The 570,045-nt window shown below is 36.4% G+C and overlaps 66 protein-coding genes, 7 non-coding genes and 2 pseudogenes across 108 annotated transcripts; 37 read left to right on the forward strand and 38 right to left on the reverse strand.

Moving 5' to 3' along the window:
- Positions 1–18,420: 18,420 nt before the first annotated feature.
- Positions 18,421–21,146, reverse strand: LOC127257859 (cytochrome P450 CYP82D47-like). The gene is made up of 2 exons (XM_051284352.1): positions 20,134–21,146; positions 18,421–19,235 (listed from the first exon to the last, which is right to left on the reverse strand). Exons 1-2 carry the CDS (start codon positions 21,088–21,090, stop codon positions 18,609–18,611), a joined length of 1,584 nt encoding a protein of 527 aa, XP_051140309.1. The 5' UTR covers positions 21,091–21,146; the 3' UTR covers positions 18,421–18,608.
- A 1,881-nt stretch (positions 21,147–23,027) lies between these two features.
- On the forward strand, positions 23,028–25,264 carry LOC127258366 (cytochrome P450 CYP82D47-like). Its single transcript, XM_051285175.1, has 2 exons — positions 23,028–23,982; positions 24,524–25,264. Exons 1-2 carry the CDS (start codon positions 23,059–23,061, stop codon positions 25,145–25,147), a joined length of 1,548 nt encoding a protein of 515 aa, XP_051141132.1. The 5' UTR covers positions 23,028–23,058; the 3' UTR covers positions 25,148–25,264.
- A 5,269-nt stretch (positions 25,265–30,533) lies between these two features.
- On the reverse strand, positions 30,534–32,813 carry LOC127257788 (cytochrome P450 CYP82D47-like). Of its 2 annotated transcripts, XM_051284252.1 has the most exons (2): positions 31,279–32,813; positions 30,534–30,688 (listed from the first exon to the last, which is right to left on the reverse strand). In XM_051284252.1, exons 1-2 carry the CDS (start codon positions 32,797–32,799, stop codon positions 30,632–30,634), a joined length of 1,578 nt encoding a protein of 525 aa, XP_051140209.1. In that variant the 5' UTR covers positions 32,800–32,813; the 3' UTR covers positions 30,534–30,631. The 2 variants fall into 2 exon arrangements, with proteins under 2 accessions (XP_051140209.1, XP_051140210.1); XM_051284253.1 differs by lacking the exon at positions 30,534–30,688 and having other exon boundaries at positions 31,079–32,813.
- A 5,503-nt stretch (positions 32,814–38,316) lies between these two features.
- On the forward strand, positions 38,317–41,100 carry LOC127258168 (cytochrome P450 CYP82D47-like). Its single transcript, XM_051284897.1, has 2 exons — positions 38,317–39,504; positions 39,940–41,100. Exons 1-2 carry the CDS (start codon positions 38,557–38,559, stop codon positions 40,576–40,578), a joined length of 1,587 nt encoding a protein of 528 aa, XP_051140854.1. The 5' UTR covers positions 38,317–38,556; the 3' UTR covers positions 40,579–41,100.
- An 880-nt stretch (positions 41,101–41,980) lies between these two features.
- On the reverse strand, positions 41,981–45,537 carry LOC127258169 (uncharacterized). Its single transcript, XM_051284898.1, has 7 exons — positions 44,614–45,537; positions 44,142–44,426; positions 43,865–43,990; positions 42,864–42,944; positions 42,513–42,570; positions 42,349–42,419; positions 41,981–42,213 (listed from the first exon to the last, which is right to left on the reverse strand). The coding sequence occupies exons 1-5, from the start codon at positions 45,383–45,385 to the stop codon at positions 42,542–42,544; spliced, it is 1,293 nt and encodes a 430-aa protein (XP_051140855.1). The 5' UTR covers positions 45,386–45,537; the 3' UTR covers positions 41,981–42,213; positions 42,349–42,419; positions 42,513–42,541.
- A 1,444-nt stretch (positions 45,538–46,981) lies between these two features.
- LOC127258619 (geranylgeranyl pyrophosphate synthase, chloroplastic-like) lies at positions 46,982–48,837 on the reverse strand. The gene is made up of 2 exons (XM_051285542.1): positions 48,283–48,837; positions 46,982–47,646 (listed from the first exon to the last, which is right to left on the reverse strand). The coding sequence occupies exons 1-2, from the start codon at positions 48,811–48,813 to the stop codon at positions 47,050–47,052; spliced, it is 1,128 nt and encodes a 375-aa protein (XP_051141499.1). The 5' UTR covers positions 48,814–48,837; the 3' UTR covers positions 46,982–47,049.
- A 1,421-nt stretch (positions 48,838–50,258) lies between these two features.
- On the reverse strand, positions 50,259–53,261 carry LOC127258620 (geranylgeranyl pyrophosphate synthase, chloroplastic-like). The gene is made up of 2 exons (XM_051285543.1): positions 52,734–53,261; positions 50,259–51,005 (listed from the first exon to the last, which is right to left on the reverse strand). Exons 1-2 carry the CDS (start codon positions 53,241–53,243, stop codon positions 50,409–50,411), a joined length of 1,107 nt encoding a protein of 368 aa, XP_051141500.1. The 5' UTR covers positions 53,244–53,261; the 3' UTR covers positions 50,259–50,408.
- A 1,167-nt stretch (positions 53,262–54,428) lies between these two features.
- LOC127257844 (geranylgeranyl pyrophosphate synthase, chloroplastic-like) lies at positions 54,429–57,090 on the reverse strand. The gene is made up of 2 exons (XM_051284338.1): positions 56,566–57,090; positions 54,429–55,183 (listed from the first exon to the last, which is right to left on the reverse strand). Exons 1-2 carry the CDS (start codon positions 57,073–57,075, stop codon positions 54,662–54,664), a joined length of 1,032 nt encoding a protein of 343 aa, XP_051140295.1. The 5' UTR covers positions 57,076–57,090; the 3' UTR covers positions 54,429–54,661.
- Positions 57,091–58,201: 1,111 nt separating this feature from the next.
- On the reverse strand, positions 58,202–58,362 carry LOC127258649 (U1 spliceosomal RNA). Its single transcript, XR_007840344.1, has one exon. It is a non-coding gene; the product is annotated as a U1 spliceosomal RNA (small nuclear RNA).
- Positions 58,363–69,151: 10,789 nt separating this feature from the next.
- LOC127258328 (homeobox-leucine zipper protein ATHB-40-like) lies at positions 69,152–71,553 on the forward strand. The gene is made up of 3 exons (XM_051285127.1): positions 69,152–69,458; positions 69,558–69,886; positions 71,045–71,553. Exons 1-3 carry the CDS (start codon positions 69,359–69,361, stop codon positions 71,327–71,329), a joined length of 714 nt encoding a protein of 237 aa, XP_051141084.1. The 5' UTR covers positions 69,152–69,358; the 3' UTR covers positions 71,330–71,553.
- Positions 71,554–73,338: 1,785 nt separating this feature from the next.
- Positions 73,339–75,514, reverse strand: LOC127257996 (pentatricopeptide repeat-containing protein At5g15010, mitochondrial). The gene has a single exon (XM_051284614.1). It carries the CDS (start codon positions 75,412–75,414, stop codon positions 73,648–73,650), a length of 1,767 nt encoding a protein of 588 aa, XP_051140571.1. The 5' UTR covers positions 75,415–75,514; the 3' UTR covers positions 73,339–73,647.
- A 90-nt stretch (positions 75,515–75,604) lies between these two features.
- Positions 75,605–79,528, forward strand: LOC127257995 (putative late blight resistance protein homolog R1A-3). Of its 2 annotated transcripts, none has more exons than XM_051284612.1 (3): positions 75,605–77,275; positions 77,613–78,201; positions 78,340–79,528. In XM_051284612.1, exons 1-3 carry the CDS (start codon positions 75,685–75,687, stop codon positions 79,409–79,411), a joined length of 3,252 nt encoding a protein of 1,083 aa, XP_051140569.1. In that variant the 5' UTR covers positions 75,605–75,684; the 3' UTR covers positions 79,412–79,528. The 2 variants fall into 2 exon arrangements, with proteins under 2 accessions (XP_051140569.1, XP_051140570.1); XM_051284613.1 differs by having other exon boundaries at positions 75,605–77,272.
- Positions 79,529–81,594: 2,066 nt separating this feature from the next.
- LOC127257997 (geranylgeranyl pyrophosphate synthase, chloroplastic-like) lies at positions 81,595–82,833 on the forward strand. The gene has a single exon (XM_051284615.1). The coding sequence runs from the start codon at positions 81,646–81,648 to the stop codon at positions 82,744–82,746; it is 1,101 nt and encodes a 366-aa protein (XP_051140572.1). The 5' UTR covers positions 81,595–81,645; the 3' UTR covers positions 82,747–82,833.
- Positions 82,834–86,648: 3,815 nt separating this feature from the next.
- On the reverse strand, positions 86,649–89,334 carry LOC127257864 (zinc finger protein ENHYDROUS-like). The gene is made up of 4 exons (XM_051284358.1): positions 88,858–89,334; positions 88,367–88,763; positions 88,140–88,273; positions 86,649–87,589 (listed from the first exon to the last, which is right to left on the reverse strand). The coding sequence occupies exons 1-4, from the start codon at positions 88,931–88,933 to the stop codon at positions 86,853–86,855; spliced, it is 1,344 nt and encodes a 447-aa protein (XP_051140315.1). The 5' UTR covers positions 88,934–89,334; the 3' UTR covers positions 86,649–86,852.
- A 2,921-nt stretch (positions 89,335–92,255) lies between these two features.
- Positions 92,256–98,016, reverse strand: LOC127258235 (succinate dehydrogenase [ubiquinone] flavoprotein subunit 1, mitochondrial-like). The gene is made up of 16 exons (XM_051285011.1): positions 97,794–98,016; positions 97,311–97,478; positions 96,274–96,361; positions 95,465–95,611; positions 95,242–95,382; positions 95,063–95,148; positions 94,889–94,981; positions 94,730–94,793; positions 94,462–94,605; positions 93,865–94,052; positions 93,608–93,782; positions 93,350–93,520; positions 93,173–93,242; positions 92,957–93,077; positions 92,840–92,877; positions 92,256–92,639 (listed from the first exon to the last, which is right to left on the reverse strand). Exons 1-16 carry the CDS (start codon positions 97,881–97,883, stop codon positions 92,537–92,539), a joined length of 1,887 nt encoding a protein of 628 aa, XP_051140968.1. The 5' UTR covers positions 97,884–98,016; the 3' UTR covers positions 92,256–92,536.
- Positions 98,017–98,846: 830 nt separating this feature from the next.
- On the forward strand, positions 98,847–100,822 carry LOC127258269 (uncharacterized). Its single transcript, XM_051285062.1, has 4 exons — positions 98,847–99,056; positions 99,180–99,292; positions 99,377–99,438; positions 100,367–100,822. Exons 1-4 carry the CDS (start codon positions 98,854–98,856, stop codon positions 100,451–100,453), a joined length of 465 nt encoding a protein of 154 aa, XP_051141019.1. The 5' UTR covers positions 98,847–98,853; the 3' UTR covers positions 100,454–100,822.
- On the forward strand, positions 100,388–102,305 carry LOC127258267 (uncharacterized). The gene is made up of 5 exons (XM_051285057.1): positions 100,388–100,511; positions 100,735–100,818; positions 101,053–101,229; positions 101,317–101,415; positions 101,630–102,305. The coding sequence occupies exons 2-5, from the start codon at positions 100,759–100,761 to the stop codon at positions 102,128–102,130; spliced, it is 837 nt and encodes a 278-aa protein (XP_051141014.1). The 5' UTR covers positions 100,388–100,511; positions 100,735–100,758; the 3' UTR covers positions 102,131–102,305.
- A 62-nt stretch (positions 102,306–102,367) lies between these two features.
- Positions 102,368–106,243, reverse strand: LOC127258268 (uncharacterized). Of its 4 annotated transcripts, none has more exons than XM_051285060.1 (10): positions 106,090–106,242; positions 105,921–105,992; positions 105,666–105,740; positions 105,172–105,255; positions 104,549–104,618; positions 104,386–104,477; positions 104,080–104,121; positions 103,926–104,006; positions 103,533–103,648; positions 102,368–103,163 (listed from the first exon to the last, which is right to left on the reverse strand). In XM_051285060.1, the coding sequence occupies exons 1-9, from the start codon at positions 106,135–106,137 to the stop codon at positions 103,577–103,579; spliced, it is 636 nt and encodes a 211-aa protein (XP_051141017.1). In that variant the 5' UTR covers positions 106,138–106,242; the 3' UTR covers positions 102,368–103,163; positions 103,533–103,576. The 4 variants fall into 4 exon arrangements, with proteins under 4 accessions (XP_051141017.1, XP_051141016.1, XP_051141015.1 ...); XM_051285059.1 differs by having other exon boundaries at positions 102,368–103,188; XM_051285058.1 differs by lacking the exon at positions 102,368–103,163 and having other exon boundaries at positions 103,314–103,648.
- Positions 106,244–108,088: 1,845 nt separating this feature from the next.
- LOC127257908 (uncharacterized) lies at positions 108,089–127,679 on the forward strand. 8 transcript variants are annotated; one of them, XM_051284453.1, is made up of 16 exons: positions 108,090–108,456; positions 108,535–108,696; positions 108,924–109,103; positions 109,230–109,287; positions 122,988–123,038; positions 123,394–123,476; positions 123,838–123,925; positions 124,554–124,595; positions 124,686–124,760; positions 124,869–124,937; positions 125,154–125,269; positions 126,102–126,214; positions 126,494–126,573; positions 126,697–126,817; positions 127,262–127,328; positions 127,418–127,679. In XM_051284453.1, the coding sequence occupies exons 1-16, from the start codon at positions 108,182–108,184 to the stop codon at positions 127,545–127,547; spliced, it is 1,710 nt and encodes a 569-aa protein (XP_051140410.1). In that variant the 5' UTR covers positions 108,090–108,181; the 3' UTR covers positions 127,548–127,679. The 8 variants fall into 8 exon arrangements, with proteins under 8 accessions (XP_051140412.1, XP_051140413.1, XP_051140410.1 ...); XM_051284452.1 differs by lacking the exon at positions 109,230–109,287 and adding an exon at positions 121,892–121,949; XM_051284450.1 differs by lacking the exons at positions 108,924–109,103; positions 109,230–109,287 and adding exons at positions 121,586–121,765; positions 121,892–121,949.
- A 58-nt stretch (positions 127,680–127,737) lies between these two features.
- Positions 127,738–131,087, reverse strand: LOC127257910 (sugar transporter ERD6-like 6). 5 transcript variants are annotated; one of them, XM_051284462.1, is made up of 18 exons: positions 130,602–131,087; positions 130,463–130,525; positions 130,257–130,346; positions 130,118–130,177; positions 129,972–130,037; positions 129,819–129,884; positions 129,667–129,742; positions 129,518–129,582; positions 129,344–129,436; positions 129,185–129,265; positions 129,015–129,099; positions 128,882–128,928; positions 128,751–128,813; positions 128,604–128,663; positions 128,481–128,540; positions 128,332–128,391; positions 128,127–128,241; positions 127,738–128,048 (listed from the first exon to the last, which is right to left on the reverse strand). In XM_051284462.1, the coding sequence occupies exons 1-18, from the start codon at positions 130,791–130,793 to the stop codon at positions 127,936–127,938; spliced, it is 1,455 nt and encodes a 484-aa protein (XP_051140419.1). In that variant the 5' UTR covers positions 130,794–131,087; the 3' UTR covers positions 127,738–127,935. The 5 variants fall into 5 exon arrangements, with proteins under 5 accessions (XP_051140419.1, XP_051140418.1, XP_051140416.1 ...); XM_051284461.1 differs by having other exon boundaries at positions 127,738–128,241; positions 128,481–128,663; XM_051284459.1 differs by having other exon boundaries at positions 127,738–128,241; positions 128,604–128,813.
- A 483-nt stretch (positions 131,088–131,570) lies between these two features.
- Positions 131,571–134,113, forward strand: LOC127258469 (alkylbase DNA glycosidase-like protein mag2). Its single transcript, XM_051285318.1, has 2 exons — positions 131,571–132,877; positions 133,784–134,113. The coding sequence occupies exons 1-2, from the start codon at positions 131,700–131,702 to the stop codon at positions 133,803–133,805; spliced, it is 1,200 nt and encodes a 399-aa protein (XP_051141275.1). The 5' UTR covers positions 131,571–131,699; the 3' UTR covers positions 133,806–134,113.
- A 1,806-nt stretch (positions 134,114–135,919) lies between these two features.
- On the reverse strand, positions 135,920–137,977 carry LOC127258147 (zinc-finger homeodomain protein 6-like). Of its 4 annotated transcripts, none has more exons than XM_051284850.1 (3): positions 137,837–137,977; positions 137,392–137,549; positions 135,920–137,215 (listed from the first exon to the last, which is right to left on the reverse strand). In XM_051284850.1, exon 3 carries the CDS (start codon positions 137,145–137,147, stop codon positions 136,179–136,181), a length of 969 nt encoding a protein of 322 aa, XP_051140807.1. In that variant the 5' UTR covers positions 137,148–137,215; positions 137,392–137,549; positions 137,837–137,977; the 3' UTR covers positions 135,920–136,178. The 4 variants fall into 4 exon arrangements, with proteins under 4 accessions (XP_051140807.1, XP_051140810.1, XP_051140806.1 ...); XM_051284853.1 differs by lacking the exon at positions 137,837–137,977 and adding an exon at positions 137,626–137,794; XM_051284849.1 differs by lacking the exon at positions 137,837–137,977 and having other exon boundaries at positions 135,920–137,152; positions 137,392–137,794.
- Positions 137,978–141,335: 3,358 nt separating this feature from the next.
- LOC127258146 (uncharacterized) lies at positions 141,336–146,114 on the reverse strand. Its single transcript, XM_051284848.1, has 8 exons — positions 145,674–146,114; positions 145,491–145,586; positions 145,183–145,293; positions 144,672–144,981; positions 143,594–143,684; positions 142,992–143,334; positions 142,394–142,542; positions 141,336–142,148 (listed from the first exon to the last, which is right to left on the reverse strand). The coding sequence occupies exons 1-8, from the start codon at positions 145,941–145,943 to the stop codon at positions 141,644–141,646; spliced, it is 1,875 nt and encodes a 624-aa protein (XP_051140805.1). The 5' UTR covers positions 145,944–146,114; the 3' UTR covers positions 141,336–141,643.
- A 409-nt stretch (positions 146,115–146,523) lies between these two features.
- LOC127258385 (protein RADIALIS-like 5) lies at positions 146,524–147,049 on the reverse strand. The gene has a single exon (XM_051285202.1). It carries the CDS (start codon positions 146,855–146,857, stop codon positions 146,633–146,635), a length of 225 nt encoding a protein of 74 aa, XP_051141159.1. The 5' UTR covers positions 146,858–147,049; the 3' UTR covers positions 146,524–146,632.
- Positions 147,050–155,210: 8,161 nt separating this feature from the next.
- On the reverse strand, positions 155,211–160,025 carry LOC127258046 (LEC14B homolog; annotated as a pseudogene).
- A 4,537-nt stretch (positions 160,026–164,562) lies between these two features.
- LOC127258641 (U1 spliceosomal RNA) lies at positions 164,563–164,723 on the forward strand. The gene has a single exon (XR_007840337.1). It is a non-coding gene; the product is annotated as a U1 spliceosomal RNA (small nuclear RNA).
- Positions 164,724–166,163: 1,440 nt separating this feature from the next.
- Positions 166,164–166,311, forward strand: LOC127258650 (U1 spliceosomal RNA; annotated as a pseudogene).
- A 981-nt stretch (positions 166,312–167,292) lies between these two features.
- Positions 167,293–167,489, forward strand: LOC127258651 (U2 spliceosomal RNA). Its single transcript, XR_007840345.1, has one exon. It is a non-coding gene; the product is annotated as a U2 spliceosomal RNA (small nuclear RNA).
- Positions 167,490–167,863: 374 nt separating this feature from the next.
- Positions 167,864–168,025, forward strand: LOC127258647 (U1 spliceosomal RNA). The gene has a single exon (XR_007840343.1). It is a non-coding gene; the product is annotated as a U1 spliceosomal RNA (small nuclear RNA).
- Positions 168,026–169,234: 1,209 nt separating this feature from the next.
- Positions 169,235–169,424, forward strand: LOC127258642 (U2 spliceosomal RNA). Its single transcript, XR_007840338.1, has one exon. It is a non-coding gene; the product is annotated as a U2 spliceosomal RNA (small nuclear RNA).
- A 702-nt stretch (positions 169,425–170,126) lies between these two features.
- On the reverse strand, positions 170,127–170,280 carry LOC127258643 (U4 spliceosomal RNA). Its single transcript, XR_007840339.1, has one exon. It is a non-coding gene; the product is annotated as a U4 spliceosomal RNA (small nuclear RNA).
- A 5,950-nt stretch (positions 170,281–176,230) lies between these two features.
- Positions 176,231–176,905, forward strand: LOC127258047 (uncharacterized). Its single transcript, XM_051284687.1, has one exon. The coding sequence runs from the start codon at positions 176,231–176,233 to the stop codon at positions 176,903–176,905; it is 675 nt and encodes a 224-aa protein (XP_051140644.1).
- Positions 176,906–179,356: 2,451 nt separating this feature from the next.
- On the reverse strand, positions 179,357–180,250 carry LOC127258557 (syntaxin-112-like). The gene has a single exon (XM_051285434.1). The coding sequence runs from the start codon at positions 180,242–180,244 to the stop codon at positions 179,357–179,359; it is 888 nt and encodes a 295-aa protein (XP_051141391.1). The 5' UTR covers positions 180,245–180,250.
- A 1,785-nt stretch (positions 180,251–182,035) lies between these two features.
- On the reverse strand, positions 182,036–183,114 carry LOC127258254 (germin-like protein subfamily 1 member 13). Its single transcript, XM_051285037.1, has 2 exons — positions 182,912–183,114; positions 182,036–182,816 (listed from the first exon to the last, which is right to left on the reverse strand). Exons 1-2 carry the CDS (start codon positions 183,033–183,035, stop codon positions 182,254–182,256), a joined length of 687 nt encoding a protein of 228 aa, XP_051140994.1. The 5' UTR covers positions 183,036–183,114; the 3' UTR covers positions 182,036–182,253.
- A 2,950-nt stretch (positions 183,115–186,064) lies between these two features.
- LOC127258561 (germin-like protein subfamily 1 member 13) lies at positions 186,065–187,089 on the reverse strand. The gene is made up of 2 exons (XM_051285437.1): positions 186,867–187,089; positions 186,065–186,770 (listed from the first exon to the last, which is right to left on the reverse strand). Exons 1-2 carry the CDS (start codon positions 186,985–186,987, stop codon positions 186,205–186,207), a joined length of 687 nt encoding a protein of 228 aa, XP_051141394.1. The 5' UTR covers positions 186,988–187,089; the 3' UTR covers positions 186,065–186,204.
- A 1,080-nt stretch (positions 187,090–188,169) lies between these two features.
- LOC127258559 (germin-like protein subfamily 1 member 13) lies at positions 188,170–189,201 on the forward strand. Its single transcript, XM_051285436.1, has 2 exons — positions 188,170–188,375; positions 188,482–189,201. Exons 1-2 carry the CDS (start codon positions 188,255–188,257, stop codon positions 189,045–189,047), a joined length of 687 nt encoding a protein of 228 aa, XP_051141393.1. The 5' UTR covers positions 188,170–188,254; the 3' UTR covers positions 189,048–189,201.
- A 1,776-nt stretch (positions 189,202–190,977) lies between these two features.
- On the forward strand, positions 190,978–192,007 carry LOC127258562 (germin-like protein subfamily 1 member 13). The gene is made up of 2 exons (XM_051285438.1): positions 190,978–191,183; positions 191,278–192,007. Exons 1-2 carry the CDS (start codon positions 191,060–191,062, stop codon positions 191,826–191,828), a joined length of 675 nt encoding a protein of 224 aa, XP_051141395.1. The 5' UTR covers positions 190,978–191,059; the 3' UTR covers positions 191,829–192,007.
- A 5,810-nt stretch (positions 192,008–197,817) lies between these two features.
- Positions 197,818–200,875, forward strand: LOC127258221 (serine/threonine-protein kinase SAPK7-like). The gene is made up of 9 exons (XM_051284993.1): positions 197,818–198,088; positions 198,220–198,294; positions 198,396–198,497; positions 198,807–198,860; positions 198,957–199,049; positions 199,154–199,246; positions 199,334–199,438; positions 199,559–199,657; positions 200,346–200,875. The coding sequence occupies exons 1-9, from the start codon at positions 197,969–197,971 to the stop codon at positions 200,691–200,693; spliced, it is 1,089 nt and encodes a 362-aa protein (XP_051140950.1). The 5' UTR covers positions 197,818–197,968; the 3' UTR covers positions 200,694–200,875.
- An 863-nt stretch (positions 200,876–201,738) lies between these two features.
- LOC127258340 (DNA topoisomerase 3-alpha) lies at positions 201,739–215,585 on the forward strand. 3 transcript variants are annotated; one of them, XM_051285141.1, is made up of 24 exons: positions 201,739–202,136; positions 202,226–202,404; positions 202,500–202,572; positions 203,572–203,694; positions 203,864–203,985; positions 204,061–204,133; positions 204,221–204,337; positions 204,930–205,013; positions 205,414–205,593; positions 205,698–205,826; positions 206,646–206,720; positions 207,543–207,632; positions 207,767–207,871; positions 208,715–208,749; positions 209,076–209,205; positions 209,848–209,900; positions 209,972–210,071; positions 210,458–210,496; positions 211,314–211,395; positions 211,571–211,642; positions 212,672–212,755; positions 213,695–213,841; positions 214,327–214,447; positions 215,171–215,585. In XM_051285141.1, exons 1-24 carry the CDS (start codon positions 201,828–201,830, stop codon positions 215,397–215,399), a joined length of 2,751 nt encoding a protein of 916 aa, XP_051141098.1. In that variant the 5' UTR covers positions 201,739–201,827; the 3' UTR covers positions 215,400–215,585. The 3 variants fall into 3 exon arrangements, with proteins under 3 accessions (XP_051141098.1, XP_051141099.1, XP_051141097.1); XM_051285142.1 differs by having other exon boundaries at positions 211,314–211,392; XM_051285140.1 differs by having other exon boundaries at positions 211,319–211,395; positions 211,560–211,642.
- Positions 215,586–215,895: 310 nt separating this feature from the next.
- Positions 215,896–217,176, reverse strand: LOC127258341 (uncharacterized). Of its 2 annotated transcripts, none has more exons than XM_051285144.1 (2): positions 216,853–217,176; positions 215,896–216,616 (listed from the first exon to the last, which is right to left on the reverse strand). In XM_051285144.1, the coding sequence occupies exons 1-2, from the start codon at positions 217,000–217,002 to the stop codon at positions 215,984–215,986; spliced, it is 783 nt and encodes a 260-aa protein (XP_051141101.1). In that variant the 5' UTR covers positions 217,003–217,176; the 3' UTR covers positions 215,896–215,983. The 2 variants fall into 2 exon arrangements, 1 of the variants encoding a protein (XP_051141101.1); XR_007840291.1 differs by having other exon boundaries at positions 216,482–216,616; positions 216,715–216,995.
- A 2,397-nt stretch (positions 217,177–219,573) lies between these two features.
- On the reverse strand, positions 219,574–222,502 carry LOC127258365 (E3 ubiquitin-protein ligase BIG BROTHER-like). 2 transcript variants are annotated; one of them, XM_051285174.1, is made up of 7 exons: positions 222,397–222,502; positions 221,595–221,730; positions 221,315–221,367; positions 221,107–221,151; positions 220,922–221,043; positions 219,976–220,105; positions 219,574–219,739 (listed from the first exon to the last, which is right to left on the reverse strand). In XM_051285174.1, the coding sequence occupies exons 1-7, from the start codon at positions 222,460–222,462 to the stop codon at positions 219,689–219,691; spliced, it is 603 nt and encodes a 200-aa protein (XP_051141131.1). In that variant the 5' UTR covers positions 222,463–222,502; the 3' UTR covers positions 219,574–219,688. The 2 variants fall into 2 exon arrangements, with proteins under 2 accessions (XP_051141131.1, XP_051141130.1); XM_051285173.1 differs by having other exon boundaries at positions 221,315–221,370.
- Positions 222,503–229,543: 7,041 nt separating this feature from the next.
- On the forward strand, positions 229,544–230,215 carry LOC127258048 (uncharacterized). The gene has a single exon (XM_051284688.1). The coding sequence runs from the start codon at positions 229,544–229,546 to the stop codon at positions 230,213–230,215; it is 672 nt and encodes a 223-aa protein (XP_051140645.1).
- A 5,866-nt stretch (positions 230,216–236,081) lies between these two features.
- On the reverse strand, positions 236,082–236,753 carry LOC127258049 (uncharacterized). The gene has a single exon (XM_051284689.1). It carries the CDS (start codon positions 236,751–236,753, stop codon positions 236,082–236,084), a length of 672 nt encoding a protein of 223 aa, XP_051140646.1.
- Positions 236,754–241,218: 4,465 nt separating this feature from the next.
- LOC127258050 (uncharacterized) lies at positions 241,219–241,890 on the forward strand. The gene has a single exon (XM_051284690.1). It carries the CDS (start codon positions 241,219–241,221, stop codon positions 241,888–241,890), a length of 672 nt encoding a protein of 223 aa, XP_051140647.1.
- Positions 241,891–243,901: 2,011 nt separating this feature from the next.
- LOC127258051 (uncharacterized) lies at positions 243,902–244,486 on the reverse strand. Its single transcript, XM_051284691.1, has one exon. It carries the CDS (start codon positions 244,484–244,486, stop codon positions 243,902–243,904), a length of 585 nt encoding a protein of 194 aa, XP_051140648.1.
- A 5,368-nt stretch (positions 244,487–249,854) lies between these two features.
- On the forward strand, positions 249,855–250,707 carry LOC127258376 (GATA transcription factor 2-like). Its single transcript, XM_051285190.1, has one exon. The coding sequence runs from the start codon at positions 249,980–249,982 to the stop codon at positions 250,502–250,504; it is 525 nt and encodes a 174-aa protein (XP_051141147.1). The 5' UTR covers positions 249,855–249,979; the 3' UTR covers positions 250,505–250,707.
- Positions 250,708–254,635: 3,928 nt separating this feature from the next.
- Positions 254,636–258,242, reverse strand: LOC127258605 (amino-acid permease BAT1 homolog). Its single transcript, XM_051285514.1, has 7 exons — positions 257,752–258,242; positions 257,471–257,653; positions 257,039–257,158; positions 256,752–256,943; positions 256,370–256,675; positions 256,088–256,270; positions 254,636–255,437 (listed from the first exon to the last, which is right to left on the reverse strand). Exons 1-7 carry the CDS (start codon positions 257,821–257,823, stop codon positions 254,946–254,948), a joined length of 1,548 nt encoding a protein of 515 aa, XP_051141471.1. The 5' UTR covers positions 257,824–258,242; the 3' UTR covers positions 254,636–254,945.
- Positions 258,243–258,970: 728 nt separating this feature from the next.
- On the reverse strand, positions 258,971–266,742 carry LOC127257781 (uncharacterized). Its single transcript, XM_051284244.1, has 12 exons — positions 266,338–266,742; positions 265,717–265,788; positions 265,480–265,569; positions 265,337–265,379; positions 265,093–265,199; positions 264,386–264,481; positions 263,716–263,906; positions 263,524–263,590; positions 263,320–263,389; positions 261,234–261,310; positions 259,992–260,075; positions 258,971–259,397 (listed from the first exon to the last, which is right to left on the reverse strand). Exons 1-12 carry the CDS (start codon positions 266,734–266,736, stop codon positions 259,284–259,286), a joined length of 1,410 nt encoding a protein of 469 aa, XP_051140201.1. The 5' UTR covers positions 266,737–266,742; the 3' UTR covers positions 258,971–259,283.
- Positions 266,743–269,396: 2,654 nt separating this feature from the next.
- LOC127258017 (NAC domain-containing protein 2-like) lies at positions 269,397–271,441 on the forward strand. The gene is made up of 3 exons (XM_051284656.1): positions 269,397–269,675; positions 270,009–270,283; positions 270,829–271,441. The coding sequence occupies exons 1-3, from the start codon at positions 269,507–269,509 to the stop codon at positions 271,243–271,245; spliced, it is 861 nt and encodes a 286-aa protein (XP_051140613.1). The 5' UTR covers positions 269,397–269,506; the 3' UTR covers positions 271,246–271,441.
- Positions 271,442–271,610: 169 nt separating this feature from the next.
- Positions 271,611–276,249, reverse strand: LOC127258016 (aspartic proteinase Asp1). 2 transcript variants are annotated; one of them, XM_051284655.1, is made up of 8 exons: positions 276,137–276,249; positions 273,586–273,703; positions 273,164–273,384; positions 272,842–273,063; positions 272,618–272,756; positions 272,346–272,546; positions 272,179–272,251; positions 271,611–271,886 (listed from the first exon to the last, which is right to left on the reverse strand). In XM_051284655.1, exons 1-8 carry the CDS (start codon positions 276,199–276,201, stop codon positions 271,780–271,782), a joined length of 1,146 nt encoding a protein of 381 aa, XP_051140612.1. In that variant the 5' UTR covers positions 276,202–276,249; the 3' UTR covers positions 271,611–271,779. The 2 variants fall into 2 exon arrangements, with proteins under 2 accessions (XP_051140612.1, XP_051140611.1); XM_051284654.1 differs by lacking the exon at positions 276,137–276,249 and adding an exon at positions 273,825–274,117.
- Positions 275,861–278,740, reverse strand: LOC127258018 (uncharacterized). The gene is made up of 2 exons (XM_051284657.1): positions 277,731–278,740; positions 275,861–276,405 (listed from the first exon to the last, which is right to left on the reverse strand). Exon 1 carries the CDS (start codon positions 278,572–278,574, stop codon positions 277,753–277,755), a length of 822 nt encoding a protein of 273 aa, XP_051140614.1. The 5' UTR covers positions 278,575–278,740; the 3' UTR covers positions 275,861–276,405; positions 277,731–277,752.
- A 4,186-nt stretch (positions 278,741–282,926) lies between these two features.
- LOC127258052 (uncharacterized) lies at positions 282,927–284,512 on the forward strand. The gene is made up of 6 exons (XM_051284692.1): positions 282,927–282,965; positions 283,050–283,247; positions 283,389–283,553; positions 283,656–283,817; positions 283,902–284,180; positions 284,261–284,512. The coding sequence occupies exons 1-6, from the start codon at positions 282,927–282,929 to the stop codon at positions 284,510–284,512; spliced, it is 1,095 nt and encodes a 364-aa protein (XP_051140649.1).
- Positions 284,513–286,040: 1,528 nt separating this feature from the next.
- Positions 286,041–289,361, reverse strand: LOC127258054 (uncharacterized). The gene is made up of 6 exons (XM_051284693.1): positions 289,039–289,361; positions 287,560–288,350; positions 287,198–287,403; positions 286,375–287,124; positions 286,190–286,192; positions 286,041–286,085 (listed from the first exon to the last, which is right to left on the reverse strand). The coding sequence occupies exons 1-6, from the start codon at positions 289,359–289,361 to the stop codon at positions 286,041–286,043; spliced, it is 2,118 nt and encodes a 705-aa protein (XP_051140650.1).
- An 878-nt stretch (positions 289,362–290,239) lies between these two features.
- Positions 290,240–304,245, forward strand: LOC127258640 (protein ALTERED PHOSPHATE STARVATION RESPONSE 1-like). Of its 2 annotated transcripts, XM_051285585.1 has the most exons (6): positions 290,240–290,445; positions 291,055–291,133; positions 291,213–292,355; positions 292,865–293,064; positions 300,973–301,196; positions 303,030–304,245. In XM_051285585.1, the coding sequence occupies exons 3-6, from the start codon at positions 291,437–291,439 to the stop codon at positions 303,787–303,789; spliced, it is 2,103 nt and encodes a 700-aa protein (XP_051141542.1). In that variant the 5' UTR covers positions 290,240–290,445; positions 291,055–291,133; positions 291,213–291,436; the 3' UTR covers positions 303,790–304,245. The 2 variants fall into 2 exon arrangements, with proteins under 2 accessions (XP_051141542.1, XP_051141541.1); XM_051285584.1 differs by lacking the exon at positions 291,055–291,133.
- A 3,696-nt stretch (positions 304,246–307,941) lies between these two features.
- On the forward strand, positions 307,942–314,963 carry LOC127257858 (fatty acid amide hydrolase-like). 2 transcript variants are annotated; one of them, XM_051284350.1, is made up of 20 exons: positions 307,946–308,321; positions 308,975–309,084; positions 310,526–310,586; positions 310,667–310,839; positions 310,920–311,049; positions 311,118–311,195; positions 311,283–311,430; positions 312,086–312,198; positions 312,285–312,360; positions 312,444–312,515; positions 312,598–312,649; positions 312,736–312,810; positions 312,890–312,970; positions 313,062–313,165; positions 313,257–313,349; positions 313,421–313,489; positions 313,582–313,646; positions 314,418–314,479; positions 314,575–314,670; positions 314,767–314,963. In XM_051284350.1, exons 1-20 carry the CDS (start codon positions 308,213–308,215, stop codon positions 314,827–314,829), a joined length of 1,830 nt encoding a protein of 609 aa, XP_051140307.1. In that variant the 5' UTR covers positions 307,946–308,212; the 3' UTR covers positions 314,830–314,963. The 2 variants fall into 2 exon arrangements, with proteins under 2 accessions (XP_051140308.1, XP_051140307.1); XM_051284351.1 differs by lacking the exon at positions 313,257–313,349 and having other exon boundaries at positions 307,942–308,321.
- Positions 314,964–315,820: 857 nt separating this feature from the next.
- On the forward strand, positions 315,821–319,447 carry LOC127258452 (RHOMBOID-like protein 9, chloroplastic). Its single transcript, XM_051285294.1, has 8 exons — positions 315,821–316,089; positions 316,321–316,398; positions 316,493–316,891; positions 316,979–317,123; positions 317,220–317,385; positions 318,125–318,295; positions 318,402–318,556; positions 319,040–319,447. The coding sequence occupies exons 2-8, from the start codon at positions 316,335–316,337 to the stop codon at positions 319,251–319,253; spliced, it is 1,314 nt and encodes a 437-aa protein (XP_051141251.1). The 5' UTR covers positions 315,821–316,089; positions 316,321–316,334; the 3' UTR covers positions 319,254–319,447.
- Positions 319,448–320,109: 662 nt separating this feature from the next.
- Positions 320,110–325,409, reverse strand: LOC127258533 (uncharacterized). 5 transcript variants are annotated; one of them, XR_007840319.1, is made up of 12 exons: positions 325,200–325,409; positions 324,320–324,512; positions 324,132–324,217; positions 323,654–323,738; positions 322,905–322,983; positions 322,640–322,770; positions 322,429–322,515; positions 322,102–322,205; positions 320,873–321,003; positions 320,631–320,744; positions 320,383–320,460; positions 320,110–320,310 (listed from the first exon to the last, which is right to left on the reverse strand). XR_007840319.1 is itself a non-coding variant. In XM_051285407.1 (11 exons), the coding sequence occupies exons 2-10, from the start codon at positions 324,470–324,472 to the stop codon at positions 320,632–320,634; spliced, it is 969 nt and encodes a 322-aa protein (XP_051141364.1). In that variant the 5' UTR covers positions 324,473–324,496; positions 325,200–325,409; the 3' UTR covers positions 320,110–320,555; position 320,631. The 5 variants fall into 5 exon arrangements, 3 of the variants coding, with proteins under 3 accessions (XP_051141364.1, XP_051141363.1, XP_051141362.1); XR_007840318.1 differs by having other exon boundaries at positions 320,383–320,555; XM_051285407.1 differs by having other exon boundaries at positions 320,110–320,555; positions 324,320–324,496.
- A 790-nt stretch (positions 325,410–326,199) lies between these two features.
- On the forward strand, positions 326,200–329,205 carry LOC127258636 (elongator complex protein 5). Its single transcript, XM_051285570.1, has 9 exons — positions 326,200–326,448; positions 326,549–326,641; positions 326,727–326,893; positions 326,973–327,019; positions 327,691–327,760; positions 327,900–328,126; positions 328,236–328,325; positions 328,434–328,509; positions 328,626–329,205. Exons 1-9 carry the CDS (start codon positions 326,282–326,284, stop codon positions 328,814–328,816), a joined length of 1,128 nt encoding a protein of 375 aa, XP_051141527.1. The 5' UTR covers positions 326,200–326,281; the 3' UTR covers positions 328,817–329,205.
- Positions 329,206–330,052: 847 nt separating this feature from the next.
- Positions 330,053–330,504, reverse strand: LOC127258171 (non-specific lipid-transfer protein 2-like). The gene has a single exon (XM_051284900.1). The coding sequence runs from the start codon at positions 330,453–330,455 to the stop codon at positions 330,162–330,164; it is 294 nt and encodes a 97-aa protein (XP_051140857.1). The 5' UTR covers positions 330,456–330,504; the 3' UTR covers positions 330,053–330,161.
- Positions 330,505–331,512: 1,008 nt separating this feature from the next.
- On the reverse strand, positions 331,513–339,754 carry LOC127258170 (uncharacterized). Its single transcript, XM_051284899.1, has 21 exons — positions 339,354–339,754; positions 338,023–338,172; positions 337,611–337,789; positions 336,968–337,075; positions 336,136–336,306; positions 335,533–336,045; positions 335,362–335,436; positions 335,144–335,272; positions 334,996–335,070; positions 334,694–334,903; positions 334,330–334,482; positions 334,000–334,214; positions 333,750–333,867; positions 333,499–333,631; positions 333,185–333,380; positions 332,996–333,101; positions 332,777–332,917; positions 332,573–332,698; positions 332,364–332,478; positions 331,849–332,250; positions 331,513–331,725 (listed from the first exon to the last, which is right to left on the reverse strand). Exons 1-20 carry the CDS (start codon positions 339,550–339,552, stop codon positions 331,877–331,879), a joined length of 3,486 nt encoding a protein of 1,161 aa, XP_051140856.1. The 5' UTR covers positions 339,553–339,754; the 3' UTR covers positions 331,513–331,725; positions 331,849–331,876.
- Positions 339,755–344,259: 4,505 nt separating this feature from the next.
- Positions 344,260–344,997, reverse strand: LOC127258055 (protein DETOXIFICATION 14-like). Its single transcript, XM_051284694.1, has 3 exons — positions 344,758–344,997; positions 344,400–344,654; positions 344,260–344,352 (listed from the first exon to the last, which is right to left on the reverse strand). The coding sequence occupies exons 1-3, from the start codon at positions 344,995–344,997 to the stop codon at positions 344,260–344,262; spliced, it is 588 nt and encodes a 195-aa protein (XP_051140651.1).
- A 5,445-nt stretch (positions 344,998–350,442) lies between these two features.
- LOC127257777 (protein PLASTID MOVEMENT IMPAIRED 2-like) lies at positions 350,443–353,369 on the forward strand. Of its 4 annotated transcripts, none has more exons than XM_051284240.1 (4): positions 350,443–350,614; positions 350,693–350,794; positions 350,871–351,668; positions 352,306–353,369. In XM_051284240.1, exons 2-4 carry the CDS (start codon positions 350,708–350,710, stop codon positions 353,173–353,175), a joined length of 1,755 nt encoding a protein of 584 aa, XP_051140197.1. In that variant the 5' UTR covers positions 350,443–350,614; positions 350,693–350,707; the 3' UTR covers positions 353,176–353,369. The 4 variants fall into 4 exon arrangements, with proteins under 4 accessions (XP_051140197.1, XP_051140196.1, XP_051140195.1 ...); XM_051284238.1 differs by having other exon boundaries at positions 350,444–350,614; positions 350,868–351,668; XM_051284239.1 differs by having other exon boundaries at positions 350,443–350,794.
- Positions 353,370–358,671: 5,302 nt separating this feature from the next.
- Positions 358,672–359,049, forward strand: LOC127258056 (uncharacterized). The gene has a single exon (XM_051284695.1). The coding sequence runs from the start codon at positions 358,672–358,674 to the stop codon at positions 359,047–359,049; it is 378 nt and encodes a 125-aa protein (XP_051140652.1).
- Positions 359,050–361,675: 2,626 nt separating this feature from the next.
- LOC127258057 (nuclear transcription factor Y subunit C-2-like) lies at positions 361,676–364,682 on the forward strand. Its single transcript, XM_051284697.1, has 6 exons — positions 361,676–361,801; positions 362,149–362,224; positions 363,303–363,370; positions 364,072–364,269; positions 364,376–364,495; positions 364,653–364,682. The coding sequence occupies exons 1-6, from the start codon at positions 361,676–361,678 to the stop codon at positions 364,680–364,682; spliced, it is 618 nt and encodes a 205-aa protein (XP_051140654.1).
- Positions 364,683–373,724: 9,042 nt separating this feature from the next.
- On the forward strand, positions 373,725–381,314 carry LOC127258286 (protein DETOXIFICATION 14-like). Of its 2 annotated transcripts, none has more exons than XM_051285080.1 (8): positions 373,725–373,858; positions 377,168–377,416; positions 378,671–379,218; positions 379,297–379,383; positions 379,790–379,846; positions 379,936–380,174; positions 380,756–380,961; positions 381,045–381,314. In XM_051285080.1, exons 2-8 carry the CDS (start codon positions 377,171–377,173, stop codon positions 381,135–381,137), a joined length of 1,476 nt encoding a protein of 491 aa, XP_051141037.1. In that variant the 5' UTR covers positions 373,725–373,858; positions 377,168–377,170; the 3' UTR covers positions 381,138–381,314. The 2 variants fall into 2 exon arrangements, with proteins under 2 accessions (XP_051141037.1, XP_051141038.1); XM_051285081.1 differs by lacking the exon at positions 373,725–373,858 and adding an exon at positions 376,960–377,079.
- A 1,022-nt stretch (positions 381,315–382,336) lies between these two features.
- LOC127258303 (uncharacterized) lies at positions 382,337–386,746 on the forward strand. Its single transcript, XM_051285101.1, has 7 exons — positions 382,337–382,630; positions 383,193–383,315; positions 384,043–384,243; positions 385,173–385,269; positions 385,729–385,832; positions 386,101–386,152; positions 386,323–386,746. The coding sequence occupies exons 1-7, from the start codon at positions 382,413–382,415 to the stop codon at positions 386,545–386,547; spliced, it is 1,020 nt and encodes a 339-aa protein (XP_051141058.1). The 5' UTR covers positions 382,337–382,412; the 3' UTR covers positions 386,548–386,746.
- A 138,048-nt stretch (positions 386,747–524,794) lies between these two features.
- Positions 524,795–524,876, reverse strand: TRNAS-CGA (transfer RNA serine (anticodon CGA)). Its single transcript has one exon. It is a non-coding gene; the product is annotated as a tRNA-Ser (tRNA).
- Positions 524,877–524,965: 89 nt separating this feature from the next.
- Positions 524,966–527,882, forward strand: LOC127258628 (uncharacterized). The gene is made up of 11 exons (XM_051285555.1): positions 524,966–525,098; positions 525,160–525,222; positions 525,539–525,673; positions 526,188–526,290; positions 526,376–526,446; positions 526,541–526,645; positions 526,714–526,747; positions 526,891–526,991; positions 527,067–527,126; positions 527,185–527,388; positions 527,481–527,882. The coding sequence occupies exons 1-11, from the start codon at positions 524,985–524,987 to the stop codon at positions 527,568–527,570; spliced, it is 1,080 nt and encodes a 359-aa protein (XP_051141512.1). The 5' UTR covers positions 524,966–524,984; the 3' UTR covers positions 527,571–527,882.
- A 3,285-nt stretch (positions 527,883–531,167) lies between these two features.
- Positions 531,168–534,195, forward strand: LOC127258058 (transcription factor MYB3-like). Its single transcript, XM_051284698.1, has 3 exons — positions 531,168–531,372; positions 531,563–531,692; positions 533,807–534,195. The coding sequence occupies exons 1-3, from the start codon at positions 531,168–531,170 to the stop codon at positions 534,126–534,128; spliced, it is 657 nt and encodes a 218-aa protein (XP_051140655.1). The 3' UTR covers positions 534,129–534,195.
- A 1,564-nt stretch (positions 534,196–535,759) lies between these two features.
- On the forward strand, positions 535,760–536,500 carry LOC127258362 (uncharacterized protein At1g66480-like). Its single transcript, XM_051285170.1, has one exon. It carries the CDS (start codon positions 535,980–535,982, stop codon positions 536,400–536,402), a length of 423 nt encoding a protein of 140 aa, XP_051141127.1. The 5' UTR covers positions 535,760–535,979; the 3' UTR covers positions 536,403–536,500.
- A 699-nt stretch (positions 536,501–537,199) lies between these two features.
- Positions 537,200–537,831, reverse strand: LOC127258554 (polcalcin Che a 3). Its single transcript, XM_051285430.1, has one exon. It carries the CDS (start codon positions 537,522–537,524, stop codon positions 537,270–537,272), a length of 255 nt encoding a protein of 84 aa, XP_051141387.1. The 5' UTR covers positions 537,525–537,831; the 3' UTR covers positions 537,200–537,269.
- A 132-nt stretch (positions 537,832–537,963) lies between these two features.
- LOC127258553 (probable fructokinase-6, chloroplastic) lies at positions 537,964–540,558 on the reverse strand. 2 transcript variants are annotated; one of them, XM_051285428.1, is made up of 8 exons: positions 540,431–540,558; positions 540,101–540,241; positions 539,754–539,965; positions 539,400–539,612; positions 539,117–539,314; positions 538,898–539,035; positions 538,700–538,816; positions 537,964–538,471 (listed from the first exon to the last, which is right to left on the reverse strand). In XM_051285428.1, the coding sequence occupies exons 2-8, from the start codon at positions 540,225–540,227 to the stop codon at positions 538,334–538,336; spliced, it is 1,143 nt and encodes a 380-aa protein (XP_051141385.1). In that variant the 5' UTR covers positions 540,228–540,241; positions 540,431–540,558; the 3' UTR covers positions 537,964–538,333. The 2 variants fall into 2 exon arrangements, with proteins under 2 accessions (XP_051141385.1, XP_051141384.1); XM_051285427.1 differs by having other exon boundaries at positions 540,101–540,551.
- Positions 540,559–543,350: 2,792 nt separating this feature from the next.
- LOC127258429 (probable calcium-binding protein CML10) lies at positions 543,351–543,932 on the forward strand. The gene has a single exon (XM_051285266.1). It carries the CDS (start codon positions 543,359–543,361, stop codon positions 543,818–543,820), a length of 462 nt encoding a protein of 153 aa, XP_051141223.1. The 5' UTR covers positions 543,351–543,358; the 3' UTR covers positions 543,821–543,932.
- A 308-nt stretch (positions 543,933–544,240) lies between these two features.
- LOC127258266 (GDP-L-galactose phosphorylase 1-like) lies at positions 544,241–546,745 on the reverse strand. The gene is made up of 5 exons (XM_051285056.1): positions 546,169–546,745; positions 545,434–545,849; positions 545,161–545,346; positions 544,820–545,080; positions 544,241–544,727 (listed from the first exon to the last, which is right to left on the reverse strand). The coding sequence occupies exons 1-5, from the start codon at positions 546,302–546,304 to the stop codon at positions 544,395–544,397; spliced, it is 1,332 nt and encodes a 443-aa protein (XP_051141013.1). The 5' UTR covers positions 546,305–546,745; the 3' UTR covers positions 544,241–544,394.
- Positions 546,746–550,009: 3,264 nt separating this feature from the next.
- Positions 550,010–553,960, reverse strand: LOC127258059 (transcription factor MYB1-like). Its single transcript, XM_051284699.1, has 3 exons — positions 553,810–553,960; positions 553,549–553,678; positions 550,010–550,574 (listed from the first exon to the last, which is right to left on the reverse strand). Exons 1-3 carry the CDS (start codon positions 553,958–553,960, stop codon positions 550,013–550,015), a joined length of 843 nt encoding a protein of 280 aa, XP_051140656.1. The 3' UTR covers positions 550,010–550,012.
- Between the last annotated feature and the right edge of the window lie 16,085 nt (positions 553,961–570,045).

Raw genomic sequence — 570,045 nt, forward strand, 5'->3', positions numbered from 1 at the left:
TTGTTAAGAGACGGAGGGAATATTATATTTTTAATTGGTAAAAAGTATAGATAAATGACATTTTTATCCTTATAAGTATATTAATGTAAAAAATAGTGATAATTGTGTAATAATAGTGAGAAAAAAAAAAGATAATTTTACGATGATATAATTATTTATAGATATAAAAATATTGTTTTTGAAACTAAAAAAATAATAATAAATAAAATTATTGTATTGAGATAGGTAACTATTTTTAATAATATATTTTTTTAATTATTAATTAATTTAATTATTTGTTAATTATATAATATTTAAAACTTCACATGCAACTTAAAGGGGCAAAAGGAGAGAGCATTTACTACGGTAGGAACGTGGCTGTATGAAGGTTGCTTTACCACGTAAACCCTAAAGCTTTCACCACGTAATATAAATTGTGCTCCCCTCGTACCTCGGAAGATTTATTTTTATTTTTTATTTTTTTTATAACGTGGGAATCAGTTAGAGCTCGCAATTGGTCGATTCGTATTGAGTTCGTGTCGAGTTGAATACTTTAAATGAGTTAAATTATTCAATATTAACCCAACTCATTTATTATCGTGTCGGGTTCGTGTTGACTCGTTTATTATTTTGTCGGGTTCGGGTTCACTCGGGTTGACCCGTATACGTAATTAAATCGAATTTCTTAATTCAAATTAAATAATTTTTTGTTGTGTTGTGTTAATTTTTATTGGTTTGAGCGTAAATTAGGTTGAATTATTTAAAATTGAACTTAGTTTAAATTAATTTATGAAAAAATTAATAAATTATGATTATTTTACATATATAATAAATATATTAATCAATATTAATATATTATAATCGGGTTGTCGTGTCGGGTTCGAGTTGAGAGTCTCAACCCTAACCCAACCCGTTTATTATCGTGTCGGGTTCGTGTCAACCCGTATACATAATCGGGTTGAAATATTTGACTCAAACTCAATTATTTCGTGTCGGATTGTCGTGTCGGATCAGTTTTTGCCAGCTCTAGAATCCGCAGCCGCTATCAGTGAAAACTACTTTAGTTAGGAATACAGTATTTTAAGTAGTTTCTTTTTGTCAATTTAATAGGTTTTTATTTATTTTAGTATTATTGTACTTAATAGTAAAAATATATTTATATTTGTATACTTTTTATATAAATGTTATTATATTTATATTATAAGATATTAATAATTTTTTTTTATTTAACTATATTTTGATATAAAAAATTAATATTCGAATATTAATACGCAAAAACTAAATTTAAACTTTTAAAGTAAACTAAGGTAATATAGATCAATAAATTGTTAATAATAAATTATGATATTATTTTATTATTTTTTATATAGATAGTATTGTTAATATTTTTAAAATATAAATTAATATATATTATTAGAAGAAATTTAGAAGATGTTTTAAAATATATTTAATATTATATTTTAATAAAAAAAATATAATATAATATAATATCATTATGTAGATAAAAAAATCTATATAATATAAATACAAATATTTATTTATTTATATATAATTAACTTAATTAGTTTAATAAAAATACAAAGTTTTAAATCAGATAAAGATAATTATTTATTGAAAAAAATAAAAATATAATAATTTCGAATCTTTCCTACGTTAAAAAAATTATAAATTTAATTAACTTATTTATATTTTTAGATATATTTAAAATAAATAAATTTACTACAAATAAAAAAATCATTTGGTTGTAAAACAGAAAAAAAAAAAAAATATATTTGAAATTGAATGAAAGATGTTGAGATGTAAGAAGTATTTGTGAAGTTTCTCGTTCAGGAGAAACACAATTCTAGTTAATAAAAAAAATCCAAAAATAGATGATTATTAAAAATATATATATTAAAAAATTAATTATTTTAAATTTAGGTGATGTAATCATTATAATAAATTAAGATAATATTATTTACTTAATATTTTACCAGTGAAATAAATAATAATTAATTTTAATATAAATAATTTTTGTATTTAAATAAAAAATTGATAAAATTATTTGTAACAATACTAAAAGTTTAAAAATAAAATTCTAATTTTAGATTATTTGTTATAAATTATCATCTAATTATTTAAAATATAAATTAATTTTTTTTTGTGTTTAGTTGGATTTTTTTTCAAAAGAGCTTTTACTATTAATTTTTTTTATTTTAAATATGATATTAAATTTCTATTTTTTTTTATACCATATTAAAAATCAGTTTTATATTTAAATTTTCATATTAATATTCATTTATGTAACGTCAAATAAAATACAATGTTAGAATTTCTTCAACGATATTTTTCTTTTTAAATATATCAAATCAAATTTATATTTTTAATTTTTATATTATATTAAAATTTAATTTTTTAATCAAAATTTTATGTCAATAAATATTTACATAAATAATTTTTAAATTAATTTTATTTTTCTATCAAAATCAAAATCCACCACCAAAAACACTCATAATTTGATTTTATTTTTCATAAAATATAAAATCAAATTCAATTTTTATTTTTATTTTATATTATATTAAACATTAATTTTATGATCAAAATATCACATTAATATTTATTTATATAAACTCAAATAATTATCCATCTTAAAAGAATTTTATTATTCAAACCTCTAACTCAAAATTTAGGGTTTATTGTTTAGTGATTTGATTTAAAAGATTTTTTTTTTTTAGTATAGATAATTATATCGGTAATATAAAAAACATATTATATTAAATATTGAATTTTGTGAAAATAAAATATATATATTAAACATCATGCCAAAATAAAAGTTTGAGCAAACGAATTTTAAATCTCCATCCAAATATAGCATTAGAGTTATTCACATATTTATTTTCTCTTAACAAATTATTAAATTAAATTCATAATTTTTATTTTTATATTATTATAAAAATAATATTTAGTTAAAATATCATATTAATACATATTTATATTATATCAAATAAATATTTTATTATTTAAAATTCAAACCCAATAAATCACACCACTATGATTTATTTGTCTTTTTTTTTTTCACCTAAAAATAAATTAATTTTTATATTATTTAAAAAAATTAATTTATATTAAAAGTTTTAAATTTATACATATTTATATTAAACTTAAAATTATTCAAATTAAAATTTTTATTATTCAATACTCAAATTTAAAATTCGTATATCAAACTAAACACACCATTAAAGTTTTTTTTTAATTATGAAATATTTTGTATAAATATTAAAATATAAATTATTTTTATTTTTAAAATTTTCAGCTCAATTTCGAATTTGTCGTATAATGCTCGAGCCCAATTTCTAACCTTTTTTTTTTTTACAATGCTCATTTTTGTCAATTCTAATTTGATATAATTAAAACCAAGTTATTAAAACAATTATAAGTAAAAAGTTAAATTAATTAAAATTTAATTGTTATTATTTTGTTTAGATTGAAGTTTTTTTGGGGGATTTTGAATTTTTGAAAATTTTAAAAAAATAAAAAAAATTAATATTTGATGTGATATTTTTTGAGAAATAAATAATATCAAATGAATAAAAATCTATAATGTAAACAAAGATGTATATTTTGAATGAAGAAAAAAAAAAAGACATTTCAATGGGGGCAAAATAAGTATTTGTAATGAATTTTAGTCCCATGATCAGAGCAATATGGTCCCATGATTAGAGTTATTAAACGAACCGAGTCGTTCGTGATCTTGGCTTGGTTCGGCTCGGTTAAAGTTTGTTCGCAAATATTAACGAGTTGAGTGGAACAATATAAACAAGCTTGTTTGGTTAACAAACGAGTCCGAACTTTCACGTTCGTTTAAATAATATATTTATTATAAATATTGTATATACATATAAAATTATAATTTATAAATAAATAAAATACTGATTTAAAAAATATATATATATATATAATAATTTTAAAATTTCTTTATAATTTATATATAAATTAAAGAAATAAGACAAACGAGTTCGAACGAACTCGAACGAGCTTAATCGAGCTTAAACGAGTCGAACACGAGCTCAAACAACAAAAGTTTGTAACGAATCAAGCTCAAACACTACGAACGAGCTCGAAAGCTTAACGAACGAACACAAACCTTGTTCATGAACATTAACGAACACTTAAAATTTGACTCGGCTCAGCTCGAATCGTTAGCACGTCTACCACGATCAATTATTGTTCTATGTACATCCATGTCTTTCCCAACTCTGCTGCTTACAAGCCACGTGATAGATGGTTTATTCATAGTTATAAAAGGTAAAAATTACTTTTTTCCGTGTTTCAACTAAAATGATCTTTTTAATTAAAGATATTGTTATTTAATTAAGGTACTGATTAATAATTATTAATAATAACTAATGATATTGTTTTTAATAAATTAAAAATAAATTTTAAAAAAATGAAAAAAAAACAAAATCCACGTGTGCGCCAGGTGTCGCTGACCCGGTGGAATACCTGGCTTCCGGCGAGCCACGCGGGTATCTTCGGCGCCGAAAGACTAAAACAACAAAAATTCTCCACTTATGAGACTAGTTTGCGACAGGCTCCACTTACGAAACTAAAATGATAAGGGTCCAATTACGAGACTAAAAAAACAGTTTCCCCTATTATATATTATTTTATATGTATTTAATTATATATAAATTATATTATACGTATTTTATAATTAATAATTAGTTATAATATTTTTAAATTTCTTTAAATACATTTAAAGTTTATAATTTATAATTTTTTAATTTTAATTATATTATTTAGTTATTTTAATTTATTTTTATTTTTATTATACAATAATTATGTGTATTAATATATTTTTTAATTATTTATTAATTATATTTTATATAAAATCTCGTATCTACAGTAATATAGTCATTTTACATGGGACGAAGAAAGTAATATTATTCTGTCCACTAAATCTATTTTTTTTTCAACAAAAAAATATATTTCTTATTTATAACAAATAATTTTGATATATTCTTTAATCTGTACTTTAAATACTAGTATTATATTTATTTACAAAAATATTGACATAATATTTTATTAAACAAATACTCCCTCCGTCCCAATCTATCTATTCATTTTGTTTATGCACGAAATTTTAGGAATATTAGTATTATATTGGGATAAAGTAAAAATAAAGGTAACAAGACTAAATTAACCCTATTAGTATTGTATGATACAAAGGTAATGACATTTGTGTAATATATTATAAATTAGAAGAGTATTTGTAATGTTAAGTAGATAGTACAATTACTAAAAAGGAAACGGATACTTTGTTATGGGACGAACCAAAATGATAAAATGGATAGATTGTCAAGGGACGGAGGAAGTAATAATTTTTATTAAAAATCGTATTCATTAAATAGTGTATTTACTGAATTCATAAAATTTATTAATTGTGTAAAATTATTTGAGATGTAATTATCTGCACTATATTTTGATAAAATTTTACAATAAATTAATTATTAAATATAAATTTAAAATTTATTTTATTTAAAAAACAATAAATTGATTTAGCCAAAAAATACAGAGAGTCTGATTTTGTCCAATTTGTCTTCAAGCACAAAGTAAGTAGTACTGTCGTCTAAAAATCTTATCCAATAAATAAATACGGAGTAGTATTCAATAAAATAAAAAAAACTATAAATATATAATAAAACAAACTATTCAAACTCAGAGAATAATTTTTCCTGTAATACCATTACAATCCCTTATAGTTTGTTTGGTTTATACAGAAAGGAAGGGAGTAGAGGCTAGACAAAATAATAATTTTGTATTTAATTAAACGAAGAAGAGAAAAATAATAATAATAATAATTTTACTGTTTTATTCTTATATTGTATAAATAAATAAAAATAAAAGTATTTATAAAATATTATTAATTTATTAATAAAATATCAATTTTAATATAATAATGACGTAGTTCGCTTTAAAATAAGTATATACTAGCGGAATACTCGTGCTACGAACGGTGAGATCAACTAAAAAAATTATAAAATAAAATAATATCAATGAATTATACTATCTCCACAAATATTAAATTTTGTAGCATTTTATTTTTATTTCCTAATTGAATATAAAATTATAATATAATCGTAATTACAAATAAAAATTATTTATCAATATATACATTGTAATTCTAGAATAAATTTATAACCTAAGTCTATGTTTTTTTAAAACACATATATATATATGTGTTTATATAATTATTTAAAAAATTAGTAGAATATATGCATTTACCTTTGGATAGTACTATGCATTTATTTTAAATTTATTTTATAATTTTCAAATACAAATATATTAAATATTAATTAATAAAAAATATATTAAAAATCTACACAACCGTCACATTTCCACACTAAATATCATACAATAAATTAAGAAATCATATATATATATGTAATATAAATTATGATTTACATTATGTATTTGGAATAAAATATGCAATATAACCAAAATAATTTAATATTAAAATTTGGAATAAAACATGCAATATAACGAAAATAATTTAATATTAAAATTTGGAATAAAATATGCAATATAACTAAAATGCTTTAATGTTAAAATAACAATTTAATTTATTATGATCAAAATCAGTTAAAAAATATATAAAAATTATACATATATTTGGATATGTTTAGAATTTGATTGATTATAAAAATAAATTTATTATTCATATATTTGGATGTGTTTACAACTTAACAAATAAAATCAATTCCCCAGATAACTTAATTATAGTATTGTAACTCTATGTGACTGAAAAAATAAATAAATAAATAAAAATAAAAATAACATATAACTTAATACAAATTATGATCAATTTCTGATTTTTTTTTTTTTAACTTCTTTAACATTCATCTCTTTATGAATAAATTAAATACAAAATAAAAAAAATAAAAATTATAACTCTTGCTCTGCGCCACATCAAAATAAACAATTTAAAGAATAACAAAAACAACTATAATCAATAAAAAAGTATAAGAACAATTGTAAAAAATTGAGAGAATATGAAAAGAAAATAAGAAAATAGTGAAAAATAAAATGAAAATTTTATAAAATTGTGATTACTCAACTCATTTATAAACAATATAAAAACGGTAAAAATTAATTTTTCCATTAACACTCAGTTAAAAAACTATTTAGAACCAAATTTTGAGAAAACTGTAAAATTTGAAAAAAAAAAAAAAAAAGAAAAACACCCTGAAGAAATTTTTTTCTCCGGATGGCAATCTTCTCCAATAAAAAAAAATAAAGTTTCTATTGCCCAAAAAACAACACCCTTGCCTTGCCCGAAGAAAAAAAAAAAAAAAAAAAGAACACGACTGTAAAAACTTGCCTGAAGAAATAAAAGAGAACACACTGTAAAACTAGCCTGAAGAAATAAAAGAAGGACACGAAAGAAAAAAAAAAAAAAAAGAAGAAACTTGCCTGAAGAAATTTTTTCTCTGGATGGCAATCTTCTCCAATAAAAGAAATAAAGTTTCTATTGCTGCGAACAACACCCTTGCCTTGCCTAAAGAAAAAAATAAACTTGCCTAGGAGAATACACTGTAAAACTTGCTTGCCTTGCGTAAAGAAAAAAAAAAAAAAAAACCATTCCCTCACATATCTTCTCTTCTTTCTTTTGGCACCAACAGATGAATGGGGCTGAACGGATTGTATATTTATATATATATATAAATCAGTTTTATCCACTAACATTGAAACCACCGTACCACTATTTTAAAACTCCATATTATTATTTCAAAACCGTCATTCACATTATCTATCAATTATGTTGATAATTAAAAAAAATAATAAACTCTAAATCTAAGAATAAAAATAATAAAATTGTAATTAAAAAAAACCAAAAAATTTTCAAAATTCCGAGATTGCAAGATTGCATAAATTTACAAAAAGTGGGATCCATTTTTGAGTTGTTTTATATATATATATATATAATAAAAATAATCATTCTAACATAAAACAATAATTGGACTAGCCTACGAGAGACTTACATGAGTAAAATGATAAAGGGTTAGTTACGGAACTAAAAAATAGTTTACCCTATTATATATTACTTTATTTGTATTTAATTATATATAAATTATATTATACGTATTTTATAATTAATAATTAGTTATAATATTTTTAAATTTTATAATATAATTAAATTATAAAACAAAATTTAATGTAAATTAAATTAATTTAATTTTAATCATTTAATTAAACCTTGAGTTAGGTCTGAATTAATAAAACAAAACGTTAAACTGTTTTTTTAGTCTCACTGGACCCCTTTATCATTTTAGTCCCGTAAATGAAGTCTGTCGCAAACTAGTCCCATAAATAAAAACATTTCGCTATTTTAGTCCTCCGGTGACACGTGGATTTTTTTATTTTTTATTTCATTTTTTAATTTTTTTTTAAAAAATTTAAATTTATTTTTAATGTTATTTGCATTTTTTTTTTATTTGGTTCAATTAAAAGAAATTAAAAAAATTTAAAAATAAAAATAAATAAATAAATCCACGTGTCCGTCAGGTGTCGCTGACCTGGCGGGACACCTGGCGGACACGTCACCACCGGCGAGTCACGCAGGCGTCTCCGGCGCCGGATGATTAAAACAGCGAAATTTTTTCGCTTATGGGACTAGTTTGCGACAGGCTCCGCTTACGTAACTAAAATGATAAATGGTCCAATTACGGGACTAGAAAACAGTTTATCCTAAAATAAATTCATATCTATTATATTTATTTAACACTATAAACGATATTTATCTTATAATTTATTCTAGATAAATAAAATTTATGTTAGAATGATTATTTTTATTTATATGATATACGTATATATATACTTATTTTAAAACGAACTACATCATTCTTATATTAAAATTAATGTTTTATTAAAAAATTAATAATATTTTATTAAATACTTATATTTTTTTATTTTATTTTTGCAATATAGGATAAAATACTAAAATTATTATAATTTTTCTTTTCTATTTTGTTTAATCAAACACAGAACTACTATTTTTTTTTTCTTGCATCCCCTCCCTTCGCTTTCGTATAAACCAAACAAACTATAAGGGATTGTAATTGTATTACAGGAAAAAATATTCTCTGAGTTTGAATAATTTGTTTTATTATATATTTATAGTTTTTTATTTTATTGAATACTACTCCGTATTTATTTATTGGATAAGATTTTTAGACGACAGTACTACTTACTTTGTGCTTGAAGACAAATTGGACAAAATCAGACTCTCTGTATTTTTTGGCTAAATCAATTTATTGTTTTTTAAATAAAATAAATTTTAAATTTATATTTAATAATTAATTTATTGTAAAATTTTATCAAAATATAGTACAAATAATTATATCTCAAATAATTTTACACAATTAATAAATTTTATGAATTCAGTAATTACACTATTTACTGAATACGATTTTTAATAAAAATTATTATTTGTTTAATAAATATCATGTCAATATTTCTGTAAATAAATATAATACTAGTATTTAAAAGTATAGATTAAAGAATATATCAAAATTATATATTACAAATAAGAAATATATTTTTTTTTTGTTGAAAAAAAAAGAAATAGATTTAGTGGACAGAATAATATTACTCACTCCGTCTCATGTAAAATGACTATATGACCGTAGATACGAGATTTTATGTAACATATAATTAGTAAATAATTAAAAAATATATTTATACACATAATTATTATATAATAAAAATAAATATAAATTAAAATAACTAAATAATATAATTAAAATTAAAAGAAATTTAAATTTTAAATTTTAAATGTAATTAAAGTGTATAAATATATTTTTAATAGAAAAAATAACAAATTATATAAAATTGACGAAAATAAAAAATATAAATATTTTATATAGAATGCCCAATATATCTTACGAGTATATAATGATTTTTTCTTTTTAAACAAAAAAAAAAAAAAGAAAAAAAAGTTAGACATAGATTTGGTGAATGGCAAATATTTTTTTTTACTGTCAACTTTACTTTTCTTTTATTATAATAATAATAATAATAATACGATAATGACGTTTATTTTATAGTATAGCACTACAATGACTCTTCTTTTGAAAATAACAATAGTACAATTTTATTTATAATAAAAGTACGATGATGACTTTTCTTTGAAAATAATAATAATAATAATAATATTATTATTATTATTATTATTTACTACTTTACGTAAATATAAATGTTTGTTATTTTGTTATAATTTGAGTTTTTAAATTTAAATATTAATTCAATTAAAAATTTTAATATAATATATATCTTTTAAAAAAATACTATTTTCGCCTCAAAAAAGTTTTTATGTTTTTTCCTTTTCGTCTGTGTTAAGATAATTGTTCTATTTTTTTTTAGTAATTATAATCTTCATTTTATAACAAAATTATTTCTAAATTTTCAAACTATTCATACTTATTATTCTAACATATTTTTTAAAATTCTTACAAAATTAAAAATAAATTTCTCTTTTATATTTTACTTTATATCTCATTCTAATTTAATATTATTATTTTTAATTATCGTGTCCAGTTTACTGTGACACACCTTTTGGGCCGAAGTCAGAAATTAGCATCTAAATTTGGAGGGGGCAAAATGTTATAATTTATTTAATATTTAGCTAATAAATTTAAATAAATAATAATGATAGAATTATATATGAATTTAGATAGTATTGGGGGGCAAATTGTATATAAATACATAAAAATTAATATTTTTAATATTAAAAAAATTACAAAAATTTAACTTGGGGGTCAATTAACCCCCAAACCCTAGCGTAGTTTCTGTCCCTGGCCGAAGCGAGTGTATATTTCTTTTAATTATAGATCTCAATATTTAAAGAACGATAATTTTGATAAGAAATCAAATACAAATAAAACCATTTTTAGATTATCTAACTTTGTTTAGAGGAATAATATGCAAAAGATAGAACGTAGAAGTTATGATCTTATATATATATATATATATACACCTTATATTACATAAATTTTATTCTCTTCATATGTAAGGGTGTGTTTGTTCGGGGGTTTGAATTTTGAGTTGGGATTTGAATAGTAACAATTTTGAAATTGAATAGTTGTATGATGTGATATAAATAGGTGTTGATGTGATGTTTTGAATGTAAAATTGATTTTTAGTATAATATAAAAAATGAAAAATAGGTGTTTGATTTGATGTTTTTTGGGGAAAAAATTGGATGAATAGTATAAATCCAATCCAATCCCCCAAACAAACACACCTATTTGGGCTCGACACATTGATTAAAATAAATATTTTATTAAAAATATAGAACAAGTGTAAAAGTAGTTGAAAATATTTTTAAAAATTTAATTATTAATTAAACAAAATGAAAAGAGAAAATATAACAAAATCAATGGTATTTATTGTAAATAATTATTGAATAATTGATAATATTTAAATATTTCCTCCGTCTTATAACAAATTATCCATTTTTTTATTTTAGTCTGTCCCATAACAAAGTATCAATTTTTCCATTTTAGTCTGTCCATAACAAAATATCAATTTTTTTTGTTTAGTAACTGTACTATCTGCCTAACATTACAAGTACTCTTACAATTTACAATATACTCCCTCCGTCTCATATCTTTATATTCATTTGCTTTTTAGACGGAGTTTTAGAAATATTAGTATTATATTGGAATAAAGTATAAATAAAAGTAAAAAAACTAAATTAACCCTATTAGTATTGTATTATATAAAAGTAATGACATTTGTGTAATATATTGTAAATTTGAAGGGTATTTGTAATGTTAGCTAGATAGTATAATTACTAAAAAAATGAAATAGATACTTTATTATGACCAGACCAAAATGGAAAAAATAGATAGATTGTTAAGGAACATATAAAGTATTACAGAAATACCATTACTTTTATATCGTACATACTAATAAGATTATTTTAGTCATTTCTACTTTATTTCTACTCAATCTTAATATAATACTAATATTTCTAAAACTACGTAAAAAAATAAATAAATATTTAATTATGAGACAAATAAAGTATTATTTTTTCACTCTCTTCAAATATAGTAACAGAGTAAATTTAATATATAAAACAAAAAATAAAATAAAAATAAATTTAACTGAAGCTGAAGCCTCACTTTTTTAATAATAATCATAATAATTTTTTTTATATATATAAAATTGATTGGTCCATTGATAATAATAATAATGGAGTAATAATTTTATATAAATAGAATGATTGATTGAAGCACGCATCAATGGCTCACACGTCACACCTACCTCATGCACCAAAATCGAGACATGCATGAAAAGAGAAATGGCAAAGCTTGTTAGGTAGCTTGGGTAGTTGGCAGGGTTTGTTAGACCCTGCTCCTGCGGGGCCCGCAGGTCTATTTGGGCTCTGCCACGTGGCAGTTTATTTTAATACACCTTTATAATCTCTCTGTTCCTTCAAAAGTGACGGTTGTTATTTTTTAATAATTAGTATTATATTGGATTGTAGTGAAAAAAAAGAAAATACCTCTTTTAGTATGGTGTAATACAAAAGTAATGATATTTGTGTAATATATTGTAAATTGAAATGATATTTATTATGTTAAATAGACAGTATAATTACTAAATTAGGAAATAAAAATCTTATTTTGGGACGAACGAAAATGAAAAATGATAACCTTTCAATAGGACGGAGGGATTATATTTTTTAATCTGTTTATCTATTGTAATTACTAATATAGTATTGTCATTAATGACATGGTATAATAAAATATCATACTCCATTCGTCTCATTAAAATGTTGTTATTTTTTATTTTTGTTCGTTCTAAAACAAAGTTATCATTTTCTAATTTAGTAATTGTACTACCTACCTAATATAATAAATATCCTTTAAACTTATACTATATTACACAAATGTCATTATTTTTATATTAAATAATATTAATATGAGTATTTTCGTCTTTTTTTAATATAACTCATTATAATACTAATATTAAAAAATCTACGTACAAAAAATAAACGACAACCTTGCACGAGGATAGAATGAGTATTTTAATTTTGGTTTATTTACTATAATTAATTCTTATAGCTTTATTATTAGTACTGTACAATATCTTTATTTTTTTTAATATTCTTTAAATATGCATATACTATATGTTAACAAAATAAATACGCACTTATATTATATTTCCTCCGTATCAATAGAGTTATCTTATTTTCTATTTTCGTCAGCACAAAACAATTGTCTTGTTTTTTTATTTAGTAATGATGACCCCCATTTTATAAAAAAATTATTCATACTTTTTTTAAACTATCTTTAATTATTATTCTAATTTACTTTTAAAATCATTCAAAAAGCAAACGTATTTTAGTAATTTATTTTCTACTTTATAGTCACTTTCAATTAATTACTATTATTTTTTTAATTTTCGTGCTCACTTCCAATAAGACATTTTTTCTGGGATGGAGGAATATTAAATATTTGTCTTTAATTAAATTTGTCATTATTTTTAAAATATTAATATATATATAAATTAATACAATATGTATATTTTCTTCACTCTTGAAAAATCAACTATTTAATAATACGGTTTTTGTCCATTCGCAAAATATATATATATTTATTTTAAATTATCTAATTTTAAATGATTTGTTCTTTCATTATATTTTCGGACATGATACTCAATGTATATACTATATTATCTTATTTTATTTTATAAAAAATTAAAATAATAATTTTGTTTTTAATAACTATGGATTTTAGTTTTTTACAAATATTCTTATTTTATCTTTGTATCATTATTTTTACAAAAAAGAATAAATAAATAAAATTATTTTATATTATTTTTAACTGTCCACTATAATTAAAATATTACTATTAAAAAATAAGGATAACATTAATTGAAATGACGGAATGATATTTATTTTTAAATATTTCATAAAAAATAAATAATTTTACAATAACAATACTTATTGAAATTTATAGAACATTTTCAACAAATATATCGAACAATATACATAGAAGGAGTTAAACAAAATAAAGAAAAATTCAAAATGTAATAAATGTAAATAGAGAAAAAAAGACATAAATAATTAATATTACTATTATTAAATCTTTTTTTTTTTTAAAAAAAAAAAAAACATAATTACAAACACTGCTTGCGGGAGTAGGATCTACCAAACCGGTTGGCAGTGTCTAACCAAACAGACATTAGGGTGTGTTTATCTGAGGGGGCTTTGGCCCCATTTTACTGTACACTCGCCAAACCCCTTGTTTTTTTTTTTTTTTTTTAAAAAAAATTTAAATTTTATTTAATATTTATTATAATTAAATGAAAAAATATATATACAATATATATGTCATTTTGTAGAGAATAAAATTTTCTATAATACAAATAAATTTTTTTTTTAAATATATGTTGGGTATAATATAAATTCATAATTAAATCATACAATATAAATTTTATCAATTAAATTTAATACACATTTATATTATTTTATTCATTATCCATCAAATCAATACACATCAAAACTCCCCAAACCCAAACACAAAACAAACAACAAAATCCAAACTCATCCCAAAATTCAAAGAAAAATCAAATCCAAACCCAACTTTCTCCTAACTCCCGTAAAGAAACATAGCCAGAAATTATGATCTTATTGTTCACCCTATATATATATATATAAATTATTATATTAAATACTTATTTTTACTTCATTTCTTCACAATATTTAGCTTATTTAGACTTAGCACGTGGATTAAAAAAGAAAATATTTGTTTAAAAAAGTAGAAAAATTAAAAAGGTAATTAAAGGTAATTTTGAAATTTTAATTAATAGTTAAAGAAAATTAAAAGAAAAAAGTATAATAAAATTAGTAATTTTTATGGTAAATACTTATTGAATAATTGATAATAATTAAATATTAATTTTATTTTATTTTTTTTCATTTTTTCAAATATAGTATGTGTTTGTTTGGGGGTTTGAATTTTGAGTTGAGATTTGAATAGTAAAATTTTTTAATTGAAATAGTTGTATAATGTAATAATATAAATATGTGTTGATGTGATATTTTGAATGTAAAGTTAATTTTTAATATAATATAAAAAATAAAAAATAGGTATTTGATTTAATATTTTTTTTAAAAAAATTTAGTGAATAGTTAAAATCTTTGAAAATTTTCTAAACAAATACAACCTTAATATACAGACAAAAAAAAAATATAAATAAATTTAAGGGACGGCTGAAGCTTATTTTTTCAATAATAATAATTTTTTATTGGTCTATTAATAATAATAATAAGAATAACAATAATAATTATAATGGAGTAATAATTTTATACAACTAAATAAATAGAATGATTGATCGTAGCACGCATTTATGGGCTCGTACGGTCACACCTACCTCATGCACCAAAAAATCGAGACATGCATTAAAAGATAAATAGCAAGGCAAGGGTTGTTAGGTAACTTGGGTGGTTGGCAGTGTTTAAGCAAACATACATCAATCAACATCCATTATGTCCAAAATATGTCGATTATCACTGGGATAAAATTAATTTTGGTCAAATATAACAAAAATTGGTCTCAATATAAAAAATTCATAAATTTTGGTTCAATTATAAACAATTTCAATCAATTTTGATTTCATTGTTTAAAAAAATTAATGAAAATTGCTGACGTGGATGCAAAAGAGTTGAGTCATAGCTGACCTGGAAACAACATGGTCATGCTTAATTGTACACGACCATAATGTCATACGGCCATGTTTAATTGTACACGGCCGTGTACTTTTCTGTTTTGGTCTAAAATTTTATTTTATTTTTTTTGTTATTTCTTTTTTTAAAAAATTTGAATTTAGAATAATTGATATAGTTAAAATAGAAAAAAGAAATAGTAATTTTAATATAATTAAAATGTATAAATTTTACTTCAAATATAAAATTTTATACAGTATAATGAAATTAAAATTGATAAATTTTGATTCTACTGAAACCAAAAATGATTTTTTTCCATTATTATTAATAAGGTGGGTTCCCATTTAAATCTGTAATATGTGAGGCATTATTATTAATTACTCAATATTCTAAGTTATTTTAAAGTAATTTGTATTATTACTAAATTACTAGTACATTAACAAATAATAATATTTTATTCAAAATTTAGTATTACTAAATTACTAGTACATTACTCCAAAATTGATTTTTTTTTCATTATTATTAATAAGGTGATTTTTTACCATTATTTTGAAATTTTATAGTATATTAAAAAATAATATTATTTTATTGGCTCATGAAAGTGTATACGATATTTTGATATATATATATTTTTTTATTTGACTTTATGTATAAAGTAATTGTGTGCATAATAATATGTTTGTAATTTAAATAAAAGTTAAAAATATTTTAGTATTAATATATACTTACTTTTTTCTAAAATAATAAAATAATACTTAGAACATATTAAAATAATAAAAAAATAATTTGAATTAAAACGGACGAAAATAATAAAAAAATATTTTAAATTAAAACGAAAGGAATATATATATATTTTCATTTTGTTTAACAAATACAAATACTTTAATTATAGTAAGTGATTGAAAATAGTGAAAAAATAATTTTCCCTTTATCTAGTCATTTTATTTTTTTATAATAAAAATTAATAGTGAAGTACAATATGCCTAAAAATAAAATAATTATAGTAATTATTGTACAAAATATCAAAAATAAAAGTAATGCCATCGAGATTGAATTTGAGCTTTCAAATTAGATCTAAAATAATTTTGAACCGGGCCAACGAGGCCCAATTGAGAAACCATATTGGGCCAGGCATGTTAAAATTAGGCCATGCTGGTCCAACCCGGTCTATTAAAATACTAAAAAGTTTTTCCAAATAGATTAATAAGTACTCCCTCCTAACAACTGATTCATTTCTTTCGGGAACAATTATTATTTAGATAATATAAATTAATAAATTACTAATAATAAATTATAATATTATTTTATTATTTTTTATATTAGTACTGTTTTTACTAATATTTTAAAACTTAAATTCATATATATTATTAAAAGAAATTTAGATCTTTCAATATTTTTAGTATTATATCTAATTAAAAATATATTTCTCTGTCCCATATTTATTCATTCGTTTGATTTTTGCACGAAATTTTAAGAGTATTAATATTCCCTCCGTCCGCAATATTTAGCTCATTTGGGCTCGGCACAAGAGTTAAGAAATATGATTATTTTATTAAAAATACAAAAAAATATAAAGAGAGTTGAGAGTATTTTTGAAAATTTATTAATAATTAAAGAGAATGAAAGAGAATGTAATGAAGTTAGTGATATTAGTTATAAATAAATGTTGAATGAAGGGTAATAATTAAATAGATTTTTTGACATTTTCAAATATAGTAATGTGATAAAGTTAACGGATGAAAAAAAAAATAAATTTGGGGGATGGAGAGAGTATTATATTGGGGTGTAGTAAGAATAAATGTAAAAAAACTAAAATATTGTCAAGGTAAAAATTTCTTATAGTGATATATTTGTAATATAGTGCAAGTTTAAAGGTAATTTTAATAGTATATTGGTATTAGGGTTACTAAAAAAAATAAAATATTTTATTTTGGAACGGACAAAAATAGAAAAATAGATAGATATTTAAAAGAATATAATTTTATAGATAATAAAATTTTATATAATTAAATAAAAAAATATACTTCTTTAGTCCTATAACTAAATATCAATTTGTTTTTTGCACGTAGTTTTAAAAATATTAGTATTATATTTGAATATAGTAGGAATAAAGTAGAAATAACTAAAATAACCTCATTAGTATGTGTGATATAAAAGTGATGACATTTGTGTAATATATTATAAGTTGTAAGGGTATTTGTAATGTTAGGTAGATAGTACAGTTACTGAAAAAGGAAATGGATAAGACGGACTAAAATAAAAAAAAATGAATACTTTGTTAGGAGACGAAGAGAGTATATTAATTTATAATTAACTTAAACTAGTTTTGTAAAATATGAAAAATTTTAAATGTAGATAAAAATATTTATTTATTAAAAAAATATAAAAATAAATGGATTATATGTGAATCCTACGCGTAAGAAATTAAAAATTTAATTAAAAAAATATATTTAAAATAAATAAATATATTAAAAAAAAGAAAAAAATAAAATAAAATCATCTATCTTAAAATGAAAGAAGTATATAAAATAAAGTAAATATAGTCCAATTGGTTTAGCAAGTCTTCGTCTAACCTAGAGGTATGGGTTTCAAACTTAGTCTTGCTTATTGGGGTGCATCTAAATCATCTCATTTTGTCGATATCAATTGTGCCTTTGTTTTTTTATTAGGGTTATAAAAAGTTAAAATGCTAAAAAAAATAAATATAAACTCAATTATTACTCCTGCGTTTTAATTGTCCTTATGGTAAAATATATCCCATAAATATGTCCTTCGAGTGTACAACATATATTATACAATCGGCAACATTCTTATTTTATTACACAATATATACTGTAATATATAGACATACATATTATTTACCTTTATGTGACATGCTGATCTGCGCCTAATCAAGAAATGCTTCGTCATAATGTCAATAATGTTCGGGAGAGAGTCTAGGCGCAACAAGAACATCAAGTGGGGTGGCTTTGAGGTTCGACAACCCAAGGCTCTCACTCATGTCGACAGCCTCATCGCAAACTGTCCCAACCTCAAAAGCCTGTAATAAATTAGCCAACACTAAATGCATCATATGCAATGCAAGATTTGTCCCGGGGCAAATTCTTCGACCAGCACCAAACGGGATCAGCTCGAAGTTTTGCCCTTTAACGTCTATATTGCCGTGTCTTGTTGTAAGAAATCGCTCTGGCTTGAACTCCAAGGCATCGTCCGACCAAACGTCGGGGTCCCTTTGTAGCTTCCACGTGTTTACCATTAACCATGTCCCTTTGGGAATGTGATACCCTTTTATGCTGCAGTCTTGGGTGAATTCTCGCGGCCCCCCTAAAGGGCCTGCCGGGTATAGTCTAAGTATCTCTTTTACTACAGCTTGTAAGTATACGAGGTTTGGGATGTCGGATTCCTTCACTCGCCGGGTTCGACCTACGTGTTTGTCTAGCTCTTCTTGTGCCTTTGCTAGAACACGGCGGTTGTTTAGTAGTAAGGAGAGCGCCCATGTTAGGACGACTGAACTTGTGTCCGCGCCGCCGGCGATTATCATCTGCTCCGTGCAAATGATTAAATTTTAGAGAGTTTTGTTGTTAGTATGCTGAATGATATATAGGGGTGACATAACTTCAAATTTAAATGGCCGCATGTGAAATATAATTTAATAGTATAAGATTTATGTCAATATAATACTCATGTACAGTAAAAATAATTTATTTGGGTTCGATATTAAATTTAAGTATAATAAATATTTTATTGAAATATAATAAAAGTAGAAAAATAATTTGAGATATTTTAAAAATTTATTCTATAATTAATGAGGTGAAAATTTAATTTTACCAAAATGAGGGATAGACTAAATTTGACGGACAAACAATTATTTCCATAAAAGAGAGAATTGAGGGGAAATTGATTTTTTAGTTAATTGGATCTTTTATCATTTTAGTTTCGTAATCGGAGTCTATTGTAAACTAGTTCTGTAAGTGAAATTTTTTTGCTATTTTAGTTGCTGCCGGAGATGCCTACGTGGTGGCACCCATGTGGCTCACCTGATGACACGTGTCTGTTAGATCAGCGACACATGACGGACACAATGAATTTATATTTTTTGTTATTATTTTTTAAATTTTTTAATTTTCATTTTTCTTTTGAAAATTTGTAATTTTTACAAAATAAATAAATCAATTCTTTTATAAAAAAGAATTAAAAAATCTCAAGTGTCCGTCAGGTATCCTTCACCTCGCGACACGTATCCTCCGGGGAGCCAAGCGAGTGCCTTGTAAACATTTCCGGAGCTGGAGGACTAAAAGTACAAAAATTTTTCACTTATAAAACTAGTGTGCGATCAGCTCCAATTACGAGAATAAAATGATATAAGCGATCCAGTCACGGATTAAAAAACGAGTTTATCCAAGAATTTATTGTAATTGACAGAGGGAAAGTCACTTTGCCTGGCAAGTGGATTTGATGACAGTATCCGCATCAGCTTGTCTCGTTAACTGCTCCGAACCTCGTACGGCCGACACCATCACATCCATGAAATCACGCGCCGCCGTATCCCCGCCCTTCCGGCGGTGCTCCACCACCCACTCCGCCATAATTCCGTCCAATTCCTTGGCCGTTCTCTTCATTCTCTTCTCAAGCCCCCCCAAATCAAACCACCGTAGCCACGGCAGAGCGTCCGCCGGCACAAACAGCCCCAACAGGTGGAAGAAGTCCCGGAAAACCGCCCGGCACCGCCGCATCTCCTCGCCGTCGTCTTCTCCGGCGGCGGCGGAGAATCTCTTTCCCGCCACCATGGCCAGTATAACATTCAAATTCAGCTCCGCGAACCACTTCTTCATGTCCACCAAAACTCGTCCCGACAATCCATCCTTATAAATATTCCTCTCGTCCTCCCAACGGCTGTAGATCTCCTTAACCGACTGCGCTATAGCTGGCTCGTAGACGTGGCTCATCACTTCGACTCGGTGGCTCGAGAGAAGCTCCGTGTTGGCTATCTTGCGAATCTCGCGCCAGTAGTCGCCGTACGGGGAGAAGCCGAACATGGCGAAGCCGTAGCTCAGGTGCTTGATGGCTCGCATTTTCGGGCGGGAGGAGACGGCGGCGTCGCAGCTTGTGAACAGCTCCTTGGCTATGCTCCAGCTGCTCACCACCACGGCGCGGCGCACGCCGAGCCGGATTGTGAAGATTGGGCCGTGCTGGTCGGCCATGTCGGCTAAGTAGAAGTGAGGGGGCCGCGCCGCGTCGCCCATCAGATGAAGATGGCCCAGAATCAGCCGCGCGCCGCCGGCTTCAGGCGGGAGTTTGTATTTGGGATTGAGCGAGCGCCGCCGAAGGAGGTAATAGTAAAGTATAAGGATGGCAGCTGCAGCTGCAGCTGAGCCGATGGCTGAGCTGAATTCCATAATTGCGATATGATTGTGGAGAGTCAGTAATGGCCAAATAGATATGATAGGCTGATTTTAGTGCTGAATATATATATTCAGTAGAGGAAGTATATCCATTATCGACTGTATAATTTTATATTAATATAATATAAATATGATAAATGATTTAACAAAATTCCATAATTCACTAATCATATACTATCACTAATTTTAATTAAAATAATAATTTACACATCATATATATTTATAAAATAAATTCTATAAGTATTGACAGACAACATATGTGATCAAAGATGATAATAATATCCTAGTTTGCAAAGTATTACGTTCGATCGGGGTTTTATCCAGTGCACACTTTCGGATAGTGGCTACGAATTCCTACGTCATAAAAAAAAATAAAAAATATAATAATATCTATCTATTTTTCGCGTAGTGACTGAACAAATTAGCAATTATTTTGATTTGTCACAATAAACAATTTTATCCATCCAATATATGAAAGCATTATACAATGCAGCAGTACAAAACTGATTTTTCTGTCCTGCCACGTCAGGTCGATTACTTTTTCAACAAATTATACGTTTTTTCTTCATGGAAATTGAAAATAAATCCAGAAATTCCACGGGTGTGCTGTTTTTTAGATTTTAAAATTTTTGGTATTTATTGTTTGACAGTGAAATGTTGTTTGAATGAGAAATTTTATATGGATAGTGGATCTATATTTTTATTAAAAGCTGTAAATTTATATAGTAAACAAAAAAAAAAAAAAAAGGAAAAAACGACAAAAAAAAAAAATGATTTATTTTTGAAATTCAAATTTATGTTATTAACCTCTCAATTTAAAATCATAGGGCTTGCTTCATTATTAGTTACAGTATTGATTAATATTACTTTTCATATTTTTTTCTAATTACTATTTAAAAAAACTAAATTAACTTATATAATTTTCTTTTTATATTTAATATTCAAAATATATGAATACATTCATATATAATTTAAAATACATTTTTCTATAAATTATTTTATATTAATCATATATTAATATGCATATATTTTTTTAACTTATTTGTCTCATATAAAAATTTTATTTTCACAAAATAACAATGGAATATAAAGTATACTTTTGCCCTTTTGTCGATCTTTAATTTGTAGGTGGCTTTATTCATTTCTTAAAGTCTATTCTTCAGCACCAATTTAAAGTTTTTGCCATGCAAGTAATCTTTTATCTGCATCTTTCATAATCTGAAATCATTCCATCAAAATTTTAAATTGCGGGTCGATCACTCATTTGGACTCCAACTCAATCGATATCTAGGGTTTGATTGTAGATGAAATGAAGGTTATGAAAATCGAGATGAATGCACAAACATAAAATATGAGAGTTTGAACTTTTAGTGAACCTATATTCCGGATAGCCATGCAAGATGTTTTCACTTGTATGAGAAAATCTAAGTTTTGAAATAGTACAATTAATATTTATAGACTTCATAACATAACAAATTTGGATAGAGATGGATATCCATTTAAACTTTATAAGCAAAGATTATTTATTTTAGAAATAAATTGGTAGGAATATAATCTTTTGTAACAGAAAAAAAGTATGTAACTTATTATTATTATTATTATTATTATTATTATAAAGATAGAATCTAAATAGTAAAAAATTGAGAAGAAAAAACGCACGAAAATACACCCAAAACAAACTAGTCTAATTTTTATAAATAATAATATCACTATAAAATTACTTTTATTTTATTTTTTCATTATTATTATACAAATGTTTTCACTAATATATTCACAAGGAAAAAAAAAAAAAGAAAAAAAAAAGTCTTACCAAATATAAAAATATAAGCCAGATTATAATTTTGAAATGGAGAGAATATAGGACAATATATATATATATATATTGATTTTACTCGATCGACAACTTTCACGTCTCAGAGCTATATATATTTACTACGTTACTTTGTTATTGGTAAGGCAGCCATGGAATTGATTACTTCCATCTTCGGAGCAGCTACAATATTTTTTCTTCTCTACTACTATTTTCTCCTCCTTCGGCGCAATCCCACCCACAAGCTTCCGCCGGAAGCCGGCGGAGCGCGGCCGATTCTCGGCCATCTTCATTTCATGCGCGACGCCGCCCGACCCCCGCATTTCAAGCTAGCCGATGTGGCCGACCAACACGGCCCATTCTTCACCATCAGGTTCGGCTCGCGCCGAGCCGTGGTGGTGAGCTGCAAGAAAATCGCCAAGGAGCTTTTCACGGCCTGCGACGAAGCCGTCTCGAACCGCGCCGAAACGCGAGCCAGCAAACTCCTTACTTACAACTATGTGAGTTTCGGCTTCTCCCCCTACGGCCGCCACTGGCGCGAGCAGCGCAAGATTGTGGCGGCTAAGCTCCTTTCGAGCCGCAAAATCGAGCGGATGAGCCACGTGTCGGCGGCGGCGATTTCGCGGTCGGTGAAGGATATTTATAGCCGTTGGGAGGAGGAGGGGAGTTGTAAGGTGTTGGTGGACATGAAGAAGTGGTTCTTGGATTTGAATTTGAATGTTTTGATGATGATGGTGGTGGGGAAGAGGTTCGACGGCGGCGGCGATGGGGAGGAGATGCGGCGGTGCCGGGAGATTATTGAGGAGTTCTTCCACTATGTGGGGCTGTTTTTGCCGGCGGACGCTATTCCTTGGCTATGGTGGCTGGATTTGGGTGGATTCGAGAAGAGGATGAAAATAACTGCCGAGAAAATCGATAGGGTGTTTGGGGAGTGGCTGGCGGAGCACCGCCGGAATGGAAGCGCCGGCGAAGATGGAGAGCAGGATTTCATGGACGTGATGGTGTCGACGGTACGAGGTTCGAACCAGTCAAGTGGTGAAGTTGATGCAGATATCCTCATCAAATCCACATGCCAGGCTAGCACTTTCTAAATTTTCATTAAAACATATCTAATTTTAAATTTTTACTAAATTCTGTGCGGATTTGATCGGATCAATATATGCTATACATATAACCTGTATATATTTATACTGCTAAGTTATAATATAATATGTTGAAATATAATATAATATATACTTTTTCCTTTCGTCTCAATTCAAAATATTTTTTTTATCATTTCGTCTGATTCACTTCAAAGGGTCTATTTTTTATTTTTTTAAAAAGTAATCATACCTTATTACCAAAATACCCTTCATTTTTATTTAAATTACAAACATATCATTACATATACAATTATTTTATACATAAAATTAAATGAAAAAAATGTCAAAAAATTTTTACACACACTTTTACTAAGTAATGAAATACTGTTACTTCTTAATTTACTATAAATCCTAAAGGGGACAGAAGGAGTACTATATTATAAACATTATATTTATTTCAAACACTGGTATGATTTAAAATAAAATATTAATTTAAATAATATTTTGATACGATACATTATAATGACTTACACAGATGATGCTTTTGGGTGGTGTGGACACAAGTGCAGTAATGCTCGTATGGGCGCTCTCCCTCTTACTAAACAACCGCCATGTTCTAACCAAAGCTCAAGAAGAGCTCGACAACCACGTAGGACGACAGAGGCGAGTGACCGAATCGGACATCCCAAACCTCGTATACTTACAGGCCATAATCAAGGAGACATTGAGGCTATACCCGGCGGCCCCTTTGGGCACGCCGCGATCATTCATCCGAGACTGCACAATCGGACAATACCACATTCCCAAAGGGACATGGCTGGTCGTGAACATGTGGAAGATGCATCGGGACCCCGAGGTGTGGTCGAACGATGCGTCGGAATTCAAGCCCGAGAGATTTCTAACGACGCATATAAATGTTGATGTCAGAGGGCAAGACTTCGAGCTTATACCATTTGGCGCTGGCCGGAGAAGCTGCCCCGGGACGAATTTTGCTTTGCGCATGTTGCCTTTGGTTCTGGCTAACTTGCTGCAGGCTTTTGATGTCGCCACTGTCGATGGTCGGGCGGTTGATATGACGGAGAGTGCCGGGTTGACGAACCTTAAAGTGACGCCGCTCGATGTTCTTGTTGCCCCAAGATTGTCTCCGAGTCTTTACTAGCGTTGGTTGACTCTTGTGAAATAAGGCTGTAGATCCTGTGCTCATCCAACTAAGTACGATGATTTGACCGGATCAACATATGCTGTTTTATAAGATAATATATGCTGAATTATAATACATACCTATGTCCATTACAAATCTATTCATTTACTTTTTGTAGGTTAATATTTGAATATTAATTATTATATCAAAACATAGTAAAAATTAAGGAAATACGAAAAAAAATACTTATATTGGTGTTTTATAATACTAATGTAACGACATTTGTACAAAAAAATTATACAAATATAAGGATATTTTTAATGTTAAAAACAATGACGAAAAATACAAATGAATAGATTGGTGGTGGAGAGATGTAGTATAATATATGTTATATTATAAATATGCTTAAATATGTATACATATATATGTCGATCACTCTTATAGCATATGCTGATCTGGCCCGTGAAATACAAATAAATAAATGATACACATTCTTACAAACTCAAACCTTTAGACGAAAAGGTCATTTTACATCATATAATGACTAGCAATTCAACTTGAGTTTTATTTAATTTGTTGATATGTCACACACAAAATTAAAACACAAAACAAACACACTAGTTTAAGACAATTTAGACGAATATATACCTAAAAATTTCTGGAGTATTTTCTTTTATGGTAAATTTAGTTTGAATGATTAGATTGTACTCTCTAAGATTATTTTAATGTATTAAATACTTAATTTATTAATTAATATATACTTTTTTGTTCAGAAAAATTAGTCTATTTAAATCCGAAAAATACCTTCATACGTTTATTGTTCACATAGATGCATGTTTTTGAAATTTTCGATATTTGTTAAAAAAATCAAATCAAATATAATTTCTTTACTACAAAACATTAAATTAAATCTTTACTTTTATTTTTATTTTTAAATTTCACAACTTTTATTTAACTTGAGCCTTAGTTATTGGCAAATAAAAATGGTCGTGAATCACCATTTCATGGTGTATCATCCCTTAATTTAATTTGTACCATGATAGTGACGTCACGATTAAACATATATATCGTATAGATTTTTATTTATAATTTTACTTCTTGCACGCCACAGCTAAAGATATGCATGGTGTTTTATGTAGATCACCTTCTATATTGTATTGTTAATTCTTTAAATATCATCAATTCAAAAATTTATAGATTTAAGAATCTAAAAAACATCTATCAAGAACCTATAAAGTATTAATAAAAAAATCCAAAAAACATATATTTTAAATACTCCTTCCGTCCAAATACAATAGTTTTGATTACCATTTTTGTCCGTCTCAAAACAATGGTCTTATTCAAATAGCCATATCACCATTAAATTACCCATATTTTTTCATTTTTATTACATAATTGCCACTACTTTTTACTCTAATACACTCGCAAGGGTAAAAAAGTCTTTGACTCATACTTTTTACCGACTACCAATATAATATTAATATTCCTTAAATCTCATGCCCGACTCAATTAAGACTATATTTATGGGACGGGGGAGTATATTATATGTTATCTGAACATTTGATTTCTTCTATATGAATTATTGAAAGATATTTTCTAAACTATAACAATGATGTCCGAGAAAATCAACAAAAAATTAATTTTTTTAAATCATTACTGTGACCGACGCCATATATATATATTAATGATAGATACTGGTTATTATAAGACTCACTCCGTCCCAAAATTATGGTCTTATCTGAGTTGGACACTAGATTTAAGGAAATTGATATTATATTGATAGTTGGTAAAAAATATGAATAAAAGATTTTTTTGCCCTTGTGAGTGTATTAGGGTGTGTTTGTTTGGGGGATTGGATTGGATTTACACTATTCATCCAATTTTTTCTCCCAAAAATATTAAATCAAACACCTATTTTTTATTTTTTATATTATACTAAAAATCAATTTAACATTCAAAACATCGCATCAATACCTATTTATATCACATCATATAATTATTCAAATTCAAAATTTTTACTATTCAAATCCCAACTCAAAATCCAAACCCCAAACAAACACACCCTTAGTATAAAAAATAGTGACATTTGTGTAACAATAATAAAAAAGTAAAAATAATTTTATGGTGATATGAATATTTATGAGTCTATTGTTTTGAGACGGATAAAAATGGTAAATAAGGAGTATATATTAGATGATTGCAGATTTATAGGCATTGTAGTCTGCGTCATATTTTGCGCGGAGGGATCTTTCGAATCAGATATACTTCCAAAATTGTGATACATAAATAGTGATTTTGATTAGAAAATACGTTTCATTATCACTTATTCTGCAATTAATTAATTAATGTTGATTGGGATGAATTGTGTAGCAGATTCATTTCTGCACACAGAAAGAACAAAATTAAGATTAAAGTTAGTTTAATTTTAAAGAATTGCATCAATTCTTGAAATATCAGGTTTTGAAAATTAATTTGAAAAAAAAAAAAAAAAACACATTCATCATGCATCTTTATGCAAAACATGACATCAATTAATTACTTTGGTCGCAATTTCTTTTTAAAAAAAAAAATTAAAATGAACAAAAATACAAAAAGAACGCTTCTTGTAAGTTATCATATGTTTTTCGTCTCCTAAAATATAAAAACTACATGATTATTATATATATATATACACGAGGGTGCAAAACCAAAAAAATGGAAAACAATACAATATTAGAATACAATCGCATTAAAATATAAATTACAAGTAAAAATCGAAAATGCACACATTACATGATTACTAATTTATTGAATTTATGATATATGATATAGATGTATATATTTGTGACTATACAAATTCATGATTTCTTATACTCTACAGCTTAAGATATGCACTAAATCTTTTACAATAATTTCTACAGTTCTACGATTGTCCGATCACACAAGGAACATAGCACGTGACCTAAAACGAGTAGACAAAAGTTTAGAAGTATATATTGAAACAACGAGTTGCTTAAGGCATTCAATGGCTGCGGCTGCTAAAGTGCTCGACATTTATGATAATCAACTTATTTTTTTAAAAAAAAAATTAGAGTAACATGTTTTCTCTAAAGATCAGAAAAACTTGATTAACAACAAATGAAGACAAGTTGAGCATTGAAAATTGTAGAATAATCGAGTATTTTTATAAAGACATGCACACGACTCTTCCTTGATCTTATGATCAAATTAAAAAACTGAAGAGACGATAATCTAAAATAAATAACTTGGTAGGATTTTAAAACATGTTTCAAACACTCCCCGATTTAGCCAAAAATGTATATATTTTGTCATTTTCATCATTTCAAAAAGAATATATATATATATTAAGTAAGTTTAATAATAAAATATCTTCTAACTTGCATTTATCAACACATATATATCACTACACACTAAATTTTTTCTTCTCCATTGGCTAGACTGTCACGAGAGATCAATTTAAGATATTGTTTTCTTTGAATCGAGTCTGCAAATATTTGTTTTTGGACTTTCAATTTCGTCTTTCTCCAAAAATCTCATCAGTAGTGTTACATATAAATTTATAAAGTGAATCTTTCTAAAATTTCAATGTAAGACTTGAATTCGTAACTTTGGCTCCGCAATTTTGTCCTAATTTAATGTATTTACTCCATTGAATTTTCAGTCTATAACATGTGTTTGTCATATGTAGGAAAGTTTGTTTGGTTTCGTTCTAGTTTAAATTTTAAAACTTAAAATTTATATTTAAATAATATTTGAATTTAATATTTGATTAAGAACTGTATAAATTGAATATTAGAAAGTGCCATCTGAAAACAAGATCAGAGAAACTTGGAAGGGCTATAATTTTTGTTGTGTGGGCTTTTGAAAGTTTATGGTACAAACCCAAAACCACTTATTAAGTATACCAAATTCTATATTAATTTATAACCCAATTACAATTAATTATTATTATTTTGACTTAAAATATTACATCTAATGAATTATTTGTTTTTATTCCAAAAAACAAATTGTTTTTGATTAATTGCATCATATGAGATTATTTGAGGTGTTATTTAAATAGGAAACTTCAATCTTTCATTTAAATATTGGCATATGGTTGTGTTTACTTAGGTGGTGAGTTTTGTAAGGTTTTAATTTTTACAATTATTATTTTTTAAAAAAACCATAAATCAAATCTTTATTTGTTATCTATTAATTTTTCTATATATATATATATTCTATATTCAAAATATCACATAACATATATTTATATCACAACAAATAATTATTTCGAATAAAAATTTTACTATTTAAAACTAAATCTAAAACCCAAAATCCACAACCAAACAAATATATATATATATTTTAGTTTTCAATATTTTTAATAATAATTTTTAATAAAAATATATTATTTTTTATAAAAAATATCAAATCAAACTATTATTACACAACCCAAACCACTGGAAATAATTAATTTTGAGAAATCGAAGTCATAAATCTATTTATTATTACCATAAAAGTTTGAAAACAAATGTAATGTCCAAGTCATAAATCTATTTATTTTGTACCAAGGAGGAATCCAAGATGTTTACGATAACTACCCAACCATTTTCACGTCTACCCCACAACAATGTAAATAAATAATTCCTAAATACTCTTCAATTCATATTATTCAATATTATATTTATTTACACACTCAATTTATTAATTTTTTTTTCTTTTTTTTTTTTTTTATCGTATTATCAACTCACTTATATAATTTTCAAAATATTCATATTTTATATCATAATAAATCAATATAATACCATATTTATTAAAATATATTTCCATCCCAACAAGCGTCATGGATTAGTCTGGCATCGGATCACCAGCCTCGTATTTTATAAGCTCTTTCAGACAAAATGATTTATATAGACATACATTATATATCAATATATATATACATATTTTGTATATATACATCATATATTTGATTGGCATAGCTTAATAGATATTATCTAGATACATTTGCAATCTCTCCTTAGAGCCACATCTTTTATCTATAAGGTATATGATAATTAAACTATATAATATGTTGGACTTCATATTGCTATGGGTGGCCAAGCTACCTCAGATAGATTGAGATTTTTTCATTATACTCATTTCGTCTTAATTCAAAATATTATTTTTATAATTTTTATTTATTTTATTCAAAAATATTACTCTTATATTTTAGAAAAAATAACCGTATATTATCAGAAAAAACAATATAAGTCTCGAAATTTAAAATAGATCCAAAACTACTTTTTAAAAGTCGTGAAATTTGTCTCGAATTGTTGTCCGAAGAGTAAAACTCGTTGGCATTTGAGTGATCTCGGAAATTCTGAAGCTATTTAAAATAGCTTTGGAATTTCCGAGTGACACGGCACCGAGACCCAATCCGAAGTTGCAGACAACAAGAGTATATTTTTTTTGACCTGGAATTTTTGAAGCAATTATAAATTTTTATTAAAAAAAATAAATGTCTAATCTTCTTGCCGGAGACTAGTTGCTGCCGTCGCCCTGCCTCCGCTGCCCTGCCGGCCGCCGGAAAAGAACAAGCTGCCAGACATATACAAATTTCAAGTTTTTATCAAACATAACATATAATCAAATTGTAGAACATCTATTAATCATTTAGAACCCAAAATAAAATGAACTTCACTTCCTTAGGATTCCATCTTCGAAAAGTCTTGACATAAGGTGTCTATGTTATAGACACGAAAATTTAGGTAAAATATAATTAATAAGTAATTACAAAGTGTATTAGTAAAAATAATTATAGATTAAAATTAAAATAACTAAATAGTTTAATTAAGATTAAAAAATTATAAATTAAAAAATTTAAAATATAATTAAAGTATATAATTATATTTAAAAAATAAATAAATTATGTATGATAGAACGAAAAAAAAAAAAAAAAGTAAACACTTTATATAAAATGAAAGAAGTAATTATATTTTTCATGATATTTTTATCATTAAACTCTTAGGCACTACAAATATATTATACAAATTGATACATTCCAATACTTTATACAATATACGTTGTCTGTTTTACATTTTTATATGCTGATTAGAACAATTATCGTGATGTTGATGAATTTTCAATTACTAATAAAGAGTAGAAGACAATCTCGGGGAAACAAGAACCTCAAGAGGCGTGGCTTTGAGGTTAGTCAATCCGATGCTCTCAGTCATGTCTACGGCATCATCGCACACCATTCTTATCTCGAACGCGTGCAATAAATTAGCCAACACCAAATGCAACATATGCAATGCAAGATTCGGACCGGGGCAAATTCTCCGACCCCCGCCGAAAGGCATTAGCTTGAAGTCCTTCCCTCTAACATCAACATTCATATGCGTTGTTAGAAATCTCTCCGGCTTGAATTGGGAGACGTCATCCACCCACACGTCGGGGTCTCTCTGCAACTTCCATATGTTCACCATCAACCACGTCCCTTTCGGGATATGGTATTCTCCTATGTCGCAGTCTTCTGTAAATTCTCGTGGCGCCCCTAATGGAGCTGCAGGGTATAGCCTCAATGTCTCCTTGATTATGGCCTGTAAGTATACCAGGTTTGGGATGTCCGATTCCGTCACTCGCCTGTTTCTTCCTACTTGGCTGTCGAGCTCCTGTTGAGCTCTGGTTAGGACATGGCGGTTGTTTAGTAAGAGGGAGAGTGCCCACGTGAGCATCACGGAGCTCGTGTCGGCGCCGCCGAGAAGCATTGCCAGGCAAGTGGATTTGACGACTGTATTTTCATCGAATTTGTCGGTTAGTGTGTTGGAGCTTCGTACTGTCGAAAGCATCACGTCCATGAAGTCCTGCGGCGTGTACTCGCCGGAAAAGCCTTTCCGGCGGTGCTCCGACAGCAACTCCTCCATAATTCCGTCCAATTCCGCGGCGGTTGTCTTCATTCTCTTCTCAATTCCGCCCAAATCGAGCCACCGTAGCCAGGGAAGAGCGTCGGCCGGCGCGAAAACCCCCGCCAAGTGGAAGTATTCCCGGATAACCGCCCGGCACCGCCGCATCTCCGCCTCGCCGGCGCCGGATTCTCCGGCGCGGAACGTCTTCCCGAAGACCGCCGTGAGTATAACGGTCAAATTCAATTCTGAGAACCACTTCTTCATGTCTACCAAGACCTGCCCCGATACGTCGTCGTTTTGCTCAGCCCAACGGCTGTAGATTTCCCTGATCGACTGCGCTATCGCCGGGATAATGGCGTGGCTCAGCTGCTGGATTCGGCGGCTCGCGAGCAGCTCGGCGTTGACGATCTTGCGCAGCTCGCGCCAGTACTCGCCGTAAGGGGAGAAGGCTACCATGGCGAAATTATAGCTCAGGTGTTCGAAGGCCCGAATCTTTGGTCGGGACGAGACAGCCATGTCGCAGGTTGTGAACAGCTCCTTGGCTATTTTCCAGCTGCTCACCACCACGACTTGGCGCGCGCCGAGCCGGATGGCGAAGAGCGGCCCCTGTTGGTCCGCCACGTCAGCTAAGTTCAAGTGCGGGGGTTTTGCGCCGTCGGACATGAGATGAAGATGGCCGAGAATCAGGCCGGCTCCGCCGGCTTGCGGCGGGAGCTTGGCCGTGTGGCGCCGCCGTAGGAGGTGGTAGTGGAGGAGAAGAAGGATGACAGCTGCTCCGCAAATGGCAGCGCTGAATTCCATGGCTAAGTTACTAATAAGAAAGTAGTGATTGGCCAATCATTTATATATTTAACTTTAAAAATATTATTGTATTTATATAATTTTTTATACAAATGTTATTATATTATTATTTTTATAATTTTTTTTATTTGTAATACATTTTAATATAAGTAAATGAATATATAGTTATGAGACGGACGCATATAATACTTAAAATTTGGTGTCTTAAAAGACAATTTAATATAGTATATTTTTGATAAATAAATAAACAATGAAATAAGGATAACATTGGGCAGCTCACCCATGCCCCTGAATAAAATAACACTAAAAAAGAATTTTTCTACTATTATTTTTGTATTTATATTGTGACTAGTAACGAATTTCACAATTGTTGAGTACATGCTAAGGGTCTGATTGGTTAGCATTTAATTTTTGTTGGCACATACTACAATTATTTTTCTTGATATTTTCTTTTAAAAGTTAAAACTCATTCAAACTTTTATTAGTATTTTTTTATGTTTTTTCAATTAATAAATATATTTATATATATATTTATAATTTTTTTATTTTTGTAATAAAATTAATTTATCTTAATTATTTATTAATATATAAGATTTATTAATTTATATTGTATAAATTTTATTAATTAGAGAACTAACAAAATAAATTCGAGTCCATGGGCTGGCCTAATCCGTCTGGAATTTTGGCATGCTTAGGCCTTAACTTTATTAAGTCCATCAAACTCTGTGTTCTGGATTTTACCACATATTTTTATTATTTATATTTTTTTTTTTAAAAAAATATCCAATCAAATATTTATTTTTTTTTCTTTCTATATTGTACTAAAAAATTATTTTACATTTAAAATATCACATCAATATTTATTTATAACACGTCAAATATCTATTCAAATTCAATTTTTTACTATTCAATAATTCAAACCCACAAACAATCACACCCAAACGATTGTTAATAGAGTGGATATAGGTTCAAAATTTTATAGTGAAAGGAGTTATGATTTTTGAGATTTTATAGGCTTAATAAAAAATTTGTCCCGAATCCGGCCCATCCTGAGCTCGCATGAATTAATAATTATAAAAATTAATATTATATATTTATATTATCTAAATTTATAATGTTAACATTATTTTTATTTTTGATTTTTTTTTACTATTTCTAATAATGCAATATCTTTCAATTTACTAATTTTTCAACTAGTATTATTTTGTTACTTATCTATCATGTCACTTCTATTGAAAATATATTATTGTTTCTATTATTAAAATTTAGAATTTAAAAACTTAATATGTAATATCTTAATTTTAATTATATTTTATTATATAACTTTTAAAAAATCAATATATAAATATATTTAACAAAATAAGACAAGTTTTTCATATTAGCTCCGAATCCAGTTGGTTCAAGACGGGACAACTTTTGAGGCGGGAATGAGTTAGGTTCGGTTAGGGTTTAGGGTACGTATTTTTAGATAACGATTGCAAATTTTCATGTCATAAAAAAAAAAAACTTATAAAAGCTCAGGACTAAAATGACTACCGGTAATAATGAATTATAATTTAATTTTAAATATTATTATTATTTTATATATTTCAATTTACTCTTAATTTTTAAATTTAAAATATTATTTTAATCGAATTCAAACTACAACATGACATTATGCCACACTCATATTTATTTTTTTACTTTCACGGCCTCGCTATTGTATCTAGATTATTGTAGAAATAAAAATTTATGAAAAATATCAGTAATAAATAATTAAAAATATATTAATAAAAATAATTATTTTATAATATAAATAATTTTATATTAATATTAAAATAATTAATAAGTCTAATTCAATTTATAAATTAAAAAATTTAAAATTAGATAAAAATGTGTAATTGTTTTCCAAAAAATTAAAGTGACATGAAATATGACACACATATATATATATAAATGACAATGTGGACACACAATACGTGAAATGGAGAGAGTATTATATGTTTATTTTTTAAAAATATATATGTATAGAAATATTAATTTAAAATAAATGTTAAAATAAGAAAGGGACAACATTATCTTTGGATTTCAAATAATACAAAATTAAATATATGCAATATGTGGTTCCTATTGTTATAACTTGTTATTTATAAAAAAAATAAAATTGAAGACTCGTGTTGTGTTTCAACCACAATTATGTACGTGTTGTATATATCATTACAATATATGTATATACAGTAAATAGGTATGTTTTTAAAATATAACCATTCGAACAGTACTCCCTTCGTTTCGAAATTAAATATTCATTTGCTTTTTTACACGTAGTTTTAGAAATATTAGTATTATACTGAGATATAGTAGGAATAAAGTGGAAATGACTAAAATAATCTTATTAGTATGTGTGATATAAAGGTAATGGCATTTGTGTAATATATTGTAAGTTGTAAGGGTATTTGTAATGTTAGGTAGATAGTAGAGTTACTAAAAAAAGGAAATAGATACTTTTGTTATGGAACAGACTAAAATAGAAGAATGAATACTTTATTATGGGAAAGAGGGAGTACAATTGTTATATTGCATGTATTTTTATTTCACACAATACATATTTTGTTTTCCCAAATCAATAATATAATCCGTTATTCAAATTTATACTTCGTTTTATTTTTTTTAATTGTTATAAAACATATACATATATATATATATTCATGTTTCCTCTTTTAATAAAAAAGTACATAATTTTTTGTATTTTTTATTATAAAAAATAAAAAACAATAGTTATTACCTATGTTTATTAAAACACTTACTCAACCATTTAAGCATATATTTGAATACAAGAGGAAATTTATTATTTGAAGCTTGTTTTTTTCTTCATGTATTTTACCATAACGTATTCAAAAATTAGTGACCGCAAATTTTCATCTCATTCAAAAAAAATATTGAATTTCATTCGAAAATTAGTGACCGTAAATTTTCATCTCATTTGAAAAAAAATATTGAATTTCTTCCAATCAACATAGTATCCGTAGTTTACCTTATCGTTGAAGGCGCAAAATAGCATAGGCATAGATATATAGGAGATAGTGAAAAATGTGGCAAATAGAGTTTTGACAACAAAAAAATTGGTCAATGTTAAATAATTTGATTCTAACCTAATTTGTATACAATAGAGTATAAATGATTCTTAATAATGTTTAGAAAATTATTTTTATATCATTTAACAAATTAAAGAATATTTAACGCGTGTATGTATATTCTCTTGTATAAAAGTAGGTTTTCAATTACATTCTATAATGGTCACTCAATAAAAAAATAAAATAAAATTTTAATAAAAAATTTAATTAGGAATCCATTCAATTTTTAAAATTTTTTTACTACTCAATCATCACAATTTATATAAAAAATATACTTCATATCTCCACTAATAAATAAATTTTTACTTTTTGTCCGAAGTTTAATAAATATTGTATTTTGACGATAGTTTTGACATATAAAGACTATTTTACCCATGTAATGTATAATGGTATTAATTTAAATAAATATATATGTGAAGATATTTATAATATATAGTTCAAAATTGAATACTTTGCATTTGAACAAACAACAATGACAAAATATTTAAATAATAATAATAATAATGCCAATTTTTTTTTTTTTTCAAAAAAAATTAATTTGGGGTTCTGTATCTAATTTATATATATATATATATATATATATCAGAATGAGTCACGCACGACATTAAACATAAATATAATAGCGCCAACCCTACCTAAAAATGTGCATTAGTTAGGCTACAAGTGTTCAAATAAATTCTCTTTGCAAAGTATAATCAACTGTCACGTGCCTTAATAGCTAATTACAAGTTTACAACGAAATAATCAAAATGGGTTGACTTTATTCAATTTGTCCCTCCGATCTCACTTTAGAAGACGTTTCAAATTATCATTTTTATTCGTCCAACATAAAATAATATATATTTTTTCATATTTTAGTAAAAATAATCTCGTACTAATAATAAAATATATTTCGTTTTTATATAAAATATAAATATATCATTATATGTACAATTATTTATACATATATAAAGTAAAAAAATAAATGTATCAGGATTATCTTGTACATTTTTACTAACTAATAAAATATTAATAGTATTTTTTAATCAACGGCCAAAACTCAACAGAGTATTTTCAAGTGAGACAGAGAAAAGTATTATATTAATTGTTTGTGATATAAAATATGACTATTGTTACTGATGAGATTTTTTGTTATGTTTTGATAAATTAAATATACAAATAGTTATGACATATTTGTCTATCTTGATATATATGCTTTTCTCTCACAACAAAACTTTCTCTACCATTGGCGATATTTTTTTTCTCCAGTTGTTGTGTGTTCGATGTTGGGATTTTCCGGCCAATTTACCGTAGAATTGAGAGACAAGTCTTCTGTGTGCCTTGAGGAGTGTTTGGTGAGAATTCCTACGGTTCGATTCTTCCTTAAATTGAACTGGTTCCGATAGAGTGTCATTTACCTTTTGCGTAATTGTAATTAATATTAAAAATATTTGTATAATATTTTGTACAAATGTCTTTCTATTAGTTTTATAAGACACTAACGAAAGTATTTTTGTAATTTTTTCTTAATTTGTACGACGTTTTGATATAATAATTAATATTCAAATATCAACCCATAAAAATAAATGAGATCTTTAGAGCCGAGCGGAGGTAGTATATATTATCACTTAAAAAAATATTAATTCAATATAAAATACTCCCTCCGTCCCACATAATTTGTCCCTATTTTTTATTTTCGTCAATCCCACATAATTTGTCCATTCCTTTTTTGGAAATATAATTATACACTTTAATCTCATTTTAAATTTTATAATTTTTTTAATCTTAATTAAACTATTTAGTTATCTTAATCTTAATCCACAATTATTTTTATTATACGATAATTATTTTTATTAATACATTTTTTAATTACTCACTAATCACACTTTACCTAAATTTTCGTATCTACAATAATAGACTCATAATATATGGGATGGAGGGAGTACTAATTTTTTATATTCGAAATATAAATTTTCATAACTAACAAAAAGATGTACTCATCTTAAAATGCAAAGTGAAAACACCCTAAAATATTTTTAAAACTATTTTTCAATATTAAATATTAAAAATTTTATTTACTATGCATAAAAATATTTATTTAATATATATATTTTTATTATTACTAAAAAGATCATAGGTAGCCCCGCCTAGCATGGTACCCGGTGATGGGTGGGTTAAATGGAAGGCGATCATCTGTCCCTCCCTTGCCTGTCCCCTACCTCTACACGTATGGGAGTATAAATATACATACACACACGATTAATATATTAATTATATGTATGGAAAAAAATAATTTCTAATAATATAATTATATTAAAAATATTTATTTAGTTTAATTAATTTATTATACTTTAAAATAAAATATGTAAATTCTAATATATATTGGATTTGAGTTCGAATTCAATTTTAAATTTAAACTTAAGAATTATAATAGCTTTTTGGTCCGTCGAGTCTAATGGGTTTTATTAGGTATAGTTCGGATCGAGTCCGAATATAATTGGATCCAAATATAGTCAAAGAAGGTGTATTCGGGTCAAATCTCGAACCCGACCCATTCCCATCGTGCAAAGTTTGCTAGCGTGCTAAGTGGCTACCATTCGCCACATCTCTTACTATATATGGAAAGATACAGCAATTACATTTTTAATGTTAATCAACAATATCGGCTATGGAATTCAGCTCAGCCATCTACGTAACAGCTACTCTTTTTTTCCTCCTCCTTCATTATTACCGTTGGAAGATTCTCGGCGCGCCGAAAGAAAAACTCCCACCTGAAGCCGGCGGCGCGCGTCCGATTCTCGGACATATCCATCTCCTGATGGGAAGCCGCCGCCGGACGACTCACGTAAGCTTGGCGGCGCTGGCAGACAAACACGGCCCGATATTCACGATCCGGCTGGGGCCGCGCCGCCGAGCCGCGGTGGTGAGCAGCTGGAGAATCGCCAAGGAACTTTTCACCTCCTGCGACGCCGCCGTCGCGAGCCGAGTGAAGACGAGAGCCGTCCGGCACCTGACCAATAACTTCGCCATGTTCGGCTTCGCCCCCTACGGCCCCTACTGGAGAGACCTGCGCCGGCTCGTCTCCCTCGAGCTCCTGTCGAGCCGCCGCGTCCAGCTGCTGAGCCACGTCTGCGCCTCGGAGACGGCGCGAGCCGTTAAGGAGATTTTCGACCGTTGGGAGGGGAAGAAGGGTGAGTCGGGGTGGGTGATGGTGGACATGAAAGAGTGGTTTGTGGAGCTTAATTTTAATGTGATTCTGAAAATGGTGGTCGGGAAAAGGCTCTGCGGCGGCACCGCCGCCGCCGGAGAGGAGATGGTCCGGTGCCGGAGGGTTATAGAGGGTTTCTTCTACTTTCTGGGGAAGTTTGTGGCGGCTGACGCCGTGCCTTGGCTTGGGTGGTTCGATTTTGGCGGGTATGAGAAGAGGATGAAGGAAACCGCCGCGGAATTTAACGGAATTGTTGGCCGATGGCTGGAGGAGCACCGTCGGAAGAAAGTTTCCGGCGGGGATAAGGAGCAGGATCTCATGGACGTGCTGGTGTCGATCGCCGGAGACCCGTCGCATCAGTTTGCCGGCGCATTTGACGTTGACACAGTCATCAAATCCACGTGCCAGGCATAATAATATAATATACATATATATATATTTTTATTATTGATCCTATTTTGAATTAATTTTAGTTCCATAAAATTAAATTTAAATCAAAACTGATCTTATCCAAAAAATACCTTTTTTTTCATCATTTTGTCCTTTCACTATATCCAACATAAATTGATGAGGTAGACGTAAGGGCAACTCATGCAGTAACCAACTGGCCCAAGCTCCGTACAACCTTGTTGAGTAAACCCTATTTCAATTGGAAGACAAAAAATGATCAAAAATATTTTGAGTAAAAACCAATATTGATGAAATTAAATTCCTCATCCATTAAATTATTTATAGATACTTTTAGAATTTTCAAAAATCTCAATTCTTATATATATATATACTTCTATTTATCAACAGTGATATATTTTTTTTCTGAAAACATTTCATCAAATACTGATACAGGGAATGATTCTGGGGGGTACAGAAACCTCTTCAGTAATGCTAACATGGATGATGTCCCTTCTGCTAAACAATCGACACGTCCTGATCAAAGCTCAACAAGAACTGGACAAAAACGTGGGAAGAGAAAGGCTAGTGAAAGAATCCGACATCCACAACCTCGTATACCTCCAGGCCATCGTCAAAGAGACACTACGTCTCTACCCAGTGGGGCCTCTAGGGGGCCCACGAGAATTCACTCAAGATTGCATTCTGGGAGGATACGAAATCCCCAAAGGGACGTGGGTGACCGTGAATCTCTGGAAGCTTCATCGGGATCCGGAGGTGTGGTCGGACGATGCGTCGGAGTTCAGACCGGAGAGATTTCTTACTAATGGAGGAGCTCATGGGAATGTGGATGTCAGAAGCGGACAGGACTTCGAGATGATCCCGTTCGGCGCCGGTCGGAGAAGCTGCCCCGGCTACACCCTTGGGTTGCATATGCTGCATTTCGTGTCAGCGAGGGTGCTGCAGGCTTTCGAGGTGGCGAGAATTTCCGATGATGAGATGGTGGACATGGCGGAGACTGGCGGCGGGACGAACCACAAAGCTACACCGCTTCGTGTTCTGGTGGCGCCGAGACTACCTCGTACTCTTTACTGAAGATTGATGAGCAGGGATGACGTCATCATATGAAAGTGGACTCGTGATAGTAAAATTATGAATTAAAAAATTAAATATATATAAATAATAAATATAACAACATGAATTATAAACAAATATAGAATAAAAATTATTAGTTACTCACTCTATACCAAACACTCAATTTGCGAAAACAAATATTCCATTATATCTAGGATTGACGAGTTATTTTATTTTACTTTATCAAAATTAATAATATGCTAAATTTGATTAATAATATGCTAAATTTAACGTATGGATAAAAAAGTAAGAATAAATTTAATGGACAGATGGAATAATATTTTCTATAAACACTAAGGGTGTGTTTTTTTTTAGAAGGGTTTGGGGGAATTTGAGTTTGAATTTAATTTTTATTTGAATTTTGTAATGAGTTTGAATTTTGTTATTTTTTCTTTTTGTTTGGTTTTGGTTGGAATTTTGAGAGTTTTGATGTGTATTGATTTCATAGACAATGAATAAAATAATATAAATGTGCATTAAATTTAATTGATGAAATTTATATTGTATGATTTGATTATGAATTTATATTATACCCAACATATATATATATTTAAAATTTTGTTTATTTGTATTATAAAAAAATTTATACTTTACAAAATGACATATATTGTATATATTTTTTTTACCCTATAATTATTATAAATATTAAATAAATATAATATTTGAAAAAAAAATATTTAAAAAATAAATAAATGAATAAGCGGCCATTTTCAGCAGATGACCCGGTTTGGAAGAAAATAGTGTGCAAACAGTAGAAATAGGCCCTAAGAAATAGATAATAAAAAAATAAAAGAAAACAATAAAATTTTGAATTAAAATAGTTGTTTTGAATATAAAATTAAATTTTAATATAATAAAATAAATAAAAATTGAATGTTTAATTTGATATATTTTAAAAAAAAAAAAATTAAAATAGTAAAAACAAAGGTAGAACCTGACAATTAAACACACACAAAAATTGCTTTCATATTTTTGCAAAAGAGGAAAGAAATGTTTAGGATATGCTTTTTTTTTAAGAAAAAAAAAAGAAAAAAATTAATAATAATTGTACATAATTTTTATAAAATAAAATCATATTACCTTTGTTTCCTAAAGATCACATTTACCTTTAGCAATTTGCTTCATTGTACTTAACATTAAAAATATATTTTTTACAAATACCATTATATTATATTAACATTTAACAATATCAAAACCTTTGTTGTAAATGTATAAAATTTTTATATATGAAATTGTTTCCGTTTCTAACTACTCTCATCTTCATATATAGATATATAATATTCATTTTCAAAAGAAGAGAAACATTTTTGTTATGCAAATAACTCAACAGTCCAACATCCATCGCCTTCTTCCTTATTCTCTACTACAGTTACCTACTCTCCTCAGAGGTCTTTTGCCAGTTTTGCGTTTTGCAATCGTCTCTTCTCATAGAACCTATCAGAAATCCTTCCATTTCTATAACAAGATTTCAATGACCAGGTTACTCATTCTTGTAGTAATGAAGGAAGATAAGCTCGAGGAATACGTACCTGTCTCTCCACAAGTCAGATATGGTCCTGCCCGAGATCATAACCAACTTTTCTATGGCAGAGAGGGCTGCAAAATGAAGAACACGATGATCAACCACCAACGGATATACTAATCACGATCTCTGTAACTTTCTGAATGGAAAGGGCAGCATTGAGTAACATAGCAGCACAGGTGAGATCACATAACAAAATCAAAACTTACGATCACAACAATTTTGTCGACCAGTCGGTTCGTGGGACAAATATCATTCAACAGTTCCACCTTTTAATATCCTGAGAAAAAAGATGCATCCCTCAGTTACAATGGTGGAGATTTTATTAGTGCATGAGAGGAACAGAGACGGCTTTAAAATGCAGCAAACTTACCAGCTTCGGAAAATAAATATCAGGTAAGATTACAAAATCGCATATGCAAACAAATTTCCTGAAAATAAAAAGCAAGAGTACCTGTCAATGTGGATAAACCTACCAGTACCAAAAACCATTCGGCTAAATGCTTAAAAATTCAATATGAAAACTGAATAAACTCGCAGTGAGAATGTGTATAAATGATATATACTATTGATTCAAACTAGTATCCTAATGTAAAAGAAGAATCATGTGCTCTATTGCTTCTTAAAGCAAAATGGCATACCAGAGTATGAAAATTCCGAAATAGACTTGTAATATACTTTTCCAGGCCCAAATACACAGAGAAGGACGGCGAGATAGGCATACCTTGTCCGAGAATCAGCACAGAATTAGCAGCCAAAGGCACAACATCTTGGATCTTTTCGCTCGTAAAAATTGTCTGTTTAACTAGCAGGGAATATAAAAGGTGCAACGATTCAGTTGAGTTCACAAGACAGTAAATATTATCTGTGTAACTAGCAGGGAATACATTCCTGCCTTTAACAGTAACAAAAGAGTAAATAATGTCGACATTATGTTTTACAGGGTACGATTTTGTAATCTTAAAGGGCTTCTAAATCCAAGGATATAAAGCACACCAATAATGGAGATAATGCCTCGAATGAAATCAGATTGATGTAGACGTTTTACACCAAAAAAGGTTTATATACTTGCAATTAGATTTCTTATTTCCACTCTCCCCACTGCTAGTCTAAATAGACAAGAATCATATATTCACTCTTCGTACGTATCTCCTACAATCATAATGAAGGCCCCTTTACAACCACCGCACATCACCAGAGTGAGAGCATACATACTAACATATATATATATATCTATATATAACACCATAGGTGGTAACACCAATACGAACATTTGAAATGAATTTTCCAGATATACAAAAATCCACTTTGCCCACTTGTATCTGTCGTACAGGTATTTGCTAGCAATTTGTTTTACATTGATGAGATGAGGGAGGACATAAATGGTCAGAAACTTGTAGGAGACATTCGAAATAGGAATAAAGTAAAGGTTTCCTCTAAATATGTTAACAACGAGAGTAGAGTACGTATCACAATGACAGAACAAATGTGTGAATTGATGGCCAAGTACTAAAAGCATTCAAAAGTATTAAGTAATCATCTAAAGAAAAAAACGGAATCAATTTGACAGAGTGAAGCGTTCAACGATCATATATCAACATAAAAGAAAATTGGAGGCAGCTGAAAATCAGATCAATTTTTCTCATTCTGAACTAGATGAACTAACTAACAAACACATTAAATTACTTGTTAGTTCATATTAGAATAGAAAATGGCAAGACAAACCTGAAGTTTGTAGGAGGTTTTCATTGGTTTCCTTATTATCGATTTTGTCAGAAGAAACATCAGCTTCAGAGACTGCCGTCACATGCACGGTATGGCATCCATCAGACATCCATATAAATTGCATCACTGCAGATTGATATCAAGAAACTTTAGCCATGGATGACATGAACTATGTTGTCAGTTAAACTCAACCACTTAAAGTGTTCAAAACTTCACATGATATAAACAAAAATCAGTAATTGGAAGAAATCTGGAACAACAGCGAAGTACAGCACACCTGCAGAGACATCATGAAAAACTGCGATCTCTGCAGCTTTCATGGTTCGAGTTAGCCGCCTCACGGTGCAGGAGGTTTCTAACCCTTGAACAGAATGAGATATGCATAAATGGTGTACATCTCCATCTGAATCCAACACCACAAAGCAACTAGGAGATAATGCCTGGATAGAAATTGTCTTCACTAGTTTCCCATTCGTCGAATTGTCTGCATTCTTATCAAAAGTTACGAAAAATGCACCAACATCTTTTGAATCTTGTCTTATTTTCGCACACCTTAACTTCTCTGAAAATCACGATTGCACAAATTAGCTGCTACAAAATTTCAAGATCAATACATCACTAAATTCATATAAGTTTAGGCGCTACATATAATCAAACACGTCAATTTAAAAGATTGTGAACAAATTGTAAGCTCAGGGTGGATGAAAAACAAGAACTTTAAAGGCCAATAAGAGAAGCCACAAACTCACCAGAAGAATCTGATTTTTTTTCAGCCATTGCAAGATCAATTGCATTGGTCGAACCGCGTCTGGAATTGATTTTCTTACCGTTTATTTTCTTCTCCAATTTATGATTTCCTTTGAGCAGGCGGCGAAGAGGGAAAAATCTAACTCCATTCTCCTCTCCAAGAGTCAAGAACCCAAACAAAACCCTAATTGCAAACACAGGGAAGCAGCAATCGATCACGGCACACTTCATGAGCTTCAAATCATCTCCGACCGATCTCACGGCAAAAACCCAAATCTTCGAATTCGAAACCGAATACAACGAGAACACATTAATCCCCCCGGACAGTTTCACCGAGACCCCATGACTGACCTTAAATACGACCCCGGACTTGGTCCCGTCGAACTCCAAGTCCCTGTGGCTCGAAACAACTCTGGCTCCGACAAAACGACCGCCGCGCAGAACGTGGAAACGGATGAGCGTGGACGGGGAGGGACGGAGGAGAGGGGAAGAAGTGACGAATACGGTGGTAGTCGTCGGGTTTGCGGCAGTCCGGAGGTGGAGGAAGGCGGCGGCGGAGGTCGGGGAGGGGACTAGGGATCCGGGACGCGGAAAGGATGAGAGAGAGAGAGGGGTAAAGGAAGGGTAGAGAGAGAAGGAGGAGTCGGAATGGCGGAGGGCTAAGGCGCTGGAAATTGGGTCGTATAGAAGGCAAGAAATCTGCGGCGAAAAGGTGTGGAGGTGGTTCGGCAGGCTGAGCTGACGGGCTTCGATCTCAAGGGGGGCCGATGACATAATAATAATCGAAACGCGGAACTCCAATGGCGGTAATCGAGGTGGGGGCGGCCGGCCGGCCTTGTCGTTGAATCGCCGATGTGTTTGAATATTAGAAGAAGATGGGTCTTCTTCGAGGCTGCGATTTGCAGATTGGGTCTGTTTTGTTTCTGTCGAACGAGATAAGGGGTGTGTTTAATTTGGTTTTGTATTTTATTATTTTAATTTATTATTATTTTTAATATAACGTCAAATATTTATTTTTATTTATTATATTAAGTCAAATTAAATTTTATATTTAAATCGTACCACCAAATATATGTTCAAAATTAAAATTCAAATCAGAGTTGGCCATATCGGGCCAGCCCGATCCAATTTATTGTGGATCAAATAAATCCAACCCGATTTTATATTTTTTTACGGGAATATTTTATTATTGTTGCATACTTACAATGCGATCATTGTTAGTAATAATCTCTTTTGCACTATATAAGCATTGGGACATAGAAAATTTTGGAAGATTTAATAGCAAAATTAAGATCTTCTCATCATTATTAAAGTTAATATTAACGGAGGTGAACTGTAACATGATAATATTGAATTCATGGAGGTGTTCAATTATAATGATCCTAACAATTTATGCATTTAATGACCTCTACAAAGCCATTTCCAACCCATCATCTCCATTTATCTAGTTTTAATTTCAAATATGCAATTGTTACAGTAATTTTTTTTTTTTTTAAAAAAAAAAATAGCGATGGTGTTGCAGCTCGGTGGCAAAAATAGTGTTGACACGCCAGATATGGAGCATGGTTGGAGATGCTCTAAGCCGTAATGACTTATCGTACATCTTCGTCAAGATTTAAATAATAAGATTCCCACATTATGCCTTGGCAAAATTTTATATCACATCAATTTATAGTTCGCCGGTCCTATAAATAAATAAATAAAATCAGGTTAGTACGTTGGACAGTATTAACTAAAAACAAAATAAAATTATTTTTCTAATAAGATTTTGTTTATATTTTTCACTTATTTATTATACAATCTTACGACTCCTACAAAAATATTTATATATTTTTCCTCTCATAATATACTTACGTCTAAACTATTTTCAAACTAAAATTCAAAAAATCAAAACACAAAATAAAATCCTAAAATTTCCACCGCAAGCAACACATGAATAGCAATAATATTTTAACCATGGCTTTGCATGTAGTCACTATTTGTGTTTTATATTTATATTTTGTATTTAAATAATACTTTAACACAATATTTTATTAAAATAAATACTAATATAATCTTTATAAAATATATATATATATATATAACAACTATATAATTAAACAAATGGAAATAAAAAGCCCATCTAATCTAGTACTTAAATTAATCATATGCTAACTAATTTATTGGATCCACGCAATATCCCATGATGTATAGCCTACCCTAAATTAATAGGCCCTTCAAGAATGACCTCTTCACATTTAAGCAAACAGAATGAGTTTAGGTAAGCATTATGCTTTTATATAGGGTTTGTGTTTCTGTTGCATTAGCTTTTTAACGATGAGACGGTCATTTCAACCATCTAATGTAAATATCAGATTTATTATGATCGAATTTAACGACTAAATCATTGCTTTTTGTGTACGTTTTCTTAAGATTTTTACAATTTCACGAAGAACGAATCAATTTTCTCTGTAAGCAATGTAATTCGCCAGAGCAACCAACGGAGCTTTCTTGACGGTGTTGAACCCTTCCAACTGCTCGAGAGCTCCCCGCCGGAGCTCCTCTGCGAACTCCCGCGATTTCTCGACCCCCATAAGCTTCGGGTAAGTGGTTTTGTCGGCCGCCAAGTCCTTTCCGGCAGTCTTCCCCAGCTGCTGCGAGGACTTGGTCACATCAAGAATGTCATCCACCACTTGGAACAGAAGCCCGATGCTCCTCGCGAACTTCCTCAGCCGCTCAATTTCGCCATCATTTCCGCCGCCGAGAATGGCTCCGAGCACCACCGAGGCCTCCAACAGAGCCGCCGTCTTGTGGACGTGAATGAACTCCAAATGCTCCATCCCGACTTCCGGTAGCCCCTCCGAGCATATGTCCGCCGCTTGCCCGGCCACTACCCCCTCGACCCCAAAGTACTTGGCTAGCTCGTCGACGGCTCGTAAAATGCACTTCGCAGCTACGCCTTGTGTGGCGGTGATTAGATACTCGAAGGCGAAGGCCAGAAGGGCATCTCCGGCTATGACGGCAACTTCCTCGCCGAATACTTTGTGGTTGGCAGCCTATGGGAGAAATTAAATATAAATAAATGCAAAATGACATAGATAGAAACAAAAAACAAATTTATTGAGGACTACGAGTCATATATTACAGATTTTATATTTCTAATCTATTTAAATAAAATAATATAATGCATCAGATGAGCTCAGTTCAATACGAATTCAAAAGCTCAATACTGTATACCGTCAGGTCATATGATGTGGAGGCAAGGAGGATTTCACTCCCTTGACCCCCGACTCGCTGATTGGACAGTGAAACCCGTGAAAATTCAAAAAATGACGGACAGCGAGACCCGTGAAAATTCAACAAAATGACAATCTATATTCAAAATATATGAACAAAATATAATATAAATATTATTTCATTAAACAATTATTTAAATATAAAAACAAACACACCATGCTATGTTACCATCTCTATAGATTGATAGCATCAAATTAGATCCGCATCCTACATAATAACTATTCTATTAAACAATATTAAAGAGAAAAAAAAAAAAAAAAAAACACTAATGGTGCATTTGGTTGATGTAGTTTGAAGACAAAATAATATATTTTTATTGAAAACAATAATATCGATTCAAATCTTTCTTCGCTTGATCATATATTTTTATTGAAAACAGTAAGATCAGTTTAGACCTTTCCCCGCCTGAATCCGTCGTCATCCATCCACGGCAAGTCATCGTGCATTAGGGACATGGTGTGAATCATCTCCACCGCGCACGCCGCTGGCATGGCCGTGAATTCTTGTCCGCCCAATAGCTCGCACGAAGCAATGCACAAAACCGGCCTCACTCGTTTCCCGGTACCTCCGAGGAGAGAATACCTCATCGACTCGTGAATCTTGACGGGCTCCCGTAGGGCCACCGCCTCTTCCAACGCCTTGTCGATACGCGACGCCTTTCCCATCATGTAATCATCGAAATCGAAGGTAGAAGTAATGGTTTCGAAGCTGCGGATTTTTCTGTTTTCTCTCTTCTCCATGTAAGAAACAACCGATGCCGAAATTGAAAGAAAAGAAAGGGCCCAATTTGCGGGCTTCGGGCTTAAACAAGAAACAACAACCATCTTCTTCTTGATCTTGAGAGGAAATCTACAGCTGCTGCCATGGTTGTAGCAGGAGCTTGTGTGGGAGCATATGGATATGGTTGTGTGATTTAGAAGGTTCATTCTTACAAGATTTGTTTGCTAGAATTGTCGTGTCGTGTATGTTCTTCCCTGCGATTTTAATTTAAATAGTGGGGGGGAGCTCAGCAGGTTATAGGCTTTCAAGGTGTGTATTATTTATTTATTTATCTATTATATTTTTGATAGCGTGGAACCCCATCCACCATTTGTCGAGTAAATCTCCGATTGAATCTGATACCTGCAAATTAGGTACAATCGAACCTGCAAATTAGATTCAACAAGATAAGTAATATTAGGTGAATCATGTGTGGATGAATCATGTGCGGCAAGTGAACCTGTGGCGGAGGCTGAAACCAAATGTTACAAATTCACCTCATACAACCATAATATTATTATTTTTTAATTTAGTATAAAATCTAAACAATATATTTGGATTGAAACCAAGGAAGCATAAATTTAATTAAAATAATGATATTTAATGCAATAAAAATATGATTAATATGATATTTTTTAATGAATGATTGTTTTTATTAAATCCAAATTAAATATTCAATTTGAGTTTTTATTTGAGAAATATATGTGTATATAATCATACTCAAATCTTAGGAATGTAGCTTTACATATGTTTGATATATATTTGATTTTTTATTTTGAGAAATATATATGTATATAATTATACTTAAATCTTAAGGAATATAGCTGTACATATGTTTGATTATACCACTTTGTAAGGCACTCTTTTGGTCAACCCACCAAGATTTTGCTTTGGAACTGTTTGGGATTTAAATCCTCCCCCTATCACATAATTACTAACAACCAATAAATATAAATAGTGAGTAAAATAAATAAAAACTATAGGAGATATATATTAATATAATAATATAACAATATACACAGTATATGTATAATTGATCTCAAACATAAAATGTATGTTGTTAAATGAAAATACCACTGTAATAAGTTTATATAAATATCTATACTCTCAACATAAAATGTATGTTGTTAAATGAAAAATACCATATGCTGTTGTAATAAGTTTTTAAAAAGATCTATACTATTTTGGTGCAAAAGGAAATTAATGGTATGATTTCACAAGATTAATTTTGATGATATATGTTCAGCATGGTAGAATAGGTTGTAGAACACATTTGAGAGACAAAAATTTAGAGAGGAATTATTATCAGTATTTTCACTCTTGTTTCACTCTATCTTCATATTTTGAATTTGTGTTTAATAATTAAACTCGTCAGAGTAGTTGCTGGATGGCGGAGTTATCCGAGATCAAACTGGAGAAAACGGTCAGCTCTGAACTACCTTACTCTATGGATGTTATAATATGAACTTGTAACAATTAGGATCTATGGAAGTGTTTCAAGACTAGCATTGTAGAGGAAATGAGTTCAAGGAATATGTGGATATTGTTTTTCCTGTAATCACCATTGATTATGGTTGAATTAATTTAGATCGGAATTCCCCAAATGTATGTTGATTTATGACCGAATTGGATTAACAATACCTGTCTTATTTATTGTTTTGGTTTTTTTCGTTATTTCGTTAACAGAGAATTGTAATTACTTTGAGTTAACTATGCTTTGGGAGATCCTGTCTGAACGCTAAATACATAGAAAAAGAGAAAATCAATTTTCTCTGTAAGCAATGTAGTTTACGAGAGCAACCAACGGAGCTTTCTTGACAGTGTCGAACCGCTCCAACTGCTCGAGAGCTCCCCGCCGCAGCTCCTCTGCGAACTCCCGCGATTTCTCGATCCCCATAAGCTTCGGGTAAGTGGTTTTATCGGCCGTCAAGTCCTTTCCGGCAGTCTTCCCCAGCTGCTCCGAAGACTTGGTCACGTCAAGAATGTCGTCCACCACTTGGTACAGAAGCCCGATGCCCCTTGCGAACTTTCTCAGCTGCTCGATTTCTCCCTCGTCCCCGCCGCCGAAAACAGCTCCCACCACCGCCGAGGCCTCCAGCAGAGCCGCCCTCTTGTGGACGTGAATGAACTCCAAATGTTCCATCCCGACTTCCGGTAGCCCCTCCGAGCATATGTCCGCCGCTTGTCCGGCCACTACCCCCTCTACCCCGGCGGACTTGGCTAGCTCGCCGACAGCACACAAAATGCAGTCCAGCGCCACACCTTGTGTGGCAGTGGCTATGTGCTCGAAGGCCAAGGCCAGAAGCGCATAGCCGGCCAAAACTGTCACATGCTCGCCGAATACAATGTGGTTCGCTGCCTATTGAAAAAATAAAAATATAAAAAATTATATAAATATTATGCCGTTTTATAATTTTCTTTTTCTTTTTACTATATAATTTTTATAATTTTCTTTAAAAAATTATACTGTTTATCTCACAAAATATGACATTCAAATAATTAAATCAATAAACAGGTAACCAAACTCCAAAATAGCACACTAATTCGTTGTATCTACATGATGATTATTACTACAATGTTACATTTCAACACCAATAATTGCCCTTTCTTTTTTTGTTCTTTTTTTAATGTGCTCATTTATTGAATAGCTTTTAATATATACATACTCAGACAACATGTAGTCGGACCAATTTTCAAGTTGATAGAGTCAAATTTGTTTAATATTGATTTGAATCATCTAGCACATTCTATCAAAGCAATCAACACATGTTTGACAGCATGATAGCACATGATACAATTTCGTATATCACAATATATTGTTGATTTCAGAATAATTAACATATTTATTCAACGATACAATATATAAGCTACATAACATATATTTCTTTACGACACAATATAATGTTTATCTTAAGTTAGAGTGTTGACTACCTTGAATTAAGATGCTGACCGGATCAAATCAAAACAGCGTTGATTTGATCCAATCAACACCCTAACTGTCGTCATATATAATACTCCCTATGTCCCTGAAGTAAGTATCCGAGAGTTTAAGGTATATTAATATTATATTGATGTGTGGTAGGAATAGAGTATAAATTATTATAATAACCTTATTAGTATTGTGGGATACAAAGCTAATAACATTTGTGTAATATATTTTAAATTTTAAGGATATTTGTAATGTTACGAAGATAGTATAATTACTAAATATATATATATATATATACTTTTTTATAAGATATACCGAAATTGAAAAATGAATAATTTGTTAAGGAATAAAAATAGTATATTTTATCTACTCGTAACAAAATCAACAATTTAAAATAAAATAATATTTTTTATATTGACGACACTTTGCTCATACCTTATGTAAAAATCATTAATAATACCAAAAACAAAAAATAAACTATTTTTATATATATAAATAAATATATTTATGTTGAAAGCTTCTTTAATGAGTTTGGATTTTCCAAGGTCATAGAAGTGGCAATCATAAACTCACTCTTTGGATAATCATACGATGCAACATCCGAACTTACCTAAAAATGATAACATAATTAATCTAATTTCTCAACTAACCTTGCAAAGAAAATATTTTGATTGTGGTAGCAACAATCAAGCATATACAATAATAACACATTGACCGTTTGTAATTTGAAATTAATTTGAAATAAAATATTAATTTGAGTTTTTGTTTAAATAATATTTTGATATGATGATTTGTAAAAATAAAAAATAAAAAAAAAACCAATACTCCAAAGGTTTTTATTTTTCATTTTTGTCCGTCACAAAACAAAGTTATCGTTTCCTAATTTACTAATTGTACTACCTACTTAACATAATAAATATCCTTCCAATTTACACTATATTATACAAATGTTATTACTTTTATATTATACAATACTAATAGGAGTATTTTTGTCTTTTTTTACTGCATCTTAATATAATACTAATATTAAAAAATTTACGAAACTTATATTGAAAAATGCATAGAATGAATAATATTGATTTGAATTTGAAATGATAAAAAACACAGACTCACATTTTTTTTATAGATTAGTTATTAAATCATCTTCGTCGTCCTCACCTTTCCTCGCCTCAACGGATCGTTGTCAATGGACGGCAAGTCATCGTGCATAAGGGACATGGTGTGTATCATCTCCAAAGCACATGCTGCCGGCATGGCTGCGGATTCTTGTCCGCCAAAGAGCTCGCACGAAGCGATGCACAGAATCGGCGCGACTCGCTTCCCACCAGCAAACAGGGAATACCTCATCGACTCGTGAATCTTTATGGGTTCCAGCACTTCCACCGCGGCTTTCAGTGCTTTGTTGACACTCGCCACCTTCCTAATCATATAAGCCTTGAAATCGAATGTTCTGACGATGGTGTCGCCGCTGCTCTTTCCGTCTTCTCCGGGCCTCAGCTCATTGGAGCCAACAGCTGATGCTGAAATCGGCAGAAAAGAAAGGGCCCGGTTTTCGGGATTCGGGCTTAAACAAGAAACAACAACCATCTTCTTCTTGACAGGAAATCTGTTGCTGCCATGATTGTAGTACAGCTTTAGGGATATGGTGGTGTCATGCACATGGCTCATTCTAATTAAAAGATTAATTTGCTCTAATGGTCGTGTCGTGTGTGTTCCTATCAAGTTATTATAATTAATAGAGGATTGGTGAAAATATACACGATTCCCTAGCCACTTTTCTGGTCAATCCATTTTGATAGTGACAGACAGATCAATAATGCTATATATAATTAATGGTTTATAGTTTAGGTTTATAGTTTATACATATTTTTGCTTAAAAGAAGTGTCAATGAAAGCGACAATCGGCCAAGAAAACGATTCGATGACCAAAAATAAAAGAAAAAAAAAGAGAGGGAGAAATGAATACAAAATTATTGGTCCGCTGTAGGATGACCTAATGGTATAGAAAAAAACTCGTGATCGTAAGATTATAGGTTCAAACCTCGACGCTTCTGAAGCTTGTCTGTGGCGACATCCGCCACACATGATTTATTTAGTATAATTTGTTTTACGGGTTCTCATATCATGAAAAAAAAGAAAAGAAAAATATTTATTAGGAATTTCGCCAAAGTATGGTGAAAGATCCGACACATTAAAAGTACTAGCGACACCATAGTGATCAAGCACTTGAATCTTGTAGGCATTATCTCCAATTTTGTCCAGAACCTTAAGATGGACCATCAGCTTGCGGCTGGAGTTTCGCGTTTTTCTCCCAGGGGATCTTTCTTTTCGAAAGTGGATCCAGATGAAATATTTGGAAAATATATTATATTTACTGTATTTATTTTATTTAAGAGATTTATAAAATTTTTGAATTATTTAGATGATTTATAAGTCATTATAAATATTTAAAATTTTTTATAATTGAAATAGAGAATTTTAATTTTATATTTTAACATAATAAATATTCATAATAAGCTGAAGAGTGGTTGATCCAAACGACAGCAATAACAACTTTTGCTATATATTTTATCAGCGAACAAAAGTGATAATGGGTATAGCCCTCGAATATTTTTTGCAATTTTTTTAAAAAGTAAAATGAGAATATTAAAAAAATTTATTAGAAATTGATAAAAAAAAAAAAATGTTATGTGATAAGTAAAAAAAATAGTGGCAAATTAAATTTTATTTGTCAAAATAAAAATATATAAAAGTAAAACTATAAGTGAGTAAAATTATTTATTATAAATAAAATATATATAAATTTAACTGACAAAAAAAAAAAAAAAATCTAACATAATTATAACGGACGAATATATTAGAATATGACATAACACTTGACATATAAACAAAGAAAATCATCTTTGGACAATTGTTACTTTTCAAAGCATTTTGCACAATTCTGAATTCAACTTAACAGTCTACAAACTATACAAATAAAATAGGTCAGGCAAGACGGATCAAGTTTCTCTGTAAGCAATGTAATTTGCAAGAGCAACCAACGGAGCTTTCTTCACAATGTCGAACCCCTCCAACTGCTCAAGAGCTTACCGCCGGAGCTCCTCTGCGAACTCCCGCGATTTCTCGACCCCCATAAGCTTCGGGTAAGTGATTTTGTCGACCGCCAAGTCCTTGCCAGCAGTCTTGCCCAGCTGCTCCGAAGACTTGGTCACACCAAGAATGTCGTCCACCACTTGGTACATAAGCCCGATGCCCCTCGCGAACTTCCTCAGCTGCTCGATTTCTCCGTTGTCACCACCGCCAAGAATGGCTCCCAGAACAACCGACGCCTCCATCAGTGCAGCCGTCTTGTGGACATGAATGAACTCCAAAAGCTCTATCCCGACTTCCTGTAGCCCCTCCGAGCGTACGTCCAACAATTGTCCGGCCACTAGCCCATCTGCCCCGACGGATGTGGCTAGCTCGCCGATAGCCCAAACAATGCGGTCCAATGTCACGCCTTGTGTGGCAGTGGTCATGTGCTCGGCCATGTGCTCGAAGGCCAAGGCTAGGAGCGTATCGCCGGCCAAAACTGCCACACCCTCGCCGAATACCTTGTGGTTAGCTGGCTATTGGAAAAATTAAAGGGTGTGTTTGGTTGAGGGTTTGGATTTTGAGTTGGGATTTGAATAGTAAAAATTTTGAATTTGAATAGTTGTATAATGTGATATAAATAGGTGTTGATGTGATGTTTTGAATGTAAAATTGATTTTTAGTATAATATAAAAAATAAAAAATAGGTGTTTGATTTGATATTTTTGGGAAGAAAAAATTAGAATGAATAGTGGAAATCCAAACAAATCCCTCAAACAAACACATCCTAAATATATTAAAAATATAGGGTTTCTTCACCTAATTTATTTTTGGATATGACACGACTCTTTATGAATATTATAAAAAAAATATAATATATATCAATACAATATACTACCTTCGTCCGGCTCTAAGAGTCTCATTTACGTTTTGCGTATTAATATTTGAATATTAATCATTATATCAAAACTTAGTACAAATTAAGAAAAAAATGCAAAAGTCTTATAATTCTAATAGAATAACATTAATACAAAAAATTATACAAATATAATAATATTTTGAATATTAAGTAAAATAATGCAAAAAGTAAACGTGGCTTTAAAGGAGAACGGAGAGAGTATAAAATATAAGAAGGAATCATCAGCCCCAAACCCTCCGTGACCCATTGTGTGTACATAGGTGTGTGATGGGCAGGGAGGGGGTGACGTCGAGAATCCCCTCCTATAATAATATATTTTATTTACCCAAAAATTAATAATTTAATAATAAATATTAATTTTTAATATTATTGACACGATTCTTAATATTTAATATAAAAACACATTTATAAAAAAAATACAAAGTGAACACCATCACCTGTCTTTTATAATTTAATTTTTTCTACTATATAATTTTTATATATTTTTTTTATAAAATTTACTATTTTATCTCAGAATACAGCAGGTTAAAACAATTATTCAAAAATGAAATCAATAAGCATAGCCAACCTCCAAAACCACCCCAATTCGTTGTACCTATATGCTGGTGATTGCTCCAATGTAACAATTCAGCATAAGTCATTTTTATGTTTATTAATTTCTGAATAAAAATTAAACATATTATCATTAATCTAAGCATATATATGAAATATGTTATATGTACTATTTTCCTATTCTCTCTATTTCAAAATGATCATATAACTTTCTCTATTTAATTTCTCAACTAATTTTGGAAAGAAACTAACGAAATTTCTTAGAGTAATGATTAGCAATAATCTTTAAATTTTAATAAATTAGTTCGAACAGTTGAATCTTCTCTTAACATAACATGCTTGAGGTTGATGTCCGATTCCCCGTGATATGCATGTGTGTGTAAATAATAATAATAATAATAATAATAAATAAATAAATAAATAAATTAGTCATCAAATCATACGCACCTGTCCCCGCCTCACCACATCGTTGTCGATGTGCGGCAAGTCATCGTGCATAAGGGACATGGTTTGGATCATCTCCAAAGCACAAGCTGCCGGCATGGCCGTGGATTCTTGTCCCCCAAAGAGCTCGCAAGAAGCGATGCAGAGAATCGGCCGCACTCGCTTCCCACCGGAAAACAAAGTATACCTCATCGACTCGTGAATCTTGACGGGTTCGCGAACTTTCACCACTGCTTTCAATGCTTTGTCGACACTCTCCATCTTCCTAATCATATAAGCCTTGAAATCGAATGTTCTGTCAATGGTGTCGACGCTGTCTCCTCTCTTCTCATCGAAGCCAATAGCCGATGCCGAAATCGGAAGAAAAGTAAGGGCCCAATTCGCGGGCTTCGGGCTTAAACAAGAAACAACAACCATCTTCTTCTTCTTGAGAGGAAATTTGGTGCTACCATGGTTGTAGTAGGAGTTTGTGTGTGAGCATATGGATATGGTTGTGTGATTTACAAGGGTCATTCTTACAAGATTTGTTTGCTAGAGTGGTCTTGTTGTGTGTGTTTCTTGCAAGTTATTGTAGTTAATAGAGGATGATTAAAATATGCACGATTTTGTTTAGCCACTTTTTTTGGTCAATGTGGATCCACATGTGAGAGAGTGAAGGTATCTACCACTCATGTTTTTTTATTTCATAAAAAAAGAAAATTATGATTTAATAATTTTGGTACTAGTTAAAAATTTTTATTTTTAATACCCTCATTTAAAGTTTGAAATATCACAATTAATCCAAAAAAAAAAATAGTTTGACTATTTAAAATTCAAAATTTAAGATATAGCTGTTATCCAAATAATTAATATTCAATCTTATTAAAATTTTAATTCATATTTAAGAATATAAATACATAAAAGGATATTGTATTTTTATTTTTATATAATTAATAATAATAATTTATTTATATTAGTATTAATAATATTATTTTAATATATTTTATTCTATATTTATATATTGTACCACCGATTGAAGAAAAAAATAAATTAGACCCCTTTGGTGATAGATTAATAATTCTGCAAGTTACATACCCACTTGATTCGTATTTCATCAAACACTTTGTTACACGCTTCTCCATTAGTATTATATAAAAAAAAAATAGAATATATTTAAATAAAATACTCTTTTCATCTTAAATAATTGACGTATTAAAATATAGGTTTCTCCATTAGTATTCTATGATTTATGTTATATAATATAAACAAAACATATTTAAAGTGTAGCTTAATGTGTATATTAAAAGTAGGTGTTTGTCCATCTTATGATCTCAAACCGAAATAACACTATATACTCAATACAATTTTTAATAAAAAAATTATTTTTGCTCCTAAAACATCCGACTGAAATATTATTTAAACAAAAATTCAAATCAATATTTCATTTCAAATTTAATAACGACACACAAAGGCCAAGACAGCAAGCTGCCTAAATAGGCCTTTCCATTAAAAAAATTAATTTGATATAATGTGAGTCAATAACCCATGTATCATTAGAATATCAAGAAGATTGAGACCTAATTAACAAAGGATTATTTCTAAACCATTTAATACCAATTTTCAGTTTACCTACCACAAAAAAATTCCAGACTATGATTGGTAGGGGGCAACGTGAACGCAGGCCCCCGCCGTCACAAATTACGACGTAGGCTCGACCACTTTGGGCCAACCTTAGGCAGACACCCCTTCAAAGTGCAATGAAGGTCACCAACCTAGGCCACGGACATTATTGATCACCATAAACCCCGTCCAGGTAAGAATGTTTCTATGTTGTCCTCTTACTTATTATATGCATGTTTTTCTGTTGCTATTTGGTATGTCTCTGGATCGTGGGATATTAATAATAAACACTTCCTTTGTCTTTATATTTAAATAAACCAAAATTTTAATAAATATGTATTTACATTATATTAAAAATAAAATACACATTTAAAAATAACAATAATAACATCAATATTTTTATTTATATATTAAATAATTATTCTAATTTGAAATTCCAATCCCCAATCAAATCAAATACACGAGTGGTTCAATCAAAGGTTATCTTAATTATAGAGAAGAATGGAAGGAGGGAAGGGGGAGATCGAAAAATATAAGTACTACATTCCAAATATATACTTAGTTACCAAATTTATATTAAGCAATATTAATTTCATATAAATAAATTCAAGCATCGCCATTGTTGTAATTACAGACCTTTCTTGTTCGAAAACCCTAACAGTTCTTGAAATATCTTTAACATGGCAAAGCAGTTTTCTTGCAGACTGTCTGTAATCTTCGACAGCAACGATGAACAAGATAAGTACACGCCTACTCCCGCCGGAGATCCGCCGGCCGCCGCCGCCGCAGCCGTCATGATCAACTTCAAATTCACGTGCAAGATTTATGTAAATCGATGGGCTTTAATCCGAGGTTCTAGAAGATCAATCTATCGAGGGCTGGAAGCTCGTCCGGAGATGGCGACACGTGTCACCATAGATGCAGATAATCTTGGGGAAGAAGCTCTGGAGAAGCTCGAAAACCAGCTCGAACAATGGCCGCTTAATTCCGACAGGCGCCGGAGTTTAGTCGACTGGGCGTTGTTGGAAGCCGACATTGCCGTGCAATCGATGCCGCGTTTTTGCGAGGAGATTAAGGTTCATTGTCCTGTAATAATCACTCATCGCCATGTGCTTGAATTTGAGGATGGCGCCGCCTATGAAGTGGCGACGCCGCCGTTGATGGAGGAAGTGGAGGCGGAGATGGTTCTTGATTCCGATAAGACTTGTAATATTTGTTTTGGAGAGATGAGTCCGGAAGAATGTGAAATTGTGGTGACGTCATGTCGGCATGTTTATCATCGATATTGCCTCAAGAAATGGCGGAGGGCTAATCATCGTTGTCCGGTTTGTCGATCGGAGTTGCTTGTGGACGATAGCCTTTAGCCCCTCATCGGATTGAATTTTTTCTCTTTTAATGAAACAAACCAAAAATAATAAAAAGAAAATCTTTTGTACATATTTTTAAATTCCAGTTTAGCCCCTCAAGTTTATTTCCAGTTGGTTCAATTCTTCGTGGGCTAGCCCGACCCATTTTAAAATCAAGTTGGGTAGACCCATTAAATGATACTTTCTTCGATATTTTGAATGATGTTCGTTTGATTGAACACGTGAGTTTTAAGAAAAATTAATAAAAATATAATTTTTTTAGAATAAAGAAAAAATAGAAAATATAGTTTTTTTTTCTAAAAAAGAAAACACAAATATTTTTGAATGACAATTTTAATAAATGTAATTATGATAAAATAATATATTATTTAATAATTAAAAATTTTAATATTAAATATTTAACTAAAATTTAACTTTATTATATATTTAAAAAGTATATTTAACCTTAAATTGTGTCGGACCAAACACAGCCCAAATTACACAAGCCCAGGCATGGCTCGAATTTTTCCTTGTCAAGATGGCTCGGCCCGAAAATCTCTCGAGCTTAAATTGTTGGCCCAAATTCATTAATACTCGAATCAAATTTTTTGACAGTATTTATTTTTGCTAGCTCGACTCAAAACTGGAAACCGTGTGCACGTAGCAAAGAAAATAATAATAATAATAAAAATAAACTAGAACAAAATGTCATATTTGCTTCATAAACAAGCAAACTTTCGATAAATCTTTGTCTATGGTGTGAGAAAAAGACAAATTAGGGAGAGAGTGAATAATGGATATATATGTTGAGTGAGGTGCATGGAATGTAGTCGAAAAACAATTGTCGTTTCCATTTCCCTATTTAATTCTTTTTTTTTTTTTTTTGGATGACATGGGAACCCGCAATCGCTATTCGAATGTGCGCATTTGGTAAACTTCCGGTCGAACCTAATACAAACCAGGCCCGACGGCCTATTCAATTCCTTTTTGGTATATAGTGAAAAACCATATATATCTACAATCATGTGTCCTTTACATTATGCTCGAGGATATCAACAAATTTTAAAATCATTATTATTATTTATTTATTTATTTAGTTAATTAAGGGGACCACTGTAAGTCATATATATATATATATATGCAGAATCGTATCTGAATATTCGAATTCACTGTTGCTTTGAATAAATTTGATTACATAAAAACACACTCTGGAATTTGATGATTAATGTAACACATGGCCATGTTGATTCATAATATCTACAAGTACTTACTTAGTGCTAAGCATGTGTGTGGCTGCAAGTTTTAATTTTAGGTTTGGATTTTGAATGGATAAATTTTATTGTTTGTAATTAATTTTTAGTATAATATAAAAAAAATTAAAATAAATATTTAATTTTCTAACGGACAAAATTTAATAAATAGTAAAATTAGAAACAAAATTTCCCAACAAAACATACTGACAATATATATTTTTTTTATTAAAAAAAAAGGATTATTAAATCAGTGTCTACTTATATCATATCAAACAATTATTAAAATTCATAATTTTGCAATTTAAAATTCAATTCGAAACCTCAAACCACCGAACTAAGACACACCTACACGTTTTTTTATTATTATTATTATTATTATTATTATTATTATTAAAGTTTATGTGCTTTTGTATATCAAAAAATTGATGGTATTTATTATATTGTTACTTCACATTTAGGTTTCACCTAAAGATTGTAGCTCAAGTCGGTTAAACATTTTTTTGGTAAATTTAAAGTTTAAGGTACAATCAATGTAGAGAGGATGTATCGAATACACAAACAGAAAAAGCACACACATTTAGGCTCTTATTACTAAGTTTTGTTTCAATTATTTGTCATGCAATATTTAGATTTTTACTATCCATAATAAATTATTTTTTTATTACAAAACATAACATTCAAAATTATTATTTAAATTAAAATACAAAATCAAGCCTCAAATAAACAAGCCCCTTTAATTTCAAAATTGCGCAAATTGCGTAAGAAAAATATAATTTATAACGCAACCAAACAACCTCCGATCAAACATAGTAGATATGCGGGTTCAAACTCTCGACGCCTCAGATCAGCTGTCACACATGGTTCGTCTAGTGTGACTTGTCCGTAGAGCCTAGTTAGTTTGCAGCGTATTAAGTTCGGCCGGAAATTTACCCAATACGTACTTTCGAGTAGCGACTGCGGGTTCTCATATCATTAAAAAAAAAAAAAAAAAAAAAAAAAAAAGACTACTTTGTAATCTGTCGAAAAATAATAATAATAATAATAATAACTTTATGTATATATATATATATATATATTTATGTACACAAATTGAACTTTTAGCCAACCTTTAGTTAAAGGTCTCAGCTAGGGGCTGCCCTCCAATGAAAAAGGTGAAGGGTATTAGTACGTACACAACCATAGCAAAGTAAATTATTATTAGAAAATTATTGTAGAATGAATTAATTAAACATATAATAAATAAAAGGGTCAATTAGGACAGGCTAGAGGCCTTAATTTAATGAAACTAAAGGGTCAATTAGGACAGCATATATAAATTAAAGGTGATTGATTATCCAGTACTTAACACCAGGCGGAAATCAAGGCCTTCGTTTTGTTTTAGTATCTTATTTTATTTTATTTTATTTTTTATATGTTTGCTCAAAAAGATTCGCGTCATATTCTTGGGATTCTCGGGTTGGCTGGTGGCATGCGCATGCACTTGAAAATAGCTCGCAAAATGAGGGACACGAGAGCCGTCGTATGGCCGGAGGGAAACACGGAACTCATAAAATACGTCTATAAAATATATGTTTATATTTATTTCAACATCTAAACGCGACGATATTATATTGAATGATAAATGTAGACAGGCATATATTTGTACTTAATTTTGAGATTTGATTTAAATATGTACTTAATTAATTATGATTTTTTATAAAATAAATATTAGTTCTTCATAAAATAATCACATACAAACTATTGTTTAAATATAAAATTAAAATATTAAAAATAAAATCAAACTTCAAAATAACTTACCTTATAAAAACGGTTATTTAATGGATAACGGAACATCAATTGACCATTTGTTCATAGTTAGAATATCCATTTAAGGTTGAAATTTTATATTTTTTTTCATCTTAAAAAAAAATACTTTTTAATTTTTGCATAAATTACAAATTTATAACTACGCATATTATTAATTTATATATTACAATACAATAGATAAAAATATCAAAATTATCTTTTAATCTTTCATTTAATCAATAAAATATTATTGCATATTAATCTAATATAAAATCCATATGACTCCTTTCAATTATAATTTTATTTTTCAATTATTTTATATTAATAGGTAATTTATGTCCCACATATCGTGTCTGCTACAGACACAGTATTTTAGAATAGGTGTAATTAGTAGATAATTAAGAATGTATTAGTGAAAATAATTATTTTATAATATAAATAATTATAAATTAAGATTAAGATAACTAATTAGTTTAATTAAAATTAAAAAAAATAAATTAAAAAGTTTAAAATGAGATTAAAGTGTATAATCATTTTCCAAAAAATGAAAGTGACATGGTATGTGGGACGGACAGAAACGGCAACGTGGACATGATATGTGAGACGGAGGAAGTATTTATTTACACTTTTATATCATAAAAATACTAAAAGCCTTTGTTTATAGACAATTTTTTTCTCCTTTTAAATTACATGACATACAATACTTATTTTTTATTCAATTTTTTTCTTCCTTTTTTACTATTTTGAAATTTTTTGAAAACTTCAAAAATAATATATTTGTAAAACATATGTAAACCCACCCTAAGATTGTGTTTGTTTGTAGGCTTTTCACCTAATCTTTACTATTCTTAAATTCCCCCTCACATATGAAACCGGTTTTGCCTATTATACATAATTTGTCTAATGTGACTTATTTTGTCGGACTTAAATGGCTGGCCATTAAGTTCAACCGAAATTTACTCAAAATGCACTTGAAAAGTAATGACGAATTTGTACGTCATCAAAAAAATATATATATTTCTGATCAAATATATATATAGTTTAATTTTTTATATTAAATTAAATATTATATATAAATTTCTAATCTTACCTAGAATACAAGTCAAATTCAATTTCAAAAATTAAAAAAAAAAATAAAAAGAAAAGTGGAGGAAAGAAGCACAATAAAATATATAATTGTCTTTATAGAAAAACTAAAAATTAGTAACTAAACAACCTCGAATCACATGATCTGCAGAAACAAATAAAAGTGATTAGTCACTAATAATTGCAGATTAATTAATTAATTAATTAATCAATTAAGACAGTATAGATATAATGTAGTTGGTTGGTTGGCATCTGCCAGGCAAGTTGGAAGATGGGAAGCATGAGCAATAGCTGTCGGGATAAACATGGCACTCACTAATTTAATTAATTAATTAATAAGTAATTAAGGATTAAGAAAACCATAATTTTACTGTCGGTCACGAGTGCACCCTCACGTCACCGGATTATTCCTTACGGGATTATACATTATTATTTTAACATATATATTCGATTGAAAGTTTTCTTATATATTTTTGCACAAGTCTATTTTTAACCAATACCTTGCAATAATTTACATTCTAAAATACAGACATGCATGTCTGTGTATATATATTGCAAAATTAAACAATAGGTGTATTTGTTTGTGGATTTGGCTTTTGATTTTGAATTTTTGAACCAAACAAATTTGAATTTGAATAGTTATTTGATGTTATATAAATATATAATATATTTAATATAATATTTTGAATGTAAAAAATAAAAAAAAATTATTTGATCTAAAAAGTGTTTGAAAAACAACTTTTTTTTTAAAAAAAAATAGTAAAAGTTTTATGAAAAATCAACAAAGAGAACAACTTATAAAAACAACTAAAGAATATGAGCTCTTCTGTATCTGTTGACATGAGACATATACTTCCTCAATCCCAATAGAGTTGTCTTATTTTTCTATTTTCTTATGTCTCAAAATAATTGGTTCGTTTCCTTATTTAATAATCGTGGTCCCCACTTTATAACAAAATTATTCATACTTTTTCAAACTACCCGTAATTATTACTTTAACCTACTTTCTAAAATAATTCAAAAGTAAGGGTATTTTAGTTTTTTACTTTCTACTTTATACTCACTTTAAATTAAATACTATTATTCTTCACGTGTCCATTCCCAATAAGACATCTTTTATGAGACGGAGGGAGTATAATTTTATTTTAATTTGGAAATTGAGTTTTAATTTAAAGATATGTTTTATAAAAATGAAATTATATGTCTTTTTTTATCATTAAAATTGATGAGTTGAAATTAAAAATTAAAAAAAAAAAAAAAAAAAAAATCATTCATTTGTTGAGGGTTTGCAATAATATTTTGTTATTATACACAAACAATATGGTCCCTTTTTGCACGCTTGCTTGACTTGCCCCAACTTAATTGACTCAAACAATATTATCATTTTGTCGTCCATATACATTATTTTATAATAATGTGTCAAAATAAAAATGATCATTACCATTCAACAAAAATATACTATTTCAATTCATAAAATAAATAAATAAATAAATATACACCAAAACAACTTCATAACTCACAATATATAAAACTATTAATTTAAATCTAACTATATATAATTTGATCAAGCAATCCGATTATTTTAACATTAAGGATACTAAAATACAAGACCTCAATATTAAATCCTCGTGGCTTTGAACTTGGATGCATGCATGTTCTTCAATTGCAACCATCAATTATATATGGCTGACCTGGAGCATTCAACCATGAATTTATCCCTTCACTATATATATATATATATATATATTGTTACGGTGTTGAATTATACTACGTACCTCAATCTGGTTCTAAGGGTCTCATTTACTTTTTGTATGTTGATATTTGAATATTAATTATGATATCAAAATGTAGTACAAATTAAAAATAAAAATGCAAAAATACTTCTATTAGTGTCTTACAATACTAATAGAAGGACATTTGTACAAAAAATTATACAAATATAAAAATATTTTTAATGTTAAATACAATGTCGCAAAAGGTAAATGTGACCCTTAAAGACGGACAAGAGGGAATATTAGCCACCAACGTGTTGGGCATTACGTAAAATAGAAACTGACAACACATAAAATATAAACTAACGCCATAATATTTATATTAATATAATAGGATTAATCAACAACCTAAGTATATGTTCTATATATACATGCATTCATACATAAGGGTAGTCAGTACTTATACCAAAGTTCATATCGCAGGTTCCGTATATTGTACCGAAAGTTTCAATATAAAAGAAAAATATTATACCGATAATATACCAAAAATTCTTTATACAAAAAAAAAAAAATCAGTATACGAAAATTTAGTATAACATACATATATATCTATATATATATATATCGTATTCTACCGGTAATTCAATATACCAAATTATTGGTATTAACGATATATGAAATACTAAAATAATTTAGTATTTTGATACATACCGAAAATATCAATTTACATACGGTTACCGACAAAATTTGATATATAAAAAGACAAGCAATTAATTAATTTGTCTTTAGTTAGTTTAATTTGTGTGTGATTGTACTATGAGAGTGAGTGGTTATATTTGTCGATTATTGATTTCATTCATATGATCGATTCTGACATTAATACTACGGACCAATGAGAGATGTCCAAATATTCATAGTCCAACCACTGGCCACTGTTTTCGAGCCATCTTCCATGTGGTCGTCTTTCACTGCATTCAAAACTGCCCTTTTATTTATTTTTATTTTTTTTCTTATCTCTCATCAGGTTTAATTTTCCCAATTAGGAAAGCCAATTCCAACCTGCTTTCCTTTACCAATTCCGATGTCTCTATGTGTCTACGTGGAAAGTTCTCCAAGCCTCTAACATACAATGCATTTCGATCTCTTTCACACACCTTGCTTAATTGCCTCATGTCAACCAAATTCAATCACTTACAATTATCTAACAAATCTTATAAAACAAACCTAATTTTCTAAATTTCATTAAGAGACAAACAACACGAATATAATGTTTAAATTTACAAATAACATGTAATTTTTTTGTTATTGAATCAAAGGGTGACACGAGACAAACATATATATATATATATATATAGACGGTTGTTATTGTACTTCAGTAAAGACAACACATCATGTACTAATAGACAACACTCAGATATAATTTCATGTGGTAATAGACAACACTCAGATATCAGGAGTGGTCGGCATATATATATTTATACATAAACATATTTTATAAAACAACATATGTCAGTCACCCGTATGACATATGTTGACTGATCAAATTAGCATTATACTGACTTAGACGGATCAACACCAGATCTATAGCCTAATTTCATATATCAAATGTTATTATTAACTAATTTCAGTATAAAATATATATATATATATATTTATACAAAACAGTTGCAAGTATTTATTGGATAATAAATGCTTTAACTTAACATAACATATGTTGTGTCAAAGAAAAACATATATTAATTTGTCTTAGTGATTAGTACCGTAACTGTCCCGATATACATAACACTAAAAATGGATTGAGAAACTAATTAATGCAAGTTTATCCACACAAAAGTCATTGTCGAGAAAAAGAAACACATACAAAGGGATCAATAATTCAAACATATGATTCCAAGATATTTTTATTTTTATTTTTTGTAAGAATATAATTAAATAAATAAATAAAGTGGGGAGATTATCCACTTAATAATCCAATGAAACCCTAAATGGCCCTTATAGTTTCCTTTTATGAGTTGCTGCCATTTTGCCTTTTTCATCAAGTCGACCAAAAATGTAAGTGTTTCTTCCACACAAGAAATGTCTATGCAATTCTCCCAATCGAAATTTTGCAATATTTTGATGCTTGGTCGATTCATTTTGGTTCTTGTTTGTTTGTGTTTTTTATGCATGATTGAATTTTTCACATGCATTTTTTTGCTAGCTTATTCGAAAACAACTCACCATACTTCTTTAATTGAATCACGTTTCACTAAGTTGAGACAACAATCAAAAAGTTACTTCAATCCCTTAATTGGTTAAATTACTTAGTTCATAAGTCCTGAATTATATATAGTAAATTAAATTAAATTAAAGATTGTCATTCACTTTTTTTTTTTTTTTTGTTATCGGTTCTTATTTTTTAACACATGTCGTAGTCTTGTGGTGCTTGTCAATTTTATATATATATCATTAATCAACAATCATTAATTTTGTTGGATTTTGACAATTCGTTTTTTAATAGGCAATCATTACTTTGAAATTTTGGATAATGCATTTTTTATGAGATTAAATAATAAAATAAATCAATTATATATATTAAAATTAAACAAACCCCCATGTGTTGTATGAAATATGAAAATCAAGAGAATAATTAGGCTCTTTTTAGATATATTTTCATATTATTTTGGAATTACTCTTCAACAGTATATTTTTTGAAAAACAAAATTGCATTAAATAATTATTCTTTATATAAAATCATACTTTAAAAACTTATTATATATATATAATATATGACATCCAATGTTTATTTATATTACATCAAATAAGTAATTTTTATTCAACTTTATTCTCAAAACTCTCTCAAACTTCAAAATACTGATTAATAGGGAAAAAAAATGTTAAACACATTATTATAAAATCATAAATTTAATTTTGAGTATTTTAAGCATGGTTAACAACAACACAAAGAATTTCCTAATTCATGTGTAGATTTGGTAAAAAGAAATTTAGACTTTTAATTTAAAACTAACTGATGATAGATAGGCCGGCTTTCACCCTTTTAAATTAAGGGAATTCTCACATTTTTTCGGTTGTAAGACATATTCAACAATTTGTGTGAAAATAATATCTTTCTCTCTCTCTATATATATATATTATATATATATTTGTGTGTGCGTGTCATGTAGATAAATAAGAATATCTACACACAATTTTGGTCGAGAAATATTTTTGTATGTTGCAACCATAAATTTACTGCAGAATTAAATCATTTTTAAAGGATATTGAAAGAGATGTTTAAAGTCACTAATAATAACACAATATATAGTTTTAGACAACAAGCCTTTAAAAAACTATTGCTATCCATAAATAAGAAGTACAAACAAATAAAGTGTCGAGATGTATAAATCGCAAGCATAATTCTTCTTAATTTCTTCCTTGGGGAATATTATGAGTTAAATTTTTATTCTTTCTCTCTTAAACCCTTTCCATTTCATCTTTGTTTTAGATTTTTCCCATCGACTATACCCTCATTTTATAGGTAAACCAATGCTATATATATATATATATAGAGAGAGAGAGAGAGAGAGAGAGAGAGAGAGAGAGAGAGAGAGCTCTATAGAGCTCTTTTTTCATTTTTTCTGAAAAAAAAAAAAGACTTCTACGTTTAGATAATTTACATGATAAAGAATAATTAAGGAATATATATATATACATACAACTAGATGTATTCTAATCACTAGAGTTATAATCAAATGTCCATGTGTGTGTGAGAGAGAAAGAGAGAGAGAGAGAGAGAGAGGGATGGCATTCTTGAAATTGTTGGGAAGAGCAAGACTAATTAGCAAATTATTACAAGAAGTGATGTTTATAAATAAAGGGTGAACCCACCCCTAAAGTCTTCCTAGGATATAAGATAATATCCGCTCTTTTGCCCTCACAATACTCTCCACTTCCCCAACATATCCACCATTGAATTGACACACACACACACACTGTATAAGCTCCATCAGATCCGAAATATAAACCTAAAACCATCATGAACAACAACATCTCCGAAATGGACCACGATCAATCATCCCTGGCGGCAGCCATCTCTGACTTCTCCACTCCCCTCGTACCCCCCAACCCCAACCCAGGTACATACATACATACACATATATATATCCATTCTCGTCTTCATCTGGTATATACAATGATTGAATGATGATCGAATTCGAAATTAATCAACTGTGCAGGCGTAGTGGGCGGAAGCTCGAAGGCGAAGCGGCGGCGAAAGAGGAACAGAGGAGGAGGAGGAGGAGAGGGGAAGGGAATGATGAGGAAGAGGAAGCTGAGCGATGAACAGGCGAGCTTGCTGGAGCAGAGCTTCTGGAGCGAGCACAAACTGGAGACCGGGAGGAAGGACAGGCTGGCCGCCGAGCTCGGCCTCGAGCCCCGCCAGGTCGCCGTCTGGTTCCAGAACCGCCGCACACGGTGGCGCACCAAGCAGCTCGAGGAGGAGTACGCAAAGCTCAAATCTTTGCACCACAATCAACTCCTCGAGAAAACCCATCTTCACACTCAAGTACGTATACCCTTTGCTTACTTTCTTATTTTTAATTATATATATATATATGTATATAAATATTCTTCTGCATTAATTCACTTCTCTCTCTCTACCATATATATATATGTATACAAGACAATTAAAAAAAAAATTAGCAGGAAAGGGGTAATAAATAGTTTTATAGGATCAACTTGTGAGTGGTCTGTCGGATTTTTGAACTTTTCATATATATATATGTGTGTGTGTGTGTGTATGTATATGTGTTTAATTTTTTAAATGTGATCTTCTCATGTGAAAGAATGTGCTTCGAGTGCGATGTACTAGCTCGATGCTGATCACATGTTTCATTCAATTTAATATATGTTTAGACAGTGCCATCAAAATGTCTGCAGTAAGTTAATTTATATCTTATATATATATATATATATGTGTGTGTGTGTGTGTGTATCTTGCTAATCTTGAACACATCGATGGATCATTGTTTCTCACACGTATCCACACATTTAGGGAAAGTAAAAACCTTTAATTCACAGCAGTAACTTCATTTTGAAAGTTTTAAAGAGAGCTTAAATAATTTCATAATTTAGGGTTCAAGAATATTTTTTGGTTAGGGTTTCGTATAATTTGAAATTTCCATTCTTTGTAAGTCTTGACATAAAGATTAATAGTGTTTAGGGAAAATGAGGAGAAATTTATGTATAACTTGTTGAATGTTTAGGATCACAAATGAAAATCATTTATTTATTTATTTTTCTTGATTTACATTATTATCTATTTTGTGTCACTATTTTTACATGAAAGAAGATGAAATCCAGGTGCATGCATTGTAGTCTAGAAATAGTACTATGATATCTCTGCAAAATAAATGTGAATGGATATCATGGGATAAATGGAATCTGGCTAGAGAGAGAAAGCAAAGTGTACTAGATTCGCCTCCCCTAAACACATTTGTTAATTTAAGGTGGACACGACAGCAGTACTGCTCACCCATAGCCTGTCTGCCTTGATACAGAATCCTCCTGCCACGTGTACGCTCCAGATTCATCCACCTCCACAGCCATTTGTCTCAGTCGTCTATCTCCCTCCCCTTTATTTCAAAATTTTAAAGTAAATTAATTCATTGTTTTTGTTTTTATTTTTATTTTTATTTTATTTATATATTCTCTGGTGGTGCAGGTTGTGCAGCTGAGGGAGCAACTGCAAGAAGCCGAGAAGGAGATCCGACGGCTGACGGCGGAGAGATCGGACGGCGTGGGGCGGAGCTGCAACAATAATAATAATATTAATAGTAGTCCGAGTTCGACGACGTCGTTTGATCCATGGTGTTTCATTGGGGAGTACGGAATTGAGGGTTTTCTTTATGTTGAAGAAGACTGCAACAACGTCGTCATTAACCAAGAATATCCTCATGGGACATTAATGGGACATCAATGGGATAATGATCTCTACTATTTGTTGTAATTAGTTAATATATTAAGGCCTAATATTATATTTAGTATTGAATATTAGTAGGGAGTTGTGTAGATCGATCGATCAATGTGGATAAGGGCCAATTATGTAAATTTAATGTCTAGCTTTCTTATGTATGTATGTATCGATCCTTGGTTTGGAGTGTTTGTATATTGCTGATTTGACCGGATTAGTATATGTTATCTAGAAGGAATTATCATGTATTTATATACTTCATTCGTTCCATAATTATAGTTCTATTTGTGTTGGGCACGTGATTTAAGAAATAATAATATTATATTGAGTCGGTAAAAAGTATGAATAAAAGACTTTTTTATCCTTGTGAGTGTATTAGTGTAAAAAGTAGTGGTATTTGTGTAATAATAATAAAAAAATAGGGTAAATTTTACGGTGATATGAATATTTATGAAAATGAGACTATTATTTTATCACTGATAAAAATGATAAACAAAACTATTGTATTAGGACAGAGAATGTATACTTTAGTATATTTATAATAGTGCATGTATTATATTAATAGTTAATCAGCACCGTACTAATTAGTTATAATCCGTCATATTTAAATATTAGTAATAGATTTAGATTAAATGCAGTGGTAAAAAAAAGAGTAAATTTGTTCTAATAACATAATGTGCGTGCACTTAGTCGACCGTAGTGATAATGCAAACAAAAAAGACCTCTACGGTATACCATTACCGGCCGGGCAAATAGGCTTATGGATCCCCCGGCGTTTTGCTTGTAGAGTATATTTTGTACGGCGATGAATAACGCGTAAAACTATGTGGAAAATTAGTAAATTACGCAAAGAAAAAAAAAATTGATTTTATGTTTCAAGTGTACATATAGCCTACGAGAAGCAACATTTCAATTTTAGTTTACAATCCGTGTTTTGCAATACAATACATGAATAAAAGTTAGCAATTCGGCTTGGATTAGTTTATACTCCCTCCGTCCATCTTTAAGGATCACATTTACATTTTGTGTCATTTACTTAATATTAAAAATATCTTTATATTTATATAATTTTTTTTAATAAATGTCCTACACTAATTTTAAAGTATTTTTGCAATTTTATTTTAATTTATACTATATTTTCATATAATAATTAATATTTATAGACCGAAAAAGTAAATGAGACCTGGACGTATGTAATATTCAGCAATTGTTTATACAACAATTTAGAGACTTACCATTATTCAGTTTTTTTTTAAAAAAAAATATTGTATTAAATATTATTTTGCCCAACCTAGGATGGCCCAGTAGGAATTCTATTTTATTTGGACCCAAGCTAAACCGGGCCTGGTCAAGCAGGCATGGGCCGGGCCACTTGGCAATTTGGTTAACTACAAATTCAAGAAGTGTATTCTTTTTGCACTTTATTTATTTATTTATTTTTATTATCCGTTTTCATATACATGTATTATATATTTTTACAAAATATATAATTTAAATAAAAATTTACATTAGATGCAAAAGGAACACAGTTCTTAGGTCCGTTTCTTTAGATAAGTTTAAAAAAAAATTGGTTTCAATTTAATATTAAAATCAGGTTTGAATTTAATATTAAAATAATAAATATATTTTTTTTCGAAAAAATACAAAATTCAAATGGTAAAACCTGTGGTTTTTAGCAAACTAAACATACCCTTACATATTATCATATTAATATATCAGACTCCCGACCGTGTGGTCATATTTCAATTCAGATTATCGAACCACATGCTATTCATATTGTTGACATGATAAAGGAGAAAATTTATATGGTATCGGACAATCTAAAATTCATAATATGTTTATATTACTACCTAAAATGCAGTGAAACACATACTATTACTAGCAAAAGATGCACGGGTGCTTATACTTGTGAAGTTTTGATTTTGATTTTTTTATGTTATGTTATATAAAATTAGATTTTAATATAATAAAATAAATTAAAAAATTGAATGTTTGATTCGATATTTTTGAAAAAAAAAATAATTAGAATAGTAAAATCATGGATAAGTAAACAAACCCGTATTTTTCTGCTCTGTTAAACAATACAAATCAATAACTCTTAACTGCAGAAACATACCAATTTCGAAGAAGACAACCTGCGTGAGATCTGTCTCCATACAGAGCTTCCAGATAAGTAATAAAACTTCAAGTTCTTCACCTATAAATAAATAGATCCCAGATTCTTTTGCTCGATCGTTCCAGAAAACTCGTAAAATGAACTATGTATACTGCAAGACAACTACCAAAAGCATCAAAATCATCTAGTTCAAGAACATACTGAAATTTTCGACATCACCAGAAGCTGCAATTCAATTTTAGTCGAATACTTTGTTTTCCCAGAAAGAAAAGCCACGCTCCCTCGTAACACTTCTCAATTCTGGTCGTCTTAGGAAATCGCTGTCCTTGCGATTTTTCCTTAACTCCACTCTTCCACTTTCTCTAACATCCCAATCGTCGTAATAATCGCCTCTCAACATCACTACTTCCTCGTTCCCGTCCTTCTTACCTTCCAACCAAGCCCGGATCATCGCATCCACACTCGGCTCCGGCAACAAATCCTTTTCCTTCATTTCAACATAGTACTTATGCGCCTCCTCCAATCTCCCATTCAAAAAAAGACCATGTATTAACGCAACGTAACAACTTCGATCAGGATCAAGACCATTCTCGCGCATCTCATCCCATATATAAAAAACCGTCTCAACCTCGCGCCATCGACAAAATTTCCTGATCAGCATTACATACGTCTCGTGGCTTGGACAGCATCCAACCTTGTACATTGTCCGCAAAAGGTCAAACACTTCTTCCCCTGTCCTAAACACCCTAAAGAATCCGTGGAATGTTCGAACAGTCGGCCGCAGGCCTCGCTCCACCATCTCGTCAAAAAATTTACGGGCTTCTTCTAACATCCTCGACTTACAAAGCGGCATTATTAAAGAATTATACGTCGCCTCGTCTGGCCTAACACCTTCCCCTTCCATCCTTTCCATTACATTTCGAGCTTCTTTTACGAGCCTTCCTTTCGCAAGAGCATGAATCACTGCATTGTATACCTTTCTGTCAGGCTTCTTCCCTAATTGCTTCATCCTTTCGTAGAAATCGAGCACCACTTTTAGATTGTTCATCTTCGAATGGCACGACATAATGCTCGCATACGAATATACGTCGTGCTCGATCCCTCTCATCGACATCACCTTCCATATCCTCTTTCCTTCCCTCAAATCGCCGATCACATTGCACCATCCGTTGAGTATGATGTTAAAGCTTTTGGTGTTTAGAGGAAACGCAGATGCATTGCAGAAGAGGAGATGCTCTGCGTCTTTGACATTTTTGTATCTACACAGAGCTGATAGAAGACCTTGGAACTCCTCCATACCTAATTTGAAGTTGAATCGCCGGTGGGCGTAGAATGCGCTGATTGCCCTAGCGACGTCGTGCACGGCGGCGTATTTCCTAATCATTATCAGTAGCGTGTGGGGAGTAGCGATTGAGGCAGCTTTCATTTCGTCGATCAAAGACCAGGCAGTGTCGAACTTCCGGAACTTGCCGAGGATTGCAATCATGGAGTGGTACTCGCGAAGGGAATGAGCGTAGTTTGGCTGCTTGCCCGCCCATAGGAAGAAAGTGAACGCCGTTTCCCAGTCATTCCGTGTGCCGGAGAGAACGTCGGCGACTAGTTCCGGCGTTACAGTCCCTCTGCATCGCTGGAGCTTTTGGCTCTTTTCCTGCACACTACCTGTTCGCAAAATGTCCCTAATTGTCTCCAAATCAGGAGAAGAACAACCTGCGCTTTCGCTGGATATGTCTTCGTCGACAACATCATCGCGCTCGAATTCGGGATTTTCGTCGGTGTTGGCGTCGGGTGAAGAAGCAAAGGAGACGAGTTTTGAAATAGGGGTGGTCGTGAGGGTATGAGTGAGATTGGGGGTTTTGTAAGGTTTGAGAATGGGAGGTTGGGAAAGAAAGCGAATGGGGTGATTAAAGTGATGCGAGGTAAGATTAAAATTGCAGAATTGATCATCAAGGAGCTCGCGGAAGAAGAAGATGAACGGGTTACCTCTGCGACCGATGCTTCTTGTCATTTGATCGGTGAGTTTCTTGAGCCAGAGGTGTTCGACGGAATGTCAGGCTTCAAGACTCGACCTTTTTGTTTTTTCTTCGCTGGGTCGGGTCAGGTCAGGGTCGGGCCAGCCCGATTGAAAAATGGTTGTGGCTGATTCGGTTACGTATTCGAACTAAAGATAACATTGGCAGAAAATTTGCAACTTCCAGACCGATAAAACCATCCCTCCAAGACACTTACAGAGACCAATCATTTCTTAACCTAATTTCTGCCAGATTTTGAGTGATCGATGATGAAGAATACCCAAATCCTACAAACCCTTCTCCAAGAAATAATCGAGTGGATTAAAAAGTCCTACGTTGTCTGCGACAAAAACAATAAAAGGGATAGCAAAAACCATGTCTATAGAATGAATATCCCATGTTCTTTATCAGACCTGAGAATTTTCCGTAATTATGTCGCAAGCTTGGGTGCTGACTCTGACCTCAGTTCGAACAATCACTTGAAGATGTGGAACAGTGTGCTTTGGGAAGGCAGATTCAGCCATAACAAGTACAAACTAGTTGCAGAAATGGTGAAATCTTTCTTGAATGACCTTAACGAAGTGTTCAAAGTGCCAAAGCTTCAGAAAGAGGAAGAAGAAGAAGAAGGTATTAATGCCCTAAAAAAAATTAGACTTGTAGCTGGATTTGTTGAAGTTCTTGGCCAATTCCTTAAAAACAACAAAGATTTATCTGTATCTGGAATTAATGATGTTCTTAAGGAGCTGAGATGTTTCATCACCATTTTTCAAGACACACCTTTTCAAGCGAGTGAGGACGAACAAGTTCAGTGCCTGCTAGAACAATTTGAAGGTGTAGTGAACGACGCAGGAAGATTTGTGCACTCTGTCTTATTTTCGTATGATCGAAGTTGTAAGAAAGTGGATGAATCTTTCTCTGAAACTATTACCCTCTTGAAATGTAATGTTACTGAATTCTTGAAGACACTGCCGAATTTGATCACTTCCAAGGTTGTTTATCGCGATGTTGATTCTTACTTCATTGTCGATTCTCTCTTGAATGAAATAGAGACGATTCGATGCGATGTTCGATTGGTTGAGGTGAAAGATCAGATCGAGATGCTCGATCGAGGTATAATGATGTTCTGGCCGATGATCGAAAAGAATTTAGACACACAAGAATTCAGAGATGTTGCTGGTCAAGTTAGGAATATTGCTTACGGAGTCGAACATTTGATTGATTCTTTCTTGGTTGGAGAAGCTCCTTTGTGGTACCTAACTGTTAGTCTCAAGAATGTCATCCATAATGTAGAGAGGATTCAGGCTCGGGTTCGAGAAATGCTGAAAAATTACGAATCCAGGGCGTTAATAGTATCGAAAGATTATTGTGCTCGACAGCCATTGCAATGGCGAATGGGTGCTGAAGACGGCGACATTGGAAATGGATTTTTCGAAGAAGAGGAAATGAGTATCCTTGAGAAACTTATGGGAGGAACTGAAAGTTTACAGATAATTTCTATTGTCGGGACGCCTGGACTTGGAAAATCGACGCTGGCAAAGAAGCTACACGATCATCCTTCAGTCGTTGAACGATTCGACAGACGATCTTTTTCCATTGTTTCCCAGAATTATCATAGGAAGAATCTGCTGAGTGACATTTTGAGCAATTTGGAAGAAGGGGCTGAAACAGAGGGATTGGATGAAGATGGCGTCGCCATAAAAATCCGACAAATTTTATTGGGAAGGAGATGTTTGGTGACGTTGGACGATATATGGAGCTACAATACATGGGATGATCTTCGAATTTGCTTCGCCGACGTTGCAAATGGCAGCCGGATATTGTTTACATCTCGAAACAAAGATGTGGCTCCACCAGGTAGTGTTGATATGCCTTAAATTTAGTTTGTTACTTTGCTAAATTTTCACAGGATCTCGCTGCTCGGTCAGCGAGTCGGGGGTCAAGTGGGGCAAACCCCCTTGCCTGGGGTTTGGGGGCGCGGAGTGACCCCCAGCCCGACGATATGCAATATTGGGGCCTTTGAGTTAGTATTGGGCTCAATCTCTTAATTTATTTAAATAGAGCTATGAAATATGTAATTTGGAATGCAGCCGTCCTTAATTCTGCAGCTAACACATTTTTTGTAAACCACGTAAATCTGTATCTTCTTTAGGTTTCTATTTGTTATTTGATCACTAACTCTAATCCGTCACAACAGGTAGCGTTGTTAACAAGCTTCCATTTTGGTCTAACGATCAATGTTGGAGGCTTTTAGAGAGGAAGATCTTCGGCCGGGGAACTTGTCATGAAGAACTGAAGAGGATCGGACAGGAAATCGCGGCGAAATGCAAAGGATTGCCGCTTGTTGCGACTGTTATAGGAGGTGTTCTTTCGAGTATGGATAAGGAAGTTCTAACATGGGAAAATGTAGCGCGAAATTTGGATTCGTATCTTTCTCTCGATCAAAATAAGTCGATTATGCAAATTTTGGAGCTTAGCTACACACATTTGCCGCATCATTTGAAGCCGTGCTTTCTTTATTTCGGCGTGTTTCAAGAAGACACAGAAATCTCTGTTACCAAGCTGATACAGTTATGGATTGCCGAAGGTTTTGTAAATAAGTCGAAGAAGAAAGAAGCCGAGAGTTTGGGCGAAGAATATTTGATCGATTTGATAAACAAAAGCCTCGTCATAGTTGTGAAAAGGCGATCGAATGGGGGAGCAAAAACATGCGTAGTTCATGATCTGCTGCATGATATGTGTTTGCGAATCGGCGAGGCAGAGAACTTTCTGAAGCGCGAAATTCGGTAAGGTTTGCGCGAAATTTGAATGAACTAATTGTTAGGAACTCTCGTTTGCGGATAAATATATTAATGATATATTTTCTTAATAGTTTGAGTTTTTATTTGAGACGGTAATTATGTGCATTATTATCTTCTTTACAGGGATCAATGGAGGTTCGATCCAAAATATTGCGCCGGGATCGAGTCATTCTTTTTGTCGAATCGTCTGGTTCTTCAATCGTCTTGTAAATGCTTACAACCTTACGGCCCTTGGATTCGATCATTCTTTTTGTCAGCATCGCCGAGTGAACATCTTTCTGTCGACAACTTGAAACTGCTTCGAGTTTTAGATTGTTTGGCGCAATATTGGAGCAGCTCTTACAACGTGATTGGGATCGAAAGGCTCGTAAACTTGAGATACTTGTCGCTAAGACAAGCGCCGAAATGTATCCTAAATCTTACAAACCTCGAATATCTCATTGTCGCAAGAGAAATCCGTCTGTCGCCGGCTATACTGAAGATGCCGAAGCTGAGATACCTCAGAGCCTACAATGTCATTCCCGACAATTCCTGTCGTAACATCTCCGAAACAAATAACTTGGAGTTTCTCTCCCTTTTCTACATCGAAAAACAAAACTACGACGAAATTCTCAAATATTCACCTCATCTTCGCAGACTCAAATGCAACTTTTTCTCGTCGTCGCGGAAGGGTAAGGCAATTATTCCTCGGTGCTTCGACTTGAGTTTTCTTCGAGCACTGGAGTCGCTGTCAGTGTCATCCTCCGGCCGATGTAGGATGATCGAGATTCGATTCCCAGATACTCTGAGAAAGGTGAGTCTTAATGGCTTCTGCTTTCCATGGCGAAAGATGTCGATGCTCGGCGCATTGCCGAACCTCGAGGTTTTAAAATTACGACGCGATGCATTCGTCGGAAAGCGATGGGAGACGAGGGAGTTCGAATTCCAGAAGCTGAGATGGCTGGAGCTATGGCATTTGGATGTGGAGCAATGGGAGGTGTCTTGTGGTGATCATTTCCCCAAGCTGGAGCAGCTGGTGGTGCGATTTTGCAACTTTCTGGTAAGGATTCCGAGAGAGATTGGTCATATTGGGAGTCTGCAATCGATTAAGGTGTGGTGCTGTGGAGAATCGATTAAGGAGTCTGTGCGTGAGATTGTGCAGGAGCAAGAGGATTGGGGGAACGATGATCTTAGGGTTATACTGGACAGGTTCTGATTGGGTAGTGGCTAGTGGTGGGTAAAAGAGTCGATCTGAACCGCCTAACTGCTGAACTAAACTGAATTGAATTGAATTGAATTGAATTTTCAGCTAACAGAATAAATTTGATTCGAATACAAATACTCTATATTTAATATTTATTCAATTATATTTTTGAGATTTTTTTTAGGTTCTGTTAACCGAATAAAAAATATATATATATATATTTATATAATTATATTTTAAATTTTATATTAATAATTATATTCGGTTCGATTTCGATTCGAATATTTGAAATATTTACAAATATTTTTATTTAATTAGAATTTTCATTATTTATTTAAATATAATTTTGAAAATTTCGATTCGGTTTTAATTATTTGCAAAGATTGCCAATATTTTCGGCTAATCGAAATTTTCGATTTGGATACGGTTTGCGATTTCGAATATTTGTTCGATTCGGTTCAGATATCAAATACTTGCATATTTGTACATATCCGAACTTGTCCACCCTTGGTATTTGCTGCATACATTTGTGTTTGTCTGAATTTGAATTTTGTGATGAAATTTTGAATATTAAAAAATTTGAATTTAAATAGTTACATGATATGAGATAAGTAATTGTTATATGATATTTTAAATATAAAATTGATTTTTAGTATAATATATAAAAAAATAAAAAATAAGTCCCATGATTTGATCGTTTACGGAGAAAAAATTTATGAATAACGGAATTTAGAGAGAATCTTCCAAACAAACACATAATGTAACGTATTCCCTCCGTCCCACATATCATGTCCACGTTGCCGTTTCTGTCCGTCCCACATACCATGTCACTTTAATTTTTGAAAAATAATTATACATTTTAATCTTATTTTAAACTTTTTAATTTTATTTTTTTAAAATTTTAATTAAACTAATTAATTATCTTAATTTTAATTTATAATTATTTATATTATAGCATAATTATTTTCATTAATACATTTTTAATTATCTACTAATTACACTCCTTTTAAAATACAATGTCTACAATGTAACACACAGTATGTGGGACAGAAATAGTAATATAAAAGCTTAAAGTATCAAATACTCGTAATACGGATTTAGAAATGGATACAGTTCGATTATTTGTTAAAATTACAATATATTTATGCTCGAACCGTGTTAATAGTATTTAATACGAAAGTTTGATTTATTGCATTTTTTTTACTTGCATTATTTATAAATAATTGAATCATGAATAATTAAATTTTGGATTTAACAAAAAGTATTCATACTATTTTCAAATGAAACCGAACATAACTATAATTATATTTTTTATTTTTTTTTTCATTTTTGTCTATGATATAATAATTGATATTTTTTTTTTATATTTAATAAAATTTACCAAATTAAAATATTCTCAACTCAAAATATCAATTTTAGAATTTTTTGTCTATCTCACTCCAAAATATTTATTTTTTATTTTAGTAAAAAATAATTATATATTAATATCAAAATATCATTAATTGTTACTTAAATTATTAGCATAACATTACATATACAATTAAATGTCAAAATATGTACTCTCACTAACTAATGAAATACTATTATTTTTTAATAAATATAAATTAAATTAATTAAAGATATAATATATAAATATAATGTAAAATTTATTAAAAAGTTTTTTATTTTTATTTTTTATGTATTTTTATTTATATTTAAAATTTTATATTTTATATTAATTATATATAAATAAATAAATATATTTTATATTTTTTATATACATAGGTGTCGTATTTTCTAAGCTGAAAAGGAGTTTACCAAAGAAAATCGGGTAGGGTGGTCCCACCGTTCACCAGACTTGTCTTTTCCTACTGACAGTCCTCCCCAATAGGCAATAGGCAATAGGCAATAGGCGATGACTTAACAAATCAAATTATTTTTGCTTCATTAACAAAACAAATTATTTTTATTTTTATTTCTATTTCTTGTTATTTGGTAAAACGTAGGTTTTGGGTGTCTGGATTCCACAATCCATGTATACGTAGGTCATATGCATTTAAAGAGGAATAATTAATCAGGATAGATATGACAATATATTGAATATAGTGACGGAACCATACTACAGATCGAGCATATGCCACGTCACCCACAAACGTTTTTGTCGTCTTCTTAATTAGTTAATTCATCACTTAAGACAGAAAACAGGTATCGGTCGATTCACACGCTACTCTGTTTCTTACACTCTGAGTTACAGAGAAATCAACAACATGAATCTCGTCATAAACACGACCACTCACACCACCGGAATCGGAATCGGAATCGGAGCAAAACCCTCAAGATTCCGATCATCAACATCATCGTCCCCGCCGCCGGCTGCTCTAAAAAATTCCTTATTTTCCTCGAAGCCCCCCGTCGGAAAACCCCTAATTATGTCGGCGCCGGCGACCTTATCCAAACAGTCGTCGTCTCCATCTGCCCCCTTCGATTTCGAAACGTACATGTTTGAAAAGGCCAATAATGTCAACAAAGCTTTGGACCAAGCTCTTGTCGTCAAAGACCCCACCAAGATCCACGAATCCATGAGATATTCCCTCCTCGCCGGCGGCAAGCGAGTCCGACCAATTCTCTGCATAGCTTCCTCCAACCTCCTCGGCGGCCGGGAGTCCGCCGCCATGCCCGCCGCCTGCGCGGTGGAGATGATCCACACCATGACTCTAATCCACGACGACCTGCCGTGCATGGACAACGACGCCGTCCGCCGCGGCATGCCGACAAACCACAAGGTCTACGGCGAGGACGCCGCCGTCCTCGCCGGCGACTCGCTCCTCGCCTACGCCTTCGAGCATCTCGCCGTGGCCACCGCCGCCGAAGGGGTTTCGCCGGAGAGAGTTGTCAGGGCCGTCGGCGAGCTCAGCGGCTACGTCGGCGGGAGCCTCGTCGCCGGACAGGTGGCCGACATTTTCTCTCAGGGGAAATCCGATGTGGGGATCGAACGGCTGGAATTTATCCACGTCAACAAAACGGCGTCGCTTCTGGAGGCGGCGGTTGTGATGGGGGCCATCGTCGGTGGCGGCGGAGACGGCGAAATCGAGCGGCTCCGGCGGTTCGCGAGGTGCGTCGGACTGCTGTTTCAGGTGGTGGACGACATTCTCGACGTGACGAAGTCGTCGGAGGAGCTGGGGAAGACCGCTGGGAAGGATTTGGTGAGCGACAAGACGACTTATCCGAAGCTGATTGGGATCGAGAAATCGAGGGAGGTTGCGGAGGAGCTGAGCGAGGAGGCGTTGGAGCAGTTGGCCGGATTTGATCCGGTCGCGGCGGCGCCGCTCATCGCCATTGCTAAGTACATTGGGTATCGGAATAACTGACACTGGTAATTAATGCGTTGCAGAACAGGCCACTGGGAAGAGGATATGAGACTTTTGGAGAAATAAAGCGTGCAACCATTTTCATTATTGCTAGCACTATTTATTTTTTTTAAATATTATCTCTAATATATATATATATTTTATAAAATATTGATTCAATTATTTACTTTTAACTATTTTTAAAATTCTTAAAAAGTTATTCTCCAAACAAAGCAACAAAAAATTAAGGATGTATATATATTTTTTTTTTTACACAATAATTTTACTTTTTGAATTTTTTTTACCTTTAAAAACATCAAAAAAAAATAATATTGTTTTTAAAGTTTATTTTAGATTTAAAATATTATATTATTATTCATTTATATCAAATTAAATAATTATTCAAATTTAAGTGATAATAGTTCCTTCTCTTAAAAATAAGGTGTGTATTTTTATTAAATTTTACTCCATTTTTATTATTCATTTTCTTAAAAATTTATTAAAGCAAATGTCAATTTTTTTATCTTTTTATATTATATTATAAATAATTTTATGTTCAAAATATTACGTCGATACATATTTCTATTACGTACAGCTATTCAAATTCAGTATTTAAATCTAAAATTAAAATGAAACCCCTAACAAACACACCTAATAATTATATTGACACAAATTTTAATGTTATTTACTTTATATCTAAATGAGTGTATGTTTTTATTAATTCGATCTGAATTTAATTGCTAAAATATTGTGTAAAAGACTAAATTATGAATAAAATTATAATAATTTCGTAATCTTTACTTCTTTATCGTAAGTTTTAGGCATTCTCCAACTCCATATTTGGAGATATGTTTCTCCAATGCAATTCCATTCTCCTCCCTTTTTTTTTTTTTTTTTTTTTTTTTTTTTTTTATGTTTGTTACAGTGCAATACTATTTTGGTGTTGGCAACGTCAATTATAGTGTTTTTTTCTTTTTATTTTTAATTTTTATAAATTGTAAATTGGTCTCAATAAGGACCAATTTGTAATTTTTTTATTTTAATTGTGTATATTTATATTTTTTTAATATAAAAAATTGTTTAAAATAATATATAAAATAGAATATTTAGAGAATATTTTTTTTGGAATTGAAAATAGAATTGTAGGTTGGAATAAAATTAATGTAACAACTGTTTAGAGTTATAACTGTATAAATAAAATTGTTTGGTTGGAGATGAGCTTGAAAGAATGGATTTTGTGTGCAATGATTTTAAGTGTTATTGCAGTATCTTTTAAAGATTCATCCGTCGGCACCGGCCCCAAATCCTAAATTTTATTTATTTCATTTATTGGAAATGTATTTTTTATATAATTATTCTAATTTTCCCTTTAAAATACTAAAATTATCACTCTATTATATATATATATATATATATTTTTCATAAGCTACTATTGTGATAAGAATAATTTTTTAAAAACACTATCAAATTAGTAAAAGTATACAAACAATTTAATAACAAGAAGAAATTGGTTTGAGGAGTGTTTATATATACTTTGTCAAAATGAATATATTACAATGAAGAATACAATCACTATTTATACATATTTGCAATAATTTAAATGTGGGAAACCAATTGTCGATTGTGGAATAGTAGAAACAAGATATTTTCTCTTCTAAATTAAGAAAAATGATGATCATTAGCTATCAATTTTTTTTTATTCCAAAAATCTTTTTCAATCTTCCGTTTTAACATAGTTAACTCTTAAAATTTGTCAGTTGATTTCGCTACTGAAAATAGACACATTACTCTCATTCGATCACTCTTCATTGATGATGAAAAGTCGAAAGTTAAATAAAAAATGATTTTGTTAAAAAAATACTTAATGATATTGTTGCTAAATTAAAGTGTTTGAAATATAAATTTAAATAAATATAATCCATAATACATGATCTTATTCCAAACTAATAAAAAATATAATGGGCCGGGTAAAATATCTATGTTATGATTCACTTATGAAGTCATAATCTTGTATTAGTGAATGCAAAATGGATACTTTTGTCCTTTTTAATTGTAAAATAGCTCTGGGATATATTTGTTTTGTAAAATAGTTTAAAATGGTATTGTTTTAGAAAAAAACACCCCATGTTCACTTACAAAGTTTACATTTACTTTTGGCGCGGTGTTTAAAAAATAATAGTATTTTAATTATAGTGAGTAGTTAAAAGTAATGTAATGACATTTTTGCCTATATTTTTTTTGTGTAAAAATAATGATGTGATGTAAAGTAAAGGTATTTGTGAAAAAAAGTAAGGTATTTAATGAAATATTAATTTTATAATTTGATGTCCTAAAATAAAAATATGTAAATATTGTAAGTGGACGGAGAGAGTATTATGTACATGAATAAATATAATACATTAATATTTTTTTAAAAAAATATATATTTATATGTTTTTACTAAAAGAACACATCCCCTAGCTTTGTGATAAAATTATAACCAATATAAACACTAGAAGGGATTTGGAGGGGAAATGCCTAGGATGTCAAATGCAGGGATTTGGAGGGGAAATGCCTAGGATGTCAAATGCGGCCGGGTAGCTCCGGATCTGTCCGAATTCGGTCTTAATGGAGCGGATTTGGGTTTAAAAAATTTGGTTTGGGGTGAGATGTGAATTTTGATTTTTAGATCCGACTGGATTTGGGCGGATTATGGGTTTTACTAAAAACCCGTCCCTCTCCGGACCCGGATCCAAACCCAAATATTTTAATAATTATTATAATTTATTTATATTTTTATATAATTTAAAATATATTATTTATTTATTTTAAAAAACTTAAATATAAAATATAACCTTAATATAAATCAAATTTGTCTTTGCATTTATTTCTCCTATAATTCTTTTTATAATCGAGATTACTGCTGATCAACATCACTGCGAACTATTGTCAATATTTTATTATTCTTAAACTATAACTTTTTGGTACTTTAATGCATATTTTTTTTAGTATTAAATTGTTTAAACAAATATAAATTTTATTCTTTTCTTAAAACAAAAAACGAGAATTTGTCGGGTTGGCCCCGAACCTAGAGGGTTTGGAACGGGACGGGTCCTGAGACCATGTTGAAGCGAGGCGAGGCGGGTCTTGAGTCCTAATATTTTTAGCGGGACGGGTTTCGAGGTCTGCAAAATCCGTTCCGAACCAGCCCCGTTGACATCCTAGAAATGCCTATCGATCAAGTGTTTGAAAAAATATTATATTTTAAACATAATTAATACTGTAACTAAGTGCTAAAAATAGCTTCAACACATGATCTGTGCCGTTTGGAAATTAACTAATTAATATATGTCAAGAGTTTCCTTTGAAAACGATGTTAAGTGTGGAAAGTCAGTGAACATTGTTAAATAATTAAATAAAAAGAGTTTCGGAGGCTTACTTGCCGGAAATGACGTCCTTTATTTAATCATGGCCGGCCTCCATTTTATTTTAATTTTATTTTAATTTTAATTAAATTAATTAATTATTTTAATTTAAATTTATTTTTATTATACAATATTTAATTATTAACTATACCTCTTATAATTTATTGTATCTATAGTAAATAGAACACGGGAACAAAGACACTCTCAAATTCTAGTTGGATCATACTTACACTGTTCATGGAATCCTTTATCCCAAAAATAAATTTTATTTCACTATCCCCACACGTAATATACGGAGATATAAAATGGGACAAAAAATCCAATCTGGTTTCACTGAGAAACAGTCGGGGGCACCGCCACCGGCTGACAATTCTAATCACGCTTGTCTGCGACACAGCTTACGTCTCATCACTCTATACAATACCACAATAATAATCATATATATATATATATATAAATACAATAAATATGCATCTATCTATCTCCCCGAGTTTTGATTAATTTTACTGAAATGGGACGCACACAGAAACGCATGCTTCATTTCTCTAATCGGAATATGTCAAAAAGTTGCTGAATTGACCTTTCGCCTTCCCATGATAACAAATTTTAACATCAATTCTTGATCAAACTCAACCACTATAATTGTGGCAATACAATTAATTAACTAATGGACTCAATTTTCTTCCATTTCCAACTTCTTTGTTACCATAACGGCAGCAGCAGCTACTTCCGTACACCGGCGCGGCCGGTGATCGACGTCATCAACGCCGATAGCCCTCCGGCCGAGCCATTGCCGCCGGCAGCCATTCCCAAACCGAGTAAATCGAGGGTCGTCTGCCTAGTGCCTAATCCGGCTGGCGTTCCGAGCATCAATTCCTTCAAACCCGAGCCATCGTGATCTCCGGCGATCCCCAAACCAAGCCCGGCAGCTATCGTCGCACCGCCGCCGAGCTCAATTACCCGGCTGCCCCATTCCTCAGCCGGGTTTGTCGCCGAGGCCGATGAGACTATCCCGAGACCCCTTAGAAGGGATGCATTCGACGTCCTGACGCCAATCTGAGCGGCCTTTTGTAGCAATGCCGTTGCCGACATAGCGGGCTTTGGTGCCGGCGCAAACTGCCCGGCTGCTCCGGCTATCGACAAGGTTTGGTTTGTCGAGAGGCAGAGAGAGATGGTTTCTGACGAGGACGATTGCGGCGCATCGATTGGGTAGTCGACCCGCGCAATGGCTTGGAAGAAGTCGGCGAATCTGGTTGGTTGAGATAACAGAGTCTGAGAAGATGTCGACATCGATGAGGCGAATATGCTTGCGAAAGCATTGCTGCTCGAGCTCCCGTTGCTGCTCGAACCGATGCCGCTGCTGCAGCTCGCTGTGAAGTTTGTGGCTGCGGCCGCTTCATCTGTAGTCGGAGATGTCGAACGGTTTGCGCTTGGGCTTGGGCTTGCGCCATCTTGTAGCTCTGAGTATAGATGGTTGTTGTTAGTATGCTGAATCAATATATTCAGTATAGTAATTAAAAGCATTTAAAAATCTTATATACAATACGTTCCGATTCAAGAACAAACATACATTGCGCATATCATTACAATATGTTAAAAAATTAGGAAACATGTCTTCTTTCACATATATTGTTGTGACATATTAGCATTAATGAATGAATAATAAACAAAAATGTAAACAAGACATAAGTTCACTTTGTTGGCTCGACTGCAGAAATAGACAAATTACAAATTTCATATATTTAAATTTATTCAAATAAATTAAAAGAATACGGGCTAAGTACAATACGCCCAACTAGCTGTGAAATTTAGCAAAGTGACAGCCTAATTTCAAGTGGTTAAACATGCGTGTATATATATATATATATATAAGTAGATGGATATAGATATAGATATGTTCTTGCAAATTCAAATCCCAGATGATCCACAAGTTTTAAATTCACAAGACAGATAAAAACAAAAAAAAAGTATCAATAACAGACAAAGAAACAACTAAACTCCAAGAATTACCGGCGCTGAAAGCAGACGACGGCGGCGGCGGCGGCGAAGTGGTTGAAGAACCAACCGCCGGCGTCGGCTGCGCTTTGGCACTCTCTTCAGCCAATGCATCGCAGAAAGCCCTATGCGTAATAAAACTATCCTTCCTGCCCAAATAAATTCACAGTAAAATTAAATCCATGGCGATTGAAATCGAAATCGAAAATCAATAGCGACGTATGATCGACAACAATGGCGACCTGGAGAAGACGGTGCCGCAGTCGCATTTGTACTCTCTGCTGCCGCAAATCTTGGTATGAGCCTTCCAATCGGATTGAACGGCGTATTTCTTGGAGCACTTGTCGCATTTCCATTTCTTCTCGCCATGTTTCCGGCAGAAGTGCTTCTTGATCCCTGTCAGATCGCCGAGCGCCCGCGACGGGTGGTGGTGGACGCAGCTCGCCGCCGGGCAGACGTAAACTCTTTTCTTCACCTCCTTGCTCGACCTTTGCCGGAGCTTCCATGGCAGATTGTGACCCCTCCGATGAAGCTGCAGATTCTGGTCGCGCTGGAAACCCTTGTTGCAGATTTCGCACACGAATCTGTTCGTCGCCAGCAACGTCGTCGGCGATAGCGCGATCACTTCGGCGTCGGGATCTGATGATCCAAAATTGACGAAAAGAAAAAGAATCAAGATCGAGTCTTTGATAAAAATAATAAATAAAATTTGATTTGATTTGAGTTTGTTTACCTGGTGTTCCTGGGAGGCTTCGCTTTTTCTTGACGGCGGCGGGTTGAGTGTCGCCGGCGACTGCGGGATCAATCATCGCCGGAGAAGGGGGTTTTGGTTTTTGAGTTTCGGTATAAAAGGGAAACTGTAAAGGCCTTTTATTGACGACGGCTCTATTCAGGTCTATGTTGATTATTTAATAGGCAACCACCAGTTTCTTACCAGTGTACCTAATCTGTTAAAACAGCTGACAGTAAGAAAACGACGTCGCCGCCGCAATTTGACTAAGGAGCTCCGGCGAAGGCAGACGGAGAAGATGATAGAAATGAGAATTTTGTAGGGATGAAGGAAACGGCGATGCCTGGTTATTGTTAATGTCAAGGGTGGTCAGGGGAGGGGGCACCGATTTTCCGGCGAGAAAATGGTTCGTCGACGACTGAAAATTCTAGAGAGAGGGAGTGCGTGTGTGAGAGAGAGAGCGGCGTGTCTGTAATTTTTGGATGTGTTTGTTTTCTCAGTCATGCCTTCTTTAAAATACATTTGTTTTTTTGTCTGTATACATAATGTGTTTTCAATAAATAATTTTACCTCATTCGTAACAATGTACTAATATATTACTCCTTCGTGTCACTTTCATTTTGTTTGAAAATAATTATATATTTTAATTTTATTCTAAATTTATCTTTATTAATACATTTATTTTTAATTATCTACTGTAATTCATAAATCCAATATGAAATGAAGAAAGTATCATTTATAAAAAAAATATATATAATATAATTATGTATATATAACAATAAATTTATAATTTATATCAAAAAAAATAAATAAATATTAGATATTAATAGTAGCCAAATAATCTCTCAGTTTCTCTTTTGATTCGCTACTAAATATATACATAGTCAATTTAGAATAAAATATTTTATTAGACTATATTAAATACTAATAATTTTATTACTATTTTTATTAATTGTTTCATTATTTTTATTTATCAAATTTATAATAAAATTTTATAATATTTCTATTATATTTTCAGCTATCTTATTTTTACATAAAAGTATTATTATTATTATTATTATCAATCCCTATCCCAAACAAACCCCCATCATGAAAAATGTAAAATATGGTAGCACAAATATATCTAGGCCATAATAATTTAATTTAATCTGTATTAGATAGAAAAAAGAGTTACGTTATCTTTACACAACACACTTTCACTTATTTAACACTATTTATTTTTTTTAAAAAAAATATCACATCAAATACATATTTTTTTTTACTAGATATCAAATTAAATACTAACTTTTTATTTTTTTCAAACTTCCAAAAACTCCTTATCTAAACAAACATCGTTAGTCTAATAATAATAATAAAATAATAATAATAATAATGACACCTTTATGAAGTTGTAAATAAAAGTGAAGAGTGTTAGGGAACAGTAGTATTTGAGATTAATAAGGCATCATTAAGTCAAACAAGGATAATTAATTTAATTTAATTAATTAATTTAATGGGATCTTTCTTAATAGTGTTTTTAATTATAGTTTACTTTCTCCTTAAACTATCTTCAGTTTGTACAGATGGTAATCATCACCCAAAAGTCTATTCATATCAATGTTTTTATTAAAAATTATGCACATTGAATAATACTCTCTCATATTTATATATCAATTTGCTTTTTTGCCGGAGTTTTAGAAATATTAGTATTATATTTAAACAAATTAGAAATAAAAATAAAAAAACTAAATTAACCATATTAGTATTATATGATATAAATATAATGACATTTGTGTAATATATTGTAAATTGGAAGGATATTTGTAACATATTAACTAATTTCATTTTAAAGTGCAACCAAATAAACACTTGTTCTAATATTTATTCTAATGTTTATGTGAGATGTAATCTATTCTAACATCACATCTAACATCTAACACCTCTGAGTTATATATATCAATTAGAAAATTAATAAGCATGTTTATATTAGGGTTTTATTTTTATTTATTTATTTATTTTTTGTGTTTTGTTATTTTGGTATGTTTTAGAATGATAAAAGTTTTGTATTATATACATTGAGTTTGTTTAATCAATCAATTTTTTTAATATGATTTTTAGTATATATAATCTTTATATTAAACATTTTTACAAAAAAATCAATAATTTAATACAAAATATTATTTTTTATATTATTAATACAATTTTTCATCATCATATATATATATATATATATAAACATATAAAACTAAAACATTAAACAAATAAATGTTTCTGTTATCTTATTTAACTGTGGTGCTTTGAATGAGTTTTTTTTTTATGTGTTACATTAAACAAAAAATAAATATATAATAGTATAACTTTTCTAAGAAAAAAAATTAAGTTAAGGTAGATAAATAATAAAAATATGAAGAGAAAACCAAAGAAAAGCAATAATTTTCAGTAAAATAACAATTTAATATAATGTTTAAAATTAAAAGAAGAATTATAATTAAAGAAGTAAAAAATAAACAGAGAGTGAGAAACTAAAAAACATGTGCGTTAATGAAAAACAAAAAAAAGAAAAAAGTTATTGCTTAATAAGGGCTAGTTCAAAATAATAATTATAATAAAAAAAGGGCTAGTTGATGATTATTATAAGTATATTGCAAGGTTGGAAGGTAGGTTGTTGGTTCCTCAGTCGTGGAAATCCATCCTGATTTTGATCAGTCAATCTTGATTTAGGCATATAGATTGTTGGTCTAAGTTTGAATGCTGATCTGTTTCTTCAATAATGTGAGTTGCATAGAGATGGATGATAAGAAGAAAACATTGCAAGATCCTCATAGAAAAGATCCAGAACAAATCCAACTTACAGGTCACAGCCGGAAAGGGGTGGGTGGGTTGTTCAAGAAAGCCACTGAACTCTGTGTCATCACCGGTGCTGAAATGGCAATTATCCTTCAGTCGCCGGCCTTTCGGAAAAATATGAAATCCATCCATCGGTAAAATTAAGGTTCGACTCCGGGACCCCTACTTCCTCTTCCTCTTCCTCTTCCTCACAAGAGATGATCCCAACAACTAGTGAAAAATTCTTGTGGGAAAAGTCTATTGATGGGATGGGATGGGATTGCACGAGTTGGAACAGTACCTGGAAGCTATGGAAGAGATGCAGCAGAATGTCATTTGTCGCCTCCTGGAGACGATCACAGCACCATCTGCACCTCAAGAAATGTACCCAGTGGCGATGCCAAGTGCTGCACCTGTACCTCCGGACATGACGACAATGGCAGAGGACTACTTTTGGTGTGATTTCTCTGGTTTAGACAGCCTCGAGACTCTAGATGATTTATTTTAGTCGAGCATAGCGAACGTACATAGCATTTATCGACATAGATAAGAGTATGAGCTTAGCAGTACATATCATCATCATATCAAAAACCTGATTGATCCAATGCATAAGATAAAACTTTGAACACAATGAATTGTACCGTACAAATCGTGCTCTTAAAACACAACTAGCACCAATACAGTTAATATTGGATTTCGAAACTGATGGACAGTTTTGTGTTGATTTGAGCACGACCGTCGTATCACACAGTAATATTGGCGCTACATTTATTATCAATTAAAAGAAATTTTGTTTCCGTAAATTTATTACTGCATCATAACACAACATTTCAGCAAAGATCAAAATCTCAAGAACCTGTTGTTGGCCATAAGGGCTTCAATAAACACGAGCCTTTGGAGGGAAGGATTCAACTTCATCATCAAGCGTGTTCATGTGGACTGGTCGATAGTCTAGCCGGACTTTCTCGTTTTCCCAGTAACTGCAGGCCATGGAATGAGGTTATATAAACACAAGTACTCTGGAAAATGGAAATGTCAGCAATATAAAATACCACACAGCATATTTAGCAACGAGTAGCTGTAGCAGACTTAAAAGATGAGTAATAGTTACAGGTTATAAGTGAATAAAGTTTGCAGTCAATAATATCTCTTAATATATTTTAGAGAAATAGAATCTGACCCCAGTGTATGCTTCATCCAATTCTGATCATCTCTTTTCTGCAAAAGTAGATGATCACATTTAGTTAAGATCAGTTTTTTCGCAGAGGTGAAGTGAAGCAAAAAAAATAGAACTTACATTGAAATCCTCACGTGCATGAGCTCCTCTGCTTTCTTTCCTTGCCTCTGCAGAGTGCATGGTAATGCAGGCATTAATCAAAAGGTTTTCTAACTCAATCGTTTCTATCAGATCTGAGTTCCTGCATAGAAAGCCAAAAATAAAAATAAATCAGTTCTGCAACAAATATATATATATATATGTGTGTGTGTCGGTGTAAAAAAAAGAAGAAGATACCATATTAAGCTTCTATCTGTCAACTTCACATCATGGAAACTCTCCCACACTTGATCGATCAACTGGCAACCTTAAAAGCGGAAGATACCAAGTAATCATAACAATTTGTGTGTTTTGGCTGCAGGCGGTAAGATACGCATGACATTAACAAATGGATGATATAGATCAGGTTGCTACCTTCCTCGAGTGTTTCTTGTGTGCGGAACACTGCAGCATTGTTTTGCATTACTCTTTGCATCTTCAGTCGAATACTTGAGGTGGGAAGGGAACCATTAGAGTTCCTAATTTTGTCCAACCATGCAATGGTCTTTTCTCCAGAATCATTTTCTAGTGGCTTTTGCTTCTCTCCTGCAACAGTGAAGATTTGATTTATCTCAGAATAGAACATATTAACAGTAAATCATCCTTTGATGCAGATGTTCATAAGTTTGGAACCTGGTTTGCTGATCTCTGCAACCCGATTTGCGCAAGCCCGACCAAAGACAACAATATCAAGAAGAGAATTGGCTCCAAGCCGATTGGCCCCATGGACAGATGCACAAGCAGCTTCTCCAGCAGCAAATAATCCAGGAATCACATGATCGGGATTATCGCCTCTGATGGTAACCACCTTCAAAGGAATTGATATTTTAGTGAAATGTAATCCAAAAATTTCAAGAGTATTTGGTGAACGTATATATAATCAAGTTTACCTCTCCATAGTGATTTGTAGGAATTCCACCCATGTTATAATGAACAGTGGGTAAGACAGGAATTGGTTCCTTTGTAACATCTACGCCAGCAAAAATGGCTGCTGTCTCAGAAATTCCAGGAAGTCTCTCCTTAAGAACCTCCGGAGGCAAGTGATTCAAGTGAAGGTAGATATGATCTTTTAAGGGACCTATTGTATGACAATATCACTGTCAAAGCATCATAAAAATAACAAATTTTCTGCCATAAAGCATCTCTCTTGAGTAAATGTGTATTTGTAATTCTCTAATCCAAAACCAAAACCCCTAAAAACAAGTAGAATTCTTGATTATTTACAGTCATTTGTGTTCAGCTATACGGCGGGTGGATAAACTTTACCCACATTGTGACATGATAATAGGCTTTGGTAGTGAAGTATATTGTTCTGTGAAAGATATTTTCTAAACCCATTGCCGTGTTGAGCTCTCACCACAGGAATAAAAGGTGAAAACAGAGGAATATAAATGACATTATATCTCAGTAGATGCAAGTAAAAGGCCAAATGAAAAAAGCAACATGTAAAAGAATGTAATCAAACTTTACATCAACAAATTGCTTACCAACACCACGCCCCTCTCGAATCTCCATTGTCATAGATCTTGATACCACATCTCTAGATGCAAGATCCTTGGCTGTTGGGGCATACCGTTCCATGAATCTTTCACCTTCACTATTCCGAAGAATACCGCCTTCACCTCGAGACCCTAATCACATTCAAATCAGCAAAAAATTAAAATAAGGTTAAAAATGAGAAGGCAAAACAAAAAAATCTTATAGCAATGAGGAGTTAGAATTATAAGTAGAGCCAAAATCAAAAAAGGATCCAACCTTCAGTGATGAGACACCCAGCACCATATATGCCTGTTGGATGAAATTGAACAAATTCGAGATCCTGCAAGAACAAATTCATTACATTATTAACATCCTCAATGATTCTAAGACCCATCACTGCATGATTGTGGCAGTGATGCCTTGCATAATACAAACCTCAAGTGGCAGCCCAGCACGAGCAGCCATAGCATTGCCATCTCCAGTGCAGGTATGAGCAGAGGTAGCAGAAAAGTATGCCCTTCCATAACCCTATAGGATCAGGATATAAATTTCAAACTCTCCCACCAAAACAAATTAATGCTTGAAACTGTTTCAATATTAAATAATTACTCCAGTAGCCAGAATTGTTGAGGCAGCACGGAACCGGTGCAGTGTGCCATCCTCCATATTTAAGGCAATTACACCTTGGCAGCTACCTAAGATCAATGAACAAACATGCAATTTAACAAATTATACCAAATTCATGCTCAATGATACATCAATTATATCAAATTCATGCTTAAGCATACCATCTTTGCTCATGAGTAAATCAAGCGCAAAATATTCCACAAAAAATTGTGTGTTATGCTTCATTGCTTGTCCATATAGTGTGTGCAACAAAGCATGTCCAGTTCGATCAGCAGCACAGGCACAACGATATGCTTGTCCACCTAGATAAGCCAGAGACAGCTATATCAAACAAGTTGGCTATAAACACCTTGCTTAATTTATTTCTGCTCAATTTGGTTATACCTTTTCCAAAGTCAAGACTTTGACCACCAAATGCACGTTGATAAATCTTCCCCTCTTCAGTCCGAGAAAAAGGTAGCCCATAATTTTCTAGCTCAATAACAGCTTTGGGGGCTTCTCGACACATGTACTGAATAGCATCTTGGTCACCTGAGAGCCACAATTTTCAAATGCAAAGAAAAGAATCAAGTAGACAGGCATCAGCTATTGATCAAGATTTGATCCTGGTGACTGAATCGATACATAAAACCTCAAAACCAAACAAGAGAGTTAAACAACTGCTCATATTTGATTCCAAATAACTACTAGGAAAGTGTCTAAAGTAGCATAATTATCATGAAAGGAAACAGAGATGTAAGTTGCTTTAAATACTAATGCACAAGGGCACATGCTATCACAACTCACAAATTCAACATACAAGATAAAAAATTCAACGAATGAAATTTATTGAAATTTGTCCTCCATTAGACTACTGGTTCTCCTTTAATCATTTATATCATTTAAATTACTTCCAACCACAGTGGAGTTTAAAAAAGGGTTTAATCAGAACAGAGATTGAAGTGAGGCAGTCATAAAACAATGGTACTTTTCATTCAAAGATCACACTTTTTTCATTTTTACTGCTATGATTATTATTATTATTATTATTATTATTATTTCCTTTTCTGAAGAAGAAGAATTTTACAAGCAATATATAAACTATTCATTAAGAAAATCAGAAACACGAGTTTCACAAGAAAATAATTTAGGATTCAGGTTTGGCTCTAGAGTTCAGAAACTGATGAAAACATTAACAGGGACAACCAACTTACCGAGCCAATCACTCCCTTTAACTGTGTCATACATGTGCCATCTCCAGTCATCCTCGGTCATATTCCCTAATGCAGCATTAATACCACCCTACAAAGAACCCACAGCTGAAGATATGGAAAGAATGCATACTACATATTATATATATATATATATATATATATATGGTGGAGTTTACTGGAGATCTAAAGCTGGGCTATAAAAGGGCAGAAGCCAGAATGTGCATGGAATAGTAAGAAAAACAGCTAACAGAAGAGGCTGTTAAAACCAGGATGTTTATTCAAGAAAGATTACCCAAAAGTAGAATAGAAAAACAGTGAGAGGACTATCAAAAATAGCCTACAATTAGAAAAGGAAAAACACAAGAGAAGACAAGATGTGATAGGATGTGGAATAGTTGAAAGTTACCATAAAAAAAAAAATAGAACTTGAGCTTGGAAGGATTTTCCCATATATACGTGATAAGGTAAGTCTAAAACTCCATGTTAAGAAGAAATACCATATATCGGAATATTAAATTTTGAAACCATAAAAATTAGACAGGAAAAAAATATATTGAATCATTCTAATTTTAAATGACTTCAAGCATCACTAAAAGTCCACTGAGCGGTTGCAAATCGGGAATGATACTCAGCATCCAAACAAGAATGTTAACAATGGAAATAAATATTTATCTCCGACTATTAATATAAGAAGAATAATCAGTCTGGAAGGATACTTTCAACTAATAAACCAAAAGTGATTTTGGGAAGATAATAACGGACATGGGTTGCAAAATTCTTCAACCATTCAATAAGCATAATATTCATAAGAAATTGTGCCATGAATGTAGCTAAGGTTTGATCGTAGATCAAATCAGTAAGGAAATGCATAATTAAACTGAGATTGCAGATCAAACGTAACCACATTGAAATGTAACTTAACAATATGTAAAGTTACTTTGATAAACATCAGTATCAGGATATAGTAGAGTAATGTATGGACTATGTACACATGCCATTAGGAGACTATATAGCGAAGATAATATGTTCAAGATTACCTGTGCAGCGACTGTGTGTGAGCGAGTGGGGAATAGCTTGGTAATGCAAGCTGTGTTGAATCCATGCTCTGACAACCCTATCGCCGCACGGAGGCCTGCACCTCCTGCGCCGACCACCACCGCATCATAGGTATGATCCACCACGGTATATTGTGGCGATCCACGATTCTATTCGAATCCCACGATTAATAGTTATGCAATGAAATCCAACAGGACAACAAAGGAAACATTAACTAAAAGTTCAATCCATCACTAAAACAACATTTTTCATTGTCTAAAAACCTAATAGAGCAATAACAGCACCTGCCAATCGACAATCCCCGCCTTCCATCATAACCAGGTAAATCAATTGCATTACCGTACAAATCAAACTAAGCGGTTTCGAGCCCGGGACACTCCAGACTAAACAAAGGGAGCTGATATTTCCCTAATTTGGAAAAGAAGAAATCGCCGAAAACAAAAAGGACCGAAACGGAATCTTACAGATTGAACGGAGAATAGACGCCGGATGGAGCCGGGGGAGGCGGCATTCTTTGATTGAATGCTGAAGGCACGGGAGGCGCATCGCCACATCTCCGCCGTATTCCGATTGAACGCCGATTTTGAGAGCTTTAGAATGGCGAGTGAGGTCAGTCTCTGTGAATTACGAAAGGCAACAGCGGAGAAGAAGGCGAAGATTGAAGTGCTAAAAATGTCTTGAGGAATTTGGGGAAGGGACTGGTCATTGATGACCCACGATTTAACTGTTAAGACATTTTTGCCCCTGTATTGTCGACTTTATCACTAAAATACCATAATAAAATGTCCGGATGAGTGCGGACAATTCTCCAAATAACGCTGATTTGACAATTAGTTAGAACATAGTTAATTGATTAAATTAATTATTTATATTAAAATGGTTAGTGAAATAATAGTATAAAATGATAATTTTAAAGAGAAATAAAAAAGAAAAAAACTGGAGTGAATTTTTGTTTTTTTTTCCCTTATGGTTGAATGCATGATAATAAGTCTTGTTTAATGATTATTTAATTAACATAATTGATTAATCATTCAATTTCTAATTTCATAAAACATTTGAATATTTGGACTAGTCATATTGTTGGATCAACTTAGAAATTAGACAGAATGCTAACAAAATTATATATTCAATCAGTCTATATCCATCCAACTCCATCAATCTAAATCTTTTTGAATTGACAATTTACTATTGTCAATGAAATTTTTTATATGCTAATTTCAATATATAATTCATTTTAATAATATAAAAAGGTAACTACTTAATTTAGTATCTTCACATAATATTTTTTAGTGATTCTTAATATATATTTTATCTTTTTATGAAAAATTATTATTTCTATATTAAACTACAACAAACAAAACCCTCCTTCCTCCCTACCTTCTCAATTTTATCCTACCCGAACCCGATCTATAACTCCACGTCACAGCAACACGTGTCGGGCCAGTTGGGACACGTGTCAAATCCTCATGCCTTAAGGCGATCCACCCAATTCTCTGTCACCGGAACTATATATACAGAAACCAAATGTATGTAATTAATCAATCCACCCTCTTAACTTTTTCTTCTTCTTACATCTCTCTCTATATATTTCGAGTATTGAAATACATACATACGTACATACTGCGACCCTGTTCGGTTCCGGCGAGATCACCCGACCCGACCCGGAAGATGGACGCCAAGCCCAAGCCCAAGCCCGAGCAGAAGCCACCCCAGGCCGAAACAACCACGTACTAGCTAGCTCACTCATTAATTCTGCATTCTTTTAATTAATTCTTATTTTCTTCATATATAATCGCAATTAATTTATATAGTATTTTTAATTAAATTTAAAAAAATAAAAATAAAAATAGAAATGAGATGGATTCGTTTGGAGAAGGATACTCGACAAGGGCTGAGGAGGAAGGCTATGGAGGCATCTATGGTTATGGTGGGAACCAATCATTTCTCAAAGATAATACCAACGGTACGTACGTTAACAAATTAAACAAATTAATTATTTTTTTAATTATATTAATTTAATTATTATATTTGTTGATGGTTTAATTAGAAAGTGAGAAGAACCAAGGAAGTGAAGTGAAGGAGAAGGAGAGAGGTCGACAACAAAACCAGGTGGAGAGGGCATAGTTGTATTTTTGTGACTTTTGAAATTAACAACTTTTATGTAAAATTTCAATTCCATATTCAAATTCTTATTTTTAAAACGTGGAACCACTCATTCGTTTGAATTTCCTTTGGGATAAATTCCGAATTTTTATTTTTATTAAGTTTTAAATATTATTTAAAAAATAAATGCAACTTTTCGAGTAATTAACACATAAAAATATAATTCATTATTAAATAGTTAATTACTAACATAAAACATGGTGAGAAGTGGCGAGCACTTGGAATAATAAATGATTATAATTTGTCCCACAAAAGTCAATGCGTATGAACGAACGATGACAAAAACGAAGTCAACATCGACGACTTCACACGTCAATGGAAACAAAAGAAATGTAAAGGCAGCCCACCTCGTCTGACCAAATAACCCTATGCTCTTTTTACTTGTGCTTTCTTATATTTTTGCAAATTACATTTCATCAATATTTGTTGATAGGATTAATAATTCAATATTGCGGTTAGAAATTAGTATAATATTGTCCGCTCGATTCGAAATTTCGATTTGCATTCCAACTTATAATACATATAATTAATTTAAATATAAAATATATAAAATAAAAATATCAAAATCAAATTTATATTGATCCTTCTAATTTATAATACATATAATTTATTTAAAATATTTTTTTTATTATTCTTATTTGTTGTATTTCAATACTATTATTTTAATTTTTATTTAAATTATAAACATAGTACATAAAAAAAAAATAAAATCAAAAGCCTATTTCAAAAGGGACAGAGGGTGTATTTATATTTCATTCAAATTTTTAGAGTATCAAATCAAACCTGAAATTCCAAAATCATATCTAAACACACGTTTAGTGGTTAGGCAGTTTGCCATTTCTCCTTGAAACAAACCGTTAAGATGATGATGCAGCTCTCATTTCAGATGCCAATAATCCACAAGGCAACCTCTTTCCAGATCCATCAGATCATCCTTCCTTCAATCGTTTCTGCTCTCTAATTGCTTATCTTCTTCTCCATCCTTCATCATATTCGATCTTCCTCCTGATATAGAAAAGGTTCGAACACTTTGTAATTTCTTTCACATCATCATTTCTGCAGTCTTTATCACATAATTTGCTACAATTCAAAGTTTCTTAAATGCTGTTTTAGTTTAGACTTCTCATAGTTATTCCTATTAATTATTGTCTTGAATTGTTCTCGAAGAGGTTTGAGGAGCAAGTGTGTTTACTTTTCGTGTTTTGAGTTATTGAATATAATGTTTTGTATGAGAAATGATAGATTGAACAGTAAGACAAAGTCAACATGGTCGGCAAAAGGGCGCAGAACAAGCCGGAGATCGATGCAACAGGGCAAGATTATAAGGTAACATCGTGTAGGATCATAGGCATTTATAAATATAAAGTGTGTGAAAATATTTTATGAAAACTCAAAAATTGCATGATTTGATTAGCAATAAGGGGTCTGGCATTAAAGATATTCGTATAAGACCAAATATAAATATAAAATTACCAAATATAAATATAAAATTAAATTTAAAACTGAATATTTAAAATATTTCAATATAAAGTTTAAAATTAGCTGAATGTATGTAAGCAGATTGTGCAATTAAGGGAGGAAATCGGGGCGCTTTCTGGAAGAAGCTTAAAGTTCTGTGACAACGCATGTTTGAAAAGGTATTTAGAAGCTCGAAGTTGGAATGTCGAAAAAGCACAGAAAATGCTGGAAGAGACTATTAAGTGGAGGGCGATGTACAAACCCGAGGAAATTCGTTGGGTGAGTCGATTGAGCGCTACATATGTGCACCGTATTAGTTTCTTTTCATAGTAAGCTATTGATAATTAATTGCTCGTGTAAGATCAGCACGAAGTCGCGCACGAAGGAGAGACCGGAAAAGTTTCCAAGGCGAATTTTCACGACAGGAAGGGGAGAACAGTTCTTATAATGAGGCCCGGAAAACAGGTTATGTTTATAACTTTCAAATCTTCATTTTCTTTGTTGAACTGTAGGAAAACTATATAATATGTAAGTTACTAATTTACAAGCACTTTCTTAGTTTAAATTTTTAGATGAGATGATAATTTAATAAATAGTACAAAACAGAATTTCTTGTTTCAAAAAATTGTAAAAAGGGGTAAAATGGTCATTTAATATGAACGTATCTCTGGTGATGCAGAACACGGCGTCACCAGAGGGTAATATACGCCATCTCGTCTACCTAATGGAGAATGCAATATTGAACCTTCCGGAAGGGCAAGAGCAAATGTCGTGGCTCATAGACTTCACGGGATGGTCTGCATTGGCAACCAAAATTCCGATCAAAACAGCCCGGGAGATCATCTACATTTTGCAGAATCACTATCCGGAGAGGCTCGCCGTGGTCGTGCTCTACAGCCCTCCGAGAATTTTCCAGGCCTTTTGGAAGGTTGTCAAGTATTTTGTCGATCAGAAAACTTTTGAGAAAATTAAATTTGTCTACGCGAATAATAAAGAGAGCTTAGAGACTATGAAGGGCTTCTTTGACACTAAGAACCTTCCGAGGGAGTTTGGCGGCATGGCGACGCTAAATTATGATCACGAAGAATTCTCAAGGTTGATGGTTGAGGACGATGCCAAGACAGCGGAGTACTGGGGATTGGATCAAACCTCTTGCTTCGAGGACGAGGAAGTAGAGTAGAGGTTGATGAAAAACATTAACTCTTGCAATGCATTTGAACTATATTCATATTCGTCGGAAATTTGAAATCATAAATTTACGGTCACATGTTTACATCATATCACTGTAACACCATTAAATGATGGAAAACATTTAACTCAATTTTTATTCGTCAGTTTAAATCCATAATTTTACAGTGACCAGTTCATATTACATTATTATAACACATTTAAATTATGACCAGTTCATATTACATTATTATAACACATTTAAATTATCATTTATGAGATGCTATTTGTATGTCTTGCAATCATATCTATATCCTTCAATAGAATTCTCTATTCTTGGACTTCCAACACCTTTTATACTTTGGGAACTTTCTTGATCCATTAGAGTCGAACAATGTCGAATCTCAACGGGAGAAGGAATACGATTTTGAGAGACTCTGGTGGTCGCTTGCACTTTATTCCGGTGGGATGCAAAAAAATCTAAAGTATATATGAATTTCGCACGTTGATCTTTCCGCGGATCCTTTCGATATAGATGTTGCTTCAATCAATTTGGTGTAGTTCGGACATCGATTTACACATTCTTGCTTGCTTGCAAAGTGTGCTCCATTGTAAAATATTACTCACAGGAAATATGCAGTCCTACCTAACTATGCAAATTGTTATCCAAGAAGTCGATGAGACCACAAGATTCTTCAAAGTAGTAGGTTTGTCCTTCCATTGACGCTAAATGGTTGGAATTTTGTGAAGCTATTGAGATACGACCCAGAAATACGAAAAATCCTGCCATTGTAGTAGACTCCATTGTCCAACTCTAGAGTATCGAGCATGTGCAATTTGATGGCTTTTCGGTCACATTCCACTCAATCTCCTCTCACAGTCTTCTTCTTTTTGATCGGGTCTTCTTCTTTATTGATCAACAGTTTCTTGAGCAAAATCATCAGATTCATTTGTTCAGAGCTTTCATACCAACCGGCCGCAGGAAATCAATTGGAGGAAAGCTTCTCCGTCACATGAATTTGAATGTCCATTGTAGGATATCTTCTCTGTGTTCATTTAAAAAGAACTTCTCTGTCACCAGAAATCAAGTTTCAGCCGGAGAAAGAGCTTCTAGGGTGAATTTGCGAGAAAGATTTTCTTGGAGTGAATAAGCGAGCCACTGTGTGGCTTCCCAACTAGTCTCGATGGGATTGGAAAAATTGCTTGGACACATACACGTAGGTGATAGTAGCATTCTGTATTTTGGTCACTGTGTTTGCTCTAAGGTCGAAGTGCGATAACAAGGCCACTAATATATAGCCAACAATGGTATGCAAGAACCAACAACGCATTTTAAAATTAATTACCATCTTTATACTGCAAAAAGAAATGCTGAAATGTTAAGCTTAGCATGGAAAGAATCATGATGAACTTACACGAGGATGACGGGATCTCCTGGGACGCAGTAAGCCATCAGCTTCTACAGGGCATCCCGAATGAGGTTCTCTGTAAGAGTTTTAGAAAGTCCCATCACACAATCAGCAGTTCCTATCTGCAATGTGTAAGCAAGGCAGTTAAAATTGAAGTAATCAATGAGCAAAATGTAGTTGAACTGCAAATTCTGCAATGGTGGATTGTGGTCAAGAAAAAATTATGAAATTTATTGGGTGATTTGGCTTCATATAATGAACTATTTTGGATACTATGGAATACACCAAAAGACAAAAGAAGCTTAGCTTCATTTCCATTATTTCCATTTATCTGGTTCACAGAATTAATGCTAACACAGAAAAGTAAAGCAGAGAGAGAGAGGAGACAGAGAGACTAACCACGGTGTCCACCAATGGAAAAATAAGCGGATGTTCAAGCATCAGACCACCAGCAACATTAAAAGTGATCCCTTCTTCAATCTAAGAAACTTTCAACAATTATGAAGGCTGTAAAAGAAAATAAGAACTGTACCATTTGGTGAAGTAAAGTTACCAGGCTATCCACTACTTCTTCAGGTATGTCTAGGAAATAAACCTGCAGTGCAATCATAATGTTATCCCTTCAGCTCAAATCTATGCAACAGACTTTTCTAATTGCGGATGTACTAGCTTGAAATGGAAAGTCAAAGCAACTAAGGGATAAAATTGAAATCTCTTCACAGTAACCTACAATATATAGATGGTCTCGTTCCATTATAAACCCTCATTCCTCAAAGATCACTTGTGGTATATCCACTTGTGATGATTTTGAAACACTATTTAGTTAATAAGATCTATATGAATTGCATTGATGGACTACCTCTGCACTGTCCCATCCCCCTTTTCTACAACCTGTTACCAGATTGGTTACAAGAACTGATCCCACGACCCTGGCAGAGCTGCCCGAGTAGTCTGTACAACAATACAATAGGAACTATTAGCAAATTTCAGGGAAGATGCATAAAGAAATTTAAAGAGCAAACCTGTAATGAACTGGCGTGCTTCTCTCTCATTTGATGGTTTTTCTCGAATAGTACCTTGATATACTACCACCTTGATATCAATTACACGCAGGTAAGGCTTACTTCAAGTAATCTATTTTCAATCAAGAAAAGAGAAATTATTGTGATATTCCTGGTCGTGCCTTATTCAGTGTATTCACTGTCAACTGGGAAAAGTTTACAATACTCTAATTGTTTGTCAAATTAGTCATATTTACAAAACCAAAAGTAGTAATAGTAATAAAAGCATAGCTTTCATTTCTACCTTGAACTAGAGATGCATATAAACACAACGTTATCCAAAATGGAAATTTAAAAGATTAAAACGATCTACATTATTGAAAGTAATGACCCTTTGGTATCCTTCATGGAAAACATCAACAATGCACTTGAAAATGTTATTATTTCAGTTTCACCCTTTTCAATTTCATCATCATATTACCACTCCATGTGTAATCCACAAACCAAAATTGTATCCTTGTAAAAGCCAGGTAAGTAACCATGGACAACAAATTGACACTTGATCTAAGCCAAAAAAAAAAAAAAAAAAAAAAAACTAATAGAAGTCAACAAACAAAAACTGGAAAGGTAACATATATGCATACTGTATCTGCAGTGATAAGCAATGTAGGCCGTGACATTTCCTTCAGTTTGCCTGTCGCCTCGAGCTTTATCATGAGAGCATCGGCCTATGGAGCAAAATTTCATCAAATTGGCATGACAAATAAATAAATGTAATCTTTTCATGATGTTTTTGATCATATAGACAATAGTAAACGATTTATTTTATTGCTCTAATCACCCACCAAATAAAAACAGAAAAAACATCCCTTTCAAATAATAGATTAGCCATGCTTGCAGCTTCAACTCCTATATGCAGTAGCTCTCAAACTCTAAAGCTGGAGCAATATCTAAAATTCAATACTGCAACATAAATATGTTACTAAGATTTTTCTCAAGGGAATAATTCCCTAGGCTAACCAATACCATATTCTATGTGACTTTCTGGACTGAATTTCTACAAACAGTTCTATTATCGAAATTTCTGGGAGACTCGAATTACATCATTGATTATATTTCATATGATGATTTGGAGTACCTTCGCCTCTGCTAGGGCAGACACGAGTTCTTCGGGGTTTTCCTTCCTAATACCTTTTTCGTCTATATCTGCAGTCTAAATACCAAAGCACTTCAAAAAATGTCTGCTATCACTACAGAAACGTATTATAAATCAATACAAACAGAAACTCTTCAGATTAGTCACATACATCCATTGGAGGAGCCAAACTTGTAACTATAGTTGGCTAGTTGGTGTATTTTAAATCCATACACATATCATAAATGGTAAATGTACCATGATGGAGAATTCATAGCCCATCTCAGCCAGAATCTCACGACGCGCCGCTGAGGATGACCCTAATATTATCTTCAGTCATGCAGAAAATCACCAAAGGAAGAATAAATCGAATATTTCTGAGAAAACTAAAAGCACACCACACACGAGCCGTGCAGGAGAAGCGAACCTCAAAAGACTTGTTCTTGGGCGCTACATTGCTGTCCTCCATCGCCATTTTTGGGGTTTTGCAGTTAGCTTCGAAGATGAGCCAAAAGGAGAGGATGGAATCACCTACAAATTAAAAGAGGTAAGAGCCGAACAGGGTAGGTGTAGGGATGTGAATTAGGGCGTGTTTGTTTTGATTTATATTTGTGAAGTATTTTTTAAGATTTGATAAATCTACATATTTTTGTCGGATTAAAAAAAAAAAAAAGCTGATTTATAACGAGATTCAAAAGAATAATTGATAAAGTATAAAATGAAAAATAAATAATGTATTTGCTTGTAAAATTGTTTTCAAAACAATGATATCATTTTGTTACGTACGAAATTTAGAATTAGGTTAAAAGCCCAAGGTAAAACGAGGAATGGGCCTGGCTATAGGGTTGATTGAGCTGGCTGAAGGACACCGTGAGGAAATCAAGGAAAATAAATTTATTTATTTATTTCTAAGAAAAATTCAAGTCGGAAGGTCTTCAGGTCGGGAGGCCCTCAAGATGAAAGACCTCAAGTCGGACGGTCTTCAGGTCGGGAGATCCGCAAGACTGAAAGACCTCAAGTCGGACGGTCTTCAGGTCGGGAGGTCCGCAAGACGGAAAGACCTCAAGTCGGAAGGTCTTCAGGTCGAGAGGTCCGCAAGACGGAAAGACCTCAAGTCGGAAGGTCTTCAGGTCGGGAGGTCCTCAAGATGAAAGACCTCAAGTCGGACGGTCTTCAGGTCGGGAGATCCGCAAGACGGAAAGACCTCAAGTCGGAAGGTCTTCCGGTCGGGAGGTCCGCAAGACGGAAAGACCTCAAGTCGGAAGGTTTTCAGGTCGGGAGGTCCGCAAGACGGGAAGACAATGAGTCGGAAGGTTTTCAAGTCGGGAGGTCCTCGAGACGGAAAGTCGTTGAGATGGGATATCCGCAGGTCGGGTAAACTGTAGGTCGGATAGAAGGAGGAGTCGGACAAACACGGAGGCCTTTGATCAAAGACAGGGGGCGGTTGATATGGAGGTCGGCCCAAGTGGGGTCGGGCGAAGAAGTAGGTCGGACGAAGGACGAAGTCGGGCCAAAAGAGCGGAAGGTCTGTGGTCGGCTCAAGGAGTGAAATATAGGGAATTTTGGTCTGCTGGGGACACGTGTCAGCATAAGAAAGGTTGGAAGACGGTTGAGAAGGAGACGTTGTAACCGTTCGGGTGACGGTTTTCAGTACGGTTTCCCAGGGAATATTTAAGGATTTGGATCATCATTTGGCAAGGCATCTTCAATCAACTTCAACAAAGCAAAGTCAGATTTGGGGATCACCACTTTAAATTTCAGTCTTTTAATTTCCAGTGTAGTTTCTGTACGTTACAGTGTTTAGAGATTCCTAATCTCAGGCACTAATTAATCAAGTTTAAGGATATTTTCTATATCTTTGAATTTTACTTTATTTTTGTTGAAAAAATACATCAACACATTTACTTTATTGGACATCAATAATAATATCCTTTTAATTTATACTATATTATACAAATTCGTTACAATTTATTATAATATTAATTTAAGAGAAATATAATTAATAAATAATTAAAAATATAATAATAAAAATAACTAATATAATTAATTAATTTAATTTTAAAAATTATAAATTAAAAAATTTAAAATAAAATTAAAATATATTAATTTTTTTTTTAAATATAAAAATATAAGTAAGGAAGAGTATGTTTGTTTGAAGAATTTGAAACGATTTTAATTATTTATTTAATTTTTTTTTAAAAAATATTAAATTAAATATTTTTTATATTATACTATAAAATTTAATTTTATATTAAAAATATTAAATATACAATTATTTGAATTTAAATATTTTATTATTTAAATTTTAATTCAAAGTTTAAATCTCGAACGTAAAAATATGACATGGTAAGTCTGAAGAAAGAAATAATAAATATTTGTATAATATTATTAAACTTTTTTAATAAATCTATACATATCACAATTTTCACCGTACAGAGTTTCTATTTTGAAAACGAAAAGTCTGCCGCGAGCAACGATGAATTGAAGGGGGCGGGGACGAGGACGAGACGAGGGGTGTTATGTGGCCACTGAAAAGCCGGTGTCGGACCGCCTGTGCTGCGGCTGCGAAGTCGACGCTCGCCTTGTCGGAGAAGAAATGGGACGCCGTTGTCATTGGTGGTGGCCACAACGGCCTCACAGCCGCTGCGTACCTTGCACGCTCCGGCTTATCAGTAGCTGTTCTTGAGCGCCGCCATGTCATTGGTGGCGCCGCCGTCACCGAGGAAATCATCCCTGGTTTCAAGTTCTCCCGTTGCAGCTATCTCCAAAGCCTCCTTCGTCCGGCAGTTGTGAAGTATATATCTCGTTTCGTTCACTTAAATGCGGATCCTATTTATTCACTTTGAATCTGTGGTTTGTGATATTAAAATAGGGAACTGGAGTTAGCGAAGCATGGACTGAAGTTGTTGAAGAGGAATCCATCGTCTTTCACTCCATGTCTCGACGGACGTTATCTTCTGCTTGGTCCTGATAAGGAGTTGACCAAATCTGAGATTTGTAAGTTTTCCAAAGGTGATGCCGAGGCTTACCCGAGGTACATTTATCATCTCTGTCTCATTGTTGTAGTAGATTAGTTGATCTTGAAATTACCAACTGAAACCATAAGTTCCATGAATGTCGCAAGAATATTGAAGAAATGACTGCAATGCTGTAAAAACTGAATGACTGGTTAATTTCCTTAGATTCGGTAGTTTCTTGTGTGATTCTTTAGGGATGCATTGGTTTCGATGATATTATTGTGGCTTCTGTGCTTCTATCTAGGTATGAGAATCTTTTAGAGAACTTCTGTAAATTCATGGAACCACTTCTGGATTCAGTTCCTCCTGAAAAGTTGCAAAAAGCTTCATCTTTAAATCATCGAATGAAGGATAATATGTACAAGTCCATGTTTTGGGCTCAGTTGCTGCAAAGAGCGGCTTCCATGGGGCACAAAGAACTTCTGTAAGCTTTAACTTGAAGCCCCTGCACATCTTTTCAATTTTGTACAAGTAGAAGCTGATTCCTGTTTTAAAGATTAGTACGTGTTCACATTGCATTGTGGTTACTTCAAGAAGTGGAACTTTTCAGGGATTTTATGGATCTTCTGTTGTCCCCTGCTTCAAAGGTTTTGAACAATTGGTTTGAGGTAGTCCACCAATTTTCTCTCCGTGTATGATGTGATTGGTATGGTTGTCTGTTAAATGCATAAACTCTTTGCTACTTTCTGAGATTGTTATTGTGAATGCTTTTTCTCTTATCAATGAGATAAGTAAAGCCTGAAGTTTGCTACACATACCAGTTTTCCACCATTATGACATTCTTAGTTTTATTGTCAAGTACTACTCTCACATGTGTGTGTATATAAATATATAATATGTACTCCCTCCGTCCCAAATACCGTGCAACATTTCTTTTTTGGTATGTCCCAAACACCCTGCAACATTTCTAAATTAGGAAATAATTAAGTATACTTAATCTATATGCCCACACTTTATCCCATCACATTACCCCTAATAAAAAATAAAATATACACTTCTCTCTCCATCACATCACCTAATTACTTAATTATCCTACTTAATACTTCTCACCTAAAATCCCTTGCCCAACTTAAATGTAGCACCTTGTTTGGGACTGAGGGAGTATATGTGTATATATATATACATATATTGCCCTTGTTATTGAATTGTTATAGTCATCATCTTAGCACTTGCTAATGTTACCTTGTCAGTTGGTGTTCACGTTGGGTTTATGGTAGTTGATCACAAATTCACAATATAGTTGGATCATTGTTATGCTATTGCATCCATTTGCTAGCTTGCTGCATAGCCTACTAGTTAGAGCTATTTTCAAGTACTTATTTTTAATTTATGATTACATCCAAAAGAAGTTCGTCGGGACAGGGGAAAGGTAAAGGAATGGCAGATGAAATAATTAAAGGTTTTAGATGCCAACATTGTGAACGGATCAACATCAATCCATCTCTGGAAGAATTTCGTATTGAATCCTTGACGGTTCAATCTCGAAATGAGACGAAGGAAGAAGTGGTGCCTACAGAGGAAAATTCAAGATCTGTTAAATCTCGTCTGGGACCACGAATCCCTTGTCGAATGACAGAGGTTAACCAGATGAGTGATGAACCGACGTGGGCGAGTCTGGTAGATGATACTATGGACGAACCTTTATGGGCATTCTTGGCAGATGGCGAATTAGAGGAAACAGAGTGGGCAAAGATTACAGATTCTGAGCCTCAGTCGGAAGCACCTTCAATTGTGTTTCCTCCTATTCCAGAGGGTGCGAACTCCCATTTGAAACCCCTGTATGTTAATGCTCACATTTGTGGGAAACCAATCACAAAGGTTTTCGTGGATAATGGAGCAGTCTTTAATGTTATGCCATTGAAGACTCTCAAGAAGCTAGGGAAAGGAATTCATGATCTGTCCCCTGTGGAATTCGAAATGACAAGTTTTACAGGGCAGCCGACCAAGCCTGAAGGTATGATGGTTGCCACAATTGAGGTCGGACCAAAGAAAATTTCCACTGTTTTCTTTATTGTGGACGCAGATACTACATACTCTCTTTTGCTGGGACGAGATTGGATTCATGCCTCTCAATGTGTGCCATCAACCTTGCACCAACAGTTAATGTTCTGGGAAGGAAATCAGGTCTTTAAAATGGAAGCGAATGACAACCCATTCGACGTAACAGAACAAGTGGAAGAGTCAGTGTTTTATTCTAGTCATTTGGCTCCGATGTCTCAGTTGTATATGGCCAGGGAATACTCAAACAAGGGTTATAAAGTCACTGGCCAGAACTCGATGTTCTATTAAAAGAACACCTTTATTGTATGGCTCATGATAAAGCCACACCCATTTCTGTATAAGTTGTTTGTTATGGAAGATACAACTTTAGAAGTATGTAGTTCTCTTATTAATAAGTTCTATTTAAAACAGTTATTACATAAAGTAGAAAATAATAAAGAGATTCTGGATGTTCACCTCCAAGAAGATGAACAATTTCGTTGGCCCGACTTATTAGAAAAAACAGAACCAACAGCTTCATCACAAGACCCGTTATTGGAGTTTAATTTAGGAACCGAATTGGTTCCAAAAGTGATCAGGTTAAGTGGTTATTTGTCTAAAGAGCAACAAACAATGATGCTTGAAGTTATTAGAAACAACATTGATTGTTTAGCGTGGGATTATTCAGAGATGCCTGGTTTGACAAGAAGTCTAATAGAGCATCGATTGCCCATCAAAGAAGGTTGTAAACCTTACAAACAACCTCCAAGGCGAATGAGTCCAGATCTGATGCCTCAAATCAAGGAAGAAATCCAAAAACTTCTCAAAGTGGGTTTCATTCAACCTTGCCGTTATGCGGAGTGGCTGGCTAATATTGTGCCAGTGGTCAAGAAAAATGGTAAGATAAGGATATGCATCGACTTCAGGGATTTGAATCTAGCTACCCCTAAGGACGAATACGTGATGCCTATGGCCGACATGCTGATAGATGCAGCAGCAGGGCATAAAATCCTTAGTCTGATGGATGGCTATGCAGGTTATAACCAAATATTCTTGGCAGAAGAAGACATTCCTAAGACAGCATTCAGATGCCCAGGGGCTTTGGGTATTTATGAATGGACAGTCATGCCATTCGGGTTAAAGAATGCAGGGGCAACTTACCAAAGAGCCATGAATTCAATCTTTCATGATTTAATTGGCAGATCTATGGAAGTGTATATTGATGATGTTATAGTTAAATCTGCCAGTTTTGACGAACATTTGAGAGATCTTGAAGAGGCATTTGAAAGAATGAAGAAGTACAAGTTGAAGATGAATCCAACCAAATGTGCTTTTGGAATATCAGCCGGGAGCTTTCTAGGATTCTTAGTTCATGAGAGAGGAATTGAAATTGATGCCAACAAGGCTAAAGCCATTCTTGATAGTCGGCCACCCAAGACGGTTACAGAAATCCAAAGTCTGTTGGGTAAGGTGAATTATTTGAGGCGTTTCATTTCTAATGCTGCTGGCAAGGTCAGACCCATTACTAAATTGTTGAAAGCTGGAAAAATTGCCTTTGAATGGGGTCCCGACCAACAAACGGCTTTAGATGCTATCAAGCAGGCATTGGTTCACCCTCCAGTCTTGATGCCTCCCAAACAAGGTCGGCCACTCAAACTTTATTTGGCAAATACATATGAAGTGGTTAGTTGTTTATTGGCGCAGGATGGTGATGACGGGAAGGAAAGGGCAATTTACTATCTCAGTAAAACCCTTACAGGACCAGAACTGAATTACACTATCCCAGAAAAAATGTGTTATTCATTGGTCTTCGCTTGCACTAAACTCGAGCATTATTTGCTGCCCAGAAGAGTTGAGGTCATATCAAAGGTGGATCTCATCAAATTGATTTTACAGAGACCTACTATGAAGGGCAGACTCATGAAATGGGCCATCAAATTGGCTCCTTTCGATCTTCACCATTCCCCACTGAGGGCAATTAAGGGACAAGCAGTAGCCGACTTCTTGGCAGAATTCTCACAAGTCGGGTATTCTCTTTGTGATAGTGTCCGACCATTTAGTTGTGCATCATATCCGGATAATCTACAGGTCGGATGTGTGCCTTATATAAGTACCAGAACATGGTTGATGTTCTTTGATGGTTCTACCTCTGGAAACAAATCGGGGGCAGGGGTCTTTTTGCAAGGACCTGATGGTCAAAAGATCAACTTACAACTACGATTGGAATCCATGACCCATAATTCGGCAGAATATGAAGCTTTAATTTTGGGTTTGGAGGCTTTAATTGCCAGGAAGGTCCAGTCTGTAATCATAAGGGGGGATTCTCAATTAGTAGTCATCCAGGTAAACAATCAATATGTGTGCAATTACCCTCATCTTCGCAGATATAGGGACATTGTGAGTCGGTTACTGACAAAAATCTCAGAAGTAATAATTGAGTTCATTCCGAGGGAAGAAAACCAACGTGCTGATGAATTGGCTCAAAGGGCATGTAAAGGAATTCTGGAGGATATGTGGTCGGAGGTCAAGTCGGGCATAGAAGGAAAGACAGACCCGATCTGCGAAGTTACGGTCGGGCAAGAGGATATCGGTCAGGAGTCCGACTGCGAGGTTACGGTCGGGCAAGAGGATATTGGACAGGAGCCCGACTGCGAAGTTACGAACGGGCAAGAGGATATTGGACAGGAGCCCGACTGTGAAGTTACGGTCGAGCAAGAGGCTGTCGGTCAGGAGCCCGATTGTGAAGTTATGATCGGGCAGGAGAGTGTCGGACAGGAGCCCGACTGCGAGCCTGTCGGGCAGGAGACGGTCGGTCAGGAGCCCGATTGCGAAGTTTTTATCGGACAGAAGTCCGATGGCGAAACAGTGTCCGATTGGAGAACGGAGCTTATCCTGTATTTACAGAATCCTGGTGCGAGTGTTTCAATTGCGATACGATTGAAGGCTTTACGTTTTCAATTGATAAATGGAATTTTGTACAAGAGATCATTTGAAGGTTTACTTTTGAAATGCTTGGGATCTGAAGAAGCTCTAGAAGTGATGACAGAAGTACATGGTGGGATATGTGGAGCTCATCGGGCAGGTCTCAATATGAGATGGGCCATTCATCGCTTGGGTTTTTTCTGGCCTAAGATTTTTGAGGATTGCATACAATTTGCAAAAGGCTGCCAGGAATGTCAGAGACATGGAAACTTAAATCATTTGCCAGTAACCGAATTACAATTCTTGGCAAAACCATGGCCTTTTAAATCGTGGGCTATGGATATTATTGGTAAGATACATCCTGCTTCATCGAAACATCACTGTTTCATATTGGTCGCGACTGATTACTTTACCAAATGGGTGGAAGCGGTTGCTTTGAAAAATGTGGATCAGAAAGAAGTGATAGACTTCGTTTTGCACCAAATTATTTACAGATATGGTATTCCTCAGTCTATAACAACCGACCAAGGCTTGGTCTTTACAGGGGAAAGGTTCTCTAATTTCTTGGCAGAATTCGGTGTTCGGTTACATCATTCTTCACCTTATTATCCCCAAGCCAATGGACAGGCGGAAGCAGCAAATAAGATTATCATTGGGATTATAAAGAAGATGATTGAAGGGAACCCAAGAAAGTGGCATTTGTTATTGTCTCAGGCTTTATGGGCACATAGAAATACCAGAAATACGGCCACAGGGTTCTCACCGTACCAACTTACGTTTGGCCAAGATGCTGTTTTACCAGCCGAAATTCGAGTATCATCCGGCCGAACAGAATTTACTGATAGTGATCTTACAAAGGAATACCAACAACTTATGTTGCAGCAGTTAGAAGATTTGGATGTTAACCGTCTCCATGCAATAGATCGAAGTGTGAAACAGAGTGAAATCAGAGCAAGGAGTTACGGAAAGAAAGTTCTTCACAGGACATTCCAAAAAGGAGACCTAGTCTGGAAGACCATTCTTCCTACATATAAGAAAACTGATCAATTGGGAAAGTGGTCACCGAATTGGGAAGGACCATACATTGTTCAAAAAGATATTGGAAATGGCGCGTTCATTATTGTAAATCATGAAGGTAGAAGAGTACATGATTGTATTAATGCCAAATATCTGAAGAGGTATTATCCTGCCTTTTCAGATAACAAAACTGCCTGAAACCACATATTATTCAGAACCCATTTATGGGGGTTCGAACCTACTGGAAGGTTCATTTCTGTTAGTCATCGTGTAGTTGTGAGAAATTTTCTGTCTCTGAATCAGACTTTTCATCCCAGTGAGTGGATATTAGCTCTGGTTCTTCTTCAATAAGATCTTCCAAGTCTGGTCGGTACCTTTCCCATTGGCTTTGCATGTCATCTAGATCTTGGTGGGTACGTGCTTGCATGTCTGTTAGGGCTTGATGTTCACGGTCAACAATGGTACGCAATCTTGAAAAGACTTTTCGTTGATTGGAAAATATGTTATCCCAACCAAGGTCTGGAAGTATGGTTGCTGCATGATTTTCAATCATTTCCATGTGATGATGGAGATCAGGGATGCGGCTGAGGATGTCACGAAGAGGTTCATACCCCTCAATGACTTTTTCCATCAGGCGGATGACGCGATGAATAGTTCTTCTACCTCGTTGGGAGAATCGGAATTTGAAGTCTAGTTGCTTGAGTATATATAACAAGTCTTCTGCATGGCCTCCAATAGGGTGATTACCTACAAAGAAGGGTTGAAGAACACCCTCCCAGTTGCTTGATGGAACATGAGGTCGGTCATTCGCCATGTTTGTTCACACTTTCAGTGTTTTGATTTTTAAAATATGCCTGGGAATATGTTTCTTAAAATGTGAGAAACAGTGTGCTTTTAAAGAAGGAGTTTGGTTCGTTTCCTATAAAGCTGGGAATTGAAAGGTGATCCTTGTTTTGAGAGAAGAAAGAAAAAAAAATGGATTACTAAGTCAGTTGTTGTTACAAAGGGGGAAATATTACAACAGTGCCCCTAGGGCAGTTTTTATCTGTGTCCATTTGTTTTCATCCCTGGATAGCCTTCTGGTATTGGCAGCCGTCTGATATCTTCCGATGAATTGGGATCGGGCTTGGGTTTTCAGCTCTTGATCCAATTCAGCCTCATTTTTGGTATACTTCTCAAGCAGATGCTGTTCATTGGTAATTTGCTTATCCAGGGTAGACTGTTCTTTCCTCAGCTCCCGCAATTCTGCCTCCTTTTTCTGAATGGCATCATCAACCAGAGCTTTCGTGCTAAGGAGACCACCCAGTCTTCCAGTAGTATGCTGAAGGGATTCTCGAGTCTTGGCCAAAGAATTCTCCAGCGTTGTTTGATCGAAGTCGGGCTGGGGGGTTTCGGCTGACAGAAGGCCAATGACTACCATTTCAGTCTTGAGCTCTGTAAGTCTTTCCATCAGCCGATGCAGAATGGGGACGGCTGGTGATTCCGTTGGAGTGTAAAAAAGAAGGCCACCAACCGTCTGAATGAGTTTGTCCAATAAGTCGGACCTTAGTTCGGACAGGGGACGGTTAATGGCCTCAGTGAACACAGTCTGGGCCTCCGCTGGAACCGGAACAGTCGATAGGACGGCTAAGTCCGAAGGCCCCTGCAAGTCCTACAATGTCAATAAATATTCCAAGGGGGTTGCAAGTTTGTTCAAAGAAGATATGTGGTACCTCTGGGCGGACTGTTGTCAGTGAGGGGGGTAGCAATGAGGTCGGTCGAGCTGGGCAGACAGCTGGTATAACAGCAGCCGACTCGTCGGCTGCTGCGAATGGTCGCTGAGGTGCCGACCTGGGTCCCTATGGAAAGTAGTATTGGAAACAGTTAGTGTTTTTCGAAAGAAAAGTTATGACCTGGATTGGTTTAATCTTACCAAATTCACAGAAGTCTCCGAATCGGATGAAGACATTTCTTCCATTTCTGGAGGTTGGGCTGCCACAGGTGGTTCTTCTGCCTGCCATTCGATGGCTAGGGGGGGCGCCGCTGCTGGTAGGGCGGTTGCAGGTTGGACGGCTACATCTAGAGCCACTGCAGCCAGGATCTCTGGGGCACCTTCGATTTCGGGATCAGCAGCATCAGGGATGTCGTTCTGAGGGTCAGCTTCGGCGAGGGCGGCTGGTTTTTCCTTTGATATAGATGAGTCTGATGCCATGTATGACGGCCGACCCATCTGGGAAGTAGTCCCCTCGCTGTCAGAAGAGACCCCTGCTGCTGATGGGATGGGTGAAGGTGTCTATGGAAAAATCATGAAGATGTTTGTTGTTAAATATATTAAGGTTGATCATCCGAATCTTAAGTCTTGCTGATAAGGAACTTACTGGTTCTATAGGCACTGTTGGTAAAGATTGTTTCCTGGTCGGGGGCCTGGCCCGACCACTCCTCGGTACGGGAGGAGGGGTTTGCCTCCGCGTCGGGTCCTCCGCCCGACTGCTCATTGGCAAATTGGTCTGGACCAAAGGCCCGATTGAATGGTCGGTTGGTGCTGGCGTCGGTTGCTTGGTCGGTGTCACCAAGGTCGGTTCTGGGGAATGAAATGAGTGAAATCAAAGTTATGATATAGTGAATTGGTTCACGGTGTTAAGAAACATTACCAATTCGGGGTCGGGTCCTTGCTGACGTCCTAGTTATTCCAAGGTCTGCTAGTGTTTGCTGGTCGGTCTCCGAGGTCGGGGGTGTTTGCAGCTGGGAAGTTTTTCTTTTGCGCGTGGGACCCCCAGATCCGATTCCCGGGGCGGTTGTTTGTTTTTGGGTGCTAGTATGTATCGCCGCCCCTAGAACCAGTCCTTGGGGAGGGAGGAGTACGTTCAGCAACCGACCCTCATCAGGGGATATCAGGGACCATACGACCGACCACCATTCATTGAAAGTATCTACACTCTCAGGGTTGGAGCGGAAGGGAATATAAGAATTGGAAATTATATACGTGGTAAGCTGGGAGATATAAGAAGGGATTGAATTAGGAAGGACTCGTCGGTCGGGACTTTGAAAAATTATTTGGGGACCCGCGACGGGTCCGGGGATACCTTGGCAACAGCCGAACTGACGCGCCATGAATTGAGGTTCATAGTTAAAAGTGTAAAAAGTTTTCTGCCCTTTTTTATCAAGTTTCTTGCTACTAAAAAGAGACCTGGGTTTGAGGGCGACGTCCCAGGCGAAAGGATAGGTGGGATGAGGACAAGGCTCAGGAGTCGGAAGCGGGTTTGGTACTGGAAAGGGCCAAAAATGGTCGGGAGCATAACCCGCATACTTTTTATACATAGAAAATCGAGAGTTACTGCGGGTATCTGTTAAAATGGCAGTTATTATTGGATCGGATGATTGGAGTTTATTGCGTCCTGAGCAGAGTCGGTTGAGGACTAATCCTAAATGTTTTTCAGATGTTGGCATAGTGGGCGGAGATCCTAAGTTAAACGCGTTGGGAAAGTAAAGACGGAACCAAAGTTCTAAAAACCAAAAAGGACCCGACGCGGCAGTGTCTAATTTCCTATTATCGTTATCTGTTAAACGAAGGCTAACCCGGGTGAGTCCTTCAAACAGATTGGCTAAAAATAGGGTACCAAGGGAGAAGAACCGACCTGACGCAATATGAATGGCCAGGTCGAGGTGAGAAGGAAGAACACTTTTGGAAGGAGAAACAATGATGTACCTACAAAGCCAGAACAGAATAAAGGCAGTATGCTCCCGGTCGGTTACAGGAGTCCCTGGAGCCCCTTGCTGGTCGGTTGCGAACTTTGTCCAACCCCATTCCTTCACACCTTGTAAAGACCATCCCGGATGGTCTTCTGATGGCTCCTGCCCATCTAGGGCTCCCATTACAGGGTCTTCACCCACGACTGGGAGATGTGCGATCATGGCCACGTCCATAAGGGTTGGGCCAAAGGGGGCCGAGGGCAAAAGGAAAGTCCCATTTTCCGCATTCCAGAAGGCGGACATGGCCAACAACACCTTCTCATGCAGGTTGATAGGCATGGTAGACAGTAGTATTGCTTGGTCGATCTTTTGGGATCGCCATTGGGTCTGGAAGTGTTCTGCTACTCGTCGATACCAAGCACGATACAGATCTTTTGGGTCTGTGAGATGGGTCTTGATGCTGTCTCGGATGCGAACTGCTTGGTAGTTGGGATTGTTGATAGCCAAGGCGTTGCGAGATTCCAAAACTTCCCTCATCCGATTTGAATCTTCGGGAGTAGTGCAATATGGACGGATCGTCGGAGTTAGTACTTTCGAGGCTGAAAATGGACCTTCTGGAAGGGTTCCGTCGAAAGGAAGGGCAGGAATGTATTGATTCGCCATAGTTAGAATGTTTTGGGATTGTGATTCACACAGGCTTGTATTGCGAAGAAGGAATAAACCAGGAGTGTTGCAGTAACTGGTGTAGTTGCTAAGGGAGTTTCTCGAGAAGGTAGTGCTTTATGAACTTCCAAACATTTATTGGCGTTTGAAAGTCCCTTGGCGGCGGGCAAGTTGTTACGTACGAAATTTAGAATTAGGTTAAAAGCCCAAGGTAAAACGAGGAATGGGCCTGGCTATAGGGTTGATTGAGCTGGCTGAAGGACACCGTGAGGAAATCAAGGAAAATAAATTTATTTATTTATTTCTAAGAAAAATTCAAGTCGGAAGGTCTTCAGGTCGGGAGGCCCTCAAGATGAAAGACCTCAAGTCGGACGGTCTTCAGGTCGGGAGATCCGCAAGACTGAAAGACCTCAAGTCGGACGGTCTTCAGGTCGGGAGGTCCGCAAGACGGAAAGACCTCAAGTCGGAAGGTCTTCAGGTCGAGAGGTCCGCAAGACGGAAAGACCTCAAGTCGGAAGGTCTTCAGGTCGGGAGGTCCTCAAGATGAAAGACCTCAAGTCGGACGGTCTTCAGGTCGGGAGATCCGCAAGACGGAAAGACCTCAAGTCGGAAGGTCTTCCGGTCGGGAGGTCCGCAAGACGGAAAGACCTCAAGTCGGAAGGTTTTCAGGTCGGGAGGTCCGCAAGACGGGAAGACGATGAGTCGGAAGGTTTTCAAGTCGGGAGGTCCTCGAGACGGAAAGTCGTTGAGATGGGATATCCGCAGGTCGGGTAAACTGTAGGTCGGATAGAAGGAGGAGTCGGACAAACACGGAGGCCTTTGATCAAAGACAGGGGGCGGTTGATATGGAGGTCGGCCCAAGTGGGGTCGGGCGAAGAAGTAGGTCGGACGAAGGACGAAGTCGGGCCAAAAGAGCGGAAGGTCTGTGGTCGGCTCAAGGAGTGAAATATAGGGAATTTTGGTCTGCTGGGGACACGTGTCAGCATAAGAAAGGTTGGAAGACGGTTGAGAAGGAGACGTTGTAACCGTTCGGGTGACGGTTTTCAGTACGGTTTCCCAGGGAATATTTAAGGATTTGGATCATCATTTGGCAAGGCATCTTCAATCAACTTCAACAAAGCAAAGTCAGATTTGGGGATCACCACTTTAAATTTCAGTCTTTTAATTTCCAGTGTAGTTTCTGTACGTTACAGTGTTTAGAGATTCCTAATCTCAGGCACTAATTAATCAAGTTTAAGGATATTTTCTATATCTTTGAATTTTACTTTATTTTTGTTGAAAAAATACATCAACACATTTACTTTATTGGACATCAATAATAATATCCTTTTAATTTATACTATATTATACAAATTCGTTACAATTTATTATAATATTAATTTAAGAGAAATATAATTAATAAATAATTAAAAATATAATAATAAAAATAACTAATATAATTAATTAATTTAATTTTAAAAATTATAAATTAAAAAATTTAAAATAAAATTAAAATATATTAATTTTTTTTTAAATATAAAAATATAAGTAAGGAAGAGTATGTTTGTTTGAAGAATTTGAAACGATTTTAATTATTTATTTAATTTTTTTTTAAAAATATTAAATTAAATATTTTTTATATTATACTATAAAATTTAATTTTATATTAAAAATATTAAATATACAATTATTTGAATTTAAATATTTTATTATTTAAATTTTAATTCAAAGTTTAAATCTCGAACGTAAAAATATGACATGGTAAGTCTGAAGAAAGAAATAATAAATATTTGTATAATATTATTAAACTTTTTTAATAAATCTATACATATCACAATTTTCACCGTACAGAGTTTCTATTTTGAAAACGAAAAGTCTGCCGCGAGCAACGATGAATTGAAGGGGGCGGGGACGAGGACGAGACGAGGGGTGTTATGTGGCCACTGAAAAGCCGGTGTCGGACCGCCTGTGCTGCGGCTGCGAAGTCGACGCTCGCCTTGTCGGAGAAGAAATGGGACGCCGTTGTCATTGGTGGTGGCCACAACGGCCTCACAGCCGCTGCGTACCTTGCACGCTCCGGCTTATCAGTAGCTGTTCTTGAGCGCCGCCATGTCATTGGTGGCGCCGCCGTCACCGAGGAAATCATCCCTGGTTTCAAGTTCTCCCGTTGCAGCTATCTCCAAAGCCTCCTTCGTCCGGCAGTTGTGAAGTATATATCTCGTTTCGTTCACTTAAATGCGGATCCTATTTATTCACTTTGAATCTGTGGTTTGTGATATTAAAATAGGGAACTGGAGTTAGCGAAGCATGGACTGAAGTTGTTGAAGAGGAATCCATCGTCTTTCACTCCATGTCTCGACGGACGTTATCTTCTGCTTGGTCCTGATAAGGAGTTGACCAAATCTGAGATTTGTAAGTTTTCCAAAGGTGATGCCGAGGCTTACCCGAGGTACATTTATCATCTCTGTCTCATTGTTGTAGTAGATTAGTTGATCTTGAAATTACCAACTGAAACCATAAGTTCCATGAATGTCGCAAGAATATTGAAGAAATGACTGCAATGCTGTAAAAACTGAATGACTGGTTAATTTCCTTAGATTCGGTAGTTTCTTGTGTGATTCTTTAGGGATGCATTGGTTTCGATGATATTATTGTGGCTTCTGTGCTTCTATCTAGGTATGAGAATCTTTTAGAGAACTTCTGTAAATTCATGGAACCACTTCTGGATTCAGTTCCTCCTGAAAAGTTGCAAAAAGCTTCATCTTTAAATCATCGAATGAAGGATAATATGTACAAGTCCATGTTTTGGGCTCAGTTGCTGCAAAGAGCGGCTTCCATGGGGCACAAAGAACTTCTGTAAGCTTTAACTTGAAGCCCCTGCACATCTTTTCAATTTTGTACAAGTAGAAGCTGATTCCTGTTTTAAAGATTAGTACGTGTTCACATTGCATTGTGGTTACTTCAAGAAGTGGAACTTTTCAGGGATTTTATGGATCTTCTGTTGTCCCCTGCTTCAAAGGTTTTGAACAATTGGTTTGAGGTAGTCCACCAATTTTCTCTCCGTGTATGATGTGATTGGTATGGTTGTCTGTTAAATGCATAAACTCTTTGCTACTTTCTGAGATTGTTATTGTGAATGCTTTTTCTCTTATCAATGAGATAAGTAAAGCCTGAAGTTTGCTACACATACCAGTTTTCCACCATTATGACATTCTTAGTTTTATTGTCAAGTACTACTCTCACATGTGTGTGTATATAAATATATAATATGTACTCCCTCCGTCCCAAATACCGTGCAACATTTCTTTTTTGGTATGTCCCAAACACCCTGCAACATTTCTAAATTAGGAAATAATTAAGTATACTTAATCTATATGCCCACACTTTATCCCATCACATTACCCCTAATAAAAAATAAAATATACACTTCTCTCTCCATCACATCACCTAATTACTTAATTATCCTACTTAATACTTCTCACCTAAAATCCCTTGCCCAACTTAAATGTAGCACCTTGTTTGGGACTGAGGGAGTATATGTGTATATATATATACATATATTGCCCTTGTTATTGAATTGTTATAGTCATCATCTTAGCACTTGCTAATGTTACCTTGTCAGTTGGTGTTCACGTTGGGTTTATGGTAGTTGATCACAAATTCACAATATAGTTGGATCATTGTTATGCTATTGCATCCATTTGCTAGCTTGCTGCATAGCCTACTAGTTAGAGCTATTTTCAAGTACTTATTTTTAATTTATGATTACATCCAATAGTCATATGATGATTGCCAAAGTATTTCACTTGGCTTTATCCTTCGAATTATTAGTAAATTTCTTTACTTGTTTATGTTGTTTTCAGTCTTTTTTACTAAATTGCAATTAACAGGACCTACCTTACAAATAGGCTCACACTCTTAAGTGTTATAATCAATTGTGCTATTCTGCTTTGGGTAGTAATATTAGGAGTTTTTAACTTTTATAATATTACAATACCTTATTTTTATTATTATTATTTTCATTTTTTCTCTTTATACTTGCTCCTTTATTTTCTGAACTTGAATGATTTATTTGCAGTCTGATGTCCTGAAGGCAACACTTGGAACGGATGCAATTATAGGATCCACGGTTGAATTTTCCTTACTGTAGCTTGTGATGTACATTAAGAGTTAAAACATTGCTGCCTTTTATGATTATTTTTTAGTCTGACAAAGGTTTTCTTTAGTTCTCTCCCTAGAATTTTAACTTATAATGGTCATATTGTAAAATGTTTTCTCAGTAGAAAGAGGATTTAAATGAAACAATGGTAACAATTAGGAATGCTCTGCTGATGGAAAGTGGTATAACAGCTCAGAATGAAATTCTGTAGCAATACTAACAAAGTTATTTGAGAATTGGTGTATGTACTATTTAGATATAAAAAACTAAATTTAAATATTCATGACTTGTGCATTATTCTCATATGGGTTTTTTTTTTTCTTAGGGTAGTGTAAAGACACCTGGTAGTGGATATGTCTTGCTACATCATGTGATGGGGGAAACAGATGGGGACCGTGGAATTTGGTCGTGAGTATCTTTTCTAAGTTGAGGACACTCACTTGAAAGTTCTAGAAACTAATCTGCATATTGAAATTACCTTAGTTCCTTCAAATGTGAATACATCCTGATTTAAGTTTCTCTCTCAGCAGGAAAAGTGTTAAACCACATGTAACTTTATGATTCGTATAATTCAAAGTGCAGAATCTTTTACATGAAAGTTTTTTAAAAGGCAGAAAATTGCCCATCTGCATGTGTCAAATGGCAAAGTGTTTTCAATTAGATCTTTGCTAAAGACGAATATGTGTGGACCTGACTGAGAGTGAGAAGTGCAAATGAAACCATCTTTATTGTCATCATTACATTTTATTTTTTTTTCATTTATATTCAGTTATGTTGAAGGTGGCATGGGGTCCGTGTCTTTGGCCATTTCTAATGCTGCTAGGGAAGCTGGTGCTACAATAATGACCAATGTTGAAGTAAGTTATAGGAGACTAATAATGTTACCTGTACACTTCCACATTATGTAGCAACTCAGAATTAGATTTCATATTTTTGGTTTTCAGCATGGGTATGCTGTCGAGTTTATGCATCAAAGATTGAATCTTCTTCCTCTCTATATACTATTACTAATATAGAGACATACATAATGATAAATGGATGAACAAAAATTTCATGTATTGCACTAATCCAGCACTAGTTACCACTAATTAATACTAATAATATCTAATGTTAATACATAACTATAATATCAGCTATATAACCTTTGCAATTGTGGTAGAGTAAATCCATAACTTTCTGGTTTTGATTATTGTCCTTGATTGTAGTTATTAGTAGACCGCTATTTTTGGCCTTGATAGTTTACTTCTTCACTGCATCTTTTGACGAAGTCCCACTGATGATATCGGGAGATTCATATAAGTTGATATATTTGCAAAGTAAACATCGTTATCCGGCCATTCTTTTATCTAGCTTTTACATCTCATGGAGTGATTATATTCTTCTCTCATTTATCATGTTCTTCACTGTTCTAGGATCATAATGTGTAATTTCTTCTGCTATAATTTATTCATGTTAGTAGTGAAGTTTTATGATTTTTCTCTGTAGGTATCAAAATTGATTATTGATGATTCAGGCAGAGTGTCTGGGGTAGGTGTGCTGCCAAATCTTTCTAGATTACCATTACAAGCCTCTATACTATCATCTATTTATAAAAGATTTATTAGTTGAATTGTTTAGGTTTTATTGGCTAACGATATGCAAGTGCATTCTTCTGTTGTTTTGTCAAATGCAACCCCATACAAAACATTCACAGTAAGTTCGATTCTGTTCCTTTATGATACACCCTGACATCAGATACAATTCAATTGTATGTATGATATGTAACCGCAGATGCTTACATGGATAGCCTTGCTTATGCAGGAATTCCTGCCACAAGACGTTGTCCCTGATGATTTTCTCCAAGCTATCAAGAACACTGATTATAGCTCTGTGAGGATGCTACTATGTGGATCAATAATTCTTCACTGAAACGTTGCATATGTGGCTTTTTTAAGAAAACCTGCAGTCTGCCATTTTGCAATTTTTTTATTCTAATTTTCTTTTGATGTGTATCAGTTTGAGGATCTTTGTCCGTATGTGTTTTTGTCGTATTGTCTTTTCAAAGTTTCTAGTTATTTGACAACTCTATTTTTACTGCTTGGTCAGGCAACTACAAAAATCAACTTGGCTGTTGACAAATTGCCACAGTTTCATTGCTGCAAATTGAACGGTGGTGATGCTGGTCCTCAGCATATGGGTACCATTCACATTGGTTCAGAGAGGTACTTCATAAATTATATAGTTTATGTCGTTTAGTGAGTATATATGGAAGGAGAAATGGGTAGACACAAATTTAATATCTAGCACTAATAAAAACTATGTAATGCTAATAATATCTAACACAAATATACAACTACAATTTCAGCCTAACCTTTGCAAAAGAAAAACCCCCATCACTTGCTGCTCTTAATTTTTGCCCTTGATTCTAGCAATCAGTAGACCATAACTATTGTCCCACAATTATTGCCCTTGATGAATACATGCCACAGATGCTTTGTTAATATGCTTTATTCTTATCATGATTCATATTATATCATTTGATGTACAGCATACATTGTTCCAAGCTACAGTACCTGTAATATTCTATATTGGATCTTGTCGGAAGAAAGGGTTTGAGAACAATTTCAGTAACTTTGACATTTTTAGATGGTGAAAAATATTTGATGACTTGTGTATAGGTCTTGAAGTCTTGAAGTAATAAAAAACAGGTTATGTGAGATAGCAAATTAGTAATACAGTAAGGTGGGGCCAAAATCTCAAATCTCAAGCACTTTAGCCATGCTTGGATTTCTGTTTTTGGTTTATAGGGCCAATATGCTCCACAGTCTGAGAATTGTTAATTGAGACACTTTCTATGAGTAAGCTTTTTCTTGTATAGTTGAGAGATGTGAATATTTCCCAGCTCAGATTATTTTCTAAGCTACACACTTCTTGCCTTTGTTACTCATGTCTCCTTACAAAGTTTAGAAAGAAGAGAATTTCCTAAACCTATTGTATTCTATTTTATCTTCTGAGGAATGTCAAGTGACATTACATTGTCTTTTCTGTATTCAGTTTGGAGGAGATTGATTCTGCCTGTCAGGATTCTGTAAATGGTATACCATCTAGAAGACCTGTAATCGAAATGACAATTCCTTCTGCATTGGACAAGACTATTTCTCCGCCGGGTATTTGCCAAATTCTTGGTGATTTATTCACGTGCTCTGTGCTGAGGATATTAGTGTTCTGTTCCTCGGAATTTTGCTTCATGTCTACTGTTCTAGAAAATTTATGAAAGTAGGATTACTATAATGCATCAAATGTGATCAGACAAAAATACAGAAAAAAGACAACTAAGAAGAACATGACGAGTAGTTGTAGTTGTCTAGGTTGTTCATTTGTTATTTTGGAAATTATTTATAATCTTACACTGCTGGGTGTAGTAACATTTTAGTGATTCTATGCAGGGAAGCATGTCATTAACCTCTTTGTTCAGTACACACCTTACAAACCTGCTGACGGCAGCTGGGAGGATCCTGAATACAGAGTAAGAATGTTTGTAATTCGTACCCGCGACCCTGCGATTCTGAATTCTTTCTTGTTGACAATGCATCTTCCAAGTCCATTTTCTTGTTAAAATGCATCTTGTAACACTGACCCCATGGCATAGGAATCCTTTGCTCAAAGATGCTTCAACTTAATTGAGGAATATGCCCCTGGCTTTAGCTCATCAGTCATCGGCTATGATATGTTAACTCCACCAGATCTTGAAAGAGAGATTGGTTTGACAGGTAAAGTTAATGTAGTTTACTTAAGAAATTATGCTAAATGCTTTTTTACTTCGATACTTCTTTTGACTGCTGCTTCAAATGCAAAGCTTACTAGTATATTTACCTTCAGATATGATAAATAATTCAGCATAAGCTGAAATTAATCCACACCCTTACTTTGAATCTAGTTATTTTAATTAAATAAATAATCTAATTAACTAATGGTGTGGATCAAATTCAGCATCTAATCCACTCCGATATTTGTTTGTCAGTATCTATTACTAACTGCCAATAAGCTTCAATTATTGTCTATGACCCTGCATATAGAAGAAGTTTTTAATCTTTACATTTCAAGGTGATGTTTGAGTCCATCTGAATACGGAAGCTAATCAACATATGCCAAGTGAATTTCCATACCCTGGATTTTGTCTGATGCTGATTATCCCGAGTTCCTAACACTAACAGGAGGAAACATCTTTCATGGAGCCATGGGATTGGATTCCTTGTTTCTGATGCGGCCAGTGAAAGGATGGTAAAACTGATGCTAGCCTTCTTTTCGGCCTTAATTGTATCTCGCTGTCTGAAAACAAATAATTATCCATGCTGTTCTTGGCTTAATAGGTCAAGCTATCGGACACCATTACAGGGTCTTTATCTATGTGGGAGCGGAACACATCCCGGGGGCGGTGTAATGGGTGCTCCCGGGCGCAATGCTGCACACGTGGTGATTGAAGATATTAAGAAACATTGATGTAATAATCATGTATACTTTTGATCACCAAACAATGACTAAGGTAAGTATCTCATGGGCTCGTACTTTGTCTACCATGGAAACATTCGAGAAAAGTTCTTACTTCCTTCCTATGCAATCGCCTGAACTATTCATCGTGTTGGTTTTTCCTAGTAGAGAAGATACAATGTGATATACTGTGACAGTCGAATGAATTCATATCTGATCAGAGTTTATTAAGCATAGAATCAATAACATCCTTTCTGTCAATACAAAACCACTTCCAAAGTTGATAATCAAACTAGAGCATTGCACAGAAGAATGCTATAATGTGCACGCGATAAAAGACCTGGAATCTGATAGAAGCAGGTTCGTGTATATGTATAATGTATATGTATGTATGTATGTATCAATGGAATGACGACTGAATTTCTTCGAGTGTTCTTCCTTTGGTTTCAGGAACCCACAGGACCACAAACGCTAAAGTAAAAGCTGATATTAGCGCATATATCGCAAAAGCTCCTGTACAAGTAACAATGTGATGGATAAGTATTCTCAGCAGCCAAAAAGACAAAGCTTTTAGAGAGATAGATAAAGAACCTCCAGTGCTCCATGTAAAGAGTAAGTTCGCCGTCATTGTAACAATGGATGCTGATAACCAATTCGCCAGCGTTGCAACGCTCCCCGCAAGGCTCTTAATGCTCACGGGAAGAATCTGGAACAACAACAATATTTGTTTCATGCACAGGGAAAAGGTACGACATCGTATATATCATAGAACGTTACATAGCCATATTTATCATACCTCGGACATTATAACCCATGGCACGGCCCCAAGTCCTATCGAAAAGCCAGCTACCAACACCTGCAGGGAAATACGAAGTCCTTAGTAAAGTGAGAACTCTGGCAGGGATTGGATGGACACATGTATAGATTCTCGATTGGAGATCTTACCAGAAGTCCGACCAGCGCAAATACCTCCATGATGGGATGATCGTCTCCCGGCAACGTATCCTGCTTTTTGGAGTTAGTACAAGAACAACCATGGAGTTTGGCAAGTTTAAAGTAAATTGCCACCTTAAAGTAGAATGCCAAAGCGACGAGGACGCAGCTCAGGGTCATCAGCGACGATGATACCTGCAGTAAGTAACAGATTATATAGATAGAGCCCATTCTATCCAGACAATGATGATGCAGATTGTAGCTGAAAGTATTACGACGTACTATTAGGAGAATTCTGCGACCTGCCCGATCGATCAGAGTTGCAGAGATCCCGGTAAACACAACCTTTACAGACAACAAGTTTTTTCAGTAGCTTGAGGGTTATAGCTAACATCTGTAGTTGTCGATTCTACCTGCAAAGCCCCGATCCCAAATGTTGCTGCTTTAGCCGATGAAATCCCTGTTTTTCATTTCCAGGTAATGTCTTCTTACCAAAAGTGCGCGAAGAAAAGAGTGTAGAGATGCTCGTATAGATCGAAGCCTCACCTGCAGATTGAAATATGCTACTCGAGTAGAAGAGAACGCCGTTGATACCGGTTAGTTGCTGGAGCATTAGAAGCCCGATTCCTACCTGTAGCGTATATGGAAACGATGAGGAAACTGGGAATACGATGAGCAGATTCATCGAAGAAATGGTTTTAGAGTATCGATCTTACCATCAAAGGATACCAATATCGCTTTCTCCTGAGCTCCGAAATCCTGATGACAGTCCTTCGGTTTGAGGATGCGACGGATCTCTGAGAACAAGACAATGCAGAGTAGACATCAAACGCATGGCGGCGCTATAGATGGATTTGAAACTCTCCCAAATATACCTTAATCTCATTGACTTCGGATGAAATGTCTGTGTCGAACCCTCTGAGAACTTGCAGGGAAGTTTCGAAGCCTTCATTCAGTCCCATTTTTGCCTGTATTGTTGACATTACTCAATGTAAAGATTCGAGTTTTATTAACAAAGAACTCGAGCTGTGTGTGGCGTAGTGTCATACCAGCCAACGAGGAGATTCGGGTATGAAAAACAAGCCAGGTATCAACAATGTGCACGGCAAGATTCCTGCATACATTCGAAATGATCAGGTATTCGGATGGATCAATCGATTCCCTGTCACGTCGTCATCGATCCATTCGATTTGTGTACCTAGAACGGCAAGAACTCGCCAAGGTAGGAAAAGCCCGAGCAGATACGCTAGCATGATTCCAATTGTCACGGACAGCTGAACGAGGGGTAGCAGCATTAGCAATTTAAGTCTAGAATTGCGATGGATCAGATCTGAAAAAATTACGTCGAACCTGATTCACGGATCCGAGGCTTCCTCGTAGGTTCTGAGGGGCTATCTCGGCAATGTACACCGGCACCTATTGCAAAACACAAATAACAAGCATTAACTTACGGTGCTTGCTGGCTCGCACGATCGATCAATATGATCTGTCCTGGTTACCTACCGTGTATGAAATTATGCCGACGCCAAAGCCTTCGAGTAACCTTCCCATGAACAAGAAGGACGAGTCCTGTGTGTAGAACACACAACTTATCAATACATACGTATATATGTTGTCCTAAGGTAGACAGAAATTCGAAAGTGAATTACTTTGGCGAAGGAAATGGCGAGCCAGCCGATGATGTTGGGTATTGCAGCAATCATGAGTGACTGCACCACTTGATTCATCAATACATATATTCATATATGTTTGTATGTATATGTATATATGTGTGTATGTATAGTGTACCCCTTTTCGGCCAATGTATTCAGCAATCTGGCCACTGGCAATGGCTCCCACCATAGCTCCAACATTTGCTAAAGACCCAAATATCGAAAACTTTCCAATTCCAAATTTAGAAGAAGAAGAAGAAGAAGACAGTTAATGACAGCCAAATTAAAATGTGTTACTTATGAGATATATCTCTTGTAAAATGGGTTTGGGAGATTGCGTACCTCGGAGATGGTGAGATCAAGATCACGTATGATTTCTGATTGGGTAGGGTTAGAGTATCCACACTGCAATTCACATTGATCGATTAATGAACAAGCTAATTAAGAAACACTAGAATGAGATGAAATATGTTATATATACTGTGAATCCAAACTGGATGGGGCCAAGGGCGACGACGGAGACGCAGAAGAAGACGGAGATGGACTCGCGCATGAGATTCATGGAGGATCCCATGATGCTCGACTGTCGGGACCCCATTCCCGACATTCTGTACCAGCTTCCCGTGTGCAGCAATGGCTTCCGCAGCCCATCCTCTGCAACCTCCGAACTCATTCCTCAAACTCACTCACTCACTGCCTCTCTCCCTACCTACCTACCTACCTGCTAATTGCTAATTACACACACCTTCCTTCTTGATCGATCTAATGTATTGACGATTCCCTCCGATCGGATCAAATTAACTAACTGATCAACTAATAAAGCGGGCACAGATGATTAATTAAGTTAGTTCTTAATTAAGAAAGAAAGAAAGAAATGAGAAAGAAAAAGACACAAGAAATTAAAGTGTATAATGGATGTGGATGAAGAATGTGTTGGGAGGGAAATAGGAGACGAAGACGACGACACGAGTCCAGGAGAACCATGCACGCCCCCTCACATGCGACGCCATGCCATCCGCCATCTGTATGGTTCCTATTTTTCACAAATTAAATCAACCATATTTGATCTACTTTATTTATTTATTTTTTTCATGACTGGAACCCACAACCGCTGTCCGAAAATACACACTTGATAAATCCAACATAATATCCTGTGAACTAGGCATATCAACAAATCACGTTAAGTTAACCATATAACTTGAGACGTGGGAAATTTAAATATATCAACCATCGAGTGTGGATTAATTATATATATTTGTTTACATTATAGCTTAATTTGTTAAAAATAAAATATTTTTAATTCATAAAATATCACGGATCAAATTAATTAATTAATTAACAAGTACAGACTCGCGCTGCAATTGGGGTTAACCGATAATAATGATGAAATTGTTGGGCATGAAATGTAAATATTGAAGGGTAGTTTCGGAAGTACATTGTGCGCCTTACAAGTGCAAGTTTACCGTAGTATCCCTCTAACAGTCCCTTCTTCCCCTATTACCCTCTCAATCCCCAATCGCCGTCGCCGTCGCCGCCGCCGCCGCTGCTTTTGTCGCCGGTAATTTTAGCCACGGGGCACATGGGCGAACAGACCCGCGCCCCAATTGCAACCATACCCAAATCCGAATCCCAAATCGAAACACCCAAATCGCAACAACAATCGGAGCTCCAATCCCTTTCACGCGAATCCGACTCCATCACCCAGATTTCGTATCCTCCGCCGACGGAGACGGTGGCGCTCGAGGATTCCCCTGCCATAGCCGCCGAGATCTCCCACCACAATCCTTGCAAAATTCCGGTGAGGCCTCCGAAAATCCGCAAGCTCTCCACGCCGTCCGCGGCGGCGAATCCGGCCACCGGCCACAACCCGTCCGTCTCTTCTTCCTCTTCCATAGCCCTGACGACATCTTCCTCCGCCATAACTCCCGCCGCCACAAATTCCGGCAAACACCGCCGGCGTAGCGGCGCCTCCCAAGGTTCTCGACCTCTCCCCCAAATTATCAAACCCTTATCGGCGGACGGAGAGGTCGAATTAGCGATCCGCCATCTCCGCGCCGCCGATCCACTGCTCTGTCCGCTAATCGATTCTCATCCTCCTCCCCAATTCGACGCTCACCATCTCCCATTCCTAGCCCTAACCAGGAGCATCCTCTACCAGCAGCTCGCCTTCAAAGCCGGAACTTCCATCTACACGCGGTTCGTCTCCCTCTGCGGCGGCGAGGCTTCCATAACCCCCGATTCCATCCTCACGCTTTCCTCCCAGCAGCTCAAGCAGATTGGGGTTTCAGCCCGCAAGGCCAGCTATCTGTACGATCTCGCAAACAAATACAAATCCGGCATTTTATCCGACGATGCTGTAGTGAAGATGGACGACAGGTCGTTATTCACAATGCTGTCAATGGTGAAGGGAATAGGCTCGTGGTCGGTGCACATGTTCATGATCTTCTCCCTGCACAGACCAGATGTATTGCCAGTTAGCGATTTGGGGGTTAGGAAAGGCGTGCAATTGTTGTACTGTTTGGAGGAGCTGCCGAGGCCGTCGCAAATGGAGCATTTGTGTGAGAAATGGAGGCCTTACAGGTCAGTAGGGGCCTGGTACATGTGGCGGTTTGTCGAAGGTAAGGGCGGCTCCACCGCCTCCGGAATGACTCTCGAAGGCAATGCTATGCAGCAGCAGAAAGAGCCGCAGCAAGACGAACATCAGCATCAGCATCAGCTGCAATTTTTGGAACCTGTTAATGGAATCAGCAACATGGGGTAGTTCCTTTTCCTTCTCTTTCGATGAAATATGTGGATTTATGCATTGTTTGATTGCTTGGTTGCTTTATTGTGACGATTGGGGTTTATAGAGAGCTCTCTTGAGTTGAAGGAGTTTAGTTTCACTGAATGTGTAGTTGAAATTCAAGATTTGGAAGTGCCTAATGAGTTTTGGAACAAATTGTTGGTATAGATTTTGTAATTTGCTGTGGTAGCTATTTTATGCATTGTTAGGTAGCCTCCGGAAACATGATATCGTTTTTATTGAGAATGAAGTTATTATGGATTATTTAGCATGTTTTCGGATGTCTGAAAAATGTTGCTTGACGAGAAGTTGATGTGCCACTTAGTTTATTTTGCAGTTTATAATGTGTTATAGAATGCATTTTGTTTAGCTCTGTCACTTTTGTCGATATATATATTATGTACTGATGGTATAACTAATAGTCTCTCTAAAATTGAAAGACTTACTAGCCTACAGGGCTTGTAATTTTTCGTTTGAACTTAAGAAGCTGTTCTGTTTGTTGCCCGATCCTTGAAGCATGTATGTGTATATCCATATATTTATACATATGTGTGTATATGATCAATCTTGTTGAAGGTTACTTAGCTGTGCTTATTTGATTAAGAACTACTAATACATATATAATCCCGGCTGACGGGGGAGAAGGGGAGAGTGGTTTCTGATTCCATTTTAACGGCGTAGATATGAGAAATAGAAACAAATTCTAGTCGGTATATTTCACCGGTGTCATATGGTCCTTGGACATTCGTGCTCTACGGAGCACCTTTTGCATTCAGCTTAATTTTTCGATATGTCGAGAGATTAGGTTTCTGAGCAATGCATTAGTTTCAAGCAGATCATTTCTCCCATTATGGTTTTGATTCATTTTTGTATTTTTGCAGAGCCTGCATTTGGAACCAGTGACGACGAATCGATCCGTTTCCGACTCCATCGCCGGATAAATCTCTGGACAGAATCGACATATTCATCTGGCAAATCTGAGCAGCATATCTAGACGAAGAAGAAGATATCATCTTGGTCGACAATAAATATATGAATATGTACATACGCATATATATTGCAAACTAGTTATGTGTGTTTTTGTGTGTATTTATTTATATATATATATGATGTGTATATCCTTAGGTATTTGTAGCTGTACGTATTTGCATTATGGCTACTGTTAAGGTGTACCATCTTTGATTAAATCATATTTGTCCGATTTAATAAAATCTTGATCTAATGAGTAAATAAGCCAATGATAAATTTGATATTTTATGTAGTTATTGTTCAGTATATTTTTGTTTTAATTATTTATGGGTAAGATTGTATCTGGGGTTATTATATAATTCCAAAATTTTCATTAATTATGATAATAGTATTATTACAAATATTTTTGTATGAGATATTTATATATGTACATGTTTTGTTGTGAAACTGACAATATATGAATAATATTATTAAATGTCATAGTCAGTATTTAGTTGTTGTAATATGGATAATTGGTTTATTGGACTAACTAATCCTCTACATGTGTAGAAGATTTTTTTTAATATATATATTGTAAATGGTGTAGATCATAATAAAATTAATAAATATTACTACAAAAAAATTGAGTTTCATACAATCTTATAATTAAGTGAAAATATGGTTTAAACTAAAAGATTTTTGTATTATTATAAATAGTACTCCCTCTGTTCCAGATACCATGTCCACGTTGTCGTTTCTGTCGGTTTTATATACCATACCATGTCACTTTTCTTTTTTTGAAAAATGATTACACACTTTAATTTCATTTTAAATTTTTAAATTTTATTTTTTTAAATTTTAATTAAACTAATTAGTTATCTTAATCTTAATTTATAATTATTTATATTATAGGATAACTATTTTTACTAATACATTCTTAATTATCTACTAATTACATCCCTCTTAAAATACCGTGTCTACGTTACAGCAGAACGGTATGTGGGACGAAGGGAGTAGTTGTTAGATATAAATATGTATTTTGTATTATTTATTTTAGTTTAACCCTGAATTCACTGATGTGTATATATATATATATTTGTACTCTTATTTTCTTAATAATACAATTTGATAATTTTTCTTCAAATTCTAACATAATATCAAAGCTCAGATATCTAGTTTGACTCTATTTGGAGCATATGCATATACAAGTTTAGTATACCTCTATGTCCATCCTCAATGCTCCTTCCGTCCCTTAAATAAATATTTATTTATTTTATACACGGTAGTTTAAGATATACCAGTATTATATAGATATTTAGTAAAAATAAAATGGAAATAATTGAAAGGTATTTACAATTTTAGATAAATATGATAGTTAAAAAAAAATAGATAATTTGTTATGTTATAAAATAAATTAAAATATAAAAATAGATAGTTTGGTAGGGAATGATGTATAATAAATATTTTTTTTAATCTTTCTATCCTAAATATTAATATTATTATTAAATGATAAGGAGGGAATTGGTTAGTGTCGTGAATTCCATGCAACTACCAGATGAAAACCTGCAGTGAAGGCATTAAATCCATATTCTGCACTCTGCAATGCCATTACTCTCTCTCTCTCTCCTCTCTCTCTCTCTCTCTATATATATATATAGAGAGAGAGAGAGAGGGTCCAAGTCCAACAGCAAAGCTGAAATGAGCCACACTGACTGTGATCAATATTTATTTCTTCCTTTTAAGTTAAGGGGGGGCTGTACGGAACGTCGAGCTTCCTTCCTTCCATCTATAAATATAAATATAAATATGGATGAACCTAACAATACCATTGTACCATTAAGTTTTCTGACACCTCACTCACTCTCTCTCTCTCTCTCTCTACTTCACTCTCTACTCTTCAACTACTTCTAATTAAAGACGAGAGATAGAGCTTTGTATTTGTATATATACATGTTTTCTGAGTGTCAATGGCAATAAATAATATTGAAGTCATTTTTGGGAGCAGATAAACAAGTTTCATGGCTTCATTGGTTGTGATCAGACTTTGAACACACACAAATTAAAGAATCTTATTAAATTTAAGGTAATTTGTTATTAGTGATTTCATATTCTAACGGACAAATTAAACATGTTTTTGGTGTTCTAATTAACATTAGATGATGACGAGGATGATGAATTGATGATGATGGAGCTCATTAGTTAATTAAGAAAAAGAATCACAAGGCTACTCACCTAAGAATTGTCTTCTTCTTCCTCCTCAGAATTAATGACAGCAAAATCTAGCCTTGATGATGATGATGATGAGGTTGACGACAATGGCGGCCGGGGTCAAATTTGTCTTTTCATCGCCTGCTTGTTGTTGTGCATCCACACTTTGAAAACTTGCCTTTTCACTCCCACCTCGGCGCAGAACTGCTGCACTTCTTGCTCGTCTTGCTTCTGAATTCTCCACCCGATTTTCGTCGCGAATTCCTGCATTCGATCTTTCTGATCTTGGCTGAATTTCGTCCGGAATCGCTTCCGGGGAGACGCCGTCGCGCCGCCGTGCCGCCGCCCCGATTGGAAAATGTTGAGGTCCTCGCTCGAGGATTCAGCGCCGCCGCCGCCGCTGAAATTAACTACGGCGGGAGGCGCGGACCCGGCGCCGACGGAATGGGAGGAGTGCTTGTGGCGGGGCCGGGGGCGGTGGTGGTGGTGCGGCGGCATTGAGTATGTAATCTGGCCGTGAATTTGTGCTGCTGCGGCGGCGGCGCTGCTCGGGTTGGGGTTATTGTATGGATGGAACTGCTGCGGCTCCCCGTCGACTTCCTTCCGGTGGAAATTCCGGTGGCAGTCGCAGGCGGCGCAGCGGAGGGCCTCCGGCGTGCCGTCGTCTCCGCTGGGCATGAATTCCCCGCACCCATCGACCACGTGCCCGCCCATGCTTGCCGCATGGTTCTTCAGGCATTCCCGGTACTTGATCGGCTGCGGCGGCGAGCTCCTTGAATCCGATGCATCGGCGGTTGTGTGAGTGGATGACGGCGGTGGATCTGGATCTGGCGACGGTTCTCTCTGCACTATCTGTTGCTGCGGCGGCGGCGGCGGCGGCGGAAGATTGTGATACGGCTGATCTGAGGAGTGGGAAGGGCTGAAAATGGAGGTTCCACGGCGTGGGGAAATTAAAGGGTTTGTTCTGGTGGTGGAGAGGAGGGGTGCGAGGGGAAGCTTCATTGGAGATTCTTGGATGATTGGTGGAGTAGTGTACGCCATGGAATTGGGCAATCCCATTTCCCTAATTTCTTGCCCTCGTCGATCCATGGCTTCTGCAAAACCCTAATTGAGCATGAGAGAGAAGGAGAGAAGATGAAGTTTGGAGCTATTCTGCACTGCACAATATAATAAATTAATCGACTTTAGAATCTCGCAACGAAGTTCGGACAAGGAGCTTGGGGATGCCCATGGGACCCTAACCAATTTAACCACACCTTAAATAAATTTAAAAAATAAAATTAATCAAACACTACAACTTAATTAACTAAATTAATTTGTAATTTAATATAACCTCTGACAAATGAGAGAGTTTATCAGTGAATCCACACCATCTTCATCTCCATCAGCATCACCACCGCCATAGCCAGCAAATGGAAGCTCACCCAAAATATATATATGCAAAACGATGCCAGAAAACAGCCGCAGTTTTTCACCTTTTCTTGCAGGGCACTGATTCAGACAAAAAAAAAAACAAACGAGAGTTAATTAATTAAACTAATGAAGAAATTTCTTGCAAGACACAAACTTTGGACAGGTTTAATTCTGCCTGTGTCTCCCAACAGCCATCCAAAAAATACTTTAAAAACATATATATATAAAGAAAAGAAAATTGGGGATCACTGAGGGAAGTGGTAGAGAGAGAGAGAGAGAGAGAGAGAGAGGGAGGAGTGAGAGTGACATGGGGTGTAGTGTATGAGTAGTGTAAGAAAGTAGAGATGACACAGAAGAAGACTTACTCTACAAAACAACCGACAAAGTCATGTTGGTTCTCTTCCACACTGCACACCACATTTAGTCTATTCTTTCATTATTATTTATACACACTACACTACACTACACTACACTTACATTTCTTTTTCTTTTTTTTTTTGGTTACAGCTATTGTTATTTTCAAAGGAAAAAAATAAATATTAAAGCTGCTATTTGTAGCCCTCCATGTAAATTATAAAGATCACCAACCAGAAACCCTAAAATCAGAGTTGAGAGGAAAGAGGAATACTTAATGATCAATTAAACGACAAATGATATATATATGTATGTATGTATATGTGTGGGACATGATACTAATAGAATAAAATATAAAATGGATCCTCCTAAATAAAGTTGTTTTTGGGTAAAGTACAAAGTTTGAGTAGTAATGTTAATCAGGAATCCAGCTTAGATATATTTGGTGATATATCCAAAATATTTATCACATGAAAAAATACATAGAGTGAGAGAGAGAGAGAGAGCAGAGAGAAAAGAAAGTCTCAAAAGCCAAATTAAAGCACTAAATATTGCTGTTAGAGAGAGAGAGAGAGATAAGAGAGAGATGACTTTTGAAGATGGAAAAAAAAAAGTGAAAATGGAGATGAGATGGTCCACAGAAACAGGAGCACTATGGTCCTCTTCCTGTTAATGTGTGTCAGATATTCTGCTCTTTAATTTCCATCTTTTTTTTTGTATTTTTTTAGATAGCGAAGAAGAAGAAGATGATGATGATGTTGATCATGACCACCATCACCTCTCTCTCTCTCTATCTCTTCTCTCTCTCTAATATATATATATATGTATGTATGTATATATATCTGATAAAAGAGGGTGGGTGTTGCAGGTGAAGATGACTTGACTGATGAATAGTAAAAAAAAAAAAAAAAAAGGTGTACAAGTTGTTTAATCCTCTCTTTAATCTTAAGGGTTTGTTCATTCATTTTGACTTTTTATTTTTTAATTTTTTTGTTACACAATCTTATCTTTTCTTAATAAAAAATACTTCTTCCATCTCTAAATAAACGATGGGTTTGGTTAGTAAAAATATTTATTTATCAAATTAAGGAGTTAAATTTCAATTTAAAATCAATTAATATAGACTAGAGTAACCTTCTTGTTTATAAGTAATACTTTTCTATCATGTAAATAAGTGTTTATTTGATCGAATATAAATTTTAATAAAAATGAGTAATAATTATTAATTTTTTTTATAATAAAAAACAATACAAAAATAAAATAATTTTTTATTTAAAAAAGTAAAAATATTTTTCAATAATAATCCAAAAGAAAAATGAAAATAAATTTTAAGGAGTATAACAAAATTTTCATATTCTTTTGTATATGAAACAGTATTCAGAAAAGCATATAAAAATTCAAACTTTAAAGCTGACATCAATAAAAGCAAACCTAAAGTTTTGTTTAGATGTGAATTTTTTATAGTTTTTAAATTTTTTTAAAATAGTGCAAAATTAAATATTTGACTATTATATATTTTTTTTGAAAAAATTGAATTTATACAAATTTTTAGTATTTATATTATACATTAGCAAAGGATATTTTCTTTGTCCATTATAAATTTTTATTTTTAATTTGATAATTTTATTATCTATATTTAAATAAGAAACTTAAACTTTCAAAAATCAATTCTTACTTTCAGCTAGGATTTGAGAGAGTCCGTAGTGACTAAATTATCATCTTCTAAATTTGGACTAATTTAAATTTAATTTGTTGTATGTATGTATTAATATTTATCTATCTTCTTTAGACAAACGAAATTATGGCTACTCATTCGTATCTGCACCCCAAAAAGCAACTTACTTACTTGGATCCAATGTTCTTTATATAATTTCACATTCATATATATATATATATAGAGAGAGAGAGAGAGAAATATTTTAGTAATATACGTGACATTCTTATTTTTTATTGTTTCTTTAAATATATATATATATATATATATATAAAATACTTTTTTATTTAATTAATAGTGGTTGAAAACGTCTTTTGTAATTGAAATATTATCATGTGTATTGATACTACTATCGTCTGATTATTTAAAATACCGAGTATTCTTTTATAACGATCTTATTAGTGACTATTATTTTTTATTTTTGGAAAAATAATTATATATTAATACTAAAATATCTTTAGTTTTTATTTAAATACATTTTATCCCTTTTGATTTTTTATCTTTTTTTAAAAATATCAAATTAGATATATATTTTTTAATATTACTTTAAAAAGCAGTTTTTTTTTTTTAATTTAAAATATTATATCGTCTATTTATTAAACATAAAAAACGATTCAAATTTAAAACTTTACAAATAAAAATTTGAACTCAAACAAAAGCGCCCCAAAGAATTAAGAAATAAATAAAATTGTCATCCAACAAATTGAAGATGAAATTAAAAGTGAAGGTCTTATTTTTAGCTCATATATTAATGGAGAGGACAGACTAATTATTATAACAAATTAATAGCAGAATTATTATTTGCCGAATTATTTAAATGAGTTGTATATATTTCCACAAATTGATGGATCGTATTTGACGAGTCTAACGCGCATAGAGTATTAAGGATGTGTTTCCCACATTTAGTGTTCTAGTTTTAACTTTTTTTTTTTTTTTAATATGTAAAAATATAAATAATTGTATCGGTAATATAAAAAATAATATTATATTGAATATTGATTTTTTATTAAAAATAAATAAATTATACTTCCTTCGTCTCATAACTATGTATCCATTTAATTTTTCATAGAATTTTTAAAATATAACTATTACATTGAAATATAATAAAAATAAAGTAGAAACGACTCCAATGACTAAAACCATTGTATAACACATCCTATAATATGTTTGTATAATGTAAACTTCACATAGAATAAATTTTCAGGGTTGAACAAATTAATGGAGAAATTAAAAGACATGCAACATTAGACGACAAAAATAAATAAAAAAATAAATAAATTAGGGTTTGGTTTGGTAGTTGTATTGGGACTATTAATTAATTAATTAGGGTAAAGGAAGATTAGCATTTAACTAATTAATTAAACTAATGCCCAATCATTAATTTAAATCTATATCCTTTCTGATAATAAGCATCTAATCATTAACACACGTGGGCTTAAATTCTTTCATGCTCCACGTCAGACCATTAGAGTATGTTTTTTTTAGATTGGATAAAATTTTGATTTGAGTTTGATATTAAAATAATATTTGATGGGATGTTTTGTGAGAGAAAATAATGTATTTTTTTTGGGAAACACAGTCCAAATAGTAAAATTTGAAAAATTTTGGATAAAAAAAAGATCTTTGTATTTTATATTTTTACTTATAACCAAACTTTATTTTAAAAAAATAAAAATTACAAAATCACAGCAATCCAATTGTAAAATTAAAAATTGTAACGAGAGTTGGAAAAATACATACTGTGAAGTCCAAAGGCAAGCTTCAACCAAAATTGAATTTTGAACTTATATTGTATATTAAATTTTAAATATATATTGTTATTTATTAAATTAAATAGTTTACATAATTTGATTAACAACATTCCAGTCCCAAAGGATCAGCTCAAACTGATTCACATTCACATAGTTGAAGAACCAAAACTCAGACTCAACTTAATTAACAGCGAAAACGAAACCATGTTAGTTAAATTTTTTAAAAAAAGGATTTAATTAATGACCAAAATTATGCAATCTCGAAATTCAGATCAATCAGGCAAGAACAGCAAAGTAAAGGCTGCTTTGTTGTACCATTAAAGCCGGAATTTACCCGTGCTGGGAGATCGAGATCAGGCCTCTTCCGCAAGCTTAATCCGCTGCTGATGCTCGGCAACTTTGTAGTCGACAATCTCCAAGAATAGATTGGCGTCTAAAGTGCAGTCCGGGCGTCCATACACGGCTGCTTGAACGCTCGCCATCAGTTTCGCAATTTCACGCCCGGAGAATCCTTCAGTCTTGCGCGCAGCTTCCTGGATGACATCGTCGGACAAGTCTTTTATGGTTATTTTCTGTGGCTTGTTCTTGAACAGATTGGACCATTTTGTATCGCCATCACTGCCCCCTTCGCCACAGAGGTATTTTGACAAGTAGAGTTTCAGCAGCTTAAAGCGCTCGCCTTCCGGGGGGAGTGGGAATTCGATAACTTCATCAATACGGTCAGTTACAGCACTGTCGAGATCGCCAGGCCGGTTTGTAGCAAGAACGAGTACGATGTCTCTAGATTGGTCTCCAGTTCGGAAGAGCAGCGCATTTAGAGCACTTCGCTGAGCTTCACTCATGTGGGTGCTGTTTCGCCTATACAAATGGGAAATTATATGATGTTAAATCGAATCTAGGAGAAAGCATTATAATGATTTTCGAACGCAAAACATGTAAGTCATAGAATTTTTAATGGCTTCAAAATGTTATATTGGATGTCATCTATCTAGAGCAGAGATAGATAGAGCACCAATTCTTCTTAGAAATGCTTCTGATGTTAAATACCTCAGTTTCGATGATGATTAATTAAGTTTGTGCTGTTGCAGTAATAAACTACTTACTCGCATAGAAAAGCATCCGCCTCATCAATAAACAGGAGAAGGCCTTTTTTCGATTTTTTCGACCAATCAAATATTTCATGTATTTTTGTAACAGCTTGGGGTCCCAATGGCGCAACGTCTCCTCCTGTCATCATTGCATAATCCAAACCCTGAAAGGATAAAAATGAACCTATAGTTAAAAATTAAAAAAATGAAATGAGAAGGAGCAGATCGAAGCTAGCACGTATATGATCTCATCCAAAAGGACCTAGCTTTATAGCTCATTGACAGCTAAAATATTACTCCCTCTCATATCTCCTATCTATATTGTCGTTTCAATCCATACCATATTTCCTGCCTCATTTTCTAATCTATATTTTTTAAAATCTTAAATTAGATTACTGAGTTCTCGTAACTTTAATCTATAATTACTTGTTTGTAGTGTAATTACCTTTACTATTTAGTCTAATACATTTCTTAACTATTTACTAATTATCTCACTCATAAATCTTATATCTGCTGTAAACAAGACAGAATATCGGGGATGGAAGGAGTACTATTTTAAAATCAAGGAAGACCACAAAAATTAATCATTGAAGTACTCAGGTAGAATTCATACCGACTTTCTGGCTATTTCCCTGGCAACCATGGTTTTGCCAGTACCGGGAGGGCCATAAAAAAGCATGTTCCGAAATGGGGCCTGATGACTTTTGGTGTTTGATGTAGCACGTGCAAGATGCTCGATTCTTTTCTGCAGTGAGGGATGCAGGATAACATCCCCAAGAGGGGATTTACTTTTGGTGGATGCTGCTGCCCCAGCAGCAGTGCTATAATTAAGCACCTTACTGACTGCACGAGATCCTATACCAGACCACGGAAATTTTGCTATGGAAGACTCTCGTATCAGAGAAGGTTGGCCAAGAATTCTGTTAATGTATCCCCATGTAACTTTCGCACCTTCCCTGTTAGCGAAAAGTGGTTAGGTGCGACTTGTGAGGGATCATTTATCTAACCATGTGGAGACTTGTATAATAATAATAATAACAATATTAATAATAATTGCATATATCCGACATAAGAATTTTTTCAGAAAATAGATAATGCTCGCACAACAATTTCTGACAAAACATTCTATTTAGATTTGGATGAACACGGAGCAAAATGTTCATAGTAATGCAGTTATACAGTCTAATACAAAGAAAGAAAGAGCAGAAGACAAACCTGGTGGTATAAACTCCAGCAGCAAGTGCCGTAGCTCCTCCAACGGTCATCATCAATTTACTCCTGTCAGTCAATAGAATCCGAAAGCCATCTGCACTTGACAAATAATGCAATGACCTTATTTGTATCGATAAAGGCCTACTATGCACTCCAATTTCTAACTAAACTTATCAAAGCAACTGGAATTGGATAGCAAGGAGTGCAAATGGAGTGCTGCGGAAATGGAAGATCAAAGCTAAAGATGCCATCACTCGTACTATTACAGAATTGATGTGGTTGAAAGATCCTCTTGGAGAGCTAGGGTTTGACTACCATAAGCCTTTACAATACGCTGTGACTATGCTTAAATAACAATGATTGGAAATTTATTTCCGGTTATTGCACTTATTTAAAAGGAACCTTGTGACAGGGGAGAAGTAAGGAACAACCAACAATAGCTCAATTTAGTGCTAGTACAGAGTACAGAGCAATGGCTCATACTATCAGTCAATTGAAGGGAGTTAGGGTTCGACTACCATAAGCTAGGTAATAATCTATGTCGACGGACATGGTGGTGCCCCCACAAGATCGTGAGCATTAGCCAGAGTTTTATACTTGTCATCGTTGACGTATTTATTCTTCTGCTATATTTGATCTTTGGTAATCTCTATATCCAACTTAACCTTGACAAATGTATGAAATTCATTCCAATTATCATTTCTTCCCTTTAAGGCCACAAGATTTTCCAATATAATAACATTATCCTCATTGGTACATTGATTTGGTATACAATATGATTCGATATTTTTGATATACCGTACCGAATCATTCCTAGTTACACTTTGTAGGGATCTCAATTATGAATTTGATTGACATCATCTCAAGCTTCAAAAGATGATGGAGGTTTTGGATGATTATCTCAACATATTCTGAAAATAACCTCAACTACCTCTGTCATCATCGTACTTCCAAGTAAGGTAAGAAAATAAGTTAATTATAATGCAGCTTTACAATGATCCTAAGAAAACCCTTAACACCAAACATGCAACTGTTTCATGACAAAGAAATGAAATATGAAGATTATTAGGTAGGAGCATACCTTCAATATGACTGAATGTCGTGTTTATCGCAGCAAGCCATTTCTCCCGCTCACCATTTATTCGCTCTACAAGCATCCTCCTGTTATGGTCCTCTGTCAATTTTGCTTCATGAGCCCGTCCCTCAGCTTCAGCCATAGCCTTCACTCTTATTGTTTCACGTTCAATTTCTGCTCTCTCTTTCTCAGTCTGACGCTGCTGCGCTTGTATTTGTTCCTCAGTCCCTCGCCTTGCCTGTTCTTTTCTTATCGAAGACTCTTCTTGCATTTGAACCAATTCAACATTATGACGCCTCTGAGCTTCATGGTCTGTCTGAACTCATGTAAGATTATCAATTAAGATGTGCACTCAAACCTCTCAAAACTCAAACTTACATATATGGGCTAATTTATCCTACTTTTAAAACTGAAATCAGAGAGTGCGACAAGATTAATAAATGATCATAAATTGTGTACAACGCATAAAGGGATCAATGAAACAAAGTCTAACTAAAGAAACAGAGCACCCACACACCTGCATTCGTTTACGAGCCAGTTCATCTTCGTATCTTAACATTTGTGCCTTAGCTTGAGCCTGCTGCTGGTATAGATTCCTCTGATCTTCGGCCCACTTCTGCTGCTTTTCCTGTAGATACCAACCTTCATTTAGATTAAAGCAGACGAATCACTAACCTAAGCATAACAAAATTCGATAGAATTCTGGAACCATTATTTCTTTTAATTAAGAGGTGCGAAGGCAAGGAACAAATACAGCAACTATCACTTGATTACAACAATTCATTTTAATCATATCGAATCAAATTAAAGTGAACCACCACTCACAATATCTGCGTGCGCTTGAATGGCTTCATAGTTGGCCTTCTCAGCATCCAACTCTGCAAGCCGAGTCTGCTCTTGCTTCCTCATCACATCAAAAACCTTCGGGAAAAGAAGCATAAAAATCTCAACATATGACTGATTATCCCTTCGGGAAAATAATGGAAAATGCACAAATCGAAAAATCACCTGTTTCGAATGAGAGGAGCTATTAATTTCTCTGAGGGCCTTGGCGCCCCTCTCCAACGATTCTGGATCAAATCCACGTTTAGTAGAAACCTCAACGGCGGGTTGAGAATCAGAATCCGAAGCACCCGCAGAAGAAGCCTCGGACGAGGGAGCGGATGATGAGAACGGATTGAAACGGAAAGGCCCGTCCGCGTACGCGATGTTGGTGGCTGCAGAATAAGACACCGCCATGCCCGCCGCCGCCAAGGACGCTATCCTCGAACCCGCCATTTTCGAATTGAAGCAACACAGTTCAATAGATGGTTTGGACGACAAAGATGTTGAATTAGGCCGACACTAAAACAAGGAGAAAGGGAAAAAGGCTTAGATATACGCCGGTGCCGCCATGGACATGGTTGCTTAAACCCCTTTTGGTGCCCTAGGGTTTAAACGTTCAGTGGACTATTCTTCCAACGAGAGCCTAACAAGTACACACACGGTCAGGATAACTTGGTAATTTCGCACGGCCAGAAAAATGCCATTTTCAACGCCTTTTTTAATTCGTTTTTCTAAATAGAAATTTATGATTTACTATTAAGGCTCGATGGATTCTATGGATTTTTATTTTTTTTTAACGATTTTTAATAAATATTATTCCTCAGTCTCACGAAATATTGAGACGGAAATTTAATAAAAATTATAATTAATAAATAATTAAAAAATATATTAATAAAAATAATTAAATAATTTAATTAAAATAAAAAATTAAAAATTATGAAATAAAAAATTATGTTTTCAAATATATAATTAACAACTGTATATGTTGTTATGTATACTCTATGTATACATAAAAATATAGATAGTCCCGTAAGGGCGTAAGGATGACATGGTGGTGTACTCGTGACCGAGAGATTATGAATTTAAATTTTCGACGATGTCTTTAGGTCATTTATTACATATAATTTGCCTAATACCAGTAGCTATTCCCATTCATTTATGTAATCTGGAAACGGGACATTGCCAGACTCGATATGCTTGAGATCCTCGACGAGTATCTCATAGTGCCTCTTCACTTCCTCCACTGACTTCCCTCCAACTGCCTTTGCGACATTCTGCCAACGGTCCGGTGTGTCTTTATCGTACACAGCTAGGGCCTTCTCGAATTGCTTGTTTTGCTTTGACGTCCACAAGGCATTCGCTGCCATTGTGATATCTGCTACAGAAGTTTGAATTAAAGTTAAGAATCCGACTTCCCGGTGGCCTAAACGGCAGCAAAGCTAGCGCTCGCAAGAACGGAAAGTACGGGAGAATGCATTCGACTTATAGATAGTGATCAAGTATGGGACAGATGCTGCCCCTTTTAGCTATAAGTATATATATACATATATGTATAAGTAATGGGGCTATATATATGCCGATTGGAAAAATATAAATATATTGGGTTCAGTTACTCTACCAAGTGAATTGTATTGTTTATGTATCGACGATCAATCATCTTCTGCTATTTACATTTAAATTTTTAAGTATATTATTATTATTTTTTTGGTTTAAATATACATATGACGGAAGGTGATTGATCGGTACAATTCATTGGGGATAAGACAACTAAACCCATAAATGTATATATATATATACAAGAAAAATTGTAAATTTAACTATGTATTTATGTTTTTTTTCAATTGTGTTTTGACAATGTATCATACAAAATTTTTTTATTTTTTTTAAGATAGAATATTGTTTTTTCGCAAGGGATGCTACTAAAATAGAACTTAAAATATATGCCATAAAAAGTGATAGTTAAGTGTTGTACTTTTTTCTTAAATTAAAACTAAAACTTTGAAAATACTCGGATTGACCACGCTATACCAGATGTAGGCTCGCCGAACTTGTAACTAAATTCTCGTCTTTTGTGTTTATGTTTATCTTAATTTCATTACATTAACAATAAGGATAAGACTAAATTTGCAAAAGATAGAATGAAGAGCGAATCTTTGATGTTGAATAGGCATTTTGGTTATTTGCACAGATGTTTAAAAATATTAGTATTATATTGAGATATAGTAAGAATATTTGTAAGGTTACAGTTACTAAAAAAAATGAAAATTAATACTTTGTTATGGACAAACTAAAATGAAAAATAGATGCTTTTGTTATAGGACGAAGGAAATAGTACAAATTTAAATCCAAATGATATTTGATGTAATATAGATATAAATATGTACTTATGTGTTTTGAGTGATTAAATATTGTTTTTTTGTAATATATTAAATAAAAAATAAGTATTTAATTTAATAATTTTTTAAAAAAATAAATAAAATTGACAAACAGTACAAATCGAGATCCAAAGTTTAAAGAAACAGTGCCAAATTATCTGTCTTTGTTCCCAATCATGTCATTATGTAGAATAATCGAGAGGGAAGAAAAATAACAAGGCAAAAAGGAACAAAGAAGAATGGGCATCTGATCTGGATCAGCAGATCACATCCCACAGATTTTGGATAAAATCTGTATATTCTCTTACTGGAAAAATTAAAGATATTTATGAAGATAAACTGGTTCGATGCTTTTATGAAATAATTCCAAAAAGAATGAGACATATCTCATCTCCTAAATAATACATAATAAAGATCACTTAAGTTATGAACTTGCTGCGTTTGCCCCTCGTTTCCTTGTCTTTTTGGCTTTGGCTACTCCTGGCAAGACCGGACACGTCGGGAGTTTAAACCATAATCTTACGGTCACGAGTTCACTTTCACACCGCCAAAACTGTGGTCATTTGTGTTGTTTTAATTCGCCCTCGCGACTTCACACAAATTTCGTTGGCTCATCCTATATGGACAACACCATCTCAAGTGTCACTGCCTCCAATAGGATGGATAAAGGCAAAACTCCTCTTACGTATCCTAATAACATACCATTGGGGCGCCAGGGACGACAGGCCAGGCGGACAGATATACGATCCCATTCATATCCTCAACTACTACCCACTATGAGAATGGATCTTGAAGATGTGACACAAGTTCTGAGGGTTCATTTCAAGATGAACCCACAAATGGCAAATCGGCCATTATACCAGAGACCATTTCGAAGAGGATTATCAGCGAGCATTTTCTCCCGAGGAATTATCGACCTTTCGATTTCCACACATTCTCCCGCGAGGACGATACCTCAAGTATTGAGCACGTCGGGAGATTCACGGTTCAGTTGGGTGAAATTAGAAACAACCCGTGCTACAAGTTTCAGCTTTTCTACTTGTCGTTAACTAAAACAGTGTTACCTTAGTTTGCCAACCTACAACGTGAACAGATACAAACGTGGGAAGAGCTTAAAGCAACATTTCAAGTGCTGTTTTCTTAACCCCACCCCAACAGTTTCTCTGACAGACTTACTCAAGACGAGACAAATGCCAGAAGAAGGTGCTTTCCAATTTATCAAGCGGACTCGGCTCATGAAATGACGGTGCTGAACCATCATCGACAAAGGAGAAATGACCAATTTTACTAGTCCAAAATTTGCATGCTCCCCTAGGATAGGCCCATAATATTCACAACATTGAAAATTTGACTTGACTGGTTTCTAAGGGTGTGTTCGTTTAAAGGATTTGTCCCAAATTTTACTATTCTTTCAATTTTTTCTTCCTAAAAATATTAAATCAAACATTTATTTTTTATTTTTTATATTATATTAAAAATTAATTTTACATTCAAAACATCTCATCAACACCTATTTATATCACATCATACTTACAATTCAAAATTTTTACTATTCGAATCCCAACTCAAAATCCAATCCCTCAAACAAACACACCATAATATATTTAAATTTTATTTTATTAAAATATATATTACATTAAAACTCAACTTAAAATCAGACAAAATATCATTATTACATGATAAAACAAACCGATGAGAATAAAACCGAAGGTAATTTGTTTTTTGGTCTTTCACGTGACTTTTGATCATGTTGAGACCATAAATGAACACTGTAAATGATTAATCCAACAACTTTTTAAATTACGGCAAAATGAAGTGGGTATATTGGTTATAAATGCATAGGATTTCTTTAGATTCTAAAAATTGTAGATATTTAATCAGATTTTTATTTTTTTTTATTTTTATATTTTATATGATGCGAAAATCTGCAATTACTGTCTAAAGTGTGCACTAGGGTAAACCTCCAATCTAATTTAATACCCTACAAACTAAGTCCGACAAAGTAAGTCACATTAGACGAATCATTTGTAACAAGTGATCCAAAAGACGTCGAAAGTTTGAACCCATCACCCTACAACTGCGAGATCACCCCATATCGCATGACAATATTTCTTTGTCCCATTAGTTGAATTGAAGGGAGGGGATACTCAGTCCCTATTGCCTAGCCTCCTTCAAACCCTCAAATTAAAGTGATTATTTTATATATTATTTGTATGTATACGATGATATATAAATATAATAATATTTTAATTTTAAAATTGTAATAGTTTGATGTGATATTTGAATTTAAAATTAATTTTTAAAATAATAAAAAATAATATGTATTTAGTTTGATATTTTTTTATGAAAAATAAAAATTAAAAACCATTATATTTTGGGTGTGGAACTGAAACTCACAAATAAACACAACCATAAGTTTGCTAATTTAGTTAAACCCTTATAAATAAAATGATAAGATATTCTTCTATTGAGTGTTAGGTCGTGAATTTGATTTCGAATGGGTGTGTGTGTTTTTTGGATTGAAAAAATAATTATGTGATGTTTAGGGTTTATTTTGAATTTTTTATTTGAATTAGTATCTTCATGTAATATTGTATTAGATAAAATAATATACCTTTTTTGTCCCAAAAAATTCCATTTTCCATTTCTATTCATCTCGATTTAATTTTCTAATTTAGTAATTGTATTGTCTATCTAATATTTTAGCACAAATAGCTAATATATAAAATATTCTGAATTATCCTTTTATGTATAAATTGCTAAAAACAACAATTATTTTATTAAATATTTTAGCACAGATAGCTAATATATTTAGCTAGTCAGACTTACTGATCGAATCAACTAAGTTTATTGAATTAGCTAACAATTAATTGCCTAATATCCCCATTATGTTCTTTTTTTTTAAAAATTGATTATACACTTTAATTATATTTTAATATTTAAAAGTTAATTTTTTTAATCTTAATTAAATTATTTAGTTATTTTAATCTTAATTTATAATTATTTTAACTATATAATAATTATTTTTACTAATATATTTTTTAATTATTTACTAAGTATACTTTACCTAAATTCTCGTATTTATAAGAATATTGCGATTTGTTAGACGGAGGGAGTATTGCATAAGGTTTGGCTCAATGATATGTCATTCTAGTTTATTCTCCATTGTTTAGATATTTTTTATACAGTCAGGTTGCATGTGTGTTCTTATAAAATATTACACCAAAGTATTATTTTAAATCAAATTATAAGAAACTGGCCGAGTATTATAAGAATGATCATCTTCTTTTTTCTTTTTACTTTTATTATTAGGTGTATGAATTATATATTTTATTTTTGAATAATATTTTGAAGAATCTTGTAACCTTAAAACACTAATTAAGGGTGTGTTTGGTTAGGGGCTTTGGAATTTGAGTTTATATTTTGAATAGTAAAAATTTGAATTTAAATAGTTATATGATGTCATATCAATTAATGTTGATGTTATATTTTGAATATAAAATTAATTTTTTTTAATATAATATAAAAATAGAAAATAAATATTTGATTTGATATTTTTATAATTTTTAATAAAAAATATTGTGAATATTTATAATGTTTGGGTAAAGTAGTTTTTATTGTTTTTTAGGTGAAATATTTGTTTGAAGTTGCTTGATGTAATATTTTATTTAAAAATAATGTATTTTTATTAGAAAGTATCGATAAAATTTATTATTATTATTATTATTATTATTATTATTATTATTATTATTATTATTATTATTATTATTATTATTGTTATTATTATCTGGAATGGGGTAAACTTAAAGAGTATACATCTGAATCCCCTAGTATACTCGACTCTTATGAATAAAAATGTTTTGGTCCAATTCACCCATAGAACTAATAACAAATAAAAGCTTCAAATCTCAAACACCACAACACACTATTTATTACATGTTCTTTCTCACTTTATTCTCACTGATTAATTTAACTTTATTAGGCCATGTTTAATTCTAATGACAAAATAACTTCTGTGTTATACATTATAACAACAAATATTGTTTTATCATTAGAACTAAACATAAGCTTATTGCACTGTTTACAGCACAGTGAATTTCTTCCAAGACCTAGGCTTCAAGGAAGCTCCTCATCACTCGGAAATGGAGCAGGAGCCGGTGCCGGTGTAGTTGGAGGAGGCACGTGGTGGTGATGATGAGGAAAACATAGGTAATAAGGAAATCCAAAGTGAAGTCGATAATTTGCCTGTTGGAATTGAGGGGGGCCTTGACCAGGCAGCGGTGGCGGGGGACACAGTCGAGGAAACTGACCAAAATATGGATGAACATTCCAATTGTCATCAAGTGCCGCTTCTTCAGCCGAAGTTGCTTTGAGGATCACCATCATCATCATCATGAATATCGAAAGGAAAGCAAGTCGGGAAGCCATTTTGCAACTGTGTTCGATTAGTAGTGATGATGATGTTGTTGATCTATATTTGTTTGGAGATTTGATCCCTTTATATAGAATGAAGGGGACTGGTTTTGGTATATACTTTTAAATGATTGCACAAATTGTTAGAGGATTGCATTTATATGAGTTTGGTAAAGTGCCTAAAACTATGAAGAAGCTAAAGAAATTGTATTGATTTCATGTTTAATTGAAATGGATAGATCTTTATATCTTTGTTAGATTATATCTCTAACTAGAGTTGCTATACAATTCAAGCCTAATATGACATATCGTTCATTTTGGGTTGAATTGTTTTTGAATTTCTTCCAAAAATCTTAGTGGAATTTCTAATGTGTAGATTTTTTCTTTAAATATTTTAATGTGGGACTTATTAGTTTACACTCCAACAAGTCATGATTCCTTAAAGTTAGGAATATCACGCTCCCTCAAGTGCAAGCAGGGATATGAGAAACTTACATAATACATATGCTCTGATACTATGTCAGATGCAGAATGACCATCTCACATGAAAAGGAAAACGCAGTCATTAATTATTTATCTGTAAACGAGAGTCTTCAACAATTTTTTTTTTTTTTTTTTTTTTTTTTTTTTTTTTATCGTAGGTGAGTTATAGGTTTAATCTAAACCCTTCCTCAGATCGGATATGCTTAAATTAATAACAAAAATTCAAAGTAATAAAATCCATTTATATAATTATACAAAATATCGAAATTCTTGATTTTATGCTCGTTATGTCCTCCAAAATTATGAACACATAGGAATTGGTCACAATTTTGACATGTTCAACAAGGGACAAATCTTGGATAGAGGTAGGGAAAGGTGATTTTGTTCATTTATTTATTTGAACAAATGAATAAAGTCGTACCTACATAACTAGTCCCGAATTTGCATGTAGGCTTCCCTAATTAAAACCTAGCCTGATTTCTCATTCATAATAAAAAGCTCAATTGTAGGCTAATATCATACTGAAACAATTTTATTATTCATTAAAATTGTTGAAACGTGACATAGATTTAGCTGTCTACTAGACCCGAAATCCGAAATGGATATTTCAATTGACAGGGTTCCTTTTGGGTGTTTATAAATAGATAGCTATGGTTTGTAGTCGTATAAAATAATTGTAAATCTTTTAAATTTCTGAATCAGTATAATAAAATCTCTCCAGTTCCTACCCATGGATGTAGGTTGACACACCGTCCGAACCTCTGTGTTGTTTATTTGCTTTATTTTTCGTTTTCTTATAACAAAAATTTTATAAAAGTTCAGTGATGGTTGTTTTTCAATTCTATAAAGATTTGGGATAAAAAAAAAAAAAAAACTCTATAAGATTTGAGTTAGGCACAAAAATAAAATAAGCTCAAATTGTAAGTCCATTTTTTTTTAGTTTTGACACAAGTTACATCAAATTTAGGGCAATTACAGTAATTTTAATCAAAATAAGGTTTTGTTTACTTGATTGCTTTAGTTTTAGTTTGGTTTGAATAGTGGTTTAACAGTAATATTTTATAAAATAAATATTATATTTTTATATAAATTATAAAATTTACGTGATAAATAAATTGAAACTAAATGCAAAATAAATGAAGCCTACTCTTCCCACAAATGAGTACTAAGTGTCATTCTTATTAATTTTTATAATATTTATTAGATTTGTCATTGTAAATTATGCTCATATAGTTGGATACGAGTTTTAATAAAAATAAATATTTTTTCCCTTACAATAAAAAAGTGACAAAATGATATTATTTTACTAAAAATAAAACGATGATATTTTTTTTTATAAAACCAAAAAATACAATGTACATAAATTTGAATACTAAAAGAAATATATAATTATCTATATATTAATAATAATAATTACAGTAGTGATAATTATAAATTAAAATTAATATAATTAATTAATTTAATTTAAATTAAAAAATATATAAATTTAAAATTTAAAATGTGACTAAAATATTAAAAATACTTCTAAAAAAAAATGTGACAAAAAATATGAGACGGACTGAAATGATGTAACTAGACAAGAAAATATATTAAATTAACATATACAATGTGTCGTCTACCCTTATATTATGTATTCCCAGCTCCTATATATATCATGTGGAGTCAGTCATAAGTTAAATTTTATAATTCAATAAGAACCACCAAATCAAAACATTAAAGAAACACACCCAACCCTAATTGCTTTTCAGTTTACCCCTCATCTCATAGACTTTCTAATATCTACAAATAACATAATTAAATTTTAAGTTTATCTATCACTACAAAAATCTCTAAGATATCCATATTTTTATTTTTTTTTATGACATGGGAATCCGCAGCCGCTACCCGAAAGTGCAGATTGAGTAAACTCCGACCGAATCTAATACCCTATAAATCAGGCCCAATGAAAAAGTCACATTAGGCGAACCATGTGTGGCAGATCACAAATGAGTAGCCCACAAACTATTCTCAAAGACCAAACCCAAAGTTAGATTTGAAAAGACAATTTTATTGTTTGTTTGAAGGTTTAGACTTGGTTTTATAATTCATAACAAATTTTCTTAAAAAAGTATTAAATTAAATATTTATTTTATATCATATTAAAAAAATAAATTTTATATTTAAAAAATCACATCAACACATATATTAATAAAATAATTATTTTAATTTAAAATTTTATTACTTTCAAACCCAAATCCAACTCTCAAACCTACAACCAAATAATCCGCAACTTTTTACCATTCATGTCAAATAGATTGGGTTTGTTTTCAAATAATACTTTATATCATTTATCAATAGCATATATTAAAAGAATACATCAGATTAACTATATATATATATATATATTTTTATTTAAAATATAATATCAAACATAAATTTTCTATATATAATATCATATGAACTATGATACTTTTAAAATATATAATTTTTATTCTCACAAAACATCACATCAAATTTACGATTTAAAAAGTAATCTAATTACACACATTTTCTCTATAAGTTACAGCAAGAAGTCACTGTTTTATTTTAGTGAACATCTGCTGGATTTTCACCATTCCCTGGAAATTCCCACCGGACGATCTTTCCATCAAAGGCGGAGCTCACCAGCCACTGATGGTAGGGGTGCCAGCTGCAATCTCTTACAGGAGCGCCATGGTAATCAAGTTTTGTAATTTGATTACCGGTCACCTATTATTGTAAAAGAAATAATTGCGTAAAAGAATGTAATGCTATAGAGTGGATGTTTGATAAAATTAATGTCACATACCACATCATAGATATGTACACAATGATCATCAGATCCTGTGTAGATATATACCTTTGCCCAGTGCTGCACATATAAATTCAATTGAAGGATCAAGAACAACAAAAAATAAAATAGTCGAGAAATAATAGCTTCTAGATGTTTCTTATGAAATAGATAGAAGAAATCAAAAGCAAATGGATTGGACAACAATAATTACCTAAATGCCGGGGAAAAATAACATCGAAGAAGATTATCTTTTAGTGTATGGCCTCGATACGCAGCCAACGATAGGTCATCGTGGCGATTTGGGTGCTCGTATATCTCTTCGCCATACCTTCCATGAGGAGGTGCTGGGGGACTGAATTAAGCAAGTAGAAGTAAGTTATTACAATAATAATCCAAATACATGACAATAAACTAAAAGGAAAAATTATTTTTTTAATCTACCATTTATTATTTTATAATAACAATAATCATAACTAGACTTTATATTAGATTGATTACTAATAGTCTGCATACACCGGAGTTGTTAACATGGCAGCATCATGACACACCAGAAATTGTATAGATAATGCATGGAAAACATATGAGAATCATTTTAGAACCATAATTAGATCATGTATTAGATTAGACCCATAACTAAAAAACTTTGGTAGAAATGATCCCCAAATATTGTAAATGTAGTCTAGTTGTCATCCAAAAAAACTCCACAGCAACCTCGGAGCCGGAAGACCATTTATGCTAATTTTTTTTAATTGTGAGATTAATTCAATATAAGATCTAGAGTAAATCAGGAGACTAAATAAATAATTTTACATAAAAAAAAAAAACAATGATTGTAAGGAAGAAAAACGTACTAAAAAACTTGATTTGATGCCATTTTTCTTGTATCCCAATGTTTGATGGCACCATCTTTTCCACTTGATACGAAGTAACGACCATCTCCACGACTGTCAATCCATGTTATTCCCGATGAGTGTCCTGTCATACCTCCAGCAGGTCTATAACTCATTGTAAAATCACGCACATCCCAAACCTGAAATAGCCATTAGAAATTAATAACCTTGAAATATATATTCAATTAAAAATAACTTCATTTGCATAAACAATGAAATGAAATATTTGATTAGCAAAATTAACCCTAAAATGCAACAATTAATTAGTTTATGCAGATTCAAGTCTAATACATTTTTGGATCGAAGCATAAATACAAAGGAAAACACATAAAAATAGAACTAAGATATGCTCAAAATATATTTTCTCTAAATAACTAAAAAATAGCAGCAACAAGTTCAATCCAAACCTCGGCTCAGATCCCTCGGCACCAAACTCCGATGAACGATACTGTAATTAAACGACAGATCTGGCCACAAAAAAGACCAAAACTAACTCGGAAAAGCTCACAAAGGCTATTCTTTCTATCTACACAACAACATTTTGGACTTGGACATCAAAAATATTTTTTCTCACCAAACATCACATCAATAACTATTCTTTTACTATTCCGAATTCCAAAATTCTAAACCTCTCAAAAATGTCTTTGTCTAAACAAAAGCTCATGCGGAGTTCGCCGGAAAACCCTCACACAAACATATAGAAGGAGAGTGGAGAGAGAAATTCCTAACTAGAAAGAGAAAGATGACTCAATACAATGGCGGCAAACACACAACAGCTAGAATATAAAGAAATGATTGACGGTCCGGATCAAAACCCTAAATCCAACGGTGAATATTGATTGACGATTTATATCAAAACCCTAGATCAAACAGCGAATAATGAATGCTCCGAAGTAAGTGAGCTCAATGCGTCGAACCACGTCTGGGGCCAGTTCATTGGGTCAAACACATTCCGCCTATAGGAAATTTAGGCCGAAACTATTACACATTCGGCCTATATCTTAAAATTGGTACCCAACAAAACCCTAGATCAAATGGTGAATATTGATTGACGGTTCAGATCAAAATCCTAGATCAAACTATCCAAAATAAATGGGCTCTATGGGCGGGCCACGTCTAGGGCCAGTTCATTGAGTCAAACACATTCGGCCTATAGGAAATTTATGTGGAAACTACTACACATTAGTATCATACACATTTGGCCTATATCTTAAAATTTGTACCAAAAAGTTTGAGATTTTTTTTTTTAGAGAGAATGAAATAATAACTTGCAAGTTTTCTTGTGAAAACATTTATAAATTTTATGGGCAAACTTACCTTGCACACACCATCCTCCCCTCCAGTGTAAAAGGTATTCCCACTTTCATCAGCATTGCATACAGCATTCACATCAGACTACAACAATTACAATTAATGTTAAAGTTGTTGCCACAAGATCAACAAAAAATCTTGTTATTACATATAGGAATATTAAGAAAAAGCTAGCTACAAAACCTTTCTTAAGTCACATATAATAGAAACATCAAATTTGAAATTTAAATAAATTTGTTGCATATGAGTGATTGAATTTGAAGAGCAACAATTTGGGCCATGGTAAAATCCAAACCTAATGTAGGTTACCTCATGGGCATATCTGATCCTGCATCTTATCTCTAGTCGTCGTCCTACATTGTAAAAGTAGAGTGCTCTGTTACCGCAAGCAGCCAAAATTTGGCGCCCATCGGCTGAAAATGTAATGCAGGGAAAGCAAGGTCTTGAAGCATTATAGAGGGAAGCATCAAATGAATCGTGCTCCCATACTTCATCGACAGCCTATATGAAAGATCGAGGTGGTGAACCAGTTCATTAATGTGACAAAGTTATTGAGACATTGTAATGATCACCACTGTCACAATGCATGATCCGAAGAAACCTTGTAAGAAAATACTTTACAAATTTAATGGTTAACTTTAATTCTTATTGCCATTCTAATATATATACTCATGCATCCCAAATCTTTTGTTGTTATTTTCAAGTTTGGATGCCACAAAACTTTTGCAATTTTTCCTTTTGAATAGTATACTAAGATCATTTCAAACAAATAGCAAAGTCATGCAAGGAAAAAAAAACAAAATATTAAAATTATACTCCTTCCAGTCCATTTCAAATGGGCATCTTGAGATATTGTAATAGATTTTTAAAAAATAATAATATTTTATTAGTTAGTAGAAGTGTACAAGATATTTTAAAATTTTTACCCTGTATAAATAAATTTTATCTATAATGGTATATTTGTAATTTAAGTAAAAATTAAAAATTTTAAGTATTAGTGTATGACTTTTTCTAAAATAAGAGTGAAACGAGTGAAAATGGTAAAACTATACTTTGAATTGGGATGAAGGAAGTACTAACTAGAACATCATTCCAAAATTAAAACTAGCAAACAAATCAAGTCGGATGGAGTACTATATATAGAACTAAAATGTCACAAGTATTCAAGGAATCCATTTGTAGGTTTCACACACATGATTCCTTGGATTGTTCAACCTTGTTTAAGAAGCCAAAGACAAGATAGAAACACGTACCACTCGAGTTCTTTGAGATGCTAAATTGACAATTCCGATAATAGGGGAGGAGCTAGAATATACCTGCGGCGTTACATAAAAGATAAAGCCATGAGACAAAATAGAAGTAAAAAATATCCCCTATATCCTCGATCTAACTAAAATTTTGATGTTTTTTTAAATTGAAAGCTGTTTGTTGAAACTAGTAATATTGTCGCGACTCACAACCACACATTAAGTAGTCATCCAACGCGGCATTTATTATATGATATGGACAATCCTTTAAGATTGAAATCATAGAAATTCTACATTATATTTTTATAGAAAATCGTGAAATTTTATAGTAAAGTAACTGAAAAAAAAGTCTAGAATAAAAATTCTATGTAATAAAATTGTTTATGGTTCAAGCACCATGTTTGTTGTTATGACATGTGTAACGATCAAATACGACAAAATGAAAACCTTCAACTCGATCAACAAACTTACAAGATAGCGACAATTAGGTGAAAGACAAACATCAGCAATATTCCGATCAACATTAAAGCCTTTGAAGATCTTCCATTGCGGATCTACAATGGAGTATACGCGAATGAGACCATTCTGTCGAAAAAAGAGGGAGAAGAGGAGAATCGCGTCAATAAATTGAATTACAACACTTATAATAATATAACTATTAAAACTATCATTAACAATACCATCTTGGCTGAAAGAAAAAGAGATCCGTCGCCAAAAAATCTTGAAACACACACATGCCCCCTCATGTCATCTATTTCAGTAGGACTATGAACAGGCAAGTATTGGCTTGATATATGGCACCTATCAGACAATGAGAACTTCCCTCTCCCGCTATAATTAAACTCCCGGCGAAGCAACATTTTCACCGGGGATACAACTGATGGTCTTTTAATTCCACCCCACAATTTGATCATACGTTCTTGTGGGGCGGACACGAGCCTGGACACTTGCGCAAAATCGTCGAATCTTTCGGATATTTCATTGTTTAAATTTTCAGATGTACAATTTTTGCTGCTCTCATCCATTTCAGAAAATTGTATTTTCCCTTAAATCAACACACACAAACACAGTAGTACCTAAATCACTAGCTAGAATGTATGTAGTTAGCCTTGAAATCAAGAAAGATTCGACAGAAGATTAATCTAAAAGCTTTTCTCAGTATACCAAACCTGACCAACGAAGTTGAAGCCTTCAATCAGGTTTCTATTTTATTTATTTTTTTTGGAAAACGTAGACACGCACTCACAGAGATTCAGACAACAAATAATTATATGATCGATAGCTAAATCAGAAGAAGATGAGGATGAAGCAAGCAAGAAATGGGGCAGAAGCAGATTGTATCTTAAATTTCGAAGTTTCTGAGGCGCCGTCAAAAGAAATGTTCGATTCTGGCAGCCGATGCCTGTGTGTGTGCTAGGGTTTCTTAGTTATACTATAGGAGGACTTCTGAGTGGTGCCGCCATTTGTACAGTAGCGTCAGCAAAGCCACGCTGCTGGTGGCACTTGGCACGGCGATTGTACTTTACGCGCCTCTCTATTTTCACCTGACTAAGAAAATGCCGCCAATGTTTTTTTTATTTTCTTCCCAGCTTTATTAGTTTATTGTTGGGTTAGTAGCTGTTTCTTTTTATTATGTACTCAATTGATCCCATGACATACAATACATTCAATAAATATCTCCTTATTATGAAACATAATATAGTTATTATGCTGAAATAAATATTTTATTAATAAGTTGTTCAAATTTTATTATATAATTTTTTAATTTATATATTTAAGGAATATAATTATAAAATTATTCTCTCTTATTTAACTAAACATAAAAATATTATTTTCAATTCTTTTTACCCTCCTCCTCTCATATGAACAAATTTCATAAAAGAAAAAAGAACTATACGATTATAATTTTAATATTCATTCTTTTTTTTTTTGCCTCCTCTCGTTTCCATCAAAATCACTGTCTTCTCTTCCCTTCTTATAAATCAGACAGGCATTTATACTTTTATCAAGTCATCTCTAATTTTCTACTCAATTTTTTCGATTGTTAAGTACAGATACGGTTCATCTACACTAATTTTACTTCGATCATAAATTTTAATTTTTATTTAAAAAGTATATTCTCTATATATTCTTCTCAATATTTTATATAACTTTACATATTTATAAATTATGACTTTAATTATTTTTACATTATAATTCATACGCATATAATTTATATTTTATTTAAAAATTACATATATGAAAATTATATATCACTTTTAAAAAATAAACTTACACATTATTTTTTAAAAAAATAAATTATATCACATCCAAAAAGTAAAATTATATATCAATTTTAAAAATAAAATTATACATTATTTGAAAAAAAAATTATATATTACTTTTCAAAAAAATAAAAATATACATTATTTTTTAAAACAAAAGTACAAAAAATACCATAAAACTCCACTAAAAAAATAGAATAAAAGAACAATGTTATAGAGTAATAATGTATATAAGTTAAAAATTGGGAGATTTGAGGGGGTAGTTGGAGCCTCACCCATTTTTTTCTCATCCATCCAACACATCTTCAGTAGAAATCAAGTAATTCCCCCGCCAACACGTAATATGAGCAAACGCAACGGGACAATTTTAGATGCCTTCCGTCCCTGTTTTCGAGACCGACTTTGCAGAGACGAATGCAATGTCGACTTGAAAAATGTAGCCACTGTAAGGCTTTTTAGTCCATTTTCGTCTGGACAAGTTTGGCCTGGACAACGTATTGTCCAGGTGTGTTCTAAAGGCTTCTTTGACGATGTCCCATTGCGTTACTAATTTGAGGGAAACCTTCGAGACTTCATGTAGAACACTCACTCGGAGAACATCTTGACTTCAGGCCGTGTGGATAACTGAAGTGTACATTTTTAAGATCAATGTCGCCTTTCATGTCTTCCAATAACACAATCCCGCTAGTATTGGTCAAATCCATCTTCGGCTTGCACTCGATTGTCTTGATCATCTTGTAAGCTCAATTCGTTTGGCCGAGGATTGGATTCGTTGAATGTTCTGCATGAAGTTTCAAAGGTTTTCCTCAAAGTAGAGTATTTAGGCGTTCCCGGAGGAATTGCTGGACTTCTACAGATGATGTGTTGGATGGTAACGGGGAGAACAACAGGAGGCTCGAATACGAGGCCTATATTTGAAAACGATTCTAAGGCAAGATATCGAGTTCTTCGACACAATTAATTCACAACAGGAGAGGTCGTTGGGAGGATGTCAGGCGACACAATTCTTATACAAGATGCCGCCATGGGAGAAAAGGTTGGAAAATTAATTCATTTGTGTATATCTACAGGCGAAACTGCACCATGTAAACTTCAAAATATGTAAAGATTTTCCATGGCCGATAACTTCAAAATTCTTAAAAATTGTATCCTTATATCACACCCCAAATTACGGCAATTATGTAGAAACTGAAGGTAATATGCATGATGTATAAGAAAGATTCAACTTCATACTTGACGAACCACTCGGAGTAATCATCCTTCATCTCATACACATTCAAGCTTAGGTTTTCATAATCTCACAGGAAGGAAGTAGAGGTGGCCGAAGGACTCAGCCAAAATAATTGCTTCGATCCCGGTGTCTATCTAAGTCGTGCTTACTCTATATAGGCTGCAGGCTCGGATTTTTTTTTGTTTTTTGAAACTATCACTGTTGACATTGTATTAGAAAAAAAAAAAAAATCAAGTTGCACTAATCCAATTGATGATCCATTCCAATGGACGCCATTATTGAAATATGCAGTAGATCGAATTGAAGGAACTTTTGGTTATTGGAAAACAAGAGTGAGTTTGATAAACTTCAATCCTATAGAACCGATTCTCGAGCATGAGATTCGATGATTGGTGGTGGGATTGTAGACGGTAGAATGCCTCATCATCGTAGTGCATATATTGCAGCAGCAGAAGCCTATTGCAGGAATGCAGAATCTTGACCTTTGAACATCTTCGAAGAGTGAATTCTTGAATATTGAGAGATTCCTTGGAATTTCATATGCTGAATATTTATATAATTTATATCGAAAGAAAAGCAATTATCGAAATATTCTATAATTTATATTGAATCGAGGACAAAACTTAATACGAGTATTTCCGATTCGTAACGAAGAAGAATGGGATCATGTTGGGAAGACGAAAGAGGAAAGAAATGGAAAACCTCGAAAGTCCCATAGGACTTCCGATCTATAATGAGGAAGAGAAGAGAAGAGGAGAGAAAGAAAGAATGCTTGTGGTTGTGGTGTGACCAAAATGAGAGCACAGAGGCCATTTTATAGATATTAATCGGTGTCATCAGATCGATTTTTTAATTATCGTGTAACAGAATTTTGAAACTTGTATTCACAATTGTGCATTATTATTATTATTATTATTATTATTATTAATTTATAATCATTTATGTATGCAATTGCAGATTTACATGCTATATTTTTGTCTAATTAATTTTACAAAATATATATTTTTTGTTTCGAAAGTTTCAAAAAAAAAGAAAGATATTGTCTATTCTATTATTCATCCGGTCCAAATCTTAATTAACAACTACATTATTTGGTCGAAGTGAGCCGCAAAGCTTGTGACTTTTACCAAAATTCATACTTCTGAAACACATTATTAATAATAATCATACAACTCACAGTTCAATTAAATAATAGATTTTAAAGATTTTGAATTAAATTTTCTCGATTAATTAACCAACCGACCGGCTAATTATCCAATATAATATATGTTTGAGAGATTGTTTTCTTTTCGGTTTTTATTTTTATTATTAATTCAAAATTCTTGTTTAATATGAAAATTTATTTATTTATAACCCACAATATTTATTTATAATCAATCCAATATTTATTTTATTTTAGTTTAAATAAGAAATTTTTCTAAATATTATAATTTAAAAAATATATACTTGGGTTGTAAATAGAGACCAAATCCAAACATTTATTCTCCTATCCCACATCCAGAAAGAAATATAAAGTCATCTGCCACACATAATTCGTGTCTAGTTTGAATTTTCCGCCGGAGTACTTATATGTATATATATATATTTTTTACTATTTTAACTTTTTTTTTTCCTCAAAACTATTAAATCAAACACTTATTTTTTATTTATTATATTACATTAAAATTAAAATTAAATTTTACATTTGAAACATCACATCAATACATATTTATATCACATCAAACAACTATTTCAATTCAAAATTTTACTATTTAAAAACCAAAATCTCACAAGTAAACTGGCTAATTGAAGGACTAAGATACATATATTTTGATTTAATTGTTTAATAAATTTTATTTTAAAATATAATATTTCAAATTAAAAGTAAGTGAAATAAATGTCAAACATTGTTATTAAAGAAAACATTCTGTAAATAGAAACCAAGCTGCTGAGAGTTTAGCTTATTTAAATATGAAGGGTATAAAGGGCAAAGCACTGCTTTAGTAATTATTATTCTATCCCACATCGAGAGAGAAACCAAATAGCAATAAGAAAGCAAGTATATAATCAGGAGGGGAACAGAGAAACATACTTACCTGGATGGGGTCAATGGGCGATCAATAAGGTCTATGGCCTAGGTTTGTGACCTCCATTGCACTTTGGAGGGGCACCTTCCTAAGGTCGGCCCAAAGTGATCGAGCCTACATCATAATTTGTGGCAGAGGGGGCCTGCGTTCGCGCGGCCCCTACCAATTATAGTTTGTAATATTACAATAGTAGTCATACATGCTTAGGTTAGAAACTCTTAGTTTTAGTTTGGGATATTACAATAGTAGTCATACATGCTTTGGTTAGAACCTCACTAGCTGTGTCATTATAAGCACAAAGATAAATATTTAATCATTCATTTTATTTTATTATTAATATTTATTTATATAATTATGATAAATAATATTTTTTATTTTTATAATTTAAAATTTGAAATAAAATAATTTATAAAAAATACACTTTTATATATATATATTTGTCTATAATTTTTAAAATTTTAAATTTATAATATATATCTTTTACTAAATAATAATTGTGATTTTTTTGAAATATATTATACCTAAATATTTGAATTTTTTAACAATTAATTCATTGACATACTTTTATAGATAAAATAACGATGATTTGATTGAAATTGACCATTCAACTTTATTTTTAAGAAATATTTACAATGTTTTTACCATATGTAGAATTTACATATTAATTTTAAGTAGAATTTTGATTACTTTTCTCAATTATTCTATATATTTTGGTTGGATGGATTTTTTATTTTTTATTTTTTTTTTATGTTAGGTATGGAATTTTTGTTGTTTATAAATATAATATTTTATGTTAAATTATTACTATTTGCTTATGATATTTAAATTTATTCTCATTTTTTTTATAATATTTTTTATTTATTTTCAAAAATGAAAATTTCTATTTTTTTTAATCTTTCCCAGTCAAATGAACATCCAATCGGATGAGGGAGAAGTATATTTTTGTTAATGGATAAAATATATTATACATATTGTGTTAATTTATATATATATTATATTTTTTAATAATATTTAGGCAGAATAGTTCTATTTATCTTAAAATCATTAAAAATAAAAAAGATTGAGCAAAAATATGTACCATTCGGTCATTATGAAGGGACTAACATATATATATATATATACACGCGCGCAGAGATGCCAAGCAAACTAAATAGATATCAAATCCTTGTACACAGCATGTGTGTACATGTGTTGGGTAAAGTGTGAGTACATGTGTGGGAAAAAAAAAAAAAAAAAAAAAGCAAAACTAGCTAGATGAAGAAAGACTAAGTATATATATATATATATGCATATATTTTGATTTAAGTTCTTTAATAAATTTTATTTTTAAACATAATATTTCAAAATGAGAATAAAAAATTATATTTTAAATATTTCAAAATAAAATTATAAAATTGAATTTAAAATATATTTTAAACATTACTATTTAAAAAAACATTTGAATAGGTAAAGAAAAACTCTTAAGCGTCGAAGCTGTTGTTGAGATTTTAGTTTATTTAAATACTAAGGCAATAAAATGTTTATTATTATATCCCACATCGGGAGAAACCAAATAACAAGAAGAAAGCAACTATACAATCAGAAGGTGGGGAACAAAGTAAGGTACTTACCTGGACGAGGTCAATGGGAGATCAAGAAGGTCCATGGCATAGGTTAGTGACCTCCATTGCACTTTGGAGGAGCACCTGCCTAAGGTTGGCCTAAAGTGGTTGAGCGTGGCAGTGGGGGCCAGCGTTCGCGCGGCCCCTACCAATCATAATGTGATACTATGATTTAAGAGATTATATTAGCGGGGGAAGTTTGAACTTCATTGTGCAAATAATCATCAATGTGGAGACAAGCTGAAGCTGATTTCATTCTTATACTTTGTTTTTCTCTGTTAGCTCGTCTTCGGCTTTTCACTAACAAAGAGAATAAAATTATTTTCCAACAGAATTGAATCTACAACATTTACTTGAGTTTGGTATGTGCTAAAAATGTCGTAAAAGAGGTATAATGTAGGTTTAAAAATCGAACCGGATCAACAAGTAGGGTGTTATTTCTGTGTATTTGTTATTAGTGCCAACAGCGAGTTTCAAAATTTCCATTCACACACGAGGAGTTGGATTGTTTTTCTCTTATGGATTTAATCTCCTTACGCCTCTGGGACTTATCTTCCACATCTGGTTCGCCTAATGTGATTTGCTTTGTCGGCATAATTTGTATGTTTTCTGCAGTATTCCGTTAGCCGAACTGTTTTTGTTAAAGTACAAATCAAATACAATACCCAATAAGCAGAGGACCCATCCATAAGTTTTATTTGCAAATATCAAATGTCCGGCAGGATAAAAAGAAATAAAGAAGTGAAACGAATGAAGAACAGACCAGCATTAGCTCATCTACAAGATACAATGATCGAGGAAATTTTTACCAAATGAATTCGGAGCTTATCCACGATCATATCAGGTATTGAAATAATATTGAATCTTAGTTTACGGCTATGGCAGTTTGCAACACAATCAAACTTGACAAAATATGAAGTTTTGCGAAAAAATAACATAAAGAACCTTAAATATGGATTACAAATTGTCCAAGACATTCCTTGACAAAATTCTAGCATAACATAACCCTTTACAATACAGAAAAGTCTATATGGAAAATTACATTGCTTTCATCCCACATTGGTTGTAATAACACAGGGCATAAGTGCTGTGTTCCTATAAATTAGGCATTGAATCGATTTTTAAAGCTCATACCTTTCTCGGCCTTTTGGCTAAGATCAAGTGTAGTATCTGTTCTTATCAGTTTAATATCTGATACGTGGGTCATCGACTCACATGATATTAAATTAATTTTTTTCAGGGGAAAGACCTGTTTGGGCAGCTTGCTGCCTTGGCCTTTGTGTGTCGCCCAAACTTTGCACTATTGCTTGGGCCAGGCACTCCCCCAACAATTTAAGTTATAATGTAATCTAATGCTCTAGGTTATTTAAGGATTGAAATGCAAAAAATACATATAAAAAAACCAGTTGGGTTATAAGAGAGAATCTTGCTTGGCAATGGGGAAAATTTAATCTATAACCTAGAATTCTATTTATAGGTATATATATATATTTTTTGATTTAACTTGTTTAATAAATTTCATTTGTAAATATAATATTTCAAACAAATTGCTATTTAAGAAAACATCTGAACCAAATTGAGATTTTAGTTTATTTAAAGATGAAGGCAATTGAGTGTTTGTTATTATATCCCACATTGAGGGACAAACCAAATAGCAACAGGAAAGCATGTATATAATCAAAAGGAGGGCAACAGAGCAAAATACTTACCTGGACGGGGTCGATGGACTATCAATAAGGTCTATGGCCTAGGTTGGTGACCTCCATTGCACATGGGAAGGGCATCTGCCTAAGGTCGGCCCAAAGTGGTCGAGCCTACGTCATAATTTGTGGCAGCGGGGGCCTGCGTTCGCGCGTCCCTCTACCAATCTAGTCTAGCTTTATTTTATTTGTCCTGGCTAAGAAGATGGCATAGTTGAAATTTTGCAATTTTATTGAATGGTTTAGAGATAATCCTTTGTTAATTAGTCTGCATTTATCTTCTTGTATGTCAAATTATATATAGCAATTGTTCGCAGATCTATTTGTCTAGTGGGAAAACTCACTATCGAGTAACCATCGTATACCATTTATTTTACATATCTGCACACAACCTAACGTGAATTAAATGCCGATTTTGTTATGAATTAAGACCCAGTTTTGATATGTTTAAGGCCAAAATCTTTACAATTAACCCGAATCAATTCATTTCTGACAATTCACTGTTAAATCACAGCTGATGTAGTCAGTCTTTTTCCTTCTTTTCGTTTTCTAAATTGGAATTGAACGAATTTTGCATGACTCATCCAAAAACGGCAAAAAAAAAGCTAAACACATTCTACCTTTGGTGCAAAAATATAACACTTTTCGACCACTCAGGTTGTTTAGGGCCATGAAATGGCTTTTTTTTGTATCAGAAATTTTTCTCTTGTTCGGCTATTTCAATTCGTACAATTAGCATAACATCGAGCTTAACTAAGTATGTGATGTCGAAAAATATGGGTTGATTAAGCTGCAAATTTCTAGTACATAATTTATATGCATATATCTTACATACACACTTGTTAAAAATTTTTACAATCCACTTACAACAAGTATTTCACTGACACTAATTCATGACAATTAACAAATTTGATTCGAAATGTCTAATGATGGACATGGGAAACGAACAAGAAAATGTAACATCCTCAAGCTCATAATTAGTTGAAGGTTTGGGACCTACAGTCGTTATCGCGAGAGTGTAATAAATCAAGTGTATCAATTTTAAGTTAGTAAATAAACTGAATTTAGTACCTCAACCAAAAGATGTCAAGATATAATCATATATTCAACAACTTTTGAGCTAAAACAATCGATTTCCAGGGGCACATTGCAGCACAATCAAACTTAACAAAATATGAAGTTGTGAAAAGACATCGGCACCTTTCTGTGACATAGAATTCTAGCATAGCATAACCCTCGCAAGAATTATAATATTTATGATAGAAAAGTCTATATGGAAAGTTACACTATTTTCATCCCACATTGGTTGTAATAACACAGGGCACAGCTTCTGTGGTACTATAAATGGGGCTGCTTGTCGAAAGAAAAATTTATACCTTTCTCGGCCTTTTGGCTAAGATCAAGTGTAGTATCTGTTCTTATCAGTTTAATATCTGATACGTGGGTCATCGACTCGCACGATATTAAATTAATTTTTTAGGGGAAAAGGCTTGTTGCTTGCTGTCTTGGCCTTTGTGTGTCGTCCAGGTTTTGCACTATTGCTTGGGCCAGGCGCGCCCCATTAACCCGAGTTATAAAGTTTGTTCTGGTTGTAATGATATTTTGAATACCTGAACACAATGTTGTATTGTGATTTTATGCCCCTTCAAATTGATTTTATGTACTGTTTTGTTCCTTCTGCAATAACGTTTTACTGTTATATACTCTATTAATTAATACAAGTAATTGAATGGTACCAAAAATTCCAAAGAAACAAAACCTAGACTTTTGAATGGGTTAATGAGAATTTTGTAGTTTAGGTATGGAGATTAATTTTTAAAAATAAATTTATTGCTGATAATAAGGTCATGTCTCATAGAACTAGCTAAAACTGCCTGCTAGTTTATTCACGAGATCTTGGAAATCGATGAAACACAAAGTTCACATCGAATTTATCCATTACAAATAATAGAAATGCAAATCACAATGGAGTGGGAATATGTTTATATATGTGAAGAAAGACAAATTAGAATCAAGAGTGGGAATGGAGTCCATAAGAAATGCAAGAAACTAGATATTGATACAGGTAAATTTTATTTCTAGTATAATATAATATAGGTAAAAATATAAGTTTTTGATTTAATATTTTCTTAAAAGAAAAATTTGGTATGAACAGTAGAAATTTTGTAAAATATTACAAAAAAGTACACATAAATTTGGTGACATCCCCAGGGAATATCAATATCAATCAATGATTTTACTAATAAATTAGAACTAAATTATAGGGCTTTACCTTCAAAGAAGGAGCCCTTCCAGAAATTCTCGACAGCCCGAGTCAAGCCCGGGCTGAAGAGGGGGTTTGGAAATAGTTTTCAACCAGCAATAGACGCGCCTCGGTTAGAACCTCACTAGCTGCGTCATTGCCCCAAGCGCAAAGATGCTTTTATTGATTCCACTGTGCTTTGTTTTATACTTGCTGGTCTGCCAACTTTCTTTACCAAAACAGATGTGGGATTTGTGTTGCAAATAAAATTTGATCCAATCTGATTTGTCAGTTAGTTACAATAATAAATTGACTTTAAAAACATGTTTACTATAAAAAGCATTTTAATTCATTTACAAAATGCAGTTAAAAAATATAAATATTTATTATACAGGCGTTCTTCCTGCCAAACTCATAAGAAAAAAGTTGTGTGTCAAAACTTGTTTGTGTTCATAACAAATTTATAAATTGGCTAATTGAATTATTTTTTTATTATCAAATCATATTCTAGTATTATGTGACATTAGGGGTGACAACTTCAAACCGTACTGGGCCACATGGCCCGATTGCAAATTGGGCCTTGAAAGTCGGCCTGAGTATAACCCAGTTTAAAATTGGACCATGTCGGCTCGCTTTTTTTAAAAGAAAAATTAATTACTATTTTAATTTTGAACAAAATGTATTTAAATAGTAGAAATGGAATTTAACTTTTGTCTTTCTTTACAAAATTAATCTATATACAATTATTAAAATTTAAATATTAATTTTAAAAATGAGCCGGGCTAGTCACGATTTGATCTTCATAAGCCCAGACAAAACCGGGTTATTAGCATGCCCGGGGGCGAGGACGGTTCAAAAATTTTTGATCTATTTTTGGAGGCTCAAAAACAATATTTTTTGTGGCCTGTTAGACCGGGTTTTCGTATGGTGCATATGAATTGGACATCACAACTTGGATCAAAAGAATTCCATGAAACACAAGTTCGGAATACAGAATGAACTGTACACAACACAATTATTTGGACAGAAATCTACAGCTTGAGCAGTTAGTAAGTAATTTGATCGAAATCAAGAACATGTTTTGAGAACAATCTAATCAATTATATCAAAAAGGACCAAGAAATGGTGTCTTATCTCAATCCTAATACAAGGGTTCTCCGTATTGAAACCCAAATGAACCCCTCACTTTCACACGATAAAGCCGTAAAGGAAAGTCAGCAAATCCAGGTAGCTCTTCGACACTCTTGGAAACAAGGTTGTATTTAAGAGCTCTCCCTCCAAGATAAAGAACCAAGAAAGATTCTGTTCTTTCATAGCCACGAATCAAATCAATTACACTGAAGCTACGGTTCACTTGAGGATAACCAGAAAGATCGACAAAGAATTTTCTTGTCCATTCAGAGTAGTCCAGCCGAATCTCGTAGATATAAAACTTTGTCATCCAGCATCCGATTGGGACTAAGCTTAACTGGCCGCGGGACTCGCCGAAATAATAGTTCTTCCTCCACTTAAACTTCGATTCCTCCGAGGACATAGCAGCCCTAACACTCGGAAGTTTGTGAAGCGAGTGACTGTTGATATGGAAATACCAGGAAGAACCTCTGCTCGAATCGCAGAACCAATGAAGTCGTCCATTGCAATAGACTCCATTGTGAAAATTCACTTTATTAGTCATGTAATCAGTAGCAAAAAAGCATGTGTCCAGCTTTGGCGAGTAAAGTTCGACCTTGTACCCTTCCCGGAAGTAGCGAATGCCAACAATTTGGTAGTCTTTAGATTTGAGTGGATCGTAGGCTAAATACACTTTAAAAGCAGTCGATAGAAACAGCGGGGGGAGCTTTATTTCGGTGATGTGATCGGTGGCTGGATTGTAGATGGCATAGGCTGGCTTCTGAAATTCACGAGGCATACAATTCAGCAGGATTAGGCCATTGCAAGAATGCAGAATCCTGGCGGAGTAAGGTTTCTTGAAGAAATTGTTCTGGAACATGGCCGGATTCAGCAGCCGCCTGTTGGGATTATAAGGGAAATATCGAACCACATTAGGAGGGATGATGCTGTTGCAGAGAAGACCAAAGTCTGGATATTTAATCACTAATGAAGTCTTAGTGATTTCTTGACCTTTTGCAGAACGTTCTTCTGCTGCTTCTTCTGCTTCCATTGATGTAGTTTTAGGGAGATCTTGTGAGTCTTGTTTTTCTGCTTCTTCTGGTGCCATTAATGGAGACTTGAGGAGTTCTTGGGAGCCTTCTCTCGGGGCTAATTCTTCTGCTGCCATTGATGGAGACTTGGGGAGTTCTTGAGAGTCTTTTGTTGCTGCTTTTGATTGAGACTTTGGGAGTTCTTGAGCGTCTGCTTCTGCTTCCATTAATGGAGACTTAGGGAGTTCTTGAGTGTCTGCTTCTGCTGCCATTAATGGAGACTTAGGGAGTTCTTGAGCGTCTTCTTCTGCTGCCATTAATGGAGACTTAGGGAGTTCTTGAGTGTCATCTTCTGCTGCCATTAATGGAGACTTGGAGAGTTCTTGAGGGTTTTTTTCTTCTGCCATTGGGGATTTGGAGCGTTCGGGAGAGTCTTTGTTTGGTTCCATTTGAGACTTGTGGCGTTTTGATGATTCTTCTTCTGCCGCCATTGATGGAGAGTTGGGCCGTTTTGGAGGTTTTTCTTCTGCTGCTACTGATGGAGACTTTGGGAGTTCTTGAGAGTCATCTTCTGCTGCCATTGATGCCGATTTCGAATGTCCTGAAGTGTCGTCTTCTGTTTCCATTTGAGATTTGGGGCGTTTTGAAGATTCTTCTTCTGCCACCATTGAAGGAGACATGGGGCGTTTTGTAGGTGTTTCTTCTGCCGCCATTGATGGAGACGGGGGGTGTTCTGGAGATTTGTCTTCTGCTGCCATTGATGCAGACTTAGGTGGTTCTGGAGAGTCTTGTTTTTCAGCCATTGAAGGAGAGTTGGGGCGTTCTGGATCTGGAGAGTCTTCTTTTTCCGCCATTGATGGAGACTCGGCTTCTTCGGCATCCATTGATGAAGATTTGGGATGTGCTGAAGAGTGATCTTCTGTTTCGAATTGAGGTTTTTGACGTTTTGAAGATTCTTCTTCTGCCACCATTGATGGAGACATGGGGCGTTTTGCAGCCATTGATGGAGACTTTGGTAGTTCTTGAGAATCATCTTCAGCTTCCATTGAAGGAGATTTGGGACGTTCAGAAGAATCTTTTTCTGGTGCCATTGCTTGAGACTTTAGGAGTTCTTGAGCATCTTCTTCTGTTGCCATTAATGGAGACTTGGAGAGTTCTTGAGCATCTTCCTCTGTTGCCATTGATGGAGATTTGGGATGTCCTGGAGACTCTTTTTCCTCTTCCATTTTGGGGCGTTCTGGAGAGGCTTCTTCTGCCATTGAAGATTCTTCTGCTGCCGCCATTGATGGGGACTTTGGGACTTCTGGAGATTTGGGGAGTTCTTGAGGATGAGGAGGGCTGTCCATTGAATTTGGTTTGGGAAACTGAAGATGGATCGAGAAGGGATTATAGTTTAGTTGCTGTAGTAAGTCGAAGATATTGGATTTTGATAATGCCACTCAAGAAAGGAATGGAATTCGATTAGCGGTTAAAGGTAGTTATGAATCAGTTGGACATGGAGTGTGCGGTAGGGATGACAATAGATTGAGTACGAGAGACCCTACCTGAATACACATGGTTGGACCCGAGACTCGAATTGAATTCGATTATACCCGGACTCGATCATACCCCAATCCAACCTGAACAATACTCGACAAGATCCGATGACCCTAATTTTTTTTACAATTCTTAAAATTTAACTTAAAATTAGGCCGAACTCAAACCAGACATATATTAAAATTTATATATTTTATTCAAAAATATTGTAATAAAATAATAAATAATAAATAAAACTAAAAACATATTTTTACTATAATTTATATTATTAAAATTAATTTTTTCATATATAAATAATATATTAGTAATATATTAATCGGATTCGGATCCGAATATAGTCCACCTTTGGATCCGATACCTGACCCGGATCCGGACCCGATACCCGAACAATGAGACTCAATTCCAAATAAATGGGTCGGATCCGGACCTCCTCGAACCCATTGCAATCGCTAGTGTGGAGATGATGAATTGAGAACAAATTAAATAAATTGAAGTTACTTTGTAGGTGTTATAATTTGGTGTATATATCAAACTAAGGTTTTTAACTTTTTTATATATTCGCGTGATTAATTTTTTATGATTATGGTTTTTGGTATGATCCCAAAAATAAGCACGGTTAAGCATGGCACAAAAGGTGTGTTTGTTTTAAGCTTACAAACGAATCAGGCTAGGCCAGGTTTATATTCGAGTCACGGGTTTAAAAATTTTAATATAATTTTGATCCATTTAATTATATGAGTTAATATTTGCAATTTTAATTTACTTTTTATTAATAAGATCATCCTGATTTTTATAATTTGTTTAAGCTTAAAATTTTTATATTTTAATCTATAATTAAAATTATTATTAACAAAATTTTCAAATGCATAATATATACACATTAAAATAAAAATAATTTATTCAAATCATTAAATCGATATTCAAGAGTCAGTTAACAAACACTACCTAATAGTACAAACCACGATCCTTTGTTTAATCATAATTTAATAGAATTTTAGCTTAAATTTTATTATTTTATTATTTTCATAAAATTGGCTATGAATATTTAAATTGGATTGGTAAATTTAAAAAAATATATATATATTTAAATTTAAAATAATAGTAATTAAACCTGTTTAGACGGGTTATTTTCATATTGAAAATTTAGACTTAAATCCGACTCATTTAATTAGATGTGTTAAATAGGTTTGACCCAATTATTAATTGGGTCAAAAATCCAAACCAAGCTACTTCGAATTCGGATCAGGTCGGGTTAATTTTTGTCAGCCCTATTTTATTTGTGGGTTTGAATTTTTGGATTTGGATTTTAGAATAGTAAAAAATTGAAGTTTAACAGTAGTTTGTTGTGATATAAATATACGTTATATGTGATATTTGAATGTACAGTAAATTTATAGTATAATATAAAAATAATAATAGTTATTTGATTTGATATTTTTTTTTTTAAAAAAAATTGAATAGAAAAATTCTATCGTAAACCACAAAAAAAAAAAAAAACACAATAATATTTATAGAGATGAGTAAAATATCTGAAACCCAAAAATCGGATCTGAACCAAACCGAAATTTAAAATTTTGTTCAAATTTTCGAATTGGTTCAGATTGAATATTTGATAAATTTTAAATTTTCGGATTGGATCGGATTGATAGGTATACTTAAAATCCAAACTTATCCGAAATTCAAAATATAATATTTTAATATATTTTATTATATATTTAATATTTTATTAAAAGTATATAAATATATAAATAAAAACTCAAATTATTAATTATATTTTAATATATTTAATTTTTATATATTATATATTTGATATTATAAAACAATTATAAAATATGAAAAAAATTAAAAATTCAGAATTTTCGGTTTGATTCAGCTTTTTAAATTTGAATTTCGAATTTTGAATTTCAATTATTTTGGTTCCGTTCCGATTGATTTTCGTAAAAAAATTCGAATTTTCGGATCGATGTTCACCCCTAAATAATTCCGTCTCAAAATTAAACCAGAAAGTGAAGAAATAATAAAATTATAAATAAATAAAATTATCTAATATAAATAAATTGTATATAAATTTAGTATAAAATTTAAAAAATAATAATAACATAAGGTTTTTCTTTTTCTTTTTTTTTCACAATACCACCGTATCAAATATATATTATATTATATATAGATAATTCTATTGACACTAATATCTACTAATATTATGTGAGTTTAGGATAGAATAATATCTAAGTTAGGGAAGAAATCCTTAAAATCTTCAAATTAAAGTAAAGAATATAATCGGCCCACCAAACTTATCTCTTTCTATATATACACACGATCTACTTAACATCTATTTACATTCGAAAAACACTTAAAATTCATTCCTTCTAAATTCCACTCCTACTCGATCAAACTTCTTTCTCAGTTTCAATAATCAATCGACATTATTCAAGTTCTTCGAATCATCAACATGGCAGTAGAAGAATGTTTAAGACGGCGCATAATGTTCGACGAACTCGAAATCGACAACAACTCGTACACGACTACCAAAGAATCCGGATTCACGATCACATTCAAATTCATATTGAAACACGTGGTAGAAGAATGGAATGTGTCTAACGATTCATCCAGCCCGATAAGGTATTTAGGGCAGGTCACCGATCCGGAGATCGTGACCTACGTAAAGATTAAAAAAGATCAAATCTTCCACCACAGACATGCCTCAAAATTCGTCGGAGATAAGCTGAATCATTGGAACTTCTGTAGGAACCACCGCGCGATGGTAGTCACGTTTGCATTACTAAAAGCTAATAGAGCAATTAAGTCCTTGAGTGATGATTCGACATGGAATGCTGTCGAGATTCGATGTCCTGTGACCATGATGCACCATCATTATCTTTACGAAGTTACCAATGGTGCCGGCATGGTTCCTGCAAAAGAGTCGTCGATAGAGATGTTGAGACGTGTGGCGAATTTGGGGAATTCTGAAGAGATTTGCACTGTTTGCTTGAAAGAGATGACCGGAGAATGTGAGGCTTTGGCGATGCCTTGTGGACATGTTTTTCACGAAGATTGCATCAAAGAGTGGCTGGGGATAAGCCATTATTGCCCTTTGTGTCGTCACGAGTTACCGACGGATGATTAGCAAGAAGGCAATATTTTTCTAAGTATCTATTGTTATATAGCCGATGGGATGTAATTCAACTCATTGCGGATCGATCATAGTTGAATTTATTTTGTGTGATTGATTTAACTTCTTTTTCGCGTCCAATATGAACAAATATATAGTACAATTTTGATTTATTAATTTTCTATTACTAATAGCTTTTTTTTATATAAATTGTGTGTTTTCTTTTTATTTGAAAGTAGATTATTGCTATTAAACAACAAGATTTTAATAAAAATACATTTTCCCCGAGTGTATGTAGATTTTATCTGCCATATATGGTTAAGTTTGATTTGTCTATCATAAATAATTTGGCCGAAATTGCAGCGGCTCTAGATTTTATTTATGATTAGTCTAATGTTATTAAAAAAGATAAATAATATTTATTATTATTATTATTATTATTATTATTATTATTATTAATTATTAAGATTGAATAATAGTATCCAATCCAATAGCTGCTTTTCTAACGGATCCTTAAATTTGGGAAATATTTGCTATATCTTCGCCAAATCAAACATACCAAATTCTTCTCCACTAAAAAAATTATTATTCATATATAAAAATATAATTGTAAATTAGTTATTATTAATTAAAATAGAATAATAAAACTAAATATTATAAAACGAATTCTTCTACAACCGGATTAGCCAATTCAGTCCGCGAAAAAAGGTCACATCTGAATTTATTTATTTATTAATTATTATTATTATTATTATTTTATGTCACGTTCTCGAGTAGAGTTGGGGTGGGCAACAGATTCGGAACCGAACCACGGAATCAAACTGAAATGAAGCGAATTTTCGGTTAAATGAGCAACTTCAGTTCGAATATAAATACAATATATTTGATATTTATTCGGTTCGATTTTGATTTTTTATATTTATTTAACCAAATTGAATATATTTATATTATTATATTTTAACTTTTATATTAATAATTAAATTCGGTTCGATTTCGCTTCGAATATTTAAAATATTTGTAATTATTTTTTATTTAATTAGAATTTTAATTATTTTTTAATGTATTCTTTCTTAATTTCGGTTCCGTTCGAATTATTTGCAAATATTTTCGGTTAATCGAACCACAATTTTCGGTTCGAATATAGTTCGCAGTTTCAAGTATTTGTTCGATTCAATTTGAATATCAAATTATTTATAAATAATCGAACCGTGCCGACCCTAATTCTCGAGTTCTTTTCTTGTTTTTACCGTGGATTTTTGCCCACTCTAGTTGGCCATGTCAATCTAGCTTATAAATATTTTGGCCCAGCACAATACTATTGTAATTTTATCTGGACTTGGGGTGAATTGGGCTCGAGTTGAAATTAATAGATACAAACAAAATAAATAAAGAGTATAAGATATACTCATGTATATTATTTTTTATAAGAAAAAATATATTTAGTGTATATGTTTAAAAGATAAATTTGAAATTATGGTGTGTTAGGGTGTGTTTGTTTGGCCTTTCCACGAATTCCTACATGAGCCGGATGAATTAAACCAGATTTGCTATTATTGCTGCAGGAGGTCGAAGATCATCACCTTCTTGATCATATAAGTTTTCATAGTCCCTATCCGAAAATAACCCTATGTAACATGTGACCTGAGACGTCGGGGTTTGATATTTAGATCTTTTTGTATACCGTCGAATTTTCAGCTTTATATTGTGGATTATTGCTTTAAAGATAATTTTCATACGATCATTCGGTGTAAGGGTGTCAATTCGTGTTTGTTATTATGTTGTTTGAAATTGAGTCGACATCGACAACGCCGAATGCTCAAAATTAATTATATAGTCAAGAAGAAACTAAAATATAGAAGATAAAATTCAGGAATTGGTGATCAAACAATTGGTGTTTGGGGGTGGGCAGGGTGGCTGTTCGTTTGGAATGAAAGATAAAATTCAGAGGTTTTGGAAATTACCGCGTTATGCTCTCCCACTAATTTTTAATTGCGATTTTTAAAAAATAATACTCCGTTTACTTTTTGCATATAGATTTTTTAATATTAGTATTATATTAAGTTGCAATCACTAAAAAAAATAGTATATTTATAACGGAATATAGCTAACGTAATTCCATCCTTAATCCCATCTCTAATATCATTTGTAACTGATACCCCTCTATTATTATTATTTTATTTAATCAGAAAATAGTAAAACTTTGTTTTGTGATGAGACATAAGGAGTAATAAAACATACAAAATAAAAGTCGAAATACTGTAAAAAAAATTATTAAAAAAAAATCAAAATATGATTATTTTCTCTTATAACATCACATAAAGACAATTCTAGAAAATAATCTTTGATCCTTATTGACAGGGGAGAAAATATACATTCCAGAGTTGATAAAAAAAAAAAAAAAGCACAAAAATGTATCACAATCCATAGAGTTGTTACACAATCATCTTCGATCCTTCATCTTATTTTCTAACTTGTCAACAATGCAACCAAACAAACTACAACTACAATAAACCCTATAGACCACACCCACCACACACACTTCCTGCCCTCTTCCTTCGTCTGCTTAGCATAGAAAAGACTGTTGGTTCCGCCGCTGACGTAACTCGCCGCCACGGCGACATTACGCTCGATGTCATCAATCCGATCGCCTTGAGCCTCGACCATAACGGCCATATCAAGAAACACTTGATGCAGCTTGTTCAAACTCCTCCATATGTCCATCACCGCCTCGTGCCTCTCTCGGTTCTCCATATACATCTCGGCTTTCTTTTCGAATATCTCGACCTTCCCATTTCCCAACACCATTTTTTCTATTATTTCCTTGCTCGGATACTCCCCCGTCGCGTTGTAATATCTCCTCCTCAATCCGTCCTTGTAATCGGACATGATTTTTTCGCGCAAGGCTTGGAAGCCATCCATGATGTCCTTAAGCTTGGATCGCAGTCCATTTGTTGTTAGAATGCGCGTCCTATGGACTGCGCTGCCTTCGGCGTAGATTTTTTGGTTTTCTTCGTTGGATTTGTTGAGGGATTCCAATTTTTCCTTGACAACCTTGGCTTTCCGGAGCACGGCTACCATGTCCGAATCCATTCGGTCCCTTAGACCTCGGAGGATTTTGGCACTGTATGTCGATTTAGTCTCTTCGTTTAGAGTTTGGAGATCGAGCAAGAGATCCGAAATCTGTTTCATTATGGCTTTGATCTCCTCGGCTTCTTTGAAAAATTCCAAGAGATTTTTTTGGCCCTCCTCGTGTAGAGTTCCCATCTCTAAGTCCCTTTCTTGTTCGACGTCGATTTGGCATTGCTTTTTCAACTCGACGTAACTTAGAAATGACTTTGTCATAAGATCATTCATCTTGATGATGATTATATCTATCGAAAATTTAATGAAATTATCTATAAGATTACTATAAAGGACTGCAAAAAGTAACCAAGAAAGTAACACAAACCTGTAATTTCAAAATATAGGAAATGTGATTTCCTGAATACAACAAGAAAGCAAATCTTGATTACCACTAGAAAAGCAATGATTTGTAAATAAATCAGTAAAAAAAAAAAAAAAAAAAGAGTCGGGAATTTTTTTAATGAAGAACAAACCAAATCTGAAGACAACGAAATGTTGAAGAGCTTAATCTTCTTCGACGAAAACAATGATGATCCGTCTTTCCCCTCTTCTTCTCTTTGATTGATGTCTGAAACAAATGGAGGATTTCTTATAGAAATAGGCACAGTGATGAAATTAAAGAGAATTGTTAAGAATATTTATGATCATAATAATTAACAGATGGAATTCAAAATTCCAATGGCGATCAGGGTTTCGAATATTTTTTAAGTTCTTTGTGGTAGCCGTTGGTAACTGATCTCCCGCTAAGATCGGTTACTTGGCGACCCTTCATTCGTTTATATTTTAATTACATTTACAAATTTATTTTTTTGTATAAAATTCGAATAATTAGATAATTCAAATATATAAATATATGTTTTTTCTATTATCATAGAATTATTGATAACTGATCTTTGTTTAGATTAAATTCAAATTCTACAAAGCCATCATACTTATACTCCAAAACCATCCATCAATTATTGTAGTGATGATCTATCATTTTTAAATTGCTACATAACGTACGTTTTACACACTCGAACGGAATTCACTTTGTTTCTTTTTTTAAAAAATTAAAAATAAAAATAAAATATTGGAATTTTGTATTTATTTATTCTTCTTAATAATAATAATTTAAGTGTAATATTTGTATATTAAATATATGAATCAAATCTACAAAGAAAAAAAATAAAAAATATTAGAGTTTTTAAATTATTTCGGCAACCTATTTTAGATATATTTTGGAGGATATGTTTGTAATTTTGGAGAAGTTTGAGGAGTAGTTATTGGAATTTTCTTAGATTTGAAATATTAAATAAATATAGTTTGAAGATATTGGAATCGCAATACTTATGATCTTAGTTGATGGTCTAAAAACTTTTAATATATTAAGTGAAAAAATATAAACATATTATTGCAATATTTATAAATTTTATTTTAATATAATATAATATATATATGTGTGTAATATTATATAAAATTTTATTATTTTAAAAACAATATTTATTTTGCATATACTTTATTGAAATACTCTCTCTGTCTCAACTCAAGTATCATTTTTACTATTTTTGTCCATCTCACTCCAAATATCCATTTTCGTAAAAATAATCATACGTCAATACTAAAAACTTTTAACTTTTACCTAAATTACAAATATACCATTACACATACAATTATTTTTAAAGGACAAAAATGTCAAAACTTTTTATACATTTTCATTGACGGATAAAATACTATTATTTCTTAATTACTACAAAACTCCAAAGGATTCCTTTGGATCATATTTAAATAAATATTCTAAACTTCTTTTAATCATATATATTAATTTTTATTTTAAAATTACAAACAATACTATTCCCATAAAAAAAATAATAAAATATTTCTCCGACCTTCTATCTATATAAATACTTTTTGAGTTTTGAAGTTGTGAATAAAACTCAGTAGTAAAAGTTTGTTTGATATTATTTTTTGTGAGATGATATAACTATTTGAGAAAATATTTGAAAAAATAATAATAATAAAAAAAAAAATTATGTTAAACGTTGACAAAACTTACAAAAGAGTGTATACAAACATAAATCTTTTGTAGATTCACAATCACATTCAAAACGACAATTTTCTTGCAACAATGGCTAAAGCCTAATACATATCTCTGACAAATAAAAGAACAAACATGAATTTATCATATGAGCAAACAATGAATGATATTACAACAGAACAATTGGTTATAATAAAGTAAAAAAAAATTCATTCTACGTTCTCTTTTAGTTGTTCCACCAGAATTGTCCCTGAAGGTATTTGATCACATCCTTATCGACCTGGAAAGCTCTTGTAAGAACATCAGAAGAAACCGAAGGTTCCGAACCAAACACAGCATTTGCAATCGTAATCACTCCCGGGTTTTGGCTGCTGAGACCGGCAAACGCCACGGCATTAGTTTTCCCAGTGTTGAACTGAAAATGTATAAGGCCTTGTGGGAACACAAACACATCTCCCGGATACAAAACTTTCGTAAAAAGTTTATTTTTCTGGGTCGGATCCGCCGGGTTGGAAGTCACAAATCCAACATATAGAGTGCCCTCGACAACAACAAGAATCTCAGTTGCGCGAGGGTGCGTGTGAGGGGGGTTTTGGCCATACGGCGCATAGTCGATGCGCACTAAAGAAATGCCGAGAGTGTTGAGCCCTGCTATTTGATTTACATTCACCGGAGTCACTTTTGATCCGACTTTATTTGATGTGTTTCCGGGCTTGTTAAGTCCAGAAAAGAAGAAATCATCGGCTGTCACCATTTTCGGATCCTTGCAAATCTTTCCATTCACAAATACTGCAAAAAAGGCAAAGACACAGAGGAATTGCTCAAAAATTGTTCCTACAATATCATTACTTTTTACGAAATCAAATTAGCTTCTTTACACTTACCAGAAGCTTTGGCGTCGTCAACTGCGACGCAAAAATCCTGAAGAGGGCTGGGATCAGAAGCATAAGCTAATGAAGAAGCTAAGGCAACAATTGCAATAGCTACAAGAGTGCCAACAATGGCCATTTTCTAGATTTTTTTTCTTCAAGCTTAACAAGTTCTGTTGGAAATTGAATTTCTTTGCAAGAACTTGATGATGTATTGCTTGAGGAATTAATTGAGATGAGATTGAATACAAATGAGGGATGGGTATTTATACTTGATGGAGCTTGAAAAAAATCCAATGTCTTTGAATTAATTTATTAGAGAATGTAAGAATGAGTCGTGAGATTTCTTGTACATGTTGCAAAAACTCATGCTAAGTCTTCATCGACTTTATTAAGACTTGTTCTAATTTACAACACAACATGTATGTATGTATATATATTATATATACACGTTATATATACATAATTGTTGTAGAATGGTTCATTTTCTTGTTGATAATAGCTACTAGTTGACCAGATTTTAATAAACTAAACTTTTTTTGGTTTTATGGATAGCCAAGTGGAAGAAGATCAGGCGAAATTATGGGTTGCAATTCCGGCCTGTCCGATTTTTTTGGTGCCAGGCCAGTCTGACCCGATTTGAAATTAGTCCATTTTTTTAAATTAATTTAAAACAAAATATAATTAAAAAGTAAAAATAAAGTATTAAACTCAACCAAACATATACAAGGCAAAAACTTGGCCGACAAACAATATTCAATTTTTGTTCTTATTTAAAAAATTAATATATATATATATAAATTTATTAAAATTCAAATATTAATTTTAAAAATTGGATCGGGTCAAACACGGTTCGTAAATTTTCGGATCTATTTTTGAAAATTCAAATAAAATTTTTTCGTACCATGCTCGAACCGAACTTTTGGGTCGATCTTATCTTTTCCACCCCTAGTCAAAATGTTAACAATTCAAGAAACTTTGCCGTTTCATAAACGAATAGTTTAATATATGAGCAGTTTGTTTATGCTAATAATGTATTGGGCAAAATGGGTCCGGTCCGGCACTACTATAAAATTAAGACAGATTGGGTCTCAACCGACCATGGTCTAATTTGAAATTGTATTAACTGATCTAACCAGTAATTTTTTATTTTAAAATTTAAATTTAAAAGTTTTTTCTTACATTATTTTATTTCCTATTTTTCTTAATTTTAGAGAAACTTTAAATTTATAGAAAATTTTGAGGATCATGAATAGGGATGTCAAATGGGCTGGGTTAACCCTAGATCCGCCCCGGACCCGTTTTTAATGGGGCGGATTCGGGTCTAAATAATATATTTTAGGGTGGGTTGTGGATTTGAAATTTTAAATCCGGCCGAATTTGGGGCGGGTTACGGATTTTACTAAAAATTCGCCCCAATCCGAACCCAAACCGGAACCCAGATATTTTTTAAAATTATTATAACTAATATATATGTATATTTATATAATAAAAATATATTATTTATTTATTTAAATAATTTTAAATATAAAATTCAATTAGTCGTTTGCCCCCAAATATTTTTTTAAATTATTATACCTAATATATGTATATTTATATAATAAAAAAAATATTTATTTATTTAATTATTTTTTCGGTTGACCCCAAACCCAGAGGGTTCAGGACGGGCGGGTCCCAAAGCCGGATGGAAACGGCGCGGGGTAGGTCTCGAAGCCTAATATTTTCTAGCGGGACGGATCTTGAGGCCTGCAGAACCCGTCTCAAACCCGCCCCGTTGGCATCCCTAACCATGGAGTTTAATGTTAGTACTCCTTTATAAGAGATATAAATATTCAAATTTACTCAAAAAAAAAAAAAAAAAAAAGAAAAAGAAAAGATTGATTAAATAATGATGATGGTACTTTTATAATAGTATTTTTTTATATAAAAATTAATATTAATACTATATTGATAAAAATGTAAAAATGCTCCTATTATGACAAAGGAAGTAATATATGAATTGTAAGAATTCTTCTAAAGTAATGGGAAAGCAAAGTATGATTATTAAAACAAAACAAAAAATAGATTAACAGATAATTTGATTTTGGACCGATTAAAATTTAAAAAATATGAATACATTACTTCTACATATAGAATATATTTTTTTAAAATACATTAATTTAAAAATTGATTTTATTTTATTATTTTAAAAATTCAGGCCCAAGAGGCATAGCCGAATTTTAAGCCCAAGCCTGGAATGGTTTTTAACGGATCAGATGGGCCTAAGTATTCTTCTCGAGCCTATTTTTAAAACTCGCCTGAATTTTTCATATTATGTATAGACTAGAGGTTTAGCACTGACTTTGGATATTTTATCTGTCACATATAATTTATTTTGTCGAGTTTAATTTGCAAACTATTATATCCGATCAAAAATTTACCTAGAGGTTCATTCATTGTATGCTTTTTATATTGTTCAAAGTTAGTGGAATTTAGGCTTCGATCTTTCATCCAAAAATTTTCAACATATTTTTTCAAAAGAATTAATATGCTACATGTATTTATTATTTTTATAGTATTTATAAGATTTTTTATATTTCATATAGGAAAATTCTTTCAAACCAAAACACAAAATAAACACACCCTTAGTTTCATGTTAGTTATTTATTTATTTTTTAATATTACTTTTTATATCTCAAATATGATGCAATATTTGATTTTCGATAAAAATTTAGATGGATAATATTAATATGATAATTTCAGAATTAGATAATGGGATAAAAAATATATATTTATTTATTTTATTTTAGTGATGTGACAAAGTGTGTGTATATTTATTATGGATTAAATATAACTATTTATTTATTATTTTTTTAAAAAAAATTGCTTTGGACACTCTTAAAAACAAAATATTACATGATATATGGGACAATAGAGAGTAATTTAAATTTGACATTTATAAAATTAAAAATAAAATATTTTTATAGAGATTTTCAATAATTGTATAGGAAAAAATTTGAAATCAAACTTAGAAGACTAGAGCCAAACAATAGTTGCCACTTTTTATTTAATGAGGGGGAAGTTTAATTGGTTCCATTCTTTACACAGGATTTAGTATAATGTTGCAAATACATGCATTATTAGCAGCAAATATTTTAAAATAAACAAGACTGATAAAAAACATTCGACAATACTTTTATTCATCTTATTAATCACAAACAATACATGCCAAACCAACATAATTTTGAAAACATTCAAAAGGTTTATTGAATAACTAAATAGTACTCTTTCTATAGTAGTAAAATTTCATCACCCCTTTTGTCCATTTTTTAATTGTTGTTCCACCAGAATTGTCCCTGAAGATATTTGATGACGTCCTTATCAACCTGGAAAGCTCTTGCAAGAACATCAGAAGAAATCGAAGGTTCCGAGCCGAACACAGCATTCGCAATCGTAATAACTCCCGGGTTTTGGCTGCTAAGCCCGGCAAAAGCCACGGCATTGGTTTTCCCAGTGTTGAACTGAAAGTGAATAAGGCCTTGTGGGAACACAAACACATCTCCCGGATACAAAACTTTCGTAAAAAGTTTATTTTTCTGGGTCGGATCCGCCGGGTTGGAAGTCACAAATCCAACATATAGAGTGCCCTCGACAACAACAAGAATCTCAGTTGCGCGAGGGTGCGTGTGAGGGGGGTTTTGGCCATACGGCGCATAGTCGATGCGCACTAAAGAAATGCCGAGAGTGTTGAGCCCTGCTATTTGATTTACATTCACCGGAGTCACTTTTGATCCGACTTTATTTGATGTGTTTCCGGGCTTGTTAAGTCCAGAAAAGAAGAAATCATCAGCTGTCACCATTTTCGGATCCTTGCAAATCTTTCCATTCACAAACACTGCAACATTATACATAAGAATCATTAAACAATGTTCAAATAATATTTTTAAGTTGCAGTTTCATATGTAGACACTGACTGAGCATATTCGCTTACCGGAAGCCTTGGCATCATCGACTGCGACGCAGAAATCTTGAAGCGGGCTCGGGTCGGATGCATAAGCCATTGAAGAAGCCAAAACAATAAGTGCAATTACTAGAAGTTTGTGAATTGCCATTTTTCACTCAGGCTGTGCTAAATGCTTCTATTAATATATTTTCTCGGGCTTATGGTTTAGGGTTTAGGGTTTGAGGTTTGAACTTGATATTGCTAACTGAACAGATAGAGTTTGAGGGATGAAATGCAAAGACAGTGTTTCATGTGTATTTATACTGATCCAACTTGAATAAGTCGGCAGTTTGTAATCATATTATATTACTAGTAAGATAATACAAGAATGAGTCATTCGTTTTCTTATGAATATTGCTAAATCATGCTAAGTCTTCATTAGCTCATAATTTGATCAGGAATTTTTTATTATTTGCTGGCAACTTAAATTAACACACGCACACCCTGAGACTAATCCTTCACCTAAAACTCTAGATTTGATATATTTTGAAATGGTCAATTTCTTGCTTTGGATAATCACTCCTTCACGTGTTAACACTAAGATATTAAAATTGTTCATTATTATGTGATACAATGATCTTGTATAAAATTGCTAAAATTGGTTGTGACACTCCGGTATCAAAGAAGAGTTTAAGTAAATCAATTAGACTATCCGTGTCAATTATATACATAATCTTTTTTAGAGCCCATTTGAAAGAACATTATACTTAAGTATGCCGATAATTTTAGGATTGACTATTATGTAAACTATGTGCATATTTCTTGTGAGTGAAAACAAAGTGCGTTGAAAAGAATTATGTTGATCTATAACGCCAATTTACAATTTTCAACAATATACCTGGTTTGAGGGCCGGTGTTTTACATATGTTTAAATTGATACACTAAAAAATCATTCGGTATAACTGATGAATAGATAAGCTCCCAAAGACTTATAGTAGTCATAATATCCAACCAAGTGGAGCTAACATATTAAACCACTTAAATGTATTAGCCTAATGCATATGATCCAACTGCTTCAATATATGTGAAGGGGTAATTCTCCTGCCACAAGAAATTGACCAATTCAATTACATAAAATCTAGAGGTTAATTTATGTGAAAGAGTAGTCCCTTTGTCTGCGTGTTTTAATGTTGTCAGCAGATTAAGAACAATTCCTGATCAAATTATGATTACTGATGAAGACTTAGCATGATTAATTGATCCATATTAACAAGAAAATGAACGACTGATTCTTACATTATCTTATTATAAATACACATACTTCACTAGCTTATGCATCTCATTCCTCAACTTCTAATTGCTCAGTTAGCAGTATCAATTTCAAGCAGTAAAATATTAATTCACAGCAGCATCAAATTAATAAGGTTGAGTGAAAAATGGCCATTCAAAAAATTTTAGTGATTGCACTTGTTGCTTTGGCTTCTTCATTGGCTTACGCGTCGGACCCGAGCCCTCTTCAGGATTTCTGCGTTGCAGTCGACGATGCCAAGGCTTCTGGTAAGCGAATCTGCTTAATTAGTTTCTAAATGAAAACTGCAACTTAAAATCTTATTTCTGATATTATATGAACATTTCTGAAGGATTCTTATGCGTGTTGTTGCAGTATTTGTGAATGGAAAGATTTGCAAGGATCCGAAAATGGTGACAGCCGATGATTTCTTCTTTTCCGGACTTAACAAGGCCGGAAACACATCAAATAAAGTCGGATCAAGAGTTACTCCGGTGAATGTCAATCAAATAGCTGGGCTAAATACTCTCGGCATTTCTTTAGTGCGCATTGACTATGCGCCGTATGGCCAAAACCCCCCTCACACGCACCCTCGCGCAACTGAGATTCTTGTTGTTGTCGAGGGCACTCTATATGTTGGATTTGTGACTTCCAACCCGGCGGATCCGAACCAAAAAAATAAACTTTTTACTAAAGTTTTGTATCCCGGAGATGTGTTTGTGTTCCCAGAAGGCCTTATTCACTTTCAGTTCAACACTGGGAAAACCAATGCCGTGGCGTTTGCCGGGCTTAGCAGCCAAAACCCGGGAGTTATTACGATTGCGAATGCTGTGTTCGGCTCGGAACCTTCGATTTCTTCTGATGTTCTTGCAAGAGCTTTCCAGGTTGATAAGGATGTCATCAAATATCTTCAGGGACAATTCTGGTGGAACAACAATTAAAGGACAGAGAAGTCTGATGAATTTTAATTTGCTACTATAGAAATCATACTCATATGTAACAATAATTATGTTTGATGCGGTGTGTAATGTTTTTTTGTGACATTTCATATGATGAATAATATTATAGTCCATTGTTTGAGATATAAATAGTAAGCTTTTTAATAGAATAGCTATTATGATGCGAATAAAAAAGGGGTTTGATTTAATGTTTGAATTAAAATCTTAAAATTTGTTATAAAAATTGGATTATGATTTGATATTTTTAAAAAGAAAATTAGTATTGAAGAAAAAAAATAAAAATGAGAGCAAAGCCAATTTCACATCTATACACACCCTAATATTTATTTTGATATAATCATTTAGTATGTTATTTAATTTGCTACTAATTTTTTAAAACAAAACTTATGCGCATTAATACTATTATAAAATAAGAAGATTATTTTTAAGTTTGGGTTATATTTTAGGACAGAGGGAATATAACCCTTACTTAATTGAACTATATATATATATATACTTCCAAAATAACAGATAGGGAATTTGTATAACCAAGGGAAATGCTCGAGAAATAAAAGACATATTTTAAGCTAAGATATGTTTCAAATATTAATTATATTTTTGGTGACTGTGACTGTGAAGAATGATTATTAATTAAGAATGTCCCCTACGGACAGCTTTTCAATTGAATATGTCAAATAAGATTTCTGTAGTGTAACTTATATATATATATATATATATATATATAAAGCTCAAGTCGGACCTTCAATCTTAGAATTTTGAGATTTTTTTATTTTTTATTTTTTTACAATTTTATAAAATTATACAGAATTATAATTTTTATTATTTGATATAAGTGATAGAGGGATGACGGTTAAAGAAAATGAACAGTGATGGTGGTGTGATGATAGAGTTTTCATTGCGATGATATAATTTTTCATGATTAGAATATATATATAGCATGAAGAAGAAGATACAATAAAGAAGAGCAGATGCAAAAGATATGCATAATATGACAATGGAAGAAATAAGAATATTATGTGTACGTAATTTTTTTTCTTTTAGTTTTAAATATGTGTTATATTTTTAATAGTCCAATACCAAAAAAACTGCAACTTTTACATATAAATATAGTATTAAACCCTTGTAGATCATACTGTGAATCATCTCTTGCTTGAGGATTTTAAGTTTGATCCCAGTGGATGTATGTGTGTTTAGATTTGAAAAATTTTTTGTAAAAGATAATTTGGTGGTGTAAAATAAACTTATGATAGTGAAATCATTGCTGCAAATTAGGTTACATCATTAAAAAAAAAAAAAAAAAGTATTAACTATGTGATTAAATTTATAAATTTCCCCTTCAATGTGTATGTGAAAAAAATAAACAAATAAAATAACTTATGGTAAATTGTCCAATTAACTTTTCAAAACTGACAATTTATAATTACACGGCTATGCAGCAGTTTTCTGGAAGTATGTAATTATATCCATTAATTATTTACAAAACCGGCTGAAAAAAAATATAATGGTACAGAGATTCAATAAATAAATAAATAATTTGCTGATTTATTCAACTCTTTGTTTATGAACCAACTCTACATCGCCGCGCTTTCTTAAATGATTAAAAATTCAACTGTTTTCTTTCACTTTGCTGTCCAAATTAACAAATAATTAGCTGATTAAAAATTGGGACAGGTAAATATAGCCAGTTGCAGCAAGAAAATGAACAATTCTACGATAAATAAATATTTTATGTGTTATTTTATCAAGTTGATGAAGACTGGCATGATTAAGTTTCAGCAACATGTACAAGAAACCTGACGACTCGTTCTTACATTCTCTAATAATTTAATTAAAAGCCGTTGGATTTGTCAAACTCCATCGACTATAAATACCTGTTCTTCATTAGTATTTCATCTCATCTCCATTAATTCCTCAAGCAATATATCATCAAGTTCTTGCTAAGAAAATCAATTTCCAACAGAACTTGTTAAGCTTGAAGAAAAAAAATTTAGAAAATGGCCATTGTTGGCACTCTTGTAGCTATTGCAATTGTTGCTTTAGCTTCTTCATTAGCTTATGCTTCTGATCCCAGTCCTCTTCAGGATTTCTGCGTCGCAGTCGATGACGTCAAAGCTTCTGGTAAGTGTAAAGAAGCTGATTTGATTTCGTATTTATTAGTGATAATGTTGAAACATTTTTTAACAAATACTCTGTATCTCTTCTTTTTTTGTAGTATTTGTGAATGGAAAGATTTGCAAGGATCCGAAAATGGTGACAGCGGATGATTTCTTCTTTTCCGGACTTAACAAGCCCGGAAACACATCAAATCAAGTCGGATCAAAAGTGACTCCGGTGAATGTAAATCAAATAGCAGGGCTAAACACTCTCGGCATTTCTTTAGTACGTATTGACTATGCGCCGTATGGCCAAAACCCCCCTCACACGCACCCTCGCGCAACTGAGATTCTTGTTGTTGTCGAGGGCACTCTGTATGTTGGATTTGTGACTTCCAACCCAGCGGATCCAAACCAGAAAAATAAACTTTTTACGAAAGTTTTGTATCCGGGAGATGTTTTTGTGTTCCCACAAGGCCTTATACATTTTCAGTTCAACACTGGGAAAACTAATGCCGTGGCGTTTGCCGGTCTCAGCAGCCAAAACCCGGGAGTGATTACGATTGCAAATGCTGTGTTTGGTTCGGAACCTTCGATTTCTTCTGACGTTCTTGCAAGAGCTTTCCAGGTCGACAAGAATGTGATCAAATATCTTCAAAGACAATTCTAGTGGAACAACTAAGAATAGAATCGATGAATTTGTATTCCTATATAGAAAATCATTTGTTAGTTATTCAAACTGAATTTTTACAATCATATTCTTCATTAATTATTAGATTCAGTTGAGTATGTAATCTTTGATTGGTTTCAATTATATGATGAATTTAGTTCTTCTGTGCTTTCTAAATATGTCTGCTTTGAAATCTATAATTTGTCTTGAATTTGTACTAATATTTAACTTGAGAAAGACATGTTTGGTGTTCATTTTGTATCTTAAGTGTACTTCTAAATCTTGTTGGATGAAGGAAAAGCTACACTGAAATAAAATTTTCAATATTACATGTTGGTTATCGGTTAATATTTTAATTGATTGTTGGAAATTAATTTATGATTCTATTCCTAATTTTTCAAAATCATGTAATTCTTGAGTGAGAAATGTAATGGGCCATGAAATATACTTAACTGATTGGATTATCAGTTAATTGGGCCTTGATCTTTGATCAAAAGTAAGTTAATTATAAGAGGTTAAATTTAATTTACGCTCCAATTGTATATCTCATTATAACTTTTATCATTTATCTATTTTAGTAGTAAAATATATATATATATGTTTTCAAAAATCGTTATTTCTATCTTATATACTAAACATGCTCTTAATATATATCTTGCTCCCAATCATCTAAGGCCATTCAAATTAGCCAAACCCACGGTTTCACGATACTATATTTAGGCATTACATTTTACGTGCAATGCAAGAACCTTCGAACAATAGAGAAGGGAGATCTAAAGGCAAAAGGAATTAAGGGTTGAGAGTTCGACATAATATTTAAAAAAAAGTAAAAAATTGTAGAAAGAAACAATAGACTCTTCACCCTTTCATATATTCCCTTTTCATTGTTTTTTCTTTTTCTTCGTTTCATTTGGCGAATATGTCATCGGCGAAAGAGAATATTTCATCACTGCCAAAATTTGGATCATGGAACGATGCAAACAACCCCGCCATGGCGACACAATATTCTATGATCTTCGACAGGGCCAGAAATGAGAAACGGGAAGGGCAGCAGCAGAGCCAGCGTGGCTCGCCCCACGGTGGCTCAACTACCTCCCCAAAGAGCATGGGGTTCGAGAAACAGGATGAAATGAGGAAGCTGTCGGGCGGGAGAAAGTGGCTGTGTTGTTCCAACGTCAAGTATGCTGAATGAAGCGTGAGATTTTGTTCCAGCATTGTCGAACATCAGATCATTATTTAGCATTTAAATAGGATGTTATTAATCGTTTGAATGTTGTACAAATTGTTTTATTTTTATTTTTTCTTCATTTTTTTTCCTAAAACTTTGTTTCTTTGTTTTCTTTTATTAATTTATTTGATTTGTATGGCCATGTTTCCCTTCGAAACCAAGGCCTTCTTATGGTTGTGAGGGAATTTGCTTTCACTGCAATGAGATGAATTCTCCAAAGAAAATTAAATTCTTGCCTTCATCGAAAATTAAGAAACTTTGTTGTACAAAATTTAATTTGTCTAGCAATGCTAATATTTGAACTCATTATGTTTCTTGTATTTCAGAGCAAGAAGACACATGGGTTAGGCAATTCAACCCAAAATTTATTTGGGGTAGGTTTGTTTAAAAATTATGGTATTGTAATTGTTGGTTTACTATATAATATAATGATAGATAATTCATACAAACTAGATTTTTAGGTGAATCGGTCATTTAACTAATATATTATAAGAGTGAAAGAAATTGTCCAAAAACTATATAATAAGTAATAAATTATATATTTTTTTACTGATTAAATTTTTAGGTGAGATGATTATTTAACCGTCATTAATCAAACTTTTAGATGAGATAGTTTTTTAACAAAGGCCTTACAAGAAGATCGAGGGGCCAAATAATCATCAGCCGAGTCTTGGAGTTGAAACAACGTAGCCATGATCATCCACATACACCCACACTCTGTCGCATCGAAAATCAGTAATCGGGATCGCCCCTGGCGGCAATATATACGCCGTCAGCCATGGGTTCTGCCTCTCGATGATCTCCACGGCTTTCCTTCCTGACACGCCGCGGAGTTCTGGCCATGACTCTTTACCTAACACACCCAAGAATTCGCATGCATCGACGTAAGTATACTGTATTAATAAATTTATTTTTTTAGTCAAAAAGATTTTCTAATTTTCAATACAAATCAAAATGCTACAACTCGCCACAAAACAATCGAACAAAATATTTGAAGAAAGTTCGTAAGTAACTCATTACCATCGCAACCGTTAGACATCCTCTCTCTCTCTCTCTCTCTCTCTCTCTCTCTATATATATATATATATATATGTATATATATATACACACACATCTGATAACTTATATATTATATGGTTTGTGAATGGCAGATAAAGTTGTATAGATTCAGCTAAGGACGTTAATGCCTGCCGCCATTGAAATGTTACGTAAGGTCGTAGCTAGAGGTTTTTAAGAATAAGATTTGGCACTTTGGATAAATTTATTTGCTATTTAAAATATTATACATAATATTTATTTTATTCTAATTTTAATTATTTTTAAAATAATATAAAACATCAAATTGGAACACTCCCAAACATACTAAACAAAAGGGTTGTTTGGTTTTGGTATTGGTTTTGGTTTAAAGTTGAGCTTTTTTTTTTTATTTGAATTGTAATTTAAATAATATTTTATGAAATACAATTTTTTATTTTTACTATGAAATATATGAAATAAATAACATTGATTTAGTTTTCAAATCAAAATCAAACCTACCCAAATACCATTCCAATATGATAAAATCCGCTTTAATCCAAATTATAATTACAATATTTACTCTTTACTTCGGCTAATAATAGTCATGTTTTCGATTTTGGGCATCAAAAAAACATAAATAGGTATTCTTCCTTAAGTAAATATGGAGCTTACAATATTAAAAAAAGTAGACGGTCGTTCTATGTGATATACAAAAATCACTGTAATGCGGACACAGCATAATATAATAAATAGACATCACATAGTAGAAAGGCAAACAGCACATATATAAGAATTGACAATATGCGATATAGAGCCAGACAATACATTGTATAAACATAGACAACACACCATATAAAGATATAGAATACATAATTATGTTAATATAATATAAATGTAACACATATTGACAATACTTAACGTAGTCTCAAACAACGCATCATATAGCTAGGAACGGACAACATACGATATAAAGACAAATAATATATGAATTATGTTAACATAATACAAATATAATACATGAATTAACATCATATAACATAATTTTCAATAATATATGGTATGGTAAGGAATGACCTGGTTCGTGTGAGAAGTCAACTTGTGATCTATCCTCCAGGTCCACTTGCCACACATTGTTGTTTAGATCTATTTCTCATTAAATTTTAGTTCTGCCTCTGTATTAAATTTATCAATTACCAATTTTAATAAACTAAAAAAAAATCAATATTTAACTATTATATATATGTATGTATATTCTCTCTTTATTATTTTTAATTTCTAACTCAATTTTTAAAAATATCAAAAACTATTTTGTCTTTAATAAAATATATTTTTTCTAATGACCACACCGACTCTAATGAAGCTAATTTTTGTGAACAAGAAGTATATTATTAATAATTGCATTCTCTTTGTTCGCCCTTAAAAGTTATATTTATCTTTTACGTCATTATATTTAATATTAAAAATATTTTTATATCATTGTATTTAATATTAAAAATATTTTTATGCTTATATAATTTTTTTTACAAATATTTTTCTGTAAATATTAGAAAATATTAATAAAAATATTTTTATAATTATTTTTAATTTATATTATATTTTAATATTATAATTAATATTAAAAAATCAATACGGTAAAAAAAAAAATAATGAATTCTTTAAAGCCGGACAAAGACAGTATTACTTTAAATATTGAAGAAACGTGACAGGGCTAACATGAGGCGAACCAAGATGGAGACGGAGGTGAACAGCTACACGTGCCGTCACATGTCCAAGTCTTTAAGCTAAGCTAAGGTCTACCAATGAGTAAATTAATTATTTATTTAATTATAGGAAAAAGTCAATATGATAGGCAGTAGGCAGTAGGCAGTAGGCAATAGGCATCCATTTCATGCGTTCATAACTCGTATACCGCCTTTTTAGGAGATCCAATTACTTGTGTGTGCGTGTTTTTCTTGTTTTTATTTTTACTTATTATTGTTATAAAATAAATTATTTCATATGATATTTTGCAATATTTTTTTTTTAAATATAATGTCACTAGTCCAGTCCTATACAATTAGGTTATCTCTTGTGTGATATTTTTAATTTTTTTTTTTATAATGTGAAATCCGTAGCCACTATTCGAAAAAGCATACTGAATAAATCTTTACTCGAACTTAATACTCTGTAAATTATACTCAACAAAACAAGTTATACAAGACGAACCATGTTTAGATGAAACCGTTATTTGATGTAATTTTTTAAAAAAATAATAATATATTTTTATTATAAAATATAAACAAATTATACTATTGAAGATTGTTGAAACGATAGTCAACACGGATAACTTGTTTGGAGGATTTTATTTGAGTACAGTGAAAGTTAAATCAAAATCGATTTTTGAAGGAATTAAATATATTTTGATATTATCTATTAAATAAAAATAATATTAATTTAATTATATGCTCAACATTTTATTATTACTTTTTTTTTTTTTTTTTTGCAATGATAAGTAGATAGATTTAGGAGAAAGAAATGACTGTAGAGCACATGCATATGTTGATTGATATGCATGCATATGCCCCCATGCTCTCCTCCGCCACCCCCACGTGAATATTCATTTTATCTATTTTATTTCTTTGTACCGCATTATAATTATATATATATATATATATATATTTATTTATTTATTTATTTATTTATTTCAATATTTTCAATCCATTAATTAGACCAAAATATATTTGAGTATGTTCTGTTTGTGTTATATTACTTTTTTTAGTATTTAGTTTTTCGAATTATTTCCAAAAATATTATATTCATTTTCAAATGCTAATCATTATATTTCATAATGCTTTCCCGTCAATTTTCTAATATCCTAAATAATATTTACATGCTTTTTTAGGTAATTAGTTTTTTTTGTTGTAAATTGACAAAATAACTCTTTATTTTGTGTATAGATATAAAAAGATAAATAAAATAAAGATAAAATAATAAATTCAATGTAGAAAAATAAAAAAAAAAGGATAATTATTTTTTGACGTTCCAAATAGAAAAATAGGACATTAGTTTACGGATGCAGTATTTATTTTGTTTAGAAATTTTAAACCTGAAAATATGACCACATACAAAAACAAATAAAACAAGAAAATTTCAAAAAATAAAAATAAAAATAAAAACTCGTCAATTAACCAAACACAGCAGGTGAACAAAGTCTATACAATAATTATATGGTCAACGCTATTATTCATTGAATATTATAATTAAGATCTCTTTTGTCTCCGCATGTTTTTCTAATTTTTTTTTTTAAAAAAATTACTATTTGAATTTTGTATATTTTTTTTAAAAAAAATTATTTTACAAAAAAATTTATCAAAATGTTATTTAAATTGAAAATTAAATCATTTTTTTTTAATATATATATATTTTTTTTATAGTGTGAGAATTCGCAGCCATTGTCCTTCGTGTATGCTCTGATAAATTTTCGGCCGAGTCTAACTAATTTGCAAATTAAACTTTACAAAATAAATCATACTAGTCGAACCAGATATGACATACAAGAGATGAAAGGCGTACCTCACTATCACAAGTCCATCTTCGTACAACCAGATCATCTCTTACCGACGTGTACTTGTTTATATATATATACATATAGAGTGAGAGAGACGTAATTAAGTAGTTGTTGAGTGGGATTGATTATTCAAATTCAACCATATATATATATATATATATTGAGAAAGCTAAGCTCGAGAAAAACCCATTACACTACTTGCAAAACTATACACACAGAAGCATTAATTCGTATATATTATAGAGAGAGAGAGAGAGAGAGAGAGAGAGAGAGAGAGAGAGAGAGAGAGAGAGAGAGAGAGAGAGAGAGAGAGAGAGAGAGAGAGAGAGAGAGAGAGAGAAGAGAGAGATGGAGAAGTATGAATTGGTGAAGGATTTGGGAGCAGGGAATTTTGGGGTGGCAAGACTCTTACGCCACAAACAAACCAAAGAGCTCGTCGCCATGAAATACATCCAACGTGGCCACAGGGTAATTATAAATACTAATAATTACTTTCATTTTATTTTATTTTATTTTATTTTATTGATGCATATATATATATATATAATGATCTGATTATTATTTATTTATTTATATACTGTATTATGTTAATTTCACAGATTGATGAAAATGTGGCCAGAGAAATCATTAACCACAGATCACTTCGCCATCCTAACATCATTCGTTTCAAAGAGGTAGGAGTTAATTTTACAATTGTCAAGTTTTTATTAAATAAAAAAAAAAATAAAAGAACGAACAAACTCATATTATTTATTAATTAATAATGACTGTGCAGGTGGTGCTGACACCGACACATCTGGCAATCGTGATGGAGTACGCCGCCGGCGGTGAACTCTTCGACCGGATCTGCACCGCCGGAAGATTCAGCGAGGACGAGGTCTCTCTACTACTACTAATACACCTCTTTATTTTATACTTTATTTATCAGTCAAATTTAATTTTACTTTTAAATTTACCCATTACTACATTTAAAAAAAAAAAATCAAAAAAATCACTATTTAATTACATTATTTTTTCATTATCTTTAATTATTAATTAAAATTTTAAAAATATTACTTTTTTCATCTTTTTAATAAAATATATATATATTTTTACTCGATATATCTAAATGAGCTAATTTTTCGGGATGGAGGGAGTATTATAATATATATATATATATATATTAACTCTTGGTCTGCTGGTGCAGGCTAGATACTTCTTTCAGCAGCTGATTTCTGGAGTCTGCTACTGCCACTCCATGGTAACATACTACACTGCACTACAATCAATTAATTAATTAATTAATTGATTGATTAAAACATTCAATTCTGTCACCATATATATATATATATATTAGAAAATATGCCATAGAGATCTGAAACTGGAAAACACACTGCTGGATGGAAGCCCAGCACCCCGTCTCAAGATCTGCGACTTCGGCTATTCCAAGGTCTCACAATCATGCATCTTCTATATATACATATATATATATATATATATATATAGAGAGAGAGAGAGAGAGAGATTCATACTCATCACGTGATATTCATACAGTCGTCGGTGCTGCACTCGAGGCCCAAGTCCACCGTCGGAACGCCGGCGTACATCGCGCCGGAGGTTCTCTCCCGCCAAGAATACGACGGAAAGGTTACTTAATTAATTAATTAATTAATTACTATATAATATTAGTATCAATTAATTAATTAATTAATTGTATATACATATATTGTGTAGATGGCAGATGTGTGGTCTTGTGGGGTAACTCTTTACGTAATGCTTGTTGGAGCTTACCCCTTCGAAGATCCTGACGACCCTAAGAACTTCAGGAAAACCATTTCCGTAAGTACACATATATACAATCCCTGCTGTATTTTCTCACCATTGTTTAATATTATTCATTTTTTTCATGTTGGATGATTTTTATATGCCAATTAATTAATTAAATTAGTTGATATGCAGAGGATCGTGGCTGCGCAGTATAAAATACCAGATTACGTCCACGTCTCTCAGGATTGCAGGGACATGCTCTCTCGTATTTTTGTAGCCAATTCTTCTAAGGTATATTATACATACTAGTTTCGGCAAAAATAGGCCCAAAAGAATTCGAATCCGACAACAGAAAATCGAATCTAAAAAAACAGGCTCGAAAGAATTTGGGCCGACATAAGTCTAAACTAGGTCGTGTCCAGACCCATCAAAGTTGGACTGTGCGTGGCTGTGCCCGATCTTTACATTAATTTTTTAAAAAATAATAATTTAATAAATATATTAGCAAATAAATTTACATAAAAAATAATTATGTAATTCAATGATTTGGTATTTGTTTGACTAAATAATAGTCTTGAATTCGCAAACTGGGCCCTGCTTGACCCGGCACAAGTCTAAATTAGGCCATGTGGGATCCATCAAAGTTGGGCTGTGCGTGGTCCGGCCCAATCTTTATATTATTTTTTAAAAATTAATAATTAATAAATATATTAACAAATAAATTTACATAAAAATAATTATACAATTCAATAATTTGGTACTTGTTGGACTAAATAATAGTTTTGAATTCGCGAACCGGGCCGTACTCAGGTCCTACCCAGCTCGAAAATGCTGTCGGGTTGGGTCAGATCAGTACAAAAAAGATCGGCCGATCGGATTTGCTACTCCTTGTACATACTTAATTTGGTGTTTTTTTTTCTTTTCCATGACTTTAGCCACATCTCTTTTTAATAGTATCACTATATATATATATATGTAGAGAATCAGCATAAAAGAGATAAAGAGCCATCCATGGTTCTTGAAGAATCTCCCCAAGGAACTCTCGGAATCAAACCAGTCAGTTTACTTCAATAGAGACAATCCTAGTTTCTCCCTCCAAAGCATCGATGAGATTATGAAAATTGTGAGCGAAGCCCGAAAGCCGCCTCTGTCATCCAGGCCGGTCCTGGGCTTCGGATGGGGAGGAGAAGAGGAGGAAGAAGAAGAAGTAAAAAAAGATCATATTGAAAAGGAAGACGAGGAGGAGGTAGAAGAAGAAGAAGAAGACGACGAGTATGATAGACAAGTGAAGCAAGTTCATGCTAGCGGCGAGTTTCACCTCAAATAGTAATTTGTGCTTCTTCAATTTAGCCACTAATATATTAATGGACCATATGTTAACGAACAAGTCATTTTAATTGAATATATAGATTTTATTTTATTTTATTTTTTAATTTTGGATTTTATGTATACCCACGTAAATTGCAATTCGAATTTTTAACTATATATATTATTGTGGTTTTTATCCTAGGGGTTTGTGTGATCCATAATTTATAAGCCTGGTTTTTTGTTAATTTAAAATGAAATTAATATTATTCATTTTGTACGACAATTAGTAAGAATATACTAATTTTATTTAATAATTTATCATATTAAAATATTATGTTTTAAAAATATTTAAATTAATAATTTATTTTAAATCAATTTTAAATTATAATCAAACAAATTATATATAATATCTATTTATTTTTAATTAAACAAGTTGCATAATTGTCATGTGCGCGTTGAATATTGTTCCATATTAGTTAATATATGAAAATTCCTCTATTATATAAGGGTGAAGAACTACTTCATCTAAAATTAATGCGATATTTTATAAAAAAAATATATATATTCCGGGTGTGTGTTTGGGGGATTGGATTTAATTTTTACTATTCATTCCATTTTTTCCCCCCAAAATATCAAATCAAACACCTATTTTTTAATTTTTTATACTCCTTTTCAATTTCTATTGTCCTATAGTATATTTGCATTTTTTAAGTGATAGAGATTAAAAGTAATAAATGAACGAATGATAAAAATATAAAATTTGTATTTTAAAAAGGAAATAGAACGATAGTTATTGAACGTCTCAAATAGGAAAATAGGACATTAGTTTATAAACGGAAGGAATATTATACTAAAAATCAATTTTACATTCAAAACATCACATCAACTTCTACTATATCACATCATACAATTATTTAAATTCAAATTTTTTACTATTCAAATCCCAATTCAAAATCCAAATCCCCGAACAAACACGCCCTTAATACTCCGTAATATCAAAATGTAAAACAAAGCAACCCACCCAAACAATCCAAAATTCATAAGATTCAACTACTGCCTTATAGTCAAACCATGGTTGGTCTCAACAAAAAGGCGGGAAAAGCCCTAAATTCCCAATCCCTTCAGATTACTCTTTCACACAGAGGGCTTCCAAATGGCGGGCGTCGGCCGGCGGCCTATACGGGCGCTGAATGTGGCGGAGAAGCCATCCGTCGCTAAAGCAGTATCGGAAATACTCTCGAAGAATCCAGCAAGCGGTGGGCTGAGGGTCCGCGATGGGCGGTCAAGATACAACAGAATTTTCGAATTCAATTACTTCGCTCAGAACCAGCACTTCCACATGTCCTTCACATCCGTCACCGGACATCTTATGGAACTGGAATTCGAGGAGCGTTATCGCAAGTGGCACTCATGTGACCCCGTCGATCTCTACCATGCTCCAGTCAAGAAATTTGTGCCGCAGGTAATATAGTTTGATTCAAAAATAATATATGCTGGAGACGAAAGATCGAAAAGGCTGATGAATGATGATAACCCTTGTGGCTTAATAAGGATAAGTTGGACATCGAAAAGACATTGGCAGAAGAAGCAAGAAAGTGCGAGTGGCTTATTTTGTGGCTTGATTGCGATAGGGAGGGAGAAAATATTGCTTTTGAGGTAGTAGAAGTTTGTACGCGAGCAAACCGGAATCTCAACACCTGGAGGGCTCGTTTCTCTGCCCTTATCGACAGGTTTTTGTTGCTGAGTCTACTCTACAACTGCACCTTCTGCTTACTCTTTATCGTCTGCTTTTGCTCATGCTAATTGACGAATTTGTTATCCCCAGAGAAATTCATTATGCTGCTCAGCATCTGGTTCGGCCTAATCAATTGTTTGCGGATGCTGTTGATGTTCGACAAGTGAGCCACTAGAAACTGAATACACATTTTTGCATACCTGAGATATTAGAAACCTTGTTTTGTTATATGTGTTGATTTTTGAAAAGTTTTTAAAGTGATGATATTTAATTACTTGATAATAATAATATGTTATGATATTATTTTATTATCATTATTATCTTTTTTTTTTTTTTTTTTTTTTTTATGTAAAATGTATTGATAGTAATTTTAAAATAAGAAATAATATATATGACTAAAAGAAATTTAAAAATATATATTTAAATATTTTAAAAATTATATATTAATAAAATATTCTCATGGTCCAAAAGGGACCTTTGGGATTTAGCAGCTGATTAAAAAATAATAATATTTTATTAGTTAGTAGAAATGTGCAAAAAGTTTTGAAATTTTTGCCTATGTAAAAAGTAATTTATATGTAATAGTATGTTTTTAATTTAGGTAAAAGTTAAAAGTATTTTGGTATTGGTATATAATTACTTTTACTAAAATAGGAAAATGATACTTTGAAGTAGGACAGACGAAAATGGTAGAAAAGGTACTTTGAGTTGTGACCAAGGGAGTATGCAATATGGATATGATAGAGAACAAAATATTGTATAATATTTTTTTATTTATAACTAATATAAACTAATTTTATAAAAGCGGGAAAGTTTCAATTATCGATAAAAATATTTGTTTATTGAAGAGATAGAAATAAAGGGGTTTTGAGTGGTCTTACGTGATGTATGATGCTATATACTATAAAGTTAATTAAATTGATTTATATTTGTTAAGTATGTATTAAATAAGTAAACTTTACCTAGAAATGTATCATTTGTTACGAGACAAACTAAAATGGAAATGGTATCATTTGTTATGAAACGGAAGAAGTATAATTTACTTTTATTATTTATCTATGTTAAACTATTGCTTGGTGTTGTCTGTGAATTTTGAAATCTTACAAATTTTAGTATTTTGGGTGCAATGAAATGATTCAAAATTAATGGCTATGTCATGCAGGAAATAGATCTTCGGATAGGTGCTTCCTTCACACGGTTTCAGACCATGCTTTTGAGAGATGCATTTCTTCTTGATTTCATTACAGATGACAGAAATGTTATTTTGAGCTATGGTCCTTGCCAGGTGAGTGCAAACAATGCCATCCCCTCTTGTTTAGGAAGCAAGATAATTCAAGTGAACATTCTAATACTTTCTTTTCCTGTGTTTATCTTTGAAGTTTAATGTCTCTTTGTTCCATGGATATTAGCCTGGCTGTCTTATTCTCCTTCTGGCTAATAGTTGCCTTTTACAGTTTCCTACTCTGGGTTTTGTGGTGGAGAGGTTCTGGGAAGTGCAATCACATGAGCCTGAAGAGTTCTGGACTATCAACTGCACACATAATTCGGAGGAAGGCACTGCTACATTTACCTGGATGTAATAATTGTTTATCTTTTCATTATCTCATTAATAAAATCGGTTATATTGATCCTAATGGTTGCCACATACCAGGCGTGGACATTTGTTTGACTATACATGTGCAACTATACTATATGAAATGTGTGTTCTAGAGCCCATTGCAACTGTAAGTGTTTATGGAAACTCCAATTAATATGCAATAAGCTTCTACCCATTTGCTGGATTGTCAAATATGTTATATTTTCACTTTCAGGTGAGAAATGTTAAACAGCAGGAGAAGCTTAAATACCCTCCTTATCCTCTAAGTACAATTGAGCTTGAAAAGCGTGCTTCTCGTTATTTCAGAATGAGTTCGGAACAGACTATGAAGGTTAAATTTTACTAGTTAAGAATGCTTTGTATGTTATTCTTGTCATTTATTTTTGTATTAACCCTGATTTCTAGCCTGACTGCAGTGCATTCCCTAGTTTTTGCTAGAAGTCAATAGGTCAAACTTGTTGCCTCTGATAATAATACATCATCTCATGAAAAGTAAAACATAAGGTCTGTTGCCAGTTTTTGAGTGCCATTAAAGCTTTTCAATATTTCATAAATATATTTAAGATTGTATGCTGTTATTTTCTATTTGAAGACTAACAGTAATCCTAATAGCCACAAGGATTCTTTAATATGTTAATCCAGGAAACATGCCTTCATTTTCTTCTGATAAGTTTTGAAAACAAGCCTTTCATGGCCATTGAAGTGTTTGGTCAGCTTGCTTGTTCCTGTAGGTCGTTAGTATATTTGATCTGTAATTTCGGATATCTGTTTTGGGTGCCAGAAATTGCTTTAATGTCCTTTAAGACTTCAGGATTCAATGCTACCTCTAGTTTGTTATTTTTTACTATAAGGGTTCAATTATTTATACTGTAAACCAAGCCATTTTAGCTTCAACTAACTTTTATACTTGCTTTCCCGAATAGGTAGCAGAAGATCTATACCAAGCTGGTTTCATCAGTTATCCTCGTACAGAGACTGACTGCTTCTCCGAGAGAACAGATTTGCGTGTAATTTCCTTGTACATGTGACAATAGTAATTCATTTGATAAGCATGACCCCTTTTGAGACATGCATAGTGTCGGTGTAATGTTTGTTTGGTGATAGGAAAATTCAAATAAAAACTTATTTCCACACATATTGCACCCATTTGAACGTTTACCGTTGATTTTAAATATTTTGGAAGACGGATTATAAAGTTTTCTGAAAAAAAAAAAAGAAAACATATCCTTGGGCATGACACTGTGGGACTCTAGCATTTTTTGAGAACCGACATTGACTTGAAGGCATGTTAGCATTTGAATAGATGACAGCAGTAGCATTCATTTGCTTTCTTGCAATTCAAGTTGTCAGACTGCTTTTATCTTATTCTCCTGAACTCAGCTAACTTTCTTTCTTACTTTGGTGTAGACAATTGTTCTGGAACAGCAGGAACATCCAACATGGGGTTCATATGCTCAGCGCTTGCTGGATCCTGAAGCAGCTCTTTGGAGAAATCCAAGCGCTGGTGGACATGATGACAAAGCCCACCCTCCTATACACCCAACAAAATTTTCAGCTGGGGAATCCAGGTGGAGCCAGGATCACCATGTTGGTACCACTTTCCGTTGAAGTATTACTTGTGGTCTGATAGATCATATTGCCATTTTTACATTAAGTGAATTTATCTGTAACTTTTATTCACTTTGTACCAGAAAGTGTATGAATTGGTTGTTCGTCATTTCCTGGCATGTGTTTCTCAACCAGCCGTAGGTGCTGAAACTACAGTTGAAATTGACATAGCTGGGGAACAATTTTCTGCATCTGGAAGAGTTATACTTGCTGTGAGTTTCTATATTTTCAGGCTCTTTGGTGTGAATTATTGTCTGAGTTGTTTGTGTGATCAGAGGCTTTGGGGTTTGCACATTCATTTGCTCACATCATCTTAGTTTAAGTTCCATCCTCCACCAATTTTCATAAAGAGATATATTCTTTATACATATAATTTTCCTAATACTTATCTATTTTGGAAGAGATGCTTTGTCTGGAAACATCAACGATTTAACTATATCTATAGTGGTATTGAAGGTTAAATGTAGTTTTATGTTCGGGGTAGCTCCTATAGGCTATTTCTTCCTAACCCCTTTCTCTTCCGAAAATGAACAAATGAATAAATAACATTTTACATTTATGAGAGAAGGCTTAAAACTTCTACTTCCTTGCTTTCTTGAAACATTTTACAATTTATGCTTATTGGTAAGCAGACACAAGTGAGGTTCTGGCTATATCTGTTCTCTCTTTTCAATTGTATATTATCATTATCTATCATTATTTTATTTAGACAGTAGTACTTTGGACTTTGGAAGTCACAAGAAGTTAGTTATATGTGTTCTCTTCTGAAATATGGTCTGCTGGCTAGAGTGACTGCATAAAGTAGGCTTCTATAGCAATAAGACATTATGATGATATAAGCATAAAGGTTTATAGCTACCTTTTCTAAGTCTATATGCCTTCACTTTATAGCATAGAGTGTTCCCCTAGACTTGAAATTGAGCATCTTGTTGATATTTTGGACGAGTACAGCAGCTAATTGGATCAGATAATTTAAGATATTTTCTGGACTCATCATCAGCTTGATTCAGTATTGTTTTACTTTTGTCCAGAAAAATTACTTGGATGTATATAGATTTGAAACATGGGGAGGTTCTGTCATCCCAACATACAACTACGGGCAGCAGGTATATTCTTCTATGATCATTGTACTCTTTGTATCTGCTTTGTAGAAAACATGAATTATGTATGAATTGTTATTTTTTTTTCATTAAAATTAACTTTATATGTTGGCACATTATGAAATATTACATTGTCAGTTTAATAACTATGAATCTCTCCAGACAGATAACACTAGTTATCCTATCATAATATAACTCTATCTAAATTATATAATCAACAAGAGGATACTCTGCATGTTATGAAGTATGGTTTGAACTTATTCTTGTAAATTATTGTCTATATTTTGGTTCTATATACTATTATGTTTCATCTCAATGACTTGGACTTGTTTTTTTACCAAACAGTTAGGTTTTGTGTTTTTTTACCCCTCTCTAGTTTCTAGACTTGATCCACCCTTGAGATATTTTGTGAACTATGTTAAAATCAGCCTTGTCAAGTACTTCAAACTCCCTCTTTAAAGCTTTGGATGGGAAGTCAGCGGAACTTTATCGATGTATTCCATTCATAGTATCCTAACAGGTGTTAAATGCTTAGCTAAGATATATTGATGAACTTTAATGAAAGATGGCATGTATTGATTGATTAATACAGATGGTTCGAGGCTTGAAAGAGTGTATTATAACATAATTAGGTTTGGGATCCTGCCCGTTTAATGTGTGAAATGGAAACATGTTTCCTGGATGATGTCATAGCAATGTTTGTTGAATTCTGGACACTGACTATATATTCCTTATAACAATAGTAGGGGTCACTTTGTAGTCCATCGATGTTCTCAATCTTGAGATTGAATAGATATCACTTAAGTTTAGCTCTTGTTGCTCCTGCAGTTTTCCCCAACAACGCTGACTCTTGACTCAGGAGTTACCAGACCTCCGCCTCTTTTAAGTGAGGCTGATTTACTTAGTTGTATGGACAAGGTAAGGAACTTATATATTGTGATAGAAAAGTAAATGTATTCCATTATTCATATTCTCGAAGAGCAGAAAGGTTTTGGAAAATCAGTAACAGTTTTATTTCTTATAGTATATTCTTATGTTTTAATATTTTCCAGGCAGGTATTGGAACAGATGCAACAATGCATGATCATATAAAAAAGCTTCTTGATCGATTTTATGCAACTAAAGACTCAAGCATGCGTTTCACACCTACAAAACTTGTAATTTCTTCCTTTCTCTCAAGTTTAAATTGGTTTACCATTTCCATGATACTCTTTCTTTATGACTTCATTGAATTTTCCCTTACCCTAAATTATACAAACAAGTGACACAGATCCAAGTATGAATTGAAAGATACACACACACAATTATATATATTGGACTTGTTTATGCTCGGCCAGAACTAATGGATGGCGATGCTACTGTTGGGAACTATGCTGTCTAATGTACTTACTTTATGTCATATAAATTCATTCACTACCACCTTACGCCTATATCCTCACTAAATATGGAAGTAATATAAGTGGACGATGGGAGTGTAAAGTTACAGGTTAGAAGTTGGTAAAATTAGTCCAAACATAACACAAAGTTATCGTGGAAAAAATAAAAAAGGCCATTATATGAAAAATAAATTTCATTTACCCATATATGAAGGTGTCAATTGGTGCATGTATGTTGTTTTGTAACTGTATTTACATTTATTACCTTGGTTGTCTTTGTAAATATTTATATGTTAGGAATGTATCTAAATATCTACAGTGTGAAAGTTTTGGTAAAATGGCCCCTCTTATCACATATATATATATATATATATCTATATATATAATCTCTTCAAGACCCATTACAAATTTTCTTAATAATGCCTTGTGTCAAACATGACATGTAAATATACTTGTTGCGCCAACAAATATTACTTTTGTGAAATTTTTGCATAACGTGTAAATATTATATTATTAAGTTACTGAAATACTGTCTGTATGTAACCTCTGGTTATTTCATGCAAGGATTCCTAAAATGTTGCCAAGTCCCCACAAAATTCTGATGTACACTTGATCTAATTTCAGGGTGAGGCACTTGTTATGGGATATGATGATATGGGGTGAGCTATTCTTATACCTGTTTTGTCCTATATGCTGTTTTGCATGAATTCTTGTACATTCTTCTTTCTGAATAGTGTGGTATATAAGTTTACAAACTAAACCGTGCCAGCTAGGATGAGATCTCAACCTGGAACTATCTCTATTTCACACAAACATGATAAGATAGTGTCAGTGCAGCATCAATATATGTTCCTTATTATTGACAGGGTGTCATGTTGCACTCCATGCTGATAGGTGTGAAAATGTACTATGTGATTGATAAACAAATGGTATTATTCCCTGTAATTAGAAAATCTAATAACTCATTGGGTTTTGTTGAAACCAGTTATGAATTATGGAAACCAAACCTTCGTGCTATGATGGAGAGTGATATGAAAGCTGTCAGTATGGGCACAAAGAGAAAGGCTGAAGTTTTAGACACTTGTCTGCAGCAAATGAAAGCCTGCTTTGTTGATGTGAGATAGCCCTTGTGTATCTCAACCATTTTTTACTTTCTTGTCTCTCTTCATCAGAAGCACCATATCTTATATTTGTTTCTGTTAATGTCATTCTTCCCCACATTCAAAGCATATTATTTAACTTAGATTATGTTAAGTAAATACCTTATCTAAAAGTTTAAATTGATATTGAAATACATTATTGTATGTTTATTTTATATGGAGTCAACTTGCATACCCCTTCACTTGCAGGCTTCTCACGAAGCATTGCAAATTAAAACTTTTTCTTTAGGGGGTAACTCAGTGGGATTCAAACACAAGACCTTTCTGCTTTAATACTATAATAAAGTTTCAAAGTACATTATGCATGCATATATATGTTTGACTCTGCAATTAAGAGGGGTTCTTTTTTTTTTTTCTCTGCGATTAAGAGGGTTTAACGACCTGTGATGCGAGCATGCAGTTGGACTGATGGTCTGAGTTATTATTGTTTTAATGTGTGTGTGATTGAAGCATGTAATCCATTCTGAATTTACGATTTCCTGATCAGCAGATATGTTAATACAACTGAAGATATAATATTTCTGCTACATGCTTTCTTATCTGTTCACCCTGCCAGTTTACTTTTTATTTTTTTAATCTATAAGATGTCTTTTACAGGCTAGAGTAAACAAAGCAAAGCTTTTTGAAGCCATGGCTATATTTTTTGAGAGGTATGACGTGCACTTCATTTTTATCTGAAAATGATCTGACCTTTACTGACACATGTATGCTGTCTATGAAGATCAAACAGAGCCAATGGTAATGAGCAGCATTCAATCGGTGATGTTGTACGGAAATGTGGTCTATGTCAGGAATCTGATATGGTGCTCAGGAAAAAACCGGTATATGCATGATGCACCTGCTTAGCTGGTGCTGGTTACCATTCAACTGTAAAGTAAAAATATGGAGTGTGGACGTTTTCTGAGAACAAATTGTTTGTGATTTGTATGTCTTGAGGGTTTGATCAGTTTAAATTTATAAACACCAAAACTTCACAAGCAGTTCATTCTTATTGTACATATTTATATAAGTATATTTGTATTTGTTAATTTGTATCCCTTGCAGTATGTGTGTATATGCATATGTATTTATTTCTTATTATTTGTTAATTTCTTTTTCTGTTGCTCGGAAGTCAACGTGTTTTAATATTTGGACTTGTAGCTGGAGGTTACTGCTATAGTGCTTATCATCTCTTCTTAACTTTGATGATATCCTCTTCCCTTTGCAGGATGGAAACTTCATGGTTGGATGCCTGGGCTTCCCACAGGTAAATTCTCCTGGAAATTCTAAGAGAATAATCATATTCTCTTGATGTCTCGTACTGACACTGTTCTGCCAAAGTTTGTGATGAATTGAATGGGAAAGAAATGTTCAGAAAATATGCACTGACCAACAAATTGTTTGAAAATGCCTTGAACTTGTGGATTGATATGAGATTGAACGTGTATTATGGAAACATCTACAAATATCCTAGGTTGAACCAGAAAATCCATGAATTGACAAACAAACAATCAAGCGATAACAAAATATGAAATGACATTTTAAAGGTGGAAATACTGGGTTGGTCTATTTCTTATTCTGTTTGAGAATTAGCTGCTGTTTGGATCTGATGCCAGGGATGCAATAAAGATTAGGTGTGCTTGGCCCCTGTGAATGCCTTCTGTACTTCAAATCTACTTGTCCCCATAGTGCATAGGCATACATGGCCTGAAACTGCAATCACCTCCCCCATTTTGCTCTAACTTTAAAATTGCTTATTGTCGGTGGGAGTTCTGGACATATTTTATATCAGCTATACATGAAACATCCAATCCTCCACCATGTAGTGGAACTGCTTTAATTGTTCAACATGAACTGGTGTGAACTCGAGTCTCATATGCTGAGCTTCCTGTCATTTCTTGTTAGTAAGTTCTGGGGAGTTCAATTTATTCAAGCAGCAGTCTGGCAAAGATATGTCGATTGGTTTCTACCTCTTCGTGTGATTATTGACATATTAAATAATATTGCTGTATAAAACTACTTTTCACCTGCGATTTTGATGTTAAAAAAAATCTCATTTAACCCCTCTTATTATTTCTTTCCAGTGTAGGAATGTATTTTGGCTACCAGGCTCTGTATCAGAAGCCACAGTAACTACAACTATTTGCAGTACCTGCTCTCCAGGTTGTTGATATTGAATATTAATTTTGGAAGTTCTGTTCTATCATCACTCTATTTCATTAAGTGTTGTTAAGCCTTTTCTTTCTCTCTCTCTCTTTTTTTTTTTTTTTTTTTTTTTTTTTTTTTTTTCTGTATGTGTGTATGTATGTGTGAATAACTGATGTGTAAAGGTTGTTTACAGGTCCAGTATATATGATTCAGTTTAAGTTTCGCAGGCTTGAAATACCACCCAACTACAGTGTTGATCATTTGGGTAAGATTTGCACTCTGGATTCTTGGTACCATTTAGGGTGTGTTTGTTTGTGGGTTTGGATTTTGAGTTGGGATTTGAATAGTAAAAATTTTGAATTTGAATAGTTGTATGATGTGATATAAATACGTGTTGATGTGATGTTTTGAATGTAAAATTGATTTTTAGTATAATATAAAAAATGAAAAATAAGTGTTTGATTTGATGTTTTTGGGGGAAAAAATAGGATGAATAGTAGAAATTCAAACAAATCCCTCAAACAAACACACCCTTAATATATTTCACTACAATGCATCTACTCTTCCAATGAGTAATGATCTCAAACTGAAGTGTTAACTTCCTTGTTTTTTCAAGAAAGTGCGGCCTTCGCCCCGTATTATGCTATGCCAATTATTACAACCACAGAGAACTTGTAACCAATTAGCCTCTATGTAATGTGTTCAGTGATGGCAATCAAAGTACTAGCGTTCTGACAGTTCTAAATCTTTGCAACAACAAGTGCCATGTTTTGAAGGTGGTTTGCCGGGGCACACCCCAAACCCTACTATGAGGATATCTATTGTCATATACACAATTTAACATGTCACTCTCAGTAATTGGTCCTATAGGAATCAAATGCATAATATTTGTAGAATTTGAATTGTTAGGACCTATAATATGGTATTGTGTGACTACTGTTTTTAGTTAGCTAAAATGCCATGATGCAACAACAGTTTGGTAACATTTTGTGCCTCCACTATGTGGGCCCTTGACCATTCATAAATACACTTATTATGTGTTTGTTTGAAGGATTTGTGTGAATTTCTACTATTCACACAAATTCCCCTCCCCCTAAAAACATCAAATCAAACACCTATTTTTCATTTTTTATATTATACTAAAAATCAATTTTACATTCAAAACATCACATCAATGCATATTTATATCACATCATACAACTATTCAAATTCAAATTTTTTACTATTCAAATCTCAATCCAAAATCCAAACCCCCAAACAAACACACCCTTAGTAAGCTATTATATCTTGTCAGGTTGCATTGGTGGTTGTGACAACACTCTGAGACAGCTGGTGGAAATATGTGGAACAGGTTCCCGAACAAACTCCAGCAATCCTGGTATGTATTGTTTTTGAGTTGCTTAAAATATTTTTATGTATGATGCTAGATATTGATTAGTGATATTTATTGGTGTTAGGTTGTGTGCTTTGCTAGGTGGTAGGTTTGTTTGTCGTTTCTACTTAGATTGCCTATAAGTACCTGTTTATTGTTAAGTATCAAGAACTAGTAATGCAATCTTTTCTACTTTGTTTTGCCTCCTAAAATGGTATCAAAGCACATGCTGTTAAAGCAGAACAAGTTTGTTCTTAAACCTGCTTCTCAAGATGCATTTTGTTTCTTCAATCTTTTCCTACTATCTAAATTTTGAAATCGGTTGTACTTACCAAATCACCGTAATCTAGAGAGCATGTTCCCACCATTGCCATTTCCGGAATCATCTTCAAGTATTGGCGTGTGAGTGTCACACCCCGGCAACCGCAGCTGAATAAGTGGGTTGTGTTTGTTTTTTGCAGTGAATTTGATTATGCTTCTTCACGCTGGTTTTTGTTTCAATTTAACTATGGATCTTGCCATATCAATCATTCCATCTGTCTCTTATGTTTTTTTATTTTTTTATTATTAATTTTTTTTTTATCATGGAAGCTAATGATGAATATAAGATTTTTCCCTCAAATTCTATTCATACGAGGATCACTAAGCATTGTTTAAATAGAAAAAATTATTCTTTGTGGTTCAAGATAGGTTAATCTTCTTTTACCTTCATGATAATAAACTTTTGGTTGTCCAAACTCTGTTCTTTTAGGGCTTATTCTTTTACCCATTCAAGTTGGAAATACCTTGATTTTATACGTGGGATGCTTTAAGAAACATTTTTGTGGTCAAGCAACTAACAAAGAATTTGTAGCTTAATCATGTTTATGATCAAGATGGAAGTTCTCTTAATTAGCTACAAAGCATGGACCTATTCTCCGCTGAAGGTTCAATTAATTTTTCCAGGAAGAGGTCAAGGGCATACTCCGTCAGCAAGACATGGTCAACAAAGTAATATTGGGCTAAACTATACTCGGCAAACTGGGGATTCTACTAGTTCCTACTCTTCCCACAGTTCACGCAGACAGGCTCATGGATCTGCTGCACAAGATGGTTTGTGGATCTATTAATTTTTCCTAGTTTACCAGTCATTTTTTTTGGTTTGGTACTTGGTTATTTTTCTTTGATGAATTTCATAAATATAATATCTACAATATCTTATCATCAACATTGCGCGCTCAGTTATAAACATCACAATTAACGGAAAGCAAGAAACAACTCTTTCTGATCATTGGTGATAGTCATTTGTATTCTTAGGTTTATCATGGCACTATGTAGGGAATGAGGTAGAACATGACATTCCATCTCAGAAGCTTTTCTTTCGCAAAGGGAAACACAATGGCAAAAATGGTCATCACACATAATTTCCAGATTAGTGAACTACATGGTTTTCTTAAGATAATTCACTTGTTAAATTGTATTGAACCATTCATCAGAAATAATTAATAGTGCAGGGACATGCAACCCATCACCTAGAGCTAAATGATATCTGATCATTATCTATTTTCTCTTACTGTTTTATTAACATGATGCTACAGGACAGTCTTCAATTCCTTGTACCTCCTGTGGCGCACCTTGCAATTTGCGCACAGCAAATACTGCCGCAAATAGAGGAAGGAAGTTCTATTCATGTCAAGCTCAAGGCTGCAACTTCTTTGTGTAAGTCATTATGATTGATCACCTTACAACTGCACTATCGATTAGTTCTTGCACATTCTTGTTATCTGTCCCAACATGTTGGTTTTACAATTCTTGATATCTGTTATATTTCGTGTATGTTGCTTACATGAATAACATATGTTCTGTATGTTATTTATTAACATCCCTATAGCTCATCAATAAATAAGAATTCTGTCACAACTTCACTGTATAGTTCAAATCCTATTACATAGAAGTGGCAGTACAGAGACAGGGATGCACAGTTTACTTAGAATTATAACATCTCCTTATTGTGAGAACTCACTGAAGATAAATATTATTAAGTTTTAACTAAAAATTCTTAATTTATCAGGCTAAACTAGATTTGTTTCCACCAGCCTAAAATGAAGAATTAAGTGTGTAATTTCAACCATGGAATTCAAACACTAGTATTGCTTTTGTGACATTAGATTACTTCAGGAATTTGGATCTCGAGTGCCACATAATTCTCAGTAGTAAAAGCACACTATGCCTACTTTTTGATGGATCTATCTTGCAGTAGGGTGTATCATATGTTTATCCTGACTATCGCTCACTCTGCTCTGGTCATGAATCTTACTTAATTTGCTACCAAATATAGTTTTGATGTTGCCATTTTCTAAATGGAAGTTTGAAGATGGCTCAGTGGGACAAATTAATTGTCTCAAGTCTTTCTTTTTTAACAATTTTCTGTATTATTATCAGCTGGGAAGATAATGCCAACAGCGGAGGAACAGTCCCACACCAAAACATCTACAGATCAGCATCTAATTCCAGGGGGGGAGGTGGTCGTACTCGTGGTAGGGGTAACCGAAGTAGAGGGGAACATAATGCAACATTTGTCTCTGCTACTGGCGAGCCCATATCAGGCAGGTGCTTTGTTTGTGGCGATCCATCTCACTTTGCTAATGCTTGCCCAACTCGCGGCAGGTAGCCCCTAAAACATTAACTTTGACACATGGTTTCCGTAGCAGTTGGGATCCAAATTCCTTGACTTACACACTATCAAAAGAATTCCTGTGTTCTAAACTGGACTATATTGGTGGCAACATTTTGTATGGCTGACATGCTGTGTAATTGCTTCTTACATGCTATGAATATAACTTTAGTTCATTTTTAATCAATGACATTCAAACGCGTTTGTTTTGTGTTCCTAATACCTTTATCTGCTGTGTTTGGACGAAGTTGATGCCTGCCTAGAGGACTATGACTTTGATCGTGATGTAGGTAATCTTGCTATCTGATCTGATTTGATATAAGCATATGGATTACAGAATAAATAGGATTTACTGAAATGTAGTTACAGAGTGGGATTTGAAATTCTCACATAGTTGTGTTCTTGTTTCTTTAGTAGTTTCTGTGGGTCATGTTCCTTTGTATAAACCAATTTTATCTATCTTTTAATGTGCAAAATTCGTATATAGCCTAAATTCAATTTAAAAATCGTCTCAATTTCAATGTAAAAGGGAAAATTTCCCTACATACCAATACCTTTCATTCATATACATGACATCAATCCTAACACTTAACTTTTCCGGCCAGCATCATGCCCTTATACACCACAGTCCTCACCAGATTGGCGCCGCCCCACACCGCCGTGAGCTCCTTAACCGCCGCCTCGGACAGCAAATCAATTCCCTCATCCATAGCCATCCTAACAGCCGACCACGACCTCATCATTCCGAGATACTGATCGAACGACAACTCCTTCACCATCTCGACTTCCACCGGATTCCCCTCCTCGCCCATCCCCACGCTCTCGAACGGGAATGCGAGCGTTCGGTATCCTCCGAAAAATGGCCTCAGCTCCGGTCTCCAATACTGCTGGGTTGTCTCGTACCATCGTTTACCGGCAGCGTCGACTGCGGGGCAAACGAGCATGTCGTTGTACCCCCATACGGCGATGACCCCTCCCGGCTTCCTCAGGACTCGGTTTGCGACTGCGTAGAATCGAGGAAGGTCGAACCAATGGATTGCTTGCGCTACCGTGATCAGATCGACGGAGCTTTCTCCCCCGACCATGCTCACGAGCTCGTCGTCCGATAAGGTTGACGGCGTGTGGAGGTAATGAATTCGCGAGTGTTGCATAGCATGTTCGAGCTGAGCTGTGCTTATATCCGTCGCCGTTACCCGCTCGTAATGCTCCGCCAGCTACATATGCGCGCAACGATATCGACACTGGTAAATTAAAATTCTAAACCCTAAACCGTAATTTTAGTTACTTTTGATAACGTGAAAATACTACTTACCTAATGGAAAATTACATGTGTGGTTGAACACATTTCAAGATCGCGGATTCACCCCGACACCTAATCATCCCTTACGGGACTCTGACTCGAGGAATATTTGAATTGAAATAACTATTTGATTGAATGAAATTTACTTACACCGACGGCGGCCTGGCCGTTGCCCGTGGCGACATCCCAGGCGAGGGCGCGGCGAGTTGTTAAGCCGGCGAACGTTGCATACCACTCTGGCGGATATGTTGGCCGGAATTGAGAGTACAACTCGGCTTGCTTGTCGTACAAACCTGCCATTATATTGTTGCTGCTATGTAGATCGGAATCTTTTTATAACCTTAATTAGATGGGAAACTTGTTATAGTATGCGTTAGACTATAGAGAGGACATCGTATAAAAGATACAGGTAACAGACTAGCAGGTGCTGTATATTATTTTTAGCACCTGATCGAGAGCCATGGAAATATGTGCAGAGGAAAAGGATTTATTATTAAGTCCATTGTTAATGTTACCGCCAGAAAGACAAATTTGTCATTTACAGTCACTCCAATCCTAAAAAAACCAGAAAAGGGATCTTGGCAATCAGGCCCGTTTTTAACCTATATTAGGCCCGAGAAAAAAATAAAATATTTGGTCTTTAAATATATTTTTTATAATAATAATTTTATATATTTTTTAATATAAATATATTAATAAAATATTTTTTTATATATATTAAAAGATAAAAATATAAATATAAAATTAATGTGACATGTTTAGTATAATATAATAAATAATAAAAAAAAATTTGATTTAATATTTTTTAAAGAATATTTTTATAAATAATCAAAAGTCTTTAGAAATTTTTTTTCAAATAACAATGTTTATTAAGGGTTTGTTTCTTTTGATTGGATTAGGGAAAAGTTTGGTTTGAATTTGAGATTAAACAATGTTTGATGAGATGTTTGTGAGAAAAAAAAAAATACTCTTTTCGTCCCTTAACAATCTATCCATTTTTTTTATTTTGGTCTGTCCCATAACAAAGTATCTGTTTCTTTTTTTAGTAATTGTACTATCTACCTAACATTACAAATACCCTTCTAATTTACAATATATTACACAAATGTCATTACCTTTATATCATACAACACTAATAGGGTTAATTTAGTCTTTTTACTTTTATTTTTACTTTATTCCAATATAATACTAATATTTCTAAAACTCCGTGCAAAAAGGAAATGGATATATAGATATGGGACATAGGGAGTATATTTTTTTCGACAAACACATCGTTCTAATAGTAAAAATTAGAAAATTTAATTAAAGAAACAAACTCAGTGTTTATATAATACACAAAATTTTAAAAATACTACTAAAAAATATAATAAAATATACAAATTTAAACATATAAACATAGAAATAAAAATAATAAAAACACACAAAATATTATTCTATCATATATTCTTAATTTTACATAATTCATAAAAATATATAAAATAATACCATTAAATAAACACACTAAAACATACAAATAAATAATTTAAAAATTAATGTAGAAATTATTTATTTAAAAAATAATTATAAATAAAATAATATTTAAAATTTTATTTTATATATTCTATAAAAAAATTAATAATAATAATAATATATATTAATATATAGGAGTGTATATATATTATTGGGGCCCCTTTATTGGGCCCCTAGAGGGAATGGGCCCTGGGCAAGGGCCCTATGGCCCTGCCCAGGGCCGGGCCTGCTGGCAATGTATTGGATTGATGCTTTTATGGAGACGAGGAAAAATATTTTCTCACATATTCGTTTTTCTGTATTTATTTATTTTTATTACATGAATTATATAATATAAATATTTTATATGTAAGAAAAAGTTTATATATATATATATATATATAAAATGCCCTTATATTCATACCAATGCTTCGCCTCCTCTGATAATCTTTAAATTACAAAAATTAATCTGAAGTTTTACTTTAATGTAGAGATATAGAAATAATTTAATTACTTCTAATTTGCATAACACCTTCCTTTCTTCCTCTTATAGTTTCAATGTTAGCTTAGAAAAGCAGAGCAAAATCGTCCAACAAAATCTATGGACGAGCCGGTGTCAAGCCATCCGAAATTGAATATAGGTTAAATCGAATGAATAGTGCATCTTCATTTTCGGAATTAAGCGTACTTACTTTACAATAATTTGAGGATGGGTGACTCCATAAGTCTTTTTTTCAAGGTGCGTATGAGTGAGTACAGAAGCGCGATGGAAAGACTCCGTAAACATATTGTGATTCAAAAATATGTATTCAACTAGGCAAACAAAGTAGAACATATATATGTTATTTTTCATCACAAAGTTAAAATAGTCAAACTATTAGTATCTTTTGCTTCAATTTAGCATTTCGATAATATGTATTATCATTAAAATAGTATACGAAAATAAAACAAATAAAGTTGAAAGAATATTGTACAATATTGAAATAAGATATTATTTCGTTGTAAGTTGTATTAAAATACTGAATATATTAGCTAGCACATTAAACATGACTACAAAATATTAGTTAATAAAAATAGTAAAATATTGCATGCATTAGGACATGAAGCAAGGATTTAGAATATTAGGAACCAATTTATACAATGAGTTATACTCCCTTCGTCTCGGATATTTTATCCGTTTTACTGTAAATACGGGAATTTAGGAGGAGTATAATTAGTAAATAATTAAAAATATATTAGTGAAAATAATTATCTTATAATAAAAATTACAAATTAAATTTTTTAAAATAAGATTAAAGTATATAATTTTTTTTTCGAAAAAAAGAAAATGACAAAATAAGTGGGACAGACGAAAATGGAAAGATGGACATGAGATGTGGGACGGAGGGGAGTATAAAATTTATATGTCAAGTTGCACATATTATAATGAGTAGGCAATGAATAAAGGTTAATTTGTATTAAATGAATCAATTATATATACATCACAAGACATGAATATTTAAATTAAATTGCTGGAAATTTGGAGTTCATTGTTGCAAATGGGGCATGTCTGCAAAAAAACCAATAGAGAATGAAGATTAGAATATCACATAAGTAAATATTGAACAAAAAGATTATATGTTTTCTGAAGTTACCGATGTAGCTAGAATTCGAAACGGCGTAATTGATAAAATATATTTTTATTGAAATTAATTTTGAAATATTAGAAGTTTATTGTATCAAATAAAAACAATATATTCTCGTATAATTAATATTAGTATATAGGTTGTAGTAATGTCGAAGGACCTTTTTAATTCGAAGCCATTTAGCGATGCAATCCTTGTGGTATATATGATGACAACGGTCGAGGGTCACCGGTAAATTCTCCCCTCTTTCTTTGTCTTCTTCTTGGAACTCCATTTGGCATATCACACACCTATTTTTATTTGTTAGATTTGCCAATCAAATGTAGTATAGAATTCATAACTAATTGGATAAAGATTTACGTGAGTTTTAATATAAATGCATAAAATGCCATTCTCAAAGTTCATATCATAATTCATTAATGTTTTAGTCAAAACGATGCATAAATTTCATATATTCGGGCATAAAATAGGGGTTTTGTGCATAACTTTCGAGAATAATAAAGTGACTTATACAACAAAATTAAGGCTCTATTTGTCTTGAATAATATGAACTAAATTGTTTCAAATAATTCTCTTAAATGTAATTACTTTCATTTCGATAATACAATTAATTTAAAATATATTAACAATACATTTCAAATTCATCTCATTATAACATTTCAAATATTCTTCAATCCTATATTATATTCTAAATACTCCATAATGCTAATAACATAGAAAATGTATTTATATTTTTTTCATATACTTATAATAAAACATACAATTCATATGTATATGCATATTCTAAATAAACTTAATACCACATTACTTATAACTTATTTGTAATTAAAAAAGTTTGTACTATTATTTTTTTCTATTATTTAAAAATTGTGCAAAGTATCCCAGTATTTTAAAAATATTGCATAAAATTATTTCTCATACGCCTAAACTTAATAAGTCGATGGAGGTTGCAGTTATTAGAGCCCCTCAACATAGGAAATTCTATGCAATATTTTATTAATAATAAGAAATTTACACAATTTTTTTAATTTTCAATTTACAAACTAATTATAAACAGTTATGGATCTAAATGTAAAGATGAATGCTGAGTAGGGTAGGGTAGGTACCTGTGGAGGAGCAAAATGGAGGAAAGGTTAGAGGTGAGGAGTGGCTGTAAATGGCGATTTATGTCAGCTTCTGATAAACCTCTGTTCTCTTCTCCCACCATTTCTCCCAGAGCTATCAGTTCCTACACAACATTATTTAATTAATTATTATATATATATATAGGCAATTAGGGTGGGTGGTTCACCTCATATGAGAGTTCATCAGGATCTATCTCATCTTCTTGGAAACCCTAATTAATGGACAAACATCAGAGATAATAAGCCAATCAATAATCACACAACATACAGATAATTAAATACAGGCACACATATAATATACATACATTCATAAAATTTAATTTTTATAATAGTTTATATAAGTCACGTATATATTTTTATAATGTAATAGATGACCTGTTCGTAATCGAAGTCGCAATCAAAGTCGGAGAAATCATCGTCCGGTCCAGCTGCTACAGCATGTGTAATAATAAATCATATATGAATATAATGGTTATAATTAAGAAGTAACAATAAATTATATTGAAATACATATAGAAAGCATGTATATAATTCTTCGACACGCTTCAACAGACCGAATCGGCATATATGCTATAGGGGTGACTGATATATATTTATAATATAATATATGCGATCTTATAACACAAATATATATATATATATATATAATTCTTACATTGAATTTCAGTGTAGGAATATCCGTCGATCTCTTCTTCATCTTCGTCTTCACTACTGCTGCAAAAGCAATCTTGGCCGTTGCAGCAGCAGTAGCTTTGATCGGTCCGATCAAACGTCTCCGGGAACACTCTACCCTAATTAAACCAATCCAAATCAATAAATATACATTTGAATAAAACATTTATAATAGATTGCGGCAAAATTATCTTTAATCTTATTATCGTACTATTCAAAGAATAAAAAATCTCTACAACATATCAAATTTAATAGCTATGTTTCATTTAAAATATTACGTTAAAAATATATTTTATAACAGTAGCAATAACATTTGATATATATTTTTTATTGAAAGTTTTATATGTTCAAAGTAATGAAGAAACATGAAAATAGTTTTAAGATACATCTAAATTAACTCATAATGTTATTGTTCAATTATCACTTTATAATATATATATAATTGTGATTGAGATTTAATTTTTTATTTTTATTATTCCATCTAAGAGTGTGTTTGGTTAGGATTTTAATTTTTTTTGTTTTAATTTGCTTTAGCTAACTAATAATTGTATACGAAATAATATATTTTACAAGAAAATTGCGACGAGGATTGTATTCCTTAAACAAATTGAAAAAAGAAAACAGAAAAGAAAACAGAGTTAAATTTCTAATATGAATGATTCAGAACAAGAAATTCAGGCTAGAATTGCAAAAATTTAATTTTATAATAAGAAAATTATAAGATGGCAATAGAAATATTGGAAAAAAGTGATAATATCATCGAATATATCTAGAGAGAGAGAGACCTCTTCAAGTTGGTCCAAGGTTGTTCTTCTAATTCTTTTTCTGCTTTGTTGTTGTTCGTCTTCCATTGCCTATCCTGTTGCTATACAGTACGATGACCATATATATATATATATATGTATACATCAATACTAAAAATAAAAGATAGAGGGCGAAGCAAACAAGCTTTTTAGAGGGAGAAAATGAAAGCAATCCCTTAGCATGTCTTCTCATTTCTGCTTTCCAGATTCTAATCTTTCCTCTTCAACTCTCTCTCTCTCTCTAGAGATTCTTTCCCTTCATTCCTTGATTTAAAATAAAAAATAATAATAATAACAACAATTATTTGGTTTTAAACTATTGTTTGATTTTGAATTTTTTAATTGAATTTCAATTTAATAGTATTTTATTGAAAATAGTATTTTTTTTATATTTAAGAACAGGATCAATTGAACAATAAGAAATTATTTTTAAAATCAAAGCCAAACACACTATATATCTTATTATCTGAAACATTCATAATGCGTTTGGTTTTGGGTTGAGTTTAAATTTTTTATTTAAATTTTAGTTTAAATATTATCTTGGTGTACTGTGATATAGTTTTATTTTTGTCTATTTTAGAAAATATTTGTTTTTAGTAAGGGTGTGTTTGTTTGGAAATTTGGATTTTGAGTTGCGATTTGAATAGTAAATTTTTTTTAATTGAAATAGTTGTATGATGTGATATAAATAAGTACTGATCTGATATTTTTTAATGTAAAATTGATTGTTAATATAATATTAAAAAAATAAAAAATAGATGTTTGATTTAATATTTTTGAAAAAAAATCCATAAACAAACAAAGAATATCTCTCAACTAAATATTAAATTATTTTTACTTTTCGTATCCCTTCTTTTAATGTACCTTTTGTACTGAGACAGAAGACTAAATTCTATCTTTGGTTTGCCTGATTAATAGTGTGATTTTGTAAAAAAAAAAAAAAAAAAAAAAAACCTAAGTGAACAATTTTGTATAGAAAATATTTTATTAAGCAATCACACAAAATGAATTGAATTAAATCTCATCGGCTAAATAACAATAGAATTTAATGGCGATGACTTAATCATCCGTAGGAAGTTCATAACGACACAAAGGGCAATAATGGCTTCTCCTCAGCCACTCTTTGACGCAATCTTCGTGAAAAACATGTTCACAAGGCATCGCCACGGCCTCGCATTCGCCCGTCATCTCTCTCAAGCAAACACTGCAAGTCTCTGTAGAATCCGCCACACGCCTCAACGACATCTCTATTGACGACTCCTTTGCGGGAACCATGCCGTCGCCCTCTTCGCTCAAACGATAATGTGTCACGGTCATAGGACATTGAATCTCGACGGCATTCCATCTTGAATCATCACTCAAGGACTTAATTGCTCTATGAGCTTTTACTAATGCAAGAGTGACCACCATCCGGCGGTGATACCCGCAGAGGTTGCAATGGTTCAGTTGATCACCGATAATTTTTGTGGCATCTTTGCGGTTGAATAGTTGATCCTTCCTAATCTTAGCGTAGACCACCCATGCTTCCCAATCTCTGTCCTGCCCTAAATATCTTGTCTGGGCGAATGAATCCTCGGACACAATCCATTCTTCTACCACGTGTTTCATTATGATTTTGAATGTGATCGTGAATCCGGATTCTGCGGTAGTCGTGTACGAGTGAATGTCGATTTCGGGTTTGTCGAAGATTATGTAACTTGAGCAGCCTTCTTCTGCCATGTTCAAGATTCGAAGAACTTGAATGTCGATTGATTACTGAAAGAGAAAGAATTTTGATCGACTAGGAGTGGAATGAGAAGGAATAAATTGCAAGTGTTCTGAATATGAAATAGGTCTTATATTTATAGAGAGAGAGAGAGAAAAAAAGTTTGGTGGGATGTAATTTGATATGTGAATTTTAAGGATTTTCTTTTAAATCTATATCTAAAACTCTCGATATTCTTTAATTAGAAAATTGCTTGTTTAACAAGTGTACCGATTTTTCTACTTCAATGAAGAATATATTATTGTTATTTATAATAGGATATACTTCTTCCATAAACACATATTTTATATTTTTGTAGTTTATTTATTCAAAAAATAATATTAATTGTAAATATAGAAGATAGTTTAAAATAATATATTAAATTAAATATTTGAAGAATATTCTTTTTAGAACGGAGTAAAAACTAAAGTTGTCGATTGTAGTAAAAATATTGTAGCAACTTTATGGAGTTAAAATGCACAAATGGAGATGGCTTTAGAGTATGTTCTTTTATCAAATTTTACAAAATTTTGATTATCAAATGTTGTCATCCAAAAACATCTATATTTCAATACCTATTTTATTAATTTATCTCCTATGCCATTTTTTACTAATTTTTTTTTATTAGTTATTGACCCCATTCTCTCTAATCAGTTTGTGTTGTCTATTATAACTAATACTACTATAATTATAATTTTTATTATATGTATTATTATATCCAAATTTTTGGATACTTATTCTAAAATCAAATAATCAATATTTTTTGAATGTATAAGTATTGAATATTTTACATTTTTCTTTTATTTGCGTATATATATTCTTTCGAAAAACTGAAAAATTAATTTTCTTAATCACATATATTGTACAAAATAGAATATTAACAAAAAAAAAAAAAATGATATCATAGGTTCTTCAATGGTTATATAATAATGGCCCATTAATCGACTCACAATAGAAATTTCATATCCTTTTAAATTCTTGCTCAAAATTCTTTATGCGTTTTAATATTTATTCGAGTTCTTCGATCTTGAACATGGCCAACAAACGTCAATATGTTTTACATTGGATTGGACCAAAATGGATCAATTATTCAACAGCGAATAGGCCTCGAAATTCCTAGATGAGTCTCTGCCTCCGTGGATAGAGCTGTTGAAAAATGCGATTATAATTCCGGCGGACTCTACAATGACTTGCGCTGTTTGCTTGGAAGTGATGACCGGAGAAGGCGAGCCGGCGGCGGCGATGCCGTGTCAGCACATTTTTCATGAAGATTGCATCAAGACGTGGCTGATAAAGAGCCATTGTTGCCCTCTATGCAGGTTTGAGCTACCGAAGAAAGATTAAAAGGTGAATTTCAATTTGAAATATTTTTTTATATTTAGTATATTTTGTAGTGTTTATGTATATTAAAGAGTTGATATTTAAATAATAAAAATATTCGTTAAATTAGATCATTATTGTTATGCCTATTATGTAGCGCCTAATTTCGAATTTAGTTAGTAATATGTGTAAGTTTAAAATTATACAAAATATAACAGTCATCTAGAAATTTAGATAAAATTGTTTTGATTTAGATTTGTTGAGTTTATCGTGGCCTTATCTCCAATTATTTTTCAACTAATCAAACATTTTATGTTCTTATCAATTCTCTTATATTTGTTTTATATTTACTTTATTTTAAAAAATGATTATATTGCGAGAGAATATAGTTATTCAAACAAATTCAATATCAATATAATTTATCGAAATAAATTCAATAATCTGCTTGGATATCTTAGAAGTTTGAATTTGAATCAGAGATTTAGATTTAGATTTAGATTTTTTATTATTTAAAAAATATTTATTGTGATATTTTGTTAGAAAAAAATTGGTTGACAACGAGCCTCTGTTGCAGTGGATCGAGTTGTTGTTAGAGATGTTGAGATGTGTGGAGATGACTGTGGAATCTATAGAGGCTTGCCCTATTTGTTTGGAAAAAATGAGAGGTGAATGTCAAGTTTTGGCGATGCCATGCGAGCATATTTTTCATGAAGATTGCATCAAAGAGTGGTTGAAGAGGAGCCATTATTGCCCTTTGTGCCGTTTCGAGTTACCGGAGCAAATTAAAAGAGTGAAGAAGTTCGGTGTCAAATACTATTTCTTCTTTTTTCTAATCTTTCGTGTTCTATTTGTATCAATTTTCTTTATGCTTCTATGTTAACTTTAGATTACTTGGATCTATGCTTTTTCGATCTCATCTTGATGTTAATTGAAATTAATCAGTACGGTGTTGACAATAGATGTAACATAGATAGCCCATACATATGTTACCGTTGGTACAAAACCCTAAAAGAGAAGGCCAACTATAAGGCCATCCTAGAAAATTCCAATTGGTCGTAATCAAATACTCTTTTTCAATATAAGTCTTATTTTGTTATTTTTGTTCGTTTCAAAATAATAGTCGTTTATATTTTGGTAACTAGCTTCCCATTTTTTAACAAAAACTATCTTCACTTTTTTCAGAAAACTAAATAAAGTAAGTATATTTTAGTCTTTAAAAAATAATTTTACGTCCATTATCAACATAATAATATTATTTTTTAATTTCGGTATCTATTTCAATTGTTTCTATTATTTTATAATAGAGGAAGTAGTATATAACGTGTAAAAAGTCAAATCTCAAAAGCTATAGCTATTTCGTGTGGGATATAATTTTTTTCTTTAGCAAAAGCACCAATAATTTTCAATTGATAATTTGATGTATCTACTTTAGCGATTTGCTAACGACGTTAATAAGGTCAAATCATAATGATACTTTTTTCAGTTAAAAATCATTGATAAAAACTAATAAAATATAAAATATATATTAACGAGGGAGTATATCATATTATAAATTTATATAGATAACATCGATTTATACGAATATCAAATAATATATTCTTCATTGATATATTAAAGTTAGTATACTTATTAAACAAATAATTTACTAATTAAAGAAAATCCTGAATTTTCAAATATAGATTTGAAAGGAAAAATATCACAGTTAGAAAATAAATTCTTAATATCCACAAACAAAATCACAAAATATCCTCATTAGGAAATAAATCCTTAAAATCCACAAATCAAATCACATAATATCCTCGTTAGGAAATAAATCCTTAAAATCCACAAATCAAATCACATAATATCCTCCTTAGGAAATAAATCTTTAAAATCCACAAATTAAATCACAGAATATCAAGCTTTCCCTCTCTCTCGTCTATATATACGATCTATTTCATCTCAATTCACATTCGAAACACTTGCAATTTATTTCTTCTCAATCTCATTCCTACTCGATCAAAATTCTTCCTCAGTTTTAATAATCAATCGACATTCAAGTTCTTCGAATCCTCAACATGGCAGAAGAAGAATGTATGACTAAGTACATAATCTTCGACGAACCAGAAATCGACAATAACTCGTACACGACTACTGAAGAATCCGGATTCACAATCACATTCAAGTTCTTCATCAAACACGTGGTAGAAGAATGGCTTGTTTCCGAGGATTCATTTCCCCCGAGAAGATATTTAGGGAAGGACACCAATTGGGAGATATCGGTGGCCTACGCCAAGATTAAGAAGGATCAATTATTCAACCGCAGATATGCGTCAACATTTGTCGGTGCTCAGCTGAACCATTGGCACCTCTGCGAGTATCACCGCTTGATGGTCGTCACTTTAGCATTAGTGAAAGCTCATAGAGCAATTAAGTCATTGAGTAAGGATTCGAGATGGAACGCCGTCGAGATTCAATGTCCTATGACGCTGACACACTCTCGTTTGTATGGGCGACCAGAGCATGTTGAGAAGTGCATAGTTTCACGACATTAAAAATACCTTTATTTTTGTATAATTTTTTTTACAGATGTTAATATATTAGTATAAGATACTAATAAAAATATTTTTTTATTTTTTTTTGTTTTTCTTAATTTCTACTACAGTTTTGATATAATAATTATTATTCAAATATTAACAAGCAAAAATTAAATAAAAACATTAATAGGGACATAATATATTTTATTGAAATATAATACTAAAAATATTTAAAATATCAGCAACAATAATCATATAAAAATAATAAAATGATATAATGATTTACTAGTAATAAATTCTTAATCTATGTTACCTATAATGCAGTCTTCCTAAATAAAATGGTCATTTGAAAAAATATAAAATAAATTTAATTTTAAATATAAAAGGGTCATTTACAAAACATAAAATATATTAATAAGTTACCTATCTATGCTACTAGAACAATGTGTTCCTAAGTAAGAAGATAGTATATTTTTAACTAAAAAATAAAATATAAAGATTTTTTATAACAATCTAAAAAGTAAAATAAATATTTAAATTTAAATAACAAAACAAGTAATATTTTATACCATCTAAAACTAAAATCAATATTTCCTTTCAAATTGATTTCAAATCACAGCCAAAACAATCGAATTGATCGGATGTGCTAAAGGTTGTTAATTCCTAACGTATATCCGATGTAAACAATATTGAAGTTCTTCAGCCATGTTCAAGATTTGAGTAACTGAAATTAATATTAGAGAGCAGAAGGAAATTTGATCGAGAATTGAGAAGGAAATGAAATTTTTATTGCGAGTTATTATATAAAGATTGATGGGCTCATGATATCATTTTTTCTTATTATATCCTATTTTGTATAATATATATAATTGTGAAAAATAAATTTTCAATCCGTAACCCTCTTATTGGTCTCATAATTTGAAAAATTAAATTCACTAACAGTCTTTCAAAAGAATATAATACTGAATGTCAAATATTCAATATTTACTTATATATTGAAAAACGTATTGATTATTTGATTTTCGAATAAGTATCGAAATTTTTGATATAATAATACATATAACCAATTATAATTATAGTAGTATTAGTTATAATAGACTATAAACCGATTACAGAGAATGAGTTAATAACTAATTAAAACTTTCTTATTAAAAATAACAGACAGATAAATTAATGAAATATAAAATATATATTAGTGGTGGGAGTATATCATATTATAAATTTATATAAATAACATCCATTGACAATAATATCTCATAATATAACCGTGTAAAAGTCACTATACTTGTACAAGAGATTTTCTTTAATTTCAAATATAGATTTGAAAAAATATAATATCACAATTAGGAAATAAATCCTTAAAATCGACCAATCAAATCACAGAATATCCTCGCCTAGCCAAACTTACCCTCTCTCTATATATACACGATCTATATTTTATATCTATTTACATTCGAAACACTTGAAATCAATTTTTTACTTTTTCCATTCCACTCCTTTTTCCCAGTTTCAATAATCAATCGACATTCAAGTTCTTCGAATCCTCGACATGGCAGAAGAAGAATGTATATGTCAGCACATAATCTTCGACGATGAAGAACCCGGAATCGACAATAATTCGTACACGACTACTGAAGAATCCGGATTCACCATCACATTCAAGTTCTTAATAAAACCGGTGATAGAAGAATGGCTTGTTTCTGAGGATTCATTTCCTCCGAGAACATATTTAGGGCAGGACAGAGATTGGGAGATATCGGTGGCCTACGCCAAGATTAAAAAGGATCAACTATTCAACCGCAAAGATGCCTCAAAAATTGTCGGTGATCAGCTGAACCATTGGCACCTGTGCGAGTATCACCGCCTGATGGTGGTCAATTTTGCATTAGTAAAAGCTTATAGAGCAATTAGGTCATTGAGTAAAGATTCGAAATGGAATGCGGTCGAGATTGAATGCCCTATGACGGTGACCTACACTCGTTTGAATGAAGACGGCGACGGCATGGTTCCCGCGGAGGAGTCGTCGATAGAGATGTCGTTGAGGCGTGTGGCGAATTCTACAGAGACGTGCACTGTTTGCTTGGAAGAGATGACCGGCGAATGCGAGGCTGTGGCGATGCCTTGTGAACATGTTTTTCACGAAGATTGCGTCAGAAAGTGGCTGAGGAGAAGCCATTATTGCCCGTCGTGTCGTTACGAGTTACCGACGGATGATGATTAAGCCGGCGGTAAATATATTTTGATGGGCATCAAATTGTATTCTTCGATGAACCTTTGAAGGCACTAGAATATAATATTTATTTTTATTATATACTTTTTTTAGATATTTTGAAAAAATAATAACATATTTTATTAAAAATATAAGTTATTGTATTTTATGAAAATGAGTAGTCACTTTTACTTGTTTTTTTTTTACTAATGTTGGAATCCACGTAACCTAATGATATACTTTTTCCCACCACTAAAATTAGCTTAATTGGGTCCGACACCGAGATTAAAAAATATACTCCCTCCATCCACAAACTAATGTCCTACTTTTCTATTTTGAACGTTCAGCAACTCCTATTTCCTTTTTTAAACACAAATTTTATATTTTTACCCTTCATTCATTTATTACTTTTAATCTCTACCGTACACATAAGGACAAATTTGTCCATTCATAACAAAAAGACAATCACCTAAAAAACCGTGTAAATATACTTTAGGACAATAGAAAATGGACGGAGGAAATATATATTTTATTGAAAAAATGATAGTTGGATTATTTTTAGAAATTTAGTTAGAAATTAAAATATATAAAGAAAGACAACAAAGTTAGTGGTATTTGTTATAAATAAAGTTGAATGAAAAATAATAATTAAATATTAATTTATTGACTTTACCAAAATTATTAATGGGATAAATTCAGCGGATAGACTATAATGAAATGTAAGAATAAATTTGGCGACAGAGATAGTACTTTTGTTGTATGTAAAATAATTATACTTCGTCTGTCTCTTACCAATCTATCCAATTTTTTCGGTCCCTCCTAATATCCATTTCCTTTTTTTTTTCCCTAACATTACAAATATTTTCGTATAAAAAAATAAATGAATAGATAAATATAAAATGGATGGAGTATTTTTCTTATTTAAATAAAAAATACAAAAATAATATATTTTATTACTAAAAGATAAAATATGAATATTTTTATTACAATCCAAAAGGTAAAATAACTATAATTTAAATCACAAAATAGTAATATTTTATACATTTAAAGTAAAACTCAAGGATTATACAATTTACTTTGTTTTCCCATACAACAATCTTGCTTCGGTAACTCAAACCTGCATAGAGGGCAATAATGGCTCCTTATCAGCCACTTCTTTGATGCAATTTTATGAAAAATGTGCCGATACGGCATCGCTGCTGCCGGCTCGCCTTCTCCGGTCATCACTTCCAAGCAAAGAGTGCAAGTCATTGTAGAGTCCGCCGGAATTATAATCGCATTTTACGACAGCTCTATCCACGGCGGCAGAGACTCATCGTTAAAAACGTGGGTGTGTTTTACGGAAACATCACTCGGAATCTTGACGGAACCCCATCTTGAATCGACGTCCGCCAACAAGCTAATCGCGTCGTCGGCTTTCTCAATGCAAACTGAACCACCAGCCGGCGCTCGTCTTCCTTAAAGAGCCATGACCGGAGATGATCATCGAGGAATTTCGAGGGTTGAAGAATTGATCCATTTTGGTCCACGTCCACACCGTCGATCGACTGACCTGCCTTGAGTATGCCGATGGGGTCGATAGGGCTGTGTCGAACGCATTCTTCTATCTCGATGTGGAAATTGAAATTGAAGGTTACTGTAAATCCGGATTCTCCAATGGTGGTGAAAGTGAAATAGGAGTCGTAGTCGATTGGTGTCTGCAAGATTAAACAGCGACATGAACAATTGTATTGATCGGACGTGCTGAAGGTTGTTAATTCCGCACGTACACTCCGATGTAAACAATATTAGCGTTCGTTGGCCATGCTCAAGATTTGAATAACTCGAACAAATATTAAAATACAAAAAGATTTTTGATCGAGAATTGAGAAGGAAATGAAATTTATACTGTCAGTCGATTAATGGGCGAAGAATAAGACTAAATTTGAGACGTTAATCAAAAATAATTGTATCGTTTAACACTTGAAGATTTAACATTTATAGAATCTGACATGGGTGGATGTAACACAGCCATCATGCATTAAAATATGGTTGAATAATAAAATTGAAATAAAATATGCTCATTTCTAATGGGTTTGCTTGATTTGTATTTGATTTTGAATTTTTTAATTGAATTTAAATTTAATATTTTATTAAAAATAGTTTATATATATATATATATTGAGAACCAAAATAAATTAAATAATAATAAAATATTTTTGAAATTAAAACAAACACACTATGTACATCTTATTATCTAAAACATTCATAATATCTTTGGTTTTGGTTCTGGTTTGAGTTTAAGTTTTTTTATTTAAATTTTAGTTTAAATATTATCTTGATGTAATTAAATATAGTCAAATGTATCTATTTTATTATTTTTGTCTATTTAAATAAAAAATACTTCCTTAGTCCCAACTCAAATTACCTTCATAGACTAATGTTAAAATATTTTTAAATTTTTACTTAAATTACAAATACAATTACTTTGAGGCAAAATGTCAACATTTCTTATACACTTTCATAATCAATAAAATACTACTATTTCTTAATCTACTGTAAAATTTCATAAGATTCCTTTGGAGTGGGACGAAGAAATTTTTTTTATAACATGAAAACCCGCAATCGCTACCCGCGAGTGCGCACTGGATAAACTATCAGTCAAACTTAATACTTTCAAACTAGGCCTAACAGAGTATTTGTTTGTACCATGCGTGGGACAAAGGAATATTTGTTTGTACCAAGAGTATTTCTCAAATATTAAATTACTACTCCCTCCGTCCATTTTCTAATATTATATTTGATATTTACATACAATTTTAGGCGATTAGAGTTTTTGTTATAAAATGACAAATTTATCTTTAATTTTGTGTATAGAAAATGATAAAGTAAATAAAGTAAGAGTAAAAGAGTAAATTTTATTAATAAAAATATAAAGAGGACAATAATTGTTGGACATTCCAAATAGAAAAATAAGACGTTAGTTTGTGTACGGCAATATTACTTTTCATATCCTCTTTTAATCCGACAATGTCACTTATACGTACTACATATCTGCAAATAAATAAGTACCTTTTTTTACTTAGACAGAAGACTAAATTCTATCATGGTTTGCCTGATTAATGGTGTGATTTTGTATTTGAAAAGAAAAAAAAAAAGAACTAAGTAATCACACAAAATGAATTCAACTATGATCAGCAATGAATTGAATTAAATCCCATCGGCTATATAACAATAGAATTTAATGCCGACGGCTTAATCATCTGTCGGAAGCTCATAACGACACAAAGGGCAATAATGGCTTCTCCTCAGCCACTCTTTGACGCAATCTTCGTGAAAAACATGTTCACAAGGCATCGCCACGGCCTCGCATTCGCCCGTCATCTCTCTCAAGCAAACACTGCAAGTCTCTGTAGAATCCGCCACACGCCTCAACGACATCTCTATCGACGACTCCTTTGCGGGAACCATGCCGTCGCCCTCTTCGCTCAAACGATAATGTGTCACGGTCATAGGACATTGAATCTCGACGGCATTCCATCTTGAATTATCACTCAAGGACTTAATTGCTCTATGAGCTTTTACTAATGCAAGAGCGATCACCATCCGGCGGTGATACCCGCAGAGGTTGCAATGGTTCAGTTGATCATCGATAATTTTTGTGGCATTTTTGCGGTTGAATAGTTGATCCTTCCTAATCTTAGCGTAGACCACCCATGCTTCCCAATCTCTGTCCTGCCCTAAATATCTTGTCTGGGCGAATGAATCCTCGGACACAATCCATTCTTCTACCACGTGTTTCATTATGATTTTGAATGTGATCGTGAATCCGGATTCTGCGGTAGTCGTGTACGAGTGAATGTCGATTTCGGGTTTGTCGAAGATTATGTAACTTGAGCAGCCTTCTTCTGCCATGTTCAAGATTCGAAGAACTTGAATGTCGATTGATTATTGAAACTGAGAAAGAATTTTGATCGAGTAGGAGTGAAATTGAGAAGGAAAAAATTGTAAGTGTTTTGAATGTGAAGAAATATAAAATAGGTCGTATATTTATAGAGAGAGAAAGTGTGGCGGTCTGTAATTTGATTTGTGAATTTTAAGGATTTCTTTTCAAATCTATATCTGAAAACTCTATATTCTTCTATTAGAAAATTGCTTGTTTAACAAGTGTGCCAGACTTTTTTACCTCAATGAAGAATATATTACTATTTATAATATGATATACTTAAAAGTGGAAAAAATAAGGAGAGTCCAAAAATTCGGTCTTAGCACTACACGAAAAAATTGTAATTGGGTTTAAAAAAATAGGCCCAAAAAATTTTGGCCCGTGATTGGCCCGGCACACTAATGAACCGGTCCGTACCTGGCTCGGTTCGTCCGACACAATTCCGTCACCTTTTTTTTTTTTTCCATTCAATTATATCACTTTCAAAAAAATATAATAATTAACAAATTTTAATTACAATTAAATCTTAACAAATCCCAAACAATATATTTAGTTTTTTATTCACAAATATTTTAAAATTTTATTTTTTATTACATATAATTAGAACTGATAAAAATAAATATGATCCAAAAATATAAAATGACATCTTATGAAAATTCAGATTTAGGTCGGATGTTGCTGAAATTTTTAAAAAATAAAAATAATTTAAAGTTTAATAATTTTTAAAAATATTCTATAATTAATAAATTTTAACGATGTATTTGGTTTTAAATTTTAGTTTACCTAATAAAAAAAATTGAATAATTTTTTAATTTAATATAAATAAGTATTAATAAGATGTTTTGAATTCAAAATTAATTTTTAATATAATATAAAAATGATAAATAAGAGTTTACTTTGAAAATTTTTAAAAAAAAAAAAAAATGGTAAATATACTGCGGTGTGTTTGCTTAGAGTTTGTATTTTGAATAATATTTTTTTTGAAAAAAAAAAATTAAATAGGTTATTTTATATAATATAAATATATATTTGGATAATTTTATTAATGTAAAATGAATTTTTAATATAATGCAAAAATAAAAGTTTGTTTCGATAGTTTTAAACGGAAAAAAATTAAAGAATAAAAATCTAACGATATATTTTGTTGGAGGTTTAAATTTTGGATTGGAATATGAATATTAAGATTTTTTTAAAAAAATTTAATATTTATATGTTATATAGATAGTTATGGATGCTATATTTTTTATTTAAAATTGATTTTTATTAGTACAATATAAAAAATAGAAGAACTAAGAATTTTTGTAAAGAAAAAATTTAGTGAATAAACTTAACAATGTGTTTGGAGGTTTCGATTTTGGATTTGAGTATTAATAGTAAAAATTTTCAATTTGAATCATTTTTAGATGTAATATGAATATGCATTGACGTGATATAGAAGTTTGATTTAATATTTTTTGGAGAAAAATTATGTAAATAAACTCGAGCAACGGTTGGGTGTTTAAAGTTTGAATATTACTATTTTTTAAATTTGAATAATTATTTGATATTATATAAATATGCATTGATATGATAATTTTCATGTCAAATTATTTTTTAATATAATATGAAAATTGCAGACTTTTATTTGATATTTGATAAAAGAAAAATGAACTATTTTTATATACTTTTATTACAATTAATGTCCAATCGTATTGTCATAATTTTCGATGACAGCAGGTAGTTAAAACCTTGGCGAGTTCCAGCGTTAGTGAAAAAAGAAAAAAGAAAAAAGAATCTAACCGACAAAAGCCTAAAAAAATCGTAAACAGAATGAATTCAATTATGATGAGCAATGAATTCAATTACATTACATAAAGATTTTAATCGAAAACAATAGATACTTCGAAAGTATTGCCTTCAAAGCTTCATCGAAGAATACAATTTGATGACCATCAAAATCTATTTACCGCCGGCTTAATCATCATTCGTCGGTAACTCGTAACGACACGAAGGGCAATAATGGCTTCTCCTCAGCCACTTTTTGACGCAATCTTCGTGAAAAACATGTTCACAAGGCATCGCCACAGCCTTGCATTGGCCGGTCATCTCTTCCAAGCAAACAGTGCACGTCTCTGTAGAATTCGCCACACGCCTCAACGACATCTCTATCGACGACTCCTCCGCGGGAACCATGCCGTCGCCGTCTTCATTCAAACGAGTGTAGGTCACCGTCATAGGGCATTCAATCTCGACCGCATTCCATTTCGAATCTTTACTCAATGACCTAATTGCTCTATAAGCTTTTACTAATGTAAAATTGACCACCATCAGGCGGTGGTACTCGCACAGGTGCCAATGGTTCAGCTGATCACCGACAATTTTTGAGGCATCTTTGCGGTTGAATAGTTGATCCTTTTTAATCTTGGCGTAGGCCACCGATATCTCCCAATCTCTGTCCTGCCCTAAATATGTTCTCGGAGGAAATGAATCCTCAGAAACAAGCCATTCTTCTATCACCGGTTTTATTAAAAACTTGAATGTGATCGTGAATCCGGATTCTTCAGTAGTCGTGTACGAATTATTGTCGATTCCGGGTTCTTCATCGTCGAAGATTATGTGCTGACATATACATTCTTCTTCTGCCATGTTGAGGATTCGAAGAACTTGAATGTCGATTGATTATTGAAACTGGGAAAAATATTCGGAGTAGGAGTGGAATAATTGAGAAGTAAAAAATTGGTTGCAAGTGTTTGTAATGTGAATAGATATGAAATATATAACGTGTATATATAGAGAGTGGGAGAGTTTGGCTGGCGGAGATATTATACGATTTGATTTGTGGATTTTAAAGAAATCTTTGCTAACTTTCATATTTCTTCTGTGCCATAACAAAGTATTCATTATCTTTTTTAGTTTGTATTATCTATCTAACATTACAAATATCCTTACAATTTATAATATATTACATAAATGTCATTACTTTTATATCATACATAACAAGGTTATTTTAGTCATTTCAATTTTATTCATAGTGCATTTAAATATAATACTAATATTTCTAAAATTACGTGAAAAAAACAAATGGATATTTAATTATAGGAGGGAGGAAGTATTATTCTTTTCAAATCGAGCGTTATCTATATAAATTTATAATATGATATACTCCCTCCCTCCGTTAATATATATTTTATATTTTATTAATTTATCTATGTTATTTTTAGCTGAAAAAAATTAATAGTTTCTTATTCAATCTCTATATCAATTTGTATTATTTATTATATCCAATACTAAAATCGATTATATATGTATATATACTATCAAATTTAATTTTTTCGGTATATATATTTTTATATAATATCTAATGAATATTTAATGTCTCATATTTCAACTTTATATTTTTCGTTTTTTATATTATATTCTCTTTCTTCCACATCACTACAAAAAATATACTCCCTCCCTCCCATGTATTATGGGCCTATTATTGTAGATACTAGATTTTAGGTAAAGTGTGATTAGTAAGTAATTAGGAAGTGTATTAGAAAAAATAATTGTGGATTAGGATTAAGATAACTAAATAGTTTAATTAAGATTAAAAATATTATAAAATTTAAAATTTAAAATAAGATTAAAGTGTATAATTATATTTCCAAAAAAGAAATGAACAAATTATGTGGACAGACGAAAATAAAAAATAAGGACAAATTATGTGGGAAGGATGAAATATATTTTTTTAATTTATATCAAAACAATTAATAATATTATTAACTTTAAATAATATTATATCAATATATATATATTATTTTGTAAAAAATAAAATTTTATATAAAAATAAATAACTAAATATATAATATTTTATGGAAAAAAATAGACTGAGATTGCTGTGCAGAGCAACCCATAAGCATTTTTTTGTTTCTTTTTAATATGTAAATAATGATGTGAAGGTGAGGTGGAAGTTGGTGCAGGAGAAAGAACTCAACCGATGCAGATGCCTATCATCCACTTCTTGATGCAATCTTCATGAAAAATGTGCTGACACGGCATCGCCACCATCGTGTCGCATTCTCCGGTCATCACTTCCAAGCAAACAGTGCAAGTCATTGTAGAGTCCACCGGCATTATAACCATATTTTTCAAGAGCTCTATCCACGGCGGCAGAGACTCATCGATAAAAACGTGGCTGTGTTTTATAGACACATCACACGGAATCTCGACGGAATCCCATCTTGAATCAACGTCCGCCAACAAGCTAATCGCTTCGTAGCCTTTTTCCAATGCAAACTGAACCACCAGCCCGCGCTCGTCTTCTTGGAAGAGCCATAACCGGAGATGATCATCGAGGAATTTCAAGGCCTGTTTACGGTTGAATAATTGATCCATTTTGGTCCACGTTGACACCGTCGATTGACTGACCTTCATTAAGTATGTTGATGGAGTCGATAGAGCTGTGTATCGAACACATTCTTCTATCTCGAAATGGAAATTGAAATTGAAGGTTACTGTAAATCCGGATTCTCCTATGGTGGTGAAGTAGGAGTCGTAGTCGATTGGCATCTTCAAGATTAAACAGCAAAATTAACAATCCTATTGATCCGACTAGCTGAAGGTTGTTAATTCCTCACAATGTAAACAATATTGACTGACGTTCGTCGGGCATGTTCAAGATTTAAAGAACTCGACTAATATTAAAATTTGATCGAGAATTGAGAAGGAAATAAAATTTATATTATGAGTCGATTAATAGGACGAGAATAAGACTAAATGTAAGATATCGGATAATATATTCTTCATTGTTATATTAAAGTCTGGTACACTTATTTAACAAACAATTTACTAATTAAAGAAAATCGTAATTTTTCAGATATATATTTTAAAAGAATAATATCAAAATTAGGAAAGAAATCTGTAAGATCCACAATCAAATAACAGAATATCCTGGGCCCGAGAAACTTTCCCTCTCTCTCTCTCGTCTATATATACGATCTATTTCATATCAATTCACGTTCCAAACACTTTCAATTTATTTCTTCCCAATCTCACTCGTACTCGATCAAAATTCTTCCTCAGTTTCAATAATCAACTGTCTTCGAATCCTCAACATGGCAGAAGAAGAATGTATAACTAAGTACATGATCTTCGACGAACCCGAAATCGACAATAACTCGTACACGACTACTGAAGAATCAGGATTCGCGATCACATTCAAGTTCTTAATCAAACATGTGGTAGAAAAATGGCATGTTTCCGAGGATTCATTTCCCCCGAGAAGATATTTAGGGAAGGACACCAATTGGGAGATATCGGTGGCCTACGCCAAGATTAAGAAGGATCAACTATTCAACCGCAGATATGCCTCAAAAATTATCGGTGATCAACTGAACCATTGGCACCTCTGCGAGTATCACCGTCTGATGGTCGTCACCTTAGCATTAGTAAAAGCTCATAGAGCAATTAAGTCATTGAGTAAGGGTTCGAGATGGAATGCCGTCGAGATTCAATGTCCTATGACGCTGACACACTCTCGTTTGTATTGGCGACCAGAGCATGTTGACAAGTGCATCATTTCGCGACGTTAAAAATATTTTTATATTTATATAATTTTTTTTTACAAATGTCAATATATTAGTATAAGACATTAATAAAAAATATTTGTTTTTTTTTTAATTTGTAGTACGTTTTGATATAATAATAAATATTTAAGTATTAACAAGTAAAATTTAAATAGAAAGATTAGCCGGAGGAAGATATTTTATCGAAATATAATACTAAAAATATTTAAAATATTAACAATAATAATCATATAAAAAATAATAAAATAATATCATAATTTATTATTAATAAGTTACTCATTTTTGCTACCTACTTTGTTCTTAAATAAAAAGGTTATTTGACAAAATATAAAATAAATTTTATTTCAAATATAAAAGGGTCATATGACTAAACATAAAATATATTAATAACTTACTAATCTATATTATGTTCCTAAGTAAGAAGGGAGTATATTATTTTACTAAAAAATAAAATATAAATATTTTTTAAAACAATCTATAAAGTAAAATGAACATAAATTTAAATGACAAAACAAGTAGTATTTTATACCTTCTAAAACTAAAATCAATATATCATTTCAAATTAATTTTAAATCACAGCCAAAACAATTGTATTTATCGGACTTGCTGGAGGTTTAGGATTGTCAATTCCTGACGTACAATCTGATGTAAAATATATTGACGTTCCTCGGCCATGCTCAAGATTTGAGGAACTCAAATTAATATTAAAACAGAAGGAATTTTGATCGACAATTAAGAAGAAAATGAAATCTCTATTGCGAGTCAATTAATGGGCCGTTGTTATATAACAATTGAGGGGCCCACAATATCATTTTCTTTTTTGTTATATTCTATTTTGTATAATATATATAATTGAGAAAAATAATTCTTCGGTAACCCTCTTATCATAAAATGGTCTCATATTTAGAAAATTTTAGCAAAAATAATCATTAGATGCCGCAGTTTTTTCTAAAGGATTTATATGTATCAATAAGACTAAATGTGAGACATTAAATGTTCATTAGATGTTGAATAATAATATTTATACCGAAAAATTCAAATTTGATAGTATATATATAATCGATTTTCGTATTGGATATAATAAATAATACTAATTGATATATAGATTGAATAAAAAACTACTAAAAATTTTCAATTAAAAATGACATAGATAAATTAATAAAATATAAAATATATATTAATGGAGGGAGTATATAGATAACATCGATTGCATAAATAGCTGATAATATATTCTTTATTGATATATTAAAGTCGGATACACTTATTAAACAAACAATTTACTAATTAAAGAAAATCTCGAGGAATTCTCATATACAAATTTGAAAAGAATAATATCAAAGTTCTCGAAAGATTTTTTTAAAATCCACAAATCAAATCACAGAATATCTCGGCCGCCAAACTCTCCCTCTCTCTATATATATACACGTTATATATTTCACACCTGCAACCAATTTTTTCCTTCTCAATTATTCCACTCCTACTCCATCAATTTTTTTCCCCAGTTTCAATAATCAATAGACATTCAAGTTCTTCGAATCCTCAACATGGCAGAAGAAGAATGTATATGTCAGCACATAATCTTTGACGACGACCAACCCGAAATCGACAATAATTCTTACAGGACTACTGAAGAATCCGGATTCACCATCACATTCAAGTTCTTAATAAAACCAGTGATAGAAGAATGGCTTGTTTCTGAGGATTCATTTCCTCCGAGAACATATTTAGGGCAGGACAGAGATTGGGAGATATCGGTGGCCTATGCCAAAATTAAGAAAGATCAACTATTCAATCGCAAAGATGCCTCAAAAATTGTCGGTGATCAGCTGAACCATTGGCACCTGTGCGAGTATCACCGCCTGATGGTGGTCAATTTTGCATTAGTAAAAGCTTATAGAGCAATTAGGTCATTGAGTAAAGATTCGAAATGGAATGCGGTCGAGATTGAATGCCCTATGACGGTGACCTACACTCGTTTGAATGAAGACGGCGACGGCATGGTTCCCGCGGAGGAGTCGTCGATAGAGATGTCGTTGAGGCGTGTGGCGAATTCTACAGAGACGTGCACTGTTTGCTTGGAAGAGATGACCGGCGAATGCGAGGCTGTGGCGATGCCTTGTGAACATGTTTTTCACGAAGATTGCGTCAGAAAGTGGCTGAGGAGAAGCCATTATTGCCCGTCGTGTCGTTACGAGTTACCGACGGATGATGATTAAGCCCGCGGTAAATATATTTTGATGGGCATCAAATTGTATTCTTCGATGAACCTTGGAAGGCAATACTTTCGAAGTAACTATTCTTTTCGAAAAAAATCTTTATGTAATGTAATTGAATTCATTGCTCATCAATCATCATAATTGAATCCATTGGCTGTGTTCTCTGGTGTTTACGAATTTTTTAGCCTTTTGTTAGTTAGAATAGAATATTTATTTTTATTTTATATTTTATTGATATACTCTCTCCTTCTACTAAAATTTGTCCACTTGGATCGCAGATTAAGAAAAATTGAATATTTTGTTGAGAAAATGATAGCTACTTGGAGTATTTTTGAAAAATTAGTTAGAAATTAAAGTTAACGAAGAGAGAAAATATAATGAAGTTAATGATATTAATTGTAAATGTTAATTTATTTACTTTGTAAAAATTAGTAATAAGATAAATTTAAAGGATCGAATAAAAATGAAAATGGGAATAAATTTGATTACCTTTTTTGTCATAAAATTTGTGTGTAAAATAATTATAATTTTCTTTTATTTAATAAAAAAAGTACAAAAATAATATATTTTTTACTAAAAGATAAAATAAGAATATATCTATTACAATCCAATAAGTAAAATAAATATAAATCTAAATGACAAAATGAGTAGTACTTTATAAATTTATAGTAAGACACAAGGATTATACAAATCACTTTTTTTACTATACAACAATCTTAATCTCTATCAAAATTCACTATTTTATCTTACAAAAATACCACATTCATGTTATTATTCAAACAAAATAAAATCATAATCCAAATGAAAGGTCCACTACTCTATATATCTATATATCAAAGTAATTTATGGCTTTACTCTTTTGAAATTTTATTTTATTTTTTATATAATAATAATAATAATTTATAAAATATTATATTAGAAAAATGTTGTGGGATCGTTTTTAAATTCAAAATCAAGTACATGTACAGGAAATAAAAGTAATTTTGGAGTTCAAAAAATATTTCTAATAATAAGAAGAAAAAAATCGTGTAGAAAAAAAAAAAACACTATGTAGTGCAAGCTCTACCTCCCTCTCCCATTTCTGTCGCGGTTATTGATGCTTTCAGACATAGACATAGTATAATTAATTTGAATTTACGTTATATTTTGATTTTTAATTTGCATATTATATAAGAATTAAATTAAAGATGTAATTGAAATATCCAAGTTCAAGAAAATTGATACAAACAGCACAGAAAGATTAGAAAAAAAGAAAGAAATAGAATCTGACGCCTGCCGAACTTCTTCACTCGCTTAATTTGCGCCGGTAACTCAAAACGACACAAAGGGCAATAATGGCTCCTCTTCAACCACTGTTTGATGCAATCTTCGTTAAAAATATGCTCGCATGGCATCGCCAAAACTTCAAATTCACCTCTCATTTTTTCCAAACAAATAGCTCAAGTCTCTGTAGAATCCACAGTCATCCCCACGCATCCGACATCTCTAACAACGACTCAATCCACTGCGGCAGAGGCTCGTCGTCAACCAAATTTTTTCTAACAAAATATCACAATAAATATTCTTTAGATACAAAAATAATAAAAATAATAATAATAATAATCTAAATCTCAATTTCCAATTCAAATTAAAACTTCAAAGATATACAACCAAATGGTTTAAAGTGTAAGAAAATTATTATAGATTAAATCACAGTTATTGAAGTTATTCCGATAAATTATATTGATATTAAATTTATTTGAATAATTATATTCTCTCTCTCGATATACTCATTTTTAAAAATAAAGTAAATATAAAACATGTATAGGAGAACTGGTAATTACATAAATGGTTTGATTTGTTGAACTAAATTCCAAATTTGGACTACATAAAAGGCAATACTGTTTGACCAGATAAACTCAAATAATAATTATCTAATTTAACGAATATTTTTATTTATTTAAATATCAAACTCTTTAATATATATAAACACTACAAAATATAAAAAATATTTCAAATCGAAATTCACCTTTTAATCTTGCTTCGTTAACTCAAACCTGCATAGAGAGCAATAATGGCTCATTATCAGCCACTTCTTGATGCAATCTTCATGAAAAATATGCTGACACGGCATCGCCGCCGCCGGCTCGCCTTCTCCGGTCATCACTTCCAAGCAAACAGTGCAAGTCATTGTAGAGTCCGCCGGCATTATAACCATATTTTTCAAGAGCTCTATCCAAGGCGGCAGAGACTCATCGTTAAAAACGTGGCTGTGTTTTATAGACACATCACGCGGAATCTCGACGGAATCCCATCTCGAATCCATGTCCGCCAACAAGCTAATCGCTTCGTAGCCTAATCGCTCGTCTTCTTGGAAGAGCCATAACCGGAGATGATCATCGAGGAATTTCGAGGCCTGTTTACGGTTGAATAATTGATCCATTTTGGTCCACGTTGACACCGCCGATTGAGTGACCTGCCTTAAGTATGTTGATGGAGTCGATAGAGCTGTGTATCGAACACATTCTTCTACCTCGAAATGGAAATTGAAATTGAAGGTTACTGTAAATCCGGATTGTCCAACGGTGGTGAAGTAGGAGTCGTAGTCGATTGGCATCTTCAAGATTAAACAGCGAAATTAACAATCGTATTGATCCGACGTGCTGAAGGTTGTTAATTCCTCACGATGTAAACAATATTGACTGACGCCATGTTCAAGATTTAAAGAACTCGACTAATATTAAAATTTGATCAAGAATTGAGAAGGAAATAAAATTTATATTGTGAGTCGATTAATAGGACGAGAATAAGACTAAATGCAAGACATTATATATTTATTGGATATGAATAAAAATATATATATCCGAAAATTCGAATTGTATAGTATGCATAACCAATTATAGTATTGGATATTATAAATAATACAAATTGATCATAGAAATTGAATCAAAAACTAATTAAATTTTTTCAATAAAATATTATCGATAAAAATTAATTGGGAAATATATCTTATTATAAATTTATATAGATAACATGGATTGACACAAATATCGGATAATATATTCTTCATTGTTATATTAAAGTCCGGTACACTTATTTAACAAACAATTTACTAATTAAAGAAAATCGTAATTTTTCAGATATATATTTTAAAAGAATAATATCAAAATTAGGAAAGAAATCTTTAAGATCCACAATCAAATAACAGAATATCCTGGGCCCGAGAAACTTTCCCTCTCTCTCTCTCGTCTATATATACGATCTATTTCATATCAATTCACGTTCCAAACACTTTCAATTTATTTCTTCCCAATCTCACTCGTACTCGATCAAAATTCTTCCTCAGTTTCAATAATCAACTGTCTTCGAATCCTCAACATGGCAGAAGAAGAATGTATAACTAAGTACATGATCTTCGACGAACCCGAAATCGACAATAACTCGTACACGACTACTGAAGAATCAGGATTCGCGATCACATTCAAGTTCTTAATCAAACATGTGGTAGAAAAATGGCATGTTTCCGAGGATTCATTTCCCCCGAGAAGATATTTAGGGAAGGACACCAATTGGGAGATATCGGTAGCCTACGCCAAGATTAAGAAGGATCAACTATTCAACCGCAGATATGCCTCAAAAATTATCGGTGATCAACTGAACCATTGGCGCCTCTGCGAGTATCACCGTCTGATGGTCGTCACCTTAGCATTAGTAAAAGCTCATAGAGCAATTAAGTCATTGAGTAAGGGTTCGAGATGGAATGCCGTCGAGATTCAATGTCCTATGACGCTGACACACTCTCGTTTGTATGGGCGACCAGAGCATGTTGACAAGTGCATCATTTCGCGACGTTAAAAATATTTTTATATTTGTATAAATTTTTTTTTACAAATGTCAATATATTAGTATAAGACATTAATAAAAGATATTTGTTTTTTTTTTTAATTTATAGTACGTTTTGATATAATAATAAATATTTAAGTATTAACAAGTAAAATTTAAATAGAAAGATTAGCAGTGTATGGAGGGAGATATTTTATTGAAATATAATACTAAAAATATTTAAAATATAATCACAATAATCATATAAAAAATATTCTCTCAGTCCCAAATACACTGTAGACACGGTATTTTAAAAGGGGTGTAGGGGTGTAATTAATAGATAATTAAGAATGTATTAGTGAAAATAATTATTCTTTAATATAAATAATTATAAATTGAGATTAAGATAACTAATTAGTTTAATTAAAATTTAAAAAAATAAATAAAATTTAAAATGATATTAAAATGTGTAATTATTTTCCAAAAAAAAAAAGTGACATGGTATGTGAGACAGACAATGGTATCTGGGACGGAGGGAGTAATAAAATAATATTATAATTTATTATTAATAAGTTGTTAATCTATGCTACCTAGTGTGTTCCTAAATAAGAGGGTTATTTGACAAAACATAAAATAAATTTCATTTCAAATATAAAAGGGTCATATAACAAAACATAAAATATATTAATAAGTTACTAATTTATACTATCTAGAATTGTGTCTCTAAGTAAGAAAGGAGTATATTTTTTCACTAAAAAATAAAATATAAATATTTTGTAAAACAATCTAAAAAGTAAAATAAATATAAATTTAAATGACAAAACAAGTAGTATTTTGTACCATCTAAAACTAAAAATAACATTTCATTTTAAATCACAGCCAAAACAACGTGCTGAAGAAGGTTGTTAATTCCTGACGTACACTCCTATGTAAACAATATTTACGTTCGTCAGCCATGCTCTAGATTTGAAGAACTCGAATTAATATTAAAATGCAGAATAAATTTCGATCGAGAATTGAGAAGAAAATGAAATTTATATTGTGAGTCGATTAATGGGCAATTATTATATAACGATTGATGGGCCCATGATATCATATTTTTTTTTATAAATTTATATAGATAACATCGAAATAGCTAATAATATATTCTTCATTGATATATTAAAATCGAGTACACTTGTTAAACAAAAAATTTAATAATTAAAGAAGTTCTAGAGGAGTTTTCGTATGTAGATTTGAAAAGAATAATATCAAAATTAAAATCAATGGAATGCGGTCGAGATTCAACCTGCGGCAAAATAAAACATATGTACAATGAGTAAAATTACGAGGCAAAAATAACGATGTTGCCTCGTGTAATCAAAGCTTCGTCCAAACTCAAGTATTTCTTTGTTTCTATTTTTTTAACAAAATATATTGTCGACAATTAAGAGGTATTATGTACTTTATCTCTTCTTACTAAAGTAAAACTTCGACAGCGTCAGGTTTAAACCATGAATTGAGGCTTTTTTTCACATCACCGTTGTACTTTGCTTGGTCCTTTTAGTTAGGTTTATGCCAGTTATGGTTTTTATTTAATATACTCATTCTTGGGTAATTTTGAATATTGAATTAGACGTGAAATTAAGAAAAATAAATATTTAATTGAAAAGTAATCAAAGTAAAAAAAGTAATTGAGAGTATTTTGTCAATTTAATTAGAAATTAAAGAAAATGAAGTGATAGAGTAATAAATGTAGTGACATATATTGTAAATAATTGTTGAATGAAATATAATAGTTAAATATTGATTTATTGACTTTGCCAAAATTAATAATAAAATATAGTTAACAGACTAAAAAGAAAAGTGACAATAAATTTCGAGAATAGAAAATATATATTATATTCTCTCTATAAATATATATATATATATTAGCCTGTTTAAATTAACATTTTTACAGGAAATAAAAACAATTTTGGAGTTCAAACTATTTCTACTTTTGATTTCTAGCAATAAGATACATTTTAGCTCATCAAAACTCATGAGAAGGCAAATCTTGAGTTATAACATAAGTTTGGACATTTGTTCGAATTTTATTTGTCATATATCCAAAAGTATAAAGTTTATCTTGAACATTACAGTTTATTTGGAGTTTTTTTTGTGCATAATGTGATAATTGGAGAGAAAAAAATTAAATTATTGTAAACAAATAATAAAAAACGAGAAAGAAAAATACAACCAAATTAACTTTTCAATAAAAATGTTGGATATCATTTGAATAGATGATAAAATTTAATTTACTTTAAAAAAAATTCTATATGATATTTATTTCTTATGAATAGTATAAATTAATTAAAAGCATAAATAAATAAATAGAGTTGATATAATTGATTATATAAAAATATATCAATATTCAGTGTAAATCTAATTATTTATTTATATTTGATGGTATTTTATATATAAAAATAATAATACTACCTCCATATGCACTGAAAGTATTTTATTTATTTTATATAAAATTAATTAATAATCAACACTCAGCGACAATAGTTCATGTTATTTTTGTGTGTAAAAATTATTTACTTCCAATATAAATACATATAAATTTATGAGTATTTATAATATATAGTATAATTATTAAAAATAAATATTTTATATCTTAACAATAGAAAGTATCAAAATGAGCCCTTTCGGAGCTGAAGTAATATAAATTTAAAGAATGTCTTCTAAACTATATTAATAATATATGCATTTTTATTCTATGACGTAGGAACCGCAGTCGTTATATGCATATTCATTATATTTTCTAACATTTATTTTGAAATAGGAGTAATATAAGAATAATTTATTATTTTCATATTGTCTTGTTCCTTCAAATTAATGTCATGAGTCAGGACTCATATTGATTTTCCATTCCATTTTTCGTATTTGAAATCATCATATTTTATACATATATTAGTATACAAATAAATACATAAATATTAAAAATGGATATTAATGTTGTCAACAATAATGTATGTTGAATGTATAAAAACATAAAAAGATATTAATCTTTAATAACTTATTCAATATTATTTTTAAAAAAATAAAAAATTATGGAATAATTATATAAATTATTCAACATTTTATGTATTTTGAATCTAATATTTTATATATTCAATAAATATTATTCTTTTCCTTCGCCTCTAACGGTCACATTTACCTTGTAGTATTTAACATTAAAAATATCTTTACAATTGTATAAATTTTTTGTAGAAATGTCATTCTATTAGTATTATAAGACATTAAAGAAAATATTTTTGCAATTTTTTTCTTAATTTGTACTATATTTTGATATACTAATTAATATTTAAAGATCAACACGCAAAAAAGTAAATGAGACCCTTAGAGCCAAACGAAAGTAATACATAATTATAGTCACCAAAACACATAAACATAAATAGATTCATGGGATTTTATTATTATTTTGAAGTAACAATGCATTTGCTTAACATGCATTCGAATTACACGTGTTAAATTAAGAAATAATAATATTTTAAAATTAATATCATAATTATTTTTCCTTATGTGCCCGTCAACGCCGAACCACCTTCTATATGTCGTACCATAAATACTTACGCGTTTAACATCGATAAATTTAGAATATATTTGAAATATATACATAATAATCCAATCCAATTATCACAATGTAATTATTGATTATAAACTAATAAAAGTTATAATCTTCACCAAATTTATAAATTTTCAAAATGCACTTTCTAAAATTGAGTAGATATGGAAAATTAAATATTGAATTGAATGTCAAATTTATATTATATTTACTCGCAAATTAAAAATTATTTTTATTACAAAACATAAATTCAAAAAACATTGGTAACAAAATCATTTTACAGCAATTCATGCATGTCAATCCAAAGTTATTTCCTATTTTATTAAACTTTTAAATTTATAAATCGCCACGCGATTCGACCAATCAAAACCGTCCACGTCATTGCATTGTCGTACGTGTCCAATTCTTATTGGACGCGAACGCAATGCTGACCTCATTTAGTCGATACATTCTTACATACTCTAGAAGCTTCCTCTCTCAAAGTAATCCAAAAATGCCTTATGAAATTTACCTCTTCTGTTCCCACCAAATTTTGCTTTTATAATTTTCTTTAGAAACGAGTAAGTGCATTCATTTCGTGGTCCACTTACCTTATATTCTTCAAAAAAGGAGATGTGTATCTCTATAAATAAACATATGTATGTATATGTATATGTATTGTGTATTTGTGTGTCTGTATTTGGATCAATTTAGGGCAAAATGACGATTGTTGACGATGACAAGGACATCAACAAGCCGCAGGAAAGCCAGCTGTGCATACCATGGGACAATCTAGACGACCTTGAATTTTATCCAAATTTCACCAATAACTTAATTTATTTGAGTTCTGAGCAGGCCTTGTTCGATTATGACGATGGTGTCGAGAAGCCGGTAGAGGAAAATGCTCCTGTGGCGAAAGAGGAGGACCACCCGGCCGCTGAATTGAAGACAAAGAAGCCGAGAAGCAAAGGGGTCGCGAGAAAGAAGAGGAGCATCAATAATGTTGCGAAAAATTCAGCTGGTGGGTTCGTGCAAAAGAGGAGGTGTAAGCATTGTGATTCGGAGGAAACTCCTCAGTGGAGGGCGGGTCCAATGGGGCCAAAGACACTTTGCAATGCTTGTGGAGTGAGGTACAAGTCGGGGAGACTGTTGCCTGAATATCGCCCAGCGGCCAGTCCTAGCTTTGATGCTAGCAAACATTCTAACTATCATCGGAAAGTAATCAGTAAGGTGTCGTCCCAGTGAAAAGCTAGTTGTTGTACTAAAAGAAGTTGCGCGTGTTTGTAGTTGCTCCAACAATATATATATATATATATTGTGCTGAAGGAGTTGAGTTGAGACTATGCTTTAGGGTCGGTGATTTTTATTTCATATCTAGTTTCTTTGTTTTCGTCCACATTTGTTTGGAGTCGTGTACTACAATTTATGAAAATTATAGACCACATATTTTCGATGATGTGCATCAACAAAGTACTCATTTTATTATCACTATTCAAGTATTTTCGAAATTAGAATATCTCCTCCGACATTTTATTTAACCCAATATACTTTTTATTTCGATGATGTTATACCATTTTTTTATTTTCTAAACATGTTCAATGAAACTGTGGAGGGATTTGTTGAATTAGGGGTTTGAATCCACGGAGATGTGTGAGTGGGTGTGTGAGCGTTAGATCCGGCAAAAATAAGTACGATTCAAAAACCCAAGTCGTACTCGGCACGAAAAAATCGTATTTGGACCTCAAAGTCTGATCCCGCACACAAATGCATCGAACTATGCTCGGGCCCATGAAAAATCATGAGGCCGTTCAATTTATTAAAATTAATATTTAAATTTTATTATCTTAATATATGTATATATAACAACTCAAGAAATAATAACAATAAATAATATGTGATTTAATTTGATGGTAAAAAATTTTATTTGTTTAACTCTCTATTGTTATATATATATATATATATATAAATAAGTTGAATGAATATACAAATGACTTACATTTAATTCTAGACCTTCATATACCCAATGAATGGATATGATCAACTTTATCCTACAATTCTTGTTGATTCACCAAAAGAATACAAAACTTACACAATATTTTACACAATGCTAATTATATTCATACATATATGTTTTAGGGGTATTTTGAGAAATTTCAAACTCTATATGAGCAGGCCAGTTTTGAGTCAGGGCCTTTATATAAATAATATTTGTTTACCTATAATAAGATATAAATAATTTTAAAATAAAAAATCTTGTATTTTTCATGAAAAAAAAATTAATAATAGTATTAATATTAATTTTATCTAGTATTTTCTTTTTAATGCACAAAAAATCTTAAAAAATAAAAATAAAGGCCCCTAAATAGTATATATATAATATTACTCTATTTTATCATAATTGACATCATTTCTATTTTCGTATATCTCATCATTGAAATCTTTCTATTTTTCGTAAAATTTATTAAATTAAAACGTACTTAACAAGTATTTTCTCCGTCCAATTTCTATTGTCCTAAAGTATATTTGCACGGTTTTTTACGTGATTGTCTTTTTATTATAAATTGACAAATTTGTCCTTAAGTGTATGGTAGAGATTAAAAGTAATAAATGAATGGAGTGTAAAAATGTAAAATTTGTGTTTTAAAAAGTAAATAGGACAATAGTTGTTGGACGTCCCAAATAGGAAAATAGGATATTAGTTTGTGGACGGAGGGAGTATTTAAACAACTTAGGGTGTGTTTGTCCGGGAGTTTGGATTTTAATTTAGGATTTGAAGAGTAAAAATTTTGAATTGAAATTGTGATATGAAATAAATAGTTGTTGATATGATATTCTGAATATAAAATTAATTTTAGTATAATATAAAAAATAAGCATTTAATTTGATATTTTTAGAGGCAACAAATTTGGTGAATTGTATAAATCTCGGGAAATCTTCTAAATGCTCTTAATTAATTGCATAACATATAACATCATACATCATATACAACCACTCAAAACCACTTTATTTATATCTTTCCACAAAAAAAAATATTATTACCTATATTTAAAACTCCACATCTTTTACAAAATTTATTTATATTATTTGTAAATAAATAAAAGTATTATCCACATTGCATATATTTTTTATTGAGATATAAATTTTAAAATATTTAAATACATATTATAATTTTTTTTTAATCATATATATTAAATTTATTGTAAAACTATCAATATTATTAATTACATAATAAAATAATATCCTAACTCACTATTATTAACTAATTATATATTATTTTCTTAAATATCGTGTCTCCAACGAAATGTGTCAGTTATATCGAAATGGCGAGTGTATTTTTTACCTATAATAAAATATAAATAATTAAATAAAATAATTTTTCTAACATTTTTAGATAAAAAAAATATTAATATTAATATTAATTTTGTCTAAAAAAATTAAAATAAGAAATAAGGGTTTACTAAAGATATATATATATATAAATGATATATCTTTTGTTACCTATAATAAAATATAAATAATTAAATAAAATAGCTTTAATTTCTAGCATTTTTAGATGCAAAATATCAATAATACTATTGATTTTAATTTTGTCTAATATTTTTTTTCAATTCTAAAAAAATATTTTTTAAAAAAATAAATCAAATTTTAATTTAAAGGCATGGGTGTTTGAGTTCAAAATTTATTCTTTTATAATTTCAAGTCAAAATTAGTATACTTATTTTGAACAGTTTTTTATATGATTAACTATTTGTTCTTATAAAATATCGTATCAAAATACCATATTATTTAAATAATAATTCAAATCAACAGTCAATTTCGAATTACAACCAAATAATTATATAACATAAATATATAAATTTATATTGGGCTTGAACAAGCGTACTTTTCGCCCTAGCCTAGGACCGACCTTGTATACAAGAGACCCGACCCAAAAAACATCGGTAAGAGTTTTGAAGCAATGACTCTACAATTATAAGTTCATTCATTAGACCAATGGACAGTTGCATATTATTTTTGCTAGAATTATGCTTGTTGTTGGGCCTTAAGGCCCTTAACAGATGGAAGCAATGACTTTATAATTATAAGTTCATTCTCACACCAATGACTTTATAATTAATATTTGTGGGTTTCAATTTTTTGTTTGAATCTTTTAATAATAAAAAATTAAATTTGAATAATTATTTGATGTGATATAAATTGAAGTTGATACGATGTTATATTTTTTTTAAGAAAAAGAAAACCCCACAAAAAACACAACCTTTGGTTGCTATTCATTGTACAAGTGGAATCCTTTATATAGAAATAGAGAACTTCCTTGTGGCAGTTGGAAAAACATTTATTCCTCGGCCCAATTCCATTATTTGCAAATATGACTAAAAAATACAAATAAATATCATAAATTAATTATTTTGTATGAATCTTAACAAAAGATTTAATAGAATAACAATGCAATTAAAATGTATATTAAATATTTGAATGAAATGTAGGGATCATTCACTTGTAATTTTTTTTTTGTTTTTACTTTGTGTTTATCATTATTGTTGTTGTTATTTTGTTAATTAGTTTTTAATTTATTTTTAAATGAAATAATTGTTTGCAATGATATTTTGAATGAAAATATTACCTAAGCTAGGACCCAAATAGTAAGCTTCATCTTAAAATATCAAGAAGAAGACTGGCCCAAAACGAAAGATATAGGAATCCATTTGAACAGTCTAACCAGAGAAGTCGAAGACCTACAATAGTGGAGTTCAAAATAAACCTCAAAACCTCAAAACAAAAAAAAAATAATAATAAAATATAAATTTAATATAAATAACTTTATATTCTTTCTATTATATTTCTTTTTTTCTTGTCTTACGGTCACGAATTGACCTTTCACTGCCGAGTCATCTTTTTCACTGCCGAGTCATCTCTTACGCGACTTCAATTTTTTTAAAAAAAAAATTGCATGTTTTGTCTGTAAACTTTAGAATGATGAGTTTATGAAAGTCCTTGCATTGTGCCTCTCGCATCATATTTATTTTTTAAACTTATGTATGATCTATTTAAATAATAAATAAATTTATTCACTTACAATTTTATTATCAGTATTTTAACAAATAATTTTTTTTTTTTGTTAGTCTATTATTTTTTTATCAATTTTTTAATAAATTTTATACTCCCTCCGTTCCCGAAGAGACGTCTTATTGGGCGTTGGCACGATAATTAAAAAATAATAATATTTAATTGAAAGTGAGTATAAATAGAATGTAAAAGATAAAATGTATTTTAATGAGTAGATTAGAGTATTAATCCGTGGTAGTTTGAAAAAGTAAGAATAATTTTGTTATAAAGTAGATACCTCTTATTACTAAATAAGAAAACAAGATAATTGTTTTGGAACAGACGGAAATGGAAAAACAAGACAAGTCTTCTGGGACGGAGTATAATATTCTTCTGCTTAAACTTTTTATCTACTCCCCTTTAACATTAAAATATCATCTTTCTAACTTTAGTGTCCAACCAAATCTACTTAATTTTCCGAATAGAGGGAGAATTTACGCGATTGATTTCCTATTTACAAGACCAAATCCAAAACATTTTCTTAAGTAGGTCGGAGAATCCATTTCGACAAACTAATTTTTTTAGCATCTTCATCGCACTAACAAAGAGGTCAAAATGTAAAATTAATTTTTCCTTTTGCTCAAACCTTCCCGTTAGGATCGTCGATGTTCCTAACGGGGCCTTTGAACCATTTCCGAGCATCGATGATCCACCAAAGCATTATCAACCCCAACCCGACGCCCAACGCCACCGGGGCATAGTTGAACGTATCCCAGCTGATGGGGTAGAACGTCGGGAGGAGAAATACCGAGCACGTGTAACAAATCCACATAAAGGCCACGAAACATACTGGCCGTCGGGCTCTGCCCAAGTAGAATGGCCCGGCATTGAAATTCTCCTCGGCCATTACAAGCCGGGCAAATATCGGGACGGCGTAGCCTCCAACCCATCCGATCGTGCATATGGACGTTATGGCAGTGAAAACGACGTTAACCTTCAGGATCGGGAGCCCCATAACAATGCAGATCGCCGCGCACAGCCAAACGGCGTTCGAAGGCACCTTGTGCTTCGGGTGGATTTGCCTCCACACCGACGAAAACGGTATTCCTTTGTCTCTCGACAATGCATAAACCTGGAAAAATATAGTAAATTTATTAAATGATCCTCTCAACTAAAAGTTTAAACTTGTAGAGATATGCATCATTAATTTACATATTATATAGCTAGAGGTGGCAATTTGGGCCTGGCCAGTTTTGAACTGGGCTTGAAGAGAAGCTGGTAGAAATATACATCATTAATTTACATATTATAACCCACAAAATTGATAGCGATGGCAATTTGGGCCGGGCCTGAGCAGTTAGACCCGAGCACATCCCGGTTTGAAACCAAGCCAGTGCCAATCCATTATATTTTTTTATTTTTATTTTAAATTATATAATAATCAATAATCAATCTAAATAACTTAAAAGCTTTACCATGTGTAAACTTTTGTTAAGAGTTTTACTATCTAGCTATATTCTAAATTTTTGTTACTATTTTATTAGTTAATATATATATAAATATATTATATATTAATTTTTAAAATTTGGGTCAAACTAGACACGGTCTGACCTTCATGAGCCCGGACGCAGCCCAGTTTATTGGCATGCCGGGCCTATTTTTCTTTACGCCCAAGAACGAAATTTTTGTGTAGGATTCGGATCGAATTTTCGGATTGTGCCTATTTTTGTCATACGATACAATGTATATTTGTAGCCATCGAAAGAAGCGCGCTAAAATTACCACTCGAGCTGCGCTGGTGGTGATGGAGAGCCCGCCGAAGAAGAAAGAACCCCAGATGATAAACAGCAATATTATCGCGCCGGTGGAATTGTGATATCGACCGTGGAACGCGTCGTAGAGTATCTGTGCAGGCACAAATGCCCCTGCCGTTTCGTTGGATTTGTCGAACAAATACGCAGGATCCTGCAAGAAGAAAGCAGCAATGGTGAACTTTTTTGAATTCTTCTAAAAGAACTCTGAGATTTATATTTGAATGTTCGTGTTTTCATAAGAACTCAGTACTTGAATGCTGAAAGTAAGCGCCAAAATGTACGCCCATCCGAACACGGAAATGATCGCAATGCTGGAAAGAATCGCAATCGGGCCATTCTTATCAGCGCCTTTCGTTTCCTCAGTCAAATGCGCAGCAGCGTCGTATCCATAAAGAGAATATTGGCTGACGAGAAGAGCGAGCACAGCTGCATACGCTTTGCTCGATATCCCTGTCGACTCCGGCGCCATTTCAAATGAAGCAAAAACGTAAGAAGCAGGCTGCGTCGTAAGGGACACTAGAGGAAGCAAGATGACGAGCACCATGCCCCCGATCACCTACTCGATGAACAAACAAAACGAATGCGATTACCCTGCCCTGAACACAGCGAAGACAAATTTTTCAAGAGATTACCTGCCACCATATCGAAATTATGTCGATGAACGCGATGACTTCTAATGCGAAGGTGTTTAGAACTGCCCACACGACGGTGAGACCCGCGTACATGCATAAGAACAGCCATCTCGGCGCAAAATATCCTCCGCCTTTGTTGGTGCCGGTGCAGAGCAGAATGATGCTCTGCAACGTCTGCGATCCTGCATAGGCCTAATGCCGGAGAATCCAGATGATTTTTCAGTCAATTCAATTCCGGAAATTCGAATTCAATGAAAATTAAAGTGTTTTCAACAATGTGTAAGCACCTGCGTCCCAATGCCGGCGACCAGTCCTATCGTCTCCAGCCAAGCGCAGCACCAAGACGCAAACGGCCCCCATCTCGGCCCGGCTAAATGCGCCGCCCAAAAGTACAGCGACCCCGTTGTCTATATCCATTGAACATGTTGACATATTTTAAATATTCTTATACTCAAATTTGATCTTATAAATAGATTAGATTATTTATATAGGTCTCTTATTATAATGTAATTTTTCAATTTTCTAATACTAAATATTTTCACACAATAAATACAAAACATCCGACTCACAACAATCACAATTCAACCATATGCAAATTCTTCCCCTACATATGAAATTCACAAAATTAAAGCTACACCACAATACACTGCACTGATTTATTTGAACGAAGCATTATATAATCAAACTGTTGAAATATATACATATATATATATATATACCGGGAAGGAAGAGCAGATTTCGGCCATGGCGAGTCCCACAAACCAGGTGAAGAAGGAGACGATAACCCAGCCCCAAACGAGAGCAGCAGGGCCGGCATAGAGCAAGCTCGAGCCGTACAGGGGAGTGATCCCGGTGAAGAGCGTCATTGTCGAAAATGAAATCGCCACCGTCTTAAACAAGGTCTGTGTCACAATCGGACAAATTAACAAGCTTCTTCTGCCAGTGCCATTTCTGATGAAACAGTGAGTTAGGAGAAGTATTTGGGGATTTGTTAACTAACCATTTCTCGTCTGAGCTCCTGCTTGTATCCGAGCTCATTGAGTCGCTTCTCTGCCGAGTCAATCTCCTCCATCTTCCCGGATTGAAAGAAACAGCTTCAAAATTAAAAAATCAACAGATCCAACACATAACCCCAAGGAAATTCAAAAATTCGCCAATATCTAGGGCTTTTTTTCTCTTCTTATCCAATATTAGGTTTCTTTCACGATTGGGATGGAATCGACTCATTGGCAACGATGAACAAGCATGGGAGTAAATAAGGTCAACAGCATATACAGAGAGACGTAGGCTTCAATGATCAACCACTACTCTAAGCAGAAAATTCTTACTATTAATGAGCAGCAGCCAAAGTTGAATGAGCTTTCGATTTCACACTGCTAAAATTCGTCAACAGTCTCGGTAGCAGAGGTTACCATTGCTGAGGGGGGTGATTGAGAGCTACGCCATGGCTGTTGACTCTGTAAAAGATGGTATGCGGCGCGAACATACACATCGCCATCAAGAGATCAATTTAGTCAACTGATCCTGATATAAATAACATAAACATTGGACGTGTCTTTCACTTTTTGTTTTGGTTTTCATTCAGAGTTCAATACGAGTTTTAACTTTTTCTTGTTTGTTCACAATATTATATTGTTTTATTGTTAGCTTGGGCCTGCTCATGACCCATTAGTAGTACAACCGGTGGATATGGATTTGAATGTTGGGCCGGGAAAAGTTTGACTAGTAAGTAAGTAGTAAGATAATTGCTTATTTTTGTTCATTATTTACAGTGATGATAATAAAATCATATGAATTTACTATATTTGTTTGCATATGTAAAATAAGACATTATGCCCACTTGTACCATTTAGAAACTCTCATAATTTAGAATTCCTTTCATAATAATTGTGTAAGAATATGAATATATATTCCTAGTGTAGGCTGAACTTAGATTCAAACCGCTAACCCTTCAAGATCGGTTTACTCTGCTCTCTAAGCTCGAGTAATCAAGAGAGAATATTTTCTTGAATAATTTGGATGCAAATGGATATTTGATTGGACTCATTTGTCAAGCATTCAAGATATGGTTATACTATTAATTAAGCATTCACTGGAAGGCTTCCAAAGAAAGAAATAAGTTCTATTTTATACAAACTGTTCACTTTATACATACACACTACATACTTTGTATGGGACTAAGTTTCACCCATTTTGTACTGAGGATTTTTGCCCACATAACATTCACTTAGCCAACAATATTTACAGTCTAAAATACAGATATTAAGGAAGGATAAATTCATATATTTACCATAGCCAGAACAAGGGCATTTTCGCTGTCCCTGATATCAACAATCAGGTTTTTTGCTCATTCTCAACAGCAAGGGGAGAGGAAGCAGGGGGCAATGAGCTGTCAGCGTCACGAAATTTCAGAAGAAAACGGCAATGAATTGACCTGACAAAATGCCGCGGGGTGGACCGGTGACCACTAGGGATGCAGCAGCAGCGTCAGATGAGTTTGTTGCCATTTTCTTCTTTCTTTCATTTCTCTTCTCAAAATAAAAATTGGTTTAATTTTTCTGTTGCTAGGCAGGAATTTGTAGTTCTGTTGGTGGCTACGAGAGAAAAAAAACCATTGCAATGCGCTTGAACTACGACGAGCAGAAGCTGCCAGATGTCCAATTTGTGTCAGGATAACATTAAATAGAGAGGACAATGGGTCAGGATGGATCCGATAACAAAATTAACTTGTACACTTTTTAATAAACAAGCACACATGTTTATAAGCACTCCACACACGCACATTCTATGTATGTCTGCCAACATATAAGCTGCCAAAAGAACATAGAAGGTAGCGGGCAGATGAAATGAGTGAGCAAACTGTGAATTTTAAAGTAATGTCGTTAAAGGTTGGCAATAAGGCTATAGACCTAACAATTGGGTGGGAAGAGATTAAGTATTATTAAGAAGTTGATGCAAAGTGAATTCGACACAGGATCAAGATGGAGATCAAAACCTATAATACCAAGTAACAGTACTTAAACAATAACTTCCTACGAAACACATGGCTAATGAAAGCTCAACTACACTAAATTGCGACAAAAGCCACGAAAATACAACTATAAATTCAATCTACAGAAAGAAGACAATCAAATTTAGGCTTATCGATAGCAAAAATCAAAAGAGAAATGCAATTTTTTACGATTAAGTCACCAATGAATTCAAAGTTCAATTTGATACTGAATCCAAAAGAGCACTTACTGGAGTTAACCAAGATGAGAAGATTAGAAGGATAAGCCCTTTTAATGTGACTGTAAAATTCCAAGTGACATCCACCACTGAAACCTGCGAAACAGGACAACCTTTTGTTGATACGAAAAAGATATAAATGACCACAAATTTGAGAACTGCTGAATTAGATCAATATCAACAAATGCAATCATGGAGAAATTCCAGAATGACTATTGTTGCAGTCTTGCAGACAATGGGATAATTAGAAAATGGTAACATTAAATGCTAAAAAATTAAAACAAAATACGCATCCATCCTATAATGTATGGCCGGAGAAAACTAAGAAAGAGCAAAAACAAATTAGGGTAGATTGGTTAAGCAAATTTTTAGATCGTAGCAATCATAGAGAAATTCCAGAATGCTTCCTTTTTGTAATACACTTCTAACAAATAGTTGATGCTCTGTTTTAAAAGAACACGCGTCATTCTATATTTATATTAATCTATTAATTCCTTCAACCTCAGCCACAGAATTCAAAATTGCTGTTTCTTGGGGAAAAAAAATTAAATAATCAGAGCAATTCTATATAAATTACAAAGAAGGTTGAGTAACTGGCATGTTTCGCTAATACCAAATACAGCTAGATAAATTCTTATACTGCAACCACAACCAACAAACTGGTTTATTCATTATGGTAATGCTTGCTTACTCAATTGTACGACAAGCTGATACAAGGAGAAAGACAGGCAATTATAAATATTACAATCACTTGGAGCATATAGTTGACTTCTCAAAAATGACTAATCGCGGCCAACATGTTCAACAAATACGGACAAATGATGACAAAATGTTATAATTTATATTTAATATATATATATATAGAATTTTTTATCAATCGAGTGACATCTATCTGTAAAAGATCTTTACTTCGATATCTGGAGTAGGATTATAGTCATAGCCTTCAAAATGTATAATAACAAGACAGGATGATTAGCATATATAAGGAGTATTTTCTCTGCTCGACTCAAACTGAATTGATATGGAATCTCTGGGTTTAGACTGAATGACAGAACCCCACAATAACAATCAGCGATAGGTCAAAATATATTAAAGGAAAGATTTCAAGAATACAACAGGGATAAGAATAAAGAAAATGCATATTTATCAAAGCAGACATGTGGCATACTCTAAATGTTACTTATATATGAAAAGGAGATGTGATTCCTTGTATTCAGAAATAAATAGACCAAGTCAGCACATTCATTAGTGTACCTTGAACCACTCAGTATCAACTGTGGAACAGCGCTCATTGAGACGGTGAAAATATCTTGTTGAATTGTTTAGATGATCTACATAAATGTTATCAAAGTTTAACATTAGTCCAGCTGCAAATCCATTAAGTGATATCAAGAAATGCATCATGTACCCTAGATAAATAATATAGGAGTTATTTAGAATAAGTTGGTAAAGAACACATAACAGCTATGTTTGATCCCATCTGGTCCCAACCATTTCCATGCTTTCAAAAGTTTACAGCAGTATTAGAACTTCTAGAAAAGTAAAAATTTTGTGTCGAACAATAACACGAAATCATTGAATATTCACACTTTGTTGCTTATTTCCTACCACTATTAACATGGACGTACTATATATATATATACCATATAAACACTTATATATAATGCAACATAAAACTAGTTTCATCGCGCTATATATATATTAAAAAAAAAAAACTATTAAATATATTATAAACCACCAAAAGCTCTTACTGTCTTTTATACCTCACGAACTTGTAATACTTTTATGTGTGCAAGACGTTAAACCTTTATGCAAGCAATCATCTTAGGATTATTATTCTCAATATACATGCATATCGTCATCACATTAACATTGTATGCCATGGTGACTTAGCACACAATTGAAACAAAAGTTCTATTTCTTGAGAGGATCAGTAGTATGCTGAGATCTTCTGTTTTTGCATCAAATAAATGAAGGGAATGAAATACTGTGAAAGCAAGGAATAAACAATGAAACAATTACAGCACTGACTCTACACTAATCAAAGATTATGGATGCGAAACTCAGATTAGAATCTGTAATCAAATATGTTTCCAATTATTTGAACATCAGTTCAATCAAAGTCAAATCCCAACATCGTAAAGATATACACCAATAAATTGAAATAAAATGCATCAATCTTTCCCTAATTAAGAAAAATATAAACATGTTTTAATGAAGCAAAACAAGACATGATTAAAAAGATTACCTGTCAATTAAACTCAACAATTTTATGCAATTACATAAGATGAAAATTGTTTATGAACATAAGAACAAGCAGCAAGATTTCATTTTACACCTTAAAAGTAAATGTCATGCATGTAGAGTTTATTTGATTGCAACAATTACTTAATGAAGACAAACAATAAATTTATATAATGATCTGGATGTGTGTCATATGCAATCATAAATTTAAACTAAAATGCAGCAATCTCTATCTCCACTAAAGCTAATGAGACCAAACAAAAGCCAGTTGACTCAACAATTTGATGCGGTGACAGAATTCGGAAATCTTTTTGTGTACACAGAATACATGTCATGCATCTCAAGTTTACTTGCTTGCAATTATTAATTAATAATGACAAAAAGCATCTTTAAAACAATAAAATGGAACCATGAAAAATATGTTGGGGATTAGAAAATTTCTTGGAGTGTGGAAACTTTTATTGCGTTCATACCCCATTTTTCTCTTGCAATAATCAATTACTCCCTCCATCGGCTAAAATTATGCCACTATTCTTTTTATAGTAAAAAACTTTATCTAGCAACAAATTTTTTATCCCCACTTTAACAAATAATAATCAATTTGTCACTATTTTTTCTCTTAATCCCATCTTCTTTAATAAATTTTCCATAATACTCCAATTTACTTTCTATCTATCCCACTTAAACATTAAAATATAATTATATTTTAGTCTCCGTGTCTAAACAAACTTACATAAATTTGCTGGACAGAGAAAGTATATTACCTTAAGCACGCAAATGCATAAATAAATAAGAAAATAAAGATATATGTCACCACATAACCAGTCATGTTTACAATTGAGATACAAGCTTTCAGGTATCAAAGCTGATCATTTTTTTGAACCATCAACTAACGGAGACACACCATTCTAATAAATCAATGAAAGAATGCTATTAACTTACCAGTATTGATTCCTATAGTGATTCCAGTATAAGTAGCAAAACAATATAATTATAGACATTTATAACTGTTGATATGAACAGACTGTGTGAAAAAAAAAAAAAAAAAAAAAAAAAAGCTGATGCTTTGTATTAACATGTCATTGATGCCCCCCACCTTTTTGTGCTATTGGAGGTACTTGAATGAGGTCCAACAGCTGTTGCAGCAATATTCTTGTTTCAGCATCCTAAAAAAATTGACATTAGGAAAATAATCACCACACTGCACCATGAATGATGCAGTAATAATCCTTGCTGAACTAATCAACAATAAAGATAAAGAAAATGTAAAGGCATTCGAATTTATAGTCAAAGTACTTACATCAACACACCGGTCGAACGTGCCATCAATAAGGCTTTTTGGAAGAAACTGCAGCAGTGCTAGACAACTGCAGTAAAATTGGAAACTTAATAAATGAATTGAAAATAAGAAAAGAGAACAATGATTGGGAAAAAAAAAAAAAAAAAAGGAAAAAGAAAAAAAGATATTGATGCTATTCACAATATAACAAACCTTTCATCCTCCAAGAGACGAAGGTAGCAAGTGATGACATCTCTTAGAAGTGGAGCCAAGGGCCGCTGAAGAAGTGAAGCAACCACACTTTCGAGTGCTTTCCACACAGGAAAACACCGGTCCAGCTTACAATACACATGTCGTAGCACCATATTATCAAGCAAAAGCCTTTTCAAAATTAATGTTGCTACCTGCCACGAGCATATGTTCAAACAGAACAAGAAGATGAAACAAGAATCTTAAATGATATTTCTCTGAACAAAGTTGTCAAATATTATATGAAAAGTATAAAGCATTGAAAAACAGGGGTTGCAGAGAATTTTATCTATAGCTTCAATCGCTAGGAAAGAATATAAATTTTGTTCTGCGGTTAAAATGAAAATTATGAAGGGACAAATTACTCAATCAAGGAAATAAAAGGAAGGGTAAATTATTCAATTATACAAATCACTTAAAAAATTTCAATGCATCAAAAATCTTAGAATCCTTATAATAATGTCTACAGAAAAATGAAGAAAGAAAAATGTAGAATATGGCTCAACGCACGCGATGCGCATGAGTCAATTTTGCATCACAGGAATCGGGAACAGCCATCAGCTAAATGATTGGTACTCAACGAGACCTGCTCCTAATCTGTACAAATGATCAGATAAGTTTTGAAGGAACTTACTTTTCTTGAAGATTCATTTCCTCTCTGCATAGCACAAAGGCAGGGAGGGATTACTTCTGATTCGAGAAGCAAATCAATCACCCTAGCGTCTGGGACCTGCAAACAAGAGCAAGGACATATTCATTACTAAGATGTCTAAATCATATATATATCTTACCACGTATAAATACCACAGCAGGTAATGATTCATCCTTACTAGAAAACAGAAAAGTGGGTGACAAGAGAAGAATTACTAGGAAAACAGTTTAATCTCGTAACAATCTTACACTCAGGCAGGGATAAAGAGGATGCACGTGAAAGAAGAATGGAAAGCAGAAGGGAGGAAAAAAAAAAGCACTCATTACTACTTTTTTCCAAAGTCGTCGAATTAATGAAACAATATTTGTCTCAAAAGGGTTTCAGCAGGAGCTTACAAGAAACTCTGCAGTCAAAACACATGCAAGTGTACTCAAAACAGGAGGGGAGGGAAACGTTAGCAGGAATACCAAGTTCACTCCGATTTAAAAACTAGACAAAAAATCATTTGGAAACGGGAACAGAAGGTTCAGAAACTATGGTATAATGGCATTATAACTTCTACACATATCTATATAAAATCATCCTTAATACCACTTGCATGTTCACGTACACCAGAATGAAAGAGAAAATAATAAATAAATAAATAAAACATGTGTATGCTGCTAATTCTGAACATGAACAAATAATACCTGCAGAAGGGCATTGAACACTCGCAACGAAGAGAGCCTTATGGGCTCAAAACACCTCAATTCACCAATTTGGTTGAGAAGTGTAACCAAATAAAAATGAATGTAAGCTGAAAAAGTAGGAATAAAATCAGTAAATTTGAAAGTTTTTACCCATGAGAACAAACCTTAACCAAAAAGCATGTGATGGGAAACCTAATTCTCTTACATCAGAACTGCACTCTCTCAGATGAAAAAAATAAAGTACCTCTAACAAACAAAATTCGAGTGTCTTGGTCAGCAGCAACACACTGCAGCAAAGGCAAAAAATAGAAGAAATAATGGGTACAAGTTTGGAGAAATGAATCGGCAACACAAACACTTTACATTAGCAAAGGAAATGCATCAAACCTCAAGAATTGTAAGAACATTGCACAGTCTATTAGATTGTTCTGGGGTTAGGGAAGGAGGAGACAAAAATGGGTACACCGAGAGCACCTCCTACAGGCAGTCAACAAAAGGCATGAGCCATGGGCAACATAACAAAAGCATTGAAAAATATTTGATGTTTTTAAGTAAAAAAATGCCGATAATATAGAGAATATGAAGAACCTAGCACAAAAAAAGAGAACACATAAACCTCAATACCTGCAACAATATGGCTATTGTACCGAACGAAAACCATACCAGCCGAGCCAAATCTAGGGATCCTTGAGCTCTCTGTTGGAACGGGAAAAGAAATTTAACGGGTAATAGAGACCAATAAACTTGAGTGTCTACACAAAATATAGTCTGTTATTCATTGAATGAATACATGCGTGCATCATATAAAAAAGTATTAACCAAACGCGAAAACAAATTGCCTTACATAATAGAATATTTGTTTGAAAGAACTTAACAATGGCAATTCATTTACGGCTCGGCGCAGCTCTCAACTTTAAGGAAGCTAAATAAATACTGTTTTATACACATATTCTTGGTTGGATCATTGTATTTACTATTTAGTACCACATTAGTAGTTCTCAGTTTTCAAGAAGCTAAATTAATGACTACACTAATTTTGTTTCAAAGTACTTCCGAATTAAGAAATAGCCAAATCTTACACGTATGCGAGCTTGCAGATTTTTAATCAATTGCTAATAATTATGCCCTAATTGGCAAAGATAAATCCAAGTCAATAACACAATGCGAACACACAGACTCAGCCAGCGATACTAAGAGTATAAAAGCAACAAAAATACAGATCCTCAAGGATGATTTTATATATACCATCGCCAGAGCTGCTAGCGCATTTTCACGATGGCCGCTGTCCCTGAGATCAACAATCAGGTCTTCGTTCGACCTTTCGTTCTCAACGGCCGCGGGCGACGGAGCACAGCCCAATGAGCTGTCAAGCGGCGCCGACGCATGACCTGACGAAGCGGCGCGGGACGGACCGGCGACCGCTTGGGATGAAGCGGCGGCCTCAGATGAGTTTGTGGCCATTTTCTTCTTTCTTTCTCTTTCGTTTCTGTTCTTCTTCTCTCGAAATAGAAATTGAATTCGTTGGGACGATGAACGAGGGTTTTGGATGATATCAGTGGCGTCGTCGTCGATGAGAACGAGGTGACGAGCCATGGCATGGCGTAGAGAGTTTGTTTGAAGTCCGACGAGCAGAAGCTGCCACATGTTCGATTTGATGTAAGCATAGCATTAATGCATGCGGTGTTGGGCCGTGGGCCTCCACATATTTTTGGGCCGAAAAAAGATATTTACAAGTGATTTGGGCTTTGTTGGGTCAGGAACTGAGGTTCAATTGAAATCTCGATTTTACTATACAAAATCGTATTAATAAAATTAAAATAATATTTTATATTAAAATTTTATAAATACATAAAATATATATTTATATATATTATAGTTTTAATACTTCCTCCGTTCCAATACAATAATCTTGTCAGTTCCAAAATAATAGTTTTAATTCCATAAATAATCATATCATCGTAAAATTACCTTTACTTTTTTATTTTTATTACACAATTGCTACCATTTCTTTGCACTAATATATTCACAAAAACAAAAAAATCTTTAATTCATACTTTTTACTAACTATTAATATTATTAATATTCTTCTTATCCAATCCAATTAAAACTATATATATGGAACAAAGGGAGTGTTGTTTATTGAATATTTTTTCAAAAAAGTGTTTAGTTCAAACAAAATTTACGGCCGAATTTGGCTGCCGAAGTGGCAGGAAGTGACGGGAGCGATGTCATCATCGTTGCACGTGGCAGGCTGTGATTTGTTATTCAACGTGAGTTCTTTGGCGGCGGTCAACTAATTCAACTTGCACGAACGTAGTCTCCCACGAAAAGCCATTGCAGGTTGTCACCCAAGGCTGGAATTAATTTCATAACAGTACGTATTTACAGTACAGTAAAAGTGGCTGAGGGAGTAATCATTTTTATTTTAGGAGGTTATCATTCGAAAAATAATAATACTAATAACATTGAGTATGTTTCTTTATATTCTAAATCCTAATTTTTTACTATTTTTATTTATTTTTATAAAATATTTCTATTATACATTATTTTTAATACTAAAACTAAACCAAAAAATTTCAAAGTAAAAAAAAAAAAAAAAATTTGGTCTCGATATAATTAAAAGTTATCAATTTTTGTCTCAATATAAAAAACTCATCAATTTTAGGTTCAATATAAACAATTTCAATCAATTTCAGTCGCATTATAAACAATTTCAATCAATTTTGATCTCACCCTAAAAAAGGAAAAAACTAAAGAAAATTGTTGATGTGGATATAACTGAATTGACGTGGCAGCAGATCTGAAAACTACACGGGCCATGTACAATTATAAACAGTCATGTTGTTACGTGATCATGTATATTTCAGTGTATAATTATACATGGTCATGTTGTTACACGGCATGTAGAATTATACACGGCCATGTTGTTATATAGTCATGTATATTTCAGTGTATATTATACATAGTTGTGTTATTATATGGTCATGTATAATTCTACATGGCTGTATGTCTTTCTATTTCGATCTAAAATTTTATTTTATTTTTATATTTAAAAATAGAAATTTTTGAATTTAAAAATAGTTGACGTAGTTAAAATAGAAAAATACAATAATTATATTATGATTACTATTGGTTTTGTCCATTTTAACTATATCAATTATTTTAAATTTAAAATAACTTTTTTTAAAAAAATATATAACAAAAAAATAAAAATTTAGACTAAAACAGAAATATCCACAGCCGTGTAAAATTATATATGGCCGTGTAATAACATGATCATGTATAATTATACACTAAAATATATGGTCGTGTACTTTTCAGGTCAAGTGTCACGTTACCTTCGTTATGTCAACGTCAGCAATTTCCGTTAGTTTTTTAAAGGTATGACCAAAATTGATTGAAATTATTTATAATGAGACCAAAATTGATTGAAATTGTTTATAATATGACTAAAATTGATGAGTTTTTTATATTGAGACAAAAATTGATAAATTTTAGTTTTATTTAGACCAAAAGTGATTTTTTCAAAAAAAAAAAAACTCTAGTATAATTAGAATCTATCAATAAATAATTGATAAACTGTTTTTTAAGTATAAAAAGTTCATAATAAAATTTTTTTCGCTAAAATGGTCATTCCGTGCTGAATTTACCATACTAGCCCGCCATTGCTAACATGCCCCGACGCGACTGACATGTTATTTCTACATTAACGACAAGTGGAATTTTTTTTTTTTTTTTTATATAAATATCTTGGTATGCTATTTTTTAGTGTTATATATATAACCTTCTTTATCATTTATATAAGATATTTAAATGGACTCTGTCTTGAAAATAACTAAAAAAAATTTGTTAAAATGATTATTCTATATAGTATCTATATGACGGTGACATGTCAGTCGCGACTCGTAAGCCACAAAGTCTCGTAAGCAACAACTGGTCAGCATAGCGAGTTCAATACCAAATGACTTTTTTAACAAATAAATTTCTCTCACAGTATTATTTTTAAACAGAATCTATTTAAAATTTTAAAACGACAAAAGAGTAAAATACGAGATTAAAAAAATAATTTATCCATAAAAAATTATTCGGGAATGTATTAATGGGCCCTCATCTCGTAATTCCCCGCGAAATATACACTTTACAGACGCACCAATAAAAATCGTGACCATCAATCAAAAGCACGTTTTTAAAAAAACAATAGCGGCAATGCTCTGCGTGTGCTTCATTCAGCATATTCCTATATTCCAACTTTATCCATGGCGGGCGGCGCGAGGCCCACAGGGATTCGGGGTTTATATAAGCGCCCCATACTTTGAATTCAGACCGTAATTCGAGGAACGAAGGCGGGCGACTAGACGAATTTTCTATAGGTATTTGTGCGGGCGGGAGATTTTGGTGTTTGGGTATCCAGTGAATGAAGGGCGGTGATCAGCAGCTGAACTTGCCGGCGGGGTTCAGATTCCATCCGACGGACGAGGAGCTGGTCGTGCATTATCTCTGCCGCAAGTGCGTCGGGAAGTCGATTGGCGTTCCTGTCGTAGCGGAGATCGATCTCTACAAATTCGATCCGTGGGAGCTTCCTGGTACGACCGCTTATCGATTTTTTTTACAAAATTAGGGTTCTTAGGAATTTTCTGATGTGGAGTTCTTCGGTGTATCTCCTTCAATTTTACCAAATTCAACTGGTTATGATGCTGATAGCTGAGTATGTGCTTAATAATTTCGCCTAAGATTGAGAATTCAGAAATTCCTCTGTTTCCATAATTGATTCCATTTCCAAAACCTCGTCCATTCGTCCTTACTGTTTATCCATTTTTATTTGCTAATTTGATCAATTTCGTTCGTCATTTTCGATTTCTAACAGCTAAATTGATGTAATTTGAGCAGTTTTTGATGGTGTGTGTGATTGATTGCAGGGAAGGCGGTGTACGGTGAGAAGGAGTGGTATTTCTTCTCTCCGAGAGACCGGAAGTATCCAAACGGTTCACGGCCGAACCGGGCGGCGGGAACCGGATACTGGAAGGCTACCGGAGCCGATAAGGCGGTGGGGAAGCCAAAGACTCTGGGGATAAAAAAGGCATTGGTTTTTTATGCTGGAAAAGCTCCAACAGGAATCAAAACCAATTGGATTATGCACGAGTACCGCCTGGCTAATGTGGATAGATCTGCTGCCAAGAAAAACAACTTGAGGGTACTCTTTAATTCTGCTATCGTATTGTTTTTGGATTCATAATAATTTTTGTGGCTGTTTTTGGATGGTGATTTGTGGTTAAAGTTAAGCAATGTTTTCTTGAATACCTAAAAAGAATTAAAATAGTAATCCCTCCATCAATCAAATTTATGTCGATTTTCTTTTTTTTTTGCTGTTATAAAAAAATGTTGTCGTTTCTTTTTTGGATTAAAATGTTGAATTAAAAGTTGTGGGTGTTTTCTAGTATTTTGAAAATTTTGGAGTTTTTATTATTAGTTATAGAGAATGTAAAAATATTGTCGAAATATTTGTTTTGTTGTTTTTAATTGTTTTATTGGATAACATAATGTATATATTTATTGTGACCAGAGCATCTTGAGAACTATAAACAAACTCTATTTTCTATTAAATGAAAATTAATGTTTCATTTGATCATTTGATGGTTTTTACGGGAAAAAATTTGAGAAATAATACTTACCCGAACAACTTTAATTATACACACTCTAGGTGGTTTTAATGTTTTGTCGAATGGTTCAATGTTGCAGCTCGATGATTGGGTGTTGTGTCGGATATACAACAAGAAAGGAACTCTTGAGAAGTATAACAATGTCGATCGAAAGGAGTTGCACTTATCAGACATCATCCATGAACAAAAACCAAAGGTGGAATTGTTTCCGGATAATGGGATGGCGCCAAGGCAGCAGACGCCTCAAATGGGGAACGGCTACCTGCATTGCGGCGCATCTGACTCGCTCCCAAAATTTTACGTGGACTCGAATAGCTCCAAGCACGGATTGTCGCCGGAGTTTATGGATAAGGAAGTCCAGAGTGAGCCCCAGTGGAGCGAGTACGGAAGCTCTTTGGATTTTGAGCTCAACTGCTTGGATGCTTTTCAAGGTGCCTATGGTGATGAATTCTCGATATTTCAGGACATGTTTTCTTACACGGAGAAACCATTCTAACAGCCTCATCAAACACTCTATGTCGGGATTCTTTTCAGTAGTTCGAACCAGAAACCTTAGCCGTTGCCCAAATTTGTGGGGATCGGCTGCACTGCGACGATGTTCGAACCCTTATATGTATTGGATTTATTCTTTCCATTGTATGGCTGGATTAGACGATGGAATAAGATTCCTTGCGGGAAATTATGTGTGTCAATTTCTACTAGTTTTGTTCTTTGTGGAATATAGATACAAAAGTTTTACAAGAATTTCAGAGCAACTCGGCTTCTGGCCCTTTTTGGAGTTTTAAGGTGTGTTTATTTGACTTTGGATTTAGATTTTTTTACGTAGCAAAACCAAGATAACTTTGGTGCAACTCGGAGTCAAGTAAGAACTATCAATCCATGATATAAAGTATCTAAGCGAATTACATCGAACCATAGCAATGGCCATGGCCATGTCCTAACACACTCTTCGTGCGTGCTGAGTTCTCACTCCGTTTTAGTCGAATAACTATTTGTATATACAAAGGGATCAAATGCGATAACCTACGCTTTACATTACGCTTCGAAATTTCGGGGGCTGATCACAATTCGCCGGGGTCCAACCCATGCGTTGCCTCTCGTTATCGTAGATCACCAACCGGTCTTGCATCGATATATCTGTAAAGAAAACACGGTCATTGCGCCTCAAATGCATTTTGCAATCAATATAGAGTGACACTTGCTTATAATCCACCTATAATTTGAAATTTCTACAATATACTTATTTATAATTTCGAAACTGCACAAGTTTCATCGTATTTTTTTTTAAATTATATAGAGTTATAAGCAATTTTATCATCAACGTAGCATTATGTATAATTTTCAGGTTATTGCGACTCTGGTAATTACATATGAGTTATAAGCAATTTTACCGTCAACATATAATTATGTATAATTTTTTTTCCCTAACCTCCGATCATGTTGAAGTTGCTCAATCCGATATCTGTCCCGTTAAGAATCCCCAAGCACGCATTGCCCTTCGACTGCAAGTAGAACAAGAAAACACGACTTTCACAGTGGTAAAAACGAGCCAGAAACACGGCTGCAAGATTCAGACAGGCTTGGGCGAGAGCTCACCGAGATAATGAGATACGACTCGGGCGAAATCTCGTACTGAACTTTACTCCTCCAACTGCTGGCGAAGACCAAAGCGAGAGACTTGAAGTATTTTCGCACTTCCCGCGTCGTTTTGAAGGGCTTCTTGCCTTTCCAGCACACGGGAAGTGTGTAGTCATCCGTCGCCTCGTTCAACGACTTCCCGTTTACCTCTTTCTTTATCTACAAAACGATCGTTTCATTACAACAACAAGATCATCGAAACATTTCATTACAAACTCACGAGCGCGCACCAGAGAAAGAAGAGTATGATATATCTGTGACGTAAAGTACGTGTAAGAGCTCCCGCTATCGAAGATCACGTTGAGGTTCTTAAACCCAGTGCTTCTCCCGCCAAACCGAAGCTCCGCCGGTCCGGCCGAATAGTGCTTTCTGCGCTTAAAACAACGCTACAAATGTGAGATAACGCCGTTGCGTACAGTAAAAAATTAAAAAGGGATCGATTTTGGGGACCTACGGATCATCGCGGGACATGGGAGTCCACGTTACGCGCGACGGATCATAAACATCGTCGCCGAAGAAGAGGAACCCGCCTTGCGAATTCAGACAATGGCCAACGATGTTCTTCACGACTCCCTGATCGTGAAGCTGAGAAACGATGCTCGATTTTCCCCGTCCGAGGCCTAAAACTCCGTCCAACGGGTGCTCGGACGCCCCCGGGAGCTGATCGTAGCCGCACCTGGAAGACAAAATATGCAAAAACAGAGATGGCAATCCTGTTTTGTCGAAATGAGGATTCGACGACGCCGTATATTCGACACGGAAAGTAATTAACGGACCCGAGAGTGAGTCGAGGACTCATTCTAGACCCGGTGGTGAGATTCAACGCGAAGAAGTCGTTGACGAGCACGCCGAGCGACGAGCCTCCGTCGGCGTACTCGACCTCGTAGTCGCACTGCTCCGGCGTGTCGCAAGTGTAGTCGCCGGAGTGGAGCGACGCGCAGACCGGATCCCGGCAGACGACGAGATCGTTGCTCGGACGGTACAGCGGATGGAACCCCTACAATGTAAAGACAAAATACAATACTAAAAATCACGCCTTATATTTCGATACCATATCGTATCGAAATTTTCAATATCGATACTATTTATTTATTTGAATAAATACTTTTGACCCCATTGATAAACTCACAATAGAATGAATCTTATAAATTCAGAATGAAATGAAATGAAATCGATTAAAGAAGAGTTAGCGACGGACGGTGGTGCAACGGACACAAGGGGCGTCGCATTGGAGCCAGGTGAGATCACTGCCGGTGTCGGGATCCAGGAAGTAGGGCCGCGGAGGATACCCGACATAAACTTGCGCGAAATAGAACCTGCCAAAACATCGAAATTCCTTAATTATACAGATTCAATCCAATTCAATGAGAATAGAGCAGATCGGGTGCAATAATAATGATGATAACAAAATTAGAAGTGAAGTGGCGAGGCAGGCACCCATTAGGGTAAACATTGCCGTAGAGTGGGAATACGGTGGAAGTCGTCGCCGGCGATCCTAATCGGCCAATCGAAGTAGAAGGCCCCAATAATTTTCTGGAGCTTTCGTTACAGCCTGCGGAAAGGGCGACGGCCAACGCCGCTACAAGAATTATTACAAATATGATCTTCGTCGGTCTCCTCATTTTCTTTTAGCTTTTGTTTACTCTAATCTTGTTAATTTTCTTGTACTCAATTTTCCCACCCGATCGTCGCTCTGTGACTTGTGGATTGAATTGATTTCTGCGCCTTCTTTGTATGTATATAGAAATAGAGAAGGCAAGGCAAGATGTGGAAGAAGCTGGAAGAAATTAATTTGTCGGATATGCTGCATGACTACTTAATTATATATATATATTTAAAATTGCTGGAAGAAATTAATTATGTTTCTTTTGGTAAATTTAAAAAATTTTGTGATAAATATATATATATTTTTTAAAAAACACATAATCCAAATAGTATAATTTGAAATTTTTGGCGTAAAGAAACGCACCATAGATTAAAGTCAATGGGATGGATTGGTTCTTGCTTGGGAATCAAGCCTAGGGGTTGGGAACTTGGGATTGCCAGAAATTTTTAAAATAATAATAATAATAATAATAATAATAATAATAATAATAAAATAGAGGCTGTATTTTAAGAAGGATTTAATTAGTAGATAATTAAAAATATATTATTGAAAATAATTATTTTATAATATAAATAATTATAAATTAAGATTAAGATAACTAATTAGTTTAATTAAAATTTTAAAAAAATAAATTAAAAAGTTTAAAATGAGATTAAAGTATGTAATATTTTCCAAAAAAAAAAAAGTGATATAAAATGTGGGACGGACAGAAACGAAAACGTGAATATAGTATGTGAGACTAAGAAGTATTTTATATGATGTGTACTTAATGTAATATTTTTAAAAAGCTAAATAGTGTTGAATAGGGTAAACAAAGAATATGTCTAAATGGATTGAAATATTTCATAATTAAAATTTATAGCTTGGTGTCAAGAAGGATTTGAAATGACATGGTTCAGAGAATTAACTTTAGAAATTTTAAATTAATTGCATTATAACAATAAAATAAATAAGTTTGATAAAATATATTTTAAACCCAAATCTTTTCAACGTAAAGGGTCATGGGCATAAAATGATTCTTGGCTTTTCTTGTATTGCATTGCATGGGATCTCTATAATATTATGTTTGGGAGGCAAAAAGGTTGAGAGATTCTTTCCTTTGCCTCTCACTAGACATGGTCCGTACGATATTGTGGCATTTGATTGGTTCTGGAGATTCAGATTCATATTCCTTTTTCTGAGGGAGGAAAACTTATCATTTTAGATCAAAGTAAAGAACTTTCTTGGGGGCCTTTTATTTCATTTTCATTTTTTATTTGTATTATTAATGAATAGTGTTAAATATTTTTAAGTATCTATATATCTTTAAATATTAATTATTATATCAAAATATATTATAAATTAAAAAAAAATAGCAAAAATATTTTTGTTAGTGTCATATAATACTAATATAATGATATTTGTAAAAAAGAAAAAAAAAAGCATACAAATATGACAAAATTTTTAATGTTTAGTACAATGACGCAAAAGGTAAATGGATAAATACGCAGTGACGGAGGTAGTGTATACAAAAACAAAGGTTTTATCTTTTATATTACTTGTCCGGCTTTAAGGATCTTATTTACTTTGCAAGTTGATCTTTGAAAATCAAGAAAAAATGACAAATGATAGAAATATTTTTATTAGTGTACTGTAATACTATTATAATATTTATAAAAAAAATTATACAAATATAAAATTATTTTTAATGTTAGATAAAATGATGCAAAATATAAATAAAACTCTTAGAGCCGGAGTAATATATAAAAATTAATTTTAAATTTAAAATATTATATCAAACAATTTTATTAAATCTCGCTTGTTTGATTTTAATTTAAAATTGATCTATACAACAGGCTAGAATTATATTTTTAAGTATTCAAGCAAATATAAAAATATCAATTTGATAACACTTATTCAAATCCTTCCGAATGGGCAATTTATATAGTCAGAAACATAACTAGTATATGCGGAGGGGTACAACAGCTGGGGAGTTTTGAGTCCCCGAGCCCCTGCGTAGCTCTGCCACTGTATGTATATATATATATAAAACAACGTTCAAAGTACTACTTGGATAAAAATTCAAACCAAGAAAAATCACCAATCAATCAAGGTAGGATGAATTCGAATTGAGATTTCAAAATATATATATATATATACATACCAATTCTTTTCACCTTTCGATCTACTCGTATACTCGTAACGATCTCGTGGACTAACTGTTTGCATGTATAATACGCTTTTTTTCTTTAACCGCAATCACACATTTGCTCCGGAAAACAATATTTGGCATCGCGCTAAGCTCAACTCATCATCTACATATATTTACAGTGCTTGTAGCTCCCCCCGATGTGAACTTCTGTTAAGTTCCTTTGTCGATATTTTTTTCCTAATTGCTTCGACAAAGATTCTTGTCGCCAGAATCCCGAGAACCTGAGCCATTGCATCAAAACAATAGTACATGAATAACTAGAACAATAGACACTGCACAAACAACAGAAGAAGGAATAACCATGAAAAAAAAAACCCCAAACATAATCGTGAATTTTATTGGAAATAGTATAGGATTACAATTCGAACTAAAGAATAATAGTACCTAGTTCCTATTACGAAATATATTGCCAAAACGAAAGGAAAACAACACGGAATACACAAGACTCGATTCCCTAATTTGATTTTTCCACGTCTGGGCACTGCCAAAATCAAGTTTTTATTAAATAGAAAAAAGAACACAAATTACATCAAGGAAAAGGGATTATTTTCCGAAACCCCTACAAAATCGAGTTGGGTCGCAGAGACAGGGAACAATCTTGTACGGTTCCGTTAATTCCACCTCACCAAACTGATGTAATGAAAAGTCAATGCAAAAGTGAATCCAAAATGAAGACAATGTACTATTCCTACATCGTGCAAGTGTCCCTGTTTTGAGCCAAACTACACACAACATTGTAGGAGTCACAAAACGACGAATACAACGATATGTCAGATAAATTCTTCACCAAATTGCACATTAGAATCTCAAACTCAACCACCATAATGCCGAGCAAATTCCAATATGATTGACGTGGTGCAACCCCCTCAGACAAAAAACATACCATGGAGGAGACAACCACATAATATAGGAGACCAAAACAACTATTCTATTGCAGCATTGTCCAACTTAGCCCATCAGGTAATGTCTCAACAATTACAACCAAAAAAGGACTAAGACAAAAAGTTTGTTGAACCTGCTACAAAAAACATCAATTGGCTTTGTTTACATTGACAATTTCGGAGCTTTTGGCACTATTTATCAAATTAACTTTTTCAAGAAAACAAAGAAAAACTCATATTAAATACTTTTTTCATCTCATATATTGTCTAGTCAAATATAACTTTGTATTATTCTCTAATATTTTCCAAAACTTCAAAACTTCCAACTAAATAGAAATTTTATCAAGGCTATGATTATTGTGCTGAATTTTGTGGTAATACATAACATTGTGATAGACAACATATGATATGATGATCCACAACTTATGTTAATATATACATATAACTTATGTTAATATAATACAAATACAAAACATGAATTAGTCGCACACGTTAATAGTCTACCGTCATAAAATTATACTATAAATATAATCGACAGCCCATGTTTTTCATCAATTGTTAGCTATGTTGTTCTAAAGGAGAATAACAATGTGCACATAAAATAACCATCATATCCATAGATAGCAATCGAACAAAACCGAATTCTCGAAAATAAGGATAAGTACCGCATTGGAGTGGATCAAACAACTATGCCAGATAGAAGACATCATCGGACATCAAGAGAATATACTGAAGAATTCTCAGGGGAGGATTCCTGAAGTCCAGTGGGGGCAACCTTAATTCCCTCACTCTACTGCAGTCCCAATTCCCATTCCCATTCACCACGCGCCGTCGGCTCACTTCCATCTTCCTGTACAGATACACGGCGGTTTCCGGCGAATCCGGGGCCGTCCGGAAAAGCGTCCACCCCGTTCCGAGAAGAGCCCTAGTAAGCCCATCCATGGAGTTCACTCGCTCAGCCGTGCGCGTGGAGTACAATCGAAGGGAGGTGCAGTTTAAATTGTTGTTGCTCAGGCACTCCGGCGGCCGGCGGGAAGTGCTCTTCAGAAAGGCAAGCTTGAAGTAGCCCTTGGAGACGGCGGCGAAGAGGCGGAGATTCGAGAGGGACGCGGCGGCGAAAGAGGGAAAGGGGATCGGAACGCTGTCGTTGGGCAACGACCACGAGTAGGTGAACGACGACGATGAAGATGACGAGGAGGAGGAGGAGGCCGAGAAAGAAGACGAAGAGGACGGCGGCGGAGGCCAGGAGAAGATGAGGTGGGAAAGAGAGGGATTGGGGTGGAGATCCATGCCGATTTGGCGGGCAATTGCGGCGAGGCGGTAAGTGTCGGAGACCAATTCATGGGTGGGGACGAAGAGCATCAGCGGGACGCGGATTCTCGACTGCGGTGAAACGTCGTCGTCTTCGTCTTCGTCGTTGTCGTTGTCATCGTCGAGTGGGATGCGGAGAAGAGGGTTTGTGAGGGCAGTCCCGGAAACGAGGGAGTGGACGAGCTTCAGAGGCAGCATCGATCGGATCGGATCGGATCGGCCAATGAATTTATTGATTAACTAAGGATGGAGAGAAGGAAGTTGTTGGGAATGGTGGAAATGGAATTTTGGGTTGGGTTATAGATTTCAGAGAATTTGGGATTCAGACAGAGAGAGAAAGAGGGGTGGATGGAGACGAAGGGTGGGTCAGGTTGGTAAAATAGTTTTGTTCACCCAAATCAATTTTTGAATTGCGAATTATTAATAAAAATATAAAATACTTTTAAAAAAATTAGAAATAAGTGTAATTTATATAATAATTAATATTAAAATAAAATAAAAAACTCTGCCTATGAAATGAATAGTAATAAAATAATATTATTAATACAAAAAAAAAATCAATAAAAAATTATTTTAAAATATTGAGTTGAATAATAGAATTTGAAAGATATATGTTAAATAAACACTTTTGTTGTTTGATTTTAATTTCAATTCCAAACTGAAAGTGATGGCATATTTCTTACTATAAACATAAAATTATATTTTTTTCATCTTATAAAATATCGTATTATTAAAATATTATTTAAGTAAAAATTTATATTAATATTTTATTTCAGATGAATTTGAAACCCATTTTAACAGACTCTTTGTTCTATTGTACTATCAATATTAGAAAAATTCCATAGCAATAGTAATGTGTTTGTTTGTTGGTTAGAATGGTTTGTTTAGTGTTTTGGATGTGATTATTTTTTTTATTTTTTTTAGGCACCGGCTGCTAAAGTGTTAGAACTTTAAAATTAGCACACCACAACACACAATGTACTGCCAGACAGTACACCGTATTACTATAAGCATCACACTGTATAAGTTCATATAATACAAATATAACACATAAATTAACAATATATGCTATAGTCTTATACAACACAAATAATAGTTGATTTCAGCAAATCAAATACTGTTATACAACATATTTGTATGAATCAACACAAATACAACACATGAACTAACATCACATGTTATAGTATCACAATAGTTGATTTCAATACACTACTGTTATACAACAAATTTATAATTATAAACCAACAACCCATGTCTTTATTATATACAGAGTTGTATATAATAAAAATGTGGGATATTTGTATATATCAGGAGTGCTGATTTTTTTTTTTTTTTTTTTATATGAGATATATGAAATTGTGAAAGTAATATGAAAAATAATAATATTTTATATTGAATAATATTTTCTTTTTTGTGAAATAATAAAATAAAATAAAATATTATATATATTGAAAATAGTAATTAAAAAATAATAATAATAAACAAACTTTTTATTATTTAAGGATATTAATTTATAATTTGATATATATAATTAAATAAAATTTAAAAGTATACTTAAATATTATTAAAAATATTTTTTAATAAAATATATAAATATGAATGTCATTTTCTAATTTAAATAGTTTTGTATAAATAAAACATACAACTCTATTCATATTTTGGAATTATAATTCTAAAAAATAATAATAAAAAATCTAAAAAAAAATATATTTTTTTATAAAAATTAAAAATTTTAAATATTTATTAAAAAAAAGAAATCAATCAAAGTGCATTATCAATAAAAAAAAATAAACATAAGAATTTTTTTTTTTTTTATTTTTCATTCAAACTCAAAGTATATATTTAATAATTTAAAAAATTGATAATACTTCAATGGTAATAGAATTGTGAAGTATTTTGCACTTTTGTAATTATAAAATAAAAGAATATATATTTTTTAATTTTATAAATATTTTAATATTTATATATGAATTAAAATTGATATTTTAAATGACAAAGATAAAAATAATAAAATTGTTAAATTGAAGGGAGACTTGGACTAAAATCCCTGTCAGTGTATTTTGCTTGCAATTCAGTCCCCATTGTAAATTAATTGATCTGCAGTCCCTACTTTATTGATTAGATATGTTATAACTCCCTTCTTGTATTTTCTACTCAATCACAATTGTATATGCAACATGTACTTACGATTGATTAATAAATACTCTCAATTTTATAATATATACCTACATTACCTCCCGCTCTACCCCCAGTATACGATTAGATAATTCCATTTAAATACTGCGTACCTTATTTTGTGATTTTTTTTAAAAAAAAAATCACAGAAAATATGCACGATTTAAAAACTGAAACATTCCCTAACTCCCCTCACTCACTCTCCGTTCAAGCCCTAGTTCTTCGAGAAGGAAATCGTCCCTCGCGAACTCGACGATCAGCAGTAAGACATTTTGTTCAGCGAAATGGTGAGAAAAACTGCGAATCCGCCGCGATCCCCCACGAGGAGTTCAAAAAAGTAAGTGTCTGGTCGAAACCCTTTTCGTTTTATGATTTTGTTGACAATCGAATTTTATATCGTAGTTTACTCGATTGTTTGGGGTAGAAGCCTTGGTCCCGTGTTTGTATGCCTCGGTTTAGTGATGAGGAGCCCTGGGTGTTCGGTGTTGTGTTAGTTCAACGGGTAGTTTGAAATTGTTCGAATTTTTGGCCAGGAAACCCGGTTCGGCCGATTTTGGGTGATTTTATCTGTTTTTATCTTTGATTTTGTTAATTTTGAAGATGTATATTTTGTTTAGTTACTCGAAGTTGCATATTTTAGGTTTTTTGGTGGATTGTTCGGTAAATAGTCATATTTGTGGGTTGATAAATGCGGTAATATTAGGCACCAGGAGTTTCATTTGTTTGGTCTAATTTGCCAATTAATATACCTGAACGGCACTGTTGTATACTCGGAATGCGTTTTTACTCCTGCTAAATTGTGAAAAACTTTTAACTAAATTAGAGATTTGGATAACGTGGACTTATGGTTTTTACTTACAGGCCAGGCAAGGAGCACAAATCGGTGATCAGCCGATTTGCATTACCTTTTTTTCATAATGAGCTGGCCAAACTGAAGCAACACATGAGAGACCAACACATCGCAGCTATAAACATGACACCATTCGGGCATTTTCTGGATTGCCCGAAAATGAAGTTTCCATGGCACCGACTTGTTGCCCTCGTCAATAGCTTCAGTTCGGAATCTATGTCTTTTAAGATTGGAAGTGACATTGAGCTTCCGTTTGAAGTTGAAGAATATTCTGTAGTCTTAGGACTACACGCGAAAGGAGTCTACGTGACCGAAAATACATCGGTCGAAAGCGAATGGTTTGTTCGAATTTTTGGGAGCAAGCCACGTTCTGTAACCCGCGGGCAGGTGTTGCAGAAGCTGCGTGAGGCTCTGTTGCAGGGGCTGGAGCCTCTTTCTGTTGCGGATGTTGCTCGTCTTTTTATTATGTTTGTTTTTGCAAATATTTTATTTTGTTCTGCGAATTATTCTGTACCCCTTTTTTTGTTACCGTATGTGGAAGACCTGAGTGCGATTGGTGACTACGCGTGGGGACCCGCGAGTCACCGTTATTTGTTGAAGTCTATAAGCGACTTCAAGTCCGGGAAAAAATATTTGACAGGCTGCACCGCGGGTTTGTTGGTAAGCAATGTAATATCGGATTTGTTAATTTTTTCTACTTATTTTGGTATATTGCACAATATGTATTATTGTTGGCAGTAATGTCTATTACAATATGTGCAGGCGTGGTTCAATGAGAGGGTCCCAACTCTGGACAAGGCACGGTGCCTTCCGAAGGTACCGCGTCTCTTTCGGTGGTTGAATAGCCTCGGTCCAATGTCCAGGGTTCATGCAGTTGGTGAATTGACATCCCTAAAGCGGTCAGATGTTCAGGAATTCTATCGGATAGGCACGGAAGAAAAGTTCGTTCGTGCAATTTGTCATGCTTCAGAGGTAAATGCATTATTCAATGTTGCTACCGTTGTAAATGGATAAAATAATTTCTTATATGACATTATTAACATATGTTGCAGGAAGCAGCGCAGCAAATTGCGGCATTGAAGGTGGAGCTGCGGAAGAAAGACACTGCAATTGCCAGACTTGCTCATAAATTACAAAGATCTAGAGCCGGTGTTGTCGATGACGACAGTGAAGGTGAGGGTGAGGACGAGAGCGATGGCGAGGAGGGTGATGCAAACTATGGGGATGAAGAGACAGCAGACCGGATGGCTGTGGAGTCTGAGAGGAAAGAGAAGCAGGCCGACATGGAGGAGAAGCAAGGTCAGGAGGAGGAGAGTCAGGGTGAAGAGGAGGAGGAGGAGGAGAAGGAGGAAAAAACTGGGGAGGAGGAGAGGCAGACTGAGGAGGATCCCGAGGAGGCAGCGGAAGAGCAAGCGAATACCGAGCGCCGAAGCAAAAAAAAATGGACATCCTTTTGGCCGAAGTTGATCCGATAAACGAGTCAGATGACGAAGGGGTTGGTAGCCTGCTAGAGTTTAACCAATTGATGGCCATTGTTCCTTATGTTGCACCGATAGATGTCAAGGTAAGCTAATTAATATAGTAAGTACAATTTGTAGATCGTAGTTGTCTATCTGTTGAATGATTATTTGCTTTGTTGAAATTGTAGCAGGGCGATGACTCCGACCGTGAGACTTGTAGCAGGGCCGCAGATTCATTGATTGTACGTGGTGTAATGGCACGTAAGGATCGGAAGAGAAAGAAGAAGCCTGAATTCGTGACACCTGTGTCGACACCGCGAATTGAGAAAGCGAGAAAAACACGGAGGGCGAAAGGAAAGTCAGCGGTCGACGTCAATAATGAGCAGGTACGTAGTTCCATACAAATATAAGTCGTCTGGCTCAAAATACTTCAGATAGATTCTTAAATACCTAGTGTTTCTGCGTCAATACCTGTACAATAAATACAGATACCTACGGAAACATGATTATCTTCATTGTTGGTTCAGGAACCATTTGTCGTCGGCGACGATGGGGACTCGGATGCTAAGGTTGTAGCAGACCCTGGAGCACAAAAGTGGGAGGGATATCGCAATAATGGCAGCTACTGTGGAAAGGGTTCCTTATCTGAGGATGAGACGAACACCATTGAACATTTTCTCGCGTCATTCGCTGTCCGGTATTGCTATTCACTATTAAGGCTTTATATATTTTTCTCAATCGATGTTTTTATCCGTTTGCGACTATCATGTTGTAGGGACACTGTATGGCAGTAGGGCGTCGTGTCTGTCTCGTCCGATGCCGTTTTAGAACTACTGTTTGACGAAGCTGTGAAAGGCGAAGTCATCGACGCGTACCTATATCATCTATGCAGCAATGAATATCAGCTCCAACACAATCCGCAGGTGCGGTGTGGTTGTGTGCCATGGTTCGTAGCGGTGAGTATCCTGTTTGGAATTTATACGGTTAGTATTACAAATCACATTGTTATTATTGCGTTGGTTGCTGTGTTCGATTTTCAGAAAGCCGTGAACGACGCGCTATCACGACCAAGCAGGGGAGCGAAAAAGCCGAGCATCAATAAGGGTAATGTACTCGCGTTTGCCAACTCGCTGCAAGTGACCGTAGGCCAAGAGATTGCCGGAATCATGGACAAAATCCGGTCTGGGTGCCGGTACATATTTCTACCCGTACACACCCGGTTCCACTGGCATCTCTGCATACTGGATACCGTCAAACGTGTTGTGTTGGAGTGTAACTCAATGCGCGACCCCTTCGGCCAGGGGAATGCAAAGAAATTGGTACGTCTTTCGAATGATCATAATTAATTGCCTATGGGTAGGGTGAATTCCTTAACGAAAGAGTAACGTTATTTGTGCAGACGCGATTTTTATCGTTGTATATGAACGCGTCACGACTATGGCCTATGGTCAGCGACATGCCCGAGTACATTAGATGCCGACACCAGGGTGAAACGTTGGACTGTGGACCTTTAGTCTGCATGTTCGCAGAGTGTTATGCGCGGGCAGGTCCAGATGTCAATCTCGTTGGTGTCCTCGGCGAGGACTTCGGCGATGTCAAGAGCTACCGAGGCACGATTGCAGCGAGGATATTGAAAGGTCCCCCCTTCTGAAACGTAGACCCCGATGGAAAAATAGGGCAGGTTAACACATGTAATGAATTTGGATTGATTTGGGAAGTTTTTGCGTTGTGTGGCGAGGTGATGGATTTGTTGAATGTCTTCAGTTTGGATTGATCTGGGAAGTTATTGTGTTGTGTGGAGGTGATGGATTTGTTTAACGTCTTCAATTTGGATTGATCTGGGAAGTTATTGCATTGTGTATCGAGGTGATGGAATTGGTAAATGTCTTTTATGTGGATTGATTTGTCATCTTCATTATATACCTGCGTTGTGTGGTGATACCCGTTGATAGCTTTTATGTGCCTACGGAAAACTAGTATGTACTTCCATTTATATATTACATGCTCCAGTCATTTGCGTTTGTGGGACTGGTCATTTCTTTTGCACTGATCACTGAAATAGCGTTCACTTTGAATCAGTTCAACCGTGTCGGCGTTTCTCATAAAACCCTACTGGACGCCATGTTTTAATCGACCGGAGATACTGCAAGGGCTTACTCGTTAATTTAAAACAAACAATACTAAAAAAACATGATCATATTACAACAAAATATTTGTGCGGGACATAGGTGTCTGGTAATTGCGTGTGGGCCAACGTCTAGATTACAATCAACTATTTCCTGCGGAATGCTAAGCAACACGTGGTTACAGAGAAGTGCTACTATACCTACAACTAGGATACCTACAACTACAACACAGATGCCCGCATACGCAATCTGTGTACCTCGTTCAGCGAGTCTGGTACTTAGCTCGGATGCATAAGTAACGGAGTCATTATTACAAATACCCTATAGTATCTATTATGTACCTACGGAAATAGCCTTTATACTTCCGTTACCATTTCAAATGCTCTGGTACCCTACGGGTGGGGACTCGGCCTTTTCTCTTAAAATATTCATGAACTGATGGTAAGAGTGTATTGGCTTAACCATGGTAGTGTTGCTCGTTAACCCCATAATCTTGAATGGCGTGTTTTAGGCCACAGATTATACTTACATCGCTTACCCGTTAATTGAATTAGAACACAATAGAATAGACACGATAATATAACCGCAATATAGTTGTGTGGCATATGGAAGTCTGGTACGTAGCTGTGTGCTGAATTTTAATCAATGCTACGCCTCCAAGTTATTACACGGTAATACAATTAGAATACTGTATAAACAAAATAAAATATGGTTTGTACTCGGACCGCAACCCTATATGTTGGAATCATTATTCATATACCCTTTGTAAGCTATTGCGTACTTACAACAACCGTGACATTATACTTCAGTTGCAATTATGTATGCCCTGGTTACCTGTGGCTGGAGAAACGGTCTTTTTTTTTTTTTTTCTTCAAATAGCATGTATTTACTGCTGATGGTTAAAGAAGGCATCAACAAATACTTAAGTTGTATGACACATGCACTTGGTTAGTATGACGAGTGTAATACAACAACTATACCTCCTACTAATAACCCAAAAATAGGATAGCATGTACTTTCAAAACAATTAGAGATTACATTAACCATCCGTCCCTACAGAGCTACATCATCAAATGCCTCAGTACATGAAAAATATACCTGCAGAATATAACTATGAACCTTCACAACTTCATCATATACCTGCGTGAGAGGGCTACATACCACTTACTACTGCAAATAAGTCGATGGATCCAACCGGTTACATCCTAGAGACACAAAAAACAATTACAATATAGCTATTGAATATGTACCTACTGTCTTAATATATACTCCTGGAAGCCAAAAAGATGTACAATGAAAAAAAGGTTCGCTAAGCTATTTGTTGCTTGCAACTTCTTCTATTATGTCCAAGACGCCCACAACGACCACATTTCCGTGCATTCTTTACCTGCTGGGACTCGAACCTTCGCTTCTTTGGCCGGCCTGGTTGGACAGACGACGGAGGAGGGTGAATTTGGTCCGCCTGAATTTCAACAATCACGTCCATATCATGCGTCGGTACGGGATTTATTGGCTCCTGGTACGTTTTTCTGTAAGATTCAATGCTATAGTAAAGATCGCAAAAATCATAAATTGACATACTGCATTTTTCAATGCAAGAGTAGGCATGCTTGCAGGGCAATCGGAACATTTGCCATTCTCGACAAGAGCATTTGCGCGCCTCCAAATCGACTGCGTATCTTTCATTACAATCTGTTACCTCGAATACAGTTCTAGAGGATGAACTGCACTGTAGCCGTCGAGACGCCATGTACGATAGTGCCAACTTGCTCTCCTGTTTTGGACAGAGCCTTCCGTGCATTATCTCCGACTTTTCGCGGCGTTCATTCATCATTACCATCACTTGCCTTCTAATGGTATCCAACATCCCAACGAATGGCATTGACCTCGCGGATCTCACCCAACTATTCCATGACTCAGCAATGTTATTATTTATTATTCCCCAACGAGTGCCTCTGAATAGTGAATTTGCCCAACATTCTGGGTGTGATTGGGTAATGAAGTCCCTGGCCAATGACATTGATTCGACCACAGAACTAATGTGGTTTTCGAAATCTCTCCTCAACGGAGCATAGGCGGCCTTATTGAAGACAACGGTCCATCGTTTCTTATTATGCATTGGGTATCTCCGCATAACCTAAAAAAAAGACATTTTATGGCTGATCATAACCAGTGATGTTCATTACAGATTAATATTGACGTACATATACCTGGGTACGGAAGTTGTCCACTAAGTGTCGGAGACAGTACGCATGATGTGCTCCGGGAAAGACGCACGAGATTGACTTTAGTAAACCCGAGTGCCGATCCGAGAAGAATGTGTACTGTTTCCAATCCGTACGTCCCTCACATTCTAAAACAGATCGCAGCTTCCAGCAAAACCACTCCCAATTTTCATCATTTTCCGTAGACACAGCTGCAAGTCAACAAATAAGAACACAAATAACTACAAAGGTTTCCAACGTATAAGGGTACATACGTGCCTAAAGAGAGCATGGAAAACAGCATACACGAACAGCTATACCCAGCATTCTAACAAAATGACAACTGTAGCTAATATCAAATTACGTACCAGAAAATGCTAAAGTAAACATCCCATCATCCCCATCCACTGCAATTGCACTTAGCAGACACCCTTTGTGTTTGTTTTTTATATGTGTCCCATCAAGAAAGAGTAGGGGCCTGCAACCCCTCAAAAAACCCAGCCGGCATGCACCCAAACAAACAAAAAGGCGTTGGAAACGTTTGGTTGCCTGCTCAACTTCGCAGTCTATAATACTTCCCGGATTTGACTCCCGAAGTGCATGACAGTACCATGGAAGTTGTGAGAAACTGTCTCTACCTCCACCATTAATTGCCCTTATCGCATTCTCTTTGCCACGCCATGCTTTATGATATTTCACGTCAATCCCATAATCTGTTTGGATATGCTCCCGGATGTCGGATGCCTTATACGCTGGCATAGAACGTATCTTATCTTTGTAGACCTCAGAAATCCAGTTCGCATCGGCTGCTGGATGATCTCTTGATTGCAATAGACTCATAGTACATGTGTGATGTAAATTGCACTTACGAATGCTGAATGATGCATCACGAGCATGGAAGGATGCATAAATACGCCAACCACAGCCTTTGTCGATGCACACCGCAATAATTTTGCTCGAATCATTCTTTTGGTACCTGAAGTGTTTCTGAGTGGCAATAGAATAATTCTTCAGTAACTTTCTAAACTCCTGCGGTCCCTTGAATGTCTGCCCTTCCCCGACAATGCATCTCTGCATTGCAATTAGACTAGTACTTTCGTCGGGAATAAAGATACCATCGGCGCAATCTTCGTTCAATCCAGAACATTCGGCCTCGCCCCTACATTACAAATACAATAATAAGAATGAAAATTATATCAGATGTAAGTAGTTCTAATTTTATATGGTAATAGATATTTTCAGAGTAAATGGAAAAACATGGGTACCCATCTTACTCAACCGAGTATGTCCACGGTGTCTATGGTTACCTACCGTGTCATCCAGGGTATTTAAAAGAACAACTGCATCTATTCACCGCAGCAGGCTACGTGATGCAGTAAATGTCATGGGCTACAGAAATTTCAACGCATCGATCATGGTACACCTACCTAAACCGGATTGCTAGAGGATATTGACAGTGGCGTGTGAAGAAGGAGTGAAAATCGTTAAATACCTTCAAGACGTTATAGCCCCACTACATATCTTTACAATCTCTTCAGTGGTTCGTTCTGCACCGCGCTACTACAAAATCGCGGAGGTGGATACTTACTACCTACAAACAACATCGCAACAATATACCACGGTATTGTTGTATGCCAATATTATGAAAGAATTATTACTAACGTAACCTATAAACAATATGTTTTTACATGTGTTGAACATGACATTATAAGCGCTTACAGACTGCATTCTTACATACTACATTATAAGTGCTTACAGACTGCATTCTTTCATAAGGAACAATTGTGACTGCATTCTATAACAAAGTTTAATAAAGACTACTTAATTACAAATGATGAGTAACGTACCTGCGTCCAACCGTGCTTCGGAGAGGCACGCTCTGGTGCTCGCTTCTGCACCGTGCAATCATATCCACAAACATTACCTTTAACAAGATATGCATTCTCCACATATTGGCGACATCATCGTCACACAATAATGTCACGTAGCTTTTCTGAATAGGTGCAATATATTGGAGTTTTACCGCCTCAATACTCACTTTATTCCATCTTTTCGATATATTCCGGTAAAGATCCTCCAGCGTGGTGCCCTCTTCTAAACGAATTACATGATGCTCACCCTCGTAGGAACATATAATTAATAATTTCAGACTACTTTGCTCCATGTCCATCGGAACCTAGCGATCCAACCGGTGAATGTATGAACTATATTAGGTCGTATGGGCGATTAGATAATCTTACACAAAATACACTAAAATCATATGTTCTTACGGAATTCTAGAAATGTCTTGATCCTCAATAGCAACACATTACCCATTTCACAAAATAAATATTACCCTTAAACCCTAAATAGCAACAAAATTTATTATCAAAATCACCCTAAATAATACCCAAACATTTTCTTCCAGATAATAATTTTTCAACTAAGATATCGATACAAAAACACACCTGGTACATCTAATTTCGCCGGAGAACAAGAAAGACAGGCCAGGAAACCGGTGACAGCCTTCGGTAGTTCTTCGACCGAATCAACCGACACAAAAACACATTTGGTACATCTAATTTCACCGGAGACCAAGAAATACGGGCCACGGAACCGGTGACAGCCTTCGGTAGTTCTTCGACCGAATCAACCGACCGCCGACGACAGGGAACCGGAACAGGATTCGAAGAGTGCCCTAGAAAATTTTTCAATCGAACCAGACAAGAAGCGGCGATGTAAAATCGGGCGAACAATTAAGAACCTTACCTGTGCGGGATGTGGCTTTCGAGCTCACGGAAGAGGACAACGGCTTGACAAGAATTTTTTGAGAAATACGATTAGGGAGGAAGAAGAAGGAAGAAGGAAAAAGGGGGGAGTGCAGAACAATTTTTTATCATTAGGGACTGAATCCCAAATGATAAATAGACAGAGGGATTTTTGCCCAATTGTCCGTAAATTGAATTACAATTTTAAAAAATAAATAAAAGATCTGACCGTTGGGATTATTATATATATATATATATATAAAAGAAATCCTGAGTCGTCGAAATCCGTACACATTACATAAATTGGATTTTCTCAAAACCCTCGGCGAATCCAGCGGAAGATTCACGCAATTCTACGTCAGTGAATCCGATCGTTGTAATACCAAAAATCATTTGAATCCGCAGCAAATGATGGGAGGGAACGGGGATGCTCAATCGAAGCGCAAATGTAATCCGATTCTTGAATTTCTTGAATCGGATGACGACGCTTGCCACTCAAACCATACGGTAAGTATTCAAGTCCGCGCAATCTGATGCAATACGTGTACCCGCAAAGCTCCATGGCTTTAATTTTTAGGACTAATTAATCCGCATTGATGGTTTTTCTCCTAATTTAGCTGCAGCTTGAAAATTATGACCTCGATATATAATTTTTTTTTGGCGCTTGCGAGTCTGGATTTAGGTGAATTTAATGTATCGTTGATTTTTAAAATTTATTTGATTTTTTTCATATCTCAGTTGGTTGCTTTGGATTTGATTCAAATTGAAGTATTACTGTAATATTATTATCTGCATTTTTGTAATCCTGTATTTGTAATCCTGCAATTGAATGCTTGTGTGTATTCTTTTTATATGTTGAATTGGTTTTGGTGAAGCCGCATTTGCATTCTATCAATCAGGTCCAGTTTTCTTTGGGTGGGTGCTTAGTGTTTTTGAGGGGTTTGGGTGTGAGGCTGTTTGTTTGCTTTTCAGTTTTTCATCCAATCTTTAAACTAATCATTGGGTGGAAGCTTCAGGATTGTTCTGTTTATTACTTTGTCAAAATCTTAATCTTCATAAAGTTAAGATGGGTTGTAGTGCGTCGAAGATTGATTCAGAAGCAGTGAAATTGTGCAGAGAAAGAAAAAAGTTGATTGAGGCTGCCATGGATTCTTGGTGTTCCCTTGCATCTACGCATTCGGCATACTTTGAATCCGTGCGTGGCGTTCAAAATCAACTTAAACGCTTTATGGAGGAATCCATTGTGATTTCTTCTAATTCCGTATCTGATGCAGGTTCTGATCATCAGATCTTGGAGGAGGTCCCTCGATCTGAAAGTCCCACCACGGAATGTAATCAAAATGGTGATAATGGTGTGGAAGATGAAAAGGATGATGAACTTGCTGATGACCATCTTGTATCAACTGGTTTTATAGATGCAGATATAAATTCATCCGGGCCTCAGTCAGCAACGTTTATCAGACAAGCATGGCCATCAATTGGATATTCTGCATATAACATGCGCAAAAGTTATGGTCAGGCTAACAGTGCTACTAGGACTTCCACAAATCATCAGATGATTCTTCTTCCGTACAGGTTTGGGTCATCTGAGATCCAAACCATTACACAATTGAATAGCTGGGGGAGTTCGGATCCAAATTTTGGGTCTGATTTGGGCGGTAACCAACCATTTTCAGGCGAGCAAATGCCCACCCCTGTGCTCTTTCAACAGGAGGGTGAAGAATTAGATCATCGTTTATTGGATACTCCTTTTAATAATATTAGGGGCTATCAAACACATTTAGGTGATCCATTGAGGCCCCTGTATCACGATGCTTCAACTTGGGATAGTGTGAATCCCTTTACCTTTGTTGATTCTTTTTCAGATTCTTATTTTCGGGGAATCCATGAAATTAGTTTTGGTGGAAATGACATGGATTTAGGAGAAATAAGGGAGATGGAAGGAATACCAGATCTTGAAGTTGAATTTGGTGACCCAGGAATGGCAGATACTCTGGCTGATGACATCGTGGAGGTAGATGAAGATTTAGAAGAGTGTCATTGTGAGGCTGATGTTGTGAATGAAGGACCAGATGTTTGTTGGGGCCAAAGTGGGGAAGATCGGAGCATCGGTGACTCCAGCTCTTTTGGGTCTCACAGATTGGAAGTGGAAGAAATAAATAAATCTAAGAGCGCTGATCATGAAGAAGAATGTATTGAACAGAAGGTGGGGAATTCAGAGGATGAGGGAATACATGAAGCTCCTTCTGAAACAGATGCAAATGCTGCTTTCACATTGAGAACATCTTCTTGTGGCTCGTGGGATCTGCAGGAAGGGCTTAATGAAGTGTATGATGCTTTTACTGACATTATTACACATGGAGCAAATGTCTCAACGATGTTTGAACCCTGCCAATTTGGAACTGCTTTAAGCGCAGGTAACAACTTTGACATGTGCTAGTGCATGCCATCCATAAAAACATTTTGTTATTTTGCTAAAATTTCTGAAAGAAAATAAATGCAGGGTGTGGCATAGACAGGTTCATCAACTTTGTTAAAATTTAGATCTGAAAGAAAAAAGAAACTGTTCCTACTATCAGCTAATCCAGTGCTATTTCTTAATGCTAAATGTATCTTGCATCATATTTATTATTCTTGTTCATTAAAATGATATGGATATTACTCAAAATAATGATACATACTCTCCAAAGTGGACGCAAATCCTGCATTGATTGATTATCAGGTTTTTCCTAAAATCAGAATTAGCGAGGAAATATTAATATTTGTAACTGATGTGCTTGCACATGTTGGAGCCACAACAAACAATTTTAATGTGTTTTAATATTTGCAAATAATGAAGGTAAACAAGTTGATATTTGTGATTGTGTGGTCTGTATAAAGTGGAGTTTATTCTAAACCAATGTTTGTTTGTCTTGAACAATTGCAGATTTTTCTTTATGCAAGAGTTCCTCTGCAGCCTCATCTAGAGGAACATTGGGCTTGGCATGTGGTATGTTCAGAAGATCTGTTCATAGGAGGACTAGCAGCCAGAATCTTCTGAATGAAACAAACATGATGCCATGCAGTCTGTCGTTAACGCTGGAGAAACTCTGTGTTTGGGAAAATAAACTCTACAAAGAGGTCAAGGTAATGCCTTCACTGATTTAAATTATGTTTGATGTGATGTTTTTTGAGAGAAAAAAGTGTTTTTTTTTCCCAGCTTTGTTAGTGTGTTCCTTGGGAGGTGATAATGTACCTCCTATGATTTATCTCATGCCGTTGTTTTCCCCCTTGTTGCTGTGGAGGCTCATACTTGCTCTTGTCTAAGAACATAATTGTCCTATTGCAGATTGCCCATATCAGAAATAGTTCAGGCATTTATATACTTTGCTTCCCTGAATACTATATATGGATATTCTATTCTTTATGATGTTTTACTTTTTCAGATCACATTCCATATCAAAATGGTTTGTGTCGGGATTGCTTTGAATGTTGCTGTTTCTTTATGCTTGTGAGTATTGATGTGTCAGCTCGTATGTACTGCTTTCCAATTTTATTCATGTCGATGGGATTTCTTTTGTGATGATTTCTTGTTTAAGTTGTTGTGAGGCTTGATATATGGTCAATCAGTATTCAGCGATTGATCTTTTGATGGCTAGTTCAATGAGTTTTGTTCCTTGATATCCTAAATAAGTTAATAGATGACACACATTTATCACAATCTTGCTGGCCTTATCATAACAACTTATATATATTGTGTAGGGGTGAATTTTAAGGTATTACCAATTTCATCAGATTTAATCCTTATCGGTTTCACTATTATGAATTTAGATTGTGTTTTTGTTTTTTTTTTTTTTTTGGAGAGAGGGCCTCTTGCCCACACCTTGCGGAGGTCTTCCTTTTTGTTGGCACTTGGAGATATATGCTATAAGATGATACATGGATATCTAGAAGTGCCGTGCTGAACCTTATTAATATCGCAATTGCTTTGAGGGGGTAAAAATGATATGCCAGTTGTGATCACTAATGATCTTTCCAATTCCTATTTGGATTGAGTTTGCCGAAACCCAAACAATCAATATTAACTTTCCAATATCATAATCCTTCTGACCAAAGAGACAGGGGCATCATATTTAGCAAAAAAAAATCAGCTACACCATTGGAGAAATAAGGTGCATGATCATAATCAATGAAAAGAAATTTAGCAAAGAGAAGTGATGTTTATAAATCTCAATATTAAATTTACCAGGAGGGGCATACGTAGGTCCAATCGAGTGTGTGCCTATAATTATTCTCAAGGTAAATTCAGGGAAGGGGCTCAAGATGAGCACCGACAAAACAGTTAGGGGCACTTACAATTGCCAGAATCTCCGCATCATTTGAGTCTCGGATGACCACTCCAATACTTGCTGAGCTTGGTTTTTCAAAATCCAATCCGTTGTGTTGATCTTCCACCATTCCACGGAAGGTGGCTTCTATAACATTGCTAGTATTTAAGAAATTTATGCATTGGTCACTTATCATTTATGTCTACTTTTTTTTACTATTCAACTCTCATGATTTTTTATAAAAATATATTATTTCTCTCTAAAAAAACATCACATTCAAATTACTATTCAAATAAAAAAATATCGATAAACACATTAGTAATCATGGCATAATCATGGCATAAGGCGTGAAGAGAACAAGCAAATTGCATTGAAATTGGTAATTTGTGCTAGTCATAATAATTGTAATATTTACCAGTTACCAACAATGTTGTTGAACTCGGTCGCTTACAAATTCAACACAAGGAGGCACAAAGCGTTTTTAAAATATAAATTTGGATGAGTATAAAAATCAACTTGACTCTGATAATCAAAATGCATAAATATAACATAATAGAATAGGAAATTTGAAAATGACTTCCATTGCTTGAGAATTCAATCGTAAAGGCTAATGAAAGATGTATTTGGGCATATTCATGTTGTCATGTGTGTCAAGTCCATAGATCCACTTGAGTGTGCTTTTATAGCCACTCCCGTTTCACATTATGGGAAGGGGCCTAAGATGTGCTTTTATAGCCACTCCCGTTTCAAATTATGGGAAGGGGCCTAAGATAGCATTGACAAGATAGTTAAGGGCTTTTACAATTGCCAAAATCACTACATTATTTGAGTTGGTCGTACCAATGTGTTGAGAGAAAATGAATAGAAGATGACCAAGATGGTCTCGGATGACCACTCTAATAACTGTCGAGCCTAGTTTTCCAAAATTTGATCCGTCCATGTTGATCTTCCACCATCCCATATAAGGTAGCTTCTACAATGTGTGCTATAATTTAAGAAGCTTAGTCATAGCGTGAGGCGTGAATAAAAAAGCTTATTGCATTTAAATTGGTAAATTGTGCCACACATGATGTTTGCAATTATTTATGAAAAACAATGTTGAAATTATGGGTGTTTTTGTTTGTTGTTTTAGCTTGAGATATTTTTTTTGTGTGAGGTATGGAGAATTGTGTCGATAATATAAAAAATAATATTTTGTGTTGAATTGTTGACTGAGTATATATTACTTATATTATGTGGATGCATGTATATATTGTATTTTTTATTAATATTCATCAGAAATTGTGTAACAAAAGTTGTTGGGTGAACAAACCCTATGTTTCTCCCAAATTCAACACAACGAAGCATAAAATGTACTTAAAATATAAATTTGGATGTGTATAAAAATCAAATAGATTTGACAATCAAATTACATAAATAAAACATAATAAATTAGAAACTTTGAAAATTAATTTTGTATTTAGAGTATTCAAGAGCGAAGGCTAGCGAAAGATGTTTTTGGGCTTATCAATGCGAGAAACAAGACACATGATCAAAACAATGAAATGGCATATGACATAAAGAGAGAAAACGAAGTTTATTAATCTTAAAATTAAGCTTCCACGTGTCACATACCAAATATGTGGCCAAGAACAATTAAAATGTAGCCTTAAAAGAAATGAAGCCTCAAGGTGACCGAGAGAATACCAAGAACCAAACCGTTGACCCTGTTGATGTTTATCCAATAATGTTGACCTAGTCTATGTTTATCCTGTAATATATAGGCTTGGTCCCGTGATAGATAGCCTGAGGCCCGACCGATCATTGTGTTAATAAATAGGGGAGCACTTCTCATTTTTAAACCACCTTTGAGAGAGAGCAATACACTTACGCTCAATTAGTGAGTTTATTGAGCCTCTGTGTTCTTGCTTTCCTGTGCGCTTAGTGTGCTTTTTTGATAGTGTCGTGAGGTTGTACTAGCAAAGTTCTAAAAGGTGTCGATGAATTGCTAGGCAGTAAGGAATGTGACACTCCGGCCTGCAAGTCACGCGAAGTCGAGCATGTCGAGATCGTAGATTGCCATCACAGGTCAATACGAGTCATTCGAACGTGTTTTTGTCCCCACTCACACGCATCTTGGGAGACTTTCTAGTGGGTCACCTATCCTCAAATTACTCTAGGACAAACGCGCTTAACTCTATAGTTCTTTCAGTAGAGCTTACGAAAAGAAATGTGCACATTGTTGATATGAGTAGTTTATTCAATTAATTTAACCTTTAATCAACTTCGAATGGCCATCCACACACGGGAGTTGGCCAAGCAACGATCCAGCTTTGAGGGTATCACATCCTCCCCCGCTGCACCCCGATAATCGTCAACTGCTAGGCCTCTCAACAACCAGGTCAACGACTGTGGACTGTCGCAGGTCGACTCTGATACCAACTATAACACCTCGGCCCGCAAGCCACGCGAAGCCGAGCATGTCAGGATCATAGACTGGCCCCACAAGTCAGCACAAGTCTTTCCAATGTGCTTCTATCCTCACTCACACGCACCCTGAGAGATTTCCCAGAGGGTCGTCTACCATCGAGTTACTCTAGGGCAAGCATGCTAATTCTAGAGTTCTTTCAGTAGGGCTACCGAAAAGAAATGTGCACATTGTTACATGAGTAATCTATTCAATTCATTTAACCTCTAATCAACTTCGAATAGCCTAATACCGGCCCATCTACACACGGGAGTTGGCCAAGCAACGACTTAACTCCTGGAGTATCACATGGAAGGTGTTCGAAGGGGAAGCTTTCTTGGTTGAGTGTATAATTTTCAGATCTCAGCTTGCTATTGAAGAGTGGTACAATGATCTCCTCCCCTTGCCGTGTAAATATTACAAGATATATATTAGAGATTATTAAAGGGAAACTATTTTCATCATGTCCAAATATATTGGTTTGGCCAACTCCTAGTGGCAGAAACTTTTGTTATTATTCATACCTTGGAGTACCTGGTGTTAACTAGTTTTGAGAGTGATCCCACAAACGCCATAAGGTGGATCCAAGGAGCCTCGGTTCCTTGGAGCTTAAACGTTGACATTTAACAAATTTAAGGGGTTCATCTTTGAGGCGTCTTCTCTTGATTTTCAGCAATTTTCTTAGAAGTGCGAACTCTTTGACAAGACCATTTTGCAAAAAGAGGGGCTTGGGGCAGACCTGATTTTGTGGCCTGGCTCTAGTCTCCCCCATTTGTTTGTTTTTCTCTTGTTTCTAGTGTAGTTCTGCTTCCTATGTATCTTGCCCTAGGGCCTCACTTCATCTATTTATTAAAAACAAAATGAGTAGAAAGATGAAAAAAAATCAAAGACTTATGAACCCAATGGAGTTAAACTAGAAATATATGCACAGGATGATAAAGGTGAGATTCTTTTAAACTTGAGCAATAGCTTGAGAATTCATCATCAACCAATAACAATGAACTCGTTAACTTTAAATCTTACAATGGATAGCATGGGGCACCCTGTAAACATACTCATAATTTAGCCTTGAACATCTGAGTTTAGCATCTAGACTTATTATTGTAAGAAAAATTAGTTCATTCAACATTCTAGGCTAGGTTAATATGTGAATTTTCTGTTCTCATAGAACAAGATGACTATGTACGAGCATTGAATGGGAAATCACATAAAAATAACATAGATAAAATTATTTTCAAGTGTTCTAACACAATTACTCCGTAGTTTCAGTAACCTGCCTTGTGAGATTTGAGATGACAGGTTGTAAAGGGTGAGATTGAAGTGTAGGTTGGCATCCTTAGCTATTAACTCAGCTCAACTGAAAAAAGTAGTCATAATCCATTAGTTCTCTATCAAGTATTACAAATTATGAAATTATATTTCCATAGCATTTTATCTTTCTTATTCATTAAGCCAAGTGCTCTTGGGCCATTGTTGAAATTCTTTTTATAATTAAGTAACCTCCACAGTTAAAAAAAAAAAAAAAAAAAACCAAAACAAAAACATACATCTAAAGTGGTATAAGAAATGCATTAAATTTCTGAACAACATACCATATGCTACTTTTGATTTGCTAGACACTGCTGGACAAAATTCAATTTAGCTTACACATTTGCTAATTTAATCTTGAGCTCTCTATTTCTTATTAAATGAACATTGCAACTATTATGCTTTCAGGATTGAGTCTAGCCTAGTCTTTATCTCGCATAACACATCTTAAAAATTCATCCGGTCCTATGAAGTATGTTAAAAGCATGGTTTATACCTTGAAAGAGGTCGTGTAGGCTTAGAGTGGATATTCAGCTGATTATATTTGTTTTATTCAAATGCTCTGTATCAATGTCAAAATAGTTGCTAAAATTAGATATAATGTACATGAGAGAAAAGTATCATTCATTGTTATCATTATTATTATTTAAAAAGAGTACATTTCTCTTGGATGTTACTTGTTCACAATGTTGTAGCATCGCTTTGTCCATGATTTAATTGCTATTTCGAAAGTAATAATGTTGAAGTAATGCAATCTTCTCTGCGTGTATGTGTGTGTTCTTTTCATATTACTAATCTTTCTAACTTGTCTGAGTTCTAATCCCATTCTGAGTAATGGAGTGCAACTTATATGAGGAAAAAAACAATGGGGGCGTGAGAAATTCATTAATGTATATAATAATGCAAAATTAATACAATAGGATTCGCTTAAAATATAAAAGTTATTTAGTAGATGTGTTCACATTTCCACTGTCATGTACATTATAACTGGACCTATTGGATATCATGAAATAAACTTTTCTGAATCCTACCTGGCAATATGAACCTTAATTGGGCTTTTAAGTCTCAACACATGTCATGTTATCTGGATTGGCCACGCATTTCATTTGTACACAGTGAAAAACATTTCTACATAAAGACAAATCTATTGTAGATGAAATTGCCCAATTATGGGAAACAATTTCCACTTCTAGAATAATCTAATCACAGGGTGTGATAGGGTACTGACTTCTTCAATCAATGCATACTATTTATTTCCGCTCTAAACAACATAATTTTATGCGAATACTTGTCGAATCATATATGATATAAAGTGCATGTAAAATGTATTATGATGCATATCTTGGAAGGCATGGGCATAGGACTGTCATGCTATGAGAATCTCTCTATTTTTTAAAAATATAGTCATAAATAAAAGCACATTTAAACCTTTTATTCTCTTATTTAATAAGTAGATTTCTTTTATTGTCTTCTCATTCCCTAGAGCATTCTTTGACTATGCCATCCGCATTTTCCAATAGTACTTCTTGCTCATTTTCCCCCTCACTATTACACCATAGTTCACTACAAAGTTATCAAAGAGAGTCAAAGCTGTGCTCTGCTGCTTTGTTTTAGGCCTATTTCTTTACCTTATGATAATTTTCCGTGTCCATGGTTTTGATCATAATTTGCTGAGAAACATCTTACACTGTAACATAATATAGAGATGCATATTCAAAATGTATATGATAAGTGAAGGTCAAACTTTCATTTGTTTTTATCGTTTTTTATTGAGTAGGCATGTCGCAAATAATACTTTTTAATTTTTTTCATCAGATGTACTTTAAAGTGGTTATGCCATAATAAATCCTTTTTTACACTTCCTTTCCAATGTGTAATTCAGTTAATACAGAGAAAAGTCATTTATCCTTGAAATCTTCATACGTGATTGTATTTCAATGATTTATCTTAGATTAATTGCTTTTCCGACTTTTAGGCTATGGATCATTAAGAACTAACCCATTGATTATTTTGATCTCCTTTTATGAGATTGATCTTCAAATGCTATGACTTGAGATGCATATCTTCTAATAATAAACTACTTTTACTCTTTGATTAAATAATAATAAAAATCTTCTGAACTAAATTTGGGGCCTTACTATTTTGTTTCAAATTTTCTTAATGAAGCGTGTATCTAATATGAATTTGAGTAGTGTGTTTGATTGGTAAGAACTATAGACAACACTTGATGTTGCCTATGAACTAAGGGCACTTCTAGAATTTCCGAAGTGATAAAAGCATGTTGAAGGTCATGCTAACATTTTATATATTTTGGTTAAATGTGAACTGAGTGAAATATTCTCCCTCATTTTGGCAAACAGTAACTTTGTCAAGCTAATGTGGTATAGAAATATTTTGAATATGTAAATTGTACAAAAAGGAGACCACAGATTACAATCTGGAGCTACATAAACTTTTTGACAGAGGTCACTCATTCCATGATTTCCACATTGATTAATCCTCTTTCTATATTCATTGCTTTTCATCCTTGGATGAAGGTCTCTATATACTAGTACTTTGAAAGAATAACCTGCTGATTCCTATAATTTGAATTGAACTTTGTGATTTTTATTTGTAATGGAAGATTCTCTTAGGTATTTTATAATTCTCTGAATATGTTGCCTATATTGTAATTGTCCCACTTTATATGTTCTCGATGATAGTTGTCGATTAATATATTATTGTTATTATTGTGCAGAGCATTTTGGTTTGTCGATTAATATATTATTATTATTATTGTACAGAGCATTTTGGTTAAGTATATGCAATTCCAGGCGTTATGCGGCAGTGTTTGCACAGGTTTTTCACAATAATACTTGTGAAATATGTTGCAACATTTATTCTTTGTGTATTACTGACCTTAGAGTTTATGTAGTTATTTTGTTGTTTTATGATGAATGCCACCTGAATAAAATATTACTCCTGCAAATTTAGGTTGAAGACAAACTTGGGCAAGAGTTCGACAAGGAGCACAAAAAGCTGAAAAAGCTGTATGATAGAGGTGCGGATTCGTGCATGAAGGATGCCAGCCACGTAGCATTACAAAGGCTGACTCCAAGAGCGAAGGTAGCTATCTCAGTGGTTGAAGGTATAGCCGCTAGGGTCCACAAGATAAGGGATGAAGAATTGCATCCCCAACTATGTGACATGATTGGAAGGTATGTAAGAATCAATTATTTTGAATTTTTTTTAATATTCAAATTAGTAGTTGACACCAATTTTTGTGAGTTGCAATGATATTGATATGGCTCTTCTGATTAAACAAAACAGTAGATTAAGGATATTAAAGTTGTTGGATTTCGATTAATGAACAAATCTCGAGCTAAAATGTTTAGGAGTTTTGAAAAATGAAGTTATGTTGAACAAGATTCTATTCCAACACTCATAAAATATCTCCTAAAAATGAGTTTATGAAACTCTGCTATCTTGTATACTGTATACTTCCCTTTTAATAAAAATATCTCCTACTCCCACACACACACACACACACACACACAAAAAGAAGGGTTAGAAGGTTCACAATTTGCACTTGAAATGTGAAATTAGAAAAAATATTGGCAAATAATCTCACTTATGTGAACAAGGGTTTGTTTGTTTATTGATTTTTGTGAGAGAAAGAATATAAATATTATATATATTGAGAATCGTGTCAAGAAAAAAATATATTGGATGAAAAAAAAATAAAAATTGTAGGATATTACTATGTGACCCTTTTACGGTCTTTTCCATGTTTAGAAGTTTAAACTACCTGTATTAACTGCTTAATTAAATAAATTAAGAGAGTGTATTTATTTTTACACTATAACCTTGTGTACTTTGGTTTTGTCATATGCCGTGTTCTATTTTTATATAATTTTTTTGAATTTTGATTTTGTTAACACGTTAATAATGACCTCCTAATATCATGAAAGTGAATAATGCAGGGTGTGCTCTTTAAAGTGTTTTTAATTTTAGTTTTCTGTTTTGGGTTTTATGTCTTGTGTTCTTTATAATCAATCCTAAATCTATTGCTAAAGCATCTAATGAAAAATAAAAATAGCATATAATGGAGTAATGGACCATGAGTTAGTTTCTTACAGGATCATATTTTTCAAATATTTTTTTTGGCAAGTGCATTTTTGTGTTTAATTGCTTTGCATATATCCACTGTTGTCATGGCGTTGCCATGCCATGGTGACGCCATGGCATCCTGGTGCTTTTTGGGGAGCGCCAGGACTCCTCGCCTCGCCATATTAAACAAAGTGACTTGGGTCGGCCTTAGCAAGGCAATGGCGATGCCTCAACAACACCATGGCAATGCCATGGCACTAGGCAGGCTAGCCAAGAGCCTTGTAGATCTCCAGCCCAGCCCCCAAATTGCATCGACCTCAACCCGTAAATCTTGAATCTGATTCAATCTAACTTGTTACCCTCTATCTCCCCGCTCTGCTCTACTCTCTCATGTTCTAGCCATGGTTGTCCATTGTGTACAACCGCTTCATTCCATGGCGTACAACCGGTCTCCTTTACTCTCTCTTGTTATGGGCTTAGGGGTTATTTTTATTTTTTAAATACTATTAATAGTATTATTATTTAGTGCATTACATTATTATCTATTATTTATTTTACAGTTACTATTTTTAATTTGTAAATCATCTTTTAATTTTATTTATTAATTATTTTGTATTTTTTTAACATGTTACTATAAAATTAATTATAAACATTAATTTTATATAAGATATAATATGTACATATAAGTTTTATATACTTACGCCGTGATCACCATATTGTTGCCATGGCGGGCGCCATGTCACCATGGCTATATGGCGGTCCACAGGCGCAGCACCCTTTTGACGCTGTGACAACCTTGCATATATCAATTCTATTTTTTCATTTTTTATTTATAATAAAATTTGAATTTGAGTATCAACATCTTGTTTGACATCGTACATATGCACTTAGAATGCATTTCAACAGGCAATGACTAACCCGCTGTCTTGATGAATCTGCAGATTACACGAAATGTGGAGCAAGCTGTTTGAAGCTCACAAGAAGCAAGCGAATGCTCTCACCAATGCCCAAGCAAGCACCGGCGTAACATGCAGTAGCAGTGATTTAAGCTTGAAGGCTATTCTATTGCTGGAAGCTGATATAACAAAGCTCGGGAATGCCTTCTTTGATTGGGTCAAGAGCCAGAGATCATTGGTAGATCTCATGAAAAACTGGCTCATGAAATTCCTTCCTAACAATGCTTCAGAACCCATTAGCCCCTCCGCGCCAGCTGTGTTAGCCATCTGCTACAGGTGGTGCAGTGTGGTTGAGACAGTTTCAGCAGTTCAGGTTATGCACACCGTCAATAACTTGAGTCTGATTCTGAGGCTTTTACACCTAAAGCTGCGAGAGGAGCAGCACCAGAGGTTCAACATGGAGTACTTCTCCGATTACCACGAGAAACAGCTGAAGAACGCATGCTTGAAGTCTGGTGTCGAATGGGAAGAGTATGCATTGTTCATCACACAGGCCGACAATGCTTCGGCCAATGCCTGCATTATGGGATCTAGATTTTACACTGTGCACACACAGTATACGGCATTGATGCCGATCAGGATGAAGCTTAGAGAAGCATATTCCAAGCACAGCACGGTGATGGAACAACTGAAAGATGCTGTGCCAAACTTGATCCAACAGGGATTTGTTCCAGTACTTCAGGCCCTCGAAGCGTATAGCTTGGAGATGTGCAATGCCGTGGAGCAAGTCAGTAATCTCAACTGACAAGCATCCCTTTGCCAGTCTTGGCTACTGGAAACTGGTTTTCTTGAACAATCAACATTAATTTGAACTTTACCCCACTTTGAATGCACTCGGCTTGCACAAGTTTGAGGGTGGAGGCTACGGATGGATATATCAGGGCTTTGCAACAAATGTGGTGGATTCTTTCAGATTTGGCTGCAGGTATATATATGCAAGTTAGTCTTTCGAACTTGTGTTTATTTGTATATAATGTTGGATTTGAGCAGAATTTTCTGTGTGAACCAGCTGATGTCACACTAGAGTTCGATCGGGAGTTGAGGCTGAATTTCTAGTTTGCCTCTGAGAATCCTGTACAGCAATTTTTTGATCATTGATAAGTCTTATTTTCATTGCTGTTGATGATCCCTAATTCTTTCTTCCCCGCTGCTACAGCCGTCAGTTTTATTTACCATGAACACAAGTTGCTACTGATCATTGAATGGCTACGTCGTGTCCTTCTGTGTTTCGTATCAGCTGTTAGGTTGCTGTAGACTAGCTTAGCTCATGAACCCTTCTTTAGTATATATGCTAGATGATCTGATCCCACTAGAATATCAATTCTTGCCGAAAATGTCTATTACCAGTGTGAATAGGACGAAGTTATCATTAAATGTTACTATCTCCGTTATCTAATTCTTGTCTTGTCAAGTTTGAGTAGTCGAATCCAAACATGATAAGCTCAGCTCAGTTCGAGTGTTTACAGCTCTGGTTGGAGTTCAAGTTCAATTCTCATTAGGCATGCTAGAGTCGATGATAATAATAATAATAATAACTATTATTACAAAATAAATAAATAAATAAATAAAATTGGTTATTATAATATTAACAACCCATTCGAGTTAGTCTTGGTTGTGGCGCCGGAATTCTGAAAATTAAGCTCAATGCTATCAACATTTCATGCAATCTATGATATTTTTTCGTACAAATTCTAGATAACAGTAACTCGTAAGTCAAATGTATTTTGTTATGTCTGATTAAATATATTTAATTTCGATCAAAGGTGGTTCATATTCAAGACAAACTTAAAAAGATTGTCATTTAGATTTTTGTATATATTAGTAACTTTAGAGTTTAGTTCTACGGTTTTACAGTTGTTAGAATCAATATTTTATTGATTAATCAACGGGAAAGATTACGGTGCTGAATTTTAAAAATCAGCACCGGTGAAATACAGAAATAACACATGCTTTTATTACAAACATTATATGATATATGTAATAAAGACATATGTTGTTTGTTCATAATTACAACGTGTGATGTATGAGAATATGTCATATGTTAAAATCAAATATTGTCTGTGCTGTATGAGATTATATCATGTGTTATTAAATCATGCGCTGTATTTGTATTATATTAACGTATATTGTGTGTTGCCCGGTAGCACACGGTGTACTATTCAGCGCAGTGCTTAATCAACATACTGTGATAAAATAATCGATAAGTTTGAATCGTTGGATTGTTATTGATTAATCACGCGAGTTACGTCTAAATTCAAATACAAACACAAAATAGTGAAATAGAAAAATAAAATAAAATTAAGTTGACAAGTTTAACAATAACAAATCCCTTGTGATAGTAAAATATTGTAAATAATAATTCCTTTTTCCAATCTATAATTATTTACAACAATGAACCATTTATTTTTATGTTTTATTATTTATTTATTTATTTTTTATCATCTCTCACCCATCTATGTAATAGTCAAGGGTACCATACTGTATTGACTTGAGGAATCTGTGCTATTACTTCAATTAATACTATTAATTTTAATTATTCAAATGACTTGAAAGATGAAACAGATAATTTCATTTTGATATTTAATTTAATTAATACCATAGACATCCAAAATTAAAATAACATTATATGTGTGTAGAATATTCAGTTTTGAAATTGAAGATTAATTCAATTTAATTCCACAACATAGAAACATCAATGTTGTGTTCACTTTATATATATATATATATATATTTATTGTCGTAATTTCTTATAAATATAATGTATATTTTTATTTATAAAAAATAACAATTTCATATAAAATATCAATTTTATATTACCGACGCAATTATTTATATATATAATATAAAAAATATATTAATTAAAAATACAAAATTTAGAACCAAATCTATTTGAAAGCGGTTGAAAAGTGAAATATAGAAATTTTATGAAAATCGGACTGAGCAAAAAAGGAAACTAAGACTTTGGTACGGCAATACAACATTCTAGATTGTAACCAATCCAATATTTTTAATAAATTTATATAATATATTTTTTTACACGATTCTTAATACACATAATATATATTCTATCGTCACATAAAAAATTTAATATTCAATAAAAATTATTATTTCTATATTACGTACATAATTTTTTATATTTCACATACAAAAATACACCTCAAATTAAAATACTAAACAAACAAATCCTAATGTAACTTTTTTTTTTTGCGGCATCACTACAATTTTATTATTTTTATTTTAATAAATAACAATTAATTTTTAAATATTTATTTATAATTTCTTTTAAAAACTCTAATTTTATTTTTATCTATCTTATTTTAACATTAATATACTCCCTCCCTCCGTCCCATAACAAAGTATCCATTTTTTCATTTTAGTCTGTCCATAACAAAGTATTCATTTCTCTTTTTAGTAAGTGTACTATCTATCTAACATTACAAATACCCTTACAACTTACAATATATTACACAAATGCCATTACCTTTACGTCACACATACTAACAAAGTTATTTTAGTTATTTCTATTTTATTTCTACTATATCCCAATATAATATCAATATTTTTAAAATTACGTGCAAAAAGCTAATAAATATTTTTTTATTGGGAGGGAAGGAATATTATTATTTTACAATTATAACCAGACGCAGAACAATAAAATACAAAAGATAGACATATAAGGTGTGTTTGTTTGGGGGTTTGGATTTTGAGTTGGAATTTGAATAATAAAAATTTTGAATTTGAATAGTTGTATGATGTGCTATAAATAGGTATTGATGTGATGTTTTGAATGTAAAATTAATTTTTAGTATAATATAAAAAATAAAAAATAGGTGTTTGATTTGATATTTTTGGGGGGAAAAAATTAGATGAACAGTAGAATTTTGTTAAAATTCTACAAACGAACACACCCATAGTATATCAATTAAAATATAGTACGATGCATTTATTGAACATTTACTTACATATATTGATTTTAACGGAAGTTTGTTGAATTGCTTATAAAGCTCGATTAATAGTATATCTATTATTTACAGTGTATTTGTATTTTTTACTTTTGTATTTTATATTCCATCCGTCCCTATTTATCATGTTTATTTTTTTTTTTTTAATTTTTATACATCTCACTTATTTTGTCATTTTCTTTTAAAAAAATATACACTTTAATTTTATTTTAAAATTTTTTAAATTTCAATTAGACTAATTAATTATTTTAATTTTAATTTATAATTATTTTAAGTAATATATTTTTAATTATTTAAAAATTATACTCTTACATTCTGTGTCTACAATAATGTCAATAAATGTGGTTTTTCATCAATTTTAAAAAATACATTTTTTTAAAAAAATTAATATATTACACATGCTTATTATCTTTATATTATTTACACAATTCTTTATGTCTTACATTAAAAGAAAATTAAAAAAATAATAGTATATTTATTGAAACAATTTCACTAAAATAATTTTTATAACAAACAAAAAGATAACCTTGGTAACATAAATAAATGAATAAATAAATAAATGGCAATGAAAGTATTTTGTAGATTTCCTTATTGTTTCTTCCATACTGTAGTGTGTTTGTTTGGGGATTTGGATTTTGAGTTAGAATTTGAATAGTAAAAATTTTGAATTTGAATAGTTGTACGATTTATATAAATAGGTGTTGATGTGATGTTTTAATGTAAAATTTATTTTTAATATAATATAAAAAATAAAAAATAAATATTTGATTTGATATTTTAAAAAAAAAAAAAAATTAGATGAATAGTGAATTTAAAATCGGATCCTCAAACAAACACATCCTTTTAGTTTCACACACTCTTTTGCTACTCCTCATATCTCGATCACCACCACGACATTGCCAATGCTTCTCTCTCTCTCTCTCTTCGTTTTCTCTCTCTTCGTTTTCTCTCTCATCGTTTTCTCAGCACCTATATTTACTCAAAATACTTCTTGCCATCTCCGCCCCCCAACCCCACCCTACGCTCTCACAGCCTCCCTCCACCATATTCTCTCTCCTCTCTCTCTCTCTATATATATATATATATGTATGTATGTATATGTTTATATATAGACAGAGACACATATATACATATATAGTGTCATATAGATCATAATCTGTGCAGAGTTGTGAAGAAGATTAGTTTTAGAGTGAGAAACATTATTAGATGGGTAATTTTATGAGAGAGAAAGGAGGAGGAATGGTGTACAAGTCCCTCCAGGAAATCGATTTTGGCCCTCACAGTCAATACCTTTATGTCCATTCTGATGTTAAAGGTATAATAATTAATTAATTAATTTATTATTATTTTTTCTTATTAATTTCTCCGTTGAATTAATTGATTCATCTCTTTATGCTCAATGTCTGTTTGGAAGATCCATTTGATCTGTTGTGACATGCACTAGTGCTTCACACACACACCCGTTGGTGTTTCTGTGTTTTATATATACATATATATATATATATATATTAATTAACACAACATCCGTTTCATTTGTTGTGTATTTGTTTTTGTGAGATAATTTGAAGGAAAGTTTTTTATTTATTTATTTATTTTTTATGTGAGACTAAAAAAATACTCCATCAGGTAGTATAATAACATTTTTGTCTTTATTTTTTGGTACAAAAGTATTAATGTAATATTTGTAAAAAAAAAATAGAATATTTAATGAAATAATTACTTTGTAATTAGACGTTTCAAAATAATAGAAATATATATACTTATTAACTGGACGGAGGGATTATAATAATAATAATAATACCGAATATGTGTGATATATTAATAATTTTTAAAAAAAATTGTATAGAAATATATTTTTGTTAAAAGAACATAGTAGAATTTTCAGTTTTTTTTTTTTTTTAAATATTAAATTAAATTAAATTAAATGAGAGTTAATTAATTAATTTTTATGTACAATGAAATTGAAAGCTCCTCGAATGACTGGTCTTCTGGTGAAAGTATTTGCTTGGGGTCTGGAGGCCCCCATTTTTGGAGGCATCCTATCATTCTTTTTGAAGAAGAACAATCTAGTTCACAAGGTATGTATGTAATTATTCTTTTTTTTTTTTTTAATTTTATTTTTTATATATTTTACGTTATATAAAAAATAATAAAAATATTTTTAGTTTAAATGGACCACAAAATTTAAAGCCAATGGTCAATTACCCTCTCTATTATCTCAATAAATTTTAATAAATATTTAGGCAAGTGCATGATGCATATATTAAAATATAGGATATAGGATGTGTCCCTTTGTGACTTTTTTTTTTTTAATTTATTATAATATGAAGATATTGTTGTCGTATATGATGTTTTTATTTGTTTAAATATTAAATATAAAATATATTTAAAATTAAAACACAAGCTAGCACACCCATGATCTAATAGGTATTGATCCGATCGACACCTTAATTAGATAATATTATGTGTTCTTTAGGTTTTGATTTTTCTTTATAAATAAAATAATTATTGAATGCAATATTTCATATATGTCAATTTTTTTTATTTTTTTTTTTTTTTTTATTTTTTATTTTGGAGGTTATCATTGCGTGTGAGGTTAATTAGCTGAAATTGTTAGCCATCGAAGTGGTTAACTTCCTATTCAATTAATGGTCTGGACAATGCCATGAGATTCCAACAAATTGGGAATTATTGAACGTGACAATAATTAGCTCAAAGTGACATCTGAACTACGTAAAATCGATGAATTTAATGTTTGCCTTCAAAGAATGTAATGATATGAGATGAGATGCAACCGGTCGATGTGATCGATGTGGTCCTCGTAACGCATACGAAGTTCTACGCAAGAACATCGCTCAATGCTAACTACCCGATCGAAACAAATAAAGAATAACAGCTTCTTGTCGTTGAATTTGCTCGATACCATTTTCCCCAAAAAAGTAACATTTTTCGTCGATAATCCTTTTCTTTTTTCGATAAATTTGAGTTTCATCTTTCGAATTCGAGACTTATGGCTCTTAAACTATGTTAACGAGTGATCCAGACTTACAATCTAAAATCAATTGATATTAAGTAGAATGGTCTTTCACCTTGTAAGCCAAGGAGTTCTGCTTGACCTATTCAACAATTTACTTTAATCACATTTTTTTTTTTTATCACTTTTTTAATAATTTTTATTTTTTGTAATCAATATGCCCAAATGAGTTAATTTAAATGGACGGTGAAAATATATTTTTTTAAAGAGACCGATGGGACTTAAAATATTTTGATATAATATTAAATTATCATCTCACCTAAAAGTTTAAACCAATAGGAATATGTACAATTAATGAGACATGATATAGTTTTTCAACAACTCACACCTAACGATAGAATGTAATGAAATTCGTCGATCTTTAGTTCCTCGTCAAGATCGAATAGGACAACTTTTTTCTTTTGTGATCTTAGAATATATGCAAGTGTGTGTACAAAACCGATCTATAAGTCGACTCACTTTGTGTTAGCATGTCGATTTTGTAGCTTGTCTCGTTCGCATCATTGCAAGAATCGCCACACTTTACCCCATCGCATCCATATCAAGGTTAGGTATCGAATCGTTTATCTTCCTCTACTACAAATCTCGACGTATTTCAAGCTTATGGATCATATTTTGTATGACAGAAAGTCGCAGCGAAGATACAAAATATCTCGACGCCGATATGTCGCCCCCGGAGAAGGTCCAACAGGCAGTGGATTGTTTAAGCCCCCCGATTCCTCGAAATCCTAATTTCCGGCGCTGGACGATAATGGACTACGCCAGGGCGTATACCTCAGGGGAAACAACTCCGACGATGGTAATGATCGATTAAGATTTCACAACGAAACATTACATCGACAAAAAACTTGTAATGGAAACTCCCTGTCTCTGCGACAGGTAGCTCGTCGATTCATCGCCTTCTTACAAGAATCGTCGAGTAAGGATCTGCAGATGTCCTTCTTCATTAACTCCGACGCCGAGGATATTTTGAAACAAGCTGCCGAATCAACTGCGCGCTACAAGCGAGGTTCGTGTCGCGACCTTTTCATTCGTTTTCAAATTTCGTCTCTCGACTCAAAGCTAATGTTCTTCCAGGCGAACCTATCTCGGTCCTCGATGGTGTCCCGGTAGCTGTTAAAGATGAAATAGACTGCTTGCCATATCCGACTACCGGTAATAAGGCCATTCTAGTTCATCTTTGATCGATCCCTCGATGAATTTCTGGTCGCTTAACCATCGTTCGACGAAAACCATATACAGGAGGCACGAAATGGATGCATCGAGTACGAAAATGCACGAACGACGCGTCCTGCGTTAGTCGCCTCCGGTCGTGCGGCGCAATGATCGTAGGCAAGACGAATATGCATGAGCTCGGAGGAGGGATTAGCGGCATCAATCCTCATTACGGGTACGCGTTTTGATCGTAACTGTTAAATAATCATCTCACCTAAAAATTTAGGGATGACAATGGGTTTAAGTAGTCCCAATCCAAATCTAACCAGATTATTTAGAATTGGGTCCAATTATTCGGATATTAGGTCTAAGTCAAGGTCGGTATTGTATATGATTATCGAGTCGGGTCTCAAGTCCAATGGTGGACTCTACCTAGGCCTGAATCCGACCTGGACTCGATTAATATACTAATATATTAATTATATATGAAAAAAAAATTAATAACATAAATTATATTAAAAATATTATTTTAATTTAATATATTTATTATTTTATTATAATATTTTTAAATAAAATATATAAATTTTAATATATGTCGGGTGGATTCGGATCCAATGATAAGTTAAATTTTAAAAGTTGTAAAAGATTTTTCGAATCTGTTGAGTCCATAAAATCTTGTTGGATATTGTTCAAATTGGGTCTGGATATAATCGGATCCAATTCGGATTTCTGGTCCAGCCATGTGTGTTTGGGTGGTCTCGGCTGGACCGGACCCATACCCAAACCGTTTCCATCCTATAAAAGTCTAATCTTTGTAAGAAAAATACATAATTAATTACGTATTATATAGTATTTTAACAGTAACGATTTCTCGAATTGTTTGTTAAAAGGGCTGCTAGAAATCCGTACAACCGGCGCAAGATCACCGGAGGTTCTTCGAGTGGCTCCGCTGCTGTGGTCGCCGCGGGATTGTGTCCCGTCGCGCTTGGTGTCGATGGAGGAGGTAAGAATTTGCGATAGTTTTAATATAAGATTCGAAGAGATCAAACTGATCATTGAAATTTTTTTCCGTTCATGGACTTTCGATAGGATCGGTTAGACTCCCCGCAGCACTTTGTGGCGTTGTCGGTATGAAGCCAACTTTCGCATGCGTGCCACACGACGGGTGACTATTGAGCTTTTTCTTTCCTTTCCTTTTCTCCTTGCGTTCGAAATCAATTTATCATGTGTCGATTTCGATGGTTGTAGAGTTCTTCCCTTAAACTATACGATCGGGATGGTCGGGATTCTCGCAGCCACAGTCGAGGATGCGCTCATCGCGTTAGTTTCCTCGACCCGTTCGTTAGCATTCTTACATAATTCTTTCGAAGTTCTAACGATCAATACTTTCGACCTTTTTCAGCTACGCTGCCATTGGCGGCGATGCTTCGTCTCGCCCCTTCGACAATCCAGTCGTAAGATTGATCTTACATGTCTTAACCTCTTTTTCAAAAACATAACGAATCGTAACACTTTCATCGCTTGTTCGACGCAAAACCAGCCGAAAATAGGTCTCCCCGAGCTCAAATCCGCAAACTACTCATCGTTGAACATCAAAATGGCGCGATACGAAAAGGTTTGTTCTCAAGATCAAAGCTTTAAACAAAAACCTTCGAATGGTTCGCTCATCGCATCGATCTTTCCTCCTCGACCAGTGGTTCGACGACTGCAGCGACAACATTAGGACATGCTGCTCGGATGCTGTCGCGAATTTATGCGAGACATACGGCTGGAAGGTACTGGAATGCGATAAAAATACATAATTATTTCACTATATATCATCGATCTGAGAGTGAATAATCGATCATTCTTGCTCTGTTTTTCTAGACGGTAGATGTGACGATACTGGACATAGAATCGATGCGGCTAGCTCACTACGTAACACTTGCGACCGAATGCAGCAACGCGATTTCCGGCTACCTCGATAAGTTGTGAGTTCTGTACTTTCATATTCTTAAGCTTTCTTTCGATTTCTTGTGATCGACGAGTGAATAATTTATCGGGAGGATCGAAACAAGACAGTGATAAATCGGAGATGGGATGGGATATCCGAGTAGGCCTTGCGATGTATGCTACTTTCGACACCAATGAGTACCTAAACGCTCAAAAAATCCGGTAGGCGATCTTATGTAGCTCCAAGCTCTTCCTCTATGGCTGGCGATAATTTTGCTTGCCTTTAATTGCAGGAATCGGCAACTTGAAATCCATCGGAAGATATTTTCCATGGCAGACGTCATTGTTACTCCATCCACCGGGTAAATCTCCGATTCCTTCTTCATTAAAATATCTCGTGAAAATGTTTTTCGATCATTTTGATTTAGAACTTTCGATTGCTCTGTTTCGACAGAGTGACAGCATACACAATCGAGGACGATGCAGTAGCCACCGGAGAACTCGACTACATAAACGGAGGTAAAAGAAAAAAAAAGAAAAAAAAGAAAAAAAAGCTCGTAAAGCTTATCTATGAGTACATTGAGGCTCTGTTTATTTAGGTCTGATTTTGGTACGATATTGTTCATCACTCCCCCCTCCCCAAAGATTATGAATCAAATTGTTCCGTAAGGATAACACGGTGGTGTAGGGGTTCAAATCCCAGATGATTCAGGTCACCTGCCACACATGGTTTGCCTAGTGTAACTTTTCGGTCGGGTCTGATTTTTAAGGTATTAGGTTCGACCGGGGGTTTACGTGCACTTTCGGATAGCAGCTGCTGGTTCCCACGTCATAAAAAAAAAATTATAAATCAAATTTGTATTTTTTTTTTAATATTTATAACATCTATTTATATCATTCTCTCTGTCTCTCTTGTTTATCATTTTTGTCGATTCCAAAATAATAATCTCTAAATTATTCTTACTTTTTTATTATTATTACGCAATTGCCACTACTTTTTACACTAATACACTCACAGCGGCAAAAAAAATATTTTATTTGTACTTTTTATTCACTGCCGATATAATTTCAATATTACTTAAATATTGTATCAAATATAATTCAAACTATAGTTTTGAGACGAAGAGAGTATTAAATAAAATTTTAAATTATTATTATTATTATTATTATTTTCATATTTGAAATTTAAATTCAAACTTTAAAGAAAGAATATCTTAACGCGAAACGCCTTAAGAGTTTCTTGAGGATAGAACTGATGGTTCGATTTTTTTTTCTTTTATTTTTTTTCAGCGGGGTTAGTACGGTATATGATAGCCGGAAACTTTCTAGGATTGCCTGCAATAACGGTTCCGGTATGCCTTACATCGACCATATATATATATATATATATATATTTGTTGTTGTTTTTAGTATGTTTAATTTTTGGTATGGCATTCAATATTTAAAGGTGGGATACGACTCGTCGGGGCTGCCGATCGGGGTGCAGTTCATCGGGAAGCCGTGGTCGGAATCGCTGTTGATGTACATTGCATCGGCTATGCAGGTAATTCAGACATCGACCTTCATATTTCTAAGTAAAAAATATTGAATGAGGATTAATGAATATTGATGTGCATATATATATGGTTTGTGTGTTCAGACATTGTGCTTGTCGGAACAGAAGAAGCCCGAGGTTTTCTACGACATGCTTGCCGACGACTGAATATATATACATATGTATATATGTGAGTGGATGTAGTGGCAATGGCCGATGATTTAGAGGAACTATTGATTCATCAAAATGTTACCATGGATTTCATATAATATCAAAATTTGATATTTTCCGTTACTTTTTCAGATCTATTGTCTCAAAAATTTGTATCCATCCATGGATTTCATAAGTTTTTTTTTTTTTTTTTTTTTTTTTTTTTTTTTCGTTTTATTTACGATATATCTATTTTGTAAAACATTCTATTCAACTATTATTTTGAAATGAGAGTATAATAGAGTGGTGAAGTCCTTAAACCTATAGGTTGAAACTTAATTTTATATTCTCTAGCACTCTTAACATTTGAAGAAATAACATATCTAATGTCACAATACATATTAAAGGAAGTCCCAGCGCCTCTAGGTCGATATGCCACATATGGTTCGTGACTTGTTTTATAAAACCTAATTTGCAGTTAAAGTTTACCAAAACGTATATCTGTATAGCCTATGCGGATTTCATATTATAAATAATAATAATAATAATAAGAATAAGGAATAGCCTCGGTAAACTATTAGGTATGACAAGGTTTATTTAAAGTCTACTCATCGAATAATAATAGCGAAAGCGAATTATAAAAAATAATAAAAAAATAGATAGAAATGATTTGGTATCTTGGAATGAACTTGTAAAATTGTCAAAATTATTATATATATTTATTAACAAATAAATTATTATTATTTTTTAATTAATATTTTTGCAACTTTTAATATATTATACAATCATTATTTTAATATCACATAATTTAATAAAAATATTTTTATTATTTTTATTATAAATCAATATAATATTAATATTAAAAAATTTACGGACAGACTAAGTGTTATATTTCATGCTAAGATATTTATAAAAACCAAATAGTCCATTAAAAAGAATAAACATTAATTTTCTGAAGTGAAATAATAGAAGTACAATGTGGGACGGAAGGTTGAGATTGTGTGGGGTCTGTGGAAATCCCCAAGTACCCAAAGCTGCGGTGGTTCTTCCTCTGCGCACACGTGGCTCTCAATGGCGGCCATACCCAGGATAAGGTGCGGATTCTTCCTTGGATTCTTCCCCTCTGCCCCAATGGCCACACCTGCGCCTACCAGACCCACCCAACATCATTCCCCGCACTTCCGCCTGCTTCGGAGCTTCTGCATTTATGGAAATGCAGCTTACACCTCTGGACTTGCTATTCTCTTCCCCTTCCCTCTGTCTTCTTATGTGAAAAAGGTACCGTATACCAACTCAAATCACTATCATTATCATTATTAACATAGAACGGCGATTCTCATGGCAGCCGACCAATTGTTCGACGAAATGCCTCAATGAAACTCGAATTGCTTCAGTTCTTTCTATGTTGAACAGTTAGTTCGAATTTGATATTGTTTACTTTGTGGTTTGATGATTTATTGATGCAATTTGGATAATTGATTTGCTTTTGATAAATTGGTGCAAGTTCAGATATACATACACATATGGCTACGATAACAAGCGGCCATAAATTGTTCTATGGAGAATATAGTTTCGCCATTGCAAAAGGTATCAGACGGAAAACCTAGAAATCGATTTTAGCATTGTTGGCATTAGATTGTAGTTTGTGTAGTTACTATTTTTGCCAATTCGATTGATTCAGGTAAACGTGAATATGCTTCCTATGATGGTGCCTCCTTGCCGCAGATCGAAATCAATATGAAGAAAGGCAATGCTGGATCTCGATTGGAGAGGATCATGATGGTGTCATCTATACTTCTCGGAAAGAATTTAGGCTCCAACAGTTTCTCTGTTTGCAGGAATCTTCGAAAGAGGAGATTCTACCCTGTTCAAAATGCACAAAGTTCTACTGAAAAGCATCTGAAGTTTTTAGATTCTTATCTTGAAAAGGTTCATGGTGATGGTGATGATAATGGCGATGCCAAGCCGGCTTCTGTGGAATTCTTTCGCCGTAAAATGGAATCAATTGGTAAAAATGACCAACAGAAAGCAGACAACAGCCTTAGATCACTAGAGAATTATTTCAGAAAAATTAGAAGTGGTAATGATAGTATCATCGAAGTTTTTCCTGCTTGTAGAATGTAGAACTTATTGATTGACGGCACTTCCTGTCTTTTTGTCGACAAAGATTTGCAGGCATCAATGAACATCAAGGTCAATAAAGACCAAGAACAAGCAGTGGATGGAATGTTGAAAAATAATATGAAGTTAAAGCTCGAGGATTTGGAGGACAGGCAGAAATCTGAAGAAGATGTCTCTGATTTCTACATAGTGTAATGCTATCAATGTTAATTTACTATACTGTCGTACTTGGTAATATGACAGTTAATTTTTGCTGGTTTGATTTATGTGACGCTTGTTTTCTGCAGAGGTATATTAGCTTCTATAAATATTGCAGTTTTCTTGTTTGAGTTGGCGACGCCGGTAAAGAACTCGAATTTTGAGCTCATGTCACTCCCAATGGTTTATGGAGCGAAGTTAAATACCTCGATTCTCATGGGAGAGTGGTGGAGGCTAATGACACCAATGTTTCTGGTACAAGACTGATGACTTGGTCCGTGCTTCATTACTGTTTTTTGGTTAGTGTTCGATTGATGGAAAATGCTCAGTGTGACCGATATGAACTTCCATGGGTGGGTTAATTCATAGTCAAATGAAAGTACAGGCATTCAATATCCTCTGAAAAAGCATCTGTTTTTTTAAGCTTTGGATTTGTGTATGGGTTTTAGGAACAGTAAATTGAAATAGTATCTGATTATGCAATATAAATAGGAGTTTAATTTAGTTTTTTGAATGAAAATTTATTTCTGTGTAATTTATTAAAGGAAAATAAGATGTTTGATTTCGATGGTTTTAAGGAGAAAATTATTTATGAATAGTGTAGAACCAAAACCAGGTTTTAGTTTGTATTTCATTATTATTTAGATGATGTTACCGAATACAGATAATGAAATTATGAACCTCGTTTGTTTTCTTTATTTATATAGGTGCAAAGCCATTTCTACTTATTTCTTTGACATTTGATTCTATATAATGTTGCATAGAGTGAATACAAGCATGAAATCTCATACGTCTCCGTTAGGTTGTTTTCATTCTATTCTATATGCTTTCGACACTTTACTTTACGGTGCTTGCAAATACAGCAGATTGAATCATATGAATCTGGTAAAAACATGATGTTATTTAATTTGCTTTCCATTGGTTGAGCTGATCGAAAAGATCATTTTGTTGAATCAGAATTCTACTTCACAAAAACTCGTGTTATTTGCTGCAGCATTCGGGTTTCTTTCATATGTCCCTTGGCAGCTGGATTCTCCTAACTCTCGGGCTTCAAGTATCCCAAGAATATGGTTCCTTCACTTTTCTACTGATATACCTTCTTGGAGGAATTTCCGGCAATCTGATTAGCTATCTGCATACGCCGGAGCCAACTGTTGGGGGGACGGTACAATGCTCTTGACGAACCCTCTTTTATATTACAGCCGTAATGGTAGTTTAATCGATATTTCTGTTTCAACTTAAGATACATGTTTTCAACTGTCGTTGTTCAGGGGCCAGTTTTCGCCATAATCGGCGCATGGCTTATTTACCAAATTCAAAACAAAGACTTCATTCCAAGGTCGGCTTCTGACAAAATGTTCCGGAACGCGATCATCATGACAGCTCTGACATGTGCTCTGAGCAATTTTGGTCTGATCGACGACTGGTAATATTGGAAGACTACATAATACTCTCTCCATCCACGAATTCTATGCTTGTTTGAGCTTAACACAGATTTTAATAAATATATTATTATATTAGTAGATTATTACATACATTAGGAATATTGTGGAGAGTATATGAATCAGTTAAACGAGGTGATAGAAAATTTTTGAAAAATCTAGTGTGTAGATATTTATGACATTTTTGTAAATAAATATAATATTTAAAAGCAATAAATTATGAAGTGTATGATATTTCTTTGCTATAAATAAAAAATGACATTTTTAATTTTTTTGTATAAACAAAAAAAAAAAAAAAATGTATATAATTAGTAGATGGAGGGTTTATATAGTTAACTATGCATTTCTTTATATCTTAAGTTTTTAAATGAAAGGGTCATTTAACAATAGTCAGAGCTGCGACCCTTTATTATCTAACTTCGTTTGTTGGTTAGTATGAAATGAAAAAATTTTGTACTCGCATGCAGGGCTCATTTGGCTGCGGCTTTAACTGGCGTAGCATACGGATTTTTCACTTGTCCGACTATACAAGTGAAGGATGTATCTTCGGGGCAAAAAAGAGTCATGCTGGTAAAACAGTACACGGATCCTTGCAAATCCCTCGCTTTCTTCTCCGTCTTCCTCTTGCTTTTGTCGTCGTTACTTCTCGTCGTTGAACCTCCGGTGGATCTTACAGGGTGAAGGTAGTTGGTGTTGTATAATAGTGAAGTTTGTTTTTACTATAGCATAGAGTGATAGTAAACGCAGCCATGTGAGGAACTGCACTTGGACAAGTTAATTGAAAGTTTATACATAAAATGTAGTTATACGACGTTAGACAAGTGCTGTACTGTAGTGTACCTGTTATATGTATTTCAAATTTTGTGTAATGTGCATCTTTGCGTGTTCCAAAAGAGCTTGATGTTATTTACATATAATAAAAGTTTATGTATACTATAAATACATAAAAATGTATGTTTTTGTGATTGCCTTCTTTTTGCACAATTTTGCAACCATTTTTTAATTTACGGTGGTTTAGCACAGTGCTGACAGCACTACGATGCGCTGCTAACAGATAACACAAGATAGAACACAAGATAATACAAATTCAGTTTAAGAGATTTTGATAAACTAATTGTATATATAATATGTTTGTAATTTAAGCAAAAAAACTAAAGATATTTCGTTATTAAGTATTATTTATTATTTGTCAATGTATATGTCATACAAGAACAGACAAAAATAGTAAAAAATATACTTTGAATTAGAATGGAGAGAGTATAATATTAGCCTAAAGCTATGTGCGGAAATTTAATGTACTTGATGAAAATAATACTAGACTTTATGAGAAATCCTCATATTGGGCGCACAAAAAAACTTCAATTCGGTTCCACAAAAAATGGTCTAGTGATGTGAAGATAACTCAGAATTTTAAAGTCATAAGTTCAATGCAATAATAATACTATGTTCATGTGCTAATTAGCTCCGTGAAAACTTAATACATTAGCGGAAATATATGTAACCTATGCTCAAATGCCGCGCAATTCTGCCAGCCGAATGAAAGAACCTTTGGAGTTTACACAGGCCTAATGTGCTACAAATGAATATCAACTATTTACTAGAACATCAAAGCCAATTTAGACAAATACCGCAAGAAGAGGTGTAGCATTGTTACATGAACCGGGCGGGAAGGATTGTTCAATTGCAATCAGCAAGCGGCGCATCTTTACAGTTTCTTTTCCTAAAAGACTATACGGCACTGAACAGCATACAGACACAATTTGATTTTGGGCACGACAATGGCAACGGCAAAATAATGTAGATATCTAACCTGAATTTGTGTGTGTGATACATATATGGTTCCATCTTCGTTGCTTGGCTAAAGATATTCGCAGCTCTGCACAAGGACCTGAGATTATGGGTTATTGCAGTCCGTTGAGATTATCTTTCAGCCACGCCCGACCACATTGGACATTTCAGAAGAAGTCGAGCAGCTCAAATTTGCTGCAGGTTATGGGTAATATAAAAGTCCATCTGATAAATTAGTAGAAGTTGTAAGGTTTACAGAGGTTTGCTTACATTAACTTGGAAGCACTGTCATTGGAATTCGATCGTCGTAAGCTCCATTCGACAGGTCAGAACTTTGAAAGGCATCTTTCCTCCTATGATCCAATGAAGTTGCTTCATGTATCCCTGAAAAATTAAGAGCACTATGAAAATATACATTCTACTAAGATATAACTTAAACATGTATGATATATTAATTTATTTTTATATTATTTTTTTTCAAAAACAAGTAAAAGAAAAGCTTCCATTCATACCGATGCCCAAAATGGTAGCACAAACCAAAAAACCAGGCAGGGAGAAATCCCTTTTGTACATAATTTCCATTAATATAATGCATCCTCCAGCAACCATTAAATGCCTTGGTGATGAGAAAACCATATGCAATCTGCAATACATCAGCAATACCAAAATGTCGGGCACTGGAATAGACTGGAAATTAAACTACATGCCCAAAATAAACTATATGCAGCACATTGAACAATAAGAAGGTCTAAAAGCTATTTGATTCCATAAAGAAGACTAATTATAAAAGAGAAGGCCAACTCAGTTGATACCATACCACTACTTAATGACCACAGTATTACCGACTGCAATCTCAATAAGGATTTAAAAGAATGATAAACATAGTAGTACGAAGCTTTTACACAAAGGGTTTTATCGTGAGATACAAATTGGAAATTCTAAGTTCGTGACATAAAATACATTGGAAGTAGCAGGAGATAACTGAAGTTGGTGAAAAAGATTGTATTGTGTGTTGTTGAATTGAAAAAATGCATGCCCCGAAAAGCAATGGGAGTTGGACAACAATCATGACACTAATAGCACCCAACACAGTAATGTCACATACATACCACCTATCACATAATAGGAACAAACATAACAAATGTTTTGGAAATTAAAGACAATACATTATAACACACTTTTCAGAGACCCTTTAGAAAAAAGTAGGGCACACAGTTTCTAAGGACTTTTCTATGTTCTCCCTGAAGCTGGTGATGTGTATATTTTATTCTCAGCTAGGATATCAGTCTTTAGAAAATCAGCAATAGCACTCTGCGCATGCTGATCATAAGTTCATGAGCATAAACCAATTGTACAGTAGCTTCAAGATGTGATTCCATTGTGAAGGTAAGTTTTTGTATGTTATTACTTTGTTTTTCTTAATTTTAAATATACTTTTTGTGCATTGTTTCTGCCCGGTAGTGTTCAGCTCAGATTTTCGATCCCTTTTCCAACTCATAAATTGGATCACCAAGAATCAAAATCAGATTAAATTGGGAAAGTTATTATCTATGTACAAGGTAATTGACAGATTGATTGCACAACATATATTTTGTACTTATCCTCCAAGTACTGCTAAGTGAGAGAGCATCAATATAACTAACAAAAATAATAAAAATAATAAATACTAGTATAAATTAAAACATGATCCATGGTGTGTACAAATTTTCATTAAAATTTAGAAAAAGCATTAATGAAGTACCTCTCTTCTGCTATGCTGTCAACATAAAATATCAAGATTATTCCAAAAAGGATAAAACTTGAGAATGCCCATACTGAGAACGGCAATTCTACATTTGTTGATCCCTTAATAGAACAAATAGAAAACTAAATATCAGTATGGACAAGGTCATGGCTAAATCACCTGGAAAACGAGAATAATTAAGAAATATAAGGAAATAAATCCTGATAACAATATATACAAATCAACGAGAATAATTAAGAAATATAAGGAAATAAATCCTGATAACAATATATACAAATCCAAACCATTAGTGAAATTAGATATATGAGAAACGCAGGAACTCACAACAATCATATCCCACATTGCAACCGGGAACATAAAACAGGTGGCAGAAGCAATAGTAATGGCATTGAGCCGCCTTTTAAGTTGATTCTGACATTATCAAATGAATAAAGTGTGAATCAACAACTCAATTCCTACATCTGTATTGATGGCAGCGGTCAAGATTTGTAGAAATATCAAAAGTAGGTGTATGTGATAAAGATGTCATCAATACCTTAAGTGATACACGCCTGGCAATTATCCTTCGTAATGCTGATAAAATTCCAGCAAAGATGAGAATTAGCATATCCTTAATACCTAAAACTTCTTCTGACTTGACCTCCTCATCTGATCTTTCACTAAAAGGTATTATTTAGTTAAGTTCACATTAATTCAGTTTTGATGATTATGTAGGCATGCTAAGGGTAAGAAATTAATCATCAATCTGTCTATCAGCAGCACTAAAAGGTTTGTAATAGATAGCTCAATAGAGAGGATATTTAAGGGAAATTGTGTGGCCATAGCCCATCCTTGTGCTAAGAAGTAGAATGATGCCAGCATTGCAATGAACCCACCTACCTAGTAGAGAAGAAAACTTTTAATAAGTTTAACATCAACTGAAAGAAAAAATAAAGCAACATTTTTTCCAAAACAATAAGGTGCCCACTTTCTTCCTCAATTTCTAACTGCCACTGGCCTATATAATTAGCAGAGCCTTTGACATTTTAAGCACATCACAGAAACTATGTCTGTTATCTTAAAGATGCTTAAAAAATCATCCACCAAAATATATCAGAACCTCACACCTTCGTACAGATCATTATCAAAGAAAAAGTCATCCGTAGTTCTGTACCAAGGAAAAACATACATTCTCTATTTGGTAGTTTTCTAGGTGGTTTAGTTTGTTTTGGTTTAGGCGTTTGAGAGTGAAACATTTTTACTTCTTTGACATTGTTGTTAGAAGTTCATAAAGAAAAACAATATGTGGTCGAATAATCTTGTTTTAAATAATCAGCTCTCTCATCATTGCCTATTACCACATAACATTTGATTATTCAGATGATACAATTAATTTCTGATGGAAAACCATATCCAAATTATACAAATGGCAGAATGCTATGTAATCATGCCTGATTAACATGCAATATATATACTTGTTAAGTGTGAAACCAAATCTGAATGAGTGAAGCAAGTGATATAATTTAAATAATAAGAGGGAGCAAATATAAAATAATAAAGAAGCTAGAACCTTTTTCCAAATATTGCCACTTCTACCATACAAGATAGCAGATACCACTCCAAGAATAGCACCAGCATACTCAGCCAATATGGCCCTGACATGATAAACATTTTCCTCTTAAGTAATTAGCATAATTTACGTAGCCAAATTATACTACAAACAATCAATATCCACTTTATCTCAGCACCATAAGGTGGTCAGCAATTGAAATTTCCCATTTTAACCAGAGGGATTTGGTAAATTGTTTTAATCATGTGCCAAATGTATCCTTGTAACATAATTTTGATCTGCTCCAGTACCCTACCTACTCCAGCTCCATAATAGAGCTACACTTATATTGCCTCATAATTTAAAGGAGAAATTGGTTTCATTTCAACATATTTTTAGCAAACAACAATTCCTTCTGGATGGTGCATGCAGCATGAATGGCATCTTCTTTCAAGATGCAGGAATGAAGCATTCAGATATTCTTGGGCTAAAAGCTTACCTGAGAGGACCACCAGATTTAAGCCCCTTTCCCCATAAGATAAAGTATAGGGCAGTTACACTACCATTTATCACTGATGGAATAACCTACGATGCAGTAAGGAAAGAACTGTAAATAGAGATCATGTAAAATTAATATTGTATTCAGACAAAGTAAAAACTTAAAAGAGCATTATACTCTATGACGACCTGAGTATTAGAAAGAGACCTCCCCTTCCAAGGCTTCTGTAGAAGTAAGAACACAACAGATGAAGGAAGAAGACAGCAGAAGATGAACAAAATAACTGATGCCCCCGTTTCAGACAAGTATTGGTAGACAGAATAGATTGACCAAATTCTCATGAGGTTACCAATAATGTGGATAACCTGCAAGGGAGTTTGCCTGCATTCAAACAGCAGTATTCATGCAATTGAATAGGTAAAAATTAACTCAGTACCACACACATTATATTTCCTCTAACTGATAACAGCTTATCTTTATGTCATAATCCCAAGTCAGAACTGGCCTTAAATGGCACAATATTTACCATTTCAGATGATCTCACAATTTTTTAATGCAACTCAAACCATTCATTATGTTTGTTTTCAATATTATTTTTGTGGAAGCAGGGTGTGGTTTGTAGGATTAAAAAATTCTAAATAGGTGTAAAACAACTTGTACATTTGATGTGAACATAATAGGTGTAAAACACTAATATGTAATGGTTCTACAAAATCGTCGGATTAAGATTAAGATCAGTTTTCAAAGTGTTTACACTAAAATTTGAGTGGCAATACATACATACATGTACGTACAGTGGCGCCCACTTAATTATTGCATGCTAAATATAAGGTTTTAGCTTATTGCTACGGAAAAAAATTTATTCAAAATTTTATGAACCAGTAAACACCTCTAGGCAATATAACACAATGTGAATCGTGAATACAAATGAAATTTCAACAAGCTCGCAGAAATTGAACCACCCATGGGAATGCTTCTTACAAAACAAAAAGCACGAGACAGCAAAGGCATTGATTAATTACCAAAAGAACGACCAGTTATCAGTAGAGAAGTGCTCATACGGCTTACCTGAAATTAGAGGGATGCGAGGAGCCCCGACTTTCGGGCATTTGATTTGGGGACATCATTTCTGCTCCTCTTTCAAACTTCCTTCCTTCGATTCCTTGAACAGCAGGAAACTATACAGGATTTGATTCACGCTGGCGTAATGAAGATTGAAGCAGCGAAGGAATCTCTGGCTCCCTCTGATGGAGTAAACGCAGACGAAAGTCCCCCAAAACTGGACATGAATTTCAGGGAAGACGACTGTATTTGGACATTTATTAAATTTGGGTTTTTGTTGGGCCCAATATCCATTTGGGCCTGAATTTTATGGGCTGACCCATTCTTTAATTTCGATGACCCAATAAACTATCTATTTGCATTCCTAATTTTATTTAATATTAATATTATATTTATGGATAGTATAAAGAATTATCTCTATCAAAATTTTGTTTAATATATATATAATCAAATTTATATTTTTTTCGACTCAATCAATGTGTTTGTTTTTTTGGAAGTTTGAATTTTGTATTGGGATTTGAATAGTAAAAATTTTGAATTTGAGTAGTTGTATAATATGATATAAATACGTGTTGATGTATGTTTTGAATATAAAATTAATTTTTAATATAATATAAAAAATAAATATTTAATTCCATAAGAAAAAAAATGGAATGAACATCCAATCCTCAAACAAACAATAACATAAATTGTTTAGTTTAATTTAGACACAAAAATTGTTTTAAGTATTATATAATTAATAAATAATAAAAAAATATATTAATAAAAATAATTATAATATAACAAATATAGTTATAAATTAAAATATATAGTTATATTAAAAAAAAATACATGAGAACGAACGAAAAAAAAGAGAAAAAATATATAATACTGTAAACTGTAACAATATTAATATTACATAAATAATACATTACTAAAGAACAATAAATAATTTTATTTTAGAATTTAAAAAAAATAAAAAATTAAATATACGTAAGCGAAAAGTATTTTTTTAGGGGATTAAGAAATAATAAATTCCGATTGATTTAAAACCCTAGGGGGGAGAAAATTGAAGGTTTCCGGCGACCACCAGGGCATTCCGGCGGACGATGGCGGAATGGATTTGCCGGACACTGCGAGACGGCGGTTTGGAAGGAGAGCATGCACCAGCGCTCGCCATCAGTGATACAATCAACTGTCCCCTTGGCACCTTGACTTTCGATCACGTCCTCTCCCAGCTTTCCTCCTTTATTTTCTTCCAAAAATGTCAGTCGAGGTACGTCTCGTAAAACTCTGGAGCTTGTTACAAACTAAATTTGTTTTTGAAGTTTTCCATGGTTTCTGCTCACCGTGTGTGTATGTTAATCCGTGTGTAGTGGTCTTCTGTTGGTTGCGTTGTCTCGAAGTCCATTGTATTATGCGCAGCTGTTGAAGAGGAAAGGATACGGCGCTGTATCTTCAAATACCTGGTCTGGGGTTTTGACGGTGTGGTTATGAGAAGTATTTTATCTGAATTTTAGCTTCTGAAATTTCGGTGTTGTTTGATTGAATTAGGTTTAAGGTATTGGATTGCTACACGGATCCTTTGGGTTGGAAGGGTAAGATTATGGAGACTGGAGCCATCCGCAATATGCATCCTGGATCGTCCACAACAGCTAAACTATGTAAAAATGTTGGGGATGTGGAGAAGTTAATGGCACAAATTCTTGAACTTGGAAGAGGTTATAATTCTGATATCCTCTTTTTATTATGTGTTTTTCTTGTTCTAATAACAGGATTTGGTGCCCTTTGTTGCAACAGAATTATCAGAAGATGGGAAGGGACGATTTGTTGTCGCCTTTGATTCGGTAATCTGGATTTGTTTCTGGTTTGCTTTACTTTGCATTATATTTAGTATGCTGGAAATGGAACCTGATTTTCTTGATATCACTATGCGCCTAGAATTCATGTGGTAATAATGTGATTTATAGTGACTCTAGAAGTATGGTATTGTAATCAATATGTGGATCTTCGATTATATTTGTCACTTGATCCATGTCATAATTGATGCACCTAAATGCATGAACATAGTAGTAAACGGCATTCACTATAACTATTCATATGTTTCTTTATTGTACATGAACACATTTAAATGCAATTAATATTGCACATTTTCTTCAACAAACAACCATTCAAGCATCTTATAAAACAATATGTAAAACATAAAATAGATACCTTAACTTTAACATGCTAATAGAAAAAATATATATCAGAAAAATAAAAGTAGTTAAATGAAAAATGAAATAGCTGCTGCAGGCTGCCTTACCTGGCAGAAGATCGGCAGTACAGTGTGAGACAGAAGGAAGTGGGAGAGATTAAAATTAGGAGGGCAGATGGCACTGGCTATGAGATAGGGAAACTTAAAAAGAAAGATCAAATAAAAGTTTTCCATATCCTTATTTTAACTAGAAAAATAAATAAAGTAAAACCAAATTAATCCTATTCTTGATTGTTTGCATACTTTCTTTTGTGTTACCAGGTTAGTGAGTTGCTAAGGCATATGACTATCTCATCGGTTGCTGCCCTTTTAAGCAAACTTCGGAGTAATGGTACTAAATACTAATAAATTCCTTATAATTCATAAGAAAGTGATTTTGTATGTAATTGATTGCTTTTAGCACCTTTCTTTCTTACTCTAACTCCAGCACGAGTACTCCTTAAGTGTTCTTTTTTTCCTCTTCACTACAGATCGGGTGTCCAGTTTGTTTTGGTTATTCCATTCAGATCTGCACGAGACTCCAGTTACTGCCGCCATTGAGTATCTATCTTCTATGAAGGCTACCATTGACCCTACAGTTCCACTGGTGGATCAACAGGGTGGAAGCTCTGAGAATCTTTCTGCAATGGAGCAAAATCTAAGAAGAGCAAAGTTTTGTGTTCGTGTCAAGCGTAGAAATGGACGCGTTAGAATGATGGTATTCACCTCCCCTTTTTGTTGCAATCCTTGGCTCCCCCTTTATATGGTTGCTGTGCCTATATGTGTTTTTTTAATCTTATCTTATATAATTAAACATATTCTACCAGGTTGAAGAGCTTTATGTCGAGAAATCCGGCATCAAATTCACATCAGTTTCTTCTGAAGCTGATGTAGCTGCTCAAAACCTCGTACCTAAGGTAGGTGTGATGCTTTATGTCAAAGTACGAATACTGATGAGCATATAAATGGAGAATAATGTGAAATGATTTATCTGTGAATCGATAATGTTGTTAATCTATTGCCAGGTCCAGTTCAACTTACAGCTGACTGAAAAAGAACGGAATGACCGAGCAAAAGTTGTTCTTCCATTTGAGCATCAGGGTACGAATGAAGTCCGAACTACAACTACAGGAGTGTTTTGAACCATCTGTCTATACCTTTTTAGCTGCTTGTTAATCGCTCGTGTTTTTTCTTTTTTTTTTAATTTGCATCTCCAGGAAATGGTAAAACCATTCAAATTTATGATGGTCGAAAGTCTCTCAGCGAGGATGGGAACGACACCAACCTACAACAACATTCTGTTGTTGAGAACTCGGATTCTAGCAAGGGCGAAATCATTTATTTCCGTGATTCAGATGATGAAATGCCCGACTCAGATGAGGACCCCGATGATGACCTTGACATATGACTCCAAACTTCATCCCTCTTTATTGCACTCGTCAGGGAGCCGTGCACGCCCACAAGCTAAGCCAAATTTCATTTGTCTTGGCTTCCCACAGGGCGTCATTTTGACAAAGCACAGTTTTGATAACGGCTACGGCCAGATGCTTCTTCCTGGTAAATTTTGACACCAATTCTGGTCTAGTGCTTGGTTTTTATTAGAACTTGTGAATATTATTATGATGGTTAAATGGAGTGGTAATCAGTTCTCAAATTCTTGTCATTTATTTATGTTTTTTATGGATCCCATTTCTTTACAAAAAGAACACGGTTCTTACACGAACCAACGTCGCCTCATGGTGTGAATTTGTAATGCAAATAGACTACTAACACATGTTTGGTATATGAAAGGGATGAAAGAAAAGAAAATGTGAAGAATTTATGTCCCACCTAACTCACCATAAACGGAATATGTTACATAAATGAAAATTTTGATTGAGGCTTAGGCTTAGGCTCAGGCCCATCTTGACTATTAATATATTTAAGCCCATACATCCAATTTTTCATATATCATTAATGGAGATCCTTGATGGGCCATCTGTTTTGGTCACGTCAATATCTATTTATATTATATTAAACAATTAGGTGATTTAGACAAAGTTTGCCCGTATCAATAGTCAAGAGTCCCATTTATGGAAGATATTCACATTTTTTATGGTAAAGACAACACATGAACAAAACAAAAAATATACAATTACCAACAAATGAGCTTTACATATGTGCACAAGAAGCAAGATAAGTATTTTTGGTGGGATGTACACAAAAAAACGAGATCAAGATCCAAATAGACTATCGTTATCAAAATTAGGGCACATAAATGTGGTTGAGGCGACATGGGACAAAACTATATATAAAAATGATGAGGAGCGCGCACTGGGTAAACTCTCGGCCGAATAGTCACACTCGGCGAACCATATGTGACAGGTGACTTGAGGCGTCAGGGGTTTCAACCCCCACACCACCAGGTCATCATTTACGGACGTATCAGCAAACTTCTTTTTAAAGTATAAACCTCATCAAGTCATGATTGAACTTTGAAAGTATTAAAATTTGAATAGTATGTATATAAAGAGATTCTTAACCATTCAACTCTAAAGCCTAAACTAAAAACAAGATTTGAAAAGCTTAGTATAACTTGTTTTGCCAGTCTGATTTTCAATTTATTAGATTCGATCGAAATTTTGTTCAGAGCGCATTCAAAGAATAACGGTTGCAAATTTTTGCATCATAAAAAAAGAAAAAATATACAAAACTTGTGAAGTTTTAATAAATCATACAAAATTATTTTGAAATATATATATACACACACATAATTAACAATCGGGCATGCGGACACCACAGGCATCGGTGAGCTTCCGTGTAAGGGAGCTGCCGAAATACTGGCGGAGGTTAGGGTCTCTCTTGTAGCTGCACATACAGGGCCTTTGCTCCATCAGCTTGTCGCAGCACTCCGGCGTCAAAGCCTGCCGTCTAGCGATCAGCGTCGCCGTGCACACCGTCATCTCCAACGAGCTGCAGTTCACCTCCTCTTCCTCCTCCGCCGCCGCCGCCACCGCCGCCAGGAGACATACAAGGACGACGGTGCTACACCAGATTATGGTTTTCATGTCTATTAAATGTAAAATAAGTTTGAGAGGAAAATTTGTGGGATATGGTTGCTAATAGGCACATTTATAAATTGGTAGGGAAGTGTGTGGAACTTATTAAAGTCCAAGTCAAGGTCTTACTTTAAAATTAAAAATAATACTCCATTCGTTCTAATAATAATGAAACAGTAGGAATAAATTTACGGTGATATGATTATTTATGAAAATGAGACTATTATTTTGATACGGACAAAAATAGTAAATAATACTATTGTATTGGGCGGAAGGAATACTATAGAGTATGTGTGTAAAAAGATTTTTATATTATATATAAAAATTAATTGTATATGTGCTAGTATATATATTTTTTTTAACTTAATGTAAAAGTTAAAAGGTATTATAATATTTATATATGATTACTATAATATAAAAAATATATATATTTTTTAATGGACAAACGAAAATAATAATAATAATATATTCCTAATATAAAATTAAATTTTAATATAATATAATAAATAAATAATAAGCGATTTGATTTGATATAACTGTTTTTTTTAAGAAAAATTAACAATAACAAAATCAAAACCAAAACTTTACAAACATACCCATAATGTTTACAATTTTAATATATTTTAATCATTAAAAATCGTATCTAACTAATGTTAAAATATAAAATACAAACACGTATAGTTTAGTTTGATCTTGACTTTGATTATTTGGTAATTGGTAGGATGTCACGTTGTCTGTCATCCATTCCCATATTTACACGGAGTTGGAAAAACGAATGCAAATTGCTTGACTTGGAGTTGGACTATGGTTTCTTGCATTCCATCAAATTCTCTAATTAATTAAAATAATTTTCTATTAAAAAAAATCAGATAAAAGATATAATTAAATCACATCAAATATGATTTCAATTTATTTATTTATTTATTTATTATTATTTTTTTTAAAACTATTTTAAACCCAAATCCAAATCTTACTAAAATCCCTATCTCAATCATTCCATTTCATACAATTGAGAGCTTATAGATATTATTACCTCGTCCTAAATTTTTTTCTTAAAACTTGTGCAACTTATTAAAACATTCTAAATACAATTCACAAAATCCTTCCATACACAATAACAAAAACAAATAAAATCAAAATTATACCAACAAAATAACACTCCAATCAATAATAATAATAATAATAATAATAATAATAGAAATGAATAACTGTCTACCTTCGATGAAGCACAGCCTATACAGTAAGTATAAGGGAATGATTTATGATTCTACTCACTGCCCTGAAAATTTTAAAGTAAAAAAAAAAAAAAAAAAGAAATGTGACAAGAATTAAATATATTTATAGGACATATGATGCCAAAGAAATTATCATAAAATAGAATGGTAGAAAGCATAACACATACTTCTGACAAGAGAATGGTCTGATGTTCCTCACTGCTCACTTCTCCCCCGGAGCATGTCCGTGAAGCCGCCGCGCATAATGCGTCGAAATCTGGTGTCCTCAGCCGGCTGTGTCGGGGATTCGACAGCTTCTGGAGCCGAGCTCCCTGGATCTCCGCTTTCCTTCTTCCCGAGCAGCCCGCTTTCACCGAAAAAGCTTGTGACAGAAGAGAAGTTAGAGACGGAGGAGGCAAGTCCAAGATGAGCACCCATCACTTTACTGAGAGCATCAAAGGTTCCTCCGGATCGTTCCTTTAGTATGAATTCTAGAGCTTCCTTGTGAGCTGGATCGAGCGCTTCAATGTCTTTCATTAGATTTTGAATTGCGGGGAGGAGGAAATCACGGACGCTCGAAGCTGGAAGATCTGGAGAACCAAAAAAAAAGATGATCGAAGCACATTCCAGTTAAGATACATGCTGCAAATGATATGGGAAAAGTATGCTGATTAAGATTGACTAAAGTTTTTGGTAGAAAGACCTGTTGCATCGAGTGCGCGGATTGCTTCGCAGAAAGCATTAGCTCTCTCTCGCCGACGTCTTACATCACTTGAAGGGAAAGGTGTCGCTGTGAATTTGACGATCTTGCCCATAAGATGTACGCAAAGTTAAGGAGAAAAAGTTTCCACATTTTCGAAACATTTGAAAAGAAGAGTAAAGTTAGTATTGAGGCAAAGGATTGAGAAGGATATAATCTCGGAGCTTGTCAGTTGTATGTGGCACGGCTAATAACAGTGCACGAACTACGGCAATGGTAGCTTCATGTGATCCATCTTCCAGAAAAGCGTCCATTTGAATGCATATTTTGTCCACAATCTAAAAAGACGTTTGGTCAGTCGACTGTAAAAAATATGCTTCATTAGTTTTACCTAATAGCTCAGGTATAAGTCATACTGTGTCATTCTTGAAGTGTTGCGCTACAGCACCAAAGGCATCGATACTTGCATATTTCACATTCAAGTTATGGTCAGTGCCGAGAGTCACAAGAGCAGGCAAAACACGAGCGGATGCAACTTTTGCATCGATATACGGTACCTAAAGAACAAAGATATCAACGAGGCATATAATAAATTTGAGGAATACGAAATTTATCATTGGAAAGAATAGCCTCACCATGGCTTTGAGAAGATTGGCTGCACTGATCTTCAATTTTACATTAGTACTCATAACCATTTCCCACAGGATGTTGAATATTATATTATGATTTTCTTCGTAGGTACTGTTGCCAGAAAATCCCAGGAATCAACAAATGAAGAGTAAATATTGGCGAAAAAATTTGCAAATGTCAGAACCGATACGAACCAAATAAAGCGGACAGAGTTGATAATCTCATGATTCGGTGATTGACCATCCTGTTCAGAACTTTGAATCAGCAGATTCCTCAAGTACTCTGTCAAGTCGTCTCGCTTGCTTGAGTGTCCTAGTATGCCGGCTAGGAGAAGCGGTAGGATGCACATTGTTGCGAGTCTCTGAGCCATTTCAGATTGTGGCCTCAACCCTGTGAATAGAACGGACTATGGTTACGACAAACAGGGCTTAATTCAGATGAATAAGTGAGCCAAAAAGGTCACAAAAAGAGCAGCAACAGCTTGTAATTAAAGATAAAGATGTATTGCCTCTAAGTTTTAGCTGGGCTTCCAATGGGAAATATTTGAAATCTGCATCATCTCCGATAGCTACTAAAAACACGGGCAGCATGATGTGAGTCAAATAAGGTTCCCCAAAATATTCAGCCACTGTGCGCAAAAACTGCAGTTGGTTGTCCAAGTGTTTGATTAAATGAAAACGAAGAGAAACTACTAATAAGAGCAATCGCAAGCATTACATGGAAGGTGAAACACATTTAAACAAGTAACGAAGGTATCACCTTGACTACACGATTTCTTAAACTATCTTCCTTTTGAGGCAGTAGAGAGGAAAATTCAATCAAAGTGGGGAAGCACTCGAGATGCAACCACTCAAAGACTGGCCACTCCTTTAGTCCCCTGAACAATGATTTATCCACAAGTACTAATGTCAAAAGATTGATGTTCCAAAACCATTAAACTAGGAATATAACTTCACGTGCAGACACATAAAAGAAAGCATGGCAGAAGAAGGCTAAATCACAAGCTTACCCTGCGTAAATTTCAAATAAAGACGTAGTAAATGATATTTCTTTAGAATCAGAAACTGAGGAATAAGGACAAGTCTCAACAGCTTGGCGGTGCACGTATGAAACCAGTTCAGATAGCAACCGCAACAAAACATCAATGTTCCATCGTTCCCTTTCACCTAAAACATGTAGAAGTGACTCAATGGAACCTTCGACCCCTGAAAGAGGTGGGCACCGCTGGAAGACACAATATAACAGTAAGCACAATAAGCATGACACCAAGCAGTCAGTCGATATTGAAACATACAATCCAATCAAAAAGAAATATATATATTGAAACATAGAACTATACCTGAGCAGAACCCACAATGTGCGACAGTGAAACTTCTAAAATATGATCCAGCTTGTTTCCCCAATTTATTAAAGAGGGAACCAACTCTTTAATTGTAGTTTCTACAACTAAACCAGAGGGATCGCAAACTAGTTGAAACATCATCTCCTCAACCTATCAAGAAACAAGAAAAAAAAAAAATGATTGGAGAAGATGTAATTTTCTTTTTACTTATCGTTTTTTATGGTCTAGTTTGCTTGTAAGGCATCATATTATGACCAGAGGATATGCTCCATTCCCTCGATCATAGAGCTTACATTGTATGCAAGTGTCAAGTCAGAAATCTTCTCCATGATTGCCTCGAAGCATATTTAGTGAGGCTGACCTTGAAATATTTGTCTGTATTTGGGAAGAGAGCTAGCAACACAGCCAGATTATGAGCAGCAGCCTCCCTCACAACTGGGGCAGCATCCTCAATGAGCTGTTGCATTATTGATAATATGAGGGAATCGCGTATCTCTGGCCGAACAAACTCTGCAAGCTCACCGCATGATTGGGCAACAAGGAGTCTACGCTCCTCATGCATATGATTAATCTACAAGCAATAAATCACCTTATGTGCTATATTTTGGGCACTTTAAATGAAAGAAGTATAGGTAAGATGCTGGAAAGTTTAAAGTTTCTTACTTGTTCCCAACACTGGGGTAGCAGTTCGGTTTCTGTTCTCAATGGTCCTACATTCTTGGCAAGATTAACACAAGCCTGAAATGACAAGAGCTTAATGATTAGAGCAGAAGTCAAAAAATATGCAGTTGCTTGACTGTAAGAAACTTACATCCATTATAATGCTTCTTTGCTGCTCATCTGGTCGCTTTATTAAATTAAATAATGTGTGGGTTAAGGAATCTCGAGTAGCACTGTCTGGATGTCGCTCAATTGCACACATAATAAGAGGAAGAAGTTCCTATAACAAATCAGCTCAATATTATACTTGCAACAAGAAAGGAAAGCATAATATTTCAAAATAACACAACGATAAATAGATAGTCAAACCTCTCGATGGTTGATTAGAACATAAGGTACAATTTTAGGCAATGAATTTGACAATATCTCGATAGTATCCAAGCCCTGTAAAAGAACAGCAGGTTGTGGATGTTAGGTTCAAGCAATATTTTTTCCACGAGCAACTAGTTTAACATGTTTGGAAAGAGAACAAGAACTTACCATATTTTCAGTATTTGATTCAGCATCAAGTTTATCCAATCCACTATTTTCAGGGGAAGACTCTCCATCATGCTTGGAAAAATGTCCATCTTTTTCAACAAATTCACTTCCACTGGAAGAGGGTTGTTGATTTACAGGCAATTCTTCAGATTTGATAATTGAGTCATCAGAACCCTGTTTATTCATTATCTCAGTATTTGCAGATGTATTAAATGTAGATGATGCATTATTTTTTGATTTTGGTTCACTAGTTTCATCTACTCCTCCTTGACTTCCTTCTTCTCTCTCAATTGCCTCAACAGGATCTGGTTTGGATATTCCTAATCCATTCTGAACTTGTTTTACATCCCAACTATGGTGCTCTGGCACAGTATGCATAATTACTGAGTCCGTTAGTGAAACACTTTTTCCTGATAGAGCTCCTTCAAAATGCATTTTTAGTGAAGTTATTTCAGCTCTACAATCATTTAGTTCTTTTCTTTGGCTTTCCAAAGTCTTCGTCAGATCTTGAACCTGAGATATAGTTCCATATATTTATCACCAATTGAAAACAGATACAGAATCGAGAAAGGAAGAACATATTTGTTGAGTCAAGAGAATTGCCTGATTTTCTTTGTCCTTGATATCTTTTTGCAGTGCTTCCAAAGATTTTGTCAAAGTCATGACCTGTGCATCTGATTTTTCCTTGCTTTTTAGTATGGATTGTGCATTACTTTTTAGCCTATCATTTTCTTTCAGCAACGACTCATTTTCACGAAGCATTGCTATTTTCTCCTGCCAGCATGAGAGGTTTAGTAGAACTATAGCAAAAGAAAATAAATAAATAAAATCATTGTAAAACCTTGACATTCTACTAAAGCCTCTAATGAGCAGATCCTTAGTAATCCCATAAATAGATAAACAGAATAGGATGCCCCAAGCATCAAATATACGAAAAATCATATTGTTTCAGTGCCAGACAACTGTAAAATTATTATGAACCGTAACTTGATTTTTAATCCATCATAACTACCAGGTTTCATAAGAAATCCATTTCGATTTGAGAATCTATTAATAAACATGTTTTTTTTTTTACTATGTCCTGACAAAAAAACTGATTCACCATGGTATTGAAGCTTGACAAAGTAAATTTTAAAACTGCAATTTACTTTCAGTGCCAAAAGTCCTATTGTTGACTTCATTTAATGCAGTGTAATTGTAAAAAAAAATAAAATAAAATCCTAATAAACATATATACCACCAAACAGGTGTTTTGTTTTTGGAGAAGGTAAAGAGCGGTCATAGAGCAGACTTCAGCAGATCAAGAAGCAACATGAATATGTTACATCCAATCTTGGGTCGTGGCATGATTATCAAATCTACTACTTGAAGTGTTTATTTCATTTTAATAATAGTAACAACCAAATTCACCTCCTAATGAATATTCAACATGTACCTCAGCAGCTTCCGAAGTAGATGAAAGAAATTGGTAGTAATAATGCCGTAGCGCATCTGGTACACATGCTGGTGACTTTTGCCATACATCTAAGTTCTGATCGGAGACCTGTTAGACAGAAAATACTTTTAATACTCTTAGATATGTTAACACTGATACAGAACTGCAATAACCAATAGAAAGCAATAAGATTGATGTATATATATTTTCCAAACCCTATTAAGGTCTGAAATATTAACAAGGCCATATTCATGGCCTTCTCAATCACCTTAATGATATATGGCCTCAATATATACAAGCACATTTTCCTGAAGTGATCAGCTCTCCCCACACAATCAACTAAAATTCGATATGTCCTACTTTAGGACATCAGAATAAGCATTGAAAAAAAAACACAGGATGCACTCCTTATTCTACCTAATAGTCACAATTAAAGTGAAAGTTCTGAGACACAAAGCCTTCTTGGTCACTCCATAGTCAGGTAGCAGAAAACATTAAAAGTGTGAGTTCAATAAGAATGATTTGTTCGCCAGCAACATACCACCAATTCAAAAAATGCTATGTAAAGACTTGTCATTACTCAAACATAAGTCTGATGCAGATTGATTGTAAAAGATGAAAAAGCAAAGAACACCAGTCAAACCTCCTCACAGAGTGTCATAGCAGTTAAACGATATCCTGCCAATAGTAAATATTCCTTCACTGCACAGTTGATATCTAGTCGTTCATTTTCCTTCAGAGGACCCAAATCTGAGAAAGATACATCCTTCTTTGTTGGCTGAATAACTGATCCGTTATTTGCAGAATTAATGACACTTGGCACTGAAATATCATTGAACAAATTCATGAGAAGCCAACAATGCTGCCAGTAAATTCAACATTGGTGGTTAGCAGAAGGAATTAAGTTTAATGATATAGTAAGATACTGTTAGCATGGCACCTAAAGCAAGAAACCGGAACAACAATTTTCTGTGTACATAACAACATCAATCTACCAATTAAAGAACTCAAGAGCATATGCAAAAGAGTAAATCAAAATTAGGATAAATAATCACCTGATTGATCAAGGCCGAGCTCATTTTTCTTCAGTAACTCAGCCTTCAGGTTGACGATGTCTTCTTGTGCTAATCGAAGTCCATATTCACTAACTGCCAATTTTTCTTCCAGTGATTCCTTCTCTTCAAGGAGACTCTGGGGGTCCGCCACTGTTTCATGGAAAAACAGCAGGGGTAAGGTAAATGGATTGGCTCACCGAGTCAAAATTTCATAGAGATGAAGGGGTCCGTTCTCCTTGATTTTTTTATTTTTTTTGTTTTAGATATATTATGCAACCTCTCAATTTCCTTCCAGCTGTGATTATCCCAGCAGAAGGTACCAGCGGGTCATTATTCTCTTAACCACCAATTACGTACTGGTTTTAATGTTATTTTAAATGCATTTGCAGCTGATCCAACATAATCATTAATCAAATCATAAAAATACAAGATACATGGTAATCAAGAGGATTTTATCCTTCAAATTCACATGATGAGATGCTTAAAAGACAACCAACTTTTAGATTCAACACTTTAAAATCAATAGATTGGTCACTGAACCTTCCCAATGGGTGTTTCAGCCTTCATCACACTAAGTTCGTCAACAACTTGATATTCTTGGAACGTAACTCAATCAAGGTTGCATAGCCAAGTCACCATGCTATCTTATCTAATAACTAAAAAAAATTTAAAAAATATATATAGAACACTAATACAGATTTTTAAGAATTCCTGTGCTTGCCAAGTGGTGAATTAGCTTGAAGCAGGAAGTGCCTTTGTTCCAAGTCGCAGCCCGCATTCATAAATCAATAAGTGAGTAATAAATTTTAATCAAAACCATGACTTACATTCTCAATTACCTCATGCAAGATGTTTATCCACCACAAAATTGATTTTCAGAGCACGCACACAAACTTATTCTACACGAATTTTCAATGATGGGTTTCTGTGTAAGATTCTAAAGCTGAACAGAGCTTAAAATTAACATTTTGATACAGACATTCTGCAGGGTGTTATACTCTAATTATATCTTGATACAGAAAAAACTTGAACTACAACTATCCAACTAACTATCGAGAGGATCAAGGAAGGTCTTGCGTCGATTTCTTTGATAATCGGCATACGATGTAGCAATCATAGAATGTGGATTCAACGCACCGATATCACTTCAAAAGGCCAAAAAGTTACCAACAATTATAAAGGCTAACATCAGATTAGATTCCCCCAACCACGAGTACTGAAATGGCGTGGGAAGCAGCAGACATCACGGGGAAGACAAACAAAACATAAACAATCAAAGGTCGAGCACATTTTAGCTGCCGGCGTGTGCAGTCATGCAATTAATCACTAACCTCGAAGAGTGTTTAACCGGGAGATCTGATCGGGAGGAAAATTAGCTGGATCGGAGAAGAATTGCTTGAGGCGAATAGCCTGATCGTCGCGGCCGTCATCGAGGAGTTCATGGAAGAGCTCGAAGGCTGTCAGCAAGTAATTCTCCTCCAGCAAGAAATTGACAACGCAATTGCAGAGCGACGATTTCTCGACGTCCATTTGGAAATGAACGCCAATCGGAAGTCTCCGAGATTGGAGCTCAACCCTAGGATGCGACGATCCGCACCGCCATTATTAGGAGTGGGAGAAGGCTCGATCTGCCGCGTGGGGAAATCTAGTCAGAGGATTTTCAGTACCCTTTGTCCTCAAAACGTGGCTGAGCGATGGACGCCATAAATCTACTGCATTTATAGCTTCTGTAATCTGACGAAGCAGCCGATGCCGATCCTTGACCATATTTTAACTGACATATATTTATTTTCATCCTAAAACTAATATTAATACTCCTTTCGTTTAGAAGAAAAGTGATTTTTTAATATTAAAAAATTATATTAATAAAAATAATTTTATTAGTAATAACGTAATATAAAAGTAATATTATTTGAGTAAAATTTTATCAGATTATTCATTTATTATTTAAAAAAATATTAAATTAAATATTTGTTTTTTATTTTTATAATATATTAAATTTTATTTTTATATTTAAAATAATATAATACAATGATTTAATTTTAAATTTTTTATTATTAAAAATACAAACTTAAAATCCAAATTCTCCTATCAATTAAAAATAGTACTATCTAAATGAAGATATGTATTGAGACCATACAAATATATATTGATGTTATATATTGTAAAGAAAATAAAAATTTAATAAAAAATTTGAAAGAAAAAATATTTATTAAATACTCCCTCCGTCCACATCCTATTTTTCTATTTGGGACGTCCAACGACTATTATTTTATTTTCTTTTTTAAACATAAATTTTATATTTTTACTTTCATTTATTTATTACTTTTAGTCTCTACTATACACTTAAGGGCAAATTTGTCCATTCATAACAAAAAGACAATTACATAAAAAAAAAACCGTGCAAATATACTTTAGGATAATAAAAATTGGACTGAGGAAGTATAAGACAATAGCAATTTCCCGATCAAAAGTAAACTTCTATTGCATTACTTTTATTTGTTCGGATATAGCAGGATGACAAGGAATTAACAGGTCTAATTAGATTCAGCCGGAGGTTTACCAATGCATACTTTCGAATAACGGATGCGAATTCCCATGTTATATAAAAATAAAAAAATAAAAAAATAAAATATATATATATATATATATATATTAGAGAGTACCAATTTATTAGAAAAAATAAGAACTTGTTTATAGGTTAAGTTCATTTAAATAATCTTCTTTTCAAATGTTTATTGATTCAACAAAACCACAACAATTCACAGCTTCAACTTATTTGTTAGTTATAGGCGTGCCGAAAGTCCAAATTCGAATCATAACATGTGAAGCACCTTCCTTCGCATCGAACACATTCAAAGTACCGCCATTGATTTGAAACTATTCTTTATCTTTTTTCGATCCTTACCTGCAATAAATATTATTCTCGTAAAAGTTGTTCGTCGTATCAATTAAATAACTAAATTTGATTGCTTATAAATATACAACAAAGAGGAATAATTGAAAGACCTGTTTCTCCAAATCCGAGCCATTCGTAATTATAAAGAGCAAGAAAACTTGCAATGTCGATCCAGCAAATAGCCCGCAGAAAAGCCCCATGGCTTTCAAATCTAGAACAAATCCGGCAAACCAAGCGAAGGGGACTCCGACAAGATAGTATGATCCAATGTTGATGCATACGGCTATATGTTGCGAGCCACTCCCTCTTACCATTCCTAGATTGCAAATTCTAAAGTCGTATAGAAATTATTGTTGTGGATGTAAGAAACATGTGATTAAATTCTTTGGTTTTTTGTTTTTTTGGTTATGTTTTCATTTATTTATTTATTTTTTTCTATTTTCAGGGTGCAATAAAAATATATATTGTTGGTTCATAATTACATGATGCATAAGAGTAATTCATGTGTTAAAATTAACTGTTGTTGTCTGTAATAATATTTTTAGCACACTATATATTATTCAACATTGTGCTGAATTTCACTATAACTGCGGTCAATTGAGTCAGGATCCTGAGCTCACATATCTAATAATGTATTTCTATACATATACTTTTTTGTATATATACGTATATCATGAGTATTGGAGTAGAGCTACAAACCCTGTCGAGTAAAATTTATTTTTCCGATTATTTGAATTACCATAGCTAGTGCCAATATAATGCAAGATTTACTTCTAAAAGCAAACTTGATGCTATATATATATATATAGAGAGAGAGAGAGGTACCGGAAAGTACAGCTTCGAAGGCATCCATCGCGATGCATAGCGAAAGGAGAGGAGCGATTTTGCTTACATAACGGATGACTTGTGGATCGTTGCTATATGCATATCCCAAAACATCGCGACAAAAATATACAACGATGCTTGCTATTAAGCACTCGGTGGTTGATAGCGCAAGCGTTGTGTAGAAAGTTGTTCGGGCCATCTTTGCTCTCCCGGCTCCTAATTCGTTCGATATCCGAGTGCTTCATCATATCATACAAAATTCTTCATATATACTTACACACCACTATACCTAAAACTTTCATCAAATGGAAATACACATGATTCAAAAATAAAAAAAAATAAAAAAAAATTGAACAAACAAACCTTGCTGCAGCTCCAAATGAATCAGGTATGTGGGAATGCAACAAGAAAGTTGTGTAACTGCCCTTGCCATTACAAAAAAAAAAATTAAATATTTTTATTTGATGAGAGAATATATATTTTTTATTTATTTTTGACCTTTAAAAATATTTGCTTAGTATATTATGTATTATAATATACTCCCCTCCGTCCCAAAACTAAGTATCAATTTACTTTTTTCACGTAGTTTTAAAAATATTAGTATTATATTGGGATATAGTAGAAATAAAGTAAAAATGACTAAAATAACCTTATTAGTATGTGTGATATAAAGGTAATGACATTTGTGTAATATATTGTAAGTTGTAAGAATATTTGTAATGTTAGGTAGATAATACAGTTACTAAAAAAAGGAAATTGATACTTTGTTAGGGGACGGACTAAAATGAAAATAGATACTTTGTTATGGGACGGAGGGAGGAAATATATTCTATATGTCTGTCAATTTTATCCCTTTTTTTTTAAAATATTATATTTTTAGATAATATTTTTAATGAATGGAATAAATAGGACACATCAACAATGGGCATAGATATATTTTGAAAATGTTAGTTATTTTCAAAATAACAAAAATTGAATACAAATAAAAATTTGAAATATTTTGAATAGGGAATGCAAATTAGATGAGTTGTGGTTTATACACTAATTTTACATAAATTTGTTGAATTTTTTATTTTTATTTTTTTTACCTTAAAAATATTACATCATACTTAATTTTTAAATTAATACTAGAGTATAATAAATGCTATTTATATCATATCAATAAATTAAATCAAAATTTTTACTGTTCCAACTACACAAAACACATCAAACACAAATTTAATTTTTATATAATATTTTAAGTAAAAAATAATATTAAATATAATATTTTGTAAAAATAAATAAATAAATAACACGAAAACAAACTTGGAAATATAAATAAACAATTACAAAACTTAAAAACATACCAAATGGACGACACTAATGTCTCGAGTTGTGGATTCGGCAACAGCCCGGAAAGCAAAACAACGAGCTCATACGACCACCACACCAAACTTCATCGCAACAGAAAAATATGAACAATTATTCAATAGAGAAGGCGAACAATTATTTTTTATTTTTTTATTTTTTATCAATGTTAAATGACTGGACGCTTAAACAAAGTCATTCAATATGCCCCTTACTTACAAGGTGGATTTACACAAAATACGAATCTTATACGTGGCTGATGACGAATAGGAACTGCAAAACTTGGAACATAAAATATTCTGATTCTGATAACATATTAAATGAGTGTTTCACTCAAAAGTAAAACTTTGTTTATACAACTTTGAATACTTTGATAGTGTTTAATATTTTTTTTAAAAAAATCACATTAAATATATTTTTCTTCCCATCGACATACATCAAATGCCAACTATTCACTAATTTTAAATTTTAAAATCTCCAAAACTTCCAAAAATGAAATAATCATTTATCAGCTAAAAAATACTCCCTCCGTCCCAGATACCGTGTCTGTTACACTGTATACACGGTATTTTAGGAGGTGTGTAATTAGTAGATAATTAAGAATGTATTTGTGAAAATAATTATCCTATAATATAAATAATTATAAATTAAGATTAAGATAACTAATTAGTTTAATTAAAATTAAATAAAATAAAATAAAAAAATTTAAAATGAGATTAAAGTGTGTAATCATTTTCCAAAAAAGGAAAGTGACATGGTATGTGGGACGGACAGAAACGACAACGTGGACATGGTATCTAGGACGGAGGGAGAAATAAATTATATATTTATTTGACATATTATACAAAAAAAAAAAAAAAAAAAAACACTCTTCATTAATCAATATATTACATAAGCACATCTATATTACACAAAATACTTTTCAATTCAAAATTTTACTAAATCCACACCTAACCCAAACCTTAAATAAACACACTGGTATAAATCAATCTAAAAAACCCAAATTCTCACAAGATCGTTACCAAACCATTAAGGTAGTCGGGATCGCGAGCCAAAGGAATTTCAAGAAAGCTTCACGGGAGAGAGTAGCCTCCCGCGTATTCTTACACGACGGTGAACACCTTATGTAAACCCCGAGAATGATCGTATTCAACCAATACGATATATTAATAGAAAGCGCCGCGCCCAAATTCCCCATCTCCAACGGGAATATTAACATCCAACAAATCGGCAAATGGAATAACAAAGTGGTTACCGTACTAATAAGAATCGGAAGGATCATACTCTGAACTTGTAAATACCTCACCAATGATTGATATATCGCATATGGGAAAAGCGACGGAATCAACCACGTAGTGTACTTCCCGGCCTCGACAGAAATTAGAACATCTTGGCCGATAAATATAAGTATCCTCTCCATATATATCCATAAAATCGAAATGGGTATAGACACCATAAATAGGCATACAATACTATTCAATGTGTAAGTCCCGACTTTTTCATATTCTCCGGTTCCATGAGCACGCGCACATAGAGTTTCTAATGCACTCGCCATGCCGAACTGCTCAATTTAACACGATGTCAAAAATATGGTCGCAAAATTTTTTTTTTTAAGTATTTTTTTTTTAAAAAAAAAAAATTGAATTGAAATGGGGGATTCATACAATTATGCTATAGCCGGTCACATTGGCGATGGAAACGCCGAGGGATACACTAGAAAGATCGAGGTGGTTGAGATGGCCGATCATAAAGAGCGGGGAGATGGAAAGAAAGTACTCGGAAATATTTACCACTACCATTGGCAATGCGATGTGGCTCACTTTTTTGGCCTCGGATAAAAACCGGCGGTACCTTGCCGGAGATTCTCGACTTCCATTCGCCTCCGGCAGCAATGGCACCTCCATTTTCATTTTTTTTTTTTTTTTTTAAGAGTTGTATGATTTTTGGAAAATAATAAATGTCGAGGGTCGAAACCGTGAAATTTAATTTTGATATATGGAGGGGAATTAGGACAATGTTGTTAGAAGAATTCGATGCAATGAATTAAGTGGATTATGGATTTAGGTTCTTTGTTGAATAAATAGCCACCAAAAGACGAGCTTGAAAATGCACAAGCATTTATGGGATTGGTAGTTGGCGATTCTTTATATATATATATATATATATATAAATTTTTTACTTGTACTATTAATAAAATATATAATATTTTATTTTATTTTATAAAAATTAGTAATTTATACAAAATATTATTTTTCAATATAATTCTCATACAACACATAGGAAAAATATTTCAAATTAAAACATAAAACAAATACACTATTATTTTATTTTATAATTTTTTTTAATTGAATATGATATTGTATAAAATAAAATAATATGTTTTAATATGAAATTATAAATATTAAATATATAGAACCATTCAAAAAAAAAAATTATTTTTATTTTTCTTTGATAAATAAATATTTACTTATATTAAATTTTTTTTTTTATAAAATTAGTTTAACATAATTATAAATATATTTATATATATATTTTATTGAAATACAATGCTAAAATTATTTAAATGCATATTCTAAAAATCTTTTCAACATATATATTAATTTATATTTTTCTGTAAGGGGTGACATGGTAGTGTGGGATGAATTCGGAACCGTGAAATCATGAAAATTTATAGTTCAAATAATAAAATTTGAAACTTCGGTGCAAATCAAACACATTTTAGAAGTAATATATATATTAAATAGATATTATATGTAATGCTATCAATTTATGTTAGAATGAATGTATTTTAGTATTACCTAATACTAATTATAAAAATTGATGAATTACTTTAAAATAAAATTAGAAAAAATAAGTAGACAAGAGTCATAATTATTATTATTATTATTTTTTAATATTTTAGATATAATGTTTATTTGACATTTGTTCTTTTTATTATTTTTATACTTTATTTTTATTTGTTTTCTATTTTATTTAATAAATCTATACTATTTTCTATAAAAACAATGTTATGTCAAACCACTATATTTAAATTAAAAATAAAAATGTAATATGTATATCATAAATTAACTAAACACACGTGGGCTTCGTTCATCAGAAGATTTTAGATGAATTGATTTTTGGTGTGTGATATAAAGAATTGTGTCAAAAATATAAAATATATTATTTGAAGTTGAATATTTAATTTTTTGTGATGAATATTTGAATTTTTTTTTTAGTTGTTGACCTTTATAAAAATGTATTTTGTATTATTTATTATTATTTTTGAAAAATCGTAATTGAAAAATAATATTTGAAGAACAAAGCCCGGGTAATTTTTTATTTTTATTTTTCCAATAGGTGGTTAGATGTGATTTTGCCATATGAGATTTATAGGTAAAATTTTGCATGTTAAAAAAAATAATACAGTAATAAAAATCAAAATAGTTATATATATATATATATTATATTAGTACGTGTTATTAATACAAAAGGTGTAGATAAAGTACCATGAACATTATTAATTTATTATGTATTAAGTACACATTAATTATGACTTTTTATTGCGCATTAAACTATCACAATAGAAATTTAATTATGAAAATTGTGTACAAATTTAGCCTATAATTTGGTTTGTATCTACTCCCTCCGTCCCCGAACTAAATATTCATTTACTTTTTGTACATAGTTTTAAAAATATTAGTATTATATTGGAATATAATATAAATAAAGTAGAAATGACTAAAATAACCTTATTAGTATGTGTGATATAAAAGTAACGACATTTGTGTAATATACTGTAAATTGTAAGGGTATTTGTAATGTTAGGTAGATAGTACTATGAGACGGACTAAAATAGAAAAATAAATACTTTGTTATGTACGGAGGGAATATTATTGTTTTGTGGGCCTTTATATATATATATATATACATTTCTATACAAGTTGGGCTGGTTTACACTTTTATGTGGACCTAATAACAAAGTACAGTGATGGTTTATTCTTTTATAGTTTTATTACTATATTATATACTTCATTTGTCCTAATTAAAAGTACATTTTTTTAATATTTTTATATGTTTCCTCAAAAATATACTTTTTTTTTTTTTTTTTTTTTTTTTTAAGTAAAGTAAACATATCCTAATATTAAAATACTTAATTTTTATTTAAATTACACACATACTATTATATATACAATTACTTTATACAAAAAGTTAAATGATCAAATGTCAAAATCTCTTGCACATTTCCACTAACGAATAAAATAAGGGTGTGTTTGTTTGGGGGTTTGGATTTTGGATTGGGATTTGAATAGTAAAAATTTTGAATTTGAATAGTTGTATGATGTGATATAAATAGGGTTTGATGTGATGTTTTGAATGTAAAATTGATTTTTAGTATAATATAAAAAATGAAAAATAGGTGTTTGATTTGATGTTTTTGGGGGGAAAAAATTGGATGAATAGTGGAAATCCTTCAAAATCCTTCAAACAAACACACCCTAATAGTCTCTCCGTCCCACATAAATTGTTTACTTTTTGTATTTCGCTATGTCCTACATAATTTGTCATTTTTTTTTGAAAATATAATTATACACTTTAATTATATTTTAAAAAATTTATAATTTATAATTTTTTTAATTTTAATTAAACTATTTAGTTATATATGTTAATCTTAATTTATAATTATTTTTATTATATAATAATTATTTTACTAATATACTTCATAATTACTTACTAATTGTATTTTATCTAAATTTTTATATCTACAGTAACATGAATAATTTTTATAGGATGGATGAAGTATTATTTCTTAATCTATTACAAAATTTCAAAAGAATTTTCTTTTTTTTTTTCAAAAGTAACAGTTGAACTATATTTTTCAATTTAAAAATATTAATTATATTCTTTAATAAAAATATATTATTATTATTTTTATAAAATATTTAAAAGATAATACAACATTACTTCAAACCAAATAATATTATAATCTTTCAAAATATTTTTATAATTTAAAAAAGTAATAATAATAAAATATATATCACTATTATTAAAATACTTTAAATATATATATATATATATATTTAGCCTGCGTGTTTTGTTCCCTACCTTTGCACAAACTGGTGGATATTATTAATTTGTGAAGTGGAAACAAAACAACAAAAATGGAGAGGGAGCATAAAAATTGCACCACAATTTTCATTTTTTGTTGTTTTTTTTTTTATTTTGGTCACAGGATAGGATCTTCCATATACGGGTGTGTTTGTTTGGGGGATCTTCATTTTTTTCCCAAAAAATATCAAATCAAATACCTATTTTTTATATTATACAAAAAATCAATTTTACATTTAAAACATCACATAAACATCTATTTATATCACATCATACAACTATTTAAATTCAAAATTTTTACTATTCAAATCCCAACTCAAAATCCAAACTCCCAAACAAACACACCGTGAAAAAGAGCCTAAAATGGTGTGGATTAGCCATTTGTAGAGTTCTTAAAAAGAGTCAAATTGAGCCGAACTTACTTTCGATGTTTGAACTTAAATTCGTTAAAGATTTAATGTCAATTTGTGTTACTTTGTTAAGATATACAAGTTAAAGTTTTTATTTAAGTTCCGCTTGTTAAATATTTTTCTTTTGTCTGTATTCGACTAGGCTCATTAAGAGGATTTTTATAATATTTATTGTATTTTATTTTATTTTTAAATTTTAATTTTAATTCAATTTATTATTATTATTATTATTTAATATTTTTTGTTTTGATTTATTTGAAATTAAGATGATTTGAATATTGATTTAAATAATATTTTGATTTAATATTTTATAAAAAAAATAGTATATTTTCATTGAAAATTTTACTAGATGAATAGTAAAAATTTTTATTTAAAAAAAAAAACACACTCATTATATATTGATGTAAAACAATTAGAATTATATATAATATTATAAATAGATATACTTATTAAATATAAAAATGTTATTTTAATTTTTTTTTAACAAACAAGCTAGAGCTCTTGCTCATAAACATGACAGGCTAAAAATTTATATATGTGTTGAATTTGTTTAACTTAACAAATACTATTTGTCCCAATATAATAGTCTTGTTTACTATTTTTGTCCATTATAAAATAATAGTTTTATTTTCATAAATAATCATATCACCGTAAAACCACCTCTACTTTTTTATTTTTATTACACAATTGTCACTATTTTTTACATTAATACACTCACAAGGACAAAAAAGTCTTTTTAGCTATACTTTTTACCAACTGCTAATATAATATCAATATTTCTTAAATTTCGTGTCCAACTCAATTAAAAATATATTTATGGAACGAAAGGAGTATATTTTTAACAAATCGAAATAAACGGAACTCACAAAAAGTTTGTTTATTTTACCACTCTAGGTGCATATTAGATCTAATCTAACACATAAGCATAAATAACATATAATAATAATAAAACATAATAATAATAATACTCTATGCATGTTGCAAATGATTATAGCACAAAATATATGTCAACATAAAATAAATATATAATAATATTTTATGCAACATATATAAATTTAATTCATATCATGCACTAAATTGAGAGTTTCAACTTATAATACTTTGTGATTTATTAAAAAAATAAATTCAATTTATATTAAACACATTCTTTAATAGTTTCTCAAAGTATTCTTAAGTATTAGTATAATGTTACCTTCATATTATTATTATTAATCTACATCCATACAAACATATTTTTAGAGAGTATTTATTAATACAACTTATGAAAACATTATTATACATTCATCTCTCTATTAGTGAAGTATATGAGTGATGAGGACTGATAAAAGTAGGCCAATTTTATTTTTATTTTTAGTTTGTTCGTTAAATTTACTTTAAATATCAATTTTTTTTTTTTTTGCAAAATCAACAAATTAATATTTAATTATTATTCTTCGTTTAATACTTGTTAATATGACTGTGTTTATTATATTCTCTTTATATTTTTTTTAAATTTTTAACTAAAATTTTAAAAATACTCTCAATTATTTTTTTTTACTTTTATTATTTTTTAAATACAATATTTATTTTTTAAAATTTTTCATGTTGACTCAAATATTTAAATTTTTGGGGACCGATGGAGAATTTAAATTATTTGGCCTTTAGAGCATGTTTGAGTGCAAACTCAAGTTCACGTTTGGAAGATGCGAACAAAAATTTCACTATTATTAAACTTTTTAGAGGAAGTCTAAAAGTAAATTGGTGCGGACTCCCCCTTCATCCGTATAATATTATACTAGTGTTGAGTTGGTTCAGTCGAATTTTCCCTCGTAACCTGCAAATATTTTTTTATGTCGAAAGTCTCCGCGTTGGATCAGTCCGATCCCAACAGAGCAAAATAGAACAACAGATACTGGCCAATCACCACTTCTGACTTCTTCTACTCTATCCTCTTCCACAAACACACTTATCACTGTTCACCCCTCCTCCTCCTCCTCCCCCATAATCTTCCGGCAACCTCAACCAAAACGCCGTCGTTTCCAAGGTACGGACATCCTTCATATATTTCCTTTTCTTAAATCCCGCTGCATAAATCCTGCATCAATTCCCAACTCCAATCAAGGTTTTGCTGCAAACAATGGCTGAAGCCGAAACAAGCTCCGTTAAAGCAGCCATTACTTCTTACAAAGCGCGGAACTCCCCGACGACTAATTATCCTCAACAGGTCAGCTTCAACTTCTGTTCAGACAACCATTAATTTAATTTTTTCATTTATTACCCAAACAAACATGTTTCAGAAGACGAGGGAGCTCCGTCGGGCAATAAGAGACGCCGGCGAGCTCAACGACAGCCGGCAACGAGCGGAAATGGCGACGGCTGAAGCACAGTCAGAACTCTCCGTTGCAAAGAAGACTGTAAGAGAACTAACCGCCAAAATTGAGGATTCGGGTGCAAGAGCCAATCGCAAGATGTCCGAATTATCGAATTCCGTCGAAAAATCGCCGTCGGATCGAAAAATCATCGAAGAATTAGCCTCTGTGAAGCAGGAGCTTATGAAGCTAAAGCTCGACGCCTTGTCGGCTTCCGACGATAAGCGCCGGGCCGAGAAAGCTGGCGACGAGAACTCGTCGCGAGCGCGCACTTACATGAGTTCGATCGAGGCGATAAGTAAAGAAATCGAGGGAATTAACGAGGAGCACGTGTTGGTCGAGCTGGCTCGAATCGAAGCCGTTAGGGAATTCGACGAAATCGAGGCTCAACGGCGGGAAAAGGAGGCCGAATTTGCCGCGGCGATGGATGAGATTCGGAAGAAAATGCATGAAATTGTTCGAAAAACAGAGGATTCGGAGGAGCTCGAGAAGAAACTCGCTGTGACGGTGTCGGACGCCAATGTGTTGGCTGGTGAGCTAAAGCTTGTTAAGGAAATGGTTGGGCGAGTCGAAGTCGAGGATGAATTGGGATCGGATATGTCGTTGCGTTCGACTATGGAGGAATTGGAGGTCGCGAGGAAGGAGTTAGTGTCGGCGAGGGAGGAAAGCTTTGCGTGCATGGCTGCCATGGACGTCGTCTGGAAAGAGCTCGAGCGAATGCGCAATGAGGTGCCGATCGAGAACGTCTTTGATCACCACTTGTCGATAATTTTTTTATGACAAAATTACTTATAATCCACTCTTAGTCTGAAAAAGTTACACGTTACTCTCGTGATTTTAAAAAACTGTACGTGTTCTCGTATTCTAAAAACATAGCACAAAATCATCTGAGAATCACGTGAAACTCTCATATTTTCAAAAATATTTAAAATGATACTGTCGGATGCAGAATGATCGTCTCGCCTATAAGTTCGTCGGATGCAGAATGACCATTTGACCTAAAAGCTCGAACTATTAGGGAAATGCAGTCATTAATTATTTTGTTGGAGACTCCGTTTGTGGATAAATAATTAATGGTTGCGTTTCCCTAACTGTTCGAACTTTTAAGGTGAGACGATCATTTTGCATCTGACATGGTATCAGAGCTTAGACTAGGTCTCGAGTCTCATCGTCCCAATTTTAGATATATGCAAGTTTCGCATACCTTATTTGCACCTGAGGGAGCTTGTTGAATTTCCCTAACAATTCGACCTTTTAAGTAAGACGGTCATTCTGCATCGAACATATACTATTTCATGTAATATTCTCTAGTTCATTTTAAATTCTGTCTTTTTTTTATCGGTTTTATAACGTAGTTTTTGAACAGGTGGTTAGAAAGAAGAGCGACGAGAAGAAAACGGAGATGTTGATTCAGAGTCTCAACTCGAAGCTTTTGAGGGCGAAGGCGAAGCTCGAAGCAGCGACTGCAGCCGAAGACCGGGAAAGATCGATCGCATCGAATCTGTCAGATACGCTCGAACGCCTCAGGTCGGAAGGCGAAGTTGTCGACAAAGAACGTGCCGTGATTGACGAAGAAACCGCAGCCGTAACGGCGGAGACAAAGAGAATCGAGGAGGAAACAGACGCAGCCGAGGATCGATTACAAATGGTGACGGAAGAGCTCAAGGCGGCGAAATTGTCAGAGGTAGCGGCGCTGGAGAATCTCAAGGCGCTTACGGAGCAGACCATGCGAAATCGAGCATCGGCGGCGATGCGTAGCGCGGGAATAACGGTGTCCCGATTCGAATACGAGTACCTAACGGGGCGCGCCGCCGGGGCGGCGGGTGTCGCCGACAAGAAGGTGGCGGCGGCGCTGGCGTGGGTCGAAGCTCTTAAGGCAAGCGAGAAGGAAATCGAGTTGAAGTGCAAATTGTTGCGGAAAGAATGTCGAAAGTTGAAAGCGCGCGGCGAGAATATGTTCAAAGAAGAGGCGGCGATGGCACCGGAGAATGAGTTCGAGAGGTGGCGGAGAAATATGGGAGTGGAAAACTTGAGGCGGAATTCGGGGGCGGCGAAAATGAGGAATAGGAGCATGAAAATTGGGACTCCGGCGAGGCGGGGGAAGGGGCGGGTGTCAATGACGGCGGCGACAGCGAGGGGGACGGCGAGAACGACTACGGTTAGGAGGAGGAAGAAGGTGATGGGGAATTTGGCTAAGTTTTTCGGCAGGGAGAGTGGGGAGATGGAATTGTTGTGAGTGTTTATTTTTTTGAATCTAAGGTATTGGATTGCATGGACTATATCAAATTGGGTTGTAATATTTTTATTTTTATTGTTTTTGAAATATTGGGGTGTGATTGGATTGTTAGTCGAGAGTTGTATGGGTTTGTTCGTTGATTTGGATTTTGAGTTTAAGTTTGAATAGTAAAAATTTTGAATTTAATAGTTGTATGATGCAATATAAATAGATGTTGATGTAATATTTTGAACGTAAAATTGATTTTTTAGTATAATATAAAAAATAAAAAATAGGTGTTTGATTTAATATTTTTAGAAGAAAAAAAATGGGATGAACAGTGTATTTGGGAGAGAATCCCCAGACAAACACACCTCTTACTATTAAGTAGTTACATATATTATACTACTTTCGTTTTAAATATGATGTAATATTTATTTTCGACGAGAATTTAGATATGTAATATTAAAGGGAACAGTTAGGATGCTGAATTGAAAAAATAAACACTTTTCAAATCAACATCTGTAATATATTCAAACAATATAGAGTCTTATTATACAAACAATATAGAGTCTTATTATACACAGCATGCTTTATAATTATAACAGTATGTGATGTGCTGAAATCAATAGTATTTGTGATGTATAAGACTTATAGCATGTGCTGTCAGTTCATGTGTTAGTATTTATGTTATTGATTTATAATTACAAGTGTGTTGTATAACAATATGTGATGGGCTGAAATCAAGTATTGATTGTGCTGTATAAGAATATAACTTGTAATGTTAATTAGTGTTGTTAATTCATGTGTTGTATTTGTATTATATGAATACAAATGGTGTGCTGCCGATAGTAACACGGTGTGCTACGGTGTGTTGTCAGTGCATTGCTGAATTTTAAATATGATAATTTAAAAAGTATTTGAGAGCGAACAATATTTGATTGAAATAGTTTTAAGCTATATATATATTTTTTAAATTTATCATTTTTCTAGTTGTTATTTTGCTTTTATTGAATAATTTCCTGGTCAGAAGTCACGTGGAGTGACATTAATTTAGAAGAACATAATTTGAGGTGTATTTAAAGTTGCAATACGTAGCAGTGAAAGTTGACTTTGACCGGAAACACTGAAACGGCCAAACGACGACGTTGCGATGGAGCCTACTCATAATCATAAAATTATTTATAATTAAAAAAAAATTACCATACAGCTATACTAATCGCTGTATAAAAATATATTATAAAAACCTCAAATTCAAAGTTACTTGAAAATATAAACTAAAAATACAAAAGACAACAATTTTGGTTATAGGGTGTGTTTGTTTCGTGAAATAATTAAAAAATCAAATTTTTATTTAAAATACAGAAAATTGTATAAAAAATATAAAAATAATAAATAAATATAGTGTTTTAATTTTTGAAAAAATACAGGAATGTAAAGAAAAACCTCGTAAATAATTACTCCGACACTTTTATGATGACTTATTGCATTAGGAGTGAGAACACTATGTATTTCAATGATTCCCTTCACTATAAAAGTGAAACCTGTGTATTATATTTTTTATTATTCAATTTTTAAAGTTTTTTATAAGGATATAGTATTATTTATGTTTAAAAATTATTTAGTATTTTAGTTTGAAATGTTATTTTTGTATCGTGTGTGGCGTGGAAAATCATATCGATAATATATCAAAAAAAATAATATTTATAATTGAATTTTTATACAAAAATAAAATATCTATATATTATACTCCCTCCGTCCCAAAAGAATTATCTTGTTTTTTCATTTTCGTCCGTTCCAAAATAATTGTCCCGTTTCCTTATTTAGTAATCATGGTCCCTATTTTATAACAAAATTATTCATACTTTTCCAAACTACCCTTAATTATTACTCTAACCTACTTTTTAAAATCCTTCGAAAACTAAGGACATTTTAGTATTTTAAATTCTATTTTATACCTACTTTAAATTAAATACTATTATTCCTTAATTCACGTGTCAACTCCCAACAAGACGCTTCTTCGGAGGAAGTATTTATTGAAAGTCGTAGGAAGAAAATTTTTTGTGAAGTGAACAAACATATTTAGTGTTATTAAAAAATTGCCAAAGTATTGGTTGGTGGATCATAAATTTTGGTTTACAAATTATGACATTTCATATTAAAAATAATGGGTAAATAAACAAAAAATACAAAAAAAGATTATGACATTTCAAATAAAAAATTTGGAAAAGTAAAGGATATATGATTAAGTGAAAAGTTTTCTCCCCTTAGAAAATTGACAACATCAAATATCCTATTTCCTTCCACCCATAACTAAATATCCATTTATTTTTTTATATATAATTTTAAAAATATTAGTATTATATTTTAATGTAATAAAAATAAAGTAGAAATAACTAAAATAATCTTATTAGTATGTGTTATATAAAGGTAATTACATTTGTGTAATATATTGTAAGTTGTAAGGGTATTTGTAATGTTAGGTAGATAGTACAATTATTAAAAAAAAAATGGATACTTTGTTATGAGACAGATTAAAATGGAAAAATAAATACTTTGTTATGGGATGGAGGGAGTATTTACTTTATGAAATTTTCAAGTTTGCTTAACTCTTTTGTGTTTTTATTTTTATATTTTTTAGATTAAAATAATTATTACATTTATATTTTATATAAAAAGTAAATATTGGTCATTATTTTGATATAAAAACTAAGATAGCAAAGATAAATTAAAAATTCAAAAATATACCGGTAAAATAATAGAGCTTCCATTTAGATAAAGAGTTTTGAAATTTTAAATTTTTTTAGAAATATGATAATTAAAAAAATTAATACTACTTGATTAATGTGATATTTTATAAGTTATAATAAATATTTTTGAAAAAAAAAATATATTTAATAATAGTATCAATACTCGAAAAGCATTTGTTTAATTAGAGAAAAATTTTCTTTAGACAATAAAATATATATTCTCTTCACTTTTAGCATGAGATATAATAAATAAGAATATTTTAATTGCAGTAAAAGTAAAAATAATATTATCTCCGTTTGCTGTATGCGTCACATTTATCTTTTGCATTATTATATTTAACATTAAAAATATTTTTATATTTGTATAATTTTTTATATAAAGTTTCTTCTATTAATATTATAAGAGACTAATGAAAGTATTTTTTGCAATTTTTTTAAATTTGTACTATGTTTTAACATAATAATTAATATTCAAATATCAACAAACAAAAAGTAAATAAAATCTTTAAAATCGGATGAAAATAGTATAAAAATATTTTTTTCATTATTTTTTAAAATAGATATGATAATATAATGATAAATATGTAAGAAAGTATAGGTATTTATACTGAATAATGAATCCACAATTACTAAAATGTTTACATTTACGTGAGACTACACGACTATTTTAAATAAAAAATCAAATTATGACAATTGAATTAATACAATTGCACGATAAGGGTGTCTTTGTTTTGGAGATTGAATTTTAAATATATTATTTATTCCATATTTTTTTAAAAAAATATTAAATCAAATATTTATTTTTCATTTTTTATATTATATTACCTCCGTCCCACATACCGTGTCTGTTACACTGTAGACACGATATTTTAGGAGGGGTGTAATTAGTAGATAATTAAAAATGTATTAATGAAAATAATTATTCTATAATATAAATAATAATAAATTAAGATTAAAATAACTAATTAGTTTAATTAAAATTTTTAAAAAAATTTAATAGTTTAAAATGAGATTAAAGTGTGTAATCATTTTCCAAAAAAAGTAAAGTAACATGATATGTGAGACGGACAAAAACGACAACGTGGACATGGTATGTGAGACGGATTGAGTATTAAAAATTAATTTTACATTTAAAACATTATATCAACACTTATTTATATCACATAATACAATATTCAAATTCAGAATTTTTACTATTTCAGCTCAAAATCCAAAAGCCCGAAACAAACACATTCGTAAGTGAACTTTCGGTTTACTTCACACTAATAAATATGTACTACTTATTTAAACAAGGCTTTCTAGAAGCTCATTTATTACTTAATAATTATCATTGGCGTTCCATAAATGATGAGTCAGCAAATCAGTGGGGCCCACAGCCTCAGTAATTTAATTATAGAGGTCTTTATTTGATTAATTCCTCCGCCAGAATTTTAAAATATTTATTTGACCAAAGAATTTTCGGGGCATCGAAATTCAAGATTTGAATGTCTAAATTAAGATATTTTCTTTAATTTAAATGTAATTACTCCATTTTTTATTCAATTTTTTTTTATTTTTTTATTTTTTTTATTTCATTTTATTGTAGTGTCATAAAAAAATATTATCGTGTATCTTTTTTTTAATAGAGAATTATATTATTTATATTATATTTTGAATAAAATACAAAAAATAACAAAAGTAATACTCTCTTCGTCGCACATATTATGTCTACTGTCCGTCCCATGTTTCATGTCACTTTTCTTTTTCGAAAAATGATTACACACTTTAATTTAATTTTTTTTTAATTTTAATTAAACTAATTAGTTATCTTAATCTTAATTTATAATTATTTATATTATAGAATAATTATTTTTACTAATACATTCTTAATTATCTACTAATTACACCCTTCTAAAATATCGTATCTACGATGTAGCGGTGTATAAAACTGATGGAGTATCAAATTAGCTATGAAGTAAAAATTGTATGAGCTGGTTTTAGATTGTGTTTGTCCGTGGGTTTCAAATTCATATTTTACTTTTCACTTTTTTTTTTCATTATTACATTTTTTTTTTTTTATATCTACAATATAAAGATACGAAGTTGTACTTCTCGTAAATATATGTTAATATTTATGTTTTTAAATTCATTTTTTAAAAGTAATATTACAGTGAAATATTTTTCCACACACAAAAAAAAAAAAAAAAAATTGCAATTAAATTATCTATTCCCATTATCTATTTTTAAACTGTAATTTTATATTCAAAACCTACCTAAAACCACATTCAAGTGCTTGGCTGCTTGCAAGCAGGTGTAGATTTGGATTTGCATTATTCATAATATTTTTTTAAACTCTTAAGAATGTTTTTTTTTTTTTTTTTATTTTTTATTTTTATATGACGTGAGAATCCGCAGTCGCTACCCGAAAATGTACACGTATACATCCCGGTCAAACCTAATATCCTGCAAATAGGTCCGATACGAGAAGTTCAAAACAAATACATCTTTACATTATAAATAAATCTATTTATATTACATAAGAAATTTATTCCAAAGCCATTCATTCACAAATCATGTCCAAACAAAACCTACATAAATATTCTATTCACGATTTCACACATTAACAAATAAATAAATAAATAAAATTAATAAATAATAAAAATAATACCCTGCTTTCTTGACTCACTCACTTATATAATCCTTCCAACAATTAATTTCCCATATCCTCCATCATCATCATCATCATCATCATCATCATCATCATCTCTCTCTCTCTCTCTCTCTCATAATGGAAACAGTCCCATTTTCCGGCCGGCGAAGAAGGGGGTACAACAGGCTGTCGCCGCCGCACCGGAGGAGCCTGAAGGTGGCAAAGTTCGGCGGCAGCCGTCGCTCATGGCGGCTGAGGATGGGCGCGCCGAAGCTGCGGCTAATAAGGCTGGCGGCGTCGCCGCTGCGGCTGTGGTACAGGCTCAAGAACGCGTACATGAACATGATGCTCCGGGTTCGGCTCGGCTCAGCTCCAGAGTTCGGCGGGAAGCGGATCCCGGAAGCTCGAGCCTCTCCCGTGGCGTACTCGAGGAGCGAGTTCGAGAACCGGCTCGTCTTCGAGATATATAAGTCTATGGTGGCTTCTTTCGAGCTCGGCTACAGCAAAAAGCCGTGACTCAGCCGAGCCGTTGTTCGAAGTTGAGCTGAGCTGAGCTTCATCGTTTGATTAATTTTATAATAGGTTATTTTTAATTTTATTTTTTTTCTTTATGTGTAAGTAAATGTATATTAATTTCCTTTTGCTGCGATGGTGCAAGAAATGATTTTCCAAGAATTTTAATTTTAATTTTTTGAAAATGATTAATAAATACTGTCGTCCTTGTCCTCGTAGCAAGAATTGATCATGTCTTGTTGTTTTGTGAGATGGGATTGGTCAAAACTTGATAGCCTAACATATAAAGGCATATTCAATGGTTTTGATGTCATTTAGGGTATAATTGTTTACAAGTTACGACCTAATATATTATTTATTTACTTATTCAAACAATCATAAATTTTTTTAAAAAAAATTTTATTTATTAAAAAATCATATTGGTAAAGAATAGCAATAATGTGCTGTTTTTGTGGCGTGTGTCAATTGATTACAGTTTTCAAACTAATATGTAATTATTATTATATATTTAATAAGAACATAATCTTACAAATAAACAATAACAATATATAAAAATTTCAGCATACATGCATTGTCAAATATAATAAAAAACATCACTATATATAAGTATATTAGTAAATATATATATATATATATATTATGTGTTAGAAGATACCACACAATGTTAATACAAATATACTATTATTTATATTAATATAATACAAATATAACACAAATAAACAACATATAACATATTTTTTTTAACATATACATTTTAAATATGAACATAAAACACATATCGCTTAGTATATATATTATGCATACGAAAAATCAGTATAGTTAATATACAATTTAGGATCGAAATCAACTTATTCATATATACCTACACTTGCAATGGATACTATATCGACATATATAACACTTAATCTATACCTTATGCCCTATATTCTATATCATAAATTGTTTTGAAATCATTCATCCATGTTGTGAATTTGTCCTCTAATCTCTATGGTTTGTCTTGAAATAGTTTTCTTCATAATTTTTTGTGTTTCTTCTACTTTTTTGAATCGATTTACATTTGTTGAAAAAACACGCATGTCCAAAATCCCTTCGAACACTAGAAAGAGGCCAACTCCTTCGAATAAATGCATAACGATGTTATTAACCACACAATGAAATAACACAACTATTAATGTGTGATAAACTAGTATCAAAGTAATGAATATGAATGGATGAAAAACAATAAATAACACAAAGTGTTTGTTGATTCAGTTCTGTTATAAATAATCTATCTCTGAGATACTAATCTAGAAATTTGTCTACTATCACATATCACTCGGTTATAAAGACTCAAGCCATCTAACAACTATTAACACAACCAACATCTCTCATTACTAATCTTGCAATATCATGCATAGGTAACTAATTATCACTTCAAAGCAATAACACCATCAAATCTCCAATATAGCCGAGAGTAAGGTAATTTGCAAGCTGGTTGACATCTCCGTTTGAGTTTGAATCTTCGATTTCTCATTCTTTTGATAACATTTCATGTGAGTGTAGAAGTTTGAATACTATTCAAAACATATAGAGTGAGAGGTGCAAAGTTGAGAGCACCCAAGACACTTTCTATCACTAGAATTTTACTCTTAACTATACTCTCTTACCAACTCTTTATCTTGGACTAGTTATATAACCCTAGTATTGACTATGTAAAACAACACAATTAATTATCTTTACAACCGAAATTAAATGGAGGGTTTTCTAGGCATATAAGACATCTCATTGACTACTATGTTCACGGTATTTGTCTCTACTAGACAATGATAAAATAAGACAAAATGAACATTGTAGCCAGCCTATAGCTCTGAACTCTTTTACACCAATAGGGGAATTATGCACATACTTGTTTCCAATTGGTATCATATGTCAAAATTGATAATGAGAGATTTTTCAGTATAACAACATTCTCCATCGATTCTTGAGATCTAGAGGATTAAGATTCTTTAGCGAGTGTTTACACGTCTTTTTATGCATATTTACGAAATAATCCTTACAAATTCAGAAGGCGACAACCTCTAACTAATTCTTCTTTCTTGATATTTATACGAATCACACGATCTCACAATTATGGAAACGAAATTAATTGTCTTTACCACATTTCCAATAGTAGCAAGATATAGAAGGAAGAACAATAATCCGGGAATCAATGGTGGAGACAAGTGAATCAGGACACAATTGCAATCCTCGTCAAAATCCAAGTGAATCCGAGTTTGCACTTATCCCTTAAAAATTTTGCACGAATGAACTCGCGAAAAAATTTGACCAAACCAGCACTCTTATTTTGACACCGACTTGCTCTCTGAATTTGAGAAACAAGTAAGACTTCAGTCTTTTTTTTGTTACCAAACATAACAATATTGTTATTTTTATTTATTTGATGTTCATACATCGTAAGTATTTATCACGCTTAGATTTTACATATATTATCGATATCCATATAATCATAATAAGAATGCTCATTATATTGATACTAAACTTCGAAACGCCGTGTTGACCTTCTCAAGTTTCCTTCGTTTAATCTGCTCCGTCCCTTTTCTTCTTCCTCGATCTTCCTCTTCCTCTCCCTCTCGAAGAACAATCACCTTCCATGGATTTGAATCAGTCGATGCAGCATTTTACTACCTCGTCGTATGGGCAGCCGACTACACAGCAGATGCTTAGTTTTATGCAGATGAACACTCTTGGAGGGGGACATGAAAACAATCCACCAAAGGTATCTGAAACCTTTTATTTAGATCTGAAACTTATAAGGCTTTCAAACCCTTTTTTTTCTTTCATTTTTTTTTTTTTTTTGATAATGATAATTGTAGACATTTTGGATCTTTTGTTTACTGTTTTTCCACAAGTTTTTAACCAGACAATCTCTGAATTTTCTTCTGAACATATCATATCTAATACTCATTTTTAGTACAAAACATTACACACACAAAGTAATTAACCCTAGTTGATGTAAACCCTAGTTCCATATCTATAAATAATAATCTTTGGCAAGCAAAAACAAACTTTATATTACTGCTATTATAATTTGATCTAACTACATCAAATTATGATTTTGTGCAGAACTTTTTGAATCAACTGAAGGAAAACATTGAAGCCTTCTGGAAAGATCAATCGACAGAAATATCTGAGGCTTCAGGTGGTCTATTTCTTCAAATATTTTCATTTTTTAATTGATATATATGTATACATTTTCAGCCGAATTAATTTAAGAATGAATAAACGTGATGATGCAGTTCTTGAATTTTTTTTACTAATTCGCTGGTTCAAATTCTTTAAGCCGGAATGCACAATTTTCTTGAAAACTGTTTTTAGTCCGCAATCGGAACATGCATGTCTGCCACATAGGTGTCACCAGATAAACATGTGAATTTTTTTTTAAAAAAGTTATTATTATTCTTTTTTTGAGCAGAATGTAAAAGAAATTTATGTCCTTTAGATGATGCTTATCCCGCGGACACATGTGCTCTAAGGGTATCTCTTGCGTCGGAAAATTAGTTATACTAAAAAAATTTCAGTTATAGGATAATCTTTATACGAACTCCAATTACAGGCTAAAATGATAAAAGATTAGTTATGAGGTTAAAAAAATAATTTTTCCTTTATATAATGATTAAATTGTAATTTTTTAAAACCATTTTTATTTTCAATAAAATATGATTATTGTGTAGTTTTATTTCGTTAGCTATGATTGTGATAACTAAAAAAATTTCAGTTGCAGGATAACTCCATACGAGCTCCAATTACAGATTAAAATGATAAAAGATTAGTTACGTAATTAAAAAAATAATTTTTCCTTTATATAATGATTAAATTGTAATTTTTTAAAACCATTTTTATTTTCAATAAAATATAATTATTGTGTAGTTTTATTACGTTAGCTATGATTGTGCTTATATTTGTATTTGATATTTAATTCAACATTACACATAGGGTTTGTTTGCCCAACTATACGATATATATTCTATTATTTATAAAGAGTCAATATAAAAAAATCCGACACATTCTCTTCACATAAAAAATATCTCAAACAAAAATATTAAATAAATAAATCGTTTAATATTTTGTGAGAATAAATAATTATTTTATAGTAAATCGAAAAGGATGGTGGAGTGAACCTTCACTGCAAGGTCATGAGGTGGCTATTAATATATATATGCAAAGCAATTGTTAGGGGAATGATTAACAACTTCGAAAATATTCTCATGATTCTGCAGATATGCATACTCACTCAGTCTCGTTAGCGCGTATGAAGAAAATAATAAAATTTGACAAAGAAGTTAAGGTAAGTATTTATTGCATTTTTTTTGTTTCTCTCCATGTAATTGTTTGCTTAAGTGAATATATAATTGTAGATGTATATATCTCTTTAAATTATTTTGCTACGATAATATCACAAAAGAATGACTGAAAAATAACACATGAGATTGTAGAAGTTTCATTAGAAAATTTGTACTAGGCTCGACAAGACAAGTTATATTAGGCGAATTAGATATGGTAAAATTACTTAATTATTAAAAAAAAAAATACATATAGAACTTGAAATTTTAAAATTCGAAAATTGAGAACATCCAACTCTAATTTTACCAGAAATTTGCAAATTAATTTTATATGTATGACTAATCATCATTCTTATATTATGCATTTCATATACATATAAATCTACCGTTATCACGTTATCTTTTTGTCATTTCTAAAACAAAGACAATGATTTCTTATGACGATTAGGACCAGAACACAATCAAACTAATATACAAGATAAAATGATAATTAATCATAACTACAAGATCAAATTCGAAAATTTCCCATAATTCAATTGAAATTTGCCATAAGTTTTTCAATTTAAATTCACTGAAGTATCAATTACAATTAACAATAATGTATAGGCTATATCTCAAATGAACATCACATTTTCTTAATTTACAAGTTAACAATTCCATTTTATTTGTAAATGTGTTTTTAACATTATTGCGCTAATGCCGACAGATGGTTACTGCTGATACACCTGTGATATTTGCGAAAGCTTGCGAGCTGTTCATCATGGAGTTAACTCTACGAGCATGGATGCGCGCCCAAGAAAGTAACAGTGAAACTATTCATCGGAATCATGTGGCCAATGCAGTTCGAGATGAAGAACTCTTACTCTTCCTCAAGGACATCGTTCCCCTAGCTCCAAATCGCGAGGTTAAATCTTTTATTTTTCTTGTATTTGATGGCTTCTTTATCTTTTTTTCGAAGAGTATGTGTATCTTCTTCTTCTTCGTCTTTTTTGTTTGTTGCTATTATTTAGGAGCCCGCGTATGCACCAATAAGCAATCCTCCATCTCTAATGTCTGTCCCTTTTGGGCATCCTGGATTTCAACCTGAGGCCTATTCGATGAATGCTCAAGCCATAAATCAAGTTTTTCAGGTATGTTTTTTAAGATCTTTATCCCGGATGTTTCATTGTTTATTTATTTGTATATGTTATGATAAAAATGTATAGGAATACAAAAAAAAAAAAAAAAAAAACCAATAAGGAACAAAAAATTTAGTTACTCAATTTGATTATACTGATTTACGTCCAGGATGCTGCCAAGCTTGAAATTTTGGTGTGAGAATTGTATGTACACTCACACGCACGGCTCTTAACAACTATAAATATACACATATTCTCACTTTCTATTGTGTTATTTGTGTGGGTCGTGCGTGTGAGTATTATGAGTGCATCACAATATTTACAGTTTTATTAAGGAAGGATGATGATGCCCATAGAGATTTCATATTTATACAGAAGAATTACAAATTTAATTATGTACATGTGATCAGTATTATTCTTGTCCTATATGTTTATCAGGATATAGGCTAAATTATTTTTTTAGGTCCGTATCTAATCTCTCTACCATTTTAGAATTTGGACTCGTCTGAAAATAGGCCAGAAAATAAATTTTTTTTACTAAAATGGTCCTCCGTGTCAAACTTATTACGCTGGCTCGCTATTATTGACGTGGTGCTGACATCACAACAGCGACACATGAAAATTTTTTAATAATTTTTTTTTTTTTATAAAATGTTTTGGTAAGCTGCTTTTTAAGCCTCATATATTTGACCTCCTTTATTATTTTAGAACTTTACAGCAACGGTGTCGTAAAATGATAAAGAAGGTCATATACGGGATTAAAAAATAGTTTACTCGGGATTTATTCTCGCCCCATACTTTTGTCCTTATGAAGGCAATGTATATGTTTGTGTGTGTAAGTGTAAATTCAAAAGTTGGAGGACAAAAGCCTATGAATTAATTGGGAAAATACAAGGCAAAACTTGAATATTGCCATAGTCCAACAAAGATTCTAAATTCAAAACATTATTGTTCTATAATCTTTTGTCTTGTAGTTGCACAGCAACGACTTTCCTTTCGATTGAATTAATTATTTATGGTATTCATTTTTCTTCGGCAGGCCTTTTATTCAGAAAACCAAACCTGGCCACAGCCCGGTGGTTCCATAATTCGCCCACAACCACAGCATCTACCTCCAAAACATCCAATTGAATCCAGTCTTTACCGTCGCCCCAAGGTTAGACAAAAACAAACATTATCTGAGTGCATTGATCAACATTTTTACTTGGTGTGATCAAATGACTTAAGCTACTTCTTTTTTTTTTTTTTTTTTTTTTTTAACAGAGAAGATGTACCGATGGCTCGACATGAAGAAGAGTGTAATATTACTCAATTCTATCTTTCTGGACATGGCTTTTTGGCCAGGATTGTTTTTATACAACCTTCTTTGTGATTTTTCATTTTCTTTGTGATTTGCTTTATCGTTCATCATACAATCTATTGAAACAATCGATGCATAAGTTAAAAGTTGTTTGGGAATGAACTTCTTTGGACAAGTTTTGTCAACATTAGAAGGTAATGGTTTTCTCCTTTCATATTTTAGAGAAAACTACAATTTTTTTTTGTAGTATATTAACTAATTGTTTCGTTGAAAATTATAATTTTAGTAGAGGATGCATCTTTTATTGTGGTTGGAAATAAAATTTTGAGCATGTGATCGAAAAAGAGTTTCTGAAAAAAACAGGGCTCAGATAATTTTGTAACAAAAAAAAAAGTTATGACATGTTCAGTTTGTGTTTTTCTTTTTTAATGTATATATATATATTTTATGTTAAATATAAAAGAAGTCATTATTAATATAAAAATATCTTCTTTTCAAGAATAGTTGCAGTAAATAAAATTACCCAAAAACAATTTATTTCCTAATACCCCTCTTAAATTTGTAATCTTCATCTTTTCACAATTTCCAGATAAGATAGCTTCTCAATTGGCAAAATCTTTATTCTTAATACTAGGGTGAATATGTCTACCACTTGATCATTGCACTTCATGTACTTCAAAAATATATTTTTGGTTAATTTGCTCTATGATTGGGCCTAATATAATAAATTCTGGTTTGAGTTTGGTCTTGAGTCTTATATATAGCCCTCATAAGGACTAATTTATTAAAAATTAGCGTAACATCGGTCCAAAAACTGTTTTAGTCCGGAATATAACCTATTTATAAGTTATTTTATTTAATTTTTTTTCAAAGAAAATTATATGGATGAAATCAACCTAGTATAATTCAGTTCATGGATCGATCAGAATAATGTATAAATTTTTAGTTTAATCTGGGATACTTCTATTTTATACAGACTTGGGTTGAAATAATCTAAGGCCAAGCAAGTAGGTCCAGCCATCAGGGCAACGTTAATTTTCAATCTATCCTGATAAAATTTTCTATATAATAATGAAACAAAATGTAAATATATTTTCTAAATGAGCTTAATTATCATTTGTCTTAAGAAAGAGTATATGCCAATTTGATTTTGTGTAGTTCTCTTTCTCATCCTACACATGAATTATATATATAAATTAGTTGATGTTTGTGTATTTTTAATATTATATATATATATATATATATTGAATTGTGAAAAACCAAAGTTGCAAAATGAGCCCAAAACAACAAACTTCTCATCTCTATGATTATATCCCAATTGCCTTTGATCCATCAGCAATATATTCATTTTGCAAAACTTCATAGATCAAATCTATGCTCGCATATCTTGACGATCTATTCGACCATTCTCTTGCGTGCGAGTTGCTTAAATACTTCAATAATTTCAAAATATATAATGAGGAAAAAAAAAAAAAAAGGTCATGTTTGTTGTGGTTTGTAGCTATAAAAATCGATAGTATGATATTTGAATGCAAGTTGATGATGGAATCATTGGGGACTTGAATTAGCATGTTGCTTTGAAGAATATGATCCATGGTGGATATTTTGAGAATTGAAAAGCCATAGAATTTAATTAGGGGTGGCCAGTGCTGAATAAATATGTCGAAAAGTATATGTATCTTACCTGATACTGATAATGATAGTAATATGATTATATATAAGTATATATATATATACATATATATTACTTTTTTTGTAGAACAGATACACCGTGTGATGTGTTCAATTAGACACACTCAGTGGTTCTGCGTACCGTTGAGTGTTTGAAAGATAATGAAGAGAATATTCTAAATGTTTCACATAAAATATTAATTTTAGTGTAAATACACAAATTCAAAAGAGATATAATTTGATAGATAATTAAAAAAAATAATAGTAAAAATAGTTATTATATCATACAAATAATTATAAATTAAAAAATTCAAAATATGATTCAATAATTTTTCAGAAAATAACATGAATAAATTAAGAATTTACTTATTTATTAATGAAATGTGGATTTGGAAAGGCTAGAAACTATTTTAATTTTTTTTTTTGAAAAAAAATTAGAATTAATAAAAAAAATTAATTTGATATCTTCATACTTTCTCTATTTCTCTTAAGATGATCTGGTTAGAAATACAATATTTTAGATAGTAATTTAATAAGTTAATTATAATAATTATAATATTATTTTATTATTTTTTATATAAATATTGTTATTATTTTTTTAAAAAAATTAATATATGTAAAAAACATTTAAAATATGTGTTTAAATATTTTAAAGATAATATCTCAATAAATTATATATAATATGAATATAATTTTATAAAAAATAAAATTTTATATAATAAAAATAAATAAAAATATATTTATTTATGTATAATTATATAAATTAGTTTTATAAAAAATAAAAAATTTTAACTATAGATACAAATATCAATTTATTGAGAATAAAGATAAAAATAAAAGAATTTTGAATTAGTCTTATTTAGAAAAAATTAAAATTTAATTTAATTAATTTATATTTATTAAATATATTTAAGATTATTAAATTTACAAAAAATTTATGTCCGAAGATTAGAAAGATAAAAAAAAAAAAGTTATGCATGGTATTTTTAAAATATTTCATCCATTCTTTAACAATTTATTTATTTTTTCATTTTATCTATCTAATATTAACATTAGAAATATCCTTCTAATTTATAATATATTACACAAATATCATTATTTATTTTATTATAATATAATACTAATATTTATAAAAATTCGTTCAAAAAAACAAATGAATATGAAATCGAGGGAGTATTTAATAGTAATAAGGAAATAAAAATGTCTTTTTAAAGAAAGTCAAAGTAGGGTGATTTTGGTCAACATCGTCATCGACAATCATCACATCAGTCATTCTTCCATTTATTTCGGTGCCGTTCAATCTGCAGAGTCTTGTCATGTCCTCACGTACTTTATTCCTTTTTTGGCAACTTGCTTCAAGTTTAATCTTATTTTAAAGTTTTTTTTTTTTTTTTTTTTTTTTTTTTTTTTTTTTTTTTTTTTTCTAAAAACAAATTTATAGTAATTTTATACTTTTAGTTTATTACTTAAAGAGTAATACTCCCTCTTAAAGAGTAATACTCCTATATCACGTCACATTATTTATTTATTTATTTATTTTTATGTCTATTCCATATAATATGTCACTTTTTGTTTTGGAAAAAAAATTTACATTTTAATCGCATTTTAAATTTTATAATTTTAATATTTTTAATTTTTATTAGACTAATTATTTTAATTTTGATTTATAATTTTGGTATTATATTTCAATTAATTATACTAATATAATTTTAATTATTTACTAATTATATTTCTTTAAAATTGTCGTGTCCACGGTAACTCTGAGACAATTGAGAAATTATTTTACTAAAAAATCATTAAGAATATTTTTATAACACTTCAAAATGTAAACTGATCACATTTTTTCTAGTGACAAGGAGTATTTTTTGCTAGATATTAAATTCAAATAAAATAAAATAAAATAAAAAACCAAACTCCAAAAATGTCTAGTGACATCCCATCTCATCCTCATTTGACCGTATTTCCTTCTTAAATGGGATTTTTAAGAAGTTACTGCAAACAAAAACTCAAATTTTCATGCGTTTGGTTGTAGTTAGGTTTTGGATTTTTAGTTTGAATTTTGAATAGTAAAAATTTGAATTAAAATATTTATTTGATGTAGTAATATATTCCTTTTTCTTTGTTCCAGTTACCGTATTCGGGTTGGACTTAAAAATTTAAAAAAATGTAGTTAGTAAATAATTAAAAATCTACTAGCGAAAACAATTATTTTATAGTATAAATTATTATAAATTATGATAAAAAAAACTTAATTAGTTAATTACAATTTTTTAAAAAATTATAAATTATAAAATTTAAAATGAGATTAAAATGTGTAATCTTTTTCCAAAAAATAAAAGTAACATAAAGTGAGACGAACAACAATGTAGACATGATAGGCGGGATGGATGAAGTAGAAACTCAAACACAACCCGTATATTTTAAGAGGATTATTAATATGAAGTAGAAAAGAATTGAAATCTTTAAGAGAATAACAGGGACAGGCATCAAATGGAGCATCTCTTGTCCCCAAATTTGTCCCAAATCTCTGGGATACAAATATATATATATATGTATATATATACAATAATATATAAATAAATTAAAATGTATACATCCCTTTTCATGCTAATATATCATATCTTTCTTAATAGTGTGACTTGTCTTGTCGGATTTAATTTGTAAGGTATTAAGTTCGGCCGGAGGTTTACCTAGTGTGCACTTTTGAGTACGGTCGGAGGTTAAAACACTAAGGAGCTGTTTGGTTCATGGACTTTTTTTGTGGGATTGTGATTTCACATTATAATTTATATGTGATGAGATTTATTATGTTTAGAATTTTGAATATCATATTATGTTTGGTTGGTAAAATGTGGTGGGATTTATATTTCGTAGATTTGAATATTTTATATTTTAAATGACATAATTCTCATCTTATGAATTTTATTTATTTTGACAAATTAAACCTCTAATTTATTATTAATATAAATTGAAAAGATATCAATAATTTTATAGGATGACAATAGATTCGCGTAAACTCGAGACCCGACCGAGCCCGATCTATTTATTTGAAGTTGAGTCCAATTATTTGAGTATTAGGCCTGGATCCGGATCATGATCAGGGTAATATAATAATAATATGTCAATCATACATATAAAAAAATAATTTCGAATAATATAATTATATTAAAAATATGTTTTTTAGTTTAACGCATTTATTATTTTATTATAATATTTTTCTAATAAAATACATAAATTTTAATATACATTGGATCTGGTAAATGTGTAATTTTAAATTAAAATTTAAGAATCGTAAAAAAAATGAATTTTTCGGATCCATCAAGTTTTACCGAGTATAGTCTCGGTCGGATCTAGTATAATCGGATTCAATTTGAATCTCAAATTTAACAATATATATTTGGGATGAATAACAGTTCCGACTGAACCCTACTTATGATCGTCCCTATAATTTTATAATTCAAATAAAATTTATAATAAATAATAATTTAAACAATGAATTTATTAATTTATTTGAAAAATATTGTACAATAAAAAATAATATGAATTTAATTAAGTATATAATTCAAATAATAATTAATGTTAAAATTATTTAATTTTTTATATAAATATATACTATTATTTTTTTTTATAAGAGGATATAAATGTAAAAATTAAAATTTCAAAGAATGAGATTTAAAAGTAACAGGGTATCTCCATTACAAAAAAATTATTTATTTGTAGGATTTTAGATCATTTTTTCAAATTCCATCATTTTAAATTCCACCTTCTTTCTTTTTAACAAAACATGAATTTCATAGGATTTTAAAATCCAAATTCCATGAAATTCCATCAAATATTTGAACCAAACAGCCCTAAGCTTAGATGACAATGATTGTAATTTTATTTTAGTAGAAAGCTTAAAGTGCATTTCTATAAAGTTTGAATGAATTTGGAGTTTGAGAAAACTTTAAAAATTGAATTTAAATAGTATTTTATATAATAGGAATAAATATTTAAATAAAAATATAATTTTTTGTATAATATATTAAATTAAAAGTATGTATTCAATTTTACAATTTTGTAGAAATAAATATGATGAATAATGTAAACTAATTCTTACCTTTAAAAACAAACCCTCTACTATTTAGAATATGAAATTGAAATTCTCTATTTCAATGATAAGAATACGTATATATTTATAATGATATACAAATCATCTAAATAATGCAAGAATCCTATAAATCTCTTAAATAAGATAACTATCATAAATATAATATATTGCTTCTAAATATACTTTAACACACATATCGATCATTTCACTTGTTTAATTTATATGCATGGTATTATTCCATGCAACTCCATTAGTATGAATAGCAATTAGGATTTATCTCTATTCTTCAACTCCGAATTCAAAATAAGAATATTGACTAAAACACTATCTTGTTGATTATTTTGTGATAAGACTACATATTCAGACACAATCTTGAACTAATCGAGCGTATGTGCATGTACATAATTGTGCGTTCAATTATGGAGATTCCGGCATCAAAGATGATCGGAGAAACGTATAAAAGGGATTCGTGGGGAGAAGACAAGTGGAGGATTGGATCAATAGTTGCCATGATCGATCAATGTGCTTCGCGGATAAGGCACATCAAGGGAGAAGGAACTCAATAGGTGTGACACCCGTTTTGTATTTTTATTTTTATTTTTATTTTTTTGAATCGAAGAATTAACAAGACCAGATAAGGCATTTGTGTGATTGGAATTTGTGATTCTTCGATTCTTCTTCATGCTTCCACACCCCACTTGCATTTTAATTTTATTCCATTTTCATTTTTCTTTTTTGGTAATATTATAAGACATTTACATGCGATATAGGCCTTGAAATATCGAACATCCTTGATGTAATATTAGGTTTTAATTTAGGTTCTATACTATAATTGTGACATTAAAATTTGTTGAGTATTTATGGACATATTAGTTTGGCTTCTTGTTAATGCAAGGTTGAGAAGTTTTGGAAATTATTCCCAACCTTGAGTCTTTATTTTAAGATACAAAAGTATTGATATTAATTTTATCAAATAATTTTTTTATTTGAAAAATTGACTTAGTAATTGATTGATTGATTGTAGTATAGTACTCAAAATTATAACCCTATCATTTGTAGTAAGCATAATGATATTCTAAGAGACCTTTTTTTCCCCTAACTTCATTCATGAGTTAAATTTAATTCATATTTTTTATTGAATCAATTTTAGAACAAAAATATATTGACTTGTTTATTAGGCACGATTGATGAATGTATCACATAACATTATAAATTAAACTCCTACTTTAAAGTATAATAATCTCCTACAATATTATGATAATGTAATAGATGTAATATATATATATATATATATATAAATAATAAGATAAAACTTTCTTAATCAATAGTAAACTGTTACTCTAACATATCATGACCAATGATTCTTATATATCTTCAACATATTACACATCCAAGAAGTGTCACATGAAATGAACTAGTGACAGGTTGTTATTTTGGCATCTTTTTGTGAATTTTTTTTTTCATTAATTTGATATTTTTAAGGCAAAATAGTAATATTTTATATGAAAAATGAATGTTGGATATGATATTTTGAGAAAAAAAAAATGAAATAAAAAAAACCCTAATTTCTCCGATAATTGAATTTCAAAGTGTATAAATATTGTATAATTAAACAAGACAATGATTGGATTATATAAATATCTATTTATATATATGTACACAACTTTTTTATTTCGGTAGATTATATTCTCATCGATTAATACGCAATAAATAAAGGTTTATTCGTTTTTTTATTACATGCATATCCTCCCAATAAACATTAGGAAATTTAATCGAGAGCAAATCGACAATCGACACACCAAATTGGAAAAAAATATTAAACTAATTGTGAGGATTGTGGAATCTGCAGTGTCTTCCCATAAGTCAAGTGTGGTGCACGATATAAAGACGAAAAATAAAAATTAAAAAAAAATAAAAATAAATAATAACAATAATAAAATAATAAATAAAGCATTCTTGCAAGGTTCGTATTCTTACTGCTGGGAATTTCAACCTTTTTCCCCCTCCATACATATACCCGTTTCGTGTCAAAATTTTATAGAATCCAATTTTATTATTACACCACAAGTTTCATCTATAAATAGAGTGTTGGAAAACCCTCGAAATTTCATATACAAATAGATAATATATACACAACTATTAAACTATATACATATATATACATATTCTTGAATAAAATGTGTTTAAATTTCTTGTCTTTGTGTTTATTTTTTCTGCAAAATGAGCCCTTGTGGATGTTGAGTTCTTGTTTAGGGCGACGACGCCGTGAAGATGGAGATTGATCGAGCATAGATAATAAAATTCGAATGCGGACGTAAGTGGTATTTAGGGTTTTGTGATGTTTGTGTTTGATCGAAGTCGGGAGGGTTGTTGTTGACAGAAGATAGAGAGCACAGAGACGAAGATGAAATGCGTCGAATTCGCATCTCACTCCTTTGTGCTCTCTAGTCTTCTGTCATCACGCCGGAACCTACCTCGCCCCGCCTTGTTTTATACTTCTTCCGTCCCATATAATTTATCTCTATTTTCTATTTTCGTTCGTCCCACATAACTTGTCTTTTTTATTTTTGGAAATATAATTATGCACTTTAATCGCATTTTAAATTTTTAATTTTATAATTTTCTTAATTTTAATTAAACTATTTACTTATCTTAGTCTTAATCTATAATTATTTTTACTAAATAATAACTATTTTTACTAATACTCTTCTTAATTATTTACTAATTATATTTTACCTAAATTACCGTATCTATAGTAATAGTCCCATATTTTCTTGGACGGAGGTAGTATATTATTGTTTTATTTATCATTTTTTATTGTCATTTCATGTTGCTCGCTAAAATATATCTTACATATATATATATATATTGCATGGAAATTAATGAGATATGTGTGTTTTGTAATCTTCTTTTTTCTTAATTTCTTGTTCATGGACATACTCAGGAGACTTAAGCATTGTTTACTTATATTTTTAAATTTATTATCAGTCTATTCTTTAATATTTTTTGCCGTCTAAAAATCATATTTATCACTTAATTCTTCATTGAAAATATTATACTCCCCCCGTCCCACGTACCATGTCCACATTACCGTTTTTGTCCGTCCCACGTGCCATGTCCACGTTACCGTTTCTGTCCGTCCCACATATGATGTCACTACACACTTTAATCTCATTTTAAACTTTTTATTTTTTTTAAATTTTAATTAAACTAATTAGTTATCTTAATCTTAATTCATAATTATTTATATTATCGGATAATTATTTTCACTAATACATTCTTAATTATTTACTAATTGCACCCCTCCTAAAATACTGTGTCTACAGTGTAGCAGACACGATATGTGGGACGGAGGGAGTATAATTTATATATATATTCACCAAAAACACGTAATGGTGCTTTTGTTTTGAAGGAATTTTTTTTTTTTTTTTATGTGAGATGTAGAAATTGTGTTAAATAATATAAAAATAAAGAGTGTATTTAATATAATATTTTTTTTGGAGAAATGTGTTAAAAAAATTTCATAAAAGAAAACACTTTCAAAATATATATTTTATATTGTTAAGAAATGATTCAGATTTCCAACCTAAACCATGATAGGTAAAGTGACCCTTGACCTTTATAAGCCAATGAAGTTCTCACATCATATCCAATGTGGGACAATATTCAAACAGGTATAATTAGAAATTAGTATGCAACTTATTCTATGTAATATGTAATATATATATATCACATAGATTTCATGACTTACATAAAGTTACTTATCCATTTTTATGAAAAAGAATAAAAATAAAATATATTTAATTAGTTGGAAATATGTTATGTTCTAATTTATTTTTTTACTATACAATTTCAGTATTTTTGATAAAATATATTTATTTTTTATACAAAATATAACATATATTGTACAGTATTTTTTTTTTTTTTGTTGATTATACAATCTTTCATGATCCCAAAATTTTATATATATATATATATATATACTTTCTCTCGCATTCAATAGTCATGTACTAATACAATATAGGTACAAGTAATTATAAATTAAAATAATTATAATTTAAAATCAAAATAATTAATTATTCTAATTAATATAAAAATATTATCAATTCAAACCTTTAAAATGTTATTAAAATGTGAAATTCTTTTTTAAGAAAATAATATAAAATATAGAACGTATAAAAAATCAAATAGAATAATATATATACCCATTGAAACAAAAAATCAAATGAATACTAATTTATAAAAAAATAATTTAATATAAAATATCATTTTCTATATTATCAAAATAATTCTACATAAAAACACATCTATCTAAAAACATAAAACTAACAAATTCTAATAATTTTAAAATGAAAAAAAGAAGACAAAAATCTGTATAGATCTACCGTATATACATATATTTATATAAACACGAAACATCACTTAGAAGACAAAATTACAATTATATTATGTTTATATAAACATTACAAAAGTAATGTAAGCATGTAGTTATTATTATGTCATCTCGAATTTTTTTAGGCCCTAAACAAAAATTAAATTATAAGCTCTATAAATATATAATAAATATATTTTTACAATAATATCACCTATAAATATAATAATTAATTCTACAAAAATAAAATTATTTTAATTATATATTATATGAACGACCATACGTACAAAGTATATTGTTCGCTATTATAAAAGTAATATTTTCAATAATAATAATAATAACTGCAAACTCTAAATACATCATTTCTCTAAAAAAATCTCTGTCAAATAAACTCAAACAAAAATAAATTAAAAATAAATTCTAATGATATAATCAAATTATAAATTTATACAATAAAATATAACTAAGTTAAAAAGAAGCAAAAGCACACCAATTTTAAACAAACTTCCCAAAAACTATATAATATATTTGACATTTTCATCAAAATAAAGATTAAATAGTCCGATTAAAATTTGCAAAAAGATAATAAAAATTCAATGAGTTGTTGCTCAACCAACTCTAACAAAAAATCAGATATAATTATTATTTTATTTATTCTAAATATCCTGTCATATTTCTTTTTAGTATTTTTTAAACATTATGTAATATTTTTAAAATGATAAATAATTAAATATATTTAAATTCACTTCACACTTTATTCTATCATTCAAAATTACTCATTTAAATTTTCACATCGAAAACAAATATTGTCCTGTATTTAAACGAAAAAGTATTATTTAGTTCATCATTTGTGATGATAAATAAATTAATTATATATTAACATAATTAATGGTTGAATTAAAACATCAACGCAGTCCATCTGCTGGTATTAAAACAATTGGGTTAAAGCCCAATAAAAAACTTAAATATCCTAATCCAACTATTTGACCAGTCAAGCTTAAAAACTTAAAAACTGCTTCTAAATATAGAAATAATAATATTAAATAAATACTAACCCTAACTGCAGCCACCATTCTAATAGGAAAGTGAAGTGGCGCCTGCAATTCTGCATTTTTTTTCTCTGCAACTCTGCTTCCTCCTTTCTACTTAGTCTCGCATCAATGGTATCAATGCTCTATTTTTTTTTTCAAAGAGGATTACAATCGTCCTAATTTCGAGTTCTAATTTAATTTTTGAAATCTGATTGAATAGGCAATGGAGGATTGTGAAGCGCCGTTGCTGCTGGCGGAGGAGAAAGGAACGAGGCGCCTCTGTTCGGTTCCGATTTGGGCGGAGATGAATAGGGTGAGTAGCATAGCGTTTCCAATGGTGGTGGTTACGGTTTCGCAGTACCTTTTGCGCATTTCGCCGCTTTTTATGCTCGGACATCTCGGCGAGCTGTCTCTTTCCGGTGCTTCCGTCACCACTTCCATCGCTAATGTCACCGGCTACAGCATCATCGTGAGTAATCTTTTCGTCTAGTATATATATATTGTTTAAAATTGTAAAAATTATATATATATAATAAAGTATATTTAATAAAATGTTAATTATTTATGCATAAAAATGGAGATTTTATTTTTTTATATAGTATTTTCTAGTATTAGTATAAACTTTGTGTAGAGAAACCTTTAGAGTGCTATTGATACAATTATTGATGAATGATTGATAATATAGCTGGAAAAAGAATTTTTAGACTTGTGCGAGAACAGAGGTATCTGGTCTAACATGATTTATGGAATAAAATTTTAGTTTAATATTTTTAAAATATATTATACATATATCATAAAATATAAAATAATTATATATTTAATGTTAAATTTTTTAATTATCAATAAATATATTATTTTTATCATACTTATATTTATATATATATTAATATAATTTATTTATAATAAAAAAATTATCCATAATTAATTCAAAAACAAAAAAAATTAAAAAATCAAATTGGTCTGACCAGGCACGGTTTTAGCCGGCTGTGTCCGGATCTATGTTTTTAAAAACATAATGACGTCGAAGACAAAACATTTTTTGTGAATTTATTATTATTATTATTATTATTACTAAAAAAAAAAAATATATTTGTAACGGAATTTCGTCCCTAAAGTTCACGTAGCTAACGTAATTCCGTAATTTCATCTCTAGGAAAAATTAAATTTAGAGACAAAAAATTTTATTACAAAAAAATATTTTTTTGTTGCAGTAATATTATTATTATTATTATTATTATTATTATTGTGGCTATTAATATTTAATACTTCGCGCTGTGGTGAAATCATATCCAACTAAAATTTTAAGTATGGATCCTAACTTCGAATTGATTTTTAAAAAGGTATTGCTTACTTAGGGTTTGGTTGTGCTTTGGTTTGAAAGGTAATGTTTTATCGATAAAATAATGCATTTTTTAGAGGAATTGCAATAGCTCATAATAAAACAAAAAAGAAAAAAAAAATGTTTAAACCAAACATCAAAATAACAGATTATTTGATTTGCCATAATTATATGTCCAATGGAACTCTGTATTTCTGTTATATTTTTAATGTTTGATATGATATTTTGTATAATTTCTTTAGAATTAATTCAGATTTGATTTAATTCGATTGGCTGCAATTTAATCATCTCTAAATTACTGCATGATTTTGCATTATGTCATTTATTCCATTCATGGAACTTTTTCTAACAAATTCTTTTTTTTTTTTTTTCGAATTTCCGTAGTTTGGTATGGCCAGTGCTTTGGAAACTCTATGTGGACAGGCATATGGAGCACAACAACACCAACGAGTTGGGACATACACATTAACCGGCATTATATGTCTGTTATTGGTGGCTTTACCCATCTCTATTATGTGGATTTATATTGACAAACTGCTTATATTCGTGGGTCAAGACCCTCTTATTTCAATCGAGGCAGGAAAATATGCGATGTGGTTGATCCCTTCACTATTTCCATATGCAATATATCAAGCATTGGTTCGATATTTGCAGATTCAGAGTATGATCTTTCCTATGCTTCTAAGCACGGTAGTCACTCTGTGTTTCCATCTGCCTCTCTGTTGGGCATTTATTTTTCGGCTTGAACTAGGGAGTGCAGGCGCAGCCCTTTCGATTGGTATATCGTATTGGTTCAATGCAATCATTCTTGGGCTTTATGTGGTGTATTCTCCATCATGTAAGAAAACACATCCGACTTCTTTCTCGCGGGAAGTTTTTCTAACTATAAGGCAATTTCTATCTTTGGCCATTCCGGCTGCCTTGATGATTTGGTAATCTGGATTTAAATATGCGCATTTTATAAGTTATGATGCTCGGCTTGCTAATGAGGATTTTGTATGTTGATGTAGTTTGGCGTGGTGGTCCTATGAAATTATCGTTTTACTCTCTGGGCTGCTATCGAATCCACAGCTCGAGACATCTGTATCGTCTATTTGGTATGCGATGTTTATTTTGAATTTGATATTTTCTATTTTTATTAAAAGAATCATTTACATCTTATAAATAATGGTTGTACCATTTTACGAGATGTACAATATAAAAATGATTAGGGTGCAGATTGTTTATTATATTTCATATATGTGTTGTATTATTAATACTGAGATCAATTATAGTATTCATGTTCTATATTTGTATTATATTAGCATATGTCTTTATGTTCAGCAGCACTGGGCTAACTAACTATAGTTAGGACTGTAATAACAACCTATAGTTAGGACTGTAATAACAACCTATATAGTAGATATATTTCAAGCATATTTTGTATCATCTATTATGTTGTTAGTTGATTTTGTCTTGTGCTGACATTAATTATATCATTTTACGCGCCGATGGTGAATGTAGTTTTACGACCATGTCGCTGCATTATCACATACCCGATTCATTTGGAGCGGCTGCAAGGTTTGCTTTTGAATTTTATCGCATAATTTAACAGTGCTCGGCAAATAGTATTTTGCACTAACTCTACATAAAGAAAATTGAACTTATAGCACTCGGATATCGAATGAACTGGGAGCAAGGCGACCAAAGGCTGCCCAGACAGCCTTCTACACAGTATTAGTTGTCTCAGTTGCAGAGTGCATAGCAGCAAGCGCGGTTGTATTAAGCTGTCGACATGTGTTGGGATACGCATACAGCAACGAATACGAAGTCATTGCTTATGTGAATCAAATTTCGCCACTTCTCTCACTTTGCATCATCATGGATGGCTTCGAAACAGCTCTCTCCGGTACTCTCTCTCTCTACGCCTTTTTTGTTTCCATCGAATAAAATGTGTTGTTGTTCGTTCACTTATGCTTGTGTTTTCTGAGAGCATATTATTTCGTATTTTTTGTTTTGATATTTTTTAGTTGAAATCACCGTTAGATTTAATGTTTTAAATGATTTGATATTTCGTGCAGTAATTTGTCTTAGAAATTTCAAGATTTTAAATAGTAAAAGAAAATAATAATTAGAGGGAAAGTACAATATTACAAATCTTATGTGCGTTCCTTTTATTTTTAGTGTGTATTTTTTTGTTTTCATATTTTTATGTTGAAATAGTTAAAATTGGTGTGCAGTGTGATGTTTTTGAAAAAAAATAAAAATGAATAATTTATTCTAAAACTAGAAAAACAAAAACTTGTAGAAATAATTTATTTTTGTGTGTGTGTTTTAGTTGTTATGTTTCATGTAGAATGCTTGCACTATTATGAACAATAAATATTATATATTATATATATATATTTAAGAAAAATTAGAAGATCGAATTAGAAGAAAAAAGAAAATACACAATTTATTCTAAAGTTTTACATCACTCTTCATACTCAGGGATCGTTAGAGGTAGCGGTTGGCAACACATAGCCGTCTACGTCAACATCGGATCCTACTATCTAATCGGAATTCCAGTAGCTTTAGTAGCCGGATTTGTGCTGCATTTAAGGGGCGAAGGCCTTTGGTGTGGTCTCGTGGTGGGATCGACATTGAAATCCCTCTCGTTGTTGATAATAACAAGTCGCACGGATTGGGAAATACAGGTTTTTCGCAACATCTCTACTTCTTTGTCTTTGCCATATACTTTCAAGCAATCGAATTCAAAATAATTTGATAAACATTGCAGGCAATTGAAGCAAGAGAAAGAATATCTCAAGGCACGAGTGAGACTACCGATGAGTTGATATTCAATGAACATGATACTCTACAATTGAAATAAGAAAGAATTTTGCAATACAAGTTAATTTTGAGATTTTAAAGTAGCTTTGTTTATGGTTCCGCAAAGCTAAGTGTAATGAAACGGTCTTGTTAATAGGTAAATTTTTAATAAGTCCGTAATGTAGAAATGGTAAAAAGGACCCGAACACATGCTTTCTTTATATAGAAAATTTTGGAGTTTCGATATTGTAAAAAAAGGATTATTACTCTACAATCTCCTCTCACATATATATATATATATTTATATGAATGCCTACAAACCACAATCAGCCCTTTAACTAGTTCATACATATATATTAGGGCAATTGCATTTTTGTAGCGTATTTTTTAATTTGAAATAGAAGTTGATTTTTTGGGAAAAATTTGAGAAATGTGTGTGATAGATAAGATTTGAAAATATCATAAATTTGAACTTATAATTTCACGATTATGAATCCTCTCTACATTATCATATCATCTCTTAGGGACAAACTACTAACAATTTTATTGAGAGTATCGAGTGGAGAAAAAAAAAAATGAACTGAAAATACTATAAATTCACTATAAAAAGTTTTAGACCGGATAATTGTAAATAAAATTAATTTGGCTAATAATTGGACTAGGCCAAGGTTTGAGCTTTGGCATAGAGGTACGAGAGACGGTTTCCAAAAATAGTTTGTTTATACGATAAAAAAGAAAATGGTTTGTTTAAAATTATTTCCATTTTATAATTTTTGTCTAAATATTTTTTTTAGCTAAAATTTGATTGACTTCTGTTTAGGAAAGTTACCAAAATGGATTTATAGTTATTTATCATTTTTGTTCGAAAACTTATTTGCATTCTACACTACAAAATATTATTTATATGCTATATAAAAAAAAAACTTATAAAAAAAGGAATGATAATTAATCATCATATATATATATATAACTAAATTCATATAATTTCTTAATTCTATATGTTAAATAAAAAATACTACTTTACTATCAATTTTCACATATGCTACCAATTGCACAATTTACTTGGTTGTTGAAAATACAAAATGAATAATGAAGAGTGTTTTTATTTTATTTTATTTTATTATTTTTTACATCATACAGACGGAATAGTACACGCCCCAAACAAACACACTGCATTTACAAGTTTACCCTTATACGATCTGACGTGGCGACAGGAACAGTGTGGAAGTATATCCGCCGATCTTCATCAGCTTCTTCTTCATCAAATAAATTACTGTCATTTCCATAGCCTTAATTAGGGTTTCGATCTTGAGTTGCTCCCTTTGTTGCTGTCTACATGGCCGGAATCAGGTTGCCACCGGAGGAATCCGACGTCTCTCAGGCTGCGCGTCAGGTTGCAGCCGTCGATCTCATCTCAGATGATGACCGCTCCGTCGCCGCGGACTCGTGGTCCATCAAGAGCGACTACGGCAGTACTCTGGACGACGAGCAGCGTCACGCCGACGCTGCGGAAGCTCTCTTAGCCGCTGCTTGTCGCGCCCCCTCCGACTACAGGTCATCTCTCTTTCATTAGACTGATTTCGTAGTTTTGTTTGATCGGGAATGTATGCCCATCTATGTAGCCGTAGATTGAGAGGATTAGTAGTTTTTATGTATACTAATGTTACTCTGATTTTCAAATTATGCAAAATTTAGCGGATTTCAACGAATTTCGGTAACTTTGTTGTTTTAGGTTTTCATTCTTTGAGCTGATACTGCGGAGTGCTAATTTGGATATAAGGCATTGCGTTTGTTGTAAAGGCTACCTATTGGGATGTGTTGTTTCGAATCTGTGGTTACTTGTGTTTTGTGGATTTTGATAGTTTTAGGTTAAAATAATTAATGTATGTTTCGAATCTGTGGTTTCTTGTGTTTTGCGGATTTTGATAGTTTTAGGTTAAACTAATTAATGTATGTTATATCTTGATTGGATTATGGGTGATGGATATAGATCTTTTTTCGAGGAAAAATAGTAAATAGATAGCACAAAAATAGTTTGAAATTTAAGTAAACAAACCCTCTGATGTTTGGTTTGGATGATTCCTTGAGGTAATTTAAATGTCTCTGTGTCGAGCAGTTCTGATAAAGAAGAGCCAGATGCCGAGCTCTCATCAATGCTTGGTCTCCAGAGTTACTGGGATGCTGCCTATGCAGATGAACTGGCAACTTTCCGGGAACATGGCCATTCTGGTGAAGTGTGGTATGTCTCGACTTTTGTGTTTTACATGGATGAATTGATTTCTTTTGGTGCTTGTGGAGTTTTTGTAAGTATATATTATAATATGATATACATTCATTACTTTATTCTCATAAATAGGCTGAATTTTAGAATAGCTGTACGAATAAATCTGTATATAATTTCAATAGGATTCCAGATCTCAAAACCATCAGGAAATCCTAGCTCATGTATAATCATCAAATTGGTAAAGTACCATACAGATGGAAACAATCGACACATCAAGAGCAAAATCTGAATGGGTTATTATATACTGTATTTGTTTCCCTTCTCTAGAAAACATTTCTCTATGCTGACCTACATAGTTTTTTTAGAGGGTTGAAGAATTTTATTGGCCATGCTACTTTTATCTGTATTTTTGGGCTTTCAGCATATGTGACTGCAGTGGATTTAGTCTACAGACTTTCAGCCTTAAGTCCTCTGTAGTTCCACTGTATCTAGGCTATCATGAGATTATGCGTATATGTTTCTGCGCTATTACTCTGTTTATTATGGTTCAAACTTAAGCAGTTGAGAAAGGAATTTCAGATGTTCAGTGTTTTGCCCACAAAAGAACAGCTTAAATAGATAATAAACAGAATGAAAAGGTATTGCATTTACTACTCTCTTTAGCTGCTGTTGGTGCCTTTCTGTTGAGGTTATTTGCACATAACTTTTATCCGATGCTAAGGTTATTGCCTTCTATTTTTAGGTTTGGTGCTGATGTAATGGAAAATGTTGCCTCCTGGACAAAAAATTTATGCCTTGAACTTTCTCAGAATCCCTTGCCAAACGATGTGGCTAACACAAACTGTTCTACTGGTGTACAACCTGATAAAGACCTATCTGGCTGGAGTGTTTTGGATGTTGGAACTGGTAACGGCTTGCTTCTGCAGGAGCTTGCTAAGCAGGGGTATGGATAGCTTCAGATATCAGGATCTTCTTGTTAAAAGTTTGTCTAAAATTTTCGATGCCAATATTATATATATATATATATATGATGTACTTCACTTTCAAAGGCTTAATGGTGAGTTTTACATTATATTCTACTTGTTGTGAAGTCTCTGTCAATTACAGGAGAGTCTGTCAATGTCTACTGTGAGATTGGTGCTGTTTTGAATTTTTTTCTTGTTATTAGATTATTGTGCTTTTGCCATCATCCTAACGATTGCACATGCAATTTCTTATTAATATTCTTACAGTAGGTCACCCCCAATCTGTTGAGAAGGCATATTAATCAATATCTATCCTATCAATATGTATGCATTAGTACTTTTGATTTATTTATTTTATGCAAGGCAGATGAGAAATAATACAGTACATAGCTTGTCATTCCACAAACTTGGATTTTCTTCAGTGAAAAAGTGTTCACTCAAGGAATTATTGCATTTGACACTCACTTGATTCAGAATAAGGTCTATCAGATTGCTTTTCATAGGTGTTATTGGGACAACTTTATATTCTATGATATAAACTAAACAAGCTGTTGCATAAATTTTTAACATCATAATTGCTTCCATCCAAGGTCCCCAGCTAATGATGGCTGGAGCTTTATGATCCATGTGACATGGTCATTGTTTCAAGTTCGTTTCTGTTACATGGTGGTTTGGGGACTATGAATAACCACTGTGTATCTTATTTTCTACCTATACTTTAGTTCACTGTTCACTCTAGTGTCTGGTTGTAGTGATGCGCCTACTGAAGCTAAATTAGAATTCATTATATTTATAAATGTGTATTACTTGTTTTCTGATTTACATGAGCTGAAAATTTATTGATTTTTCTTTGGTTGATTTGACTGTTGTTTCGAACATGCTTCTGAATATGGTATCATGAACTTAGGTTCTCAGATCTCACCGGAACTGATTACAGTGAAGGAGCAATTGATTTAGCTCGAAGCCTTGCTGATCGTGACGGTTTCTCCAATATTAAATTCTTGGTATGTTTCATGTCTTATTCCTATGATCCTACTTTTGTTGTCAAATGATCAATGTTGCACTTTTTAACTTGAGAAGACCATTTCTGCGTGTGAGAATGAGATTTACTGCTCATGACTTTTAACTTTATGTTTCCAATGTAAAAAATTGCCATATTTTGATAAGACCATTTCTGCGTGTTAGAATTAATGTGATATGTAAATAAGATAAAAAGGATATAAATCTCTTTATTTGAAGTCCTCTCATTTGACATTGTAACATAAACTAAAATAAACAAAACTTAAATGTAGATATTGGTGTATGGATAGACCAATTCAGAGATCAAATGCTTTCACATAAAGCCTTTTTCTTTACTTATAAGGCACCGCAATGAATTCCTTGACCAGTGGATTTACTTCATTCTTGTCATACTGCAGCTCTAATTTATCAATGTGCTTCTTGTATGCTGATTTGATATCCAGGTTGATGATGTCCTTGACACAAAAATAGACCGGAAGTTTCAGCTTGTTACCGATAAAGGAACACTGGATGCTATTGGATTGCACCCCGATGGTCCTATCAAACGGTAGCAAATATGATCTTGGGCTTTTTTTATCATATGCAAGCAATTTTTATCTTAAAAAATTATTCTTTGTGTTATAATTTGCATCACTTTCTTCCTCTTTTCCCTGCAACATAAAGTATCGTTTGTGTCTGAAACTGATAAACAAATTATTATTCTTTGTGTTATATGTACAATAGAAGACTACAGTTGATGCGAACCTATAGTAATATCACGTTTGCCTAGCTGGTTACGACTGTGAAACTTCTGACAATGCCTATTCTCTTTACAGGATTATGTATTGGGACTCCATATCTGGGCTTGTGGCGTCTGGTGGGTTATTGGTGAGCATCTTTCTTGCATATTATACTCTTGACCCCACAACAGTCGCAGTTTCTTTCAATTTCCATTTTTCTGAAATATTGGCTCCTACATACTGTTTTTTGTTTGTCACAGCTTCCTATACGTAACTCTATTGTTTGTCAATGCTTCTTATATCCGCACGATTGGTTAGGTTATTACATCATGCAACAGCACTAAAGATGAGCTCATACAAGAGGTGGAGAACTTCAATCAAAGAAGGAACAGCGCGCCTCAAGAACCAAACATTAATGCGAACCCCGAGTCTACCAGTGAGACCATATTCCAATATGTGGATCACATTCGCACATATCCAACATTCATGTTTGGTGGCTCGGTCGGATCCCGTGTAGCAACTGTGGCATTTCTCAGAAAGTGATTTCCCCACGACGGTACAATGATTCCCGATCCCTATCCCTTTCCCGAGGATATATATATATATATATATGGCATTTTGTTGGTGAATTTGGTCTCTGGATTAGCAAACAAGCAGGAAGTTTTTCATCATCATTTGGTGTGTATTCAAAATTACTGTTGTAGAAAAAATTGTTTGCACTAAACACAGGCGTTGGTTTTAACTATTGCTGCAACTATTTCTTCGAATATGTTGCATAAAATACATGCGAAATACCGCATTGTAGCACTTGTACAGGTGAAGAAGGGCCGGAAATCACTGATTTAAATGAGCCCAGATCGAAACTAGATAGAGGCAAGATGTGCACGCGAAAACCGGGAGGCTGAAAGTGACAGCAAGAGTAACTATGAACTGAATCAATGGTTGTTGTTCTGGTTCTTGATCCTCGATGACATTCTGATAGTTCCAGCCCTGTTCGACTAGGTAACATCTTTCGAGCTGTGCTTTGTTCTTGGCTTCTTTTATTCTCTCCCTCAACACCCATAAATTGTCGTCTGCGATGTATTCTGATCTCCCTGAATGGATATTATAACCCGAGATAAGGCACCGGACATAGACAAGAGTGTTATTTATGGAGTCGTTTGTTTATACATATGGATAGTCGATCAAATTTGAAATGGAGATTTTGCAATCGAAACATAAAGAATAGTCGACATTTTTTTCGATTAATATTGTTGAAAAATATAATATATATCTAACTTATATATATGTCAAATTAAAAATACAAAATTATACGTTCAAACTTTATTGTTGATTGAGGGAAATTTTACATCTAAAACACGGTAATATGCACACACACTCATAGATATCAATGAATTGAGGCTTTACTATACATTTCATATAATATTTTTTTTTTTTTTTTTTTTCAGTTTCTTTAGTATACAATTTATGTAATTTTTTTTTTATAAAATTATATTACTTCCATTATAATTATTTGTTAGTTTTTATTTAACAGGACTTTTTGTGTTATAATTTTAATAGTTTTATGTATATTTCATTTGCTCTTTTTTCTGTGTATGAAGAGTATAAAGTAAAGAAAATTACAAATATTTTTGGATATTTTGAAATAAAAATAATAGCAAACAAATTAATTTGGATTGATTGAGTTTAATTATCTCTTACAAAACCTTATGATCAAACTGCTATGTAAATACAAACAAAAGGCAAATACACTCAAGTTATGGGTTAATAATGTAAGTAATATTTTTACACAACAAATTTCCATAAATATGTGTGTGTAATGATTAATTAGTAATTAGTTAACCTAATTACCTTCATCTCTGTAACATTGGGCTCTTACTGGAAAAGGATGATGAAATGCTGTAATCTTCTTCCATGGCAGAAATGGAACTGTGGGGTGGTGTCGATGACAAATACTACTATAATTTACTGAACACAACATTCTTATTAATTGTTGTGTGCCAGAAATTAATTAGTAAGCTTTCTTACTTCTTCTTCTACGACACAGATGATGATGATGATTTATATAACTGTCTGAACCCCAGATCACAGCTATGACGATTTACAACTGTGTTGTGTCGAAGAAATCGACAGCAATATATATTAATATTAGTTGTCTTGGTCAATAAACTTTACATATATATATATAATTATTTAACTGGTTTGTTTTTCTGGTTTATTCCTACACATTTTTCAACAATATTATCAATATATATATATATATATATACTCCCTTCTTCCCAATTCAATATCCATTTTTTTTTTTTTGAAAAATATAAAGAAAATAATTTTTTTTTTTTTTAAATAGGGTATTTTGATATTTAGATATGATACTCCATTTGTCATATAAAAATAAATTCATTTGGTTTGAACATGAGATTTAATATAATGTTTACTTTTTATGTTTTTAAATAAATAAAAAAAAAATAATTAAAATTGTAAAAGATAGTATGATTTATTTTTGCTAAAAATGAAAAAGACCTATTTTGTATGATAAATAATAAGAAAAGGTAATGTATGTTTTTTACAACAGAATATACAAAATATAAGTTTCAATAAAATTCAATAAAAATACAGAAAAATAAATAAAAACATAGAAATTATTATTTCCTATAATATTTATAGGATTTCTCATATTTGAGTACAAAACACTTAAAATTATAAATATTAGTATAACTTGATCCACTGCTCTCAATATTTTATCTAAAATTGCTTTCAGCAAAATTTTCAATGGTATAATTTTTATAGTTATTTTTTATTATTTTACTTTAATTTTTTTTTTAATTTATAATTGCAATGAAAATGATAAATAAAAATTTATTGATAAACATATGATACAAAAATTTTAGAACTTTCAAAATAAAAAATTAGTAAGACAAGGTAGTACAATAGAAATATAAGTAGTACGGCTGAATAAATTCCATATACATAACGTTAAATAATTGATGGTTCTTCTTCGAATACTAAGTCAATCTTTTACCACCATATATAGTCAAAGCAATTATTTCTCTGTTTGTTTTTGTTTCGGTTATAAGATTGCATTATAATTTACAAGACTATTTTAAAAAAAATTTTAGTAAAAGTAATTTTTATTTTATTTTAATGGCAATAATAAAATGGACATTACATTATTTTATTATATTATATATTTATAAAATATTAATTTACTTTAATCCATGTACCAAAAGTCAAATAAAAAATTTACTTATGCAAAGTGTGTTTGTTAAAACAACACAAATATATGATAAGAACTTGCGTTTCTGGGTCTTTCCTGCTATACATAATTTGACTAGTATGACTTATTTTGTCAGAGTACAGACTATTAAGTTCGATTCGAAATTTATCCAAGTTAAGCATACTCGGAAAATAACAATTACGAATTACTAAGTCATAGAAAAAAGAGAGAATTGACACTACTTAGGCATCTCCAACCCAGCATTTTTGGCGTGGGTTGTCTCCGACCCATGCCAAATTCAACTCCAATTTTTGGCCGTTGCTTTATTATTATTATTTTTATTTTTAAAATTATAAATTTAATTTTTATTTTTTAAAATTTTATTTTAAATTATAAAAATAAAAAGTTGTTTAAAATAATAGAAAAAATTGAATATTTGAAGAATAATAGTGAAAAATGGAGTTACAATGGGAGTAAAATTATTGTAATAACTGCATATTTGAAGATAAAACTGAATAAACGGAGACGATGATCGGAGATAACACATTCTAATTTAATTTGTATTGTATGTTGAGAAGTAGTTGCTCAAATGCCAATAACACATATATACTTATATTATATATAATATATGTTGTTTATCTTTATTATTTTTGCTGCTAGCCTCGTGTATATATATATATATATACATACATATATATAAAAGAGGGGGTGAGGCGGGGGGCTAAAAATGAATGTCTATGCAGACATGACACCCGTCGAGTAATTTTCTTGCGATATGTATCGCATTGTCGATAAAGTCCGAGTTGGCGAGCGGCAGCGTCAGTAGGGCCAACGCGGCCATTCCCAACGGCAGCGCCATGTTCGTCGGCGGCATCATCGAGGATTCTCGAGACCCGACAGGCAGTTTATTGTCCTGATCATGATCATGCTTGATTTTGTTTATCCTCATCCGCAGCAGCACCATGTTCTCATCCACTGCCGACGAAGATTTTCGCTCGTCGTTGTCTTCATCTTCCTTTGCGTTGATCCTAAATCTCTTGTAGTATCGATTTTTATTAATATGGTAATAAGATCTGCCGCCGGGCAACCTCGGACTTACACAACAGCCTGCTGCCGGCAAGAACACGCCCGCGGCCGCGGCCATCGATGCTGATAATATATATATATGTGTATGTATGTATGTATGTATAATGTATGTTCGAAGTGTTTGGAAGATATAATATATGGTGTGTTTCGAAATTTAGTTTGATCTTAAATGGCACAGAGGAAATATATGGATTCATATATATATATATATGTATGTATAATTTTGGAATATGGGTGTGGCGTAAGTGTGATGAGTTACCTCCCGGAATGGACACAATCCAGCTAACGAAGATATTGCATTGATTTTCCGATTAAAAAAAAAAGAAGATATTGCATTGATTTTTTTAGAAATTTTTTTGTAGGTTCATGATTACTGAAAATTACAAAAATATTGTTACTGAAATGTTTGTTTTTATTGTTTTCTAAATATTTTGTGAAATATAATATGGTATTTATTGAAAAGTTTGGGTGATAAAAATTAAAAGAAAACACAGTGATAAAAATTAAAAGAGAACATTTTGTTTTTATTTTTTTTAAACATTTGCCTTGTCGGGCTAGTTTGCAGGGTACTAGGTTCCCCGACACGTACAGGTTTATCTATCACACATAGTTCGTCTAGTGTGACTTGCTTTTTTTGGCCTAATTTGCAGGGTATTAGATTTGGCCAGAGAAAAAAAAAATGTAAGGAATTAGGGTTAGTCCTGTAAAGGATGATCTGGTATGGAGATATACTTGTAATTATGAGGTTATGTATTCAAACTCTGACGCCAGGTCTTGCCTGTCATACATGGTTCGCCTAGGGTTTACCCGGTGTGCAATTTCACACTTTCAGGTAGCAATTCCTACGTTATAAATATATATATATATGAATGAATGTAAAGATTTGTTAATTTTAATTTGTTTTGGTTTGAGTTTAAGTGTTTAATTTAAAAAATAATAATAAAAACAAACATTTTAGTAACAATGTTTTTATAATTTTATAAGTGGATAAAAAGTAATGTATTCACCAAGCTTAATTATATGGTTAGTTAATTTTTATGGGGAAGCAAAGAGTGAAATGCAATTTAGGTGAAGTTTGCGTTGAAGGAACTTTCTGACTACTAAAGAAAATGACAAAACCCTAAGTCTCAGCAACGAATTTTATTTCTTTGCGTGAAGAAACTCTTGTACTATTTCTTTACATATATATTATTTTCAAACTATTTTGGAATTTAATATAATTTGAATTAGTCTGAAAAAATTAAATAAAAATATATACATAAATAAATATTGAATGTAATATTTCAAATAAAAAATATTTTTTATGTAACTTTTTTAATAAAATAAATAAAATTTGGATTCAATATTTTTCTTTTTTTTTTTTTAAAGAATGAATCATTGATGAATAGTAAAACAAAAAAAAAAAGGTTTGAAAACATAAGTAAACTAGTTCTTATTGTATACTCCCTCCTTTCCCATTCAAAATATTTCTTTTTAAGTGTTTATATTAGTTTAATAAATAATTATATTTTAATAATTAGTGAAATTCTGTAGATAATTTTGATAGTTTTTTTTATATATAAATTAATTATATATACAATGATATATTAATTTAATTTTACATCTTTATTCTTTTTTTTTTTTAAATTTTTGTATTTATTTTTATTTTTTAATTATTTTATAAAAAATAATATTAATTGTAAGTATAAAAATTAGTTTAAAATAATAAGAAAATAAAATATTTAAAGAATATTCTTTTTAAAGTAAATTATAGAGTAATTGATTGAAGTAAAAATATTATAGTAATTATATTTTTAAAATTAAAACGGTATAAATAGAGTTCGTGAGTTGAAAATGACCTAAAACATGGGTAAGCATAACCTTAATTACTCTCTCCGTCCCATGTATTATGGACCTATTACTGTAGATACGGAAATTTAGGTAAAGTGTGATTAGTAAGTAATTAAGAAGTGTATTAGTAAAAATAATTATCGTATAATAAAAATAATTGTGAATTAAAATTAAAATAACTAAATAGTTTAATTAAGATTAAAAAAATTATAAAATTTAAAATTTAAAATAAAATTAAAGTTATAATTATGTTTCCAAAAAAAGAATGGACAAATTATACGAAAAAAACGAAAATAAAAAATAGTAACAAATTATATTGGAACGAGGGAGTATAAGACAATGTAATCTAAAATTAACTTTTCTTCCACTCCACGTCAGAGTTCAATAAATACTAATATTTGTTTAATAAAATTAGTGTGGATGGATCGGACAGAATTGTCAAAGGAAAGGCATGACGAAGGTGTTCACAGAACGTCGTCATATTGTCGTCATCGGTCACTGGATGGAAGTTGTACGTGTATGTTTCTTTATCCAAAATTTTTTAAATTTTACTATTTGAACTCTATATTTTTCGAAAAAATATATTTTTTTTTTACAAAATATTTTCTTAAACATTATTTTAATACTAAATTCAAACAAAATTTCTATCAAACGTATCAAAAGAACATACCCGTTACTGAATCAACCCAGCAAAACCAATAATTTAGTGCCACGTGTTCGTCAATTAGGCATACATTAGCAAATTAATTTTACTAGTTTGGCATGTGTACTTACCTCACCCGCACTGCCAAAATTGCTAATCTATTTATGACATAATAGTTGATGCGATTTGAGATTTCGATGAATTTCACATATAATATATGTTAAAATTTTAATTATATTAATCTACATTTATTAAATATATTTAGTATTAATACATTTATTTTTTTAAAAAAATGTATCAATTGTTCTGACATAGACTACAATAGAAAATATGTTACACATGAGAGTATGTATTTGTTTGTCGATTTGATGTTTTGATTTTGATTTTTAATTATTAAGAATTTAAATTTGAATAATATAAATTAAAATTTTAATATAATATAAAAAAATTAAAAATAAACATTATCTAACCTATTGTAATATTTCAAGACGGCCTCTACTTCAAATATGTATATATACTCCCTCCGTCCCTTAATAATTTATCTATTTTTTTTTTTATTTTGATTCGTCTCATAATAAAATATTTATTTTTTTAGTAATTGTACTATCTACCTAACATTACAAATACGCTTCCAATTTACAATATATTACACAAATGTCATTACATTTGTATCATACAATACTAATAGGGTTAATTTAGTATTTTTACCTTTATTTCTACTTTATCCCAATATAATACTAATATTTCTAAAACTCCGTGTAAAAAGCAAATGAATATATAAATATGAGACAGAGAGAGTATATATTTAGTAAAAATAAATTTTACTTTAGTAATTTCTTTTTATATATATTTTACACAACATCACAAACAATATCATTAAAAAGTAAATGAATTTACAATTAAAATTATTTTTTTATTATACATTATTTATAAAATGAAAAGGGGGTGCTGAATTGAAAAAATTAACATCATACTCATTTTTCAAATCAACACCTGTAATATATGCATACAGTATTGTATATAATAATGACAGGTGATGTATAACAGTATAACAGTATGTGATGTGCTGAAATCAATTAGTCTTTGTGTTATATAAGATTATAGCATGTGGTATATTTGTGTTGTTGGTTCATAATTACAAATATGTTGTATAACAGTATATGGTGTGCTAAAATCAAGTATTGATTGTGATGCATAAAACTATAACATGTGTTATTAATTCATGTGTTATATTTGTATTATATGAATACAAACGATGTGCTGCTTATAGTAACATTGCATGTTGTCTGAGAACACACCGTGAGTTGCGGTGTATTATTAGTACAATATTGAATTAAAATTTAGCACTGTAGTCGCAGACTTATAAAATACTCTCCCGTCCCATGTTCGATAGAATTTTTAATTTTAGTTTGTCTTACATATTTTAAATTATTTTTAAAATAAAAAATAATGAATTAAACTCTATCTCATCTTATTATTTAAATAAATACTCTACATTTCTCTTTTATTACATTATTTTACTATCAATTTATTTTATTTAACATTATTCATTTAAATTCTAATATTTTCTCTATCCCATAAATAAATATTCATTTAAATTCTAATATTTTATCTATCCCATAAATAAATATTCATTTACTTTTTGTACGTAGTTTTAAAAAAGTAGATAGTATAATTATTAAAAAAAATGGATATTTTTTTATGAGACAGACTAAAATAAAAAAATAGATACTTTGTTATGAGATAAAGAGAATATAAAAAATCTAACAGATAAAATCCTATTAGGATACTAAAATTTACGTGTAAAAATAAAATAGATAACATTTATTCGGCATCGTGATTACTGCATGGGTTACTTACCCATATATATATTCTTATATATATAAGAAATGATTGATTTGTCCATATGGTGTAGGGGTTGAACTTGTGACTGTGAGGTCATGGGTTCTTCAGGTCTACCTGTCACACAGTTCGCCTAGTGTGACTTTCCCATCGGGCCTGATTTGCAGGGTATTAAGTTCGACCGAGAGTTTACCCAGTGCGCAAGAGAATATTTATTTTTTGTTTTAAATTTTTTAAAAATTAAAAAAATATAAAAATATTTTTAATATTAAATATATAAAGAAAAAAAATGATAATTTTCTTATAAAACGAAAATAGTACTCTTTCCTTCCGTATCGTAGAAAGGTTACCGTTTATTTATTACACGTATAATTTTTAACATTAGTATTATATTGAGTTGTGATCGAAGATTTTTGGAGAGTTTTTTTTTTTGTTTAAATATCTTTTAAGATAAAAAAAAATGATATATGTATAAAATAAAAATAGTGTCGTGCGTGTTCGTGTAGTAACTCCAAAAACTTCGTCAAAAATAAAAAATCTCTTTAACCGGTGAGTGTCCGGGTCGAACTCAAGGAATATGCAAATATCCTATATTTAATTAAAAAAAGTGCAATGAGTTAATGCAATCGAAGAAGCTGAAAAGATAAATTGCAGAAATTAAATCTAACTAAAAAGCGATAAAATATACGTATCTCGAAAATGATGAAGCGAGGCGGTTGTGTCTGACTTTTGCGTTCCTTAATGGCTAGATCTCCATGGATGAAATGAGCGGGATGACGATGGTGTGATAGCGAAAAATATATGTATAATTGTGGGGCGGCACGGAGAAATGAGCGTGATCGCATTTGCTCGTTTAAGCCGATTCTCGACTCGGTTGGTACTTGACCTTAGGGGATTTACAATGAGGCTTCAGCGACACCCGGCGAAGAACATTATAAGCAAGAAACTCTACTGTCACTGGATATTTCTGTGACCCAATAGACCACCGCCTATGCCCCATGAATTATTCTTCCAACCGTTCCGCTAGTGGCTCTACCCTTCTGATACCTCTCTTTAATCGGAATCGAATTCAAAACAGCAACTAAGCAGATCGACAAGGCTCCCGCGTACTTAGCTACGTTGAACTACCCGGAATCTGCTTTTGGCACGAAACAGGGCAGAAATAGTCGATTCTTCTACCGCCCTTCCGCAACCTTGTCGAAATCCAACTTGAACAATTCAAATCGAACATGGAATTTTTGGGTGAAGGTGAGGCGGAGAAATATGATAAGATTTTACTAGCTAAAATAATATGCATAAATTAAAAGAAAAAAAGGGGAGAAAATTAGTTTGCTCGCGCACAAAAATCGAAGATCTTGTATTATTAAATTAGATAAAAATATGGGAGAAAAGAAATGGAGAAAATGAAGTGTATGGAATGTATATTATTGTATATATATGGTGTGTATATATATATATAGTACAATTAGATGGGATATTTATAGGGGAAAAAGCTTCTAGAAGCTTCGCGGTTACAACCGCCCATAAATAATTACCTCTAAAAATAGCTACTAATTACCTCTAAAAATAACCATAAATAATTACCTCGCTACTAATATAACTACTAATAACTACCTATTTTCTAGAAGGTTCTAGAATAAAAATTACACAAAAATAGCCAAAAATTGGCTAAAAAGTAGTGCAGGAATTTAATATAGGAGCTGGGAGAGTGCATAAATAAATGCAGGGTTGGAATAAATGCAGGAGCTGGGGTGCACAGCAGTAAATACAGCCAATGATTGCAGCGAGAATTAATGCAGCCGCCGCTCATGGAGTCCGCGCCAGTCGCCGCTCAAATTCCGCACCAGCCGCCGCTCAAATTCCGCACCAGCCGCCCGCTTCGCTCACTTCCACGCATGGCCTTCCGCTCCGCTCACATTTCCGTGCCAGCCGCCATCGCTTCGCTCACTTCAACGCCAAAGTTCCCGTGCAGCCGTCATTGCTTCGCTCATTTCAACGCCAAAGTTTCCGTGCAGTCGTCGCTTGCCTTCCGCGCTTGCGCACTTTCGTCTCAGCCGTCGCTTGTCTTCCGCGCGGCCGTTGCTTGTCTTCCACGCTTGGTTGACTTTGACTTTCGTGCGTTGACCTTTTGGCGTTGACCGTTGACTTTTGTTGACTTTCACGCCGGTGACATTTTTTCACTTCTGAAGCCATTTTTTCACTTTTTAAGGCCAGTTTTGGACTCCCATATCAGTTTTCAAGCATTATTTCACCTATATAAATAACGACCATCATATAAATATTTATTTAAACAAATAATACTTATTAAATAAAATTAATTTAGTTAAAATTAAATACTTAAATAGGATATAAATAATGCCAAAAAATATAATTCAAGAAACACATCAATTAATTTAATTTATACACCAAAATAAATATAAATTACACTTAAAAACTAATAATTTAATATTATACAAACAAGATGAAATAAATATAATTATTAGAATAAATTAACATAAATTATATCAAAACATGACATTAATTAATAATTAATTAAATAAATATAAGCTATAAAATATGGCAAAATCAAGAGTTATCACGCAGGGACGCCGACGGAGCCGCGTCATCGCGAGAAGTCCAACAAGCGTTATCGTTTAGAAAAAAAGAGAACTCGTAACAAGGATTCCATAGGTGAACCTGCGAAAGGATCATTGTCGACGTCTGCCCCGGCAGGCAGCAGCGAACTCGTGACCCGACGTACGAATGCCGCACAGCCGTCCATCGAGACAGAGTGGGCGTCCCAAAAAACTCCTACAGGGATTTTCGTGAATATGTAGGCATAAAAAATGGATTTCCTGCGATGCATAATGGGGCCAAAAATCGAGAACGACGATCTTGTCCGCCGTTCACGGACCCGTCGTTCAGCCGTCTATTGCGAACGAGGATTCACGCAGGGACGCTGACGGACCCGCGTCATCGCGAGAAGTCCAACAAGCGTTATCGTTTAGAAAAAAACAGTACTCGTAACAAGGATTCCATAGGTGAACCTGCAAAAGGATCATTATCGACGTGTGCCCCGGCAGGCAGCAGCGAACTCGTGACCCGACGTACGAATGCCGCACAGCCGTCCATCAAGACAGAGTGGGCGTCCCAAAAAACTCTTGCACAGATTTTCGTGAATATGTAGGCATCAAAAATGGATTTCCTTCGATGCAAAACGGGGCAAAAAATCGAGAACGACGGCCTTGTCCGCCGTTCAAGGACCCGTCGTCCAGCCGTATATTGCGAACGGGGATTCGCGCAGGGACGCAGACGGAGCCGCGTCATCGCGAGAAATCCAACAAGCGTTATTGTTTAGAAAAAAAAGAGAACTCGTAACAAGGATTCCATAGGTGAACCTGCGAAAGGATCATTGTCGACGTCTGCCCCGGTAGGCAGCAGCGAACTCTTGACCCGACGTACGAATGCCGCACAACCGTCCATCGAGACAGAGTGGGCGTCCCAAAAAACTCCTGCAGGGATTTTTGTGATTATGTAGGAAAAAAAAATTGATTTCCTGCGATGCATAACGGGGCCAAAAATCGAGGACGACGACCTTGTCCGCCGTTCACGGACCCGTCGTTCAGCCGTCTATTGCAAACGAGGATTCGCGCAGGGACGCCGACTGACCCGCGTCATCGCGAGAAGCCCAACAAGCGCTATCGTTTAGAAAAAAGAGAACTCGTAACAAGGATTCCACAGGTGAACCTGCGAAAGGATCATTATCGACGTATATCCCGGCAGGCAACGGCGAACTCGTGACTTAACGTACGAATGCCGCACAGCCGTCCATCGAGACAGAGTGGGCGTCCCAAAAAACTCCTGCACGGCCTTTCTATAATATGTAGGCATCAAAAATGGATTTCCTGCGATGCACGTCGCGGCCAAAAATCGCGAACGACGACCGTGTCCGCCGTTCACGGACCCGTCGTCCAGCCGTATTTTGCGAACGAAGATTCGCGCACGGACGCCGACGGAGCCGCATCATCGCGAGAAGTCCAACAAGTGTTATCGTTTAGAAAAAAAAGAACTCGTAACAAGGATTCCACAGGTGAACCTGCGAAAGGATCATTGTCGACGTCTGCCCCGGGAGGCAGCAGCGAACTCGTGACCCGACGTACGAATGCCGCAGAGCCGTCCATCGAGACAGAGTGGACGTCCCAAAAAACTCTAGCACGAATTTTCATGAATATGTAGGCATAAAAAATGGATTTCCTGCGATGCACGTCGCGGCAAAAAATCGGGAACGACGACCTTGTCTGCCGTTCATGGACCCGTCGTCCAGCTGTATATTGCGAATGAGGATTCGTGCAGGGACGCTGAGGGACCCGCGTCATTGCGATAAGTCCAAAAAGCATTATCTTTTAGGAAAAAAAGAGAACTCGTAACAAGGATTCCACAGGTGAACCTGCGAAAGGATCATTGTCGACGTCTGCCCCGGGAGGCAGCATCGAACTCGTGACCTGACGTACGAATGCCGCACAGCCGTCCATTGGGACAGAGTGGGCGTCCCAAAAAACTCCAGCACGGATTTTCATGAATATGTAGGCATAAAAAATGGATTTCCTGCGATGCACATCGCGGCCAAAAATCGGGAACGACGACCTTGTCCGCCGTTCACGGACCCGTCGTCCAGCCGTATATTGCGAACGAGGATTCGTGCAGGGACGCCGACGGACCCGCGTCATCGCGATAAGTCCAACAAGCGTTATCTTTTAGAAAAAAGAGAACTCGTAACAAAGATTCCACAGGTGAACCTGCGAAAGGATCATTGTCGACGTCTGCCCCGGCAGGCAGCAGCGAACTCGTGACCCAACGTACGAATGCCGCACAGCTGTCCATCGAGACAGAGTGGGCGTCCCAAAAAACTCCTGCATGGATTTTCGTTAATATGTAGGCATAAAAAATGGATTTCCTGCGATGCACGTCGCAGCCAAAAATCGCGAACGACGACCTTGTCCGCCGTTCACGGACCCGTCTTCCAGCCGTATATTGCGAACGAGGATTCGTGCAGGGACGGCGACGGACCCGCGTCATTGCGAGAAATACAACAAGCGTTATCGTTTAGAAAAAAAAAAAGAGAACTCGTAACAAGGATTCCATAGGTGAACCTGCGAAAGGATCATTGTCGACGTCTGCCTCGGCAGGCACCAGCGAACTCTTGACCCAACGTCCGAATGCCGTACAGCCGTCCATCGAGACAGAGTGGGCATGCCAAAAGAAACTTCTGCACGGATTTTCGTGAATATGTAGGCATAAAAAATGGATTTCCTACGATGCACAACGGGGTCAAAAATCGGGAACGACGATCTTGTCCGCCGTTCACGGACCCATCGTCCAGCCGTATATTATGAACGAGGATTCGCACAGGGACGCCGACGGACCTGCATCATCGCGAGAAGTCCAACAAACGTTATCTTTTATGAAGAAAAGGAGAACTCGTAACAAGGATTCGACAGGTGAACCTGCGAAAGGATCATTGTTGACGTCTGCCCCGGCAGGCAGCAGCGAACTCGTGACCAAACGTACGAATGCCGCACAGCCGTCCATCGTGACAGAGTGGGCGTTCCAAAAAACTGCTGCACGGATTTTCGTGAATATGTAGGCATCAAAAATAGATTTCTTGCGACGCACATCGCGGCCAAAAATTGCGAACGACGACCTTGTCCGCCGTTCACGGACCCGTCGTCTAGCCGTATATTGTGAACGAGGATTCGCGCAGGGACGCCGACGGACCCGCGTCATCGCGAGAAAACCAACAAACGTTATCTTTCAGAAAAAAAAAGAGAACTCGTAACAAGGATTCCACTGGTGAACCTGCGAAAGGATCATTTTCGACGTCTGCCCCGGCAGGCAGCTGCGAACTCGTGACCCGACGTATGAATGCCGCACAGCCGTCCATCGAGACAGAGTGGGCGTCCTAAAAAACTTCTGCACGAATTTTCATGAATATGTAGGCATAAAAAATGGATTTCCTGCGATGCACAACGGGGCAAAAAATCGAGAACGACGGCCTTGTCCGCCGTTCAAGGACCTGTCGTCCAGCCGTATATTGCGAACGGGGATTCGCGCAGGGACGCAGACGGAGCAGCGTCATCGCGAGAAATCCAACAAGCGTTATCGTTTAAAAAAAAAGAGAACTCGTAACAAGGATTCCATAGGTGAACCTGCGAAAGGATCATTGTCGACGTCTGCCCCGGCAGGCAGCAGCGAACTCTTGACCCGACGTACGAATGCCGCACAGCCGTCCATCGAGACAGAGTGGGCGTCCCAAAAAACTCCTGCAGGGATTTTCGTGATTATGTAGGAAAAAAAATGGATTTCCTGCGATGCACAACGGGGCCTAAAATCGAGGACGACGACCTTGTCCGCCGTTCACGGACCCGTCGTTCAGCCGTCTATTGCGAACGAGGATTCGCGCAGGGACGCCGACGGACCCGCGTCATCGCGAGAAGTCCAACAAGCGTTATCGTTTAGAAAAAAGAGAACTCGTAACAAGGATTCCACAGGTGAACCTGCGAAAGGATCATTATCGACGTATATCCCGGCAGGCAACAGCGAACTCGTGAACTAACGTACGAATGGCGGTCAGGCCGTCAATCGAGACAGAGTGGGCGCCCCAAAAAACTGCTACAGCGGATTTTTGAGAATTTGTAGGAAGCAAAAATGGATTTCCTGCGATGCACGTTACGGCCAAATATCGCGAACGACGACCTTGTACGTTGTTCACGGACCCGTCGTTCAACCGTAAATTGCGAACGAGGATTCGCAAATGGGCGCCGTCGAACACGCGTCAACGCGAGAAGTCCCGTAAGCCTTAACGTTTAGAGAAAAGAGAACTTGTAACAAGTATTCTGTAGTTGAACCTACGAAAGGATCATTGTTGATATCTGCCCCGGCAGACAACAGCGAATTCGTGACCCAACGTACGAATGGCGGTCAGGCCGTCCATCGAGATAGATTGGGCGCCCCAAAAAACTCATGCGCGGATTTTTGTAAATATGTACGCAGCAAAATTGGATTTCCTGTGATACACGTCATGGTCAAAAATCGCGAACGACGACCTTGTACGCTGTTCACGGACCCGTCGTCCAGCCGTATGTTGCGAACAACGATTCGCGCACGGGCGCCGTCGAACACGCGTCAACGCGAGAAGTCCAGTTAGCCTTATCGTTTAAAGAAAAGAGAACTAGTAACAAGGATTCTATAGTTGAACCTGCGAAAGGATCATTGTCGATGTCTGCCGTAACACACAACAGCGAATTCGTGACTCGACGTACGAATGTCGGACAGCTGCCCATCGAGGCAGAGTGGGCGCCCCAAAAAACTCAAGCGCAGATTTTTGCAAATATGTAGGCAGCAAAAATGGATTTCCTGCGATGCAAGTCACGGCCAAAAATCGCAAACGACGACCTTGTACGGTGTTCGTGGACCCGTCGTCCAGCCGTATATTGCGAACGAGGATTCGCAAACGGGCGCCGTCGAACCCGCGTCAACGCGAGAAGTCCAGTAGGCGTTATCGTTTATAGAAAAGAGAACTCGTAACAAGGATTCTATAGTTGAACCAGCAAAATGATCATTGTCGATGTCTGCCCCGGCAGACAACAGCGAATTCGTGACCCGACGTACGAATGCCGGTCAGGCCGTCCATCGACATAGAGTCGGCGCCCCAAAAAACTCCTGCGCAGATTTTTGCGAATATGTAGGCAGCAAAAACGGATTTCCTGCGATGCACGTCACGACCAAAAATTGCGAAGGACGACCTTGTACGCTGTTCACGGACCCGTCGTCCAGCCGTATATTGCGAACGAGGATTCGCGCACGGGCGCCGTCGAACCCGCGACAACGCGAGAAGTCCAGTAAGCCTTATCGTTTATAGAAAAGAGAACTCGTAACAAGGATTCTATAGTTGAACCTGCGAAATGATCATTGTCGATGTCTGCCCCGGCAGATAACAGCGAATTCGTGACCCGACGTTCGAATGCTGGTCAGGCCGTCCATCGAGACATAGTCGGCAGCCCGAAAAACTCCTGCGCGGATTTTCGCGAATATGTAGGCAGCAAAAATGGATTTCCGGCGATGCACGTCACGACCAAAAATCGCAAACGACGACCTTGTACCCTTTTTAGGGACCCGTCGTCCAGCCGTATATTGCGAACGAGGATTCGCGGGGCGCCGTTGAACCCGCATCAACGCGAGAAGTCCAGTAAGCCTTATCGTTTATAGAAAAGAGAACTCGTAACAACGATTCTATCGTTGAACCAGCGAAATGATCATTGTCGATGTCTGCCCCGGCAGACAACATCGAATTCGTGACCCGACGTACGAATGCCGATCAGGCCGTCCATCGAGACAGAGTCGGCGCCCCAAAAAACTCCTGCCTAGATTTTTGCGAATATGTAGGCAGCAAAAATGGATTTCCTGCGATGCACGTCACGACCAAAAATTGCGAAGGACGACCTTGTACGCTGTTCACGGACCCATCGTCCAGCCGTATATTGCGAACGAGGATTCGCACACGGGCGCCGTCGAACCCGCGTCAACGCGAGAAGTCCAGTAAGCCTTATCGTTTATAGAAAAGAGAACTTCTATCAAGGATTCTATAGTTGAACCAGCAAAATGATCATTGTCGATGTCTGCCCCGGCAGACAACATCGAATTCGTGACCCGACGTACGAATGCCGGTCAGGCCGTCCATCGAGACAGAGTCGGCGCCCCAAAAAACTCCTGCGCGGATTTTTACGAATATGTAGGCAGCAAAAATTGATTTCCTGCGATGCACGTCACTACCAAAAATTGCGAAGGACGACCTTGTACGCTGTTCACGGACCCGTCGTCCAGCCGTATATTGCGAACGAGGATTCGCGCACGGGCGCCGTCGAACCCGGGTCAACGCGAGAAGTCCAGTAAGCCTTCTCGTTTATAGAAAAGAGAACTCGTAACAACGTATCTATAGTTGAACCAGCGAAATGATCATTGTCGATGTCTGCCCCGGCAGACAACAGCGAATTCGTGACCCGACGTACGAATGCCGATCAGGCCGTCCATCGAGACAGAGTCGGCGCCCCAAAAAACTCCTGCGCAGATTTTTGCGAATATGTAGGCAGCAAAAACGGATTTCCTGCGATGCACGTCACGACCAAAAATTGCGAAGGACGACCTTGTACGCTGTTCACGGACCCGTCGTCCAGCCGTATATTGCGAACGAGGATTCGCGCACGGGCGCCGTCGAACCCGCGTCAACGCGAGAAGTCCAGTAAGCCTTATCGTTTATAGAAAAGAGAACTCGTGCCAACGATTCTATAGTTGAACCTGCGAAATGATCATTGTCGATGTCTGCCCCGGCAGACAACAGCGAATTCGTGACCCGACGTTCGAATGCCGGTCAGGCCGTCCATCGAGACATAGTCGGCAACCCAAAAAACTCCTGCGCGGATTTACGCGAATATGTAGCCAGCAAAAATGGATTTCCGGCGATGCACGTCACGACCAAAAATCGCAAACGACGACCTTGTACGCTTTTTACGGACCCGTCGTCCAGCCGTATATTGCGAACGAGGATTCGCGGACGGGCGCCGTCGAACCCGCGTCAACGCGAGAAGTCCAGTAGGCGTTATCGTTTATAGAAAAGAGAACTCGTAACAACGATTCTATAGTTGAACCAGCAAAATGATCATTGTCGATGTCTGCCCCGGCAGACAACAGCGAATTCGTGACCCGACGTACGAATGCCGGTCAGGCCGTCCATCGACATAGAGTCGGCGCCCCAAAAAACTCCTACGCAGATTTTTGCGAATATGTAGGCAGCAAAAACGGATTTCCTGCGATGCACGTCACGACCAAAAATTGCGAAGGACGACCTTGTACGCTGTTCACGGACCCGTCGTCCAGCCGTATATTGCGAACGAGGATTCGCGCACGGGCGCCGTCGAACCCGCGTCAACGCGAGTAGTCCAGTAAGCCTTATCGTTTATAGAAAAGAGAACTCGTAACAAGGATTCTATAGTTGAACCTGCGAAATGATCATTGTCGATGTCTGCCCCGGCAGATAACAGCGAATTCGTGACCCGATGTTCGAATGCTGGTCAGGCCGTCCATCGAGACATAGTCGGCAGCCCGAAAAACTCCTGCGCGGATTTTCGCGAATATGTAGGCAGCAAAAATGGATTTCCGGCGATGCACGTCACGACCAAAAATCGCAACCGACGACCTTGTACCCTTTTTAGGGACCCGTCGTCCAGCCGTATATTGCGAACGAGGATTCGCGGGGCGCCGTTGAACCCGCGTCAACGCGAGAAGTCCAGTAAGCCTTATCGTTTATAGAAAAGAGAACTCGTAACAACGATTCTATCGTTGAACCAGCGAAATGATCATTGTCGATGTCTGCCCCGGCAGACAACATCGAATTCGTGACCCGACGTACGAATGCCGATCAGGCCGTCCATCGAGACAGAGTCGGCGCCCCAAAAAACTCCTGCCTAGATTTTTGCGAATATGTAGGCAGCAAAAATGGATTTCCGGCGATGCACGTCACGACCAAAAATCGCAAACGACGACCTTGTACCCTTTTTAGGGACCCGTCGTCCAGCCGTATATTGCGAACGAGGATTCGCAGGGCGCCGTTGAACCCGCGTCAACGCGAGAAGTCCAGTAAGCCTTATCGTTTATAGAAAAGAGAACTCGTAACAACGATTCTATCGTTGAACCAGCGAAATGATCATTGTCGATGTCTGCCCCGGCAGACAACATCGAATTCGTGACCCGACGTACGAATGCCGATCAGGCCGTCCATCGAGACAGAGTCGGCGCCCCAAAAAAACTCCTGCCTAGATTTTTGCGAATATGTAGGCAGCAAAAATGGATTTCCTGCGATGCACGTCACGACCAAAAATTGCGAAGGACGACCTTGTACGCTGTTCACGGACCCATCGTCCAGTCGTATATTGCGAACGAGGATTCGCACACGGGCGCCGTCGAACCCGCGTCAACGCGAGAAGTCCAGTAAGCCTTATCGTTTATAGAAAAGAGAACTTCTAACAAGGATTCTATAGTTGAACCAGCAAAATGATCATTGTCGATGTCTGCCCCGGCAGACAACATCGAATTCGTGACCCGACGTACGAATGCCGGTCAGGCCGTCCATCGAGACAGAGTCGGCGCCCCAAAAAACTCCTGCGCGGATTTTTACGAATATGTAGGCAGCAAAAATTGATTTCCTGCGATGCACGTCACTACCAAAAATTGCGAAGGACGACCTTGTACGCTGTTCACGGACCCGTCGTCCAGCCGTATATTGCGAACGAGGATTCGCGCACGGGCGCCGTCGAACCCGGGTCAACGCGAGAAGTCCAGTAAGCCTTATCGTTTATAGAAAAGAGAACTCGTAACAACGGATCTATAGTTGAACCAGCGAAATGATCATTGTCGATGTCTGCCCCGGCAGACAACAGCGAATTCGTGACCCGACGTACGAATGCCGATCAGGCCGTCCATCGAGACAGAGTCGGCGCCCAAAAAAACTCCTGCGCAGATTTTTGCGAATATGTAGGCAGCAAAAACGGATTTCCTGCGATGCACGTCACGACCAAAACTTGCGAAGGACGACCTTGTACGCTGTTCACGGACCCGTCGTCCAGCCGTATATTGCGAACGAGGATTCGCGCACGGGCGCCGTCGAACCCGCGTCAACGCGAGAAGTCCAGTAAGCCTTATCGTTTATAGAAAAGAGAACTCGTGCCAACGATTCTATAGTTGAACCTGCGAAATGATCATTGTCGATGTCTGCCCCGGCAGACAACAGCGAATTCGTGACCCGACGTTCGAATGCCGGTCAGGCCGTCCATCGAGACATAGTCGGCAACCCAAAAAACTCCTGCGCGGATTTACGCGAATATGTAGGCAGCAAAAATGGATTTCCGGCGATGCACGTCACGACCAAAAATCGCAAACGACGACCTTGTACGCTTTTTACGGACCCGTCGTCCAGCCGTATATTGCGAACGAGGATTCGCGGACGGGCGCCGTCGAACCGCGTCAACGCGAGAAGTCCAGTAGGCGTTATCGTTTATAGAAAAGAGAACTCGTAACAACGATTCTATAGTTGAACCAGCAAAATGATCATTGTCGATGTCTGCCCCGGCAGACAACAGCGAATTCGTGACCCGACGTACGAATGCCGGTCAGGCCGTCCATCGACATAGAGTCGGCGCCCCAAAAAACTCCTGCGCAGATTTTTGCGAATATGTAGGCAGCAAAAACGGATTTCCTGCGATGCACGTCACGACCAAAAATTGCGAAGGACGACCTTGTACGCTGTTCACGGACCGTCGTCCAGCCGTATATTGCGAACGAGGATTCGCGCACGGGCGCCGTCGAACCCGCGTCAACGCGAGAAGTCCAGTAAGCCTTATCGTTTATAGAAAAGAGAACTCGTAACAAGGATTCTATAGTTGAACCTGCGAAATGATCATTGTCGATGTCTGCCCCGGCAGACAACAGCGAATTCGTGACCCGACGTTCGAATGCCGGTCAGGCCGTCCATCGAGACATAGTCGGCAGCCCAAAAACTCCTGCGCGGATTTTCGCGAATATGTAGGCAGCAAAAATGGATTTCCGGCGATGCACGTCACGACCAAAAATCGCAACGACGACCTTGTACGCTTTTTAGGGACCCGTCGTCCAGCCGTATATTGCGAACGAGGATTCGCGGGCGCCGTCGAACCCGCGTCAACGCGAGAAGTCCAGTAAGCCTTATCGTTTATAGAAAAGAGAACTCGTAACAACGATTCTATAGTTGAACCAGCGAAATGATCATTGTCGATGTCTGCCCCGGCAGACAACAGCGAATTCGTGACCCGACGTACGAATGCCGATCAGGCCGTCCATCGAGACAGAGTCGGCGCCCCAAAAAACTCCTGCGCAGATTTTTGCGAATATGTAGGCAGCAAAAATGGATTTCCGGCGATGCACGTCACGACCAAAAATCGCAAACGACGACCTTGTACGCTTTTACGGACCCGTCGTCCAGCCGTATATTGCGAACGAGGATTCGCGCAGGGCGCCGTCGAACCCGCGTCAACGCGAGAAGTCCAGTAAGCCTTATCGTTTATAGAAAAGAGAACTCGTAACAACGATTCTATAGTTGAACCAGCGAAATGATCATTGTCGATGTCTGCCCCGGCAGACAACATCGAATTCGTGACCCGACGTACGAATGCCGATCAGGCCGTCCATCGAGACAGAGTCGGCGCCCCAAAAACTCCTGCGCTAGATTTTTGCGAATATGTAGGCAGCAAAAATGGATTTCCTGCGATGCACGTCACGACCAAAAATTGCGAAGGACGACCTTGTACGCTGTTCACGGACCCGTCGTCCAGCCGTATATTGCGAACGAGGATTCGCGCACGGGCGCCGTCGAACCCGCGTCAACGCGAGAAGTCCAGTAAGCCTTATCGTTTATAGAAAAGAGAACTCTATAACAAGGATTCTATAGTTGAACCAGCAAAATGATCATTGTCGATGTCTGCCCGGCAGACAACATCGAATTCGTGACCCGACGTACGAATGCCGGTCAGGCCGTCCATCGAGACAGAGTCGGCGCCCCAAAAAAACTCCTGCGCGGATTTTTACGAATATGTAGGCAGCAAAAATTGATTTCCTGCGATGCACGTCACGACCAAAAATTGCGAAGGACGACCTTGTACGCTGTTCACGGACCCGTCGTCCAGCCGTATATTGCGAACGAGGATTCGCGCACGGGCGCCGTCGAACCCGGGTCAACGCGAGAAGTCCAGTAAGCCTTATCGTTTATAGAAAAGAGAACTCGTAACAACGTATCTATAGTTGAACCAGCGAAATGATCATTGTCGATGTCTGCCCGGCAGACAACAGCGAATTCGTGACCCGACGTACGAATGCCGATCAGGCCGTCCATCGAGACAGAGTCGGCGCCCAAAAAAAACTCCTGCGCAGATTTTTGCGAATATGTAGGCAGCAAAAACGGATTTCCTGCGATGCACGTCACGACCAAAAATTGCGAAGGACGACCTTGTACGCTGTTCACGGACCCGTCGTCCAGCCGTATATTGCGAACGAGGATTCGCGCACGGGCGCCGTCGAACCCGCGTCAACGCGAGAAGTCCAGTAAGCCTTATCGTTTATAGAAAAGAGAACTCGTAACAACGATTCTATAGTTGAACCTGCGAAATGATCATTGTCGATGTCTGCCCCGGCAGACAACAGCGAATTCGTGACCCGACGTACGAATGCCGGTCAGGCCGTCCATCGAGACATAGTCGGCAACCCAAAAAACTCCTGCGCGGATTTACGCGAATATGTAGGCAGCAAAAATGGATTTCCTGCGATGCACGTCACGACCAAAAATCGCAAACGACGACCTTGTACGCTTTTACGGACCCGTCGTCCAGCCGTATATTGCGAACGAGGATTCGCGCACGGGCGCCGTCGAACCCGCGTCAACGCGAGAAGTCCAGTAGGCCTTATCGTTTATAGAAAAGAGAACTCGTAACAACGATTCTATAGTTGAACCAGCAAAATGATCATTGTCGATGTCTGCCCCGGCAGACAACAGCGAATTCGTGACCCGACGTACGAATGCCGGTCAGGCCGTCCATCGACAGAGTCGGCGCCCCAAAAAACTCCTGCGCAGATTTTTGCGAATATGTAGGCAGCAAAAACGGATTTCCTGCGATGCACGTCACGACCAAAAATTGCGAAGGACGACCTTGTACGCTGTTCACGGACCCGTCGTCCAGCCGTATATTGCGAACGAGGATTCGCGCACGGGCGCCGTCGAACCCGCGTCAACGCGAGAAGTCCAGTAAGCCTTATCGTTTATAGAAAAGAGAACTCGTAACAAGGATTCTATAGTTGAACCTGCGAAATGATCATTGTCGATGTCTGCCCCGGCAGACAACAGCGAATTCGTGACCCGACGTTCGAATGCCGGTCAGGCCGTCCATCGAGACATAGTCGGCAGCCCAAAAAACTCCTGCGCGGATTTTCGCGAATATGTAGGCAGCAAAAATGGATTTCCTGCGATGCACGTCACGACCAAAAATCGCAAGGACGACCTTGTACGCTTTTCACGGACCCGTCGTCCAGCCGTATATTGCGAACGAGGATTCGCGGGGCGCCGTCGAACCCGCGTCAACGCGAGAAGTCCAGTAAGCCTTATCGTTTATAGAAAAGAGAACTCGTAACAACGATTCTATAGTTGAACCAGCGAAATGATCATTGTCGATGTCTGCCCCGGCAGACAACAGCGAATTCGTGACCCGACGTACGAATGCCGGTCAGGCCGTCCATCGAGACAGAGTCGGCGCCCCAAAAAACTCCTGCTAGATTTTTGCGAATATGTAGGCAGCAAAAATGGATTTCCTGCGATGCACGTCACGACCAAAAATGCGAAGGACGACCTTGTACGCTGTTCACGGACCCGTCGTCCAGCCGTATATTGCGAACGAGGATTCGCGCACGGGCGCCGTCGAACCCGCGTCAACGCGAGAAGTCCAGTAAGCCTTATCGTTTATAGAAAAGAGAACTCGTAACAAGGATTCTATAGTTGAACCAGCAAAATGATCATTGTCGATGTCTGCCCCGGCAGACAACAGCGAATTCGTGACCCGACGTACGAATGCCGGTCAGGCCGTCCATCGAGACAGAGTCGGCGCCCAAAAAACTCCTGCGCGGATTTTACGAATATGTAGGCAGCAAAAATTGATTTCCTGCGATGCACGTCACGACCAAAAATTGCGAAGGACGACCTTGTACGCTGTTCACGGACCCGTCGTCCAGCCGTATATTGCGAACGAGGATTCGCGCACGGGCGCCGTCGAACCCGGGTCAACGCGAGAAGTCCAGTAAGCCTTATCGTTTATAGAAAAGAGAACTCGTAACAACGATTCTATAGTTGAACCAGCGAAATGATCATTGTCGATGTCTGCCCCGGCAGACAACAGCGAATTCGTGACCCGACGTACGAATGCCGATCAGGCCGTCCATCGAGACAGAGTCGGCGCCCAAAAAAACTCCTGCGCAGATTTTTGCGAATATGTAGGCAGCAAAAACGGATTTCCTGCGATGCACGTCACGACCAAAAATTGCGAAGGACGACCTTGTACGCTGTTCACGGACCCGTCGTCCAGCCGTATATTGCGAACGAGGATTCGCGCACGGGCGCCGTCGAACCCGCGTCAACGCGAGAAGTCCAGTAAGCCTTATCGTTTATAGAAAAGAGAACTCGTAACAACGATTCTATTTGAACCAGCGAAATGATCATTGTCGATGTCTGCCCCGGCAGACAACAGCGAATTCGTGACCCGACGTACGAATGCCGGTCAGGCCGTCCATCGACACAGAGTCGGCGCCCCAAAAAACTCCTGCGCGGATTTTTACGAATATGTAGGCAGCAAAAATTGATTTCCTGCGATGCACGTCACGACCAAAATTCGCGAACGACGACCTTGTACGCTTTTCACGGACCCGTCGTCCAGCCGTATATTGCGAATGAGGATTCGCGCACGGGCGCCGTCGAACCCGCGTCAACGCGAGAAGTCCAGTAAGCTTATCGTTTATAGAAAAGAGAACTCGTAACAAGGATTCTATAGTTGAACCAGCGAAATGATCATTGTCGATGTCTGCCCCGGCAGACAACAGCGAATTCGTGACCCGACGTACGAATGCCGGTCAGGCCGTCCATCAGACAGTCGGCGCCCCAAAAAACTCCTGCGCGGATTTTTACGAATATGTAGGCAGCAAAAATGGATTTCCTGCGATGCACGTCACGACCAAAAATTCGCGAAGGACGACCTTGTACGCTTTCACGGACCCGTCGTCCAGCCGTATATTGCGAACGAGGACGCACGGGCGCCGTCGAACCCGCGTCAACGCGAGAAGTCCAGTAAGCCTTATCGTTTATAGAAAAGAGAACTCGTAACAAGGATTCTATAGTTGAACCAGCGAAATGATCATTGTCGATGTCTGCCCCGGCAGACAACAGCGAATTCGTGACCCGACGTACGAATGCCGGTCAGGCCGTCCATCGAGACATAGTCGGCAGCCCAAAAAAACTCCTGCGCGGATTTACGCGAATATGTAGGCAGCAAAAATGGATTTCCTGCGATGCACGTCACGACCAAAAATCGCAAAAGACGACCTTGTACGCTTTTCACGGACCCGTCGTCCAGCCGTATATTGCGAACGAGGATTCGCGCACGGGCGCCGTCGAACCCGCGTCAACGCGAGAAGTCCAGTAAGCCTTATCGTTTATAGAAAAGAGAACTCGTAACAACGATTCTATAGTTGAACCAGCGAAATGATCATTGTCGATGTCTGCCCCGGCAGACAACAGCGAATTCGTGACCCGACGTACGAATGCCGGTCAGGCCGTCCATCGAGACAGAGTCGGCGCCCCAAAAAACTCCTGCGCGGATTTTTGCGAATATGTAGGCAGCAAAAATGGATTTCCTGCGATGCACGTCACGACCAAAAATTGCGAACGACGACCTTGTACGCTGTTCACGGACCCGTCGTCCAGCCGTATATTGCGAACGAGGATTCGCGCACGGGCGCCGTCGAACCCGCGTCAACGCGAGAAGTCCAGTAAGAGCTTATCGTTTATAGAAAAGAGAACTCGTAACAAGGATTCTATAGTTGAACCAGCGAAATGATCATTGTCGATGTCTGCCCCGGCAGACAACAGCGAATTCGTGACCCGACGTACGAATGCCGGTCAGGCCGTCCATCGAGACAGAGTCGGCGCCCAAAAAAACTCCTGCGCAGATTTTGCGAATATGTAGGCAGCAAAAATGGATTTCCTGCGATGCACGTCACGACCAAAAATTGCGAAGGACGACCTTGTACGCTGTTCACGGACCCGTCGTCCAGCCGTATATGCGAACGAGGATTCGCGCACGGGCGCCGTCGAACCCGCGTCAACGCGAGAAGTCCAGTAAGCCTTATCGTTTATAGAAAAGAGAACTCGTAACAAGGATTCTATAGTTGAACCTGCGAAATGATCATTGTCGATGTCTGCCCCGGCAGACAACAGCGAATTCGTGACCCGACGTACGAATGCCGGTCAGGCCGTCCATCGAGACAGAGTCGGCGCCCCAAAAAACTCCTGCGCGATTTTTGCGAATATGTAGGCAGCAAAAACGGATTTCCTGCGATGCACGTCACGACCAAAAATTGCGAAGGACGACCTTGTACGCTGTTCACGGACCCGTCGTCCAGCCGTATATTGCGAACGAGGATTCGCGCACGGGCGCCGTCGAACCCGCGTCAACGCGAGAAGTCCAGTAAGCCTTATCGTTTATAGAAAAGAGAACTCGTAACAACGATTCTATAGTTGAACCAGCGAAATGATCATTGTCGATGTCTGCCCCGGCAGACAACAGCGAATTCGTGACCCGACGTACGAATGCCGGTCAGGCCGTCCATCGAGACAGAGTCGGCGCCCCAAAAACTCCTGCGCGGATTTTTACGAATATGTAGGCAGCAAAAATTGATTTCCTGCGATGCACGTCACGACCAAAAATTGCGAAGGACGACCTTGTACGCTGTTCACGGACCCGTCGTCCAGCCGTATATTGCGAACGAGGATTCGCGCACGGGCGCCGTCGAACCCGCGTCAACGCGAGAAGTCCAGTAAGCCTTATCGTTTATAGAAAAGAGAACTCGTAACAAGGATTCTATAGTTGAACCAGCGAAATGATCATTGTCGATGTCTGCCCCGGCAGACAACAGCGAATTCGTGACCCGACGTACGAATGCCGGTCAGGCCGTCCATCGAGACAGAGTCGGCGCCCCAAAAACTCCTGCGCGGATTTTTGCGAATATGTAGGCAGCAAAAAATGATTTCCTGCGATGCACGTCACGACCAAAAATTGCGAAGGACGACCTTGTACGCTGTTCACGGACCCGTCGTCCAGCCGTATATTGCGAACGAGGATTCGCGCACGGGCGCCGTCGAACCCGCGTCAACGCGAGAAGTCCAGTAAGCCTTATCGTTTATAGAAAAGAGAACTCGTAACAAGGATTCTATAGTTGAACCTGCGAAATGATCATTGTCGATGTCTGCCCCGGCAGACAACAGCGAATTCGTGACCCGACGTACGAATGCCGGTCAGGCCGTCCATCGAGACAGAGTCGGCGCCCCAAAAAACTCCTGCGCGGATTTTTACGAATATGTAGGCAGCAAAATTGATTTCCTGCGATGCACGTCACGACCAAAAATTGCGAAGGACGACCTTGTACGCTTTTCACGGACCCGTCGTCCAGCCGTATATTGCGAACGAGGATTCGCGCACGGGCGCCGTCGAACCCGGGTCAACGCGAGAAGTCCAGTAAGCCTTATCGTTTATAGAAAAGAGAACTCGTAACAAGGATTCTATAGTTGAACCTGCGAAATGATCATTGTCGATGTCTGCCCCGGCAGACAACAGCGAATTCGTGACCCGACGTTCGAATGCCGGTCAGGCCGTCCATCGAGACAGAGTCGGCGCCCCAAAAAACTCCTGCGCGGATTTTTGCGAATATGTAGGCAGCAAAAATGGATTTCCTGCGCGATGCACGTCACGACCAAAAATCGCGAAGGACGACCTTGTACGCTTTTCACGGACCCGTCGTCCAGCCGTATATTGCGAACGAGGATTCGCGCACGGGCGCCGTCGAACCCGCGTCAACGCGAGAAGTCCAGTAAGCCTTATCGTTTATAGAAAAGAGAACTCGTAACAAGGATTCTATAGTTGAACCTGCGAAATGATCATTGTCGATGTCTGCCCCGGCAGACAACAGCGAATTCGTGACCCGACGTACGAATGCCGGTCAGGCCGTCCATCGAGACAGAGTCGGCGACCCAAAAAACTCCTGCGCGGATTTTCGCGAATATGTAGGCAGCAAAAATGGATTTCCGGCGATGCACGTCACGACCAAAAATCGCAACGACGACCTTGTACGCTTTTCACGGACCCGTCGTCCAGCCGTATATTGCGAACGAGGATTCGCGCACGGGCGCCGTCGAACCCGCGTCAACGCGAGAAGTCCAGTAAGCCTTATCGTTTATAGAAAAGAGAACTCGTAACAAGGATTCTATAGTTGAACCAGCGAAATGATCATTGTCGATGTCTGCCCCGGCAGACAACAGCGAATTCGTGACCCGACGTACGAATGCCGTCAGGCCGTCCATCGACACAGAGTCGGCGCCCCAAAAAACTCCTGCGCGGATTTTTGCGAATATGTAGGCAGCAAAAATGGATTTCCTGCGATGCACGTCACGACCAAAAATTGCGAAGGACGACCTTGTACGCTGTTCACGGACCCGTCGTCCAGCCGTATATTGCGAACGAGGATTCGCGCACGGGCGCCGTCGAACCCGCGTCAACGCGAGAAGTCCAGTAAGCCTTATCGTTTATAGAAAAGAGAACTCGTAACAAGGATTCTATAGTTGAACCTGCGAAATGATCATTGTCGATGTCTGCCCCGGCAGACAACAGCGAATTCGTGACCCGACGTACGAATGCCGGTCAGGCCGTCCATCGAGACATAGTCGGCGCCCCAAAAAACTCCTGCGCGGATTTTTGCGAATATGTAGGCAGCAAAAATGGATTTCCTGCGATGCACGTCACGACCAAAAATTGCGAAGGACGACCTTGTACGCTGTTCACGGACCCGTCGTCCAGCCGTATATTGCGAACGAGGATTCGCGCACGGGCGCCGTCGAACCCGCGTCAACGCGAGAAGTCCAGTAAGCCTTATCGTTTATAGAAAAGAGAACTCGTAACAAGGATTCTATAGTTGAACCAGCGAAATGATCATTGTCGATGTCTGCCCCGGCAGACAACAGCGAATTCGTGACCCGACGTCGAATGCCGGTCAGGCCGTCCATCGAGACAGAGTCGGCGCCCAAAAAACTCCTGCGCGGATTTTTGCGAATATGTAGGCAGCAAAAATGGATTTCCTGCGATGCACGTCACGACCAAAAATTGCGAACGACGACCTTGTACGCTTTTACGGACCCGTCGTCCAGCCGTATATTGCGAACGAGGATTCGCGCACGGGCGCCGTCGAACCCGCGTCAACGCGAGAAGTCCAGTAAGCCTTATCGTTTATAGAAAAGAGAACTCGTAACAACGATTCTATAGTTGAACCAGCGAAATGATCATTGTCGATGTCTGCCCCGGCAGACAACAGCGAATTCGTGACCCGACGTACGAATGCCGGTCAGGCCGTCCATCGAGACAGAGTCGGCGCCCCAAAAAACTCCTGCGCGGATTTTTACGAATATGTAGGCAGCAAAAATTGATTTCCTGCGATGCACGTCACGACCAAAAATTGCGAAGGACGACCTTGTACGCTGTTCACGGACCCGTCGTCCAGCCGTATATTGCGAACGAGGATTCGCGCACGGGCGCCGTCGAACCCGCGTCAACGCGAGAAGTCCAGTAAGCCTTATCGTTTATAGAAAAGAGAACTCGTAACAAGGATTCTATAGTTGAACCTGCGAAATGATCATTGTCGATGTCTGCCCCGGCAGACAACAGCGAATTCGTGACCCGACGTTCGAATGCCGGTCAGGCCGTCCATCGAGACATAGTCGGCGCCCACAAAAAACTCCTGCGCGGATTTTTGCGAATATGTAGGCAGCAAAAATGGATTTCCGGCGATGCACGTCACGACCAAAAATCGCGAACGACGACCTTGTACGCTTTCACGGACCCGTCGTCCAGCCGTATATTGCGAACGAGGATTCGCGCACGGGCGCCGTCGAACCCGCGTCAACGCGAGAAGTCCAGTAAGCCTTATCGTTTATAGAAAAGAGAACTCGTAACAACGATTCTATAGTTGAACCAGCGAAATGATCATTGTCGATGTCTGCCCCGGCAGACAACATCGAATTCGTGACCCGACGTACGAATGCCGGTCAGGCCGTCCATCGAGACAGAGTCGGCGCACCAAAAAACTCCTGCGCAGATTTTTGCGAATATGTAGGCAGCAAAAATGGATTTCCTGCGATGCACGTCACGACCAAAAATTGCGAAGGACGAATATCGACATAGAGTCGGCGCCCCAAAAAACTCCTGCGCAGATTTTTGCGAATATGTAGGCAGCAAAAACGGATTTCCTGCGATGCACGTCACGACCAAAAATTGCGAAGGACGACCTTGTACGCTGTTCACGGACCCGTCGTCCAGCCGTATATTGCGAACGAGGATTCGCGCACGGGCGCCGTCGAACCCGCGTCAACGCGAGAAGTCCAGTAAGCCTTATCGTTTATAGAAAAGAGAACTCGTAACAAGGATTCTATAGTTGAACCTGCGAAATGATCATTGTCGATGTCTGCCCCGGCAGACAACAGCGAATTCGTGACCCGACGTTCGAATGCCGGTCAGGCCGTCCATCGAGACATAGTCGGCGCCCAAAAAACTCCTGCGCGGATTTTCGCGAATATGTAGGCAGCAAAAATGGATTTCCTGCGATGCACGTCACGACCAAAAATTGCAAAGGACGACCTTGTACGCTTTTCACGGACCCGTCGTCCAGCCGTATATTGCGAACGAGGATTCGCGCACGGGCGCCGTCGAACCCGCGTCAACGCGAGAAGTCCAGTAAGCGTTATCGTTTATAGAAAAGAGAACTCGTAACAACGATTCTATAGTTGAACCAGCGAAATGATCATTGTCGATGTCTGCCCCGGCAGACAACAGCGAATTCGTGACCCGACGTACGAATGCCGGTCAGGCCGTCCATCGAGACAGAGTCGGCGCCCCAAAAAACTCCTGCGCAGATTTTTGCGAATATGTAGGCAGCAAAAATGGATTTCCTGCGATGCACGTCACGACCAAAAATTGCGAAGGACGACCTTGTACGCTGTTCACGGACCCGTCGTCCAGCCGTATATTGCGAACGAGGATTCGCGCACGGGCGCCGTCGAACCCGCGTCAACGCGAGAAGTCCAGTAAGCCTTATCGTTATAGAAAAGAGAACTCGTAACAAGGATTCTATAGTTGAACCAGCAAAATGATCATTGTCGATGTCTGCCCCGGCAGACAACAGCGAATTCGTGACCCGACGTACGAATGCCGGTCAGGCCGTCCATCGAGACAGAGTCGGCGCCCCAAAAAACTCCTGCGCAGATTTTTGCGAATATGTAGGCAGCAAAAACGGATTTCCTGCGATGCACGTCACGACCAAAAATTGCGAAGGACGACCTTGTACGCTGTTCACGGACCCGTCGTCCAGCCGTATATTGCGAACGAGGATTCGCGCACGGGCGCCGTCGAACCCGCGTCAACGCGAGAAGTCCAGTAAGCCTTATCGTTTATAGAAAAGAGAACTCGTAACAAGATTCTATAGTTGAACCAGCGAAATGATCATTGTCGATGTCTGCCCCGGCAGACAACAGCGAATTCGTGACCCGACGTACGAATGCCGGTCAGGCCGTCCATCGAGACAGAGTCGGCGCCCAAAAAACTCCTGCGCGGATTTTTGCGAATATGTAGGCAGCAAAAATGGATTTCCTGCGATGCACGTCACGACCAAAAATTGCGAACGACGACCTTGTACGCTTTTCACGGACCCGTCGTCCAGCCGTATATTGCGAACGAGGATTCGCGCACGGGCGCCGTCGAACCCGCGTCAACGCGAGAAGTCCAGTAAGCCTTATCGTTTATAGAAAAGAGAACTCGTAACAAGGATTCTATAGTTGAACCTGCGAAATGATCATTGTCGATGTCTGCCCCGGCAGACAACAGCGAATTCGTGACCCGACGTTCGAATGCCGGTCAGGCCGTCCATCGAGACATAGTCGGCGCCCAAAAAACTCCTGCGCGGATTTTGCGAATATGTAGGCAGCAAAAATGGATTTCCTGCGATGCACGTCACGACCAAAAATCGCAAACGACGACCTTGTACGCTTTTCACGGACCCGTCGTCCAGCCGTATATTGCGAACGAGGATTCGCGCACGGGCGCCGTCGAACCCGCGTCAACGCGAGAAGTCCAGTAAGCCTTATCGTTTATAGAAAAGAGAACTCGTAACAACGATTCTATAGTTGAACCAGCGAAATGATCATTGTCGATGTCTGCCCCGGCAGACAACAGCGAATTCGTGACCCGACGTACGAATGCCGGTCAGGCCGTCCATCGAGACAGAGTCGGCGCCCCAAAAAACTCCTGCGCAGATTTTTGCGAATATGTAGGCAGCAAAAATGGATTTCCTGCGATGCACGTCACGACCAAAAATTGCGAAGGACGACCTTGTACGCTGTTCACGGACCCGTCGTCCAGCCGTATATTGCGAACGAGGATTCGCGCACGGGCGCCGTCGAACCCGCGTCAACGCGAGAAGTCCAGTAAGCCTTATCGTTTATAGAAAAGAGAACTCGTAACAAGGATTCTATAGTTGAACCTGCGAAATGATCATTGTCGATGTCTGCCCCGGCAGACAACAGCGAATTCGTGACCCGACGTACGAATGCCGGTCAGGCCGTCCATCGAGACAGAGTCGGCGCCCAAAAAACTCCTGCGCGGATTTTCGCGAATATGTAGGCAGCAAAAATGGATTTCCTGCGATGCACGTCACGACCAAAAATCGCAAACGACGACCTTGTACGCTGTTCACGGACCCGTCGTCCAGCCGTATATTGCGAACGAGGATTCGCGCACGGGCGCCGTCGAACCCGCGTCAACGCGAGAAGTCCAGTAAGCCTTATCGTTTATAAAAAGAGAACTCGTAACAAGGATTCTATAGTTGAACCAGCGAAATGATCATTGTCGATGTCTGCCCCGGCAGACAACAGCGAATTCGTGACCCGACGTACGAATGCCGGTCAGGCCGTCCATCGAGACAGAGTCGGCGCCCCAAAAAACTCCTGCGCGGATTTTTACGAATATGTAGGCAGCAAAAATTGATTTCCTGCGATGCACGTCACGACCAAAAATTGCGAAGGACGACCTTGTACGCTGTTCACGGACCCGTCGTCCAGCCGTATATTGCGAACGAGGATTCGCGCACGGGCGCCGTCGAACCCGCGTCAACGCGAGAAGTCCAGTAAGCCTTATCGTTTATAGAAAAGAGAACTCGTAACAACGATTCTATAGTTGAACCAGCAAATGATCATTGTCGATGTCTGCCCCGGCAGACAACAGCGAATTCGTGACCCGACGTACGAATGCCGGTCAGGCCGTCCATCGAGACAGAGTCGGCGCCCCAAAAAACTCCTGCGCAGATTTTTGCGAATATGTAGGCAGCAAAAATGGATTTCCTGCGATGCACGTCACGACCAAAAATTGCGAAGGACGACCTTGTACGCTGTTCACGGACCCGTCGTCCAGCCGTATATTGCGAACGAGGATTCGCGCACGGGCGCCGTCGAACCCGCGTCAACGCGAGAAGTCCAGTAAGCCTTATCGTTTATAGAAAAGAGAACTCGTAACAACGATTCTATAGTTGAACCAGCGAAATGATCATTGTCGATGTCTGCCCCGGCAGACAACAGCGAATTCGTGACCCGACGTACGAATGCCGGTCAGGCCGTCCATCGAGACAGAGTCGGCGCCCCAAAAAACTCCTGCGCAGATTTTTGCGAATATGTAGGCAGCAAAAATGGATTTCCTGCGATGCACGTCACGACCAAAAATTGCGAAGGACGACCTTGTACGCTGTTCACGGACCCGTCGTCCAGCCGTATATTGCGAACGAGGATTCGCGCACGGGCGCCGTCGAACCCGCGTCAACGCGAGAAGTCCAGTAAGCGTTATCGTTTATAGAAAAGAGAACTCGTAACAACGATTCTATAGTTGAACCAGCGAAATGATCATTGTCGATGTCTGCCCCGGCAGACAACAGCGAATTCGTGACCCGACGTACGAATGCCGGTCAGGCCGTCCATCGAGACAGAGTCGGCGCCCCAAAAAACTCCTGCGCGGATTTTTACGAATATGTAGGCAGCAAAAATTGATTTCCTGCGATGCACGTCACGACCAAAAATTGCGAAGGACGACCTTGTACGCTGTTCACGGACCCGTCGTCCAGCCGTATATTGCGAACGAGGATTCGCGCACGGGCGCCGTCGAACCCGCGTCAACGCGAGAAGTCCAGTAGGCTTATCGTTTATAGAAAAGAGAACTCGTAACAACGATTCTATAGTTGAACCAGCGAAATGATCATTGTCGATGTCTGCCCCGGCAGACAACAGCGAATTCGTGACCCGACGTACGAATGCCGGTCAGGCCGTCCATCGAGACAGAGTCGGCGCCCCAAAAAACTCCTGCGCAGATTTTTGCGAATATGTAGGCAAAAAATGGATTTCCTGCGATGCACGTCACGACCAAAAATTGCGAAGGACGACCTTGTACGCTGTTCACGGACCCGTCGTCCAGCCGTATATTGCGAACGAGGATTCGCGCACGGGCGCCGTCGAACCCGCGTCAACGCGAGAAGTCCAGTAAGCCTTATCGTTTATAGAAGAGAACTCGTAACAAGGATTCTATAGTTGAACTAGCAAAATGATCATTGTCGATGTCTGCCCCGGCAGACAACAGCGAATTCGTGACCCGACGTACGAATGCCGGTCAGGCCGTCCATCGAGACAGAGTCGGCGCCCCAAAAAACTCCTGCGCAGATTTTTGCGAATATGTAGGCAGCAAAAATGGTATTTCCTGCGATGCACGTCACGACCAAAAATTGCGAAGGACGACCTTGTACGCTATTCACGGACCCGTCGTCCAGCCGTATATTGCGAACGAGGATTCGCGCACGGGCGCCGTCGAACCCGCGTCAACGCGAGAAGTCCAGTAAGCGTTATCGTTTATAGAAAAGAGAACTCGTAACAACGATTCTATAGTTGAACCAGCGAAATGATCATTGTCGATGTCTGCCCCGGCAGACAACAGCGAATTCGTGACCCGACGTACGAATGCCGGTCAGGCCGTCCATCGAGACAGAGTCGGCGCCCCAAAAAACTCCTGCGCAGATTTTTGCGAATATGTAGGCAGCAAAAATGGATTTCCTGCGATGCACGTCACGACCAAAAATTGCGAAGGACGACCTTGTACGCTGTTCACGGACCCGTCGTCCAGCCGTATATTGCGAACGAGGATTCGCGCACGGGCGCCGTCGAACCCGCGTCAACGCGAGAAGTCCAGTAAGCGTTATCGTTTATAGAAAAGAGAACTCGTAACAACGATTCTATAGTTGAACCAGCGAAATGATCATTGTCGATGTCTGCCCCGGCAGACAACAGCGAATTCGTGACCCGACGTACGAATGCCGGTCAGGCCGTCCATCGAGACAGAGTCGGCGCCCCAAAAAACTCCTGCGCGGATTTTTACGAATATGTAGGCAGCAAAAATGGATTTCCTGCGATGCACGTCACGACCAAAAATTGCGAAGGACGACCTTGTACGCTGTTCACGGACCCGTCGTCCAGCCGTATATTGCGAACGAGGATTCGCGCACGGGCGCCGTCGAACCCGCGTCAACGCGAGAAGTCCAGTAAGCCTTATCGTTTATAGAAAAGAGAACTCGTAACAAGGATTCTATAGTTGAACCAGCGAAATGATCATTGTCGATGTCTGCCCCGGCAGACAACAGCGAATTCGTGACCCGACGTACGAATGCCGGTCAGGCCGTCCATCGAGACAGAGTCGGCGCCCCAAAAACTCCTGCGCAGATTTTTGCGAATATGTAGGCAGCAAAAATGGATTTCCTGCGATGCACGTCACGACCAAAAATTGCGAAGGACGACCTTGTACGCTGTTCACGGACCCGTCGTCCAGCCGTATATTGCGAACGAGGATTCGCGCACGGGCGCCGTCGAACCCGCGTCAACGCGAGAAGTCCAGTAAGCGTTATCGTTTATAGAAAAGAGAACTCGTAACAACGATTCTATAGTTGAACCAGCGAAATGATCATTGTCGATGTCTGCCCCGGCAGACAACAGCGAATTCGTGACCCGACGTACGAATGCCGGTCAGGCCGTCCATCGAGACAGAGTCGGCGCCCCAAAAAACTCCTGCGCAGATTTTTGCGAATATGTAGGCAGCAAAAATGGATTTCCTGCGATGCACGTCACGACCAAAAATTGCGAAGGACGACCTTGTACGCTGTTCACGGACCCGTCGTCCAGCCGTATATTGCGAACGAGGATTCGCGCACGGGCGCCGTCGAACCCGCGTCAACGCGAGAAGTCCAGTAAGCGTTATCGTTTATAGAAAAGAGAACTCGTAACAACGATTCTATAGTTGAACCAGCGAAATGATCATTGTCGATGTCTGCCCCGGCAGACAACAGCGAATTCGTGACCCGACGTACGAATGCCGGTCAGGCCGTCCATCGAGACAGAGTCGGCGCCCCAAAAAACTCCTGCGCAGATTTTTGCGAATATGTAGGCAGCAAAAATGGATTTCCTGCGATGCACGTCACGACCAAAAATTGCGAAGGACGACCTTGTACGCTGTTCACGGACCCGTCGTCCAGCCGTATATTGCGAACGAGGATTCGCGCACGGGCGCCGTCGAACCCGCGTCAACGCGAGAAGTCCAGTAAGCCTTATCGTTTATAGAAAAGAGAACTCGTAACAAGGATTCTATAGTTGAACTAGCGAAATGATCATTGTCGATGTCTGCCCCGGCAGACAACAGCGAATTCGTGACCCGACGTACGAATGCCGGTCAGGCCGTCCATCGAGACAGAGTCGGCGCCCAAAAAAACTCCTGCGCGGATTTTTACGAATATGTAGGCAGCAAAAATTGATTTCCTGCGATGCACGTCACGACCAAAAATTGCGAAGGACGACCTTGTACGCTGTTCACGGACCCGTCGTCCAGCCGTATATTGCGAACGAGGATTCGCGCACGGGCGCCGTCGAACCCGCGTCAACGCGAGAAGTCCAGTAAGCCTTATCGTTTATAGAAAAGAGAACTCGTAACAAGGATTCTATAGTTGAACCTGCGAAATGATCATTGTCGATGTCTGCCCCGGCAGACAACAGCGAATTCGTGACCCGACGTACGAATGCCGGTCAGGCCGTCCATCGAGACATAGTCGGCAGCCCAAAAACTCCTGCGCGGATTTTCGCGAATATGTAGGCAGCAAAAATGGATTTCCTGCGATGCACGTCACGACCAAAAATCGCAAACGACGACCTTGTACGCTTTTCACGGACCCGTCGTCCAGCCGTATATTGCGAACGAGGATTCGCGCACGGGCGCCGTCGAACCCGCGTCAACGCGAGAAGTCCAGTAAGCGTTATCGTTTATAGAAAAGAGAACTCGTAACAACGATTCTATAGTTGAACCAGCGAAATGATCATTGTCGATGTCTGCCCCGGCAGACAACAGCGAATTCGTGACCCGACGTACGAATGCCGGTCAGGCCGTCCATCGAGACAGAGTCGGCGCCCCAAAAAACTCCTGCGCAGATTTTTGCGAATATGTAGGCAGCAAAAATGGATTTCCTGCGATGCACGTCACGACCAAAAATTGCGAAGGACGACCTTGTACGCTGTTCACGGACCCGTCGTCCAGCCGTATATTGCGAACGAGGATTCGCGCACGGGCGCCGTCGAACCCGCGTCAACGCGAGAAGTCCAGTAAGCGTTATCGTTTATAGAAAAGAGAACTCGTAACAACGATTCTATAGTTGAACCAGCGAAATGATCATTGTCGATGTCTGCCCCGGCAGACAACAGCGAATTCGTGACCCGACGTACGAATGCCGATCAGGCCGTCCATCGAGACAGAGTCGGCGCCCCAAAAAACTCCTGCGCAGATTTTTGCGAATATGTAGGCAGCAAAAATGGATTTCCTGCGATGCACGTCACGACCAAAAATTGCGAAGGACGACCTTGTACGCTGTTCACGGACCCGTCGTCCAGCCGTATATTGCGAACGAGGATTCGCGCACGGGCGCCGTCGAACCCGCGTCAACGCGAGAAGTCCAGTAAGCGTTATCGTTTATAGAAAAGAGAACTCGTAACAACGATTCTATAGTTGAACATGCGAAATGATCATTGTCGATGTCTGCCCCGGCAGACAACAGCGAATTCGTGACCCGACGTACGAATGCCGGTCAGGCCGTCCATCGAGACAGAGTCGGCGCCCCAAAAAACTCCTGCGCGGATTTTTACGAATATGTAGGCAGCAAAAATTGATTTCCTGCGATGCACGTCACGACCAAAAATCGCAAACGACGACCTTGTACGCTTTTCACGGACCCGTCGTCCAGCCGTATATTGCGAACGAGGATTCGCGCACGGGCGCCGTCGAACCCGCGTCAACGCGAGAAGTCCAGTAAGCGTTATCGTTTATAGAAAAGAGAACTCGTAACAACGATTCTATAGTTGAACCACGAAATGATCATTGTCGATGTCTGCCCCGGCAACAACAGCGAATTCGTGACCCGACGTACGAATGCCGGTCAGGCCGTCCATCGACACAGAGTCGGCGCCACAAAAAACTCCTGCGCGGATTTTTACGAATATGTAGGCAGCAAAAATGGATTTCCTGCGATGCACGTCACGACCAAAAATCGCGAACGACGACCTTGTACGCTGTTCACGGACCCGTCGTCCAGCCGTATATTGCGAACGAGGATTCGCGCACGGGCGCCGTCGAACCCGCGTCAACGCGAGAAGTCCAGTAAGCCTTATCGTTTATAGAAAAGAGAACTCGTAACAACGATTCTATAGTTGAACCAGCGAAATGATCATTGTCGATGTCTGCCCCGGCAGACAACAGCGAATTCGTGACCCGACGTACGAATGCCGGTCAGGCCGTCCATCGAGACAGAGTCGGCGCCCCAAAAAACTCCTGCGCAGATTTTTGCGAATATGTAGGCAGCAAAAATGGATTTCCTGCGATGCACGTCACGACCAAAAATCGCAAACGACGACCTTGTACGCTTTTCACGGACCCGTCGTCCAGCCGTATATTGCGAACGAGGATTCGCGCACGGGCGCCGTCGAACCCGCGTCAACGCGAGAAGTCCAGTAAGCGTTATCGTTTATAGAAAAGAGAACTCGTAACAACGATTCTATAGTTGAACCAGCGAAATGATCATTGTCGATGTCTGCCCCGGCAGACAACAGCGAATTCGTGACCCGACGTACGAATGCCGGTCAGGCCGTCCATCGAGACAGAGTCGGCGCCCCAAAAACTCCTGCGCAGATTTTTGCGAATATGTAGGCAGCAAAAATGGATTTCCTGCGATGCACGTCACGACCAAAAATTGCGAAGGACGACCTTGTACGCTGTTCACGGACCCGTCGTCCAGCCGTATATTGCGAACGAGGATTCGCGCACGGGCGCCGTCGAACCCGCGTCAACGCGAGAAGTCCAGTAAGCGTTATCGTTTATAGAAAAGAGAACTCGTAACAACGATTCTATTGTTGAACCAGCGAAATGATCATTGTCGATGTCTGCCCCGGCAGACAACAGCGAATTCGTGACCCGACGTACGAATGCCGGTCAGGCCGTCCATCGAGACAGAGTCGGCGCCCCAAAAAACTCCTGCGCAGATTTTTGCGAATATGTAGGCAGCAAAAATGGATTTCCTGCGATGCACGTCACGACCAAAAATTGCGAAGGACGACCTTGTACGCTGTTCACGGACCCGTCGTCCAGCCGTATATTGCGAACGAGGATTCGCGCACGGGCGCCGTCGAACCCGCGTCAACGCGAGAAGTCCAGTAAGCCTTATCGTTTATAGAAAAGAGAACTCGTAACAAGGATTCTATAGTTGAACCAGCGAAATGATCATTGTCGATGTCTGCCCCGGCAGACAACAGCGAATTCGTGACCCGACGTACGAATGCCGGTCAGGCCGTCCATCGAGACAGAGTCGGCGCCCAAAAAAACTCCTGCGCGGATTTTTACGAATATGTAGGCAGCAAAAATGATTTCCTGCGATGCACGTCACGACCAAAAATTGCGAAGGACGACCTTGTACGCTGTTCACGGACCCGTCGTCCAGCCGTATATTGCGAACGAGGATTCGCGCACGGGCGCCGTCGAACCCGCGTCAACGCGAGAAGTCCAGTAAGCGTTATCGTTTATAGAAAAGAGAACTCGTAACAACGATTCTATAGTTGAACATGCGAAATGATCATTGTCGATGTCTGCCCCGGCAGACAACAGCGAATTCGTGACCCGACGTACGAATGCCGGTCAGGCCGTCCATCGACACAGAGTCGGCGCCCCAAAAAACTCCTGCGCGGATTTTTACGAATATGTAGGCAGCAAAAATTGATTTCCTGCGATGCACGTCACGACCAAAAATCGCAAACGACGACCTTGTACGCTTTTTAAGGACCCGTCGTCCAGCCGTTTATTGCGAACGAGGATTCGCGCACGGGCGCCGTCGAACCCGCGTCAACGCGAGAAGTCCAGTAGGCGTTATCGTTTATAGAAAAGAGAACTCGTAACAACGATTCTATAGTTGAACCTGCGAAATGATCATTGTCGATGTCTGCCCCGGCAAACAACAGCGAATTCGTGACCCGACGTTCGAATGCCGGTCAGGCCGTCCATCGACAAAGAGTCGGCGCCACAAAAAACTCCTGCGCGGATTTTTACGAATATGTAGGCAGCAAAAATGGATTTCCGGCGATGCACGTCACGACCAAAAATCGCGAACGACGACCTTGTACGTTGTTCACGGACCCGTCGTCCAGCCGTATATTGCGAACGAGGATTCGCGCACGGGCGCCGTCGAACCCGCGTCAACGCGAGAAGTCCAGTAAGCGTTATCGTTTATAGAAAAGAGAACTCGTAACAACGATTCTATAGTTGAACCAGCGAAATGATCATTGTCGATGTCTGCCCCGGCAGACAACAGCGAATTCGTGACCCGACGTACGAATGCCGGTCAGGCCGTCCATCGAGACAGAGTCGGCGCCCCAAAAAACTCCTGCGCGGATTTTTACGAATATGTAGGCAGCAAAAATTGATTTCCTGCGATGCACGTCACGACCAAAAATTGCGAAGGACGACCTTGTACGCTGTTCACGGACCCGTCGTCCAGCCGTATATTGCGAACGAGGATTCGCGCACGGGCGCCGTCGAACCCGCGTCAACGCGAGAAGTCCAGTAAGCATTATCGTTTATAGAAAAGAGAACTCGTAACAAGGATTCTATAGTTGAACCTGCGAAATGATCATTGTCGATGTCTGCCCCGGCAGACAACAGCGAATTCGTGACCCGACGTTCGAATGCCGGTCAGGCCGTCCATCGAAACATAGTCGGCAGCCCAAAAACTCCTGCGCGGATTTTCGCGAATATGTAGGCAGCAAAAATGGATTTCCTGCGATGCACGTCACGACCAAAAATCGCAAACGACGACCTTGTACGCTTTTTAGGGACCCGTCGTCCAGCCGTATATTGCGAACGAGGATTCGCGCACGGGCGCCGTCGAACCCGCGTCAACGCGAGAAGTCCAGTAAGCGTTATCGTTTATAGAAAAGAGAACTCGTAACAAGGATTCTATTGTTGAACAGCGAAATGATCATTGTCGATGTCTGCCCCGGCAGACAACAGCGAATTCGTGACCCGACGTACGAATGCCGGTCAGGCCGTCCATCGAGACAGAGTCGGCGCCCCAAAAAACTCCTGCGCGGATTTTTACGAATATGTAGGCAGCAAAAATTGATTTCCTGCGATGCACGTCACGACCAAAAATTGCGAAGGACGACCTTGTACGCTGTTCACGGACCCGTCGTCCAGCCGTATATTGCGAACGAGGATTCGCGCACGGGCGCCGTCGAACCCGCGTCAACGCGAGAAGTCCAGTAAGCCTTATCGTTTATAGAAAAGAGAACTCGTAACAAGGATTCTATAGTTGAACCTGCGAAATGATCATTGTCGATGTCTGCCCCGGCAGACAACAGCGAATTCGTGACCCGACGTTCGAATGCCGGTCAGGCCGTCCATCGAGACATAGTCGGCGCCAAAAAACTCCTGCGCGGATTTTCGCGAATATGTAGGCAGCAAAAATGGATTTCCGGCGATGCACGTCACGACCAAAAATCGCGAACGACGACCTTGTACGCTTTTCACGGACCCGTCGTCCAGCCGTATATTGCGAACGAGGATTCGCGCACGGGCGCCGTCGAACCCGCGTCAACGCGAGAAGTCCAGTAAGCGTTATCGTTTATAGAAAAGAGAACTCGTAACAACGATTCTATAGTTGAACATGCGAAATGATCATTGTCGATGTCTGCCCCGGCAGACAACAGCGAATTCGTGACCCGACGTACGAATGCCGGTCAGGCCGTCCATCGACACAGAGTCGGCGCCCCAAAAAACTCCTGCGCGGATTTTTACGAATATGTAGGCAGCAAAAATTGATTTCCTGCGATGCACGTCACGACCAAAAATCGCAAACGACGACCTTGTACGCTTTTAAGGACCCGTCGTCCAGCCGTATATTGCGAACGAGGATTCGCGCACGGGCGCCGTCGAACCCGCGTCAACGCGAGAAGTCCAGTAGGCGTTATCGTTTATAGAAAAGAGAACTCGTAACAACGATTCTATAGTTGAACCTGCGAAATGATCATTGTCGATGTCTGCCCCGGCAAACAACAGCGAATTCGTGACCCGACGTTCGAATGCCGGTCAGGCCGTCCATCGACAAAGAGTCGGCGCCACAAAAAACTCCTGCGCGGATTTTTACGAATATGTAGGCAGCAAAAATGGATTTCCGGCGATGCACGTCACGACCAAAAATCGCGAACGACGACCTTGTACGTTGTTCACGGACCCGTCGTCCAGCCGTATATTGCGAACGAGGATTCGCGCACGGGCGCCGTCGAACCCGCGTCAACGCGAGAAGTCCAGTAAGCGTTATCGTTTATAGAAAAGAGAACTCGTAACAACGATTCTATAGTTGAACCAGCGAATGATCATTGTCGATGTCTGCCCCGGCAGACAACAGCGAATTCGTGACCCGACGTACGAATGCCGGTCAGGCCGTCCATCGAGACAGAGTCGGCGCCCCAAAAAACTCCTGCGCGGATTTTTACGAATATGTAGGCAGCAAAAATTGATTTCCTGCGATGCACGTCACTACCAAAAATTGCGAAGGACGACCTTGTACGCTGTTCACGGACCCGTCGTCCAGCCGTATATTGCGAACGAGGATTCGCGCACGGGCGCCGTCGAACCCGCGTCAACGCGAGAAGTCCAGTAAGCATTATCGTTTATAGAAAAGAGAACTCGTAACAAGGATTCTATAGTTGAACCTGCGAAATGATCATTGTCGATGTCTGCCCCGGCAGACAACAGCGAATTCGTGACCCGACGTTCGAATGCCGGTCAGGCCGTCCATCGAAACATAGTCGGCAGCCCAAAAACTCCTGCGCGGATTTTCGCGAATATGTAGGCAGCAAAAATGGATTTCCTGCGATGCACGTCACGACCAAAAATCGCAAACGACGACCTTGTACGCTTTTTACGGACCCGTCGTCCAGCCGTATATTGCGAACGAGGATTCGCGCACGGGCGCCGTCGAACCCGCGTCAACGCGAGAAGTCCAGTAAGCGTTATCGTTTATAGAAAAGAGAACTCGTAACAACGATTCTATTGTTGAACATGCGAAATGATCATTGTCGATGTCTGCCCCGGCAGACAACAGCGAATTCGTGACCCGACGTACGAATGCCGGTCAGGCCGTCCATCGAGACAGAGTCGGCGCCCCAAAAAACTCCTGCGCGGATTTTTACGAATATGTAGGCAGCAAAAATTGATTTCCTGCGATGCACGTCACGACCAAAAATCGCAAACGACGACCTTGTACGCTTTTTACGGACCCGTCGTCCAGCCGTATATTGCGAACGAGGATTCGCGCACGGGCGCCGTCGAACCCGCGTCAACGCGAGAAGTCCAGTAAGCGTTATCGTTTATAGAAAAGAGAACTCGTAACAACGATTCTATAGTTGAACCTGCGAAATGATCATTGTCGATGTCTGCCCCGGCAGACAACAGCGAATTCGTGACCCGACGTTCGAATGCCGGTCAGGCCGTCCATCGACACAGAGTCGGCGCCACAAAAAACTCCTGCGCGGATTTTTGCGAATATGTAGGCAGCAAAAATGGATTTCCGGCGATGCACGTCACGACCAAAAATCGCGAACGACGACCTTGTACGTTGTTCACGGACCCGTCGTCCAGCCGTATATTGCGAACGAGGATTCGCGCACGGGCGCCGTCGAACCCGCGTCAACGCGAGAAGTCCAGTAAGCGTTATCGTTTATAGAAAAGAGAACTCGTAACAACGATTCTATAGTTGAACCAGCGAATGATCATTGTCGATGTCTGCCCCGGCAGACAACAGCGAATTCGTGACCCGACGTACGAATGCCGGTCAGGCCGTCCATCGAGACAGAGTCGGCGCCCCAAAAAACTCCTGCGCGGATTTTTACGAATATGTAGGCAGCAAAAATTGATTTCCTGCGATGCACGTCACGACCAAAAATCGCAAACGACGACCTTGTACGCTTTTTACGGACCCGTCGTCCAGCCGTATATTGCGAACGAGGATTCGCGCACGGGCGCCGTCGAACCCGCGTCAACGCGAGAAGTCCAGTAAGCGTTATCGTTTATAGAAAAGAGAACTCGTAACAACGATTCTATAGTTGAACCTGCGAAATGATCATTGTCGATGTCTGCCCCGGCAGACAACAGCGAATTCGTGACCCGACGTTCGAATGCCGGTCAGGCCGTCCATCGACAAGAGTCGGCGCCACAAAAAACTCCTGCGCGGATTTTTACGAATATGTAGGCAGCAAAAATGGATTTCCGGCGATGCACGTCACGACCAAAAATCGCGAACGACGACCTTGTACGTTGTTCACGGACCCGTCGTCCAGCCGTATATTGCGAACGAGGATTCGCGCACGGGCGCCGTCGAACCCGCGTCAACGCGAGAAGTCCAGTAAGCGTTATCGTTTATAGAAAAGAGAACTCGTAACAACGATTCTATAGTTGAACCAGCGAATGATCATTGTCGATGTCTGCCCCGGCAGACAACAGCGAATTCGTGACCCGACGTACGAATGCCGGTCAGGCCGTCCATCGAGACAGAGTCGGCGCCCCAAAAAAACTCCTGCGCGGATTTTTACGAATATGTAGGCAGCAAAAATTGATTTCCTGCGATGCACGTCACTACCAAAAATTGCGAAGGACGACCTTGTACGCTGTTCACGGACCCGTCGTCCAGCCGTATATTGCGAACGAGGATTCGCGCACGGGCGCCGTCGAACCCGCGTCAACGCGAGAAGTCCAGTAAGCATTATCGTTTATAGAAAAGAGAACTCGTAACAAGGATTCTATAGTTGAACCTGCGAAATGATCATTGTCGATGTCTGCCCCGGCAGACAACAGCGAATTCGTGACCCGACGTTCGAATGCCGGTCAGGCCGTCCATCGAAACATAGTCGGCAGCCCAAAAACTCCTGCGCGGATTTTTGCGAATATGTAGGCAGCAAAAATGGATTTCCTGCGATGCACGTCACGACCAAAAATCGCAAACGACGACCTTGTACGCTTTTTAGGGACCCGTCGTCCAGCCGTATATTGCGAACGAGGATTCGCGCACGGGCGCCGTCGAACCCGCGTCAACGCGAGAAGTCCAGTAAGCGTTATCGTTTATAGAAAAGAGAACTCGTAACAAGGATTCTATTGTTGAACATGCGAAATGATCATTGTCGATGTCTGCCCCGGCAGACAACAGCGAATTCGTGACCCGACGTACGAATGCCGGTCAGGCCGTCCATCGACACAGAGTCGGCGCCCCAAAAAACTCCTGCGCGGATTTTTACGAATATGTAGGCAGCAAAAATGATTTCCTGCGATGCACGTCACGACCAAAAATCGCAAACGACGACCTTGTACGCTTTTTACGGACCCGTCGTCCAGCCGTATATTGCGAACGAGGATTCGCGCACGGGCGCCGTCGAACCCGCGTCAACGCGAGAAGTCCAGTAAGCGTTATCGTTTATAGAAAAGAGAACTCGTAACAACGATTCTATAGTTGAACCTGCGAAATGATCATTGTCGATGTCTGCCCCGGCAAACAACAGCGAATTCGTGACCCGACGTTCGAATGCCGGTCAGGCCGTCCATCGACACAGAGTCGGCGCCACAAAAAACTCCTGCGCGGATTTTTACGAATATGTAGGCAGCAAAAATGGATTTCCTGCGATGCACGTCACGACCAAAAATCGCGAACGACGACCTTGTACGTTGTTCACGGACCCGTCGTCCAGCCGTATATTGCGAACGAGGATTCGCGCACGGGCGCCGTCGAACCCGCGTCAACGCGAGAAGTCCAGTAAGCGTTATCGTTTATAGAAAAGAGAACTCGTAACAACGATTCTATAGTTGAACCAGCGAAATGATCATTGTCGATGTCTGCCCCGGCAGACAACAGCGAATTCGTGACCCGACGTACGAATGCCGGTCAGGCCGTCCATCGAGACAGAGTCGGCGCCCAAAAAACTCCTGCGCGGATTTTCGCGAATATGTAGGCAGCAAAAATGGATTTCCTGCGATGCACGTCACGACCAAAAATCGCAAACGACGACCTTGTACGCTTTTTACGGACCCGTCGTCCAGCCGTATATTGCGAACGAGGATTCGCGCACGGGCGCCGTCGAACCCGCGTCAACGCGAGAAGTCCAGTAAGCGTTATCGTTTATAGAAAAGAGAACTCGTAACAACGATTCTATAGTTGAACCAGCGAAATGATCATTGTCGATGTCTGCCCCGGCAGACAACAGCGAATTCGTGACCCGACGTACGAATGCCGGTCAGGCCGTCCATCGAGACAGAGTCGGCGCCCCAAAAAACTCCTGCGCAGATTTTTGCGAATATGTAGGCAGCAAAAATTGATTTCCTGCGATGCACGTCACGACCAAAAATTGCGAAGGACGACCTTGTACGCTGTTCACGGACCCGTCGTCCAGCCGTATATTGCGAACGAGGATTCGCGCACGGGCGCCGTCGAACCCGCGTCAACGCGAGAAGTCCAGTAAGCCTTATCGTTTATAGAAAAGAGAACTCGTAACAACGATTCTATAGTTGAACCAGCGAAATGATCATTGTCGATGTCTGCCCCGGCAGACAACAGCGAATTCGTGACCCGACGTACGAATGCCGGTCAGGCCGTCCATCGAGACAGAGTCGGCGCCCCAAAAAACTCCTGCGCGGATTTTTACGAATATGTAGGCAGCAAAAATTGATTTCCTGCGATGCACGTCACGACCAAAAATTGCGAAGGACGACCTTGTACGCTGTTCACGGACCCGTCGTCCAGCCGTATATTGCGAACGAGGATTCGCGCACGGGCGCCGTCGAACCCGCGTCAACGCGAGAAGTCCAGTAAGCATTATCGTTTATAGAAAAGAGAACTCGTAACAAGGATTCTATAGTTGAACCTGCGAAATGATCATTGTCGATGTCTGCCCGGCAGACAACAGCGAATTCGTGACCCGACGTTCGAATGCCGGTCAGGCCGTCCATCGAAACATAGTCGGCAGCCCAAAAAACTCCTGCGCGGATTTTCGCGAATATGTAGGCAGCAAAAATGGATTTCCTGCGATGCACGTCACGACCAAAAATTGCGAAGGACGACCTTGTACGCTGTTCACGGACCCGTCGTCCAGCCGTATATTGCGAACGAGGATTCGCGCACGGGCGCCGTCGAACCCGCGTCAACGCGAGAAGTCCAGTAAGCGTTATCGTTTATAGAAAAGAGAACTCGTAACAACGATTCTATAGTTGAACCAGCGAAATGATCATTGTCGATGTCTGCCCCGGCAGACAACAGCGAATTCGTGACCCGACGTACGAATGCCGGTCAGGCCGTCCATCGAGACAGAGTCGGCGCCCCAAAAAACTCCTGCGCAGATTTTTGCGAATATGTAGGCAGCAAAAATGGATTTCCTGCGATGCACGTCACGACCAAAAATTGCGAAGGACGACCTTGTACGCTGTTCACGGACCCGTCGTCCAGCCGTATATTGCGAACGAGGATTCGCGCACGGGCGCCGTCGAACCCGCGTCAACGCGAGAAGTCCAGTAAGCGTTATCGTTTATAGAAAAGAGAACTCGTAACAACGATTCTATAGTTGAACCAGCGAAATGATCATTGTCGATGTCTGCCCCGGCAGACAACAGCGAATTCGTGACCCGACGTACGAATGCCGGTCAGGCCGTCCATCGACACAGAGTCGGCGCCCCAAAAAACTCCTGCGCGGATTTTTACGAATATGTAGGCAGCAAAAATGGATTTCCTGCGATGCACGTCACTACCAAAAATTGCGAAGGACGACCTTGTACGCTGTTCACGGACCCGTCGTCCAGCCGTATATTGCGAACGAGGATTCGCGCACGGGCGCCGTCGAACCCGCGTCAACGCGAGAAGTCCAGTAAGCCTTATCGTTTATAGAAAAGAGAACTCGTAACAACGATTCTAGTTGAACCAGCGAAATGATCATTGTCGATGTCTGCCCCGGCAGACAACAGCGAATTCGTGACCCGACGTACGAATGCCGATCAGGCCGTCCATCGAGACAGAGTCGGCGCCCCAAAAAACTCCTGCGCAGATTTTTGCGAATATGTAGGCAGCAAAAATGGATTTCCTGCGATGCACGTCACGACCAAAAATTGCGAAGGACGACCTTGTACGCTGTTCACGGACCCGTCGTCCAGCCGTATATTGCGAACGAGGATTCGCGCACGGGCGCCGTCGAACCCGCGTCAACGCGAGAAGTCCAGTAAGCGTTATCGTTTATAGAAAAGAGAACTCGTAACAACGATTCTATAGTTGAACCAGCGAAATGATCATTGTCGATGTCTGCCCCGGCAGACAACAGCGAATTCGTGACCCGACGTACGAATGCCGGTCAGGCCGTCCATCGACACAGAGTCGGCGCCCCAAAAAACTCCTGCGCGGATTTTTACGAATATGTAGGCAGCAAAAATGGATTTCCGGCGATGCACGTCACGACCAAAAATCGCAAACGACGACCTTGTACGCTTTTTAGGGACCCGTCGTCCAGCCGTATATTGCGAACGAGGATTCGCGCACGGGCGCCGTCGAACCCGCGTCAACGCGAGAAGTCCAGTAAGCCTTATCGTTTATAGAAAAGAGAACTCGTAACAAGGATTCTATAGTTGAACTAGCAAATGATCATTGTCGATGTCTGCCCCGGCAGACAACAGCGAATTCGTGACCCGACGTACGAATGCCGGTCAGGCCGTCCATCGACACAGAGTCGGCGCCCAAAAAAACTCCTGCGCGGATTTTTACGAATATGTAGGCAGCAAAAATTGATTTCCTGCGATGCACGTCACTACCAAAAATTGCGAAGGACGACCTTGTACGCTGTTCACGGACCCGTCGTCCAGCCGTATATTGCGAACGAGGATTCGCGCACGGGCGCCGTCGAACCCGCGTCAACGCGAGAAGTGCAGTAAGCATTATCGTTTATAGAAAAGAGAACTCGTAACAAGGATTCTATAGTTGAACCTGCGAAATGATCATTGTCGATGTCTGCCCGGCAGACAACAGCGAATTCGTGACCCGACGTTCGAATGCCGGTCAGGCCGTCCATCGAAACATAGTCGGCAGCCCAAAAAACTCCTGCGCGGATTTTCGCGAATATGTAGGCAGCAAAAATGGATTTCCGGCGATGCACGTCACGACCAAAAATCGCAAACGACGACCTTGTACGCTTTTTAGGGACCCGTCGTCCAGCCGTATATTGCGAACGAGGATTCGCGCACGGGCGCCGTCGAACCCGCGTCAACGCGAGAAGTCCAGTAAGCGTTATCGTTTATAGAAAAGAGAACTCGTAACAACGATTCTATTGTTGAACCAGCGAAATGATCATTGTCGATGTCTGCCCCGGCAGACAACAGCGAATTCGTGACCCGACGTACGAATGCCGGTCAGGCCGTCCATCGACACAGAGTCGGCGCCCCAAAAAACTCCTGCGCGGATTTTTACGAATATGTAGGCAGCAAAAATTGATTTCCTGCGATGCACGTCACGACCAAAAATCGCAAACGACGACCTTGTACGCTTTTTAAGGACCCGTCGTCCAGCCGTATATTGCGAACGAGGATTCGCGCACGGGCGCCGTCGAACCCGCGTCAACGCGAGAAGTCCAGTAGGCGTTATCGTTTATAGAAAAGAGAACTCGTAACAACGATTCTATAGTTGAACCAGCGAAATGATCATTGTCGATGTCTGCCCCGGCAGACAACAGCGAATTCGTGACCCGACGTACGAATGCCGGTCAGGCCGTCCATCGAGACAGAGTCGGCGCCCAAAAAACTCCTGCGCATATTTTTGCGAATATGTAGGCAGCAAAAATGGATTTCCTGCGATGCACGTCACGACCAAAAATTGCGAAGGACGACCTTGTACGCTGTTCACGGACCCGTCGTCCAGCCGTATATTGCGAACGAGGATTCGCGCACGGGCGCCGTCGAACCCGCGTCAACGCGAGAAGTCCAGTAAGCGTTATCGTTTATAGAAAAGAGAACTCGTAACAACGATTCTATTGTTGAACCAGCGAAATGATCATTGTCGATGTCTGCCCCGGCAGACAACAGCGAATTCGTGACCCGACGTACGAATGCCGGTCAGGCCGTCCATCGACACAGAGTCGGCGCCCCAAAAAACTCCTGCGCGGATTTTTACGAATATGTAGGCAGCAAAAATTGATTTCCTGCGATGCACGTCACTACCAAAAATTGCGAAGGACGACCTTGTACGCTGTTCACGGACCCGTCGTCCAGCCGTATATTGCGAACGAGGATTCGCGCACGGGCGCCGTCGAACCCGCGTCAACGCGAGAAGTCTAGTAAGCCTTATCGTTTATAGAAAAGAGAACTCGTAACAACGATTCTAGTTGAACCAGCGAAATGATCATTGTCGATGTCTGCCCCGGCAGACAACAGCGAATTCGTGACCCGACGTACGAATGCCGGTCAGGCCGTCCATCGAGACAGAGTCGGCGCCCCAAAAAACTCCTGCGCAGATTTTTGCGAATATGTAGGCAGCAAAAATGGATTTCCTGCGATGCACGTGGCGACCAAAAATTGCGAAGGACGACCTTGTACGCTGTTCACGGACCCGTCGTCCAGCCGTATATTGCGAACGAGGATTCGCGCACGGGCGCCGTCGAACCCGCGTCAACGCGAGAAGTCCAGTAAGCGTTATCGTTTATAGAAAAGAGAACTCGTAACAACGATTCTATTGTTGAACCAGCGAAATGATCATTGTCGATGTCTGCCCCGGCAGACAACAGCGAATTCGTGACCCGACGTACGAATGCCGGTCAGGCCGTCCATCGACACAGAGTCGGCGCCCCAAAAAACTCCTGCGCGGATTTTTACGAATATGTAGGCAGCAAAAATGGATTTCCGGCGATGCACGTCACGACCAAAAATCGCAAACGACGACCTTGTACGCTTTTTAGGGACCCGTCGTCCAGCCGTATATTGCGAACGAGGATTCGCGCACGGGCGCCGTCGAACCCGCGTCAACGCGAGAAGTCCAGTAAGCCTTATCGTTTATAGAAAAGAGAACTCGTAACAAGGATTCTATAGTTGAACTAGCAAAATGATCATTGTCGATGTCTGCCCCGGCAGACAACAGCGAATTCGTGACCCGACGTACGAATGCCGGTCAGGCCGTCCATCGACACAGAGTCGGCGCCCAAAAAAACTCCTGCGCGGATTTTTACGAATATGTAGGCAGCAAAAATTGATTTCCTGCGATGCACGTCACTACCAAAAATTGCGAAGGACGACCTTGTACGCTGTTCACGGACCCGTCGTCCAGCCGTATATTGCGAACGAGGATTCGCGCACGGGCGCCGTCGAACCCGCGTCAACGCGAGAAGTGCAGTAAGCATTATCGTTTATAGAAAAGAGAACTCGTAACAAGGATTCTATAGTTGAACCTGCGAAATGATCATTGTCGATGTCTGCCCGGCAGACAACAGCGAATTCGTGACCCGACGTTCGAATGCCGGTCAGGCCGTCCATCGAAACATAGTCGGCAGCCCAAAAAACTCCTGCGCGGATTTTCGCGAATATGTAGGCAGCAAAAATGAATTTCCTGCGATGCACGTCACGACCAAAAATCGCAAACGACGACCTTGTACGCTTTTTAGGGACCCGTCGTCCAGCCGTATATTGCGAACGAGGATTCGCGCACGGGCGCCGTCGAACCCGCGTCAACGCGAGAAGTCCAGTAAGCGTTATCGTTTATAGAAAAGAGAACTCGTAACAACGATTCTATTGTTGAACCAGCGAAATGATCATTGTCGATGTCTGCCCCGGCAGACAACAGCGAATTCGTGACCCGACGTACGAATGCCGGTCAGGCCGTCCATCGACACAGAGTCGGCGCCCCAAAAAACTCCTGCGCGGATTTTTACGAATATGTAGGCAGCAAAAATTGATTTCCTGCGATGCACGTCACGACCAAAAATCGCAAACGACGACCTTGTACGCTTTTTACGGACCCGTCGTCCAGCCGTATATTGCGAACGAGGATTCGCGCATGGGCGCCGTCGAACCCGCGTCAACGCGAGAAGTCCAGTAGGCGTTATCGTTTATAGAAAAGAGAACTCGTAACAACGATTCTATAGTTGAACCAGCGAAATGATCATTGTCGATGTCTGCCCCGGCAGACAACAGCGAATTCGTGACCCGACGTACGAATGCCGATCAAACCGTTCATCGAGACAGAGTCGGCGCACCAAAAAACTCCTGCGCATATTTTTGCGAATATGTAGGCAGCAAATATGGATTTCCTGCGATGCACGTCACGACCAAAAATTGCGAAGGACGACCTTGTACGCTGTTCACGGACCCGTCGTCCAGCCGTATATTGCGAACGAGGATTCGCGCACGGGCGCCGTCGAACCCGCGTCAACGCGAGAAGTCCAGTAAGCGTTATCGTTTATAGAAAAGAGAACTCGTAACAACGATTCTATTGTTGAACCAGCGAAATGATCATTGTCGATGTCTGCCCCGGCAGACAACAGCGAATTCGTGACCCGACGTACGAATGCCGGTCAGGCCGTCCATCGACACAGAGTCGGCGCCCCAAAAAACTCCTGCGCGGATTTTTACGAATATGTAGGCAGCAAAAATTGATTTCCTGCGATGCACGTCACGACCAAAAATCGCAAACGACGACCTTGTACGCTTTTTAAGGACCCGTCGTCAAGCCGTATATTGCGAACGAGGATTCGCGCATGGGCGCCGTCGAACCCGCGTCAACGCGAGAAGTCCAGTAGGCGTTATCGTTTATAGAAAAGAGAACTCGTAACAATGATTCTATAGTTGAACCAGCGAAATGATCATTGTCGATGTCTGCCCCGGCAGACAACAGCGAATTCGTGACCCGACGTACGAATGCCGATCAGGCCGTCCATCGAGACAGAGTCGGCGCACCAAAAAACTCCTGCGCAGATTTTTGCGAATATGTAGGCAGCAAAAATGGATTTCCTGCGATGCACGTCACGACCAAAAATTGCGAAGGACGACCTTGTACGCTGTTCACGGACCCGTCGTCCAGCCGTATATTGCGAACGAGGATTCGCGCACGGGCGCCGTCGAAGCCGCGTCAACGCGAGAAGTCCAGTAAGCCTTATCGTTTATAGAAAAGAGAACTCGTAACAACGATTCTATTGTTGAACCAGCGAAATGATCATTGTCGATGTCTGCCCCGGCAGACAACAGCGAATTCGTGACCCGACGTACGAATGCCGGTCAGGCCGTCCATCGACACAGAGTCGGCGCCCCAAAAAACTCCTGCGCGGATTTTTACGAATATGTCGGCAGCAAAAATTGATTTCCTGCGATGCACGTCACTACCAAAAATTGCGAAGGACGACCTTGTACGCTGTTCACGGACCCGTCGTCCAGCCGTATATTGCGAACGAGGATTCGCGCACGCCCGGGTCAACGCGAGAAGTCCAGTAAACCTTATCATTTATAAAAAAAGAACTCGTAACAAGGATTCCATAGTTGAACCAGAAAAATGATCATTGTCGATGTCTGCCCGGCAGACAACAGCGAATTCGTGACCCGACGTACGAATGCCGGTCAGGCCGTCCATCGACACAGAGTCGGCGCCCCAAAAAACTCCTGCGCTGATTTTTACGAATATGTAGGCAGCAAAAATTGATTTCCTGCGATGCACGTCACGACCAAAATTCGCGAACGACGACTTTGTACGCTTTTCACGGACCCGTCGTCCAGCCGTATATTGCGAACGAGGATTCGCCACGGGCGCCGTCGAACCCGCGTCAACGCGAGAAGTCCAGTAAGCCTTATTGTTTATAGAAAGGAGAACTCGTAACAAGGATTCTATAGTCGAACGTGCGATATGATCATTGTCGATGTCTGCCCCGGCAGATAACAGCAAATTCGTGACCCGACGTTCGAATGCCGGTCAGGCCGTCTATCGAGACATAGTCGGCAGCCCAAAAAACTCCTGCGCGGATTTACGCGAATATGTAGGCAGCATAAATGGATTTCCGGCGATGCACGTCACGACCAAAAATCGCAAACGACGACCTTGTACGCTTTTTAAGGACCCGTCGTCCAGCCGTATATTGCGAACGAGGATTCGCGCACGGGCGCCGTCGAACCCGCGTCAACGCGAGAAGTCCAGTAGGCGTTATTGTTTATAGAAAAGAGAACTTGTAACAACGATTCTATAGTTGAACCAGCGAAATGATCATTGTCGATGTCTGCCCCGGCAGACAACAGCGAATTCGTGACCCAACGTACGAATGCCGATCAGGCCGTCCATCGACACAGAGTCGGCGCCCCAAAAAACTCCTGCGCAGATTTTTGCGAATATGTAGGCAGCAAAAATGGATTTCCTGCGATGCATGTCACGACCAAAAATTGCGAAGGACGACCTTGTACGCTGTTCACGGACCCGTCGTCCAGCCGTATATTGCGAACGAGGATTCGCGCACGGGCGCTGTCGAACCCGCGTCAACGCGAGAAGTCCAGTAAGCCTTATCGTTTATAGAAAAGAGAACTCGTAACAAGGATTCTAGAGTTGAACTAGCAAAATGATCATTGTCGATGTCTGCCCCGGCAGACAACAGCGAATTCGTGACCCGACGTACGAATGCCGGTCAGGCCGTCCATCGACACAGAGTCGGCGCCCCAAAAAACTCCTGCGCGGATTTCTACGAATATGTAGGCAGCAAAAATTGATTTCCTGCGATGCACGTCACTACCAAAAATTGCGAAGGACGACCTTGTACGCTGTTCACGGACTCGTCGTCCAGCCGTATATTGCAAACGAGAATTCGCGCACGGGCGCCGTCGAACCCGGGTCAACGCGAGAAGTCCAGTAAGCATTATCGTTTATAGAAAAGAGAACTCGTACCAACGATTCTATAGTTGAACCAGCGAAATGATCATTATCGATGTCTGCCCCGGCAGACAACAGCGAATTCGTGACCCGACGTACGAATGCCGGTCAGGCCGTCCATCGACACAGAGTCGGCGCCCCAAAAAACTCCTGCGCGGATTTTTACGAATATGTAGGCAGCAAAAATATATTTCCTGCGATGCACGTCACTACCAAAAATTGCGAAGGACGACCTTGTACGCTGTTCACGGACCCGTCGTCCAGCCGTATATTGCGAACGAGGATTCGCGCACGGGCGCCGTCGAACCCGCGTCAACGCGAGAAGTCCAGTAAGCATTATCGTTTATAGAAAAGAGAACTCGTAACAAGGATTCTATAGTTGAACCTGCGAAATGATCATTGTGGATGTCTGCCCCGGCAGACAACAGCGAATTCGTGACCCGACGTTCGAATGCCGGTTAGGCCGTCCATCGAAACATAGTCGGCAGCCCAAAAAACTCCTGCGCGGATTTTCGCGAATATGTAGGCAGCAAAAATGGATTTCCGGCGATGCACGTCACGACCAAAAATTGCAAACGACGACCTTGTACGCTTTTTAGGGACCCGTCGTCCAGCCGTATATTGCGAACGAGGATTCGCGCACGGGCGCCGTCGAACCCGCGTCAACGCGAGAAGCCCAGTAAGCGTTATCGTTTATAGAAAAGAGAACTCGTAACAACGATTCTATTGTTGAACCAGCGAAATGATCATTGTCGATGTCTGCCCCGGCAGACAACAGCGAATTCGTGACCCGACGTACGAATGCCGGTCAGGCCGTCCATCGACACAGAGTCGGCGCCCCAAAAAACTCCTGCGCGGATTTTTACGAATATGTCGGCAGCAAAAATTGATTTCCTGCGATGCACGTCACTACCAAAAATTGCGAAGGACGACCTTGTACGCTGTTCACGGACCCGTCGTCCAGCCGTATATTGCGAACGAGGATTCGCGCACGCCCGGGTCAACGCGAGAAGTCCAGTAAGCCTTATCGTTTATAAAAAAGAGAACTCGTAACAAAGATTCTATAGTTGAACCAGCAAAATGATCATTGTCGATGTCTGCCCCGGCAGACAACAGCGAATTCGTGACCCGACGTACGAATGCCGGTCAGGCCGTCCATCGACATAGAGTCGGCGCCCCAAAAAACTCCTGCGCAGATTTTTGCGAATATGTAGGCAGCAAAAACGGATTTCCTGCGATGCTTACGAGTTCTCTTTTCTCTAAACGATAAGGCTTACTCGACTTCTCGCGTTGACGCGAGTTTGTCGGCGCCCCTGCGCGAATCCTCGTTCGCAATATACGGCTGGACGACGGGTCCGTGAACCTAGTTACAAGGTCGTCGTTCGCGATTTTTGGGCGCGACGTGCATCGCAGGAATTCCATTTTTACTGCCAACATATTTGCAAAAATCCGCGCAGGAGTTTTTTGGGGCGCCCACTATATCTCTTTGGACGGCCTGACCGGCATTCGTACGTCGGGTCACGAATTCGCTGTTGTGTGCCGCGACAGACATCGACAATGATCCTTTCGCAGGTTCAACTATAGAATACTTGTTACGAGTTCTCTTTTCTCTAAACGATAAGGCTTACTCGACCTCTCGCGTTGACGCGGGTTCGTCGGCGCCCCTGCGCGAATCCTCGTTCGCAATATACGGCTGGACGACGGGTCCGTGAACCTAGTTACAAGGTCGTCGTTCGCGATTTTTGGGCGCGACGTGCATCGCAGGAATTCCATTTTTACTGCCAACATATTTGCAAAAATCCGCGCAGGAGTTTTTTGGGGCGCCCACTATATCTCGATGGACGGCCTGACCGGCATTCGTACGTCGGGTCACGAATTCGCTGTTGTGTGCCGCGACAGACATCGACAATGATCCTTTCGCAGGTTCAACTATAGAATACTTGATACGAGTTCTCTTTTCTCTAAACGATAAGGCTTACTCGACTTCTCGCGTTGACGCGGGTTCGTCGGCGCCCCTGCGCGAATCCTCGTTCGCAATATACGGCTGGACGACGGGTCCGTGAACCTAGTTACAAGGTCGTCGTTCGCGATTTTTGGGCGCGACGTGCATCGCAGGAATTCCATTTTTACTGCCAACATATTTGCAAAAATCCGCGCAGGAGTTTTTTGGGGCGCCCACTATGTCTCTTTGGACGGCCTGACCGGCATTCGTACGTCGGGTCACGAATTCGCTGTTGTGTGCCGCGACAGACATCGACAATGATCCTTTCGCAGGTTCAACTATAGAATTCTTGTTACGAGTTCTCTTTTCTCTAAACGATAAGGCTTACTCGACTTCTCGCGTTGACGCGGTTTCGTCGGCGCCCCTGCGCGAATCCTCGTTCGCAATATACGGCTGGACGACGGGTCCGTGAACCTAGTTACAAGGTCGTCGTTCGCGATTTTTGGGCGCGACGTGCATCGCAGGAATTCCATTTTTACTGCCAACATATTTGCAAAAATCCGCGCAGGAGTTTTTTGGGGCGCCCACTATGTCTCGATGGACGGCCTGACCGGCATTCGTACGTCGGGTCACGAATTCGCTGTTGTGTGCCGCGACAGACATCGACAATGATCCTTTCGCAGGTTCAACTATAGAATTCTTGTTACGAGTTCTCTTTTCTCTAAACGATAAGGCTTACTCGACTTCTCGCGTTGACGCGGTTTCGTCGGCGCCCCTGCGCGAATCCTCGTTCGCAATATACGGCTGGACGACGGGTCCGTGAACCTAGTTACAAGGTCGTCGTTCGCGATTTTTGGGCGCGACGTGCATCGCAGGAATTCCATTTTTACTGCCAACATATTGCAAAAATCCGCGCAGGAGTTTTTTTGGCGCCCACTATGTCTCGATGGACGGCCTGACCGGCATTCGTACGTCGGGTCACGAATTCGCTGTTGTGTGCCGCGACAGACATCGACAATGATCCTTTCGCAGGTTCAACTATAGAATTCTTGTTACGAGTTCTCTTTTCTCTAAACGATAAGGCTTACTCGACTTCTCGCGTTGACGGGGTTTCGTCGGCGCCCCTGCGCGAATCCTCGTTCGCAATATACGGCTGGACGACGGGTCCGTGAACCTAGTTACAAGGTCGTCGTTCGCGATTTTTGGGCGCGACGTGCATCGCAGGAATTCCATTTTTACTGCCAACATATTTGCAAAAATCCGCGCAGGAGTTTTTTGGGGCGCCCACTATGTCTCGATGGACGGCCTGACCGGCATTCGTACGTCGGGTCACGAATTCGCTGTTGTGTGCCGCGACAGACATCGACAATGATCCTTTCGCAGGTTCAACTATAGAATTCTTGTTACGAGTTCTCTTTTCTCTAAACGATAAGGCTTACTCGACTTCTCGCGTTGACGCGGTTTCGTCGGCGCCCCTGCGCGAATCCTCGTTCGCAATATACGGCTGGACGACGGGTCCGTGAACCTAGTTACAAGGTCGTCGTTCGCGATTTTTGGGCGCGACGTGCATCGCAGGAATTCCATTTTTACTGCCAACATATTTGCAAAAATCCGCGCAGGAGTTTTTTGGGGCGCCCACTATGTCTCGATGGACGGCCTGACCGGCATTCGTACGTCGGGTCACGAATTCGCTGTTGTGTGCCGCGACAGACATCGACAATGATCCTTTCGCAGGTTCAACTATAGAATTCTTGTTACGAGTTCTCTTTTCTCTAAACGATAAGGCTTACTCGACTTCTCGCGTTGACGCGGTTCGTCGGCGCCCCTGCGCGAATCCTCGTTCGCAATATACGGCTGGACGACGGGTCCGTGAACCTAGTTACAAGGTCGTCGTTCGCGATTTTTGGGCGCGACGTGCATCGCAGGAATTCCATTTTTACTGCCAACATATTTGCAAAAATCCGCGCAGGAGTTTTTTGGGGCGCCCACTATGTCTCGATGGACGGCCTGACCGGCATTCGTACGTCGGGTCACGAATTCGCTGTTGTGTGCCGCGACAGACATCGACAATGATCCTTTCGCAGGTTCAACTATAGAATTCTTGTTACGAGTTCTCTTTTCTCTAAACGATAAGGCTTACTCGACTTCTCGCGTTGACGCGGGTTCGTCGGCGCCCCTGCGCGAATCCTCGTTCGCAATATACGGCTGGACGACGGGTCCGTGAACCTAGTTACAAGGTCGTCGTTCGCGATTTTTGGGCGCGACGTGCATCGCAGGAATTCCATTTTTACTGCCAACATATTTGCAAAAATCCGCGCAGGAGTTTTTTGGGGCGCCCACTATGTCTCGATGGACGGCCTGACCGGCATTCGTACGTCGGGTCACGAATTCGCTGTTGTGTGCCGCGACAGACATCGACAATGATCCTTTCGCAGGTTCAACTATAGAATTCTTGTTACGAGTTCTCTTTTCTCTAAACGATAAGGCTTACTCGACTTCTCGCGTTGACGCGGGTTCGTCGGCGCCCCTGCGCGAATCCTCGTTCGCAATATACGGCTGGACGACGGGTCCGTGAACCTAGTTACAAGGTCGTCGTTCGCGATTTTTGGGCGCGACGTGCATCGCAGGAATTCCATTTTTACTGCCAACATATTTGCAAAAATCCGCGCAGGAGTTTTTTGGGGCGCCCACTATGTCTCGATGGACGGCCTGACCGGCATTCGTACGTCGGGTCACGAATTCGCTGTTGTGTGCCGCGACAGACATCGACAATGATCCTTTCGCAGGTTCAACTATAGAATTCTTGTTACGAGTTCTCTTTTCTCTAAACGATAAGGCTTACTCGACTTCTCGCGTTGACGCGGGTTCGTCGGCGCCCCTGCGCGAATCCTCGTTCGCAATATACGGCTGGACGACGGGTCCGTGAACCTAGTTACAAGGTCGTCGTTCGCGATTTTTGGGCGCGACGTGCATCGCAGGAATTCCATTTTTACTGCCAACATATTTGCAAAAATCCGCGCAGGAGTTTTTTGGGGCGCCCACTATGTCTCGATGGACGGCCTGACCGGCATTCGTACGTCGGGTCACGAATTCGCTGTTGTGTGCCGCGACAGACATCGACAATGATCCTTTCGCAGGTTCAACTATAGAATTCTTGTTACGAGTTCTCTTTTCTCTAAACGATAAGGCTTACTCGACTTCTCGCGTTGACGCGGTTTCGTCGGCGCCCCTGCGCGAATCCTCGTTCGCAATATACGGCTGGACGACGGGTCCGTGAACCTAGTTACAAGGTCGTCGTTCGCGATTTTTGGGCGCGACGTGCATCGCAGGAATTCCATTTTTACTGCCAACATATTTGCAAAAATCCGCGCAGGAGTTTTTTGGGGCGCCCACTATGTCTCGATGGACGGCCTGACCGGCATTCGTACGTCGGGTCACGAATTCGCTGTTGTGTGCCGCGACAGACATCGACAATGATCCTTTCGCAGGTTCAACTATAGAATTCTTGTTACGAGTTCTCTTTTCTCTAAACGATAAGGCTTACTCGACTTCTCGCGTTGACGCGGGTTCGTCGGCGCCCCTGCGCGAATCCTCGTTCGCAATATACGGCTGGACGACGGGTCCGTGAACCTAGTTACAAGGTCGTCGTTCGCGATTTTTGGGCGCGACGTGCATCGCAGGAATTCCATTTTTACTGCCAACATATTTGCAAAAATCCGCGCAGGAGTTTTTTGGGGCGCCCACTATGTCTCGATGGACGGCCTGACCGGCATTCGTACGTCGGGTCACGAATTCGCTGTTGTGTGCCGCGACAGACATCGACAATGATCCTTTCGCAGGTTCAACTATAGAATTCTTGTTACGAGTTCTCTTTTCTCTAAACGATAAGGCTTACTCGACTTCTCGCGTTGACGCGGGTTCGTCGGCGCCCCTGCGCGAATCCTCGTTCGCAATATACGGCTGGACGACGGGTCCGTGAACCTAGTTACAAGGTCGTCGTTCGCGATTTTTGGGCGCGACGTGCATCGCAGGAATTCCATTTTTACTGCCAACATATTTGCAAAAATCCGCGCAGGAGTTTTTTGGGGCGCCCACTATGTCTCGATGGACGGCCTGACCGGCATTCGTACGTCGGGTCACGAATTCGCTGTTGTGTGCCGCGACAGACATCGACAATGATCCTTTCGCAGGTTCAACTATAGAATTCTTGTTACGAGTTCTCTTTTCTCTAAACGATAAGGCTTACTCGACTTCTCGCGTTGACGCGGGTTCGTCGGCGCCCCTGCGCGAATCCTCGTTCGCAATATACGGCTGGACGACGGGTCCGTGAACCTAGTTACAAGGTCGTCGTTCGCGATTTTTGGGCGCGACGTGCATCGCAGGAATTCCATTTTTACTGCCAACATATTTGCAAAAATCCGCGCAGGAGTTTTTTGGGGCGCCCACTATGTCTCGATGGACGGCCTGACCGGCATTCGTACGTCGGGTCACGAATTCGCTGTTGTGTGCCGCGACAGACATCGACAATGATCCTTTCGCAGGTTCAACTATAGAATTCTTGTTACGAGTTCTCTTTTCTCTAAACGATAAGGCTTACTCGACTTCTCGCGTTGACGCGGGTTCGTCGGCGCCCCTGCGCGAATCCTCGTTCGCAATATACGGCTGGACGACGGGTCCGTGAACCTAGTTACAAGGTCGTCGTTCGCGATTTTTGGGCGCGACGTGCATCGCAGGAATTCCATTTTTACTGCCAACATATTTGCAAAAATCCGCGCAGGAGTTTTTTGGGGCGCCCACTATGTCTCGATGGACGGCCTGACCGGCATTCGTACGTCGGGTCACGAATTCGCTGTTGTGTGCCGCGACAGACATCGACAATGATCCTTTCGCAGGTTCAACTATAGAATTCTTGTTACGAGTTCTCTTTTCTCTAAACGATAAGGCTTACTCGACTTCTCGCGTTGACGCGGGTTCGTCGGCGCCCCTGCGCGAATCCTCGTTCGCAATATACGGCTGGACGACGGGTCCGTGAACCTAGTTACAAGGTCGTCGTTCGCGATTTTTGGGCGCGACGTGCATCGCAGGAATTCCATTTTTACTGCCAACATATTTGCAAAAATCCGCGCAGGAGTTTTTTGGGGCGCCCACTATGTCTCGATGGACGGCCTGACCGGCATTCGTACGTCGGGTCACGAATTCGCTGTTGTGTGCCGCGACAGACATCGACAATGATCCTTTCGCAGGTTCAACTATAGAATTCTTGTTACGAGTTCTCTTTTCTCTAAACGATAAGGCTTACTCGACTTCTCGCGTTGACGCGGGTTCGTCGGCGCCCCTGCGCGAATCCTCGTTCGCAATATACGGCTGGACGACGGGTCCGTGAACCTAGTTACAAGGTCGTCGTTCGCGATTTTTGGGCGCGACGTGCATCGCAGGAATTCCATTTTTACTGCCAACATATTTGCAAAAATCCGCGCAGGAGTTTTTTGGGGCGCCCACTATGTCTCGATGGACGGCCTGACCGGCATTCGTACGTCGGGTCACGAATTCGCTGTTGTGTGCCGCGACAGACATCGACAATGATCCTTTCGCAGGTTCAACTATAGAATTCTTGTTACGAGTTCTCTTTTCTCTAAACGATAAGGCTTACTCGACTTCTCGCGTTGACGCGGGTTCGTCGGCGCCCCTGCGCGAATCCTCGTTCGCAATATACGGCTGGACGACGGGTCCGTGAACCTAGTTACAAGGTCGTCGTTCGCGATTTTTGGGCGCGACGTGCATCGCAGGAATTCCATTTTTACTGCCAACATATTTGCAAAAATCCGCGCAGGAGTTTTTTGGGGCGCCCACTATGTCTCGATGGACGGCCTGACCGGCATTCGTACGTCGGGTCACGAATTCGCTGTTGTGTGCCGCGACAGACATCGACAATGATCCTTTCGCAGGTTCAACTATAGAATTCTTGTTACGAGTTCTCTTTTCTCTAAACGATAAGGCTTACTCGACTTCTCGCGTTGACGCGGGTTCGTCGGCGCCCCTGCGCGAATCCTCGTTCGCAATATACGGCTGGACGACGGGTCCGTGAACCTAGTTACAAGGTCGTCGTTCGCGATTTTTGGGCGCGACGTGCATCGCAGGAATTCCATTTTTACTGCCAACATATTTGCAAAAATCCGCGCAGGAGTTTTTTGGGGCGCCCACTATGTCTCGATGGACGGCCTGACCGGCATTCGTACGTCGGGTCACGAATTCGCTGTTGTGTGCCGCGACAGACATCGACAATGATCCTTTCGCAGGTTCAACTATAGAATTCTTGTTACGAGTTCTCTTTTCTCTAAACGATAAGGCTTACTCGACTTCTCGCGTTGACGCGGGTTCGTCGGCGCCCCTGCGCGAATCCTCGTTCGCAATATACGGCTGGACGACGGGTCCGTGAACCTAGTTACAAGGTCGTCGTTCGCGATTTTTGGGCGCGACGTGCATCGCAGGAATTCCATTTTTACTGCCAACATATTTGCAAAAATCCGCGCAGGAGTTTTTTGGGGCGCCCACTATGTCTCGATGGACGGCCTGACCGGCATTCGTACGTCGGGTCACGAATTCGCTGTTGTGTGCCGCGACAGACATCGACAATGATCCTTTCGCAGGTTCAACTATAGAATTCTTGTTACGAGTTCTCTTTTCTCTAAACGATAAGGCTTACTCGACTTCTCGCGTTGACGCGGGTTCGTCGGCGCCCCTGCGCGAATCCTCGTTCGCAATATACGGCTGGACGACGGGTCCGTGAACCTAGTTACAAGGTCGTCGTTCGCGATTTTTGGGCGCGACGTGCATCGCAGGAATTCCATTTTTGCTGCCAACATATTTGCAAAAATCCGCGCAGGAGTTTTTTGGGGCGCCCACTATGTCTCGATGGACGGCCTGACCGGCATTCGTACGTCGGGTCACGAATTCGCTGTTGTGTGCCGCGACAGACATCGACAATGATCCTTTCGCAGGTTCAACTATAGAATTCTTGTTACGAGTTCTCTTTTCTCTAAACGATAAGGCTTACTCGACTTCTCGCGTTGACGCGGGTTCGTCGGCGCCCCTGCGCGAATCCTCGTTCGCAATATACGGCTGGACGACGGGTCCGTGAACCTAGTTACAAGGTCGTCGTTCGCGATTTTTGGGCGCGACGTGCATCGCAGGAATTCCATTTTTACTGCCAACATATTTGCAAAAATCCGCGCAGGAGTTTTTTGGGGCGCCCACTATGTCTCGATGGACGGCCTGACCGGCATTCGTACGTCGGGTCACGAATTCGCTGTTGTGTGCCGCGACAGACATCGACAATGATCCTTTCGCAGGTTCAACTATAGAATTCTTGTTACGAGTTCTCTTTTCTCTAAACGATAAGGCTTACTCGACTTCTCGCGTTGACGCGGGTTCGTCGGCGCCCCTGCGCGAATCCTCGTTCGCAATATACGGCTGGACGACGGGTCCGTGAACCTAGTTACAAGGTCGTCGTTCGCGATTTTTGGGCGCGACGTGCATCGCAGGAATTCCATTTTTACTGCCAACATATTTGCAAAAATCCGCGCAGGAGTTTTTTGGGGCGCCCACTATGTCTCGATGGACGGCCTGACCGGCATTCGTACGTCGGGTCACGAATTCGCTGTTGTGTGCCGCGACAGACATCGACAATGATCCTTTCGCAGGTTCAACTATAGAATTCTTGTTACGAGTTCTCTTTTCTCTAAACGATAAGGCTTACTCGACTTCTCGCGTTGACGCGGGTTCGTCGGCGCCCCTGCGCGAATCCTCGTTCGCAATATACGGCTGGACGACGGGTCCGTGAACCTAGTTACAAGGTCGTCGTTCGCGATTTTTGGGCGCGACGTGCATCGCAGGAATTCCATTTTTACTGCCAACATATTTGCAAAAATCCGCGCAGGAGTTTTTTGGGGCGCCCACTATGTCTCGATGGACGGCCTGACCGGCATTCGTACGTCGGGTCACGAATTCGCTGTTGTGTGCCGCGACAGACATCGACAATGATCCTTTCGCAGGTTCAACTATAGAATTCTTGTTACGAGTTCTCTTTTCTCTAAACGATAAGGCTTACTCGACTTCTCGCGTTGACGCGGGTTCGTCGGCGCCCCTGCGCGAATCCTCGTTCGCAATATACGGCTGGACGACGGGTCCGTGAACCTAGTTACAAGGTCGTCGTTCGCGATTTTTGGGCGCGACGTGCATCGCAGGAATTCCATTTTTACTGCCAACATATTTGCAAAAATCCGCGCAGGAGTTTTTTGGGGCGCCCACTATGTCTCGATGGACGGCCTGACCGGCATTCGTACGTCGGGTCACGAATTCGCTGTTGTGTGCCGCGACAGACATCGACAATGATCCTTTCGCAGGTTCAACTATAGAATTCTTGTTACGAGTTCTCTTTTCTCTAAACGATAAGGCTTACTCGACTTCTCGCGTTGACGCGGGTTCGTCGGCGCCCCTGCGCGAATCCTCGTTCGCAATATACGGCTGGACGACGGGTCCGTGAACCTAGTTACAAGGTCGTCGTTCGCGATTTTTGGGCGCGACGTGCATCGCAGGAATTCCATTTTTACTGCCAACATATTTGCAAAAATCCGCGCAGGAGTTTTTTGGGGCGCCCACTATGTCTCGATGGACGGCCTGACCGGCATTCGTACGTCGGGTCACGAATTCGCTGTTGTGTGCCGCGACAGACATCGACAATGATCCTTTCGCAGGTTCAACTATAGAATTCTTGTTACGAGTTCTCTTTTCTCTAAACGATAAGGCTTACTCGACTTCTCGCGTTGACGCGGGTTCGTCGGCGCCCCTGCGCGAATCCTCGTTCGCAATATACGGCTGGACGACGGGTCCGTGAACCTAGTTACAAGGTCGTCGTTCGCGATTTTTGGGCGCGACGTGCATCGCAGGAATTCCATTTTTACTGCCAACATATTTGCAAAAATCCGCGCAGGAGTTTTTTGGGGCGCCCACTATGTCTCGATGGACGGCCTGACCGGCATTCGTACGTCGGGTCACGAATTCGCTGTTGTGTGCCGCGACAGACATCGACAATGATCCTTTCGCAGGTTCAACTATAGAATTCTTGTTACGAGTTCTCTTTTCTCTAAACGATAAGGCTTACTCGACTTCTCGCGTTGACGCGGGTTCGTCGGCGCCCCTGCGCGAATCCTCGTTCGCAATATACGGCTGGACGACGGGTCCGTGAACCTAGTTACAAGGTCGTCGTTCGCGATTTTTGGGCGCGACGTGCATCGCAGGAATTCCATTTTTACTGCCAACATATTTGCAAAAATCCGCGCAGGAGTTTTTTGGGGCGCCCACTATGTCTCGATGGACGGCCTGACCGGCATTCGTACGTCGGGTCACGAATTCGCTGTTGTGTGCCGCGACAGACATCGACAATGATCCTTTCGCAGGTTCAACTATAGAATTCTTGTTACGAGTTCTCTTTTCTCTAAACGATAAGGCTTACTCGACTTCTCGCGTTGACGCGGGTTCGTCGGCGCCCCTGCGCGAATCCTCGTTCGCAATATACGGCTGGACGACGGGTCCGTGAACCTAGTTACAAGGTCGTCGTTCGCGATTTTTGGCGCGACGTGCATCGCAGGAATTCCATTTTTACTGCCAACATATTTGCAAAAATCCGCGCAGGAGTTTTTTGGGGCGCCCACTATGTCTCGATGGACGGCCTGACCGGCATTCGTACGTCGGGTCACGAATTCGCTGTTGTGTGCCGCGACAGACATCGACAATGATCCTTTCGCAGGTTCAACTATAGAATTCTTGTTACGAGTTCTCTTTTCTCTAAACGATAAGGCTTACTCGACTTCTCGCGTTGACGCGGGTTCGTCGGCGCCCCTGCGCGAATCCTCGTTCGCAATATACGGCTGGACGACGGGTCCGTGAACCTAGTTACAAGGTCGTCGTTCGCGATTTTTGGGCGCGACGTGCATCGCAGGAATTCCATTTTTACTGCCAACATATTTGCAAAAATCCGCGCAGGAGTTTTTTGGGGCGCCCACTATGTCTCGATGGACGGCCTGACCGGCATTCGTACGTCGGGTCACGAATTCGCTGTTGTGTGCCGCGACAGACATCGACAATGATCCTTTCGCAGGTTCAACTATAGAATTCTTGTTACGAGTTCTCTTTTCTCTAAACGATAAGGCTTACTCGACTTCTCGCGTTGACGCGGGTTCGTCGGCGCCCCTGCGCGAATCCTCGTTCGCAATATACGGCTGGACGACGGGTCCGTGAACCTAGTTACAAGGTCGTCGTTCGCGATTTTTGGGCGCGACGTGCATCGCAGGAATTCCATTTTTACTGCCAACATATTTGCAAAAATCCGCGCAGGAGTTTTTTGGGGCGCCCACTATGTCTCGATGGACGGCCTGACCGGCATTCGTACGTCGGGTCACGAATTCGCTGTTGTGTGCCGCGACAGACATCGACAATGATCCTTTCGCAGGTTCAACTATAGAATTCTTGTTACGAGTTCTCTTTTCTCTAAACGATAAGGCTTACTCGACTTCTCGCGTTGACGCGGGTTCGTCGGCGCCCCTGCGCGAATCCTCGTTCGCAATATACGGCTGGACGACGGGTCCGTGAACCTAGTTACAAGGTCGTCGTTCGCGATTTTTGGGCGCGACGTGCATCGCAGGAATTCCATTTTTACTGCCAACATATTTGCAAAAATCCGCGCAGGAGTTTTTTGGGGCGCCCACTATGTCTCGATGGACGGCCTGACCGGCATTCGTACGTCGGGTCACGAATTCGCTGTTGTGTGCCGCGACAGACATCGACAATGATCCTTTCGCAGGTTCAACTATAGAATTCTTGTTACGAGTTCTCTTTTCTCTAAACGATAAGGCTTACTCGACTTCTCGCGTTGACGCGGGTTCGTCGGCGCCCCTGCGCGAATCCTCGTTCGCAATATACGGCTGGACGACGGGTCCGTGAACCTAGTTACAAGGTCGTCGTTCGCGATTTTTGGGCGCGACGTGCATCGCAGGAATTCCATTTTTACTGCCAACATATTTGCAAAAATCCGCGCAGGAGTTTTTTGGGGCGCCCACTATGTCTCGATGGACGGCCTGACCGGCATTCGTACGTCGGGTCACGAATTCGCTGTTGTGTGCCGCGACAGACATCGACAATGATCCTTTCGCAGGTTCAACTATAGAATTCTTGTTACGAGTTCTCTTTTCTCTAAACGATAAGGCTTACTCGACTTCTCGCGTTGACGCGGGTTCGTCGGCGCCCCTGCGCGAATCCTCGTTCGCAATATACGGCTGGACGACGGGTCCGTGAACCTAGTTACAAGGTCGTCGTTCGCGATTTTTGGGCGCGACGTGCATCGCAGGAATTCCATTTTTACTGCCAACATATTTGCAAAAATCCGCGCAGGAGTTTTTTGGGGCGCCCACTATGTCTCGATGGACGGCCTGACCGGCATTCGTACGTCGGGTCACGAATTCGCTGTTGTGTGCCGCGACAGACATCGACAATGATCCTTTCGCAGGTTCAACTATAGAATTCTTGTTACGAGTTCTCTTTTCTCTAAACGATAAGGCTTACTCGACTTCTCGCGTTGACGCGGGTTCGTCGGCGCCCCTGCGCGAATCCTCGTTCGCAATATACGGCTGGACGACGGGTCCGTGAACCTAGTTACAAGGTCGTCGTTCGCGATTTTTGGGCGCGACGTGCATCGCAGGAATTCCATTTTTACTGCCAACATATTTGCAAAAATCCGCGCAGGAGTTTTTTGGGGCGCCCACTATGTCTCGATGGACGGCCTGACCGGCATTCGTACGTCGGGTCACGAATTCGCTGTTGTGTGCCGCGACAGACATCGACAATGATCCTTTCGCAGGTTCAACTATAGAATTCTTGTTACGAGTTCTCTTTTCTCTAAACGATAAGGCTTACTCGACTTCTCGCGTTGACGCGGGTTCGTCGGCGCCCCTGCGCGAATCCTCGTTCGCAATATACGGCTGGACGACGGGTCCGTGAACCTAGTTACAAGGTCGTCGTTCGCGATTTTTGGGCGCGACGTGCATCGCAGGAATTCCATTTTTACTGCCAACATATTTGCAAAAATCCGCGCAGGAGTTTTTTGGGGCGCCCACTATGTCTCGATGGACGGCCTGACCGGCATTCGTACGTCGGGTCACGAATTCGCTGTTGTGTGCCGCGACAGACATCGACAATGATCCTTTCGCAGGTTCAACTATAGAATTCTTGTTACGAGTTCTCTTTTCTCTAAACGATAAGGCTTACTCGACTTCTCGCGTTGACGCGGGTTCGTCGGCGCCCCTGCGCGAATCCTCGTTCGCAATATACGGCTGGACGACGGGTCCGTGAACCTAGTTACAAGGTCGTCGTTCGCGATTTTTGGGCGCGACGTGCATCGCAGGAATTCCATTTTTACTGCCAACATATTTGCAAAAATCCGCGCAGGAGTTTTTTGGGGCGCCCACTATGTCTCGATGGACGGCCTGACCGGCATTCGTACGTCGGGTCACGAATTCGCTGTTGTGTGCCGCGACAGACATCGACAATGATCCTTTCGCAGGTTCAACTATAGAATTCTTGTTACGAGTTCTCTTTTCTCTAAACGATAAGGCTTACTCGACTTCTCGCGTTGACGCGGGTTCGTCGGCGCCCCTGCGCGAATCCTCGTTCGCAATATACGGCTGGACGACGGGTCCGTGAACCTAGTTACAAGGTCGTCGTTCGCGATTTTTGGGCGCGACGTGCATCGCAGGAATTCCATTTTTACTGCCAACATATTTGCAAAAATCCGCGCAGGAGTTTTTTGGGGCGCCCACTATGTCTCGATGGACGGCCTGACCGGCATTCGTACGTCGGGTCACGAATTCGCTGTTGTGTGCCGCGACAGACATCGACAATGATCCTTTCGCAGGTTCAACTATAGAATTCTTGTTACGAGTTCTCTTTTCTCTAAACGATAAGGCTTACTCGACTTCTCGCGTTGACGCGGGTTCGTCGGCGCCCCTGCGCGAATCCTCGTTCGCAATATACGGCTGGACGACGGGTCCGTGAACCTAGTTACAAGGTCGTCGTTCGCGATTTTTGGGCGCGACGTGCATCGCAGGAATTCCATTTTTACTGCCAACATATTTGCAAAAATCCGCGCAGGAGTTTTTTGGGGCGCCCACTATGTCTCGATGGACGGCCTGACCGGCATTCGTACGTCGGGTCACGAATTCGCTGTTGTGTGCCGCGACAGACATCGACAATGATCCTTTCGCAGGTTCAACTATAGAATTCTTGTTACGAGTTCTCTTTTCTCTAAACGATAAGGCTTACTCGACTTCTCGCGTTGACGCGGGTTCGTCGGCGCCCCTGCGCGAATCCTCGTTCGCAATATACGGCTGGACGACGGGTCCGTGAACCTAGTTACAAGGTCGTCGTTCGCGATTTTTGGGCGCGACGTGCATCGCAGGAATTCCATTTTTACTGCCAACATATTTGCAAAAATCCGCGCAGGAGTTTTTTGGGGCGCCCACTATGTCTCGATGGACGGCCTGACCGGCATTCGTACGTCGGGTCACGAATTCGCTGTTGTGTGCCGCGACAGACATCGACAATGATCCTTTCGCAGGTTCAACTATAGAATTCTTGTTACGAGTTCTCTTTTCTCTAAACGATAAGGCTTACTCGACTTCTCGCGTTGACGCGGGTTCGTCGGCGCCCCTGCGCGAATCCTCGTTCGCAATATACGGCTGGACGACGGGTCCGTGAACCTAGTTACAAGGTCGTCGTTCGCGATTTTTGGGCGCGACGTGCATCGCAGGAATTCCATTTTTACTGCCAACATATTTGCAAAAATCCGCGCAGGAGTTTTTTGGGGCGCCCACTATGTCTCGATGGACGGCCTGACCGGCATTCGTACGTCGGGTCACGAATTCGCTGTTGTGTGCCGCGACAGACATCGACAATGATCCTTTCGCAGGTTCAACTATAGAATTCTTGTTACGAGTTCTCTTTTCTCTAAACGATAAGGCTTACTCGACTTCTCGCGTTGACGCGGGTTCGTCGGCGCCCCTGCGCGAATCCTCGTTCGCAATATACGGCTGGACGACGGGTCCGTGAACCTAGTTACAAGGTCGTCGTTCGCGATTTTTGGGCGCGACGTGCATCGCAGGAATTCCATTTTTACTGCCAACATATTTGCAAAAATCCGCGCAGGAGTTTTTTGGGGCGCCCACTATGTCTCGATGGACGGCCTGACCGGCATTCGTACGTCGGGTCACGAATTCGCTGTTGTGTGCCGCGACAGACATCGACAATGATCCTTTCGCAGGTTCAACTATAGAATTCTTGTTACGAGTTCTCTTTTCTCTAAACGATAAGGCTTACTCGACTTCTCGCGTTGACGCGGGTTCGTCGGCGCCCCTGCGCGAATCCTCGTTCGCAATATACGGCTGGACGACGGGTCCGTGAACCTAGTTACAAGGTCGTCGTTCGCGATTTTTGGGCGCGACGTGCATCGCAGGAATTCCATTTTTACTGCCAACATATTTGCAAAAATCCGCGCAGGAGTTTTTTGGGGCGCCCACTATGTCTCGATGGACGGCCTGACCGGCATTCGTACGTCGGGTCACGAATTCGCTGTTGTGTGCCGCGACAGACATCGACAATGATCCTTTCGCAGGTTCAACTATAGAATTCTTGTTACGAGTTCTCTTTTCTCTAAACGATAAGGCTTACTCGACTTCTCGCGTTGACGCGGGTTCGTCGGCGCCCCTGCGCGAATCCTCGTTCGCAATATACGGCTGGACGACGGGTCCGTGAACCTAGTTACAAGGTCGTCGTTCGCGATTTTTGGGCGCGACGTGCATCGCAGGAATTCCATTTTTACTGCCAACATATTTGCAAAAATCCGCGCAGGAGTTTTTTGGGGCGCCCACTATGTCTCGATGGACGGCCTGACCGGCATTCGTACGTCGGGTCACGAATTCGCTGTTGTGTGCCGCGACAGACATCGACAATGATCCTTTCGCAGGTTCAACTATAGAATTCTTGTTACGAGTTCTCTTTTCTCTAAACGATAAGGCTTACTCGACTTCTCGCGTTGACGCGGGTTCGTCGGCGCCCCTGCGCGAATCCTCGTTCGCAATATACGGCTGGACGACGGGTCCGTGAACCTAGTTACAAGGTCGTCGTTCGCGATTTTTGGGCGCGACGTGCATCGCAGGAATTCCATTTTTACTGCCAACATATTTGCAAAAATCCGCGCAGGAGTTTTTTGGGGCGCCCACTATGTCTCGATGGACGGCCTGACCGGCATTCGTACGTCGGGTCACGAATTCGCTGTTGTGTGCCGCGACAGACATCGACAATGATCCTTTCGCAGGTTCAACTATAGAATTCTTGTTACGAGTTCTCTTTTCTCTAAACGATAAGGCTTACTCGACTTCTCGCGTTGACGCGGGTTCGTCGGCGCCCCTGCGCGAATCCTCGTTCGCAATATACGGCTGGACGACGGGTCCGTGAACCTAGTTACAAGGTCGTCGTTCGCGATTTTTGGGCGCGACGTGCATCGCAGGAATTCCATTTTTACTGCCAACATATTTGCAAAAATCCGCGCAGGAGTTTTTTGGGGCGCCCACTATGTCTCGATGGACGGCCTGACCGGCATTCGTACGTCGGGTCACGAATTCGCTGTTGTGTGCCGCGACAGACATCGACAATGATCCTTTCGCAGGTTCAACTATAGAATTCTTGTTACGAGTTCTCTTTTCTCTAAACGATAAGGCTTACTCGACTTCTCGCGTTGACGCGGGTTCGTCGGCGCCCCTGCGCGAATCCTCGTTCGCAATATACGGCTGGACGACGGGTCCGTGAACCTAGTTACAAGGTCGTCGTTCGCGATTTTTGGGCGCGACGTGCATCGCAGGAATTCCATTTTTACTGCCAACATATTTGCAAAAATCCGCGCAGGAGTTTTTTGGGGCGCCCACTATGTCTCGATGGACGGCCTGACCGGCATTCGTACGTCGGGTCACGAATTCGCTGTTGTGTGCCGCGACAGACATCGACAATGATCCTTTCGCAGGTTCAACTATAGAATTCTTGTTACGAGTTCTCTTTTCTCTAAACGATAAGGCTTACTCGACTTCTCGCGTTGACGCGGGTTCGTCGGCGCCCCTGCGCGAATCCTCGTTCGCAATATACGGCTGGACGACGGGTCCGTGAACCTAGTTACAAGGTCGTCGTTCGCGATTTTTGGGCGCGACGTGCATCGCAGGAATTCCATTTTTACTGCCAACATATTTGCAAAAATCCGCGCAGGAGTTTTTTGGGGCGCCCACTATGTCTCGATGGACGGCCTGACCGGCATTCGTACGTCGGGTCACGAATTCGCTGTTGTGTGCCGCGACAGACATCGACAATGATCCTTTCGCAGGTTCAACTATAGAATTCTTGTTACGAGTTCTCTTTTCTCTAAACGATAAGGCTTACTCGACTTCTCGCGTTGACGCGGGTTCGTCGGCGCCCCTGCGCGAATCCTCGTTCGCAATATACGGCTGGACGACGGGTCCGTGAACCTAGTTACAAGGTCGTCGTTCGCGATTTTTGGGCGCGACGTGCATCGCAGGAATTCCATTTTTACTGCCAACATATTTGCAAAAATCCGCGCAGGAGTTTTTTGGGGCGCCCACTATGTCTCGATGGACGGCCTGACCGGCATTCGTACGTCGGGTCACGAATTCGCTGTTGTGTGCCGCGACAGACATCGACAATGATCCTTTCGCAGGTTCAACTATAGAATTCTTGTTACGAGTTCTCTTTTCTCTAAACGATAAGGCTTACTCGACTTCTCGCGTTGACGCGGGTTCGTCGGCGCCCCTGCGCGAATCCTCGTTCGCAATATACGGCTGGACGACGGGTCCGTGAACCTAGTTACAAGGTCGTCGTTCGCGATTTTTGGGCGCGACGTGCATCGCAGGAATTCCATTTTTACTGCCAACATATTTGCAAAAATCCGCGCAGGAGTTTTTTGGGGCGCCCACTATGTCTCGATGGACGGCCTGACCGGCATTCGTACGTCGGGTCACGAATTCGCTGTTGTGTGCCGCGACAGACATCGACAATGATCCTTTCGCAGGTTCAACTATAGAATTCTTGTTACGAGTTCTCTTTTCTCTAAACGATAAGGCTTACTCGACTTCTCGCGTTGACGCGGGTTCGTCGGCGCCCCTGCGCGAATCCTCGTTCGCAATATACGGCTGGACGACGGGTCCGTGAACCTAGTTACAAGGTCGTCGTTCGCGATTTTTGGGCGCGACGTGCATCGCAGGAATTCCATTTTTACTGCCAACATATTTGCAAAAATCCGCGCAGGAGTTTTTTGGGGCGCCCACTATGTCTCGATGGACGGCCTGACCGGCATTCGTACGTCGGGTCACGAATTCGCTGTTGTGTGCCGCGACAGACATCGACAATGATCCTTTCGCAGGTTCAACTATAGAATTCTTGTTACGAGTTCTCTTTTCTCTAAACGATAAGGCTTACTCGACTTCTCGCGTTGACGCGGGTTCGTCGGCGCCCCTGCGCGAATCCTCGTTCGCAATATACGGCTGGACGACGGGTCCGTGAACCTAGTTACAAGGTCGTCGTTCGCGATTTTTGGGCGCGACGTGCATCGCAGGAATTCCATTTTTACTGCCAACATATTTGCAAAAATCCGCGCAGGAGTTTTTTGGGGCGCCCACTATGTCTCGATGGACGGCCTGACCGGCATTCGTACGTCGGGTCACGAATTCGCTGTTGTGTGCCGCGACAGACATCGACAATGATCCTTTCGCAGGTTCAACTATAGAATTCTTGTTACGAGTTCTCTTTTCTCTAAACGATAAGGCTTACTCGACTTCTCGCGTTGACGCGGGTTCGTCGGCGCCCCTGCGCGAATCCTCGTTCGCAATATACGGCTGGACGACGGGTCCGTGAACCTAGTTACAAGGTCGTCGTTCGCGATTTTTGGGCGCGACGTGCATCGCAGGAATTCCATTTTTACTGCCAACATATTTGCAAAAATCCGCGCAGGAGTTTTTTGGGGCGCCCACTATGTCTCGATGGACGGCCTGACCGGCATTCGTACGTCGGGTCACGAATTCGCTGTTGTGTGCCGCGACAGACATCGACAATGATCCTTTCGCAGGTTCAACTATAGAATTCTTGTTACGAGTTCTCTTTTCTCTAAACGATAAGGCTTACTCGACTTCTCGCGTTGACGCGGGTTCGTCGGCGCCCCTGCGCGAATCCTCGTTCGCAATATACGGCTGGACGACGGGTCCGTGAACCTAGTTACAAGGTCGTCGTTCGCGATTTTTGGGCGCGACGTGCATCGCAGGAATTCCATTTTTACTGCCAACATATTTGCAAAAATCCGCGCAGGAGTTTTTTGGGGCGCCCACTATGTCTCGATGGACGGCCTGACCGGCATTCGTACGTCGGGTCACGAATTCGCTGTTGTGTGCCGCGACAGACATCGACAATGATCCTTTCGCAGGTTCAACTATAGAATTCTTGTTACGAGTTCTCTTTTCTCTAAACGATAAGGCTTACTCGACTTCTCGCGTTGACGCGGGTTCGTCGGCGCCCCTGCGCGAATCCTCGTTCGCAATATACGGCTGGACGACGGGTCCGTGAACCTAGTTACAAGGTCGTCGTTCGCGATTTTTGGGCGCGACGTGCATCGCAGGAATTCCATTTTTACTGCCAACATATTTGCAAAAATCCGCGCAGGAGTTTTTTGGGGCGCCCACTATGTCTCGATGGACGGCCTGACCGGCATTCGTACGTCGGGTCACGAATTCGCTGTTGTGTGCCGCGACAGACATCGACAATGATCCTTTCGCAGGTTCAACTATAGAATTCTTGTTACGAGTTCTCTTTTCTCTAAACGATAAGGCTTACTCGACTTCTCGCGTTGACGCGGGTTCGTCGGCGCCCCTGCGCGAATCCTCGTTCGCAATATACGGCTGGACGACGGGTCCGTGAACCTAGTTACAAGGTCGTCGTTCGCGATTTTTGGGCGCGACGTGCATCGCAGGAATTCCATTTTTACTGCCAACATATTTGCAAAAATCCGCGCAGGAGTTTTTTGGGGCGCCCACTATGTCTCGATGGACGGCCTGACCGGCATTCGTACGTCGGGTCACGAATTCGCTGTTGTGTGCCGCGACAGACATCGACAATGATCCTTTCGCAGGTTCAACTATAGAATTCTTGTTACGAGTTCTCTTTTCTCTAAACGATAAGGCTTACTCGACTTCTCGCGTTGACGCGGGTTCGTCGGCGCCCCTGCGCGAATCCTCGTTCGCAATATACGGCTGGACGACGGGTCCGTGAACCTAGTTACAAGGTCGTCGTTCGCGATTTTTGGGCGCGACGTGCATCGCAGGAATTCCATTTTTACTGCCAACATATTTGCAAAAATCCGCGCAGGAGTTTTTTGGGGCGCCCACTATGTCTCGATGGACGGCCTGACCGGCATTCGTACGTCGGGTCACGAATTCGCTGTTGTGTGCCGCGACAGACATCGACAATGATCCTTTCGCAGGTTCAACTATAGAATTCTTGTTACGAGTTCTCTTTTCTCTAAACGATAAGGCTTACTCGACTTCTCGCGTTGACGCGGGTTCGTCGGCGCCCCTGCGCGAATCCTCGTTCGCAATATACGGCTGGACGACGGGTCCGTGAACCTAGTTACAAGGTCGTCGTTCGCGATTTTTGGGCGCGACGTGCATCGCAGGAATTCCATTTTTACTGCCAACATATTTGCAAAAATCCGCGCAGGAGTTTTTTGGGGCGCCCACTATGTCTCGATGGACGGCCTGACCGGCATTCGTACGTCGGGTCACGAATTCGCTGTTGTGTGCCGCGACAGACATCGACAATGATCCTTTCGCAGGTTCAACTATAGAATTCTTGTTACGAGTTCTCTTTTCTCTAAACGATAAGGCTTACTCGACTTCTCGCGTTGACGCGGGTTCGTCGGCGCCCCTGCGCGAATCCTCGTTCGCAATATACGGCTGGACGACGGGTCCGTGAACCTAGTTACAAGGTCGTCGTTCGCGATTTTTGGGCGCGACGTGCATCGCAGGAATTCCATTTTTACTGCCAACATATTTGCAAAAATCCGCGCAGGAGTTTTTTGGGGCGCCCACTATGTCTCGATGGACGGCCTGACCGGCATTCGTACGTCGGGTCACGAATTCGCTGTTGTGTGCCGCGACAGACATCGACAATGATCCTTTCGCAGGTTCAACTATAGAATTCTTGTTACGAGTTCTCTTTTCTCTAAACGATAAGGCTTACTCGACTTCTCGCGTTGACGCGGGTTCGTCGGCGCCCCTGCGCGAATCCTCGTTCGCAATATACGGCTGGACGACGGGTCCGTGAACCTAGTTACAAGGTCGTCGTTCGCGATTTTTGGGCGCGACGTGCATCGCAGGAATTCCATTTTTACTGCCAACATATTTGCAAAAATCCGCGCAGGAGTTTTTTGGGGCGCCCACTATGTCTCGATGGACGGCCTGACCGGCATTCGTACGTCGGGTCACGAATTCGCTGTTGTGTGCCGCGACAGACATCGACAATGATCCTTTCGCAGGTTCAACTATAGAATTCTTGTTACGAGTTCTCTTTTCTCTAAACGATAAGGCTTACTCGACTTCTCGCGTTGACGCGGGTTCGTCGGCGCCCCTGCGCGAATCCTCGTTCGCAATATACGGCTGGACGACGGGTCCGTGAACCTAGTTACAAGGTCGTCGTTCGCGATTTTTGGCCGCGACGTGCATCGCAGGAATTCCATTTTTGCTGCCAACATATTTGCAAAAATCCGCGCAGGAGTTTTTTGGGGCGCCCACTATGTCTCGATGGACGGCCTGACCGGCATTCGTACGTCGGGTCACGAATTCGCTGTTGTGTGCCGCGACAGACATCGACAATGATCCTTTCGCAGGTTCAACTATAGAATTCTTGTTACGAGTTCTCTTTTCTCTAAACGATAAGGCTTACTCGACTTCTCGCGTTGACGCGGGTTCGTCGGCGCCCCTGCGCGAATCCTCGTTCGCAATATACGGCTGGACGACGGGTCCGTGAACCTAGTTACAAGGTCGTCGTTCGCGATTTTTGGGCGCGACGTGCATCGCAGGAATTCCATTTTTACTGCCAACATATTTGCAAAAATCCGCGCAGGAGTTTTTTGGGGCGCCCACTATGTCTCGATGGACGGCCTGACCGGCATTCGTACGTCGGGTCACGAATTCGCTGTTGTGTGCCGCGACAGACATCGACAATGATCCTTTCGCAGGTTCAACTATAGAATTCTTGTTACGAGTTCTCTTTTCTCTAAACGATAAGGCTTACTCGACTTCTCGCGTTGACGCGGGTTCGTCGGCGCCCCTGCGCGAATCCTCGTTCGCAATATACGGCTGGACGACGGGTCCGTGAACCTAGTTACAAGGTCGTCGTTCGCGATTTTTGGCCGCGACGTGCATCGCAGGAATTCCATTTTTGCTGCCAACATATTTGCAAAAATCCGCGCAGGAGTTTTTTGGGGCGCCCACTATGTCTCGATGGACGGCCTGACCGGCATTCGTACGTCGGGTCACGAATTCGCTGTTGTGTGCCGCGACAGACATCGACAATGATCCTTTCGCAGGTTCAACTATAGAATTCTTGTTACGAGTTCTCTTTTCTCTAAACGATAAGGCTTACTCGACTTCTCGCGTTGACGCGGGTTCGTCGGCGCCCCTGCGCGAATCCTCGTTCGCAATATACGGCTGGACGACGGGTCCGTGAACCTAGTTACAAGGTCGTCGTTCGCGATTTTTGGGCGCGACGTGCATCGCAGGAATTCCATTTTTACTGCCAACATATTTGCAAAAATCCGCGCAGGAGTTTTTTGGGGCGCCCACTATGTCTCGATGGACGGCCTGACCGGCATTCGTACGTCGGGTCACGAATTCGCTGTTGTGTGCCGCGACAGACATCGACAATGATCCTTTCGCAGGTTCAACTATAGAATTCTTGTTACGAGTTCTCTTTTCTCTAAACGATAAGGCTTACTCGACTTCTCGCGTTGACGCGGGTTCGTCGGCGCCCCTGCGCGAATCCTCGTTCGCAATATACGGCTGGACGACGGGTCCGTGAACCTAGTTACAAGGTCGTCGTTCGCGATTTTTGGCCGCGACGTGCATCGCAGGAATTCCATTTTTGCTGCCAACATATTTGCAAAAATCCGCGCAGGAGTTTTTTGGGGCGCCCACTATGTCTCGATGGACGGCCTGACCGGCATTCGTACGTCGGGTCACGAATTCGCTGTTGTGTGCCGCGACAGACATCGACAATGATCCTTTCGCAGGTTCAACTATAGAATTCTTGTTACGAGTTCTCTTTTCTCTAAACGATAAGGCTTACTCGACTTCTCGCGTTGACGCGGGTTCGTCGGCGCCCCTGCGCGAATCCTCGTTCGCAATATACGGCTGGACGACGGGTCCGTGAACCTAGTTACAAGGTCGTCGTTCGCGATTTTTGGGCGCGACGTGCATCGCAGGAATTCCATTTTTACTGCCAACATATTTGCAAAAATCCGCGCAGGAGTTTTTTGGGGCGCCCACTATGTCTCGATGGACGGCCTGACCGGCATTCGTACGTCGGGTCACGAATTCGCTGTTGTGTGCCGCGACAGACATCGACAATGATCCTTTCGCAGGTTCAACTATAGAATTCTTGTTACGAGTTCTCTTTTCTCTAAACGATAAGGCTTACTCGACTTCTCGCGTTGACGCGGGTTCGTCGGCGCCCCTGCGCGAATCCTCGTTCGCAATATACGGCTGGACGACGGGTCCGTGAACCTAGACAAGGTCGTCGTTCGCGATTTTTGGCCGCGACGTGCATCGCAGGAATTCCATTTTTACTGCCAACATATTTGCAAAAATCCGCGCAGGAGTTTTTTGGGGCGCCCACTATGTCTCGATGGACGGCCTGACCGGCATTCGTACGTCGGGTCACGAATTCGCTGTTGTGTGCCGCGACAGACATCGACAATGATCCTTTCGCAGGTTCAACTATAGAATTCTTGTTACGAGTTCTCTTTTCTCTAAACGATAAGGCTTACTCGACTTCTCGCGTTGACGCGGGTTCGTCGGCGCCCCTGCGCGAATCCTCGTTCGCAATATACGGCTGGACGACGGGTCCGTGAACCTAGTTACAAGGTCGTCGTTCGCGATTTTTGGGCGCGACGTGCATCGCAGGAATTCCATTTTTACTGCCAACATATTTGCAAAAATCCGCGCAGGAGTTTTTTGGGGCGCCCACTATGTCTCGATGGACGGCCTGACCGGCATTCGTACGTCGGGTCACGAATTCGCTGTTGTGTGCCGCGACAGACATCGACAATGATCCTTTCGCAGGTTCAACTATAGAATTCTTGTTACGAGTTCTCTTTTCTCTAAACGATAAGGCTTACTCGACTTCTCGCGTTGACGCGGGTTCGTCGGCGCCCCTGCGCGAATCCTCGTTCGCAATATACGGCTGGACGACGGGTCCGTGAACCTAGTTACAAGGTCGTCGTTCGCGATTTTTGGGCGCGACGTGCATCGCAGGAATTCCATTTTTACTGCCAACATATTTGCAAAAATCCGCGCAGGAGTTTTTTGGGGCGCCCACTATGTCTCGATGGACGGCCTGACCGGCATTCGTACGTCGGGTCACGAATTCGCTGTTGTGTGCCGCGACAGACATCGACAATGATCCTTTCGCAGGTTCAACTATAGAATTCTTGTTACGAGTTCTCTTTTCTCTAAACGATAAGGCTTACTCGACTTCTCGCGTTGACGCGGGTTCGTCGGCGCCCCTGCGCGAATCCTCGTTCGCAATATACGGCTGGACGACGGGTTCGTGAACCTAGACAAGGTCGTCGTTCGCGATTTTTGGCCGCGACGTGCATCGCAGGAATTCCATTTTTGCTGCCAACATATTTGCAAAAATCCGCGCAGGAGTTTTTTGGGGCGCCCACTATGTCTCGATGGACGGCCTGACCGGCATTCGTACGTCGGGTCACGAATTCGCTGTTGTGTGCCGCGACAGACATCGACAATGATCCTTTCGCAGGTTCAACTATAGAATTCTTGTTACGAGTTCTCTTTTCTCTAAACGATAAGGCTTACTCGACTTCTCGCGTTGACGCGGGTTCGTCGGCGCCCCTGCGCGAATCCTCGTTCGCAATATACGGCTGGACGACGGGTCCGTGAACCTAGTTACAAGGTCGTCGTTCGCGATTTTTGGGCGCGACGTGCATCGCAGGAATTCCATTTTTACTGCCAACATATTTGCAAAAATCCGCGCAGGAGTTTTTTGGGGCGCCCACTATGTCTCGATGGACGGCCTGACCGGCATTCGTACGTCGGGTCACGAATTCGCTGTTGTGTGCCGCGACAGACATCGACAATGATCCTTTCGCAGGTTCAACTATAGAATTCTTGTTACGAGTTCTCTTTTCTCTAAACGATAAGGCTTACTCGACTTCTCGCGTTGACGCGGGTTCGTCGGCGCCCCTGCGCGAATCCTCGTTCGCAATATACGGCTGGACGACGGGTCCGTGAACCTAGTTACAAGGTCGTCGTTCGCGATTTTTGGCGCGACGTGCATCGCAGGAATTCCATTTTTGCTGCCAACATATTTGCAAAAATCCGCGCAGGAGTTTTTTGGGGCGCCCACTATGTCTCGATGGACGGCCTGACCGGCATTCGTACGTCGGGTCACGAATTCGCTGTTGTGTGCCGCGACAGACATCGACAATGATCCTTTCGCAGGTTCAACTATAGAATTCTTGTTACGAGTTCTCTTTTCTCTAAACGATAAGGCTTACTCGACTTCTCGCGTTGACGCGGGTTCGTCGGCGCCCCTGCGCGAATCCTCGTTCGCAATATACGGCTGGACGACGGGTCCGTGAACCTAGTTACAAGGTCGTCGTTCGCGATTTTTGGGCGCGACGTGCATCGCAGGAATTCCATTTTTACTGCCAACATATTTGCAAAAATCCGCGCAGGAGTTTTTTGGGGCGCCCACTATGTCTCGATGGACGGCCTGACCGGCATTCGTACGTCGGGTCACGAATTCGCTGTTGTGTGCCGCGACAGACATCGACAATGATCCTTTCGCAGGTTCAACTATAGAATTCTTGTTACGAGTTCTCTTTTCTCTAAACGATAAGGCTTACTCGACTTCTCGCGTTGACGCGGGTTCGTCGGCGCCCCTGCGCGAATCCTCGTTCGCAATATACGGCTGGACGACGGGTCCGTGAACCTAGTTACAAGGTCGTCGTTCGCGATTTTTGGCGCGACGTGCATCGCAGGAATTCCATTTTTACTGCCAACATATTTGCAAAAATCCGCGCAGGAGTTTTTTGGGGCGCCCACTATGTCTCGATGGACGGCCTGACCGGCATTCGTACGTCGGGTCACGAATTCGCTGTTGTGTGCCGCGACAGACATCGACAATGATCCTTTCGCAGGTTCAACTATAGAATTCTTGTTACGAGTTCTCTTTTCTCTAAACGATAAGGCTTACTCGACTTCTCGCGTTGACGCGGGTTCGTCGGCGCCCCTGCGCGAATCCTCGTTCGCAATATACGGCTGGACGACGGGTTCGTGAACCTGACAAGGTCGTCGTTCGCGATTTTTGGCCGCGACGTGCATCGCAGGAATTCCATTTTTGCTGCCAACATATTTGCAAAAATCCGCGCAGGAGTTTTTTGGGGCGCCCACTATGTCTCGATGGACGGCCTGACCGGCATTCGTACGTCGGGTCACGAATTCGCTGTTGTGTGCCGCGACAGACATCGACAATGATCCTTTCGCAGGTTCAACTATAGAATTCTTGTTACGAGTTCTCTTTTCTCTAAACGATAAGGCTTACTCGACTTCTCGCGTTGACGCGGGTTCGTCGGCGCCCCTGCGCGAATCCTCGTTCGCAATATACGGCTGGACGACGGGTCCGTGAACCTAGTTACAAGGTCGTCGTTCGCGATTTTTGGGCGCGACGTGCATCGCAGGAATTCCATTTTTACTGCCAACATATTTGCAAAAATCCGCGCAGGAGTTTTTTGGGGCGCCCACTATGTCTCGATGGACGGCCTGACCGGCATTCGTACGTCGGGTCACGAATTCGCTGTTGTGTGCCGCGACAGACATCGACAATGATCCTTTCGCAGGTTCAACTATAGAATTCTTGTTACGAGTTCTCTTTTCTCTAAACGATAAGGCTTACTCGACTTCTCGCGTTGACGCGGTTTCGTCGGCGCCCCTGCGCGAATCCTCGTTCGCAATATACGGCTGGACGACGGGTTCGTGAACGGCGGACAAGGTCGTCGTTCGCGATTTTTGGCGCGACGTGCATCGCAGGAATTCCATTTTTGCTGCCAACATATTTGCAAAAATCCGCGCAGGAGTTTTTTGGGGCGCCCACTATGTCTCGATGGACGGCCTGACCGGCATTCGTACGTCGGGTCACGAATTCGCTGTTGTGTGCCGCGACAGACATCGACAATGATCCTTTCGCAGGTTCAACTATAGAATTCTTGTTACGAGTTCTCTTTTCTCTAAACGATAAGGCTTACTCGACTTCTCGCGTTGACGCGGGTTCGTCGGCGCCCCTGCGCGAATCCTCGTTCGCAATATACGGCTGGACGACGGGTCCGTGAACCTAGTTACAAGGTCGTCGTTCGCGATTTTTGGGCGCGACGTGCATCGCAGGAATTCCATTTTTACTGCCAACATATTTGAAAAAATCCGCGCAGGAGTTTTTTGGGGCGCCCACTATGTCTCGATGGACGGCCTGACCGGCATTCGTACGTCGGGTCACGAATTCGCTGTTGTGTGCCGCGACAGACATCGACAATGATCCTTTCGCAGGTTCAACTATAGAATTCTTGTTACGAGTTCTCTTTTCTCTAAACGATAAGGCTTACTCGACTTCTCGCGTTGACGCGGTTTCGTCGGCGCCCCTGCGCGAATCCTCGTTCGCAATATACGGCTGGACGACGGGTCCGTGAACCTAGTTACAAGGTCGTCGTTCGCGATTTTTAGGCGCGACGTGCATCGCAGGAATTCCATTTTTACTGCCAACATATTTGCAAAAATCCGCGCAGGAGTTTTTTGGGGCGCCCACTATGTCTCGATGGACGGCCTGACCGGCATTCGTACGTCGGGTCACGAATTCGCTGTTGTGTGCCGCGACAGACATCGACAATGATCCTTTCGCAGGTTCAACTATAGAATTCTTGTTACGAGTTCTCTTTTCTCTAAACGATAAGGCTTACTCGACTTCTCGCGTTGACGCGGGTTCGTCGGCGCCCCTGCGCGAATCCTCGTTCGCAATATACGGCTGGACGACGGGTTCGTAAACGGCTGACAAGGTCGTCGTTCGCGATTTTTTGCCGCGACGTGCATCGCAGGAATTCTATTTTTGCTGCCAACATATTTGCAAAAATCCGCGCAGGAGTTTTTTGGGCGCCCACTATGTCTCGATGGACGGCCTGACCGGCATTCGTACGTCGGGTCACGAATTCGCTGTTGTGTGCCGCGACAGACATCGACAATGATCCTTTCGCAGGTTCAACTATAGAATTCTTGTTACGAGTTCTCTTTTCTCTAAACGATAAGGCCTACTCGACTTCTCGCGTTGACGCGGGTTCGTCGGCGCCCCTGCGCGAATCCTCGTTCGCAATATACGGCTGGACGACGGGTCCGTGAACCTAGTTTCAAGGTCGTCGTTCGCGATTTTTGGGCGCGACGTGCATCGCAGGAATTCCATTTTTACTGCCAACATATTTGAAAAAATCCGCGCAGGAGTTTTTTGGGGCGCCCACTATGTCTCGATGGACGGCCTGACCGGCATTCGTACGTCGGGTCACGAATTCGCTGTTGTGTGCCGCGACAGACATCGACAATGATCCTTTCGCAGGTTCAACTATAGAATTCTTGTTACGAGTTCTCTTTTCTCTAAACGATAAGGCTTACTCGACTTCTCGCGTTGACGCGGTTTCGTCGGCGCCCCTGCGCGAATCCTCGTTCGCAATATACGGCTGGACGACGGGTTCGTTAACGGCGGACAAGGTCGTCGTTCGCGATTTTTCGCTGCGACGTGCATCGCAGGAATTCTATTTTTGCTGCCAACATATTTGCAAAAATCCGCGCAGGAGTTTTTTGGGGCGCCCACTATGTCTCGATGGACGGCCTGACCGGCATTCGTACGTCGGGTCACGAATTCGCTGTTGTCTGCCGCGACAAACATCGACAATGATCCTTTCGCAGGTTCAACTATAGAATTCTTGTTACGAGTTCTCTTTTCTCTAAACGATAAGCCTTACTCGACTTCTCGCGTTGACGCGGGTTTGTCGGCGCCCCTGCGCGAATCCTCGTTCGCAATATACGGCTGGACGACGGTTCCGTGAACCTAGTTACAAGGTCGTCGTTCGCGATTTTTGGGCGCGACGTGCATCGCAGGAATTCCATTTTTACTGCCAACATATTTGAAAAAATCCGCGCAGGAGTTTTTTGGGGCGCCCACTATGTCTGGATGGACGGCCTGACCGGCATTCGTACGTCGGGTCACGAATTCGCTGTTGTGTGCCGCGACAGACATCGACAATGACCCTTTCGCAGGTTCAACTATAGAATTCTTGTTACGAGTTCTCTTTTCTCTAAACGATAAGGCTTACTCGCCTTCTCGCGTTGACGCGGGTTCGTCCGCGCCCCTGCGCGAATCCTCGTTCGCAATATACGGCTGGACGACGGGTTCGTGAACGGCGGACAAGGTCGTCGTTCGCGATTTTTGGCCGCGACGTGCATCGCAGGAATTCTATTTTTGCTGCCAACATATTTGCAAAAATGCGCGCAGGAGTTTTTTGGGGCGCCCACTATGTCTCGATGGACGGCCTGACCGGCATTCGTACGTCGGGTCACGAATTCGCTGTTGTGTGCCGCGACAGACATCGACAATGATCCTTTCGCAAGTTCAACTATAGAATTCTTGTTACGAGTTCTCTTTTCTCTAAACGATAAGGCTTACTCGACTTCTCGCGTTGACGCGGGTTCGTCGGCGCCCCTGCGCGAATCCTCGTTCGCAATATACGGCTGGACGACGGGTCCGTGAACCTAGTTACAAGGTCGTCGTTCGCGATTTTTGGGCGCGACGTGCATCGCAGGAATTCCATTTGTACTGCCAACATATTTGCAAAAATCCGCGCAGGAGTTTTTTGGGGCGCCCACTATGTCTCGATGGACGGCCTGACCGGCATTCGTACGTCGGGTCACGAATTCGCTGTTGTGTGCCGCGACAGACATCAACAATGACCCTTTCGCAGGTTCAACTATAGAATTCTTGTTACGAGTTCTCTTTTCTCTAAACGATAAGGCTTACTCGCCTTCTCGCGTTGACGCGGGTTCGTCCGCGCCCCTGCGCGAATCCTCGTTCGCAATATACGGCTGGACGACGGGTCCGTGAACCTAGTTACAAGGTCGTCGTTCGCGATTTTTGGGCGCGACGTGCATCGCAGGAATTCCATTTTTACCGCCAACATATTTGCAAAAATCCGCGCAGGAGTTTTTTGGGGCGCCCATTATGTCTCGATGGACGGCCTAACCGGCATTCGTACGTCGGGTCACGAATTCGCTGTTGTGTGCCGCGACAGTCATCGACAATGACCCTTTCGCAGGTTCAACTATAGAATTCTTGTTACGAGTTCTCTTTTCTCTAAACGATAAGGCTCACTCGCCTTCTCGCGTTGACGCGGGTTCGTCGGCGCCCCTGCGCGAATCCTCGTTCGCAATATACGGCTGGACGACGGGTTCGTAAACGGCTGACAAGGTCGTCGTTCGCGATTTTTTGCCGCGACGTGCATCGCAGGAATTCCATTTTTACTGCCAACATATTTGAAAAAATCCGCGCAGGAGTTTTTTGGGGCGCCCACTATGTCTCGATGGACGGCCTGACCGGCATTCGTACGTCGGGTCACGAATTCGCTGTTGTGCGCCGCGACAGACATCGACAATGACCCTTTCGCAGGTTCAACTATAGAATTCTTGTTACGAGTTCTCTTTTCTCTAAACGATAAGGCTTACTCGACTTCTCGCGTTGACGCGGTTTCGTCGGCGCCCCTGCGCGAATCCTCGTTCGCAATATACGGCTGGACGACGGTTCCGTGAACCTAGTTACAAGGTCGTCGTTCGCGATTTTTGGGCGCGACGTGCATCGCTGGAATTCCATTTTTACTGCCAACATATTTGCAAAAATCCGCGCAGGAGTTTTTTGGGGCGCCCACTATGTCTCGATGGACGGCCTGACCGGCATTCGTACGTCGGGTCACGAATTCGCTGTTGTGTGCCGCGACAGACATCGACAATGATCCTTTCGCAAGTTCAACTATAGAATTCTTGTTACGAGTTCTCTTTTCTCTAAACGATAAGGCTTACTCGACTTCTCGCGTTGACGCGGTTTCGTCGGCGCCCCTGCGCGAATCCTCGTTCGCAATATACGGCTGGACGACGGGTCCGTGAACCTAGTTACAAGGTCGTCGTTCGCGATTTTCGGGCGCGACGTGCATCGCAGGAATTCAATTTTTACTGCCAACATATTTGCAAAAATCCGCGCAGGAGTTTTTTGGGGCGCCCACTATGTCTCGATGGACGGCCTAACCGGCATTCGTACGTCGGGTCACGAATTCGCTGTTGTGTGCCGCGACAGACATCGACAATGACCCTTTCGCAGGTTCAACTATAGAATTCTTGTTACGAGTTCTCTTTTCTCTAAACGATAAGGCTCACTCGCTTTCTCGCGTTGACGCGGGTTCGTCGGCGCCCCTGCGCGAATCCTCGTTCGCAATATACGGCTGGACGACGGGTTCGTAAACGGCTGACAAGGTCGTCGTTCGCGATTTTTTGCCGCGACGTGCATCGCAGGAATTCCATTTTTACTGCCAACATATTTGAAAAAATCCGCGCAGGAGTTTTTTGGGGCGCCCACTATGTCTCGATGGACGGCCTGACCGGCATTCGTACGTCGGGTCACGAATTCGCTGTTGTGCGCCGCGACAGACATCGACATTGACCCTTTCGCAGGTTCAACTATAGAATTCTTGTTACGAGTTCTCTTTTCTCTAACGATAAGGCTTACTCGACTTCTCGCGTTGACGCGGTTTCGTCGGCGCCCCTGCGCGAATCCTCGTTCGCAATATACGGCTGGACGACGGTTCCGTGAACCTAGTTACAAGGTCGTCATTCGCGATTTTTGGGCGCGACGTGCATCGCTGGAATTCCATTTTTACTGCCAACATATTTGCAAAAATCCGCGCAGGAGTTTTTTGGGGCGCCCACTATGTCTGGATGGACGGCCTGACCGGCATTCGTACGTCGGGTCACGAATTCGCTGTTGTGTGCCGCGACAGACATCGACAATGATCCTTTCGCAAGTTCAACTATAGAATTCTTGTTACGAGTTCTCTTTTCTCTAAACGATAAGGCTTACTCGACTTCTCGCGTTGACGCGGTTTCGTCGGCGCCCCTGCGCGAATCCTCGTTCGCAATATACGGCTGGACGACGGGTCCGTGAACCTAGTTACAAGGTCGTCGTTCGCGATTTTCGGGCGCGACGTGCATCGCAGGAATTCAATTTTTACTGCCAACATATTTGCAAAAATCCGCGCAGGAGTTTTTTGGGGCGCCCACTATGTCTCGATGGACGGCCTGACCGGCATTCGTACGTCGGGTCACGAATTCGCTGTTGTGTGCCGCGACAGACATCGACAATGATCCTTTCGCAAGTTCAACTATAGAATTCTTGTTACGAGTTCTCTTTTCTCTAAACGATAAGGCTTACTCGACTTCTCGCGTTGACGCGGTTTCGTCGGCGCCCCTGCGCGAATCCTCGTTCGCAATATACGGCTGGACGACGGGTCCGTGAACCTAGTTACAAGGTCGTCGTTCGCGATTTTCGGGCGCGACGTGCATCGCAGGAATTCAATTTTTACTGCCAACATATTTGCAAAAATCCGCGCAGGAGTTTTTTGGGGCGCCCACTATGTCTCGATGGACGGCCTAACCGGCATTCGTACGTCGGGTCACGAATTCGCTGTTGTGTGCCGCGACAGACATCGACAATGACCCTTTCGCAGGTTCAACTATAGAATTCTTGTTACGAGTTCTCTTTTCTCTAAACGATAAGGCTCACTCGCTTTCTCGCGTTGACGCGGGTTCGTCGGCGCCCCTGCGCGAATCCTCGTTCGCAATATACGGCTGGACGACGGGTTCGTAAACGGCTGACAAGGTCGTCGTTCGCGATTTTTTGCCGCGACGTGCATCGCAGGAATTCCATTTTTACTGCCAACATATTTGAAAAAATCCGCGCAGGAGTTTTTTGGGGCGCCCACTATGTCTCGATGGACGGCCTGACCGGCATTCGTACGTCGGGTCACGAATTCGCTGTTGTGCGCCGCGACAGACATCGACATTGACCCTTTCGCAGGTTCAACTATAGAATTCTTGTTACGAGTTCTCTTTTCTCTAACCGATAAGGCTTACTCGACTTCTCGCGTTGACGCGGTTTCGTCGGCGCCCCTGCGCGAATCCTCGTTCGCAATATACGGCTGGACGACGGTTCCGTGAACCTAGTTACAAGGTCGTCATTCGCGATTTTTGGGCGCGACGTGCATCGCTGGAATTCCATTTTTACTGCCAACATATTTGCAAAAATCCGCGCAGGAGTTTTTTGGGGCGCCCACTATGTCTGGATGGACGGCCTGACCGGCATTCGTACGTCGGGTCACGAATTCGCTGTTGTGTGCCGCGACAGACATCGACAATGATCCTTTCGCAAGTTCAACTATAGAATTCTTGTTACGAGTTCTCTTTTCTCTAAACGATAAGGCTTACTCGACTTCTCGCGTTGACGCGGTTTCGTCGGCGCCCCTGCGCGAATCCTCGTTCGCAATATACGGCTGGACGACGGGTCCGTGAACCTAGGATTCGCGCACGGGCGCCGTCGAACCCGGGTCAACGCGAGAAGTCCAGTAAGCCTTATCGTTTATAGAAAAGAGAACTCGTAACAAGGATTCTATAGTTGAACCTGCGAAATGATCATTGTCGATGTCTGCCCCGGCAGACAACAGCGAATTCGTGACCCGACGTACGAATGCCGATCAGGCCATCCATCGAGACAGAGTCGGCGCCCCAAAAAACTCCTGCGCTGATTTTTGCGAATATGTAGGCAGCTAAAATGGATTTCCTGCGATGCACGTCACGACCAAAAATTGCGAAGGACGACCTTGTACGCTGTTCACGGACCCGTCGTCCAGCCGTATATTGCGAACGAGGATTCGCGCACGAGCGCCGTCGACCCCGCGTCAACGCGAGAAGTCCAGTAAGCCTTATCGTTTATAGAAAAGAGAACTCGTAACAAGGATTCTGTAGTTGAACCTGCGAAATGATCATTGTCGATGTCTGCCCCGGCAGACAACATCGAATTCGTGACCCGACGTACGAATGCCGATCAGGCCGTCCATCGAGACAGAGTCGGCGCCCCAAAAAACTCCTGCCCAGATTTTTGCGAATATGTAGGTAGCAAAAATGGATTTCCTGCGATGGACGTCAGGACCCAAAATTGCGAAGGACGACCTTGTACGCTGTTCACGGACCCATCGTCCAGCCGTATATTGCGAACGAGGATTCGCGCACGGGTGCCGTCGAACCCGCGTCAATGCGAGAAGTCCAGTAAGCCTTATCGTTTATAGAAAAGAGAACTCGTAACAAGGATTCAATAGTTGAACCAGCAAAATGATCATTGTCGATGTCTGCCCCGGCAGACAATATCGAATTCGTGACCCGACGTACGAATGCCGGTCAGGCCGTCCATCGACACAGAGTCGGCGCCCCAAAAAACTCCTGCGCGGATTTTTACGAATATGTAGGCAGCAAAAATTGATTTACTGCGATACACGTCACTACCAAAAATTGCGAAGGACGACCTTGTACGCTGTTCACGGACCCGTCGTCCAGCCGTATATTGCGAACGAGGATTCGCGCACGGGCGCTGTCGAACCCGGGTCAACGCGAGAAGTCCAGTAAGCCTTATCGTTTATAGAAAAGAGAACTCGTAACAAGGATTCTATAGTTGAACCAGCAAAATGATCATTGTCGATGTCTGCCCCGGCAGACAACAGCGAATTCGTGACCCGACGTATGAATGCCGATCAGGCCGTCCATCGAGACAGAGTCGGCGCCCCAAAAAACTCCTGCGCAGATTTTTGCAAATATGCAGGCAGCAAAAATGGATTTCCTGCGATGCACGTCACGACCAAAAATTGCGAAGGACGACCTTGTACGTTGTTCACGTACCCGTCGTCCAGCCGTATATTGCGAACGAGGGTTCGCGCACGGGCGCTGTCGAAGCCGCGTCAACGCGAGAAGTCCAGTAAGCCTTATCGTTTATAGAAAAGAGAACTCGTAACAACGATTCTATCGTTGAACCAGCGAAATGATCATTGTCGATGTCTGCCCCGGCAGACAACATCGAATTCGTGACCCGACGTACGAATGCCGATCAGGCCGTCCATCGAGATAGAGTCGGCGCCCCGAAAAACTCCTGCCCAGATTTTTGCGAATATGTAGGTAGCAAAAATGGATTTCCTGCGATGCACGTCACGACCAAAAATTGCGAAGGACGACCTTGTACGCTTTTTAGGGACCCGTCGTCCAGCCGTATATTGCGAACGAGGATTCGCGCACGGGCGCTGTCGAAGCCGCGTCAACGCGAGAAGTCCAGTAAGCCTTATCGTTTATAGAAAAGAGAACTCGTAACAACGATTCTATAGTTGAACCAGCGAAATGATCATTGTCGATGTCTGCCCCGGCAGACAACAGCGAATTCGTGACCCGACGGACGAATGCCGGTCAGGCCGTCCATCGACACAGAGTCGGCGCCCCAAAAAACTCCTGCGCGGATTTTTACGAATATCTAGGCAGCAAAAATGGATTTCGTGCGATGCACGTCACGACCGAAAATTGCGAAGGACGACCTTGTACGCTGTTCACGGACCCGTCGTCCAGCCGTATATTGCGAACGAGAATTCGCGCACGGGCGCCGTCGAACCCGGGTCAACGCGAGAAGTCCAGTAAGCCTTATCGTTTATAGAAAAGAGAACTCGTAACAAGGATTCTATAGTTGAACCTGCGAAATGATCATTGTCGATGTCTGCCCCGGCAGACAACAGCGAATTCGTGACCCGACGTACGAATGCCGGTCAGGCCGTCCATCGACACAGAGTCGGCGCCCCAAAAAACTCCGGCGCAGATTTTTGCGAATATGTAGGCAGCAAAAATGTATTTCCTGCGATGCACGTTACGAAAAAAAATTGCGAAGGACGACCTTGTACGCTGTTCACGGACCCGTCGTCCAGCCGTATATTGCGAACGAGGATTCGCGCACGGGCGCCGTCGACCCCGCGTCAACGCGAGAAGTCCAGTAAGCCTTATCGTTTATAGAAAAGAGAACTCGTAACAAGGATTCTATAGTTGAACCAGCAAAATGATCATTGTCGATGTCTGCCCCGGCAGACAACAGCGAATTCGTGACCCGACGTAAGAATGCCGATCAGGCCGTCCATCGAGACAGAGTCGGCGCCCCAAAAAACTCCTGCGCAGATTTTTGCGAATATGTAGGCAGCAAAAATGGATTTCCTGCGATGCACGTCACGACCAAAAATTGCGAAGGACGACCTTGTACGCTGTTCACGGACCCGTCGTCCAGCCGTATATTGCGAACGAGAATTCGCGCACGGGCGCCGTCGAACCCGCGTCAACGCGAGAAGTCCAGTAAGCCTTATCGTTTATAGAAAAGAGAACTCGTAACAACGATTCTATAGTAGAACCAGCGAAATGATCATTGTCGATGTCTGCCCCGGCAGACAACAGCGAATTCGTGACCCGACGTACGAATGCCGGTCAGGCCGTCCATCGACACAGAGTCGGCGCCCCAAAAAACTCCTGCGCAGATTTTTGCGAATATGTAGGCAGCAAAAACGGATTTCCTGCGATGCACGTCACGACCAAAAATTGCGAAGGACGACCTTGTACGCTGTTCACGGACCCGTCGTCCAGCCGTATATTGCGAACGAGGATTCGCGCACGGGCGCCGTCGAACCCGCGTCAACGCGAGAAGTCCAGTAAGCCTTATCGTTTATAGAAAAGAGAACTCGTAACAAGGATTCTATAGTTGAACCTGCGAAATGATCATTGTCGATGTCTGCCCCGGCAGACAACAGCGAATTCGTGACCCGACGTTCGAATGCCGGTCAGGCCGTCCATCGAGACATAGTCGGCGCCCCAAAAAACTCCTGCGCGGATTTTCGCGAATATGTAGGCAGCAAAAATGGATTTCCGGCGATGCACGTCACGACCAAAAATCGCAAACGACGACCTTGTACGCTTTTTAGGGACCCGTCGTCCAGCCGTATATTGCGAACGAGGATTCGCGCACGGGCGCCGTCGAACCCGCGTCAACGCGAGAAGTCCAGTAAGCCTTATCGTTTATAGAAAAGAGAACTCGTAACAAGGATTCTATAGTTGAACCTGCGAAATGATCATTGTCGATGTCTGCCCCGGCAGACAACAGCGAATTCGTGACCCGACGTACGAATGCCGGTCAGGCCGTCCATCGACATAGAGTCGGCGCCCCAAAAAACTCCTGCGCGGATTTTTGCGAATATGTAGGCAGCAAAAATGGATTTCCTGCGATGCACGTCACGACCAAAAATTGCGAAGGACGACCTTGTACGCTGTTCACGGACCCGTCGTCCAGCCGTATATTGCGAACGAGGATTCGCGCACGGGCGCCGTCGAACCCGCGTCAACGCGAGAAGTCCAGTAAGCCTTATCGTTTATAGAAAAGAGAACTCGTAACAAGGATTCTATAGTTGAACTAGCAAAATGATCATTGTCGATGTCTGCCCCGGCAGACAACAGCGAATTCGTGACCCGACGTACGAATGCCGGTCAGGCCGTCCATCGAGACAGAGTCGGCGCCCCAAAAAACTCCTGCGCGGATTTTTACGAATATGTAGGCAGCAAAAATTGATTTCCTGCGATGCACGTCACGACCAAAAATTGCGAAGGACGACCTTGTACGCTGTTCACGGACCCGTCGTCCAGCCGTATATTGCGAACGAGGATTCGCGCACGGGCGCCGTCGAACCCGCGTCAACGCGAGAAGTCCAGTAAGCCTTATCGTTTATAGAAAAGAGAACTCGTAACAAGGATTCTATAGTTGAACCTGCGAAATGATCATTGTCGATGTCTGCCCCGGCAGACAACAGCGAATTCGTGACCCGACGTACGAATGCCGGTCAGGCCGTCCATCGACACAGAGTCGGCGCCCCAAAAAACTCCTGCGCGGATTTACGCGAATATGTAGGCAGCAAAAATGGATTTCCGGCGATGCACGTCACGACCAAAAATCGCAAACGACGACCTTGTACGCTTTTTACGGACCCGTCGTCCAGCCGTATATTGCGAACGAGGATTCGCGCACGGGCGCCGTCGACCCCGCGTCAACGCGAGAAGTCCAGTAAGCCTTATCGTTTATAGAAAAGAGAACTCGTAACAAGGATTCTATAGTTGAACCTGCGAAATGATCATTGTCGATGTCTGCCCCGGCAGACAACAGCGAATTCGTGACCCGACGTACGAATGCCGGTCAGGCCGTCCATCGACACAGAGTCGGCGCCCCAAAAAACTCCTGCGCGGATTTACGCGAATATGTAGGCAGCAAAAATGGATTTCCTGCGATGCACGTCACGACCAAAAATTGCAAACGACGACCTTGTACGCTGTTCACGGACCCGTCGTCCAGCCGTATATTGCGAACGAGGATTCGCGCACGGGCGCCGTCGAACCCGCGTCAACGCGAGAAGTCCAGTAAGCCTTATCGTTTATAGAAAAGAGAACTCGTAACAAGTATTCTATAGTTGAACCTGCGAAATGATCATTGTCGATGTCTGCCCCGGCAGACAACAGCGAATTCGTGACCCGACGTACGAATGCCGGTCAGGCCGTCCATCGAGACATAGTCGGCGCCCAAAAAAACTCCTGCGCGGATTTTCGCGAATATGTAGGCAGCAAAAATGGATTTCCTGCGATGCACGTCACGACCAAAAATCGCGAACGACGACCTTGTACGCTTTTCACGGACCCGTCGTCCAGCCGTATATTGCGAACGAGGATTCGCGCACGGGCGCCGTCGAACCCGCGTCAACGCGAGAAGTCCAGTAAGCCTTATCGTTTATAGAAAAGAGAACTCGTAACAAGGATTCTATAGTTGAACCTGCGAAATGATCATTGTCGATGTCTGCCCCGGCAGACAACAGCGAATTCGTGACCCGACGTACGAATGCCGGTCAGGCCGTCCATCGAGACAGAGTCGGCGCCCCAAAAAACTCCTGCGCGGATTTTTGCGAATATGTAGGCAGCAAAAATGGATTTCCTGCGATGCACGTCACGACCAAAAATTGCGAAGGACGACCTTGTACGCTGTTCACGGACCCGTCGTCCAGCCGTATATTGCGAACGAGGATTCGCGCACGGGCGCCGTCGAACCCGCGTCAACGCGAGAAGTCCAGTAAGCCTTATCGTTTATAGAAAAGAGAACTCGTAACAACGATTCTATAGTTGAACCAGCGAAATGATCATTGTCGATGTCTGCCCCGGCAGACAACAGCGAATTCGTGACCCGACGTACGAATGCCGGTCAGGCCGTCCATCGAGACAGAGTCGGCGCCCCAAAAAACTCCTGCGCGGATTTTTGCGAATATGTAGGCAGCAAAAATGGATTTCCTGCGATGCACGTCACGACCAAAAATTGCGAAGGACGACCTTGTACGCTGTTCACGGACCCGTCGTCCAGCCGTATATTGCGAACGAGGATTCGCGCACGGGCGCCGTCGAACCCGCGTCAACGCGAGAAGTCCAGTAAGCCTTATCGTTTATAGAAAAGAGAACTCGTAACAACGATTCTATAGTTGAACCAGCGAAATGATCATTGTCGATGTCTGCCCCGGCAGACAACAGCGAATTCGTGACCCGACGTACGAATGCCGGTCAGGCCGTCCATCGAGACAGAGTCGGCGCCCCAAAAAACTCCTGCGCGGATTTTTGCGAATATGTAGGCAGCAAAAATGGATTTCCTGCGATGCACGTCACGACCAAAAATTGCGAAGGACGACCTTGTACGCTGTTCACGGACCCGTCGTCCAGCCGTATATTGCGAACGAGGATTCGCGCACGGGCGCCGTCGAACCCGCGTCAACGCGAGAAGTCCAGTAAGCCTTATCGTTTATAGAAAAGAGAACTCGTAACAAGGATTCTATAGTTGAACCTGCGAAATGATCATTGTCGATGTCTGCCCCGGCAGACAACAGCGAATTCGTGACCCGACGTACGAATGCCGGTCAGGCCGTCCATCGAGACAGAGTCGGCGCCCCAAAAAACTCCTGCGCGGATTTTTACGAATATGTAGGCAGCAAAAATTGATTTCCTGCGATGCACGTCACGACCAAAAATTGCGAAGGACGACCTTGTACGCTGTTCACGGACCCGTCGTCCAGCCGTATATTGCGAACGAGGATTCGCGCACGGGCGCCGTCGAACCCGCGTCAACGCGAGAAGTCCAGTAAGCCTTATCGTTTATAGAAAAGAGAACTCGTAACAACGATTCTATAGTTGAACCAGCGAAATGATCATTGTCGATGTCTGCCCCGGCAGACAACAGCGAATTCGTGACCCGACGTACGAATGCCGGTCAGGCCGTCCATCGAGACAGAGTCGGCGCCCAAAAAACTCCTGCGCGGATTTTTGCGAATATGTAGGCAGCAAAAATGGATTTCCTGCGATGCACGTCACGACCAAAAATTGCGAAGGACGACCTTGTACGCTTTTCACGGACCCGTCGTCCAGCCGTATATTGCGAACGAGGATTCGCGCACGGGCGCCGTCGAACCCGCGTCAACGCGAGAAGTCCAGTAAGCCTTATCGTTTATAGAAAAGAGAACTCGTAACAAGGATTCTATAGTTGAACCAGCGAAATGATCATTGTCGATGTCTGCCCCGGCAGACAACAGCGAATTCGTGACCCGACGTACGAATGCCGGTCAGGCCGTCCATCGAGACAGAGTCGGCGCCCCAAAAAACTCCTGCGCGGATTTTTGCGAATATGTAGGCAGCAAAAATGGATTTCCTGCGATGCACGTCACGACCAAAAATTGCGAAGGACGACCTTGTACGCTGTTCACGGACCCGTCGTCCAGCCGTATATTGCGAACGAGGATTCGCGCACGGGCGCCGTCGAACCCGCGTCAACGCGAGAAGTCCAGTAAGCCTTATCGTTTATAGAAAAGAGAACTCGTAACAAGGATTCTATAGTTGAACCAGCGAAATGATCATTGTCGATGTCTGCCCCGGCAGACAACAGCGAATTCGTGACCCGACGTACGAATGCCGGTCAGGCCGTCCATCGAGACAGAGTCGGCGCCCCAAAAAACTCCTGCGCGGATTTTTGCGAATATGTAGGCAGCAAAAATGGATTTCCTGCGATGCACGTCACGACCAAAAATTGCGAAGGACGACCTTGTACGCTGTTCACGGACCCGTCGTCCAGCCGTATATTGCGAACGAGGATTCGCGCACGGGCGCCGTCGAACCCGCGTCAACGCGAGAAGTCCAGTAAGCCTTATCGTTTATAGAAAAGAGAACTCGTAACAAGGATTCTATAGTTGAACCAGCGAAATGATCATTGTCGATGTCTGCCCCGGCAGACAACAGCGAATTCGTGACCCGACGTACGAATGCCGGTCAGGCCGTCCATCGAGACAGAGTCGGCGCCCCAAAAAACTCCTGCGCGGATTTTTACGAATATGTAGGCAGCAAAAATGGATTTCCTGCGATGCACGTCACGACCAAAAATTGCGAAGGACGACCTTGTACGCTGTTCACGGACCCGTCGTCCAGCCGTATATTGCGAACGAGGATTCGCGCACGGGCGCCGTCGAACCCGCGTCAACGCGAGAAGTCCAGTAAGCCTTATCGTTTATAGAAAAGAGAACTCGTAACAAGGATTCTATAGTTGAACCAGCGAAATGATCATTGTCGATGTCTGCCCCGGCAGACAACAGCGAATTCGTGACCCGACGTACGAATGCCGGTCAGGCCGTCCATCGAGACAGAGTCGGCGCCCAAAAAACTCCTGCGCAGATTTTTGCGAATATGTAGGCAGCAAAAATGGATTTCCTGCGATGCACGTCACGACCAAAAATTGCGAAGGACGACCTTGTACGCTGTTCACGGACCCGTCGTCCAGCCGTATATTGCGAACGAGGATTCGCGCACGGGCGCCGTCGAACCCGCGTCAACGCGAGAAGTCCAGTAAGCCTTATCGTTTATAGAAAAGAGAACTCGTAACAAGGATTCTATAGTTGAACCAGCGAAATGATCATTGTCGATGTCTGCCCCGGCAGACAACAGCGAATTCGTGACCCGACGTACGAATGCCGGTCAGGCCGTCCATCGAGACAGAGTCGGCGCCCCAAAAAACTCCTGCGCGGATTTTTGCGAATATGTAGGCAGCAAAAATGGATTTCCTGCGATGCACGTCACGACCAAAAATTGCGAAGGACGACCTTGTACGCTGTTCACGGACCCGTCGTCCAGCCGTATATTGCGAACGAGGATTCGCGCACGGGCGCCGTCGAACCCGCGTCAACGCGAGAAGTCCAGTAAGCCTTATCGTTTATAGAAAAGAGAACTCGTAACAAGGATTCTATAGTTGAACCAGCGAAATGATCATTGTCGATGTCTGCCCCGGCAGACAACAGCGAATTCGTGACCCGACGTACGAATGCCGGTCAGGCCGTCCATCGAGACAGAGTCGGCGCCCCAAAAAACTCCTGCGCGGATTTTTGCGAATATGTAGGCAGCAAAAATGGATTTCCTGCGATGCACGTCACGACCAAAAATTGCGAAGGACGACCTTGTACGCTGTTCACGGACCCGTCGTCCAGCCGTATATTGCGAACGAGGATTCGCGCACGGGCGCCGTCGAACCCGCGTCAACGCGAGAAGTCCAGTAAGCCTTATCGTTTATAGAAAAGAGAACTCGTAACAAGGATTCTATAGTTGAACCAGCGAAATGATCATTGTCGATGTCTGCCCCGGCAGACAACAGCGAATTCGTGACCCGACGTACGAATGCCGGTCAGGCCGTCCATCGAGACAGAGTCGGCGCCCCAAAAAACTCCTGCGCGGATTTTTGCGAATATGTAGGCAGCAAAAATGGATTTCCTGCGATGCACGTCACGACCAAAAATTGCGAAGGACGACCTTGTACGCTGTTCACGGACCCGTCGTCCAGCCGTATATTGCGAACGAGGATTCGCGCACGGGCGCCGTCGAACCCGCGTCAACGCGAGAAGTCCAGTAAGCCTTATCGTTTATAGAAAAGAGAACTCGTAACAAGGATTCTATAGTTGAACCAGCGAAATGATCATTGTCGATGTCTGCCCCGGCAGACAACAGCGAATTCGTGACCCGACGTACGAATGCCGGTCAGGCCGTCCATCGAGACAGAGTCGGCGCCCAAAAAAACTCCTGCGCGGATTTTTACGAATATGTAGGCAGCAAAAATGGATTTCCTGCGATGCACGTCACGACCAAAAATTGCGAAGGACGACCTTGTACGCTTTTCACGGACCCGTCGTCCAGCCGTATATTGCGAACGAGGATTCGCGCACGGGCGCCGTCGAACCCGCGTCAACGCGAGAAGTCCAGTAAGCCTTATCGTTTATAGAAAAGAGAACTCGTAACAAGGATTCTATAGTTGAACCAGCGAAATGATCATTGTCGATGTCTGCCCCGGCAGACAACAGCGAATTCGTGACCCGACGTACGAATGCCGGTCAGGCCGTCCATCGAGACAGAGTCGGCGCCCCAAAAAACTCCTGCGCAGATTTTTGCGAATATGTAGGCAGCAAAAATGGATTTCCTGCGATGCACGTCACGACCAAAAATTGCGAAGGACGACCTTGTACGCTGTTCACGGACCCGTCGTCCAGCCGTATATTGCGAACGAGGATTCGCGCACGGGCGCCGTCGAACCCGCGTCAACGCGAGAAGTCCAGTAAGCCTTATCGTTTATAGAAAAGAGAACTCGTAACAAGGATTCTATAGTTGAACCAGCGAAATGATCATTGTCGATGTCTGCCCCGGCAGACAACAGCGAATTCGTGACCCGACGTACGAATGCCGGTCAGGCCGTCCATCGAGACAGAGTCGGCGCCCCAAAAAACTCCTGCGCGGATTTTTGCGAATATGTAGGCAGCAAAAATGGATTTCCTGCGATGCACGTCACGACCAAAAATTGCGAAGGACGACCTTGTACGCTGTTCACGGACCCGTCGTCCAGCCGTATATTGCGAACGAGGATTCGCGCACGGGCGCCGTCGAACCCGCGTCAACGCGAGAAGTCCAGTAAGCCTTATCGTTTATAGAAAAGAGAACTCGTAACAAGGATTCTATAGTTGAACCAGCGAAATGATCATTGTCGATGTCTGCCCCGGCAGACAACAGCGAATTCGTGACCCGACGTACGAATGCCGGTCAGGCCGTCCATCGAGACAGAGTCGGCGCCCCAAAAAACTCCTGCGCGGATTTTTGCGAATATGTAGGCAGCAAAAATGGATTTCCTGCGATGCACGTCACGACCAAAAATTGCGAAGGACGACCTTGTACGCTGTTCACGGACCCGTCGTCCAGCCGTATATTGCGAACGAGGATTCGCGCACGGGCGCCGTCGAACCCGCGTCAACGCGAGAAGTCCAGTAAGCCTTATCGTTTATAGAAAAGAGAACTCGTAACAAGGATTCTATAGTTGAACCAGCGAAATGATCATTGTCGATGTCTGCCCCGGCAGACAACAGCGAATTCGTGACCCGACGTACGAATGCCGGTCAGGCCGTCCATCGAGACAGAGTCGGCGCCCAAAAAACTCCTGCGCGGATTTTTGCGAATATGTAGGCAGCAAAAATGGATTTCCTGCGATGCACGTCACGACCAAAAATTGCGAAGGACGACCTTGTACGCTTTTCACGGACCCGTCGTCCAGCCGTATATTGCGAACGAGGATTCGCGCACGGGCGCCGTCGAACCCGCGTCAACGCGAGAAGTCCAGTAAGCCTTATCGTTTATAGAAAAGAGAACTCGTAACAAGGATTCTATAGTTGAACCTGCGAAATGATCATTGTCGATGTCTGCCCCGGCAGACAACAGCGAATTCGTGACCCGACGTACGAATGCCGGTCAGGCCGTCCATCGAGACAGAGTCGGCGCCCCAAAAAACTCCTGCGCAGATTTTTGCGAATATGTAGGCAGCAAAAATGGATTTCCTGCGATGCACGTCACGACCAAAAATTGCGAAGGACGACCTTGTACGCTTTTCACGGACCCGTCGTCCAGCCGTATATTGCGAACGAGGATTCGCGCACGGGCGCCGTCGAACCCGCGTCAACGCGAGAAGTCCAGTAAGCCTTATCGTTTATAGAAAAGAGAACTCGTAACAAGGATTCTATAGTTGAACCAGCGAAATGATCATTGTCGATGTCTGCCCCGGCAGACAACAGCGAATTCGTGACCCGACGTACGAATGCCGGTCAGGCCGTCCATCGAGACAGAGTCGGCGCCCCAAAAAACTCCTGCGCGGATTTTTACGAATATGTAGGCAGCAAAAATGGATTTCCTGCGATGCACGTCACGACCAAAAATCGCGAAGGACGACCTTGTACGCTGTTCACGGACCCGTCGTCCAGCCGTATATTGCGAACGAGGATTCGCGCACGGGCGCCGTCGAACCCGCGTCAACGCGAGAAGTCCAGTAAGCCTTATCGTTTATAGAAAAGAGAACTCGTAACAAGGATTCTATAGTTGAACCAGCGAAATGATCATTGTCGATGTCTGCCCCGGCAGACAACAGCGAATTCGTGACCCGACGTACGAATGCCGGTCAGGCCGTCCATCGAGACAGAGTCGGCGCCCCAAAAAACTCCTGCGCGGATTTTTGCGAATATGTAGGCAGCAAAAATGGATTTCCTGCGATGCACGTCACGACCAAAAATTGCGAAGGACGACCTTGTACGCTGTTCACGGACCCGTCGTCCAGCCGTATATTGCGAACGAGGATTCGCGCACGGGCGCCGTCGAACCCGCGTCAACGCGAGAAGTCCAGTAAGCCTTATCGTTTATAGAAAAGAGAACTCGTAACAAGGATTCTATAGTTGAACCAGCGAAATGATCATTGTCGATGTCTGCCCCGGCAGACAACAGCGAATTCGTGACCCGACGTACGAATGCCGGTCAGGCCGTCCATCGAGACAGAGTCGGCGCCCCAAAAAACTCCTGCGCAGATTTTTGCGAATATGTAGGCAGCAAAAATGGATTTCCTGCGATGCACGTCACGACCAAAAATTGCGAAGGACGACCTTGTACGCTGTTCACGGACCCGTCGTCCAGCCGTATATTGCGAACGAGGATTCGCGCACGGGCGCCGTCGAACCCGCGTCAACGCGAGAAGTCCAGTAAGCCTTATCGTTTATAGAAAAGAGAACTCGTAACAAGGATTCTATAGTTGAACCAGCGAAATGATCATTGTCGATGTCTGCCCCGGCAGACAACAGCGAATTCGTGACCCGACGTACGAATGCCGGTCAGGCCGTCCATCGAGACAGAGTCGGCGCCCAAAAAACTCCTGCGCGGATTTTTGCGAATATGTAGGCAGCAAAAATGGATTTCCTGCGATGCACGTCACGACCAAAAATCGCGAACGACGACCTTGTACGCTTTTCACGGACCCGTCGTCCAGCCGTATATTGCGAACGAGGATTCGCGCACGGGCGCCGTCGAACCCGCGTCAACGCGAGAAGTCCAGTAAGCCTTATCGTTTATAGAAAAGAGAACTCGTAACAAGGATTCTATAGTTGAACCAGCGAAATGATCATTGTCGATGTCTGCCCCGGCAGACAACAGCGAATTCGTGACCCGACGTACGAATGCCGGTCAGGCCGTCCATCGAGACAGAGTCGGCGCCCCAAAAAACTCCTGCGCGGATTTTTGCGAATATGTAGGCAGCAAAAATGGATTTCCTGCGATGCACGTCACGACCAAAAATTGCGAAGGACGACCTTGTACGCTGTTCACGGACCCGTCGTCCAGCCGTATATTGCGAACGAGGATTCGCGCACGGGCGCCGTCGAACCCGCGTCAACGCGAGAAGTCCAGTAAGCCTTATCGTTTATAGAAAAGAGAACTCGTAACAAGGATTCTATAGTTGAACCTGCGAAATGATCATTGTCGATGTCTGCCCCGGCAGACAACAGCGAATTCGTGACCCGACGTACGAATGCCGGTCAGGCCGTCCATCGAGACAGAGTCGGCGCCCCAAAAAACTCCTGCGCGGATTTTTGCGAATATGTAGGCAGCAAAAATGGATTTCCTGCGATGCACGTCACGACCAAAAATTGCGAAGGACGACCTTGTACGCTGTTTACGGACCCGTCGTCCAGCCGTATATTGCGAACGAGGATTCGCGCACGGGCGCCGTCGAACCCGCGTCAACGCGAGAAGTCCAGTAAGCCTTATCGTTTATAGAAAAGAGAACTCGTAACAAGGATTCTATAGTTGAACCAGCGAAATGATCATTGTCGATGTCTGCCCCGGCAGACAACAGCGAATTCGTGACCCGACGTACGAATGCCGGTCAGGCCGTCCATCGAGACAGAGTCGGCGCCCCAAAAAACTCCTGCGCGGATTTTTGCGAATATGTAGGCAGCAAAAATGGATTTCCTGCGATGCACGTCACGACCAAAAATTGCGAAGGACGACCTTGTACGCTGTTCACGGACCCGTCGTCCAGCCGTATATTGCGAACGAGGATTCGCGCACGGGCGCCGTCGAACCCGCGTCAACGCGAGAAGTCCAGTAAGCCTTATCGTTTATAGAAAAGAGAACTCGTAACAAGGATTCTATAGTTGAACCAGCGAAATGATCATTGTCGATGTCTGCCCCGGCAGACAACAGCGAATTCGTGACCCGACGTACGAATGCCGGTCAGGCCGTCCATCGAGACAGAGTCGGCGCCCAAAAAACTCCTGCGCGGATTTTTGCGAATATGTAGGCAGCAAAAATGGATTTCCTGCGATGCACGTCACGACCAAAAATTGCGAACGACGACCTTGTACGCTGTTCACGGACCCGTCGTCCAGCCGTATATTGCGAACGAGGATTCGCGCACGGGCGCCGTCGAACCCGCGTCAACGCGAGAAGTCCAGTAAGCCTTATCGTTTATAGAAAAGAGAACTCGTAACAAGGATTCTATAGTTGAACCTGCGAAATGATCATTGTCGATGTCTGCCCCGGCAGACAACAGCGAATTCGTGACCCGACGTACGAATGCCGGTCAGGCCGTCCATCGAGACAGAGTCGGCGCCCCAAAAAACTCCTGCGCGGATTTTTGCGAATATGTAGGCAGCAAAAATGGATTTCCTGCGATGCACGTCACGACCAAAAATTGCGAAGGACGACCTTGTACGCTGTTCACGGACCCGTCGTCCAGCCGTATATTGCGAACGAGGATTCGCGCACGGGCGCCGTCGAACCCGCGTCAACGCGAGAAGTCCAGTAAGCCTTATCGTTTATAGAAAAGAGAACTCGTAACAAGGATTCTATAGTTGAACCAGCGAAATGATCATTGTCGATGTCTGCCCCGGCAGACAACAGCGAATTCGTGACCCGACGTACGAATGCCGGTCAGGCCGTCCATCGAGACAGAGTCGGCGCCCCAAAAAACTCCTGCGCGGATTTTTGCGAATATGTAGGCAGCAAAAATGGATTTCCTGCGATGCACGTCACGACCAAAAATTGCGAAGGACGACCTTGTACGCTGTTCACGGACCCGTCGTCCAGCCGTATATTGCGAACGAGGATTCGCGCACGGGCGCCGTCGAACCCGCGTCAACGCGAGAAGTCCAGTAAGCCTTATCGTTTATAGAAAAGAGAACTCGTAACAAGGATTCTATAGTTGAACCAGCGAAATGATCATTGTCGATGTCTGCCCCGGCAGACAACAGCGAATTCGTGACCCGACGTACGAATGCCGGTCAGGCCGTCCATCGAGACAGAGTCGGCGCCCCAAAAAACTCCTGCGCGGATTTTTGCGAATATGTAGGCAGCAAAAATGGATTTCCTGCGATGCACGTCACGACCAAAAATCGCGAAGGACGACCTTGTACGCTGTTCACGGACCCGTCGTCCAGCCGTATATTGCGAACGAGGATTCGCGCACGGGCGCCGTCGAACCCGCGTCAACGCGAGAAGTCCAGTAAGCCTTATCGTTTATAGAAAAGAGAACTCGTAACAAGGATTCTATAGTTGAACCAGCGAAATGATCATTGTCGATGTCTGCCCCGGCAGACAACAGCGAATTCGTGACCCGACGTACGAATGCCGGTCAGGCCGTCCATCGAGACAGAGTCGGCGCCCCAAAAAACTCCTGCGCGGATTTTTGCGAATATGTAGGCAGCAAAAATGGATTTCCTGCGATGCACGTCACGACCAAAAATCGCGAACGACGACCTTGTACGCTGTTCACGGACCCGTCGTCCAGCCGTATATTGCGAACGAGGATTCGCGCACGGGCGCCGTCGAACCCGCGTCAACGCGAGAAGTCCAGTAAGCCTTATCGTTTATAGAAAAGAGAACTCGTAACAAGGATTCTATAGTTGAACCAGCGAAATGATCATTGTCGATGTCTGCCCCGGCAGACAACAGCGAATTCGTGACCCGACGTACGAATGCCGGTCAGGCCGTCCATCGAGACAGAGTCGGCGCCCCAAAAAACTCCTGCGCGGATTTTTGCGAATATGTAGGCAGCAAAAATGGATTTCCTGCGATGCACGTCACGACCAAAAATTGCGAAGGACGACCTTGTACGCTGTTCACGGACCCGTCGTCCAGCCGTATATTGCGAACGAGGATTCGCGCACGGGCGCCGTCGAACCCGCGTCAACGCGAGAAGTCCAGTAAGCCTTATCGTTTATAGAAAAGAGAACTCGTAACAAGGATTCTATAGTTGAACCTGCGAAATGATCATTGTCGATGTCTGCCCCGGCAGACAACAGCGAATTCGTGACCCGACGTACGAATGCCGGTCAGGCCGTCCATCGAGACAGAGTCGGCGCCCCAAAAAACTCCTGCGCGGATTTTTACGAATATGTAGGCAGCAAAAATGGATTTCCTGCGATGCACGTCACGACCAAAAATTGCGAAGGACGACCTTGTACGCTGTTCACGGACCCGTCGTCCAGCCGTATATTGCGAACGAGGATTCGCGCACGGGCGCCGTCGAACCCGTAACTCGTAACAAGGATTCTATAGTTGAACCTGCGAAATGATCATTGTCGATGTCTGCCCCGGCAGACAACAGCGAATTCGTGACCCGACGTACGAATGCCGGTCAGGCCGTCCATCGAGACAGAGTCGGCGCCCCAAAAAACTCCTGCGCGGATTTTTGCGAATATGTAGGCAGCAAAAATGGATTTCCTGCGATGCACGTCACGACCAAAAATTGCGAAGGACGACCTTGTACGCTGTTCACGGACCCGTCGTCCAGCCGTATATTGCGAACGAGGATTCGCGCACGGGCGCCGTCGAACCCGCGTCAACGCGAGAAGTCCAGTAAGCCTTATCGTTTATAGAAAAGAGAACTCGTAACAAGGATTCTATAGTTGAACCAGCGAAATGATCATTGTCGATGTCTGCCCCGGCAGACAACAGCGAATTCGTGACCCGACGTACGAATGCCGGTCAGGCCGTCCATCGAGACAGAGTCGGCGCCCCAAAAAACTCCTGCGCGGATTTTTGCGAATATGTAGGCAGCAAAAATGGATTTCCTGCGATGCACGTCACGACCAAAAATTGCGAAGGACGACCTTGTACGCTGTTCACGGACCCGTCGTCCAGCCGTATATTGCGAACGAGGATTCGCGCACGGGCGCCGTCGAACCCGCGTCAACGCGAGAAGTCCAGTAAGCCTTATCGTTTATAGAAAAGAGAACTCGTAACAAGGATTCTATAGTTGAACCAGCGAAATGATCATTGTCGATGTCTGCCCCGGCAGACAACAGCGAATTCGTGACCCGACGTACGAATGCCGGTCAGGCCGTCCATCGAGACAGAGTCGGCGCCCCAAAAAACTCCTGCGCGGATTTTTGCGAATATGTAGGCAGCAAAAATGGATTTCCTGCGATGCACGTCACGACCAAAAATTGCGAAGGACGACCTTGTACGCTGTTCACGGACCCGTCGTCCAGCCGTATATTGCGAACGAGGATTCGCGCACGGGCGCCGTCGAACCCGCGTCAACGCGAGAAGTCCAGTAAGCCTTATCGTTTATAGAAAAGAGAACTCGTAACAAGGATTCTATAGTTGAACCAGCGAAATGATCATTGTCGATGTCTGCCCCGGCAGACAACAGCGAATTCGTGACCCGACGTACGAATGCCGGTCAGGCCGTCCATCGAGACAGAGTCGGCGCCCCAAAAAACTCCTGCGCGGATTTTTGCGAATATGTAGGCAGCAAAAATGGATTTCCTGCGATGCACGTCACGACCAAAAATCGCGAAGGACGACCTTGTACGCTGTTCACGGACCCGTCGTCCAGCCGTATATTGCGAACGAGGATTCGCGCACGGGCGCCGTCGAACCCGCGTCAACGCGAGAAGTCCAGTAAGCCTTATCGTTTATAGAAAAGAGAACTCGTAACAAGGATTCTATAGTTGAACCAGCGAAATGATCATTGTCGATGTCTGCCCCGGCAGACAACAGCGAATTCGTGACCCGACGTACGAATGCCGGTCAGGCCGTCCATCGAGACAGAGTCGGCGCCCCAAAAAACTCCTGCGCGGATTTTTGCGAATATGTAGGCAGCAAAAATGGATTTCCTGCGATGCACGTCACGACCAAAAATTGCGAAGGACGACCTTGTACGCTGTTCACGGACCCGTCGTCCAGCCGTATATTGCGAACGAGGATTCGCGCACGGGCGCCGTCGAACCCGCGTCAACGCGAGAAGTCCAGTAAGCCTTATCGTTTATAGAAAAGAGAACTCGTAACAAGGATTCTATAGTTGAACCAGCGAAATGATCATTGTCGATGTCTGCCCCGGCAGACAACAGCGAATTCGTGACCCGACGTACGAATGCCGGTCAGGCCGTCCATCGAGACAGAGTCGGCGCCCCAAAAAACTCCTGCGCGGATTTTTACGAATATGTAGGCAGCAAAAATGGATTTCCTGCGATGCACGTCACGACCAAAAATCGCGAACGACGACCTTGTACGCTGTTCACGGACCCGTCGTCCAGCCGTATATTGCGAACGAGGATTCGCGCACGGGCGCCGTCGAACCCGCGTCAACGCGAGAAGTCCAGTAAGCCTTATCGTTTATAGAAAAGAGAACTCGTAACAAGGATTCTATAGTTGAACCAGCGAAATGATCATTGTCGATGTCTGCCCCGGCAGACAACAGCGAATTCGTGACCCGACGTACGAATGCCGGTCAGGCCGTCCATCGAGACAGAGTCGGCGCCCCAAAAAACTCCTGCGCGGATTTTTGCGAATATGTAGGCAGCAAAAATGGATTTCCTGCGATGCACGTCACGACCAAAAATTGCGAAGGACGACCTTGTACGCTTTTCACGGACCCGTCGTCCAGCCGTATATTGCGAACGAGGATTCGCGCACGGGCGCCGTCGAACCCGCGTCAACGCGAGAAGTCCAGTAAGCCTTATCGTTTATAGAAAAGAGAACTCGTAACAAGGATTCTATAGTTGAACCAGCGAAATGATCATTGTCGATGTCTGCCCCGGCAGACAACAGCGAATTCGTGACCCGACGTACGAATGCCGGTCAGGCCGTCCATCGAGACAGAGTCGGCGCCCAAAAAACTCCTGCGCGGATTTTCGCGAATATGTAGGCAGCAAAAATGGATTTCCTGCGATGCACGTCACGACCAAAAATTGCGAAGGACGACCTTGTACGCTTTCACGGACCCGTCGTCCAGCCGTATATTGCGAACGAGGATTCGCGCACGGGCGCCGTCGAACCCGCGTCAACGCGAGAAGTCCAGTAAGCCTTATCGTTTATAGAAAAGAGAACTCGTAACAAGGATTCTATAGTTGAACCTGCGAAATGATCATTGTCGATGTCTGCCCCGGCAGACAACAGCGAATTCGTGACCCGACGTACGAATGCCGGTCAGGCCGTCCATCGAGACAGAGTCGGCGCCCCAAAAAACTCCTGCGCGGATTTTTGCGAATATGTAGGCAGCAAAAATGGATTTCCTGCGATGCACGTCACGACCAAAAATCGCGAACGGACGACCTTGTACGCTTTTCACGGACCCGTCGTCCAGCCGTATATTGCGAACGAGGATTCGCGCACGGGCGCCGTCGAACCCGCGTCAACGCGAGAAGTCCAGTAAGCCTTATCGTTTATAGAAAAGAGAACTCGTAACAACGATTCTATAGTTGAACCAGCGAAATGATCATTGTCGATGTCTGCCCCGGCAGACAACAGCGAATTCGTGACCCGACGTACGAATGCCGGTCAGGCCGTCCATCGAGACAGAGTCGGCGCCCCAAAAAACTCCTGCGCGGATTTTTACGAATATGTAGGCAGCAAAAATGGATTTCCTGCGATGCACGTCACGACCAAAAATTGCGAAGGACGACCTTGTACGCTGTTCACGGACCCGTCGTCCAGCCGTATATTGCGAACGAGGATTCGCGCACGGGCGCCGTCGAACCCGCGTCAACGCGAGAAGTCCAGTAAGCCTTATCGTTTATAGAAAAGAGAACTCGTAACAAGGATTCTATAGTTGAACCAGCGAAATGATCATTGTCGATGTCTGCCCCGGCAGACAACAGCGAATTCGTGACCCGACGTACGAATGCCGGTCAGGCCGTCCATCGAGACAGAGTCGGCGCCCCAAAAAACTCCTGCGCGGATTTTTACGAATATGTAGGCAGCAAAAATGGATTTCCTGCGATGCACGTCACGACCAAAAATCGCGAAGGACGACCTTGTACGCTTTTCACGGACCCGTCGTCCAGCCGTATATTGCGAACGAGGATTCGCGCACGGGCGCCGTCGAACCCGCGTCAACGCGAGAAGTCCAGTAAGCCTTATCGTTTATAGAAAAGAGAACTCGTAACAAGGATTCTATAGTTGAACCTGCGAAATGATCATTGTCGATGTCTGCCCCGGCAGACAACAGCGAATTCGTGACCCGACGTTCGAATGCCGGTCAGGCCGTCCATCGAGACATAGTCGGCGCCCCAAAAAACTCCTGCGCAGATTTTTGCGAATATGTAGGCAGCAAAAATGGATTTCCTGCGATGCACGTCACGACCAAAAATCGCGAACGACGACCTTGTACGCTTTTCACGGACCCGTCGTCCAGCCGTATATTGCGAACGAGGATTCGCGCACGGGCGCCGTCGAACCCGCGTCAACGCGAGAAGTCCAGTAAGCCTTATCGTTTATAGAAAAGAGAACTCGTAACAAGGATTCTATAGTTGAACCAGCGAAATGATCATTGTCGATGTCTGCCCCGGCAGACAACAGCGAATTCGTGACCCGACGTACGAATGCCGGTCAGGCCGTCCATCGAGACAGAGTCGGCGCCCCAAAAAACTCCTGCGCGGATTTTTACGAATATGTAGGCAGCAAAAATGGATTTCCTGCGATGCACGTCACGACCAAAAATTGCGAACGACGACCTTGTACGCTGTTCACGGACCCGTCGTCCAGCCGTATATTGCGAACGAGGATTCGCGCACGGGCGCCGTCGAACCCGCGTCAACGCGAGAAGTCCAGTAAGCCTTATCGTTTATAGAAAAGAGAACTCGTAACAAGGATTCTATAGTTGAACCAGCGAAATGATCATTGTCGATGTCTGCCCCGGCAGACAACAGCGAATTCGTGACCCGACGTACGAATGCCGGTCAGGCCGTCCATCGAGACAGAGTCGGCGCCCCAAAAAACTCCTGCGCGGATTTTTACGAATATGTAGGCAGCAAAAATGGATTTCCTGCGATGCACGTCACGACCAAAAATCGCGAACGACGACCTTGTACGCTTTCACGGACCCGTCGTCCAGCCGTATATTGCGAACGAGGATTCGCGCACGGGCGCCGTCGAACCCGCGTCAACGCGAGAAGTCCAGTAAGCCTTATCGTTTATAGAAAAGAGAACTCGTAACAAGGATTCTATAGTTGAACCTGCGAAATGATCATTGTCGATGTCTGCCCCGGCAGACAACAGCGAATTCGTGACCCGACGTACGAATGCCGGTCAGGCCGTCCATCGAGACAGAGTCGGCGCCCCAAAAAACTCCTGCGCAGATTTTTGCGAATATGTAGGCAGCAAAAATGGATTTCCTGCGATGCACGTCACGACCAAAAATCGCGAACGACGACCTTGTACGCTTTTCACGGACCCGTCGTCCAGCCGTATATTGCGAACGAGGATTCGCGCACGGGCGCCGTCGAACCCGCGTCAACGCGAGAAGTCCAGTAAGCCTTATCGTTTATAGAAAAGAGAACTCGTAACAACGATTCTATAGTTGAACCAGCGAAATGATCATTGTCGATGTCTGCCCCGGCAGACAACAGCGAATTCGTGACCCGACGTACGAATGCCGGTCAGGCCGTCCATCGAGACAGAGTCGGCGCCCCAAAAAACTCCTGCGCGGATTTTTACGAATATGTAGGCAGCAAAAATGGATTTCCTGCGATGCACGTCACGACCAAAAATCGCGAACGACGACCTTGTACGCTGTTCACGGACCCGTCGTCCAGCCGTATATTGCGAACGAGGATTCGCGCACGGGCGCCGTCGAACCCGCGTCAACGCGAGAAGTCCAGTAAGCCTTATCGTTTATAGAAAAGAGAACTCGTAACAACGATTCTATAGTTGAACCAGCGAAATGATCATTGTCGATGTCTGCCCCGGCAGACAACAGCGAATTCGTGACCCGACGTACGAATGCCGGTCAGGCCGTCCATCGAGACAGAGTCGGCGCCCAAAAAACTCCTGCGCGGATTTTTGCGAATATGTAGGCAGCAAAAATGGATTTCCTGCGATGCACGTCACGACCAAAAATCGCGAAGGACGACCTTGTACGCTTTTCACGGACCCGTCGTCCAGCCGTATATTGCGAACGAGGATTCGCGCACGGGCGCCGTCGAACCCGCGTCAACGCGAGAAGTCCAGTAAGCCTTATCGTTTATAGAAAAGAGAACTCGTAACAAGGATTCTATAGTTGAACCTGCGAAATGATCATTGTCGATGTCTGCCCCGGCAGACAACAGCGAATTCGTGACCCGACGTACGAATGCCGGTCAGGCCGTCCATCGAGACATAGTCGGCGCCCCAAAAAACTCCTGCGCGGATTTTTGCGAATATGTAGGCAGCAAAAATGGATTTCCTGCGATGCACGTCACGACCAAAAATCGCGAAGGACGACCTTGTACGCTGTTCACGGACCCGTCGTCCAGCCGTATATTGCGAACGAGGATTCGCGCACGGGCGCCGTCGAACCCGCGTCAACGCGAGAAGTCCAGTAAGCCTTATCGTTTATAGAAAAGAGAACTCGTAACAAGGATTCTATAGTTGAACCTGCGAAATGATCATTGTCGATGTCTGCCCCGGCAGACAACAGCGAATTCGTGACCCGACGTACGAATGCCGGTCAGGCCGTCCATCGAGACAGAGTCGGCGCCCAAAAAACTCCTGCGCAGATTTTTGCGAATATGTAGGCAGCAAAAATGGATTTCCTGCGATGCACGTCACGACCAAAAATTGCGAAGGACGACCTTGTACGCTTTTCACGGACCCGTCGTCCAGCCGTATATTGCGAACGAGGATTCGCGCACGGGCGCCGTCGAACCCGCGTCAACGCGAGAAGTCCAGTAAGCCTTATCGTTTATAGAAAAGAGAACTCGTAACAACGATTCTATAGTTGAACCAGCGAAATGATCATTGTCGATGTCTGCCCCGGCAGACAACAGCGAATTCGTGACCCGACGTACGAATGCCGGTCAGGCCGTCCATCGAGACCCAAAAAACTCCTGCGCGGATTTTTGCGAATATGTAGGCAGCAAAAATGGATTTCCTGCGATGCACGTCACGACCAAAAATCGCGAACGACGACCTTGTACGCTTTTCACGGACCCGTCGTCCAGCCGTATATTGCGAACGAGGATTCGCGCACGGGCGCCGTCGAACCCGCGTCAACGCGAGAAGTCCAGTAAGCCTTATCGTTTATAGAAAAGAGAACTCGTAACAAGGATTCTATAGTTGAACCTGCGAAATGATCATTGTCGATGTCTGCCCCGGCAGACAACAGCGAATTCGTGACCCGACGTACGAATGCCGGTCAGGCCGTCCATCGAGACAGAGTCGGCGCCCCAAAAAACTCCTGCGCGGATTTTTACGAATATGTAGGCAGCAAAAATGGATTTCCTGCGATGCACGTCACGACCAAAAATCGCGAACGACGACCTTGTACGCTGTTCACGGACCCGTCGTCCAGCCGTATATTGCGAACGAGGATTCGCGCACGGGCGCCGTCGAACCCGCGTCAACGCGAGAAGTCCAGTAAGCCTTATCGTTTATAGAAAAGAGAACTCGTAACAACGATTCTATAGTTGAACCAGCGAAATGATCATTGTCGATGTCTGCCCGGCAGACAACAGCGAATTCGTGACCCGACGTACGAATGCCGGTCAGGCCGTCCATCGAGACCCAAAAAACTCCTGCGCGGATTTTTGCGAATATGTAGGCAGCAAAAATGGATTTCCTGCGATGCACGTCACGACCAAAAATCGCGAACGACGACCTTGTACGCTTTTCACGGACCCGTCGTCCAGCCGTATATTGCGAACGAGGATTCGCGCACGGGCGCCGTCGAACCCGCGTCAACGCGAGAAGTCCAGTAAGCCTTATCGTTTATAGAAAAGAGAACTCGTAACAAGGATTCTATAGTTGAACCTGCGAAATGATCATTGTCGATGTCTGCCCCGGCAGACAACAGCGAATTCGTGACCCGACGTACGAATGCCGGTCAGGCCGTCCATCGAGACAGAGTCGGCGCCCAAAAAACTCCTGCGCGGATTTTTGCGAATATGTAGGCAGCAAAAATGGATTTCCTGCGATGCACGTCACGACCAAAAATTGCGAAGGACGACCTTGTACGCTTTTCACGGACCCGTCGTCCAGCCGTATATTGCGAACGAGGATTCGCGCACGGGCGCCGTCGAACCCGCGTCAACGCGAGAAGTCCAGTAAGCCTTATCGTTTATAGAAAAGAGAACTCGTAACAAGGATTCTATAGTTGAACCTGCGAAATGATCATTGTCGATGTCTGCCCCGGCAGACAACAGCGAATTCGTGACCCGACGTACGAATGCCGGTCAGGCCGTCCATCGAGACAGAGTCGGCGCCCCAAAAAACTCCTGCGCAGATTTTTGCGAATATGTAGGCAGCAAAAATGGATTTCCTGCGATGCACGTCACGACCAAAAATTGCGAAGGACGACCTTGTACGCTGTTCACGGACCCGTCGTCCAGCCGTATATTGCGAACGAGGATTCGCGCACGGGCGCCGTCGAACCCGCGTCAACGCGAGAAGTCCAGTAAGCCTTATCGTTTATAGAAAAGAGAACTCGTAACAACGATTCTATAGTTGAACCAGCAAAATGATCATTGTCGATGTCTGCCCGGCAGACAACAGCGAATTCGTGACCCGACGTACGAATGCCGGTCAGGCCGTCCATCGAGACATAGTCGGCAGCCCAAAAAACTCCTGCGCGGATTTTCGCAAATATGTAGGCAGCAAAAATGGATTTCCGGCGATGCACGTCACGACCAAAAATCGCGAACGACGACCTTGTACGCTGTTCACGGACCCGTCGTCCAGCCGTATATTGCGAACGAGGATTCGCGCACGGGCGCCGTCGAACCCGCGTCAACGCGAGAAGTCCAGTAAGCCTTATCGTTTATAGAAAAGAGAACTCGTAACAAGGATTCTATAGTTGAACCAGCGAAATGATCATTGTCGATGTCTGCCCCGGCAGACAACAGCGAATTCGTGACCCGACGTACGAATGCCGGTCAGGCCGTCCATCGAGACAGAGTCGGCGCCCCAAAAAACTCCTGCGCAGATTTTTGCGAATATGTAGGCAGCAAAAATGGATTTCCTGCGATGCACGTCACGACCAAAAATTGCGAACGACGACCTTGTACGCTGTTCACGGACCCGTCGTCCAGCCGTATATTGCGAACGAGGATTCGCGCACGGGCGCCGTCGAACCCGCGTCAACGCGAGAAGTCCAGTAAGCGTTATCGTTTATAGAAAAGAGAACTCGTAACAACGATTCTATAGTTGAACCAGCGAAATGATCATTTTGTCGATGTCTGCCCCGGCAGACAACAGCGAATTCGTGACCCGACGTACGAATGCCGGTCAGGCCGTCCATCGAGACAGAGTCGGAGCCCAAAAAACTCCTGCGCAGATTTTACCGAATATGTAGGCAGCAAAAATGGATTTCCTGCGATGCACGTCACGACCAAAAATTGCGAAGGACGACCTTGTACGCTGTTCACGGACCCGTCGTCCAGCCGTATATTGCGAACGAGGATTCGGGAACAGGCGCCGTCGAACCCGCGTCAACGCGAGAAGTCCAGTAAGCCTTTTCGTTTATAGAAAAGAGAACTCGTAACAACGATTCTATAGTTGAACCAGCGAAATGATCATTGTCGATGTCTGCCACGGCAGACAACAGCGAATTCGTGACCCGACGTACGAATGCCGGTCAGGCCGTCCATCGAGACAGAGTCGGCGCCTCAAAAAATCCTGCGCAGATTTTTGCGAATATGTAGGCAGCAAAAATGGATTTCCTGCGATGCACGTCACGACCAAAAATTGCGAAGGACGACCTTGTACGCTGTTCACGGACCCGTCGTCCAGCCGTATATTGCGAACGAGGATTCGCGCACGGGCGCCGTCGAACCCGCGTCAACGCGAGAAGTCCAGTAAGCCTTATCGTTTATAGAAAAGAGAACTCGTAACAAGGATTCTATAGTTGAACCAGCGAAATGATCATTGTCGATGTCTGCCCCGGCAGACAACAGCGAATTCGTGACCCGACGTACGAATGCCGGTCAGGCCGTCCATCGAGACAGAGTCGGCGCCCCAAAAAACTCCTGCGCAGATTTTTGCGAATATGTAGGCAGCAAAAATGGATTTCCTGCGATGCACGTCACGACCAAAAATTGCGAAGGACGACCTTGTACGCTGTTCACGGACCCGTCGTCCAGCCGTATATTGCGAACGAGGATTCGCGCACCTGCGTCAACGCGAGAAGTCCAGTAAGCCTTATCGTTTATAGAAAAGAGAACTCGTAACAACGATTCTATAGTTGAACCAGCGAAATGATCATTGTCGATGTCTGCCCCGGCAGACAACAGCGAATTCGTGACCCGACGTACGAATGCCGGTCAGGCCGTCCATCGAGACAGAGTCGGCGCCCCAAAAAACTCCTGCGCGGATTTTTACGAATATGTAGGCAGCAAAAATGGATTTCCTGCGATGCACGTCACGACCAAAAATCGCGAAGGACGACCTTGTACGCTGTTCACGGACCCGTCGTCCAGCCGTATATTGCCAACGAGGATTCGCGCACGGCCGCCGTCGAACCCGCGTCAACGCGAGAAGTCCAGTAAGCCTTATCGTTTATAGAAAAGAGAACTCGTAACAAGGATTCTATAGTTGAACATGCGAAATGATCATTGTCGATGTCTGCCCCGGCAGACAACAGCGAATTCGTGACCCGACGTTCGAATGCCGGTCAGGCCGTCCATCGAGACAGAGTCGGCGCCCAAAAAACTCCTGCGCGGATTTTCGCAAAATATGTAGGCAGCAAAAATGGATTTCCTGCGATGCACGTCACGACAAAAATTGCGAAGGACGACCTTGTACGCTGTTCACGGACCCGTCGTCCAGCCGTATATTGCGAACGAGGATTCGCGCACGGGCGCCGTCGAACCCGCGTCAACGCGAGAAGTCCAGTAAGCCTTATCGTTTATAGAAAAGAGAACTCGTAACAAGGATTCTATAGTTGAACCTGCGAAATGATCATTGTCGATGTCTGCCCCGGCAGACAACAGCGAATTCGTGATCCGACGTACGAATGCCGGTCAGGCCGTCCATCGAGACAGAGTCGGCGCCCCAAAAAACTCCTGCGCAGATTTTTGCGAATATGTAGGCAGCAAAAATGGATTTCCTGCGATGCACGTCACGACCAAAAATCGCGAAGGACGACCTTGTACGTTGTTCACGGACCCGTCGTCCAGCCGTATATTGCGAACGAGGATTCGCGCACGGGCGCCGTCGAACCCGCATCAACGCGAGAAGTCCAGTAAGCATTATCGTTTATAGAAAAGAGAACTCGTAACAAGGATTCTATAGTTGAACCAGCGAAATGATCATTGTCGATGTCTGCCCGGCAGACAACAGCGAATTCGTGACCCGACGTACGAATGCCGGTCAGGCCGTCCATCGAGACAGAGTCGGCGCCCCAAAAAACTCCTGCGCGGATTTTCGCGAATATGTAGGCAGCAAAAATGGATTTCCTGCGATGCACGTCACGACCAAAAATCGCGAAAGACGACCTTGTACGCTGTTCACGGACCCGTCGTCCAGCCGTATATTGAGAACGAGGATCCGCGCACGGGCGCCGTCGAACCCGCGTCAACGCGAGAAGTCCAGTAAGCGTTATCGTTTATAGAAAAGAGAACTCGTAACAAGGATTCTATAGTTGAACCTGCAAAATGATCATTGTCGATGTCTGCCCCGGCAGACAACAGCGAATTCGTGACCCGACGTACGAATGCCGGTCAGGCCGTCCATCGAGACAGAGTCGGCGCCCAAAAAAACTCCTGCGCGGATTTTTACGAATATGTAGGCAGCAAAAATGGATTTCCTGCGATGCACGTCACGACCAAAAATTGCGAAGGACGACCTTGTACGCTGTTCACGGACCCGTCGTCCAGCCGTATATTGTGAACGAGGATCCGCGCACGGGCGCCGTCGAACCTGCGTCAACGCGAGAAGTCCAGTAAGCCTTATCGTTATAGAAAAAAGAGAACTCGTAACAAGGATTCTATAGTTGAACCTGCGAAATGATCATTGTCGATGTCTGCCCCGGCAGAGACAACAGCGAATTCGTGACCCGACGTACGAATGCCGGTCAGGCCGTCCATCGAGACAGAGTCGGCGCCCCAAAAAACTCCTGCGCGGATTTTTACGAATATGTAGGCAGCAAAAATGGATTTTCTGCGATGCACGTCACGACCAAAAATCGCGAACGACGACCTTGTACGCTTTTCACGGACCCGTCGTCCAGCCGTATATTGCGAACGAGGATCCGCGCACGGGCGCCGTCGAACCCGCGTCAACGCGAGAAGTCCAGTAAGCCTTATCGTTTATAGAAAAGAGAACTCGTAACAAGGATTCTATAGTTGAACCTGCGAAATGATCATTGTCGATGTCTGCCCCGGCAGACAACAGCGAATTCGTGACCCGACGTACGAATGCCGGTAGGCCGTCCATCGAGACATAGTCGGCAGCCCAAAAAACTCCTGCGCGGATTTTCACAAATATGTAGGCAGCAAAAATGGATTTCCTGCGATGCACGTCACGACCAAAAATCGCGAAGGACGACCTTGTAAGCTGTTCACGGACCCGTCGTCCAGCCGTATATTGCGAACGAGGATACGCGCACGGGCGCCGTCGAACCCGCGTCAACGCGAGAAGTCCAGTAAGCCTTATCGTTTATAGAAAAGAGAACTCGTAACAAGGATTCTATAGTTGAACCAGCGAAATGATCATTGTCGATGTCTGCCCCGGCAGACAACAGCGAATTCGTGACCCGACGTACGAATGCCGGTCAGGCCGTCCATCGAGACAGAGTCGGCGCCCCAAAAAACTCCTGCGCGGATTTTCGCGTATATGTAGGCAGCAAAAATGGATTTCCTGCGATGCACGTCACGACCAAAAATCGCCAAGGACGACCTTGTACGCTGTTCACGGACCCGTCGTCCAGCCGTATATTGCGAACGAGGATTCGCGCACGGGCGCCATCGAACCCGCGTCAACGCGAGAAGTCCAGTAAGCCTTATCGTTTATAAAAAAAAGAGAACTCGTAACAAGGATTCTATAGTTGAACCTGCGAAATGATCATTGTCGATGTCTGCCCCGCCAGACAACAGCGAATTCGTGACCCGACGTACAAATGCCGGTCAGGCCGTCCATCGAGACAGAGTCGGCGCGCCAAAAAACTCCTGCGCGGATTTTTGCGAATATGTAGGCAGCAAAAATGGATTTCCTGCGATGCACGTCACGACCAAAAATTGCGAACGACGACCTTGTACGCTGTTCACGGACCCGTCGTCCAGCCGTATATTGCGAACGGGGATTCGCGAACGGGCGCCGTCGAACCCGCGTCAACGCGAGAAGTCCAGTAAGCGTTATCGTTTATAGAAAAGAGAACTCGTAACAACGATTCTATAGTTGAACCAGCGAAATGATCATTGTCGATGTCTGCCCCGGCAGACAACAGCGAATTCGTGACCCGACGTACGAATGCCGGTCAGGCCGTCCATCGAGACAGAGTCTGCGCCCAAAAAAACTCCTGCGCAGATTTTTGCGAATATGTAGGCAGCAAAAAAGGATTTCCTGCGATGCAGGTCACGACCAAAAATTGCGAACGACGACCTTGTACGCTTTTCACGGACACGTCGTCCCGCCATATATTGCGAACGAGGATCTGCGCACGGGCGCCGTCGAACCCGTTTCAACGCGAGAAGTCCAGTAAGCCTTATCGTTTATAGAAAAGAGAACTCGTAACAAGGATTCTATAGTTGAACCTGCGAAATGATCATTGTCGATGTCTGCCCCGGCAGACAACAGCGAATTCGTGATCCGACGTACGAATGCCGGTCAGGCCGTCCATCGAGACAGAGTCTGCGCCCCAAAAAACTCCTGTGCAGATTTTTGTGAATATGTAGGCAGCGAAAAAGGATTTCCTGCGATGCACGTCACGACCAAAAATTGCGAAGGACGACCTTGTACGTTGTTCACGGACCCGTCGTCCAGCCGTATATTGCGAACGAGGGTTCGCGCACGGGCGCTGTCGAAGCCGCGTCAACGCGAGAAGTCCAGTAAGCCTTATCGTTTATAGAAAAGAGAACTCGTAACAAGGATTCTATAGTTGAACCTGTGAAATGATCATTGTCGATGTCTGCCCCGGCAGACAACAGCGAATTCGTGACCCGACGTACGAATGCCGGTCAGGCCGTCCATCGAGACAGAGTCGGCGCCCCAAAAAACCCCTGCGCGGATTTTGCGAATATGTAGGCAGAAAAAATGGATTTCCTGCGATGCACGTCACGACCAAAAATCGCGAAGGACGACCTTGTACGCTGTTCACGGACCCGTCGTCCAGCCGTATATTGCCAACGAGGATTCGCGCACGGGCGCCGTCGAACCCGCGTCAACGCGAGAAGTCCAGTAAGCCTTATCGTTTATAGAAAAGAGAACTCGTAACAAGGATTCTATAGTTGAACCTGCGAAATGATCATTGTCGATGTCTGCCCCGGCAGACAACAGCGAATTCGTGACCCGACGTACGAATGCCGGTCAGGCCGTCCATCGAGACAGAGTCGGCGCCCCAAAAAACTCCTGCGCGGATTTTCGCGAATATGTAGGCAGCTAAAATGGATTTCCTGCGATGCACGTCACGACCAAAAATCGCGAAGACGACGACCTTGTACGCTTTTCACGGACACGTCGTCCTGCCGTATATTGCGAACGAGGATTCGCGCACGGGCGCCATCGAACCGCGTCAACGCGAGAAGTCCAGTAAGTCTTATCGTTTATAGAAAAAAGAACTCGTAACAAGGATTCTATAGTTGAACCGGCGAAATGATCATTGTCGATGTCTGCCCCGGCAGACAACAGTGAATTCGTGACACGACGTACGAATGCCGGACAGGCCGTCCATCGAGACAGAGTCGGCGCCCCAAAAAACTCCTGCGCGGATTTTCGCAAATATGTTGGCAGCAAAAATGGAATTCCTGCGATGCACGTCACGACCAAAAATCACGAAGGACGACCTTGTACGCTGTTCACGGACCCGTCGTCCAGCCGTATATTGCGAACGAGGATTCGCGCACGGGCGCCATCGAACCCCCGTCAACGCAAGAAGTCCAGAAACCTTATCGTTTATAGAAAAGCGAACTCGTAACAAGGATTCTATAGTTGAACCTGTGAAATGATCATTGTCGATGTCTGCCCCAGCAGACAACAGCGAATTCGTGACCCGACATACGAATGCCGGTCAGGCCGTCCATCGAGACAGAGTCGGCGCCCCCAAAAACCCCTGCGCGGATTTTCGCGAATATGTAGGCAGCTAAAATGGATTTCCTGCGATGCACGTCACGACCAAAAATCGCGAATGACGACCTTGTACGCTGTTCACGGACCCGTCGTCCAGCCGTATATTGCCAACCAGGATTCGCGCACGGGCGCCGTCGAACCCGCGTCAACGCGAGAAGTCCAGTTAGCCTTATCGTTTATAGAAAAGAGAACTCGTAACAAGGATTCTATAGTTGAACCTGCGAAATGATCATTGTCGATGTCTACCCCGGCAGACAACAGCGAATTCGTGACCCGACGTACGAATGCCGGTCAGGCCGTCCATCGAGACAGAGTCGGCGCCCCAAAAAACCCCTGCGCGGATTTTCGCGAATATGTAGGCAGCTAAAATGGATTTCCTGCGATGCACGTCACGACCAAAAATCGCGAAGAGGACGACCTTGTACGCTTTTCACGGACACGTCGTCCAGCCGTATATTGCCAACGAGGATTCGCGCACGGGCGCCATCGAACCGCGTCAACGCGAGAAGTCCAGTAAGCCTTATCGTTTATAGAAAAGAGAACTTGTAACAAGGATTCTATAGTTGAACTTGCGAAATTATCATTGTCGATGTCAGCCCCGGCAGACAACAGCGAATTCGTGACCCGACGTACGAATGCCGGACAGGCCGTGCATCGAGACAGAGTCGGGGCCCCAAAAAATCTTTGCGCGGATTTTCGCGAATATGTAGGCAGCAAAAATGGATTTCCTGCGATGCACGTCACGACAAAAAATCGCGAAGGACGACCTTGTACGCTGTTCACCGACCCGTCTTCCAGCCGTATATTGCGAACGAGGATTCGCGCACGGGCGCCATCGAACTCGCGTCAAAAACGCGAGAAGTCTAGTAAGTCTTATCGTTTATAGAAAAAAGAACTCGTAACAAGGATTCTATAGTTGAACCGGCGAAATGATCATTGTCGATGTCTGCCCCGGCAGACAACAGTGAATTCATGACACGACGTACGAATGCCGGTCAGGCCGTCCATCGAGACAGAGTCGGCGCCCCAAAAAACCCCTGCGCGGATTTTCGCGAATATGTAGGCAGCTAAAATGGATTTCCTGCGATGCATGTCACGACCAAAAATCACGAAGGACGACCTTGTACGCTCTTCACGGACCCGTCGTCCAGCCGTATATTGCCAACGAGGATTCGCGAACGGGCGCCATCGAACCCCCGTCAACGCAAGAAGTCCAGAAACCTTATCGTTTATAGAAAAGCGAACTCGTAACAAGGATTCTATAGTTGAACCTGTGAAATGATCATTGTCGATGTCTGCCCCAGCAGACAACAGCGAATTCGTGACCCGACATACAAATGCCGGTCTGGCCGTCCATCGAGACAGAGTCGGCGCCCCCAAAAACCCCTGCGCGGATTTTCGCGAATATGTAGGCAGCTAAAATGGATTTCCTGCGATGCACGTCACGACCAAAAATCGCGAATGACGACCTTGTACGCTGTTCACGGACCCGTCTTCCAACCGTATATTGCGAACGAGGATTCGCGCACAGGCGCCATCGAACCCGCGTCAACGCGAGAAGTCGAGTAAGCCTTATCGTTTATAGAAAAGATAACTCGTAACAAGGATTCTATAGTTGAACCTGCGAAATGATCATTGTCGATGTCTGCACCGGCAGACAAAAGTGAATTCATGACCCGACGTACGAATGCCGGACAGGCCGTCCATCGAGACAGAGTCGGCGCCCCAAAAAACCCCTGCGCGGATTTTCGCGAATATGTAGGCAGCTAAAATGGATTTCCTGCGATGCACGTCACGACCAAAAATCGCGAAGAGGACGACCTTGTACGCTTTTCACGGACAGTCACGCGAATCCAGCCGTATATTGCCAACGAGGATAAGCGCACGGGCGCCATCGAACCAGCGTCAACGCGAGAAGTCCAGTAAGCCTTATCGTTTATAGAAAAGAAAACTCGTAACAAGGATTCTATAGTTGAACCTGCGAAATGATCATTGTCGATGTCAGCCCCGGCAGACAACAGCGAATTCGTGACCCGACGTACGAATGCCGGACAGGCCGTCAATCGAGACAGAGGCGGCGCCCCAAAAAACCCTTGCGCGGATTTTCGCGAATATGTAGGCAGCAAAAATGGATTTCCTGCGATGCACGTCACGAACAAAAATCGCGAAGGACGACCTTGTACGCTGTTAACGGACCCGTCTTCCAGCCGTATATTGCGAACGAGGATTCGCGCACGGGCGGCGACGAACCCACGTCAACGCGAGAAGTCCAGCAAGCCTTATCGTTTAGAGATAAGAGAACTCGTAACAAGGATTCTATAGTTGAACCTGCGAAAGGATCATTGTCGATGTCTGCCCCGGCACACAAAAGCGAATTCGTGACCCGACATACAAATGCCGGTCAGGCCGATTAACGAGACAGAGCGGGCTCCCCAAAAAACTCCTGAGCGGATTTTCGCGAATATGTAGGCAGCTAAAATGGATTTCCTGCGATGCACGTCACGACCAAAAATCGCGAAGAGGACGACCTTGTACGCTTTTCACGGACACGTCGTCCAGCCGTATATTGCCAACGAGGATAAGCGCACGGGCGCCATCGAACCCGCGTCAACGCGAGAAGTCCAGTAAGCCTTATCGTTTAGAGAAAAGAGAACTCGTAACAAGGATTCTATAGTTGAACCTGCGAAAGGATCATTGTCGATGTATGCCCCGGCAGACAACAGCGAATTCGTGACCCGACGTACGAATGCCGGTCAGGCCGTCCATCGAGACAGAGTCGGCGCCCCAAAAAACTCCTGCGCGGATTTTTGAGAATATGCAGGCAGGAAAAATGGATTTCCAGCGATGCACATCACGACCAAAAATCGCGAACGACGACCTTGTACGCTTTTCACGGACCCGTCGTCCAGCCGTATATTGCGAACGAGGATTCGCGAACGGGCGCCGTCGAACCCACGTCAACGCGAGAAGTCCAGTAAGCCTTATCATTTATAGAAAAGAGAACTCGTAACAAGGATTCTATAGTTGAACCTGCGAAATGATCATTGTCGATGTCTGCCCCGGCAGACAACAACGAATTCGTGACTCGACGTACGAATGCCGATCAAGCCGTCGATCGAGACAGAGTGGGCGCCCCAAAAAACCCCTGCACGGATTTTCGCAAATATGTAGGCAGCAAAAATAGATTTGTTGCGATGCACGTCACGGCCAAAAATCGCGAACGACGACCTTGTACGCTGTTCACGGACCCGTCGTCAAGCCATATATTGCGAACGAGGATTTGCCCACGCGCGGCGACGAACCCGCGTCAACGCGAGAAGTCCAGCAAGCCTTATCGTTTAGAGAAAAGAGAACTCGTAAAAAAGATTCTATAGTTCAACCTGCGAAAGGAACGTTGTCGATGTCTGCCCTGGCAGACAACAGCGAATTCGTGCCCCGACGTACGAATGCCGGTCAGGCCGTCGATCGAGACAGAGTGGGCGCCCCAAAAAACTCCTTCGCGGATTTTCGAGAATATGTAGGCAGCAAAAATGGATTTCCTGCGATCCACGTCACGGCCAAAAGTCTCGAACGACGACCTTGTACGCTGTTAACGGACCCGTCGTCAATCCGTATATTGCGAACGAGGATTTGCGCACGCGCGGCGACGAACCCGCGTCAACGCAAGAAGTCCAGCAAGCCTTATCGTTTAGAGAAAAGAGAACTCGTAACAAAGATTCTATACTTCAACCTACGAGAGGATCATTGTTGATGTCTGCCCCGGCAGACAACAGCGAATTCGTGACACGACGTACGAATGCCGGTCAGGCCGTCCATCGAGACAGAGTGGGCGGCCCAAAAAACTCCTGCGCGGATTTTCGCAAATATGTTGGCAGCAAAAATGGATTTCCTGCGATGCACGTCACGACCAAAAATCGCGAAGGACGACCTTGTACGCTGTTCACGGACCCGTCGTCCAGCCGTATATTGCCAACGAGGATTCGCGAACGGGCGCCGTCGAACCCGCATCAACGCGAGAAGTCCAGTAAGCCTTATCGTTTATAGAAAAGAGAACTCGTAACAAGGATTCTATAGTTGAACCTGCGAAAGCATCATTGTCGATGTCTGCCCCGGCAGACAACAGCAAATTCGTTTGCCGACGTACGAATGCTGGTCAGGCCGTCCATCGAGACAGAGTGGGCGCCCCAAAAAACTCCTTCGCAGATTTTCACGAATATGTAGGCAGCAAAAATAGATTTCCTGCGATGCATGTCACGGCCTAAAATCGCGAACGACGACCTTGTTCGCTGTTCACGGACCCGTCGTCCAGCCGAATATTGCGTACGAGGATTCGCGCACGGGCGCCGACGAACCCGCATCAACTGAGAAGTCTAGTAAGCCTTATCGTTTAGAGAAAACGGAACTCGTAGCAAGGATTCTATAGTTGAACCTGCGAAAGGATCATTGTCGATGTCTGCCCCGGCAGACAACAGCGAATTCGTGACCCGACGTACGAATGCCGGTCAGGCCGTTCATCGAGATAGAATGGGCGCCCCAAAAAACTCCTCCGCGGATTTTCGCAACTATGTACGCAGCAAAAATGAATTTCCTGGGATGCACGTCACGGCCAAAAATCGCGAAGAACGACCTTGTACGCTGTTCACGGACCCGTTGTCCAGCCGTATATTGCGAACGAGGATTGGCGCATGGGAGCCATTGAACCCGCGTCAACGCGAGAAGTCCAGTAAGCCTTATCGTTTAGAGAAAACAGAACTCGTAACAAGGATTCTATTGTTGAACCTTCGGAAGGATCATTGTCGATGTCTGCCCCGGCAGACAACAGCGAATTCTTGACCCGACGTACGAATGCCGGTCAGGCCGTCCATCGAGACAGAGTGCGCGCCCCAAAAATATCCTGCGCGGATATTTGCGAATATGTAGGCATTGAAGATGGATTTCCTGCGATGCACGCCACGGCGAAAAATTGCGAACAACGACCTTGTACGCTGTTCACGGACCCGTCGTCCAGCCGTATATTGCGAACGAGGATTCGCGCACGGGCGCCGTTGAACCCCCGTCAACGCGAGAAGTCCAGTAAGCCTTATCGTTTAGAGAAAAGGGAACTCGTAACAAGGATTCAATAGTTGAACCTGCGAAATGATCATTGTCGATGTCTGCCCCGGCAGCCAACAGCGAATTCGTGACCCGACGTTCGAATGCCGGTCAGGCCGTCCATCGAGACAGAGTCGGCGCCCCAAAAAACTCCTGCGCAGATTTTTGCGAATATGTAGGCAGCAAAAATGGATTTCCTGCGATGCACGTCACGACCAAATATCGCGAAGGACGACCTTGTACGCTGTTCACGGACCCGTCGTCCAGCCGTATATTGAGAACGAGGATCCGCGCTCGGGCGCCGTCGAACCCGCGTCAACGCGAGAAGTCGAGTAAGCATTATCGTTTATAGAAAAGAGAACTCGTAACAAGGATTCTATAGTTGAACCAGCGAAATGATCATTGTCGATGTCTGGCCCGGCCATACAACAGCGAATTCGTGACCCGACGTACGAATGCCGGTCAGGCCATCCATCGAGACAGAGTCGGCGCCCCAAAAAACCCCTGCGCGGATTTTCGCGAATATGTAGGCAGCAAAAATGGATTTCCTGCGATGCACGTCACGGCTGGACGACGGGTCCGTGAACGGCGGACAAGGTCGTCGTTCTTGATTTTTGGCCCCGTTGTGCATCGCAGGAAATCCATTTTTATTCCTACATATTCACGAAAATCTGTGCAGGAGTTTTCTGGGACGCCCACTCTGTCTTGATGAACGGCTGTGCGGCATTCGTATGTCGGGTCACGAGTTCGCTGCTGCCTGCTGGGGCAAACGTCGACAGTGATCCTTTCGCAGGTTCACCTATGGAATCCTTGTTACGAGTTCTCTTTTTTTTCTAAACGATAACGCTTGTTGGACTTCTCGCAATGACGCTGCTCCTTCAGTGTCCCTGCGCGAATCCTCGTTCGCAATATACGGCTGGACGACGGGTCCGTGAACGGCGGACAAGGTCGTCGTTCTCGATTTTTGACTCTGTTGTGCATCGCAGGAAAACAATTTTTTATGCCTACATATTCATGAAAATCCGTGCAGGAGTTTTTTGGGACGCCCACTTTATCTCGATGGACGGCTGTGCGGCATTCGTACGTCGGGTCACGAGTTCTTTGCTGCCTACCGGGGCAGACGTCGACAATGATCCTTTCGCAGGTTCACCTATGGAATCCTTGTTACGAGTTCTCTTTTTTTTTTATAAACGATAACGCTTGTTGGACTTCTCGCGATGACGCGGCTCCGTCGGCGTCACTGCGCGAATCCTTGTTCGCAATATACGGTTGGACGATGAGTCCGTGAACGGCGGAAAAGGTCGTCCTTCACGATTTTTGGCCGCGACGTGCATCGCAGGAAAGCCATTTTTTATGCCTACATATTAACGAAAATCCGTGCAGGAGTTTTTTGGGACGCGCACTCTGTCTCAATAGACGGCTGTGCGGTATTCGTACGTCGGGTCATGAGTTCGCTGTTGCTTGTCGGGGCAGACGTCAACAATGATCCTTTCGCAGCTTCACCTATGGAATCCTTGTTATGAGTTCTCTTTTTTTTCTAAACGATAAGCTATTTGGAATTCTCGCGATGACGCGGCTCCGTCGGAGTCCCTGTACGAATCCTCGTTCGCAATATACGGCTGGACGATGGGTCCGTGAACGGCGGACAAGGTCGTTGTTCTCGATTTTTGGCTACGTTGTGCATCGCAGGAAAACCATTTTTGATGCCTACATATTCACAAAAATCCGTGCAGTAGTTTTTTGGGACGCCCACTCTATCTCGATGGACGGCTGTGCGGCATTCGTACGTCGGGTCACGAGTTCTTTGCTGCCTGCCGGGGTAGAAGTCGACCATGATCCTTTCGCAGGTTCACCTGTGGAATCCCTGTTACGAGTTCTCTTTTTCTTTTTCTAAAAGATAACGCTAGTTGGACTTCTTGCGATGACGCGGCTCCGTCTGCGTCCCTATGCGAATACTCCTTCGCAATATACGGCTGGACGACGGGTCCGTGAACGGCAGACAGGGTCGTCGTTCTCAATTTTTTGTCCCGTTGTGCATCACAGAAAATCCATTTTTGATGCCTACATATTCACGAAAATCCGTGCAGGAGTTTTTTGGGACGCCTACTCTATCTCGATAGACGTCTGTGCGGCATTCGTACGTCGGGTCACGAGTTCGCTGTTGCCTGCCGGGGCAGACGTCGACAATGATCCTTTCGCAGGTTGACCTATGGAATTCTTGTTACGAGTTCTTTTTTCTTTCTAAACGATAACGCTCTTTGGAATTCTCGCGATGACGCAGCTCTGTCGGCGTCCTTGCGCGAATCCTCGTTCGCAATATACGTCTGGACGACGGGTCCGTGAACGGCAAACAAGGTCGTCGTTCGCGATTTTTGGCCGCGACGTGCATCGCAGGAAATCCATTGTTGATGCCTAGATATTAACGAAAATCCGTGCTGGGTTTTTTTGGGACGCCCACTCTGTCTCGATGGACGGCTGTGCGGCATTCGTGCGTCGGGTCACGAGTTCGCTGCTGCCTGCCGGGGCATACGTCGACAATGATCCATCGCAGGTTCACCTATGGAATTCTTGTTACGAGTACTCTTTTTTTCTAAACGATAACGATCTTTTGAATTATCGCGATGACGCGGCTCCGTCGGCGTCCCTTCGCGAATCCTCGTTCGCAATATACGGCTGGACGACGGGTCCGTGAACGGCGGACAAGGTTGTCGTTCGCGATTTTTCGCCACGACGTGCATCGCAGGAAATCCATTTTTTATGTCTACAAATTAACGAAAATCCGTGCCGGGGTTTTTTGGGACGCCCACTCTGTCTCGATGGACGGCTGTGCGGCATTCGTATGTCGGTTCACGAGGTCGCTGCTACGTGCCGGGGCAGACGTCGAGAATGATCCTTTCAAAGGTTGACCTATGGAATCTTTGTTACGAGTTCTCTTTTTTTCTAAAAGATAACGCTTGTTGGACTTCTCGCGAAGACGCGGCTCCATCGGCGTCCTATGCGAATCCTCGTTCGCAGTATACGGCTAGACGACGGGTCCGTTAACGGCGGACAAGGTCGTCGTTCTCGATTTTTGGCTCCGTTGTGCATCGCAGGATATCTATTTTTGATGCCTACATATTCACGAAAATCTGTGCAGGAGTTTTTTGGGACGCCCACTCTATCTAGATGGACGGCTGTGCGGCATTCGTACGTCGGGTCACGAGTTCGCTGCTGCCTGCCGGGGCAAACGTCGAGAATGATCCTTTCAAAGGTTGACCTATGGAATTCTTGTTACGAGTTCTTTTTTTTTTCTAAACGATAACGCTCTTTCGAATTCTCGCGATGACGCAGCTCCGTCGGCGTTCCTGCGTGAATCCTCGTTCGTAGTATACGGCTGTACGACGGGTCCGTGAACAGCGGACAAGGTCGTCGTTCTCGATTTTTGGCTCCGTTGTGCATCGCAGAAAATCTATTTTTGATGCCTACATATTGACGAAAATTCGTGCAGGAGGTTTTTGGGATGCCCACTCTGTCTCGATGGACGGCTGAGCGGCATTCGTACGTCAGGTCACGAGTTCGCTGCTGCCTACCGGGGCAGACGTCGACAATGATCCTTTCGCAGGTTCACCTGTGGAATCCTTGTTACGAGTTCTCTTTCTTTTTTCTAAACGATAAAACTCATTGGAATTCTCGCGATGACGCGTCTCCGTCGGCGTCCCTGTGTGAATCCTCGTTCGCAATATACGGTTGGACGACGGGTCCGTGAACAGCGAACAAGGTCGTCGTTCGAGATTTTTGGCCGCGACGTGCTTCGCAGGAAATCCATTATTGATGCCTACATATTAACGAAAAGCCGTGCAGGAGTATTTTGGGACGCCCACTCTGTCTCGATGGACAGCTGTGCGGCATTCGTACGTCGAGTCACGAGTTCGCTGCTGCCTGCCGGGGCAGACGTCGACGATGATCCTTTCGCAGGTTCACCTGTGGAATCCTTGTTACGAGTTCCCTTTTTTTTTCTAAAGGATAACGCTTGTTGGACTTCTCGCGATGACGCGGCTCCATCAGCGTCCCTGCGCAAATCCTCGTTCGCAATATACGGCTGGACGACGGGTCCGTGAACAGCGAACAAGGTTGTCGTTCGCGATTTTTGGCCGCGACGTGCATCGCAGAAAATCCATTATTGATGCCTACTTATTAACGAAAAGCCGTGCAGGAGTTTTTTGGTACGCCCACTCTGTCTCGATGGACGGCTGTGCGGCATTCGTACGTCGGGTCACGAGTTCGCTTCTGCCTGCCGGGGCAGACGTCGACAATGATCCTTTCGCAGGTTCACCTGTGGAATCCTTGTTACGAGTTCTCTTTTTTTCCTAAACGATAACACTCTTTGGAATTCTCGTGATGACGCGGCTCCGTCGGCGTCCCTGCGCGAATCCTCGTTCGCAATATACGGCTGGACGACGGGTCCGTGAACAGCGAACAAGGTCGTCGTTCGCGATTTTTGGCCGCGACGTGCATCGCAGGAAATCCATTATTGATGCCTATATATTAACGAAAAGCCGTGCTGGAGTTTTTTGGGACGCCCACTCTGTCTTGATGGACGGCTGTGCGGCATTCGTACGTCGGGTCACGAGTTCGCTGCTGCCTGCCGGGGCAGACGTCGACAATGATCCTTTCGCAGGTTCACCTGTGGAATCCTTGTTACGAGTTCTCTTTTTTTTCTAAAAGATAACGCTTGTTGGACTTCTCGGGATGACGTGGCTCCATCGGCGTCCCTGTGCGAATCCTCGTTCGCAATATACGGCTGGACGACGGGTCCGTGAACGGCGGACAAGGTCGTCGTTATCGATTTTTGGCCCCGTTGTGCATCACAGAAAATCTATTTTTGATGCCTACATATTCACAAAAATCTGTGCAGGAGTTTTTTGGGACGCCCACTCTATCTCGATAGACGGCTGTGCGGCATTCATACGTTGGGTCACGAGTTCGCTGCTGCCTGCCAAGGCAGACGTCGACAATGATCCTTTCGCAGGTTGACCTATGGAATTCTTGTTACGAGTTCTTTTTTTTTCTAAACGATAACACTCTTTGGAATTCTCGCGATGACGCAACTCCGTCGGCGTCCCTGCGCGAATCCTCGTTCGCAATATACGTCTGGACGACGGGTCCGTGAACGGCGGACAAGGTCGTCGTTCGCAATTTTTGGCCGCGACGTGCATCGCAGGAAATCCATTTTTTATGCCTAGATATTAACAAGAAGCCGTGCATGAGTTTTTTGGTACGCCCACTCTGTCTCGATGGACGGCTGTGCGGCATTCATACGTCGGGTCACGAGTTCGCAGCTGCCTGCCGGGGCAGACGTCGACAATGATCCTTTCGCAGGTTCACCTGTGGAATCCTTGTTACGAGTTCTCTTTTTTTTTTTCTAAAAGATAACGCTTGTTGGACTTCTCGCGATGATGTGGTTCCGTCGGCGTCCCTGTGCGAATCCTCGTTCGCAATATACGGCTGGACGACGGGTCCGTGAACGGCGGACAAGGTGTCGTTCTCGATTTTTGGCCCCGTTGTGCATCACAGAAAATCCATTTTTTATGCCTACATATTCACAAAAATCTGTGCAGGAGTTTTTTGGGACGCCCACTCTATCTCTATAGACGGCTATGCGGCATTCATACGTCGGGTCACGAGTTCGCTGCTGCCTGCCGGGGCAGACGTCGACAATGATCCTTTCGCAGGTTGACCTATGGAATTCTTGTTACGAGTTCTTTTTTTTTCTAAACAATAACACTCTTTGGAATTCTCGCAATGACGCGGCTCCGTCGGCGTCCCTGCGCGAATCCTCGTTCGCAATATACGGCTGGACGACGGGTCCGTGAACAGCGAACAAGGTCGTCATTCGCGATTTTTGGCCGCGACGTGCATCGCAGGAAATCCATTATTGATGCCTACATATTAACAAAAATCCGTGCATGAGTTTTTTGGGACGCCCACTCTATCTCGATGGACGGCTGTGCGGCATTCGTATGTCGGTTCACGAGTTTGCTGCTGCCTGCCGGGGCAAACGTCGAGAATTATCCTTTCAAAGGTTCACCTATGGAATCCTTGTTACGAGTTCTCTTTTTTTCCTAAAAGATAACACTTAGTGGACTTATCGCGATGATGCGGCTCCGTCTGCGTCCCTTTGCGTATCCTCGTTCGTAATATATGGCTGGACGAAGGGTCCGTGAACGGCGGACAAGGTCGTCGTTCTCGATTTTTTATCCCGTTGTGCATCACAGGAAATCCATATTTGATGCTTACATATTTACAAAAATCCGTGCAGTAGTTTTTTGGGATGCCCACTCTATCTCGATGGACGGCTGTGCGGCATTCGTACGTCGGGTCACGAGTTCGCTGCTGCCTGCCGGGGCAGACGACGACAATGATCCTTTCGCAGGTTCACCTATGGAATTCCTTTTACGAGTTCCTTTTTTTTCCTAAACGATAACACTCTTTGGAATTCTCGCGATGACGCGGCTCCGTCGGCGTTCCTGCGCGAATCCTCGTTTGCAATATACGGCTGGACGACGGGTCCGTGAACGGCGGACAAGGTCGTCGTTCGCGATTTTTGGCCGCGACGTGCATCGCAGGAAATCCATTTTTGATGCCTACATATTAACGAAAAGCTGTCCAGGAGTTTTTAGGACGCCCACTCTGTCTCGATGGACGACTGTGCGGCATTCATACGTCGGGTCACGAGTTCGCTGCTGCCTGCCGGGGCAGACGTCGACAATGATCCTTTCGCAGGTTCACCTATGGAATTCTTGTTACGAGTTCTCTTTTTTTTCTAAACGATAACGATCTTTGGAATTCTCGCGATGCGCGAATCCTCGTTCGCAATATACGGCTGGACGACGGGTCCGTGAACGGCGGACAAGGTCGTCGTTCGCGATTTTTGGCCACGACGTGCATCGCAGGAAATCTATTTTTTATGCCTATATATTAAAGAAAATCCGTGCAGGAGTTTTTTGGGATGTCCACTCTGTCTCGATGGACGGCTGTGCGGCATTCGTATGTCGGTTCACGAGGTCGCTGCTGCCTGCCGGGGCAGACGTCGAGAATGATCCTTTCAAAGGTTTAGCTATGGAATCCTTGTTACGAGTTCTCTTTTTTTTTCTAAAAGATAACGCTTGTTGGACTTCTCGCGATGACGCGGCTCCGTCGGCGTCCCTGTGCGAATCCTCGTTCGCAGTATACGGCTGGACGACGGGTCCGTGAAGGGCGGACAAGGTCGTCGTTCTCAATTTTTGGCTCCGTTGTGCATCACAGAAAATCTATTTTTGATGCCTACATATTCACGAAAATCCGTGTAAGAGTTTTTTGGGACGCCCACTCTGTCTCGATGGACGGCTGTGCGGCAATCGTACGTCGGGTCACAAGTTCGCTGCTGCCTGCTGGGGCAGACGTCGACAATGATCCTTTCGCAGGTTCACCTATGGAATTCTTGTTACGAGTTCTCTTTTTTTTTCTAAACGATAACGCTTGTCGGAATTCTCGCGATGACGCGGCTCAGTCGGCGTCCTTGCCCGAATCCTCGTTTGCAGTATACGGCTGGACGACGGGTCCATGAACGGCGGACAAGGTCGTCGTTCTCGATTTTTGGCTCCATTGTGCATCACAGGAAATCCATTTTTTATGCCTACATATTCACGAAAATCCGTGCAAGAGTTTTTTGGGACGCCCACTTCTTCTCGATGGACGGCTGTGCGGCATTCGTTCGTCGGGTCACAAGTTCGCTGCTGCCTGCCGGGACAGACGTCGACAATGATCCTTTCGCAGGTTCACCTATGGAATCCTTGTTACAAGTTCTCTTTTTTTTTTCTAAAAGATAACGCTTGTTGGACTTCTCGCGATGACGCGGGTCCGTCGGCGTTCCTGCCCGAATCCTCGTTCGCAATATACGGCTGGACGACGGGTCCGTGAACGGCGAACAAGGTCGTCGTTCGCGATTTTTGGCCACGACGTGCATCGCAGGAAATCCATTTTTTACTCCTACATATTAACGAAAATCCGTGCAGGAGTTTTTTGGCACGCTCACTCTGTCTCGATGGACGGCTGTGCGGCATTCGTACGTCGGTTCACGAGGTCGCTGCTGCCTGCCGGGGCAGACGTCGAGAATGATCCTTTCGCAGGTTCACCTATGGAATCCTTGTTACGAGTTCTTTTTTTTTTTTTCTAAAAGATAACGCTTGTTGGACTTCTCGCGATAACGCGACTCCGTCGACGTCCCATAACATTTGTGTAATGTAGTGTAAGTTAGAATGATATTTATTACATTACGTAGGTAGTACAATTACTAAATTAAAGAATTGATAACTTTGTTTTAGGACGGACGGAAATGAAAAATGATAACATTTTAGTCGGACATATGGAGTACTCTTTTCGTCTCACTTTTTGTATTTATTTTTTTATTTTCGTATGTTCAATTTATTGTGTCATTTTTCTTTTTTGAAAAAAATTTATATTAATCTTATTTTAAAAATTTTAATTTTAATTTTTTTTAATTTTAATTAAAATAATTAGTTATCTTAATTTCAATCTAAAATATTTTTATTATATAATAATTATTTTTACTAATAATTTTTAATTATTTACTAATTATACAACTTCTAAATTTCTATATCTAAACTAAAGCGGACATGATAATCGAAACAAAATACTACCTATGTTTGGGAGGAAGAGTGACGTTTACTTTTTGCACATAAATTTTTTAATATTAGTATTATATTGGTTTACAGTAAAAGAGACAAAAATATTCCTATTAAATTGTATGATATAAAAATAATAATATTTGTGTAATATATTAAAATTGTAAGAATATTAATTATATTAGATAAATAATACAATTATATAAAAATAATATCCTTGTTTTAAAACGAACAAAAATAGAAAATAATATCTTTTGTTATGCAACATTGGGACGAGGGAGTAGTATAATTTTTAATTTTTTTAATTTTTTTTTCTGTTTGTGTGTGAACAAATCCCAGGTAAACAAACCCTATATAATACTTCCTCCGTCCCAATATAATAGTCTTGTTTATTATTTTTGTTCGTCTCAAAATAATAGTCTTATTTTCATAAATAATCATATCACTATAAAACTATCCCTACTTTTTTATTATTATTATACAATTGTCACTGTTTTTTACAAGCAAAAAAATCATTTATCCTTACTTTTTATCAACTACCAATATAATTTCAATATTCTTTAAATCTCGTATCCAATATAATAAAACTGTCCTTTTGAAACGGAGGAAGAATAATTTACAGATATTACGTAGATTGCCAGCAGGAGCCTGTCAATCACAGACCATGAAGCTGTTCTTCACTGCCCTATTTGCTCCAATCCACTCTCCCCTCCCATTTTTCAGGTTCTTAATTCATTGTCTTTTTCATCATTCTTTTCTTTTTAACTCATATATATATATGTATATATATATATATATTAGATATGATTGGAGAAATAAACTATTACCATTGTCTATTTTATTTCTTTTTATTAATAGAAGACTATACTATAAATTTTGGAACATATATTTTCATGCAATAGAATGTGATTGTTATTGGTTAATAGAAAGTTAACTATACTAGAACTTCAATTCAAATTTTCAATAAATTTATGGAGAATGAAACTGTAGATATTAGAAATATTATAGTACGGAGTAATATTTATTCTTATTTAATACAAAAGCCCATCTCGATGGGAAAACTATTTTATATAGACTACAGTTGTATTTACACACCGATTTTATAAAGTAATGTTTTGCAACAGAAAATAATATATTTTTATTTTTATTTTGAGTGAATAGTATTGTTTTCATTACAAAAGAACAATAACTACGTGCAAAATACTCTTTGCGTTCTATATTTATCTATTCGTTTGTTTTTTTCACAAAGTTTTAAAAATATTAGTATTTATTAGGATGTTGTAAAAATAAAGGTAAAAAAACTAAATTAATTTTATTAACATTAGTATGTATGATATAAAGTTAATGACATTTATATAATATATTGTAAATTAGGAGGGTATTTGTAATATTAGGTAGATAGTACAATTATTAAAAAAAAGTAAATTAATACTTTGTTGTGGAATAACCCAAAATAGAAAAATGAATTGATTCTTAAGAGACTAAAGAAGTAGTATTGTAGGCAAATAGTATTATTTTTCTTTGACTTTTTGCTTTGATTTATAGAAAAATAATGTTACATGCGACTTTAATACTAAAACATAAGGATGTATTACGCTGTTTACCTCTTCTTTATTACAGTGTATGAACGGGCACATAGCATGTACATCTTGCTCCGATAAAACAAACAAATGTCGATCTTGTCGCGCGACAATTGGAAGAAACAAGCGCAATCTAGCCATGGAATCAGTAAAAATGGCGTGCACGCATAAAGAATATGGCTGCCGGGAGACACCAATCTACAGCAAGAAACATTCTCATGAGACAACATGCACCTTTGCACCGTATCCATGCCCTTTTCCTAACTGTAATAACTTCATAGCCCCGGACAAGTCCGTCTACCAGCACTTTTCAGACCAGCATCAATCATCCTGCACGAATATTTCTCTCCACAAGTGGATTATACTTACATTGGACATGCCCAGACATTTTTTCCTTCTAGAAAAGGAGAAGAGTCGCTGAAACTGTCTGCAATTATGGAGTGTGCACCTAAATGGACGGGGGAGGTCCGCGGCGGCACAAATCTCTAGCCATGGTAAGGGAATTTCGGATCAATTAATGAATGTGGTCAAGGGGGAGTGATCATGGGATGCATTTCCTTTTGGAGGTGAGGATTGATTAGCTAGTTAAGTTACTAGAACCTAATAGCCACCAAATTAAACCTGATAGCAAACTCTATATGTAAAAGAATTGGTCAAGAAAAATGAGATTAAAAGCACAATGCTAAAAGAAGTTATGCGTCGACAGCAGGATTCGAACCTGCGCAGGCAGAGCCCAACAGATTTCGAGTCTGTCTCCTTAACCACTCGGACATATCGACGTTTTTGTTTGCAACTCATGGTTCTTTCTAATTGAAGATTTTTACCTAATCGGAGTTAAGATTTTGATGTTTCTGCGGAAATTGGGTGAGGCAGACTCGAAAGCGGCGATGCTATCGTCTTCTCTGATGATCCGCCGCTACTGCTGCCTTAGCGCCGTCGCTTCTTTTCCCTCCACCGCCACTTCCCGTAAGAAGCGTCTCTGTTTTTTGGGGTCGCCTCAGGTAACCTATCGAATTTTACACAATGCACGGTTTTCATCCGCTGAACGGTGAGCAATTGCAGGTCTCTGCTTCAGTTCTCGATGCTCTTTTCAACGCCGCTTCTGTCCCAGATTCATCATTTGAGGTAGGGAAGAAGTGAAATTCCATGTTTAATTAGCCGTTAGGCATTTCCTGTTAGCTAATTTTTCCTTTGGTATGATCTGTTCGCGAAGTTTTCAATTTGTAATTGTTATGATTCCTGACAAGAAGAACACTCAAATCTTCGAACGTTGTTGTGCCAATAATACTCTGTTGAACTAAAAGAATTTTAATGGCGGACAGCAGTAGTTTCCTGAGTTAAGTATAAGAATAGCAGCAAACGTAAGGGATACTGTTTCCATGGCTAGTTTATATGATGATTCTGATTCTATGTTGTTTATTGCAATGCTGATGTGAGGCAGATTGCTGCCATTGTCACCCAACCTCCTTCGGGAAGGGATAGAGGAAGAAAGGTAATGCCCTCCCCTGTTTCTCAGCATGCGCTTGACAGAGGCTTCCCGTCCGATTTGATCTTTACGCCGGAGAAAGCAGGCGAGGTAAATTATTTCATCCTTTCTTGTTCATGTCCTGTTTTTTAATCCTTGTGATATTCTCTGCTCTAGACTTAAATATATCGTCGACTGCCGAGTGTGCTATTACCATGTCTTTCTAGTTTTCTCCTTTTTTATCAGAAATTAGGATCGAATGTTTGATATAGTTAGTAGAGGAAAAAGGGACTTCATGATTTCCTAGTGGATGATGAATTAACAAATTTCCAAGATAGATGTTGTAACTTGTAACTACTTTACTCATGGATGGTGGAGATCGACTCGATTCTTTGGTGTATAAGGTTCCAACAGTCGGTTCATTGAACATCAAAAGGCTTTTTCGGGTGTTATAACTCATAAGGAGCTCCAAATTGGAAGGCTGACATATTTTCTTTGAAAGATATTTATCCATTCTTGATGGAATAAATTTGCTGATAGAAGGAAGATTAAAACAAAACAAAATCCTTATTGTGCTAGTCTTCTCCGAAAATACAAAGTTACATTTTGCAGCACTACTGTATAGGAGTCTTTTATCTCGAGTTTTAAGGCGCTGGAGCCAGAACTATGCATCACGGCTGCATATGGGAATATCCTGCCCACAAAATTCCTCAAGATACCATCTTTGGGTTAGTTTAAAGTATATGTAAAATTTTGAAGCTTTGCAGTCATGCTCAGGTCTATTGTCGTGATATTGTGATTGTATTCTCATAGGCACAGTAAACATACACCCGAGCTTGCTTCCTCTCTACCGTGGCGCTGCACCTGTTCAGAGGGCTGTTCAGGTTGACATTCTTCATAGCTAATGGTTTCTTCGATTTGGATGGTGATTTAGTATGTCTCGTTGTTCTATTTAACGACGCAGAAAACTTTTATCAGGATGGCGTGAAAGAAACAGGAGTCTCATTGGCCTACACGGTGCGCCAGCTGGATGCTGGCCCTGTTATTGCTCGTAAGAAAGTTGAAATCGACGACGAAATAAAGGTCCGTTCAACTTATATTTCTGCACTCTGAATATGTTCTTCGACTAAGCACTGAGTGATATTGTGCAGGCACCAAAGTTGCTCGAGTTTCTGTTTGCTGAAGGCACGTCTTCCTCTTCCCACCGTTTTTTACTATTCTGCACAAAAGTTCTATCGCCACAGTATTTTCTTGATAACATTTTATGGAGCTTTCGCCCGTCCTTAGACATTGTTTCTAATTGGAATTTCCGTTTCTCATAAATATAGGATCTGAACTTCTGATCCGGGAGCTTCCATCGATATTTGATGGTTCGGCTAAAGTGAAAGCGATTGAACAAGACGAATCAAAAGCTACATTCGCTCCAAAAGTAAGCAGCGCCTTCATTTTTATCTTGATGTTGTCACTATCCATATGCTGATACTGCAAATTATTGTCGACGCAGATAAGTCCCGAAGAGTCTTGGCTTTCGTTCGAAGAAACTGCTGCAGTCATTCACAACAAGGTAACACTTGAATTCCAATTCGATACGAGATAAACATATATTACACACAACCTTTCAGGTTCGTGCATTTGCAGGCTGGCCGGGAACCCGAGTGAAAGTTGCAGCAGTTGATCCAGAAAGCAGTATGCAGAAGACAATAGAGCTCAAAATCATCACTACCAAAGTGAACAACGATCCCGATCCTCATATTAGCGAAACAGACGGCGCTTTCCTCTCAAAAGGATCATTAATATTCCCCTGCGGTTCGGGTACATATCTGGAGGTAAATCCGTAACTAGAATACCAATTTCTCTTCGAATTCTTCCAATTATTTCAAAACTGCGCTCTAATGTCGACGACATGAAAACACTACAGGTGCTGGAGGTGCAGCTGCCGGGCAAAAAAGTCGTTGATGCAGCAGCTTTCTGGAATGGCTTGCGAGGCAGACGACTAAGCAAGGTGTGATGCGATCGCAACCGTCGGAAACAATTCGATTAGACAAAATCGATCGAATTCGGGAACTTAAATGGGTAAATGAGTTGCGATCTGAATTCAAGAATTGAATGACCAGATTTTGGTAATGAATATGATAAAAGAAAGACTTTTTTTGGATTGGAGCAGCATAGTTTGTGTTTGTTTTCACTCAGGAAATGTGTTAAGGGAAATATATAATATAGGCACGTGGTGGTTGGAGAATGCAGCTCTCGGTGAGGCAATAACACAGCAAACTCTACAGCCCCACCATTTATTTATATTTGTGTCGATCTTTATTGCATACGTAAACAAAAATATAAATAGTCATTTTGAAAAGTGCAGTCGAACCAATGTTTATGTACTTCGTGTCGTTTTTATGAATCAAAAATTGTAGGAGACATAACAGCACATGCAATACTAACGATCCGGTAGTGTTTTTTTTTTTTTTTTTTTTTTGAGGTTTAAAATTTTGAAATTATTCAACTAACAATCAATAATCATTTTTGTCAAAAATATTATTAATTAATTTTTATTTAAAATATTAAATTAAAATTTAATTTTTGAACATTCTGTTTGTTTTGGTGTTTGGATTTTGAGTTGGGATTTGAATAGTAAAAATTTTGGATTTGAATAGTTACATGATGTGTGATATAAATAGGTGTTGATATGATGTTTTGAATGTAAAATTGATTTTTAGTATAATATAAAAAATATGTGTTTGATTTAATATTTTTGGGGAAAAAAATTAGAATGAATAGTATATTTAAAATTCAATTTCCCAAACAAACACGCTCTTAATATTAGAAACTACACGCAATAGTGTTTCTTTTGTTAATTTTTTTTTTTAATTTTACTTTTTTTCAAAAAATTATATATATTTTTTTTCCACACAAAACTCTTGTTAAATATGAAGTGTTTTAATAGCAAATTCAAATGAATTATTTTCAAATTCATCCAAAAAAAACACATAATTCCTGTACAATATGTATATTACTGTTTAGACAGGAGTTTTTTGTTAAAGGTTTTTGAAAATTTGAAAAAAATAAAAAATTAGTATTTTATTTTATATTTTTTGAGAAAAAAAATATATTTAATATAATATTTTTAAAAAATAAATAGTGTCAAAGTAAAAGTTCATTGTGTAAACAAAATACATTATAAAAATTAAAGCATACGATTTATTATTCGACATCACTCTGTAATTTTTTTTATGACGTGAGAACCCGCAGCCGCTACCCGAAAGTGCGCACCGGATAAACTCCCGGCCGAACCTAATACCCTGCAAATCAAGCTCGACGGAAAAATCACACTAAGCGAACCATGTATAGTAGGTGACTTGAAGCGTCGGGTATTTGAATCAATGACCTCACGGTCACTCTGTATTTTTTGAAGCAAGTGGGTGTATACAAGGTATAGTACTTTTAAGATATTCACAATCATAATCTACATTTTCTAAAATAAAAGTATATATATATTTTTTTTAATTGGAAAATAAATGAATTAAATGTTTTCATAATTGGAATGGAAAGGGAACGAGGAAGTAGAATATAAATGACACGATCTAATGAAAGTTGTTGCATGAGAAAAACAAAATGTCGGTTTTCTCAAGGTCAATCTTAAAAAACAAATAAAGGACCAAATATATATATATAGCACTAAAATATGAAGAAGCAATGTTTCGTATAGAATGACTCAATGGTGTGGAGATAGACTTATAAATTTGGCCTAAATTCTTAACACGTCGTTCACATTTTCTTCTTCCCCTTTATCCTCTTCTAAACTCTAAATCTATATTCTTCTTCTCTTGCTCCGTTTATCTCATATATTTTGTAGCGGGTCAGAATGGGAAGCACGTTTCAGATCCAACTCAGACGAATCGAAACGGACTTGTCCTATTTTTCGAACCACTTTAACCCACCATTTCCCTCGTCTCCTTCTTCTAAACCCTAAACCTATTATCCACATCTTCTTTCTCTTTTTCTCCATTTATCTTGTATATGTTGTAACGGAATTGGAATGGCAAGCCCCATCCTGGATCCAACTTGGCCGGGTTGGAATGAACTCGGCCATGCCTAATTAAACCCTTAGAGAAAGTTCATGATTTCTTCTTCTCATTCAATCTTTTCCAACCCCTAATTTGTTCTTCGCATCTTCTTCTTCTTTTCATTTTATCTAATATATTTTCTAATTGGATCGGAGCGCAAAGCCCCGTTCCGGATCCAACTTGGCTAAGCAGAATAGACTCAGCCGATCTTGCTAACTATGCCTAACTCCACCCGTCGTTTCCATCTTCTTTTTTTCTTTTTCCCAATTCACCATCTTCTAAACCCTAAATCCTTTGTATGTATATTCTTCTTCTCCTTTTCTTTCTCCGTATCTCATATGTTTTGTAATAGAATCGAAACATAAAATACTTTTTTAGATCCAACTCAGCGATTTTGCAAACCATGCTTCTATTTTGATCTTTTGTTTCCAATTTCTTATAATAATATATTACTTTCTTCTTTGGTTAGTCAAATTTATTTTTGTTTTTTTGTTTTATCTTTGCATTAAATTTATTCTATCATTAATTTTGCCAAAATCAAATTATCAATTTGTAACTATTACTCTCAATTCAATATTTATTTACAATTAATATTACTATCATTGTTAAACATCAATTATGTTTTATCAATATCCCAACTATTTTATATTCTTTATTGAATGGTTCATATTTTTTAAACTCCGTGGCAACCCTAAACCTAAATGTGTTAAAATTGCCAATCGAAAGGAGTATATTTTATCCAAAATATTATAATTAACAATTATTTCATCTAACAATATAAATCACAAAATAAAAAACTAAACATAAGTAAACTCACCTAAAAAAAAAAAAGAAACCTTAATTTTTTTAAAATATATATCAGTAGGTGGATGTTGTGATTGACCAAAATCGTAAGTTAAAATTTAATAATTATTTTAAATTTTGTATATATTTTTTGAATTTTTATTATATATTATTCTAAAATAAAGAAATATTAAAATTACATCACTCCAAAATATCACACAATAACAAAAAAACAGCAAAAATATATTATTATGGAATTGTGAGAGCAATTAAAAAAAAAAAAAAGTGAAAAAACAATTAATTAATTAATTAATTAGATCGAAAGGTAGGAAGTGAGTTGAGTGGGAGAGGGAGGAATTACAGCTGAACCACCATTCTAAGTCAATCATATATCTTACTTACGAACTTACATTCCTCAGCTAGCTAGCTTCCTTCTCCCCCTAGCTCCCACCCGCCGCCATTAATTCTCCAGACCTTAAGTTAGCTAGTTTGTTTGTTAGTTCCCATCTCTCTCTCTCTCTCTCTCTCTCTCTCTCTCTCTCTCTCTCTCTCTCTCTCTCTCTCTCTACTTATATATATATATATATCTTTGCCCTGCACAGATATATCTGCAGGCGTGGGGAGAAATTAAAAAATTGCAGTTGCATATATATACAACACATTGATATCTAAAAGCTACTTCTCCGATCCTTGATAAATTAATTAATTTTTGCAGATAGATAGATAGATAGGTCACAGATCTAATAATTCAATTCAATTCGATGAAGAGATGCAACAAGAAAGAGAGAGACAAAGAGAAATTAGAGAAAAGCAGCAGCAGCACAAAAGGAGGATCATCATCGTCATCATCATCATCAAATGCTAATGCTGAAAATTGGTCGAAAGAGGAAGATGAGAAACTGCTCGACTATATCAAACTTCATGGTGAAGCAGCCTGCAACTGGACAACTCTACCCATCGCTGCTGGTAAAAATGATTTAATTACGACAATTAAGTATTTCAATATTTGTTGAAAGAGGTTAATTATGTAAAAATGGGGCTTCTATATTTAAATTTAAATTAAAAAATAATAATAATTCTTTTTTAAAAAAATAAAAATTAATACAACACGTGTGTGTAAATATATATATATATATGTATATATATTTAAAATTAGGGTTGCAGCGATGCGGGAAGAGTTGTCGAGTGAGGTGGATGAACTACTTGAGACCCGACATAAAGTGCGACAACTTTGGCGAAGACGAAGAGGACCTTATTATCAAGCTACACGCGCTACTCGGCAATCGGTATGCCATTCTGCCCCGCAATTATATATATATATATATAATGATTTTATTTTTATTTTTTTTCTTCTTCTTGTTAGTAAATTTATAGTATTAATAATTTTGCTAAGTACTTGATTTTTAAGGACTGGAATTTAATCATGTATTTCACTAATAAGATAATTAATATCAGCAAAAAATTTCGAAATATAATGAATATGAATGTATCTACATAAAACAGAAACTATCAAGTACGAAAACACTATTATATCTTAATGAAAATATTACTTCATAGCTACGTAGCAATAATAATAATAATAATAATTACTCATACTGAAATTTAAAAATTAATTTCTAAAAATCTTACAGAATAACAATCCATAGACATATATTTCCGGTTTATTCTCTTTGAAAAATTATTTTATTTTAGTATTATATAATTTCTCAATTTATTTCTAAAATATAAGTATTTTAATTTATTAATTAGCAGAAGTATATAAAATACTTTTGATATTTTTGCTATTTATAGTTTAGGTAAAAACTAATGATATATTTGTAATTTATGTAAACATTAAGGATAGTTTAGTATTATTGTATAATTATTTTTATTATAATAGAAAAATTATACTTCTGAATGAGACAATTGAAGATAAAAAAATACTTTCAGTCGGACAAAAAATATATTTATTTATTTTAGCATATTAAAAATTAATTTTAAATATAAGACTTGCATCAAATAGGTATTTCGGTTTAAAATTCAAACCCCACGACAAACACAACTAACAAAACCCTAAAATTGGATTAACTAACTTTCACGGTATTGTACTACTATTTTGTAGAAAATACTTCATCAATTATATCCTAATTGATATTTTTTTAAAAAATTTATTTTATAAAAGTTGATACATTTATATTCTTAGTAAATTATATTTAATGAATATAAATAAAATTAATTAATTTTATAACTTATTATATCATATAAGATTCTCTCAAATATTTTTTATTTCTAATTTTTTATTGAATAAACAAATATTTTTATCAATATTTAAAAAATTTTATTTTTTATAAAATTAGTTTATATTAAGTATAAATAAATAAATACCATACTTTTTCTATTTGTATTATATGAAATTTTATTGTCTCAAATTTGATATTCATATTATATACTCTCTTGTCCATCACATTTATAGTACATTTTGTTTCTTAATAAAAAATATTTAATTTATATTTATATCAAATAATTCTTCCATACTTTTTAACTTATATCTTACAATATTATTTTTATTTATAAAAATATAACAACTATTTATACATTCAATTTATCAATTTATTTATTTATTTATTTATTTTTGTTTTATTAACTCACTTTAAGATATGAATAGAAAATTATAAGTGAAATTTACTTTTAGATATTTTGGAGAATTAGTTCACATAAAAAAAAAAAAAAAAATGGTTTGGGAGCGTACTATCAAATTTTAGTTCAACTTACAAGCAAACACAGCCAATATCTAATATATTTATTTATTCTTATTAAAAATATCAATACATGAACATTTTTGAAAATTTTAGTATCATTTATTTCAATAATTTTTTTTTTTTAAAAAAAAAATCATATCAAATACCAATTTATTATTTTTTTTTTAAACAAATATCAAATTCAATATTTAATTTTTACTATTTCACAAAATGTTTAAATTTTCAAAATTTCATAAGTCTATAGGGTTTAAGGGTTTGTTATTTTCAGTAATTTTTTAAAATTTTTACTATTATATATATATATTATTTATCTAATAAATTATTATATTCAAATTACTATTAATTTTCTTTTTATAAAAAAAATATATATATCAATCAAGCACGCCCTACCGGTGTATGTCTGTGTGGATGTTTTTTTTTTATTGAATGTAATATTTTAGACAAAAAAATATTTTTTTTAATGTAATTTTTAAGAAAAAATTTATATAGTTTCAAAAAATAAATAAATAAAACTAACTCAAAGTAATAAGACAGTAGTAAACAATGTCCAAAGCAAGAGTGAAAATGTCGCGCAGTGGCATTTAATTTATTACACGTGAATAAATGGTTAACATCCCATCCAATCTAACGCATGCATGTCACGTGCCTTGACTGACCGTCAGGTGGTCCTTGATTGCCGGTCGACTGCCCGGTCGGACCGCCAACGAGATAAAAAACTACTGGAACTCTCACATCAAGAAGAAACTCACAACCATGGGCATCGACCCCAACAACCACACCGTCCACCAAACCCTGCCGCCGGCGCCGCCGTCATCATCTTCCGTCGCCGCCGGAGAAATGCAGCCTTGCACTTTTAACGCAGTTGCGCCGTCCGACGACGAGGACGTAGCCGACACTCCTGCCTCGTCGGAATGCTGCTCGACTACTGATGACGACGGCAGCGATCAGGCCTCGTCGTCTTCGCTTCAACCGAATGTTGTTTGATCTCGCTGTTGCCGTTCCGCCGCCGTGCTTTCCGACGCCGGCGAAGGAGCTAGGGGAGTGACGGCGGAGGTCAACCGGAAAGTCGAGGGTTATTTATATGTAATGTGTAGTTGTTGTTACTGCTGTATAAAATAAAATAATGTATAGCACTTTACCAGTGCACACCTTTGCGGGTCCTACGTCATAAAACAATAATAATGTATTTTTAAATTATATTATTCTCTTCGTTCATCGTTTATCTATCCGTTTATTTTTTGCACGTCGATTTTAGTATATTAGTATTACATTGATATGTGGCACGATTGATATATATAAAGACTATTATATTCCTTAAAATTTATGATATTAATTGGTGTTATTTGATGACATTTGTGTAATATTACATAAAGGGTTGAGTAATTTTATATTTTAGTGAAAGATACATTTACTAAAAAAAAATAGATACATTTTAGATGGACAGACTAAAATGACAAAATGGATAGGTCGGATGGACGGAGGGAGTATTATGCTTAATTATTTTGTAATTTAATGAATTATTTTTGTATTTTTTTTTCAAGAATATTTATTTTGAATTACATTAACAGTGATAGGGTTCGTATTTAAATATCAAAATACTCATCTTTGCAAAAATATTTATTTTTGTTGTATTTCTACAGTAAAAATATCAAAATTATCATATATATTTTTATTATCAATAAAATATTATTATTTTTAATCTATTCTAAAAATAAAAAATAAAAATAAAAAAATTATAATAATATATTTTTATAAAGAATTATGATTGTTGTGTAATAAATTAATATATATATATATCATAAGACATCCTTATGTGTTTATTTTGTGTCTGAACTTTTTGAATTTAATGATAATTTGGTGAAATAGTAGATGTACATTTCCAATACAACTTATTTGTCTAGTCTGTTGTTTAAATTGTGCATATTAATCAAAATATATGATCATGTTCGCGACATTTCAGTTCACCTGCTATATATATATATATAGTAACTTCATCAAATTCACGTGAACAATTTTTATTAATTTTTAATAGTGAGATCAAAATTAATTAAAATTATTTATAATAAAATTAAAACTAATGAATTTTTTTTTTTTTATATTGAAATCAAAATTTATAATTTATTTTTATATTGAAATCAAGTTTGATTTTTTTTTTTTTTTTCAAATAATTAACATAAAGTTATTTTACTCTATAAACAAATCCCATTGGTGGTCACAGGTCAGTGGCCACAACCCATGCGCCCACTTTCTAGATACTCCACTCCATAAAAAAATAAATAAAATATGTTGTTATATAATGTGCGAATATAATATATATTTCATTAAATGCCCTATTTTTTTCACAAATATTTTTATTTTATATCACATTATTATTTTTACATAAAAAAAAATAAGGGCAAAAATGTCATTACACTAATTTTAAAATAGGAATTTTTTTTGTCAAATTATGAAAATTTTTAAAATTTTAAAAATTTGAAAAAATAAAATAAAATAAAATATTAGTATTTGATTTGATATTTACTGAAAAAAAAATATAATGTAATATTTTTTGAAAATGTACTGTGTAAAGCCTATTCATCCTAATATTTTATAAAATAAATTTAAATAAATTATATTTATAATATATTATTTAAATTAAAGTGTCAATTCTAGAACAAAACCAAACAAAACGAAAGTCTTAATATCATATATCCGAGTACGGCAAATATTCATTCACTCGTCGCCCTCCTACTTTAATTCTTTCTTGTAGTTAATTCCTACCGTTAAAAATATAAAAAATAAAATATAATTATTATTAGTATTATTATTATTATTATTAAGAAGAAGAAGAAGATAATGGGAAACGGCATCGGCGGCGGAGGATCATCATCCAGCAAGATCATGAAAATCGACGGCGGAGAGACCTTCAAGCTGAAGCCGCCGGCGACCGCCATGGAAGTGCTCAAGGATTATTCCGACCGCCACGTCCTCCTCGAATATCAAGCCGTCAAGAAGTTCGGGCTCCGGGCCCCCAAATTGCCGCCGTGGGCCCAGCTCAAGCCCGGAGGCCACTACTTCCTAGTTGAAATGCCCAGATTTCCTCACCCGCCCCGGGAGCGGCAGGATCCGGATACGGGTACGGGTTCGGGTTCTGTGATGGTTAAGGTTAGGGTTCCCAGGGCCCGGATTGAAGAAGTGATGAAAGAGGATAGAGATGAAGCAGAAGTGGCTGAGAAAATCGTTGGCCTTTGTTTCGAGACTTTCGGGAGAGATTTGTAAAATTTAAATATATATATATTTGATGGTGATATAAATTATATTTTAAATAAAAATATTTTTAAAATGAAAATGATATTGAGTATATTTATAATGTAATTGATGATATATAGATAAAATATTAATTTAATACTTAATAAAGAAAATTTAATTTAATTTTAAAAATATATAAATACAAACATAATCAATATATATAGTTTTATAAACAATAAAATTTTACATAATAAAATGAAGACAAAATTTTCATTTATTATAAATATAAAGCCATTGGTAATAATATAGGCTAGATGAAATATATTTATATAATTATATTTTGTAGGATAATACTTCCTCCGTCCCAAACACTCTTCAATATTTTTTTTTGATATGTCTCAAGCACCCTACAATATTTCCAAAATAGGAAATAATTAATTATATCTAATCTCTCATACTTTATCCCCTCACATCATCCAAATAAAATAATAAAATATATATTTCTCTCTCCGTTACATCACCTAATTTCTAAATTATCCTACTTAATACTACCCATCTAAAAATCTGTACCAAAAACAAATGTTGCACCTTATTTGGGACGGAGGGAATACTTAATAATATTAAATATATCTAAAAGATAGTTCTACTCACAAAATTTTAAACTTATAGCGGTAAGTTTCAAATACAATAGTTCTAAAAATCTAACCAATCGAGATATTATACAAACACATCATATAAATTATAATTGAACTCCAAAATAAAATAAAATAAAACTAATTTGTACGTAAAGGGAATATATAAATGTATAAATTCATGTACTCGTAAAATTCAATAAGACTACAGTATATCGTTATTTATATAAAAAAAAAAAACAAAAAAAAATCAAGAAATACAGAGTTAAAATATTTTGGCAACGTCCTTAACCAATCCCCGATTGTTTTTGGCGAATTCGACAAATTCGGTGAACGAAATGAAGCCGTCTCCATCGGTGTCGAGCTCTGCCATCATGCACTTGATTTCGTCGGGATCGACACTGCCAAGCTCCTGGAGGGCGTCGCCGAGCTCTTTTGCGGAAATATTGCCGTCGCCGTTGGCATCGAAACGTTTGAAAACTCGCTCCCAGTCGGGCATGTCGGGATCATCTTCAGCCATGGTCGGTTTGAAGTTTTAGTTTTGCCTTTGCAAAAATGTGGTTAGGACATTGGGAGGCTTATGTTGAGAGGTGGTCTGGTCGGAGCGTACGGTCGGCCTTAAGACACGGGACAAATGTGGTGAGTGTGCCCTGCCTTGATTAGGAGATTTTGACCACAGGATGGAACTTGATTTTATTTATTTATTTAATTAGACAATGAAAAATGTTCTAAAAAATGAGATTGTCTAGTCTATTTAGTATTTATATAAATGTTTTGAAGATATTTTATTAATGGGGAACTGTATATTTTAAAATATACTGTTAGTAAAGATTTTCTAAAATTTCAAATGTTTTTTGTATTAAATATAATATTTTATAAAAAAATAATAATAATTATTGAATAAAATGAGAGTGTCCCTTCCTAAAAACAAATAATATCATGGTGGTATATTCCGATCCTTCTATTAAATCAGCTACTGATTTGACAAAATCTAACAAACAATGTTACTTTTAACATAAATACAATATATGCTGTGTAACCTTAATATGTTCGTATTAGGAATGTCGATGGGTCGGGTTTGAGTTTTATTTCAATTCGAACCTATTATGCTACCCATACTCAACTCAATTCTACTAAAAATCTTTCAATGATTACACGGCAAGTGATCTAAATACTATACTATACTATACTGTTTACCGGATAATTCGACAAAAAAAAAAGGTAAAATAGAAAAACCGGAGATCCAACTTGATGGAACCAGACAAGTTGTCGATGAAAATCGCCAGATCATACTCGGTTAGTTATATACGATCATGAAAGAAAACGAACCTATGCCACGGACGACTTGAGCAAAGCATTCATAACGGCGTCCCGGGTAGGCAAAGCCGGAATAGCGCCCCGTTCCGTCACAGTCAAGGCTCCGCAAGCATTGGAAAATCTCAAGGCATTTCTTAACTTGCCCTCATCCTGCGAAATAAAAGAAAGTCCATCTCGGTTTTTAGCACAAAAATTAGAAGGAACAACAATGGATGTTAGAAAATCGAATCGTAAATAGTATTGGTAGACTATATAATATGTATTAATGATGCATATCTCTATTACTTAAAAAGCTTTTAGATGAGACGATCATTTAACCAATAGAAGCAAAAGTTTAGATCAGGCGCAGATTTAAAATTACAGCTACAATTTATTCACCTTTAGAAGCGACAAATCCGACGAAAGCTGCGCTAAAATACCCGCCACAAAAGCATCTCCGGCGCCTGTGGTGTCCACGGCTTCAACCTTCAGACCGTCCACTCGTCCACTAAACTCCTACAAACGATGATTCGACAATAATTATGTCAAAATTCCAAGAATCCGCGCGCTTCGTGTAATGGTTTAATCGCAACATACTTTGGTATAATACCGGCACCCTTCGGGGCCTTCGGTGACGAGCAGCAATTTAAGATTATCGTGGAACAATTTTCGAACCACATTATCGTCATACGGGTCTTCTCCTTTCGTCAAAAATGATATCTCCTCTTCGCTGATCTGAGGTTTCCATTACATCCAAAATAAACACGCCGAACACGAATACTCTGTTTAAATAGGATTGAACCGAATTCAGAATACCTTAATTATGTCGGCGGTGTCCCAAATGCTTAGAATACCTTCCCGGGCGCTTTCTCCAGACTGCCATAACGGAAGCCTCAAGTTCGGATCGTACGATAAAATCACACCGGCATCCTTGGCAGCCTTTGCCGCAGCTATGTGAGCCGATTTACAAGGCTCTGTGATCAAGCTTATCGAGCCGTAGTGGAAAATCGTCGCCTGGACAACATCGAGAAAAGAAAATCGGATTAAGACAACAGCACGAGGTATTAATTTCGATAGGCGACATAAATTGTTGATCTACCTTCTTAATTAAGTCTAAATCGAGTTCGTCGACTCGAAGCAACATGTCGGCGCTCGGATTGCGGTAAAACATAAACTCGCGCTCTCCGTCGTTTCGGAGAGTTACAAATGCTAGAGCGGTTCGAGCGCCGGGATCGAACCTCATTCCTTGATTGTTTACATTGTTCGATTTCAAAATATCGGCGAGCATGTACCCAAATTCATCGTCGCCGACCTGATCGGTGACGCAAAGGAATGAATGGACGGATGAGATTGCATCTAAAGATTTCGATTTTCTGATTTAAAAGATCTATAGACTATAGAGTCTTTTGAACTTAAATGATCATGAGTAAAAAACTTCCTGCGACTAAACTACCTTTCCGACGAACGCCGAATTGCCGCCGAGGCGAGCAATGCCGACGGCGACGTTAGCCGGTGCACCTCCGGGAGCTTTCTTAAACGCCGGCGATTCGGCCAACGAGAGTCCGCTCGTCGTCGGCACGAAATCGATCAGCATTTCCCCAAAGCAAACCACGAGTGGAGATTCGTCGTTATCCCGAGGCCCGTCGCCAATTTTTAATGCGTTAGCTGCAAATTATCAATTCGAACTGTTCATCTAATTTGTAACCCTAGCCCTAACCCTAAACTTCGCGTCCATGGCAATTACAGTAGAATTGAGTACAAAATTATGCTAAATAGCAGATGATAGAGGGGATTTGTTACCTTGAATTCGGAATTTCGGAGACGAAGTTGAAGAAAAGGGCGAGGGCGGCACTTTGGAGCTGCATTTCCGGAAAATTGGCGAAGGTGCGGAGTGGAGGTTGACGACGGCGGCGAGATGAAGAGCCATTTTAGGAGGTTAATCTGAGAAAATGGAAATAGGATTGATTCCTCCAGGGAAGGAAATCGAATGCAATTAATTAATTAATGAAGTATAGGTGATGAAATCGAAAGGGGGGAAAAGAGGATTGGATTCATCGATCGGCGGCGATTACAAAGCCCGTCGTCCCTGTATACAATAGTAATTATATTGGGGGTTATGTTAACTATTACAGACTGTAGCTGCACTGTACTGCTCTGCTCTGCTCTGCTCTGCTTCTTTCGAAAGCTGAAGAGGACCGTAGGGAAGGAACGAAGGAAGGAGAAGTGTTTTGTCGTTTTGTGGTAGTGGCGCCTATGGACTGAGTTGGACGGACAGCCCAACGACCATACAAGGCCTGTTTGATACAATGTGTTTTTTTTGTTTACGTTATTTGATTTATTTTGTTTTATTTAAATACTCATTGCATTGTACAAATATGTATTTATTTGATCGAAGTTTTAATAAAAATAAGTAATAATTATTTTTTTTTCTTCTATAGTATAAAGTATAATATATATTTTTTATAACATTCTTTCACCATAAATTGCAGTCTTATTGTACCGATTATGTGCTGTACATTACCCATTTAAGTTGAAATTAAGAGTATGTTTTTTTATTGGTCTGAAAAAAAAAAAAATTGATTTATATTTGATATTAAAATAATGTATACTGAAATTTTTTGTGAGAAAAAAAAAAAATTTTCCAAAAAACATGGATTTAAATAATATTTGGGTGAAAATCAAAAAAAATATCATCCCGTAAAAAATGGTCTGATGGTGGTGTAGATGTGAACTTGTGATCAAGAGTTCATGGATTTAAACTTTCGATATATTCAACTTGTCGACACCAAATAACACTAAAACATTTTTTTCATATAATAATAATAATAATTCATTAAATATCAATATCTGGACTCTCAAGATCAATTAAAATCTAACGTAAATTCGACACTTATCACTACTAACATGTTGTTCAAATAGTATAATTAATGAGTTCAGCAAAATCATTTGGCACACAACATCATTAAAACATGTGTATCTTCTTTTTTTTTTGTTAAATTTTGCAAAATATATTACTCAAACAGTTTTAAAATTTTATAAAATTGCACAAATTACTATCAAAAAGTAGTTCTAGGTTTTTCTTCAAATACTAACTCCACAACATACTTCAAATGTTAGTACTCCCTCCATCCCAAACACGTAATATATTTTTTTTTTGGTATGTTCCAAATACCCTGCAATATTTTCAAAATAGAAAATAATTAATTATATTTAGGGGGTGTTTGGCAAATAATTTTTTAAATAGCTTTTAGCTTATTGAACAGCTTTTAGCTGTTTGACCAGTCAAAAAACTAATTTAGGTGTTTGGTAAATCAGCTTTTTGGAATAGCAAGCTAATTTCTGAAAAACTAACTTAGCCAGCGTATTGAAATAGCTTTTTCCGTAAATTTTTTTTATTCTTTATATGCCCTTAAAAATTTATTATGCATTTTACACAAATAAATATATTTTGATTATTTATTAATTATATTTTTTTTTATATTATAGTTTTACTTTTATAAATTTAAAATAATTAATTTTAATTTAAAAATTATTTTAATTGTAAATATATAAATTTATTAAAATCAACATAAAATAGAAAGTATAAATATTAATAATTTATTTTTATATTAAAATTATATTATATAAATTTTATACTAAAGATAAATTAAATAAATTAAATTTATTGAAAATTATAAATATAATTAACTAATCGATAACTAACATAATAAATATATACACGAAAAATTTATTATTTTATATTTCACATCATTTTCAATAGAAAAAATTATTTATATATTTTAATAAAAATATACTATTATTTTTTAAATCTAACTGTAATAAAAATAAATATTTTTATAACAATTTTATAATTTTCAATAACTAATAACAAAAAATTTTAAACATCCTAAACTCAAAAGAACATAATTGAATATATTAGAAATAAAAATAAAATAAAATAAAAATGTCCTCAATTGTCATTTTACGTATAAACAGCTAATATCAAACAGTTGTTTTACCAAACATTTTAATACAAACAGCTAATCGAATCAGCTAGTCAAACCAGCTAATTGGATCAGCTAATTGAATCAGCTAACAGCTATAAGCTAATTGCCAAACACGCCTTTAATCTCTACACCACATTTTATCTCATTCCATCACCCAAATGAAAAAAATAAAAAATATATTTCTCTCTCAATCACATCACCTAATTTCTAAATTATCCTATTTAATACTACCCACCTAAAAATCCGTGTCCAAAACAAATATTACACCTTGTTTGGGACGGGGGGAATATATTCTAAACTACAGTAGTCCATTTGAAAATAGAAAATATATTAGTACATTATTAAATAATAACAATCTGCACAAACTAAAGAAGTGAGATTACATTAAAAAATAATATTCTACTTCAATAAAAATATAACTTATATTTTTAAAATACAAAATTACGTATTTATATAATTGTGTCAACGTTTTATCTTGCAGTTGTAGGCAAGACCTAGAGACATCGGGAGTTTGAACTCATAATTTTATGATCATAAGTTCACCCAAAGCCGGCTCATTCTTTACCAAACATTAATTTTAATGTATATTGAAAGTTATTCAAATTGATTTTGTATTTTGGTTTTAACAATAATTTATTTTGTGGAATTAAATAATATACTTTTATATAATATCCATGATTAAAAAAGAAAAAGAAATCGAATTGATCCAATCTTTTTAAGAAAATATATATTGATAGATAATTGTTTGAAAAATATAGTAAATGAATAAATATGGAAGATATAAAATGATAATAATAAAAAATCCAAAACCCTATCCAAACATCGTATGTGGTAAATTTAATTCAATGCCAAAGTTAATTTTGAATTATACATATAATTATGATTTAGTAACGAGAATCATATTACTGTCACAATAATTTCGCATTCCATAATTTAACGGGGCGTCCAATTACGGCGAACCTTAATTAAAATGGAAACTTATTTACAACATTATATATATATATATATGTTTGTGCGTGTTAAAGTTCTCTACAATTACCGCTGGTACGGTTCCCTATTTTTCCTTCATAAAATGAGCCGGAAGTCAAAGGCGGCGGTTCCGTTAACCGTAGAGGAGGAAGTGAAGCGAATCTTCGACATGTTTGACGGCGACGGCGACGGAAGAATCTCGATGTCGGAGCTCGGCGCCGTGCTGAACAATCTGGGGTCCAGGACCTCCGACGAGATGCTGTCTCGGATAATGCCGGAATTGGACACCGACGGCGACGGTTTTATAGACTTCGAGGAATTCAAGGCGTTCCATCTCGGCGGCGCCAGCGGCAGCGGCGGCGGCGACAGGATGCTGAAGGCGGCGTTCGATATGTACGATAAGGACGGGAACGGAAAGATCTCCGACGTCGAGTTGCAGTCGGTGCTCCGGAGTCTGGGGCAGAAGTGCACGCTCCAGGACTGCCGGAAAATGATCGCCTCCTACGACATCGACGGCGACGGATTTGTGGATTTCGAGGAGTTTAAGGTTATGATGGGTTCGTGATTAATAATAATAACAATAATAATAATAATGTATATATGCAAGCATATGGGACTTTTTTTTTAGTTGGATGTTTCGGGGTTTGTATGGTTCTATGTTTTGGAATAGTATTGTAATAAAGGTTTGATGTAATGTATAAAGTTGGATTTTATGTGTTACTTATAATTTTGAAACTATTAGGGTGTATATTGTTTGTGGGTTTTAGTTTTTTTATTTAGATTTTTTTAATAGTAAAAAATTTGAATTTAATAGTTGTTTGGTAATATATAAAATAAATTTTTATTATAATATAAAAAAATAATAGTAATTATTTGATTTAATATTGTTTTAAAAAAAAAAATAATCTAAATCTATGCTAAAACCCATCAGGCACTCAAATCAAATCCAAGCAATAATCAAGTATTTGCTATGGAATTAATGAAAAATATAACTCTCGTCCTGTAGCTGCTGGTAGCTGGTCAATAAGCTGCAATCGTCGAACACAAAAATATAACTTGTGTTAAATATCGATTAAATACGAAAAAAAAAAAAAAATTTAAAAATTGTATGAAGACACGAGAAAGCGAAAAAACATTCATCAGAGCAGCACGAGGCAATCTTGAGGGAGATGCTGCGAGGCAACATCGAGGCAGGAGGAATCCACATCGCACTCTGCCTCGACGACGGCGCCGGAATCCTCCTCCGGCAGCAAATTCGCCGCCTCAATAACATACGCCTTCACTCGCCGGAACTTCTCCTCTGACAGAGAAACCTCAGCCAGGAGTCGCCGCGCACTCTGCTCCGTCGCCTCATCAAAATCCTTCCGCCGCTTAAGAACCATGTGGCCGCTGATCTCCCACACCGCTGGATTCACCTGAGTCTCCAGAAGCTCCGGCTCCACTTCTCCGCGCGCCTGTTTCTCCGCGTAACACTGCAAAAAGTTTAATGAGGAAATATTAATACAAACGCTTCAAGCAACGATTCATGGATTCAAACTTGTCTGTTCGACGGGATTGTCAGTACCTGAGGCAGCAGAAAGACTCTCCGGCCGCAGTCGGAAATTAAAAGATTGAAAGCAATGTTCTTGGTTTGGAGAGCAATGCAAGAACTTGCGACGGTGTCCGACAAGTCTCGCAAATTGCGTCCACCTTCGAAGACAAGACCGCGCACGGGGTAATTCTGTAGATCAGAGACAATCACTCTCGTTTCGTACGGTCCCGAGCTGCTCATCGTTCTGTGGGTCGGAGATTTTTCAACTGGAAAACAGACAGCCAAGTAGTATGCCTAGATACGAAAGAAAATCGAGTTACAAATGTCACATAGTATAAACAACAAACTGACATTTATAATGCGCTCGTTGCTACCTGAAAATGGAGGTGATTGATGGTGGCGAACGCGCCCAAACTGTTATAACCGACTCTAAAATACGGATCCGATGCTTCTTTAGCGAAACGTAGAGCGAGGAGGAGGCCGTCGTGATTTATTTCTTGAGGTAAGCAATCGGAGACATGGGGAATAAGCAGGACATGTCCGTAGTCGATGGGACTCACCTGGCGACACAAAAAACAAGCAATCGGTGAGATAAAGAAATTCAAAATCATCAATTAACTCGAAAAGTATAAATCGAAGAGGCCTACATTGATTGCAACGACGGAAGGCGAGGAATTCTCAGCATGAACAGGGGAGCTCGGAAAGTAATGCGATTCACCATCTTGGCTCGGCTCAAACCTGAAAAGGACTTCCTCTTGACCCACTTTAGTGAAGTTGAACTTGTTGTTGTCGAAGGGTTGAAGAACCTTGTCGACGCGAAATTCTGTGGGGCGTTTCTTGAGGTGTCGACCCTCGTTCAGCTGCGTAACGAAACCATATTCCCCTGAGATGATCTTTGTCTCGCACGAGGCTATGTCGTACCTAAATAGTTCCCTACGCATTCGGTCCTCCCACTCTCCTAACAACAAATTGCTCAAAGAGGATACCAAAGAACGCTCTCCATTAAAACATCCGAGATTGTCGGAGTCGGCAGTCCCGAAAGCATAGAGAGGCAGAGTAGATACTGAAAATGATGAACAAATCAAAACTATTCAGCTGTAAGCTAATCATCCAAAACCAAGCAATGATATAATATGTCAAAATTACGGTTTCAGGTGAGGAGTGAATTTCCAGATAAACAATCAATGAAATTTACAATCCTAAATAATTCAATACAATATGAAGATCAACTTAGAACAATGATTCCACAAAAAAAACCCCAAAAATCCAATACACAAAGTCATTGAAGACAATCTAACGCAAAATTACATACTCTAAGAATCATAAATTGCAATCAAACAACAGCAGGATATAGAATGAAGCTACAATGTTACGAGAAATACCTGGCAAGCAGCAGTTTCCGAGGCAATGGCGCCCGCAGTCCTGAGCCCTAGTTTTCAGGTCTTCCGAAGAAGCATTGCTCTCCTGGTAATTGGAAACAACCGTCGGAACCCTCTTTATCGTCAATGTCCTCTCCATCTACCCCAAAATTCGTGTAACCTATCTAACTACGTATCTTTTCGACAAATCAAATTCAATGCGTACGAAGAAAATTCAAAAATTATTCACAAACGAAGAAACAATTAAAATTAAACAAAGAGGCGAAAAATCCGCCGCCAGCGAGGAACAGGAGATCGGAGGGGCAGCCACCGTCAGACGGTGAGGCACCCCGACCGCCGTGCGGTGATGGAATCCGGTGCTTGTCGTCCACCTTAAGGCCGCAACTCAAACCACTGTGATTCACACGGACGATTCGGAGGGGAGCGAGGGATTCAGGTAGAGCCGTGGTTGCGTTTCTTCGGCGAAATCAATCGATTTGGAATAAGAATTGAAAATTGCGCTTGAATCGAATCGACGGGGGATTTAGCGGGAAGGAACGATTGTTGCCATTAGCCCATTTGCAATGGCGAAGAAAGTTGGGTTCTTCTTTGTGTTTGTTTGAAAGATTGGATTTAATATACTCTATTCATTCTATTTTTTCCCCTAAACTCATCAAATCAAACACTTATTTTTTATTTTTTTATATTATACTAAAAATTAATTTTACATTCAAAATATTACATCAACATCCGTTTTATATCGAGTCATACAACTATTCAAATCCCAATTTAAAATTCAATTCCAAAACAAAGACACCCTTCATGTATTTATAGTGGAAAATTCACCAATGGCGGCCAATATTGGGCTTCTAATTATTGGGCCTTTTAATATTTTGGGCCTATCTTTCAAATTTGGGAACGGATCAAAATTGGACTTTTAAAAATTATTGTATATATGGGTGGGCCCATTAGAAGTATTGTAGGTTTATCTGAGATTTGTTCATTTCATATTTTTGAGAAAATTGAAAAAAATATGGATATTATATCTTCTAGTGTTGGAAAAATAATTTGTTCTAAGTTTTTTTTATTTCTATTTAGTCTAATTAGATCAAATTGCAAATAAAGACCCTAAAACAAATTACTTTTTCGGAACCAGAGGCCAAAAATAATACTTGAAGTACAAATAATGTCCTAAACTAGGAAAGTAAAAAAATAAAAATAAATTCACGTCACATGTCCTACTACCACGCAGACGACCACAAAGCCACAACAATGTCCACGTATGCGCCGGTCAGGCCACGAAGGCACACGTAACGATCACGTATGTTTTTCCGGTGTCGGGGGCAAAAATAATGTTTAAAGTACACATAATATTTTAAATTGTAAAAGTGAAAAAAAAAATGTTCAAAAATAATAATTTAACCTACATATAAAGTATTTTTTGCAATTTTTTCTATATTTTTATAAAATGAAATATTTGTGTTATGTTAACATTTAGATTTACCTCTTCTTTATATTCTTCATGTACTTTCTAAGAAAATTCCTCTATACTTTACCATTGATAATTTTTTATTTTATTATTTTAAATTGCTTACAATCAATATATTTCTTTCATCCCAGATGAAAATATCCATTTACAATTTGATAGTAAATTAAGAATAGTATATTTAACAAATATTTTGCTAAAAAATTAAATAGCAAAGTGTCTGTGTATAATACAAATGACTATTGTTCAACTGAGACAATTTAAAATAAAAATATACTATTTTTATTTACAAAATATCACATAAAAATATTATTTAAATTCAAATTTAAGGTTAAATATTTACATTATTGATTGTTTGTACCAACTACCTCGAAAGAATCTCTATTGTATACCAAATTTTCAAGACTTAGTAAAAATCTCTGATAAAATACATGGATTACTCTCTAAAAAATACTCATTGTATTTGCTCTAATGTGAATAAGAAAGAATGCGCCGAGTTAGATCCTAGGACACAAATTCATAGTCGTTATATATCATGTGGTGGCAATTTAGCTATTAGATGGTGATTAGAGTGCTAATTTAGTCAAAATCAGTACGATACTAATTTGACCAAATCAATAAACTAATTTAATATTTCTTCCGTCCCAATACAATGGTCTTATTTACCATTTTTGTTCGTCCCAAAACAATAGTCTTATTTCCATAAATAACCATATCACCGTAAAATTATCCTTGCTTTTTCATTATTATTACACAATTGTCACTACTTTTTACAATAATATACTCACAAGGACAAAAGCCATTTATCTTTACGTTTTATCAACTACCAATATAATATTAATATTTTTTAAATCTCGTGTCCAATACAATAAGACTATACTTTTGGGACGGAGAGAGTATAATTAACAAATCTTCATATACAGATAGTATATTGTAAAGTTAGCATATTAATTTTAAATAATTAGCGTATTGTCATAATGAAGATAACATATGTTGTGTTATATAATGTGTTGTATGTTATATTAATATTTATTACTTTCTTTATCGACATTTGCTTATTAGGTTAAATTATTATTTTGCTGAAATCATAATATATTTTACATATATAATTATATAATATGTTATTTAAATATATGTTATCTATTATATCAATATTTATTATCTTATTGACATATATTTGATCATTTAATCAAATCAGCACTATACTAATTTGACTCAATCAGTACAATAAGCGTAGCCATTAATTCAAAATGTGACAACACGCACAAAAGCACAAAATGTCAAAATTGATCCAACACCATCACCCACCAATTTTCCTTCATTTAATATACTACATAAAAACAAAAAGACAAAAAATAAAAAAATAAAAAATAATACCTATTTAAATATTATATCAAATATTTATTTGACATGATATTAAACTATGATTAAAAACAACAAAACATATCCAAACAAAGGGATGTGGTGATTATGATTTTAAAAATTAAAAAATAAAAATATTGTATGCTTGTACTTTTCATGTTTCATTTTGATATTTCTTTGAAAAAAGTTTGTAACATTTAATTGACTTAAAAATAATAAAATTTAAATATAAAATAACTATATATTTTTTCATTGTACACTCTCTAGCTTATACCATCAATATTCTATTTATTTAAAAAATATCACAAATGTTTAAACATTTAATTTATTAATTTTTTTTCATTTCATTAATTTACTCATATAGTTTTTAAAATATTTTTATTTTATTTTATAAGCAACTAAAAGAATATTATATTAATTAAAATTTATTTTCCAATGCAAATGACCGGACATTTGATTTAAGAAATGAATATAAATAGATATGAATACTCACTCCGTCTCTTTCAGAGCGTCCTGATATTTGATTAGTCAGTGAAAGTACTCAAAGATTTTAACAGTTTTGTTACACTTTTGTATGAAGTAATTGTATGTAATTCAAATAAAAAGTAAAGATATTTTGGTATTAGTGTAAAATTACTTTTTTTTTTCACTGTAAATTAGGCGTCCCACAAAGCAAGTCGTACTAGGCGAACCATGTATGGAAGGTGATCTGAAGCGTCGGGTTTGAATCCATGACGTCATGATTACAAGTCGAACTTCCATACCACCGGACTATCTGTTACTGGATTAGTGTAGAATTAATTTTTCCAAAATAGAAAATTAATACTTATGAGACAGACGAAAACCATAGAAATAATACTTTTGAATTATGATGGAGCAAGTATAATTTATCAGATAAAAAATGATTATTTAGATATATTTTTATAAAATTGAAAGTTTTGATACAGTAAAAAATAAATTTTAAGAATATAAAAATAGTAATAAACTACGTATGGAATACAAAGATACATACGAAGAACCCTACAGATCCCAAAAGTCAACATCATCAATGGACAGATCGCCGATGAATGATCCAGTCTCATCATCTTCAGCAACACCCAACATCTCCGGCGACGCCGTCGGAACCTCCATTTCCCCGCCGTCCGGAATATCCACTCCGCCGCCGTCCGACAGCGTCAACACACCGCTTCCCAACTCCCCAATCTCATCCATTTCCAGCAAGCTGCTCCACCACCGGATCCGGTCACCATCTTCGCCGGCGCCGGCGCCCACATCGCCGTCGGTCGTCGGGACGGGCGACATCGGCTCGTGCAGGTCACGTGACAGCGGTCCGGGCTTCTTCCAATTCCCAGGCGGCCTCCCACCTTCCTCGCCCCTCCGCGGACATCCTTTTTCCGGCGGCGGCGCCGGCATTCTGGGGAAGGTCCGAGGGCGAGGGCGGGCGATGGTAGTGGGGGTGGGTGTCTTTGTTTGCCGTGATCTGCATCCGCCATGGACGGACTTCTTCTCGACGTGAGTGTTCCAGAAGTTCTTCACGTCGTTGGCCGTCCGGCCGGGGAGTCTACCGGCGATCAGCGACCACCTGCGCGTTGTAAATTCATCACCTTCGTTCCCAACTACAAAGTGTGTTTGTATAGATATGGAGTTTATTGAGAAAAATAATAATCAGAAAAATTAGAATCAAAAAAGAAAAAATAAGTATAATCCGAAAATTTAATCGAATCCCCAAAAAGAAAAAAATAAAATTGTTATTAGGCATAAAAAGAAATAGGCCCGAGAAATTTTGAATTGTGCTACACATTTATTAAAATTAAATATATTTTAAATTTAATAAATTTAGTAATATATTTTAATAAAAATATAGGTATTATGTATAATATTTTGTATAGAAATTATGAGTCTATTTATATACATATTTTTTTTAAATTTTGACATTGACTGTTATCATTGGCTAATATAAATATGCATTTGATTTGAAAATTTTAATATAATATAAAAAATAAAATTATTTATTTAATTTAATATTTTTAGGAAAAAAAAGTAAGTTGAATAGTAAAAAATTCTAAACAAACAAGGTTGTGTTTGGTTTTATTTGAAACCAAATTAGCTACTCCTTTTGTCCCAAATATCTTACAATTTTTTTTTATTTATCTCAAACACTTTGCAATATTTTTAAAATATAAATATACATACTTGTCTCTCATATATCACCTAATTATTAAATTATCCTATTTAATATTATTCACTTAAATTATACCGAAGTAAAATATTACACTATATTTAAAACGGAGTGAGTACTATTTAGCCCATATTACTTCTAATAAAAATTTATTATTTCATATTAAAAAAAAAAACAAAAACAAATAAAATTCCTATTTAAATCAAAGTTGAAATCAATTCTTAATTTGAAACCAAAGCCAACCAAACCCTTTAAAATTTCAAAAAAATATTTTAAATAAAAGATAAAGTTATGTTTATCAAGATAATTTTAGATTTCTTTAGCACTATTCATTTAATGAAATATTTTTAAAAATATTATATCAAAAATATGTTATTTTTTTTAAAATAAATGTCATATCATTTTTAAAATTTTATATTCCAAAACCCTATATCTAATAGAAATCTAAGATGGTAGAGTTTTGAAAATTTAAAAAAAATAAAAAAATTAATTAATTAATAATTAATATAATATTTGAAAATTAAATGGTGTCCAAATTCAAAATTGATGTCGCCTAATCAAAGAATATTCCCACTTCATTTGTACCAAATTCTCACCAAAGTATGTTAAATAAAATATTTCATCCACCAATTTTATTCTTACTTCATTCGAATACTTTATTTAATATTTTTATCTATCTCACTTAATTTATCTGTTTCTTTTTTATATTCATTCATTCTACATTATTTGTCTTTTTATTTTTGAAAATGTAATTATATATTTTAATCATATTTTAAAATTTATAATTTATAATTTTTTATTTTAATTAAACTATTTAATTATTCTAATCTATTATTTTATTAAATCACAAATATTTTCACTAATATATTTATTAATTATTTACTAATTATACAATATTTAAAACTTCGTAATTAAGCTAAATTTGACAAATTAGCTGCACAAAGAAGAATATGATTTATTGAAAATTTTGTGATAAGTAACGGTACAAAAATTGAAAATTGAGTCCTAACACATGTAAATTGACCTAAATTTTCTTGACATTGACACCATAAATCAATTACTGTTACCCAATCATGTGACTCCAATGACTTATATTTTTAATTTTTAATTTTATTATTTAAAAAATTTCTCAAAAACAACTTCCATGAAAAGGTTTATTTGCTTTTATACGAATTTTAATATGTTATATATATATTTTTTAATTTTTTTAAAGTAAAATATATATATATAGAAAAGAATGTATAAAAAGATTCATTATACTATTTTTTAAGTTTTTCGTTACTTTATTTTGCATATAAAATTTGAATTGTTCTCAATAAAAATATATTAAAACATTAACTATTTTTTTCCGCAAAAATCCAACAAAAATTTAAACTCATAATTGTGTTTACTTGGTAATTTTTTTTAGATTTTACTTTTACTTTTACTTTTTCTTTAATACTAAATTTGATATGATTTTTTTTTAATTATATTTTATAAATGACCATAATTATTGTATAATTTTTTAATTCACTAATGTATAGGATTAATAAAATTAAATACATGTACTAATAATTAAAATCCTACAAACTATGATCTATTCGTTCTACTTTTATGTACTTAAATTATGAAGTACAATATAAAGATTAAATATGTATTATAGTTCTGCTTAAATATGTATTAGAGGAGTTATGAAATTTATTTGAAATAATAAATATTTAATATTTAATTTAATATTTCATGCTAGAAACTAGTCATTAATTTTACTAATACTATAAAAAAATTATTTACTCTAAAAACCATATTATATATATATATAGAAAAACACAATTAAAAAACCCTTAAATACACTACAATTAATTCTTTTTTTTTTTTTACTAAAAAATAACCTAGAACATTCCAAATTTTTTATTTTCTAGTTTCGTTGTATATATATATATATATATATATATATATTATCCAATGAAATGATAATTAGATTTGATATTTAAAATATAAATTATGATGTTCTAAAATTAAATATTTAGAAAACTAAAAAGAATAAAAAGCCTTTGATCATAGTTACAAATTACAATTACATAAGGTAAACAATAAGACAAAAAAAAAATTTAAAAAGACAAAAGCAAGCATACACGTGAGGGCTTTAAACAAGTAGTTCTTTTCCCCCTTTAATTCAATCATCATCTTCATCAAAGTCATATATATATATATATATAAAAAGAAAATATCAATTTTGTAACAAGATTTTTATATTCTTAAATTCATTTTTTTTAGTTACTAATGATATTAAAGATAAAATTAGAGAGAGAATTTTGTTAACTACTTGAACATTATGGACGAAATTTCGTTACTAATATATATATATATATATATTTTTAAGTATTAGGGACGTACATACCTGTTGCCGAGCAGCTTATGAAGCCTTACAATGAGATCGACTTCATCATTGGTAAAAAACCCTCTTTTGATGTTAGGTCGAAGATAATTCAGCCATCGAAGCCTGCAACTCTTCCGACATCTGTTCAACCCTAAAATCAAATTCAAAACCTAATTAATTGACATCTGTTCAACCCTAAATCAAATTAGCAATATATATGTATGTAGATATATATATATATATATAGAGAGAGAGAGAGAGGGGAATTGAATCGAATCGAACCAGCTCTGAAAGGGACTTGGTGCCATTTGCCTTCACCATAGTTGCGAATGCAGTTTTTGAGAAGGTCGTCTTCTTCCTTAGTCCAGGCACCTTTTCTCACTCCTCCATTCATCATCATCATCTTCTTATTCTTCATGCCTTTCTGCTCCATGTCTTCATTGTTATTCTTTTATTTTTATTATGAATTAGATAAAGCTGCTTATGATGACGACGACGATGTTGGGTGGGTACTCTATATTTATTAATTAATTAATTTAAGTTATTTAAATTATTTATAATATATTATTGCAGCACGTACGTATGGTAATAGACGTCATCTGAAAAGCTCCTCCAAGAGTTTTACAACTTCACAATAATTTTTGGAAGTACATACTTGATGTTATTGTTTTATTTTATTTTTTGGTTTTTGAAAAATAAAAAAATAACACTACCTCCATCCATAAAAATAACTAATATATAATTAATATTAGTGAATATATATAATTATAAATTAATTTTGAAATAACTAATTAATGAAATTAAATAAAAATTTAAAATAAAATTAAAATATGTAATCATTTTTCAAAAAATAAAAGTCACATGAGATGTGAAAAGGAAAGAAAAGTGAATATTGTATATTGGATGTAATGAGTAATAAAAAATTATTGGTAATAAAACATTACCAAATTTTATGTAAGTGTGTAGGTAAATAAAATATTAATGTTTGTGGAATTCCACCCAAATTAACTCCCATGATTCATAAGTTTTTTATAAATATTTATTTAATTTTGCGTTATACAATAAATTAATTTTATATTTAAAATTATCGTATCAATATCTATTTATATTTTATCAAATAATTATTTTAATTACGAGGACTCTATTTATATAAAAGCTTTTAGAGTTATAAAATTTTGAAAATAATAAAAAAAAAGTTGAATGTTTGATATAATTTGTATAAGAAGAAAGAAATATGTTTTCTTTTAGTTTTTTTTAATATAATTAATCTACTCTCTCCATCCCATATAATTTATTCCTATTTTCAATTTTCGTCCGTCCCATATAACTTGTCCTTTCTATTTTTGGAAATATAATTATGTATTTTAATCGCATTTTAAATTTTAAATTTTATAATTTTCTTAATTTTAATTAAACTATTTATTTATCTTTATCTTAATCTATAATTATTTTTACTAAATAGTAATTATTTTTACTAATATATTTCTTAATTACTTACTAATTATATTTTACCTACATTTTCGTATCTACAGTGATAGTCTCATATATTATAGTCCCATATTTTATGGGACGGAGGAAGTATAATATTAAAACATTGTTTATAGGAGGAATGGCAACAAAGATCCATAATCTGTTTTGCCAAAATATTCAGGATGTTTATTCAATGTTTTTAAATAAATTGATTTTTTATGTATGGTATGATAATTATGTTAGTAGTATAAAAAAATAATATTTTTGGTTGAATAGTTAATTTTTTTTTAAATGGATTATAAATATTATATTAATGCGTACGTATTTGTATTTTTTTAATAATATTTATAGGAAAAAATTTCCATTAAAAAATATTGAGTGAACAGACCGATTATAAGCACGAACACAACCTACCTAAGCCTTGCATCGCCTTGAACACGGGCGCTAATTAAAAAAATCCGCCCTATTTTTACAAAATACATGTACATATAAATATTTTTATTTATTTTACAGGTAATATAATATAATATATAAAAATTTTCAGATATTAAATATTAAAATATTTTAAATATAAAAAATCTCAATCACATAATAAATAATATTCTTTTAATTGCAGTATTATCAGTATAACTATAACTATTACTATTAAGCAGTGGAAGAGTGGTAACTTGAAAGAATAATAAGCATAGTTGCAAATTATAAAAAAAATTAAAATTAAAATAAAAAAATTTCGAAGATGGTAAAAGTAAAGAATGATAAATTTAAATAATATAAATAATTATCTAGGTATATAATATTAATATTTATAAAGGTAAATTAATTTTTTTCTATTGTAATTGTTGTCTTATTATTTTAGTCTCATAGCTGCTGAGGCTATCTTATAATAGTTCCTTAATAAGTGAAATCTTTTTACGCATTTGGTCCTTTAACGACAGAAATATCTGCCTGACACGCCGGAGTTCACATGTCCGCCAAGTAAGTATTACCTGACGAACACATGAAAATATATATATTTTTTTAATTGATGTAGTTAAGAAAAATAAATATATACATTTTTATTACTATCTTTTAATTTTAATTTTTTAAATTAATATAACTTTTTTATTTCAAAACTGCATTAGTTACGAAACTATAATAATAATAATAATAATAATAATAGTGATTATTGAAATAAATAAATATTTGATTGATATTTTCTTTTAAAAAAAAAAAAATTAGCAAACTCAAAACTAAAATCTTAAACAACTACGCTCTAACTATAGACATACGGTAATTATAGGACACCCCCACTGCCACCATCCTCCATTTATATAATTAATGGCTACTTCAATAATTTATTAATTATTTGGCCCATATATTTACATTTTGAATAAATTTTCTAAATTAATGTTTTAAATACACATGGTGTGCCAATAGGGTATGTTCGACACATGTTTTGCCGAGGTTACATTCGAGTAGACTCAAGACCCGACTTATATTTGATTTATATAACTATATGTAAGTCTAAATAAAAAATATTGGCATTTTATTGGTTAGTGGAAGAATGTAGATGATTTTAATATTTTTATATTTTATACTTTATGTATTATATGTATAATAGTATGGTTGTAATTTTATATAAAATTAAAAATATTCGATATTAATATATAATTATCTTTTACTATAATAAAAAAATAAATATATTTGAATGAGATACACCAAAATAATAAAAATATTATTTTAGTGGGAACTAATAGAATATAATACAATAAAAAAATATATTCAAATATCGATTACCAAAATAATTGTGATCACAACATAATATGACCGCAAATGTTAAATGGTAAGTTAGAATATACAAACAACATGCTTAAAAATGTGGAAAATTGAAAACCTGAAAATTATTGAATGTGGCAGAAATATAACATAAAAAAATTATATAAAACATATAATTATAAAAATATATTCCCTCCGACTAATTTCTATTGTCCTAAAATATATTTGCACGGTTTTTTAGGTGATTGTTTTATTTTATGAATTGACAAATTTGCCCTGAATTATAAGATAGAGATTAAAAGTAATAAATGAACGAATGATGAAAATGTAAAATGTGTGTTTAAAAAAGGAAATAGAACAATAGTTGTTGGACGTCCCAAATTGAAAAGTAGGACATTAGTTTGTGGGCGAAAGAAATATAATATTAATTTTTAAAATAATTAATTTAAATAAATTCAAAACAGTAAACATAAGTATGAAACTCGTAACATACCTCAAATTTGACTAAGTTTAAAATTTGAAATTTTACCTGAATGTAAAATTTTGAATCCGTACTCGCCCCGATTGTCATCTTAAACTAAACTATATATATTAAAATATTATATTAAATATTTATTTATTTATCTTTATTATTTTTGGAACATAGTAAGCAATACATCCAAACAAACGAAGTGTGACGTGCATATTTCTCTACCACATAGAGATATAGAGATAAATATATGAATTGAATATTCCCTTTTTGGGTTGAAATTATTCTAGGTGTGTTTGTTTGAGAATTTGGGTTTTAGTTTAAGATTTAAATAATAAAAAGATTTAACCCCAGTAATTGTATAATGTGATATTTTTAATGTAATTAATTTTTAGTATAATATAAAAAATAAAAAATAAACGTTTGATTTAATATGTTTTGAAAAAAATAAAAAATAAAAATTGAGGAAGAGTAAAAATATTTATAAAGATTTATAAACGAACACACCTTAACCTTCAATATTTATAATGTAAATATGATTATTTAAAGATTTTTTTATCTTTATAAATAATACTCCATCAGAAGTATTTTGATGGTTTTTTTTTTTTTTTTTATGTTTATTAGTATTTATTTGGAGTTATTTTATATACTCCTATATTTCAAAAAGGTAAAAAGGAAAGATTTGTATAGAAATATTTGACTTTTGTTTGATTTTGATTTAAGATTGAAAATTTAAATTTAAATTATATTTTAATATTTTATAAAATAAAATAAGATATTTTTTAATAGAAGCCGTAACTAATAATTTGAATTTGAAACTCATATAAAAGACACTGTCAGTTGTGTAGCCACGGGCGGCCAAAGGTGTTGGCCTTCCTAATTATTTCATTGGTTTTAGTATGTACAATTTTTAGATTTAAATAATTGGTCACACCCTTATTAATTTAATAAAAAAAAAGTTATTATCACAAATATTCAATTCAATTGTATGCCTATATATATATATATATATATATATATTTTCTTTCATATCTAAAAAGGTTTGAACAAAAAACAAACTAAAAATTTGATTGTTCATATTTGTTTAATTTGAATCATATTATTTTTAAAATATACATTATATATATTTTTTAAAAAAACGTCTCGTCAAAAATAAATAAAACTCCAAATTAAAATAGAATGTGTATTTGAATTTGACTTTTTTTTCTTAATTTATATAATATTTTATTTAAAAAAGAAAAAAGTAAAATGTTTTTATTGAAAATTTTATGAATTGAATAGTAAAAGATGTGATTTCAAATAAAAATCAAACAAACAAAATTAACAAAATTTAATAAAAACAACAAAAATAATTAATGGAATATATAGGTAATTAGGGGCTATGTATATTTTTAATTAAAACTAATTACAATGAATTCATTTAATATTATATATATAATTAATTTGTAAAGTCATTGATAAGATATACAGAATGCGGTTGTTTTGTGAAATTGTTGAAAAGATTTTTTTATTTTTATGTAAAATTTTAAAAATATAAAAAAAAAATGTATATATTGTATTAATTTCTTTTGAAAAAATATTCGAAAGAAAAAATAAATGAAAAAACAAAGCCACTGTGTATATATATGAAATATAAATATTTTAAATATATTAATAAAATTGTCATATAAATAATTAATAAATTAAATATAATAATTAATTAAAAATATATTATTAAAAATGAATATATTTCTATATTACCAACTATTCAATTAACTACTTTAATTATCTGTCATTATTCTGAGAGAAAACTGTAATTTCATTTGAACTTCCGTTGGGACTGTTTATAGTCGGGTTTGGATTGTCCCATCAAATCTTCAACCTCATCTTTAATCTTTCCATATAATTATTTTCTTTTTTCACACCGAAAGAATCATTTTATTATTTTAATCTTTTTTTATTTAAAAGTATTAATCTATTTATTATTATAAAAATAATCATAAATATATATATATCAAAATATTTTAATTTTTACATAAATTATAAATATATTATTATACATAAATAAGGTACAACGGATAAAATTGTCAAAAAACAATCTTATACGCTTCCTGTGATCAATCAAAATTATTAATTTTTAATCTATTATAAAAACTCAATTGTATACTTGCGCCCCACGACGGAGAGTATATTTTTTCAACATTAATTAATATCCTATATATATATATATATCATATGTATGTATATGTGATATATAAATAATATTTTCTCCATTCTATAAGAAGGATTTTATTTTATTTTTTCGTTCCAAAATAAAGATATCATTTTTTAATATAATAATTGCACTATCTACCTAACATAATAAATATTCTTACAACTTTCAATATATTACATAAATACCATTAATTTTTTTTATTATACAATACTAATATAGATACTTTTGTTTTTTCAGGATAATCCAATATAATACAAATATTAAAAAAATCACATAGCAAAAATATTTTACTCTTTATTGAAAAAAGGTAGTATATATATATATGTATTTTATATTAAAGGGAGCTCATAGAGCTGACAAAAACTGACCCGATACGACAACTCGACACGACCCAACACGAAATAATTGTGTTTGGGTCAAATATTTCAACCCAATTCTGTATACGGGTTGACATGAATCCGACACGATAATAAGCCTCAACCCTAACCCGACACGACAACCCAATTATAATACATTAATATTGATTAATATATTTATTATATATGTAAAATAATCATAATTTATTAATTTTCTCATAAATTAGTTTAAACTAAGTTCAATTTTAAATAATTCAACCTAATTTACGCACAAACCGACAAAAACTAACATAACACGACAACACAATAAAAAATTATTCAATTTGAATCAAGAAATTCGACTTAATTATGTATACGGGTCAACACGAGTCAACCCGAACCCGACACGATAATAAATGAGTTAACATGAACCCGAGACGATAATAAACAAGTCGGTTTAGAGTTGAGTAATTTAACATGTTTAAAGTATTCAATCCAACATTAATCGACATATTGCCAGCTCTAATGATCCGTACCCATTGTTTTGAATATAGTTAGTAGTCTGCTAACAATAATTTAAATTTTAGATATTTTTTTAAAACTTTTTAAATGAATAATTTATAATTTCTTTTTCTGATAATAAATATATTTATATGTATATAACTTTTCATTTTCTTAATAAAATTGATTTAATTTACTTTCTCCAGTTTATTTTAAAAATTAAAAATATATAGTATTATATATATATATATATTTATTTATTTATTTATATTTTTAATCGAGTATATTATTACACATAACACATTACACGTGTATTAGCCAAACAACATAGGTGTGTTTGTTTGGGGGTTTGGATTTTAGATTCGGATTTGAATAGTAAAAAATTTGAATTTAAATAGTTGTATGATGTGATATAAATATATATTGATGTGTGTTTTGAATGTAAAATTAATTTTTAGTATAATATAAAAAATAAAAAATAGGTGTCTAATTTGATATTTTTGAAAAAAAAAATTGCATAAATAGTAAAAATTCACACAAATTCTTCGAACAAACACACCTGAAGTTTCAAACACTAAACCAAACTTCCAATAGCTAAGCATACACCAAAATTACATATACCAGGGTTTTAATTTGTAATTCAAGCTATTTTTTTTTTCTTTTTATTTTATTAAATTTACTATGCACTATTTTTAATATTATTATACAATTTATTATAATAAATATTATATTAAAATATTATTTAAACTAAATCAAAATATAAAAACTCAAATTCAAATCCAAAGATACAAATCAATAACAAACATTAATCTTCCCATAAAACATATTTTAAATATAATAAATATATTTTAAATATAATAAGTTGTGTTAAAAATAATTTATTTAATTAATATTTTATTTATGATATAATAAATATAAAATTTTTAAAAAATAAAATTTATATTTAATCATTTTAATGACTATATTTAAATAAAATATATAGAATATGAATATTATTTTGTATAAAATAAATTTTTATATAATAAAAAAAAATAAAAAAATATTTTATTATAATTAAAATAAATTAATTTTACAAACAAATAATTTATTTATTTTTTATTTATTGAAGAGAGACATAAACTATTTTAATACTACTATATTTCTATATATATAACTTTTTAAATCTAAACTATTTTACAACTTTTTTTTATAAACGTGGAGCCCATTATTAATATATTTTATTTCTATATTTTTAACAGATAAAACGAATTTTTTTATAAATTTTTTTTTTAACATTTTCTATTTTTTTTTATAGATTAATATGTGTTAATTATATGTAAAAATATATTTCTTTTTATTCATTTACATTATATAAAATTTTATTTTTTAAAAATAAAATTGATATTGAATTATAAAGTTTAAAATATTTATTTTAATTTATTTTTTTGTATTAAATATATATTACATTGATATCATAACACAATTATAACCAAACACCTTGATCATTATTAATATTAAGATCTAATTTTCAAAATGCACAATTATCTAACACATAAAATCCCCCTAAAAATCAAATCATTTTTTTTTTAGATTAAACTAAAATTCAAGATTATGGAGTATTAAAAATATTAAATCGAAATTTATGTATATTATATCAAATAATCATTTCAATTTAAAACCATACAATTTAAAATTCAAAGTTCAACTTTCAAATCTACAAGTAATACACAGAAAACATGAAAATTTCATCTATATCGATATTTGGTTTGAAATATCCGAAATTTTTTTAAAGAAAATTAAATTAAGTTGTCGTGTTTTAAACGAGTCCTCTCAAGGACTTTTTTTTTTTTGGTCCTCTCTACAAATGATTACAAAATTTTAATCGAACTTAAAATGGAACTACATTAATTGGTTTGTAATAAAGAAAATGTGGCTATGTATATATTATAAATTTTTTTTTTCTTGATTTTGAAATTTTGAGTTATCTAACTAAGGTTGATAAATGAATATATGATCACTTTAAAGGTGATAACAATAATTTCCAATTGTGAAAACGATTATTCCAAATGTAATGTCATTCTCACTTACCACTTTGTAGTTATCAATTCTCGTGCACCGTTACGAGCATCCAAATATAAGAATCATTTAAAAATAAAAAAAAATAAAAAATAAAAAATAAAAAAAATATAAGAATCATTAATATACATTCATGTAAGATTATATGCAATATCATAGTATAATAATAAATTTTATATATATATAAATTAAACACATGCAATGTCACAGTATAATAATAAATTATATATATATATATATTAAACATTGATTAAAAAAACTTAATTTTTATATTTTTATTAATTATTACCCGGAGGGCATTTTGAATTAGCTTAAACATAAGTAGAAGTAAAAGCTAAAAGCGGAAGCGATTTGATTTTATATTTGAATAAATTTTTATAAATGTAAGTTTTTTGAATAAAACTATTTGGATATAATAGAGTTGAAAATATTTTTAAAATATTAAAATTATTCAAAAGGATATGTTGTTAATATCATTGTATATATATATATTTTAATATAAGACTTTTACTTCCTCTGTCTCAACTCAAAGTATTTTTTTTTATCATTTTCGTCTGTCACAGTCCAAAGTATATTTTTTCTATTTTAGTAAAATTAATTATATATTAATAATAAAATACACTTAACTTTTACATAATTACAAATATATTGTTACATTTACAATTATTTTATACATAAAGTCAAATGACAAATATGTCAAAAACTTCTTACACACTTCCACTAAATAATAAAATATTATTATTTTTTAATTTACAACAAATCTACACGGAATGATGAGAGTATTCTAAAAATCAATCTACATTCAAAAAATTCAGACAAATAGGTATATAAGATGTTATAAATAGGTTACAGAATTTTTTATTTTTTATTTTTTATTTTTGAAAATATTTGAGATAAAATGACAAAATATATTGGGAATATAGTATAAATTGACAACCATACACACACTCATATTTTTTCAACTTCAATTTTGCATCATTCATTCATATATTATTATTTTTTTTCTTTTAAAAAAATACATCTAATATATATATATTTAATATATGGCATATAATAGTATGACATACTATTATTGGTGACAAAATTGTTTTTTTTTTTTAAAAAGTCAATTTTGGCATTATATATATTATAGCTTTGTTAGGGTGTTGATTAGTCTAATAGCACATAAAAATATACTATAATAAATAGCACATGAAAATTTAAATTCAAATAATTGAGATGTTTCTATATACTATTTGTTTTCAAATTGTAATAATTCATGTTAATCAATAATGTGAAAATTAAATATGTATTTTAATAAAATATAAACTAAATTTATATATTAAAGTATTTTTTAAAAAAAAATATAGAATCAATATGTAATTTTATAAATTAGTAAAAATAAAATACTCATATATTATTAATATAAATAATTTAAAATAAATTAACAAATAATCAATATATAATTATAATTTATATAAAAAAAATTAATGAATAGCACGCTCACTTAAGAGTGCGTCTATGATGATGTGTTCTTTTTATTTATATAAAAAAGAAAATCTATGCATTTTTTTTAAAAAAAAAATAATATATTATATATATTTATTATTTTTATATTTTTTATACCTTATCTTAAAAAAATATTCATTTAAACTTATAAAAACAAACACACACTCAATTTGTGGTCAGTACTTACCACTTTAATTAAATAATTATATATTTTATTTAAATGACGTGGCTTTATGTTCCAACCGTTGATGGCCTGCCACGCCAAGTCTACTCTCCCTGTCCGATAAACTTATCTAAATTTAGTTAGATACAGAAATTAAAAAATATTAATATTTTGATATTAAAATAAAATAGATAAACTAATTTTTATAATTTGGGCTATTTTATTATTTTAGTCAATCTAATAACTGGAGTTTGTCGCAAACTAATATTATAAGTGAATTTTTTTTTTGCACTTTTAATCTTTCGGCACCGGAGATACCTACGTGACACCCGCATGGCTCGCCGGAATACACATGTCTGCTAGGTAAGTGACACTGGGTAGACATGTGAGTTTTTGATTTTTTTAAAATAAACTATTTTATTTATTTTGTAAAATTAAGAATTTTCAAATATTAATTGAAAATTAAAAAATATCCACGTATCCGTCCAGTGTTGCTGATCAGGCGGATACGTGTCTTCAGCGAGCCACATGAACGCCACGTAGGCATCTTCGGAAAATTGTGAAAAAAATTCACTTACAATATTAGTTTGCGACGGACTCCAATTACGATACTAAAAATAATAAAAAAGATCCAATTATGAGATTAAAAAAATCAAGTTATAAAAAATTAATTAAAAAATATAATAAATAAAAAATATAATGAAAAATTGATTATTATTCGTTAAAGTATAAATAATAAATTTTTTGATGAATACAATTATTTACTATAAATAAAATAAACACAAATTTAACAAATAAAAAATAAAAAATAAAAAACATAATCTTAACGGACAAATAGAAAATTCAGTTTGTTCACGTGGTATTTTTCAGTGAAACAATTCTTCACAAATATTATAAAAAAGTAAAAATATATACATATTAATATAATATATATATATTATCTACTAATATTTTTTGTTAATAGCTATTTATAATCTAATTTTTTTCTTAGTTAATTTATTATTATATTTTTTATTTTATATATTATTTGATTATTTTTTATTTTTTTCAGATCTAAAACATACAATACAAGAATGATGACAAAAAAGATTAATAATTTATATTCTTTAGCATTGATAGACATGGATTTCTTTTAAAATTATTTTGATTTTAATTTAATCTAATTTAATTTAATTTAAGTTTTTTCCTTCAAATCTATTTATGTTTGAATTTAAATTAAAATATAAATTTCGTGCCATCAAATCTATGATTCCCATCAATTTAATATCTCATAGTATTTATTTTCATTTATATTATTGTATATTTCATAATATATATATATATATATATTTTTTTAATATTTTTTTGAAGAGAAGCGACAACAAGAATATCATTAAAGAAAGTCTTTTGAGAAATTATTATTAATTTAGCTTAGATTTGAATTTTAATTTGAGATACAAATTTTGTGAAACTTTTTGTCGCATTATTTAATACGTATTTTAAGGATGTGTTTGTTTGGGGGTTTGGATTTTGAGTTGGGATTTGAATAATAAAAATTTTGAATTTTAATAATTGTATGATGTGATATAAATAGGCGTTGATGTGATGTTTTGAATGTAAAATTGATTTTTAGTAAAAAATAAAAAATAAAAAATGGGTGTTTAATTTGATGTTTTCGGAGAAAAAAATGAGATGAATAGTAAAAATCTAATCCAATTCCCAAACAAACACACCCTAAATGTACTTTTGTTTTGATTATTATATATTTTATGTGTTATTTGTATTTTCTTCTTACTGTTGGATTAAAATAATATAAACTATGACAGAAATATCAATATATATATATATATATAGTTTTTATTTTATTCTTTCTATTATTCTTCAAATTATAAACATGTATGAGAGAAATGACTACATGAAGATTATGATTTTCTTTTCTTTCTCATTGTTAGCTATGAATTCCTTTAAAATTTTAATTTACGACGAGTTAGATGAGTAATTGTTTTTAATATATGCTAGATTCAAATTTAAATTGAAATATAAATTTTGTAAAACTTATTTATGATTCGCATTATTTAATATCTATAATTATTGTAAATATATTATTTTTATATATTTTATCAAATCGCATGCCGACAACACGAGGAAACAAGTGAGAACATGAAAATTAAGATTTTATTATTATTATTATTATTTACCGACATGTGTGAATTCATTTCAATTGAAAATGAATTGCAAATAATTGTTTTTGATCTAGCTTAGATTTACATGAGTAGTTATTTTTTTAATATAGGTTAGATTTGAATTTAAATTATTAATATGTAAATTTTGTTAAACTTGATTTATTATTCATATTACTTAATATTCTATGTTTAATTTTGTTTTGGTTATTGTCTAGGTTTCTTATTTTGTACACGTACCATTTGTACTTATTTTTTTTTTTTCAAATTGTTGGATAGCGTTCATCTCTCTTCTCTTATGTCGCTATCCAACAATTTTATTTTATTTTATTTATTTATTTATTTTTTCTCGATGTGTATGAATCCCCTGCAAACCTATTATTACTATAAGAAAATATCAATTTTGTAACGAGATTTTTTCATTCCTAAATCTATTTTTTTCGTTACTAATGATATTTGAAACGAAATTAGGGATAGAAATTGCGTTTGCTATGTGAACTTTAAGAACGGAATTCAGTTACAAATATATATATATTTTTTTTGTAGTGTATAATTTTTAATTGAGTATTGGTTGTTAAGAATTTCTTCTTTTTTCCCATCTAGACACGAATTTCTTCCACATTTAGTTTTATTTTCAATTCAATATGAGTCATGAATTATTATTTTTAATTTAACTTAAATTTGAATATAAATTTATGACATATATATATATATAGATTTTGTTAGACTTATTATTTGCATCATTTACTATTATTCTTGTTCTTGTTGATATGCCTTAAATTTAGTATACACTTAGAGATATGCAACCTAGATTAATCTATATTAGAAATCGGAATCGATAATCTGTAACTTAGTCCCCCTAAATAAATCAGCTCTTCGTTTCTGCTCATGGACGTAGCCAATACGTCTTCTCTACATTTCTGTTTGTTATTCGATCATTAATCCTAATCCATAACAACAATTTTCATTACGAAAAGTCACCTCAATTTTTTATCTTAACTTCAACGAAACCCTAGATTTGCCCTAATGTCGTATATCATTTTTCCTATTTTTTGCGAGACATCACAATCTTGGCTCTCTGATAGGAAAGTCGATGAGTACAAACGAACATTTATTTCAACATGAAACAATTGTAATTATGTATGTTACCATTCTGATTGCATCGTGGTTTGTTTTAGAACGTGCATCTAATTCATGCAAAATAAAAATCCACGAAGAGGGTTTTCTGGCCATACAATTAATTAATTAATTCATTCTTCTAACGTTGTACGCTTTTTGAGGTCATTTTGAGTCATTTTCTTGACAAAGTGTTTTGTCGAATTTAAGATACTTAATTATATTGATGCCAATTGGAATCTCAGAGATTCTTTTTCTAACGTATAAAAGAATGTGAGATGAAACAATTAATTAATTAATTAGAGAGAGAGAAAGCAATTTGAACTTTGAGCCTTTGAGGGTCTGTTCATTTGGATTTGGTTTGAAAAGATTTAATTTAGATTTGGTATTAAAATAATGTTTAAAATGAGATATAGTTGTAAAATAAAAATATATTCTCTCCGTCTCAAACATCGTGCAATATTTGTGTTTGACACGAGAATTTAGGTGGGGACTATTAAGTATGGTAATTTGAGATAATTTGGATATTAAATGATGTGATTGGAAAGAGAAATGATTATTTTTTTTTATTTGAGTGATGTGATGGGATAAAGTGAAATATATATTAATATATGTATATAAATATTATTAATTATTTCTAAATTTGGAAATGTTGCAGTGAGTTTGGGACAAAGAAAAAAAAAAAAAGAAATGTTGGAGGGTGTTTGGGACGGAGGGAGTATAATATTTTTTGCGGCGGCTACAATGTTGAATGTAATATTGAGCACTGTGTTGAATAGCACATCGTGTGCTACTGGACAGCACACGGTGTTATCATAGACAACACACAATATATGTTAATATAATACAAATACAGCACATGACATTACAGCATATGACCAAGCAATACATGATATTGTCTCATACAATACATACAATATTTAATTTTAGCACGTGATATAGTTTCACGAAGTACACATTGTAATTATGAATAAACAACACGTATTGTATATAATAAAAGTACGCATTGTTTCTATATTTTAATTTAAAAAAATCAGTTGTAACCTTCCCCTGTAATTTTTATTTTTATTTTTTAGGAAATGCATAATCTAAATTGGAGAGATTTATTGAAGAAAGCCACGTATACAATTTGTCGTAGCGTTTAGCAGATTGACGATGTCGAATGCTTTGGTTGTCAATTAGGGCCTGTGGGCGCGTGTTTACTTGGAATTCTGTACTTTCGCGAAACCCTGGTCGGTTTTTTGTTGTTATTATTATTATTATTATTATTATTATTATTTATTATTATCATTATTTGTGTTAATGATTACTATAGTAAAGTTCGATTGATTTGAATATACTGCTTTGTTTGGACAGAGGTTTTTGGAAATTTGAAAATTTTGAAAAATTAAAAAGTTAGTATTTGATTTGATATTTTTGTGAAAAAAAAAATATATTTGATGTGATATTTTCTGAAAAATAAATAGTATCAAATGAATGAAAGTGTGTTGTGTCAACGAAGCCGTACATGTACTATAAACCATAGAAAGTATTTTTCCGATAAAAAAAAATGGTAAAGAGTATCTTTTAAGAGTTTTGATAATACTAATCAATAGTATTTAAAAATATATATATCTAATTACATAATTGTTTTTTCTTCCAAACTATGGTACGGTTCAAAATTTCGGTTTGAATTTGATAAGAAAAGAGAAAAAAAAAATTCCCAAATTTACTCTCACTTACTTTTTATTACTAACTTTGGCAAAGTCAGCAAATCAATATTTAACTATTATATTTTATTAAATACTCGTTTACAACAAATATTACTATTTTTATTACTCTATTTTTCTTTATCATTTTTTAATTTCTAACTAATTTTTTTAAAAATACCCTCAATTATTTTTACTTTTATCATATTTTTGATAAATTATATATATTTTTTTAATCTCCATATCAAATTCAAATATTCTAAATTTAAGAGATGAAGTATATTCTTTCTTCTTCTTCCAAACCTAAATAAATCTAACAGTTACACAGAAAAACTGAGTGAAGTAGTTTGGCAAAGTGCCTATTTTAGAAGAGATTTTAATTCAACCAACAACTTTGGTACCATAGACATCGCCAATTCCATATATAAAACATTAAAATCCAACAAATTAAATGTCTGAACAGCTTACCTACGGTAGTATTTACTCACCCTTACCCTTGGCCGCTCGTAGGTTGTGGTCGGGGCACATTGCTCATTAAATATATTTTTGAATGCTGCGATTCGGTGTTGATCCAATCAAATAAGTATGATGCTGAGCCAATCAAATCAACATTGTGCTAATTTTATTGGGTCAGGATATCACAGGTAACCAGTATATATTACTCGCTCCGTCCCAATACAATAATAGTCTTGTTTACCATTTTTGTCCGTCCTAAAACAATAGTCTTGTTTTCATAAATAACTATATCACCATAAAACTATTCATACTTTTTCATTTTTATTACACAATTGTTACTACTTTTTACACTAATACATTCACAAGGACAGAAAAGTCATTTATCGATACTTTTTACCAACTACCTATATAATATCAATATTCTTTAAATCTCGTGTCCAACCCAATTAAGACTATATTTATGGGATGGAGAGAGTATATATTTTATAACATATTTTACGATACTAACATATTATGTTATAATTCAGCATATGATATCTTATAACACAACATACACTACACTGATTACTTTAATGTGATATGCTGAACTGATCAAATCAACACCATATTGATTTGATTGAGTTAGCATCCGATCCATTTTTCGAGTTAATTAAGTGTATGTTCAATTAT

The sequence above is a fragment of the Andrographis paniculata genome, unplaced genomic scaffold, assembly GCF_009805555.1.
Source record: "Andrographis paniculata isolate CXL003 unplaced genomic scaffold, ASM980555v1 Contig59END, whole genome shotgun sequence".
In the NCBI taxonomy this organism is placed as follows: domain Eukaryota; kingdom Viridiplantae; phylum Streptophyta; class Magnoliopsida; order Lamiales; family Acanthaceae; genus Andrographis; species Andrographis paniculata.

What these genes read in the sequence shown, in the direction of transcription:
- LOC127258147 (XM_051284850.1), bottom strand. Translation starts at nt 137,147, where the DNA reads ATGGATCGACGAGGGCAAGAAATTAGGGAAATGGGATTGCCCAATTCC.
- LOC127258562 (XM_051285438.1), top strand. Translation starts at nt 191,060, where the DNA reads ATGGCCATTGTTGGCACTCTTGTAGCTATTGCAATTGTTGCTTTAGCT. An exon ending in CGATGACGTCAAAGCTTCTG is followed by an intron (nt 191,184 to 191,277) that starts GTAAGTGTAAAG and finishes CTTTTTTTGTAG; the next exon opens with TATTTGTGAATGGAAAGATT.
- LOC127258049 (XM_051284689.1), bottom strand. Translation starts at nt 236,753, where the DNA reads ATGGCAGAAGAAGAATGTATATGTCAGCACATAATCTTCGACGATGAA.
- LOC127257858 (XM_051284350.1), top strand. Translation starts at nt 308,213, where the DNA reads ATGGGTAATTTTATGAGAGAGAAAGGAGGAGGAATGGTGTACAAGTCC. An exon ending in AGAACAATCTAGTTCACAAG is followed by an intron (nt 309,085 to 310,525) that starts GTATGTATGTAA and finishes TCGATTTTGTAG; the next exon opens with CTTGTCTCGTTCGCATCATT. An exon ending in ATTGTTACTCCATCCACCGG is followed by an intron (nt 313,490 to 313,581) that starts GTAAATCTCCGA and finishes CTGTTTCGACAG; the next exon opens with AGTGACAGCATACACAATCG.
- LOC127258469 (XM_051285318.1), top strand. Translation starts at nt 131,700, where the DNA reads ATGGGCGAACAGACCCGCGCCCCAATTGCAACCATACCCAAATCCGAA. An exon ending in AATGGAATCAGCAACATGGG is followed by an intron (nt 132,878 to 133,783) that starts GTAGTTCCTTTT and finishes GTATTTTTGCAG; the next exon opens with AGCCTGCATTTGGAACCAGT.
- LOC127258267 (XM_051285057.1), top strand. Translation starts at nt 100,759, where the DNA reads ATGGTCGGCAAAAGGGCGCAGAACAAGCCGGAGATCGATGCAACAGGG. An exon ending in AACCCGAGGAAATTCGTTGG is followed by an intron (nt 101,230 to 101,316) that starts GTGAGTCGATTG and finishes GTGTAAGATCAG; the next exon opens with CACGAAGTCGCGCACGAAGG. An exon ending in TAATGAGGCCCGGAAAACAG is followed by an intron (nt 101,416 to 101,629) that starts GTTATGTTTATA and finishes CTGGTGATGCAG; the next exon opens with AACACGGCGTCACCAGAGGG.
- LOC127258303 (XM_051285101.1), top strand. Translation starts at nt 382,413, where the DNA reads ATGGCCGGAATCAGGTTGCCACCGGAGGAATCCGACGTCTCTCAGGCT. An exon ending in CGCGCCCCCTCCGACTACAG is followed by an intron (nt 382,631 to 383,192) that starts GTCATCTCTCTT and finishes TGTGTCGAGCAG; the next exon opens with TTCTGATAAAGAAGAGCCAG. An exon ending in CAGGAGCTTGCTAAGCAGGG is followed by an intron (nt 384,244 to 385,172) that starts GTATGGATAGCT and finishes TCATGAACTTAG; the next exon opens with GTTCTCAGATCTCACCGGAA.
- LOC127258016 (XM_051284654.1), bottom strand. Translation starts at nt 274,009, where the DNA reads ATGAGGAGACCGACGAAGATCATATTTGTAATAATTCTTGTAGCGGCG. An exon ending in CCCATGTCCCGCGATGATCC is followed by an intron (nt 272,757 to 272,841) that starts GTAGGTCCCCAA and finishes TTTTAAGCGCAG; the next exon opens with AAAGCACTATTCGGCCGGAC. An exon ending in ATCATACTCTTCTTTCTCTG is followed by an intron (nt 272,547 to 272,617) that starts GTGCGCGCTCGT and finishes ATCGTTTTGTAG; the next exon opens with ATAAAGAAAGAGGTAAACGG.
- LOC127257788 (XM_051284252.1), bottom strand. Translation starts at nt 32,799, where the DNA reads ATGGAATTCAGCGCTGCCATTTGCGGAGCAGCTGTCATCCTTCTTCTC. An exon ending in TCAAAGCCACGCCTCTTGAG is followed by an intron (nt 30,689 to 31,278) that starts GTTCTTGTTTCC and finishes TATGTCTGGCAG; the next exon opens with CTTGTTCTTTTCCGGCGGCC.
- LOC127257908 (XM_051284453.1), top strand. Translation starts at nt 108,182, where the DNA reads ATGTGGCCACTGAAAAGCCGGTGTCGGACCGCCTGTGCTGCGGCTGCG. An exon ending in CAATAATGACCAATGTTGAA is followed by an intron (nt 123,926 to 124,553) that starts GTAAGTTATAGG and finishes TTTTCTCTGTAG; the next exon opens with GTATCAAAATTGATTATTGA. An exon ending in ATTCACATTGGTTCAGAGAG is followed by an intron (nt 125,270 to 126,101) that starts GTACTTCATAAA and finishes TTCTGTATTCAG; the next exon opens with TTTGGAGGAGATTGATTCTG.
- LOC127258553 (XM_051285428.1), bottom strand. Translation starts at nt 540,227, where the DNA reads ATGGCTCTTCATCTCGCCGCCGTCGTCAACCTCCACTCCGCACCTTCG. An exon ending in GGTGCCGGTATTATACCAAA is followed by an intron (nt 538,817 to 538,897) that starts GTATGTTGCGAT and finishes CATCGTTTGTAG; the next exon opens with GAGTTTAGTGGACGAGTGGA. An exon ending in CGGATTTGTCGCTTCTAAAG is followed by an intron (nt 538,472 to 538,699) that starts GTGAATAAATTG and finishes TTTATTTCGCAG; the next exon opens with GATGAGGGCAAGTTAAGAAA.
- LOC127258059 (XM_051284699.1), bottom strand. Translation starts at nt 553,960, where the DNA reads ATGGAGCAGAAAGGCATGAAGAATAAGAAGATGATGATGATGAATGGA. An exon ending in CCAAGTCCCTTTCAGAGCTG is followed by an intron (nt 553,679 to 553,809) that starts GTTCGATTCGAT and finishes ATTTGATTTTAG; the next exon opens with GGTTGAACAGATGTCGGAAG. An exon ending in CATAAGCTGCTCGGCAACAG is followed by an intron (nt 550,575 to 553,548) that starts GTATGTACGTCC and finishes TACAACGCGCAG; the next exon opens with GTGGTCGCTGATCGCCGGTA.
- LOC127257910 (XM_051284458.1), bottom strand. Translation starts at nt 130,793, where the DNA reads ATGAGTTCGGAGGTTGCAGAGGATGGGCTGCGGAAGCCATTGCTGCAC. An exon ending in TTGGGATCGGGGCTTTGCAG is followed by an intron (nt 128,814 to 128,881) that starts GTAGAATCGACA and finishes TTGTCTGTAAAG; the next exon opens with GTTGTGTTTACCGGGATCTC. An exon ending in TTGCGCTGGTCGGACTTCTG is followed by an intron (nt 128,392 to 128,480) that starts GTAAGATCTCCA and finishes ATTTCCCTGCAG; the next exon opens with GTGTTGGTAGCTGGCTTTTC.
- LOC127257859 (XM_051284352.1), bottom strand. Translation starts at nt 21,090, where the DNA reads ATGGAATTCAGCTCAGCCATCGGCTCAGCTGCAGCTGCAGCTGCCATC. An exon ending in TCATCAAATCCACTTGCCAG is followed by an intron (nt 19,236 to 20,133) that starts GCAAAGTGACTT and finishes TGCACGGAGCAG; the next exon opens with ATGATAATCGCCGGCGGCGC.
- LOC127257777 (XM_051284237.1), top strand. Translation starts at nt 350,708, where the DNA reads ATGGCTGAAGCCGAAACAAGCTCCGTTAAAGCAGCCATTACTTCTTAC. An exon ending in CGACTAATTATCCTCAACAG is followed by an intron (nt 350,795 to 350,867) that starts GTCAGCTTCAAC and finishes AACATGTTTCAG; the next exon opens with AAGACGAGGGAGCTCCGTCG. An exon ending in TCGAGCGAATGCGCAATGAG is followed by an intron (nt 351,669 to 352,305) that starts GTGCCGATCGAG and finishes GTTTTTGAACAG; the next exon opens with GTGGTTAGAAAGAAGAGCGA.
- LOC127258170 (XM_051284899.1), bottom strand. Translation starts at nt 339,552, where the DNA reads ATGGACGTCGAGAAATCGTCGCTCTGCAATTGCGTTGTCAATTTCTTG. An exon ending in GCTCGGCCTTGATCAATCAG is followed by an intron (nt 337,790 to 338,022) that starts GTGATTATTTAT and finishes ATGATATTTCAG; the next exon opens with TGCCAAGTGTCATTAATTCT. An exon ending in TAAGAAATCGTGTAGTCAAG is followed by an intron (nt 333,632 to 333,749) that starts GTGATACCTTCG and finishes AACCAACTGCAG; the next exon opens with TTTTTGCGCACAGTGGCTGA.
- LOC127258286 (XM_051285081.1), top strand. An exon ending in CCGGCTGCCTTGATGATTTG is followed by an intron (nt 379,219 to 379,296) that starts GTAATCTGGATT and finishes ATGTTGATGTAG; the next exon opens with TTTGGCGTGGTGGTCCTATG. An exon ending in GCACGGATTGGGAAATACAG is followed by an intron (nt 380,962 to 381,044) that starts GTTTTTCGCAAC and finishes TAAACATTGCAG; the next exon opens with GCAATTGAAGCAAGAGAAAG.
- LOC127258171 (XM_051284900.1), bottom strand. Translation starts at nt 330,455, where the DNA reads ATGAAAACCATAATCTGGTGTAGCACCGTCGTCCTTGTATGTCTCCTG.
- LOC127258554 (XM_051285430.1), bottom strand. Translation starts at nt 537,524, where the DNA reads ATGGCTGAAGATGATCCCGACATGCCCGACTGGGAGCGAGTTTTCAAA.
- LOC127258269 (XM_051285062.1), top strand. Translation starts at nt 98,854, where the DNA reads ATGTATGTAATTAATCAATCCACCCTCTTAACTTTTTCTTCTTCTTAC. An exon ending in CCCCAGGCCGAAACAACCAC is followed by an intron (nt 99,057 to 99,179) that starts GTACTAGCTAGC and finishes AAATAAAAATAG; the next exon opens with AAATGAGATGGATTCGTTTG. An exon ending in TCTCAAAGATAATACCAACG is followed by an intron (nt 99,293 to 99,376) that starts GTACGTACGTTA and finishes TGGTTTAATTAG; the next exon opens with AAAGTGAGAAGAACCAAGGA.
- LOC127258048 (XM_051284688.1), top strand. Translation starts at nt 229,544, where the DNA reads ATGGCAGAAGAAGAATGTATATGTCAGCACATAATCTTCGACGATGAA.
- LOC127257844 (XM_051284338.1), bottom strand. Translation starts at nt 57,075, where the DNA reads ATGACCCTTGTAAATCACACAACCATATCCATATGCTCACACACAAAC. An exon ending in ATGTGGTGAGGCGGGGACAG is followed by an intron (nt 55,184 to 56,565) that starts GTGCGTATGATT and finishes TTTTTCCAATAG; the next exon opens with CCAGCTAACCACAAGGTATT.
- LOC127258559 (XM_051285436.1), top strand. Translation starts at nt 188,255, where the DNA reads ATGGCCATTCAAAAAATTTTAGTGATTGCACTTGTTGCTTTGGCTTCT. An exon ending in CGACGATGCCAAGGCTTCTG is followed by an intron (nt 188,376 to 188,481) that starts GTAAGCGAATCT and finishes GTGTTGTTGCAG; the next exon opens with TATTTGTGAATGGAAAGATT.
- LOC127258385 (XM_051285202.1), bottom strand. Translation starts at nt 146,857, where the DNA reads ATGGCAGCGAATGCCTTGTGGACGTCAAAGCAAAACAAGCAATTCGAG.
- LOC127257997 (XM_051284615.1), top strand. Translation starts at nt 81,646, where the DNA reads ATGAATCTCGTCATAAACACGACCACTCACACCACCGGAATCGGAATC.
- LOC127258452 (XM_051285294.1), top strand. Translation starts at nt 316,335, where the DNA reads ATGGCTACGATAACAAGCGGCCATAAATTGTTCTATGGAGAATATAGT. An exon ending in TAATGACACCAATGTTTCTG is followed by an intron (nt 317,386 to 318,124) that starts GTACAAGACTGA and finishes TATTTGCTGCAG; the next exon opens with CATTCGGGTTTCTTTCATAT. An exon ending in TTTGGTCTGATCGACGACTG is followed by an intron (nt 318,557 to 319,039) that starts GTAATATTGGAA and finishes ACTCGCATGCAG; the next exon opens with GGCTCATTTGGCTGCGGCTT.
- LOC127258057 (XM_051284697.1), top strand. Translation starts at nt 361,676, where the DNA reads ATGGATTTGAATCAGTCGATGCAGCATTTTACTACCTCGTCGTATGGG. An exon ending in ATGAAAACAATCCACCAAAG is followed by an intron (nt 361,802 to 362,148) that starts GTATCTGAAACC and finishes GATTTTGTGCAG; the next exon opens with AACTTTTTGAATCAACTGAA. An exon ending in AATTTGACAAAGAAGTTAAG is followed by an intron (nt 363,371 to 364,071) that starts GTAAGTATTTAT and finishes TAATGCCGACAG; the next exon opens with ATGGTTACTGCTGATACACC.
- LOC127258266 (XM_051285056.1), bottom strand. Translation starts at nt 546,304, where the DNA reads ATGGAGAGGACATTGACGATAAAGAGGGTTCCGACGGTTGTTTCCAAT. An exon ending in CTTCCGTCGTTGCAATCAAT is followed by an intron (nt 545,347 to 545,433) that starts GTAGGCCTCTTC and finishes TTGTGTCGCCAG; the next exon opens with GTGAGTCCCATCGACTACGG. An exon ending in GAGTCTTTCTGCTGCCTCAG is followed by an intron (nt 544,728 to 544,819) that starts GTACTGACAATC and finishes AACTTTTTGCAG; the next exon opens with TGTTACGCGGAGAAACAGGC.
- LOC127257781 (XM_051284244.1), bottom strand. Translation starts at nt 266,736, where the DNA reads ATGTGGCAGCTTCTGCTCGTCGGACTTCAAACAAACTCTCTACGCCAT. An exon ending in TCGAATTTTGTTTGTTAGAG is followed by an intron (nt 265,200 to 265,336) that starts GTACTTTATTTT and finishes CTACTTTTTCAG; the next exon opens with CTTACATTCATTTTTATTTG. An exon ending in GAAATGAATCTTCAAGAAAA is followed by an intron (nt 263,907 to 264,385) that starts GTAAGTTCCTTC and finishes TGCTCGTGGCAG; the next exon opens with GTAGCAACATTAATTTTGAA.
- LOC127258533 (XM_051285406.1), bottom strand. Translation starts at nt 325,258, where the DNA reads ATGATGTCCCCAAATCAAATGCCCGAAAGTCGGGGCTCCTCGCATCCC. An exon ending in TCGCATCCCTCTAATTTCAG is followed by an intron (nt 324,513 to 325,199) that starts GTAAGCCGTATG and finishes GTTTGAATGCAG; the next exon opens with GCAAACTCCCTTGCAGGTTA. An exon ending in CAATGTGGGATATGATTGTT is followed by an intron (nt 322,206 to 322,428) that starts GTGAGTTCCTGC and finishes TGTTCTATTAAG; the next exon opens with GGATCAACAAATGTAGAATT.
- LOC127258328 (XM_051285127.1), top strand. Translation starts at nt 69,359, where the DNA reads ATGAACAACAACATCTCCGAAATGGACCACGATCAATCATCCCTGGCG. An exon ending in ACCCCCCAACCCCAACCCAG is followed by an intron (nt 69,459 to 69,557) that starts GTACATACATAC and finishes TCAACTGTGCAG; the next exon opens with GCGTAGTGGGCGGAAGCTCG. An exon ending in AAACCCATCTTCACACTCAA is followed by an intron (nt 69,887 to 71,044) that starts GTACGTATACCC and finishes CTGGTGGTGCAG; the next exon opens with GTTGTGCAGCTGAGGGAGCA.
- LOC127258619 (XM_051285542.1), bottom strand. Translation starts at nt 48,813, where the DNA reads ATGAACCTTCTAAATCACACAACCATATCCATATGCTCCCACACAAGC. An exon ending in ACGGATTCAGGCGGGGAAAG is followed by an intron (nt 47,647 to 48,282) that starts GTCTAAACTGAT and finishes TTTCTCCCATAG; the next exon opens with GCTGCCAACCACAAAGTATT.
- LOC127258605 (XM_051285514.1), bottom strand. Translation starts at nt 257,823, where the DNA reads ATGGAGGAGATTGACTCGGCAGAGAAGCGACTCAATGAGCTCGGATAC. An exon ending in AGGAGCTCAGACGAGAAATG is followed by an intron (nt 257,654 to 257,751) that starts GTTAGTTAACAA and finishes ATTGTGACACAG; the next exon opens with ACCTTGTTTAAGACGGTGGC. An exon ending in TAATTTCGATATGGTGGCAG is followed by an intron (nt 256,676 to 256,751) that starts GTAATCTCTTGA and finishes TTCATCGAGTAG; the next exon opens with GTGATCGGGGGCATGGTGCT.
- LOC127257864 (XM_051284358.1), bottom strand. Translation starts at nt 88,933, where the DNA reads ATGATTGATCCCGCAGTCGCCGGCGACACTCAACCCGCCGCCGTCAAG. An exon ending in TGCGGCACCGTCTTCTCCAG is followed by an intron (nt 88,274 to 88,366) that starts GTCGCCATTGTT and finishes TTATTTGGGCAG; the next exon opens with GAAGGATAGTTTTATTACGC. An exon ending in GTCGTCTGCTTTCAGCGCCG is followed by an intron (nt 87,590 to 88,139) that starts GTAATTCTTGGA and finishes ATCTATACTCAG; the next exon opens with AGCTACAAGATGGCGCAAGC.
- LOC127257995 (XM_051284612.1), top strand. Translation starts at nt 75,685, where the DNA reads ATGATGAAGAATACCCAAATCCTACAAACCCTTCTCCAAGAAATAATC. An exon ending in AGATGTGGCTCCACCAGGTA is followed by an intron (nt 77,276 to 77,612) that starts GTGTTGATATGC and finishes CCGTCACAACAG; the next exon opens with GTAGCGTTGTTAACAAGCTT. An exon ending in TTTCTGAAGCGCGAAATTCG is followed by an intron (nt 78,202 to 78,339) that starts GTAAGGTTTGCG and finishes TCTTCTTTACAG; the next exon opens with GGATCAATGGAGGTTCGATC.
- LOC127258047 (XM_051284687.1), top strand. Translation starts at nt 176,231, where the DNA reads ATGGCAGTAGAAGAATGTTTAAGACGGCGCATAATGTTCGACGAACTC.
- LOC127258620 (XM_051285543.1), bottom strand. Translation starts at nt 53,243, where the DNA reads ATGAGCCATGTGCATGACACCACCATATCCCTAAAGCTGTACTACAAT. An exon ending in ATCCGTTGAGGCGAGGAAAG is followed by an intron (nt 51,006 to 52,733) that starts GTGAGGACGACG and finishes TTTTTTCAATAG; the next exon opens with GCAGCGAACCACATTGTATT.
- LOC127258340 (XM_051285140.1), top strand. Translation starts at nt 201,828, where the DNA reads ATGGCGGGCGTCGGCCGGCGGCCTATACGGGCGCTGAATGTGGCGGAG. An exon ending in CATACAACTACGGGCAGCAG is followed by an intron (nt 206,721 to 207,542) that starts GTATATTCTTCT and finishes TTGCTCCTGCAG; the next exon opens with TTTTCCCCAACAACGCTGAC. An exon ending in TGGATCTGCTGCACAAGATG is followed by an intron (nt 213,842 to 214,326) that starts GTTTGTGGATCT and finishes ATGATGCTACAG; the next exon opens with GACAGTCTTCAATTCCTTGT.
- LOC127258056 (XM_051284695.1), top strand. Translation starts at nt 358,672, where the DNA reads ATGGAAACAGTCCCATTTTCCGGCCGGCGAAGAAGGGGGTACAACAGG.
- LOC127258341 (XM_051285144.1), bottom strand. Translation starts at nt 217,002, where the DNA reads ATGGCAGGTTTGTACGACAAGCAAGCCGAGTTGTACTCTCAATTCCGG. An exon ending in ACGGCCAGGCCGCCGTCGGT is followed by an intron (nt 216,617 to 216,852) that starts GTAAGTAAATTT and finishes GCGCATATGTAG; the next exon opens with CTGGCGGAGCATTACGAGCG.
- LOC127258017 (XM_051284656.1), top strand. Translation starts at nt 269,507, where the DNA reads ATGAAGGGCGGTGATCAGCAGCTGAACTTGCCGGCGGGGTTCAGATTC. An exon ending in CGATCCGTGGGAGCTTCCTG is followed by an intron (nt 269,676 to 270,008) that starts GTACGACCGCTT and finishes GATTGATTGCAG; the next exon opens with GGAAGGCGGTGTACGGTGAG. An exon ending in CCAAGAAAAACAACTTGAGG is followed by an intron (nt 270,284 to 270,828) that starts GTACTCTTTAAT and finishes TCAATGTTGCAG; the next exon opens with CTCGATGATTGGGTGTTGTG.
- LOC127258050 (XM_051284690.1), top strand. Translation starts at nt 241,219, where the DNA reads ATGGCAGAAGAAGAATGTATATGTCAGCACATAATCTTTGACGACGAC.
- LOC127258636 (XM_051285570.1), top strand. Translation starts at nt 326,282, where the DNA reads ATGGCGGAATGGATTTGCCGGACACTGCGAGACGGCGGTTTGGAAGGA. An exon ending in AAGCAAACTTCGGAGTAATG is followed by an intron (nt 327,761 to 327,899) that starts GTACTAAATACT and finishes TCTTCACTACAG; the next exon opens with ATCGGGTGTCCAGTTTGTTT. An exon ending in CTCAAAACCTCGTACCTAAG is followed by an intron (nt 328,326 to 328,433) that starts GTAGGTGTGATG and finishes ATCTATTGCCAG; the next exon opens with GTCCAGTTCAACTTACAGCT.
- LOC127258366 (XM_051285175.1), top strand. Translation starts at nt 23,059, where the DNA reads ATGGAATTGATTACTTCCATCTTCGGAGCAGCTACAATATTTTTTCTT. An exon ending in TCATCAAATCCACATGCCAG is followed by an intron (nt 23,983 to 24,523) that starts GCTAGCACTTTC and finishes TGACTTACACAG; the next exon opens with ATGATGCTTTTGGGTGGTGT.
- LOC127258557 (XM_051285434.1), bottom strand. Translation starts at nt 180,244, where the DNA reads ATGAATGATCTTATGACAAAGTCATTTCTAAGTTACGTCGAGTTGAAA.
- LOC127258058 (XM_051284698.1), top strand. Translation starts at nt 531,168, where the DNA reads ATGAAGAGATGCAACAAGAAAGAGAGAGACAAAGAGAAATTAGAGAAA. An exon ending in AACTCTACCCATCGCTGCTG is followed by an intron (nt 531,373 to 531,562) that starts GTAAAAATGATT and finishes ATTTAAAATTAG; the next exon opens with GGTTGCAGCGATGCGGGAAG. An exon ending in CACGCGCTACTCGGCAATCG is followed by an intron (nt 531,693 to 533,806) that starts GTATGCCATTCT and finishes ACTGACCGTCAG; the next exon opens with GTGGTCCTTGATTGCCGGTC.
- LOC127258429 (XM_051285266.1), top strand. Translation starts at nt 543,359, where the DNA reads ATGAGCCGGAAGTCAAAGGCGGCGGTTCCGTTAACCGTAGAGGAGGAA.
- LOC127258052 (XM_051284692.1), top strand. Translation starts at nt 282,927, where the DNA reads ATGGCCATTGTTCCTTATGTTGCACCGATAGATGTCAAG. An exon ending in TTGCACCGATAGATGTCAAG is followed by an intron (nt 282,966 to 283,049) that starts GTAAGCTAATTA and finishes TTGAAATTGTAG; the next exon opens with CAGGGCGATGACTCCGACCG. An exon ending in GTGTGCCATGGTTCGTAGCG is followed by an intron (nt 283,818 to 283,901) that starts GTGAGTATCCTG and finishes TTCGATTTTCAG; the next exon opens with AAAGCCGTGAACGACGCGCT.
- LOC127258561 (XM_051285437.1), bottom strand. Translation starts at nt 186,987, where the DNA reads ATGGCAATTCACAAACTTCTAGTAATTGCACTTATTGTTTTGGCTTCT. An exon ending in CGATGATGCCAAGGCTTCCG is followed by an intron (nt 186,771 to 186,866) that starts GTAAGCGAATAT and finishes ATAATGTTGCAG; the next exon opens with TGTTTGTGAATGGAAAGATT.
- LOC127258051 (XM_051284691.1), bottom strand. Translation starts at nt 244,486, where the DNA reads ATGCCAATCGACTACGACTCCTACTTCACCACCGTTGGACAATCCGGA.
- LOC127258146 (XM_051284848.1), bottom strand. Translation starts at nt 145,943, where the DNA reads ATGGCGGGTTCGAGGATAGCGTCCTTGGCGGCGGCGGGCATGGCGGTG. An exon ending in GCTCCTCTCATTCGAAACAG is followed by an intron (nt 145,587 to 145,673) that starts GTGATTTTTCGA and finishes CTTTTCCCGAAG; the next exon opens with GTTTTTGATGTGATGAGGAA. An exon ending in GGGAAATAGCCAGAAAGTCG is followed by an intron (nt 142,543 to 142,991) that starts GTATGAATTCTA and finishes TTATCCTTTCAG; the next exon opens with GGTTTGGATTATGCAATGAT.
- LOC127258254 (XM_051285037.1), bottom strand. Translation starts at nt 183,035, where the DNA reads ATGGCCATTGTTGGCACTCTTGTAGCTATTGCAATTGTTGCCTTAGCT. An exon ending in TGACGACGCCAAAGCTTCTG is followed by an intron (nt 182,817 to 182,911) that starts GTAAGTGTAAAG and finishes CCTTTTTTGCAG; the next exon opens with TATTTGTGAATGGAAAGATT.
- LOC127258640 (XM_051285585.1), top strand. Translation starts at nt 291,437, where the DNA reads ATGCGCAAAAGTTATGGTCAGGCTAACAGTGCTACTAGGACTTCCACA. An exon ending in TGGAACTGCTTTAAGCGCAG is followed by an intron (nt 292,356 to 292,864) that starts GTAACAACTTTG and finishes GAACAATTGCAG; the next exon opens with ATTTTTCTTTATGCAAGAGT. An exon ending in AACTCTACAAAGAGGTCAAG is followed by an intron (nt 293,065 to 300,972) that starts GTAATGCCTTCA and finishes CTGCAAATTTAG; the next exon opens with GTTGAAGACAAACTTGGGCA.
- LOC127258628 (XM_051285555.1), top strand. Translation starts at nt 524,985, where the DNA reads ATGCTATCGTCTTCTCTGATGATCCGCCGCTACTGCTGCCTTAGCGCC. An exon ending in CTGTTCAGAGGGCTGTTCAG is followed by an intron (nt 526,447 to 526,540) that starts GTTGACATTCTT and finishes AACTTTTATCAG; the next exon opens with GATGGCGTGAAAGAAACAGG. An exon ending in AAGCTACATTCGCTCCAAAA is followed by an intron (nt 526,992 to 527,066) that starts GTAAGCAGCGCC and finishes TTGTCGACGCAG; the next exon opens with ATAAGTCCCGAAGAGTCTTG.
- LOC127258365 (XM_051285173.1), bottom strand. Translation starts at nt 222,462, where the DNA reads ATGGAAGACGAACAACAACAAAGCAGAAAAAGAATTAGAAGAACAACC. An exon ending in TTCCTACACTGAAATTCAAT is followed by an intron (nt 221,371 to 221,594) that starts GTAAGAATTATA and finishes CACATGCTGTAG; the next exon opens with CAGCTGGACCGGACGATGAT. An exon ending in CTGATGAACTCTCATATGAG is followed by an intron (nt 221,044 to 221,106) that starts GTGAACCACCCA and finishes AATGTTGTGTAG; the next exon opens with GAACTGATAGCTCTGGGAGA.
- LOC127258268 (XM_051285060.1), bottom strand. Translation starts at nt 106,137, where the DNA reads ATGGCGATGGAGGACAGCAATGTAGCGCCCAAGAACAAGTCTTTTGAG. An exon ending in AAGAAGTAGTGGATAGCCTG is followed by an intron (nt 104,007 to 104,079) that starts GTAACTTTACTT and finishes AAAGTTTCTTAG; the next exon opens with ATTGAAGAAGGGATCACTTT. An exon ending in TTCCATTGGTGGACACCGTG is followed by an intron (nt 103,649 to 103,925) that starts GTTAGTCTCTCT and finishes TACACATTGCAG; the next exon opens with ATAGGAACTGCTGATTGTGT.
- LOC127257996 (XM_051284614.1), bottom strand. Translation starts at nt 75,414, where the DNA reads ATGACAAGAAGCATCGGTCGCAGAGGTAACCCGTTCATCTTCTTCTTC.
- LOC127258169 (XM_051284898.1), bottom strand. Translation starts at nt 45,385, where the DNA reads ATGTCATCGGCCCCCCTTGAGATCGAAGCCCGTCAGCTCAGCCTGCCG. An exon ending in AAAAAAATCAGATTCTTCTG is followed by an intron (nt 44,427 to 44,613) that starts GTGAGTTTGTGG and finishes CGTGATTTTCAG; the next exon opens with AGAAGTTAAGGTGTGCGAAA. An exon ending in TGTGCTGATTCTCGGACAAG is followed by an intron (nt 42,571 to 42,863) that starts GTATGCCTATCT and finishes TTTTATTTTCAG; the next exon opens with GAAATTTGTTTGCATATGCG.
- LOC127258235 (XM_051285011.1), bottom strand. Translation starts at nt 97,883, where the DNA reads ATGTGGCGATGCGCCTCCCGTGCCTTCAGCATTCAATCAAAGAATGCC. An exon ending in AAGTCTTGACTTTGGAAAAG is followed by an intron (nt 95,383 to 95,464) that starts GTATAACCAAAT and finishes TGGCTTATCTAG; the next exon opens with GTGGACAAGCATATCGTTGT. An exon ending in TGGATGAAGCATACACTGGG is followed by an intron (nt 92,640 to 92,839) that starts GTCAGATTCTAT and finishes CATGGCCTGCAG; the next exon opens with TTACTGGGAAAACGAGAAAG.
- LOC127258018 (XM_051284657.1), bottom strand. Translation starts at nt 278,574, where the DNA reads ATGCTGCCTCTGAAGCTCGTCCACTCCCTCGTTTCCGGGACTGCCCTC.
- LOC127258362 (XM_051285170.1), top strand. Translation starts at nt 535,980, where the DNA reads ATGGGAAACGGCATCGGCGGCGGAGGATCATCATCCAGCAAGATCATG.
- LOC127258054 (XM_051284693.1), bottom strand. Translation starts at nt 289,361, where the DNA reads ATGGACATGGAGCAAAGTAGTCTGAAATTATTAATTATATGTTCCTAC. An exon ending in GTTTACTTTAGCATTTTCTG is followed by an intron (nt 287,404 to 287,559) that starts GTACGTAATTTG and finishes GTTGACTTGCAG; the next exon opens with CTGTGTCTACGGAAAATGAT. An exon ending in TGGACAACTTCCGTACCCAG is followed by an intron (nt 287,125 to 287,197) that starts GTATATGTACGT and finishes TCTTTTTTTTAG; the next exon opens with GTTATGCGGAGATACCCAAT.
- LOC127258168 (XM_051284897.1), top strand. Translation starts at nt 38,557, where the DNA reads ATGGAATTCAGCTCAGCCATCTACGTAACAGCTACTCTTTTTTTCCTC. An exon ending in TCATCAAATCCACGTGCCAG is followed by an intron (nt 39,505 to 39,939) that starts GCATAATAATAT and finishes ATACTGATACAG; the next exon opens with GGAATGATTCTGGGGGGTAC.
- LOC127258221 (XM_051284993.1), top strand. Translation starts at nt 197,969, where the DNA reads ATGGAGAAGTATGAATTGGTGAAGGATTTGGGAGCAGGGAATTTTGGG. An exon ending in ACATCCAACGTGGCCACAGG is followed by an intron (nt 198,089 to 198,219) that starts GTAATTATAAAT and finishes TTAATTTCACAG; the next exon opens with ATTGATGAAAATGTGGCCAG. An exon ending in GCCAAGAATACGACGGAAAG is followed by an intron (nt 199,247 to 199,333) that starts GTTACTTAATTA and finishes TATATTGTGTAG; the next exon opens with ATGGCAGATGTGTGGTCTTG.
- LOC127258055 (XM_051284694.1), bottom strand. Translation starts at nt 344,997, where the DNA reads ATGGAGGTGCCATTGCTGCCGGAGGCGAATGGAAGTCGAGAATCTCCG. An exon ending in TGACCGGCTATAGCATAATT is followed by an intron (nt 344,655 to 344,757) that starts GTATGAATCCCC and finishes TAAATTGAGCAG; the next exon opens with TTCGGCATGGCGAGTGCATT. An exon ending in ATGCGATATATCAATCATTG is followed by an intron (nt 344,353 to 344,399) that starts GTGAGGTATTTA and finishes GATTCTTATTAG; the next exon opens with TACGGTAACCACTTTGTTAT.
- LOC127258376 (XM_051285190.1), top strand. Translation starts at nt 249,980, where the DNA reads ATGACGATTGTTGACGATGACAAGGACATCAACAAGCCGCAGGAAAGC.